The sequence below is a fragment of the Sminthopsis crassicaudata genome, chromosome 1, assembly GCF_048593235.1.
Source record: "Sminthopsis crassicaudata isolate SCR6 chromosome 1, ASM4859323v1, whole genome shotgun sequence".
Classification (NCBI taxonomy): Eukaryota; Metazoa; Chordata; class Mammalia; order Dasyuromorphia; family Dasyuridae; genus Sminthopsis; species Sminthopsis crassicaudata.
This window is the reverse complement of record NC_133617.1, coordinates 698,358,622-698,871,226: the sequence shown is the minus strand read 5'-3', so window position 1 is coordinate 698,871,226 and position 512,605 is coordinate 698,358,622. Positions and strand designations below refer to the sequence as shown.

The following is a 512,605-nucleotide window of genomic DNA, read 5'->3' as shown; positions in this document are numbered from 1 at the left end:
CACATGCAAAGTCCACTGACATTGAGGAACACTGAAAAAAATAGTTGTGTATCAAGAAATCTGAGTTTGATTCTTAGTTTGGCTTAGTTTAAGTCTTATTATCAGGACAGCCCTGAGCAAATTTGTAAAACGAGAGGATTGTGCTTTATGACCTCTATGTTCTCAATAAACATAGAAAAAAAAATAAATAAAGTCAATAAAACCATATACATAGATAATTATGATGAAAAAGAACTGATGATACCAGGAGTATACAGTTTATAGCAAATAAAACTAGACAAATTGTATTTTTTTAACTTTATTTTTAATTTTTTCAATTAAAAAACATTTATTTTCTCCCCATCTCCCTCTGCCTAGAAGGAAGGAAAAACAAGCCAGCAAGAAAGAACAAAAGGAAGAAAAAAAAAAAGAGGAAGGAAGGAAGGAAGTACTCTGAATGTGAAATCTTTGTCCAATTAATACAATATTGGGAGAATGGCACTTTAGACATCAATACCAATATCCTTCCTCACAAATAAAACCAGGAGACAAAAAGAAAAAGTTGTAGCTAAATGAAACGATAACTTATAGACTTTCTCTAGAAATGTCATCAAAGAAGTTGATGGAATGAGTTTCATCCTGTGTCCCAAGGCAACAAGAAACATTGGTCCCCTTGCTTTGCAGAGTCCATAACAAACATAAGCAACGAAGTTACTTTGCAGAAAATTGGAGTTTCTCCACTAACATCTGTTACAGAGGATTAAGAGGCAGAGAAATTCAACAAGGACGGGTATAAGGTTTCCATGCCAACATTCAATTTGACATCTAATGACTTAAATGGAAAGGTGGACACAGAGGAAGGAGGTTTTAAAAAACTGGAAAATGTGAATCAGTTTTGAGAAATGGAAGTGACCAAAGATTTGAAAGCTACGGAGAAGACTCTTGTCTATCATGTATATGTGATAAGAAGACTGGCCAATGAGGGCCTAGTCCTCAGAGCATAATCAGATCTGCCCTTGATAAATTATACAGAGCATGTACAAATATTCATTGCCTGGTGCCAGTCTAGCTTGTGGAACTTTGAAAGCCTCTTTTCAGTCAGATGTGACAGAGAGCTGTGAATTATATGATAAAAAGTTTTCTAATTAGCAGTAGAGCTGAAAGAACTAATAATTCAGAAGATACTGGGCTGGAACTGATGTTTGCATATAAAAAGGACAGTCAATCTTTTTTCTTCTTAGTGTGGGCATGGAAGTACTGCTGGGAAGGGGGTGCTTAGGAAGGGAGAAAGTTGGCTCATCTATCCCTACCTGGGCTACCATGCGCCCATGAGTACATAGCACCTCTATTTCTTTTGAATTTATTTTGTCCTGTTATTGGGTGACTTCCATTTCCAAGAGGGGAGTTCCCAGGCAACTATGAAAGTCTGGGTGATCCATTAAAAGTCTTATCAGACATAAGAGCAAGAGGTGTCTGTAAGAGATTGATCAATTATACAGGAAATACTTGCAGATGCACGTGGAAACAGTTACTTAATAGCTTTGGGGATCATGATATTTTTATGATTGGGAAAAGTTCTGGTTGTGGAATATAGAAAGGCATTGCTCCTCGGAGCTCATTACATACAAGAAGAGCTTCCATAGAACTCTATAATGGGTGAAAAAGATCCCTAGATCTAGGAGTTTTGAGGTACTCCTTTACTCCATTTGTTCTTTATGCAGGTGTCTGATTTCCATTGTAAACTGTTTTATTGCAGTCTCACTAGGAACCATGTCAGTGAAAAGGAGGAGTTCAATATACTCTAGGGGAGGTCTGCCCCTCCCAGATTCATTCATTCATTTATTTATTTATATATTTATTTGGACTAGAAGAGGAGATTTTTTTTTATTTATTATTATTTTTATTGTTTAGATTTAAGAAATATTAATAATGCAAATTAAACTTAAAAGTCTGTCCTATATATTCTTTCTTTCTTTCTTTCTTTCTTTCTTTCTTTCTTTCTTTCTTTCTTTCTTTCTTTCTTTCTTTCTTTCTTTCTTTCTTTCTTTCTTTCTTTCTTTTTGCAGAGCCAGTTGTTAAACATTTGCCAGCACATCTCTGAACAGCTTTAGTAGAGATAGCTATGCTTTTTGTATTGCAATGCTATGAAAAGGAAATAGGACTAGGATCACCAAACTATATATATAAGAATTCCTGTAAGCTGTATGTTTATTTAGTTTTCTTTTTTTATTTTTTATTAATTTTATAATTATAACATTTTTTGACAATACATATGCATAGGTAATTTTTTTTAGAACATTATCCCTTGTACTCCCTTCTGTTCCGAATTTTTCCTTTCTTTCCCTCTACCCACCCCCTTCTCTAGATGGCAGGCATTCCCATACATATTAAATATCTTATAATATATCCTAAGTACAATATATATATATATATATATATATATATATGTGCAGAACCGGATGTTGTTGTTGCAAAGGAAGAATTGTATTCAGAAGGTAAAAATAATCTGGGGAGAAAAACAAAAAGAAAAAAAGATGCTCACAGTTTACACTCATTTTCCAGTGTTCCTTTTCTGGATGTAGCTGTTTCTGTCCATCATTGATCAATTGGAATTGGATTAGCTGGAAGAGGAGATTTTTTTGTCTCAATTGCTACCTATCCTTAATCATTGCAGGCAATGAGATATCTAGGTCAATATCTTTTCTTTGCCTTTTCTTCTATATTTCCCAAATGTATGTTTTAATGACTTGAAAATTTGAACAGGTCAGGTTAGAATTGCTGTATTTGCTCCAAGTATCTTCTATTTACATTTGGTCTTATTTTAAATTTTATCTTTCCCCTAATAAACCAATACTCTATATGTGAACAGTTAATTTTGGTACGACTCTCACATTAATAGTTAATGCTTACATAGTACTTTAAAGTTTATAACAAGCTTTTCATGTGTAATCTTACTTGATCCTCACAACAATCCTGAAAGGCAGAAGAATGGGGAAAATAATGGACGCTGTTAATAGACAAAACAGGTCATGAAGAGAATACTAACCTTTGTGCCTTTTAAAATCTTTATTAAGTCTTCATGAGAATGATCTACATTCCTACAAAGGGGATCATCAACGAAAAAAATAGGAGGAAACAATCAGGCTTTCATAAATGATTCTCTATAGATGACCACATCCTTACAATCACATAATTGACAAAAGGGGGCAGATAATACAAGTCCCTATGAGGTTCATTGTTTGTCAATTAAAAAAAAAAAAAGCATCTGGGTTGACAGACTTCATTTTAATGAAGTCTTAAAGATTCTTCTTCAACAAGGAGTGTCTTGCATATGTTTGAAACTTAAGAGATTCCTTCCTAAATAAGCCACATAGCCAACTCTGTTCAATGACTTGGAGATTATTAAGGTCAAGGGAAGCATGAGACAAGAAGACAGATGTTCACCAAAAGGGTCTGCCATGTTCATCAAGAGAATCTTGGGGAGAATGAAACTGGAGAGGGATTCCACATGTTCCTCCTTGTGGACGCTATTGTGCTAATCGCATCAAGCACCAAGATGATATAAGGTTGTTAATGAAATTTATTCAAAAGAAATCAGCTTAGCAACCCATACAGAAAAATCAAAAGGGATGAATAATGCCCTGTTGACTCTATTTTTACATGTAGTTGTATAATCAGACCATTGTATTAGTAGTGCATCAGTATAAATATTTGGAGCAAGTGCTACTGATAAATTGGGCACAGAATCAGAGATAACTGTACTTGGAGAATTGTACAGTGCTTTTAATTCTCAGTCTCAAAGTATGAACCCGGGCAACACTCCATCTTTGCAAAAGAAATGTTCTCCCAGAAACACAGTATGGTCATGAATGTTAGTATGCCATAATCTCTAAGAATCAAACTGATGGATGATTCAAAGGGCAATGCACAGGTGGGCTGCAGCATACTTCTAATGACAACATAAAATCAAAAAGTTAAATGAGGGATATTAGGAAGAAATATATGCATTTTAAAAGGTTGTGGATCAGTCATATATATGTATGTATGTATATAAAACATATATATGTATATAGATAAACTATATATATAATATTCTTTTATATATATGCATATATGTATACAAAAATATTAGAAAGTCTATAAAAAGGCATCTAGTGTGTTATATGCTAGTAGTATGGAAGCTACATGACAAAGTGCAAAGAAGATTGAACTTGGAATTTGGAAGGCATAAATTCAATTCCTGCATTAGGTATTTACTAGCTGAGTGAATTTGGACAAGTCATTTAACTACTGTCTACCTTTCAATTTTCCAGTTCTGTAAAACTGGAATAATGATGGCAACTACCTCCTGAGGGTTTTGTGGGGCTCCAAATGAGACATATATATATACACATACATACATATATATATACATATATATATATATATATATAGTGCTTTACAAATCTAAAAACATTATATGTGTGTGTCTACATAATTTCATATTTCCATATATATACATATATATGTCTATCTGAAAACATGAATGAGAATTGGGCAGGATAAGAAAAATGGAAAGAGAAAGAGGAAGAAAGAGAAGGCTGGTCAGAGTCTTCCATAATCCTGGTTGAGATCACAAAGAATTTTGGCAGGATTGAGCCAACTGATATGGGAAACCTTCTTTAAGGACTTCTCAGTTTGCAAAGGGTAAAAAATTAAGCCCTTGCTAGCTACTGTGCCATGAGGTGAGTATTCAAAGAAAAAGAAATCACAATTCCTGCCTTCAATGGATGCAAGAAGTAGGTTGTATAGGGTAGAACAAATCAGTGTAGTCTAATGACTGATATGACTAGGAGGCAATGGACCGCACTCAAAGATTGCTTAAAGAAAATAGACATGTAAAGACTGAAAAGAGAAAACTCAGGGGTGAGGGGAGCATGATAGGATGTCCCACCAACTGTGCAAATGAACATTCACGCCACTTGGCAGGTTTGTGGCCATTTCTGTGGCACCTCTGATCACTGACTGCCCATGCAGCTCTAGCTGTTCATACCAAGTTGTGATGGAGGAATTCTAGCTGACAGAATGGCTCTGTCCATCAATCAAGTATAATGACACTTGCCTGCAAATCCATAGCATTAAGGGTACTGTGAAAGCCAGCAGCCAGGAGATCCACTTCTTTCTAGATACCTGCTTCCTGATATCTGGTTTTCTATATTCAGTGTGATGACCTTGAGTCTAGCTTGCACCCACAGTATAAATTGTCTGACAAAACTATGATAGATAGATAGATAGATGATAGATAGATAGATAGATGGATAGATGAGCGGATAGATAAGTGGATGGATATAGATAGATGATAGGCACATAGATGGATGATGATAGATTGATAGATGATAGAGTCATAAGAGAATTTTAGTATTGCTGTCATTTACTTTAGAGTTTAAATAGCTAGTCACATCACGAGGAAGAGCTTGTAGAATTTAGCTGAGACATCAAACTTTAGCTCAGATGATTAAGTGATTAGTGATAAAAGAATTTTTGGCTCAATTTTATTCTCTCTGTTTTCTTAACCCACTCCTTCTTTAGAATTAGATTATTTAGCTTTTAATTAGTTTTTAATCTATACTTCAAAAACCTTTTGTGGAACATAATTTTTATATCTAAGAAAGCACATTTAATATTTCTGCTTTTCTGCATTTGTTTGTGAGATTTTTATGTCCTAATGCATGGTCAATTTTTGTGAAAGTGTCATGCACAGGTGAGAAATGCTCTATTCCCTTAAAATGAGCATATCAATAACAAGGTGTTGCTCTGATGTTAATGGTCAGTTTGTAAATTCCAACTTCATCATTAGTGTTTACTGATTAGTCTATATTTTACCTGATACAGATTTTCCCCTTCTACTCTTTATTCTTTGATGCACAAATACTAGCCTTCCCCTTCTGTTCTCTGTATCCATCCTGCCTGGTAACTAAAACCTAAATAAAGTTGCTGAAAATGTTGCTCAAGGCCCATTGGTTTTTGTGTACCATGGGTCTAGGATCAGCATATATTAAATTGATCATTAAAAAGTTATGCATGTTGGTAGATTTGATTGACAGCAGTAACTATCAATTAATCCTTTAAGAAGTTTTATATTAATAGATAGATAGATGGGAGTTGGAAGGTGGTAGAGAAAGCAAGACATAGGGAAGAGATGGAGATAAGGGAAAGAGAGAGAGAGGGAGAGAAGGGGAAGAGGAGAAAGAAAGGAGTGAAAGAGAGGGAGAGAGTAAAAGAGGGAGAAGGAAAAGGAGGGAGAAGGGAAAGAAAGAGAAAGATATAAGGGACAGAGAGAGGGGAGATAGAAGAGGGAGATTGAAAAGGGAGAAATAGAGATTGAGAGACTTCATTTGAGTGTTTCCCAAGCACCCCTAAGACTAAGGATATAAATAAAAGAAATCAAGAGCATCTTTACCCACAAGAAATTTACATCCTTGGAATAAAGGAAAATAAGATACGATGGGCAGCTGGAAAGATGCAATTGGGATAAGATTGTCATGGCTGCTGTTGAGTTAGTGCAGAAGACCAGAGAGTAAGCTAACTTAGCCGTGAAATTAGGGTGATTGAAGAAGCAGTCCTGCCAAAGGGCTCAGCAATCAGAAGAGCAGACTTTAGGATGGAGGCATATTGAGGGACAAGATCGCCAGCTGTCAGTCCTGAAGGATATTGTCCTACAATGGCAGCATCTAATTCTTTCTGCCTTATCATATGAGTAGCAAGTGTCCTCTCCTTTATCACAACTGGGTCATTGGCTTCCTTTTCTGTGTTCTTCACAGGTGAAATGATATCTCTTGTAAGGTAGGTCTGGTCAAGGGTAGGCTGTCCGTGGGTGGGGAGAAGGGTTTTGTTTTAATGAAAAAAGTGTAGGTCAATGGTCTGTAATGAGGCTTGGTGCATAAACCATTGTCTGAGGCACAATAATCTTATATTATAATTTTTACGACATAGAATGTTGATAGCTGAATTGTACACTATTTCAAAGTCCGATTCTTTTTGTACAGCAAAACAACTGTTTAGACATGTATACATATATTGTATTTAATTTATACTCTAACATATTTAATATGATAGTCAACCTGCCATCTGGGTGGGGGGAAGGAGGGGAAAAATTAGAACAAAAAGTTTGGCAATTGTCAATGCTGTAAAATTACCCATGCATATAATATATCTGGTAAATAAAAACTATTAAAATATTTAAAAAAAAAAAAAGAATGTGGATAGCTGGCTGTGACTTATAAAGATTAGGGACAAAACAATATTAAATTATCATCCAAAGGCAGGAAACAAGAATGTAAGGCCATATTTGATTAAGGGTTAGATGAATGGTCTAAAATAATAAAGCAATTTAGAGAAGGATAAAATTAGCACGGCTTGAAGTGGAAGGAGTAGATTTCTAGGAAGAGAGATTAGAACAGGTCTAAGAGATAAGCATGAGGATTAGCATTCTAATGGCTTTACATTCTTGTATTATGGGCAGAGAGACAGGAATCAGCTGGGTTTAAGGATGTGAGTATGTGTATATCAATTCAATTCAACAAAGTTTACTATAATCCCTATAATGTGATGGCACTGGGGAATACAGGACAAACTCTCTGACCTCAAGGCTTTTTCAATAAGATAAATATGTAGATAATTATAATATAGGTATAATGTTATTAAACCTTCATGGTAGAAGAGATCACTCAAAACTGGAGAGACCAAGGAAACCTTGACAAAGAAGGTGACCCACTTCAATGACCAGGAAGGATAGAGCCATGGAAGGAACCACGGGGAACAACTTGAGCAAAGCAAGAAAGGGCAAAATGGGACCAGAGAACCTAATATGTGTAAGATAGAAGATTGTAGATACCTTTGAGTACTAGACTAAGAGTACATATTTTGTTCTTTAGGTGAGTAAAGTGACCAAAACTACATTTGAAATTGAGAAGGGAATGAATCTGATCGATGGTGCTCAATATACAAATAGATAGGAATAGGTGAATTGGAAAGATATTGCCAGGTGAAGGGAGTGGCCCGACTGGACCAGCTAAGATTATGTAGAGGGAGAGGAGGAAATAAAATTGGGGAGATTGGGAGAAGACCAATTGAGGAAGCCCTTCCTTTGCTTTATTCTGAGGGATTTAGTCTCAAGTCTTTCTGTTTCTCATCCCCTCAAAATTCCTACCTAACCTGAGAAAGAGTTCTGGATCCTATTAATGCACACCATAGTGTAAAATATACTCTGCTGACTATGAGACCAGTGTTTTAAAATTGGTTTTATGGCATTAGGGTAAGCCATTTCCCCTCTCACCTATCAAAAGGATATGGTCATCATATATATATATATATATATATATATATATATATATATATATATATATATATATATATATATATATATGTCTGCCTTTTTATATTCCAAACAGTGAGAAGATTCAAATCAATTTGATAGTCATCAAAAAGTAAAAATTTTGTTCAACTATTAAAGTAGAATTTTGTTCAACACATATTTACTGTGTGCACTGGGCTGAGCACTGGGGATAAAAAGACAAAATTGAAGTAGTCAGTGCTCTCAAAACACTGACATTCTATTATTGTATAAGAAACGACAAGCAGGATGATTTCAGAGAGGCTTGGAGTTATATGAACTGAAGCTAGTGAAATGAGCAGAACCAGGAGCTCATTGTATGCGGTAATAATAAGATTACATGATGATCAATTCTGACGGACATTGTTCTTCTCAGCAATGAGATGATTCCGACCAGTTCCAATGATCTTGTGATGAAGAGAGCCATCTACATCCAGAGAGAGGACTGTGGGGACTGAATATAGACCACAACACATAGCATTTTCACCCTTTTTGTTGTTGTTTGCTTGTGTTTTGCTTTCTTTCTCATTTTTTCCTTTTTAATCTGATTTTTTCTTATGCAGCAAGATAACTGTATAAGTATGTATACATTGGATTTAACATGTTTAACATATATTGGATTACTTGCCATCTAGGGGAGGGGTGAGGAGAAGAGAGGGGAATTTGGAATACAACATTCTGCAAGGGTCAGTATTGAAAAATTATTCAGGCATATGTTTTTCCCCGAGGCAATTGGAGTTAAGTGATTTGCCCAAGGTCACACAAGCTAGGCTGCATTAAGTGTTTGAGGTCAGATTTGAACTTAGGTCCTCCTGACTTTGGGGCTAGTTCTCTATCCACTGTACTACGTAGCTGCTCCATGCTTATATTTTGAAAATAAAAAGCTTTAATTAAAAAAAAAGTTACTGACATACTACTGAAAATGTATAAATGGAAAAGTTATCACAATGATGATAATAATGAAATCAGCCTCTGTGAACAGAGATGGCTTACTAACTGGAATTGGTCAGTTCCATCTCTGGATTCTCCCAAGATATCTTGGGGTCTGCTAGTTAGATTCCTTTCTTAAGGACCATGCCTTAAACCAAAATCACTCTGATTCTCACTGATTGGACACCAATAGGTCCCAGGCCAAGCCCCATTTGGTCATTGTTTAAGTCTTGATTGACTCAGATTGAATGGAAGTAGCAGTCATTTCTGCTCCCCTTCCAGATATATTTATTTATTTAGATTTTTCTGTGATTGGGTGAAAAAAAGAGATTCTTTGCCTCAATTGCTATCTAGCCTTCATCACTGAATGGGCAATGCTTCAGTCAAACTGAGACCTATTGAATACCTTAACTTAAAATTAAAGTCCAAAGTTTCACATTTCAAGCAGGAGCATCTCCAGCCTGGCCACTGGACCCAGCTGTCTCTGGAGGGAAAAGTGAGGCAGGTGACTTTGCACCACCCTCCCTCCCTTAAATCCAGTTCACTTTCACATCATCTCCCTGATGTCACCTGATATTCTTCCAATTGTTTAGATCCAACTTTATTTATGTGAAAACTTTTGTAATAGTGTTCATATAGATCCTGTGTTTGTCTTGGCAGATAGACTCCCAAATATTTTATATTTTCTCCAGCTATTTTAAATAGGATTTCTCTTTCTATCTCTTGTGCTCAGCTATGTGGATAACATATAGAAATGCTTATGGTTTATATGGGTTTATTTTATATCCTGCAACTTTGCTAAAGTTGTTAATTGTTTCTAGTAGTTTTTTTCTAGTAGTAGCCCATCATCATCTTCAGAGTGAGTTTTGTTTCCTCAATATCTACTTTAATTCCTTTAATTTGTTTTTTCTTTCATTGCTAAAGCTAACATTTCTAGTATTATAATGAATGATAGTGGTGAATGGGAAATCTTGTTTCATTCCTTGTTTCACTTTTGTCATTGTAGTTTGCTTGCATTTACTTTTCTGTCTCTTTTTTTTCCTTTTTAATCTTAATTTTCTTGTGCAGCAGGATAATTGTGGAAATTTAACATATATTGGAATACTTTCTATCTAGGGGAGGGGGTGGGGGAAGGGAGGGAGAAAAAATTGAAACACAAAGTTTTGTAAGGGTGAATGTTGAAAACTATCTATGCAAGGATTTTGAATATTAAAAGCTTGATAAAAATGATAATTCTACCTAAATTAATCTACTTATTCCATATCATAGCATAACAATCAAACTGCCAAAAATTATTTTATGGGTTAGAAAAAATAATAACAAAGTTCATCTGGAAGAACAAAAGGTCAAGAATATCAAGTGAATTAACTAAAAAAAAATGCAAAGGCAGGTAGCCTCTTCATATCAGACCTAAAACATATTATAAAGCAGTGATCATCAAAACCATTTGGTACTGGCTAAGAAATAGAATAGTAGATCAGTGGAATAGGTCACAAGACACATTAGTCAATAATTATAGTAATCTAATCTTTGATAAACCCAAAGACACCATCTTCTGGGATAAGAGCTCGCTATTCTACAAAAATGGCTGGAAAAAGTGGAACATAATATGGCAGAAACTAGATACTGATCAACATTTAGACATAAAGGGTGATAGTATAAGCAAATTTAGGGGAGCAAGGGATAGTCTACCTCTCAGATCCTCCTCAGAAGGGAGGAATTTATGGCCAAAGAAAAACTAGAGAATATTATGAAATGCAAAATGGATAATGTTGATTACATTAAATTAGAAAGGAATTACAGAATCAAAACTAATGCAACTAACATTAGTAGGGATGTAGAAAGTTAGGAAACAATTTTTACAGCCAGAGTTTCTGAAAAAGGCTTCATTTCCAAAATATGTAGAAAACTGAGTCAAATTTATAAGAATACAACTAATTTGATAAATGGTCAAAGGACACGAATAGACAATTTTCCATTAAAGAAATTAAAGCCATCTATAATCACATGAAAAAATGCCGTCCATTACAAGTGATTAGAAAAATACAAATTAAAACAACTCTGAGTTACCATCTCATACTAGCAGATTGGCTAGGATGACAGGAAAAGATAATCATAAAATGCTGAAGGGGGTAAGGGAAAACCTGGCCACTAAAGCATTGCTGATAGAGTTGTGAAGTGATCTAATTATTCTGGAGAGCAATTTGGAACTGTGCCCCAAGGGCAGTGCCATTACTAAATATCTATCCCAAAGAGATCATCAAAGAGGGAGGACCCACATATGTTTGTAGCATTCCTTTTTGTGGTGGCAAGAAATGGAAATTAAGTGGATGGCCATCAATTGGAGAATATCCAGATGAATAAGTCATGGTATATGAAAGCAATGGAATATTATTGTTCTATAAGAAATTATGAGCAGGCTGATTTCAGAAAAGCCTGGAAAGACATATATGAACTGATGCTGAGTGAAGTGAGCAGAACCAGAAGAACATTGTACACCAGAAGAACATTGTACACAGCAACAATAAGATTATGTGATGATTATTTGTCATGGACTTAGCTGTTCTCAGCAATGTGATAATTCAAGACAATTCCCAATAGACTTGGGATGGAAAATGCCATTTGCATCCAGACAGAGAACTATGGAGACTGAATGCATATTGAAACACACTATTTTTTTACTATGTTTGTTTGTTTGTTTGCTTTTTCTTTTTCATGGTTGTTTTTTCCCTTCTGTTCTAATTTTTCTTTCACAACATGACTAATAAGGAAAACATATGTAAATGAGTGTATATGTATAATTATAGATAACTTTGCTGTGTTGGGGAGAGGGAAGGCAAGAGAGGAAGGGAAAAAATTGGGAACTAAAAATCCTACAAAAATGAATATTGAAAATTATCTTTACATATAATTTGGAAAATGAAATACCATTAAGAAAAAAGACTTCATCTGCATGAGTTCAAACTCTCAGATACTTAAGCTTTTTGGGCAAGTCACTTAATCCTGTTTGTCTCAGTTTCCTCATCTGTATGATATAGAGAAGGAAATGGCAAACTGCTCCAGTACCTTTGCCAAGAAAATCCCAAATAAGGTTGCAACAAGTTGGGCATGTTAAAAGTGACTGAACAACAACAAAATGTAGTTCCACATTCCTGACTTTAATAGGTATATGTGATTAATTTGTCAGTAGAGCGTAAAATGTACATAAAGTAGTAATAATAGAATTCATTTCTATAGGACCAAAGAATTTTGCACAAGTAACGCTTGTGACAGGGGCTCCCACTTGACATAAAGAGCCAGAGTATGCTTTTAGGGGTCTTCTTATTTCTCAGATTCCCTATAATCAAATGAACTGGAATTGCCAGATAAATGCAAGATAGCTTGGATAGTAGGGTACTAACACTTGGAGGGACTGGGAAAGCAAAAGATGTTGCTTGAGCTGTATCTTAAGGACAGGGAATTCTCTGAGGTAGATATAAGGAGAAAGTATATTATAGGTCCCTGTTGTCTGCACCATGGAGTCATAAAATCATACAGAAAATGAGACACAAATGATCTCTCCACGGTCACATGGTAAGTAACAGAGGCAGAATTCAAACTCAGAACCTTTGACTCTAAATACCCAATCCTCATCCAACATTCACATTTGTCCACAAACCTTTACAACATAAGAGTTCATTATTGATAAATGTTTCTTGGAAATAATAGTAATGGTGATGATCACAATACAGTTCTCTTAGTTCTAAAAGAACTGAACCATATTATGGTCATTTGAGGAAGGATTTATTTGTATCTTCCTCTGTTTCAGATCCTTTCTACTTCTGAATTTTCAGGGAGTTGATTCATCTCTCTGCTTTTCTGGGAGTTTCAGAGAAAGGAGCTAAATTATTTCATATACAACGAACTTTTGGATAATATATTTCTTGCACTAAAGGAAAGAGCAGGCACTTATTAAGTATCTACTATGTGCTAGTCATTGTGCTAAGTGATATAAATATTATCTCATGAAATGCTGACAACAATCCTAGAAGTGGATATTATTATTACCCCCATTTTGCAAATGAGGAAACTAAACCAAACAAAAATTAAGTGAATTGTCCAATGAGGTCATATAAATAACAATCATCTCAGGTCAGAATTTGAACTCAAGTTGTTTTGACTCTAGGTCTAGAAGTTTATCCACTATATCATCATAGATTCAAGTACCCTTTAGGTTTGTACCCACTCAAAAAAACCCCTATAAATTATAAACCCCTATTGATGTGCTTAATTTTACTAATCATCCTGAGTACATAATTCAGTGTAAAGGTATTTAATGAACAAATATAGTGAGAAAAAATAGCAATAGAATATTTTCCCCATAGACCTGGAACACTCTTTCCTATAAACACACAGTATTCATGGGAGGATTTGGGAAAACAAACTGGCTCAGTGGGTCTAGAATAAGGAAGACCTGAGTTCAAATTTAGCCCCAGATACTTATTGCTGTCACCCTGGGGACATCACTTTTCTTCTGTTTGTCTTAATCCACTGGAAAAGGAAATGGCAAAACTACTCCAGTATCTTTGCTAAAACAACAAATAACCTTGCATACGGAATGGTCCATGTGGTCATGAAGAATCAAGGAAGACAATGACCGAACACTAAAACCTCAGAGAAAGAAGCTAGTGAATTGTGGTAGTAGGAGGAGAGTCTGGAAGTGGCAATGGGGAGCAAGGGGTAGTTGGATGTCCCCCTGGGAGCAAGGAGGGGTATGTGGGGAAAATCCATGTTTCAGAGAAAGCCAGAAGATGGAAGAAATATAAGATAAATAATATTATTATGTTATATTACATAATAAATACTAAGAAATAAAATTATAATAAATAAAATGAAGGGAAATGTGTCATTTATAAAATGGAGTTCAAGAGTGCTTACTGACAAGTGCTGAGTTAGACACTATCAGGCAGAGATGAGAGAGATCTAGTTATTAATTCAACTTGCATTAAGGAGAAACAATGTGGTGTCGTTGCCCTCTCCCCCTAGTCCCTGGGCATCAAACATTACAAATGGTTCTATGGAAAGGGTGAAGGGGATTTGAGGCACACAGAGAGCAGAGCTGTTAACACAAGATAATGTGGCCAAAAATCTGGGATGTCCTTGAGAGAGTGTGCTCTTGGAAAGAGTAAATGATGAAGCTGTGGACCTATCCTCCCTGCCCTACTGGTCATGGGTGATTGGCAGTGAACTCAGCTACAGGATAAAGATCTGTGAGAATGAGACAGGCCATCTTTCATGATAGACTTCTGTGAACCCCAGCCAGATGATAGTGTTAAGCATCAAAAAAAAGAGAGAATTATTAGACAGTGGGAAGAAAACGGAATAAGCTACTTATATCAATTGTGGAGGAGAAATTTTTTTTATTTAAACAATAAAAGGAATTATTATGGGTAAGATTTATGTGCTTGACTACATTAAAATTTAAAAGATGTATAGCACAAATAATATAGTAAATGAAGTAGAACAGTTTTGAAAAATATTAATGGCAAATACAGTAAATGAAACTTTGACATCTAAAATATATAAGGAACTGTTAAAAATTCACAAAGATAACTCATAGTCCACAGGGAAGAAATGATCAAAGGTTGTAAAAAGGACAGTTTCAAAAGAGGAAACTCAAATTAATTATCCCTTGAAAAATGCTCACCATTATTATTAATCAAAGGGGTGCAAATTAAAACAACTTTGAGGTACCATTTCACACCCACAAAGCTGGTAAAATATAATTAAAAGAAAAGAAACTCAGCAGTGGGGTAATGGAAAAAAATAGGTACACACATTCAATCCTGGTGCAATTTCAAACTTGCTGTATCTTTTTGGAAAAGCATCTGGGACTATAGAGGACAAATCATAAGATATTCATTCCCCAGGGCAGCTAGGTGATTCAGTGGATAGAGCACCAGCCCTGAAGTCAGGGGGACCTGAGTTCAAATATGTCCTCAAACACTTAATACTCTCTAGCTGTGTGATCCTGGGCAAGTCACTTAACCCCAATTGCCTCAGCAAAATAATAATAATAATAATATTACCTTTTGACACAAAAATTCTATTCATGTGAATATTCATGGGAAGCCTTCTAAAAATAACAAAAGCAGAGAAAATAAAAGATTTTTCACAATGGCATGATTTGGGAAGTATCCCTCTTATTCTATCTGACTTTCTATGTTGTGTAGAGTATTGGGGCTTTAAACTAGAGCAAGGAGGTATAAGAGAAAGGTGCAAAGGGAATAATGACAAATAGGTGGGAGAGGGACAAGCAGTCCTGAGGCTAAAGGTTTCAGTGTTGGAGACATAATGAGGATAGAGGAGGAAAAATGAAGTTTGGAGCAGGGAGAAAATTTTCACTCCATGTCTGACCTTCCTGTTTCCCTAAATTTTTTCTTAGGATGAACTAACAATGAAGAGAAATAGAGAGAATCCCTGCCATTGACAGGATACAGAAGAGAAGAGCCCTTTTTTAAAAGAGTTCTATTCTGAGAACTATCAAGTTCTGAGTCATGAGTTTCTGAGTCTTCAATTAAAACAGTATGGTGAAAGCTATGGACCTAGAATTATGTTTTTAAATGCATGAAATAAAACACACGGGACTTCAAAGGAAGCCAAAAATAGTTATTAAATTAAAAGTTATTTAAAAAAAAACCCTAAGTCCACAGATCTCAGGTTAAAAACCCTTAGTTTACCCTCTTGCTTTCCTTTTGGAAAAATGTATTTCTGTACCTATGCTCATCTATATGTGAATTCCTCTGTCTTTTGAGATGTTCCTTTGGAATGTAGTTAAATTGATATACCTCCTTCATTTGATCCCTTCTTCCTTGTTTATATAGTCTTTATCTTGTGTGCCCTGATTATTTGAGATTTCCCCACCCTTCCTCTTCACTTTCCCCCCAGTGTGTTTTTTTCCATTTTTCTTTTATGATCATTAAGACATGACAAAAACATTCCTAGCCTTTTTATTTTATATCCAGACTCCCTCTTTAACTCTTTTGTGATAGAGATCTGAGAGGACACGTCTCACCTCTCCCTAAAAAGTACAAATAACTTATCCTCATTTAGTCCTCTATGATTGTTTGCTCATGTTTACATTTTTATGTTTCTTTTGTTTGTATTTCAGAATTTCTATATAGCTCTAGCCTTTTCCATCAGAAATGCTTAAAAGGCCTTTATTTCATTAAAAATCCATTTTTCCTTTTGGAATTATCATCAGTTTTTCTGAGTAAGTTATTCATCACTTTAAGCCTTTGCCTACTGTAATATTATATTCTAAGGTCTCTGCTGCTTTATAGTGATAGCCGTTAAATGCTGTGGATCTGATTCTGGCTCTTAGATACTTGAATTCTTTCATTCTGGCTGATAGAAGTATTTTTTTTTTCTTTTGACAGAAGCTCTGGATTTAGGCTAAAATGTTTTCTTTTAAGGGTTTTCTTTCAGGAGGTAACTAGGGATTCTTTCTATTTCTACTTTGCCCTCTGGTTCTAAGAGATCTAGACAAATATTTTTTGTTTCAGCTTCTCTTCTTTTCCCCGGTATATATATTTGCTTTTTAAATGTTTCATATAATAGTATTTTATCTTTCCAATTATATGTAAAGATAGTATACAACATTCATTTTTGTAATATTTTGTAAGTTCCCAATTTTTCTCCCCCTCCTCCCCAAACTGCAAGCAACATGATATAAATTATACATGTACAATCATTTTAAAGATATTTCCATATTCGTCATGTTGTGAAAATAAAATCAGAACAAAAGGGAAAAAAATTAGAAAGAAAAAACAATCCGCATTTAGTCTCTGTAGTTCTCTCTCTGAATGTAGTTGGAATTTTCTTTCCCAAGTCTAATGGAATTGTCTTAGATTACCACATTGCTGAGAAGAGCTGAGTCTATTATAGTTGATCATCATATAATTTTGCTTTTATTTTGCAAATGTTCTCCTGGTTCTATTCACTTCATTCTGCATCAATTCATATGAGTTTTTCCAGGCTTTTCTGATTATCAGTCTGCTCATCACTTCTTATAGAATAATATTTCACTACATTCATATACCACAATTTATTCAGCCATTCCCCAATTGAGGAACATTAGGCAATGTTCTTGTAAGGTTTCTTTAAAATGCCAAGTTTCGGTGGGTTTTTTTGATGATGGTGTTCAGATAGTCCAATGATTCTTAATTTTTTTTTTCCTCCTCAATCTCCTTTTCAGATCAACTTCAACTTCTTCTTCTTCTTCTTCTTCTTCTTTTTCTTCTTCTTTGTCTTCTTCTTCTTTCTTCTTCTGTATGAGATAACTTAAATGTTCTCCTGTATTTCTACTTTTTTATTTTATTTTAATATATCTTGTCTCATGGAGTTATTAGTTTATATTTGGTCCACTTGAATTTTCAAGGAGTTTGTTGTTTGGACATGACTTTGTATTTCTTGTGTCAAGCTGTTGATTCCTATTCAAATTATTTCTTCCATAACTCTCATTTCTTTTTTTAATTAAACCTTTTTATTATTATAGCTTTTTATTTACAAGATCTATGCATGGGTAATTTTTCATCATTGACAATTACAAAACCTTTTGTTACAATTTTTCCCCTCCTTCCACCATCCTCTCCCCCACATGGCAGGTAGACTAATATATGTTAAATATGTTAAAGTATATGTTAAATACAATATATGCATACATATCCATACAGTTATTTTGTTGCATAAGAAGAATCAGACTTTGAAATAATTAAACTTTTTTATTTACAAAACATATGCATGGGTAATTTTTCAACATTGACTCTTGCAAAATCTTTTGTTCCAAAATTTCCCCTTCTTCCCCGAGCCATTCTCCTAGATGGCAAGTAGTCCAATACATGTTAAATATGTTAAAATATATCTTAAATCCAATGTATGTATACATATTTATACAGTTATCTTGCTGCACAAGAAAAATTGGATCAAGAAGAGGTAAAAAACTGGTAAAGAAAACAAAATGTAAGCAAACAACAATAGAGAGAGAGAGAATGTTATGTTGTGTTCCACACTCAGCTCCCACGATTCTCTCTCTGGGTGTAAATGGTTCTCTTCATCACTGAACAATTGGAACTGGTTTGAATCATCTCATTGCTAAAGAGAGCCACGTCCATCAGAATTGCTTTTGCATTAATTTGCTGTTGTTGTGTATAATGATCTCCTGGTCCTCCTCATTTTACTCAGAATCAGTTAATGTAAGTCTCTCCAGGCCTTTCTGAAATCATTCCGCTGATCTTTTCTTACAGAACAATAATATTTCATTAACTTCATATACCATAATCTATTCAACCAATCTCCAATTGATGGGCATCCACTCAGTTTCTAGTTTCTGGCCACCACAAAGAGGGCTGTCACAAACATTCTTGCACATGCAGGTCCCTTTCCCTTCTTTAAGATCTCTTTGGGATAGAAGCCCAGTAGTAACAGTGCAGGGTCAAAGGGTATGCACAGTTTGATAACTTTTTGGGCATACTTCCAGATTGCTCTCCAGAATAGTTGGATCTGTTCACCTTACCATCAACAATATATCAGTGTTCCAGTTTTCCCACATGCCCTCCAACATTTCTCATCTTTTCCTGTCATCTTAGCCAATCTGACAAATGTGTCGTGGTATCTCAGAGTTGTCTTAATTTGCATTTCTTTGATCAATAGTGATTTGAAGCACCTTTTCATATGAGTAGAAATAGTTTCAATTTTATCATCTGAAAATTGTCTGTTCATGTCCTTTGGCTATTTATCGATTGGAGAATGGCATGAATTCTTATAAAATTGAGTGGATTGTCTATATATTTCAGAAACGAGGCCTTCAAATGTAAAAATGTTTTCCCAGTTTATTGCTTCCCTTTTAATCTTATCTGCATTAATTTTGTTTGTACAAAACCTTTTTTACTTAATATAATCAAAATTATCTATTTTGTGATCAATAATGATCTCTAGTTCTTCTTTGATCACAGATTCTTTCCTCCTCCACATATCTGAAAGGTGAACTATCCTTTGTTCTTCTAATTTGTTTATAATATCATTCTTTATGTCTAGATCATGAACCCATTTCAACCTTACATGATGTTATGTGTGGTCAATGCCTAGTTTCTCCCATACTAGTTTCCAATTTTCCCAGCAGTTTTTGTCAAATAATGAATTCTTATCCCCAAAGCTGGAGTCTTTGGGTTTGTCAAACACTAGATTGCTATAGCCATTGACCATTTTGTTCTATGAACCTAACCTATTCCACTGATCAACTGCTCTATTTCTTAGACAATACCAAATGGCTTTATAATATAGTTTTAGATCTGGTATAGCTAGGCCACCTTCATTTGCCTTTTTTCCTTTTCCATTAATTCCCTTGAAATTGTTGACCTTTTGATATAACTCATTTCTTTTTTTCTTCTAAAACTTATTCTATTTATGAAACCATTTTTAACTCTAACAAATGTCTTGCTTCATTCCTTCCAGGAATTCTAGTTGAGTTTGTTCCCAAGATATATTTTTGAAGCTTTTTGATATGAAGCTTTGGTTGTAGAATTCTAGGGTAGAAGAGTACTGGATCCAACTTGTACTAGCTCGAGAGCTAATTGTGACATTTTCAGTATGTGCATTTACATCTAAGAAATTAGCAATTAATATAAATCAGGACTTGCTTGCTTGCTTGCTTGATTTTTTGTTTATTGTTTAGGTTTAACAAAGTGATGGAGAAAATTTTAATAATGTAAATTAATCTTAAAAGTGTATTATTCATATATCTACCCATCCATACCCACCACCTTGGAGGCAGTTTTTAATCATTTATTAGCATACTGATGTTTGGGAGTAATTTTCTCCTGCTAGATTTGTGTGTTGAATGTCCCTTATATCATAATAGCTCTTTAAAATGGGTTTGTTTTTTTATTTTCTTATTCTTCCAGTCTATTTCCTGATTTTGGACATTATATTAGAGTCAGGCAATTCTAAAAGAAATTATCTGAGTCAAGGTTGTGTTTTCTTGTATTCTACTATCGCTTTCTTAGATTATTGGATGTTTTCCTGCCAAGATCTTAGAGGAGCTCTCTGTTGTTGATGAGGCAAAGTCTGACCACTGATCTCTTGGTCTGAACTCTACAAGTTCATTATCTGTTGCGGTTTAAAAAACATATCTGGGGTCCTGGTTGGATCTCCATTTGCCTACAGCTGGACTCAGCCATTATCAGCCAGCTAGAAAACTCTACTGGTTGATAGCTCTGCAAGCTTACTGCAAGCTTATCTTTGGTCTTGGAGTTCTGCCCTGGTTATTTTGCCATAGTTTTCAGAGTCCCATAGCTTCTTCTTGCTTGCTAATTTTCTCTTAACTCAATACAGAGCAGCATAATCTCTGTACCTCCTAAGTCCAGGTTCCCTCTTCAGATGTTCTCTGTATCTATGGCCTGGAACTGTGTAGTGATCCACAGAGCTTTTCTTTGGCTTCTGTTCCTGTATCCAATAGGTCAGGTTCCTCCATTTGAAAATAGGATTTCTTTTTGCTTTGATGTACAGCCCTTTCACTGATGCCCAAATACTTATTTGTGTCTCTGTACCAACCTGGGAAGAAAAATGACTTCTTGTTACTTTTTCTTAATATCTTAATTTTTGGCTCCTTTTCTAGATTTTTGGGGAGGCGTTGTGGGAAAGGACACAACTAAACTTCTTTTATTCTGCCATACTGGCCTCTTGAGCCTATGATTTTCACCAGCTATTCCCCATGTTTAGAATGTTTTTGCTTCTTATCCTTGCATCCTGGCCTCCCCATCTTTTGGAATTGCACATGTTTAACATATATTGGGTTACTTGCCATCTAGGGAAGGGGATGGAGAGAAGGAGGGAAAAAATTTGCAACACCAGGTTTTGTAAAGGTCAATGTTAAGAAATTATCCATGCATGTGTTTTGAAAATAAAAAGCTTTAATAAAAAATAATTTTTAAAATCCCACCTTCTATAAAAAGATTTTTCCAATCTCCTTTAATGCCAGTTCCTTCTTTCTATTGATAAATTCTAATTCATTTTATCTTCTAGTTATTTGTATATGGTTGCTTGCATGTTATCTCTTCTACTAGAATATAAATTCCTTGAGAGCAAGGACTGCTTTTACCCTCTTTTCTCTAATTGGCAGTACTTAACACAATGCGTGAAACATAGCAGGTGCTTAATAAATGCTTCTTAACTGACTCTTGTGTTAGACATTGTATTATGTATAACTTGAGATTTTTATTATTCCTGTGGTTAGAGAGAAATAAAGTATACAGATAAGCATGTTTTATCCATCCCTGTGAGGACCAGCTGCTTCATATGAAGGTCACATGATTAGAATTCAGTGGAGATTTACACACTGATTCTAATTGGGTCAATCTACAATAACTCATGTTCCCTAGAAATAGAGTAGATTTGTTACTTGGAGGGAGATGGAATTGGAGACAAAAGGCTGTCCATTCTGTGACAATCACTGCAAACTTGGTATGTTTCTTAGCACTTCCACTCAACATGGTGTAATATCATCATCTTCAGAAAGAATAACCCAGAATCTGATCCTTTCTGTTGAACTGGAACAAAATAGTAGCTGGCAATGTCACCTGATGGTTAAATGTGTAATTGCAAAAAACCTGGAAGCAACCGAAACCATGAACAATAGAGGAATGATTGAATAAATTGTAGCACATTTCATTAGTGTAATGGAACACTATAAAGCAATTAACACTTGCCATAAATCTGGAAAGCTTTCTCTGAAATAATACAAATCAAAAGGAGCAACACCCACGAAAATGTTCCTCTATCTTTTCATTGAAGAAGCAGGGTAATATGGATATGAAATAGCCCATATGCTGCTAAATACTAGTGATGTGTTAGTTGATTTTCCTAAATTGCCTTTTTCCCCCTTTTCTTTTAAAATCTTTATTATAATGAATTATTTGCTTGGCAAGGAAATGAGGGGGGATATATTAAAAACAAATATGATATAAAAAGAAAAAATAAATTAAAAAAATTTTAAAAAGAAAAAAACAGAATTAGAAGAAAGTACACACCAATTATAACATGATAGAAAATATAAATGAGAATGAATGGACAATTCCATTGGAGGTTTATGTGGAAATCTTGACTAAAAAGTCATAATATTAGATTCATTAAAAATCAAAATATAGTTACAAAATAAATTTAGTTATAATGATGTTGATTATTAAGTTTTTAACAAAGCATTTAATAGAATCTAGATAAAATAATAAAATTAGAAGGGATAAAGTACAATAAAAAAGGGCTAAACTCTAGAAGAATTAAGCCTATCACTGTTGATGGTGCAGTACTGAGGAGTTGTCCTAACTTTGCCATGGAGTACAACATCACAAAGTAAATGTCCTATATGAAACATGTGAAGGCAATTAGTGAGGGCTGCCTGATGCCTGATGATTTTTTTTTTTAATTTTCAGTTCTAAATTCTCTTTTCCTTCTCTTCCCCCCTCCTTCATTTAAAAAAAAAATAGCATTGATAACTTCATTTTGCCCTTTATCTGTCATTTTGGTGAAATTAAGTCTCAACTTCATTTAAGTCACCTGATTTTGGAAAAGTCACAAGATTATTCCACTTCCCAATTATCACGTAAGAAATATCACAAAACTACTCTTCTCCCTCTTACTTTAGTGTCTCTCAATTCCTTCCACCACTAAGAAACTAGGTTTCTTAATCCCTAATTCTGTTTTTTACTCTTTCCAAATTATATATTAACCGTGTGTTACTGGTCCTTGGTTACTGAAAACTTGGACTCGATTTGTTTCTGTAATCACACGCTTTGCTAAATAAATCATTTGTCTGGATGAAAATTGATTTCTTTATTTCACCATAACAGAAGGCAAGAAGTATGATATCAATTATACATGTGAAATCATTCAAAATGAATTTCCACATTAGCCATGTTGGAAAAAAAGCAAGAAAAAGAAAAAGAAAAAAAAACATACTTTAATCTGTACTCAGATTTATCTGTTCTCTCACTGGAAGTTTATAGCATTTTTCATCATTAGTCCTCCAGAATTGTCTTGGATAATTGCACTGATTAAATAGCTAAATATTTCATTGGTGATTATTGAAATGACGGGGTGAACTCTGAAAATGTGTCCCCTTTAATCTATAAAATAATCACTCTGAAACTGTGTCCCCTTTGATGGGTAAAAGAAGGGAGATTCAGGGCCTCAGCCTCCAAAAAGTCTGGAAAGAAGCAGACAAACCTTTTCTAAGTTAAGTGACTTCATCAACTGGAAATCTTGGTCAAATTACCCTCCATTGATTTTTTTGGGGGTAGCCAGGATCCTCTTAAATTCCAGGCTCTGGGAAAAAGCCTTCAAAATGATTTTATTCAGTTGGAGATCTGGGCCAGACATTCCTATTAAGAGGCTTGAAACTCCAAGATAAGTATCTAGGCCTGGGGACATTGGCTCTCTTTTCAACTGGAAGCAAGCCTCAGACTTCTCATAAAATGACCATTTTAAACTCCAGATCTCTGCAAAAGTCTGAGGTAGGATTAAGCTTTGCCAAGGTTTCTCTCTTTGCCAGGACTCCTGCCCGCTGTGAAAAGACCCTCTTTGTTATTTCTCTGACAGGACCTTGCCTGTCTTCCTAGCAAAGCTCGCTTCTCAGTGCCAATAAAATCCCTTTTGCCATTCAGACTTTTCGGGTTTGTGAATTCTTTCACAACGGATCTGCGTCTCCAACCAAAGAGGGGATTCTCACATCAATTCTCTTCCACTAGAACAGCAGCACTTACAAGATTTCTCTATGTACAATGTTTTTCTGGTTCTACTCTCTTCACTTTGCATTAGTTCATGTCTTCTCAGGTTTTTCTGAAACCATCTTGTTCATTATTTCTTATAACACAATAGTATCCTACAAGTTTGTTTTAAGGAAAATACTACCCAAACTCCATGGCAAAAGTAGGTTAATGTGGATATGAAATAAAGGACAGAAAAGGACCCACAAATGCTTGTAGCGGCTCTTTTTTTGTGGTGGCAAAGAACTGGAAAATGAGGAAATGCCCATCAATTGGGGAATGGCTGAACAAGTTGTGATACATGAAGGAAGTGGATTATTGTTCTATTAAAAAAGATGAACAAGCTGATTATAGGGAGGTCTGGAAAGATTTACAAGAACGGATGCTGAGGGAAACAAGCAGAGCCAGGAATACACCGTACGCAGTAACAGTAAGAATGTGTGATAATCAATTATGAGGCTTCAGTAGTTCAGTGATCCAAAGGAATCCCAATAGGCTTTGGACAGAAAAAGCAACCAGAGAAAGAACTAGGGAGACTGACTGTAAATCAACACATGCTAAATCCACTTCTATTTTGTTTTTTTTTCCTTCTCCCATGGTTTTTCCCGTTTGCTCTGATTTTTTCTCTCCCAATCTAATTCATAAACAATGTGCATTAAAAAATAAACTAAAATTAATGTATATTAAATATTATTTTATTTAATTATATTAATATTTAATAATTATATTAATGTATATTAAATATCTCACTGTTAAAACACCAGCGATGTGTCAGCTGATTTTCCTAAACTGCTTTTTTCCCCCTTTCTTTTAAAATCTTTGTTATAACGGATTATTTGCTTGGCAGGGAAATGAGGAGGGATATATTAAAAACAAACGAGATGTTAAAAAAAAAAAAACAAGAAAAATCAAATCAAGAAAAAAAGAAAAAGCAGAATTAGAAGTCCACACCCATCACAACGTGATAGAAAGTATGTTTTACATGGAAATCTTGACTAAAAATTCATAATATTAGATTTAAATTCACATGCTGAGCAGGCCGAGTTGGTGCTTTTCCAGCCTCTTGGCAAAAACCAAAGCAAAGCCCCCCCAAAAAAGCCAAAAAAACCGATCTATTGAAACGAGTCACTGTCCAAGAAATCGATAACCGTTTATTAAGCACCCCCAGGGGCCAGGAGCTAAGGAGGCCCCAAGTGTTGGGGAGACATGTTCAGTTACCTCGGACAATCTCCACGTGAAAGGGGGTGGCGGGGCGCAGGAGACGGCCCGGAAGTCCTGCCAGCTCTAGATCTGTGCCCGCCCCGGGCCACCCGGCCCCGAAGGGATCTTGAACCCTGGGTTTGAGAGACCGGGATCCAGGCCCTTGGGGGTTGGCCCTTCAGGGGGACAAGATTTAGCCGGGGCTTAGAAAAGAGTTTGAGAGGGAGAGCCGGAGGAGGAAGCGCCGCTGTCCACTAGGCCGCAGGACCCTCTTTTTCTCACGCCGCCCCACAGTCTGCGGAGGCTCTCGCCCCCTTTCGGGGCTGGGTTTTGGATTCAGGCGCCTGAATGGGCGGGGCTCTGCGGAGCAGCGCCTCTAGTGGAAGGTGGGGGCAGGGAAGAGACTACAATTCCTAGCATGCCCTGCGAAGGAAGCGTTTGCGATTGGCTGTACGTCCGCCCGCAGCCAATAAGGCGAGGCCTTGTTAGCGGAGCTCCCAGCGGAGACTGAGGGAACAGGGAGTCCCGAAGCGGGTTCTAGGGTTCTGTGGAAGAAACAGTTTGTTCGCGTTAGCTCGCTTTCGCCTCCAGAACCTCCCCGGGGTCTGCCGGGAGGGCGGGGATGGGGAGCACCGAGAGCACTCCCCGCAAGGTGTCTTTCGGGGTGGACGAGGAGGAGCGGGTGCGGGTGCTACAGGGTATCCGGGTGAGTGCGGGGACAGGCCGCGCCGGAGAGGAGGGGGCGGGGAAGGGGGAGGGGGCTGAGAAGGGGGAACGGGAGGGGCGGGGAATCCGCGGGCAGACTCTGGGAGAGTCTGTACCCCGGCCCTCTCCCATCTGACCGGCGAGGAAACTGAGGCTTAGAGGTGGGAAGGGACTTGTCCAAGGTCACACTGCCTGGGGGGTTGGGGGGGAGGGCGCTGGTCCTGATGGGCTCCCAGGCCCTCCAACTGTGCTCTGACTGAGAGAGCCCATTTCTAAAACCGACCTCCGTTCTCTTCCTGCACCCCCTCCCCATCGGTGAAAAAGAAAAAAATAAATTAAACCTGTTTTGTTTTTTAATATTTTATTTTCAGATCACATTCTCTCCCTTTCCTCACCCGCCCTCCCCAAATTGAGGAGGCCAGAAAAAAAAAATAAGAAAAAAAATAAAAAAAACCTGTTAAAGACGGTGTGTAGTCAAGCAAAGCAGCCCCTCCCCATCATGGTCACGCGTATATGTATGAATGTATGGATAACCACACAAGAGGAAAGCCAGGCCCCACGTGTGTGTATGTGTATGTTTATATACACAAACATATGTGGACAAAAAAACAGGACATATGTGTGTGTGGGGGGGTGTATGCACACAGAGATAGGCAAACTGAGGCCATGTATATGTTTAAATAAATCTATCTATATATGTGTACACACAAGTATGAAGAAATGCGCTGTGTGTGTGTGTGTGTGTGTGTATATATATATACATATATATATATATATGGAAATTAAAACCATATATATATTTAAATATATCTACATATTTCTCTACACATATGCATAAATATATGAGGAAACAGACTACATATGGGTGTATATGCACACAGATATGGAAACTGAGGCCATGTATATGTTTAAATATATCTATATAACTATACATGTATACACACAAGTATGAAGAAATGCGCTGTGTGTGTGTATACATATATATACATATATATATATATATATATATTCACAGATATGGAAATTAAGACCATATATATATATATATATATTTAAATATGTAGATATATTTAAATATCTACATATTTCTCTACACATATGCATAAATATATGAGGAAACAGACTACATATGGGTGTATATGCACACAGATATGGAAACTGAGGCCATGTATATGCTTCATGTCTATATATAGATATAGATATATCTATACCCATATACATACACACATAAATGTGAGGAGCCAGATTATATGTGTGCACATGCACACACAGATATGGAAACTGAGGCCATATATGTGCTTCATGTATATCTGTCTCTATACACATACATACATATACACATATCTATGAGGAACCAGAGGATATATGTGTATATATGGAAACTGAGGGTATATATATATTTTATATCTATACGTGTCTATGCACACAGAGATATGGAAACTGAGGCCATATATATGCTTCATATATGTATACACAATACACATACACATGTATATGAGGAACCAAAGTATATATCTGTGTGTGTGTATAGACACAGATATGGAAACATATATGCTTCATGTATATCTAAATATATATCTATACACACACACACACACACACACACACATATATATATAAAGAACAAGCCTATATATAGGTGTATATGCACCCTCAGATATGGAAACTGAGGCCAAACATAACGTTTTATTTATATATACACATATACCCATACATGCATATGTATAAGAAACAGGCTCTATGTATGTATGTACACATACATATGAAAACATATATGTTTTATGTGTCTTTTGTTCTTGAAGAGGACCCTAATATCAGGAAGGTGATGCCATGACATGCAAGTGAATTGGATTTAAGTGCGGGAGGGCTGTGCAAGGTCGCCAGCCTCACTTCTCCCTCCCAGAGTCATCTGGCTTCAGTGAGGAGAAATAGATCAGGAAGACTGGAGATGGCCCTCATCCAGGGATTAAGACTAGGTAGCAATTGAGGCAAAGAATCTTGTCTTTCATCTAATAATAATAATAATAAAAAACTCTCATCTTCCTGAGTTCAATTCAGAATTTGCTGTGTGACTAGGAAAGTCATTTAACTGCCTCAGTTTCTTCATCTATAAAAGGAGCTGGAGAGAGAAATGGCGAACCACTCTAGTATCTTTGCCAAGAAAACCCCAAATGGGGTCATAAAAAGTTGGACATGATTAAAACAACTGAACAACACTACACACACACATACATATATATATATATATATATATATATATATATATATATATATATATATATATATATATATATATATATATATATATATATATATATTATATATAGCCAACATGGGAATCTGTATATATGCATATAGATAGATATAAATATATTTCATCAGGCTATCACTTCATATCAGGAGGTAAGTAGCATAAAACAAGACTTTTTTTTTTTTTAAACAGCTATGTTTAGTCATGTAACACTAATTTTCCTGTTGACCATGTTAAAAAACTATCTGTCTCAACCCATACCTGAATCTTATGACTCTTTTTAAGAGGAGTTGGGAGCATAAAACAAAACCTTTGTAACAAATATACATAGTTAAGCAAAGCACATCTCCCTTGGCTATGTCCAAAAAATTACGTCTCAGTCTGCATTCTGAGTGCATCACCTCTCTGTCAGAAGGTGGGTAGCATGCTTCGTCATAAGTTTTTGGCAACTGCTTTGTCTTTGCATTGAATGGTGTGCTTGGGTCTTTGTAAGTTGTTTGTTTTTATTATGTTGTTGTATCAATTGTTCTGGTTAAGTTTACTTTGCACCAGTTCATAGAACAACAGTAATAATAGTTGTCCCCTGACATTGGCATGGGGGCACAGGACCCCTATGAACATGAAAAACCTTAATAACTCTCAGCTCCATTTGTCATTCAATCAGTTTTCAGGCGTGTCCAACTTTTGGCAAAGGGACCTGAGTAGTTTGCCACTTCCTTTTCCAGCTCTTTTTACAGAGGAAGAAGCACAGGGATGTGTGACTTTCCCAGGTCACAAGCTAGGAAGTATCTGAGGCCTCTTTGGGACTCAGAAAGAGGAGTCTGGCTGACTCTGAGCCTGGCCCTCTTCCTGCGTGTCACCTCGCTGCCCATCTAGGCCCCACACCAAACATTTATTTTTAATAGTTATAATCATGTTTATTTAATACAAAGTAAGTAAAACAACATACTGCCCCACTAAGAAAGTTAATGTTTTCTGCTCAGGAGAAATTAATATCTTCTGCTTTGCAGCTTCTTGAGCAGCTGCAGTGACTGCCTCACAGTTCTTTCCAAGAAAAGCCCTAGACACAGTGATCCCTGGGGAGAAAGGGCACAGGACTTAGCTGGCAGGGAAGCAAAGAGGGGGTCTTCCCAAAGAATGCATGGACCTAATTCTTTAGTGCACTAAAACTTTTAATAGAATTTCAACTATGGAAGTAAATTATAAGGTAGATTGGTCCCATACAATATTTATGCACTTGGGGCTTACTAAAGGGTTTTTTTTTTTTTTTAAGTTTTCTTTACATGCGCAAGTCTTCTGTGATTTTCCCTAATATATCTCAGATCTCCAAAAATTCCCATTTAATTATCAAAGGCCAATTTGTAGATAAACAAAACCATGAATGTGGAGCCCATAGAGATAACTATGTAGTTAGCATTTAATATAGTGCTTTAAAGTTTGAAAAGTGCTTTGCATAAATTACACAAATCTTTTTAGATTTCTCCAAAACCATCCCTCCCATTTTTTTTTTTTTTTTTTTAAGAACACAGTTGTCTCCATCACCTTCATATACTCTGAATTATTCTGCCATTCCTCCACTGAAGGGCACATCCTTCGTTCCAGTTCTTTACCATCAGCAGCAGAGTTAGGCTTTGAACCTAGGCCTCCTGACTCTAAATGAGAGGATCTGGGCATAGAAGGGAGAGGGAGAAGATAGGAGCTACAAGAGGGAAGAGCCTGGGACCAGAAGTTTCTGTCCCCCAACTGGCTCAGTGATTTTGGGGTAAGGCTCTGAGCCCACAGAATTTCCTGAAGCACTGAGAGGAACTGAGTTCTTCTGTATCCTTGTGTCAATCTGCTATCTGCCCTCTCAGGATTCACTGAGGAGTAGTGTGGGGTCGTGGGCAGAGCAGTGATTGGTGTCAGTAAGATCTGGGTTGGGCTTCTACCTGAAATGATATCTGTGACAAGGCATTTATCTTCTCAGCCCCAGTTTTCTAATTTGCAGAATGGAGATAATTGTAATTCCTACTTTGCAAGTTTGTTTGAGGTTTCAAATGAGAGAATGTGTACAAAGTTTTGAAGATTTTAAGGTCCTATAAAATTTTCAGCAGTTCTGTGTAGCTCAATAGGGATTTAGAGAACTTTTTAGGCTAGGAGTTCGTAACCTTTGCAGTCTAGTAAAACCTTTGGACTCCTTACAATCCTTTTTTAAAGTATACAAATATTTAAAGTTGAAAAAGGAAGCCAATTACTGAAGCATAATTATCTGAATATTTTGTAAAAACAAAGAAGTTGACAGATTTAAGATTAAGAACTCTTTTCCTAGGCCAACCCCTTTATTTTCACCAAGGAGAAAATCTGAGATCTAGCGATATTAACCATAAGACTAATGGCCACCTACCCTTCATTTGAAGACATCTTCTTTCAGCACAATGCCCAATATGGAGAGCACAGAGAGAGTTCTTACACCTCAGCGGATCAGAAAAGGCCCGGCCCAGGATTCCAAAAGGAGGGGAAGGCAGTATGTGCAAAATCAGAGGAACAAGAAAGAATGCAAAGTTGGGGGAATGGCAAGAGAGCCAGTCTGGCCAGATCCCAGGGGGTGGAAAGGGAGTCCTGGTGCAGTAAACCTGTATATGTCCATGTAGCCAGATTGTGAGGGGCTTGCTTTACCAAGTAGAGAGGGGAATTTGGGCTTTATCTTAGAAGCAGTAGGGAAATGCTACTGATGCTGTTAGAAGTGGTGCAGATGGCATTGTCAGACTTATTTCAGAAGTACTTTAGTGGTATTTTGGTTATGGTTTGGAGAGGGGAGAGACCGAAAGCTAAGAGCCTAGATAGGACACATTAATTTAGTCAGTAAGTTAAATGTTTCTTAAGACACCATGCTAAGTTCTTGGGATACAGTTCTTGGGAGATAGTTCCTGCTCCCAAGAAACTCAGTCTAATGAAAATAAAATACAAACAATTATGTAACAAGATCTATGTCCATTCTATATATATGATAAATTGGAGACAATCCATAGAAAGAAAACCTTAGAACTTAATGAAATTGGGAAATAATTCTTACAGAAGACAGAATTTTTTAAACTGGTACTTGAGGGAAGCTGTGAAGGTAGGGGCAGAGATAAGGAGGTAAAGTGTTTCAAGCGTGGGGACAGCCAGTGAATGTGTTCCTCAGAAGTTATTAGTACATGAATAAGGGTAGTAGCTAAGTTAGTGTAGAAAAGGGGATCTGTTTGAGGGGTAGAATTCTTAAGAATTGACCATTGAAGTATATATTGAATATTACTGTTCTTTAAAAAATAGTGAGCAGGCTGATTTCAGAAAAGCCAGGAAAGACTTACATAAACTGATGCTGAGTGAATTGTGCTCACTCACAACCAAGAGAATATTGTACACAGCAGCAACAAGATTAATGATCAACTGTGATGAATTAAGGTCTTTTCAAAAATAAAATGATACAAGACAATTCTTATAGACTTGGGATAGAAAGTGTCATCCACAACCAGAGAGAGAATGATGGAGACTGAATGTGGACTGAAGCAGAGTATTTTCACCTTTTATTTGCTTTTCTGATTTTTCTTGTACAATGTGACAAATATGGAAATGTTTAAAATAATACATGCATAAACTATATTAGATTTCTGTCTTGAGGAGTAGGAAGGAAGGGAGAAAAGATTTATAACACAAAATCTTACAAAAATAAATGTTGAAAACTATTTTTACAAGATAGTTTGTAAAAATATTTGGGAAAATAAAATATTGAGAAAAAAGCAACACAAATGAATTGGCCATTGAATAGTTAGTTGGTGAAAGGAAGAAGTTAAAGATAAATTAGAGATTGTGAACCTGTGTGATTGAGTTAGGGTCTGCTGTTATATGGAAGTTTGGAGGAGGTCAGATAATGGTCTATGTTTTGGACATGTTGAATTTGAAACATAAATCCAGGTAGACATGTGGGACTAGACTTTTGAGAGAAAGACTAAGGCTGGATCTATAAATCTGGGAGTCATCTGCATATAGTAATTGGACTCATGGGAGTTATAAAATCTCCAAGGGAAGAGTCCTAGGCAGTCCTTTGGACAGCTCTAGTTATTAGGAAGTTTTTCATTATAGAGCTAGGGAGTCACTTCTCTGCAACTTTTACCCTTCTTTCTGGTTCTGCCCTCTGGGCTGAGCAACACAAGACAGATCTCTGGCATGAGGCAACTATCAGATGTTTCAAGATAGCAATCATTCTGTGTAAGTCTTCTCTCCCCAGGCTAAAAGTCCCTCTTTCCTTCAACCACTGATTGCAAGTCTTCTCATTATTCCAGTTGCTGTCTTTTGAATGAGATCTTGCTTGTTAATGTTCTTATTGAAATAGGGTTCCCAGAACTGAATGTAGTTTTTATGTTGCTTAACTAGAGCAGAGTGCAGAAGAATTTTTACCTCCCTCATTCACTGGCCTGGCCTGGTTGCTTGTCATGCAGCTGTTCTACATTTAGCTTGTAGTCCATAGAACCTCACATTTTTTTTAAAATTATTTTTTTTATTAAAGCTTTTTAATTTTCAAAAGATATGCATGGATAACTCTTGCAAAATCTGGAGTTCCAAGTTCCCCACCCTTCTCCCCTAGAGAGCTGCACAAAAAAATCAAATAAAAAAGGAAAAAAATTGAGAAAGAAAATAAAATGGAAGCAAACAACAATAAAAACAGTGAAAATGCTATGTAGTGATCCACATTCAGTTCCCACAGTCCTCTCTTCATCACAAGATCATTGGAACTGGTCTGAATCATCTCATTGTTGGAAAGAGTCACATCCAGAATTGATCATCATATAATTGTTGTTGTGTACAGTGATTCTGCTCACTTAGCATCAGTTCATGTAAGTTTCTCTAGGCCTTTCTGAAATCATCCTGCTGATCATTCCTTATAGAACAATAATATTCCATAACATTCAGATACCATAACTTATTCAGCCATTCTCCACCTGATGGGCATCCACTCAGTTTCCAGTTACTTGCCACTACAAAAAGGACTGCCACAAACATTTTTACACAACCTCACATCTTTTTCATGCAAATTATTGTCCATTTCTCGATCCCTCTGAGAGACATCCTGGTAAAGTACACAGTGTACTAGGGCTGGAGTTAGGAAAATCTTCCAGTGCTAACCCTCCTGGGCTATTTGGGCAAATCTCTGAATCTTTTGAAACCTCAGTTTCCTCATCTCTAAAAAGATGATGGTAATACTTGTACTTACCTCTGAGCATTATTGTGAGATTCAAATGGCATAGTGCATCCCATTATTGATTTATAAGTTACAAAATTTTTATCTAGATGTTAGCTGTTTTTAAATTATATCTCCAATCTTTAAAAATTCAGTTATTTGGTTGATTTAAAAAAATTCAAGTGTAGGATATTACATTATTCTTAATATCATTAGATTTATCCCATTGTTCTAGGTTTGTGTTAACTATAAATTTGATTAGTGTATCATTTCTGCCTTCATCCATTTTGTTGATAAAGATTTTAAAGAACACAGGACTAAGAACAGATTCCTGGAACACTCTGCTACAAATTTTCAAGTTGACATATTGTTATAAATCTAGAGTTGAAAGGATTTAGAGATCCTCTTCATTTATAGAAGACAAAATTGAGGCCCAGAGAGGTTAGGGGAATGCCCAAAATCTCACATGTGGCAGAACCAGGATTTGAATCCAAAATCATTTTGTTGACTACTGTGCCACATTGGTTGAACTATGGATACTTTTTGGATCCAGTCTTTAAACCGTGTTCCAAATTCCTTCACCATCCTATTGTCCACTTCACATTTCTCCATCTTGTCCACAAAGATAGCTTGAGAGACTTTGTTAAATGCTTTTGAAAACCAAGCATAGTAAGTCTTTGGCATTGCCCAAATCTACCAGGCTATCATTAACCTTATTAAAGGAGAAGATAAGGTTAGTTAGATGAAGCTATGGTGGCTCCAAATGTTCACTACTTCCCTTTCCAAATGTTCATAAGCCAAATTTTTAATAATATGTTCTTGAATTTTATCAATTGAAGTCAAGTTTACCGCTTTATAGTTTGAAGACTGTTTTACATTATTGCATATGAGGATCATGCTTTGTCATTGTCAAGAAAGTTCTCTTTCATTCTTCATTCGTTTCAAAGGTTGTTAACAGTACTTCAGTGGCCAGACCTGCTTAGTTCTTCTAATAGTTCATGCAATTCACATAAAAATTTTGCAGACACATATTGATTTAGAACACCCCATATTAATATTACTTGTGTTTTCTTAGATTGTTACTTATTTTGTGAAATGTTTCCCAATTGTATTTTAATCTGATTCAGATCACCCTGAGGAATGTTATATATGTTTGACACATCTTATGGGGTTAGTACTGGCCTTAGTAATTTGAACTCATTGATGGCAGATAGCTGCTTTCTTATCTCCACTCACTTATCGTGGATTTCATTTTCCTATGTAGTGATGGTAAATTCCATTTTTGTTTGAGTCTTCCCAGTCAAAAGATCATTCTCTTTGGTGGAGTAAACAGAAGCAAACTAAGAATTGAGTTAGCAGGAATCTTTTCACATTTGATCTTCTTGATCTTCTAACTAGCTTGCAAAGCCCTCTCCTCCAGACCCCCATTTTTTATTTCTTAGTGTTTATCTCTAGCTCATTCTAAGAGTTAGCATTCTTAACATTCTTACTGTAGTGCTTGTGACAATTTCCTTTTCCATATAAATGAGGAGTTTGGGCAAGGATTATTTAAAAGGGAAAGGAAAAGTGTGGGGCAGTCATTATAGTTAGAAAAGGCCTGAATTACAGTACATTTACTTAATACCTTACTTTGGACAAGTCATTTAAACTTGGAGGCTTCCGTTTCTTCATAGGTAAGGTGTAATGCCGGAGAAACTGAGGCAAGATAGAGATTAGAGAGTTTTTAATATTTTATTAATTGGAGAGTTTAATTGACTGGACAGGACTCTCGTCTCAAAGTATCCAGTCATGAATGGGGGAATGATAAACTCTTTTATAGCTTTTCAAACAAAGAAAAGAAGAAGAGCAGGAAAAGTTAGAACACATTTGGTTTTTGTCAGGATGGGGAAAGCAATAAATTCTTACTAAAAGTTAGAATTAGGAAGTTCGAATAAATAGAAGTAAAGATGTCAGTGAAGTATCCGAGATAGTCTTATCTTTTGGAATATTTTAGAGGGACAATGTCATAAATTCTTGAGGGCGGAAGGAGCTAGGAGCCAGAAAGTCTGATCTGCTCCTCATCTCCCATTGACAATTTATAACCTTAGAGCTAATGGTCCTCAGTCTTAATGAACCAGCGGGGTTTTATGACTTAAGGGACTGAGGCAGAACAGTTAAGGAAACTTGAGATAGAACAATTCAGGGAAACTCAGTGAAACTAGTGCAGGGAAACTGAGGTAGAACAGCTCAAGGAGACTGTGGCGTAACAAAGGTAAAGGTAGCAACACTTGTAATACTGATTTCATTGTTGTACTATCATTGTGTAACTTGTTGCTTTGAGAATTAAATGATTAAATGAGGCACAGTGATTAGAGCACTGACCTGAAGTCAGGAGGACCTGAATTCAAATCCTGTCCTAAATACCTTATAATAACTGGGTGGTCTTGGGTAGGTTATATAACCTGTATGTCTCAGTTTCCTCCTCTGTAAAAATAGGGATAATAACAGCACCTACTTCCCAGAATCCCAGTGAGGATCCAATGAAATGAAGTTTTCCTAATGTATTAGATTAATTTCATTTTCTCTTCTGATAGTTACTATATTGATAGATAAGTCATAAAGAAACCATAAAACACAATATGCTTAGATTTCCTCAAAGCATCAAAGAGGAGGGGAGGATGATAAAACTTTCAGCCAAGGTGTGCCAGCATCCCAAGTGCAGAATCTGTGCTTACCTGTTTATTCATGTACAGGGACACACAAAACAAATATAAGATAATTTAAAGGGTACTGGTGGTGGTATTGACTGACAAAGGTTAAGAAAGGCCTTGAAAACAAGAGGATTCTAAGAAACAAAGTTAAAGAGGAAGTGAATTCCAAGCATGGATTATGGAAAAGTCAGTCAATCAAAAAACACTTATTAAGTACCTGCTTTGTGCTAGGCACTAAGTCAAGCATTGGGGGGTACAAAAAGAGGCAAAAGACTGCCCTTAAGGAACTTAATTATATTTGGGCAATTTATTTGGAAATAAATATGTACAAAGCAAACTATAGTATAAATAGGAAATAATTAATGGAGGGAAGGCATGGAATTAAGAGGGGTTGGGGAAGGTTTCCCATGTGGAAGATGGGGTTTTAGTTGAGACTTAAAGGAAGCCAGGGGAGCTAGTAGAGAGATAAAAATGAAAAGGAACAGCTTTCCAGACATGGGTGACAGCAGAAACTCCAGAACTAAGAGATGAAACTCTTGTTGGTAGCCATAAGGCTGTTGTCACTGGATTAAAGAGGACTGGTGAAGTAAGATGTAAGAAGGCTGGAAAGGCAGGAGGGACCAGGTTGTGAAGGACTTTGAATAGCAAACAGCATTTTGAATTTGAACCTTCAGACATAAAACAGCTAGAGTTTATTGAATAAAGGAGTAATGATTGGACCTGATCAAAATTTAGTCAAATCACTGTAATGGCTTAATGGAAGATGGTCAGGAATAGGAAAAGACTTGAAGTACCAAATAAGCCTATTTGACTAGGCTGTAATGGAATTCATTAAGAAGAATAACATAGAGTAAGATTGGAAGGGTAGGTTTGTATATTTTCAAAAAATTCTTTTCTGGATATCACTTTTATTTCTAACACTCTTTCCCCCTCCCTCCTTTCTTTTTTCTACTCATTGAGATACATCTGTTAACAAAGTCATTTGTATGTTCTCAATTTTGCCCCTTAGCCTTCTTGACAATGTTGAAAAGCAGGTATTACTAAAAGTGGTAAATCCTTGGAGACTTTACCTTTTTTTGAGAGATTTTGCCTCCTCATAGGACCTTAATTTAAGAGGTCAAATGCAAGCTAGCTGTGTGTGTTTGCTGCTGACAAAACATTATAGATTAAGTATTCGATCTGGAAGTGACTTGAGAGATCGCCTGATCCATCTTGTTTTCAGATGTGGAAACCTAGACCTAGAAAAGTCAAGTAACTGACTCAGGATCACACAGCTAATTAGTAGCAGGGCTGGGTAAGTCTAATCACTTCCTCACTGCTGATCAAGATATACTGCAGGTTGTGCTTTCTCCAGAGTCCCCTTTCTCCTTTAAAAGGAAAGAACTGAATAGCCATTCTCAGGAGTTAGCTATATATGGTTGGTTGGTTGGTTATCAACTTCCTTCAGGTCTTCAGTTTATCCCTGGCCTATGCCTGAGAACAATGCAAAGAAGCAGAGAAAAAACACACTCTTACCCGGACCCCCTTGAAATTTTGTTAAATAACAGTGCAAGATAAATGCTTGAAGGAGACTGGCATAGTTCCAAATCAGCAGGGCCTTTTTTGGTTCTCAGAGGACGGCATGATTAATAAGGCAACAATAGCTGGCGTAGACCGAGGCCAGACTGATGAACCTCAAGTAAAAGAGGCAGAGAATAGCCATTCAAATTCCTGAGCAGGGCAATAATAATAATAGCACAAATTTATCTAGTGCTTTGTAGTTTACAAAACATTTCCCTCTCATATATTATTTGCATTATTCAGATGACTTAGAAACTCTGAAAGTTTTAGTAACTTATCTATAGATACAAGGCCAGCAGGTGCAAGCCTCTGCAGAGCCCATTACTCCTGTGCTTGTGTCTTTGTGCATTTCATGTTTTTGTGGTGGCTTGCCATGCCCTTGGTTTCTTCGTCTTCTTTCCTAATTTGTGACCAGGATAAAAAGAGGTCGTGATGGACTCTAGCAGAGTGAGACTAATAGGCCATAACAACTGTTACAGTGAGAGATGGAATTCTCTTGACCCTTTCCCATGCTGGTCTAGTAAGTTCAGAGATAATGTGGAATGTACCATCACACTGTATCTGCCTTCTCCATTTCGGCTGATTACAAATTTGGGTTTTGCTGCTGTTAACCAAGAGTGTTAAAGAGATATTTCCTTGGAAGACTATGACCCTGGGTCTTGGCCTATCACCTTTCTTCCCCCATTTCCTTTAGCCCTTTCTCAACTATGTGCCTTCGCCTAGTTCTCTTCATCATCACCTGTTAAAATCCTCTTCTTCCAAGATTTATTTCACATACCAATTTCACTGTGAAGCCTTACTCTCTTAGTAACAGTTGAAAACGATCTCCTCCCTCATATTTTTTGATCTGCATCTTTCCTTTGCTTTTCTTATTTTCTCTGTTTGGTATTATGTTCATATATTTGCCTTATTCCTTCATTATTCATTCAGGATTTATTAAGCATCTGCCATGTGCCCCAAACTGGAGATATAAAAAGAGATAGATTATAAAGTTCCTGTTGGTCAGAGATTAAATCATTTTTCATCTTTTTATCTTCAGCCCCTGGCACAGCCCTTATTTATGGTAGGATATGGGATAGGGACCAGACCTGGGATTTCATTGCCATAGAGGACATTCCCTGGCCCAAGGGAAACTGACCTGTTGACCTAGGAGCACTAAGAGGTGTATCATGTGGCCAGGATTCACCAGAGATGGGATGTGAACTTGGGGCATTTTGGTTTTGAGACCAGCTCTCTCTCCAATAAACTAAGCTTTTTTCCTGTTGTGAAGCATAACGGATGTTTGATTAGGGTGTGTAAAATTGACTTGTACCTGTTCTCTTCTTGGGAATATCTTCCTTGTAGTGACTTGTTCAAAGTTACACAGCTACTTGGTGACAGAACTAAGACCATAACCTGGGTCATCTGGATCTTAAGCAGTACTTTTCTCTACAGTATCTTGCTTAAGAAAAAGTGATTGTTCACCTTCTTCTTTTTCACTTCTTTTTTCTGTTTTTTTCTCTCCTATGGTTTTTCTCTTTTGTTCTAATTTTTCTCTCCCAAAATGATTCATAAAGAAGTGTGTATTTAAAAAGTCAATATACATGTATAACCGGAAAAATAAAACAATAAAGAAATTTTTAAAAAAGAAAAAAATTTACTTTCAAACTTTCTTTTTGCTCCTTTCACCCTTGACTCTCCCTGAGACAATAAACTATTTTTTATAGGTTATATATTTTTAATCATGCAAAAAATATATTATCATATTAATCATGTTATTAAAAAAAAAAAAAGACAGACCCAAGAGGAAAAAAAATCCAAAACACCAAAAAAGAAGCACAAAGTAAAGCTAGGTTACAGTCTCCATTTAGGTTTCATCAGTTCTTTCTCTGGAGGTGAATGCATTTTTCATCTTGACTCCTTTGTAACTATTTTGGACCATTATATTGCTGATGATAGCTAAGTCATTCATAATTGATCATCATGACAGTGTTTTTGTTACTATGTACAGTCTTCTGGTTCTGCTCATTTCTCTTTGCATTAATTAGTTCATCTAAATTTTTCCAGTTCTTCTGACATCATCGTGCTCTTCTTTTCTTATAGAACAGTAATATGCCATTATAAGTATATGCCAACATTTTCCCAGTTGATGGGCATCCCTTTAATTTCTAATTTTTTGTTGCTATGAAAAACAAAACTAAGTATTTTTGTACAGATAGGTTCTTTCTCCTTTTTTCCTTTCCTATTCTTTTTTAAAAAATCTCTTTGGGATGCAAACCTAGTAGTGATATTTGCTGGGTCAAATAGTATGTACAGTTTTATAGGCCTTTGGGCAAAGTTCCAGATTGCTTTCAGAATGCTTGGATCACTTCACAACTTCACCAATCCTGCATTATTGTCCCGATTTTCCCACATCATCTTCAACATTTACCATTTTCCTTTTCTGTCATATTATCCAGTCTGATAGTGTGAGGTGGCACCTCAGAGTTGTTTTACTTTGTATTTCTCTAATCAACAGTCATTTTCAGTATTTTTCATATGATTATAAGTAGCTTTAATGTCTTCAACTGAAAACTATGTGTTCATATTTTTCGATCACTTATCAAATTGACCACTTATCAGTCACACATCAATTATTTTTATAAATATAACTCAGTTCTCTATATATTTGAGAAATTAGATCTTTATTAGAGATACCTGCTATAATTAATCTTGGTTGTATGTTTTCTTTGTTCAAACTCTTAATTTGGTATAGTCAAAACTGTCCATCTTAATCTAATAATGGTCTTAAGTAAAATTATCATATTTGTTATATCAGCTTGGCCTACTCAGGAGCAATTAATATTTTTCTAATTATTTGACTCTAATTTTATATTTATAAATATATATATATATAATTATTTTTTGTGATAAATATTAAAAATATTTGTATTATATTTATAAAAGTTTTATAGTCCTGGGTTTGCCTTGTCAGGTAGACCTTCAAGTATTTTATATTGTCCACAGTCATTTTTTTATTTTTTATTTTGTTTTAAGACAGTTAGGGTTAAGCGACTTGCCCAGGGTTACATAGCTGGTAAGTGTCTGATACTGCATTTGAACTCAGGTTCTTTTAGTGCTGTTTTTACTGCATCACCTAGCTGTTCAAACTACAGTTATTTGAAAAGAAATTTCTCTTTCCATCTCTTGCTGCTGGGCTTTGTTGATAATGATTTATATGGGTTTGTTTACATCTTGCAAATTTGCTAAAGTTGTTAGTTATTTAAACTAGTTTTTTAGCTGATTTTCTAGTACTCTCTGTGTATGTTATCATATTCTGCAGAATGATTGTTTTGTTTTCTCATTGCATATTCTAATTCCTTAAATTTCTTTTTCCTCTTTTATTGCTGTAGCTAATATTTGAATAGTCTTTTGCATATCTCTTACATCTGCCATAGTGCTTAGGCCAGAACTTGGTATATAATATGTAATGAATTAGAGGTTGGGTGATTGGGTCTGGCTCATTCCAGTAGTGGTGATCTACCCCAGTATTCTTTGGAATGTCAGTGAAGAGTGGTTGCACTTTTGTCACCTTCTACCAGGAAAACCATTCTTCCAAGGCATACTGGGTTTATTATTTTCTCTTTGTTTTACTTTGTGAGACTCTGGCTTTCCCTGTGTCATAAAGAATTGGAATTCCACTGTCGTCCTTTAACTTGCTCATTTCTAAAGAATGTTTGAATGCTTATTGTGTTTTATGTGCAGTGTGGGACAGTGAAAAGGCACAGGATTTATTCTCTAGAAATTTCTACTTTGCTAGTTTCTTGAGAGCATAAGTAGATTCAACTATAGAATGTACTTAAGGGCAAATACACTTCTGTGGACATCAGCCACTCCCAGGAACAGCCTCAATAAGATTAAAATGTAATTTGGAAGTATTTCTAAAAATGAATAAAAATACAATAGCACATAGGTCACATTGATATGTGGTTTTCTATGTCATTTTCTGGCCACTGATATCACTGCTTGTAGGATTCTATTTTAGACTTTTCTTGTATTTCTTCAGGCTGGATGCTCATATGAACTAAAAACTCAACCTTAGAATTGTATAATATAAGAGTTCCAGATTGGAAGAGATTTTGAAGACCGTTTAGTCTAAGACTTCTTAACTTTTTTGAGTGTCATTGACCTACCTTTTGGTAGTCAATGGATTTTTCAGAATGTTTTTGAATGCATAAAATAAAATGAATTAGGATAACAAAGGAAACCAGTATATTGAGATAGTTATCCAAATACAAAGAAAAAGGAATTCAGAGACTCCTTGAAATCTATCCCTGGTTAAGGTCTCCCTTCAGTTTTACAGAGGTGAAAACTGAAGTCCAGAAAGAATTTTGTTGTCCCAGGTCATACAGAACTACTTAGTAGCAGAATTGGTCATATAGCTACTTAATGGCAGAATTGGAACCAGAACTAACGATTGTGACTTGGTTGTTCTTTCTGTTTTTTTGAGTTGCTTTTTTTCTTCCACACCATTATCCCCCATAGAATTTGAGACCATGGATGGAGTCTAGGATGCCTGGGGCTATTTTAAATTTCAAGGTTTGAATCTAGATTTGCAGACCTCCACTCTGGTTATGTTGGTGTGAATGCCATTTCCCAGATGGTGTTTAGTCTCACACGACTACAGTGTATGTATATATATTTGTTGATTAAAAATATTACTTGCTCTATTTTGTAGCAACATTAAAAAATATTGCAAATTTCTCTTGTTGCCAACAGGGAATCTGCCAATGTTTTACTTAACCCTTTATTTACCAGGCAGCATAGTTCAGTAGATTCATTACAGGCAAAAACTTGTGATTTTAGTGCTGTTACTATCCAGAGTAGAGGGAAGCTCAAAATAAAGCAGATTCGGGATAGGAAAACAGTTTCTGTAAGGCAAAACAACATAACCAAGACTATTGACTGCTCTTTGAGCTTGCTCCTAATGGCTTTACTCCTTATACCTTTTGTGAGCAGGGCTCTTTCTCTGGACCTTTGTGTCTTCCTCCTGTAGCTTCTTGTATGTTGGCATTGAGTGTCCAAACTCAAGACTCAATTGAACAAGAATCATTTAATGCCTGCTATATGAGGAGCATTTATTAGATGCTAGGGGGATAAAGACAAAACAAGGTACTCCTTGTTTTGCCAGAGCTTACATTTCATTTGGGGAATACAATTTGTAAACAGATTAGTGAATCCAAGATCATTTGGGGAGAGAGAAAACATTAAGAACTGCAGGTGATCAGGAAAGATTTAATGCATGATATATTACCTGAGCTGAGTCTAAAGAGAAACTAGAGGTTCCAATGTGCTAAGAGGAGAGAGTTTGTTCCAAAGATGAGAATTCCTTTGTGAATGCATAGGGATCAGAAATGGAGTGTTAAAGCTGGGAAACAGCTTGTAGGCCATTTGGCTGAAATATAAACTACATGAAGGGAATGAATATGAAATAAGCTAGAAATGTAGGTAGGAGTGTGGAGAACCTCAAATGTTGGGGCAATGTTTGTCTTTTATCTTGGAGGTGAGAGGGAACCCTTGAAACATTTTGAGAATGATAGGGATAAGATCAGTCAGTGAAGAGCTTCAAGTGCATGGTGTATAAGTATTGGTTGATGGAACTGGAGAACAGAAGACAGGGAAAGGGGAGTGAGGACATGAAAACTGTCTTCAGAAATTTGAAGGACACTGGATTGGAGAAGGAACTGGATTTGTTTAGTTTTGCACCAATGGAGAGGTTCTGGAGCAATGGGAAAATGCTGCAAAGAGATAGATTTAGGCCCAATGTTAGGAAGAAACTTCCCAACAGTTAAAGCTCCAAAAATAGAAGGGGTTGACTAAGGAAAGAAGAGGGTAAGGGTAATGCAGAGAGATTTTTAGGGTTATAGGAGGGGAGTTGGAGTTCACAGGAGATAATCCATGTTTCATCAGAAAAGTAGGAGAGTAGGTAATACACTTTTATTGTAGATATCTTCATCTTTTTTATGTAACTTTATCCAGCATCATTTAGCTTTTTCAGAGAAGGAAGAGTTTTTAAACTCCTGAGTCCTTTAAATATTTACTTCTTCTTAATACATTCTTTTCAGTACTCTGGTTTCTAGTTTGATTAGTCTACTAGTTCTTCCTCAAACATAGAATTCCATCTCTTGCCTCCTTTCTTTTGCATAGGCTGCCCTCTAGTATCAAAATGCATCTCTTCTCCTCACCTCTGCTTATTAGGATCCTTAACTCTTTCAGCCTTAGCTCAGGTTTTCTACAATAAAACCTTTTTTTTGGTCTTTTTCTTTTTATTCCCTCTAAACTAAGATATAAACTTCTCTCCTTACCATTTAAAGCTTTAAGTTGCTTGACATCTTCCTACCTTTCTAGCCTTCTTCACATTTCTCTTCTTGTACTCTGCAATCTAGTCATATTGGCCTACTTAATCTGTACATAAACTATGTTATCGCCTACTCCTTTCTTACCTCTAACTCTTGGAAACTCATTTCCTTCAAGCACTACCTTTGGCAGAAAACTTTTACAGATTCTCCCATCTGCTAGTATACATCCTTGTATTCACTTGGAAAATATTATTTAAATACATACATGTTCTTAGAATTTTAAGTTGTTTTAGAATATAAGACCCTCGAGGGCAGGTATTCCCTGCACTTACCACAATGCCTGACACATGATAAGCACTAAATAAATACTTGTTGGCTTTTTTATTTTGATCTAAAACACCAAAATAAGAGAGTATTTTCATACATATAGCAGAACATAAAAAGATGATTCTTCAAGAAACTATCTCCATTTTATGTTACGTGCTTTATTTTTTTTCTTTTTTATTAATTTTATAATTATAACATTTTTTGGCAGTACATATGCATAGATAATTTTTTACAATATTATCCCTTGTACTCCCTTCTGTTCCGAATTTTCCCCTCCTTCCCTCCACCCCCTCCCCTAGATGGCAGGAATTCCCATACATATTAAATATATTATAGTATATCCTAGATACAATATATATGTGCAGAACAGAATTTTGTTGTTGTTGCAAAAGAAGAATTGGATTCGGAAGGCAAAAATAATCTGGGGGAAAAAACAAAAACTGCAAATAGTTTACACTCATTTCCCAGTGTTCCTTCTCTGGGTGTAGCTGATTCTGTCCATCATTGATCCATTGGAACTAGATTAGATTTTCTCTATGTTGAAGATATCCACGTCCATCAGAATATATCTTCATACAGTATTTTTGTTGAAGTGTATAATGATCTCCTAGTTCTGCTCATTTCACTCAGCATCAGTTGATGTAAGTCTCTCCAAGCCTCTCTGTGTTCATCCTGCTGGTCATTTCTTAAAGAACAATAATATTCCATAACATTCATATACCATAATTTACCTAACCATTCTCCAATTGATGGGCATCCATTCATTGTCCAGTTTCTAGCCACTACAAAAAGGGCTGCCACAAACATTTTGGCACATACAGGTCCCTTTCCCTTCTTTAGTATTTCCTTGGGATATAAGCCCAGTAGTAGCACTGCTGGGTCAAAGGGTATGCACATTTTGATAACTTTTTGGGCATAATTCCAGATTGCTCTCCAGAATGGTTGGATTCTTTCACAACTCCACCAACAATGCATGAATGTACCAGTTTTCCCACATCCTCTCCAATATCCTGTCATCTTAGCCAATCTGACAGGTGTGTAGTGGTATCTCAGAGTTGTCTTAATTTGCATTTCTCTGATCAACAGTGATTTGGAACACTCTTTTATATGAGTGGAAATAGTTTCAGTTTCATCGAATGAAAATTGTCTGTTCATATCCTTTGACCATTTATCAATTGGAGAATGAATTGATTTCTTATAAATTAGAATCTATTCTCTGTATATTTTGGAGATGAGGCCTTTATCAGAACCTTTAACTATAAAAATGTTTTCCCAATTTGTTACTTCCCTTCTAATCTTGTTTGCATTAGTTTTGTTTGTACAAAAGCTTTTTAATTTGATGTAAACAAAATTTTCTATTTTGTGATCAATAATGATCTCTAGTTCTCCTTTGGTCACAAATTCCTTCCTCCTCCACAAGTCTGAGAGGTAAACTATCCTATGTTCCTCTAATTTATTTATGATCTTGTTCTTTATGCCTAAATCATGGACCCATTTTGATCTTATCTTAGTATATGGTTTTAAATGTAGGTCCATGCCTAGTTTCTGCCATACTAATTTCCAGTTTTCCCAGCAGTTTTTGTCAAATGAATTCTTATCCCAAAAGTTGGGATCTTTGGGTTTGTCAAACACTAGATTGCTATTTTTATTCACTATCTTGTCTTGTGAGCCTAACCTATTCCACTGATCAACTAGTATGTTTCTTAACCCATACCAAATGGTTTTGTTGACTGCTGCTTTATAAGATAGTTTTAGATTAGGTACAGCTAGGCCACCTTCATTTGATTTTTTTTTTCATTAATTCCCTTGAAATTCTCGACCTTTTGTTATTCCATATGAATTTTGTTGTTATTTTTTCTAGGTCATTAAAATAGTTTCTTGGGAGTCTGATTGGTATAGCACTAAATAAATAGATTAGTTTAGGGAGTACTGTCATCTTTATTATATTCGCTTGGCCTATCTAAGAGCACTTAATGTCTTTCCAATTATTTAAATCTGACTTTATTTTTGTGGGAAGTGTTTTGTAATTTTGCTCATATAATTCCTGACTTTCTTTTGGTAGATAGATTCCCAAATATTTTATACTATCAACCGTTATTTTGAATGGAATTTCTCTTTGTATCTCTTGCTGTTGGATTGTGTTGGTAATGTATAAAAATGCTGAAGATTTATGAGGATTTATTTTGTATCCTGTAACTTTGCTAAAGTTCTGAATTATTTCTAATAGGTTTTTAGCAGAGTCTTTGGGGTTCTCTAAGTATACCATCATATCATCTGCAAAGAGTGATAGTTTGTTTTCATCATTACCTACTTTAATTCCTTTAATCTCTTTCTTGGCTCTTATTGCCGAGGCTAGCGTTTCTAGTACAATATTGAATAATAGTGGTGATAGTGGACAACCTTGTTTCACTCCTGATCTTACTGGGAAAGGTTCCAATTTATCACTATTACATATGATGTTTACTGGTGGTTTTAAATATATGCTCCTGATTATTTTAAGGAATAGTCCATTTATTCCTATACTCTCAAGTGTTTTTAGTAGGAATGGATGTTGGATTTTATCAAATGCTTTTTCTGCATCTATTGAGATCATCATATGGTTTTTATTAATTTGATTATTAATATGGTCAATTATGCTAATAGTTTTCCTAATATTGAACCAGCCCTGCATTCCTGGTATAAATCCCACTTGGTCATAGTGTATTATCCTGGGGATTATTTCCTGTAGTCTTTTTGCTAATATTTTATTTAAGATTTTAGCATCAATATTCATTAGGGAGATTGGGCTATAATTTTCTTTCTCTGTTTTCAACCTTCCTGTTTTAGGTATTAGTACCATGTCTGTGTCATAAAAGGAATTTGGTAGGACTTCTTCAATCCCTATTTTTTCAAATAGTTTATGTAGCATTGGAGTTAATTGTTCTTTAAATGTTTGGCAGAATTCACATGTAAATCCATCTGGTCCTGAGGATTTTTTCTTAGGGAGTTGGTTAATAGCTTGTTCTATTTCTTTTTCTGAAATGGGACTATTTAGACTATTTACTTCTTCCTCTGTTAATCTGGGCAAGCTATATTTTTGAATGTATTCTTCCATTTCATTTAAGTTATCGAATTTATTAGCATAAAGTTGGGCAAAGTAACTCCTAATTATTGTTCTAATTTCCTCATTAGTGGCGAGTTCTCCCTTTTCATTTTTAAGACTAACAATTTGCTTTTCTTCTTTCCTTTTTTAAATCAGATTTACTAAGGGTTTGTCTATTTTGTTCGTTTTTTCATAGAACCAACTCTTAGTTTTATTAATTATTTCAATAGTTTTTTACTTTCAATTTTATTAATCTCTCCTTTTATTTTTAGAATTTCAACTTTTGTGTTTGTCTGGGGGTTTTTAATTTGTTCCTTTTCTAGCATTTTTAGTTGTAAGCCCAATTCATTGACCTTCTCTTTCTCTATTTTATACAAGTAGACCTCTAGGGATATAAAATTTCCCCTTATTACTGCTTTGGCTGTATTCCACATATTTTGATATGATGTCTCATTATTGTCATTTTCTTGGGTGAAATTATTATGTCTATTATTTGCTGTTTCACTCAATCATTCTTTAGTATGAGATTATTTAGTTTCCAATTATTTTTTGGTCTATTTTCCCTTGGCTTTTTATTGAATGTAATTTTCATTGCATTGTGGTCTGAAAAGGATGCATTTACTATTTCTGCCTTACTGCATTTGATTTTGAGGTTTTTATGTCCTAATATATGGTCAATTTTTGCATAGGTTCCATGAACTGCTAAGAAGAAAGTGTACTCCTTTCTGTCTCCATTTAGCTTTCTCCAAAGATCTATCATATCAAATTTTTCTAGTATTGTATTTACCTCTTTGACTTCTTATTTATTTTGTGGTTTGATTTATCTAATTCTGAGAGTGCAACGTTGAGATCTCCCACTATTATAGTTTTGCGGTCTATTTCTTCTTGCAGCTTTCTTAATTTCTCTTTTAAGAATTTAGATGCTGCACCACTTGGTGCGTATATGTTTAATATTGATACTGCTTCATTATCTATGCTATCCTTTAGCAAGATATAATGCCCTTCCTTATCTCTTTTAAATTAGATCAATTTTTGCTTTTGTTTGATCTGAGATGAGGATGGCTACCCCTGCTTTTTTGGCTTCACCTGAAGCATAGTAGATTCTGCTCCACCCTTTTACTTTTATTCTGAATGTATCACCCTGTTTCAGGTGTGTTTCCTGTAAACAACATATTGTAGGATTCTGGCTTTTAATCCAGTCTGCTAACTGCTTCCTCTTTATGGAGGAGTTTACCCCATTCACATCTATGGTCAAAATGATTAATTCTGTATTGCTTGCCATCATGTTAACCCCTGCTTATGTTTTTCTCCTTTTCTTCCCCTTTACTCCCCCTCCCCAATATTAAACTTGTGAGCACCACTTGCTTTTCACAGCACTCCCTTTTTAGTGTCCCTCCCCCACCTTAGAGCTCCTCCTCCTATTTTACCCCTTTTCCTCACAATTTCTGTATTCCCTTCCCCTTACCTTACTCCTTCCCTCCCACTTTTCAATGAAGTGGAAGGAGTTTCACCATAAATCGAATATGTCTATTGATACACACTATGTTCATCCCCCTCCTTTCTTTCTTTCAGATATAATAGGTTACCTTTGCCTCTTCATGAGATATAGTACCACCACTTTACCCTTTTTTATGATATAATTTCCTTTCCACCTTTAGTTTCTAGGACAAATTATACATGTGTTCTTTACATATCTTTATGGCAGAAATATAGTTCTCAAGATTTCTTTTTATCTTTTCAGAAATCTTTTGAGTTCTGTATTTGAAGGTCAAATTTTTTGTGTAGATCTGATTTTTTCATCAAGAATAGATGGAATTTATTTATTTCATTAAATGTCCATCTTCTTCCCTGGAAAAAGATGCTCATTTTTGCTGGGTAAGTTATTCTTGCCTGCGTGCCAAGTTCCTTAGCCTTTCAGAATATCATATTCCAGGCCCTTCGTCCTTTAATGTGGACGCTGCTAGATCCTGGGTTATCCTTATTGTGGCTCCTCCATATCTGAATTGTTTTTTCCTAGCAGCTTCCAATATTTTTTCCTTCGTCTGATGGTTCTTGAACTTAGCCACTGTATTTCTTGGCGTTTTGATTTTAGGGTCCCTTTCAGTAGGTGATCAATGAATTTTTTCAATGTCTATTTTACCCTTTGTTTCTAAAACGTCTGGGCAGTTCTCTTTGATAATTTCCTGGAAAATAATGTCCAGGCTCTTTTTTTCCTCATATTTTTCAGGGAGTCCGATTATTCTCAAATTGTCTCTCCTGGATCTGTTTTTCAGGTCTGTTGTCTTCCCAATAAGGTACTTGACATTCTTTTCCATTGTTTCATTTTTCTGGTTTTGCTTGACTACTTGGTTTCTCCTTGAGTCATTCAATTCTACTTGTTTGAGTCTGATTTTCAATGATGTATTTTCTTCATTCACTTTTTTTTATATCTTTTTATAATTGTCCAATTGAATTTTTAAGTGAGTTTTTTTCTTCTATGGAATTTTTTTCCATTTCATCCATTTTATTTTTTAGAGAGCTGTTTTCTTTTTCCAACTCACTAATTTTATTTCTCAATGATTTGTTTTCTTTATCCACTCTGTCTTTAAATGTGTGGAATGACTTCTCCAGGCTCACTTGCCAAGCTTCCCTTTCCTTTTCCCATTTCTCTTCTAGCTCTCTTGTGAGAGCCTTTTTGATTTCCTCTATGAGAGTTTTGTGTATTGAGGAGCAGATCATATCCCCCTTAGGGGATTCTTCTGGCGACAGTATGTTTTTAGTCTCCTCAGGGTTTGAAGTCTGCTCTCTTTCCATATAGAAGCTGTCAATGGTTAGAGACCTTTTAAATTTTTTGTTCATTTTGTCAGAGCGTAGTCAAAGAAAACAAATTGACAAGAGAAACAATTAGTCTGTTTCTGGGGAAGCAGGGGGATGGAGCTGGATTGTGTTACCGGACCTCCTCTACAGACTGTGGGAGACAGCAGCGAGGCACTAACAGGACAGCAGTGGCTGCATTTTGTCTGCGCTCTGAGGCTCTAAGAACACACTGAGTCACTCCGGGTGGGGGTGGGGGTGGCCAGGTCCCCAGAGACGCTAGCTTTATGGGGTTTTATTCTTTACCTCAGGTGTTTACAGTGTCTCTGCTGCTCCTGGCTTGCTGCCAAGATGGCATATCCACACTGGGGTAAAAGTCGTTCCACAGAAACAGCAGAGATCATACCCCTCCCCCTCTGGTCTGAGCAGTGTAAGCTGCCTGTCTTGCTCTCATTACTTATCCTCAACCTGCGCCCAGTCTGTTCGTCCCCTTCCCTGAGCAAACACAGACCTTTTCTGGTGAATTTCAAGGATATTTTCTGTTGATGATTATTTGTGGGGTTTTTTTCCAGTCAAGCATTAATTCCGAGGCTTGTCATGAAGTAAATTCTGAGAGAAAACGCAGTGCTCAAGCAGCTGTCTGCCTCTACACTGCCATCTTGGCCCGAAGGTCCCTTGTTACTTGCTTTAAAAAAAAAAAAAAGCATACAATAAATTCTGTGTACTACTTTCAAAAGTATTCTGCTTGTCTGTGCTTCCTTCTCTGCTGGGAGTTCATATCCTGATACTTGATTGACTATTTGTGTAGTTCTGGAATGGAAAAAGTAATTTACTGTAGTTTCTCATTAGATTTCCTGATCATTATTCAGTTTAGTTCAAAGTTCAAGATTTTGCTGAGTTAGGTATATATGAAATGGGTGGGAGGTAATCTTAGTAAAAAATTTAAATGCTTGTTGATTCATACTTGTCAATGCTTAGATTTTCTTTAATTTGTCTTGAATTTACTTATCTGTTGCATGTATTATATTTCATAGTAGAAGGCAAACTCCTTGAGGATAAACAGGCAAGAATCCAAGGGTAGAAGATAATAGATTGTTGAAATAATCAACTAATCCTTTGCTTTTCATCACCCGCTATTTGCCTTCTTTGTTCCTTTAGCTATCCTTTTGAACTTCAGTGTTCTATGTATAATTTATTATTCCTTGCCAAACCTTCGAGCTCTTTTGCCACTTGTTCTTAGTGTGTTGGATAATAATTCTTGCTTCATATCTGGTGAATGGGTGTAAGAGTCCCGTGGATCTACTTCTCTGACTCTACTCTCTTGTTGATTTCATCAACTTCCAGGGACTTACAACCTCTGCAGACAGACCCCAGAAGTATGTATTCAGTCCTAGCCACTTTTCTGTACATTAATGCCATATCATCAACTGCCTTTTGGGTTCTCCAACTTAATATAGTTATTTTAGATTCAGCCTTTCCAATCACCCATGTTCTCAAGAACAAATTGTCAACTTTCTCCCTACCATCTTCTCACACTCCAAGTGTTATTAATTGTATCTCCACAGTATATCATGTTCACAAAATTTTCCTTTGGCCCACTACCATTATTATTATCCTATTTCAAGCCCATATCACCTTTCTCTTAGAACATTACAATAGCCTCCTAAATGTCCTCCCCACTGCCAGGCTTCCATCCTGTCTTATACACCCTTCACATTGCTGCAAATTTACTTTCCTAAAGCACAGTTATGACCATGTCATTTTCCCTATTTAAGAAGCTCTTTTATCTCCTATTGGAGATTTGAGGATAAAATATAAATCTCTCTGTTGTTTTAAACTGCCCACACCCTGGCTGTGATCACTTCTTAAGTCTTATTACACATTGCTTTTCTTCATAAATTATGTTTCATCCTAGTTGGCTTATTTGCGGTTCTTCATTCATGACATCTTTAATTTCCTTCAAAGTTCAGCTCAAAGGTTACATCTGACTAGAAGAACATTATGATTCTCTAATTGTTAGTGTTGTGTACCCTAGAAAATTTTTCTTTTTTATTTTATGTACATATTATTTCTCCCCCATTTACCAATGGAATGTACTTGAGGACAGAAGCCGGTTTGGGGTCTTCATATTCCTAGCACTTAGCACAATGTTGGCAAACAGAAAATTTGGGGGGAAAAAAGCCACTGGGTTAAACCTGTGAAGAACAGGAAAAAATAGGTTAATACAGGGATGACCTGAGAGGGCTGGGAATGATAAGGCACTAGAGTTCACAGTAAGAAAAAGAAAAGGTTTAATAAGTTAAAAAAAAAGATGGACCTCCTATAGAAGGGTATGATCAGGAAGATTATTTCAGAGTTCAAGGCCATAGAGGTATAGCACAGTTGTAAGTGATGGTGGGACTCACTTCTGTAGTGACTGACATGAAATGAGAATGTGGGTCATGAAACTTGAGTGTGTTGACTTGGGAGGCCAGAATATTCAAGGAGCTATTAGTGAATATATTGAAATATTTTAGCATGAGATCATGGACTGGGGTAGATAGGACAATTTTAAGCCAGGGAAAGAAGGGAAATCAATGGCAATAAAAATCTGGACCAGATGATAGAGTGGGATGAGTGAACTGCAAAAGTGAGTTGCTGAGTGTTGATGGTTAAGTGACAGTCTGGAAGTGTGGCTGAGAATCAAGGAGTGCATTCTTTTTGTCCTAGCCCAGGGTTTGGGTCAGGAAAGAAAGAGCATCTCATACCGGAGATGGGCTCGACAGAGACTGCGACTTTCCAAGGCATCTGTGAATGCTGAAAGATGGAAGAATGTGAATTGAAGAGACCTCACATAAATCAGAGTTTAACCAGAGTAGAGTTTTCAGATGGCATGATAGAATGGATATTTAATAAAGATTCTTCAACTGAATTGAACTTGACTTAGTTGATCTACAGTTTGCTCTAAGAACTGGGGAACTGCTTTCTTGACAATCATATGCTAACTTCTATAAAATACAAAAAAAAAGTGTTGCTTGTCCACTATTTGGGGAAGGTAAGGGCTTTTTAGCAGACTATCATTATTTTATAACTATTTCTTAACCATACCCTTTTTCCTATCCCCCTCTCTTTGCTTCCCTATAGCTCTCTGAAGATGTAGTTAACCGCATGAAGGACCCCTCTGCATCATCAAGGGTGCAGCGACCATCTCCTGCATCATCACCTACTGCTTCAACACCTGCTTCACCATCTGATGCTTCATCACTTAATGCTTCACCACCTCCTCCTTCATTTTCTCATTCTTCATCTTTTGCATTTGGTTCTTCAGAAGGCAAGTCAAAACATCCTAGGACAGGTATGGTAAATTACCGGGAGATCCTAGGGAAACAAGAAAAAAAAAAAGAGATTTTTGAGGAATACTCAGTACTACTTTTGAACATGTATTTGTATAATTTGTATCCTCTGCTATGTTGGGTTCATTTCCCCTTTTTATCATTTTGCAGAATTCTTTTTCTGACCTTAAGCTTCCCTGGAATAAAGAGGCTTGTCTTTTCAATACAAAAATTTCATTGATGTTGCTGTTTGGCAGCACGATATGGAAGAGCACTTCTTCCAGAAAATTAATAATCACATTGAGATCAATGGAGAGATTAATAGTGGGTAGGAGCAAGCTATAGGATATATTCAATGAGAAACTCCAAAAAAGATTAGGACTATACAGTATTATCAATAAATTGCATAAGAAGAAGAGAGTACAAGTTGGTCTGTGGCAAAAGTATGGGATGACAAGCAGATAGCCAGAGTACTGGTACTCTTGAGATCTTTGGAGAAAGAAGACACTCCAGGACATTAATGGGAGTAACAAATAATAAGTTATGATCTGCATCACTGGAGGAAACATATAAACTTATGGGATTATGGTTCTTTTAAAATATCACAGAATGGTATTCTATAACTTTAAATGTATGGTGGGATCCTGCTGCTTGGTGGGCTGTAGAGAAATTTTTGTGTTGATGGTTAGAGCCTCTGTTGATTTTGACCAAACCTCTTTCCTTCATTCCTTCTCAAATTCTGTCCATAACTGAAGGCAAATACTTGTCTATAAATATTTGGGGCACTGAAAGGGGCAGTGTAGTTAGTTGTCTTATTGGTTTTTTTTTTATTTTTATTTTTTTTCTGAGGCTGGGGTTAAGTGACTTGCCCAGGGTCACACAGCTAGGAAGTGTTAAGTGTCTGAGACCAGTAGTTGTCTTATTGTAAGGGTGGGATAAATTTTAATGTTAATTTTAACAAGATTGCGTTTTAGCAAGTAGCATGACAGCTCTGTCTGACAGAATCCCATCGTTACAGTATTTGAAGTCTCAACTGTCATAAAGTCACAGTTCTTTCCCAGGCTTCTGTGGATAAATTATGTTTCTTTTATGTTTTATTGCCACCAGCAGATACTACTTTGAAGATAGCAAAATGTTAGGAGTGAAAGAGACCTTGGAGCCTATTTAGTGTACTCCCTACTAGATCCAGAATGGGGAATGCTGATAGACCTAGGACTGGACTCTTATCTTTTGATTACTCAGTCAATATTTTTTCCACTACATACTGCATTATATTTCAATTTCATTCAGTTCTCCTTGCTCCCTTAGACTTCAGGTAATCTGAATTGGGACTCTATGGCTAAATGATCCTTTAATGCATTTTTTCTAAAACAGAGAGAAAATTGTATGAGCTTCTCTGAAGTCTTGACTATTAATAAGAAGCAAGAGACAAGAACAAAAGAAAGTGACCAGTACAATTTCTTATTTTATAGAGTCTAAGAGGTCAAATCACTTGCCACACAGTTAATAAGTAGCAAAGCCAGAAGAGAGAATTCAATTTATGGAAATTCAGGTTTTACTTCAGTCTAAATGTACCCAAAAGCTGGTTTTTGTTTTTTTTTTTTTTGATTGGCTGGCAGAGCAGCTCTTCTTCAGAAGGAAAGTCTTTTGCCTAGTGAACAGCTACTAGAAGTCAAGTCAATCATTCCCCTCCTTCTCCATTAGCTGTATCGAATAGATGTCTTATGCTACCTTGCATTGTAATTTAGCTTTGCATATGTCTTTTTTTCTTCAGTTTGATATAATGTTCCTTGAGGGCAATTTGTTTTTTGTACATTTTCATATTTCTCCTTATATTTTGGGAGGTTTACTTAGAGACTATATTAAATCATGGAAATCTGGGATTTAGCAATCTAGGGAGAAACCATCAGACATTTAATTAGTGACCCTTGTGCCTATGTACACAGAGGCCTAAGACATAAGCCCTTAGAGCATAATGGTAGCTGACATGTTTATTAAGGTTCACACATATTATTAACACATCACAGCTCTATGTAGTAAATACTAGGCAACCACCATAATAATAACTCACATTTATATAGCCATTTCAGATTTACAAAGTGTTTTCTTTACAATAACCTTATAAAGTAAGAAATACAAGTCTTATTTTTTCCATTTTATAGATGTGAAAATTGGGATTCAAATAAAGTTAGTGAATTGTCAGTCTTCGTATAGCTAGTATCAAAGCTGTGAGTCAAAATTATATTTCTTAATTTGATACTTTCTTTCACTACACCATGGCTGCCTCTTCCAGGGAGAGCTGCATTTATTTACTTAATCTCAGAACTCTAGAATAGTGGTTACCCATCCAAACTTGAAAGAGGCATAAATAAATAAAAGACAATTGTCTGGGACCTATATTTATTAGTTGTACCTTTTGTAGAAATAGGAGGGATTTTGTTCAGTTGGCAAATTTAGCAGCTTGAAGAGAAATTATTTTGTTATTATTTATTCAATTTTACTTTTAACAAAATATTTTGCTTTTTTATTGAATGGATATGGATTTTAGTTATAGCTTCTTAATAAAATTCATGAAGGAAATGGTGTATATAAATTTATATTTTGAAATTGACTAAAGAATTTAATATGTTGATTTCAAAGTTAAAGCAATTTCAATGTTTCCTTAATCAGTTAATCTTTCATTTATGAATAAAAATGAAAAACATTTCTTAAGCGTAGCAATATTGCCATAGAAAACCTAAGGTTTCTTCTCCCAGTTAAAGGAATGACAACTTGGTTTATTGCTTGGGAAAATTGGTTAGAAGATGGTTAATTCTGGAAGGAAATCCCTAGAGGATTGAATATTCAATTTGCCAAATTTGTTATTCCTTAAAGGATAAAAAGCAAAGTCAAATGCTATCTTAACCCTTAAAGTAAATTATAATAGTTATCTTTGTAATAATTCATGTTATTCTAGTTGTTGAGCTTCAAGAAAGTCTTAATGGCACTGGAATGTCCAGTAGAAGGCAGTTAATGTAGTCAAGTATATAGAGGGATTGCCCTATGAAGACAGACTGAAAAAAAAATTAGGACTTCAGTTTGGGAAGCGTTGGGCCCTGAGAGTGAAAAATGATTAAAGTCTGAGATCATGAAGGGTCCATGAGAGGCATAACAAAAGTGAACATAATAATAGTTCATATTACTATTTTCTTCCACAATAATTTGGTGAGTTATATAATACAGTTATTATCCCCATTTTGTAGATGAGGAAATTAAGGCCAATGAATATTTACTAAGCCATGATCACAGAATTTGTAAATGTATCAGAGTTTCTCCTTGATTCTAACTTCAGGGTTTTTCTTAGCTCACAGTGGCTTGCTTTTTCCTGGTTAATCATGGTTTTATTTACTCAATCTCGGAACTCTAGAGTGAGATACTATCTCTTAAAACTGGAAAGAGACAAATTAAAGACCATACTATATTTTACATAGACAGGAGAAAATTTGTGTAACTTGTTCCTTCAAGAGATGGAGCAGACTGAAAATATGAATCGGTCCAAGAGAGATCTAGATAAAAGTCATGATAAGTAATGGGTCATTTTCTTTATTTCTTTTTTTTTTTAAATTTAAAGTAATGGGCTATTTTAAGAAAATAAGAATGTTTACAGTATAGTCTTAATCTTTAAAGTTGTCATGATGGTAGACAGACCTACCCTAACCCATCAGTTGATGTCATGATCAGAAATAGGTAAAATTGGCCAGATGAATCAAGGGACTAATTCACTTCAACATTCTTATATTTCTGGGGTTTTTGAGCTTTGGACGGTAAAAGACTCAGATTTCATAGTAGGTTGGACAAGTAATAATGACTTAAGAATGGATGGGTACAGAGATTATTTATACTTTTTGACAAATCACCTCATGGAAGAAAGAGAAGTCTTTGGGTAGGAGAATAAGGGGGAGGTAGTTTAAAGGAATTTAAATTCCCGGTCAAAATCTTACTGAGAGAGTTAATGTACCTTTGTGTGTCTTATTGTCTTCTTCTTTTTGATATTGATTATTTGTGTTCTATCTCTTATAGATCCTAAACCTCCCAAAGCTGAGAGCCAGAATGGTAGGCAGCCCTCTGAAACAGAAGAGGATCTGTACAGAAGGTAAGGACATTGTAAACCCTTTCTGTCTTCAGTACAGTTTTCTGGAGCTCAGTGACAGTAATTAAGTTTTTTAATCCCTTTTCCTCTTACTCTGTTAGTTCTCATCCCTTGCCAAACCCCAGTTCTGGATTACTTATACCATCTGCCTCCTCTACTCTTACTTATGAGCTACTGAATGGAGATGAAGGAAGACAAGCAAATGTGCTGACTGAGTACACCATAAATTCATTATCTAACTGGGCTTTCACTGTAGTAAGACAATCCTTTTTTCTCATCTCTGATTTTTTTTGTTGTTGTTGTTTTACTTTTTTTAGACTTGGTCTCCCGATTTTTCTCAGGATAGGAGTGCAGGGGGCACTTACGGGTCCCATCCCTATTGCACAAAAGCTTTGACCTGCTTCATTTCTGACCTGAGCTGATTAGCTCTTCCTGTGGCAACTGGTAGCTCCTTGCTCCCAGAGGTTTACCATCTTTTTGTTAAACTTAAATGTAGAAACGTGGCCAGCTTTTGGGATACTGCAATTCAGAAATACTGAACTTAAGTGTCATTTGTATCAGCCTCCCCATAGCAGGAGATTACAGGCATATATCACCACACTTGGCTATTCTTCTCTCATTGATTCCCTGTCTCACTTCTCTTATAAAGTATCCTAAACCTCTTTTCTCCCTATATGTCCAAAATTTACCTTTCTGTGCTCCCATCCTGTCACCTAAGTTTTTTACCTTTTGCTTTACAGAAGAAAAATAATGAGACCATTTAACATAAGCTTGCTCTTCTTGCCTTCTCTTTATCTCAAAATCTCTTAATATCATTACTCCTTTTCTCTTTCTTTCCCCAGTTTCTGGTGAAAGGCTAGTCCTTCTCCAAAACCAGCATCTCAGCTTGTGCTCTTGGTCCCATCTCCTGTTTTTTTTTTTCAGCAGAATGCTTCCTCAGTTATCCCCTCAGTCTCTAAACTTCAACTCTTTCCTAGTTACTAAATTCTTACTGCTTTCTCACATGACCAAGTATCTACCATCCTGAAAAAAAACCTTCACTAGAACCTACTATCTCTTTAAGCTCTCTTCTTCTCAGTTGTCTACAATCTTTGCCTGCACTTTCCCTTTTATCACTTACTCTTCATCCCTTTGCTTTCTGACTTTGGATCTTATCACTCAACTAAAACTGCTATTTTTTCTTATTCTTTATCCCACTTCGCTGCTGTATTTGACACTGTTTACTGCCTTCTCCTCCTGGATACTCTTTCCTCTCTGGGATTTCATGAGACTGTTCTCTTTTGGTTTTCTTCATTTATGCGTGATCTCCTTTTTCTTTTTTTGCTGGATCATTACCTATTTTATACCTCCAATTGTAAGGGTTCCTCAAGGCTTTGTCCTGGGTCTTCTTGCAATATTCTTATCGGTGACCTCATAAACTTTCATGGATTTAATTATCATCTCTACAGAAATAATTCACAGATTCATACATCCATTAAGTTTTTCCTGAGCTTTTCTCCATTTTTTACCAGCTTCCTATTGGCTATTTTTGATTATATTATCTCAGAGACATTTCAGATTCATCATCTCCAAATTAGAATTTATCTTTCATCCAAAACCTACTGCTCTTTCATACTTGATTGTTTCTATTGAAGGTATCATCATTCTTCCATTTTTCTCAGATTTAGAATCTCAGTGTCATTGTCATTTTTAATTCCTTACTTTTTATTCATCCCATATATTTACCAGTTGCCATAACTTTCAATTCCTATTCCACAACCCTTTTCATATCTGACCCTGTCTCTCTACTTGTTAGGATTACTAAGTGAGAACTGAGGTTGTCTGGATAGTGACGAGGTGAGAATTCAGGTTGGACAATTAGAAGGTGAGAACTCAGGTTGACTTGATGGAAGGAGCAGGCTCATTGGCTGAGGTGGTTCTTCCCAGAAGCCCTTGCATTATCCCACGCCCATTCTCTGGGAGAATAAAAGAGAGGACTCCCAGAGATAAAAAGAAGACTCTGAATTGCATCAGGATTGATGGGGCTCTCTGCAGGAAGGGAAGTCACTTCTTTGGACAAGAGTTAACAGCAACTGCCTGGAGACAACGGTTCGTTACAGGAAGAAGAATCTGTTGGAGAGATTTGAGTAGACACAGCAGATCTCTTCCCAGAGAGCGATCCAGCAGCTTCTGGAGACGACAGCTCATTACATCTACTCACATAGCTACCACTTTAATTCAGGCCCTTACCACCTTTTGTCTAGATTATTACAACAGCTTCCTAGTTGATTACCCTGCCTCAAGTGACTACCCAACACAATCCATCTTCCACACAGCTGTCAAAGTGATTTTCTTTAAGTGCAGATCTCACTGTCATTCCCCTCACTGTCACTACTCTATGATATTTCTGTTATCTATAGGATAAAATAAAACTTACTTTTTAAGATTTTAAACCCTTTATAACTTGCCCAACTAATTTTTCAGTCTCACTGTACATTACTCCCACTCCCACACTAGGCAGAGGTCCAGGCAAACTGGCCTTATCTCTTTCTCACACAGGCCACAGCAATTTGTTTTCTGCGTCTTTGCTCTGGTCGTCCATGCTGAGCAACTCAGAATCCTTCTCTTCATTCAGGACCCATCTCAAGCAACACCTGCTAGAGGGATCCTTTCTGATTTCCTCCCCTCCAAAACATCCTGTATTTAGCTATTTTGTTTTATTTGCATTTTATTCTCTTTATATTTATTCTATATGTACTTCTCTATACTTATTATCCTTATTAGAATTTAAATTTCCTGAAAACAGATTTTATTTTAATTTTGTCTTTTTGTTTCCAGTGTCTTACACAGAGTAGGCACTTAATAAATTCTTGTTCATTGATGAACTTCTCTTCCTTGGAGGGTGTTTTCTCTTTCTCTGGAGACCTTGCTTTCTTCCAGACAGAACTATATATCCCACATCTTCATTTCCTCTCGTTCATGAGGGAAATGTTTATATAGGTCTTTGGCTGGGGCTAACAGAATATTCTGGAGCTTATCTTTGTCAGAGAACAGTGTTCATTTGAGGCAGAAAAAAAGAATTTTTTAAAGAAACAGAAAAAATATTTTTAGGGAAAATTAAGACTCAAAACATTTATACACAAGTAATCACCATTTTAATGACGTTTTAAAGTGGCTTGATACTCTCTAGAAGAATGTAGTAGTAATTGAGGAAGAATAAAAGGAGGGAAGTTGGAACTGGACTGTACCCAAATTTAATCACCCTTATACTGTGCCTTGTAGCTGGCTGAATCAAGTCTGGCTTCTGGTGCCTTATTAGCCTGAGGACATTGATGACTCTCTTAATAAGAAATCTCTAGTTGACCCTTGGGTTTGGAGGTTCATTTTCTTCTGCATGGCTTTTAAGAAGACTGGCTAACTTATGAGAACAATTATCCCAAGGTAGGAACCAAGTCCAAGGATTCAATCCCTGTTAGGTGATATACTTCCTTTCTTTATATCAAGCACTGCATCCCTTAATCTGTTCCTTCCTAATTCATTATCAGTAGAAATAGTCTTCATTTATCCTGAATTTGAATACTCAAAACTTCTGAGTGAAGATGGTGGTATCTGAAACATTCAAGTTCCTATATTCTAACAGTGAGTGAGATAGTGCCAAAGGAAAAGTTGGAGTCTTTAGTCTTTGAAGCTTATGTGGCATTAATGCTGCTCTCTGATTGAGGTTTGAAACTAAGATTCTTGCATTCATATGATACATAACAATTGGCTTTTTCTCCTGGATCATGGAGTATCATAAATGCTTGTCTGTGTTTGGGTCTTTTCCCTGAAAGCATTTTTTTATATTTTCAGCTCCAAAGTATAGGGATATCAGGGTGGAAGGGGGCATTCTTCAAGATAACTAATGGAACAAAGTTGCCCCCCAAAGCCAAATGTTGCCTTCATCTTCCCCCTCTCTTGCTTCAGGTGGCAGGCCTCTTTCTCGTTGCAGAGTTGTGTTGCCATGCTCACCTTGCTGGCCCATGGCAGTGGGCACAGTCCCTGGCTGCATCCTGCCAGTCATAGCCTCTGCATGTGCATCTTCATTCTCTCTTGGCACAGATATGAACAGGAACAGGCCATGATCCAAGAAGAGCTGCTTCAGCTGGTGAAGAGAGAAAGGGAGGTGGCCAGGGAGCATCCCAAGTCCTCCCTTCCATGGGAGAAGAATGGCATGAACCAGGAGAAGCAGCGATCAGCCCAGCTGGTGAGTGCTGATTTTCTAGTGTTTTCTCCTGTGGATTTGTTTGTTCAGTTGAGAAGAGCTTCATCTTGGCCTCAAGCCTCATTTTCCCAAAGAGATTCTAAAGTCTTCTATTTCTTCTCTATTGTAATTGGCTTCTTTGTAGGGAAGAAATACTGAATGAGGAAATTGTCTCATTCTAGTCTTGCCACTAACTGCTTATGGAATGTAGTGTCAGGGACTTCATAGAACCATGGAATTTTAGAGCTGGAAGCAGCATTAGAGATTTGGTCCTCATCTAATGGAAGAAAAATATGAGGCCCAGGGAGGTGAGATGCCAGTCCAAAGTCATGCTGCACATTCACAATGGAGAATCAGGACCAGAATCACAGTCTCTTTTCTTCCTCCTCCTCCTCTCTGTACTTGGTCTCCTTATTTGTGAAATGAAGTGATTAGGCTCAAATCTCTGCTCCTTCATGTATCCTTCCAGTTCTGATATCCTGTGCTTCTAAGAGGCAAGAGTGCTGAAGAAAGAACCTGCTCCAGGGTCTAGTCAGGTCCAGACATATTAGCAGCATAGTGGACAAGTCCCTTAATCTCTTTGGCCTGCAGCTCCTCATCTGTATAAATGAGAAGGTTAGACTAGGTGATCTCTACTGCCCCTTTCATTTGTGTCATTCAATGATCTTAGAGGACTGTGGTGTATGGGCAGTTGCCAATTAAAACATTTCCACATTGACTCATCAAAAAGAAATCATCTTATTTTGCATTGTGTCCATCTCTGTTTCATTAGTAGTCCTTTGGAATATTGTCTGGTCATTACTCTGATAATAATTTAGCACCGTAGTATTCTGTAGTATTTAAATACCGTATAACTTGTTCATTCTTTCCTCAGTTTATGGATACAACCTCAGATTCCTCTCCCTTGCTACTTGAAAAAGAGTTAAAAGTATTTTGGAGTTTGTTTTCCTTAGAACTAGCCTCTCCTTTTATATTTCTTCCTTTTAATTCCCTTCTCTTGCCTCTTTACTAAAAAGCATATCTGTACTCAACTGTGTATGTATGGGTATGTGTGTGTGTGTGTGTGTGTGTGTGTGTATGTGTATGTATGTATGTATTTATTCTTCTTTTGCCCAACTCAGATGAGAGTAAGGTTTCAAGTATCAGCTGTTCCCCTTTTTGTTTGTATAGACATCTCTATACCCTGATTGGGTGAGTTAATTTTCTCTAACCTTTCTTTTTCACCCCTGTTGTGGTTTTCTTTCCTTCTTTTCTTTTTTTTTTTAATTTTTTTTATTATATATATATTTTTTTTATAATATTATCCCTTGTATTCATTTTTCCAAATTACCCCCCCTCCCTCTATTCCCTCCCCCCGATGACAGGCAATCCCATACATTTTACATGTGTTACAATATAGTCTAGGTACAATACATGTGTGTGAATATCATTTTCTTGTTGCACAATAAACATTAGAATCCGAAGGTACATGCAACCTGGGCAGACAGATATTAGTGCTAACAATTTACATTCCCCTCCCAGTGTTTCTTCTCTGGGTGCAGCTACCTCTGTCCATCATTGATCAACTGGAAGTGAGTTGGTTTTTCTTTATGTTGAAGATTTCCACTTCCATCAGAATACATCTTCATACAGTATTGTTGTTGAAGTGTACAGTGATCTTCTGGTTCTGCTCATTTCACTCAGCATCAGTTGATTTAAGTCTCTCCAGGCCTCTCTGTATTCCTCCTGCTGGTCATTTCTTACAGAGCAATAATATTCCATAACCTTCATATACCACAATTTACCCAACCATTCTCCAACTGATGGACATCCATTCATCTTCCAGTTTCTAGCTACAACAAAAAGAGCTGCCACAAACATTTTGGCACATATATGTCTCTTTCCGCTCTTTAGTATTTCTTTGGGATATAAGCCCAGTAGTAGCGCTGCTGGGTCAAAGGGTATGCACAGTTTGATAACTTTTTGGGCATAATTCCAGATTGCTCTCCAGAATGGCTGGATTCTTTCGCAACTCCACCATCTTTCCTTCTTTTCTTAAAATAATCAAGAAATATTAGGACCACCCCCAAGCCTTATCTAATTGGATCCCTCTATGAGTCCAAACTCTTGCTTTCCTTCTAATCTTGATTTTGGTCATGGAAAAATTTTCAAACTTCATGTAAATCAAAATTATTCTCTTTTACTTTTCATGATCCTGTCTGGTTTTTGTTTGGTCATAAAACTTTTCCCTTAGCTATAGGTCTGACAGTATGAGATCATCCTTTATGTCTATCCATGGATCCATTTTGACCTTATCTTAATTATCATGTGAAATTTTGGTCTATAACTAGTTTGTGCCAAATCACTTTCTAGTTTTCCAAGCAGTTTTGATCAAATGGTGAGTTCTTGCCCCAAAACTTGGATCTTTGGTTTTATCAAACACTTAGACTATTATGGTCATTTACTATTGCATATTGTATACCTAGTCTATTCCATATGATTCTGCCTGGTGTGTGTGTTCTCTCTCTCTCTCTCTCTCTCTCTCTCTCTCTCTCTCTCTCTCTCTCTCTCTCTCTCTCTCTCTCTCTTCTCTCTCTCTCTCTCTCTCTCTCTCTCTCCCCTCCCTCCCTCCCTCTCTCCCTCAGTTTTTTTTTTTTTTTTTTTTTTCTCTCTCTCATGCAATGTGATTAAGTGATTTATGCAGGGTCACAAAGCTATTAAATATCTTGAGGCTGGATTTGAACTCAGGTCATCCTGATTCCAGGGCCAATGCTCTATCCATTGTGTCATCTATCTGCCCCCAGAGTGGCTTTCTTTTAACATTTCTTAAAAGATAATGTCTAGGCTCCTTTTCTAGACTTGGTGTTCCTCTAGTCCAGTGATGCTTGTTTTTTTTTTTTTTTCCATTCAATCTGTTCTCAAGTTCGATTGTTTTTGGTATAAAATACTTTATATTTTTCTTCTTTTTTTAGCTTTTGATTTTAATATTATTTGTTTCTTTTTAGAATCATTGGCTTCTATTTGTTCTATTCTAATTTTCAGTAAGCTTTTTTTTTTTTTTTTGCTTGAGCAAAAGTTTATATTTCTTTGCTGAGTTGATAGTTTCTTTTCTCTTTCTTCCACAGCTCTAATTTCCTTTACAGTTTTTTTTCTCAACCATTCTTAGATTTTTAACTTTTTTTTTTTAAACTCTTGCTTCATCTCTTCCAGGAATTCTAGTTGGATTTGTTCCCTAGCTATATTTTTCTCTGAGGTAATGCTTATAGATGTTTTGGAGCCATTCTTTTCTGTGCTTGTTTCTTGAGCATCTCTGCCACATCATTATGGTGGTATTCTTTTTCAGTTTCATCATTTTTTTTCCTATTTCTTAACTTCAGATTTGATCTTAGGGCTAGGCCCTGGCATACTTCTGAAGGAAGGGTTTGAGCTAATCATGTTGCTACTTTCTTAGGTATTGAGTGTTGTTTATTATTCCAAGATCTCAGAGACACTGGGGACCAACAAGACTTCATTGCTCTCCAAGTGGTCTAATCGAGGGCAAAATCTGATTGCTTCCCTCATGTTCTTAACTCTTCAGGTTCTTGACCTGGGTTTGGTTCTGAGAAAAAGTAGATGCTGCTGGACCTAATTCTTATCAGCCAACTGCAAAACTCTGTTAGTTTAAAGAGGCAAAAGTCTAGGTTATCCTTTGCCCTGTGAATTCCAGACCCAACTTATTCCTGTGCAGGTTAGCCAGGTGCTTTGCTCTGCACCTAATGGCTAAATCATACTGTTGTTGCCCACTGCTGTCTTCCTAATGTCCTTCCTTATCCATACTGCTCTCTCCTGTGTAGGTCCTCTTCCCAGTCCGCCCTGGATCTGTGAAAGAGAATTTGATAGTCAGTGATATATCTCACAATTGGCACCTGTGCCCATCACAGTGAGGTATGGATTTGGGACTTCCTTTTGTCCTGGCACACAAAACTCTACACATCATGTTCTCCTGTCGACTCTGTCCCCAGTATCCACAGACCTCTCTTTCTGACTCCCTATACTAAATTAAGTTGGACAAATGATTTACTGTGACTTTCTGGATTTCCTCATCAAAGTTTGGCCAGTGCGTTTTTCTAGATGTTTGGAGGAATTTGTGGGGGAAAGTGCCCTGCACTGCTCCCTGCGACTCTGCTATTGTAGCTCCCCCTCTCCCATATGACAAACTTGAAAAAGCCAAATGATAGTTATCTTCTCCCCATATCCTCCTTCCTGTGCCTCTAAGCCTTCTTTTTCTATATATCATTCTCATGTGGCTTTATCTCTAGGCCCTTCACTACCCTCTTTGCCCTTCTCTAGTTTACCTCACTAGTGTCTTTAAACTGTGGAATGCCCTGGTGGGGTCTGATCAGGACTGGGCACAGAGAGACACTGCCTTTCTTATTCCTTAACTGTGCCTCTCTGGATGGAACCCACGATGGTCTCAGCTTTGTAGCTGTCACATTCTGTGTCTAACTCTGACTGAGCTTGCAGTCCGCTAAATTCCCCCATGCTCTTTTTCAGACCAATAACTCTATCGTTCTCATCTCATACTTGTGAATCTAAGTATATGATTTTATGCTTTTCATTGAATTCCTCCTTTATATTCAGTCCAATGACTTATTCATCAAAATGTTTTTGGGTTCTGGCTCTTTATCATCTATGTCAAAAGAGGGAAAAAAAGTCTGGCAAGTTCAGGATGTTAGGAGGCAGAAAGATCATCCAGCACCAAACACTTTCTAACTTTATGGGTTGCTTAAATTCTGTTAAAATGGGGTTAATAATAGCACCTATCGCATAGGGTTGCTGGAAAGCTGAAATGAGATGTCTGGGGAAAAAAAAAAAAAGCTCTCAGCATAGTTGTCTTGCACATAGCAACTACTATGTAAATTCTTATTTTCTTTCTTCTAGTGGAAAAATTAAGCAGGTTTTTAACTTGCAGTTTGATGGGTAGTTTAATGGGCTGGCTTGTGTGTTTTTTGTAATTGGATTTGGCTGGAGAGTTCTCCAGGCTTGATACTCTCACCTATCCTATGCAGGTACTACTATATGCACAAAACTTTTATTTTTATGTGTAAAGATTTTCTCTTTGAATGTTATAAGAATTATTTGACATTTAATCTCCTCCTTTACATTGTTTGCCTCTGGCTTTTATGATGATTATTTTATCATCCTTTTTACAAAGCTGTGATTCAGCTCATTATTGGGGAAAGTTATAAAACTGATGCTAGAGAAAGACAATGATTTTTATATCCTGTTATATGTTGCAAAAGGGTCACTGATTTACTTATTATATAACAGAACTATGGGAAGATAAATTGATATATTTGTATCTGCTGGGGGCATATTTTTAAAGATCCTATACTCAGAAATAGCTCTTAGGTACCTGATTGCCTTAAGTTGAAATTTTCTTCTCACTAATACTCTTTCAAATTATTTCAAATCTATCCTCACTTTTGTCTTTCTTCTTTCATAAGACCTATTATAATATTCCAGCAGATAGGTCATACAGTGGACAGAGTGTGAGGCCTGGAGTCAGGAAGACTCATCTATATGAGGTCAAATCTGGCTTAGACACTTTGAGCTGTGTGACTGTGCAAGTCACTGAACTCTGTGTGCCTCAGTCTCCTTTTCTGTGAAATAGGTTGAAAAGGAAATGGCAAAAACCACTGCCAACCACTGTTTTCTTTGCCAAGAAAACCCCAACTGGGGTCATAAAAGAATTGAACCCAATTGAAATGAGTGAACAACAACAACTCCATGATATTCTACTGATCCTGGAAAGAAGGGTTAATGCCTTACAAAGTGTTCTCTCAGCAGAGCAGGAATGGGGAGCCTATTTTCTGCCAAGAGCCATTTGGATATTTAGAACATTATTTGTGGGCCCTACAAAATTCACAACTTAAAGAAAACTGGAAGGTTATTGTTGCATGCCATTGCCTTGGCAGGGCCAGACCAAGTGATTTTTTTGTGGGCCTTATGTGATCTACAGGCTGGACATTCCCTATCCCTAGAATAGGCCATTAACCAGTGCAGAAACCACTGGCTATATATATTAGGTTGAAGTATGTCCCTTTCTGGCTGAACTTCCAATTGAAGAAGAGGTTTAGAATGTCATTAAGCTCTGTTCTTATGGCAAAGGACCTGGTGCTGCTTCTGTTCTAACAGTTTTTCAAGGCAGGGAAAACATTGCTCATATAAAAGTTGACGGAATGTACCACGTTACATGACAGTAGAAAGTTATCCTCAAGGAAGTCAAGGATGCCTCTATTTTCTGCCTTATAAAGAAAAAGGAAATAAGTTGTCTTGTGACAATCACATTACTCACTTAATCATGCTCAAAAAAAATTCTTGCCAGAGTCCTTAACAGGCTAATCTTTCACCTGGAAGATGATCACCTACCAGAGAGCCCATGTGGCTTTAAGACAGGACTGAGGAATGACTGGTGCGGTGTTTGCTGCCTCACAACTCCAGAAGAAATGCCAGGAGGATACCATATTCATCCAAGGCCTTTGATACTGTTGGTCCTTAGGGTTTGTGGAAGATCCTGGCAAATCTGGTTTCCTAGAGAAGTTCATCAGCATTGTGCATCAATTTCACAAAGGATGCCTGCCCAGGTTCTGGATAGTCAGTGTTTTGGGGCAGAGTGAAGTAGGGCTGGGTACTTGCTCCCCTGGGATGCTTCCAGTGATGTTGGTGGTGCCTTCAGCAAGGATGGAAATGGGCATCAAGGCCAACTACCACAGTGATGGTAAATGATTTATCTTGGAAATGCTACAAGCCAAGACTAAACAGAGAGACAGTTGGTGCATGTTCATAGATGATTGTGCGTTCAATGCAGCTCTGAAGAAGTGCAACAGATCGATTCTCTGCCCCACGTGCTGATTTTGCCGGACAACACCAAGAAAATGGAGGTTCTTGAACCACCAGACAGCACCGCTTTATCCATATAGAGAGCCATTTGTTTTAGCAAATGGATAAATTTTGAATACTTTATATAAGTTCATAAGTTCACTTATCTTGGCAGTATATTTCTAGGGATTTACCCTTAAATGAAAAGGTTGACACACACACACATTGATAGTGTTTGGGAAGCTCTGAAGGAAAGTGTGGGAGAGGAGAGGTATTAGGCTGCCTGCCAAACTTCCTACATAATCATTGGGCTGACCTTATTATTGTATGCCTGTGAAAGCATACACCAAAACTGAATTGCTTCCATTTGAATTGCCTTAGTAAGATTCCTCAGATCACCTTGCAAGATAAGGTACTTAATATTGAAGTCCTTTCTTGAGCTAAACTGCCAACCATTCAAACCCTACTTACTGTAGAGCATGCAACTTTGATGGGCTAGCCACCTTGTTCAAATGCCAAACAGTATGTTTGCCTAAAAGACTATTTTATGGAGAACAAAGTATTATATAATCAAGCAAACAAATTTTATTGAAATAGTTATCGAAATGTGAAAAAAAAAGTTTTTTAACCCAGAGTAAGAATACTTACTTTAGGAATTTTTTTTCCTGCTCTTTACCATAGGGAGTAGAAATCTTATTGGAATCAATTTTTTCCCCAAGGAGTTTACTGCAGAGAGATCCTCAGGCATGGCCTCCTGGTCTCTCAACTTCCTCAGCTGGGGAGAGCAGTGAATGATGGCAACAGTGGAACAGAGAGGAGAGGAGAGGAAAAGAGACAAGAATGACTATTAAGAGAGAAAGAAAACTATAGGAATACAAGAAAGGCTGAAAATACAAAAATAGTTGAGAGGCTAGGTATTAGCTTATTTTCAAAGTATATAAACTTAAAGAAATTAAGAGATTTCAAAAGGAAAAATTAGTAAAATGTCGAGAACTCACCATAGCATATTTAACAAGAAAAATGTACTAAAATCCTCTGATGAAAAATAGAATTCTGCTATTGATAGAACATAGAACAATGACAAGAAACTTTAGAGTTACTCTAAATAAAACCGTTAAAAGAAGATATTAGGATGGAAATTAGAATTCTTAATATAGAATTAAAGAAAGACAACAGGCTTCAGAACTTAGATCACACAATAGAAAATCTCTCCAGTGAAGAAGAAAAAATGATATATTTGCAAAATTTGATAATCTCCCCCCCATCTCCACCCCCCCAAAAAAAATAAATGGAAGAGAACTTGGCCAAAGAGAAGCAAAAGGAAATAACTTTAAAAGAACATATAAAGTCTTTTAAAGTCAGAGATTTACCTTGAAAGGATCCTCAGCTGGTGAACACCACACTCTTGAAATTCCAAGGTTAAATTTTATCAGACAACAAATTTTGTAAGCTGCCTTGACGTAGTAAATAATTCATTGGCTCTGGAGTCAGGAAGGCCTCAGTGCAAATCCTGCGTCAGATATTTAATAGTTGTGTGATCTGAACAGGTTTCTCATATAACCTCTTTGAACTTGTTTCCTCATCTAAAATGATGGACTCATTTAAATTCTCTGAAGTTTCTTCTAGCTGTAAATTGAAATTTATGAGCTGTCCCTGTTCTTTGGTATATTCAGTACCTGTGGTAGGAAATTTAGAATAATTGACTAAAAAGTTACTGAATAAGTCAGTATTTTTCTGTATGAGGTGATCTGGGGAATGTGAAAAAAAAGAAAGAAATTGAGATTAAAGGTGACCTTTCTATGACTTCTTTAGAAAGGAAGAATCAAAATGTGGGAAATAAGATGACCTCGTTTATGGCCAAATACTTCAGTATTATTATAGCGTATAGCAAATAAATAAATCAATTAATTAAAAAAAAAAACCCACAACCAAAAACCAAACAACTAAGTAAATGAAAGTAATATTCTAGGAAGCAGCATTACCCAACTTTGAGAATCAACCAATATGATTTACCAAAAGCCCCATAGTTCTTAGCTCTTTTTAAAAAAATCCCCTTGAATAATGGCTTTGTCAGATTTATTGACCCAAGAAAAGAATATGACTTCTTTTTCTTCTCTCAGAACAGAAGCCAAGCCTGGGGGGGGGGGGATCAAGTTTCTAGCATAAATGAACAGAGATAGAGATATTTGCAGAATTGGGTACAGACTCTTTGGATTAAGGGAACGTGTTCTTTGTTATATCTTTGAAATGTGACTTTCAGGCTTCAGTGATGACCTCACCCTCAGAAACTGTCAGATACTTAACTCTCATCATCTTTCAGAGATACTTTGGAATTTAGTATTTGAGTTTTATTGAAGTTGGGCTCATTCCCTGTGAAACAGGTGGCAATTACATTTTTACATAATTGAATCAAGGAAACAGGCCCAGAGAAAGGACCTGCTCAAAGTCTCATAGAGCTCAACAGAAAATTTGGATTGTTTTGTTAATGTTCTAGTTCTGTGTTCTAATGCCTCTGACATTGGTGGGGCTTAGTTGAATGGGCCCTCTGGCCATCTTGTTAGGATTCTTCCTAAATCATTTGTTTCTCATTCATGTGATTGTAATGTTGGCACAATGTGAAGATATCCTGGTGTATTTGGATGATTGATTCAGTCTTCTTTGCTGGTTTTTATTCAATAGAGTAGTGATACGATTGTTGGAAATAGAGTAGTTCCCTGTGTGTTTATCTGTAAGCAATATGGTTTAGGTGGCTGTAGAGTCACAGTTGGCTAGACTGATAGATGGTTAGTGAAGGCAGAAGGAATATTCCTGGCAATTCTATAGATGTATCATAGATTAACATGGTTGAGAAACCCTGATCTAGATCCATTTCTGAATCCCAGCACTTCATAGTCTTAACAATATAAGATTTTGGGGATCTTTACCTCTCGCAGAGTTGCTAGTTCCCTGGTCTTTTTTAGGTTAAATTTAGAGGATTTCAGCACTACAGATCTGATTGTCTCAGATAGGATGTGCTTCTGGGAAGAATATAAGATCCTACTTTCTTTGTCTAGTAAAAGATGTAAATTCAGTTTATTTCATTTAAGAAGACAATGCTATGATTTTAATGTTGGAGTTTTTTAGGATTTTGTGGAACTATTTTTAAGAATTCTGTATTTTTTTTCTTTCTACTCATTACCAAATCTAAAATCTGCAGATACCTTTATTTTTTCCTTTTCTACCAATAGCATATAGCTCAGGTGACCTCTGCTGTATGCTGACAGAAGCTGGAAATTCTCATTAGCTGCTAACTTTGTTAGGCAAATGGCTGATTGCGGTTCCATTCCTGGTGTCATTGCTTCTAATTAGCCGATCGCATGTCTACAAAAATGTCTTTTAGCACTGGGGATGAGCTAAAGAGGCTGACAGCTGGGGCTGAGATCTGGAAGGGACGCTGGAAAGGCTTCTCCTCCCAACCCCCTTGAGGGACACCACTGCCCTTTAACAGACCACAATTGGGCCTCTTTTAAGCTTGATGAGTCTTGAGGGACTTGAGCTGTAGGCTCCTTCTAAAAAGCTTTGGATAAGGATTATTATTAAACTCAGAAGAGCACAAATCTCTTTCTTATCTAAGGAATAAAAGAAACAGCAGTATTACTTTGGTGTTATGATCATGTAGGATTTTGGATGACAAGTTGCAACTGCTAATGCTAAATTAAAGAAGTTGGTCACTAGTATTTTGTAAAGTTATTTAAGTCTTTATAATATTATCATTACTGATGCCCTTTTGACGAGAAATGAGGTGTGGAAAAGGATGTAGCGTGTGAGTAGTGAGAAAGATGGATATCTGAGAGATTTTCTGGGTGAAAGGAGGCAGTCTATATGTGGTAGTTACAGAGACCATCCTTATTCTGTTTGTTTGACTTATTAGTTGACTGGGTATAATCTCCTGGTTTTGTTTTGTTTTGTTTTGTTCACATTGGCCCTCCTTTAATGCAAGATCCTTGGGGTCTACTCTCTTTTACAGACTTGAACTTAGAATTGTTATCTGGAAACGCAAAAAGCATTCCAAATCCCTAAATTCTTTGCAGATATATAAGCTGTCACTTCCAGGTCAAAGCTATGTGACCTGCTCCTGCCTGTGAAAAACATGGCCTCAGGGATATAGGTTGAGAAGAACTGGGTTCAGCAGCATCCAAAGTGGTAATAGCCTTGGTTAGTAAATTTTGGTTTCAGGAAATATGGGAAGAGTACAGTTGTCTGGAGTTCACCTATGGGGCGTAGCTCTTTTTAGGATTGATCCAGCCTAGGTTTTAAGTAAACTGGAGTAGGATAAAAACTTCTCAGTAATGGAATGGATTGCTTTATTCTTGGATGCTCGTGATATTCTGTCTTTGCAGCAGAGGCCTTTAGTGTAAGTGATTTCCTCATATCAGTTTCACTATGTGCTATTCCTTGAACAAACACTTTTATCTTTTATGTCTGGTCATTTTCTCTGATTTGTCCCTCATTCCTTGAAATTTTTGCCACCTTGTTTTTTCTTCCTGACTTCTGTAGCTTCTTCTTTCAAGTCTCTGTAAGAAACATACTATAAGAAGCCTTTATCTTCAGTGTATTCTGTCTGTATCTTATTTGTACATAGTTGTTTCATTTTGTCTCTCCCATTAGACTGTAAGTTTCTTGAGAGCAAGGATTGTTTTTACCTTTATACCCAGTTCTTAGCACAGTCCTTGGCACATAATAGATGCTAAATGTTTAATTGATTTGACTTGATTTCTCATTCTGTCTGAACAAGATGAGGCCCGTAATAATTCCTTAGTGTTATACTCTGAGCAGGACCCTAGAATTAATATGTTTAGATGTCAGAAATAAACTCTAGATGTTTTATGTATCAAAAAAGTCATACCCATCTACTTTGATTCCCTCACTTAATCATTCTGTTTACCTTTAGAGCTAAAGCTAGGCATTAAACTAGAGGCCATTGCTCTAAAGGCAATCTTTATTAGATTCCCAGAAATTAGAGAAGGCTAGAATACTAAGCCTTTATGTTAAGGGAAGGAAAAAGAATGAAGAGATGATTATCTGCTTTGCTATCTAGTCCTGTTGCTCCTATCACCAGATTATTTTGACTAAGCTTTTCCTATCTTGCTCTCTCCAGTTATTTGTTTTCTCTTGCTCCTTCCATTGGCTCAACATGTGTGAAAGACTGAGAAAGAAAGGGGTGATAGTTTGGGTGATAGTTTTTCTAAAATTTTTTCATATCCTTTAAAAGACATATCCTACTTTGTCCTTTTTTAGAAGAATGCTTTGGATTTATCAATTAAGCAGATTGTATTTCCCTTACCAGATAAATTTAATCATTGTATATTGACATGAGGTAAGTAATTAGAAAGGGACCACTTAAGAAGCAAATAAATAAGGGAGTAAAAGGAAAGAATAATAATCATTTATATTTATGTAGCATTTTAAGGTTTCTTCACAGCAGCCTCAAGTATATAGTGTCAGAATTTCAACCTCATTTTACAGACATTGAAACTGAGTCTCAGAGAGGTGAATTCTTTTTCCTTAAGGTCCCACAATGTCTGAAGTGGAATTTAAACCCAGGTTTTCCTGATTCTATGTGCAGCATACTTTCTATTACATCATGTAATCCTTTATTGGTTCCCATTCCACCAGAAGAATGTCTTCTAATTTGTTGTTTCACAGGCAAAAATACAAAATACCAGCACTTACTGTTGCTGGCTAAGAGTTGGCTTCCTTAAGAGTAGCAACAGAAGCCTTCCCCTGTGTTGTTGATACTCTATATTCCTTTTAGACCTTCTGGTTGTGATGTCCCTGTTCTTTTTCTCACTGACCCCATTCCTTGGGGTATATGTTTTGCCACAGAAGATCCAAAGAATTCCTCTCATGAAATGGAAAATTACAAAGGAGGGAGGAATGATGTTCCATTTCCTATATATTCTTACCTTTCTCTCTGGTACTAGAATCATTTATCATAAATTTTTGCAATAAATCTTTTTCTGTCACAATTGCTTTATTCTAAAAAGTGCACTTTTCATTTCTTGCTGTTTATCTCCCAACTCTTAAGGTAAATGTGTTTTTTAGGCTTGGTGCCAGTTTTGGTGGCTAACTTTGTCCAACTTTGGTTTCTTAGTGATGGCCTGGTCTGGAAGACATTTTTTGGTATATTTTATTTGTGACATAAGAGCCGAGAGGAATAAGTGGTATTGGTATTGGACACAACTATCTCCATACTTCCTGTGTTCCTGCACATAATTTAATTTACATTACCCTCCAATCTAATTGAATCTCCCAGTCAATCAAAATCCAGTATATCTTGTCTTATGGATTATGCTCCTGGAATAAAGAGAGGAGTAAGTAGGGTATTAAGTCAAACTTTATGGATTATTAGATGTGCTTAGACACATTTGTTTGATACAAAGTTTATAGAAAGTTAAAAACCAAGTTGAATTAAAACTAGTGGTAGAAAATATTTGAGATGAGTAAATTTTACTTGTAGCTCTTCACATTTCTTTCCCTGCCATTTACTCTCTTTGGACAATAGGATATAAGAACTAGAAAGGAACCTTGGGGATCATTTTTCTAACCCCCTCATTTGACAGATATATTGAGTATTTTTCTAAAAGCTGGCCAGCCCCAACAGAGCAGCAGTAGTGGAGTTTTTTCAATGGACTTTGTTGGTGATTGATTTCTGTCAGCATCCTACCTCCCTCTTCTCTCAATACCAGTTCCTTGCTTGCTCTTTCCACCCCATGACCCTCCTATATCTGTCTTTCCTTTTTCTCCCTAGAGGTAGAGGGTATCCACCTTAACAAGATTTGTGTGCCTCTCACTCCAGAGCCCCTCCTCCTTTGCATCCGTAGTTGGGAGTGTAATTACGTTCAATACAAGTTTTGCCAAAGAGCCTCTGTTCTTCCGGCTCCTAAGTATCAGACAATGTTAAACGTGGGGCCCATTCTCTAGCCGGCTGGTCGGACATGATGTTGGTACCTTATCTTCACGCTGACACACACTGGACATTAATAGAAATACATTGCCAAGGCACATGTGTGGAATTTCAAGCAGCCACGCTGGCTGGTGCTTTTCGATAGTCTATTGTGTGCTTAACCTCCTCCAAAGAGGTTTTTGATGAGAAACGAGTAAGAATGCGAACTCGCAGGCAGCTGGGTGTGTGGTACCTGTTTTTTTTTTTTCCCCCTCTTATTTTCCCTCTTGATTCAGTGCAGTGTTTCCTTAATCTTCACTCTAGAGGAGTGAGTTTTGCTGCTTCAGGATTTTTGATTTAATCCATTGCTGCACAAGCAGTGCTCAGGCGTTCTGCCTGGGTGCTGAAAGAAGGATTTAACCAGCCTTTGTGTGGGGTGTATATATGTATACTGAAGAGACATGTCTATGGACTACTGAATTGCTTAGCACCTACAATATTTCTGGCTTGTCTTTTGGCTCTTGTTAACCAGTTGAAATGAAACTTGTTCATAAATTATTGTGCTTTGGGAATTACTAGTTTTCTTTGTTCAAAGAAGTTATGAGATTTTTGAAGACATCATCTTATTCCCTTTAAGCCCTCTGAGCAAGCCGTTGTCTCCCCATTTTTTTAAGCCAAAGTCAGGGAACATAGCAGAGCATTGGTATGAGTCTTCCCACTGGTGGAATTAGCACTTCCATGTCATTACTTATCCTAGTATAGCCATGTAAATAAACAGTGACCTGTTGGGCCTGGACCTGAAAACCACCTTTGGATGATAAATATTTTGAAATATAAAATACAGTCAAATTATTGCTATTGTATTATTTTAGATTAATTGTACAGCTTATCATTATTTCATTTCAAGGACATTGTTAATTATAGCTGAAGGTTTAGTAAAGGCTAGTAAAATGATATGTGGCTATGAAGATATTTTAAAACTATTTGAAGTTATTTTGATTTCAAAAAATCATAAGTTTTGGCTTCTAGAGTTGGAAGGCTCTTAGAAGTTGTCTCCAGCACCAACATTTTATAAATGGGAAAACTAAAATTGATTTATATAGAATGCTTTAAACTTTGTAAAACTCCTGAGATAAAGTAATACAAGTATTATTATTCCACTTTACAAATGAGAAAATTAAGGCTTGTAAAGGTTCTATGATTTGACCATAGTCACAGAGCTAGCAATGCCAGAAGCAGGCTTTTTAACCTGTCTACAAGTCCAGTTCTCCATCCATCACATCACTTTTTGTAGAGGGCCAGAACTCTGGAGAAGTATGCTTGAAACAAGGTGTTAACTCAGTGGAACTGATGAGATGATAGTTCTCTAGTTCACATATATACTTAGTATGGTGATGTAATGATTCTCTAGTTCACACATATTCAGTGTGCTGTAATAATGTATTTGTACTAAGGTATATAAGGGCTAAGAAGCACTGGAAATGAGACATTCCATCTTTGTCCAGCCTCGTGGTGGCTCTCTTGCACTCCTCCACTAAGGTCAAGACTGGGCCAGAATAAAGATTCTAGACTCTATTCCTGACCATTCTTGTGTTATCCTGCTGAGACCAAGGCCCATCTGAAGCACCTCCAGAAAGCTAGCTTGAACATTAAAACTTTTCAAAGTTTTACAGGTGAAGTGACTTGCACAAAGTCACATGGGTATAAAATAATCTTTCTTCTAAATTAAATGATCATTATTACAATATTAGAAGTACTCACAATATTATTGAGAACTCCTAGAAGACATTTAGCTAAAGAGGAAGCCGGTAAGGCTACAGCTTAGGATATAAATCAGGTGACAATGTTACAAGACCTCCAGAACCTTTCCTTCCCCATACTTTGGTTCTAAATCTGTTCAGCATTCGCATAACTCTTTAGTTTTCCTGACTTCCAGGATCCCATTACTTATCTGAAGATATATCAAAAACCATTTTTCAAATTAGCCAGTGCCAAGGCTTGAAGTCTAGAGTTGCCATAATTCTTTATTATATTCTCTACTTGGGAACCCTCAATTCTCTCTTTCCTTCCTCCCAGATACTTACCCTCTTTCTAATTTCTCCATCTTTTAGTATTAACACCTTATCCTTACACTCTGTTTGTCCTTGATGAACAAAGAAAAGAAAAGACCAATGTGTATAAACTTAAAAAAAAAAAAGTTTCAAATCATGCAAAAAGCATAGAACTTTAGATGTACAGAAGACCTTGAAAATCATCTGTTCAAACTCTCATTTTACCAAAGGAAAAAAAATTAATCCAGAGAAGGAAAGGAAAGAGCTAGGCCTAGATTTTTCCACTCCATTGTTCCTTCCTTCCCAGGGTATGTTCTTTTTGATCCAGCTTAAGTTCATCATAGATAAACAGTTTGAGTGTCAGAATAAGGACATTTGTCTGAAGAAAAACAACCAGATCATTCACTCAGGAGCTACCCTAAAGGAGTTTATAGGTGACAGGATAAAAGATGAACAAAAGTACCTCTAATATAATCAATTGAGAATATTTATTTATGACTTTCTTTGTGCCAGGTATTGTAGTAGAGCAATAAAGACCAAATTATGTACACAGTCCTTGTCCTCAGTGTGTTTATAATCTGATGCAGTAGAAAATCTGTAATGCTGTATCCAGAAGGATGGAAAGATTATATATTCAGGTTTCTGCACACAGTAAGTGGTTGACAAATGACCTCGTTATGCCTTTATGGATGTATCATAAAGAGAATCATGGAATGAAAAAATTGGTTGAAGCACAAGCATGAGTGAGCAGGTAGCTACAGTAGCCAGGATTTCTGGAATGGCAGAAACATTTAATTTTTACACGTAAGAGGAACTAATGACATTGCCTAACAAATTCTAGAGTGGGAGAACGATCCTTTGCAAGAAGGCTATTTTGATGGATCTGTATAGAACATGAGGTTGATGTACTTGACACATAATAAGCATTTAATAAATGCTTATTGATTTTCAGTTGATGAGTAATTACCCATTCCTCTAAAGGATCTTATCTCTTTCCAAAGAACCATATAGAACTTAGTTTGGGGGTAACTTTTTGGAGGGGCATTTGCAAAACTAGAATTTGACATTTTACTTCCATTAAACTTCAATAGCCCTTGCTTATCCACTTCTATACTTGGAATATGCTCTCTATAAATGAATTCCACACGTGTGGTTGATTTTTTTTGTTACCTATACCTTCCTTGTTGATTATGCTTAGTTAGGGGAAATTGAACTCTGTATCATCTTTACCTGCTCCAGAGCACTCAGCATTCAGCAAGAGGAGTTTGTAGAGGAATACTTAACAGAGAATCAGCAAGTCTGCCATTGGAGATTGTGATTCTCTGCCTAGAAATCTGACCTACATTCTTGTTTTAAGACCTTGGTTTCTGGCCCACATTGCTTTACTTGCTCAAAAATTCAATCCACAGAATACTATGATAATGTCTTGTTCTTCAAATTTAGTAGTAGAAAAAAGCAATCAGATTAATGACCTCAAAAGACAAGACACTGAATATCTCTTCCCTAGGCTCAAGTCAAGAAGCATTAAGTGCTTTGTGCCAGGCATTGTACTAAGTGCTGGGGATACAAAAAGACAAAAACCATTCCTGCACTTGAAGTTCACAGACTAAATGGGGAGACAACATGCTAACAACTAGTTTTTTGGTAAGATATAGGCTGAATACATTGGAGTTATTTATAGTAGAAAGGCACTAGCATTAGAGAGGGGATGAGGTAGGGTTCTTAAGAAAGTGGGATTTGGACTATGATCTGAAGGAGTAAGGAAAGACTGAAAATGAAGATGAAGAAGGAGAGCATGTATTGGAAGATGGAATTGGAAGATGGAAGAAGGGAGCCAGGATCACTATATTGCAGAGTATTTGGAAGGAGGTAAGGTAGAAGAGGCCTGAAAGGTATCAAGGCTCCCAGTTATGATGAGCTTTAAAAGACAGAGGATTTTATATTTGATACTAGAGATAATAGGGATCCACTGGAGTTTATTGAATGGGTGAATGTGTGTGACATGGTCAAACTCATACTTTAGGAAGATCAGTTTGACAATTAAGTGAAGAATGGGCTAATTTGAAGAGAAAAAGATCACTCTGAAGATCAGTATGGGTGGTGATGGTGGGCTTTTTGAGAACAGGAGAGGGTAGATGATCTTTGTTAAAATCTTTTTTACAGCAGCCAGTCAACTTTTCAAGGATTTCAACTGAGCTTTTATAGATATATTTCCCACCTGTATATGGAATAGCCTGATGATGAGTTGAGTATGGTGAGTCATAGTCAAATTTGGTCAGATTATCACTGAGGTTTATAGTGTGAATTCTCTAGAAGAACAAATGATATTAGAGGAGAAGAAGGACTGAAATGCTGCTGATCCCCAGGTGCTCAAATCAGGATGGTTAGGTAGGAGCATGTTCTTACTCCTTACATCGGGGCATGAGTTACGGGTTCATGTTGGAAACCTTTCACCCTGGAATAGCTTCTTTCTGATTCTTGATCCTGAAAAGCTTCAGCTAGATTACAATTGGTATAGCCTTGTTGAACCAGCCTACTCTTCCTTATCTGTTTCCCCTAAAAGATGCAGCCCCATCCTGGCTTTAAAGTTAATTTACTTAATAATGAACCCTCACTTCCCTTTCTCTCACTTAAATCCAACTTATTAGCATTAGCTTCTCTGTCATAAAATGAGAGTTTCTTCCAAAAGGTGAATGTATAACTTCCAGGGCTAAAGAGAAATCTATGAATTTCCCTTTCAGGAAGACAGTGACTCAATTCTAGGCATTTTTTTTTTTTTTTTTTTTTTTTTTGCTGGATGGTTCAATTTATTGAGGACAGTCTGTGCTCTATGTTGATCTTGAGATTCTGACTCTGTCTTTTTGTTTCTCCCTTACCACCTTTTTAATCTTTAGAGTTCCCTGTGGAGCCATAAGGACAGAGAAGAAGTTTGGGGGATTTTTGAATACTATTTCACACTTTTCTTATGTGTGTTCTCCCCCTCCCTCTTCTTCTCTCTTTTCCTTTTCCCCTTTCCTCCTTTCCTCTTCTCTCTTTTTGGACAAGAGAAAGTCACTTCCAAGCCTTGTTAAATTTACATTGAGCTAGTATGAGCTAGTATATATTTACTGTTGCTGGACTTTTTGTTTGGGAATATAAAGTTTAATGAAAAGGGGTTCTTGTCCCTTAAGCTTATGGTATAATAGGGTGATAAGGTGTACAAAATATAATATTCCAATTTTTGAAAGACTAATAGACTTATCTTGAGGCTTTTCATTGACCTCACAAAATGAACATTATGTTTCTGCTTTGTTGAGATACAAAGCTGAGATGAGACCTAGAACTTCTTATAGGGAAAGATGTGTTTTTTTCTTCCTTCCTTCCTTCCTTCCTTCCTTCCTTCCTTCCTTCCTTCCTTCCTTCCTTCCTTCCTTCCTTCCTTCCTTCCTTCCTTCCTTCCTTCCTTCCTTCCTTCCTTCCTTCCTTCCTTCCTTCCTTCCTAAGCAATTGGGGTTAAATGACTTGCCCAGGGTCATCACACAGCCAGGAAATGTTAAGTGTCTGAGACCAGATTTGAATTTAGGTCCTCCTAACTTCAGGGCTGGTGCTCTATACACTGTGCCACCTAGCTGCCCCAAGATCCATTTTCTTATAAGATCTAGGAGCTGGATCTCTCATTGTAGTTGATATTGAATGATTAGTAGGAATTGGAGTCTGGCTGCTTTGGGTCTTTGGACAAATTATGTAACTTCTCTAATCTTGGGATCAATTGGAAACTATAATCAAGGACTTCTGTTTCCTCATCTGTAAAATTAAATGACTGTTTTGATAATTGTATTTCAATATAATTGACTTCTTATATAATCTTATGCATTTTACTTTATTCACTTAAAAAACATTATTCTGAGAAAAGGTTCATATGCTTCATCCCACTGAATAAAGAGGAGCATCATGCCATAAAGGAGGTTAAGAACCCCTGACTAGCTAATATTTAAAGTCTATTCTAGCTCTAGAGTTCTGTGGTCCTAGTGTAGATCATCCCTGATTCAGGGATTGTGATGATAATAGATCCAGGGTTAATTACACCATTATTTTCAGCCCTTAGGGGTCAGCCTGAAGTTGCTTCAGTTCGTTTAAAGAAACCCAGAGACAACCTTCTATTGAAGCATACTGTGATAGTCTTGAGACCATTGTGATCTGAATGCTACTAGTACTACTTTGGGAGTGGGTGAGAACACATCTTAACCCTTCTCTCTGACAAGATCTAGGAGAAGTGCCTTTTCTCACTTGGAGCTCTTTTGTTTGTTAGGTGGAGCTGTTTTTATGTGTGATGAAACCACTGCACAAAGACCTTTGCATTTAGGAAGCTAGGAAATTCTTGAAATCAATTTTAAAATGAGAGAGACTTTAGACAGAAGAGTTTTAGTGATTGCTGGAGCAACAGACTGCCTTCCCTGCTAAATTTCACGACTAAAAATAAGTACAGAACAGGGCCTCATGTTTGGCTAGCTCTTTCTTTAATGGATGCTTCAGAACGTCGTTTTGACGTTATCAGAGAATATCGGGAACTTGTGGGGAGTCTGGGACCAGGGTGTTTGATACCTGCCCAAGACTGCTGCTGCTACTGCTGGAACTTGTGGGTCACTCTTGAGTGCCCACTCTGGACCAGATTTTGTGTTAGGTGTGTGCTGAGTGGGGGAGGGACACCAAGTGGAATCAGAAGGCGTCCTTCCCTTCAGGACCATAAGTTTTGTGGGAATAGGGGGGACCTCTTGGACAAGCAGGACATCCTGCAAAGCAGGGAAGTCTAACCTAAGTGAGAATCTGTGGCCACAAGGAATCTGACAGGTTTGAATTCGGATCCAGATTGGCCACTGATCTGTCTGATGTCCTCGCACAGGTCACGTTGAATTGTTGCTTCAGCCAAAGAAAACTAATAAACTTTTGGTGTTACATAAATATCAGATCTCATAGCATTTAGGTCCTTCCTCATATGGAGCAAATGCATCAGATTTTTAAAAAAATCCTTGTTGGACAACGTTGGGCTTGCCCTAGCCCTTCCCCCATATGTGGTTGGCCCTGCACTCTGCCAGTAGGACTGTGTTCCCACAGGGTGGCAGCAGAGGGCTACTGTTTTGCCCTCCTCCCTTCTCCAGGCTGTACCAAGGAATTAGGAAGACCTCAGGCAAAGTTGGAATGAATAAGTCTGGCCTTGACCAGGGAAGGGGCCCCTTTCCCCTCCTCCCTCCTTCTGTTTGCAGGAGTGTGAAATTGTGGTATTAGAGACTGTGACTGAATTGCATTGACTTTGCTTGGTAGGTAAATCTTATCGTAGGGTTTTTTTGTTTTTGTTTTTTTCATTGTTTCTTGCTTTTGTTTGTCCTCTGAATCTCCCATTGTTGTGGCAGTACCAGGGTTTGGTAGAAATTCTGTCCCACTTCTGAGAGCAGGGGTATAATTGCTGATTCCACTACAGAGGGTTTTTTTGATATTAAGAAGAATCACCTTCTGCCAGGCTTCCTATTTGAGGTTAGCCACTGGGCCGCTGTGGCTTTTTCTATAAGCCTGCACCAGACTGCCTCTGGAGACTAGAGGTCATGAATTAGGAGAAAAGGTGTAGTTATGGGATTGGGGTTTGGTGTACATGCATGACTATTAACAGTATTATACTGAAAGAGCTGGAACATCCAACCCTTGAACCAAGTACAGAGCCAGCAGCTATTTTGGCATGTCCCCTTCTTGGCTTTGCTGTCTACATGCCCAAATTCAGGGCTGAATTGAGAAAGGTGTCCCCATTGGTTTGCAAACTTTTTCTCTAGCTGGCAGATAAGAAGAGTTGTTGGAAAACTTCCTAGTATTTTCTAGGTAGCAGGTAGCACCCTCACTTGCTCCTCTTTAGGTACCTTTTGAAAAACGTGAAGATTCTGATCCTGGTGGGAGATGGGCTTCCTAGTGTAGCTAAATAGATTGATTGGGGCTTAGATGGTAGGGACCTGGTTTGTAGTGACTAAGGTTGTAGTGAAGTGAATTATTTGCTGTCTCACCAGCTTTCGCAGAATTCTGAATAGGGCTTAATCATTAAAAATTTTTTTTTAATTTTTGTTATTCTGAATCTCTTTGAACATTAACAAAACAAACATTTCCACATACAAAGAAGAACTGAAAAAGAGAATTACTATGAAATCCTGAATCTCATTTTGTTCAACTTATTTTTTGGACTTGGAGTTAGGAAGACCTGCTGTCAAATTGCCTTAAGAGTTTTACAAACTGACCCTGCACTTAAGTCTCTTTAAGTCCCTGTCCCATCTATAAAGTGAGAATAATACCAGCACCTACCTTACAGTGTTGTTTTGAGGATCAGATGAGATAACATATGGATTGCACTTTCCAAATGTTAAAGCACCATTTAAATGTTAGCTTGTGAATTCCAAAGCTGCCTCATTTGTCTGTGTTGCCCTCTGCACCTACATTTGATCTCTTCTGAATGTTTTCTTAAAATGCTGCAAAGACATTCGGTTTTTCTTCCTTTTGATTTTGTTTTGGACAATAGCTCTGTTACTGGCTTTCATTTCCCCCACTTCTCACCCTTTATCCTCATCCCCAACCCTATTCTTGTAATAAGGAATCATAGTCAAGCAAAATAAATCCATGGTTTGACCATGTTTGAAAATACATTTTCTATTCTTCATCTTTGGTTTCTTTTCTTTCTAACAAGAGATGCTAAGTATACTTTGTCAGTGGTCATTGGGAACTGTGAGTTGGTTATTGATCAAAAGTTCAAAAATGGTTTTTCTTTAGAATGTTCTAGTCATTGTACAAATTGTACTATTAAACCTCCTTACCTTGCTTCGGTATCAGCTCATACAGCTCTTTTCAGATTTCTCTAAATATGTCCTTTTCACCATTTTGAAGATGTAATGATACTCTCATGCTGATATGCATACATTTTCCAGTCATTTCCCAATTTATAAGTTATCCCTTTATTTTCCAATTCTTTGACAAAACAAAAATTGCTTTTATGGATACTATCATACATTTTGGTCTTTTTTCTCTCTTTTCTTTTTAAGGTATATGCTTAGTTGTGGTATTGCTGGGTTAAAAGGTATGCTTTTGTGACTTTCTGGGCATAGTTCAAAATTGCTTTCTACAATGGTTGGACACAATTCATAACTACACCAGTAGTGCGTTAGTGTGTCTTATATACTCATATCCTCTCTGGCAATTGTCATTTTCCCTTTTTTTTTTTGTCATCTTTGCCAATCTGTTGGGTATGAGATAGCCTCAGTTTTAATTTATATTTCTCTTTTTAGTTATCTAGAGTATTTTTATATGATTTTGATAACTAATTTTTCTTGTTTTAAGAACCACCTATTCATATTCTTTGACTATTTATTTTTGGGTAATAGTTATTGTTCCTAAATCCTTGAATCAATTCCCTATATATATATGTATATATATACACACACACATATATATATACACACACATATATATATACACACACACATATATATATACACACACACACATATATATATATATAATTTCTTTTATTAAAGAAACCTTTTGCAAACATTTTTCTCCATTTTCCTGTTTTCTTTTTAATTTTAACTTCATTAGTTTTGTTTACTCAAAAGTTTTTCAATTTATGTTATCAAAACTGACTGTTTTATTTGCCTTTTTGTATTTCTTTTTATCAAGAATTCTCCCTAGATCCATAGTGGTGAAGGGTATCTCTTTTCTCCCCTCTAATTCATTTACAATATATGCTTTTATGTGAATTTAGAATGGAAGTGTACTTATATATAAGCTCACTATTTACCAAGCACTATGTGAAGTTCTGGAGATTCAAATAGAAAAATCTAGACAGTCATTGCTTGAAATAATTGGAAGACAAAACATAAAGCTTAGCTGTGAGGGTGAATGGAAAGGCTTGGAAGTCCTAAGGGCACCTTAGGGGCAGATGGCAATGCCCAGACTTCCTCAGGTTAAGTGTTGGTATGTGTGCATGGCAAATGGTTTCAGGATGAGGGTCCTCCAAGTACCTGAAAGGAATAAGAGTCTCATCTAAGGCATCTGAACAGTGCTGGCTAGATTCTGGGATAGTATAGAGTGGGGGAAGCAGTGAAGTGGTAAGGCAAGGGAAGAAGTACCTTTTTGGTATATTCTTTTGCAATCAGTTTTGGTATATAGTATAAAATGTAAGTTTAAAATTTAATTTCTGCCAGACTGCTCTTTAGTTTGCCCATCATTTTTTGTGTGAGATTGAAATCCTTATTCCAGTGGCTTAGGTCTTTAAGTTTATTGAAAATGTGCTATTCTTTCTACTATCTTCGTTTTCTTTTGGATCTTATATTCTTAATTTTTCCTCTCTTTCCTTCTCACCTCCCCACCCTGATTATTGCTTCAGAGTATAGTTTCATATCTTCTAGTGCTAGAACCACTTCCTTCCATTATTTTTTCCCTTGAGATTTTGATCTTTTGTTCCTACAAATTCATTGGGGGGATTGTTAAAATTATTATCATTCTTAGTTCTGTAAATCAACTCTTTCAATCAAATAACAAACAATTACTAAATATCTGCTATCTGCCAGGCACTGTGCTGAAATCAATAGTTGTTTCAATTTTTTGTTACTGTTGTTGAATCTCTAGGATTCTTTAAATAAATGATATCTTTTTTTGGGGGGGGGAAACCATAATTTTATGTCCTATTTGTCTTTTTTTCCCCATATTTCTATACTTAGAATTTCTAGCATTATATGCAGTCTTGAGGTGATAATAGACATTCTTCTTTATTCCTCATCTTACAAGAGAGGTCTTTCTGTGCCATTTTGCCTTCACAAGTGATGCTAGTTTTAGACTTTAGATATTTAGTAATCAATAAACATTTATTAACCATCTGCTATATGCCAGGTACTATACTAAGTACTAAATAAGATACAAACATAGGAAAAAAGACAAAGATAGTCCCCGCCCTCAAGGAGCTTACAATCTAGTAGAAGATAATACATAAAAGAAAGCTGAAAAGGGGAGAGGGATGTGGTAGAGAAGTCAAAGAGGTCCCAGATGAATGAGTGCACCTGGGTGGGAAATGAGATGTTCCTAAAGGTGGGCAGAGATTGTTAATGAATTGTGAACATCAAGGCTGGATCTTGCAAGATGATGAGATTTTCCAGTGATGAGTTTACTAGGGGCATAGTGGAGAAGCCAAAGAGTTCTGGAATGAGTACAGCCAGATAGGAAATGAGATGTCTAGATTCTATTTTATTATATTGTGTTTTAAAAATGTTTGTTTTTAACAGAAACACATTGTATTTTGTCAAAATCTTTTTCTGTGCATATTGATATAATCATGCTTTTTATTGTTTTTGCTAATACTGTGGTATAGTTGGGCAGATTGCTTTTGAGAAATTGCAGAATACTTTTATTGACATCAATATTCCTATAACATCAGAGACCCAATTTTTTTTTCAATACAAGCATTATATTAATATTTCTGTATGGTAATGAGATCTGGAAAACTGCTGCCTGGAGGAGGAGAGGATAATGCAAGAATGCATTGAGGATGTGAGGAGGCTACAATACATAACCCATGAAAATTCTGAAGAGGAACATAAGTAAAACATGTCATCAAAGATTTGTGTGGAAAAAGAGAAGAGAGACTGGTCACTTGCCAAAAGTGTGGGATGACAGATGGAAAGTACCTTCCCAATATTGGGGAAAATGAGGAAAGCCTCCAACAGTTTGGGTGGTTCCCTTGTGGCTAACTTTTGAGAAGACATAGAAAAAAGTTATATAGGCTAAGTAGACAAAGTTGGATTATGATCTCTGCCATTAGAAAGAGATCTTAAATGATAATATCACAAATCTTTTCAAGTATTTGAATATTGTATTAGTTTCCCTAATAGTGAATCAATCCTGCATGTTTTATATAAATTTAGACTATTTAGTGAACAATATTTTTAAAATGATCTAGTAGTCACTTTAATAATATTTTATTCAATATTTTTATGTCATTATTCACTGGGGATATTGGTCTATTAAGTTCTTCCCTACTTAGATATACTTTGGTTTAGGTATCAAGGCCAGTTTTGTATCCTTTAAGGAAATTGATAGGATCCTTTCATATTTCTTTTCTCTTTTTTTCCAAAATAGAATACATAATATATGCATAAATTGATCTTTGAATATTTAATAGAATACATTTTAAAATTAATCTGACCCTAGAGTTGTTTTTTTTTTTTTTTTTTTACTTCTTTCTCCCTCACCTTCCCACACTCTTGGCAGTATCAACTTTATGGGCATAGATTTGGACAAAATGATTTCTAATAGTTGCTTTTTTTCCTCTTCATTTAGTATGAATTTTCCTTTCTCAGTTTTTTGATACTGATCATTTAATTCTCTTTTCATCTTAAAAATCAGATTAGCCAATAATTTATTAGTTTTAAAAATATTTTAGTTTTATTTATTGATTAAATTTTTAAACTTTCAATTGTGTTATTTAATATTTAGGATTTTCATTTTTGTACTTAATCTGGATTTTTTTGGTTTGTTGATTTTCTGGCTTTTCAAGTTCCATTCCTAATTCATTGATTTTTTTTTTCTATCTTTGGTTGTTGAATGTGCCTAGAAATAGAAAATTTCCCTTAAGAGAATTTTGTCTGTATCTCCATAGTTTTGGTATGTGATCTCATTGTGCTGTTTGTTTGTTTGTTTGTTTGTTTGTTTGTTTTTAATGAAATTATCTATTATTTTTATGATTTGGTTCTTGACCTATAAGTTCTTTAGGATTAAGTTATTTAATTTTCATTTAAATTTGAATCCTTTTCCTATCAAGAGTCCTTTATTGATTATAATTTCTAATGCATTTGTAGCCACAATATTTGTTTAATATTTCTGGTTTTTTATTTATGAAGCTTTCATGTTATAAAAGTGAGATGCAAAGTTGGGAAATGTGTGTGTGTGTGTGTGTGTGTGTGTGTGTATACATAAAACTTTTCTAAAATTCTAATTGGGTCCTCAGTCTCTTTTTTTTCTTTTTTCTTTTCTTTTTTTATATTTGTTCTAGGTCTGTACAGGATACATTGAAATCATCAATTGTTACACTTTTGTAGACTCTGTAATTTCATTAAGTTTTGCTTTAAATATTTAGATGTCATTTCTTTTTTTTTTTCATTTTATTTTTTTTTATTTTATATATATATATATTTTATAATATTATCCCTTGTATTCATTTTTCCAAATTACCCCCCCTCCCTCTATTCCCTCCCCCCGACGACAGGCAATACCATACATTTTACATGTGTTACAATATAGTCTAGGTACAATACATGTGTGTGAATATCATTTTCTTGTTGCACAATAAACATTAGAATCCGAAGGTACATGCAACCTGGGCAGACAGATATTAGTGCTAACAATTTACATTCCCCTCCCAGTGTTTCTTCTCTGGGTGTAGCTACCTCTGTCCATCATTGATCAACTGGAAGTGAGTTGGATCTTCTTTATGTTGAAGATTTCCACTTCCATCAGAATACATCCTCATACAGTATTGTTGTTGAAGTGTACAGTGATCTTCTGGTTCTGCTCATTTCACTCAGCATCAGTTGATTTAAGTCACTCCAGGCCTCTCTATATTCCTCCTGCTGGTCATTTCTTACCGAGCAATAATATTCCATAACCTTCATATACCACAATTTACCCAACCATTCTCCAACTGATGGACATCCATTCTAGATGTCATTTCTTTTAGGACTTTTATGAATATTATACACATATATGTTTAGTTTGATAGGACTTATTTGTAGTACCTTTAAGCATGGTATAGCCTTCATGCTTATTTCTTTTAACAGTTTTTATTTTTTCTATTGTCTTGATTGCTGCCCTTGCTTTTTTTTTTTTTTTTTTAGCTCACTTAATATATAACTTCTATTACAGCCCCTCATTTTATATCTGTGTGAATCTTTGTTTCAAGTGTGCTTTTTATAAATAATATATTACTGGATTCTGTTTTCAAAATCATTCTGGTTTCTTCTATTTTATGGGTGAGTTCATCTCAGTTGAATTCAATATTATGATTGTTAATTGTTTAGTTCCTTCCAATGTATCCTCTTTTGCATTTTCCATTATTTGTTTTCTGCCATCCTCTTTACCATGAAGAGATTGGTGAAAGAGGAACAACGTTATTAACATTGGGGATTTGTAATCACTGCCTTTCTTTTTGCTAAGACACCAGTCACTGATTCTTACATTTAAAAAAATTTTTATTATACCCTTGTATTTACAAGATATATGAATAGGTAATTTTTCAGCATTGACAATTGCAAAACATTTTGTTCCAACTTTTCCCCTCTGTCCCCCCACCCCTTTCCCCAGATGGCAGGTTAACCAATACATGTTAAATGTGTTAAAGTATAAGTTAAATACAATATATGTATATGTGTCCAAACAGTTATTTTGCTGTACAAAAAGAATCAGACTTTGAAATAGTGTACAATTAGCCTGTGAAGGAAATCAAAAATAAAGGCGGACAAAAATAGAGGGATTGGGAATTCTGTGTAGTGGTTCATAGTCATCTCCCAGAGTTCTTTTGCTGGGTGTAGCTGGTTCAAGTCATTACTGCTCTTGGAACTGATTTGGTTCATCTCATATTTGAAGAGGGCCTCATCCATCAGAATTGATCATCATATAATATTATTGTTGAGTATATAATGATCTTCTAGTCCTACTCATTTCACTCAACAGCAGTTCATGTAAGTCTCTCCAGGCCTTTCTGAAATCATCCTGCTGGTCATTTCTTACAGAACAATAATATTCCATAATATTCATATACCATAATTTATTCAGCCATTCTGCAATTGATGGGCATCCACTCACTTTCTGGCCACTACAAAGAAGGCTGCCACAAACATTCTTGCACATACAGGTCCCTTTCCCTTCTTTAAAATCTCTTTGGGATAGAAGCCCAATAGTAACACTGCTGGGTCAAAGGGTATGCACAGTTTGATAACTTTTTGAGGATAGTTCCAAATTGCTCTCCAGAATGTATTCACAATTCCACCAACAATGTAGCAGTCTCCTAGTTTTCCCATATCCCCTCCAACATTCCACATTATCTTTCCCTGTCATTATAGCCAATCTGACAGATGTGTAGTGGTATCTCAGAGTTGTCTTAATTTGCCTTTCTCTGATTAATAATGACTTGGATCATCTTTTCATATGACTAGAAATAGTTTCAATTTCTTCGTCTGAGAATTATCTGTTCATATACTTTGATCATTTATCAATTGGAGAATGACTTGATTTCTTATTAATTAGAGTTAATTCTCTATATATTTTGGAAATGAAGCCTTTATCAGAACCTTTGACTATAAAAATGTTTTCCCAGTTTATTGCTTTCCTTCTAATCTTGTCTGCATTAGTTTTGTTTGTACAAAAACTTTTCAATTTGATATAATCAAATTTTTCTATTTTGTGATCAATAATGGCTTCTAGTTCTTCTTTGGTCATAAATTCCTTGCTTTTCCACAGGTCTGAGAGGTAAACTATCCTATGCTCTTATAATTTATTTATAATCTCATTCTTTATGCCTAGGTCATAAACCCATTTTGACCTGATCTTGGTGTACGGTGTTAAGTGTGGGTCAGTGCCTAGTTTCTACCATACTAATTTCCAATTTTCCCAGCAATTTTTATCAAACAGTGAGTTCTTATCCCAAAATCTGGGGTCTTTGGGTTTGTCAAACACTAGATTATTAAAGTTATTGGCTGTTTTGTCCTTTGAACTTAACCTATTCCACTGATCAACTAGTCTATTTCTTAGCCAATACAAATGGTTTTGGTAATCGCTGCTTTATAATATAATTTTAGATTTGGTACAGCTAGGCCACCTTCATTTGATTTTTTTTCATTAATTCCCTTGAAATTCTTGACCTTTTGTTTTTCCATATGAACTTTGTTGTTATTTTTCCTAGATCATTAAAATAGTTTTTTGGGAGTTGGATTGGTATTGCACTAAATAAATACATTAGTTTAGGTAGTATTGTCATCTTTATTATATTTGCTCTCCCTATCCAAAAACATTTAATATTTTTCCAATTGGTTAGATCTGACTTTATTTGTGTGGAAAGTGTTTTGTAGTTTTGCTCATATAATTTCTTATTTTTTCCTTCCTAAATATTTTATACTATCAGTAGTTACTTTAAATGGAATTTCTCTTTATAATTCTTAACTGTTGGATTTTGTTAGTAATATATAAAAATGCTGATGACTTATGTGAGTTTATTTTGTATCTTGCAACTTTGTTAAAGTCATGGATTATTTCTAATAACTTTTTAGTAGAATCTCTGGAGTTCTCTAAGTATACCATCATATCATCAGCAAAGAGTGATAATTTGGTTTCCTCATTACCTACTCTAATTCATTTAATCTCTTTCTCAACTCTTATTGCCAAAGCTAGCATTTCTAATACAATATTGAATAGTAATGGTGATAGTGGGCAACCATCTTTCACTCCTGATCTTACTGGGAAATGTTCCAGTTTATCGCCATTACATATGATGTTTACTGATGGTTTTAAATAGATGCTACTAATTATTTTAAGGAAAAGTCCATTTATTCCTATTCTGTTTTTAATAAGAATGGATGTTGGATTTTATCAAATGCTATTGAGATGATCATATGGTTTTTGTTAATTTGGTTATTAATATGGTCAATTATACTAATAGTTTTCCTAATATTGATCCAGCACTGCATTCCTGTTATAAATCCTACTTGATCATGGTGTATTATCCTGGAGATGATTTTCTGTAGTCTTTTTGCTAATATCTCATTTAAGATTTTAGCATCAATATTCATTAGGGAGATTGGTCTATAATTTTCTTTCTCTGTTTTCAACCTGCCTGGTTTAGGTATCAGTACTATGTCTGTGTCATAAAAGGAATTTGATAGGACTCCTTTATTCCCTATCTTTTCAACTAGTTTATATAGCATTGGGACTAATGTTCTTTAAATGTTTGATAGAATTCACATGAAAATCCATCTGGTCCTGGGGAATTTTTCTTAGGAAGTTGATTAATAGCTTGTTCTATTTCTTTTTCTGAAATGGGACTATTTAAGCAATTTACTTCCTCCTTTATTAATCTGGGAAGCATATATTTTTGGAGGTAGTTATCCATTTCACTTAGGTTATCAAATTTATTGGCATAAAGTTTGGCAAAGTAACTCCTTATTATTGGTGGAAAATTCCCCTTTCATTTTTAAGACTAACAATTTGATTTTCCTCTTTCCTTTTTCTAATAAGATTTACCAAAGGTTTATCTATTTTATTGGTTTTTTTCATAAAACCAACTCTTAGATTTACTTATTAATTCAGTAATGTTTTTTTTTACTTTCAATATTATTAATTTCTCCTTTTAATTTTAGAATTTCAAGTTTAGTATTTGATTGAGAATTTTTAATTTGGTCTTTTTCTAGCTTTTTAAGTTGTAAGCCCAATTCATTGATCTTCCCTTTCTCTATTTTATTCAGGTAAGCCTCTAAAGATATAAAATTTCCCCTTATTACTTCTTTGGCTGCATCCCACAAATTTTGGTATGATGTCTCATCGTTGTCATTATCTTGAGTGACATTATTAATTGTGCCTATAATTTGCTGTTTCACCCATTCATTCTTTAAGATGAGATTATTTAGTTTCCAATTACTTTTTGGTCTATTTACCCCTAACTTTTTGTTGAATGTAGTTTTTATTGCATCGTGATCTGAAAAGAAAGTATTTACTATTTCTGCCTTCCTGCATTTATTTTTGAGGTCTTTATGTCCTTATGGTCAATTTTTGTATAGGTTTCATGAACTAAGAAGAAAGTATACTCCTTTCTGTCACCATTCAGTTTTCTTCAAAGATCTATCATACCTAATTTTTCTAATATTCTATTTGCCTCTTTAATTTCTTTATTATTTGTTTTGTGGTTTGATTTATCTAATTCTGAGAGTGCAAAGTTGAGCTCACACACTATTATAGTTTTGCTGTCTATTTCTTCTTATAACTCTCTTAACTTGTCCTTTAGGAAGTTAGATGTTATATCACTTGGTGCATATATGTTTAGTATTGATATTGCTTCATTATTTATGGTACCCTTTAGCAAGATATAGTTTCCTTCCTTATCTCTTTTAATTAGATCAATTTTTGCTTTTGCTTGGTCTGAGATAAGGATGGCTATCCCTGCTTTTTTTTAACTTCACCTGAAGCATAATAAATTCTGCTCCAACCTTTTACCTTTACTCTGTATGTATCTCCCTGCTTTAAATGTGTTTCCTGTAAACAATATATTGTAGGGTTCTGAGTTTTGATCCAGTCTGCTATCTTGCCTCCACTTTATGGGAGAGTTCATCCCATTCACATTTATGGTTAAAATTACTAATTCTGTATTTCCTGTCACCTTATTATCCCCAGATTATGCTTTTCTTTTTCTTCCTCCCCTCTTCCCCCCTTCCCCAGTATTAAACCTATGGGCCTCACTTGTGTCACACAGCTCTCCCTCTTTAGAATCCCTCCCTTCTCCCTTTGAATCCCTTCTTCTTTCTTGTTACCCTTCCTTTTTTACTCTTTTCCTTTTCCATTTTCCTCTCCACTTTTTAATGAGGTGAGAGAAGATTCTCTGTAAAACAAATATGTTAATTATTTTCTTTTTGTGGGCCAACTTTGATGAGAGTAAGATTCACACAATGTTCCTCCGCCTCTCTAAATTCCCTCATATATGATAGGTTTCCTTTTTCTCTTCGTGGGATGTAGTTTCCCTCTTTTTCTCTCTGCTTTTCTCTTTTTTTGACACTATTTCCTTTCCATTTCTACTTCACTTTTTTATGTTATATCAGTAAAATCAAATTACAGAAATACAGTTCTCAAGAGTTCCTTTTACCTTTTTCTGCTTCTCTTGAGTCCTGTGGTTGGATATCAAATTTTTTGTTTAGATCTGGTTTTTTCCTTAGAAACAAATGGATTCATCTGTTTCATTAAATGTCCATCTTCTTCCATGGAAGAAAATGCTCCACTTACCTGGGTAGTTTATTCTTGGCTGCATTCCAAGTTCTTTTGCCTTTCAGAATATCAGATTCCAGACCCTTCAATCCTTTAATGTGGAGGCAGCCAGATCTTGAGTGACCCTTATTGTGGCACCTCGGTATTTGAATTGTTTTCTCTTGGCTGCTTGTAATAATAAATTTTTCCTTAGTCTGATAGTTCTGAAATTTGGCCACAGTATTCCTTGGAGTTTTTATTTTAGGGTCTTTTTCAGAAGGTGTTCAATGAATTCTTTCAACACCTATTTTACCTTTTGGTTCTATTACATCCGGGCAGTTCTCTTTGATGATTTCCTGTAAAATAGTATCTAGGCTCTTTTTTTCATCATAATGTTCAGGAAGTCTAATAATCCTCAGATTATCTCTCCTAGATCTATTTTCCAGGTCTGTTGTTTTTCTAAGTATATATTTAACGTTTTTTCCTAATTTTTCATTTTTTTGGCTTTGCTTGACTAATTCTTGATGTCTCAATGAATCAAGAATTTGTGCAGGTCTGATTTTTAATGAGTTATTTTCTTCATTAGATTTTTTACTTCTTTTTGTATATGTCCAATTGAGTTTTTAAATGAGTTGTTTTGCTCTATGGAATTTTTTTCCATTTCACTATTTTTTTTTAAGTGAGTTATTTTCTTTTTCCAATTCACACATGCTACTTTCTTGGGAGTTCTTTATCTTTCCCAATTCACAAATCCTACTTTCTTGAGAGTTCTTTACCTTTTCCAATTCACAAATTCTGTTTCCCTGCACTTCCTGGGAGTTCTTTACTTTTTCCAATTCACATTTCAGGAAGTTATTACTCTCTTGCATAGCTTCTCTTTTCTTTCCCCATTTTTCTTCTAGCTCTCTTTTAAGATTTTTAATACTCTCTTCTAGGAGAGATTTGTGTGATGGGGGCCAGGTTACAACTGGACACTGCTATTAATCTCCTCAGGGTTGATAACCTGTTCTCTTTCTGTATAGAAGGTATCAATTGTCCTTTTGATTTTTTTTTTACTAATTTTTTTTAAAGCCTATAGGTTCTGTCTTCAGGGCAAGGAGGTTATCAGCTTCTTCTGCAGAGCAGTTATAGATGTATGGATGGTAGCTGTCCTGCCAACAGGCTGCAAAGAGCTGTGAGGTATGGGAGTGCTGTAGGAAAATGTTCCCCACAGGAAGTGGCTAGGCCTGAGTTGAGTGGAAGTGCCCTTGTCCCTGCTGTGCAGATTCGTGACTACCCTGGGGCTAGAGGCTGAGCAGCGAAAGTGTCACTACCCCAAGCCAAATTCCACTGTGGGGCTGTGGGTATTAGCAGTTGCCCAGCGAATAGTCCTGCAGGGCACAGGAAGTAGCCCTGCCCCGGGAAGCACAGTCCCACTGCTGAAGTTCTATTGCCCCAGGCCAAGCCCCCCACTGTGCAGATTAGAGGCTGCCCCAGGCTATGCTCCTCCCCTCCCCCCATGTAGATTTGTGACTACCCTGGCCTGTTATGTGGTCTGTGCTGAGTCACTTCCGGTTTTGGGTGGGTATACCCAGGTCTTGTTAGGTTATAGTGTTTTTAGATTATCCTCTACCTTTGGCTTTAATTTCTCTGCTAATCTACTGCTTTGTGATCAAGGCAGAGCAGTCAGCCTGTGGCAGGGTCATCTCTATAACTTTTCTAGCCACAGAGGTCACCCCCACCCCTGGTCCACTCCAGATGCTAGCCTCTCCTATATCCTTGCTTGTGCTGATCTGCTCCAGGTACTCAGGACAAACCTTTTCTGGTGATCTTCCAGATTATCTTTGGCTGGTAAATTGTTGTACTTCTAATCTTGGTGAATTTTACCAATCAAGCGCTATTTTTGAGGCTGAATTTAATAATTGGTTGTGAGGGTATGAGAGGAGCTTAGAAGTTGCATGTGCCTTCTCTGCCATTTTGGCTCTGCCCCCTACACTTTCTTTCTTTTACCTCCCCTACTCTCCATGATTCACTCTCCAAAGCTGTTGCTGATGACTCTTCCTTGTTGATTCTTCTCTCTTTCTTCTAATCCTTTTATTCTGCGACCCTTGAAGATACTAGCATTTTGAAGAGACATTTATTAAGATTATCATTAAGACATAAAAAGTCATCATTGTTTATCCTTTTCCAGTTGTTTAAATTTTTTATCTAGGTTTGTGTTGACTCTTGTATTCATGGCTCATTGTTTCTATTCATATTTAGTCTTTTTATCAGATAGTCTTTTTATTTTGATGAAAAGTTTTCTTCCCCTGTGGACTGCCATCTTATATTTAATCATACAGTGTTTATTATACTAATAGTAGCTGGGCACATAGTAAACACTTAATAATTGTTTGCTGACTAACTAGCTTTCTGGGTGAAAATCTTTATCTTTTGCTTTTTGAAATACTGTTTTCCAATATTCTCTTTGCTGTAAACAATTACTGACAAGTCTTGTGTGACGATTGTAATTCTTTCTAGGTGCATCAGGTATTTTTTTAAATTTAACATGGAAACTCTGGATTTTGGCTGACATTCTTGGAAATTTTCATTTTGGGTTTTCTTTCAGGAGGTGACTAATAGATTTTCATTCACTTTTAATTCTGCCCTCTGATGCTGGTAAATCTGGCTAGTTTATGTTTATTGTGTATTTATATATAGTGTCCAAGCCTTTTGTTTTACTTAGGGTTTTCAGGTAGTACAACAATTCTTAAATGATCTCTTCTTGACTCTATTTTTGAGGAAAGTCATTTTAATAATAGGTACCTTCCATTTTCTTATCTTTTCTTATTTTTGTGGTATTATATACATTTTCCATCTTTTATTTCATTTGCTCTCTTTCCAAATTTTTTTCCAAAGCTCTTCTTTTGCTCATTTCATTTTTAATATTTTGCTTCATTTCTTCTAGGTGCTTTTGGAATCCTTGTGAACAAAATTATATTGTCCTCTGAGATTCTGATTGTTATTGATATAGAAATTCTTTTCTTTTTCTGGTTTTAGCTCTTGTATATTTCTTGACCAAGGGGATGTTTGAAATTGCCAACAGAACTTAATGGTCCATATTTGCTGTCTTCTTTGTATTCCTCTTTCCCCCTGATTTGAATTTTTGTTTTATGATCAGGTGGGATGATGAGACCCTGTTTGTTTCTGATTCAGGAAAGTATTCCTGAGCTGCTGCTCTCTTATTCTTCTGATGTGTTGGTGCTCCAAGGGCTTCAAGATTCCTTGTGCCTCTCAGAGCTCTGAGATTGGTGCTGCTGCAGACTTCTGTCCTCCTTGAAGGCCTTCCATTGTTTGGACACTGCTAAAGGCTTCTGGCTACTTCACCTAAGCTGCCTTTCATGGTTAGATACTTCTTCCATGCTCTCAGCTTCTGGCTTTGTTTTTATGTAGCTCTGGGCAAATGAAGGAGCTTACTGATGTTTCTCTTGGGATTTTTTGATCATTCAGTTGTTGATCCCTCTTTTTTTAGGTTATTGTTTTGGAGTAAGCATGGGAGCCGGGTGGTACAATGCATAGAGCTGGGTCTGGAATCAAGAAGACCCCTTTCTGAATCCAAATCCAACTTCAAATACTTACTTTCTGTATGACCTTGGGCAAGTTACTTACCTTTTTGCCTCAATTCCTCATCTGTAACATGAGCTAGAAAATGAAATGGCAAGCCACTTCAGTATCATTATCAAGAAACCTCAAGTTGGGTCCCAAAGGGTTGGAGCACTACTGAAAATGATTGAACAATAACAAAAATGTTGGGGAGAACTAGGCTTCTGTCCCTGACTTAACCAAAACTTCCCTGTTCCTTATTCATTTTAACTTGAGACTTAAGGGCTTGAGGGGCCAGAAAGCAGGAGAGCTAATAGCCATAATTTTTTCTTTTTCTTTTTTTTAATTGAAGCTTTTTATTTTCAAAACATATACAATATATTGTATTTAACATATGCTTTAACATTTAACATATATGGGACTATGCCATCTGGGGGAGGGGATTGAGGGAAAGAGGGGGAAAGTTGAAATAGAAGTTTTTGCAAGAGTCAGTGTTGAAAAATTTCCCATGCATATGTTTTGTATATAAAAATATAATAAAAAAAGAAAAAAACATATGTAAGGATAATTTTTCACCATTAACCCTTGCAAAACCTTGTGTTCCAAATTCTCCCTCTTACCCTCATTTTCTCTCGTAGATGGCAAGTAATCCAATATAGGTTAAGCATGGTAAAAATACATGTAGATCCTATATAGGCATATATATTTATACAATTATCTTGCTTCACAAGAAGAATCAGATCAAAAAAGAAAGAAAATAAGAAATAAAATAAAATTCAAGCAAACAACAACAAAAGAAATGAAAATACTATGTTTGATCCACACTCAATTCCCGCAGTCCTCTCTCTGGGTGTAGATGGCTCTCTTCATCACAAGATCACTGGAACTGGTTTGAATCATCTCAATATTGAAGAGAGCCACGTCCATCAAAATTGTATAATTGTATAATCTTGTTGATACTGTGTACAATGATCTCCTGATTCTGCTCATTTCACTCGGCATCAATTCATGCAAGTCTCTCCAGGTCTCTCTGAAATCATGCTACTGATTGGTTCTTATGGAACAATAATATTCCATAACATTCATATACTATACCTTATTTAGCCATTCTCTAAGTGATGGGCATTCACTCAGTTTTAATGGCCATAATTCATGTGGCATTTTTAGTTTTTGTGCTTCAGTTTGCTGTGTGCCATAGCTGTCACTTGTAGAGTAGTATTTAAAGCCAAGGTGGAGTCTTTAGGAACAAACAATTTCAGTTGAATGCTAGCAGGCTTGTCAACTATGTCCTTGAACTTTTAGCATTTTTTTTCATCCAAGTTACTTATCATCAAGACCTCCTTTATTTTACTTTACTTTATTTCCCTTTGCTTCTTCCTATTTTTTTTTTTTCTGCTTACACACATACCAAACGTCTTCATAGTCTGTATTTTGTAACAGTAGGAAGAGATAAGGGTATACCAGGAGGTTTCTTCCTTTCTGCTCTGCAGGCTTAAAACTCTTTAGCATGATTTATTTCGATTGAAGTGAACTCTCAGTGTTTTACAACACATGCCATTAAGTCCCACTGGCAGTTTGTTGTTGCCCAGTCTGTGCTTACAGGCAACACAGGGTCAAGCTGTCCAAGGGTGCCTTTGCCTCCAGTGAGACAAAGCATTGGTGATAGTATTCTGTTCTCATTTTTAGTCAAAGATTTCTAATACAGCATTACTGTATAGATTAACAAGAGGGAGTCTCTCATTATTAGATCATTATGTTAAGGTCCCATTTCTCACCTTAAGATTATACTGATATTCAAAAATCACTAATAAGTTTTTAGTGGGAAAACACTAGTTTTGAATAATGGTCTAGTCTTAAGATAGGAGATGAAAAACATGCTTATCTAATAACTAGTAGGTCTGGGTTTGGTTTTTTTTGGGGGGTGAGGGGGTAATTGTTTTGATCCTGGAACATATTCAGGTTTAGAAAGGATGTTCATCTACATCCTGGGTTAGACTTCTTTGATTACAAGTAGGTATTTAATCAATAAACAATTATTAAGTAGCTACTGTGTACGAAGGTACTGTGTAGTAGGCAGTAAGTGCTGGGAGAAATGACCAACTTATTCAAAAGGCAGTTGCAGGGTATAGAATCTTGATGCCTTTATTCTTTATGTTAGTCAGATTAATCTAATAACACTAGGTCAGGTACAATTTCTGAAGAAGCACTATCTTACATCTATTTATGTCTTACATTTGGGGAAACAGGTTCCTGTTGATTTCTTTTGGTTAAATGACCAAACCTTTAGTGCTTAACCATTAGGATATGCATGTCTTCCAGGTCTTACCTATGAAATAAAATTGAATAGTACGCATTAGTTGAGCTGTTTTTAGGATGTTGGAATGATTTGGTAGAGAAGATGAGAATAAATTATCCTGTCTAGGAACATCTTTCCAACATTTATTTCCTTTCAAAATTAAGCTGCTTATAGCAACTCAGCTGCCAAAATGTACCCTAATTACTAAGAAAGGGGAGGTTAATCATTCACATATAACTTTGATTTTTATCTCCTTCATTAGCCCTTAAGAATCCTGAGCCTATAAACTTTATTTGTATTTGCTTGTAATATTTGTATTTCTCTTACTTTTATGCTGTATATACCCCTATATATGCCTAATCATCATTTGAATATAAACTCTTTGAGTAAAAACTGTTTCATTCTTTTTATTCATATACTTAGTGCCTGGTACTTGGTAGGTGCCTAATAAATGCTTATTGATTGATTAATTGATTAAACACATTTTGTGTTTAGCCCCTAAGTAGCATTTTCAGGATTCAGTGCCCTATGTGAAGGAGCCATCCTTAAAGATAAAGTTAATAGCCTTGTAAAAAAAAATTTGGACTTATTTTGAGTCATGTTCAATTTGAAAAACCCACATATTAAGGAAGCTGACCTAGCAGCTGGCAAAAATTATTGCAGGGACAGTTGTTTCTGAAATCACAGGGAAAATGAAGCCACTTACTTACTGGGGTTAGAGAGTTCATGGAATTGGTAATGAGTTGTCATATTCTCAAGTCTGGGGAAGGGAGGGCTGCAGGGTGAATCAAAGCTCGTCAAGTAGATGAAGAGTTATAACATAGTAGACAGTGGACCAGCTGTTCTGCCATTACTAAGGTCAGAATAAGAAAAAATATGCCTCAATTGTAATGGAAAAAAAAAGATTTAGAAGAAACATTTTTCTAAGGGCTGAGGGAACTAGAATGATCTGATGAAATGCTGGGTTTTCCTTTGGTCTAACTTAGCATCAGGGGTAGGAATTAGAAGTTTTGATTATTATTTAAAAATGAAACGATAGGTTATTGGAGCTGAAAGGAACTTCAAAGATAGCATAGTCTTTTCCTTGACTTTACACATGAGGAAACGAGCTTAAAAAGGTGAAGAGAATTTGTTTCTTCTACATATTATGATTCTGTAATCTTTTTGAATTAAAAAAAGTCTTTGGTATAATTCAAGATCATCAGAAGTGGTGTTTGTTTTAAACTGTTCTTTGAAACCCCAGAGTTCTACATAGCTCTCCAGGAATTTTGAGATATGTATGTATGTAAGTATGTATATATGTATACAAACATACATGTCTACCTACATTTATAAATAAATAATTACATATATAGATAGATACATGAGTCACTGTTTTTTTTTTGACATTCAGATTATTGAGGCCTGATAAGTAAGCATAATTGTCTCATTAAACAAATTATTTTTCTGTGACTTATTTTTTAAAAATTGGAATGTTTCATTTTTAAAAGAGCATACGGGTGCCTTTATATCTTCTTTATAAGTAAACACAATATGTCAAAATTTGACAATTTACAAAATAGAAAAAAAATTATTTTAATGATACCTTCATAATTAGAAACTTTTCAGGCGTCTCCCAGTGCCATTTTGCTTTTAGCAATAGCTGTGGCAACTAATCCCTTATAAGGATAATGATGCTGTGCTAGTTAGAAGTAATAGCTGGAGAAGTCCTCTGTGGTCTTATACAGGTGGCTTTTGGGAGGTGGGGCAAGGAGAAGACGATTATGAGAGCAGCAGAGGGAAATGGAAAGAGCTCTGTGCTTGGAGTGGGGAGCCCTCACACTCTGGCTGTAGCTTAGGTCACTGAATTTCTGTCAGTCTCATTTTCCTTGTCTTTAAAATAGGAATGAAGGTACTTGCACTGTCTATTTAGCATAGATTTAGGATCATCCACCCCTCATTTTATTTTATTTCATTCTGTGAATTTAATGAACACTAAATAAAAAGAGCCTGTGTGTACAGATTGCTGCCATGTATATGAAAACATATACATGTACATGCTATTTTTCCCCTTCCCTCTTTTTCTTTTTATTTCCCTCCCATTTTCTCACTCTTTTAGAGTCTTTTAGAGTCAAACCTAACAGAGAAAACTAAAGCCCAAAGTGGGAGTGGTTCCCTTGTGTCACCAGAGGAATCTGTGACAGAGCCTGAATTTGAACACAGATCCTTGGATTAAGGCTCTGCATATTGAATTCTGATACTATTGAAGATCTACTGAAGCATGGTATAATATAAAACCTATATTTTAACTAGCAAGGAAACAAAGGTTCAGCATGGTTAAAACCATAAGACATGCTGAAGCAGACATTGAAACCCAAGTCTTCCACTGCTTTTTCTAATATGCCATGCTGCTTCTCCAGAACAGCATCTTAAAATTTCTTCAAATTATGCCACGTAATTTAATAATCCACAGTTTCAGTGGAAGGAAATAAAGATTATTATTTTTTTTAATTATGAAATACTACTCTTCAGTAGATCTTTTGAACTATCAGAACCCCTAGGCCTGAAAGGCACTCTTTCCTTACTTTTACCAGTTAGGATCCCTCACTTATTTTAAGGTCCTAAAATGACTATATATTTACTATATGTGAATATGTTATATCACTACAACACTATGATTGAAACACCATTTGGCTTTATATGCTTAGCAACTAATCCAATACCTTGTGTGTTAGAAGGCACTTAAATATTTATTGAAATGAAATTATCACAGTGTGATATAGTGAAGAGAATACTGAATTTGTAGTCTGGGGACCTGGGTTAGAATTCTGACTTACTAGCTGTATGATCTTAGGGAAGCCTTTTAACTAACTATTTGATTCTCAGTTTCCTCATCTGTAAAATGAGAGGATTGAATTAGATGATTTCTCTTGAGGCCTAAAATCTAACATCTTATTAAATGAATTGAGTGTAAATCACTGTTACAATGACAGATTGGGTTTCTTCCTGTATTTGGTTTCCATTTAGATCAACATCTCATTAAAAATAAATTTCACAGTATAAATGTATTACTTGTATATGTGGAAAGGGCTGAATAAATTCATTGTGTAAACCTTTCTTTCTGACATCGAGTATTTAAAGATTAAATAGAAAACATTATTCTTCCCTTATAAAAACCTATATCTAGGTTATACCAGTTTGATGGTGGGATGCTCCTCATAATAGGCAAAAAAGAACTGGAAAGCAGCCAGAAAAAGGCAGCTCAGATGACTCAGGGATCTATGGAGAAGCCAACTTAAAAAAAATAGGCCTTTTAGCTTGGAAAAGTGAAGTCTGAGTTGTGATAGGATTATAATATATTGGATTGTGACCCCTTTGAGGAAAGAAAGTATATGTATCTTATTTATCATTGTGTCATTCTGTAGAATTTTAGAGTTGGGACAGCACTCATAAATTGCCTAATGAAACCCATAGCTTGAGCATGATTCCTTTCCATAATATTTGTAGGCATAATGATCACTTGTTTGCTGCTTAAGATTCTGCTATAATGGAGAATGCTATCTTTTAATGTTAAGCATGGGATGGTTACACATATGATAAAATTAAAATTTGCACATATGATAAAAATATTAGCTGAATGAATGAAGAATAATTGAAGTTTTTATTATTTTCTGTTTTAGCTTTCATTGCTATATTTTTATGTAACCTTAACTTCCAGGTATATCCACCTCTCCTTGAGAGCCTTCCCTAAAACTAAAAGAGAAAAGTTAAAGCTTTTAAAAATCATAAAGAATCTGAAGAAGTTGAATGCAGGTTATTGCCCAAGTCCAGAGTAGATTTTAGAGATATGCTTTGAAATTTAGAAGGGGTGTATTTCAGATGTACACAGAACCATATTATTTTAGTTATATTGTGGAATTTGTAATCTGTAAGAACTAGTAGAAGCTGAATATATAAATTTGTTCAAGAAATATTTGGCTATGACAGATCTATGAGATTTTTAAAGATAACTAGGCTGTGGGGTAGGGAGGATAATTATGCCTTTTGTTTGATTGTACCTAGATGTTCTCTTCAGATCTGTATAAGAGTAAGCTTACAAGGTTTGTTGATGTGCTTATATTCACCTATAAGAGAACCACTAGCCTCTTGCATTTTTCTAGTAAGGTTAGAGATCTCAGGATCATAGATATAGAGTTAGATGGAAATTCAGAAATCATGTAGTGCAATTTCCTCCTTTTACAAATGAGGAAACTGAGACCACAGAAATTAAGAGACTTAAGATAGCATGATATAGGTAATAAGTGAAAAAGCTAGAAATCAAGCTCAGATCTTTGAATCCTATTCAGCTCTATTTCCACCATGCTATTGCATGATATCAAAAAGATAATCAGATAAATCTCTTTAGGATGACTAGTTTTAAGTAATCATCATTGCCCCACAACAAGTGTAGCTTTTGACATCCATTCTAGCTGTTTTTATCTTTTGTAGCTTTATTAATCATATGTACTTCCTCCTGTCACATGAGTCTATGTGTTTAATTATGTAAATAGCATTACAAATCACAATGTTGTTGAATTATATTGCATTTCTCATCATTCCTGTTACAAATCAAAACTAATTATCTTGTGACCAACCATTCATTCTGAAAGTAAGGGTAGCAGTATAGAAAATTATTTGGTGAAATAGACCTTTTTTAAAAGAAAAGTTCCCAAAGGGTGGAGGCAAGAACTATATGTGTGTGTGGAGGGGGGGTTCTTAAGACCAATTGACTTTTTGTTACCTTCCTTGGACTATTGGTCCACTCTCTTTTAATCAGCACTTATGTTTTGTTTTAGTGCTTCCATTAAGTCAGTTCATGCCTGATTCATATAAGTAATTATATTCTACTTGGCTTTCATTATCAAATATCTACCAGGATTTCCACAGAATAAGTAGGTATGCCTTATCTTTGGAATATAGGAATGATAGAAGTAAAAGGAATCTTGAGTTTCGTCTACTTCAGCCTTTTTGAGTAAAAGATCTCCCTGAAGGATTAGTTTATCTTAGTGTATCCAGTCTGACAAGGAATCCTTTGCCCTTCAACCTTTTTCCATTCTTAGTTTACTTATCTTCAATCCTAGATAATTTTCACAAGCACCCCCATTTCTACTTCCAAGTCACTGCAATGTTGTAGGAAATCATGACTCCATGGTCCATTACAGGCTTGTACTCTCCAACCTTAGCTGAGTTCTCACTGCCCCTTCATGACAATGCATTTATTTATTTATTTGTGACTTTCTTTTGAATTTCCAGTGTGGCATTTCCGAATCTTTTTTTTTTTTCTTTAAAGGTTCCTTCTGCCCCCTCCCCCTTATTTTCAGCATGTCTTCACCTCCTATTTAAAAGTGTGAAGAAAATTCATCTCATATAAATTCTCTCAGTTTCTATTTTCCCCTTCATTTTTTTTGCCCTTAACTATCCTCTCTTCCTTGCCTCAAGGATTAGAAGGTGGCTTCTCCACTTCTCTCTCTTTCTCTCTCCCTCTATCTCTCTCTCTCTTTGTCTCTTTCCTCTGTTTCTCTGTCTCTCTCTTCTCCCCTTCCACCCCTCTTGCTTTCCCTCTTGTCTTCCTACCCTCTCCTCTCTTCTTCTCTTCCTCTTTCTCTGTCTTTCCCTCCTTTCCTTCCTCCCTATTTATCCAATCTGATCCACTTACCACTACCTAGTCAGTTGACTGTACTTCACGTGCACAAACAGCTTTGTCCCTACTACCCCCTATGAATCCCTCAGCTTTTCTAGAAGCAAAAATTTTAGAACTGTACCATTACATGTGACTTTCTCATGTACTTTTGAACTGTTCCTCTCTGTTGCTTTGTTTCCCTCAAAATAATAAATTTATATAACACCATAAGCTTTGCAAGACACTTTACAAATATTATTTCATTTGATCCTCAGAAAAACTCAAGAAGATAGTTATTACCCTTATTTTTACAGATGAGGAAACTGAGGTTAAAGTGATTTACTGGATGCAGTTAATAAGTTAAGTATCTGAAGCTGAATTTGTAATCAGGTCTTCTAACCCAAAGTCCAGAATTCTCTGTTGTGCCAAATTTGCTCTGGTCTTATCATTTAAAAATTTTTTATTTTAATTCTAAATATCTTTCTGCATCCCCTCCCTTACCTATTGAAAAGGTAAGAAATGCAATATTTGTGATACACATGAAACCAAGAAAAATACATTTCTGCATTACTAGAATTTAAAAAAGAAAAATTATGCTTTAATGTAAGCACTGGGTCCGTTAGTTCTCTTCCTGGAGGTGGGATAGCACTTTTCATCAAAATTCTTTTGGAATTGTCTTGGATCATTATATTGCTGAGAAAAGCTAAGTCATTCAGAATTAATGGTCTTCTAATATTGCTATGTTAAATAGTCTCCTGATTCTGCTAACTTCACTTTGCATCATTTCATATAATTATTTCCAAATTTCTCTGAGAGCATCCTGCTTGTCATTTCTTATAGAACAGTAGAATTCTATCACAATTATATGCTACAAATTGTTCAGCCATCCCCCAAATGATAAACATCCCCTCAATTTCCAATTCTTTGCTACTACAAAAAGAACTGATATGCGTACACACATATATGTATATGTATATATATAAATATATTTATATACAAGTATATACACACTTATATATTCTTTTCCCTTTTAAAAAAATCTCTCTGGGATATAGATCCAGTAGTGGTATTTCTGGGTCTAAGTGTATACACAGTTTTGGAGCCCTTTGAGTATAGTTCCAAATTGTTCTCTAGTATGGTTGAATCACTTCACAATTTTACCAATGATGTATTAGTATCTTAATTTTCCCATATCCCTTCTAACATTTGTCATTTTCCTTTTCAGTCATATTAGCTCATCTGGTAGGTGTGAGGTATTACCTCATAGTTGTTTTAATTTGCATTTCTTTAATCAATAGTAATTTAAAGCATTTTTTCATATGACTATAGATATTTTTGATTTCTTTTTCTGAAAGCGACCTATTCATATCATTTGACCATTTATCATATAGGGAATGACTTAGATCCTTATAGTTTTAACTAAGTTTTCTATATTTGGGAAATGAGGCCTATAACAGAAAAACTTGCTATGAAATTTCCCCCCAAGTTTTCTGCTTTACTTCTAATCTTGGCTGCATTGGTTTGGTTGAGCAAAAAACCTTTTGATTTAATGTAATCAAAATTATCCATTTTACATCTCATGATGTCTCTTGTTTTGCCATAAGTTCTTCCTTTATCCATAAGTCTGACAGCTAAAATATTCCACAATCCCCTAAATTCTTATGATATCACTCTTAATGTCGAAATCATATTCTCATTTTGATCTGATGTTGGTACATGATGTGTTTTGGTCTGTAAATATAGTTTCTGCCAAAGGCTTTCTAGTTTTCCCAGCAAATAATTATTGTCCCAAAAGCATGGATCTTTGGATTTATCAGACATTATAGTACTGTGATCATTATTACTGTATATTGGGTACCTTATTGATTCCTCTGGTCCACCACTACTGTATTTCTTAGGCAGTGCCAGGTTGTTTTAATCCTTAATGTTTTATTTATAGTACAATATGACGTGCTGTACTGCTATACCACCTTCCTTCACATGTTTTTTTCATTGATTGCCTTGACCTGTGTTTTTTGCTGAAGGAGCTCATTTATGACTTGTTCAATTCATTTTCCTAAAAAAAGGATTACTTAAGTATTCTATTTATTCTTCTAATCTGGGCAATTTAATTTTTTGTACACATTCCTCCAGTTTATTTAGCTTATCAGTTTTGCTGGCATTTAGCTGGGCAAAATAGCTTCTAATAATTACTTGAATTTCATCTTCACTGGTTGCTCATTCACCCTTTTCGTTTTTGATACTGGCAATATGATTTTCTTTTTCCTCCTCGTCTTTTTTCCTCCCCTTTCATAAAACTAGCTGATGATTTCTTTATTTTATTTTTAAAGACCAAAAATAAAGTTTCTTCTTCATGAAACTATCTCCTAGTTTTATTTATTAGTTTCTTTTTTTAACTTTCAGTTTTATTAATCTCTCCTTTGGCTTTCAGGATTTCTATTTTGATATTTAATTTGAGGCTTTTAATTTGTTTTTTTTCTAGTTTTTTTTAGTTGTATGACCAATTCATTCATCTACTTTTTCTCTCTTTTATTGATGTAAGCATTTAGAGATGTAAATTTCCCTTTATGTACTGCTTTGGCTACATTCCACAAATTTTGTTATATTCTTTCAGTATTGTAATTATTATGATGAAATTATTGTTTCTGTGATTTGTTCTTTGATCCATTTATTCTTTAGGATTATTTAAATTTAAATTTAATTTATAATTTTAATTAAATCTAAATTAAATTTAAATTTAAATTAAATAGATTATTTAATTTCATATTAATTTTGAAAAGTCTGAAAAGGATGCATTTATTATTTCTGCTTTTCTCAATTTCTGAGGTTATTATGTCTGAATACATAGTCACATTTTGTCAGGTTCTGTGTTGGCTGTAGGGCACCTAGGTGATACAATGGGTGGTGTAAGTTCTGAGCCTGGAGTCAGGAAGACCTGAGTTCAAATTTGGCCTCACTAGCTATGTCACCCTGGGCAAGTCACTTGACCCCATTTGCGTTGGTTTCCTCATCTGTAAAATGAGCTAAAAAAGAAAATGGCAAAATACTTCAATATCCTTACCAAGAAAACCTTAAATGAGTTCAAGAAGAATCAGACTTGATTGAAATAATGGGTAACACATTAGCTGAAAAGTTCCATTCAGTATTTTCCTGTGATCTTTCATGTCTAACTTTTCTAAGGCTTTCTTTATATTCTTAACTTTTTATAGATTCTTTTTTTGTTGTTTACTCATTTTCCCACCTTATTTCTTTTATGCTTTATGTTAGAATTAGACTTTGCTCACCTCTGGATTTCGGATAGGATGAATATCAGACTTGAGCTTAGGAGATACTGCTGCTTTTCAGCTGGGCTCCTATAAGGTTTTGGTGCTTCCAGAATGATATGATCTGGGGAGAAGTCTGGTCACTTTCCTGGTCTGCCTTCTGTTCCTCACTCATATAGAGCTTCTGCTCACTCATAGCTCTGACCCCAGGGAACTGTGATCCTAAACTGGGTAATGGGTGACAGAGCTGCTAAATGGCGGGCTCAGCCTGTACCTTGTGCTGTTACAAGAGTCTCTTGGGATCTCTATTCTGCCCAAATGTTCAGTGCTCAGACCATCCCCAGTGCTAGGCGTGCCCCATCTGATGCTGCTGGCACTATTGGTGCCACTTCTGCAGTGTTTTCAGCCAACATGGACCCCTGTGTCTGGAGATCACTCTCTCTTCCCAAATTGCTCTGGACTACAATAATGACTCACTGCAACTTTTTGTTGGTTATTCCCACTAGAAATTTGATTTGATGCATTTTTTGAAATTATTATAGAAGAGTTGTTGGGGGGGGGTGTTGATTTCATTTTGATGGATTTGGCTCCATTCTTATATCTTCTCACCTTTAAAAAGATTTTTGTGACCTTTCTATTCCTTCAATGTATCTTATCTCATTTTTTACCTTTCACTTTTTTTATTGCCTCAATGCTCACTCATCCTTAACTTCCCTTATCTAATTTTCCTAGACTGCAGGAATCATTTAATAAATGTTTGTTGAATTAAATTAATTAATTTCTGTCTCTTAACATTTACTCCCAGAAGTCTCTTAAGGGCAAGGACTATTATTTACTTTTTTTTTTTTTTACCTTCCCTAATTCTGTGCTCTGTCCATAGTAGATATTGAAGTGTTGAATTCATTCTTCCTTGTGTCATTAAACATTTTTCTTTTTGGTGGGGTTTTAGTAGAGAGAAAACATTCTTTTCTAAATGAATTTTCACTTGTTGTTAAATCATTTCTTAGCCTTTTTTTGGTTGAATAATACTAAGACCTTTAGTTATTCCTGAAGTAAACACATTTTTCAAATTCACAAAAATTTTCATTTTGTCTTGTGGATGTCTTCCTAAATTGTCAGGTTTCTGCAGTCATAGACTGATGTTTTAGAGACAAGTATATATATGACACAGTGGATAGAGTGCTAGACCTGAAGTCAGGGAGACTTGAGTTCAAATCTTGTTTCAGACATATATAATTGATCCTGAGGAAGTGCTCAAGATCTGTAAGAATAAAATCTAGTAATATTTTTTATTCTTATAAATATCTTTATTAAGTCATTTATGGAAATGAATAACATATACATTGGTAAATTTTTCACATTAATGAAGATGGGGAGGACATTAACAAGTTTACTATTTAACCATGTGATCTTTTGAAATATGAACATTTCCATTTCTGGATCTTTATTTTCTTGTCATTTTTGGAAAAAAAACTTTTATTCTTTTATATTTTTCTTTGTTAAACTTCATACCTAATTTTATTTAATTTTACAATATTTTCCTAATAATGGGAGTTGCAGAATGTTAATGGATTAGTTTTTTTAACATCAAGTAATGCAATCTAATATAAAATTTTGAAAAAAAGCTATTTTATTATTTTCAATTATTTTATTTTGAATTAGTTTTTAAAATCTGTAAGTTTTTTTAAGTTCAGATCCTTTATTGTGTCCTTCAAAGTCCTGAATCTTTTCCTGAGCCCAGTTAGCTTTCTTTTTTTTGTATACTTTATTTTTTTTATTAATTTTATAATTATAACTTTTTTTGACAGTACATATGCATGGGTAATTTTTTACATTATCCTTTGCACTCACTTCTATTCCGAATTTTCCCCTCCTTCCCTCCACCCCCTTCCCTAGATGGCAGGCAGTCCCATACATATTAAATGTGTTATAATATATCCTAGATTCAATATATGTGTGCAGAACTGAATTTCTAGTTGCACAGGAAGAATTGGATTCAGAAGGTAAAAATAACCTAGGAAGAAAAAAAATGCAAACAGTTTACACTCATTTCCCAGTGTTTCTTCTCTGCATGTAGCTGATTCTGTCCATCATTGATCAATTGGAACTGAATTAGGTCTTCTCTTTGCTGAAGATATCCACTTCCCTCAGAATACATCCTCATATAGTATCATTGTTGAAGTGTATAATGATCTCCTGGTTCTGCTCATTTCACTCAGCATCAGTTCATGTAAGTCTCTTTAAGTCTCTCTGTATTCATCCTACTAGTCATTTCTTACAGAACAATAATATTCCATTACATTCATATACCATAATTTACCCAACCATTCTCCAATTGATGGACATCCATTCATCTTCCAGTTTCTAGCTACTACAAAAAGGGCTGCCACAAACATTCTTGCACATACAGGTCCCTTTCCCTTCTTTAGTATTTCTTTGGTATATAAGCTCAGTAGTGGCACTGCTGGATCAAAGGGTATGCACAGTTTGATAACTTTTTGGGCATAATTCCAGATTGCTCTCCAGAATGGTTGGATTCTTTCACAACTCTACCAACAATGCATCAGTGTCCCAGTTTTCCCACATCCCCTCCAACATTTATCATTATTTTTTCCTGTCATCTTAGCCAATCTGACAGGTGTGTAGTGATATCTCAGAATTGTCTTAATTTGCATTTCTCTGATCAATAGTGACTATCTGTAGTTTCAATTTCTTCATCTGAAAATTATTTATTTCCTTTGACCATTTATCAATTGGAGAATGGCTTGAATTCTTATAGAATCAGTTCTCTATATATTTTGGAAATGAGGCCTTTATCAGAATCTTTAACTATAAAAATATTTTCCCAGTTTGTTACTTCCCTTCTAATCTTATTTGCATTAGTTTTGTTTGTACAAAAGCTTTTTAATTTGATGTAATCAAAATTTTCTATTTTGTGATCAGTAATGATCTCTAATTCTCCTTTGGTCACAAATTCCTTCCTCCTCCACAAGTCTGAGAGGTAAACTATCCTATGTTCCTCTAATTTATTTATGATCTTGTTCTTTATGCCTAAATCATGGACCCATTTTGATCTTATCTTAGTATATGGTGTTAAGTGTGGGTCCATATCTAATTTCCACCATACTAATTTCCAGTTTTCCCAGCAGTTTTTGACAAATAATGAATTCTTATCCCCAAAGTTGGGATCTTTGAGTTAAAATACTAGATTGCTATAGTAGTTCAATATTTTGTCCTGTGAACCTAACCTATTCCACTGATCAACTAGTCTATTTCTTAGCCAATACCAAATGGTTTTGGTGACTGCTGCTTTATAAGATAGTTTTAGATCAGGTACAGCTAGGCCACCTTCATTTGATTTTTTTTTCATTAATTCCCTTGAAATTCTCGACCTTTTGTTCTTCCATATGAATTTTGTTGTTATTTTTTCTAGGTCATTAAAATAGTTTCTTGGGAGTCTAATTGGTATAGCACTAAATAAATAGATTAGTCTAGGGAGTATTGTCATCTTTATTATATTTGTTTGGCCTATCCAAGAGCACTTAAAGTCTTTCCAGTTATTTAAATCTGACTTTATTTTTGTGGCAAGTGTTTTGTAATTTTGCTCATATAATTCCTGACTTTCTTTTGGTAGATAGATTCCCAAATATTTTATACTATGGACAGTTATTTTGAATGGGATTTCTCTTTGTATCTCTTGCTGTTGGATTTTGTTGGTGATGTATAAAAATGCTGAAGATTTGTGTGGATTTATTTTGTATCCTGCAACTTTGTTAAAGTTGTGGATTATTTCTAATAGCTTTTTATTAGAATCTCTGGGGTTCTTTAAGTATACCATCATATCATCTGCAAAGAAAAATCTGATAATATTTGTAAAACTCTTTGTAAATCTTAAAATGTTACATATAAGGTCATTATTATGAATATTGTTATTCATATACTTTCTGGCTTTGCTAATACAATAAGTGCAGAGGAGTGGGCAGGGACACTGAAATATGATGCCCATACCCAGGCTCTTTTTTTTTTTTTTTTAATCATGGTTTTCAGGTAATTCATTAATTCTTAAATTAATCTTTCTTCCAGTCTCTTGTCTGGGCCAGACTTGAGGCGGCTCTCTGGAGGAAGAAATCTGTCCTCTAGACCAGAGAGCGATCAGCAGTTTCTGGAGACAACAGCACATTACAAATCTCTCTTCCAGGTCATTTGTTTTTTCCAATGAGATCTTTAATGTTTTCTTCTATTTTTTTTTCATTTTTTGACCTTTTTTGTTTTTTTCTGGATGTTTCATGGAGTCATCTCTACTTGCCTAATTCTGATTTTTTAAGGTATTATTTTGTTAATTGAGCTTTTATACTTTTCCATTTGGCCAATTCTGCTTTTTTAAAGACTTATTTTCTTCAGTCAATTTTTATACATCTTTTTCTATTTGTTGTATTTCCTTTACCAAGTTGTTGACACGTTTTTCATCAATTTATTATATCACTCTCATTTCTTTTCCCAATTTTTCTTTTACCTCTCTTACTTGATTTTTAAAATCCTTTTTGAATTCTTCCAGGAGTTTTTTTAGGGGAAGGAAGAGGATAAGATCATTTTGCATTTTTCTTTGAGGCTTCATGTGTAGCTGTTTTGACATTGTTGTCTTCTTCTGAATTTGTCTTTTGATCTGTTATCACCATGATAGAATTTTTCTCCAGTTTTAAAAACATTATTATTTAAAGTTTTAAGTTCCAAATTCCATCTTTCTCCTCCCCCCCTTCTCCCTCTCTGAGATTGTAGACAGATATATAAATTATACATGTACCATCATGTAAAACATTTTCATATTAGTCATTTTGTATAAGAAAAAAGAAAAGAAAGTGAAAATAGCACACGTTAGCCTATAACTAACCAATATCAGTTCTTTCTAGAGAGGCAGATCATATGGTACCTCTTAAGCCTTTGGAATTATCTTGGATCATTGTATTGCAGAAGATATCTTAAATCATTCACAGATCTTCAGGGAACAGTATCTACTGCTACTGTGTTAATTAGTCTCCTGGTTCTGCTATACTTCAGTTCATGCAAGTTTTCCAGGTTTTTCTGATAACATAGTGCTTATAAGCACAATAATCTCTCATTACAATAATATACCACAGCTTGTTTAGCTATTTCCCAGTTGATTGGTGTCCCTTTAATTTTCAATTCTTGGTTACCACAAAAAATTACTATTTTTGTGGTGTATACACACACACACATACATACACCACACACACCCACACACACCTACACACACCCACACTTTTTCCTTTTGGGGGATGTTTTTGGGATGTAGACCAAGCAGTGGCAATATATAGTTCCTGGATTTTCCTTGGCAGGTGGACACCCAAATGTTTCATTTTGTTTATAGTTATTTTAAATGGAATCTTTCTATCTCTTACTACTGGGCTTTGTCAATAATATATAGAAATACTGATGGCTTATATGGGTTTATTTTATATTCTCCAACTTTGCTAAAGCTATTGTTTCAAGTAGGTTTTTGGATGATTTTCTAGGTTTCTCTAAGTATATCATCATATCCTCTGTGAAGAGTAATAGTTTTATCTTCTTATTGCCTATTCTAATTCCTTTAATTTCTTTTTTTTTTCTTATTGCTAAAGTCAACCTTTCTAATATAATCTTGAATAATAGTAGTGATAATAGACATCCTTGTTTCACCCCTGATCTTACTGGGAATGTTTCTAGCTTTTCTCCACTACAAATAATGCTTGTTATTAGTTTTAAATAGATACTGCTTATTATTTTAAGTAAAACTCCCTTCATCCCTGTGCTCTTTAGTGTTTTTAATAGGAATGGGCACTATATTTTGTCAAAAGCTTTTCTGCTTCTATTTAGATTATCATATGATTTCCGTTGGTTTTGTTATTGATAGGGTTGATTGTGGCAATAGTTTTCCTGATATAGAACCAGCCTTGCATTCCTGGTATAAATCCCACTTGGTCCTAGTGTATTATCCTGCTGATAAGTTGCTGTAATCTCTTTGCTAATATTTTATTTAATTTTTTTTGCATCAATATTCATTAGGGAGATTGGTCTGTAATTTTCTTTCTCTAGGCTCTTCCTAATTTAGGTATCAGTACCACATTTATTTCATATAAGGAATTTGGCAAGATTCCATCTTTATTTTTCCCAAATAGTTTACATGGTATTGGAATTAATTGTTCTTAAATGTTTGGGAGAATTCACTTGTAAATCCATCTAACTGGAGATTTTTTTCTTAGGGAGTTCATTGATGGCTTGTTCAATTTCTTTTTCTAAAATGGGACTATTTAAATAATGTGCTGCCTCTTCTGTTAATCTGGGCAATTTATATGTTTGTAAATATTCATCCATTTTGGTTAGATTGTCAGATTTGCTGCTATACAGTTGAGCAAAATAGCTCCTAATTATTGCTTTTATTTACTTTTATCATCTCACTGCTGGTAAATTCACCTTTTTCAATTTGATGCTATTGATTTGTGTTTTTTTTCCTTTTTCTAATCAAATTAACCAAAAGTTTATTTATTTTGTCGTGTTTTTTTTTCATAAAATCAACTCTTAGTTTTATTACTTAGTTCAATAATTTTCTTAGTTTCAACTGTATTAATCTCTCAAGTTTGAGAATTTCTAATTAGGGGTTTGTAATTTTTTTTTTTTTTTTTGCTTTTTTAGGTACATGCTCAATTCATTGATCTTCTTTTTTTCAGTGTTATCCATGTAATTATTTAGAGATATAAAATTTCCCCCAAGAACTACTTTGACTACATCCCATATATTAAAAACATATGTCATTTCATTGTTGTCATTCTCTTGGGTAAAATTTTTTCTGACTGTTATTTTTTTTATAAAATATTTTTTATTTTATAATTATAACTTTTTTTGACAGTACATATGCATGGGTAATTTTTTACAACATTATCCCTTGCACTCACTTCTGTTCTGATTTTTCCCTTCCTTCCCTCCATCCCTTCCCTTAGATGGCGGGCAGTCTTATACATATTAGATATATTATAGTATATCCTAGATACAATATATGTGTGCAGAACCGAATTTCTTATTGCACAGGAATAATTGGATTCAGAATGTAAAAATAACCTGGGAAGAAAAACAAAAATGCAAACAGTTTACCCTCATTTCCCAATGTTCCTTCTCTGGGTGTAGCTGATTCTGTCCATCATTGATCAATTGGAACTGAATTAGATCTTCTCTTTGTGGAAGATTCTTGGATGAAATTGTATATTGTGGTTTGTTTTTTGACTCATTATTTAAAATTATTTAATTTCCAATAGGTTTTTAGTCTACTTTTCCCTGCTCCTTTATTAAATATAATTTTATTGTATTAGAATCTGAAAAGGAAGCATTTATTATTTTTGCCTTTCTGCATTTGATTGTGCAGCTTTTATACCCTAGCACATCATCAATTTTTGTGTAGGTACCATATACTGCCAAGAAAAAAGTGCATTCTTTTATGCCCTTAATCACTTTTCTCCAGAGGTCTATCATATCAAGGTTTTCTAGGATTCTATTAACCTCCCTAATTTCTTTCTTGTTTATTTTAAGGTGAGATTTGTCTGATTCTGAGAGAGGAAATATAGTCATGTTGTCTATTTCTTCCTGTAACTGGTTTATCTCCTTTAGGAATTTGGATGCTTTACCATGTGGTACATATATATTTAGTATTGTTACTACTTCACTGTTTGATACCCTTTAACAAGATGTAGTTTCCTTCCTTTAATTAGATCTATTTTTACTTTTGCTTTATCTGAGATCAGAATTGCTACCCCTGGTTTTTTTATTTGTTTGTTTGTTTTGGGGTTTTTTTTTTGTTTTTTTTTTGCTTCAATTAAACTGTAATAGATTCTGCTCCAACCTTTTACTTTTACTCCATTTGTATCTCTCTGTTTCAAATGTATTTCTTATAAACAACATATTATAGGATTCTATTTTTTAATCCACTTTGCTATTCGCTTCTGTTTTATTGGAGAGTTCATCCCATTCACATTAACAATTATGATTATTAGCTCTGTATTTCCGTCCATCCAATTTTCTTCCCTGTATATCCTTTTGTTCTTTCTTTCCATCTTGTCCTTTCTTAGTAGTGTTTGGTTTTTTTTTTTTTTTTAGTTCACCTCATCCACTACCTGCCCTGTCTTCTATCACCTCTCCCCCCTTCTCTTACCCCTTTCTCCTAGTGTTCTACTCTCCCTTCTATCCAGCCCCTCCCTTTTCTTTCCTCTTTTCTATCCTAGTTCTTGATAGAGAAAGGTTAAATTTTTATAGCCAAATGAATGATTAAGTTATTTCTTCTTTGAGCCCAAACCGAAGAAATCAAGCTTCAGACAATGCTCATCCCTCTCTCTTCTTTTCCTCTATTGTGATAGATTTTTTTGTTCCATTTCATGTGATCTAATTTGTCTCGTTATACTTCAGCTTTCCCATTCTTCTCATTATAGTCCTTTTTCCACACCTTAAAGTCCTTTTCTTTGATACCATCATATTACAGTCCATTCACAACCACACCTTCTGTCCATGTGATGCCCCCTTCCAACTGCCCCAATAATAGGTATAGTTCTCAAGAATTAGAGATAGCATTTTTCTATTTAAGGATATAAACAGTTTGACCTTTAAATTATATATATGTATATTTTTTTCTTCCCCTTTTACTTTTCTGTGCTTCTCTTGAGTTCTGTGTTCAAAGATCAAACTTTCTGTTTAGTTCTGGTTTTTCCAAAATAAATGATTGAAAGTTTCTTACTTCATTGGAGATCTATTGCCTTAGGAACTGAAAACTGAGTGGATGCCACTCAAGATATGAATGTTATGGAATATTATTGTTTTATAAGAAATGATCAGCAGGATGATTTCAGAGAGGCCTGAAGAGACTTACATGAACTGATGCTAAGTGAAGTGAATAAAACCAAGAGAACATTGTACTTAGCAACAAGAAGATTATATAGGATGATCAGTTCTGATGGATATGACTCTTTTCAACAGTGAGGTGATTCAGGCCAGTTCCAACAGATTTATGATAAGGAGAGCCATCTGCATCTAGAGAAAGGACTGTGGAAACTGCCTTCCTTTTCCAAGTTGTTGACTCTATTCCATACCTCTAATTTCTTTTCTCATTTTTTCTTCTACCCCTCTTATTTGCCTTTACTCTTTATGAACATTTCCAAGAAGCCTTTTTGGGCTTGAGACCAATTCATGTCACTCTTTGAGATTTCCTCTATGGACATTTTTTCCTCATCTGAGTTGTTTTGGTCTTCCCTGTCACCATAGTATCTTTCTATAGTCAATATTCTTTGCTGTTTCTTGCTCATTTTATTTCTTTTTTTTTTTTTTTTTTTTTTGTAGTTTCTGTTTTTTTAAACTATTATGGTTGAGTTGTGCTTCTGAGGAAAAGAGGGTGCTGTTTCAAGCTAACTGAGCATCTGTGAGCTTCAGTTTTGGGCATGGGGGCCCCTTGTGTTTGGCGTTTTGTTCACAGCAATAGGTAACTTTATATGCTCTTTCCAGGAAATAGTCCACTTAGTTGGTGATCTGCTGTGATTAAGAGCCTCTCACTGGCTTTCCCAGACTCCATCTTAGCTGGGCTGAGCACACTTGTTCACCCCAGTGAGACTGACCTTTCTTCCATTCTGTCTGGAGCTGGAGAGTGGTTTCTTCCATCAGATTTTTTCAGAGGCTTGGTTTCATGTGATTTTCAAGAGAAACTGGGAAAGCTTGAGCAGCTTTCTGGCTTTACATTACCATCTTGATTCTACCTCCAGAAGTAATATATTTCTTTCTATTCCCATTCAGTTTTCTTCAGATGGCTATTATATTTCACTTTTCCAAAATTTTATTCACCTACTTAACTTCTTTTTTGTTTATTTTGTGGTTAGATTTATTTAGTTCTAAGAAAGGAACGTTGAGGTTCTGTTGGGTTCTTACTAAGTGCTAATGAGATAATGAGATATTAGGTTCTTACTAAGTGCTAAGTTAGTACTTAACAATTCTCTAGTTTGGGCCTTTAGGGGAGTTTTACTCCTGTGAACTCCTGGGAGCTTGCATGCTTAGGAGGAGCAAGTTCATTGGTTGAAGTAAATTTTCCCAGAAGCCCTTGCCTTATCCCATACCCATTCTCTGGGAGGATAAAAGAGGGTGGCACTCAAGAGATGTAGAGTCTTGTCTGGGCCAGACCTGAGGCTGCTCTCTGGAGGAAGAAAGAGTCTCGACTCTAGGTCAGAGTTAGAGCAGCTCGCTGGAAGGAGGAGAGTCTGGCCCAGAGATTGAGTTAATGACAGCAGATCTCCTCCCAGAGAGCGATCAGCAGTTTCTGGAGACAGCATCGCATTACAAGGTTCTCCAGTAGTTTTTATTTCCTCCTATAACTCAGTCAACTTCTTCAAAAATTTAGATTCTATGCCATTTGATGTATATATGCTCAATATTGATATGACTTAATTGTTTTTGATAACTTTCAACAAGATAGAATTTCCTTCTTCATCTCTTTTAATTAGATGTTTTGCTTTTATTTTGTCTGAGATCATGATTGCTACCCCTGCTTGCTTTCTTTTAGCTGAAGCATAATAGATTCTGGTCAGACCCCTTACCTTTACTGTGGGGATGTTTCTTTGCTTCAAATGCGTTTCTTGTAAACAACATATCATAGGACTCTAATTTTTAATCTATTATGCTATCTCTTCCATTTTATGGATCAATACATTACATTTAAAGTTAAGATAGCTATGTAGTTCCCTCCATGCTAATTTTCGTTTGTTTATTCCTTTTTCTTTCTTATACCTCACCCTTTCCCTTCTCACAAGTGTTTTCTTCTCTTTTATCAGTCTTTCCCTCCTTCTATTATCCCATTCTTTTTTTTTTTTTAAACTTCCTTATAGGGTAAGATAGGTTTCTATATTCAACTGAGCATATATGTTCTTCCTTCTTTAAGCTAACTTTAAGCTAAACTTTGTCCATACCATCAATCTCCACATTTCCCCTCCATTTTCTTTCCTCTGAAAAAGTTAAATTTAGTTTTGGTGGACAGGTGATTCTTGGTTGTAATCTTAAATTCTTTGTCTTTCAGTATATCATATTCCAAGCCCTCTGGTTCTTTAATGTGAAAGCTGTCAGATTCTGCATAATCCTGACTGTTGCTCCATGATATTTGAATTATTTCTTTTTGGCTGGTTGCAATACTTTCTCCTTGATCTGTGAGCTCTGGAATTTGGGTATGATATTTGTGGTACTTTTTCATCTGAGTGTCTCTTTCATGCAGTGACTGATAGTTTCTTTTGATTTCTCTTTTACCCTTTGGCTCTAATATATCATCAGGGTAGTTTTCTTTGACAATTTCTTGAAAGATATTGTCTACACTTCTTTTTTTTTTTTTATCTTGGCTTTATTATATTATTTTCTTGGGCATATTTTCTAGGTCACTTGTTTTCACTTTTTTTTTCCTTTTGTGATTTTGTTTTATTATATCTAGATGTCTCATAAAGTCGTTAATTTCAACTTATTCAATTTATATTATTTATTTTTTTTCAATTTCTAATTTTTTAAGGAATTGTTTTCTTCAGTAAGTTTTTGTACTTCATAAGATGACAGGAACAAATAATGATGAATGTTGGAGGGGATGTGGGAAAACTGGGACACTGATACATTATTGGTGGAGTTGTGAAAGAATCCGGCCATTCTGGAGAGCAATCTGGAATTATGCCCAAAAAGTTATCAAACTATGCATACCCTTTGATCCAGCAGTGCTACTACTGGGCTTATATCCCAAGGAAATACTAAAGAAGGGAAAAGGACCTGTATGTGCCAAAATGTTTGTGGCAGCCCTTTTTGTAGTGGCTAGAAACTGGAAAATGAATGGATGTCCATCAGTTGGAGAATGGTTGGGTAAATTATGGTATATGAATGTTATGGAATATTATTGTTCTGTAAGAAATGACCAACAGGATCAATACAGAGAGGCTTGGAGAGACTTACATCAACTGATGCTGAGTGAAATGAGCAGAATTAGGAGATCATTACACACTTCAACAACAATACTATATGAAGATGTATTCTGATGGACGTGGATATCTTCAACATAGAGAAGAGCCAATCCAATTCCAATTAATCAATGATGGACAGAATCAGCTACACCCAGAGAAGGAACACTGGGAAATGAGTGTAAACTGTTAGCATCTTTTGTTTTTCTTCCCAGGTTATTTATACCTTCCGAATCCAATTCTTCCTTTGCAACAACAACAACAAAATTCGGTTCTGCGCATATATATTGTACCTAGGATATACTATAAGATATTTAATATGTATGGGAATGCCTGCCATCTAGGGGAGGGGGTAGAGGGAAGGAGGAGAAAAATTCGGAAAAGAAAGGAGTACAAGGATTGTAAAAAATTACCTATGTATATGGTACTGTCAAAAAATGTTATAATTATAAAATTAATTTAAAAAAAAAGTTATTGTACTTCCTTTTTCATATGGCCAGTTCTATGTTTAGGAAGTTATTTTCCTCAGTAAATTTTTGTATATCTTTTCCCATGCTGTTGAATTTTTTTTCATGATTCTCTTGCATAAAAATTTATTTTTATCATTTTTTCTTCTACTAATATAATTTGCTTTTAAAAAATCTTTTAAAGCTCTTCTAGTAATTCTTTTTGGGCCTGAGACCAAATTATATTTTTCTTGGAGGCCTCACATGTAACTATTTTAACTTTATTGCCCTCTAATTTTATGCCGTGATCCTTCCTATTTTCATAGTAACTTTCTTAGGCAAGATCTTTTTTTTTTTTTTTTTCTCATTTTTTCTGCCTTTTTTGTGACTTTGTTTTCTTATGTGAAAATTAGATTTTGGTCCTTTGTTATCCCAATCTTTTTATGCTGGGCCTCTGGGCTTTGATCAGACTTCAGAAGGGTTTAGCTGCTTGCTTTCTTTGGGAGGGTAGGCTTCCTTCCATCTTATACTAGAGTTGGGACCTCCCTATACCCTGGGTGTGGAATTTAGTTGCTGATCTGCTCCAGGAGTAGAGCCTTACTGCTAGGTTGCTATGGTAATAGTCTTTCTGGTGAATGGCTGTGGAGGAGGGATGTTGTTGCTGGTCTGTCCTTGGGGGTGCAGCCCTCCTTCTGGGTTGCTATGGAAACAGGGTTCTCTGCTGTTAGGTTCCAGGAGCAGGGTCTCACTATTGACTAGTCCAGACTGGAGCTTTATCACTGGCCAGCAATAGGGTCCAAGTGTTGTGGCTTGGGCTGGGGTGGGGTCTTGCTATGCTTGCTATGCTGCTCAAACTGCTCACTTGCTTAGCTGACTTGGCTTGCCTAGCTGGCTTGCAGGAGAGCATGGCCTCTCATATGGATTGTCCCTAGTTTGCAGACTTAATGCAGGTCACCTGCTATGAGGCCATTTGCTGCTATTTTCTTCTCTTGGACCTTGTTCCCTTCCCACACCAATGAGACATTCTTTTCCTCCTGTGCTGGTAAGCTGCTTTCCTCCTCATAGATCAGTTCTGAGATGGTCTTCTAGTTGTTTGGAGTGAATTTTGTAGGACTTCAGAAGTTTTCCTTCTTTATTCTGCCATCTTTTCACTAGAAATACATAATAACTTATTCTGGTTATATTTTTCTTCTTTTTTTCTCATTTTCATATTTCTGCCTATTTTGTGACTTTTAATTTTATATTAAAGTTGCACAAGTAGTATGGGTGCCTAGCCACCAGCTTGCTTTTCTGAGAACCTGGGGTCTTCCTGAAGCTTGCAATACCAGAGTGTAGGGTCTAAATGCTGGTTTGCTGTGACTTGGTCTGCTGCTGTCCAGAAACTGCATGCACTAAGCTGTTTCCCTTTTAGCCTAGTGAAACAAGACTTTTCCTGCTGACCTTACAAGTTGTCTTGGATTGGAAAATTGTTTTACCCTGTTCTCTTATTTGTTCTGATGCTCCAGAATTTGTTTTGAAGCATAATTTTATAGTTGTTTGAAGAAGAATTTGGGAGTGTTCAGACTAGGTTCTGATTTACTCAACTATCTTGGCTCTGCACTCAGTCAAGAATTATGAAGCAAAAATTGTTGCTTAGATTTTTAAGCACCTTGAGGACAGGAACCGTGTCTTGTCCCTCTTTGTATCTTCCACAGAATTTAGTATAGCATTTATATAAAGTAGTTATTCAATATAATTATTAAATAAATGAGAACAAATAATTTTCTTGTAGCTCAGTGATTCTCAATGATCCTAGGTCTTTCCTGATCCTAGATCTTCTCTTGGAAGGATCAGTGATTTAAAAGAAGAATGTAAGGAAAGCAAAAGCATAGCTTTATTTGCATGTGAGGTTTATCCTAAATTCCACTAGGAGAATGCCTACCTTAGGTTCGTTCCATCTTAAACCTATTATGTAGCAGATATGTATTGGCTCTTGGAATTAAAATGTTTGAGTTTGCAGTAACTTGTGAGTCTATGAAGAAAGCTTTTCCAGTAATTACTTGAATTCCAGATACCTCAAATTCACCAGAGAGAGTATGTCAATAAATTACAAAGAAAAAGATTATTGAAGAATCTGTTTTTACCTAACCTCTGCCTTACAAGGGTCCTCTCCTCCTCAATGATAAAGTTCAAGAATTATCTTCTTCACGAAGCCTTTCCTCATTACCCCCTCATTGCTAATGCCTCTTTCCTGAGCTACCTTGTATTTAGCTACTTTTTATACATTTCCCTTCCTTCTCTCCATACCCATCCAATCAGTTGCTAAATCCTATAATTTTGCCTTCCTAACATTTGCCATATATATTATCTTTTCTGACACTGCCACTCCTTTGGAAGAAGCTGTGATTACCTCATGCCTGCCCTGTTGCAGTAGCTTCTGGTTAGTGTTCCTGCCTTACCTTCTCCTATTTTAGTCCATTGTCCATTCAGCTGGCCAAGTGATCTTCCTAAAGAGGAAATCTGGCCACAACACCCTAGCCTACCCTCCATTAAGTAAACTCTAGTTTATTACTTCCAGGATCTATAGAAGAGCTCGTTATAACATGGCCCCTTCCAGACTTTCCGGATTTCTGTAACTTACTCTCCTCCTTATACTCTGCAATCTAGTGACAAGTCTGTCTCAGATTTGGTGCACTTTCACTGGCTGTGCTCTCACCATTCCTTTCCGTCCCATCCCCCACTCCCCATTTTGACGATTCTCCTTCTTTATTCTGGCTCCAGATTTCCTTCAAATCTCAATTAAAACTCCACCTTCTTTTGAAGCCTTTGCCAACCTCTCTTAATGTTTAGTGTCTCCCCCTCTATGATTATCTACAATTTATCCTGTATATATTTTAATATAGTTGTTTGCATGTTGTGTTTCCCATTGTAAGTTCCTTTAGTGCTTAGCACGGTGCCTGGCACATAGTAGGTGCTCAGTAAATGCATGTTGACTTTATAGTTATGCTGTATATATAGGGTTTTCCTCAATTCCTAGTGTAGTTTTCTGAAAAAGCAACAGTAAATTGCAATAGTCCTTGCCTGTGAACAGTAAAGCTCATACTTCATATAGATGACTAACATTTAGATAATTAACATCAACTCATGATTTGAACATACATGTACAGATCTAGGAATCTGAACTTCTTTCCTTAACGAGATCTCTGATCAAGATATTCCTCTAGAAAGCATCTCCTTGGCCATGGGGAAGGGAGGAGAGTTTGTCCCTGGTATTTTTTTTTTTGGGGGGGAGTATTAAGAAGAAGACATGTCTTCTTTTCTCCTTCCATTTTTCTAATATCCCATGTTCCTCAAACTCAAATTCCTGATGTGTTCGAATCTTAGAAGGTTGGATAGCTAGGGCTAAAAAGTTAGTAGTGAAATAAGAATGTAGTAGATACTTTGAACTGTCATGTCCTTATGGACACTAAATTTGATTGTTTTCATTTCAGAGCTAGGTTGCAGAATTAGTACTCAGAACTAAGATCCCCTACTGATTCTTTCATTTTTTCTTTTTATCTTCCTGTCATGTTCTGCTCATCTTCTCTCTTCTCCTCTCTCCTTTCCTCCCTTTCCCCTTCCCTCTTCCTCTTCTTCTTACTCTCCCTCTCCTTATCTTTTTCCCTTCCCTCTCCCTCTATCCCTCCTTTTTTTCTGCCTTTCTCCCTTCCACCCTTTTCCTCTCCTTTTCTCCCCTTCCCTTTCCTTTTCCTTCCTCTTTTTTTTCCCTTGTCTCTCACCCTCTATTTTCGCCTTTCTGTCTCTTTCCACATAAAGAAATAAGAGGAGGACTTAACCAAAAACTCAAAATCTTTTCACCTATCTCAGTTGGCATCTTTGGAAAATCCTGCTGTTTTTTTTTCTACAGTAGTTCAAGGAAAGGGGGCTCTGTCCAGAAGAAGATAGAGATAGGGGAAGGATGAGAAATTCAGAAAAATAGATGAGATATAGATGTGAGGATCACATGTAACTTAGATTAGCCAGAGAAGTGGTGGGCAGAAGGAAAGAAAGAGAGGCTAGAATTTAGTGGTCATATTTATATGTTTTTTAATCCTTTTGTGGTTAGACTGATATTCATGAAGCAACAGACTCCTAGCAAGGCAGTGAACAACAAGCCTGATGATTAATTGCTCTTTTTAAATTGTAATTATGTCACTCACCAGAACCCATGAACATTAATTCTCGATTACTGAGTGAGTAATTGAATAATGAAGGGCCTGCCTGTTTGTTGTGCTCTATTCTTGCCCATGTGTCTCCACAATGCCAGGCCCTTTTGTGTTCCATATTCTTTGAATGTGGCCTTTTCCTTTATTTTTGATTTTGGTGTCTAATGTGAGTACTCTATTGTGAGTTGTCTCTGGCATTGTTTTCCATTGGCAGGTAAATTGAAGACCAATCTTTCTGATAAATATTACAGTACCTTTTAGTTTCATCCAAACAAAATCTTGTTTTCTTCTTCATTGATGCCTTACCTATTTTTCCTTATTTTTCTTTCACAGATTTGGAAATGAAACTTTTGCCCCTATTATGTAACATTTTGTGGAGTGGAAAGACTTGGCCTCCTCTGGGGAAAGATCTGTGACTTAAAAATTCTTTTCTTTTTCATCCATAAACTGACTTGCAGGAGGACACTTTGATTTAGTAGTTAGTTGGAAATGGTGATGTGGGAAAAGTTGATTTTGTCTTCAACTCTTTTGTCACCTGGACTGTGCTAGTATTTTGCAATGTTTATTTAACATGAATAACATATATTGGATGGCTTGTCATCTAGGAGAGAGGGTGGGGGAAGGAGAAGAAAATCTGAAAACACAAGGTTATGCAAGGGTTAATGTTGAAAATTATCTGTGCATGTTTTGAAAATAAAAAGCTTTAAAAAAATTTTTTTAATGTTTGTTTAAGATAGTTTTGGGAACTCTTCTAGAGTTATCCCAAGTCCCACTCCACTCTAATCATTGGACATTGTATCCTGTTGGTTAGAGACCAATTTCCCCAATTTTGTTCCCTAAGGTTCTTGAGACCTTGCCATCTGCCTTGTTATTTTCCCTGCTGTAATTTCAGTACTACTTTGCCTTTTTAGCTGTTGAGAACTGAAAATGAAGTTTCCTTTATGTGGGATTTTCCCCATTGATATGTGAGCTTCTTGAAAGTTGCTCAATCAATAAACATTTATTAAGTACCTACAGCATGCCAGGCACTGTGCTAAGTGCTGAAGATACAAAAAAGATAGACAGTCCCTAATCTCAGAGAATTTATAATCCCATGCTCGAAGACAGGGCACAAAAAGAAGCTTAAAAGGATGGGGGTTGGAGACATTATGTTTGTGGTGTGTGAACCAAGAGACCACCCAATAGAAAGTGAAGTTACTTGGAAAGTTCTGAGCTCTCTATAAAGAAAAGCTTTGGGAGGACTTTTTGGCTCCACCCTTTAGACTTCCAATCAGACAGAGCAACTGAGAATATTGAGAACATGCTGAATATAACAGCTGGATCAGTCTGCATAATGATGAGATTTCAGCTGAAGAGCATGTCCTGGGAAAGTATGATATTTTGGGAGTTGATCAAGCACAGCTATTGGTGGAAAATGAAGAGGTGGGAAGGTCTCAATTTTCTAGTAAGTATCTCCTTCACTTAGCACAGTGCTTGATACATACAGTAAACAATAAATTTCCATTCTATTCCATTTCATTCAGTAGCAGATTGTCTTTTTAGATAGGATATGTCCCCTATCCAAATGAGACATCTGTTCTTTGAGAAGTCCTGAAAACCTAATTTTTTTGCTCTATATGTTTCTGAGTTCTCAAATATTCCTACTAAGAATAATATCCTCTTTTTTTATAAATAAAGATGACTAACTAGACCCAATATTATTATTAGAGTAAGAATACTTTACATTCAGCTATACATAGTCTGACCAATACTGTTCTCCTTTCATTGTGAAACAGTCAGTAAGATTTAGAAGTGCAATCTGGGGCTAGACCAGCTTTATTTTTAATTCCTCAGTGGAGCAGAACTACCTGGGCCACATAGAAACCTTGGCTTTATCATTAAGTGAACTAACCAATCACAATAAAACATTCTAGTAACAATAGTATCATTGTTCATGATACAGGGAACATTAGATTTGGCCTGCTGAAAACTGGGCCTCAGCCAGTCAGGCTCTATGACTGCTGTGTCTTCTAATGAACCTACTATTCTTTTCACATTCATTTGACACTAAAGCTTGAATAAAGGGATGAATGTAAGTGAAAATGTTTTATGTCTTAAAGTTTAAGGTTTTGTGAGAGCACATTTGATTCTTATCTGTAGAAATAGAAAACAAGGGAAACCAAAGTAGGCCAGTAGAAATATACCTAATGTCATGCATGTGCACAGTTTTCACGTCCTCATTAATTCACTGTCTTGTTTATTGTTTGTGAATTTGAAAGCATTCTACTTATGGTTTATGGATATGGAATAATCTTTATTGAATTTTGCAAACATGAATGCTAATTATGACAGGCATGAGCATTGCAGATGATTCTGCCTGATTTTTATTGAAACAGTTTACTAATTGAGGCTACATAACCTCATTTTGAGCCTGTTTTCAAGTATAGACATGAACCAGATCATTCTGTCTTTCTTGCTTCTTGAAAGAATTTTTTTCAGCAGTAGCTCCTGGGGTCCCTTTTATGGATATGGCTAGAGGGAAAGTTCATAGCTAAAGATAAAGTAGATAATTTCAGTTTCATGAAACTATAAAGTTTTTGCCCCCAAAAAATCAGTGCCCATAGGATAAGAAAATTCTGTATTTGGGGAAAATTGTGTATATAGTATCTTTGATGAAGGCCTGATATCCAAGATTAGCAGAAATATGTGAGATCATGGCCATTCTCCCATGTATAAATGGCAAAGAATATCAACCAACAATTCCACCTACCTTCTCAAAAGGCATTTTGAATGATTTGACTGATTGGTCATATAAAAGATCACTTATTATAAGAAAAAATGCACATCAAAAGAAATCTGAAATTTTAGTTTATACTTAGCAAAATAGCAAAGTTGATAAAGCATGGAAATAATCAATGTTGGCTGTAGCTGTGTACAAGTAGGCACACTTAAACTGGTGAAGCTATAATTGATCCAGCCATATTGGAAAGTAATTTGAAATTAAGCTAAGACTCTGGCTGAAATGTTCAAGCACTTTTGCTCAGCAATCCCATTGTTAGACAGATGAGGTCAAAGACAGAATATTTCTAAATATATAATATTCATGGCAGCATTTCTTCCTAGAAAAGAGCTGGAAACAAAGTTGATGTATGTTGACTGGGGAATGACTAGATAATATTTGATACATGAATATAATGAAATATTACTGCATCATGAGGAATAATACATGTGGAGCATTAGGGAAAAGTTTTGGAAGATTTATTTGAACCAATGCAGAATAAACTAAGTAAAACTAGGAAACTATATAAAATGACTGTAGTTTAAGTGAAAAGAACAAATAATTATAACTGAGCAGTACATAATTATAATTCTCAAGCCACAGAGAAAAGTTGAGAATATAAATCTTCTGTCATAACAGAGATGCTGAGGGATCTATGAAAATGGAATGTTGAATATGCATTCATAATCAGTAGATATGTTGGTTGGTTTGGTTGAATTTGGAAAGGAATATGATATAAAAATAAAATCAAAAACAAAATTTACAAATCTTAATATTATTAGATCCTGTGGCTTGATAAGATATCATCTTATTACTTATAGCTTTGGCCAGCCTGGCCAGGCAGGATTCTCTCTTTCCTAATCAAAGGGAATATCCTCTAGGGTAGAGTAGATGATCAAATTATTCTTCTGTTGGAGCTCTGCATTTCTCCAAAGATGGGACTAATCTGAGCTATGAGAGTGTATGATGAACTTGGTTAAGTTCTCACAGTAAGTTTTCTTTTTTCTTTCTTTCTTTTTTTTTTTATTATAAAGCTTTTTATTTTCAATACACACACATAGTTTTCAACATTGACCCTTGAAAAACCTTGTTTTAAATTTTTTTCTCCTCCTTTCCCCTCACCCCCTTCCTTAGACATAAAGTAATCCGCTATATGTTAAGCATGTGTAATTCTTCTATACATATTTCCACACTTATCATGCTGCACAAGAAAAGTCAGATCAAAAAGGAAAAAAAATGAGAAAGAAAACAAAATGCAAGCAAGCCCCAACAAAAAAGTGAAAGTACTATGTTGTGATCCACTCAGTCTCCACAGTCCTCTCTCTGAAAGCCAATTGTTCTCTTCATCACAAGATTATTGGAACTGACCTGAATTATCTCATTGTTGGAAGAGCCATATCCATCAGAATTGAACATCATATAATCTTATTGTGTGTACAGTGATCTCCTTACCCTTAACTTTCTTTTAAAAAAATTATTACAAATCTGTAACAGAACTTTCTCCTTTTCTTCTCAGGAACCTTTAGTGGGATTTCCTAATTGATTTTTCAATGATAATCTTTTATTCTTATTTACAAAAATTGCAATCCTGTTTCTTGACATGACTGGGACCAGGTTTTTGTGAGAGCAACATTCACAAGGTTATAATTCTGTGTCATTTTTAAAGAGTTATTGTTAACATCTGAAATGCATTTGTCTTGGGAGTTTTCTCATCCTTCACAAAGCTTTTTGAATATAATTAAAGTCTACTACGTCTCTACCCCATATCCAGGTGAAAGTGTAGTGGTGTAAGGGGCCTTTAAATGGGTGCTACAGCAAATCGGGAGATTGAGGCCCGGAAGTAATTTCTGTGGATATTAGGACTGCCCTTGGGCGGGATCCTGGCCATATTGAGATAGCTTCGTAATGGGTGACTCTCTCCCTGATTGGCTGTGTGTGTGACCTCACAGGCCCTATGTAAGCCCACTGCAGGTAGCAATTGCCCTCTTGAACCTGGCGTTCTTCACCTTGGCTTCCTAGCCTGGGTGGCCAAGCCAAAATGGATAGCCAAAAGAGGTAAGGATTTTGGTAGTGAACACATGGGTCTTCTGACCAGGTGTTCACTCGGGAACCAACAAGTCAGGGCATCAGTTAGGGCATTATGTGAGTAGGTATAATAAAGGCTTTTAAGATTACACGTGGTTGTTCTTGAGTGCGCTACCGGTTATTAAGCTATAGATTCAAGAGATTGTGGCCAGAGACCTTTGAAGGCCTCAGAGGAGGCAAGCCGGGTAGAGCTCACACTGCAAAGGACAGTGGTCAAAGGTACTCTGGTGGGTCTAGGACAGACTAGTAATTGTAACTGCCAGGAGAGCACGTTACATAGTGGGACCTATTTAAGAATACCCTTTAAGTACTTTGACTGCTTGAAATGGAATCTATATACCAGCCAACCAGAGAGTGACTTTAAATATGGAAACAATATTTGTAAAAATTCACATATGGGAATGAAGCATCAAGGTTATGATTATCTCATAATACCAGAAAGTATCTACCTGATAGGACTACACTTAAGGGTTTTTTCTGTGTATTCAGGCTTTTTCTGGATATAGAGCCCCTTTAGACATTTATATTTATAGATTTTTTTTTCCTACCTGTACCTTTTCTGTGTTCATCTCTTGAGACAATTTTTATGACCTCTTCTGTAAATTGGAAATGACTGAGGTAGAGGGATCAGTTGTATCTGATTAATATAGTTATCATTTATTGTAACAGTTAGGAATAGGATTAGTGTTCTTTCATTATTTTACTCAGAATATAAATAGTAAGTACATTTATGATATTTGACTACCAATAAAATTGGTGTATTGAAGTTTGAATTTTTATTTGGGCTAGAATATTCAGCAGTTCAGCAAATATTGGTTGAACAAAGACATGTACTGTGATAGATGCAAAGTTGATGAGGTAGTCATTGTCCTGAAGATACTTTATAGTTTAGTAAAGAATATTAAAAGAAAAACCTCAGACAACTAAGTTTGGTTCTTTTTCTTTCTACTCAAAGAAGACCAAAATGACATTACTATTTCAAGTTAGTGTGTCTGGTTGTGGCTGATCAGATCAATAAGAGCTCAGAGTGCTCTGCCACAGGTCAGACTCAAATAGTCTCTGAAAACTTCTTACTTTTTTTTTTTTTGGCTGAGGCAGTTGGGGTTAAGTGATTTGTCCAGGGTCACACAGTTAGGAAGTGTTAAGAATCTGAGGTCATACACTGATACATTGTTGGTGGAGTTGTGAAAGAATCCAGCCATTCTGGAGAGCAATTTGAAACTATGCTCAAAAAGTTATCAAACTGTGCATACCCTTTGACCCAGCATTGCTGCTATTGGGATTATATCCCAAAGAAATACTAAAGAGCAGAAAGGGACCTATATGTGCCAAAATGTTTGTGGCAGCTCTTTTTGTTGTAGCTAGAAACTGGAAGTTGAATGGATGTCCATCAATTGGAGAATGGTTGGGTAAATTATGGTATATGAAGGTTATGGAATATTATTGCTCTGTAAGAAATGACCAGCAGGAGGAATACAGAGAGGCTTGGAGAGACTTACATCAACTGATGCTGAGTGAAATGAGCAGAACCAGAAGATCGCTGTATACTTCAATGCTGTATGAAGAGGTATTCTGATGGAAGTGGATATCTTCAACATAAAGAAGATCCAACTCACTTCCAGTTGATCAATGATGGACAGAAACAACTACACCCAGAGAAGGAACACTGGGAAGTGAATGTAAATTGTTAGCACTACTGTCTATCTACCCAGGTTACTTATACCTTCGGAATCTAATACTTAATGTGCAACAAGAAAATGGTATTTACACACATATATTGTATCTAGGTTAACACATGTAAAATGTATGAGATTACCTGTCATCGGGGGGAGGGAGTGGAGGGGGGGGATAATTTGGAAAAATGAATACAAGGGATAATATTATAAAAAAAAAAAAAAAAAAAGAATCTGAAGTCATATTTGAACTCAGGTCTTCCTGACTTCAAGGCTGTTGTTCTATCCACTGCACCACCTAGCTGCCCCACATTTTTTTTTCTGAGAATAATTCAATTCGGCTTTGCTCATAGAGCACAGCATCTTCTCTGATGAAGGCATGCCATGCTGTGCAGTCCTGTACTAGTATCTCCTATGTTATACAATCAGTTATAAAGTTTTTAAGAGAAACCCTGAGAGTGTTCTTGTATCACTTTTTCTGACCACCTTGTGAGTACCTGCTCTGAATAAGTTCTATACAAAATAGTCTTTTTTGGCAAGCATACATTTGGCATTCAGACAATGCATTGCCCAATGGAGTTGCACTTTCTGCAGTAGAGTTTGAATACTTGCTTGGCTGTTTAGTTCTAGAGAGGTGCTCATCAGCCAGCAAGTGGAAAAAATTTTAATACTAAGGTAAGTTCACTTACATTGGCAATATGCTTTTCAGGGATGTAGACATTGATAATGAGTTGATATACACATTGTCAGAGCTAGTTCATTGTTTAGGAGGTACCTTGGAAAGTGTGGGAGAGGAGAACTAGACAGACTGCTAAACTGAAGGTCTACACAGCCATTGTTCGAGCTAGTTGTATGTCTGTGGAACTTAGACAGTACATCAGCACGATGCCAGGAAACTGAATCACCTTCATTTGAGTTGTCTTAGGAAGATTTTGAAAATAACTTGTCAGGATAAGATACCAAGCAAGATACTTGAATAACTATCATAAAGCAAAATAGTGTAAGTTCAAAATGGATACAAAGTACAGTTAGAACTCAGAGAAGGGAGAAATATCACATCTGCTTAGTGGCGGAAGGTAATCAGGAAAGCTTTCATAAATGGTGTGAAATGGGCCTTGAAAAAATGGGTAAGATTTGACAGGTAGCTATTGTGGTGGGGGAGTGCATTCCAGGTGGAGAAAAGCAATATGAATAAAGAAACAGAGCAGGATATGGTATATTCAGTGAACAGTAGTCCAGTGAACAGTAGTCCAGTCTAAAATACAGGATAATGTATAATTGAGAGGCATGAGATAGGACCTGAAAAAAATACTTAGGCTTATATTGTATAAGCAAAGGGGCTTGGATTTAATTCCATTTGTTTTACTTAAAAAGAAAGTACTAAATTCTTAGTGACTTGATCATTTCTTGTAATCTCACCTGTCATTGGTATTCAATTTACTTTATTTCTGGAGATAGGAATAGAGACCTAATAGGAAGGTTATAGAGAGAAGAATGTGAGATAAAACATAAAATCACAGAATTGGAGATTTGAGGAGTCCCTAAATTAAAATCATTCTCTAGTTTGCCACTACTGTGTACCTATATGGATAGGGGAAAATTGAATACCAAAAGTGAACTATTGGAAGCTTCCTTCACAGAGAGGATCTTAGTTGGCTTTTGCTTCACACAAAAGGTCTAAGCAAGCTCACCTATTTGTCCAGTGGTTTTAGACCTTACACATTCTGTAGAAATCCTATAGCTTTGTGCCCTGGACCTGGAAGCAATCTTTTTCATCAGAATAAGCAATGTGACTGTTGAGGAAAGGAAGAAGGAGATAAGTGACGGGACAGCTTAGTGCCACTGTCTGATTCCAATCATCTTTGTCAAGAGAGAATGTTTGGAAGAGATGAATAATCTTTCCCAACTGCATTTTTTTCTCCTCCTAAAGTCTTGTGCTGTATGCGTCTAATGTGTATTTAATAAGGTTTCTCATTCTTTCTTTCTTCTTCTTCTTCTTCTTCTTTTTTTTTTTGGGGGGGGGGAAATGTCTGTAATTTTTGCTTCATAGTTTGAAGCACAGAATTATAATCGTGGAGAGGAGGGGAGGGGCAGGGGAAAAGAAAGCCAAGTGCTATGTTAGAGGCTCCAGAAGGAGATTGGCTCAGCAGAGTGACAAGGTGCAAAGGGGTTTACATGCCTTCGATATGCTAAGGTACGTGAGGTGGGTATTAAACAGTAAGGTCCAAATTTGATCTCCTTAGATGAGGTTTTAAGGTCTCCAAGCCAGAGAGCTTCCCAGCACTGAATAGCAAATGGAACTTCAGAGTGTTGATTCTTAAGGTGGAATTTGTTCTTTGAATGTATGTTTAGAGTGAGGGGGGGAGAAAATAGGAAGTGAATGACCCTTCCCAGAGGCCTTTGTTTTCTTTTCTTTTCTTTTCTTTTCTTTTCTTTTCTTTTCTTTTCTTTTCTTTTCTTTTCTTTTCTTTTCTTTTCTTTCTTTCTTTCTTTCTTTCTTCCTTTCTTTCTTCCTTTCTTTCTTTCTTTCTTTCTTTCTTTCTTTCTTTCTTTCTTTCTTTCTTTCTTTTTCTTTCTTTCTTTTTCTTTCTTTCTTTCTTTCTTTCTTTCTTTCTTTCTTTCTTTCTTTCTTTCTTTCTTCCTTTCTTTCTTTCTTTCTTTCTTTCTTTCTTTCTTTCTTTCTTTCTTTCTTTCTTTCTTTCTTTCTTGCTTGCTTGCTTGCTTGCTTTTCTCTCTCTCTCTTCCTTCCTTCCTTCCTTCCCTTCCTTCCCTCCCTCCCTTCCTCCCTTCCTCCCTTCCCTCCCTTCCCTCCCTTCCCTTCCTCCCTTCCTCCCTTCCCTCCCTCCCTCCCTCCTTCCTTCCTTCCTTCTTTCACTCCCTCCTTCCTTCCTTCCTTCTTTCACTCCCTCCCTCCCTCCCTCCCTTGCCTTCCTTCTTTCCTTCCTTCCTCCCTCCCTTACCTTCCTTCCTTCCTTCCCTCCCTCCCTCCCTTCCTTTTCTTCCTTCCTTCTTTCTCTCCCTCCCTTCTTCCTCCCTCGCTCCTTTCCTTTCTTTCTTCCTTCCTTCCTTCCTTCCTTCCTTCCTTCCTTCCTTCCTTCCTTCCTTCCTTCCTTCCTTCCTTCCTTCCTTCCTTCCTTCCTTCCTTCCTTCCTTCTCTTTCTTTCTCTCTTTTTCCATTTTTCTTTTTTCTTTCTCTCTCTTTTATCACTGTTTTTTCTTTCTCTCTCTTTTTATTAAAGAAGCTTCTTTAAGAAGCCCAGCTCTTGCTATGTTATTCCAGAATTTTGTTATGAATCTGATTCCCTAGAATCAAGGTCAACTGCAAATTGAATCTAGAAAACCAAATTCTCATCTTTCATTGGAAATGGCTCACTTTTCCATGCTATTCTTTTTCTGTAAATGGAAAAAAAATTATAAGAGCATCATCTGATTACTCTTTTCCCATAATACAACAATACATCATGATTTTGCCTTGTATTATAGACAGATACTGTCCTCCTCACTTTCCATCTATCCACTAGGAATAAGTTTCTGAAGACCACTATTCCTATTAATTTAGCCACAGTGCCTCACACATGATTTAGTAAATGTTTTTTAATTGGTGAAAAAAATTGGAATATCTGTTCTAGTATGCATTGCTATTGCTGATAACTGTATATCCTACATTATGCCTAGTTTCATGCCTCTACCTAGGCTTATTATGTAGACATGAGGGTGATATCTTTAGAGCAGATTTGGAATCTAGAACTGTAGTCTCAGGTAATGAAAGAGAACCTCAGTAAAATATCTTAGGACTTTTGTCATTAGAGCTCACAGGATAATTTCATAGAGACCCCTTGACAAATTTTCTGATCAAATATACCATGTTTATGTCTTTGGGAGGGAGCATCTTTCTTTCAAGATTTTCAAGGCCATCAGAGATATGATTGTATTTGTTTGAAGAAGAATAGGTTTGGGGCATGAGTCAGGAAAGCAAATTTTTGAAGGGATGTCATATAGAAGAGGGATTAGACTTTGCATATTTTTAAAGTGCAGAACTTGAAATGGTAGATGGAAGTTGAAGCAATATAGGTTTAGCCTTGATATAAGGAAACCTCACTAATAAATGGGCTGTCTCAGAAGTACTAAGTTCCTATTCACTGGAGCTCTTAGGTAGCCACTTCTTTGGAATATTCTAGAAGGATTCTTCTTCAGATGTGGTTTGGACTAGATAACCTTTGAGGGCCCTTTCTTTATGGGAGATTCTGTGACACTCTGGTTATGGAAGGTTTGGGGAAATGATTGCCTAAATATTATGCAGTAAACCAGGAATCAAGATGGATATAGAAGTTGAATTTATCATTTGATCACTCAAAAATAATCTAACCCATCTACCATGTTTTATAGATGAAGAAGCTTAGGTCCAGAAAAGGGAAATAATTTGCCTTTTGATTAGATTCTAAAATAGAGTTTATATTAGATTCTTTTGCTTTATTAGTCTCTTATTGATTATTCTGAACATGATTTTGATACATTACATGAGGTGCTCTGGTATTGTGCCTCCTTTTAAAAATTTTTGTTGTTGATGATACTCATCTTGTTTAACAGTAATTGCACAAAGCTCTTCATTTCCCATATTCTGATTATGCTGTTTGATTTTCGTTCCTAAATATGCCTAAACAATCCAAATAAATATTTGACCTGTTGTCAGACTTATTAAGGTCATTTGATTTCTGTATTGCTTTGCTAAACAATGTATGCTCTTCTTTCATCTCTCACCCTTCTCCAATTCCTCCACTCCTAACTTCTGTCTCTATAAACTTCACATCCATAAATTTAATAAGGCTCAGTACTGTTAACTAGATCATAGATGAAAATGTAGAATGTCCTTTTACTCAAGACTGATTTGTATATAACACTGCTCATGATATCTTCATCTTCTTGTGTGACCCACTGATGATAACTGACTATAGTCCATCAACCCATTGTTTCATTCCATTGAAGAATGTGAAAAGTGGGATTGAATTGAAAAACTGACTAAAATGTGGTGTATTACACCTGTCTCTTTCTTTTGAATTCACATTCTTATCACTCCTTTAGAGAAAATTAATTTACCTTTTTAGAACTTGTTTCTCTACAATACTATCTTAATATTCAGTAATTTTTCTTCTAGGTTTTTTGAGGCTGATTTTGTGATTTCCCAATTTGCTCACTAATTCTGAATCTTTCTAGGTGCCTTGGTTAAATTTAAGGTCTCTAAATTCCCTATATGTTTTTTTCATTTTTGAAAAATATAAGCATCTTTTTGGCACTCTTCTAATCTTTAAATACTTGTTTAGTCTTCTTTGAATTCTTAGAAACATTAGAATTATCAAAGTGAATTTGTCTAATTCCTTAAGTTCCCTAAAGTGCATTTTTTCAGGGCTTATAGAGTTGAAAAAACCTGCCTGCTTTTCCTCCTTGGTTTTTCATTGTGTCTTATCTATTGCATTTGATAGCCCACATTTCTCTTGTTGGGGTGAGAAGGAAAGCTTTTGCTTTTTTCATTGAATTGCAATTATCATTTTTCCTTTCTATTTTTTAAGAGAACAAGAAAGCGTTTTTTTCCTCTTTCCTAATATACTTAAAGAAATATTTTTTTAAATTTACTTTGCCTCCTGAGTTGCATCTCATTTCCTGTTCTGGAGTTTTAGTGTCTTGCTCCTACAGGGTTTTAGTATTTCTTTTTAAAATAGACCATTCCTCCTTTTAAACCTGATTTTCACATTCACTTCAGAGTTATCTCCAAATGATGATGATGATGATGATTAGTATCATCTTATATTTATGAAGGGCTTTATAATTCTTTAGTATTTTCCACATATATTATTTTAATTGATCCTTATAGAATTCGGGAGGTAGAGCCAAAATGATGGAATAGCAGGAAACTGTACATTGAGCTTCTTCCCCCACTATCCTCCACTTCACTCCTAGTGCAATAGGGGAAATCCAAGAAAAAGTAGTAGTAATTTTTTTAGCTCAAGTTGGCATAGGGGAGACAGATACAGAGGTCTGTAGATACTGGGGATGAGCTCCACAGGACCACACTATCTCTGAGGGAGAAGCTGTGCACCAGAGCAAGATGAGATCCTAAATCAACATCAGAACGTTGTGATGGATGGAAATATCTGCCATCTGGCAGCTTTGTCACCCATTATTCAATTTTGAGTCTCAGATCTAGGCTGTTCTGTGGAGAGGGCCAGTGCCTGTTAGTGTTATTGCATAATGAAGACTGGTTGCAGACTTTAAGTGGTGTACCAAGAGATCAAGTTCAGAAGCAAACAATATTGGTTTGACTCGGACTTCAGAAGGAGAGCAGAGTCTCAATTACAGCATTAGCTGTGTCTGAAATCTACAGAGAAACAACCAACCATGACAAGAATCCCAGACTAAAGAGAAGCTTTACAGTTCTGTAATTTAGATAGCAGGACTTCCTAGCTAGCTGAAAGTGACTTAGTCCAGTAGCAACTTACTCTTGCTCAGATGCAGACCCAGGTCAGGAACATGGCAGGAGTTTTCAGGTTCCCAACATGAGTTTTTCCTGAGATATAACAATATTCATTATACCAAGAAAACAGCATCAGGGCCAACCCAGACCTGTTTTCTAATATCATGATTATAATATCAAGTCCAAAGTGAGGAAGCATGCTGAATGAACAAACAAACAAAAAAAAAAGAATCTCATAATTAAAAGCCGTTATAGTGACAGGAATGCTTAAGACACAAATCCAGAAGAAGAGAATGACTCAAAATCTACAAACAAAGCCTCAAATTAAAACACAGCTTGGACAAAAATTCTACTAGAATTCCTGGAAGAGATGAAATAAGATTTTTTTTTAAAAGAGTAAAAATGTTTTTATTAATGAAATGAGAATACTAGGAAAAATGCTGCCCAAAAAATGAGAACTATGAAAGAAAAATTTAAAAAAGGAATTAATAGTTTGCCAAGAAGAGGTACAAAACCTTGTCCAAACATCAGTTTTACTGAAATTTACAATGGATCACACAGAAGCCAGAGATTGTATAACAAGAAATATTATATTCAAAAATCTGAAAAATAGAATATATAAAGTATCTCATAAAAACACAACTGTGTGTTGGGAAGTAGGTTGAGAAGAAAAAATGATTTAAAAATTATTGGATTATCTGACCTCCAAGTTAGAAAAATGATTATCTTCTGGCTGCACACTTTCCATGATCTTCCTCTGATCTCACATCTTCTATCTCTTGTTTTGTGTCTGAGGGAAGGCTGCTGGGGCTGCTACAGCCTGACCTCTGTATATGGAGGAAAGTGACCTTCCTTCTGACATTGGGCTTTCCGTTTACCTTGTCTCTGAAGGAAGAGGAAAACAAAAATTGGTGGGGAGTGAGACTTCCACTTCTTCTTACCTTTTGTTTAAGAGGAAAAAGAAGTAAAAGAAAACCTTCCATCTGATTACAATTTCCATGTAGTGCTATGTTTGTTTCCTTTGTGAACTCTAGCCTCTCTAGAAAGGAAAGTAGTGCCTTCTATTAAATGATTAGCATACATACAACTGGTCATGTTTTACACATCTCAAGAGATTCTGAACCTTGTGGATCATCATTAAAACTCTATACATTCTCCCTTAACACATAGTTCCTTATTCCCATCTCAGCCCTCCTACCCTTAAGTCCTAATGAAATGCTCCCTTCATTGGTCCATTTGGAATGCCTGTTTTGTAGACAACAAACTTGCCTTTATCCTAAGTCTTTTCCTCTCCATTGTATCTTCTAGCTGTCTCTAATAAGGCAATCATTCCTTCTAGTACTGGGAATACTTTCACTTATTGTTCTTGGCTCATTGATCACTCTTATACAAGTACTGCCAGACAAAGATTGGGAAAATCAAATAGTAAGTCTAATTGAATCCAGTACAAATCTGTTACAGACCCAACTGGGTCCTCACAGCTGCTTGGCAATCCTTCTACACCTCTTTATCAGGTCACTATACCACTCCATAGCAGCTTTTCAAAATCTTTTCATATCTTTTCAAACTTACCACTGTTCCCTCTCCCCCATTCTCTCAGCTAAGAACTTTGCATATTTTACAGGAAAAAAAAATGAGGGTATTTGTGTGTGTCTTTTGGCTTATATATCTTCTACCACTATCTCCTTTTTCATCCCTCTCACACTGACTCCTTACTAAGGCAAATCTCTACCTTTAAAAATGATCCCATTCTGTCCTGTCTTCTCTAACAGATTGCCCTCTTTCATCTCCCCTCTTTGACTTATCTTCAGTCGATCTCTGTCTACAGATTCCTTATCTACTCTACAAATGTTCCCATGTCTCTTCTATTATGCTAATTATCATCCTGTATTTTTCTGCCTTTAGTGGGTAAACTTGTGAAGGTTATCTTCAATAAGTGCTTCCACTTTATCTCATCTCACTCTCTTATTTCCCCATAATCCCATTTCTGACCTCATCATTCCACTGAAATTGATCTCTCCATAGTTACCAATGATAGCCTAATTGCCAGATCCAGTGATCTGCTCTCATTCTTCATTCTTGACCTTTCTGTGCCCAGATTGACTCAGAGTACATATAAATAGCAACTGTTTCTGTTTTAATAAGAAACCCTTTGGGTTTTCCTTTCCCAGGTTGGGCTTTTGTAATTGTTGCTGTTGTTGTTGATTGAGTTTTTACTTAGGCCATTTGGAAGCCTCTGTTCTTTTTTTTTTAAATTTTTTTATTAATTTTTATAATTATAACATTTTTTGACAGTACATAAGCATAGATTTTTTTTTTTACAACATTATCCCTTGTACTCCCTTCTGTTCCAAATTTTTCCCCTCCTTCCCTCCACCCCCTCCCCTAGATGGCAGACATTCCCATACATATTAAATATCTTATAGTATATCCTAGGTACAATATATATGTGCAGAACCGAATTTTGTTGTTGTTGCAAAGGAGGAATTGTATTTAGAAGGTAAAAATAATCTGGGAAGAAAAACAAAAAAACCAAACAAACCAAAAAAATGCTCACAGTTTACACTCATTTCCCAGTGTTCCTTTTCTGGATGTAGCTGATTCTGTCCATCATTGATCAATTGGAATTGGATTAGCTCTTCTCTGTGTTGAAAATATCCACTTCCATCAGAATACATCCTTTACAGTCTCATTGTTGAAGTGTATAATGATCCCCTGGTTCTGCTCGTTTCACTCTGCATCAGTTGATGTAAGTCTCTCCAAGCCTCTCTGTATTCCTCCTGCTGGTCATTTCTTACAGAACAATAATATTCCATAACCTTCGTATACCATAATTTACCCAACTATTCTCCAATTGATGGACATCCATTCAACTTCCAGTTTCTAGCTACAACAAAAAGAGCTGCCACAAACATTTTGGCACATACAGGTCCCTTTCCGCTCTTTAGTATTTCTTTGGGATATAATCCCAATAACAGCAATGCTGGGTCAAAGGGTATGCACAGTCCGTCAACTTTTTGGGCATAGTTCCAGATTGCTCTCCAGAATGGCTGGATTCTTTCACAACTCCACCAACAATGCATCAGTGTCCCAGTTTTCCCACATCCCCTCCAACATTCATCATTATTTGTTCCTGTCATTTTAGCCAATCTGACATCACCTGCTGAATTCTTAACCAAGTTTTATATTCTCTAAGTATCTCATGGAGTTCTGTCCTAGGCTTTCTTCTCTATATATACTACTTTACTTAATCATCTCATCAACTCTCATGAATGTAATCATCTCTGTGCTGATCATTCTCAAATCTACTTATCTTGCCCTAATTTTTCTGCTAACTTCTGGTCTTGCAGGTCCAATTACTTTTCATATATTTCAAACTGAATGTCCATTAGACAGACATCTTTAACCCAAGATGTCCAAAACTTAACTCTTTTTCTTTCCTCCTAAACTCTCCCCCAAATTCCAAACTTCTGTATAATCATTGAGAGTATCACCATGTCCTCCATCCTCCAGATTCAGAACATAGATTCCATTATTAATTCCTCTCTCTCACCTATGCCCTCTACTCCCTATATCCAGTCTGTTACTAAAGCCTGTCAATTTCATCTTTGCAACATATCTCAAATATGCCGCCTCCTCTCTGACATTGCTACCACTCTGGTACAGGTCTTCCTTACCTCAGGCTTGGACTATTACAATATACTGCTGGTCCGTCTGCCGATTTCCATCAAGTCTCTATTCAATCCTCCATTCAGCCAGTAAAGTGATTTTCCTAAAGCATAGGTCTGACCATGTCAACTTCTCCGTACCCCATACAACTTAGCAAGCTCTAGTAGCTTCCTGTGAAATACAGAATCAAATACAAAAATCTTTTTGACATTTAAAGCCTTTTGTAACCTAACCTCTCCTACCTTTCTTTTACTTTATTTCCTGCCATATACTCTTCAATTGAATGAAACTGGCCTCCTTTCTGTTCAGTTAATAAGATGTTCCATCTCTTAACTCCAAGCATTTTCTTTACTATCCCTATACTCCCTCATTTCCACATTCTTGCTTTCCTGAACACTTTCAAATCCCAGCTAAAATCCAAACATCTACAGGAAAGTTTTCCCAACCCCTCTAATTTTAGCACCTTCTCTCTGTTAATTATTTTTTTTATCCTGTAAAAAGCTTGTTTGCTTGTTGTCTCCCTGATTAGATTGTGAACTTCTTGAGAGCAGGAACTGTCTCTTTTCCCTCTTTTGATAGCCTCAGCACTTTAGCAAAGTGTCTAGTACCTAGTAGTTAACTTAAGAAATGCCTATTGACTGACTGATTTGAATGCCATGACCCCCCCAAAAAAAAAGAACTTACACATATTCCAAGAAATCTCAAGAAAAAAAACTGCTTAGATCCCCTAGAATTAAAGGGCATTATGGAAATAGAATCTACTGGTCACTTCTGGAAAAAAACCCCAAAATGAACATTTGGGGGAACAAAGAAAAAATACTACAAAAAGAAAAATTCAGGTATGTAGGAGCTGGAGTTAGAATCATACACAAATTTAGCAGATACTCCCCATAAAGGAGAAGATTACTCGAAATATGAAATTCCAGAAGGCAAAAGATATAGATTTAGTCAAAAATAATTTACCAAAAAAACCCTGAATATAATTCTATCAGGGAGAAAACTGGATCTTTAATGAAATAGAGGACATTCGAATATTCCTGATGAAAAGACAAGAGCTGTATAGAATACTTACTTACTAAACACAGAAGTTTAGAGAAACATAAAAAGCAAAAATGAACAATCGTTAGGGACTAAAATAAAACTAAGTTATTTAAATTCAAAGACAGAGAGATGATACATATATTCTTTCTGAACTCTATCATCTTTATTAGGGATTATAGAGGAAATCTTAATTAGATGCTGCCTGGGAATAATTATCTCTCGATTATCTTAAGGGGAGAATGGAAAAAGAAGGGAAGAGGGATGAGGGGAGAAAAGAAAGGAAGCTTTGGGGAAATTATTTCATATGCTTAGGGTTCAGAGTAGATATCTATACAAACAGGGAAATTTGTATAGGAAAGGGAAGAGAAAGGGAATAAACATTTATTAAGTGCCTGCTATGTGCCAGGCAATTTTTTAAGTACTTTACAGATATTATCTAGTTTAATCTTCATAACATCTCTCAAGATAAGTGCTTGTTATAATGCCATTTTATAGTTGAGGAAAATGAGGCAGACCAGTTAAGTGACTTGCCCAGGACCAGACAATAATTGTCTGAATGGATTTGAACTTGTCTTCCTGACTTCAGATCCAGCATTATTATCAGTTCTACCAAATAGCTCCTCAGCTGACACTTGAACTCCAAATCTCATTTGAAAGTTTTTTTAGTTAAAAGAGGGAAGGATACACACACACACACACACACACACACACACACACACACACACACACACACACTTGATTGTAGAAATACAGTTTCCTCAGAAGAGAACTAGAAGAGAAAGAAAAGAAGAAAAAATAGGAGAATTAAGAGTGGATTAATAGAGAGAGGAGTCATAAGCAAAATAAATTACAAGGATATATAAATAATGTTACAGCTTTTTTTTAGGGGGCAACAATTGGGAAACTGGGGGGGTACCCATGAATTGGGGAATGACTGAGCAAATTATGTTATATAAATATAACACTATTGTGCTGTAAGAAACAATGAAGGGAAGGAGGTGGTTTCAGAAAAACCTGGGAAGACTTATGTGAACTGATGGGAAGTAAAATAGAACCAGGAAGACAATTTCTAGAATGACAATAATATTGTAAAGACAAGCAACTTTAACATATCTAGGATCTGATCAGCATATGGCCAACCATGACTCTATAGTACTCCTGATGAAAGACCATGGTCATAATCTTTACTGAGGACTAAAAGATCAAGAATGCAGAATGAGACAATAGAAGAAGAGTAGAGATATGACCTATATGAAGATTTGTTTTGCTTGACAATACAGGTTTGTAATAGGAACTTTTATTTTCTCTTGTTTTCATTTGCATGGGAAGGATTGGGATTGTAGAAAAAGGTGAATTTTTGTTGTTTGATAAAAAAAAGTAAAATATAATTAAAATTATATTTTTAAACAGAATTTCTGAAAGGTAGTCAGGGTAAAGAGATATTGAAGTGACCAGAGAGAAATGACCTGCCACTAGTCATCCATGTAATTCATCTGTGCTTGAACCTGAGTAACTAGGTCTTCTGATTTATATTCTATTCATCTTTCCCCTTAGCCTTTTCTAAATCCTGAAAAGTACTGATTAGGTGATCTCCAAAGCATGCTACTTTTTCTGTATGCCCATTGTGTTTCTGCATAGATTCATTTTGTTTTCTATAACAGAAAGAACCCAAACAATTACATCTAAATCATATTTTTGTAAGTTGAATCCTATATCAAAGGAATAAAAGGAGCTGACTCTTCATAGAACCTATGAGATGATTTTCCTTTTGAAAACACTAATATATGGACACTAATGTTTACTAATATACATAAAGAAAATTCATTTCATTGGTCAGAACTTAAATCTTTCAAAAATGTTCTTTAAAAGTTTATTGTGTTATATGAATTGTTCTTCTGACTCAATTTTACTCTCAGTTCATTACAATTCATATGATACAATAATATTCTATTATATTCATGTACCACAGTTAGGTTGAATTATTTTCTTTTTCTTTTTTTAAAAATAATTCCCTCCTTTAATATTAGAAAACTTGTTTTATTGGTGACCATTTCTTCTCTCTTAACCCCTGCCTTCTTATCACTACATTTTTTTCCTGTTGAGTTTGATGTATTTCTAAACCAAACTATTTTATATATATTCAACTTTCCTTTATCCACTTTAAATAATAATGAGAGATAGAGAATATTATGAAATGCAAAATGGATCATTTTTATTATATTAAATTTAAAAAAATTTTTACACAAATAAAACCAATGCAACCAACATTAGAAGGGAAGCAGAAAGCTGGGAAACAAACTTTTTTGAGAAAGGCCTCATTTCTCAAATATCTAGAACTAAGTCAAATTTATAAAATATAAGTCATTCGCCAATTATTAAATGGTCAAAGGCTTTGAAAGGCAGTTTTCAGATAAAGAAATTAAAGCTCCCCATAATCATATAAAAAAATGCTCTAAATCACTATTGATTAGAGAAATGCAAATTAAAATAACTCTGAGGTATCACCTCAGATTGACTAGTATGAGAGAAAAGGAAAATGATAAGTGTTGAAGAGATTGAATTTGTGAACTGATCCAATCACTTTGGAACTATGCACAAAGGGCTATAAAACTCTGCATACTTTTTGATCCCTCAGTGCCACTACTGGGTCTGTGTTCCAAAGAGATCATAAAAAGAGAGAAAAAATTCACATGTGCAAAAATGTTTATAGCAGCCCTTTTTTGTGATAGCAAAGAATTGGACATTTGAGGGAATACCTATCAATTGGGGAATGACTGAACAAATTGTGGTATATGAATGTAATAGAATATTGTTCTATAAGAAATGATGAGCTCAATAATCTTAGAAAATCCTGGAAAGACTTAAATGAAATGATGCTGTTTGAAGAGAATAAAACCAGGAGAACATTGTACATAATAACAGCAAATTGTGTGATTATCAACTTTGATAAACTTATCCCTTCTCCAGCTAAACAGTGATATAAGATGATTCCAAAAGATTTGTGAGGGAAAATAAAGTCCATATCCAGAGAAAGAACTATGATGTCTGAATACAGATGGAAGCATAGTATTTTCACTTTTTTGGGTTTTGTTTTTTCTTTCTAGTGATTTTCCTTTTCTTTGTTTTGTTTGTTCTTTTTATGTTCTTTTTTCACAATCCTGACTTTGTTTCCTTGGTTCTTGAAAGCCTACTTTTTTAAGCATTTGCTGTATTTTTTCTTTGGTTTGAAAGCGATTTTTCCTTTTGGGAGGAGGTAGAGCCATGATGGTAGAGTAAAGGCTGGGACTTGCCTGAGCTCTCCTTCAAACCTCTCTTTTTTCTTCTACTTCTCTCTCTCTATTTTTTTTAAGACTTGAACTTCATACTTTAAGTGGTTACTCACAATTAGAGCTTGGTCTAACTCTGATCTGCCCTGAAGCTTTGGCCTGCCACATTTCCACCTGGGCTCGTTTGCCCTTCCTTTGGCAACCCGATGGCCCCATTTGCTACTGGGAGCTCCATAGAATTGCTGAATTTAATCCAAACAGTGGATTGATTTAGAACTCAGTGCTTCTAGGATTATGAGTTCCTATTATGAACACTTGGCAAACTGTACCAATTGCTGTTGCTCCTGGTGACCTACAAGTTCCTAGCTATCATTAACCATTATTTTGAAATCTCTCACTATCTTGGAGGAACCCTCCCAGAGGGGCCTCTGTTTTTACTGTTATCTGATATCTTTAACTGTTTTCTGGTTCAACTAGAAGCTACTGGATTGCCTGCATTACTATACTGATAAATGCTTTCCTACTGCTGGGCTTCGGACTGACTTTCTTTGCAGTTCTAGAATGGAAGAAATCACTGTAGTTATTACTTACTCAGTTTCTTGATATTTAATCTGGTATAAATTTCAGGTTCTTGATAGAGTAGATATGTGGGAGCTTAAGAAGTCTGCCTCCATCATGAAGCCATTTTGGCTGGAAGGAATGGTTGGTGAGGGAAACCCATTGTGGAAATTCCCTCTATCAGTGAGAATCACTAGCTGTTGTGGAATTTTTAATCTTCAAGAATTTTCTGGATCATTGCAGTTTGCCCCCAAATTCACAAAGCCAATGTGTGTCAGAAGTGGGATTTTTGAAGACAAGCCCTCACAACTCCAAAATAAACTCTCTATTATCACTTATCACACTTAGTGTACTAGCTACTCTTAACTTTGTGAGGTTATTTTTCATCAATAACACTAAAATGTAGATATCCTCCATACATGATTGTGTAAAATTGTTTAGATATATTTTGGGAGCATAAAGAGTAACAAATATGAGAAATAGGTTAATATGAAATCGATCTCTATCCAGAAAATAGATCTTTTTTAGCAAATGCAAAGCATGCATCTTTCCTTCTCTTTAATAATAACAACAGTAATAATAGCTAGCATTTATGTAGTACTTTGAAGTTTGTAAAATGTTCTACCTATGTGAACTCCTTTGATCCTCACAACAATCTTGGAAGGAGGTGGTGTGATGAAGAAACTGAGTCACTTGAAGGTTAAGTAACTTGTCCAGGGTCACCTAGCTAGCCAGCTTCTAAGGCAGGTGTAGAGGGTTGAAACTCCAAAAAGGTATGCTTGAATCAGACAACCTAGCACTTAAGGCTAATTACCTATTCGATATGAGACAATGACTCTATTAGCATATATTGGATAAATGGATGTTTTCACTGTTGGTGCTTGCTGAATGTTTGGTGTTAAGCTAATCAAAGGCAAGGATGGGAGGGTGGAGGAAGAGAAGGCAAAGTGACTTGGAGGCAGGACAAAGAGGAGAGAAGTTGGTGACTCTGGACTCCAGGATACAGGAGACATCTTTGGCAAGCCTCGTGGCAGTTTGCCTGCCTCCTTCACTTCTCCCTCTAAAGACCAAGGACTTAGATTTATCCTGACTCTGGCTGACCCTGAAGCCCTCCAGGGAGCTAGCCCTACAGGCAGAGTCACAGTTATTGTGTTCCATACAATACTCTGGCCAACCAGCTGTCTTTAAGGGAACTTATTTGATATGTGTGAGATGTGTGGGGAAAAGATGACTGGATTGAGAGTCAGGAGACCTGGGTTTTACTCCAAGCTATACTATCATATTATGTGTGAATTTGAACAAGTTCTTTCTGGGTTTTAGTTTCCATTAACCTTAATGAGTTAGTTGAAATAAGTAACTTTTAACTCTCTGTCTAGTTCTCACATTCAATGATCTCTTTGGCCTCATAAGTAATAAAACAAGATGACATTTCATGTTTAGTGCTGATCAATTTCTGAGAAGAATAAATTATTCCCCAAATTCTCCAACTGCTGATTTCTTTACCAAGTATTTATTAAGCACCTAAAATGTAGGTGCGCATTACTCAGCACAATTCGTCTCAAGTCAACAGTTCCTCACTTTTCCCTCTCTACTACCAGTTCATCTGGTCAACTAACCTGCACTTCACAAATCAATGTTTGTTTCTTTCCAGATATGGGGAAGATTAAACTTGAAGTCAAGAATATCTAGGCTCACATCCTACCTAAGGAAATCTATTAGCTATGTGATCTGGGAAAAAATATCACTTAGATTCTCTGTGATGAGGGACTTGTAAATTTACAGTCTTTAAACTTACAGTCTTTAAGGTCCTTCTGTCTCTAAATCTATGATGTTGTGATCTTATGCATTACATAGTTCATATAATCCCTGGAACTTTTCATAGCTGATTTTCTCCTTTGTAACATGTCATTAATGATTCTTAAACTTCCCCAGCTCAAATAACAGGCACCTCTGAGAACTAGGCAGAAAAAGGGAAGTGCATCTCTCACTTCAGAGGCACTGCCTTCAGCAGCTCTCCTAGGACTTGCCAAGTCACTCAAGCAAATGCAGGCAGTAGTTCTCTTCTGAAGAATTACCCAAAAAAGGTGTATCCAGTGGGTATAAAGAACCTTCAAATCAGCTTGTCCTTTAATTCTGTATTGTAAATAAATTTCTTTAGACTAGTACAAGAGCAAATGGGATCCTATTTGGAGCACCTTAAAGATGCTTGTTATTTAAAGAAGCTCTGCTGTGGATCCTTTTGTGAAGGGAAGAAGGCTTTTGTGCTGTGCATAATTGCCCCTTAATTTCTCTGTTTCAATTTTGATGCTTTAAGTCCAGACATTCTCTACCTCTGCAAAGCATTTCTCCTTGTGTGACTATTCTAATGACTGAAAAATGGAAGATAGAACCATCTTGTGAGAAAAGCAGGATGCAGTTTTGTTGGTGTTCTTTTTTCCCCTTTATAACTGAGCATCTTGGAGTATTGCCAGATAGATTATCCTCTTGCCTTGTTTGAAATGAAAAGCTTTCCTGGCAGATGCTGGAAAGCTACTTCTAGGGCATTGATAGTTACCCAGAACAGACATGGGCTTCCTCTCTTCTCCATGCCAGCTGACAGTGCATTTCCCCGCCCAGCATCTGCATACCCACCCAAAAGAGACTCTTTGAAGATCTGTATTTTTCTCTATAAGTATCTTTAGTGCATAATTTTGCGATGATGGGGTAAAGACTTTGACCCTCACTTAAGTATGCACAGAAAAATTGATTTCCACCTACACTGGACCTAAGCCTGTTTCAAATTGCTTGGCATTTGTAATTTGTAAAAGCCTACCTTTTACATCCATTATCTCCTGCTATTCCCCTTCATGTATTTGCCAAATGGACTATTCCCCACGAAATAGATACTCTTACTAAAGTCACCCTCTCAACAGCTGACTGTGTTCCCCTCTACAACAGTTCTATGGTTCTTTTGCTTCTAAAACCAGCAGTTTGATATGTACATTTTAGATTGGACCATTCATCCCTTCCCTATATTTATCTTCTGCTTTTTAGCCATCACTGTTTTGTTGCTGATATTCCTTCCTAGACTGCCATCATCTCCTTGGTGATATCCCATCCATCTTTGGGGTCATGCTCCAGAAGGTGCTTCCTCCAAGAAGTCTTGCCTAATCTCTCATTTTTCTAATGTTTCTCCTTCTTTGGAATTTCAATAACACTAATTTGGCACTTAATACATTAAACTATTTTTCTTACTGGAATCACAGAATCACATAGCCATCATGTTGGAGGAGAGGCTTGAACTCATCTCTTCTTCACTATTAGGTCTACTGATTATCCACTAGGATATATTGCCTCTCTCCTGCCTTGAAATTGTTTATTTATGTGTTTAAATGTTTATTTACGTGCATGGTTGATATAGAGTAAATAATTTTTGTTAAGGACATAAATGACCAGAAGGGCAAATGAACTGGTCATATATGAGACTAGAAATTAAACAGGTGACTAGTCTTACTGATATACTGGCATTTATCTGTGAAAAATTAAGGACCAGAAAGAAGCCTCCAACATGTAGAATAAATCCTCACTAGATGATTTATGGAAATATATAAATAAAACTTTAATATTATGAGATATGAATGGATTTCACTGTCTTGATAAATAGAGGGTAACATCCACACTAATGAGACTAGAACCCCCAGAAAGAATGAGATATTCACAGTTCCAATAGAGCAGTAATGAACTGAAACAGCTATTACTCCCAGCGAAAGAACTCTGGGAGATGACTATGAACCACTACATAGAATTCCCAATCCCTCTATTTTTGTCCACCTGCATAATTGTACACTATTTCAAAGTCCGATTCTTTTTGAACAGCAAAATAACTATTTGGACATGTATACATACATTGTATTTAACTTATACTTTAATATATTAATATATATTGGTCAATCTGCTATCTGGGGGAAGGGGTGGGAGGAAGGAGGGGAAAAGTTGGAACAAAAGTTTTTGCAATTGTCAATGCTGAAAAATTGCCCATGCATATATCTTGTAAATAAAAAGCTATATATAAAAAAAGAATGAGATATTCATTTGCATGTCTTATTTCCCCTATTAAAATTTAAACTCCTTGAGGGTAGGGATTGTTTTCTAGGTAATCCTTCTAAAACCTCCCAGTCCATTCCCTTCTTCCTCTCTAATCCACCCTTTACTAACCAAACTAATTTTTCTAAAGAACTGGTCTATCTGTGCTGTTGCTCTCTTTTGGTCATCAAGTAAAATACAAACTCCCCTTTTGGTTTTTCAAGCACTTCACCATATATTGCTATTCTGTCTTTCCAGGTTTTTTATATAGTATTCCACTCCACACACTGTGTATAACTTGCCTGCTCCTTGTATGTGACATTTCAGCTACCATTTCATGCCTTTACATGGGCTATCTATCCTCCATGACTGGAATTTACTTCCTCTTTGTCACTGTCTGGAAGAATCCCTAACACCTTTCAAAACTTAACTTGAGTGCTGTCTCCTTTAGGAAACTTGTTCTGAGCCCCCTTAGTTGTGAATGCCATCGCCCTAGAAATTATTGTGAATGTTTTTTTTTTTTTTATTTTGATTTTCTTTGTACATGTTCTCTTCCTCCTCGAGATCAAGGATAGTTTTATTCTTGTCATTATATTCTCCCAGCAGCTGATTATGATCCCTTTGCAAGAGCTCAATTGTTCCTTTGCCTCTCATATTTATTACCTATAGTTGTTTGAACTGTCTATTAAAATGTGTGGATTTTTAAAAAGAGAAAATAAATGAAGACATGTGAAGTGATGGTCTGTCTGTGGCTCTGAATGTTTTCTAATACCTATCGCCATGGCAACATGGTGGCCTCTAGATTTTCCTAGTTAGGAAGATGAACTCTTCTGCCCACAGATGTTGAATGGATTGGCTACCATTATCTAGTATGGCATTCAGCAGGTCTCCATCTGAAAAGCCCTGGGCCTCATTACCAGGGGACTTTCAGTCGAGAGCAAGTCATTAAACAATATCCCTGGTCTCTTACCTCCTCCCACTATCTTTTTCCAACATTCTGCCTTCAGAAGTCTGTGAAAACTTGGTGCCTCCTGGGAAATGCCTCCTGGTATTCAAAAATATATCTAAAAGGGGCCTGATTGGAGAAGGTGCACAACACATTGTAAAAGGCAGTTGTATTTTGAAAGTCTTATTTGTATTATGGTAGAATGATAGGATGAAGTGATAAAATCATTCATTAGTCCATGGATAAAAACACCCTGGAGATTTTTAAGGTTAAGTTTAAAACATTAGTTTGATGTTGCTCTCATGCTCCCAGATAGTTTCGATATACTTAACTTTGTGCTTCCATAGTTACAGAAGTATAGAATAATTTATGATAGACCCTTTTCGTACAGTTACTGTTCCCTGGATTTTTTTTTTCTTTTTTTTTTTTTTCTGGGAAATTTTATTTATTTAATTTATAATTTTTTCACAGTATATATGCATGAGTAATTTTTTTTATAATTTTATCCCTTGTATTCATTTTTCAAAATTATCCCCTCCCTCTCTCTATTCTCTCCCCTTGATGACAGGCAATCCCATACATTTTACATATGTTACAATATAACCTAGATACAATATATGTGTGTAAATACCATTTTCTTGTTGCACATTAAGTATTAGATTCCGAAGATATAAGTAACCTGGGTAGATAGACAGTAGTGCTTATTCCCTGGATTTCTATCACATTGTACTCTATTTCTAGCTTTCACCAATTTTTAATCTGTAAAAATATACTTAGATCATATGTAAGTAAAATGTGGTTCATAGATTGATACATTTCCACAGGATCCAGTAGACTTGACCCTTGACACCATGATTTCTAAGAGCAGTCAGTGGTATGCTCAGATCCCAGATCCCAATTTCTGTATTTCCATTAGGTAAATTCAGCAAGAAAGCCCCAGCTTTGCATTCTTCCCTGATTCTGGTTGTCATACCCAAAATTTGAATTGGGAAAAAACTCAATGTGCATAAAGAAATTCCCAATGTTTGGTGGAGAAGTGAAAGGGAGAAAACATAAGGTTTCCTTTGCCTATGTAAATCAAATGGCATAGGGGGGAATGCTGAATGGGTTTTTTTCTTAGAGTGTGACAAAGAGGTAAAACTTGACTTTTAAAGAAGGGTGTAAAAAGTTAATTGGTTAGACTAAGAGTTTTACTAAGTCTGTCTCCCCTCCTTCCCCCAAAAGAAACCCCAGATGTAAGCTTCTAACCCTTGTTTAAGATTCCTTTTCTACTAAAAGTAGAAAAGCACTAAATAATTATATGTGAGGTAGTTTGGCAAGCTTGTAACTGTGCCCCGATATCAAGCTCACTGCCGAGAAGCACTGTTCCTAGAGGTGTGAGAATGAGCTGACAGCATCATGCTACCCTTGATTTGATCTTTTCACTTTTGGTCCCTGTATCTGACCCTTGGACCAGAACACTTGGCTAGTACCAACTTAGATTAACTAGTGTCTTGTCTACCAATATGGCCACAGGTTTAAAACAGGACTAAATGGATGGCTAGGAGAGCATTTGCCTTTGATTTTAGTGTAATGAACCATGCTGTCCAGGGGTTAGCAACTCATGGCCTGATTGTGCAAGATAGCATATGGGCTGCTTTTCACTGGCATTCGTGGTTACTGCTGCCACATCTCTTCTCCATAAGCACCATTTCTTTGGAGCGCTGCTCCAAAGCTGCAACTCTTATTTTCCCCTTGCTCCACAAATATAAGGCTTCACCCTTCTCTCAGCTGTAAAGTGGAGATGGTAATAGTATCTACTTTGCAGCATTGTTATGAGATAGAATATCAGATGAGATAATATTTGTAAAAGCCTTTCTAAAGCTTAGTGTGGAGCAGATAAAATATGTATTCACTCCTTCCCTTCCCTCTCCTCCAGAAAATAGAGATCAGAACCACGATGTCAATAAAAGACAGCTAGCTGAACAGAGAGTGCTGGACTTGGAATTAAGAAGACTTAAGTTCAAATCCACCCTCAGACCAGCTGTGTTGTTACTCTCAACAAGTCATCTACTCTCTCGTCTCATTTTACCTATCTGTAAAGTGAGGAATAATACTAGCATCTGCCTTTGAGAATTGCTGTAAGGATTAAATTAAATAATATTTGTAAAACACTTTGTAAATCCATCAGTGAATATTTATTAAGCACCTACTGTGTCCTATGTACTGTTCTAAAGACTGGTAATACAAAAAGAGGTAAAAGATAGTCCCTGCCTTCATGGAGCTTACAATGCAATGGGAGAGACAATATGTAAAATATATTGAAAGCAAACTATATACAGAATAAGTAAGAAATAATTAACAGAGAAAAGGCCTTGGAATTTAGAGGGATTAGGAAAGGCTTTGTGTAGGTGGTGAGATTTTGATTGGAATATAAATGAAGTCAAAGAAATCAGTAGTTGAAGAGGAGAAGAGATAACATTCCAAGCATGGAAAATGATCAGAGAAAATTCCTGAGAATATTTCTTATTCATGTAACAGTCAGGAGGCCAGTGTCACTGGCAGGGAGTAAGGTGAAAGAATATGGAAAGGTAGTATGGGGCTAGGTTATAAAGACCTTTAAATGCCAAATAGAGTATCTTGTATTTGATCCTGGAAGCAAAAAGCCACTGGAGTTTATTCAGTAGAGAGGACATGAGCTTTAGAAAAATCATCTTAGTGGTTTTTGAATCAATATAAATGATTGGTTGAATGGAAGTTAAATTAGAGTGGGAAGAGACACAAGGCAGGCACACCCATCAACAGGCTATTGAAGTAATCAAGGCATGAGGTAATGGGTGCCTGTGCTAGAATGAGTAAGTTGTGGGAGGAGAGAAAGGGGTAAAATTGAGAGATTTGCAAAGATAAAAATGACAACAGATTGGATATGGTGAATATGAGTAGCACAATGAGACATAGTAAGGATTCTGAGATAATTCTTAGATTGTGAACCTAAAGAGCTGGGAGGGTGTTGTTGGAGTAAAATGGTTAGCTTTGGTGAGGCTAACCATTTTCATCATGTGAAATGGGTGAAGGAAAAGAAAGTGGCAGAAACCATCCAAATGTTGGAGATGAGGAGGAAGGGAGAAGAGGGATCTTTTGCTTCATCCTCTTCCACATTACACTCTCTAATCATATTCCTCAGGGAATCTTTTTTTCTCTTGATCTTAACACTCATGAATTTAGTTGGCATCTCTATGCTGATAATTCTCAAATCTACCCCATACTGTTCCAAATTCTCTGCTGACTTCCAATTCTGCATCTTTGTTTTACAGATATGTAGAGCTGAATTCTAGTAACCATGTTAAACTAAAGTGTGATCAAATAAAAGCAAAGGATTCAGAGAAAGACTAGTCAAGACAGAGGAGAACTAGGAAAAAATGATATCCAGAAAACCTAAAGAGAAGAGAGAATCAAGACGGGTAGTGTGATCAGTAGTGTCAAAGACTGCAGAGAGATCAAGAAGAGTGAAAATATACCATAAGATTTGGCAGTAAGAAATCATGAATGACTTTGAAGAGAACACTTCTGGTGTATGGTCATATCAGAAGACAGGCTGTAAAAGGTTAAAAAGAGTGGGGGCGGGGGAGAGAAAGTGTGAGTGCCTATTATAGATGGCCTTTTTAAGGAATTTAGCTAGATAAAGGTCAGAAGAGCTATAGGGTGATAGTTAGCAGGGATGGAAAAATTAAGTGAGGACTTTTTTAGGATGAAATAGTCAAGGGATTGTGGTTTTTTTTTTTAATTTTTTTTACTATAGCTTTTTATTTACAAGATATATGTATAGGTAATTTTTCAACATTAATAATTGCAAAACCTTTTGTTCCAACTTTTCCCCTTCTTCCCCCCACCCCTTCCCCCAGATGGCAGATTGACCAATTCATGTTTAAAATGTTAAAGTATAAGTTAAATACAATATATGTATACATGTCCATAGTTATTTTGCTGTACAAAAAGAATCTGACTTTGAAATAGTGTACAATTAGCCTGTGAAGGGAATAAAAAATGCAGGCGGACAAAAATAGAGCGATTGGGAATTGTATGTAGTGGTTCATAGTCATCTCCCAGAGTTCTTTTGCTGGGTGTAGCTGGTTCAGTTCATTACTGCTTTATTGGAACTGATTTGGTTCATCCCATTGTTGAAGAGGGCCACGTCCTTCAGAATAGATCATCATATAGTATCGTCGTTGAAGTGTATAATGATCTCCTGGTCCTGCTCATTTCACTTAGCATCAGTTCATGTAAGTCTCTCCAAGTCTCTCTGTATTCATCCTGCTGGTCATTTCTTACAGAGCAATAATATTCCATAACCTTCATATACCATAATTTACCCAACCATTCTCCACTTGATGGGCATCCACTTAGTTTCCAGTTTCTGGCCACTACAAAGAGGGCTGCCACAAACATTCTTGCACATACAGGTTCCTTTCCAAGGGATTGTTTATAGGCAGTTGGAAATAAGCCAATAGAGAAGAGAGAGCTCACTCTGAATGGCCTCAAATTATAAATGCTAGTTGTTATTATTAGTTATTATCTTGGAAAGTTGCTATTCTGGATGCCATAGGAGCTCTTCCCTCCAAAAGAGGAGTATCTGAGCCATCCCAATACAGTTGTCAACACTGAGGCAGAAACAGACATTTCCTTATTAGTCACTTGCTAAGTAGAATTGTCTTATCTACATAACTTGCATTACATGGATAGTAACAATTGTCCCTTACCACCTTATAATGACAGTAAAAAATGGGGATTAATTATGTTAGCAAAGCTCTATGAACTCTAAAGAAGTCCCCATGTGAATTCAGTTCAGCTTACTTAATGTATTGTGCCTAGTACAGTGTCAGCTTCTCAGTGTGCAGCCGGTAATAGTTATCAATTGAAGGAGAGTCTGTTCTAAACAGGCTGCTCTGAAGCTACTCTTTAAATGGAGACTTTAAATTCCACCAGCTTGTGGCCTCCAAATGGTAAACTACATTGTAGCCATAGTATAGAGCACTTTTTTTTCAGTGTTTAATTTCTCATCTTCCTTTCTAAATACTCAGGTACTTACTTGATGAGAATAAACTTGAAAATTAGAAGCCAAGTGTATTGCCAGGAAGAGCCTGTTGTTTAACCCCCCCCTTTTTTTTATTGTGCTTCAGCTTGACATCAGTATTCTTTCTCTTTCATTACTTTTATGCAGTTCAGAAAATGAAGGGTTAGTTTCATTTACTGAGACCTATTTTGATGAAGCTCTTTCTAGTAATAAATGAAAGAAATAGGTGGGTTTTCTTTAATTGATCTAGCAGAGTTCTCAATATTTTGGCCTTTTTCCTATGTTCTGACTTTTTTGTAAATTTTGCTTGCCCCTTTCAAAAGTTCATATTTTTGGTTATACCTTTATCATCCCACTTAAAATGTTTTCCTTCTATTTTCTTTTCTTCATTGTCTCTTTGCAACTTTTACCCCCTGGCTCCTTGTTCTGCCTCTTCCCTCTTTCACATTATAGCCCTTCAAATACTTTCATATAGCTATCATTTCTCCTTCTATCTTCTTGCCCTGAATTTTCTTTTTTAAAGGTTAAAAATGTCCAGTTTCTTTAACCAGTCTGCATACCCTATGAATTCATTGAAATTCTGGTTCCCCTTCTTTGAGCACTCTTTTGTCTATTTCCTTAAACTGAAATAGTCAGAACTGAACATATTAATTCTGATGAGGGCAGAATAGAGTATTGCCCCTTAATTTCTAAAAGTAATGACCCCTTAATAGAACCCAAAATGTCATTTTGTTTTTTTGACTGACATATCTGCTAATTCATATTAAGCTTTTAGTCCACTAAACCCCCAGATCTTTTTCAGAATAGTTTCTTTCTGATCATATTTTCCCTAAATTATACTTGTGAAGTTGATTTTTTTGTACTCAAGTACAAGACTTGACACTTATCCCTGTTTAATTTTATCTTCTTAGAGTCGTTCCAGTGTTGAAGCTTCTTGGATCCTGACTGTCATTATGTTAGCTATCCCTTTCTGCTTTGTGTCATCTGCAATTTAATGAGCATACCACTTATATCTATATTCAAGTCATTAATAAAGATATTAATCAGCACAAGATCAAGCCCAGATCTCTTAGGAGGCCTCCTGCCACAATGACATTTAACTACTAACAACAGACTTTGTATTATCATCCGTACCATACCTCTCTGTTTTTACCAAAGAATGTGAAGTACATTATCAAAAGCTATATTAAAAGTTAGGTAAATTATGTCAAGTATCCTTCTCACATAGTAGTTTAGTTAAAGTGTCCCCTCCCAAAATGAAATTAATCTGGCATGACCTATTTTTGTTGCTACTGTGCCATCTCTTTATAATTACCAATTCCCTTTCTTGGATGTTCAGCAACCATTTCTTTGAGGATTCATTCTAGAATTTCCCCAAGAATCAAAATCATGCTTATTGGATTAGAGATTGGAAACTGTTCTCTTCCCTTTTTTGAAAACCGCAACACTTGACCTCTAGTCCTTTGGTGTCTTTTTTGTTTTCGTAATCTTTCAAGTATCACTGAGTCTATCAGCAATTACATTAGCCAATTCTCTTAAGAACTGAGAATATAGATATTTGGGCCAGGTGACTTAAATTCATCACAGGTAGCTAAGTGCTTTCTTACAGTCTCCTTAGTTATCTTGGGAATTGACAACTCCTTGCTAACATTTTTGTTCTGTCATTTCCAGCGTAAAGGTCATTTTTCTTTACAGAGAAAACATAAAAAATCAGGAGTTGAACAGCTCTTCCTTCTCTCTATTTTCAGTTATCATTGTCCTATCCATCCCAAGGAAAGGTACAGGTATTCTTCCTTATTTCATCCTAATTTTTCTCCCAGCTAAAAACAAATCTGAAAAAATCCAAGCCTTTTAATGTCCTTAACTTTCTTCACCAGCCTTATAGCTCAGCCTGAGCTTTGGCATTATTTACATTATTTTCATAGGAACATGGTCTTATTATGATACTTTGTTATCTCTTCTGTGAAGCCTTCCTCACCAACATTCTGTAGTGTTCTTTCAGTCATCTGCATTGTTCTGATTTTTTTTTATTGCACATTCTTGTCTTATCTCTCCAACTAGATTACAAGTTTCCATAAGGCAGAGAATGTTCTATTTCTCTTGAATTTCCTCATAACACTGGTATAGGCTGGGACACATAATAGAAACTAAATAAACATTGGATAGATTAATGAGTGGACATTTGAATAAATGTCTAGTACAATTCTTACCTGAAATATAGGATTATTCTTCTCTTATTTAAGCACCACACATTTTGAGAGTGCAGATTTTAGATGGAAAATTTCAACATTGAGCTCCTTTCCCATATTAAAAATATTTTTGTGTGTTTCTTGCTTTTTCCAGGTGTAGGAATTTAAGATTCTATCAGATTCTTTTGATTTACAGGGTAACCAGTGGCAAAAATACAAGTTCTTGTTATCATTTTCTTGTGTGCCCTGCTTATAGATTAAGATGATTTTTGTGATAATAACAAAGATGACAAATATAACAAAAACAAAAATGACCAGAACAAGAATAGCTAGTGTTTGTAATGCTTTAAAATTTTGCAAAGCTTATATAAATGATTTCATTTGATCCCTACAATCTTATGAGATAGTTGTTGTTATGTTGCCCATTTTTACAGATGAAGAAACTAAGGTTCAGAAAGATTAAATGAGTTACTCAGAGCAACACAGCTAGTAATATCTCAAGTGAATTTCAAGACCATATCATCCTGACTTCAAGTTCAGGATTGTAGCATTTCTGTCACACATATGCATAAAAACTACCAGCTCTTGAGTAATTGTTTTGATGAAAGGGATCATAGATGTTCAAAAGAACATCAGCTGTCATTTAGTTCAGTCCCCTTGTTTTATAGATGAGAGAGCCAAGAGAAATGTATGACTTGTCCAAAACTCTACAAATATTAAGTGGTAGAACTAAAATTTGATCTTTGTTGAATAAGTTATCACTGATGGATAACACCTTTTCTTTGATTTTAAGATGGTTCTGTTTCCAAATATTGTGATCTCTTGGTAATGAAATTTACTGAGACTCATGGTTATGTCTCCAATCCAGCAATTGTGAATTTGGTGTAACTGAAATTGGGGGAGGAGAATACTTTTCTGAAGTATTTCATAGTGCCTTGCTAGAATGGCTAATCAACAAACATTTATTGAGTATCTGGTATGGTTTTTGTGCTCATTGCTATAGAAGTTCAAAAAAAGGGTGATCAAATACTGCATGTTGTCATTCCTTGTCCATAGATAGCTTAGGGGAGTAGTCCTTAGGGGAGATGGGGAGCCAAACCAGACATTGTCAGCAACTTCCCTCTGGGCTGAAGAGTCTTATACCTTACCCAGAGTTCCCCCTTTCTTTTGTTTTAATTGAAGCAGGTATATATATATATATATATATATATATATATATATATATATATATATGTATATATATATATATATATCAGTGGTTAAATCTATCAGCATGTGAGGAATCACATGAGCAAGTTGTAATATCACACAAGTAAGTAATAACATAACAAACAATATGAATAAACAAAATACTATAAAGATTTCCATGAGTTCCAGAAGGAAGGTATAGAAAATAACTATCAATTCACAATCACACATATACCTCTTTCAGCAGCCAAGAGATAGTACACCAGTCTATTGTCCAATAATTCATGTGTCAGAGAATCCAGTGATTCTTACAGATTGTGAAGTCCTGCATGAGTCTCATTAACAATTATTTTTGATGTTCATGAATCAATTGCCATACACATTGGATTAACTGCCAAGATCTTTCAGTAGCAGATGTAGTCAGAGATGAAACCACCTGATTTTTATTGGGTCTTCTTCATTTTGAGGGTCCTCTCTTTTTCCTTCTCTCTCTAATGGACCAGACAGATACAGCTCGGTGGTACCCATTGGATTCCTTCTCCATCTGTAGAGATACAAGTAAACCCTCTACTCCAAGCAAAGATCCCTTCCAGTCACCACTTTCCGGATCTCCACATCACCTGTAGATTATCTAAAACTATTGAAGCTGCTCGCACTGGTCCCCAATGATGGTGGAAATGTGGAGTCTGTTTATTCCAAATTCTCTCCCCCTTATATACCCTCATACCCTTATATAACCAAAGCAATACTGTGCATGCACTGACTATACTGTGTACACGGAACCACATAAACAACTTGCTATTAGTATGTAGTTTGTCACCTGGTATCACTCTTTGCTACTTGGTATCACTCTGCTTCAATTACAACATGGGTTGTCATGCCCCCTGATTTCTCAGGGAGGCTGAGAGCCCTTAGGGGAGATAGGGAGCCAAACTAGACATTGTTAGCAGGTTCCCTGTAGGCTGAAGGGTCTTATACTTCACCCAGAAGTATATTTATATGCTATCTGTGGCCCTTTACAAAAACATACAGTACTATCCTATGGCTATTATCCACTACCATCAGCAAAAAAGGTTTCTTAACTTTTAAAGTTCCAAGATTAATAATTATAATTGTGTTGAGTTCAGTTTTGGATTTTAGTCCTTCCATTTTTATTGTATTTTGTTTTCTTGGTATTCCTTGCTTCATTCTCAAAATTTTTCACATACATTATTTCTTATGCTACAATAATGTGTTCATGTACCATAATTTGCTTAGCCATCCTTCAGCCAGTTAGCATTTATTTTGTTTGTATTTCTTTGCTATCTCAAAAAAATTGCTGCTATTAATCAGCTAGCGCTTATTAAACACCTACTAAGTGTCAGACATAGCATACTAAGTGTTAGTTATATAAGTACAAAGAGTGAGATAATTCCTACTAGCCTACATTCTAATAAGAAATGCAAGAAATACATATGCAAAATGTACAAAATAAATATAAAGTTAACAATTACAAATATATTACAAAATTGTTATATACAGGCTAATTTACAAGGGAAGACAGCTTTTTTTCTCAGTAGTATTTTACTTTTCCAAATATACATAAAGGTTGTTTTCAACATTCATTTTTTATAAGATTTTGTCTTCCAAATTTTTTCTCTTCCCTTCTTTACTTCTCCCTCCTCAAAACAGCAAGCAGTCCAACATAGGTGATAAATATACAATTCTTCTAAACATATGTCCATATTTGTCATGTTGTACAAGAAAAATCAGACCAATAGAGAAAGAACTATCTCGAGAAAGAAAATACAAGGAAAGAAGGTAAAATACTATGCTTTAAAATAACTGTTTGGACATGTATACATATATTGTATTTAAATACTTTAACATATTTAACATGTATTGGTCAACCTGCCATCTGGGGGAAGGGATGAGGAGAAGGACGGGAAAAGTTGAAGCAAAGGGTTTTGCAATTGTCAATGCTGGAAAATTACCTATGCATAAATTATTTGTAAAGATTAAATTAATTAACTAAAATTAAAAAAAAAAAAGAAAATACTATGCTTTAATCTACATTCAGTCTCCATAGGTCTCTCTTTTATCTGCAGATGGATTTTTTCCATCTCAAGTCTATTGGAATTGCTTGAATCATCTCTCTGTTGAAAAGAGCCACATCTGTTATAACTGATCATCACATAATCTTGTTACTTTGTACAGTGTTCTCTTGGTTCTGTTTACTTCATTTAGCATGAGTTCATGTAAGTCTTTACAGGCTTTTCCTAAGTCAGCCTCTTTACCATTTCTTATAGAACAATAATATTCCATAACATTCTTATACCATAACTTTATTCAGCCATTCTCCAACTGATGGGTATCCATTCACTTTCTAGGTCCTTGTCACTACAAAAAGGGCTGCTACAAACATTTTAGCCTACATGAGTTCTTCAGATGAAGATATTAGTTCTTGGATGATTAAGAAAAGTCTTCATGCTAAAGATGATCTCTGAGCTTATCATTCAGTGATTTTTTTTTCATTTTAAAATCCCTTAACATCATTTTCTACTCTCTCTTATTCTTTCCCCTAGTCTCTCACAGAAAAGGTACACCCTATTCTTACCAAGGCCAATTCTTCCATATGTCTACTTGAACCTATACTTTCCCATCTTTAGTAGACTGCTTATTTATTCCCTGCTTCACTCTCCATTCAATCTTTTTCTTATACATTTACCATTTCTATGTTCCTCTGACTTCTTCCTCAGCCCTTTGTAATTTAACTTCTGCCCTTATCATTCAATTGAAACAACTCTGTTAACTCTTTAACTGCCAAATCGGATGGTCTTTTCTCAGAACTGCTCTTTCTCAAATTATCTGCTTTATTTGTTACTGTTCTAACTCTTTCATGTATGGTTTTTAATGACACTATTCTCCCTGGTTCTCTTGCTTGTCAGACAGTTCCCCAGTCTTCTTCACTAAGTTATCATCTGTATCTTGTTCTTGTGAAGGTAACACTATTCTTACAGTGTGTTAGATTCCTAATCACATTATTTTCAATTCTGTATTTCATGTTACCCCACTTATCCAGGGAATTGACAGATTTTGCCCTTTGTACCTTCACAGCATTCCTCAGATCTGATCCCTTTTCTCCACTGACACAGCCACCTTTATTTTCTTTGTTAAGGCCTTCATTATCTTTCAGAATATTATTGTGACAGCCTCCAAGTTTGTCTTTCTACTTCTCATCTCTCTGCACTTCAGTCCAGCCTACATTCTGCTACTGCCAAAGTAATTTTTCTCAAGTGTAGATCTGATCTGGTGACTCTTACACAACGAACTCCAGTGGCTTCTTATTGCCTCTAGGGTAAAATATTATTAACTCTATTGTTGCATTTATTAAAGCTGTATACAAACTGGCCCAAAATCTATCCTTTCAGCCTCTTTGGACTTTACTACCTGTCCTGAAGCTGTAATCTAGACAAATTGGCCTGTTTCTCACAAACAATACACCCTCTACCACTTCTGTGCCTTTGTCCTCATGTTTCCCCCTCTCCTGGATTGCATTCCCTTTATACTTCCTCGTTATAGAATCTTTCTCTTTCTTCATTATTAATAGCTAACATTTGAAGACCACTTCAAAGTTTACAAAATGCTTTACATATCTTCTCACTTGATTTCTATAACATTGCTGTGTGGTAGATACTATTATCTCATTTTACAGAACAGTAGTTGCCTAGCTAATTTCTGAGGTTGAGTTCAAAATTAGTTCTTTCTTGTTCTATCCAGCACTCTTCCTCCCTCATTACCTTAAGATGCAGCTTAGGTACTACATTCTGTCAAAAGCCTTTCCTGACTTCTCCAACTGCTAGTGCCCCTTCTCCCAAAACTACATTATATTTAACTGCTTCTTATACACACACATACACACACACACAGAGTTGTGTTTATTAACTTTATGCTTCTAGTGCATATATTTCATATATACTTCTTGTTTTCCCTTTAAAATGAAAGCTCATCATTAAAAAAGGGGAAAGGACCCACATGTGCAAAAATGTTCAAAAAAAATGTTCGTAGCAGTCTTTTTTGTAGTGGCAAGAAACTGGAAATTGAGTGGCTGTCCATCAATTGGAGAATGGCTGAATAAGTTATGGTATATGAATGTAATGTAATATTGTTGTTTTATAAGAAAAAATCAACAGGATGATTTCAGAAAGGCCTAGAGAGACTTATGTGAACTGATGCTGAGTGAAGTGAATAAAACCAAGAGGTTATTGTACATGGCAACAAGATTGCACAATGATCAACTGTGATGGATATGACTCTTTTCAACAATATGTTTCAGGCTAATTCTAATAGATTTGGGATGGAGAGAGCCATCTGCACCTAGAGAGAGAATTGAAAGAACTGAGATCACCACCTTTTTTCACCTTTTTTGTTGTTATTTGTTTTCATTTTTTTTCTTTCTCATTTTATTTTTTTTCATCTGATTTTTCTTATGCTGCATGATAATTGTAGAATATGTATAGAAGAATGGCCCATGTTTAACATATATTAGATTACTTGCTGTCTAGAAGAGGAAGTAAGGGGAAGGCAGGGAGAAAAAAATATGGAAAACAAGGTTTTGCAAGGGTGAATGTTGAAAACATGCATATGTCTTGAAAAATAAAATAAAATGCTCATTGAAAGTAGTTTTTGCTTCATTCTTTTTACTAGTTTTCTCCTGTACTTGTAGAAGTTACTCTAAATATTTGCTGGTTGATCAACTTTTCCAACATTGACTGTTCCCATCTTTCATCATCTTTTCCAGTTTGATAGATGTGAAGTGAAACCTTGTTTAGATTCGCATTTTTCTTAAGATTAGTGATTTTGAAGCAATCTTTCATATGGCCATTAATGTTTTTCAATTCTTTGAAAGTGGTTTGTACCTTTCAAACATTTTATCTGTTAAGGAATATTTATTGATCTTATTTTTTTATTGTTGCTAATGTCCTATATATTATGAATAGCCAACCTCCTTTGGGAAATTTCATTCAAAAAAAATTTTTCCCCTAATATTATCTTTTTTATCCTAATTACTGAGACTTTGTACAAATGCTTTTCAATTTCACATGATCAAAATTATCTATTTTGTCTTCTATGATTGCTTCTATCTTTTGATTAAGAATTCTTTCCTAAACAAAGATACAAAAAATACTTGTTTTGTTCTCCTTTAATTATTTTTTCATGGTTTTACTTTTCATGTTCAGGTTAAGTATTTTGATTGTTGTTGTTGTTAAATGGTATAAGATATTAGTGGAAGCTTGATTTCTGCCAAATTTCTTTCTGCTTTTCCCCAACAGTTTTTATCTAGTAGGGAATTCTTTCCCAAATAAATTAGGTTTTTAAATTTATGAAACACTGAGTATTTATTTATCACAAACAATGCTGGCCAGTCTGTTGGTCAGTAAGCTGTAGAAGTCAGTGATGGAAACTACCAAACCTCTACTACTCCTCAGTTGTACCTCTAAACTATAATATAAGTATATAAACCTAATCTTTGTTTTTCTTTCCTATAACATTATCTTCTTGATTCTGACTCTGCTAAAATCTTTAGAACTTTATCCTGCTTCAATTAGTGTTACAATTATCTTCTTGATTCTGACTCTTTGCTAAACTCCTTTTGATGAGGTCTAGAATTGGGGTACCTAAATGAAATTAGGGTTTAATTGAGGTTCTAGTGGCAGGTTCAGGGAACCAGGGAATCAAATAGAGCTCCCCTGCAGCCCCTTTGAATTCGGTACAAGGATACAGAGTTAAATGAGGTCTAGTGGTGGCATAAAGTCCCCTGTAAAGGAATTTACAGACCCGAAAACCTAGATTGATAAAAGAGGTTTATTTTGGAGTTTGGAAGTAAGGTTAAAGTCTAGTTAGTAAAAGGTTTTAAGTAAGGAGAAGAGGGCACCTGAAACAGGATTCCAGTGAGCAGAGATCCTTGGCATGCCAGGGGTAAGGCTGCCATGTTTGGAATCTCTGCAAAGAGAGGACTCCAGCTTGGCTCTTTTATAATGAGAGAGATTTAGCTAAGAGGACCAGTGGGTGGAGTCCCAAGTTGCCAAAGTCCAATGGGGACTGGGAGAGCCCAGATCTTCTATTGGAATTCAAAAGGGTGCTTTTGACCAAGATTTGTGAATCAAAGATCCTAGCTTCTTGAATTGGAGAGGCTGGGAATAAGAAAGGAATAAATCCATCTGAAAGAATTGTTTCTTAAAGGGAGCACAACCCATATCATTTTGCAACTTTTTCTCACTGTCAGACAGTGTAATTTCTTCTTGTTTGTAGCTCTTTGCTAAATTCTCTTTGCTAGATTCCCTTGGAACTTTAGCCTGCTTCATTTGGCTTCACAATTATCTCCTTGATTCTGACTCTTTGCTAAATTCCCCTGCTATTAGCCCACTGTCAAGCAGCATAATAAATCTTTGCCCCTTTAAAACAACAACAAAAACACTGAGTATTGAGTTTTTCCTGATTCTTCCTTGTTTCTTTTGCTGATCTACTTTTTAAATTTTTGAGCAGTACTAAATAAAGTTTTCAATTAATATCAAATAGTTCTTAATCCTTCCTAAATAGCCCACCTCTGAAGGCCTGAAATTTTTTTTTTACTAGATTCTTATAGTCTTTCTAAGCTTCTTATTACTTTGGATGGCTCCTAAGTCATGTGAACACAGAAACAGTAAGATTTGCCATGAACTTTGAATTTCATTTCCAAAGAGGAAAACCCAGTTTGCTTTAAGGTATGCATATTAACAACTTACATTTTTATAGCCCTTTAAAGTTTACAAAGTTCTTTTCACATAATAATCCTATTAGTCAAACAATGCAAGTATTAACACTAACAGGAGGAAACAGACTTCAAAGTAAGTTCACATAGGTTCTAAATCTTGGAATCAAACTTGGGCCAACACAGTCGTGTTAGGTCCCCTTCCACTACAACCTTCTTATATACAGGGAGACTACAAGTAAGAAAAGATGAGGCCGGATTTGAATTTAGGGCCTTTTATTCCAAATTCAAGGAGCTCTTTTAGCTGCTACATATATGAATGACAGCAATAAATGGGGTGCCGAAAGAAGCGAGGGTTAACTCTTAAACAGAGTTGATCTCAAAGAAGACAGCCATATCCTCTTATGATCTTTTAGGGCCTATTGTAAAAATAATACAGAACTAGGTGGGCTGTGAACTTAACCCACTTGGGTAATGCTAATGATAGATTATGCATCTGTTCTTAAAAGGTCAATTTAGCTTTGTTCTGAGAGGCATATCACTCAATTTTTTAGCTAAAGATCAGTACTTGTTTTAGTTAAGCAGATCTCAACTATATATAATGTAAATGTCTTGAGCTCTGCATTGCTGGACAAGTGATAAAACTATGCTCCTTGTGCATGTTGCATGTATGTACAAATAAACAAATATATAAATATATATGTGTGTGTATGTATGTATATAGTATATGTACATATATATATATATATAGTATATTTACATATAATATATACCAATTAATATTGATTCATTGACATAGTAGGATGCTGTTTGGGTATTCAGGATTCTTATCCATACATCTTGCTTTAGGACTCACTCTCCCACTATATTGTGGAATCTTTTTATACTTCAGTGGCAAGTTCAGATAAGCTGGTCAGAATTCCACATGAAGTCAAGACAGAAATCACTCTCCACACATCTGGACATTTGCATCTGAGAGCTCTGACCTTGGCTGTCTCATAGCTTTCTCCACAGCACGCATGTGTTCTTGCTTCATCTTTTTTATATACACACATATGCATATGTATATGTATACGTGTGTATATGTGTGTGTGTTTATTTGCTCTTGATCCTGAGCTAGCATAACAACCTCATTGTACAGGAACTAATGGGGGAGCAGAGCTACACTATCCAGTTGCATGTCCTTTTAAAGAAACATTTTTAAATTAGGTGTTAGATGCTGAACTAGGCAGCAAAGTTAAATTACTGATTTCTTTCTTTCTCCTTCATTTTGTTTTATTTCCAGCATGTGGATTTGGATGTGTGGGTAAGTTCTGCTTTTCTTTTCTATCTTTGTTATTTTAAGTGGTATGGTGGTATTCTATACCTAAAGAAAGTTTCTGCTTCACAGAAATGCAGAATTTTATTTTCTATCATTACTTTTTAAAAAGATGTTCAGCTAGAAAATTATGTCTTTCTTCCATAAAATCTTTTCCATGATGTCTTTGTATAGTTTATAGATGTTGAAAACAAAATATTATGTCTTGTGCATGTGTCTTTAGGCATATTGGGAAATCTGCCCATATCTCAGGCAAGTGTATTTCCAGTGCTGTTTTAATGAAATAAGCATTAGGGACAGCAGTGTTCCGGAGTTAGAGAGTCTGAGGAGAGCCAGAGCCAATCTCTATAGCTATCTAGTTTTACCCATGGTAGATGGAATACCCTGTATTTCCTGAGAAGGGGTCATCCAGCCTCTGCTTGAGTATGTTCAAACCTCAGATGGGAGCCCATTGTCTTTCAAAATTGCCCATTCCAATTTTAGGAAGATTTTCTTTGCTGACATCAAATTGAAATTTGCTTCTCTGTAACTTCTACCCCATTGCTCTTGATTCTACCTCCTATGATAAATAAAATAAATAAAACATACATAATCCTGTTTTCACATTTTGTTGTTCATTCATTTGGCTATGTTTGACTCTTCATGAACCCATTATGGGGTTTTCTTCCCAAAGACACTGAAGTGATTTGCCATTTCCTTTTCCAGCTCATTTAACAAATTAGGAACTGAGCCAGGCAAAGTGGCAGAATCACACAGCTAGTAAGTGTTTGAGGCCAGGTTTGAACTCAGGAAGATGAGTTTTCCTGACTTCAGGCCTGACACTGTATCTACTGTGCAATCTAGCCACATGATGATCCTTCAAATATTTGAAAATAGCTATCATATCCCTCTTGAGTCTTTTTTTTTTTTTTTTTAGAATAAAAATACCTTGTTCTTTCAAACAATACTCATATACCATATTCTCAAAGCCCTTCATCATTGTGTTTGCCACTTTATCAATGACCTTAAATTGTGGCACCTCAAACTCAATTCAGTACTCCATCCTGATTAAGGTAGAGTACAATTGGACTATCCCCTTCCTATTGCTAGAAGTTATACCTCTCTTATTGCAGCCCAAGATCACACTAGTTTTTTTGGTTGTCATATCACACTGATGATTCCTGTTGAGTTTGTAGTCTACTAAAACTCCTAGGTCTTTTTTTTTTCAGAATAATTGTTCTCTAATCATGCCTCCTTTATCTTATATTTATGATTTTTTGGTAGTCAAGTGCAAGAGTTTATATTTATTCATATAGACTTTATTTTTTTTCCTGAGGCTGGGGTTAAGTGACTTGCCCAGGATCACACAGCTAGGACCAGATTTGAACTCGGGTCCTCCTGAATTCAAGGCTGGTGCTCTCCACTGTGCCACCTAGCTGCCCCTATTCCTATAGACTTTCAATTTCTATTTAGCCAAATAACTCTAATCTATTTAGACAGATCTTTTGGAATCCTTACTGTCCATCCATTATGCCAGCTTTCCCTTAGTTTTGTGTCATTATTAAATATGATTAATCAAATAAGTATTTAGTAAACATATGCTACAACATCTATGCTTTTATTCGATCACTAATAAAAAAAAAGGCTAAATAGTGCAGAGCCAATCACAGTTATTTGGACTGTTCCATGATTGGAGAGCTTCTGCCACTTAAGACACTGATCCATTAGAGCCCCCAGCAGTGACTTTGAAAATACTAAATCAGTTACTGAGTGGCTGGGCTGGTCATGTAGAATAATGTCAAGAAGTTATTTCCATTTTTCTGGTTGTTTTCCTCATCATTGGAATGAAGGATAAATATGGCTCTGTAGAGGGATAGGTGACTAACTGAAGGGACCTTTCAGCAGAGTTTGGAAAAGGAAATAAGGTGGGTTTTGGGGTAGACTTAAGGAATTAATCCCTAGCATGGCTATAGCTCCTGTATCATTAGGGCAGAACCTGAAGCCTGTACCACATACCTGTGAATATCTGCCGATCAGATACATATTACAAAAAGGCAATATTCAATAGCATAGTACACAGAGCATTGGGTTTACAATCAGATCTCAGCTCTGTAAATAATTTAGGAAGTTGCCAGATAGTAACAATGGATGGTACACTAGAGTTGGAGGAAGAAAGAAAAGAAGGGAAGGAACAAAGGGAAAGAGGGAGAAAAGGAAGAAAGAAAAAAAGAAGGAAGGGAAAGGGAAGAGACAAAAGAAGGAAAGAAGGAATGAAAAAGGGCTGAAGGAGGATTTATTAAATGACTTAAGTGCTTGGGACAATATAGATAATATCTCAATCCTCACAGCAACATTGTGAGATAGATGCTAGTATTATCTCTACCTTCATCGTTTTACAGTTGAGAAAACTGAGGCAGAGAGAAGATAAGTGACTTGCCTAGACTCACACAACTAGACAGTATTTGAGGCTAGATTTGAACTCAGATTTTACTGACTTTAGGTCCAATGTCTCAGGAAGATCTGATTTTGAATCCTTCAAATATTAGCTGTGATCTTGGGCAGTCATTTAGTTGCCTCATTTGTAAAACAATAGGATTTTTGTGATCAAAGGAGATAACATTATAAAGCAATTTACACATTTTAAAGTGCTGTATAAAAGTTAGCTATTATTATTTTTATTAATTCATTTTTATTTTCAGCTTCCAATTCTTCCTTTCATCTACCCCCCCCAAAGGAAAATAAGAAAAACAAAGCCCATTATAGTCAAATATAGTCAAATTAAACAAATTCCTTATTAGCCATGTCCAAAAGAAAAAATATGCCTCGGTCTGCTCTTTGAGCTCATTTGTGTATTTGTATTGATCAGAGTATCTAAAGTCTTTCAGAATTATTTGTCTTTATAACATTGTTATTCTATGTTACTATCCTGATTCTGTTTACTTTGCATCAATTCATCTAAATCTTCCCAATTCCCAGCTCCACCGAGATAGCACATTAATGTGTATCTATCTAGCCTATCTAGCATTTGTTATTTTTTTTCTTTTGTCAATTATTAGTATGATGGGTGTTAAGTGGTGGCTCAATTTTAAATTTGTCTAATTATTAATGATTTAGAACATTTTCCTATATATCTATTGATACTTTGGATTTCTTTTTCTGAAAACTATTTATTCATATCCTTTGACCATTTATCAATTAAGCAATAGTTCTTATTCTTATACATTTGAATCAATTCACTATTATATATTTTAGAAATGAGACTTTTATCAAAGAAACTTGATGCAAAGATTTTTCCCTCGCTTTCCTTTTTCTTTCTAATTTTAACTATGTTCATTTTGTGCAAAACTTTTTAATTTTATGTAATCAGAATTGTCCATTTATCTATTATGTCCAAATTATACACCCATTTGGAGTGAATTATATGTTTGTTGTTCTATGCCTATTTTCTGCTAGACTGTCTTCCTGTTTTCACAATAGTTTTTGTCAAATAGTTCTTGCCTCAATAGCTGAACTATTTTGGATCTATCAAAAACTGGGCTATTATGTTTATTTTGCTTCTATATATTGTATATTTAATCTCTACCATTAATCAACCTCTCTATTACTTCCTCAGTACAAAATTGTTTAAATAGTATTTTATTTTTCAAAATACATGCAAAGATAGTTTTCAATATTCACCTGTGCAAAATCTTGTGTCCCAGATTTTCCTGATCTCACCCTCACTGGCCTCTCCAAGACAGTGTGCAATCCAAAACAGGTTAAACATTACAATTTTTCTAAACATATTTCCATATTCATCATATTGCACAAAAAAGATCAAAAATGAAAAAAAAAGATAGAGGAAAAAAACAATAACAACAAAAAGGTGAAAATACTATGCTTTGATTTACATTCAAGATGCAAATGATTCTCTCCATCACAAGTCTATTGGAATTGTCCTGAATCACTTCATTGTTGAAAAGAGCCACATCCCTCAGAATTGATCATTACATAATCTTCTTGTTGCTGTGTACAATGTTCTCTTGGTTTACATTTCAATTAACATCAGTTCATGTAAGTCTCTCCAGGCTTCTCTGAAATCACCCTGCTGATTATCTCTTATAGAACAATAATATTCCATAACATTCATATACCATAACTTATTCAGCCATTCTCTACTCAGTTTCCAGTTCCTTATACTACAAAAAAGGCTGTAGGGGTTTTTCCCCTCTCTTGTGATCTTATTGTGATCTGTTTGAGATCCATTACCAAATTGTTTTGACTTTTTTAGTACAGTATGAGATCTGATACTAAGTGCCCTTCTCACTTTTTTTTTCATTAATTCCTTTGATATTTTTTAGCTTTGTTCCTTCAGATGAATTATTTTGCTATTTTTCCTAGCTTTATAAAGTAATTCTTTATGATTTGACATTGAATAAATAAATTTAAGTAATATTGTCATTTTATTACATTGACTTTTATGCATTAATGAACAATTATTATTTCTCCAATTATTTAAATATGGCTTTATTTGTGTAAAGAAAGTTTTGTAATTGGGTTCATATATATATAGTTTTTATTTTATATAAATTTGTATTACACAAATTCTAATTTCTGTAAAGAATTCTGAAAGTAATACATTCTTTTTTTCCCCTGAGGCATTTGGGATTAAGTGAGTTGCCCAGGGTCACACAGCTAGAGTAATACACATTCTTTAAAAAAAAAAAAAAAAAAAAAAAAAAAAAAGCTGCTGTAGGATGAGGGTTTGGCTTAAGTCTCTGACAAAGGAAATATTTACCTCATGTTGCCCATCTATGTCCAGATCATGTCAGTGGTAGGATACATCATGTCTGTCCCTGGCCTCCACATATGGCCTTTCTCCTGTCTGTTTCTGGCCCTCATGTACCTGCCTTGCACTTCCTCTTGCTTCTGGCCAGATACTCACATGGCTGGCCATGCCCCTCCATCTGCTTACCTTTTTCTGTCCCTGTCGCCTTTGTGTACTTAAATCATGTGCTGGCATGTTCCCTCCAGGACGCACGGTCCCTTTTTTACCTCCTGTTCTTTCTCTACTTCCATAGGCACAATCATATTACATAAAAATCATTATGTGTAAAAATTGCTTTACATATAGATCTAATGAATGGTTCACTTAGATAAAAGTGAGACTTTTTTGTAATCTGTGTGCTAACAGGCAGACTCCCAAATACTTTGTTATCTGTAGTTTTTTGTTTTTTTAAATGGAATTTTTTTTATCTCTTCCTCTTGTATTTTATTGGTAATATATGGAAATGCTGATGATAATAATTTATAGGTTTATGTTATATCTGGCAACTTATTTGAAGTTGTTGATTGCTTAATTACTTTTAATTACTTCTCTAATTAAATCATCATCTCATCTAGAAAAAATTGATAATTGTATTTCCTTTTTCCATAATTTCCCCTTGATTCTTTTCATTATCTTTTTCTATAGCTTATTTTTCCCCGCATTATTTTGAATAGTAATAATGATAATGGATATCTGAGCTTTACCCCTGATCTTATTGGAAAGATCTTTTTTTTATTTGTGTTACTGATAATTTCATTACAGATGATGTCTTTTGGTTTTAGATAGATATTAATTTCAATATTAAAGAAGATTCCATTTATTTCTCTGATTTCTAAAGGTTTTTTTTTTAAATAGAAATGGGTATTCTTTAAAAGCTTTTTTAAAATTTATTGATGTAATCATGTTTTTCATTGTTTTTGTTATTAATATAGTCTGTTGTGTTTATACTTTTTCTAATATTGAACCAGCTCTGTATTCCTAGTATAAATCCAGCTTGTTTATAATATATAATCTTTGTTATATATTTCTACACTCTCTTTGATGATATTCTATTTAAATTTTTTGCATCATTTGGAACTATATCCAAAGAGCTATAAAACTGTGCATTAACCTTTGATGCAGCAGTGTCTCTAGTGGGCCTGTATTCCAAAGAGATCATAAAAAGGGGAAAGACTTTTGGAGGCAGAGCCAAGATGGCAGAGAGGACACAAGTTTCTTTCTGACCTTCTTCTGTAACCCTCACACTAATTAGCAAATCCAGCCTCTGAATTAGATGTGCACCAGCAGAATCCACAAGGATTGGGAGTGCAACAAATTACCAGCAGAAGATAATTTTGAATATTGCCAGAAAAGGTCTGTTTCAATTGGAAACAGGAGGGTGGCAGCTAGGCACAAACAAGCATCTGAGCACCGACACCATTGCAGACAATGCAGAGACCTGGGAGTGCAGTGCAGACTCCGTGGAGGAGAATCTATGAGGAGGACGCTATAGAAATCTATAACATTATCGGCCACTTTGCCCTAGTTGCAAGCCAGTAGATCAGCAGAGAAATTATAAAACATCCAACACAAACACAAAAGGTCAGTCGAGAACCTTGAAATGCCAGAATCTCATGTAATCTGGCCATGACCACCAAACACCAGGAGTGAGTCAGCACTGACCCAATGCAGCAGCTTAATAGAGGAAACTTAGAAAACCTCCCCTACCCTAAAAGCAGACGTTAATGTTTTTTTTTTACATGAGTAAAAAAATAAACATAACTCTCACAATACGCAGCTTTAATGGTGAAAGAGAATAACAGATATCAAATCCTGAGGAGACTAAAGGCAGATTGTCTTCAGATAAATCCCCAAAAGGTGATATAACCTGGTCCCCATCACATGAAGCTCTCCTAGAAAAAATTAAAAAGGATCTTAAAAGACAGCTAGAAGAAAAATGGGGAAAGGAAATAAAAACTTTTCAAGAGGGTTTGGAAAAGCTATATAACTCAATAAAAATAGATTTAATAAAATGGGGGGGGGGAAGTAACTCCCAGAAAAAACAGAATTTTTGAAACAGAAAAAGAATATAATTCCTTAAAAATAGAATTTGTGAAATGGAAAAAACAAATAACTCCTTAAAAAACAGAATTTGTGAAATGGAAAAATATCCTACAGAAGAAAACAACTCATTTAAAAATTCAATTGGACAAATATAAAAAGAAGTAAAAAAAAAAAAAAAAGTAAATGAAGAAAATAGTTCACTAAAATTCAGAACTAAACAAATGGAAATGAATGACTCAATGAGACAACAAGAATCAGTCAAGCAAAACCAAAAAAAAAAAAAATAAAAAAAAAAGAAAGAAAGAAAGAAAATACCTAATTGGGAAAACAGCCTACCTGGAAAACAGATCTAGAGAGACAATGTAAGGGTTATTAGACTTCCTGAAATTCATGATGCAAAAAGGAGCTTAGACACTTTTTTTTTTTTCAGAAAACCATCAAATAGAACTGCTCAGATGTCATAGAATCAGAAGATAAAATGACCATTGAAAAAAATTCACTGAACACCTCCTGAAAGAGGTCCCTAAATTAAAACCTCAAGGAATATTGTGGCTAAATTGCAGAGCTATTGGACTAAGGAAAAAATATTATAAGCATCCAGAAAGAAACAAGATAATGAGGAGCCACAATAAGGATTATTCAGGACCTAGCAGCTTCCACTTGAAAGGATAGAAGGGCTTGGAATCTGATATTCTGAAAGGTGAAGGAACTTGGAATATAGCTAAGAATAAATTATCCAGCTAAATAGAGCATTTTCTTTCAGGGAAGAAGATGGACATTCAATAAAACGAGTGAATTCCATTTATTTTTGATGAAAAGGCCAAAGCTAAACAAAAAATTTGACCTCCAAATACATTATTCAAGAGAAACATAAAAAGATAAAAAGGAAAAAAAAAACCTCTTGAGAACTGTATTTCTGTTATGGGTATACATAAAGAGTACATATAATCTGCTTTTTCTGTTTTAAAAAGGAAATGAGGTGGAAAAGGGATTGAAAAAAAAGGAAAAGTTATGGGTATATATAGAGAGTACTTGTATAATCTGATTTTACTGTTATAATATAAAAAAGAAACTAAAGGTGGGAAGGGGAATGGAACAGAAAAAAAGGGGAAAGTAGAGGTAAAATGAGGGAAATTACATCTCAGGAAGAGGCAAAGAAAAAAAAAAGAAAATTATAATTGAGGGAAAGAAGGGAGGGTGATGAATATTGTATGAATCTTACTCTCACTTGGCTCAAAGAAAGAATATTAGACATATTTGGTTTCACCAAAAACTTCTCTCACCATGTAGAAAAGTGGGAAGGGAAAAGGGGAAAGGGAAGGTGTAGGCTAAAGAGAAGGGAAAACAGAAATAGTAGGGGAAAGGCATAAGAAAAAGGGAGGGTCTCTAAAGGGGAAGAACTGAGGCAAGTAGTATTCATAAGTAAAATACTAAGGAGGAGGGAAAGGGGAAAATGAAAGAGAAAAGTGTAATTTGGAGTTAATAAGATGTCAGGAAATACAGAATTAATAGTTTTAATTGTAAATGTGAATGGGGTGAACTCTCCCATAAAGCATAAGTGGATAGCAGACTAGATTAATAGCCAGAATCCTACTATATATTATTTACAAGAAATAGATTTAAAGCAGAATGATACATACCGAGTAAAGGTAAAAGTCTGGAACAAAATCTGTTATGCTTCAGGTGAAGTAAAAAAAAAGCAGAGGTAGCCATTCTGATCTCAGATCAAGCAAAAGCAAAAATTGATCTAATTAAAAGAAATAAAGAAGGAAACTATATCTTGTTAAGGGTATCATAGATAATGAAGCAATATTAATATTAAACATATATTCACCAAATGGTGTAGCATCTAAATTCCTAAAGGAGAAGTTGAGAGCTGCAAGAAGAAGTAGAAAGCAAAACTGTAATAATAGTGGGAGATCTCTACCTTGCTCTCTCAGAACTACATAAATCAAACCACAAAATAAATAAGAAAGAAGTTAAAAGATGCAAATAGATTACTAGAAAAGCTAGATATGATAGGTCTTTGGAGAAAATTGAATGGAGACAGAAAGGAGTACACTTTCTTCTTGGCAGTTCATGGAAGCTATACAAAAACTGACCACATATTAGGACACAAAGACCTCAATATCAAATGCAGAAAGGCAAAAATAGTAAATGCATTTTTTTTAGATCATGATGAAATAAAAATTACATTCCATAAAAGGCCAGGGGAAAATAAACCAAAAAGAAATTGGAAACTAAATAATCTCATCCTAAAGAATGAATGGGTTGAAACAGCAAGTCATAGATACAATCAATAATTTTATCCAAGAGACATCATACCAAATATGACATCATGTGATATCATACCAAAATTTGTGGGGTGCAGCCAAAGCAGTAATAAGGGGAAAATTTGTATCTCTAGATGCTTACTTGCATAAAATAGAAAAAGAGAAGATCAATGAATTGGGCTTGCAACTAAAAAAGCTAGAAAAAGAACAAATAAAACCCCCCCCAATCAAATGCCAAATTTGAAATTTTAAAAATAAAAGGAGAGAAAAATAAAATTGAAAGTAAAAAACTATTGAACTAATAAATAAAACTAAGGGAAGACAACAGACCTGGAAAATAGATCCAGGAGAGACAATCTGAGAATAATTGGACTCCCTGAAAACTATGAGGAAAAAGAGAGCCTAGAAACTATTTTCCAGGAAATTATCAGAGAGAACTGCCCAGAAGTTTTAGAAACAGAGGATAAAATAGACATTGAAAAAATCGATAACCTACTGAACGGGACCCTAAAATCAAAATGCCAAGAAATATAATGGCCAAGTTCAAGAATCATCAGACAAAGGAAAAAATATTGCAAGCTGCTAGAAAAAAATCAATTCAGATATGGAGGAGCCACAATAAGGATTACCCAGGATCTACCAGCATCCACATTAAAAGATTGAAGGGCCTGAAATATGATATTCTGAAAGGCTAAGGAACTTGATATGCAACCAAGAATAACTTACCCAGCAAAAATGAGCATCTTTTTACAGGGAAGAAGATGGAGATTTAATGAAATAAATTAATTCCATTTATTCTTGATGAAAAAAACCGGATTTAAACAAAAAGTTTGATCTCCAAATACAGAACTCAAGAGATTTCTAAAAACTTAAAAAGAAATATTGAGAACTATATTTCTGCCATAAAGATATATAAAGAACACATGTATAATTTGTTCTAGAAACTAGAGGTGGAAAAGAAATTATATCAGAAAAAAGGGTAAAGTGGTGGTACTACATCTCATGAAGAGGCAAAGGTAACCTGTTATATCTGAGAGAAAGAATGGAGGGGGATGAGCATAGTGTGTATCATATTCTCATTAGAATTGGCTTAAAGAGAAAAATATAGACATAATCGACTTATGGTGAAACTCCTTCCACTTCATTGAAAAGTGGGAGGGGAAAAGTGAAAAGGGAACGAGTAAGCTAAGGGGAAGGGAATACAGAAATTGTGAGGAAAAGGGGTAAAATAGGGGGAGGAACTCTCAGGTGGGGGAGGGATAGTAAAATGGGAGGTCTGTGAAAAGCAAGTGGTGCTCACAAGTTTAATACTGGGGAGGGGGAGTAAAGGAGAAGGAAAGGAGAAAAGCATAAGCAGGGGTTAACAGGATGGCAAGCAATATAGAATTAGCCATTTTAACCATAAATGTGAATGGGGTAAACTCCCCCATAAAGAGGAAGCAGTTAGCAGACTGGATTAAAAGCCAGAATCCTACAATATGTTGTTTACAGGAAACACACCTGAAACAGGGTGATACATACAGAATAAAGGTAAAAGATTGGAGCAGAATCCACTATGCTTCGGGTGAAGCCAAAAAAGCAGGGGTAGCCATCCTCATCTCAGATCAAACAAAAGCAAAAATTGATCTAATTTAAAAGAGATAAGGAAGGGCACTATATCTTGCTAAAGGGTAGCATACATAATGAAGCAGTATCAATATTAAACATATACGCACGAAGTGGTGCAGCATCTAAATTCTTAGAAGAGAAATTAAGAGAACTGCAAGAAGAAATAGACCGCAAAACTATAATAGTGGGAGAGCTCAACGTTGCACTCTCAGAATTAGATAAATCAAACCACAAAATAAATAAGAAAGAAGTCAGAGAGGTAAATAGAATACTAAAAAAGTTTTATATGATAGATCTTTGGAGAAAACTAAATGGAGACAGAAAGGTATACACTTTCTTCTTAGCAGTTCATGGAACCTATGCAAAAATTGACCATATATTAGGACATAAAAATATCAAAAGCAAATGGAGTAAGGCAGAAATAGTAAATGCATCCTTTTCAGACCACGATGTAATAAAAATTACTTTGAATAAACAGCCAGGGGAAAATAGACCAAAAAATAATTGGAAACTAAATAATCTCATACTAAAGAATGATTGGGTGAAACAGCAAATCATAGACATAATAATTTCACCCAAGAAAATGACAATAATGAGACATCATACCAAAATGTGTGGGATACAGCCAAAGCAGTAATAAGGGGAAATTTTATACCTCTAGAGACCCACTTGCATAAAATAGAGAAAGAGAATGTCAAATGAATTGGGCTTACAACTAAAAATGCTAGAAAAGGAACAAATTAAAAACCCCCAGACAAATACGAAACTTGAAATTCTAAAAATAAAAGGAGAGATTAATAAAATTGAAAGTTAAAAAAAAAACTATTGAATTAATTAATAAAACTAAGAGTTGGTTCTATGAAAAAGCCAATAAAATAGACAAACCCTTAGTAAATCTCATTAAAAAAAAAAGGAAAGAGCAAAATCAAATTGTTAGTCTTAAAAATGAAAAGGAAGAACTCACCACTAAACGAAGAGGAAATTAGAACAATAATTAGGAGTTACTTTGCCCAACTTTATGCTAATAAATTCGATAACTTAAATGAAATGGAAGAATACTTTCAAAAATATAGCTTGCCCAGATTAACAGAGGAAGAAGTAAATAGTCTAAATAGTCCCATTTCAGAAAAAGAAATAGAACAGGCTATTAACCAACTCCCTAAGAAAAAATCCCCAGGACCAGATGGATTTACATGTGAATTCTACCAAACATTTAAAGAACAATTAACTCTAATGCTATATAAACTATTTGAAAAAATAGGGATTGAAGGAATCCTACCAAATTCCTTTTATGACATAGACATGGTACTGATACCTAAATCAGGTAGATTAAAAACAGAGAAAGAAAATAAATTATAGACCAATCTCACTAATGAATATTGATGCTAAAATCTTAAGTAAAATATTAGCAAAAAGACTACAGAAAATCATCCCCAGGATAATACACGATGACCAACTGGGATTTATATCAGGAATGCAGGGCTAGTTCAATATTAGGAAAACTATTACCATAATCGACCATATCAATAACTAAATTAACAAAAACCATATGATCATCTCAATAGATGCAGAAAAAGCATTTGACAAAATCCAAGATCCATTCCTACTAAAAACATTTAAGAGTATAGGAATAAATGGACTATTCCTTAAAATAATTGGAGCATATTTTTAAAACCATCAGTAAATATCATATGTAATGACGATAAATTGGAACCTTTCCTAGTAAGATCAGGAGTAAAACAAGGTTGCCCACTATCACCATTACTACTCAATATTGTATTAAAAAACACTAGCCTCGGCAATAAGAGTCGAAAAAGAGATTAAAGGAATTAGAGTAGGTAATGAGGAAACCAAACTATCACTCTTTACAGATGATATTATGGTATACTTAGACAACCCCAAAGATTCTGCTAAAAAGCTATTAGAAATAATTCATAACTTTAGCAAAGTTGCAGGATACAAAATAAATCCACATAAATCCTCAGCATTTTTATACATTACCAACAAAATACAACAGCAAGAGATACAAAGAGAAATTCCATTCAAAATAATTGTCGATAGTATAAAATATTTGGGAATCTATCTACCAAAAGAAAGTCAGGAATCATATGAGCAAAATTATAAAATACTTGCCACAAAATAAAGTCAGATTTAAATACCTGGAAAAATATTAAGTGCTCTTGGATAGGCCGAACGAATATAATAAAGATGACAATACTCCCTAAACTAACTTATTTATTTAGTGCTATACCAATCAGACTTCCAAGAAACTATTTTAATGACTTAAAAAAAATAACAACAAAATTCATATGGAAGAACAAAAGGTCTAGAATTTCAAGGAAATTAATGAAAAAAAAAAATCAAATGAAGGTGGCCTAGCTGTACCTGATCTAAAACTATATTATAAAGCAACAGTCACCAAAATCATTTGGTATTGGCTAAGAAATAGACTAGTTGATCAGTGGAATAGGTTAAGTTCACAGGACAACTATAGCAATATAGTGTTTGACAAACCCAAAGATCCCGACTTTTGGGATAAGAATTCATTATCTGACAAAAACTGCTGGGAAAACTGGAAATTAGTATGGGAGAAACTAGGCATGGACCCACACTTAACACCACATAAGATCAAAATGGGTCCATGATTTAGGCATAAAGAATGAGATCATAAATAAATTAGAGGAACATAGGATAGTTTACCTCTCAGACATGTGGAAGAGGAAGGAATTTATGACCAAAGGAGAACTAGAGATCATTATTGATCACAAAATAGAAAATTTTGATTACATCAAATTAAAAAGCTTTTGTACAAACAAAACTAATGAAAACAAGATTAGAGGGGAAGTAACAAATTGGGAAAACATTTTTACAGTTAAAGGTTCCAATAAAAGCCTTATCTCCAAAATATACAGAGATTTGACTCTATAAGAAATTAAGCCATTCTCCAATTGATAAATGGTCAAAGGATATGAACAGACAATTTTCAGATGATGAAATTGAAACTATTTCTACTCATATGAAAGAATGTTCCAAATCACTATTGATCAGAGAAATGCAAATTAAGACAACTCTGAGATACCACTACATACCTGTCAGATTGGCCAAGATGACAGGAAAAAATAATGATGAATGTTGGAGGGGATGTGGGAAAACTGGGATACTGATGCATTGTTGGTGGAGTTGTGAAAGAATCCAACCTTCTGGAGAGCAATCTGGAATTATGCCCAAAAAGTTATCAAACTGTGCATATCCTTTGATCCAGCAGTGCTACTACTGGGCTTATATCACAAAGAAATACTAAAGAAGGGAAAGGGACCTGTATGTGCCAAAATGTTTGCGACAGCCTTTTTTGTAGTGGCTGGAAACTAGAAAATGAATGGATGCCCATCAATTGGAGAATGGTATTATGGTAAATGAATGTTATGAAATATTATTATTCTCTAAGAAATGACCAGCAGGATGAATACAAAAAGGCTTGGAGAGACTTACATCAACTGATGCTGAATGAAATGAGCAGAACTAGGAGATCATTAGACATTTCAACAACAATGCTATATGAGGATGTATTCCGATGGACGTGGATATCTTCAACATAGAGAAGTGCTAATCCAATTCCAATTGATCAATGATGGACAAAATCAGCTACACCCAGAGAAGGAACACTGGGAAATGAGTGTAAACTGTTTGCATTTTTGTTTTTCTTCCCAGGTTACTTTTACCTTCTGAATCCAATTCTTCCTTTGCAACAACAACAACAAAAAATTTGGTTCTGCATACATATATTGTATCTAGGATATACTATAACATATTTAATATCTATGGGAATGCCTGCCATCTAGGGAAGGGGGTGGAGGGAAGGAGGGGAAAATTTGGAACAGAAGGGCGTGCAAGGGATAATGTTGTAAAAAATTACCCATGCATATGTGCTGTCAAAAAAAGTTATAATTATAATTTTTAATAAATAAATAAAATTAAGAGTTGGTTTTATGAAAAAAGCTAACAAAATTGATAAACCCATTAGTTGATTTGATCAGAAAAAGGAAAGAGAAAAATCAAATTGTTACTCTCAAAAATGAAAAGGAAGAACTATCCACCAATGAAAAAGAAATTAGAGCAATAATTAGGAGTTACTTTACCCATCTTTATGCCAATAAATTTGATACCTTAAGTGAAATGGAGGAATACGTACAAAAATATAGGTTGCCCAGATTAAAAGAAGAGGAAAGACATTACTTAAATAGTCCTATTTTAGAAAAAAGTAATAGAACAAGCTATTAATGAACTCCCTAAGAAAAAATCTCCAGGATTTACATGTGAATTCTACCAAACATTTAAAGAGCAATTAAACCTAATACTACTATATAAAGTATTTGAAAAAAATACAAAAACAGAGAAAAAAAATTATATACCAATCTTCCTAATGAATATTGATGCAAAATATTGGCAAAGAGATTACAAAAAATCATCCCCGGGATAATACTACCAAGGAGGATTTATATCAGGAATGCAGGGCCGGTTCAATATTAGAAAAACTATTAGCATAATTGACTATATCAATAACCAAATTAACAAAAACCATATGGTTATCTCAATAGATGCTGAAAAAGCATTTGGTAAAAACCAACACTCATTCCTATTAAAAACACTAGAGAATATAGGAATAAATGACTTTTCCTTAAAACAGTCAGTTGCATCTCTATAAAACCATCAGCAAGCATCATATGTAATGGGGATAAGATAGAGCCATTTTCAATAAGATTGGGGTGAAACAAGGTTGCCCACTATCACCATTACTATTCAATATTGTACTAGAAATGCTAGCTTTGGTAATAAGAGAAGAAAAAGAGATTAAAGTAGAGTAGGTAATGAGGAAGCCAAATTATCATTCTTTGCAGATGATATGATGGTATACTTAGAGAACCCCAGAGAATCAACTAGAAAACTATTAGAAGCAATCAATAACTTTAGCAAAGTTGCAGTTATTAAAAAAATCAACATAAATCATCAGCATTCTGATACATCACTAACAAAATCCAACAGTAAGAGATACAAAGAAAAATTCCATTTAAAATAACTATCAATAGTATAAAATATTTGGGGATCTATCTGCCAAGGGAAAATCAGCAATATAAGCAAAACTACAAAACACTTTCCACACAAATAAAGTCAGATGTAAGCAACTGGAAAAATATCAAGTTCTCTTGGATAGGTCGAGCGAAAATAGTAAAGATGACACTACTGTCTAACCTAATCTCTTTAATACTATACCAATCAAACTCCCAAGAAACTATTTTACTAACCTAGAAAAAATAACAACAAAATTCATCTGGAAGAACAAAAGGTCAAGAATTTCAAAGGAATTAATGAAGAGAAAAGCAAATGAAGGTAGCTTAGCTGTACCAGATCTAAAACTATATTATAAAGCAGCAGTCATTTGGTATTGGCTAAGAAAGTTGATCAGTGGAATAGCTTCTATTCACAGAACAAAATAGTTAATGACTATAGCAATCTAGCTTTTGACAAACCCAAAGACCCCAGCTTTTGGGCTAAGAATTCACTATTTGACAATAACTGCTGGAAAAATTGGAAACTAGTATGGCAGAAAGTAGGCATAGACCTACACTTAATGCCCTATACCAAGATCAGGTTGAAATGGGTTCATGATTTAGACATAAAGAATAATATTATAAACAAATTAGAAGAACATAGAATACTTCTCAGATTTGTGGAGGAGGAAGAAATTTGTGACGAAAGAAGAACTAGAGACCATTATTGATCACAAAATAAATACTTTTGATTATATTAAGTTAAAAAGGTTTTGTACAAACTGATGCAGACAAGAGTAGAAGGAAAGCAATAAACTGGGAAAACATTTTTATATCCAAAGGATCTGATAAAGGCCTCATTTCTAAAATATAGAGAGAATTAAATTTATAATAGTTCTCCAGTTGATAGTCAAAGGATATGAATAGACAATTTTCAAATGAAGAAATGGAAACTATTTGTAGTCACATGAAAAGGTGCTCCAAATCATGCAAATTAAGATAACTCTGGGATAGCACTACACACCTGTCAGATTGGCTAAGACGATAATGGCCAATATTGGAGGGGATGTGGGAAAACTGGGACACTGATACATTGTTGGTGGACCAGTGAATGGATCCAGCCATTCTGGAGAGCAATTTGGAACTATGCTCAAAAAAGTTATCAAACTATGCATACTCTTTGATCTGGCATTGATTCTACTAGAATTATATCTCAAAGAGATCTTAAAGGAGGAAAAGGGACCCACGTGCAGAAATGTTTGTGGCAGCCCTTTTTGTAGTGGCAAGAAACAGGAAACTGAGTGGATGCCATCAGCTGGATAATGGTTGAATAAATTATGGTATATTAATGTTATGGAATATTATTGTTCTGTAAGAAACAATCACCAGGATGATTTCAAAGAGGCCTAGAGAGACTTATATGAACTGATGCTGAGTGAAATGAGTAGAATCAGGAGATCATTATACACAGCAACAGCAAATTAATGTGATCAATTCTGATGGACATTGTTCTCTTCAACAATGAGATGATTCAAACCAATTTTAATTGTTCATTGATAAAGAGAGCCATCTAAACTCAGAGAGAAGATCATGGGAGCTGAGCGTGGACCACAACATAGCATTCTCACTTTCTCTGTTGTTTTTTGCTTGCATTTTGTTTTCTTTCTCAGTTTTCCTTTTTCTTCTTTCTTGATCTGATTTTTCTTGTGCATAAGATAACTATATAAATATGTATACATATATTGGGATTTAACATGTATTTTAACATATTTAACATGTATAGGACTACCTGCCAGCTAGGGGAGGGGGTAGGGGAAGGAGGGGAAAATTTGGAACAAAAGGCTTTGCAAGTGTCAATGTTGGAAAAATTATCCATGCATCTGCTTTGTAAATAAAAATGTTTTAATAATAAAAAAGTAAGTTGCTAAGTAATGGTTATAAAATTAATGGCAATATTCTGACAAACTTTACAAGACTAGTGTGCCAGATGATGAGGTATAGATTTGGGGTACCCAAATCAAATTGAGGTCTAGTGGCAGGTTTGGGGTACAGGGAGTCAACTAGAGCTCCCCTGCAACCCCTTTGGATTCGGCGCAAGGATTGGGAGGTAAAAAATGACATCTAGTAGCAGCGCAAGAGTCTCATATAAAGAAATTTACAGATCTGAAAACCTAGATTGATAAAAGAGGTTTATTATGGGGTTTGGAAGTAAGGTTAAAGTCTTGTTAAGGAAAATAGGTGAAGGTAGAGATAAGAGGGTACCAGAAACAGTGTTTCAATGGCAGAGAGTCCTTGGTGCCAGGCATGGTGCTGGCATGTTTAGACCCTCTGCAAAGAGAGGACTCCAGCTTGGCTCTTTTATAATAAGAGATTTAGCTAAAGGCGCCTGTGGGTGGAGTCTCAAGTTGGCTCCTCCCTGGGTTTCAAGTTGGGCTAGAATTTGCTTGGTGGGGGTTGGTCATTACAATGGAGGCTGGACAGTCCAAGTAGGCTCAGATCAGATGAGGGCTGGTAGAGCCTGGATCTCCTATTGGAATTCAAAGGGGTGCTTTTGACCAGGATTTGTCAATCAAAGATTCTAGCTTCTTGAATTGGTAATGCATCAGCTAGGAGGGGTTGGGAATCAGAAAAGAATAAATCAATCTGAAAGGACTAGTTTCTTAAAGGGGCCACGACCCACATCAAAAAGATGGAGGGGGAGGGGGGAGAGTATTACTGCTAGAACTACCGAGGATGGCCAGGGATGCAGGGTCAGTAGGGGTGAAGCCAGATCTCACAGAAGGATGGTAGATGGAGTGAGTGTGGGGAAGAAAAAAACCTATGATAAAGTTTGTTTTTCTATGTAAGACTTCTAGAGTCAGTTAAGAAAAAGAGCCTTGAAAGTATGAATGAGCAAAAAAATCATTAAAGGTAAATTTTAATTCTGATACAGAAAAAGTGGGGGGAAGGGATCCACATGCACAAAAATGTTTGTAGCAGCCCTTTAGTGACAAGGAACTAGAAATTGAATGGATGCCCAGCAGTTGGGGAATGGCTAAAGAATGGCTGAAAGAATGTAGAAGGCTGATTTCAGAACAGCTTGGACTTATATGAACTGATGCTGAGTGACATGAGTAGAACCAAGAGAACATTGTACAGAGACAAGATAATGTGATGATCAATTATGATTGATGTGGCTCTTTTTAATAATGAGGTGATTGAGGCCAGTTCCAAAAAACTTGTAATGGAGAAAGTCATCCATATTCAGAGAGACGACTGTGGGAACTGAATATGGATCCCAACATAGTATTTTCAACTAAGGCCTACAAAACTTTCTGCTATCCCTCTGCCCTTCCCTAGGTTAGGGACTCCTGGAACCTTTTCTTGTCGAGGGTCTCAATCCTCTTTCATTCCCTGGGCACTGGAATGCTCTACATGGTCCCATATTCCTGGTTAGCCCTGGGTCCCAGTGTGGACAGACTTTTCAGTCTGTCTTCCTAAGCCAATATGGTTTAAAAAAAAAGACTCACTATGATTTTTTTCCATTTCCTGAACGTAATTCAGTCTGGTATATTATCTAGATTTTTGATGAAGGATGCCATAGTATATTGAGTTTGATTCACCATTTTTACCGGTTAAAAACTTGTTTGTTTATTGTAGCCTCTAGGTTGACCTTTTTGTGTCATGAACCCCTTTAACAATAAATAGATCCTTTTTCAAAATAATGTTTTAAAATACACAAAATTATAAAGAAAACCAATTAGATTAAATGCATTTATCAAATTTTCAGATGATGAAATTAAAACTATTTCCACTCATATGAAAGAGTGTTCCAAATCACTATTGATCAGAGAAATGCAAATTAAGACAACTCTGAGGTATCATTACACACCTGTCAGATTGGCTAAGATGACAGGAACAAATAACGATGAATGTTGGAGGGGCTGTGGGAAAACTGGGACACTGATGCATTGTTGGTGGAGTTGTGAAAGAATCCAACCATTCTGGAGAGCAATCTGGAATTATGCCCAAAAAGTTATCAAAATGTGCATACCCTTTGACCCAGCCATACTACTACTGGGCTTATACCCCAAGGAACTACTAGAGAAGGGAAAGGGTCCTGTATGTGCCAAAATGTTTGTGGCAGCCCTTTTCATAGTGGCTAGAAGCTGGAAGATGAATGGATGTCCATCAATTGGAGAATGGTTGGGTAAACTATGGTATATGAATGTTATGGAATATTATTGTTCTATAAGAAATGACCAACAGGAGAAATATAGAGAGGCTTGGAGAGACTTACATCAATTGATGCTGAGTGAAACGAGCAGAACCAGAAGATCATTATACACTTCAACAATGATACTGTACGAGGATGTATGCTGATGGAAGTGGATTTCTTCAACATAGAGAAGAGCTAATCCAATTCCAATTGATTAATGATGGAAAGAACCAGCTACATCCAGAAAAGGAACAATGGGAAATGAATGTAAACTGTTATTTTTACCTTCTGAATCCAATTCTTCCTGTGCAACAAAAAATTCGGTTCTACACACATATATTGTATCTAAATTATACTGTAATATATTTAACATATATAAGACTGCTTGCCATCTGGGGGAGGGGTTTGGGGGAGGAAGGGAAAAAATCTGAATAGAAGTAAGTGCAAGGGATAATGTTGTAAAAAATTACCCATGCATATGTACTGTCAAAAAATGTTATAATTATAAAATAAAATAAAAATAAATTTTAAAAAAAATGCATTTATCAAAATATTTTAGAACAAGTTTAAAAATCCCAGGTTAAGAACTCATGCATTAGGAAAGTTTCTTCTTGGTACCTTGGTTTTCCAATTTGTACAGAAGGGATAGCTACAGTTCTTGGAATTTTTATTAGGAAAAATTTGAAGAGAGATTAGACCCCTAGGATAAGGTGCTAGACAAATACAAAGTGTAATTATTCTATTTGGCTTTCTTACTGTCTACTTTATCTTCTCCTTTTATTACTACGGACACATGTGTGAGAATAGGATCTCAGTTGCCTAAGAGGCCATCTGCTTCTGTGTTCTTCCACATCTGAAGCCTCTCTCCTTTTTGACATCACCACCACATTTACTGACATAGTTTAGGATGGCTTAAAATTGTAGCCAGTGACTTGCAGTGAGAAATAAAGCAGTAGGAACAGACAAAAATCTTCCACATTAGGCCTCTTAATGTAGCTGTCCATGGCAACCAAAAAATGGAGTTTGTAGAGAAAGCTTGTAATAGTTTAGCAGATGGGCTTGAACTTGAAATTTTTTTAAGTTTCTGTGAGATATTAATGACACTTAGAAAATATACACCAAATTCAGTAGTAACAGAGATTCCATCTTATAGACATAAATTCTCTGCCAGTTCACAAACCACTTACTCTCTCTGATGACAAAAGCTGAGGATGAGGCACAAGCTTCTGGCCATCTAAGGGGCTTTTTGTTGTTGTTGTTGTTGTTGTTTATAATCTTCATTGGTCACTTTGGAAACCAGCTCATTGTTCAGAGATTGGAATTTGGCTCACTTTTTTTATTTTCTTCTGGTAGCTTTGGATTCTATCACAGGACTTGATGGGTACTAATACTACAACTTTTTATCACTATTGACCAGCTGCAAACTGAGTGGTGCCTATGCTGGTTCCTTATATCGTGCTGCCAAAACTGAATGCTTATGTGAACTACTCATTGCATATAAGGTGCAAACTTAGTTAATTTTCTACCACTTTTCTTTTTGACCTCTCCTGACTAGTGTATTCAGCATTTGGCATTCATTCTTGATGATTATCTAGCACTTTTCTTCAAAGGAAATCCAACTGCTTAACAGACCCAATTTCATCTGTCTTCATACTATCCAAATGAAGTAGAGGATAGGAAATATAGTTCTTTATTTTGTAAATGGGTAATTAAGATGAAAATCTGAGTTTATTTGTTGAAGAGGAAAGAGAATATCGCCTTTAATTGCGAGAACCACTGGGCAGAAGTTTTTCCAAAAGATCATCTGAAGACCCAGAGGAAGAGGAGATGAATAGTTTCCCTTTGGTTTGGGCTAGATAAGAATCAGAGTTAAGATAATAAGAACACACTAAAAGAAACATTTGTAAAGTAGTTATTACTTGATGGATAAATATCAAATAAAGTCTACACATGGCAAAAAAAAAAGAAAGAAAGAAAAGAAAAAGAAACAGGAGAGAAAGAAAGGAACAGTTATAAAACCTAAGTAGCGCTTTTTACAATGAAAGCTTTTGAAAATTTTCATAATTGGTAGAATCATTTTAGAAACCATTGAACATTACTAACACAGTATGACTGGCATTCTTTTGTTCCTTCTTTAATTTCTTCATATTCATCATCATAATATCTTCTGTCATGCTTTAAAGTTTTATAAAGTGCTTTGTAATCATTATCCTGTTTTAATTCTCACAGTAGTGTGAAGGTATAAGTTTTATTCTCCCTATTTTACAGATGTGAAAACCGAGGCTCAGAAAAGTTGTGACTTACCCAGAGTTAATAATAAGTGACTAATAAGTGACAGAGCCAGTATATGAATCCAAGTATCATTCCATTTAACTCTAGTGACTTTTTCCTTAAAAACACTACATCATGGAGTGAAATAGACAATTCACAGTATTCATAATGATGCTAGTACCTTTTAGTTTTTCAAAGCCCTATCCTCAAGAGTGTGAGCGCACGCGCATTTGTGCGTGTGTGCGTGTGCGCGCGCGTGCGCGCGCGTGTGTGTGTGTGTGTGTGTGTGTGTGTGTGTGTAGAGAGAGGAGAGAAAAAGAGTGAGAGAGAGAGAGAGAGAGCGCACACTAGTGCAAGCAGTGCAAATATGAATAGGTTTTCCATGTATAATTGAAGAATCTGGTTTTTTAATTAAATTTTATATTTTTAGATTTAAGAATCATTTTTCTATTCTACTCCCTTCCGTTGAAAAGAGAAAGAAAGAAAAGCAAAACCCTTATAATAAAATTACATACTAAGCAAAACAAATTCTTATATTGACAGTGTCCAAAAATGTATGTCTGTTAAGTCCATCATCTCTTTGTCATCCTTGATACTCTGGAATTGGTTAAGTTTACATGATTAGAAAATGGGGGAGGGAGGTTAGAACTAAGGTTGTGACCCTCTACTTCCATATTTCTTTCTATTAGACCATATATAATTGAGATTTAGCTTTATTTTCATATTAATTTCCTTATTACTAAGGAAAGATATGAAATATAAGTGAATCTATGGAAGATACAGATTTAGGATCTACTGGTTCATTATATTGTGCATTGACGTGAGACAAACATTCTTTCTTTAGAATGTAGAAGAGGAAATAAACCTTATTTTTTTTTCTGTAGATGTGGAAACACTATCTTTCCCTTGAGAAAGTTGCAGAACTTTCAGTTCAGACAGTATGTTTAGTGGGTCTGATTCCCAATGGGGTTTCCCTTTATAACTGAACCAAAGCAGAGCCACAAAAACACCTGGATAGAACAACTATAAGGATAAGAAGGAAACTATTTCCTTGGCTGTCTATTTTATCACCATTATTTTTCATTTTTGGTAGGGCAGAGACAGAAAATATTATTTTAAATAGGATATTAACATTATATAGAACCCACATCATTGTGGCCATTAGATGTTTAAGTTATCAAGGGACACCAGCATCTGGGACATTAATTGTTCATTTTTCTAGGTATCTGTATTCTTTAGCTTGAAAATTCTACCTCCCCAACCAGTCATGAATAGAGCTTCAGAGCCATTTGACTTTTAAATGTCATTTTCTTTCTTGACTGTTAGTGTTGGGCCAGAAAATGACAAGTTTAGAGCCATAGGGGATATTTTGTTCCTGACTGCTTAACTGTATTAGACCAGGCTCTCCTCTGATGGCACCATGGATCACTAATAGTTAAGTGCTAGAGCACTGAAATGCCTCAGTATAGATTAGCCAAGCTTGCTTTTGGGAAGGAGCCTCAAGTAGTATTATCTTGACAATGCTTAATGGAAATCTTGCCTGGCCTCCAGGATCCTGAGGGTGTTTAGGTCTTAATTTTGCTTTTCTACTACATTACATTCCAGAGATATTCCAGAAACTCTTTCAGTACTTTTAGTACTTTTTTAGGTCTTCCACAACCACCAGAGGCAGCTGGTTAGTAATATTTTCCCATTCTACTAGGAGTCAAAAAGGCAAGTAAGCACCTCGTTCAAATCTGGTACTTACCCCTATGAGCAATGCTTTCATTTCTTTCTGCTTTTCTGTCAGTACTTACAGGTATTATATGTATACTTACAGGTGTTTTACAGTCAGCAATTTCATTGTTAAACTTCACTGCTAATTATCCATAACCTCTTGTAGAAGATGATAGCATTAACACATGCACACCCTTTCCTGTATATATATTTTACACATGTGTTTTTTGACTAGTGTGTCCTATTTGGTATTTTACAAATGGATTTAGACTCATAGACAGATTGCATTAAACACACTTGAGCTTGAAAAAGAAAGTGAGCTTTCTGAAGTTCTCAGAGCACTGAAGATCTTCCCCCAAATTGTAATACTTAATTATCACACAGCTAAAACCCTTTAGGAATGTACATAGTAGGGACGAAAAGGTAAGATATGTAAGGAGAAAGTCTGAATACCATGTACTATAAAGTCCTGAAGACAGGGTCTAAAATTATGAATGAATCAGAAAAGTATGTGTACAGTTACCATCAGTTGTCATCTTATAGATAATCATGCTATTTTTCTCAGAACTAGAGGTGATCAGCTATCAGGGATGTTGGAGGTAGGAAGATGGTGGGGAAGATGAATGTAATAATGGAATTCTTTCAGGTAAAGTATAGGAGGAACTCTGAGGTAACTTTTAACTAGGATTCTGTTTCTAATAGAGTAAACTCAACCTTTAGGTCTTAAGGTTTGAAAGAGACTTATTAAAATTTTAATCAGGAAGTTGGTCAAACCCCCCCCCCCAAAAAAAAAAATTGATCATGGAAGAAGCATTTTCCTCCTATCCTTTTAGGACTATGGCCAGAAATATGACATTTTAAGCTTCATTCCTGAAACTTTAAACAAAAATTGCTGGCCAGGTCTCATTTCCAAACGCTATCTTCCCTTTTTACCATTTCTGGGTACTAATGTGTGTTTTGCTCTTTTTCAACTAGGCCAAAGAACTGGAAGGTGTAGAGGCAGAGCTAAGACGCCGTGACATTTTCTATAAAGAACAATTGGGTCGAATTGAAAGAAAGGTAAAGCCTGTCTTCATTTTAATTTTTGGGGCCTAGTGCTGACAGCTGACTAGTATCCACATAGATTAATGTCTCAAAGAAGCAGAAAGCATTATGCTGACGCTTGGAGTCTTTATGAGACCTTGCCCTGCACTCCCCTGTTTCTCCAAAACCAACCTACTTGTTTCTTTTCCTCCTTGCATCAAACAGCTCTACAAACTGAACCTTTTTAACAAGTTGCATTCAAGAAGGTAATTGGTTTTTAATTGAACCATTTTTATTGAATGCCATGCCACTAAAAATTTTTCTTTCACCACAGGGCGGTGCTGAGAGCCAATTTACCTTTCTCCATTTAGTTAAGAAGCTGAGTTGAAGAAAATAATAATAATAATGTTAAGTCTTGCTATACAAATATATTAAAGTTGTATTATTAATTTCCTCCTGGGAGTTGAGGAGATCAAAGTACACCACTATTATACACTATCTGTTTCTCTTAGAATAAGCCTTTAAAATGAATACCTTTTAGGAGACATCAAGTTTTAAAACAAAACAAAACAAAACAAAAAACCTAGAAAATGATTTATAAAAACCCATTTAGTTATTTATTTACTACTCCCTTTTTGGTTTAGTTGTTGATCATGATGGCTTTTCCAAAAAAATGCTTTAGAAAAAATTGGCAGAGTGTGGAAGGATCTCAATGAAGTGTTTTCACCTCCTGCCAGAGGTAACAAAGCCTGGTTTACTGTAGAATAGTGGCTAAAAATGAACTGTCATGATTTAAACTATAAAACACCATATGACAGTATGTTTAGTGGGTCTGATTCCCAATGGGGTTTCCCTTTATAAGTGAACCAAAGCAGAGCCACAAAAAAATCTGGATAGAACAACTATAAGGATGAGAAGGAAACTATTTCCTTGGCTGTGTATTTTATCACCATTATTTTTCATTTTTGGTAGGGCAGAGACAGAAAATATGATTTTAAATAGGATATTAACATAAAACGCTTGGTTAATATATTAACATTATATAGAACCCATGTCACTGACCCTTTAAAAAAAAAAAAAAAATATATATATATATATGTATATATATATATATATATATATATATATATATATATATATATATATATATATCTTGAGCTACATACCCAAGTTTGAATGTGGCTTATAAATGATAAGGCCTGAAAAAAAAAGGGGGGGGTATCCACCAACCATAGCTCTAATTATCACAGTTGCCCATATGTTCATAAGCACAGATTTTTTTTTTGTTATGTGTGCAATTCTTCAGTTTCCTGCTGTGTCTCTCTTGTGTTTCTCTTTCTAGTTTTGGCTCCTAAAAGCACTGGGATGTATGTCTATCTAGAGTAAGAAGGAGCTAGGCCCCCTTGAATTTTTCTTCTATAAAAAAAAAATTGGTTTCTGGTAAGACTCTGTCTCACTGGCTTTTTCTTTCCTGTTTAATGTTTGCCCTTATGAAAAATGAAAAATGCTTTGTCTTGCTGAAAGGGAAAACATGTATCAGAAGAGCTTGACTTTATCATCTTTTCTTCCCCATAGTAATCATAAAGAGATATCCAAACTCCTTACATACACAGATGCAGACTTTTTTAATGAGGATTTTCCACAAGATTGTGAAAAGAATGCTGCTATGAGGAGGTGCAAAACCACCATCTCTTTTCTGGCTCTTAAACACTAGCATTTTGCTGGTAATAAAATAAAAAAATGCCTCCAAAATATTCTGAAGAGCAGAGATTGGAGAGAAAGATAGAGGAGATTACTGGGAACATAGGAAAGAAGGAAAAAAGAAATGCTGTAATAAGGCTTAATTGTATTAGTTTAAAAAAAAGTTTTCGATCTTCTCTATGGTTAATTTTATTCCTGTAATGGCTGGAAAGATGAAAAACACAACATCCCACAATCCTTTTTTATTAGCTACTGCTTTTATATAATTCAGCTTTCATGTGCTGAATACTTTCAGACCTTGACATTTTCAGTTTCCTGAGATACAACACAGCTTTAGGATCTCCCAATCAAGTTCTTTTTTTACAGCCTTTTTGTTTGTTTGTTTGAAGAGATTGGTTGGGAGATGATTTAAAAAGAACTCCTAAAGAGTAGATCCTGTGTCATCTTCCTGGCCTAGTACTCTCTCCTTAGATAATATTGGAGCTGGTAGATTATCAGGATTGAGGAAGAGGACTTAGAAGTGGTCAGACTTTGCAGGGAAAAGTGAAGCCAGTCAGTCAAAAAGGATTTATTAAGCACCTATTGGTGACTTTGTTAAGTTCTAGGGATATGATTAAAGCAAAAATTTGCCTCAGTTCTCAAGAAGCTAGTTGTAATGGAGGAGACAACCTGAAAACAACTAAGTAGAAACAAGTTTATATATAGTATAAATTGGTGATAATCTTAGAAGGAAGGCACTAAGATAGAGGATGTCTGGGAAAAACTTTTTGTAGAAAATAGGAATTCAGTTTAGAAGGCATAGTTGAGGAAGGGGAAGAGTTCCAAGCATGGAAGACAGCCAGTAAAAATGCATAGATCTAAGAAACTGAAATTAGATGGAGTTGATGTGATCAGAACTTTACTTAAGGAATATCAATTTGATAAATGAGTGCACATGGACTGGAGTAGGGAGAGACTTGAAGCAGAAAGGCCATCCAGTAGGCTCTAACAATAGTCTAGATGTGAGGAGATGAGGGCCTGCAGTAGGGTGATGGCAGTGTCAGAGGAGAGAAACATATATGATATTTAAAGTAAACTTGATAGGGCTTGGCAGCTGATTGGATATGAAAGGAGGTAAGGGAGAAAGATAGCAACTAGATTTTTGAGCCTAGATGATCAAGAGAATGGTGGTTCCATAGTTGTCAATAGAGAGATTCGGAAGGGATTGGGTTATTTCCATTTACAATTTAAAATAAAATAGTTACAAAGGTGTCCTCCTGGAGAAAGGACTAACTGGAATGCTTCTCATTTCCCATTCCCTCTTTTCCATCTCCATAGGAAATAATAAAAACAAAGCTTCTCTGTTATCTAATTCTACTCCTGCCAAATTTTTGCTAGTTAACAATAATATATATGACAGCAGGTGTGGAAATTACTAATAGAATAAGGACCAATTTTTTTCTTTAGACACTTGTTCTACAACAATAATTATTCCATAGATAACTGGGAAACTGAAACCACGTTTGTTTGAGCATCTTGTTCACTCAGCTGATTTATGACAATTAAGGCTTGAACCCAGTTCTTTTGAATGACAGCAAGTTCTGCTTAATTATACTTAAAGTACATTTCCTGCCTAAAGACTGTCAGCATTTTTCCTTTTCTTCTCACTCCTTGTAATTATTTCTTAGTCTCTATCCTCAAAAAGGTGGTCCTATTTTTAGTCCTGTAGCTGGAAGGTTTCAAGGTTGGGTACCACATGGCATAATCCTCATGGCATGGCCAAGAAGCAAAAATCTTAGAAACTGAAGAAAGCAAGGGAAACCTAGACAAACGGCTCATGATGAGCTACATGTACCTCTTCTGTACTTATCACACTGTGCTTCATACTCTTGTTATTTGTAGCTTCCTTTATATATTCAACCCCCTTTAGATTGGAGCTTTGTCTTGTTTATCGTTGTAGTTCCCTTAGTACCTAGATAGCACAGTACCTCGATTCTGAGTTGATACTAAATTGATGCCTTAATTAAAATTGAAATATACTTGAATGTATGAGTCACATTTTTTAAATTGTCCTAGGGTTTCATAAATTTTAGAATTATCTCATCCTGAGAGTCCATGCACTAGAACACTAGTTTTTTTCTTCTATATGGAGAGGTCTGGTTCTTTTCTCTTTAAAAGAAAAAATTACCTTCTCATATATCAAATTTGGGGCATTCTTCCCTCTCCCTTGCCAACAGTCAGCATAATATTGTCATGATTTCTTGTTCTCTAGAAGTAGTGAAACTCTCTGCCTTAGTTGAAATGGTGAACTTCATGAAGATTCCCCACCAACACCTGGTAAAGCTTCTTGTTTGGTATGTCCCTCTACCCATCAGTGGAAAATGACCTTGTGCAGAATGAACTGTCTTGTAAATACTACTCACAATTTGATACTTCTGAAGTGCCTTGATCATATCAGGAAATGAAATTTTCAATTTTCAAGACACTGACAGATTGTACTTAGTGTTTTCAGTATAGTGCCAGCAAGATGTAGCTTTGAGAGCTCCAGATGCTCTTTCTTTATTAATTTAAGGGCTGAAGTTTCTCCTCCTGAGGTGGCAGCATGATGGAGTTTAGGATCCATGACTCTTGCTCTGCTGCTCCTTAATGATTTAGTATAGGAAGGAAAGAAATGGAGCAGTATCTATAAAGTAGATCTGCTCATGTACCATGCAAAATTTGCGTCTAGTTCACTTTTAACTTCAGTTTCTGTTATGTCACCTGTTAAACAAGTTATTTTCTAGGCTCAGAAGTAACTACATTAGATTGTAATGGAAAGAACTTTAATCTTTTTAAAATAATAGCTTTTTATTTTCCAAATACATGCAAAGATATTTTTCAACATTCATCCTTGCAAAACCTTGTGTTCCAAAATTTTCACCCTGTTTTCCCCTACTCTCTCCCTTAGACAATAACTAATTCAATATAGTTTAAACATGTACAGCTCTTCTAAACATATACACATTTATCATGCTACATTAAAAAATTAGATCAAAAAGGAAAAAATTAAGAAAAAAGCAAGCATACAACAATAAAAAAGGTAAAAATCCTATGTTGTGTTCTACACTTAGTTCCTACAGCCCTTTCTCGGGATGTAGATGGCTTTCTTCATCACAAGACCATTGGAACTGACCTGAATCACCTCGTCATTGAATCCATCACAGTTGACTATCACATAATCCTGTTGTGGCTTTGTACAATGTTCTTTTGGTTCTAAAGAGCTTTAATCTTGACATACCATAAAACTTGGGTTTCATTCCTAGTTCTGCTATTGAGAGTTTTGGAGTAGCATAGTGAGAGAACTTTTATGAAAATTAACTAATATATAAGTAATAGTGTTCCAGTTATATTAAAATGGGGAAAGGCTAAGTTAGGGGGTCATTGTGTTAATCTAGATGTGAGGTGATAAAGACCCTTAGACCAAAGTAAAGAAAGAAGTTGGGAGAAGAGACAAAGAGTCCAAGGTATGGAAACAAAATTGATATGTAGTGTCCATTTGAACCACCATCCTCTCAATTAAAGTAAGCCAAAGTCTTTATTGAAAACAAAGACGATAGAGATAGGGTTGTTGGCTGGATGAGTATTGAAAAGATTTGTGTGATAGTCAATAAGGAAGGATTTGAGGGTTTCAGAGACGCAGTTGGTAAAAACTAATATTGCAACGTGATATATAAAGGTACTTTCTCAAGGTGTTCCAAATCACTGTTGATCAGAAAACGAAAATTAAGACAACTCTGAAATACTACACACCTCTCAGATTGACTAAAATGATAGGAAAAGATAATGACAAATGTTGGAGGTGGTGTGGGGAAAACTGGGACACTAATACATTGTGGGTGGAATTGTGAATGGATACAGCCATTCTGGAGAGCAGTTTGGAACTAGGGTCAAAAAGATGTTAAACTGTGCATACCCTTTGACCCAGCAGTGTTTCTACTGGGCTTATATCCCAAAAAGATCTTAAAGGAGGAAAAGGGACCCACATGTGCAAAATTGTTTGTGGCAGCCCTCTTTGTAGTGGACAAAAACTGGAAACTGAGTGGATGCTGATCAGTTGGAGAATGGCTGAGTAAATTATGGTATATGAATGTTATGGAATATTATTATTGTTCTGTAAGAAATGACCAACAGGAGGAATACAGAGAGGCTTGGAGAAACTTACATGAACTGATGCTAAGTGAAATGAGCAGAACCAGGAGATCATTATGCATGGCAACAACAAGACTCTAAAATGATCATTTCTGATGAACGTGACTCTCTTCAACAATGAGATGATTCAAACCAGTTCCAATTGTTCAGTGATAAAGAAAGCCATCTACATCCAGAGAGAGGACTGTGGGAGCTGAATGTGGACCACAACATAGCATTCTCACTCTTTCTGTTGTTGTTTGCTTGTATTTTGTTTTCTTTCCCAGTTTTTTTTCCCTTCTTGATCCAATTTTTCCTTATATAACTATAAATATGTATACAATATACTCTTGTGTCCCTGTATTCCAGTTTTTTTTTCCTTAGCCTCCCAATACCATCCCTAAATATACCCCCTCCTCTTCTCTGTATCTCCCCTTTCTTCTCCTTCCCTCTGAATCTCTTTATTTCATCTATTCCTTTTTCCTTCTTTTTCCCCTCCTCTTCTTCCCTTCCTTCTTCATCTCCTTCCAGTAATGCCATTTCACCTCTGGATCAGAGGTATAATCCTCTATTTAGCATTCAAAGTCCATAATCTAGTCTCCTCCTCCCTTTCCAGTCTTCTTGTGCCTTTCTTCTCCACCATACTGACCTAAGGACACTGATTTCCTGAATACTCCACAAACAAAAGGCTCCATCCTAGCTCTGGGCATTTTCTCTGACTGCCCCTATATCTGAAAACACTCCCTCCTCCTTTCTGTCCACTTCCTTTTCTAGCTTCCTCTAAGGCCCAACTAAAATTTCATCTCTACAGGAAGACTTTCCCAGCCCTTCTTAATTATAGCACCTTCAGTCTCTTAATTATTTACTATTTATCGGTTTATCACTTGTTTGTACATGTGTGTTTGCTTATGATCTTCCCCATTAGATTGTGAGCATCTTACTAGCAGAGGCTATCTTTTGCCTCTTTTTGTATCCCCAACACACAAAACTGTACATACAATCAGATTTAAATAATTGGATAAATGTTAATTGTTCATGGTTAGGCCGAGCCAATATAATAAAAATGACATTTTTTTCTAAATTAATTTATATATTCAATGCCTTATCAAATATCAAAAAATATTATTTTACTGAAATAGAAAAAATAATGAAATTCTTTTGGAAGAACAAAAAGTCAAAAATATCAAAGTCACTAATAAAAAGATTTAGTAGTACATAAAGGAACAAAGTTTTTAGCAGTACCAGATCTTGAAGCAATAATTATCAAAACTATCTCGTGCTGAATAAGAAATATAAAGGCAGATCAGTAGAAGATAGTAAGCACACAATTTACAGCAGCAAATAGATGTAATAACCTTATATTTGACAGGTGTAAAGAATTAAGATTTTAGGTTAAGAATTTATCATTTGGTGGTAAAAAAAAAAAATGTTGTCTAGATAGGAAGACAATGGCAGTAACAGAAGAAACTGAGCATAAACCAAGATCTTAACCATTTAACAAGATAAGGTCAAAATGACCTAGATATAAAAAGAATGATTACATGAAAATTAAAAGAACATAGGCAAACATTTTATGAATAAAGAAGAGACAGCAAAGTTAAATGTAAAATGAATAGTTTTGATTACATTAAATTAATAAGGGTTTACATAAATAACACAAATGTAGCCAACATCAGAAGGAAAGCAGAAAATTGGGGGAATAACTTTATAGACAATCTCTGAGAAAAAGGTCTTATCTCAAATATATAAAGAACTTTGTCAAATATATAATAATATAAGTCCTTCCCCCAATTGATAAATGGTCAAAGGATTTGAACAGGCAGTTTTCCAGTAAAGAAATCAAAACAATTTAGTCATGTGGGAAAAATGCTCTAAATCATTATTGATTAGAGAAATGCAATTAAAATAACTTTGAAATATCATTATACCTACCAAGTTGGCTAAAATAATTGAAAGGGAATATGACAGATGTTGTAGCAAATGTGGAAAAATTATGAAGCTAATTCATTGTTGGTGGGACTGTGAACTTGTAACCACTATTTTGGAAAGCAATCTGGAATTATGCTCAAAGTGTTATTAAACTATCTATACTCTTTAACCCAGAAATACCACTACTCTTTCTAAAAATGCGGAGGGGAAAAGTAAAAGGAACCTATATGTTCTAAAATGTTTATGGCAGCTCCATGGAAGAAAAGAAATGGAAATTACAAGGATCAGTTGAGGAATGACTGAAAACTGCTGCACTATAAGAAATGATGAATTAGTTAACTTTAGAAAAACATGGAAATATTTACATGAAATAATAAAGCAATGAGAACATTGTATATTGTAACAGCAGTATTGTTTTAAGAATGAATTTGAGTGAATAAGTATTCAAATTAACTATAAAGGACATTCAGAGTAGCACACTGTGTCTAGAAAAAAACATAAATAGAATTACATATAGAATAATTTTACATTATATATATATGTGTATATATGTTACACACACACACACACACACACATACCTATTTGAGTCTAATGGAAGCCATTTCTAGGGCAGGGAAGAGGGAATGAGGGAGGGAAAAGATTTTTTAAAAATTTTATGACACTTATATATTTAAAGGAATAGCAAGTTGTATATAACAGATTTGTAGTTTCATGTGCAATCATCTTTTTTATTACACTATGTTATGGAAATGCTTCTAGTTTTTTAGCCCATAGTTTTAGTTTTAGTCCGTAAATTTAAAAAATACATAGAGAAAACAGGATAGAACCCTAAAAATTAAAAAGACTTAACCCTGTTTTTTTGTTTTGTTTTGTTTTTTTGTTTTTTTTCTGGATCCTTGGCTTATCAGCTTATGTTTTTCAGGCACCAACATGCAACTAATACAAGACCTAGAAATTTATATAGTTTTTCTTTTTTTCCAAAGAGCTCAAAGCATATTACATTATTCATTCTCACAACAGCTTTGAAGAATTAAGCCTCTTTTACAAATAGGGCATAGAAAGGAAAAAATTAGCCAATAAATATTTGTATTAATCAATCAATGTATATATAATAGTAGGTATTTGAAAAGTGTTTACAAAAGGCATAGCCTTTGTTCTAGGATTAGTTAAGGTATTTTAGTAGTCAGGACAGTCCTAAAAGATGAAGTTTAGTAGGCACAACTTTGAAGTAATTTTTTGAGTAGAAAAAAGTCAGTCATGAATTGTTTTTTATATACACTTGCAATTGGAAGAACATGGCATTCATGTTGAATTGAACAATTGACTTTATACTACGTAAACTGAAAACAATTCTGGAGTGACAATATATCTCAAAGCAAAAAAATGAGTCATCTTTCTGATTCAAGTTGCTTGATACAAAAAGGTTACACTAACTGTCTTGTTGGGGGAATGAGAAGACTGATTATTAGTTGAGGTTGTAAGGAAACCACCCTACTTTGAAGAGGAGGCAAAAAGGCCTTATGCTACCATTCCCAGAGGTTTTCTAGTTTTACTTCACCTAGATCTCTTCTTCCCTTCTAGTTACTTCATGCTGCTTTTTAGAGAGAAGATCTTTCTCAATTAGGAAGAATGTTAAAATTAACAGTTCACATTGGTACAGTGTCTGAAGTGATGATATTTAAAACTTTCAAACTTGTTAAGGTGCTAGGGGACATCTTTTTCAGTTTTGTAACTAATAGTAATAGGAGTATACCCACGTAGGAAGCACAGCATAGCTCCCCCCTCTATTTGATGCTCAAATTTTAAATACTCATGATTTTGTGACCTCATCAGCTTGAAAGTTCCCTTCTATGATGCAGATTATAACTTATTTATGACTATCTCACCTTTGTAACTTCTGTCTATGTCCTCTCATAAGTTTGTCACAAGGAATCTAACACCCAGCTTGCTGGAAACCTTACCTTTCTCTTAAAAGTAGAAGGGTACCACTGGAACTTTCTAGCTATCCACCAGCCATCCTTTATTACATGACTAGTCATGCTCTCTTCTTGTTATACATTTTCCCCAATAACATCTTTTATTCTTTTCCAAAATTCCACATTTGTTATATGTTAAGCCTGCTCACATCTGTCATGGAACTCTCCATTATCCTCGTCATTTTTAATTATCTGAAGATTATTATATTTCACTTTAGCTAGAATACAGCAACAGTAATATCATGTAGTAGTATAAAATATGTTCATTTGGTTCCATAGGAATGTTAGTTTCATTAAAAACAAAAACACAATTATCCAAAGGCAGTCTAGCCTACTTTATTCCATTTTTTATCTCCATGATCAGTTCCTTGTCCATCTATACTGTCTGTCCCAGATATTCATAGTGATGCATAAGCTATACAACTTTTCTATCCAAATATAAACCATAATTTAAGTAATAAACATTCTTCATCCACTTAGTCTTTCCTGTATAGGACAAATTTTTGATGGTTACAGATTTCTTCCAAGAGGTGTAATAAGGCTCTTTGCTTCATCATAGTACCATCCAAAACAAAATCATTTGAAGGACATCACCATCCACAACAAATCACTCTTAATCTTGAACTTGTATGGGATTTTCTCCATCAGAATGGCAAACACTTTTGGCAAACATAAATTTTACTGGTTTTATACTTCTCCTAATATTCATGATTGGATAATTATTGAACAACTCTATTTCAGTTGTTACATCTTTTGTAGCATAGTGGGTAGACATTGGACTTGAGATCAAGAAGACCTGAGTTCAAATTCTACCTCATACACTTATAACACTTTTGTAGCTTTGTTTCCTCTACCATATAGTGGTAGGGTTGTACTTGATGATTGTAAAGGTTCCCTCCAACTTTATAACTGCAATCCCATTTTATTTTATTTTATATTTTTTCCAATTATGTGTAAAAGTAATTTTAATATTCTTTCTCCCAACCCAGTTTTGAATTCTGAATTCTCACCTTTCCCTCTCCTACCTTTGACATAGGTTAATTTGGCATAGATTATATATGTGTAGCAATGTAAAACACATTTCCATGGAAGTCATTCTGTGAAAGAAGACAAAAAAAATTTAAAAAGAGGAAATAAAAAGTATCTTTGATCTGCATTCAGGTTCTACCAGTTTTTTCTCTGGAGATGGACAGCATCTTATATGAAGTCTTACAGAATTGTCTTGAATCATTGTATTGCTGTGAATAGCTAAAGTTGTTCATGGTAGATCATCACATGGTATTGCTGGTATTGTGTACAATGTTCTCCTGGATCTGCTCATTTCACTTTGCATCTTTCCATGTTTTTCTAAGAGTATCTTGCTCATCATTTCTTAAAGTACACAAATATTCCATCACCATCATATATAATAACAGTGTGCTTAGCCCTTCCCCAATTGATAAATATCTCAATTTCCAATTCTTTGCCACCACTAAAAAGAGCTACTACAAATATTTTATAATCATAGGTTCTTTTCCTTTATGTTTTTTATCTCTAGGATTTCGTATTGCTTGGTCAACGGATATGTATGGTTTTTAAAGCCCTTTGGTCATAGTTCCAAATTGTTCTTCAGAATGGCTAAATTAGTATACACTTCACCAGTAGTAAATTTGTATTTTAATTTTCCCACATCCCCTCCAACATTTATCTTTTTCCTTTTCTGTCATATTAATCAATCTGACAGGTATGAGGCTATAGCTAGGAGTTGTTTTAATCTGCATTTTTCTCAGGATATGAACACTTTTCTGTGGTAAAACAGATTTCTACATCTAAATGATTGTGTATAATATTCCCTCTTTGAGCTAATTTCAATGGCAGTCAAGTCTATGTGCTCCTCTCCCCACTTCCCAATTTTCCTCTCCACTGTAAAATGTCTTTATACCCTTTTTTATGCCAGATAATGTATCCCATTCTACTTCTTCCTTTGCCCTTCTCCCTGTGCATTTTTCTTTCTTATCTCTTAATTTTATTTATTTTTAGATAATCGATTATACCATTATATTCAACTCGCAATTTGCTTTTGCTTTTTTTTTTTTTTTTTTTTTTTTTTTTTTTGGCTGTTTTCTGCCTATGTATACTTCTTCTAACTGCCCTAATATTGGGAAAGTGTTTAGGAGTTATAAATATCATTTCCCAAGAGGAATATAAACAATTTAACTTTATTGTATCCCTTATAATTTCCCTTTCCTTTTTATCTTTTAATACTTCTTTTGCATCTTGTATTTGAAAATAAATTTTTTTATTCAGCTCTGTTTTTTTTTATTGGGAATCCTTAAAAGTCCTTTAATTTATTAAATTTCCATTTTTCCCCTGAAGTATTATATTCAGTTTTTCTCAGTAGATGATTCTTAGTTGTAATCTCAGATTATTTACCTTCCAGAATATCATCTTCTAATCTTTTAACGTAGAATCTGCTAAATCTTATGTTATCGTGACATGGCGCCACAATATTTGAATTGTTCTTTTTGGCTGTGTTGCAATGTTTTCTCCTTGACCTGGAAGCTCTGGAATTTGCCCATAATATTTCCCAGTAGTTTTTGTTTTGGAATCTCTTTCAAGAGATGCTCAGTAGAATCTTTCAATTTCTTTTACCCTCTAGTTCTAGAATATAAGAGCAGTTTTCCTTGATAATTTTTTGAATTTTATGTCTAGGGTCTTTTCTTGATAATTTTTAGGTAGTTCAATAATTCTTAAATTATCTCTCCTGAGTCTATTTTCCAGTTGTGTTTCTAGTGAAATATTTCACATTTTCTTCTATTTTTCATTCTTTTAATTTTGTTTTATTATGTCTTATAAAGTTATAAGCTTCCATTTGACCCATTCTAACTTTTAAGAAATTATTTTCATCAGTGAGCTTTTGTACCTCCTTTTCCATTTGGCCAATTCTACTTTTTAAGTCATTCTTCTCTTCATTAGATTTTTGTGCCCCTTTAATCATTTGGCTTATTCTGTTTGTAAGGTGTTATTTTCTTTATTATTTTTTTGTGTTTCCTTTACCAAACTGTTGACCCTTTTTTCATGATTTTCTTCCACAACTCTCATTTTTCTTCTCAAATTTTCCACCTCTATTATTTAATTTTTAAAATCTTTTTGAACTCTTCCCTGGCCTTAGACTAATTTTTATATTTTTCTTTGAGGCTTTAGACGCAAGAATTTTGACTTTGTCTTCCTCTGAGTGTGTGTTTTGATCTCTGTGGGCAAATATTTTTTTTCTGTTTACTCATTTTCTAGCCTTTTCTTGACTTTTAATTTTATGCCAAAGTGGGGCTCTGTTTCATAAGTGGAGGGGTCACAGCCCCAAGTTTCAGGAGTTTTGTGGTTTTCAAAGGTAATTCTGGGGACTTTTCCAAGGTTATATGAATGAGAATTATATTTGCTACTCTTCTGTATTGTGCACTGGTTTGTGAGTAAGCACTCTTTTCAAGCCTTGTGACCAGGTTCCCTGCTTCCCCAGCAAGCTCAAGGCCTGCTGGGATTCATTCTCACAGTTGGATGAAGGCCCAAGACTGCAAGATGGCCTTGTGTCACAAAGAGATCCTGTAAATTTCCTTATAACCCCTTACCGTGTCCAATCCCCTTACCATCTCTAGGCTAAGAGGACTGGAAACCACCACATCAGCACTGATTCAGTTGCCCTGGTTTGCTGGGGCTCAGGTTGTGCTGACATGACATTCACTGGACTTTACTTCTCTCTTACTTTGGTGCAACAGCCCTTTCCTGCCAACTTTTTCAGTTGTCTTAGGCCAGAAAATTGTTTCATTCCATTTTTTTTGTGAGTTCTGATGCTCTAGAATTTGAATCATCATCTTGTCTTTGCCTCTATGATCTTTCTTAAAGGAATCTTGAATCAACTCCAAGGTTCTTCTTCACATTCATTGGCTTGGCAAAGTTGACTCAAAAAAAAAAAATGACATATGTTGGAGGGGTGTGGAAAACAGACACATTGAGGTGGATCCAGAATGCTAGAGTAGCAAGAAATATAGCAAATCTCCTCCCACCCCGCCCCCCAAAAAACTTCCTCTAAAACCATAAAACTTAATTCTGATCAGAAAATGAAAAAAAAAAAGTCATAGGGAATCACTTTTCTAGCATAGGTCAAGAGTCTGTGGACACCAGAGAATCTCTGGAGGTCTAATCAAGAACATGTCATTCATAAAACATCCAGCACAGAGAAAGACTGTATACTACAAGTATATTAGTACAAGAAGAAGTCCAGATCCAGCAAAGAAGGGCTTAAATTTGTGCACAGTGCAGGAACAGGTTCCAGCTAGCATTTCTGTCACTTATTATTCTGTTCCAAGTTACAGATTCAAGACAGACTGAAAACGGGACCTATGCGTAGAAATGCTGTCCTAAGTTTTTATTGAGAGGGGAACAAGCAGCAACTTTGTATCTCAGATTCCAGGAGCAGAAACTGGTCTCAGTTCTAGCCTCCAACCCAATCTGAAGAATTCCAGAAAATAACCAGGACAGGAATCCAACACCAAAGGGAAGCTTATAGTTCTATCCTTCTGACTTAAAAGAATTTTCTAAGTTGCTGTTACTGGCAGAGTCCAGCAACATTTTACTAAAACTCCAAACAGGACAAACCCGCAAACTATTGTTTGGATCTGAACCTCAGGCTAGGAACCTACAGAACTCTGACCAGTGTATAGGAGGAGGTGCAACCAGACTTCCCTGGATCAAAAAACTTAGAAAACACTGAAAGCTTATAGATCCTAAACCTAAGATGTCCTTCAGAGCCTGGGATAACTCTAAAATCATAACTCAATATACCAAGAAAGTAATAGCAGGACAAATGCAGACATTTTTCTCAGAACAGCAATCATCTTTACCTAATATCAAGTTCAAAGTCAGGAAGTAGAATATAAGAATTAATAAAAAAAAAAAAAAGAATCCCATCTTAAAAAGTTATTTTGATGATAGGGACACTCAGAACAAACCCAAAAGAAGAAAATTGACTCCAAAATTACATAAGCAAAAGCTCAAAGAAAAATACAGTTTGGGCATAAATTAAAATAGAATCCTAGGCAGAGATAAAGCAAAAAAAAAAAGAAGTTTAAAATGTTTTTATCAATGACATTACAGTGCTAGAGGAAAAGAAATAAGAAAGAATAGGAAATGGAATTAACAGCTTGTCACAAGAAGTGCTAAGAATTGTTGCAGATTGAAATGAATAGAACCAGAAAGATAATTTGTACAATGATGACAATATTGTAAAAAGGTAAAACTTTAAAAGACTTAGAATACTATTCAGCAGATAGAATGAGTAAATGATTTTTTTTTACCTTACCAAAGCAGAAATTAATTTTTTTTCACTTTGCATATTGTGACAGGGGAGTTGTTTTTCTTTCTGAATTAGCGGAGGGCGAGAGGAAAAGAAGCTATAATTTTTGTTAATTGGAAAAGTAAAATTTAATATAGACATATGAAATGAGAGCATTAAAGGGAAAAAATGAAAAAGAATGAGATTCACTGAAGAAAGATTTTAAAAAGAATAACAACTCAGCACAAGAAGTATAAAATCTTACCTAACAACAAACTCCCTAAAAATTAGAATGAATCATACAAAAGCCAATGATTTCATCAAGCTATAATAAATGTTAAAAATGAAAATATTGAAAGCATAGAACAAAATATCAGTTATCTCATAGCAAAATTAACTGACCTAGAAAACATTTCAAGGAGAAAAACTTTAGGAATCACGAAGTTATTAGAATTCCATGACCAAAAAAAAAAAAAAAAAAAAAGCCAAGACATCCATCATATGTCAAGAAATCTTAGAAGAAAATTGCTTAGATCTTTTAGAACAAGATAGAAAGAATCTACCATTCATTTCCTCAAAAGAAACTCCCAAATAAAAACTTCCGGGATCATTGTAGCCAAAATCCAGAGTTTTCAGGTCAAAGGTTTTGCACATAATAAGAAGAAATACAATCGGGTTCAAAAATAATTTAGCAGCCATCATTATAAAGGATATAGAAAGCTTAGGACAGGATTTTCCAGAAGGCAAAAGAACTAGGATTATGACTGGGAATAATTTGCTCAGAAAAAATTTGAGTATAATGATACAGAATTGGGGGTAGGGGTAGGAAGGACCAGAGGAATAGATTTTATTAGAATATGACTTTTCAAGCATTCCTGATGAAAACACCATTGTATAGAAACAATGAAGTTGTCACAATCAGGATTCAAGATGCAAAAAAATAGTAAATGTGAAAGGACAGTCATAAGGGATTGAATTATAAGGACAAACTGTTGACATTCCAAAATGAGAAGAAATTACATATGTCCCTTATGAACACTGTCATCATCAAAGGTTTTAGAGGGAGCCTAATTAGGTAAAACCTGGGAGTGATTCTGTTGTCTTGGTGATCATAAGAGAAAAACAGAAAGAAAGAGAAATACACTAAGGGAAGAAAGGAAGCAGAAAATAGAAATTTATATAATCAAGGAAGGAAGGAGTGGGGCTATTCAAAAATACGAATAATACACACACACTTATTTGTGTATAGAAATACATTTCATTCAACAGAGGAAAATTATATGGAAAAGGAAGAAGGAAAAAGTGAGAATTAGAGGAGGGCATGTTAATGGAGAGATTAGTACTAAGCAAAATAAACTCTAAGAATGGACAAAAATATTTATAGATTCAGCTGCAATCCACCACATAGAGATCATCCTTATAATTTGTTATGGGTCCATTTTTCCTGGAATAGTTTAAACTGAAGCAGTTTTCCTGTTTTGGAGATTTTGTAGTTAATTTTAATTTTAGCTATTGTTTGGAAAAGATGGGCTGTTTGTGGAGATAAGAAGTATAGTTTTTTCCTCAATAAAACAATTTATTTTGTATTTTTAAAAAGTACCACCATACTTGTTTTTATATCATTTGTATATATGATGAAATGTAAAATTCAGGAATTAAAATGTGACCATGAATTCCCCCCAAAAAAATTATAACTTCTTTTGTGTTGATTAAAAATTGTAAATTGAGGATATGCCATCAGTGGAAGAATGACCTACCAAGTTAAATTACAATATACAAATGTGATGGAATACTAATGTATTGTAAGAAATGGTAAAAGGAATGATTTCAGAAAAATCTAGGAAGATACAGAGAGAATTGAGCAAAATCAGGATAATTTTTACAATAATAACATAGTAAAAATAACATGAAAGATTAAGAACTTTGATCATCATAATTGCCAACCATACAATTCCAGAGCATTAATGATGAAACATGCTACCACCTCTTCACAGAAAGATGATGGACTCAGTGTAGAATGAGGTTTTTGTTTCTGGGTTTTTTACGTGGTCAGTATGGAAGTTACTTTTGCTTACCTGTGCATTTTTATAACAGGAGTTTTGTTTTTCCTTTGTTTTTGTTCTCAATTGAGGGTGATGCTGAGGTGGGAAGAAGAGAGAAAATGAAGATTTTTGCTGATTGGGAAAAAAATTTAAAAGAAAACATATTGGTGCATTTTTGGTGGAGTTGTGAATACTGGTACAGCCATTCCAGAAGCAATTCCAAAATTGTGCATACCTCTTTATCCAAGCAATATTGCCAATAAACTTATACCTAAAGAGAAGAAAAAGGAAATAGTTCAAGTGCAAAAAGTTTCATAGCATTTCTTTGTGGTGGCAAAGAATTTGTAGTGGAAATTCAAGGGTTGATCATCATTTTGGGAATAAACAAATTATGGCATGTGAATAAATTTGAATACCATTATTTTGTAAGATTGAAGAAAAAGATGTTTTTAAAAGAACCTAGGAAGATGTGTATGATCTAATGCATAGTAAAATGATACCGGAGAACAGTTTATACCATAAAATCAATATTGTAAAAGTGAAAAATTCTGAAAGGCTTAACTCTGATCATTGCTATGCTTAACTATCATTTCAAAAGACCAGTGATGAAGAATGCTACGTATTTCATGACTGAAAGATGATGAACTAATATGCAAAATAAAACACATTTGTGACCAATATAGAAATTTGTTTTGTTTGACTATGGTTATTCTTTGCAAATATTTTATACTTTTTAAAAAATCAGAGGCGTAGGAAGGAGATGAATAATAAACACTTGATTTTTTAAAAAGAGGAATCTTGAATGAGTTTTAAGTATGGATGGGAGATACCTTATTAGAAAAACCTTTAGAGATATTTTTTCTCTCCTGAATTCCGATGCTTTTTTTAAAATCAAGAAACATTAGACATAGTTTGATCTTATTTTTTTTTTTGCTTTCATTCAGCTGTAAAACGGTAATGTGAATCGTGGTGACTATCTCATATGAAAGCCATATGAGGATGCCCTCAGTTCATTTAAAGATGACTCATTAAATGTGACTATAGCTATATAAGTTAATAGTTTCTGTTTTCTAAGTTCACCTATTTTGGCACTCACAAGGGTTCATGCTTTCCCTCTTTTAGCTACTTGTATATCTATCCCTTAGCCTACCTACAACTGTATTCCAGCATGGATCTTCTCAATACACTAGGTACTCAATTCTCAGTGTGATCCATCTAATTTTCTAATCCTAGAATCCTTCAGTGACATTTCTTCTTTTCCTGCAAGAACATTTGGATCTATGATGTTAGAATCCAAATGTATTATTTCTATTCTTCTTGATAGTGAAAACAGTTTGAAAACAATCTTTCCCCTAAGGGTTGTCTTTCATTTTTATCCTTAAATGCCATTGGAGCATTTTGCTTCTTGAACTTTGCTCCTGACAATCTTTCTTTAAACTGGTTTTACTCTTTTCTTTATTTTAAGACACATGTAGCTCATAATCATCCATAATCCTTTATAAGATTTTACAAGTTTATATTCTAAACATTAATACATTTGTCAGCCATCTCTCTGCTTGGCAAGCATGTCGAATGTTTGCTGACTGAGGTACATCTTGAACTCTTTGGATCTTGTGGGGCAAAATTAAACTTTTGTCTATAAATTTGTGATTAGTGTCTGTATTTACTGTAGTAGAAATATACATTTCTACTTATTTGTTTAAATGATATAAGGTCTAGTTGTTAATTGTCTGTCATTAAAAAAATTTTTTCTTCTTGCTTTTTATTATATGTTCCCTGATATGATATTGGTCTGGCTGCATACAGATAAGTTATTCAAGGATAACTCTTAAATAAATAATAATTATTTTCCCACCCATTAAAACATATTGTATTTCTTTTTTATGATGTTATTTGGTGTCCAGTGACTCCCTTTTTTTTCTTGAAGAAATGTTTATGATATCAAAGAATGAGTCTTTTGTGAAGTCTAGAAGTCTGGCCTCTTATTCCTTGTTGGTGAATCATGTTTTCTAATCTTTTCTTGCCATCTTCATATTTCCCCACCCTTGTACAGAAGTAATTGAATGTCAGAGTATGTGTTGATTTAATTTGAAGGATTTTATCAAGTTCTTTTTAAGCCTTTTCCATGTCTTTATTCTCTACTTACTAATACCCTATTAATTAAAAATGTCAGAGTCTAGGAAAAAAATAGATGCTAAATAACATGGGTTAGCACTCGAGTTTTAATACAGAACAAAAAGTCATCTAGAAAGTTAGAGAACATGACTGCTTTTTTGCATGCTATTTTAGATAAGCCATTATCATTTTATTATTCATTGTATTGCCAGGGTCTTTTAGAAATATATTATGGTTATTATATCTCTAACATAATTCTAAATTTAGGGAACTCATACATTTAAAAAGCAAATCACTATAAGGAACAGAATCCCTTGTGCTTCTATTTTCCATCTGCCTTTCTTTTTTCTGTTTCACATACCAGACTCAACAGAGTTTTGATACCTCTGATGAGGACAGTAGTTGTTAAAATCACGATTATTGAAGTGAAAGAATAATCAGTTCTCCTAAAATCTCATTATTTCTTTATTGATGGAAGATGAACTAACGTTCAAGCAAATGCAACAATACACCTAGCTCAGTGTTCTGGTGATCATTGGAATGGGTGTATTAAGCAACAGTGGAGTCTAAGGGTGCGTTATGGAAGGAATAGACTTCCATCTCTAAGTCAGTCTTCATCCAGTTGAAGCTATTGTGATGAACACATAGGAGAGACCAGGTGAAGACACTTGGAAAGAGGCCAATAAATTCTAGTGTTGACAAGTGACCATAAAGATTAAAAAAAAAAATTACCCTGAATGTGGTTAGAAGTTTAAGGTGGTCCAAGGTTAATGAAAAATTAAGTTAAATTACTAAAGCTTAAGTTATTTGTCTTTTTAGAGAACAGAATATATGGCAGGATAAGGTACTTTTAAAAAATCATGGAAGCTGCCAGTCACATTAGTAATATTATTATGGCTAAAGCTTGTAAAATTTGTAAAAATGAAAATCATAAAGGCTTTTCATAAATAAGTACCTCGTTACTTTGTATAATATGTTTAAAATTTGTTTTAAATGAGATGATTCAGGCCAGTTCCAGTGATCTTGTGATGATGAGAGTCATCTATACCCAGAGCAAGGACTGGGCAAAATGAGAGCGGATCATAACATAGTATTTTCACCCTTTTTGATGTACTTGAATTTTATTTCCTTTCTCATTTTTTGTTCCTTTTTTATCTAATTTTTCTTATGCAAGATAATGTATGCCTATATTGGATTTGACATATATTTTTAACATGTTTAACATATATTGGATTACTTGCCATCTGAGGAAGAGAGGGGGGGGAATTTGGAACACAAGTTTTTCAAGAGTCAATGTTGAAAAATCATCCTTGCATATGTTTTGAAAATTAAAAAAAACTTCATTGAAAAGGGAGAAAATAAAAATAAAATAAAATTTGTGTTAAAAGAATTGTGATAAATGCTTGATTTTATTTCAATAAAATATGAACTGTGAAAAAAAAAATAAAAATCATGGAAGCCAAAAGCATTTGCTTTTGAAAAAAGAAAAGGCAGGGAAGAAAGGCCAAAATAGGCCACAGGCCATCCCACTTCAAGCAGCTAGAACTTATCTCCCCAATCTTTCCTCTTCCAAACTTCCTTTGTGCTGAGGATACCATTATTCTGCCTTTAGTAAGTGACTGATTTATCAGTGCATTAAGCTCACCCAGGCCAAATGAGTCCTCAAGTCAGGAGCCTGCATATCTCAGATATCCTATTTCAGTGCCAAGTATGTGCCCTTAGATTCCCAAACACTGTAATAAGACAGTCTATCTATGTTAAAGAATGATACATGGATGATGTGAACACAGGGATGTATCCCAAAAGAAATGAAAGGGGAATGTTAAGGTCCATGCCTAGAGAAGGGGCAGGTCAGTTCTCTGAGAGCCTACACAGATGTTAACATCTGAAGGAGTTGCAAGGCCTCTACTGACATAGGTGTTACTTGTGCTCTGAGAATGAGATAAATTGGAGGCAGAAGGAAGAGGAGAGAGGTCAGACAACGCAACGGCCTCTCAGTCCCTTGTATCATCAATCATCCTCTTACAGGAAGAAATCCATTCTACAGGTCGGAGTTAGACCTCCAGCAGCCACTGGCAGATGGCTCCTGAATCGCAACAGGGGAATAGCTGCTAATCCCATGGCCTTGTTCAGTCAAGGAGAAAGACTCCTCCTGATGAGGCTGGTAATAATAATTCACGTATATTTGTCTCTAAGGCTTATAAAGCACATTCCTCATAACGGTACTGTGAAGGAGGTAGAGTATAAGTATTGTTATACCCAATTTATAGATGAGGAAGCTGAGGCTCAGAAAGGTTCAGTTGTCTCTTCCTTTTGTAGCTAAATCCCTTGAGAAGGGCATCTAAGGTCAATACCTTCACTTCTCTTCTTGTTCTCTTCTAAATTCTCTGAAGTATGGCTTGCCGGGTCCTTATTTACCTGAAACAACTCACTTCAAAATTACCAGTGTCTTCTTATTTGTCAGATCAAATGGCCTTTTCTAAATCCTTTTCCTCTTGACTTCTCTGCAGTCTTTGACACTGTTTTATTACGTTTGTATGATCTGGGGATGGTTAGTTGGTGTAGTGGATAGAGTCCCAGCCCTGAAGTCAGGAGAATCTGAGTTCAAATTTGGCCTCAGACACTTAACGTTTTCCAGCTGTGTGACCCTGGGCAAGTCACTTAACCTCAATTGCCTCAGCCAAAAAAAAAATCTGCATGACCCTTCCCTCTTTCCTATTTTTCCTCTTGTCTCAGTCCTTTTTCCTTGTTCTTCATCCAGGTCATGATTTAAGGGAGATCTCTGGGGCTTAGCCCTGGCTTCTTTTCTCCCTTTATATTATGTCATTTGGTGATTCAGGAGTTCCCATGGATTCATGTTGTTATCTCTTTGCAGATGATTCTTGAATCATCTCTTGGACCTCTCTTCTGGCTGTTTATTGTATATCTCAAACTGGATGTCCCTAAAATGCCTAAATCCAAAATGTCCAAAAGTGAATTATCTTTTCCCCATAACTTTTTTCTTCTAAACTTAACTCTTCTTGTCAAGCACACTACCAGTTTCACTCCCCCATCTAATCTGTTGCCAAGTCCCCTGTATTCTAGCTTTTTTTGCATCTCTCATGTATACCCTTTATCTCTTCTTGTTAAGTGCCATTCTCACACTCAACTAATGCTAATCAATCCTCATTCCTAGACCTGATCAGAGAAACTCTGATAAATATAATAACTGTTTTGGGGTCCTCAGAAGTCCTCCAGCTGCTATCTCATACAGACGCAGTTTGAGCACAACAGAGCACCCTAGAGTTTTATCACACAAGCTTAGACTTTATTCACATGGTTTACACCTCACTCTTTGACCTCCTGCACTATCTTGGTATCATTCCCCAAAGCCAAGCTCCAGATGGAAAAGAGATGGAAAAGAGAGAGTCCTTCCTCTTCTGAGCTTATATAGGGTCTATGAGATCACAGGCACAAGCCAATCAATGATGAAGATTACATCCTGAACTTGAAGAGATTTCAGAATGAGATTTTAGGATTCCTGCCATGGCTGGAGGTCCCACCCACGAAGGAAATCCCTATGTACTCAACTCTAATCACTCCCGGGGACCTCAGAGACCATTGGCCTACTTACATCTCAATTGCACTTGCCTGATCTTTCTAATGGACCCTTACATCTTCTGATGCTGCAACTATGTTGGTTCACATCACAGCTGCAATGTTATAAGCCCCTGCTAGTTGGTCTTCCCTCTCAGCTATCAAAATGATTTTCCTACTAAAATAATCATCTGACTATGTCAACTTCCTATTCGATGGGCTCCAGGAGCTCCCCTTTACCTCTAGGATCAAATATAAAATCTTCTGTTCAGTTATGCTTATTCCTTGTAATTTTGCAATATTCACTTTTAACTTTTTTGTGATGGTAAATCTTTCCATTTTCAAAATTTATATCATTTTCTTGTCTGCTTCATTTTGTATTGGATCATATAACTTCCATCCCCTTTTTGTAGGATTGCCCAATCCCTGAATTGCTATTCCTCTTTGTCACTGGTTCCTGACTTCCCTGGCTTCCCTCAGGTCTTGACCTCAATTCCACCTTCTGTAAGAATCCTTTCTCAGTTCACTTCAGTATTTACAATTATCTTGTATGTATATAGTTGATTGCCAGTAGTCTCCCCCATTATTTGAACTTTTTTTCTGTACCCAGCACTTAGCCAAATGTCTGGCACTTAGTAAATGTTTAATAAATGTTTTTTGCTTTATTGACTTGGATACAAGTTAAACCTTTATAAGCTATTGGATTACAAATACAGTACTGGGTACCAACCTGTTTTCCTCCCTGAGATAACATTCAGAATATACTACAGGATCAGAAACTAGATAGTAAATCATTTGCTTAACTTCATTGAACTGGTTTTTTGTTTTGTTTTGTTTTGTTTTTTGGTCTAAGGTAGTTTGAATAGAGTCTTAACTCATAGGCAGGGGTATTATGTAACTACAGTTACTCCTGTAACTGGGATATGCTATAACTATAATAATGTATTTTGGAAGCACTTTTTTCAGAGAATATAACCTCTTATTGATAAGGTACCCTCTAGTCAGCAAATAGTGAATAGGTATCAGATATTCCCAGGAGTAGTAACAAACCATAAAATAAGGTACCAGGAAGTGATTTTAAAGTTATGTATTAGCTTTTAACTATTATAATAGAATTATGTTGGTGTTCTAAATTCTGAAAATTTAGATTTTATACTCTATACCTATTTATGAAATGTTGTCTGGAATTATGCAGTGATCTATAATTATCAGCATTTACTATAAATGCCTACTAAGTTCAAAGTCCAGTGGCCTAGTGGATAGAAGCTTTGGAATTAAGATAACTTGGCTTTCTAATTTCTTAAACATGTAGAGAACTGAGTTAAATTTGTAAAAATAAAATCAATTCCCTAATTGACAAATGATCAAAAGATATGAATAGTTTTCAGATTAATTCATTACCTAGCTATAGCCATATGAGCTCTAACTCACTATTGATTGGAGAAATGCATATTAAAATAATCCTGAAGTAGTACTTCATTACTATTAGAGTGTAAAAGAACTAGAATTTCAACCAAGAATCACTTAACCAATAAAACTGAGTATAATCCTCTAGGGGGGAATGGATATTCATTGCAATAGAGGTCTTTCAGGCATTCTTGATGGGGGAAAAATAGAAAATTTAACTTTCAAATGCAAGATTCTAGAGATGCATAAAAAAGTAAACAGAAAAGAGGAAATAATAGGGGATTCAATAAAGTTAAATTATTTACATTTCTACATGGGAATATGATACTTGTAACTAATAAGAACTTCCTCATTACTGAGATAATTAGAATGAATGTGTGTGTGTGTGTGTGTGTGTGTGTGTGTGTGTGTGTGTGTGTGTGTGTGTGTGTATAGACACAGGGCACAAGTATGAGTTGAATATGAAGGGGTAATATCTAAAGAAATAAAATTAAGGGATGAGGAATGTACTGGGAAAAGTTAGAGTAGAATAGCATAAATTATCTGCCTAAAAAAAGGCAAGAAAAAGCTTTTACAGTGGAAGGAAAGTGGGGGGAGGGTAAGGTGTAGTGAGTAAACTTAATCTCATCAGAATTGACTCAATGAAGGAATAACATACATACTCAATTGAGTATAGAAAACTCTTATTCTACTGAAAAATAGTAGGGGAAGGGGATACAAGAAGGGGGGAGATGATACTAGGAAGAGCATATGTGAAGTACAGGCTAGTTCCTTGGAGGGCCTCAGAGTCAGCCAGAATCAGGGTAAATTAAAGTCCTTGGTCTTTAGGGGGAGAAGTGAAGGAGAGAGAGACAAACTGCATGAGGCTTGCCAAAGATGTATCCTGGATTCTCCAGTCCAGAGCCACCAACTTCTCTCCTCCTCATCCTGCAGCCAAGTGACTCTGACCTGTCTCTCCCCAACCTCCCATCCTTGCCTATGATTATCTTAACACCAAACATTCAGCAAGCACCAACAGTGAAAAGAGCCATTTATCTAAACATATACTAATAGTCATTGTCTCACATGGAATAGGTAATTAGCCTTAAGTGCTTGGTTGTCTGATTCAAGCATACCTTTTTGGAGTTTCAACTTTCTAGACAAGCATATTGAAGTAATAGGTACTCAGAAACAAAACACTTTTGAGAAGAGACAGGATGAAAAGTGAGAGAATAGAATAAATAGAATAAACGGGAGGCAATACAATTAGCAGTAGTAATCGTGAAATGAATTTTGAAGCAAGTTTCTCTGATAAAGGAGTCACTTCTCAGACAGAGGAAACAGTAAAATATATTTTTTTAAAAAATTAGAGCCATTCCCCAGTTGATAAATGGCAAAAAGATATGAAGTTTTTAGATGAAGTAATCAAAGCTATTTATAGAGATGTGGAAAAAACCTATGATTTACTAGTGACTGGAAAAATGCAGATTAAAGCAATTTGGAGTTACTACTTCACACCTATTAGATTGGCAAATAGGCCAGAAAAAAGAAAATGACAAATGATAGAGAGAATGGGGGGTGGGGGGAGAAAGGGCATTAATGCATTATTAGTGGAATTGTGACCTAACAATATCACAATTAAGTCTATATCCCTAAAGAGATTAAAAAGCAAAAAGGGAAAGAACCTACTTACATGTACAAAAATACTTGTAGCAGAGCAAAGAATAGGAAATTGAGGGGATGCCCATTAGTTGGGGAATGGTGGAAGAAATTGTGGTATGTGAAGATGATAGAATACTATTGTCATAAAAAATGATGAGCAGGAGACTCTCAGAAAGACTTTCCTGAGCTCATGCAAAGTGAAATGTACCAAGTGTAAAGTAAGAGCAATCAAGATCAGCTGTGAATGACTTGACTTCTCACTAGTGCAATGATCCAAGATTAACTCTGATGGACTTATGATGAAAAATGCTATCCATCCTCAGAGAAGGAATCAATTGTGGCTGAATACAGATTGAAGCATATTTTTTACTTTATTTTTCTTGAGATTTTTAATTGGGGGAGTAAGATCTGCTTTCTTTTATAGTATGACTTTTGTGGAAATGTTTTGCATGACTTCACATATGCCATCTCAATGAGCGGGGATGAGGAAAGGAGATGATCCTAAACTTGGTTTTAAAAAGAAATGTTAAAAATTGTTTTACATGTAACTGGGGGAAAATAAAATACTAAGCAATGGGGGAAAATAAATAATAGGAAGTTGCCTGAGACACCTAGAGGCTGTGTGACTTATTTGCGCAGTATCACACAACTCCTTAGTGTCAGAAGCAGAATTTGAACTGGTCTTCCTGATTTCTTTCCACTGTCATGCTGCCTCTACAAAATACTCTGTAACTTTGAACTTAATCACTATGTTATCATTCCCTTGACTGCTTTCTCTAGCTGGAAAGGTAAATAAGTGCTCTTAAATGAGCAGGAAACAAAAGAGTAGATGACGAATATGTTAGTTGAATGATTTGATTATGAGGAAAATGTCACTTCTAATAATTTTCACGAGAAAAGTCATATTTGTATATATCTGTGCAATGAAATGTTGACTTTCATATAATTTGAAAATATTACTAACTCTCCTCATCAGTAGAAGATGTGTTTTGAGCTATTTCCCCAGAAGTAAATATAGGTTTTTGCTGATCCATCACACTCTTGCCCAGGCCTACTTATGATCAACAGTCCTAATTTATGAAACATCTGGCTTGGGTTAGAGAAACAGTCATTGACCATGAAAGATAGAAAGCTAACTGGTCCACATGAGGATTGAACCCATAACCTTGGCCTCATTAATACTCTACTCTAGACATCCAAGTCTTGAGCATAGTGTGGAATTGGAAATTATCTGTCCTGTGAACCCTAACTCCATTCTTTTGAAATGATCTGTATTCTGTGAAACATTTTATATAAGTTCTAGGAGCCTAATGAGGAATTTGAAGGTTTCTGGACTGTTTCTCATTCTCAACACCTTTTTCCTCTTCCTTTCCCTACCCCCATCCCAAAAATAATCCCCAAATCACTATTCCAATATGTTTTCTATCACTGAAATTTTTTTAAAAATTAAAGACAACCTGTAGGTATAAATGACAATAAAATCTGCAAGAGAAAATAATCTCAGTTTTTTTATTGTTCATTTTCATGTAACTTAGTTTATCCTTATGATAACCCAGTCAGATAGTGATCAAACCATTCAACACACATTTTACAGATGAAAAAACTGATATGTAAACAGTTTGTGGCTTAGCCATGACCCATAGCTACTTAATGTGTGATAGGACCAGCATATTCTGATACACATTAGTATATTTATATAGTATTTGGTAGTTGTACCACGTACTTATGGGTGTATATATACATATATTCTTATTTTATTATCACAACAACCTTATAAGATTGCCTCAATGCCAAAAATGAGACTAATAGCTTCCTTTTGGGAAGTTAAGGGAAATTGAGGCAGCAAGTATAGATAGCTTTTTTAGGAGCTTGAGATAACTTTAGGGAACAGTATTGTATAGAGAAGTTTTGTTTTTGTTTTTGTTTTTTAAAGGAAAGGGACACTTATGCATATTTGAAGGTATCAGGAAAAGAGTGATTGAAGACCTGGAGGAGAAAGGAACTGATTGGAGAAAATGAGAGGGAATCAGATGTATATGTACCAGGGTAGTCCTTGGCAAAGTGAAGGCCCACCTTTATCAGAGACTAGAAATAAGTAAGAGTGTGGAGATGAGCTATCAAGAGATTTCGAGATGAAATATTTCTATCTTGAACTGATGTCATAGAAAGATACAGAATTGAATAAAAGCAGAAGGGCAAAATAGATTGTCTTTGATTAATTATGCAATAACTTTAAATTTCCCACTGAAACAAAGGCCCATTTTCTTTAATATACATTATTTTTCTAATCTTATATGGCTGTGAATCATGGAAAGGTATAGTTTCTGCAGAATTAATTTCATGGAATACTTGGAGAGAATTGGAGAAGTCCTTTATGACTCTTAACCCATTGGCACTTATGCCACTGAACAGTGGTATAAAAATATTATCGCCACAGAGATAGACATATAATTAGAGGGAGAAGTGGATTAGTTATAAAGCAAGAGCAAGGGATAACTGAAGTCTAGTCAGTAAAGTTAAGAGATACATAAGAAAGTCTTCATCACATTGTACAGACTCCTTTGAAATATTTACTGGAGGATATGCACAAGGATTGCATGGTTGAGCAAGGTTTTGTACTTTGTGATTTTGGAGTTACCAACATTGATGAGGTCATAAGTCATTTGAAATTCCCTCCACCATTACTATCCATTTTTTTGAAAAGGACCATCAGTTCTTATAGGCAGTCATAAGCCTTTGAATAGGTCCTTCCAAATTAAAAGGGCTTTGAGAACACTTTCACTGATGAACTACAACTTAGATCTGAGGACAATTTAGCCAGATTTGGAGGATTATCCTCAAAAGGTTAAGTATCATACAATGAATACTTTTAGCATTATTATTTCATGAAGGCTGTGTATTACAGAATAATGAAAGAAGTTTTCATCAGTTGTGGAAATTCTCACTAATGGAATCTGGGATTTTCAGAATAATTGAAGTGATAATTATAGTAGTAGTGGTAGTAGTGATATTGGTGATGGTGGTGGTAGTAATACTTAAGTACATAAGTTCAACTTGAACTGGTTGAAAGAAAAATAAAACAGTCTTTGTCACAAATATGCATAAGTCAGGCAAACAAATTTTTACATTGGTAATGCCTGAAAGTATGTCGTATCTTGCATCTTGAATCCATCTCTTCTCAGTCAAGAGATGGATATCATTCTAATAATCTGGAATCATGCTTGGATATTGTATTGATCAGTTTTCAAGTTTTAAAGTTGTACTTTGTGATGTTATGTATAAATTTGATCTCCTGGTTCTGTTCATTTCACTCTACATTGGATCATACAAGTCTTTTCAGGTTTCTTTGAAACTATTTCACCACTTACTGCCCAATAATATTCTATTATATTCATATGCCACAATTTATTTAGCCTTTTCTAACAGATGATCACCTTTTTAGTTCTCACTTCTTTGATGCTACTGAAAGAGGTACTGTTAATATTGTTGTGAAATAAAATGCTCGTTCTCTTTCTTTTATCTTTTTGTAATAGACCTAGCAATAGATACAGTAGGAGACAGTGAGGTGGCACAGTAGTGTGTTAGGAAGACCTAAATTCAAATCCAGCAAGAGATATTTACTAATTCTGCAATCCTGGGCTAGTTACTACTCTCTGCTTCACTTGTAAAATGGGGTTCATTATGGCACTGCCCTCATAGGTTTTCATGATGATCAAATGAGGTGATAATTGTAAAGCACTTACCATAGTGCCTAGAAGACAGTAGGCATTTAATAAGTGTTAATTCCCTTCTCCTTTCTACCTAGTGGTAGGAAGGATAATATAGGAGATGGTGGGCCCAGAAGCATAGATATAAACCAAGTCTTAAGTCGAGAACAAAAAGGAATCTTAAAAATAGAACTATCTGGCTCCTTGGGACTCCGTATGACAAAGAAGGCAGTCTTTTATTTCCTATCTGAAGCACAAGTCCCTCCCTCACTCCCCATTAATTGGACATTACAGAAGTTGCAGAATATGAATTTCCACCCCTCATTACATAGCCAGTCCCTGCCCTCAAAGGAGCTTCCATTCTTCTATTCTTTTGAAGATTGTGGAGGAGGGAAAGGGATAAAGGCTAAAAGACTTCTGTTCGAATCCAAAACCTCTACTCCTGATTACATTCTCTGGTGTCCTTGTGAGTCCTAGGTGTGAGAAACACATTTATTTGGTTTCTGAAGTATGAAAATTAAATTGGAGAAATGAAACTTAAATTAGAAAATTGAAACCCACAAGGATTTCAAAGAATAATCAGGGTAAAGGGGGTAGAGATTTTCTAGACCAAAAGAATACTAGAATTCTAGACAAAAAGAATGTAAGAATGTAAACTTCTTGGGACAGGGACTGGTTTTTGTAATCAGGGGCAGTGATCTGAGATTTGCTCTCAGCTTTCCCCAGCTATCTTCCCCTCTAGAATGGAAGCTCCAGGGGGGCAGGGACTGAATTGAGAGGGAAATACCCTGTCCTGTTAAGCATCTGATAGCCTCAGGCTTTTTTACTTTTTTTTTTTTTTTTTAAAGAAACCCCTAGCTGATGGAGAAAGGAGTGGGGGTTAGGGAGGGACCTCACATTGGGGAATAAAAAAGGGACTGCTCTTTGCTTGTGCGTATGTCTTTCTCTCAAACTATTCTTTGTGAATCAGAGACTGTATACTCTTTCATATGAGAAAAAAATAAACTTTTTCCTACACACATTCTCAGACTTCAGATTGTTTTAGTGCTCACTTCTGTCCTACCCAATAGGCACCAAAAGTTGGGGTTCGGTCATATGAGCAATTCACAATGGCCATTTCTCTTTGGCAGAAGGTAGATTTATTTAGGAGAATAAGTTACACATTTATAGACGTCAGGAATGGTATATATAAAATAGAGTGAGAGAACATATGAAACAAATTCTTCAGTGGGACTCAGTTGCCCAGTGGAAAGGGAGCACCTTATGAAATTGGGGCAGGCCCTTAGCTGGCAAGCTAAATCCTGCTCTAACAGAGTTACTTAGCTGTAAGGAGGAGTGGGGTGGGGAAGCATGGTGTAGTTTGGAAAAGACGCCTAGAGACAGAGTACTATGGCCTACTGACTCAAAGGAGGGCTGCAGCCATGGGATGGCCCATTCATAGATTTTATAGGGAAAATGTAACCTCAGGAACATGACAGTGATTTCTGACAGGGCATGGCAAGGTGAGACTGATGAGGTTTAGAATTGGGGTACCCGAATGAAATTAGGGTTTGAGTTCTAGTGGCAGGTTTGGGGTACAGAGAGTCAAATGGAGCTCCCCTGCAACCCCTTTGGATTCAGCGCAAGGTACAGAGTTAAATCAAGGTACAGAGTTAAATGAGGTCTAGTAGCAGAGCAAGAGTCCTCTGTAAAGGAATTTACAGACCCGAAAACCTAGATTGATAAAAGAGGTTTATTATGGGGTTTGGAAGTAAAGTTAAAGTCTAATTAGTAAAAGTTGAAGATAGAGATAAAAGAGCACCGGAAATAGGATTCCAGTGGGCAGAGGGTCTTTGGTAGGCATGGTGCTGGCATGTTTAGACCCTCTGCAGAGAGAGGACTCCAGTTTGTCTCTTTTATAATAAAAGATTTAGCTAAAGGGGCCTAGGGGTAGAGTCCCAAGTTGGCTCCTGCTGGATTTCAGTGAGGGCAGGAATTTGCTTGATGGGGGTTGGGAAACCTGAGCAGATCATTACAATGGGTGCTGGGACAGCCCCAAGTTGGCTCAGATTCGATCGGGGCTGGGAGAGCCCAAATATATTCTATTGGAATTGAAAGGGGTGCTTTTGATCAGGATTTGCGAATCAAGGTCCTAGCTTCTTGAATTGATCAGCTAAGAGGGGCTGGGAATCAGTCAGAAAGAAATAAATCCATTTGAAAGGACTAGTCTTAAAGGGACCACAACCTGCATCCAGACTGCTCCAGACACCTGAAGAGGGTGACTCTCAGGGGTTTCACAGAACATGGATTTCGGACTGGACGACCTTCTTTACCATGGATCATGGAGCTGAACTGATTATCTCTTTCAGTGCTTGCTTCCAGAATCAATTCTTTACTTTCTCTCTGAACAACACACCATTCAGGACCTCATCACAAATCCAGGATTATCTTCAAGCTTCCTTTCATTAAGCTCAGTGAATCAACATCAACAGAAAAGATCTCTGAAAGGTGGCAGTGGAGCCCAGCGAGGGGAGGAAGCGTGGCGCTCAGCGCAAGGACCCTGACTAGGGAGTATTACGTGAGTAGGTCAGCTTGGCCGGACCATAGAGTCCAGGGACAGAGCTCGGCCAGAGCCAGAAGCAGCATGAGCCCAGCTTCTTTCTTCCTTTCCTGACAGGCTCTGACACTGATAAACTTACTCAGTTTGAACCAGTTATTAGTATAGAAGATTCTCTTTCCTAATGCAGATCAATCGCTGCTTTGTAATGTTTAGAGTCTCCTATAGTATTATGAGATCAGATGATTTGTCTGATCACATTGCCAGCATCTCACTCCAAGGCTGGCTCTCACTGTCCTGCCTCACCTTAATCCATCCTAAAAATCACTGGGTGGTAAAATGAAATGCCCTCTACACTGTCTGCCTCCCTTTAGGCAAGCCAATATTTAAAGCACCCAGGGAAATGAGACTAGTTTTGAATGAGGTGGAGGGAGTATTTGACTAACAGAAACCAACAGTCTCTGGCCATAACTTTATTACACATATTAAGATAACAATACTGATTCCTATCAGAATAGATTTTGAAGTATTTTTCCAGAATTGGTAATGGATTTGCACAGATCTCTCTCCTTTCTCACTTAAGCTAAATACATTTGCAAAATAGCTGAAACAAGCTAAGATTTTGAGTTCATAGCCATAGAGAAAAATTTTTCACTAAGTTATTTTATTTTTTGAGACTAGATCTCTCTATCTCACCCAGACTGGAAATGTAGCAGCCTACCTTTGGCCCACTGATGATTAGCAGAAGTTTTGAACTGTTTTGTTTCAAATCTGGACCACAACCTAAATCTATTTTCTTTCTTTTTCTCCTTACTCTGTAAACATTGATACCACTTTGGGAGATAATAAAGGTTTTATATTCCTTCTCTTTACATAATTTAATCAGGTTTTGGGAAACAAAAAATATACATACACTAAATATTTAAGCCTTAAGAGTTTCTAAACTATAACCTCCATGAAGTCAAAATCCATGATATCATGCCTTCCCGATTTTCTAATATAGGACTTTCACATAAAAAATACAGTAGGTTTTTTTTTATCTTTTAGGTATTTTATACCTAAAAAACCTATAGGTATTTTATCTTTAACCTGGCGCTCTTAACCCTGGCTCCTTAGCCTGAGTGGCCAAGCCAAGATGGGTAGCCAAAAGAGGTAAGGAGTTTGATAGTGAACACGTGGGTCTTCTGATAAGGTGTTCACTCGGGAACCAACAAGTCAGGGCATCAAATCAGGGCATTATGTGAGTAGGTATAATAAAGGCTTTTAAGATTACACGTGGTTGTCCTTGAGCGTGCTACCAGTTATTAAACTATAGATTCAAGAGATCGTGGCCAGAGGAGGCGAGCCGGGTAGAGTTCACACTGCAAAGGTCAGTGGTCAAAGGTACTCTTTTGGGCCTAGGGAAGACTAGTAATTGTAACTGCCAGGAGAGCACATTACAAATGGATGAATGAATACATGCCAAGAAAGCTACAAAATAATCCAGCTGTTCAGAATTATCCAAATTGTATGTATTTTTCCTACAGTGATCTAACCTGTCCATCCCAGTTTCACATTGATCCCCTTCATATATCCATATACAAGTCAAATTAGACTACTAGTTCTTTCAACTTGATATTATATTTCTTCCTCAATGCAGTCACACAAATCACCCCCCATGCCTGGTTGAATGAATTTCTTCCTCTGAATCCTTCTCATTTGAGATTCAGGTCAAGTGCTATGTCCTTGATGAAGATTCTCCCAATTGTTAAGTGTATTCTGCTTTGTTAAACTGCCTTATATTTACTTATGTATATATGTGTCATATCCTCAAATAGCTCATTGAGACTAGGCTATGGCTCATTTTTGTTTTTGTCTCCTTAGTACTTACCATTGTCTTGCACATTTTAATAAATAGTTATTTAATAGAGATTAATCTCATTGATCTTATTTGAGTGAGCTTAGTCAAGGAAAACATTAAGAACTATAGAACCAAGCCAGTATTTGAAGGAAGCAAGGGCCCTAGCTTAAAAGGAAGTGCCGAGAATTGCAGAAAACCTGGGGTATTAAATGACTGTTGTGTAAGGTTGGCTCTATTCACCATCCTTTATGAAAGAGTCCTGCCTATACTCAAAGGTAATTATTAAATTAAGTTGAATAATCCCCTTTCCTTTGACTTCTCATTGATCTTATTTTCTAATTCGATACTTATCTCTGTAGCTTTTTGCTGACTCTTCTGTGCCTGTGATCTTGAAGTATTTTCTTAACATGGGTCAAGTTGCTCCCCCCGTGGTGCAGACAACTGAGTTCTGTGGAGTTGAAGTTATAGGTTTCTCCCCTCAGAGTTTGAAATTCAAAAAGGGTGGCAAGACCAGCCAGCTCAGATTTAGCAGCATCATGAAAACAGTCGATTTAAAAATAAATGATGTTTCTGTTCTTAGGCCAGGGCCATTCTGACAGTTAAAGGAAGGTACATGAACAGGGATAGTGAGGCTCATTGGAAGTGCAGGACAGGAGATGTCCATGGTTAGAGTAGAAGAAATGAGCAATCACCTGACAGTGATAATGAGAGATTTTTCTGAAGTGATTTCCTACCACCTATTGTTCCCTTTTTAAAGGTGAGGAAACTGAGGTTCAGAGAAGTGAAATGACTCTCCCTAAATCCTGTCACCAGTAAGTGATAGAACTAAGTTTAGGACCTGGAAAAATTCACAGTTCACAACATGGAATCTAATCTAGAAAAATCCTATTGTATTGATGTGGGTTGAGGTCCCTTTAAGATTCCTTTCTGATTCCCGACCCCCTTGGCTGAAGAAGCTAGGACCTTTGATTCACAAATCCTGGTCAAAAGCACCCTTTTGAATTCCAATGATATCCGGGGTTTCCCAGCCCCTACTGGATCTGAGCTAACTTGGGCTGTCCCAGCCCTTACTTTAATGATTTTCTCAGGTTTCCACAACCCCATTATAAAAAAGGGAACCCTGGAGCCCACTCTCTGTAGGAGCCCCAAACATGGCACTCTTATGCCAGCCATGTTTGGGTCCCTGCCCGCCTGGTGCCAGCTCTGGCCCTGGCATCTTTCTACCTTTACCCTTATTTCCAAACCCCTACAATAAACCTTTTTTTTAACCAATCTAGGTTTTCCGGCCTGTAAATTCCTTTACAAGGGACTCTGCGCCTACACTAGACTGCATTTAACTATGTATCCTTGTACTGAACCAAAAGAGGTACCCCTTACCTAATTCTCATCAGTATTGTTGTCAGAGAATTAATGTGATTAAAGTTGAGCAGATGTGACCATTGGCTATCACAACCCAGGACCTGGGGCAGGGGGCCAGGAGAGAGCATGTGCTCCTCATTGCAATTAAAGTCTGGCTGCATCGACCTTCCTCATCCACTAAGCGTGTGCCATTCCCACTGGTGATAATCATTCTACTGAAGTAGTTTCTTTGAGTTCTTAGACCACCTTCCAAGGTGGCCCTTTTGATTTTCCCATTAATAGCCACTCTGCTAAAAGCCAATGAAGTTTAGTAGGTTTCTTGAAAAGAACAAAAAAAACTAATGGCAAATCTTGATGAACTCAAAGACATTTATATTAGGGTAAGTAAAATAAATGTAGGATATCTGTCATACTTTCAACCTTCACCCTAACACATACACTGACCACTACTTCGAATTATGGAAGAGTAGGTACAAAGAGCTCCCAAGCTCTTACTGCCTGCTAAGCCAGCAGGCTTATTGAGATGCTTTCCAAGGAATAGCAGGGGTTTTAGGGGAAGAAGGTTTCATAGCCAGAGGGAGGGGCAGAGCCTTGTCTGTCATATTCTTGGCACTTAAGGTCACTTTGAGTTGTCATAACTAGGACTGATTCTGGGCAGTATTGTAAAGTAGGCAAAATTTAAAAGTTGTCTCTCTCTCTTATATCTCTCCCAGTCCCTTCTTCCACCCCTCAGAAGCACCTATCCTATGTCCCTCTTAACCAACTGGATACCAATCTAGAAAGAAGAAAAGATGAGGATGGAACCTCAGGGTGATTTTAGAAATAACAATCTAAAACACAAGGGAAAAAGAGCATATTTTCCCTTATTTTTAAAAATTGCTACCTTTTGTTTATAAATCATTTTTATTTCCCAATCTATCCCTTTCTCACCTAGAAAGCCATCTCTTATTACAAAGAATAAAAAGAAAAATTTCAACAAAACTAACCAGCACATGAACTAAGACCACTATTATATTCAGAGTTCCATTCTCCTAGTCCCAAGGAGGGATCTTTTAAAGCATTTTGAATTAATTCACATATTTTTACCTGCATAAAATTTCACTCAGCATGGCCTGTAGGGATTTATTTTGTACTAAACCAAGTTCCAATTATTTACAATGAAGGCTAAAAGCCTTCAATAGACAATACACAAGGCAGGCATGCAGTATTCTAATTGGGATTGGAGGCAGGGATGGGGAACGAGTAAGTACAGATTTTAAACTTTGTCTAGAGTATGGGAATATCTTACTTTAGTTTTGCTCCAGGAAGTGGAGCCTAGCTCTAGCAGCACTTTTGGCTATATACTTACATACCCTATATTGTATTTACTGTAAGTGGGAAGAAGTGAAAAAGGCAATATAATTTTTACTTGCCTACTACGCTCTATTCCCCTTCCTCCAACCTTGGAAGTTAATAAATAGAAGAAGAGCATACTACTCTAAGAAGCTGACAGCCCTTAAACTAAAGAACAAGTTCTAATTCTGGCTTCTGCTTCTCATTTACTTTCTTAGAAACAAGTAATAGTACTAACCCATTTCTACAAAATTGTCATTTGAAATGGAGATAAAAATAACTGTAAAGTATCTTTTTAAATCAGTACTAAATACACACTATCCCCTTAAGACTTACCAAGCTATCCTTCTCTAGGAGAAGCACAGAACTAGTATTCTTTTCAAATCCTACTATATAAATTATTACTTTTCTAAGGGAAGTTGGTATTTATGAACGGGTTGTGAAGTGTATGTCAGTGCCCACTAATAATGATAGTAAAGAACTGAACTCAAGATAGCTTAATAAACTATTGAAGTCAGAGCTTGGTTATATGAGATGTGAACATGTATGCCATTGTGTTGCATGTCCTTTTCTTTGTTGATTATGGGGATGTAAAATGTCAGTGGAACCTAAAAAACACTAATAATAACATTTTCTGAACTGTGCAGGTCTTTAATCTTATTAGTGAAATAAAGGTTATTAGCTGATTCTGTAAATCTTGAATTATATCTGTGAATGTGAAAATAAAACCTTGTGAAAAATACTTTGTGGGCTTATGCTAAAACTATTATGGCCTTAAATGATACAGTAGAAGAGAGAATTAGTGAACATGTGGGCAAATCCTAGTTCTGCTACTTAGTATTTTTGTGAAGAAGAAGGGAGGAGTTGACCTGGATGGTCTCCAAGATCACTCCTAATATTAAATCCAATGATTTTTTTTCAGCTAGAACAAAAAATGCAGTTGGTATCAGACTATCTTGTTTTGTTCATTTTCTTAGAACTTAACTGTTGTTAGCTTGTTGAAACCTTAATATTTTTAGAAAGAGCAAGAAAATGTTATTTGAATCTAAGCATTACCTTTCTTTGTCATAAATTTTCTGGTGTATTCACTTATAGGATTATTCATATTCTTACCAAAAGAGAAAATTGACCCAGGCATTGAATCAAGTCGATTACTGACTTTTGTATTAGGGAATACTTTTTATATTATAGAGGTGGAGAAAAGTTTGATTTTTTTTTTTTTTGGATACCTTAACTTGTTCATCCTCCATACCTTTGAAGTTGCTTTGACAGTGCATTTCACTTTTATAAGTTGACAGATGGTTAAAGAAAGTTCTTTTGTGTGAAGGAAAAAGGAGAAATATATTTTTTAATAGTAATTCATCCAGAGACTGGGTTACTTTCAATTTCTTCTGGTTATGTAAATTTGTCTTTCTCCAGATCTGTTTGAAAAAATGCATGCTTGGGAAATTAACATTGAACTCTCGTCCTGTTTCATAAATACTTGGTCTGAAGCTTAAAAAAAAGATACATTCTCTACTATACTTCCCAACCAGCCCTCTCCTGTTTAAAAAATAATCCCCCAAAATTAGAATATTTAATGTAAAGGACTGTATTTTAGTGCACCATTAAGGTTGCAAATTTTAGAATAAAAAAGTCAGGATATGCAAAAGTTAATGTTCTCAAGGGAGCATTAAACTTCCTCACATTGCACTGTATATGGTATTTCAATTACTAGTTAGCCTGTTAAAAGCTCTTTACATATATAGTATGTACTATCTGAACATTCCTAGGAGAACTTTTATATCTACATTTCCTGACACCCTCTTTATTTTAAATTTGCAACCATAATGAGTTGTATTATGATCATGATTTTCCCCCAACTTTCCTACTCAATATATCATTGGTTCCTTAAAGATAAAAATTAGTTGATCTGATCATGTCCCTGCTGAGAGATTAAGGTCAATATAATAATAATTTGTAAGGAACATTCTAGTTTTCAAATATTCTAGTTCAATTCTCACAACAATCCTATGAGGTAAACAGGGTAGGGATTATTATTTCTCATAGAATTACAGCATCCTAAAATTGGAAGGAATCTTAGAAGAGATATATAATCTACCATGTACTTGAAGCATGAATCCTCTTATACTGGACTTTGAGTACCAGGAATGGCATTCATTATATATATGACTTCAGGAGAATCACTATTGTTCTATTCTCCTCCTGACCCTTAATTTTACAGATAAAGAACCTGAGGCACATAGGGATCTTCTGTTCAGGGTATATATCTTGTAAGTATCAAATTTGAGACTAAATCCCAGTTTGTTGCAACCAGCAACACCAATTGTTTTCTGATTCCTAGTCTAAGACTTTTCAATATACCATACTGCCCCTCAGTGTAAGTAATTGGAGGAAAAAAAAATAAATGTTTATGGCCACTTGATCCTTCCAATGCTGTTAAGTATAGGATTTGATTGTAATAGGTACTGGGGTTACATAGATGGGAAAAATAACATTTCTTCATCTCAACAATCTTAAAGTCTTATTAGAAAATGTGACATACAATCTGGAATTATGCCCAAAAAGTTATCAAAATGTGCATACCCTTTGACCCAGCCATACTACTACTGGGCTTATACCCCAAGGAACTACTAGAGAAGGGAAAGGGTCCTGTATGTGCCAAAATGTTTGTGGCAGCCCTTTTCATAGTGGCTAGAAGCTGGAAGATGAATGGATGTCCATCAATTGGAGAATGGTTGGGTAAACTATGGTATATGAATGTTATGGAATATTATTGTTCTATAAGAAATGACCAACAGGAGAAATATAGAGAGGCTTGGAGAGACTTACATCAACTGATGCTGAGTGAAACGAGCAGAACCAGAAGATCATTATACACTTCAACAATGATACTGTACGAGGATGTATGCTGATGGAAGTGGATTTCTTCAACATAGAGAAGAGCTAATCCAATTCCAATTGATTAATGATGGAAAGAACCAGCTACATCCAGAAAAGGAACACTGGGAAATGAATGTAAACTGTTATTTTTACCTTCTGAATCCAATTCTTCCTGTGCAACAAAAAAAATTCGGTTCTACACACATATATTGTATCTAAATTATACTGTAATATATTTAACATATATAAGACTGCTTGCCATCTGGGGGAGGGGTTTGGGGGAGGAAGGGAAAAAATCTGAATAGAAGTAAGTGCAAGGGATAATGTTGTAAAAAATTACCCATGCATATGTACTGTCAAAAAATGTTATAATTATAAAATAAAATAAAAAAAAAATAAAAAAAAAAAAAAAGAAAATGTGACATATATATATACATAATAAAAATAATACAAACTAGAATGTGATAAGTTCACAGATAAAATTCAACTGAATATGGAGATATTGGGAAGAGAGCAGGGAATGTTTAATAAAATTGGTACTTCAGAATCTAAAGTCTTTAATGGTTATAGAGTATATTAGAAAGGATGAACAGAAGGCATTGATAGTCTTAAGATAAGAAAGAAAAGTAAGGGAAAGGAGGCCATACTAGGGGAGGGAACCTTACTTTTTCATATAATATATATGTGTGAGATGAAGAGTATACAAATGTAGAGGAAGTAAGTGAGGGGAATAGGCATCACATAAATCTCAATTTTATCAGAACTAGACAAAAGGGAATTGAAAACACATAAACGTGCAAATACACACACGATTTGAGGGGGGAGGATTAAAGAAGAAAGGGGGACTAGATGAAGTCTAGAGAGCAAAACAAACTCATTGAAAAGTAGATCCAAAAGGGAATAAAAGGAGAGAAAATGCTAAGAACATATGATCAGGGTTAGGCAATGGGAAGAAAGATCAGTGAAAAGATTCCTTTCACTTTGTTATAAATCAGTGGGTTTAAGCACATTCCTCTTTTAACAATCTCCTCTTTAATCACTTCCTTTTTAAAGAAAGGGAATGGAGACAAAATGGGGAAAAGACATATGAAAGACTAGGGTAGAGGATTATATACAATGTTGTGTGTGTGTGTGTGTGTGTGTGTGTGTGTGTGTGTGTGTGTGTGCCTCAAATGGCATAGCACCTAAAAAGTTCTTAGAAAATGTAATTTAGTTATACAGAGAGAAAATAAAATTATAATCACAGGCCACCCTATCATACCTCTTTGAGGTCTAGATAAATCTAATAAAAAGAAAAATAGGAAAGAAATTAAAGACCTAAATAGATTTTTTTTAAAGTTAGAGATGATAGAACTCTAATGGCAACTGAATGAGAATTCAACTTAGTAAATATTCAGTAAGCATGTACTGTGTTTCAGACATTGTCCTAAGCTCTGGGGATACAAATAAGAAAAAAACAAGTTATGGAACTTACAATATAATGAGGGAAGACAGTATAGAGAAAGAAGCTGAAAAGGAGAGGGGAGTGGGTATCCATTATGGCAGCATATGATTGATATTTTAAATTTAATTTAATTTAAACTAAATAGAGCCACATTAGAAAATTCAAGATTTATCTGGAAAAGTCTTGCTTCCTTTGTAAAAGAAAGTTTGGGGAAAAATTTATTGCTTTGCTCCTTCATTCATAGAGGGTGAGAAACCAAAAAGAGGATGAGAAGAGTTACTCTGCATAATAATAAGATTTTAGGTGATCCATTTATCCTAGAGGAAGGCATGATGTTCATAGAGTAGAAACCAAATAAAGCCATAATAAAGATTACTTTATCCTACACGAAATATATGTAATTGGTTTAAAATTAGAGTTTTATAATTTTCTATTTAGACTTTTCATAATTATAGGTAGAATAAAATTTTATGTTTTACAATTATATAACAAATTTTAATTTGTAACTTTTGGGAGCAAAAATCATAATTACTATGAATTCTTAATAAATCTAAAATAATATTGAGTGGTATATTAAATTATCCTGGAGTTTCATAACACTTTTTTATTGTTAAAATGTGTTCAGGAACAAAAAACATAAAGAACCACTAGAATACTATATTCCAAACTCTTTTTCTCCTTATTGTAGTGATTTCCAAGTCTTGTGTAAACCTGACTGTGGTTCTTTGGTACTTGAACTTTTTCCTTCTGATTGCTTGCAGTATTTTTTCCTTTCACCTGAAAGCTGTGATTTTTGGCTGTGATATTCCTAAAAGTTTTCATCAAAAGATTTCTTTCAAGAAGTGATTGGTGGGATCTTCCTATTTTACTTTGCTCTCTATTTCTGTTAGATCTGGGTACTTTTTATGATTTCCTAAAGTATAATAATTTTTTTGGTCATGGTTTTATTATTCTAATGATTCTTAAATTATCTCTCCTTGAAGTATTTTTAAGTCACTTGTTTCTAGTAATATATACTTCATATGTTCTTTTATTTTACTTTCTTTTGTTTTTTGTTGTTGTTCCTCTATTTCTTGTCTTCTAGTATCATTGCTTTCTGTATGGCCCATTCCAATTTTTAGTAAGTGCATTTCTTGACTAAGGTGTATCACCTATTCCACACAATTATTTTCCTTGTTGATCCATCTAGTTCTTATTTCATTTAAAATTATATCCTATATCACTTGCTTCATTTCTTTCAACTACTTTTGTAGTTTTTGTGGTCAAGCCATTCTTTTTTTGAGGTTCTGCTTAAGTTTGTTTGTGAAGTTACTGTCTTAGCTGAATAAATTATGGCATATGAATGTTATGGAATATTATTGTTCTGTAAAACATGACAAGGAAGGTGATTTTAGAGAGGCCTGGAGAGACTTACATGAACGAATACTAAATGAAATGAGTAGGATCAGGAGATCATTGTACATAATAGCAGCAATATTTATTATATTATACAATGATCAATTCTGACGTGGCTCTCTTCAACATTGAGATGATTCAAACCAGTTCCAACTATTCAGTGAGAGCCATCCACACTCAAGAGAGAGGACCATGGGAACTGAGTATAATTTACAACATAGCATTTTCACTCTTTTTTTTTTGTTGTTGTTTGCTTGTATTTTATTTTGCTTCTCTCTCTCTCTCTCTCTCTCTCTCTCTCTCTCTCTCTCTCTCTCTCTCTCTTTCTCTCTCTCTCTCTTTACTGGTTTAATTTAATTTTTCTTGTGCAGCATGATAATTTTTTTTTTTAATGGGAATTGGGAATTTTTTTTATGATTTTTTTTATTATATATATATATATATTTTATAATATTATCCCTTGTATTCATTTTTCCAATTTACCCCCCCTCCCTCTATTCCCTCCCCCCGACGACAGGCAATACCATACATTTTACATGTGTTACAATATAGTCTAGGTACAATACATGTGTGCAAATATCATTTTCTTGTTGCACAATAAACATTAGAATCCGAAGGTACATGCAACCTGGGCAGACAGATATTAGTGCTAACAATTTTCATTCCCCTCCCAGTGTTTCTTCTCTGGGTGCAGCTACCTCTGTCCATCATTGATCAACTGGAAGTGAGTTGGATCTTCTTTATGTTGAAGATTTCCACTTCCATCAGAATACATCCTCATACAGTATTGTTGTTGAAGTGTACAGTGATCTTCTGGTTCTGCTCATTTCACTCAGCATCAGTTGATTTAAGTCTCTCCAGGCCTCTCTATATTCCTCCTGCTGGTCATTTCTTACCGAGCAATAATATTCCATAACCTTCATATACCACAATTTACCCAACCATTCTCCAACTGATGGACATCCATTCATCCTCCAGTTTCTAGCTACAACAAAAAGAGCTGCCACAAACATTTTGGCACATATATGTCTCTTTCCGCTCTTTAGTATTTCTTTGGGATATAATCCCAGTAGTAGCGCTGCTGGGTCAAAGGGTATGCACAGTTTGATAACTTTTTGGGCATAATTCCAGATTGCTCTCCAGAATGGCTGGATTCTTTCACAACTCCACCAGCAATGTATTAGTGTCCCAGTTTCCCCACATCCCCTCCAACATTTGTCATTATTTGTTCCTGTCATCTTAGCCAATCTGACAGGTGTGTAGTGGTATCTCAGAGTGGTCTTAATTTGCATTTCTCTGATCAGTAGTGATTTGGAACACTCTTTCATGTGAGTGGATATAGTTTCAATTTCTTCCTCTGAGAATTGTCTGTTCATATCCTTTGACCATTTATCAATTGGAGAATGGTTCGGTTTCTTATAAATTAGGGTCAGTTCTCTATATATTTTGGAAATGAGACCTTTGTCAGAACCTTTGTTTTTAAAAATATTTTCCCAATTTGTTACTTCCCTTCTAATCTTGTTTGCATTAGTATTATTTGTACAGAAACTTTTTAGTTTGATGTAATCAAAATCTTCTATTTTGTGATCAATAATGATCTCTAGTTCTCCTCTGGTCATAAATTCCTTCCTCCTCCACAAGTCTGAGAGGTAGATTATCCTCTGTTCCTCTAATCTATTTATTATCTCCCTCTTTATGCCTAAATCATGGACCCATTTTGATCTTATCTTGGTATATGGTGTTAAGTGTGGATCCATATCTAATTTCTGCCATACTAATTTCCAGTTTTCCCAACAGTTTTTTCCGAATAATGAATTTTTATCCCTAATGTTGGAATCTTTGGGTTTGTCAAAGATTAGATTGCTATAGATGTACCCTTTTTTGTCCTTTGTATCTAATCTGTTCCACTGATCTACCGGTCTATTTCATAGCCAATACCAAATGGTTTTGGTGACTGCTGCTATATAATATAGCTTTAGATCAGGTACACTTAGACCACCTTCCTCTGAGTTTTTTTTCATTAGTTCCCTTGCAATTCTTGACCTTTTATTCTTCCATATGAATTTTGTTGTTATTTTTTCTAGGTCATTAAAATAGTTTCTTGGGAGTCTGATTGGTATAGCACTAAATAAATAGATTAGTTTGGGGAGTATTGTCATCTTTATTATATTCGCTCGGCCTATCCAAGAGCACTGAATGTCTTTCCAATTATTTAAATCTGATTTTATTTTTGTGGCAAGTGTTTTGTAATTTTTCTCATATAATTCCTGACTTTTCTTTGGTAAATGGATTCCCAAATATTTTATACTCTCAACATTTGTTTGGAATGGAATTTCTCTTTGTATCTCTTGCTGTTGCATTTTGTTAGTGATATATAAAAATGCCGAGGATTTATGTGGATTTATTTTGTATCCTGCCACTTTGCTGAAATTTTGAATTATTTCTAGTAGCTTTTTAGCAGAGTCTTTGGGGTTCTCTAAGTATACCATCATGTCATCTGCAAAAAGTGATAGTTTGATTTCCTCATTTCCTACTCTAATTCCTTGAATCTCTTTCTCGGCTCTTATTGCCGAGGCTAGCGTTTCTAGTACTATATTGAATAGTAATGGTGATAGTGGGCAACCTTGTTTCACTCCTGATCTTACTGGGAAAGGTTGCAGTTTATTTCTATTGCATATTATGCTTACTGACGGTCTTAAATATATACTCCTGATTATTCTAAGGAATAATCCATTTATTCCTATACTCTCAAGAGTTTTTAGTAGGAATGGATGTTGGATTTTGTCAAATGCTTTTTCTGCATCTATTGAGATGATCATATGGTTCTTATTAATTTGATTATTAATATGGTCAATTATATTAATAGTTTTCCTAATATTAAACCAGCCCTGCATTCCTGGAATAAATCCTACTTGATCATAGTGTATTATCTTGGAGATGATTTTCTGAACTCTTTTTGCTAATATCTTATTTAAGATTTTAGCATCAATATTCATTAAGGAGATTGGTCTATAATTTTCTTTCTCAGTTTTCGATCTACCAGGTTTAGGTATCAGTACCATGTCTGTGTCATAAAAGGAGTTTGGTAGGACTCCTTCATCCCCTATTTTTTCAAATAATTTATATAACATTGGGGCTAATTGTTCTTTAAATGTTTGGTAGAATTCACATGTGAATCCATCTGGCCCTGGGGATTTTTTCCTGGGGAGTTGATTAATAGCTTGTTCTATTTCTTTTTCTGAAATGGGACTATTTAAGCAATTTATCTCCTCCTCTGTTAATCTAGGGAGCCTATATTTTTGGAGAAAGTCATCCATTTCACTTAAGTTATCAAATTTATTGGCATAAATTTGGGCAAAGTAACTCCTTATTATTTCTCTAATTTCCTCTTCATTGGTGGAAAGATCCCCCTTTTCATTTGTAAGACTATCAATTTGATTTTCCTCTTTCTTTTTTTTGATCAAATTTACCAAAGGTTTATCTATTTTATTGGCTTTTTCATAAAACCAACTCTTGGTTTTATTTATTAATTCAATAGTTTTTTTACTTTCAATTTTATTGATTTCTCCTTTTAATTTTTGTATTTCGAGTTTAATTTTTGGTTGGGGGTTTATAATTTGGTCTTTTTCTAGCCTTTTAAGTTGTAAGCCCAATTCGTTAATCTTCTCTTTCTCAATTTTCTTCAAATAAGCCTCTAAAGATATAAAATTTCCCCTTATTACTGCTTTAGCTGCATCCCAAAGATTTTGATATGATGTCTCATCATTATCATTATCTTGGGTGAAATTGTTAATTGCTTCTATAATTTGCTCTTTCACCCAGTCATTCTTTAAGATGAGATTATTCAGTTTCCAATTACTTTTTGGTCTATTTACCCCTAACTTTTTACTGAATGTAGCTTTTATTGCATTGTGATCTGAGAAGAAGGCATTTATTATTTCTGCCTTCCTACATTTAATTTTGAGATCTTTATGTCCTAATATATGGTCAATTTTTGTATAGGATCCATGAACTGCTGAGAAGAAAGTATATTCCTTCCTATTGCCATTCAGTTTTCTCCAAAGGTCTATCATACCTAGTTTTTCTAATGTTCTATTTACTTTTTTAATTTCTTTCTTGTTTGTTTTGTGGTTTGATTTGTCTAAATCTGAGAGTGCAAGGTTGAGATCTCCCACTATTATAGTTTTACTGTCTATTTCTTCTTGCAGTTCTCTTAACTTTTCCTTTAGAAAGTTAGATGCTATACCACTTGGTGCATATATGTTTAGTATTGATATGGCTTCATTATTTATGCTACCTTTCAGCAGGATATAGTTTCCTTCCTTATCTTTTTTAACGAGATCTACTTCTGCTTTTGCTTGATCTGAGATAAGGATAGCTACCCCTGCTTTTTTGGCTTTACCTGAAGCATAATAAGCTCTGTTCCAACCTTTTACCTTTACTCTGTATGTATCTCCCTGCTTTAAGTGTGTTTCCTGTAGACAACATATTGTAGGGTTCTGCTTTTTGATCCAATCTGCTATCCGTCTCCGTTTGATGGGATCGTTCATCCCATTTACATTTACAGTTAAAATTACTAATTCTGTATTTCCTGCCATCGTATTATCCCCAGATTATACTTTTTTCCCTTGACCCCCCTGATCCCCCTCCCCGATATTTAATTTACAGACCCCCCTTGTGACGCGCAACCCTCCCTCTTTTTTTTTTTTTTTTTTTAGGATCCCTCCCCCCTCCTTCCAAGTCCCTTCACTTATTCTCCTTTTCCTTTCCCCTTTTCCTCTCCCCCCTTTTAATGAGGTGAGAGAAAATTCTCTGAAAAACAAATATGTTAATTATTTACTCTTTGAGCCTCTTCTGATGAGAGTAAGATTCACACAATGATTCTCCCCCTCACTAAGTTCCCTCAGATATGGTGTATTTTCTATGTCTCTTCCTGGGATGTAGTTTCCCTCTTTTTATCACTCCTTCCCCTTTTTCTGAACCGACCTCCTTCCCTTTACCACACCCCCCTTTTTTTCTTTTATATCAGTAAAATCAAATTATCCTTGAGTATTTTTTATATACCCACAACAGAGTTACAGTTCTCAAGGGTTCTGTGTACCTTTTTCTGTTTCTCTTCAGTCTTGTGGATGTAGATCAAATTTTTTGTTTAAGTCTGGTTTTTTTCTTAGAAACATATAGAATTCCTCTGTTTCATTGAATGACCATCTTCTTCCATGGAAAAAGATGCTAAACTTAGCTGGGTAGTTCATTCTTGGTTGCAGTCCTTGATCTTTTGCCTTTCGGAATATCAGGTTCCAGGCCCTTCTATCTTTTAATGTGGAGGCAGCCAGATCTTGGGTGACCCTTATTGTGGCACCTTGGTATTTAAATTGTTTTTTTCTAGCTGCTTGCAGGATTTTCTCCTTTGTGTGGTAATTCTGCAGCTTAGCCACAATATTCCGTGGTGTTCTTTTTTTAGGGTCTATTTCAGAAGGAGTTCGATGAATTCTTTCCACATCTACTTTCCCTTCTGTTTCTATTATCTCTGGACAGTTCTCTTTGATAATTTCCTGTAAAATAGAATCTAGGCTCTTTTTTTGGTCATAGTTTTCTGGAAGTCCAATAATCCGCAGATTATCTCTCCTAGATCTATTTTCCAGGTCTATAGATTTTCCCAGTAAGTATTTGACGTTGTTCTCCAGCTTCTCATTTTTTTTGTTTTGTTTGACTGATTCTTGGGTTCTCTGTGAATCATTCATTTCTATTTGTTCCATCCTGACTTTTAAGGAGTTATTTTCTTCTTTCACAGTTTTTAGTTCTTTTTGTAAATGCCCAATTTCGTTTTTAAATGAATTATTTTGCTCTATTGAGTTTTTTTCCATTTCCCTAATTTTTTTTTTTTGAGAATTATTTTCTTTTTCCAATTCAGAAATTCTATTTTCTTGAGACTTTTTTATCTTTTCCAATTCAGAAATCCTACTTTCCTGTGTTTTTTTAACCTTTTCTAATTCACTAATTTTGTTTCCCTGCATCTCCTGTGAATTCTTTATTTTTTCCAACTCCAATTTCAGGACGTTGTTATTCTCTATCATAACTTCCCTTTCTTTTCCCCATTTTTCTTCGATCTCCCTCAATTTTTTAAGAGCTTCTTCTAGGAGAGAGTTATGTGATGGGGGGCAGGAATCGTTCCCCTTTAGGTTGTTATCTGATTCTCTGCTGTCAACTTCCTCGGGGTTGGACACCCGCTCTTTCTCTGTATAGAAGGAATCTATGGTTTTTCTAGCTTTCTTGCTCATACTTAAAAAAAATCTTTTGGGGTCTGTCTCTGGGGTAGGAAATTATTTACTTCTTTACCAGCTTCCTCCCAGACTGGATGGATGCAGCGGCTCCTGAGCCTGAGCTAAGAGTGAGCTCTGGGAGAGAGTTCCCCACCCCCTCCCTGGGAGTGCCTCAGAGGTGATTAGCACTACTGTGCTTCGAGGGCGTAGAATAGTGAAGACAGCAAGAAGCCCAGCCTATGTGTCCGGGTGGGGAGTGAATGTCTGCAGCAGGTGACATGAGAAGCCCCTGCGCTCAAACTGGAAGTGTCTGCCAGAAACCGCGGTCCCTAGTTCAAAGGTTCCGCTTCTCTGGGACTTCCTGGAGCTGAGTTCCACTCCCTCCAGCTAAGCTAGGCCGTGTGTGTTGCCTTGGGCCGTATCCACCCACTTGTCAGTCTCTTAACTATTCTCAGGAGGTAGCTGAGGCCACACCCCCTGGTGCCGAGATCTGTGCCTGAGTCACCCCCAGGGTCCCGGGAAAATCTAATCTGAGTTTTAAAATATTTTGGCTTTCTCTTCTGAACTGCTAAATAATTAGCAGAGAAGAGCTAACAGCCTGTGCCAGATTCCTTTACCTCAGTGGCTTCTCTGATCCCAGAGCCCCTCTCAGCGCAATGGGCGCAGTGTGCCCCTACCCCACCGTCTGTGCTGGTCTTTCTTATTCCTCCCCTGAGAACTGACCTTTCCTGTTGAAACTCCAGATTCTCTTCAGCTGGTAAGTCGTGCTTCCAGTCCTTGTGGTATCTATCAGTCCTGAGCTAATTTTGAGACTTAATTTATCTAATTGGTTGTGAGGGAGTGAGGACGTTCACTGAGTCGTGTGTTTCTTCTCCGCCATCTTGGCTCCGCCCCCCGCAGCATGATAATTTTATAAATATGTATGCATAAATTGGATTTAACATATATTTCTACCACCTTTAACACATATTGGACTACTTGCCATCTAGGGAAAGGTAGGGGGAAAGGAGAGGGAAATTGGAACACAGAGTTTTGGTTTTGCAAGGGCTAATGTTGAAGAATTGTCCGTGCATATCTTTTTTTTTCTTTTTTTTTTTTTCCCTGAGGCTGGGGTTAAGTGACTTGCCCAGGGTCACACAGCTAGGAAGTGTTAAGTGTCTGAGATCAGATTTGAACTCAGGTCCTCCTGAATTCAAGAATGGTGCTCTATCCACTGCTCCACCTAGCTGCCCCCCATGCATATGTTTTGAAAAATAAAAATCTTTAAGAAAAAAAGAGAAGTTACTATCTTTTCAGTTCACCCCTTGTGTTTCTCTCCATTGATAGTGTGTTTTCATTGCTTCTTTCCGTTTGCTCTCACCTCTTACCTCATTTTCTGAATTGGCACCTTTTGTTTGAATCAGCCATTATTACTCCTTTCCTTACGTTCTGAATGGTCAAACCTTGCTTGGACTTAAATGTGGCAGCTAATCAAGACTATCTACTACCCTCTGCAGGAATCCTTGACTTTGTTTGGCTCCGGTTTTTGGTTGTTGAATTTAGGTTTTAATGTTGGCCCGTTGTTCTATTTTTGCTTTACACTGTCCTGAACACAGAATTGGCTCACAATCCTTCTATGATCCTATTACGTTACAATTGTTACATTTGTAGGAGGCCTCCTGCTGGGATTCCTCTTGTAATTTGGGCATAGGCATACCTCCTAAATTAATTTTGAGCTGTCGAGAATTTATATAGACCTTTCTCTTACTTTTTTTCTGCTGTGGGATATCTAGGCCAGGCCTTGGCCTATTCCTTTCCTTTGGCTCCTTGAGAGAAAAATGTTTTAGTGCTATGTTACCTGTATTGTATTCTGCCCTTGTCTCCACTAATGGCTCTGAAATACTGTGCCTTCTCCTTGCTATTATTTATTTCCTGCAAGCTTATAATAGTCTTGTGGTACAATCCTGGATTGGCTAGAGAAGTTTGTAAGTGTTTCTCTTTGATTTTCTTTATCATTTTTCTTCCTTACTCATTTAAAACCCAAGTAGAATGTTTATGGGGGACATGGACTACTTTAGACCTTATTGGAAATCCACTGAAATGTATGTAAGTTTCATCTTAAATATTTTCCTTTGTCACTTCTTCCATCTTTTGACTTTGGATGAGTTCTGGTTTCTTCCTGGTGACAGCTTCTCTGGTTACCCATCTCAGTACTGGTTGTACTTTGATTCATTTCCCTGACTTAGTCATCAAAGTGGAAGAATTAGAGTATTCTTTGCTTCCCATTTCCAGTTCCAGTTTATCTCTGTCTCCATCATTTAGTAACCTCTTTGCCTTGGCAGGTCCCTTAATCAGTATCAGGCAATTGCTGACTTCCATTACATTCTTCTTCTTTCTTCAGTGAATCCGTTACCTACTTTACTTAACTCCTGTGCTCATACTAGGGAACTTTACATACATATTGATAGTCCTTGAAATACTCTTAACCTCACAATTCCTATTTGATCATTTCATATAACTACCTCTCTGTCCTATCTTAGTTACACATAAAAATGATCATACTTTTCATTTTGCCATCGCTCACAAATGCATCACTTCCATTCCAAGGCCATGAAGTCAAAAACTAGCTTATCAGATCACAGTTTGTTATTCTACTTCCACTTTCTTTCCTTTCCTTATCTTTTAAGCCCCTCTGCAGCTCTTGACACTGTCTTTTACTCTCTTCTATCTAGATTTTCATGACATTTCTCTTCTCCTATTTATCTGACTTTCTTTCTCAATCTCTTATGCTAGATTTTTGTCTAGATTGCCCCTGCTAATAGCAAATGTTTCCCTTGGCTTTGTCCTGGGCCGTCTTCTCTTCTCCCTCTATACTATTTCACTTCCTCTATACTGTTCAAATGTCATGAATTCCCATGATTTGAGCTATCACCACCATACTGATGATTCTCAGATCTATGTATCCTGTCCTAATTTCTCTCCTGACTTTCAGACTTTAATATCCAATTGTCTACTAGACTTCTTGATTTGGATATCTCAAAGACATCTTAAAACATAGAACTTATTATCTTTTTCCCAAAACCCTTCCCACTTCAAAACTTCTGTTATTATTGATCAAACTACCATCCTCCTAGTCACGGAAAGTTCACAAACTAGATGTTATCCTCAATTCCTTACTTTCATTCACCCCAAAAAATTTAATCTGTTGCCAAAACCTATTGATTTTATTTTATACCATTTCTAATGTGTGTCCCCTTTTTTCCTTTGAAACTGCTACTACTCTGTTGCAGGCATCCTCATCTTATGTAGCACAATTATAGTACCTTTTGGTTGGTCTCTCTACTTTGTCTCCCCCACTCCAGTCCACTCTATATTCAGCTATCAAAGCACCCTAAAAAAAGGCAAGTTTGACCATTTCATATCATTTCCCACCCAGTAAACTCCAGTGGCTCACTATTATGCCTCTATAACAAAATAAAGCCTTCTATTTGGCAAAGTCCTTCACAGTCTGGCCCTCTCCAAATTTGTGCTCTATTTAAAATAACCTTAATCTCCCTCATATACTCTTGTTATCTAGTGACACTGACTTCCTTGCTAGTTCCCTGCAAGAGGTACTCCACCTAATAAAATAAACTAACTTGTTTCCTATGCCTCAAATGGGTCTTCCTCCTTATCTTTATTTATTGGCTTCCCTGACTTCCTTAAATACCCAGGTAAAATCCCATTTTCTACAAGAAACCTTTCTGATTTTTTCATATTTTTAGTGCTATCTGTCAATTATTTCCAAATTATTTGTATATAACTTGTTTGTATATAGTTTCTTACATGCTATCTCCCTCATTAGACTGTGAACTTCTCAAAAGCAAGGACTATCTTTTACCTTTCTACTTATCCTTGGTGCTTAGCACAATGCCCAACACATATTAAACACTTAATAAATGTTTATTAACTAATATAGCTAGTGCTATAATTTTGGGGTTCTAAAAAAGACTGAGATGATAGTCTCATGCTGAGTGTATATTACCAAATAGCATTTCAATTAACGCTGGGTATCTCATTATAGTTTAAATTATGATTTAGCATAGTTAAAAATCATTGAAACTATTAGGCATATACTTTAAGACCTTAAAGACAGAATGGTCCTATATACACCAAAATAGTTATAGTGGTACTTTTTTGTACTGGATATAAAATAAATACCCATAGACTGAGGAATGATTTTTCTAAATTAAGGTACATCAAGAAAATGGAAAGTTACTGTCATCTAAGAAATTATAGGAAGGAAGGAAGAATTGATTAAGCAGCTACTATGTTCCAGGCATTATACTAAATACTTTATGAACATTATCTCATTTTCTCTTCACAATGACTCTGGAAGGTAGATACTGCTATTATCCCCATTTTGTAGTTGAGGAAACTGAGGCAGATAAAGGTTAACTGATTTGCCCAGGGTCACAGAGCTAGTACATGTTTGAGGTCAGATTTGAATCCAGATTTCAGAGAAAAATAGAAAGATATACAAACTAGTGCTGACTGAAATAATTGGAACCAAGAAAAACAACATAGACAAGAACCATATTTTAAATAGAAAGAACAAAAAAGCTATCCTGAACAATATGTAATTTTAATAACTAAGTTTATTTTATTTTTTTTTTAATTTTTTATTTTATTTTATAATTATAACATTTTTTGACAGTACATATGCATGGGTAATTTTTTACAACATTATCCCTTGCACTTACTTCTATTCAGATTTTTTCCCTTCCTCCCCCAACCCCCTCCCCCAGATGGCAAGCAGTCTTATATATGTTAAATATATTACAGTATAATTTAGATACAATATATGTGTGTAGAACCGAATTTTTTGTTGCACAGGAAGAATTGGATTCAGAAGGTAAAAATAACAGTTTACATTCATTTCCCAGTGTTCCTTTTCTGGATGTAGCTGGTTCTGTCCATCATTAATCAATTGGAATTGGATTAGCTCTTCTCTATGTTGAAGAAATCCACTTCCATCAGCATACATCCTCATACAGTATCATTGTTGAAGTGTATAATGATCTTCTGGTTCTGCTCGTTTCACTCAGCATCAGTTGATGTAAGTCTCTCCAAGCCTCTCTGTATTTCTCCTGTTGGTCATTTCTTATAGAACAATAATATTCCATAACATTCATATACCATAGTTTACCCAACCATTCTCCAATTGATGGACATCCATTCATCTTCCAGCTTCTAGCCACTATGAAAAGGGCTGCCACAAACATTTTGGCACATACAGGACCCTTTCCCTTCTCTAGTAGTTCCTTGGGGTATAAGCCCAGTAGTAGTATGGCTGGGTCAAAGGGTATGCACATTTTGATAACTTTTTGGGCATAATTCCAGATTGCTCTCCAGAATGGTTGGATTCTTTCACAACTCCACCAACAATGCATCAGTGTCCCAGTTTTCCCACAGCCCCTCCAACATTCATCGTTATTTGTTCCTGTCATCTTAGCCAATCTGACAGGTGTGTAATGATACCTCAGAGTTGTCTTAATTTGCATTTCTCTGATCAATAGTGATTTGGAACACTCTTTCATATGAGTGGAAATAGTTTTAATTTCATCATCTGAAAATTGTCTGTTCATATCCTTTGACCATTTATCAATTGGAGAATGGCTTGATTTCTTATAAATTAAAGTCAATTCTCTGTATATTTTGGAGATGAGGCCTTTATCAGAACCTTTAACTGTAAAAATTTTTTCCCAATTTGTTACTTCCCTTCTAATCTTGTTTGCATTAGTTTTGTTTGTGCAGAAACTTTTTAATTTGGTGTAATCAAAATGTTCTATTTTATGATCAATAATGGTCTCTAGTTCTCCCTTGGACACAAACTCCTTCCTCCTCCACAAGTCTGAGAGGTAAACCATCCCATGTTCCTCCAATTTATTTATGATTTCGTTCTTTATGCCTAAATCTTGGACCCATTTTGATCTAATCTTAGTATGTGGTGTTAAATGTGGGTCCATGCCTAGTTTCTGCCATACTAATTTCCAGTTTTCCCAGCAGTTTTTGTCAAATAATGAATTCTTATCCCAAAATTTGGGATCTTTGGGTTTGTCAAAGATTAGATTGCTATTTTTATTCACTATCTTGCCCTGTGAACCTAACCTATGCCACTGATCAACTAGTCTATTTCTTAGCCAATACCAAATGGTTTTGGTGACTGTTGCTTTATAATATAGCTTTAAATCAGGTACACTTAGACCACCTTCCTCTGACTTTTTTTTCATTAGTTCCCTTGCAATTCTCGACCTTTTATTCTTCCATATGAATTTTGTTGTTATTTTTTCTAGGTCATTAAAATAGTTTCTTGGGAGTCTGATTGGTATAGCACTAAATAAATAGATTAGTTTGGGGAGTATTGTCATCTTTATTATATTCGCTCGGCCTATCCAAGAGCATTGAATGTCTTTCCAATTATTTAAATCTGACTTTATTTTTGTGGCAAGTGTTTTGTAATTTTGCTCATATAATTCCTGACTCTCCTTTGGTAGATATATTCCCAAATATTTGATACTATCGACTGTTATTTTGAATGGAATTTCTCTTTGTATCTCTTGCTGTTGGATTGTGTTGGTAATGTATAAAAATCCTGAGGATTTATGTGGATTTATTTTGTATCCTGCGACTTTGCTAAAAAGCTATATTTTAGCAGAGTCTTTGGGGTTCTCTAAGTATACCATCATGTCATCTGCGAAAAGTGACAACTTGATTTCTTCATTTCCTACTCTAATTCCTTGGATCTCTTTCTCGGCTCTTATTGCCAAGGCTAGAGTTTCTAGTACTATATTGAATAGTAATGGTGATAGTGGGCAACCTTGTTTCACTCCTGATCTTACAGGGAAAGGTTCTAGTTTATCACCATTACATATGATGTTTACTGAAGGTTTTAAATATATGCTCCTTATTATTTTAAGGAATAGTCCATTTATTCCTATACTCTCAAGCGTTTTTAGTAGGAATGGATGTTGGATTTTATCAAATGCCTTTTCTGCATCTATTGAGATGATCATATGGTTTTTATTAATTTGATTATTAATATGGTCAATTATACTAATAGTTTTCCTAATATTAAACCAGCCCTGCATTCCTGGTATAAATCCCACTTGGTCATAGTGTATTATCCTGGGGATGATTTTCTGAAGTCTATTTGCTAATATCTTATTTAAGATTTTAGCATCAATATTCATTAAGGAAATTGGTCTATAGTTTTATTTCTCAGTTTTCGATCTACCTGGTTTAGGTATCAGTACCATGTCTGTGTCATAGAAGGAATTTGGTAGGACTCCTTCAATCCCTATTTTTTCAAATAGTTTACATAGCATTGGAGTTAGTTGTTCTTTAAATGTTTGGTAGAATTCACCTGTAAATCCATCTGGTCCTGGGGACTTTTTCTTAGGAAGTTGGTTAATAGCTTGGTCTATTTCTTTTTCTGAGATGGGACTATTTAGACTACTTACTTCTTCCTCTGTTAATCTGGGCAAGCTATATTTTTGAAGGTATTCTTCCATTTCATTTAAGTTATCGAATTTATCGGCATAAAGTTGAGCAAAGTAGCTCCTAACTATTGTTCTAATTTCCTCTTCATTAGTGGTGAGTTCACCCTTTTCATTTTCAAGACTATCAATTTGCTTTTTCTCTTTCCTTTTTTTAATCAGGTTTACTAAGGGTTTGTCTATTTTGTTGGTTTTTTCATAAAACCAACTCTTAGTTTTATTAATTAATTCAATAGTTTTTTTACTTTCAATTTTATTAATCTCACCTTTTATTTTTTGAATTTCAAGTTTTGTGTTTGTCTGGGGGTTTTTAATTTGTTCCTTTTCTAGCAATTTTAGTTGTAAACCCAATTCGTTGGCCCTCTCTTTCTCTATTTTATGCAAGTAGGCCTGTAGAGATATAAAACTTCCCCTAATTACTGCTTTGGCTGTATCCCACACATTTTGGTATGATGTCTCATTATTGTCATTTTCTTGGGTGAAGTTATTAATTATGTCTATGATTTGCTGTTTTACCCAATCATTCTTTAGTATAAGATTATTTAGTTTCCAATTATTTTTTGGTCTATTTTCCCCTGGCTTTTTATTAAATGTTATTTTGATTGCATTATGGTCTGAAAAGGATGCATTTACTATTTCTGCCTTACTGCATTTGATTTTGAGGTTTTTATGCCCTAGTATATGATCAATTTTTGTATAGGTTCCATGAACTGCTGAGAAGAAAGTATATTCCTTTCTGTCTCCATTTAGCTTTCGCCAAAGATCTATCATATCAAACTTTTCTAGTATTCTATTTACCTCTTTGACTTCTTTCTTATTTATTTTGTGGTTTGATTTATCTAATTCTGATAGTGCAAGGTTGAGATCTCCCGCTATTATAGTTTTGCTATCTATTTCCTCTTGCAGCTCTCTTAATTTCTCTTTTAAGAATTTAGATGCTGCACCACTTGGTGCATACATGTTTAATATTGATACCGCTTCACTATTGATGCTTCCCTTTAGCAGGATATAATGCCCTTCCTTATCTCTTTTAATTAGATCAATTTTTGTTTTTGCTTGATCTGAGATGAGGATGGCTACTCCTGCTTTTTTGGTTTTGCCTGAAGCATAATAGATTCTGCTCCACCCTTTTACTTTTAGTTTGAATGTCTCATCCTGTTTCAGGTGTGTTTCCTGTAAACAACATATAGTAGGAAATAACTAAGTTTAGTCCTGGAGTAGAGTTGAGAAATTAAACCTCTCTCTTCTATGTGTAGTGGAAGACTAAGTGTGGAATCACTGTCTGATATAATCAGTATGTTTGTTGGCTGATTTTCCTGAACTTGCTTTCTTCCCTTTTTTTTAATTCTTTGTTACCAAGGATGGCTTGCTGGGTAGGAGAATGTGGGGATGTTTATAATGATAATAGTAATAATAACTAATATGCGGTTCTTTAAAGTTTTCAGAGTGTTTTACATATATTGTCTCATTTGTTACTCACAACAGTTCTTTGAGTTAAGTTTCCAGATTACTTCTTTTACAGATGAGAAAGTTGATGGTGAGAAAGTTTGTTGCCCATGATCACACAGTATATATCTAAGATGGGATTTCAATTTTGGTCTTTGAAATCAGATCTAGTCCTTCATTCACTAAACCAAACAGTTTCCAAAAATGAAGGAAATATAAAAACAGAATATAGCAATACTTTTTTGGAAAGTTACTTAAATAGAAAAAACTGAATATAAAATTAGTATAAAATGTTTTTACATACATACAAATAAGCGAGAAGTTCCCAAATATATTTACATGTTGATTTTTTTAAAAGATGGTTTTATATATGTGTGTGTGTGTGTGTGTGTGTGTAGAAAATATGGAAAAATTATGTATACATATATATATATATATAATCTTTAGTGTTTATTACAAAACCTGAATCCAAATAGTATTATAAAAGAGTTCTTTTATTTTTCCAGACACTAAAATAAGGATGACTGCTTATCTCCATCCCCTCATTCAGATAGCATAGATCTGATAAAGATACTTTGTACCATGTTGACAACATATCCTAATTTCAGGAACACAGGAGAAAAAGAGCCTCAATTGCTAAATGTGTCCATTTAAATATATAAAACGATGAGTAATATTCCCAATGACCTTCTAACAATGGATTCTGACATGAGATCCATAATTGGTTCCTATTAGCTGGCCCAGAATGAGTCAGTACCATAAAGCCTATGTGCAAAGAAATAGTTTTAGGTAGGTGAGGTAAGTAAGAGGTGAATCTTACAGCCACTCCCCAGACTCATCCTATTAAGGCCTTTCTTTTGAGTCATTCTCTTTTGGGTCTGTATTCAATGTAGTTGCAGGCTGTCCCCAGCAAGAAAGAAGGGAGCCATAGCTTTGAGCCAGTGAGATTGTTTTATTATAATATGTTCTATTTTCCTAGGGTATGATAGAAATATTTTTGCAGGTGAAGAGTTAGTACTGGCTAATGCAAATAATGCAAACTTTGTTATATTCTAAATACTACTGTTAAAAATTTATGGCATGATGGTGAAAGAAAAAAATAACCACAAGATTCATTTTTTAAAGATTGAGATTTGAGCATAAAATTTGTTTTTCTCTAACAGACCTAGTTTAGGGTTTTATTTTTATGAATTTAGTTCCTCTGAAAATCTATCTTTTTAACAACATTGGCGTGGATTTTTGTGGATGTTAAGTGAACATTAAATTCGGCATTGCTTAATATGAACAAGTATGAAATGAGTAGCAGTGATTAGGTCATAAATTACTGAGCAAGTATGTTCTGGCTGTCTCCAGGGAAGTGACAGGAGGCTGTCTGGAGACCTTCAGAGAGGGTATAACTTTAAAATATAAAAACTACACTAAGACTTCTAGGACACATTCTGTATTTTCCACCCAGTCCTTCCTCTAATTTTTTATCTGATTAATTTAACAGCTTTTTGTTTTCAGTTTTTGCTGCTAAACTTAATGTTTTTCCCTTAAAGAATTGGTGTAGGAATTATGCTCAAACTCAATGTTAATCTGTCCTTATGTATGAGGTAACGCTGCATTCTATACCTTTATTGTATATATTCTCTCTCTTTTTTTTTTTGCTTTTCAATAGTATTTTATTTTTCCACTTACATGTATGTAAATATAGTTTCCAACTTTCATTTTGTAAGATTTTGAGTTCCAAATTGCTTCTCTCTTCCCCATGTCTCTCCCTTTCCCAAGGCAATAATCAATCTGATATAGATTATACATGTAAAATCATTTTAAACATATTTCCATATTAGTCATGTTATGAAAGAAAAATCAGAAGGGAATACTCACAAGAAAGAAAAAGCAAAGTGAAAGTACTATGTTTTGATCCACCTTCAGTCTCCATAATTCTTTCTTAGATGTGAATGACATTTTCTATTACAAGTCTCTTTAAATTGCCTTGAAACACCTCATTGTTGAAAAGAGCCACGCCCATCACAGCTGATCATCACATAATCCTACTGTTATTGTGTACAGCATTCTCTTGATTCTGTTTGCTTCACCCAGCATCATTTCATATAAGTCTTTGCAGGTTTTCCTGAAATCAGCCTCCTCCTCATTTCTTACAGAACACTAATATCCCATTACATTCATATGTGTAGTCTTCATCTTGACCTAGTTTCCAGGTTGCTCTTGATGCCATATGGTCCTTTGATTTCCTTGAATCCTTTAATCCCTTCTCTTGTACCTGGTATCTTCTTCACTTTATTAATGCTTTAAAAGAAAGGGCTATCAATAGCTCAAAGAAGCATTTATCAAAAGAACAGGTAAATTATTCTATGGTTCTTTCTAACGTTCTAACTCAAACCCTGTGGAATCTGTTGTGGCTTGTGAGAGAATCATTGTGTGTTATAAGGACACTGAATCAGTGTTTAATAAAAAATAAAAACTACAGGCTGTTTTCTGGGGCAGGAGGAATGATAAGGTGTCCATGTTTATTTGTGGGCCCACATTTAAAAGCCAAGAGTTTTTTAATTTAATATTTAATTTCCCCCCCACTTACATGTAAAAACAAATTTTCACATTCATTTTTTGAAATTTTGAATTCCAAATTCTCTCTCCTTTCTCCCCCCATTGAAAAGACAGACCATTTTGGTATAGGTTATACATGTACAGTCATACAAAACATAATTCTATTTAGCCATATTGTAAAAAAAAAAAAAAAAAAAAAGACCAAGAAAAAGAAAATTTTTTTTTTCATTTTAAAGTATGTTTTGATCTGCATTCAGACTTCATCAGTTCTTTTTCCGAAGATAGATAGCATTTTTCATCATAAATTCTTTGGAATTGTCATTGTAGTGCTAAGAATAGCAAAATAATTCACATTTAATCTTCATGTAATATTGCTGTTACTAAGTACAGTGTTCTTATTCTGCTCATTTCACTTTGCATCATTTCTTGCCTTTCCAGGTTTTTTTGAGAGCATCCTTTTTATCATTTCTTATAGCACAATAGTATTCCATCATAATTAAATACTACAATTTGTTCAGCCATTTCCCAATTGATAGACATCCTTTCAATTTCCATTTCTTTGCTATCACTAAAAGAGTCTCCATAACTATTTTTGTACATAGGTCATTTTCTTTTTTGTTTTTTATTTCTTTGAAGTACAGACATAGTAGTATTAAGAGTCAAAGGATATGCATCATGATTTTACATCTCTTTGGACATAGGTCCAAATTGCTCTCCAGAGTGATTGAATTAGTTCACAACTCCACCAACGATGCTTTAATATCTCATTTTCCCACCTCCCCTTTAACATTTGTCATTTTCCTCTTCTGTCATATTAGCCAATTTGATTGGTATGGAAGAATACCTTAGAGTTGTTTTAATTTGTATTTATCATTCGTGGTTTAGATTATTTTTTTCATGAGTATAGACAGCTTTGATTTCTTTGTCTAAAAACTGCTTATTCATATTATGTGTTCCAGCTGAGTATGTATGTTATTCATTCTTTGAGCCACTTTCCTCATTTTTCCCTTCCTTGTAAAAGTTCTTTCATGGTTCTTTTATGTAAGATAATTTACTCTATTTCACTTCTCCCTTTTCCCTTCTCCCAGTGCATTCTTCTTTTCCACCCCTTAATTTTAGTTTTTTAGATAATCATCCCCTCAACTTCAACTCACATCCATGCCCTCTGTCCAATCTATCTAATGATAGATTCTTAGAAGTTACAAATATCTTCCTATGTAGGAGTACAAACAGTGTAACTTTATTGAATCCCCTATAATCCATTTTTCCTTCTTTACTTTTTATTGGTTCTTTTGAGTCATGTATGTAAGTCAGATTTTCTATTGAAATCTGGTCTTTTCATCTGGTATGTTTGAAAGTCTTCTTATTTGCCATCCATAATATCATATTCAAGCCTTCCAATCCTTTAATGTAGAAGATGATAAATCTTTTGCTATCCTTTTATGGCTCCATGATTTCTTTCTGCCTGCTTATATTTTCCCTTGACCTGGGAGCTTTTGAATTTGGCTATAATATTTCAGAGAGTTTTTATTTTGGAATCTCTCAGGAGGTAATTAATGGCTTCTTTCAGTTTCTGTTTGATACTCTGGCCCTAGGATATAAGGATAGTATTCCTTGATAATTTCTCAAAAGATGTTGTCTCGGCTCTTTTTTTTTCTTGATCATGGCTTTCAGTTAGTCCAGTAATTCTCAAATTATCACTTCTATATATATTTTCAATTCCATTGCCTTTTCAATAAAATATTTCACATTTTTTTCTTCCCCCCCATTCTTTTCATTTTCTTTCATATTGATGTCTCAAAAAATCATTAATTTTCACTTGCCCAATTCTACTTTTTAAGGAGTTGTTCTCTTCAGGGAATTTTTATACATCTTTTTTCTATTTGGCCAATTCTGCTTTTGAAGACATAGTTTTCTTCATTGAATTTTTGTGCCTCTTTTATTATTTGGCCCATTCTACTTTATAAGGCCCATTCTACTCCTTGGTAAAGGAGGCACAAAAAATATTTATTCTAGTCAGTATTTTGACTTCCTCTCCTCCACCCCAAATAATTTTCTAATATCATTCTCCCTTCTTTTCCTACTTTTTCTCTATTTCTCCAATTTGATTTTTAAAATCCATTTTGAGCTCTTTCAAGAATTCTTCTTGGGCCCAAGACCAATTCACAAATTTCTTTAAGGCTTTGTCTTTTTCAGAGTTTGTGTTTTGATGTTCCCTATCACTATAGTAACTTTGTATGGTCATCTTTTTTGTTGTTTGCTCATTTTCCCAGCATATTTCTTTAAAATTTTATGTTAAAGTTCGACTCTGTTCCTGGGGTAGGGGATACTATCACAAGCTTTAAGTTTTTTGTGCAGCTTTTTTAAAAGCTAGAGTTTTATACATTTTCAGTTCTTCCAAATTGGTATGATCTCAAGAGAAATGTGTTTACCACTCTCCTAGCCTGTGCTCTGTCTGTGAGTGACCATAAACATTCTTTTCTGTCCTGGATTTGTGACCACAGCCTCTACTTCCCTGTAATCATAGGCTCTGATGTTCTAGGTCTTCTCTAGGCCCTGGTTCTGTGACCTAGTTCTGAGTATCAGCAATGCAACAAAAGCCAGCACCCAATACCAACAAAGGGATCACTGTAAGCTCCTAACCAATTGTTCATCTCCCTTACTGTCTGTGGAATGACAGCTTTGGAAGCTGGAAACTGCAGTTGCTGATGATGATTTGATCACCCCTTGAGGCCTGCTGCTAGTTCGCTGGGACCTGGCCTTCACTAGTGCAGCCTGCACTGGACTAAATGCACTCTCACTTCAGACCTTTCTTGTCCACTTCCAAGTTTCTTAGGCTGGAAAATTGTTTCACCCTGTTCTTTCTGCTGCTACAGAATTTGTTTTGAGGTATTATTTAAAGTTGTTTGGAGGGGAATTTGTGAGAGCTCAGGTAAGTATTTTGCCTTTCCTCTACCATCTTGATTCTACCTCCCTAAAGATTTTTAAATAGTTGAGGAACTTTTAGAATATGAAGTTAATGGAATATGAAACTGAAGTAGTCCAAAGGAAATCTTCAAATTGTGAACAGATGGCAAAATAAATAAATAAAGAAAAAAAGAGATAGATAGATAGATAGATAGATAGATAGATAGATGGATGAATAAAATCAAAGAATTGCTAGTTCTCTGAACTGAACCCTGGATTGGTAGTAAGATCATTTTTTAAAATTTCAATTCTGTCACTATGTAATTAGAAAAATTACTTATGTTCCACGTCTCAATTTCAGTCCCCAAAAGGAGATGATAATAAAATCTTAAATTTATATGGTGTTTTACTGCCAAAGACTGAAATATACTTTCCCATTTGTGCCATTTATCTTTGCCATATGCTTAAGAAGTATAAGTTTGAGACCTATGCTAAGAGAGAAAAAGTGACTTGCTAATAATGTTAATCACTATTGAAGTTAGACTTAAACCCAAATCTCCTAACACTATGGGAAATTATCATTGTACTTGGTTAGGGGAAGCCAAGACTTATCATATTGGGATTTCAGAGGCAACCAGACATTAATAAAGTTATTGTTAATGTTATGTTAGCAGCAGCCTACTACTCAATCTATCCAAACAAAACAAAACAAAATCAAAACACAAACAAAAAAACCTAGAAGACTAACTCTAGGGAAATCTCTTGAATGTCTGCTGTTTTGTTTCAAGCTCTGGCTCTCATTTTCACTCCTCAGAATATATGATGTGATGGTATTGAATTCAAAATACTGAAATTTGTTGTCATCTTGTTTCTCTCTTATACTTAAAACTCCATGGATTATTTCACAGATGCATAAATAACTGCTTTTTGTGGTTTAATAAAAGTATTAGGATATAAGCTTATCCTCTAAAGACTCACTAAAAGTTTCCTTGGTACTTTAGTGGCATATAGCACAATAAGGACATCATGTACCTCATGCTGATTCTATATGATTTTTAACTCTTCTGCCAGTTATCGGTATTTTGAAAACTTTCCATTACCTGTATCTTAGACATGATGAATATTTGGCATCATGATGTCTGTTAAAAATGTTTTCTCAACGTTTTATGTATTATTAGTATTTTTATGACTATATATGAGTATTTCTTCATGCTCTGGGTTTGGCACTCATGTAGTTGACTGGTTTAATGGTCTCCACACTAATTTATATTGCTCATCCTCTTAAAGATTTAGGGAATTGTTTACAGGCACAATTTGAGCTACTTGAAGAGGAGCTAGTGTCATGGAAAAATTAAAATTGCAGGAGAGGTACCCAAAGGAAAAGTGAAGATTTAAGGGGTGCATAGTTATACTTTTTCAGTATTTGAATTGAAGTGAGGAAAAGGGAACAGCACCAAAGTCATTGGGCAGGAGTTCAAAGCAGGGTTCAGCTCAGTATAAAAAAGGTCTTTTTTACAGTTGACAATTTGTAATAATAGAATGTACTCCTTCTTAAGAAGAATTTACTAAGAAGAATTCAGTATTACTCAGAGGGGTCAAAAATAGTTAAAGAAAAGTTATACTCTGAAGTACTACCTCACACTTCTCAGATTGGCTAAGGAAAAGAAAATGATAAATGTTGAAGGGGATGTGGAAAAACTGATACACTAATACATTGTTGGTGGAGTTGTGATATGATCCAACCATTCTGGAGAGCTATTTGGAACTATGCCCAAAGGAATATAAAATTCTGCATGCTCTTTGATTTTTTTAAAAAAGGTGGGGGGGGGGAGGGAAGAAGGATCTATATATGCAAAAAATGTTTACAATAGCTCTTTTTGTAATGTTAAGAAATTGGAAATTGAGTGGATGCCCATAAGTTGGGGAATGGCTAAATAAGGTATATGAAGGTAATGGAATATTATTGTTGTATAAGAAATAAGGAGCAGACAGATTTTAGAAAAGCCCGGAAAGACTTATATGAACTGATGCTAAGTGAAGTGAGCAGAACCAAGGGAACATTGTACACAGTAACAAAGTTAGGTGATGATCATGTGATGGACATGGTTCTCCTCAACTATACAGTGGTACAAAGCAATTCCAATAGATTTGGAATGGAAAATGCCCCATCACATCCAGAGAGAGAACTATTGTAGATTAAATATAGTCTATATAGTATTTTCACCTTTTTGTTTTCTTTCTTGTGTTTTTTTTTTCCTTCTGGTCTGATTTTTCTTGCACAACATGACAAATATGGAAATGGTTTAAAAGGATCGTACATATTTAACCTATATCAAATTGTTTGCTGTCTTGGGGAAGGAGGAGGGAAGGGAAGGGGGGAAAAATTAACAAATTAAACAAAGTTTAACAAAAATGAATGTTGGGGGGAAAATTGTACAGTGGGTTCTTGGATTTGTAGTAATTTGTAGTAATTGACCTTTAGCAGAGACCAGGTTCTGTGACTTCAAAAAGTTTTTTAATGCCCAAAGCTGGTCATAATTAAGAATTTACTCGTTGCTGCTGCAAAATTTAATTTATTCATCACTTCAATCAAGAAATATTTATTGAGTACCTGTTATATAGAAGATACTGTGCATATGCTGTTTAATAACTAATATGCATGTTTGAATTGTAATTAATGCATAAGAAATATTTCAATGCCTCCCTGCTACATATCTACAGCATGACTAGTTCTTTTCAACTGTGGATAACAGTCATTTTCTAATACTGTCTCTGCCTATTCTAACAACACTTTCCCTCACCACCCTCCCAGATTTTTATTTATTTCATTAAATATCTTTCAATTACAAGTAAAAAAAAAAATTGCTAGCATTCACTTTTTTAAAAAATTTTGAGTTCCAAATTCTCGCCCTCCCTTTTTTCCTTCCTCCCTCCTAGAAGGCAAGCAATTTAATATAGATTCTAACACTTTTCAACATAAGATATTTCTTTAAAGCAGGAAATTCTGCTAATTCATTGTCTTAAAATAGTTGAATTAAAGTGTTTGGGGCAGGAGGTAAGTCCTTCACCCAGTCTCTGATGTCTCTGCCTAAAACTGAAGTTAGTTTGGATTTGAGACTGCTTCAACTTTACAGAATCAGATTATTTTAGGTGAAATATCTGATGGATAAAGTTATTCATTTCTACCTTTATCTTTTTTCAAGAATCAGGAGCCAATAAAAGTAGTCAGTCGTGTCATGAGTACTTAAGTCTACACTGCTGCTCCTAAAAATTCCAGTTCCATCTACTATAAAATGAAGCAATTAGTATAAATCACGAGTCTCCTTCCAACTGTCAATTCTGTGACCCTTTCCAGCATCCCTTCCCTGAAAGTGGCCCCTGAGCTTGCTAGTCCCCTACTTGCTGAAAACTCAGAGCATACTGATACATGAGATCATTTGCTCTGATCTCCTTTGGTCTGAGCACCTGAGAAGCAGCCTAAGTCCTAGGGGATTGGGCCCTAGGCTGGAGGCAGGCAGACCTTGGACTCAAATCTAGCCTGCTGCTGATTGCTGGATGACTTTAGCTACTTCATTCTAACTACAGCCCTCAAGTTGGCTCTCAGCTCAAAATCCATGATCTTGGGATCTTGGGATTATCCAGCCTTTATTGGAAGACCTCTAGAGGAAAAGAATTCACTCCAATGGCAGCCTTGAGCATAACTATGTCTTCAGAAATGGCAATGTTCTTTAGCTCACAGCCATAAAACATCAGGAGAATATTGAAATTAAAAAGATGGCCTATTGTCTTTCTACCCAAGTTACTTATACCTTCGGAATCCAATTCTTATCATGCAACAAGAAATTTGGTTTTACACACATATATTGTATCTAGGATATACTGTAACACATTTAACATGTATGGGATTGCCTGTCATCTAGGGGAGGGAGTAGAGGGAGGGCGGGGAAAATTTGGAAAAGTGAATACAAGGGATAATGCTGTAAAAAAAATTACCCATGTATATGTACTGTCAAAAAAAATTATAATTTTTTTTAAATGAGGAAAAAAAAATAAAAAGATGGCCTATTGTTGAAGGAGAGGGTTGGGCCTGCTCTAAAAACTCTAAAATTTCTCATTGGCAGTTGCCTATTCTTTTCCTCCCAGTCAGCCCTGTTCTCTCCATCACACAGCCACTACCCTAGTTCAGACTTTTACCACCTCTCAACAATATTCTGATTTGGCCTCCCAACTGGTCTTTTTCCTATTCCATGCAACTACCTGAAAGACTTTACTAAAAAACAGGCCTTAACTTTGCATTCCTCTCTCTCTCTACTTACTAAACTCCAAATTTGTTCATTAATTCTTTGAAACCCTATGGACTACATAGTCCATAGACTGTAGAAATACTGTACACAAGTAAATTATTCCCTTAAGTTCAAATCTTTGTAAAGTGAGAACTGATTTCTTGCTTCTGTCACCCACATTTCTACTACTACCATCTGCAACTTAAAAGCAAAGAAAATCTCTTTCAGTTCACAAAATCTTAAACTTGGAAAGTACCTCAGAGGCCGTCTGGTCCATCCTAAAACCTGAACAAGAATACTATCTATAATGTAGCCAACAGGTATCTTCTAAAGAGGGGAAGCCCACTTCTAAGGCAAAACATTTTACTTTTGAATAACTAATACTTAGTAGGTTTTAAATTTTTTGTTAAAAAAAAAAAAAGTTAGTCTAGATCTGCCTTCTTACCCTCTCATTTCAACCACACCCAAACTGAGAACACAAGAAAAACAAAATTCATGACAAACACATGAAGTGAATAAAAAGAAATTTCCACATTACCCATGTACAAAAAAATTTTGTCTCATTTTGTACTTTGCGTCTTTCATTTCTCTGTTAGGAGTTGGGTAACATCATTAGTCTTCTCAAATCTTGATTATTCAATTTTCTGGTAAGAGTTCATTCAAGGACTTCCGGCCAAGATGGCGGCGTGGAGGCAGACAGCTGCTTGAGCTCCTCGTTTTCTCTCAGAACTTACTTCATGACAAGCCTCTGACTTAATGCTTGACCCAGAAAGAAATCCACAAATTATCACCAAGAGAAGACATCCTTGAGAGTCGCCAGAAAAGGTCTGTGTTTGTTCGGGGGAGGGTCAATCAGACTGGGCGCAGACTGAGGGCAGACAGCCAGAGCAAGACAGGCAGCTCACACAGCTCAGACCGGAGGGGGAGGGGTGTGATCTCTGCCGTTTCTGTGAAAGGGCTTTTGCCCCAGCAAGCCAGGAGCAGCAGAGAGAGGGTGTAAACACCAGAGGTGAAGATTAAAACCCCAGAAAGCCAGCGTCTCTCAGAGCCCGGCACCCCCAACCCCCACCTGGACTGACTCGGTGCGTTCTCAGAGCCTCAGAGCACAGACTCAGTACAGTCATTGCTGTTCTGTTAGTGGCTCGCTGCTGCCCTACCCCCAGTCTGTAGAGGAAGCCCATTAATACCATCCAGCCCCATCCCCCGCAAAACAGACCAATTGTTTCTCTTGTCAGTTTGTTTTCTTTGATTCCTACTCTGACAAAATGAACAAAAAATTCAAAAGGGCTCTAACCATTGACAGCTTCTGTGTGGAGAGGGAGCAGACTTCAAATGCTGAGGAGACTAGGAACAGACTGTCCCCAGATGTATCCCCTGGGAGGGATATAAGCTGCTCCTCAATACAAAAGAACCTCATAGAGGAAATCAAAAAGGCTCTCACAAGAGAGCTGGAAGAGAAATGGGAAAAGGAAAGGGAAGCTTGGCAAGAGAGCCTGGAGAAGTCATCCCATGCATTCAAAGACAGAATGGATAAAGAAATCAAATCATTGAGAAACAAGATTAGTGAGCTGGAAAAGGTAAACAACTCCAAGGAAAACAGGATTAGTGAGCTGGACAAAGAAATCAGCTCTCTAAAAAATAAAATGGATAAAATGGAAAAAAATTCCATAGAAGATAAAAACTCAATTGGACAATTACAAAGAGATATAAAAAAAGTGAGTGAAGAAAATACATCATTGAAAATTAGACTGGAACAAGTAGAAATGAATGACTCAAGGAGAAACCAAGAGGGAGTCAAGCAAAACCAGAGAAATGAAACAATTGAAAAGACTGTCAAGTACCTTACCAGAAAGACAACAGACCTGGAAAACAGATCCAGGAGAGACAATTTGAGAATAATCGGACTCCCTGAAAAATGGGAGGAAAAAAAGAGCTTGGACACCATTTTCGAGGAAATTATCAAAGAGAACTGCCCAGACGTTTTGGAAACAGAGGGTAAAATAGACATTGAGAAAATTCATCGATCACCTACTGAAAGGGACCCTAAAATCAAAACGCCAAGAAATATAGTGGCCAAGTTCAAGAACCATCAGACAAAGGAAAAGATATTGGAAGCTGCTAGAAAAAAACAATTCAGATATGGAGGATCTACAATAAGGATAACACAGGATCTAGCAGCGTCCACATTAAAAGAACGCAGGGCCTGGAACATGATATTCCGAAAGGCTAAGGAACTTGGTATGCAGCCAAGAATAACTTACCCAGCAAGAATGAGCATCGTTTTCCAGGGAAGAAGATGGACATTTAACGAAATAAATGAATTCCATCTATTTTTGATGAAAAAACCAGACCTACATAAGAGGTTTGATCTTCAAATACAGAACTCAAGAGACTTCTAAAAAAGGTAAAAAGAAATCTTGAGAACTATACTTCTGTCAAAAAAATATGTAAAGAACATATGTACAATTTGTCTTAGAAACTAGAGGTGGAAAGGAGATTATATCATAAAAAAGTATAAAGTGGTGGTACTACATCTCATGAAGAGGCAAAGGTAACCTATTATATCTGAGAGAAAGAAAGGAGGGAGATGAACATAGCGTGTATCAATAGACATATTCGATTTATGGTGAAACTTCTTCCACTTCATTGAAAAGTGAAAGGGAAGGAGTAAGCTAAGGGGAAGGGAATACAGTAATTTCGAGGAAAAGGGGTAAAATAAGGGGAGGATCTTTAAGGTGAGGGAGGGATCCTAAAAAGGGAGGGCTGTGAAAAGCAAGTGGTGTTTACCAGTTTAATACTGGATAGGAGGGTAAAAGGGAAGGAAAGGGGAAAAGCATAAGCAGGGGTTAATAGGATGGCAAGCAAAATAGAATTAGTCCTTCTAACCATAAATGTGAATGGGGCAAACTGCCTCATAAAGAGGAAGCAGTTAGCAGACTGGATTAAAAGTCAGAATCCTACTATATGTTGTTTACAGGAAACACACCTGAAACAGGATGAGACATTCAAACTAAAAGTAAAAGGGTGGAGCAGAATCTATTATGCTTCAGGCAAAACCAAAAAAGCAGGAGTAGCCATCCTCATCTCAGATCAAGCAAAAACAAAAATTGATCTAATTAAAAGAGATAAGGAAGGGCATTATATCCTGCTAAAGGGAAGCATCAATAGTGAAGCAGTATCAATATTAAACATGTATGCACCAAGTGGTGCAGCATCTAAATTCTTAAAAGAGAAATTAAGAGAGCTGCAAGAGGAAATAGATAGCAAAACTATAATAGCGGGAGATCTCAACCTTGCACTATCAGAATTAGATAAATCAAACCACAAAATAAATAAGAAAGAAGTCAAAGAGGTAAATAGAATACTAGAAAAGTTTGATATGATAGATCTTTGGCGAAAGCTAAATGGAGACAGAAAGGAATATACTTTCTTCTCAGCAGTTCATGGAACCTATACAAAAATTGATCATATACTAGGGCATAAAAATCTCAAAATCAAATGCAGTAAGGCAGAAATAGTAAATGCATCCTTTTCAGACCATAATGCAATCAAAATAACATTTAATAAAAAGCCAGGGGAAAATAGACCAAAAAATAATTGGAAACTAAATAATCTTATACTAAAGAATGACTGGGTAAAACAGCAAATCATAGACATAATTAATAACTTCACCCAAGAAAATGACAATAATGAGACATCATACCAAAATGTGTGGGATACAGCCAAAGCAGTAATTAGGGGAAGTTTTATATCTCTACAGGCCTACCTGCATAAAATAGAGAAAGAGAGGGCCAACGAATTGGGTTTACAACTAAAATTGCTAGAAAAGGAACAAATTAAAAACCCCCAGACAAACACAAAACTTGAAATTCAAAAAATAAAAGGTGAGATTAATAAAATTGAAAGTAAAAAAACTATTGAATTAATTAATAAAACTAAGAGTTGGTTTTATGAAAAAACCAACAAAATAGACAAACCCTTAGTAAACCTGATTAAAAAAAGGAAAGAGAAAAAGCAAATTGATAGTCTTGAAAATGAAAAGGGTGAACTCACCACTAATGAAGAGGAAATTAGAACAATAGTTAGGAGCTACTTTGCTCAACTTTATGCCGATAAATTCGATAACTTAAATGAAATGGAAGAATACCTTCAAAAATATAGCTTGCCCAGATTAACAGAGGAAGAAGTAAGTAGTTTAAATAGTCCCATCTCAGAAAAAGAAATAGACCAAGCTATTAACCAACTTCCTAAGAAAAAATCCCCAGGACCAGATGGATTTACAGGTGAATTCTACCAAACATTTAAAGAACAACTAACTCCAATGCTATGTAAACTATTTGAAAAAATAGGGATTGAAGGAGTCCTACCAAATTCCTTCTATGACACAGACATGGTACTGATACCTAAACCAGGTAGATCGAAAACTGAGAAAGAAAACTATAGACCAATTTCCTTAATGAATATTGATGCTAAAATCTTAAATAAGATATTAGCAAATAGACTTCAGAAAATCATCCCCAGGATAATACACTATGACCAAGTGGGCTTTATACCAGGAATGCAGGGCTGGTTTAATATTAGGAAAACTATTAGTATAATTGACCATATTAATAATCAAATTAATAAAAACCATATGATCATCTCAATAGATGCAGAAAAGGCATTTGATAAAATCCAACATCCATTCCTACTAAAAACGCTTGAGAGTATAGGAATAAATGGACTATTCCTTAAAATAATAAGGAGTATATATTTAAAACCTTCAGTAAACATCATATGTAATGGTGATAAACTAGAACCTTTCCCTGTAAGATCAGGAGTGAAACAAGGTTGCCCACTATCACCATTACTATTCAATATAGTACTAGAAACTCTAGCCTTGGCAATAAGAGCCGAGAAAGAGATCCAAGGAATTAGAGTAGGAAATGAAGAAATCAAATTGTCACTTTTCGCAGATGACATGATGGTATACTTAGAGAACCCCAAAGACTCTGCTAAAAAGCTATTAGAAATAATTCAGAATTTTAGCAAAGTCGCAGGATACAAAATAAATCCACATAAATCCTCAGCATTTTTATACATTAATAACACAATCCAACAGCAAGAGATACAAAGAGAAATTCCATTCAAAATAACAGTCGATAGTATCAAATATTTGGGAATATATCTACCAAAGGAGAGTCAGGAATTATATGAGCAAAATTATAAAACACTTGCCACAAAAATAAAGTCAGATTTAAATAATTGGAAAGACATTCAATGTTCTTGGATAGGCCGAGCGAATATAATAAAGATGACAATACTCCCCAAACTAATCTATTTATTTAGTGCTATACCAATCAGACTCCCAAGAAACTATTTTAATGACCTAGAAAAAATAACAACAAAATTCATATGGAAGAATAAAAGGTCGAGAATTGCAAGGGAACTAATGAAAAAAAAGTCAGAGGAAGGTGGTCTAAGTGTACCTGATTTAAAGCTATATTATAAAGCAACAGTCACCAAAACCATTTGGTATTGGCTAAGAAATAGACTAGTTGATCAGTGGCATAGGTTAGGTTCACAGGACAAGATAGTGAATAAAAATAGCAATCTAATCTTTGACAAACCCAAAGATCCCAAATTTTGGGATAAGAATTCATTATTTGACAAAAACTGCTGGGAAAACTGGAAATTAGTATGGCAGAAACTAGGCATGGACCCACATTTAACACCACATACTAAGATTAGATCAAAATGGGTCCAAGATTTAGGCATAAAGAACGAAATCATAAATAAATTGGAGGAACAGGGGATGGTTTACCTCTCAGACTTGTGGAGGAGGAAGGAGTTTGTGTCCAAGGGAGAACTAGAGACCATTATTGATCACAAAATAGAACATTTTGATTACACCAAATTAAAAAGTTTCTGCACAAACAAAACTAATGCAAACAAGATTAGAAGGGAAGTAACAAATTGGGAAAAAATTTTTACAGTTAAAGGTTCTGATAAAGGCCTCATCTCCAAAATATACAGAGAATTGACTTTAATTTATAAGAAATCAAGCCATTCTCCAATTGATAAATGGTCAAAGGATATGAACAGACAATTTTCAGATGATGAAATTAAAACTATTTCCACTCATATGAAAGAGTGTTCCAAATCACTATTGATCAGAGAAATGCAAATTAAGACAACTCTGAGGTATCATTACACACCTGTCAGATTGGCTAAGATGACAGGAACAAATAACGATGAATGTTGGAGGGGCTGTGGGAAAACTGGGACACTGATGCATTGTTGGTGGAGTTGTGAAAGAATCCAACCATTCTGGAGAGCAATCTGGAATTATGCCCAAAAAGTTATCAAAATGTGCATACCCTTTGACCCAGCCATACTACTACTGGGCTTATACCCCAAGGAACTACTAGAGAAGGGAAAGGGTCCTGTATGTGCCAAAATGTTTGTGGCAGCCCTTTTCATAGTGGCTAGAAGCTGGAAGATGAATGGATGTCCATCAATTGGAGAATGGTTGGGTAAACTATGGTATATGAATGTTATGGAATATTATTGTTCTATAAGAAATGACCAACAGGAGAAATACAGAGAGGCTTGGAGAGACTTACATCAACTGATGCTGAGTGAAACGAGCAGAACCAGAAGATCATTATACACTTCAACAATGATACTGTACGAGGATGTATGCTGATGGAAGTGGATTTCTTCAACATAGAGAAGAGCTAATCCAATTCCAATTGATTAATGATGGACAGAACCAGCTACATCCAGAAAAGGAACACTGGGAAATGAATGTAAACTGTTATTTTTACCTTCTGAATCCAATTCTTCCTGTGCAACAAAAAAAATTCGGTTCTACACACATATATTGTATCTAAATTATACTGTAATATATTTAATATATATAAGACTGCTTGCCATCTGGGGGAGGGGGTTGGGGGAGGAAGGGAAAAAATCTGAATAGAAGTAAGTGTAAGGGATAATGTTGTAAAAAATTACCCATGCATATGTACTATCAAAAAATGTTATAATTATAAAATAAAATAAAAAATTAAAAAAAAAAAAAAAAAGAGTTCATTCAATACAATAGTCTGGGTACTCATTCATATTTCCATCTTTTATCACCACAAAAAGAGCAGTTAATATTTTTTTATATTCTTAGAGTTTGTTTTACTTAGAACTAATCCCTCTCTTTTTTTTTTTAACTTTCCTCTAATTTACCCATCTTCCTTTTTCCCTTTCCCTCCAGTTCTCTGTTGAGTGAAACGTATTTCTTTACATAACTGTGTATGTGTTTTCTCCTTATCCATTATCAGATGATAGTGAGGTTCAAGTGCCAAATGTTTCCTTTTATCCCCTCCTTCTTGTTTGTATAGATTATGTGAGATAATTTTCCCTAACTTTTCTTTCCTTTTTCTATTTTTGTATTCCTGTTTTCTTTCTGTTATTAGATCATCAAAGTATAACAGAACCAGTCTCAGGCCTTTTCTAAACAGACTCCTTCTGTGAATCCTAATGATGTTAAGGTTCAGAAGGGATACATATTTCCCCAAATTGGAATATAAGCAGTTTATACTTGTTTAGTCTTTTATCATTGTTCATTTGTGTTTAATCTTTTATATTTCTCTCCACTCTTGTGTTTGAACTTCAAAGGTCTAATAACTTAAATCTTTTTATGGGGGATGCTTGGAAGTCCTCTTTTTTTCTCCTGTAAGATTAAACTAAGGTAGCTAAGTGGCACAGTGGATAGCTGGGGCTAGAGTTTGGAAGATTTATCTTCCTCAGTTCAAATTCAGCCTTACTATAATAATACTTACACTTCCTAGCTGGGTGACCCTGAATGAGTTATCTAACCCAGTTTGTCCCAGTTTCCTCCTGTGTAAAAGAGCTAGAGAAGGAAATGGCAAATCCTTCCAGTATCTTTGCTAAGAAAACCCTAAATGTGGTCACAGTCAGACATGACTGAAATGATTGAACAAGAGAAGTATACTCTCTTTTAATGGGTAAGTTTTTTTTTTTTCTCTGCTGTTATTCTACATCCTTTGCTTTCTCAAATATCATTTTCCAAATTCTCTGCTGCTTTATAGTGGCTGCTAAGTCATGTGTGATCTTGATTGTAACCCCTCACTACTTTAATTGTTTCTTTCTGGCTGTTTAATTATTTTTTCTTTGACCTGGAAAACTCTTGAGTTTTATGAAGTCAGTGGTCTTTTATTTGGTCCATTCATGTTTTCAGGGAACTTCTTGCTTAGATACAGTTTATATCTCTTGTATAGATTATGTTCTTCTCTTCAATTCTTTCTTCCATAACTCATTTCTTTTCCATTTTTTTCTTCTGGCAATCTCATTACTTTTATAAAAACATTTTAAACTTTTAAAAAAAACTTTTGCTTCACCACTTTTAGGAATTCTAGTTGAATTTGTGTCCAAGAAGTGTTTTTCTCTGAGATTTTCTTATGTTTATAAACTGAACATTCCTGCCACCATAATAATTTATTTATTATAGTGAGATTCTTTTTTGTTTGCCTATTCTTCCAGCATATTTCCTGACTTTGGACCTGCTCTTTAGAGCTGGATGTTATACAGTTTTGAAGAGAATGTTTGGGCTGGTTTTATTGCCATTTTCTTGGGTTATTGAATCTTGTATTATTCCAAGTCAGGCTAGGGACTTTCCTAGGAATCTGATCCAGGGGGAAATGATTGATGTCCCTTTATTCTGAGCTCTGTTAGTTCCTGATCTGTTCTAGAGTCTATAGAGTTTTGCTAAACTCTTCCCGTCAGCCAACTGGAAAGCCCTGTTAATCCACAGTGCAGAAATGTGGGCCCAAAACCTTTGGTTTGGGTTTCTTACCGTGGTTATTTTTCTGCAGACTGGGTGAGATGCTGGAAGTTAGACTTTGCCCTTAGCTTAGCCCACCAACTTCTGACTTTTCTCCTTTCTTGAGACCTAGCCCAGCGAAAGGTCATTGGCTTTCCTAACTGAGAAAGCCAATATTGCCACAGTGCTGAGCCGTAGGAAAGTCCTCCACTCACTCTGCTCTGGATCTATGACTCCGGATTGGGTAGTAGGCAACAAACAAAGCTGTCACATGTCCCTTGTCCCCATTGCAGCACACTAGTGTAGGTCTGAGACTTCCTTTTGTTCTGGTGCACTCCTTGGTCCCTGGAGTGTTCCACAAGCTGCATACTCCTGCCCCAACCTTGTCCTGAGGGTCTGCAATTTCTTTGTCTCTCTTCCAATGTTGACCTAAGCCAAAGAACTCACTATGACTTGGTTTTCTCCTGAGGACAATCTAATAAACATTTGGTGTTCTTCATTCCTTCAGTCAGCCTAGAAAGGACCTTTCTTATAAAAGGGTGCTAGAGCCAACTCCAGCAACATGAGAGCCAACTGTTAAATTTTTAAGTGTCAGTACTTACACCTCAGAAATAAACAGTGGCTACAAGTCAGAGATGAATTTATTATTTGTTGATCATCTAGATTTAAGACAGTGTTGGAGGAAAAGTTCCTAATGCAAATTAAGCTTAAAATTATGTGTACACAGTTTCCCCCCAGAGAGTCTGAATGTTAAACATGCCAGCACTCTCCTGCATTTTTCTGCAAAAGTACAGGAGGAAGCTTTGGGAATGAAAGCATTACCAGCCTGGAGGCATAATATTATTTGGAGACTACTAATAATAATAACTGACATTTACATAAAGCACCAAAGTGCTTTACATGCATTATCTCATTTAAGACTCACTACCCTCCTGCTTCCAAGATAGTGTGTTGCCCATGACTCTCCTTTAGCTATTGGTGTTTCTCTTAATTTTCTGCTATTGTTGATCGGAATCCCCAATTTCAAAGCTGACAGTTCACATGACTGGCTGTCTGAATCCAACAACTCTCTGAGTCAAAGAAGACTTTGAATGCTGACCTTTCCCTACTAGATTATCTGGTATGTTGAAGATGATAATTCAAGTAGCCATTTGGTAGCCTGTAAAATCTTTTCTTTTAAAAATAAAGATAATATTTGGCACTGTACTAAATGTTTTACAGATATCATCTCATTTGATCCTCACAACCTTGGGAGGTAGATGCTGTTTTATAGAAAAGGAAATTGAAGTAAATAGAGGTGAAGTGACTTGACCAGCTAGGAAGCATCTGATTCCAAATTTGAACTCAGGTCTTCCTGTCTCCAGACCCAGTGCTCAACATGTTCACTGTGCCACCTAGCTGCCCCCGAATCCTTGCAGAAGGCTTTTAAATGGACTGCTTTTGTAGCCATGAAGATTTTCACTGTGCCTCAAAGACTTTGTAGTTGAGAAAACCAGCACAAGGTAGTAGTGGGGAGACAGCTAGATTTGAAGTCAGATCTGGATTCAGGTTCTGGCCCTGCTATTTACTATCTGTGTAACCGTGGGCATTAATGGGCTTATTTCCTCCAAATGAGGGATGATGCTCCTTGAGAACCACTTGGACATTGACTCTGTATGTCTGTGACTGTGCTGTGTGTATGTGTATGTGTGAGTGTATGTCTGTGTATATATAATGTGTGTCTATATGTGTAAGATACAGGGAAGTAGGTAGCAGTTTGGGATGAACAGAAAGAAATCTGAAGAAAGAACAAAAACTATCCAGCAGTCAGTGTCCCATCCTGGCTATACTTTTATGGGTCTGTGTTCTTATCAAGATGAGTACTGTCTTCAGCACTTCAGATTGTGGACCTTCTTATCCTTTGACCTTGCTCATGTTCTCTGTGGAGATTCCTTCCATTGTGCTTGTGGGCTGTACTCTTAAATTTCTTGATACTGAATGAATATCAATGCAATATGGACTGTTGGTTATTGGTTGTTATTATTATTAATATTGGTTATTCTTCAGTCTCATTTTTTACTTTTAGCCCAATTCCTTTTCTGGTCATGCAATTCTCTGATAATATCCTTTCAGTTGCTTCTTCTAGGCAATTTATAGTCAGTAATAAGTTATTAAGCATCCATGACCACCATCAATCAATCACTGGGCATTTATTAAGCCACTGCTCTGTGTCAGGCTCTTTTCTGGGAGTACACATACCTCATAATTTTAATTCTTCAGCAATATGACATTCCATGACTGGTAGCCACACAGCCTTAATGATTATAGGGATGCCATGACAAAAATGAAAGCGAACCACATCAAGACACTTAGATTGTACTGGGGGAATATATGATGTGCAAAGATAAGTAAAAAACAAGATAATTGAAGGAGAGTAAGAACACTAAAAAGCAGAGGGGTGGGAGAGGACTCAGGGAAGGCTTCATGTAGGAGGCAGGGACCTTGACAGAAACTAAAGATTCTAATAAGGTAAAGATAATGAGGTAAGAGCATTTCTATCCATGGGAGAACAGCCTGAGGAGATGGGAATGAAATACCAAGTTTGCATTAGAGCAAATTTGGCGTATAGAACAAAGTATCCAAAAATTGATCAACCCAAGGCATTCTTTTTTCTCAGTGTTCTCAAAGCCAGGGTACTATTACAATTGAAATTAAGGTAAACCGATTATTTTAGTATCCTTGCAAATTCATTCAACTCATTCAAATCAAAGGTCTTTTCAGGTTTCATTGCTTTTCAGATACCTAAGCTCTAGCTTCTTTAAGACTGAGATCACCTTACTCACCTTTAATAGGAATGTGTGTGGAGTGGCAAAACTAAGATGGTGAAATAAAAGTAGGAATTCACCCAATCACTCCTCCAAACAGCTCCAGATTCCTTTAAATAATGACTATAAACAAATTTTAGAGTGTCAGAACACCCAAAAAGACAAATAGAATGTTTTCCAGCTGAAGACAACTTACATGGTCAGAAAAAAAATTCTATGACCCTAATGTGGGAGTCCAGCATGTAGTGCTGGTGCAGACCACACCAGCACAGCCCAACGCAGGCCCCATCCACCAAGCAAGAACGGGTATAGGGACCTCTGAATCTATGGCAGTATTGCTGACTTCCAGACCTCTCATCCTAGAGACAGCTAAGAGGATTTGAAATGTCAACAGAAAAAGTCTGTGACAGTAAGGTGGGAGTACAACATAGAATCCTACTGTAGCCCTGGCCAATGCAGTTCCAGCCCCAGCTCTAACAGTGTAGGACTCTGTTGCTTTAGCATACTAGTTCTTACACTACAATGGGGCTGACACATATAACATTTCCAGGGAAGAAAAGAGAACTTGTGGTCTGGTCCCAAGAAAGATCTCTGAAAACAGCTGCCCAAAACTATTAAAACTTGGGACAGTGCACCCTCCACTCTGGAAACAGAGCTCTACAAAGAGTTAAAAACCGAATAATAGGCTGGGGAAATGAGCAGACAACAAAAAAGTTTCTGACCATTGAAAGTTAGCATGATGATAAGGAATATCAAAGCCCACACTCAGAAGAAAACAAGCTCCTAATACAAGTAAAGAATTGGAAAATGAATTGATGACCATCATTTGGGGAATGGCTGAACAAGTTGTGGTATATGTGGTATATGAAATGGAATATTATTATTCTGTAAAAAATGATAAACAAGCTGATTTTAGAAAGGCCTGGAAAGATTTGCTGTAAAGGGCTGAAACTCTGAGTTGATGCACTGAGGTTGGACAACGGAGCATTTAAGGCTAATTACCAATTGGACAATACTCTATTAGAATATGCTTGGAAAATGGCCCTTCCCTCTCTTCTGTGCTGGCCCAATCATTTGGTGTGCACAGATAATTGTAGGAGGGACTTAGGGGGTAGAATAAGACTATCCAGAATCACCTTTTGGGCAAGAGACAAAGAGGAGAGATCATGGAGATCCTGCATGTCCATTCCTTCACTTCTACCCCTAATGACTAAGAATAAAGACCAAGGACTTTTTGCTTATCCTGACTCTGGCTGATTCTAAGGTATCCAGGGTGCTAATGTGATCATCACAATTTATATGAACTGAAGCTGAGTGAAACAAGCAGAACCAGGAATACATTGTACAAAGTAACAGCTAGAATGTGTGATGATCAATTATGACAGATGTATTGCTTCTCAATGGTTCAATGATTAAAGCAATTCTAATAGACTTTGGATAGAAAATGCCATCTGCATCCAGAAAAAGAATTAAGAAGACTGAATATAAATCACCACGTGCTATATTCACTTTTTTTTTAAATCTCTCCCAACATGATTTCTTTCCCAACATGATTCATAAGCAATGTGTGTTTAAATAAATAAATAAATGGCAGGGCGGGGAGTGGGGAAAGGTTAAGGGGGGAAGAGGAGAAAACAAAGCTCCTACAACCAAAGTCTCCAAGAAAAATAACTTTTCTCAGGCTATAGAATAGCTAGCTCAAAAGGGATTTTGAAAATCAAATAAGAGAAATAGAGGAAAAAAATTGAGAGTGGTGCAAAAGGAAGTGCAAAAAGTAAAATAGAAGAATGGGGATAAAATAGAAATTGAAAGAATCCACCAATTACCTCCTAAAAGAGATCCCAAAATGAAAATTCCTAGAAATATTATAGCCAAATTCCAGAACTTCCAGATTAAGGAGAAAATATTATAAGGCATCCAGAAAGAAACAACTCAGGTCTAGGGTAGCCATGGTCAGGATAACACAAGATCTAGCAGTTTCTACATTAAAGGATTGGAGGGCTTGGAATATGATATTCCAGACACCAGTGGAATTAGGATTACAACCAAGAATCATCTGTCCAGCAAAACTGAGTCTAATCCTTCAGGGGAAAAGTAAAAAAAAAATCAATGAAATATAGGATTTTCAAGTTCATGATGAAAACATCAGAACTGAATAGAAATTTCGATTTTCAAATACAGGATTCAGAAGCATAAGGACATAATCAGGAAAGTGATATCATAAGGGATTTACTGAGGTTTATCTGTTTATATTCCTACATGGGAAGATGATACTTATAACTTATTAGAATCTTCTCATTGTTTTGGCAGTTAGGTGTATAGAGGGCATAGGTGTGAGTTGAATATGAAAGGTTAATATCTTTAAAAAAATAAATAAAATAAAATTAATTTAAATAAAATTAAAAATGAGAGGGGATTGTACTGGGAGAAGGGATAAAGGGGGAATGAAATGGTATAAATTATCTGCCATAAAAAGAGACAAGAATAAGCTTTTACAATGGAGGGGAGGAGTAGAAAGGGTGAGCAAATGAACCTTCTTCTCATCAGAATTGGCTCAAAGAAAATAATATACACACTTAATATGGGTATAGAAATCTATCTTCAGGAAAGTAGGAGGGAAATGAGATACTGAAAAGGTAGAAAGTAATAAAAGAAATGGCATATTGGAGGAAGAAGTAGTCAGTAACAAACATTTTTGAGAATGGACAGGATGAAAGGGGAGAAAGAGCATAAAATAAATAGGGGGAAATAGCAATAGTAATTGTAAAAAGAATTTTGAAGCAAGTTTCTCTAATAAGACCCCATTTCTCAGACATAGAGGGAATTGAGGCAAATTCTAAATAAATTAGTGAATAAGAGCCATGCTCTAATTGATAAATGATCAAAAGATATGATCTATGCCCAAAGAGCTATAAATTCATGAATATCCTTTATGAGTTATACAGCTCAAGGATATATCCCATTATCACAGCTGAAGAAACAGAGGCTTAGGGAATATGAGTGACTTGTCCATATTTACACAGTGTCTGGACTAGGATTCACCTACTTCAAGTCTGTTCCTTTTTCTACTGTGTTGTCCTGTGAAACCAATTGCTATGTGTTCAGTGAATGAGCTCTGAACCCAAACAATCGTGTCATCTTGTTAAAGACACTCACTTTTCTTATTTCGGCCTCAATTTTCCCATCTATAAAATGAAAGGTTTGGATTGGATAATCTTTAAGGTTTCTTCCAAATCCAACATTCTATGATTCTTTGAATTCTTCTGTAACTTGATTTATCATTTACTTTGATGGAGTCCTCAGATAATTAAATGTTAGATATAAAAGTGTTCTCAGAGATCATCCAGCCTACTCAGCTCAGCTTGAATTTCACATTCAAGGAAACCAAGAGAAGTTAAGGAACATGGCCATGGTCATATACAGCAGAGCCTAGATTTGACCCAGGGTCCACAGATTCGAAATTCACTGTTCTTGCCACTATACCATAGCTCTTGTTTTGATGCTTCAATTTTGCATGGAGGTAAGATTGGAAGGAAAATTCTCTGTCTTTATCCTATACTTTAAAGGGATCATATGAAAATAACAGGTTATGCTTATAAAACAAGCAATACAACAAGAAGACCAACCTGAACTGGAGATGTTGGCATTGGAGATATAAAAAAAAAGAATAATAGAACCGATATTATGGGGAAAATGTCAAAGGTATTTGATGATTTAAACATTACTCTTAACTTTTAAAGTTTAGATGATTATGAAAAGAATAGTGCCATGGATAGAAATGAAATGTCTTAGGAAAAACTAGTGTAAAGAAAAAAAAAAAAGGTAATTCTGAAATTATGGTAACTGTTCTTGGTGAGTCCAATAATTCAAGGCTGGGACTAAAACAAACAAAAAAAGATTGAAATCTGTCTAGCATTGATAAAAAAAATAACATTATTTGACTCTAGCTTGGAAAGGCTGCTCAGTGAGGAAACAACACTAGTTCAAGGAAATATAGTTTCCTTCAGCCCCATAGAGAAACATATTTAGTCAGAAGAATAGGTCAATTCACACTTCATTGGGATATCTGTACAGTTTGGGGGGCACTGACGCCTTATGGGACCAACTTTTGATGCCCCAGATGACTGAGAAGCCAGATCAACAGCTTGAGCCCTAGTCTCAATCTAAGACTAGATCAATTAAGTCTTAAGGATAGCTTCCCTGCCTTTTAGAGGAAAACCTACCCCAATTTAAATGTCAAGGACCCAAATATATATTCTTCTTATCATGTAGGACATAAGGGCTAAGATGTCTTATTTTTTGCAGTTAGAGATCAAGATCTGTGCTCAAGAGAAAGATCAGATCTGAAGATCACTTGAGGTCCTGAAAGTAAATGAAATTTCTGAAGAAGAAGGAAGAGCAAAGTATGAAGGACTGACATTGGAGCACACTCATGTTTTTGGGGTTGAAACAAATGGCAGGAGACTTAAGGGTCAAAACAGGCTAGGGTAGTATTATGGAAAGAGTAGGAAAAGAGAATTTCATGGAGACTTGGTACCATTTTTAGTATTGCTAATAAATGGAGATTAGTGACTAAGAAAAAAATGTGGCACTCCTCACAAAGTTTCATAGGGATTCTGGCCATACTGCAGAAATCTAAGGTACAGTAAATATGTGGTAAGAAAATTGGAAAAAGTGTTCTGAATTTGGAATCAGATAACCTGGATTCAAACCTGTCTTTATCATGTGATTACTTGTGACATTGAATTATCAATTAATCTTCTTGAGCCTGAGTTTCTTCATTTGTAAAGTGTGTATACCTGTTTCATACCTTCTTCACAGGGTTATGTCACATATCTAAGAAAATATTTTGGCTTTATCAATTGCTCCTCAAATTTAAATTATTATGAAGAATTAGACTTGTTCTGTTTGACCTCAGTTGGTGATAGAAATTAGAGTAGTTAGATGTTATAGGAAGACAGATTTAAGCTCAGTATTAGAAAGAATTTTCTAATAATTAGAAATATCACACATACAAAAAAAGTATCACACACACAAAAAAAAATATCTTAATAGGAAATGAATTCCCAGTCACTAGAGGTCTTCAAGTGTGACTTTTCAGCAGATGACCTCTTTTAGAAGTGACTTAGACCTCTGTTTAGGATTCATGAACTTCTAAAAAATGTTTTGATAATTGTATTTCAATATAATTGGTTTTCTTTGTAATTCTATGTATTTTATTTTATGCATTAAGCAATATTCTGATAATGGGTCCATAAACTTCATTAGGTTATCAAAGGAATCTGTGACATAAAAAAAGGGTAAGAACTCCCTGGCTAAAGAGATAATCTCTTACATCCCTTTCAAACCTAAGATTCTATTAGTATTTGTGTCTTAGTGAAGTGGAGAGAATGATGTGATTATAGGTTCCTTTGGGGTAAAGAGGAAAGAAGATAAGAGTTTTTCTTGGATGGCCTCATGTCTCAGTAAACTAGAAGCTGATGTCATTGATTATAATTAGGAGGGAGCAGGGTAGAACTGTGGGCTTTATAGCAATTACTCTGGAGAATAAGATAGGGAGTCAATAAGAAATGAATAAAAATGTGTAATTTAAATTTAAATTTAAATGTGTAACCTCAATTTGTAGGGGATCCAGGAATTCGGGTAACTCACACAGGAAACATTGTAAGTGTCCCCCAAGGGAATGTATAGAGGAATCTCTTGGAAGCTTTTGGAAATGTTCATACATTATTTTTTAAGATCTTTCTTCCACTACCTTCCATGTTATCCCTTTCTTTTCTATTGTCTCCATATATGTTGTGCAGAAATTACTGCCTAGTGTTTTACAAAGGTAGAATGAGCTATAGAAAATGGTTTTTCTAAAGTCAACACAATAGGTGGACTCCAGAGCTAATATTGTAATTTCATCCAAGCTCAAAAACCATTTTCATAATAGCCAAGGACATCTAGCAGGTCTTGGTGCCTGATTTGAGGTCTTTCCAATGCCACCAATGTAGGGCTTGCAAACCACAGGTTGAATAGTCTTGTATTCCCTGCTGCTTAATCACTGCCAAGCAAAGCTACTTATCTGACAGTGTCAGGCAGAAGGCATTGAGGCACTTCCTCAACTTTTCACCCTATACCCTGTTTCTCCTGGAAGATTAAAGCTTCCTCATCAAACTGGAAATGTAGGTAACTGAATGCATTGGATTCACTAGCAGAATCACTTCCCTCCCCTTTTCTAATAAACTATCATTTTCACTTCCCTAGTACCATCTCTGCTAGTCTGAACTCCAGTGATGATAGCCTGTCTTTAAATCATTCTGCATCTCTTCTTTCCCCTCTTTCCTGGAAGGTCGACGAGACTCCTCCGGTAAAGGGCATATGAACCAGGAGGCCTAGAGACTTGCATGAAAAAAAATCCCTTATTCTTTCAGTGAAGGAGGTGACATTAGATGATGTCCTTGAGTGAAGCATTTATTAAGTGCTTACTGTCTGCAAAGCATTGTGCCTACTGTGTGGCAGGCACTGAACCAAGCACTGAGAATACAAAAGTAAAAATGAAGCCGTCCCTGTTTTCAATGAACTTAAAATTCTCTTAAGGAAGATATACATAAACACATATATTCAAAACAAATAAAAGGTCATTTTGGAGGGAGATGTAACACCTGACAGGGGATCAGGAAATGCTTTATATAGAAAGGAGGTAGTTTTTGGTTCAGTTTTGAAGGAAACAAAAGGTTGTGTCCTTCAGAGGTGAGGAGGTACATTCCAAGTACATTGAAAGATGATTTGTGAGGAATAGAAAGAAAACCTGATGGCTGGAATATATAGTGTAAGGAAGGAAGGAATTGAACAAGGAAGTTGGGGCCAGGTGCTATAGAGCTTCCCCTGCCTACTGGCTGGCAGGTCCTATTAGCAGTAAGGAGCCACTGGAGGTAATTGAGTCCTGCAGAATGACATGGTTAGATCTGTACTGAGGAAAAATCACTGACCAGCTATAGAGTATGTGGAGGAGATATTCAAAGCAGGGGCATCTGTGAACTCTGCAGATTGTCAGATGAAAAGTGGTGAGGGCCTAAATTAGGGGGATGTTCATACAAGGACAGAGGTAAAAGATTCTGTGATAACAGAAATAGGATTTGGTAACTGTTTAGATTTATGACACGAGGAAGAGTGAGTAGCCAAGGATAACATTGAAATTATAAAAAAACTTCTATTCTAGAATATTCTAGTTGAAATGATCTAATTCAAGATGTATCTCCTCATGTGGGAACCTAAAACATTCATGCATTCTAGGCTCTCTTGGAATGTTCCCAGTGGTGGAAAAGCCCACCATTTCCTGAGGCAATCTGCTTAATATCCTCTCTAGACTTTTTTACCTCTAGGATCCATTGCTAATTTTCTTCTGTAATTCAAAATATTTTTCTAATTTTGCTCTGCATTGCTTCCCTTCTCATTCTCTGAAGTTCAGTTTAGACTGGACTGGACTTCACATAAGCATTAGATGGCCACCTCTGTGATCCCTTTGCCATCTCAGCTCTGCATCATAGAATCCCTCGTTTGCCGTTTTTTTTTTTTTAAACTCAATTGTTACAAGAGGCCTTTCTTTATTCCCTTTAAGTTGTGCCTCCTCTCTCTTGTGTATTTATATATACTCTTATGTGCATATGCTATCATATATGTCTTTTTTGTTTTTGTATCCCCAGTGTCTATCATAATGCCCAGCATTTAATAAATGCTCACTGATTAATAGCTGATTGCTTGCTCCTTGTTAAAGAACTAGAACTATTGGAAAGTTCTTCATTATATTGAGCCAAAATCTACTTCCCTATAACTTTCAGCTATTTTTTTTTTTAGTTTTATGCTATAAAGAAATCTCTCTTTTTCTCATGACAGACCTTTGACTATCTGAAGAGTGCTTGTTCCCTCATCCCAAGTCATGATTTCTCCAAGCTAAGTGTTCCCAATCCATCAATGTTCCCTTATAGGAAACAATTGACATACTCTTTCTGACCTTCATATGAATGTGTTCCATTTTTGTCAGTGACCCTCTGGTATTCAAATTGGATACAGTAGTCCAGATCTCATCACACCTGTATAGGATATAAATTCATGACATTTGATTTTTCAGCCAGCCACTCATCCCACTGATTATATTTCAGGTGAAAACACTATAGATGGGAAAAGATATTCCTCTTTCATGAATAGCTGGCAATCCTGGCAATTACTGAAAGCTGATTCAGAGTGGGACACATTGAGTGGTCCCTAAGGAAGAAAGTAGCATGTAATCATGTAGTTCCTAGGTAGCTATGTTCCCCACACATGAAGATTTTGGTTTCACCACTGAGAGATCCTGTAGCCTTGAGTAACTCATTTGTACTTTTTTGTCTTGGTCTGTAAAGTGGAGATACTGCTTTTGTTATGGTAAATTAGATGGGAGATCAAGACAACGGTGAGCATTTTGATTATGTCCTATATTTCCCTTTGGTTTATTATGAAGCTGTAAATATGTTTTTATTACTAAAGGTATATTGATACCAGTACAATATTATCTTAGAAAGATGCAGCATTCTTTAAATGGTCTAAATTTATCCAGTATTTCCTCTCACCAATCTGTATAGTACACCAATACCTTTTTTATAGGCATTTATTTTCTTTATATATAAAATAGATTATAAACTGAAATACAAATATTAATTGGCTCACTTGTGTTAAAACAGTATTCACTTAGCACCCATTCTATATCTTAACAATTTGCTAGATGTAGAAGGATGTAGAAGTAATGTGATCCATAATCTTTTCCCTCAAAGAGTTTGAAATTTTACTAAGACAATACTTATTTACATATATATAAAATGATTAGCACATAGTGCCTACATATATATAAAATCAAGTGCCAAATTTTGTTTTAGACAGTCCTTTATTCAGTATATCTTATAGTTCACTGTTAAGTAATTCATCCTCTGATGACTTCAGCATGAGAGTGAATCTTTCCATCCTTACACTGTTCCTTAGACAACAGATACAGTGTGTCACTGGGACCATATTGAAAGATTCAATAAGAGGAACATAGCAGGCGTAATTGCCTTTAAGAAGTTGTGCATCACTTTGAGTGATTCCAAGCTGGTGGGTACAAAAATGATCCATCTTTTTAATCCCATATTTCTCTCAGTGAAACTGTGCAGCCACAAACCATGGGGGATATAACAGTAGCAGAAAAATCAGAATTTGAAGGGATTAAAAAAGGTTGTGGAAAGTCTCATGAGTAGAGCTAAGTGCATTGCAGTATATTATTAACAATTACTCTTGTAAAATTGTTAAAGATATTATAAAGGACATTTATAATTAATCTTCTAGAAGAGGAAGAATAAGAGCTGTTTGGTATGGATGCAGTAGTAATATTCACAAAACATTAAAAGATCTACAGTGTAGAATACACCCAAAGACTCAGATGAGAATTGCATGGGATGAGATAGTATAAATGAGTTTCAATCTGTACAATAATGTCATCACAAAGCCACTGCTGAAATAAATGTAATTGTCCTAAAAGATCAAGCTGGGTTGGAGAAGCAAGGGAACACTTTCTCAAGGATGGGGCACTGGAACTAAAGTTAAAGGAATAGATGGGATTTGGATTTAGGAAAAAGGCTCTGGGCCTTCAGAAGCCCTAGGGTTATATGCATAATGGATGTGAGGAACTGTAAAGAAACTGTTCTGATTATAACAAAAGATATGTGATGGAAAGAAATGGGCCATTTCAGGATCCAACCCGACTAAAGGATTGGAGATTGATTTTAAAAGGACTGTTGAGGGAAGATAAATTTGACGGCAGTGTTCAAGATGGATTCAGTGAGAGAAAATTTGGCTGGAAGACTTGATAAACAAAACTTGCAATAATGCATGAGAAAAATGATAGAGAGCCAACCTTTCAAGATTGGTGGTAATAGAACTGGACTCAGTGTGTTAGAGCTCAAAAGTAACCTTAGAGATCCAGCACTTTCTCCCCCTCCTTCCCTTCATGTAAGTAAAGAAACTTAGACTTAGAAATCAAAATTGAAACAAGTTTATGTCTTGGCTAGAACTATAGCTCAGGCCTTCTAAATCCTAGTCCACACACACACACACACACACACACACACACACTCTCTCTCTCTCTCTCTCTCTCTCTCTCTCTCTCTCTCTCTCTCTCTCTCTCTCTCTCTCTCTCTTTATTTATTTATTTTTTAAATTTATTTTTTCTTTTTGGTAATACACTAGGTCACCTTTTTATTGCTACTCTCTAACCTTTCTCTTCTGCTTGGAGATTTGTATTCTTTAGCTACACATTCCTATTAAGCAGCACTGCCTTCGTGCCTGATCTCTGTTCTGTCAGAGTCATAGTGACCAGGTGAACACAGAAGCACAAAAATTTTGATTAGTGCTGAATCCCCAAATGGACCTGTTGTGGGGAATAAGGCATGTCTGGAAGTAGGACAAAAGGGGGACTAGAGGAAGGAAGAGGAACAAAAACAATGCCTCGAACAGGTGTGCTAAGCTTTGCTCCAGTGAATCCCACAGCTGTTGCCTGCTACATTTGTCAAGCCTACTGCTGGTCTCTCTGTTTCAGCAGGGCTATCGTCCACATTTATCTAGGCTGGCAGTGTTTCAGGAGCCATTAATCCTCTTTGTATCTCTTAAGTACTATGACCACTGACAAGATTCTGTGCACACAAATGTCACGATATCGGTAGATCATTTTTTGTGTTGTCTTTTTCTCTTCCTTTGGATTATTAAAACATTGACTTGGACAAATTCCACTCTTTCATTCTAGCAGAGCATTTCACCTGCCTTCTGATTAATCTGGCTTTATTTTATAAGTTCTTTCTGTGCTTTCTAAACAAAAAGCCTTTTTAATAGCTTCTCCTCCTATGAAATATAGAAATTTAGAGCTTGTCCCCCATTTAAAAGACAAGTAAAACTGAGCCAGGAGAAAAGAAAGCTGAGGCAATCTGACTAAAGCAAGCAGGACTAAAATTCAACTGTCCCAACTCCCACTTGACTCTTTGTACTATCCCACTGCTTCATTAAGCAGCTACTGAAAACAAATGGATGGAAAATGATGAGTAGTAAACAATAACAGAACAACTAAGCAAATATTAAATAAAACAAATACTAAGCAAATATTAAATTAATACTTAGTTTAGTATTTGTAGCAATACAAATACTACATAAACAATATTTCACAAATACTAAATATTTCAGTCATCATACATTGTACCCAAATATCATAATCTTCCATCTCTGACAGTATCAGAAACACTGCCAACCAGCTGTGTGTTGGGAAGAATATTTGAAAACACAACTGAAGGAAACTTCAGTAGGATATAGTAGAAAGAGCCTAGACCCAGTTTCTGGCACTTGTATTAACTCTCAACTTTGACACTTCCTAATAGTATAGCCTTTGATGAGTCATTTATTTTTCTTATTCTGACTTTCCTTATCTCTAAGATGAGAAGCCATCTTGGGCTCTCTTCATAGGTCTCTTATAATGAGCAAGTGTGAGAATGTATATAAAAGTATTTTGCAAATAATAATTTTGAAAACATAAGACAACTCTAAATTCTTTGTACCTGACCTATTATTTTTATAGGTTTCCTTGTTCTGCTTACTTACTTACTACATAATAAACCATTCATTTAACATTTATTAAGTGTCTATTATTTGCAAGGCACTATGTACTGGAAGAACACAAAGTTTAGATGTGAGATAGTCTTTGCCTTCATAGTTCATTTTTCTTCTGATGACTTATTTTCCTTTACCAGATAGTAGTAGGCTTTTGTTTGAGCACTTAACTTATTCAATCTTTCAATGGCACACATTTTTCAAGTTAACTATTTTGAAATAATCTTCAAATTTCCTGTGTTATTTACTTCTTTGCATTCATTTTTCCTTATTATCTCAAGTTTGTCATAGTTACCTTTCATACATCTATGTAATGAATTATTTTGGCTTTGAATCTCCTGTCATATTAATCATATTGTGACCGGGTTCGGCCACATCTCTTAACCAACAACAACTATTAACAAACCAAATTCATTGATTGGGTGAAACAGCAGATTATAGACACAATTAATAATTTCACTCAAGATAATAATGATGAGATATCATACCAAAATTTGTGGGATGTAGCCAAAGCGGCAATAAGGGGAAATTTTATATCTTTAGAGGCTTACTTGAATAAAATAGAGAAAATAGAGAAAAAGAAGATCAATGAATTGGGCTTGCAACAGGAGAGACAATCTAAGGATTATTATACTATAGGAAAACCATGATGAGAAAAAGAGCCTAGACATCATCTTTCAGGAAATCATCAAGGAAAACTTCCCTGATGTCCTATAACCAGAGAATAAAATAGCTATTGAAAGAATTTACCGATCACCTCCTGAAAAAGACCCTAAAATGAAAACTCCAAGAAACATCATAGCTAAATTTTAGAATTATCAGGTAAATGAGAAAATATTGCAAGCAGACAGAAAGAAACAATTCAGATATTGAGGAGCCACAATCAGGAAATCAAGAAATCGTAGGCCAAACTGATAATTTCATCAAAGAGAATGACAATAATGAGTCTACATATGAAAATTTATGGGATGCAACCAAAGCAGTTCTTAAGGGAAGTTTTACATTTCTAGATGCTTACTTGCATAAAATAAAGAGAAGATCAATAAATTGGGCATGCAATTTTAAAAGCTAGAAAAAAAAGAACAAATTAAAAATGCCCAATTAAATACTGAGTTTGAAATTCTTCAAATAAAAGAGGGACATTAATTAAACTGAAAATAAAAAAAACTAATGAATTCATAAACAGAAGAGTTGATTTTATGAAAAAAATCAACAAAATAGTTAAATCTTTAGTTAATTTGATTAGGAAAAGGAAATAAGAAAATCAAATCATCAGTATCAAAAATGAAAAGGGAGAACTTTTATGTAGGGGGCTGAAACTCCAAAAAGATATTCTTGAATCAGACAACTAAGTACTTAAGGCTAATTACCTATTTGATGTGAGGTAATGACTCTATTAGCATATATTTGGATAATGGCTCTTCTCACCATTGGTGCTTGCTGAATGTTTGGTGTTAAGATAATCCTAGGCAAGAATTAGAGGGGGGGGGGAGAGGGAAAAGGAGAAAGGCCAGGGTAACTTGGTGGCAGGATGAGGAGGAGAGGTTGGTGACTCCAGACTCTAGAATCAAGGACTCTACTTGCTTGCCTCCTTCACTTCTCCCCTAAAGATCAAGGACTTTAATTCATTCTGACTCTGGCTGACCCTGAGGCCTCCAGGGAGCTAGCCCATACTCTACACTTTCCACCAATAAAGAAGAAATTAGAGCACTAATTGGGATTTATATTGCCCAACTGTATGTCAATAAATCTGATAATCTAAGTAAAATGGAGAGATATTTACAAAAATATAGATGGCCCTGATTAACAAAAGAGGAAATAAATTATTTATATATTGCCATTTTAGGGGAAAAAAAAAATAGAACAAGCTATTAAACTCCCTTTGAAAAAAATCTCCATGGCTAAATGCAGTTACATGTGAATTCTACCAAACATTTAAAGAACAATTCTATACTATGCAAACTATTTGAAAAAATAGGGAAAAGAAGGAGTTCTACCAAATTCCTTTTATGACACAGATATGGTCTTATACCAGGTAAAGTCAAAACAGAGAAAGAAAAGTATAGACTAATTTATCTAATGAAGATTGATACAAAGATCTTAAATAAAATATTAGCAAAGAATAAAGATTAAAGCAAGTCATCCCCAGAATAATATACCATGAACAAGTAGGATTTACACCCAGAATGCAGGGCTGGTTCAATATTACAAAACTATTAGTGTAATTGACTATATTATTAACCAAACTAACAAAAACTATATGATTATCTCATTAGATGCCCCAAAAAATTTGGTAAAATCCAATACCTATTCCTATTAAAAACAGGAGAGATTATAGAAATAAATTGAGTTTTCCTTAAAAAGATAAGTAGCATCTATTTAAAACCATCAGGCAAGCCTCATATGTAATGGAGACAAACTAGAACCATTCCTAGTAAGATCAGGGGTGAAACAAGGTTGCCCACTATCACCATTATTATTCAATATTGTACTAGAAATGTTAGCTTTGGGAATAAGAGAAGAAAAAGATTAAAGGAATTAGAGTAACTAATGAAGAAACCAAATTATCATTCTTTGCAGGTGATATGATGGTATATTTAGAGAATCAACTAAAAAACTACTAGAAACCATTCACAACTTTAGCAAAGTTGCAGGATACAAAATAAATCCACAGAAATGATCAGCATTTTTATATATTACCAACAAAGTCCAGCAGCAAGAGATACAAAGATACTATCTAAATTAATCTACTTATTCAGTGTCATACCAAACTCCCAAGAAATTATTTTAGATCTAGAAAAAATAATAACAAATTCATCTAGAAGAACAAAAGGTCAAGAATTTCAAGGGAATTAATGAAAAATGCAAATGGAGGTGCTCTAGCTGTGCCAGATCTAAAACTATATTAAAAGTATCAGTCATCAAAACCATTTCATACTGGCTAAGAAATAAAGTAGTCGATCAGTGGAATACATTAGGTTCATAGGACAAAATAATCAATGACGATAGTCATCTAGTGTTTGACAAACCCAAAGACTCCAGTTTTGGGGATAAAAACTTACTATTTGACAAAAACTGCTGGGAAAATTGGAAACTAGTATGGCAGAAACTAGGCATTGACCCACACCTAACACCCTATACCGAGGAAGGGTCAAAATGGATTCATGATTTAGACATAAAGAGTGTATTATAAGCAAATTAGAAAAACAAAGGATAGCTTACCTCTCAGATCTGTGGAGAAGGAAGGAATCTATGGCCAAAAAAGAACTGGAATATATTATTGAATACAAAATAGATAATTTTGATCCCAAAGAGATATTAAAGAAGGGAAAGGAATCTGTATGTGCAAAAATGTTTGTGGCAGCCCTTTTTGTAATGGCTAGAAACTGGAAATTGAATGGATGCCCATCAATTGGAGAATGGCTGAATAAATTGTGGTATATGAATATTATGGAATATTATTGTTCTGTAAGAAATGACCAGCAGAATGAATACAGAGAGACTTGGAGAGACTTACATGAACTGATGCTATGTGAAATGAGCAGAACCAGGAGATCATTATACCCTTCAACAATGAGGATCAATTCTAATGGAAGTGGCTCTCTTCAACAAGATCCAAATCAGTTCCAATTGATCAGTAATGAACAGGACCAGCTACACCCAGCGAAAGAACACTGAGAAATGAGTTTTGACCACAACATAGCATTTACACTCTTTCTGTTATTGTTTGCATTTTTTTTCTTCAAGGGTTATTTTTACCTTCTTTCTAAATCCGATTTTTCTTGTGTAGCAAGACAATTGTATAAATATGTACACATATATTGTATTTAACATATACTTTAACATACATAACATGTATGGGTCTACCTGACATCTAGGGCAGGGGTGAGGAGAAAGAAGGAAAAAGTTGAAACAGAAGTTTTTGCAAGGGTCAATGTTGAAATATTACCCATGCAATATGTTTTGTCAATAAAAATCTATAATTAAAAAAAAAGAAAAAAACAGATAATTTTGGTTATACTAAGTTAAAAAAAGGTTTCATACAAACAAAACCAATGCAGAGAAGAGTAGAAGGGAAGCAATAAACAGAAAAAAAATTTATATTCAAGGATTCTGATAAAGGCCTCATTTTTAAAATATAGAGAGAACTGACTCAAAATTTATAAGAATTGAAGCCATTCTCCAATTGATAAATGGTCAAAGGATATGAACAGACAATGTTCAGATGAAGAAGTTGAAACCATTTCTAGTCATATGAAAAGGTACTCTAAATCATTATTGACCAGAGAAATGCAAATTAAGACAATCACTACACACCTCTCAGATTGACTGAGATATCAGAAAAAGGGGATGTGGGAAAACTGGGACACATACATTGTTGGTGGAACTGTGAACAATCTGGAGAACATTTTGGAACAATGCCCAAAGAGTATCAAACTGTGCATGCCCTTTGACCCTGCAGTGTTTCTACTGGGCTTATATCCCAAAGAGATCTTAAAGAAGGGAAAGGGACCCACATAAACAAAAATGTTTATAGCAGCCCTTGTAATGGCAAGGAACTGGAAATGGGGTAGATGCCCATCACTTGGAGAATGGCTAAATTAATTATAGTGTGTCAATTTTATGGAACATTATTGTTCTGTAAAAAAATGACCAGCAGGATGATTTCAGAGAGGCCTGGAGAGAAATGAACTGATGCTAAGTGAAATAAGAAGAACTAAGAGATCATTATACATGGCAGCAACAAGACTATATGATGATCAATTCTGATGGATGTGACTCTTTTCAACAACGAAGTGATTCAGGCCAGTTCCAATCAATGGTCTTGTGATGAAGAGAGGCATCTGCACCCAGAGAAAGGACTGTGGGAACTGAGTGGGGATCATCACATAGTATTTTCACTCTTTTTGTTGTTGTTTGTTGCATTTTGTTTTCTTTCTCATTTTTCCTTTTTTGATTTGATTTTCTTGTTCAGAATGATAATTGTGGAAATATGTATAAGAGAAGTGCACATGTTAAACATATATTGGATTATTTGCCTTCTAGAGAAGAGGGTGGGAGAAAGGGAGGGAAAAAATTGGAGCACAAGGTTTTGCAAGGATGAATGTTGAAAATTATTTATGCATATGTTTTGAAAATTAAAATCTTTAATAAAAAAAACTTTTTAAAAATGCAAATTTTCTAAAGGGATACAGTTAACAGTCAATTCTCTAATTTTGTATGTGACAGTCAATTGAAAGTGAGATTATTATTCAGAACTATTAGCTCTCTTTTCACTTCTCCCCTCTCAGGAGTGAGAGAAAAGACCTGACAAGAGGGTTTAGAAGATAGGAAGGAGGTTCAATAAACCAAAAACCTCTAGCTAGGCTTAGAAAAACAATGATGCCTTCCCATCCTTTCTTGTTTAATAAAATGTTCTGGTCCCTTAAATTTACTATATCCACACACTCCCTATGTTTCCTTCTCTTTACAATTTAACCTACATCCTCTACTCTCTTTGTCACACTTTGGTCTAGCAAAGAGAGAATAGACTATTGTGATTCATCAGGTATCTTGCTATCTACTGACTAAACAAGAGTGCTTAGGATAACTCTTAACAGAGTTCTTTCTCTTTTACCCATTTAGAGCACTATATATATATATATATATATATATATATATATATATATATATATATATATATATATATATATATATATATATATATATATATTGTGTGTGTGTGTGTGTGTGTGTGTGTGTGTGTGTGTGTGTGTGTGTGTGTGTAACCAAAAATGTTTCTCCACCTAACTGCTATATTACCTGATTTCATTCCTTTGAATTAGAAAGGGCTCTTTTTTGGAAAGCATATCTCTCACCCTGGTTGAAATATTTGCATATCTGTATTTATCATTCTTACCTTTGGAGTAGATGAATAGAGTTGAAGTGGGGATAATTTTGGAGTTCATGTGCTCAAGTGGTCAGAAGACCTGAGAAAAGAAAGGAAGAAGGGAGTTAAATTGTTAAAGTTAGAAAGGGACCTTAGAGAACTTCTAAGCTAACTCGTTCATTTTATAGAAAAAGAAATTTCAATTGAAGCCTAGAAAATGGAACCAACACTAGTAGTCCCATAGCAATTAGGAGCAGAATTGGGACTAGAACCCTGATTACAGGTAAAAATAAGAGTTCAGAAAGGAGGGTGAGGTGTCAAATACAAACCTCACAGACTTGACAATTTTGCTGAAGATCAGGACTAGGTCCTAGTTTAGATTCCTTCAAAGTGTTTTTATTCAGTCTTTGATAGATTTCTGATCAAATGTTCTTCCAATTTTTTTTTAACCAACCACAGTTATATTAATTTCTTGTCTCTTTTCTTGCTTCTTCCTACAGATGCAGATTATGCTATTTTTCTTCACTCTTTGCATGGTAGTCTTCCTATGACATTCTAAATGCTTTTAAAGTTATTATTAGGGTGAACTTCAGAAGTTTCCAAATAATCCAGTACTTAGCTTAACTCTCTGACCATGTTGGTACTAGAGTCCTGATATGGTCAATCCCATCCATTGCTTTAACATTTGAGAGGTTTGTTTTAGACTTAACCCCTTCAACTGTTTTTTTTTTTCTTATACTGATTTTTCATCAGTGTTTCTGAAAGTCAGACTTTTCAGTGTATAACACTATAAAGCTAAAAAAAAAAAAAAAAGTCAGTGATAACAGCATTTATTTTGGTTTTACCTTCCCACAAGATTTTTAGTAAAATTCTGGATCTGTCACAATTCTTGAAAGCCTTTAAGAGCTCTTCTCTGAACTATAGATATGTGTATTGTCCATGACACTTTATGTGTCACATCTTCCCATTGTCTGTTGGTTTTGCAGTCCCATATCTTTATTTAGAAGGCAGTGATCTTGATTTAGGATTTATGTGCCTCCCACAGTACAGAACACTTAGCTGTCCCTTAAATTGGGGTATTGATTGGAAATTAATAACTTCCAAGACCAAATGACTGAACTCTGGACTCCTAGACTAGATTCTTAAGGAGGTGGTCTATCTTGAACCTGAGGAGCAGTTTGGGAATCAAAAGTCCAGGTTTGGAATCCTGACTGTTCACCTCTTTGACAAGTTGTTTACCTATTATCTGGATCCTCAGTTTTCCCACATATAAAATGAGATCCTCAGATCTCACCAACTACTCTCACTAACTAAAGCTTATAAAAATTTAACATTCATTTTAGCCACATAAAATAAAAACATTTTAAAATTGAGAAGGATTTTTCTGAGAGAAATGTCTTTTGGTACTAAATATGAAATTTCCAGGAGCAAGTACAGACAACTGAAATAATTAATAAACACAATATAGAATTTAGCAAATAATGTTAAAAATAAAATTAATGACAATAAATGTGAAAATAAATTGTTTTTCCTTTAAATGAAGGATTGATCTTTTTTAGCCTTTTAACCTATATTATGTATTGTGTATCATTTTAGAGCTGGCACCTTATAGGTCATCCAAGCCAACTATCTCATTTTACAGACAAAGAAACTGATACCCAGAGAACTAAAGTCATTTGTCTTCAAGGTCAAATTAGGAAAGAGCAGGTCTTCTGACTCCAAATACAAGGTTCTTTCCTTTGACACCATACTTCTTTCTTCCTCAATTGCCATCTTCCTTCTAATCTTGGAGGAGGAGGAAGTTGACTGATAGGACAATTACTTAGTGCATGCTGAATATTAATTTTCTTTCTTCTTCCATGCCCTCTTACTCTGTCTTTTCTCACCCTATTTCTTTCTTTTTGATCTTCCAAATCCAGGTCCTTTGAGAAATCAGACAGTATGAAATATGAAAATTGCTTGGGAAGTAATTGAAGAAACATTGTGACTTTTGAAACCTATGGAGAGCACTCACACCTCCTTATTCACGTTGTTTAATATTTAATGGCAGATTTAATTAATGGAGAGCAGGTCTTCTGGTTTCAAATGTGAATAAGAAGCAGCTGTGATTTGAGAGGAGGAAAGTCTGTTTACAGGGCAAAGAAAAAGGTTTTTGTCAAAATTTGTGAACTGGGGAGACCACTCAGAAAGATTAGTCCTACATAGGAAAATTGCTTTGCAATCAAGTTCATGATCAATGAATTGCTAAGTAACATTTGTGAAAATCCAATATACTTCCAGAGAAACTGATTTGTGATTTTAAAATTTATGTGTAATAGGCTTTCTTTTATAAATCACTCTGCAAGTAACTGAATACCAATTATACATACAGTGCTGTGTTTTGAACTGTGGGTAAGGAGCTTACTATTTGGGGAAACCAGGCTAACACACATGAAAGCTCTGAGTAGTTTGTGATTAAATGACAAAGGCAATAAGGGCTTTTCAGAGAAAAGGATATCAGAATAGATTTGGGAATTTGTGGGGAAAAAAGACACAACTTTGCCTTGTACTTCATTTAAATCAGATTTGTGCTATGTGTGCATGTGATCATCTCTTGTGACATCAACACAATGTGTGAAATCATACATATGTGGAGTTAGAAAAGGCAGAACTGGCAGCCAGTGCCACACTACCTTCCCTCCTTCAGGTCAGAATTGTGGACATTTTAGGGGGAGAGGTCAAAGGATTTCCTCTCTGAGTCTGTATGCTAAGTAATGAAGCCATCCACAATGGGGTAAGTAATACATATGACTGGAGGAAAGTAATGTAAAGCTGAGATCATCATTTCAGTTATCAGTGATCCAAAAAGCAATGCTTGGGCCTTTAGAAAGGTTGAGAAGTTTGGATTCCTCACATATCTAAGATTACTAATATATTGTCTAAGTCAGACCAAAAGCAAGCTGAGGAAGCTAAGTTTCTATGACCCCTTCTAAGTGAGACTTAGAACTGTGGGAACAGTCACTTCTCTCTTCTTGCTCTGCCCTTAGGTTTCTCATTATCTAAACTAAGAGGGATTGGCCTCAAGAATTTCTCATTCTCTTCTCAAAATTAATATAAACTTTAAGCTATAAATTCCAAGAGTGGGACTTTTTCTGTGTATCCCACAGTAACACCTAACAAAATTCTTTGTAGTAAAATGTTTATTGTATTCAATTGAATTGTCTATTTATTAGTTATGTATTCATAGGATCATAGAAGTTTGAAATCTTAAAAATCTGTTTCAGCAGAAAGATCCCTGACTTTGAAGTCAGAACACTTGGGTTAGAATTTTGGATTCACCATTTCTCTGTCTGTGTGACATGGAGTAAGCCAAAACATCTCTAGGCTTCAACTTTCTCATTAGTGAAATGATGACATTGGATTGGATTATTTTTTGGTCCCTTTCAATAAATTTTATAATGTAATCCACCCTCTTCATTTTATACAGATGGAAAAAACTGAAGCTTCAAGATAGTGTCAGATGAGTTTCTGTTTGGTCAACAGCCAAAATTTGGACCCAGGTCCCATTTTGATTCAAAATCCAGTGTTGTTAATTTACTGCTTTTCTATATTGATGTGTGTGTGTGTGTTTATTTTACTAATTTGTCTGCATCAGTATGTTTCAGAGGCAGTGTGACATAATGAAAAGTGTAGGTTAGGAGTCAGTAGAATTGGATTTTAATCTTGATTATATGACCTGAGAGAGGTCACTTTGTATTTTTGAGTTTCGCTGTATATTATTAAACCTGCCTCAGATTTCTCTACTCCAAGCTGTCCTCCACTCAGCTTCCTAAAGTGATTTTCCTAAAATAGTTGTATAAATATTTCATACACACACACACACACACACACACACACACACACACACACACACACACACACATACATTCAGTGGCTCCCCATCACCTCCAAGAAGAAATGCAAAAAGCTTTATTTGATATTCAATGTCTTCTCACATGTTCTATCAACAAGACCCCTCTCAATTCCAAGCATTTTCTCTTGTCACCTATGCCTGAAACCACCTATCTTCTCTGCTCTGCCTGATGACTTCCCTCACTTCCTTTAAGTCATCTTAAATCCCACCTTCTACAGGAAGCCTTCCCCAACCCATCTTAATTTCAATGCTTACTCCTTAATTATTTCCTATTTATACTGTAAAATAACTTGTTTATAAATATTTATTTGATTATTATCCACCCTTATTAGATTGTGATTTCCTTGAGAGCATCTTTTTGCCTCTCTTTATTTCAAGGGCTTAGTACAGTACCTGGTATTTAGTAAGAGCTTAATAAATGTTGGTTGATTGATAAAAGTGAGAGGGTTGAACTAGTTGATCTTTAAGGTCCCTTCTAGCTCTAAAAATCTACCTGTGATTCTAAGTCTATATCTGAAGATAAAGAATCCTTATCCTATCCTTAAGGGCAAGATCTCTTTTATTTTTATGGAATACCTAATATAGGTGCAGAATACTTAGGAAGTGCATTGTGATGATGATGATGATGATGATGATGATGATGATGATGATGATGATGATGATGATGATGATGATGATGCAGCATTACAGAGCCTTGAATCATAGATGCTTAGGAAATGCATTGTAGTGGTGGTAGTGGTGGTGGTGATGAGGATGAGGATGAGGATGATGCAGCAGCATTACAGAGTTCTAAGTTGGATGGAATACAAAACATTAGATATTATAGTTTTGCTGGTTAAGGTTTCATTTAATCTCTCTCTCTGTGGAGATGGATGTATTAATTTTTTCAGTAACCATGGTGGGTTTGATATAGAATAAAAGTGCTTAATTATGCATCTTTACATACGGTCCTCATTAACATCATGAATCCAAAACAGATACTCTTTAAAGAATCACCTTCAGATTTTTCAGAGCAGGAAAGAAATAACTTTTAAACCCCACGAAGCATTCATATCAGTAACCAATTTTAATATTAATAACTGCTCCATCACCATAGAACTTGCTATAACAGGTGACTTAAATTTGCTATATACCTTCAAGAGTTTGATTAAAGGCTTACCTTAGGTGGTTTTGTTCCCAGAAGAAAAAATTGAACCGCTATTTTTTCTGACCCTTTTAGAAAGAAGAGGGACTCATTGCCCCCTTAAAGAGGCCTTTCTGTAAGTCATAATAAATTTTTGTGACTGTCCTCTGCTACGAGTGAAGTGTGTAGCAAACTCAGTTACCAAAATTGTTTCCTCATGATATTACCCAAGATTAAGATGGAAATGTGAAATCAGCTAACCCTAATATATGTGTACTATATATGTGTAATATATGTGTGATATGTATATAACATATAATCTGTACATATATATGTATGTATATATATTATTTTTAACAATTACATGTAAAAACAAGTTTTGACACTTTAAAATTTTGAGTTCTAATTTCTCTCTCCTTCCCTCACCTTACCCCTCATTGAAAAGGCAGGAAATTTGGTATAGGGTATACATTTACAATCATATAAAACATATTTTCTTGTTAATTACATTTTCCCATATCATAACAGCCACCTTCCCTAATTTGCCCTTCTATCAGCAACCCCTCCTTCTTTTATTCCCTTACATTCCTATTTTCTTGTAGGATATGTACATTTCATTTTCTGCTATACAGAACACATTGTGTGTGTTATTCCCTCTTTGAGCCTATTCTGATGCTGTATCCTACCCCCTCCACAACTTCCCCATTCTCCCCTCCACTATAAAATTACTTTAATGCCTCTTTTGGTGGTTATTTACCCTATTCTGTCTTTCCCTTTACCCATCTCCCAGTGCATTCCTTTTTCTCACCTCTTAATTTTATTTTTTAAAACAATTATTCCATTATATTCATTTCTCACTTGTTGCCCTTCTTCTAACTACCCTAATATTGATAAGGTTCTTAGAAGTTACAAGTATCATCTTTCTATCTAGGAATGCAAACAGTTTAACCTGTTTGAATCCCTTATGATTTCTCTGTCCTGTTTGTTTTGTGTTGTTTTTTTTCTGCTTCTCTTGAGTCATGTATTTGAAAGTCAGATTTTCTATTCAGCTCTAAACTTTTCATCAGAAATGTTTGAAATTCCTCTATTTCACTGAATAGTCATTTTCTCCCTGAAGGATTATACTCAGTTTTTCTGGATAGGTGTTTCTTGGTTGTAATCCTAGCTCCTTTGTCCTCCAGAATATCTGTTCCAAGCCCTCCAATCCTTTAATGCAGAAGATGCTAAATCTTGTTATCCTGACTGTTGCTGACTAATATTTGAATGATTTCTTCGAGGCTGCTTATATGTTTTCCTTGACCTGGGAACTCTGGAATTTGGCTATAATATTCTTGGGAGTTTTCATTTTGAGATCTCTTTCAAGAAGTAATCAGTTACTTCTTTCATTTTCTATTTTATCCTCTCATCCTAGAATATTGGTGAAGGATTTTTTTGATAATTTCATGAAAGATAATGTCTGGGATCTTTTTTTAATCATGACTTTAAGATAGTCCAGTAATTCTTCCTTTCTATTTTCCAGACCAGTTGTTTTTTCAATGAGATAGTTCACATTTTCTTCTATTTTTTTCTCCATTCTTTTAATTTTGTTTTATTGTTTCTTGTCTCCTGGAGTCATTAGTTCCACTTGCCCAACTCCGATTTTTAAGGAATTATTTTCTTCAGTAAGCTTTTTTACCTTCTTTTCCATGTGAGCAAATCTGCTTTTTAAGATATTCTTCTCTTTAGTAGATTTCTATGCCTATTTTGCTCTTTGACCTATTCTGTTTTTTTTTTAATGTTCTCTTCAGGGTGTGTGTGTGTGTGTGTGTGTGTGTGTGTGTGTGTGTGTGTGTGTGTGTGCGCGCGCACATGTGTGCTTTTTTTACCAAATTGTTGAAATTTTTCATAATCTTCTTGCATTTTCCTGAGTTATTCCTTGCCTCTCTTTAATTTTTAAATCCTTTTTGAGCTCCTCCAAGAATTCTTTTTGGGCCAAGAACATTTCACATTTTGATTCAAAGCATCGAATGTAATAATTTTTACTGTGTTGTCTTCTGAGTTTGTGTTTTGTTCTTACCTATCATAACAACTTTCTATGGTTGGTATCTCTCTGTTGTTTGTTCATTTTTCCATCCTATTTCTTGACCTTTAACGTTGGGCTCTGTTCCCGGGGTGGAGAGGTCACTGTCACAAATTTCAGGGTTTTTGTTCAACTAATTCTGGAGTTCTATTAGTTTTCATTTCTTCCAAGGTGGTATAATCTAACAACAGGTGTGTTTGTTACTTTCTTGGCCTGAGCTGTGGTCTTTGAGTGACCACAAACATTCTTTTTTGCCCTGGAACTGTGACCAGCATCCTTGCCACCATGTACCCACAAGCTCTTGTGTGCTAGTATTGCTCCAGATCCTGAGACTTTGACCCAAGACTATATAACCTTGATCTGATATAAGCACTTCTCTGACCTCTTTATTCTCCATGGACCTAGAGCTCCAGAAGTCACTACTGCCCATTCATTTGCTCCCAAGCCTTGCTGTGGTCAAGCCCAGGGCATTCCCTGTACTGGACTGCATTCTACTCTTACCCTGGTGGGACAGACCATCCAGTTGGGACAGACCATCCAGTTGTCTTTCTAAATTGTCTTGGGCTGGAAAATTGTTTCATTCAACCTCTTTGTGAGTTTTCTTCCAGCAGTACCAGAATTCATTTTAATATGTTATTTAAAATTGGTTGGGGAATTTGGGAGACTCAGATGAGTTCCCTACCTTTTATCTGCCATCTAGCAGCTTTTCTATTTTAAAGAATTTTCTTCTAGGTTTCTTAAATACTTGAATTCAGGACAGAACTCACTGTAGCTTTAACACTGAGTTCACTTAACTAGGATGGAGATCCTGAGGTGTATGTATGATTCCTTAGCCACAGTTCAGAGAAGAGTTCTTGGTCTAGGTAATATAGGAAGACATTGTCAAAGGTACACAGAGAAAAGAGACCTTAAATCTCATCTAGTCCAACCTCTTTCCAAATGGCACCGTTACCTCTATATCATCCTTAGTAAGTAGTTTTATAGGCATCTGCTTGACTATTTTAAATTCATGTTATCCTGTTCATTTTCCTGATATGTGTTCTATTTTATCACTATTTCTCTTAAAAGTGTCATCCAAAACTCAGTAGAGTCTAGTTTTTAATCTGGGTATAGATTTCAATGTTATATTTCAGGAAAGCAGCATCCTATGGGCAGGTGTGATTCACAAGAGTTAGTATGTGATTATAGAAAGTGCCTAGGACTATAACTCAGGAGACCTACTCACTGACTATGTGATCTTGGCCCAGGCATTTTCTTTTTCTAAGTCTCTGTTTTGTCATCTTTAAAATGAGGAAATTAAATTTTCATGATCCTTCTTTGAGTCTAGCATACTGATTCTTTTGTAATAATGTATTCATGGAAGGTATGGATGATGCTCACGACTATGGAGCAGAATTAGTTAGGTCTTAGAACAGTTTGTTTATTTTGTGCATATTTTTACAATAAATTTTTGTTAGTCTATTTTTTTTACAACACCAAAATTTCCATTGATATATCTCCCCTTAATCCTTACCAGTGAGCTTTCATGTAACATAATATTTTTAAAGAGGAAAAAAAAGAAGAAAAAAGCAACAAAATGAATCAGTACAGCAAAAAAGGGGGAGAGAGAGAGAGAGCCTGAAAATGTGTGCGGTATACCAAATACATGGACTTACAACCTCTGCAAAGATGTGGAAAGGAAAGGAAGATCTTTTCATATACCTTCTTTGGACTAATAATGTTGTAGTCATTGTATATATTGTTTTCTTGGCTCTACTTAATTTATTCTGCATCAGTTAATAGAAATCTTTCCAGCTTCTCTGTATTCATAATAGCTGTTGTTTCTTGACAGCACAGCAGTTTTCTGTTTTATCCATGTGTCCAAGTTTATTTGGCCATTCTTCAATAAATGTACATCTATTCAAAACCTCCCTCCCAGAGTGGTTTGAGAATTAAATGAAATAATGTTTATTTTTTTTAAAAAAACTACATAGTATAGTACCTGAAACCATAATTAAGCCTCACATCAATGCTTGTTCTCTTTACTTTCTCCTACTTTCCTTGGCTGCATTCTTCATGGTAGCTATAAATTATTTTTCTATATTGGAAACTTCAGGGAATAAGCCTGGTATTGAAATCTGTCTCTGGATCAAAGGTCAGTCACTTTATTTGCATAATTTCAACTTGCTCCCCAGAATGTTTTTATTAATTCACAGCTGCACTGACAGCACTTTATTGTGCCTATGTTCCCACAACCCCTCCAACAACATTATCTCTGTCTTTTGTCAGCTTCATCAATTTACAGGGTATGAAGCAAAACTTTCTAAATAAAGTTTCTACATAGAGTTTTTATTTGCATTTTTCTTATTAGTGACTTCCAAGCATTTTTTCACATGATTGTTTGCTGTTATTTCGAGGAAAGTTCTTGGGAAACGGCTCCTGGTTTGCTATTTATATACATATATGGATGTACATATTCTGATTATCTTATATAAGTCCTATATCAAATAAATTTAATACAAAGTTTTTTTCCTATGTGGATTTTTTTTAATTGCAGAATGCTGAAATGTACAAACTGTCATCACAACAATTCCATGAGGCAGCTACTCGGCTGGAGGACACAATAAAGTAAGGATTTACCTTTTGTTCTTTGCAAAACTTAGCATATATTTGTGAATATCTTATCCTGTTACAAGTGAATATAAAGCTGCCTCTACCACTTAATCCCAACTGTCTAGAAGTACATAATAATGCCATCATTCTTCAAACTTAGAAATGGAGAAAGTGGTCATCCTCAATTGACCATATTACCTCTTTCTTTTACCAACTCATTGGCAACTTGAGGTATAGATTGAGTTAGAGAAGTTAGGAGATTACATTATTCCATCCTGTTACTTGATGATCTCTTTGTTATAACTTCTTTCCAAGCTCTCCTCCTATGACTGGATTAGCAATTCTCTGATTCTTTTCTCAGCCTTTGGAGAAACTGAAATTAGAAACTTCTTTTAAAAGCTATTTTTCTTTGTCCTGAAACTTAGCTATCCATTGGCCAACGCTGTTGGTATCCATTATAGTTCTAGCTTCAGTTTATGCAAATGCTAAGAAAAGTCAGAGAATCTCCAATTCCATGATGGGAGGAGAGCTTGGAAAGAAATTATAACAAAGACGACCATCAAATGACAGAATGGAAATAGTGTGATCACTAAGAAAATAGAGACACAAAGAGACACAACAGTTTCCCAACAATGGGAGATTGCAATAGCAGCAGATGCTGTATTTAATACTGTCCCTCATTACCTAGAAGAGATAGACAATCAAGAAATAGCCTGAAAAAGCTGTGGAAAGGGACAAGGCCAAGAAAATGAAATAGACACACTTCCCAAACAAAGACTAAGATGCTCATCATGAAAATCATAGGTATTGTCACTCCCAGCCTCCAACCCAACAACAAATCTTGACTTTTTATACCTTGTGATATCTATCCTATTCTCCTGACATCATTAATTTGATTTCACTAGTAGACTTTCACACATCTTTACACTTCTGAAGGTGCTATGCAGAAGATTTTTTAGATGCAAATTAATAATAAAACTAATTTTTTGTTTTGAGAATTTGGGATATGCCCTCTAGAGATACTTTGGAATACCAGAAAAGCTGGTTTTGGGGGTTACTGGCCTAAAAAGATTCATAGGCAGATTTGTTCTATCCTGAATGTTTGTGATCAAGGGGGAGAAGACAACTGGATGTTAAGTATTTGCCCTTTCTTGTTTCTTAAGTATTCTTTAAAACCTGCCCTGAATCATTTAGCAACTCTAAGACTTTTGGAGCTATCCAAGAATTCAGACTGTTCTCTACCTAAAGGTGAGAATGTAATAAGGAAGATAGGGAGAAGAAAAATAAATCCTCTCAAGTCCCAATGGTACTTTAGAAGGAAAATCCTCCGAAATAATCTCAGAGCCAGTGTTACCCTGAATGTTCCCTGAGCTTTCCATGTTGGCTCACTTCTCCATGTGTTCCAGGGGCCCCAGGCCCAACATTCCTCAGAGCTCCTAGATTTGTTCTAGTTGTACTGGAGCACCAGTAGTACCCTTTGCTACTTAGAAGTTGCTAAGCATTGCACCCATATAAGGTACTATAACAGCTTTCTAGGTGGTCTTCTCTGTTTCTGAGCTCTTCTTCCCATTCTCCCCCATTCCCACGCTTCCAGATTAATCTTTGTAAAAGTTTCCTGTATGTTACAACCTTCTGTCAATTTGACATTTCTACACAGCCTTTCCCCACTTTCCATTCCAGATTTATGGACTACACCTTCTCCACTAAAATCTTTCATTTCCAATTAAATTGGTCTACTTGTCATTGGCCATTTGTAGTCCTATCTATCTAGATATCTTTGCTCATATCTTGACTTTGAGTTAGTAGCCTTGCTACCAAGATGGGCCTCATTTGAATTTTATAGCATTTGTGTATATATATATATATGAACTAAAAGAAAGGTTCCCTTGGAAGATCATCATCCTGTCTCCAAGAAAAAAAATACTTTTTTGTCTTTATATATATATTTATATATATATATATATATATACATATACATATATATATATATATATATATATATATATATATACGTATGTATGTATGTATGTGCCAAAATTAGTTTATAAGTCCCTTGAAGCCAGTGCAGGCTCTGCAAATTTGTACATCTTTGCTATTTTCTACTGTCTTATTCTGCTGTCTCTTCATGTTTTGAGGATAACTATGGATTTGAGCATTGTTTTTTGTATTAACATTTTTTAAATTTTATTTCTGTCTTTTGTTTTTATGCCATAGTTATTCCTGTTATTGCTACATTCTTTGTAGCTCCTTCCTGGTAACAAAGAAAATGTTAATAAGCAGCCCAATCTGATAGTATATAAATTACAGCATATAAGTATTCTTCCACCTTTCTATGAAGAAGCATCAAAGTGTGTTTTTGTCGTATGTTGTCCTAGACCAAGAAACCATAGGTGGTCCTTGGAAGTTATGGCGGCAGATTGCAAACTCTTTAACTCCTTTCAGACTGAAAAACTCCTAAGTATAAGTTTGAAATGAATTTATTGTTAGAGAGCTGCCAGCTGATGAATTTTTTTTTCTCTCTTACCTTTTTTTCCCCCCTGAGACAATTGGGGTTAAGTGACTTGCCCAGGGTCACACAGCCAGGAAGTGTTAAGTGTCTGTGGCCAGATTTGAACTCAGGTACTCCTGAACTTCAGGGCTGGGGCTCTGTCCACTGCACCACCTAGCTGTCCCCTTTCTTTTTTTAAAGGAAAAAGAAAGAGGTTCTAAAAAAATAATAGAACATAGCTTGGATTGGATAATTCTGCAACCCAGTCTTTTCCCAACCTCTCCATGCAAAACAGACCCAGGTCATTGTTTTTCTTTTTTTCTTGTTAACTATTATCCATTTCTTCCCTCTTTTCTTTTTCTTATTTTTTAAATGGTTTTTATTGATATTTTTTGTTTTTATATAACCTTCATTTTCAGACAGATACCTCCTTCCCTTTCCAGAAATATAACAAAAAAGGAAAAATGGAAAAAACTGCAATTAAGCAAAACTAACAAATTAAAAAGTCTTAAGAGTACATATGCAACATTCTTTACACAAAATCCCAAAGTGCTACAAAGAAGGAACAGCAGCATTTCCTCCTCTCTTCTTCAGGGCCAGCCTTGATTTTATTAACTATCCAACATTTAGTTTTATTGTTTTTGTTGCTGTTCTTTCCATTTGCAAACTGTGGTGTTACATATATTATTTTTCCTAGTTCTATATTTATTTCACTTTGTATTAGTTCATATTAATTTCATGATTCTTTGCATTTTCATATTCATCATTTCTTATAAGTCAAATACATTCATGTGCCATACTTTGTTTAACCATTCCCCAGTCAGTGGGTATTTACTTCTTCCCAGTTCTTTAGTACCACAATAGTGCCTCCGGTGGTCCAATGTCGCTGGTCCTGGGGGTCAGGACTCCTCTTCCTGTGTTCAAATCTGGCCTCAGACACTTCCTAGCTGTGTGACTCCAGGCAAATCACATATCTTGGTTTGCCTCAGTTTCCTCCTCTGTCAGATGAGCTAGAGAAGAAAACCACTGCAATACTTTTGCCAAGAAAAGCCCAGATGAGGTCACAAAGAGTCAGACCTGATGGAAGTGACTGACCCACAGCAACAACACAGAATATTTTGGGTGTGAGGAACTTTGCATCCTGTCTAGATGCCCTTTTTCTGGGCCATTCAGCATGGCTGCTTGATGAGCTCAGTTCCCAGCTCTGATCCTTCTGACAGGATGGAGGACACAAGACCTGCAGACCCTGGGCCACTGTTATTTGACCCAATGCTTATCCCCTCAGAACCCCAGGCCTTGATAATAGAGTCCTTAGGATTTCTTTCTCCATGTACTCTGCGGGTCTCCTCCTTTATTTGTTCTCTCCACCAATCAGATGGTAAGCTCCTGTCTGCAGAGCCTGTCTAGCGTTTTCTGTTTGTATCTGTGGGATTGAGCACAGGGCCTGACCCCCATAGTAAGTGTTTAATAAATCTCTCCATTCATGCATACATGCCTTCATGCATTGGGGCCATATATCTCATGGAATTCTTTAAAGGACAAAACTAGAAACAGTAGATAATCAGCTAGGTGGTACAATGAATCGAGCTCTGGGTCTGGAGTCAAAGTCCCGAGTTGAAATATAGTTTCTCATTACTTACTAACCTTGTGGTCCTAGGCAAGTCACTTAACCTCTGCCTCAATTTCCTAATTCGAGGAAGCTGATTATTGGGAAACTGGGAAACAGGACTGCTGTGAGGGTCAAATGAGATAATTATAATGTCCTTGGCACAGCACCTAGCATATAGTAAGTGCTTGTAAACATTGACTTATAATTATGAGCTGGTAAATGGGTTATCAGGTTTTAGTACTTGAAAATTTCACATAAAGAGGCAATGAATAGGATGGATTTTGATGGGAAATGGGAATCATGGGAAGACTAACAAATTAATGCAGATTAAAGTAAACAGAACCACAAAAATAATATACAGAGACTACATTATAAAAGGAAAGAAGAACACAATAAAACAATGTTAAGTGAATGCTATAAAATTGTATGTCCCATCTTAGTCCCAAAGAAAAAGAGAGAAGAGAGGTCATCTTATATAGAATTGCCTATGAAGCCAGACTTTTTTAATAGGTTCTCTAGTTTGACTAAACTATTTTTGTCTTTTTGACTAAATTTTTGTCCTCTTTTAAATTCTTTGTTATAAAGGATAACTATTGAAAAGTGGAAATAACACTAGGAAAAATATATACAATACAAAGAAAAGATGTCATTAAGATGACATATCAAAATATATCACAATTATTTAAATCTTATTTCCCAGTAAGCCTAAAATGAAGCAAGCTAAAGGTGACATCATTAAAAAAATTAGGAAGAGAATTTTTCATAGTTATGGCTAAGGGAGAAGCTGACCCCTTCCCATCAATCTTTGTAATGCTGAATGTGGGTAAGAGTCCAGCCTGGACATAGGTACATTTGATGATTTCCAGCTGCTTATTGGGTATCCTGTAGAAATATGAACACTCATGATACTGAAAACTAAACTTATCTTTTCCTAACAGTTCCTGCTCTCTTCTAGCTTTCCTTTTACTGTTGGGTACACCCTCTTACAACTCAGGAGTCATCCTCAGATCTCCACAGCCTTTTACCACCCCATGTCCAGTTTGTTGCCAAGGGCTACTTTACTGTATCATCTTTCTCACACACTCCCTTCTATCCTCTGGCATTACTACTGCCCTGGCACATGCCTTTATCATATTACTTCATGCTGGATTGTTGCAACAGCCTGCTGGGGAGCTAAAGAAATCATATTTATAAAGTACTTAACGTGATATAACAACATAAATGCTTGTTCCTCTTTCCTTCCTCAAGTCTCTTCTCACTCCCATCCATCCTGTAATCAGTCAAAAATGTGTTAAACTGAGAATACAAAATGTTAAATCCTAGGAATACAAAAAGAGGGTAATAGTCTCTGCCCTCAAGAATGTTAAAATCTAATAGATTTGAACACAGGAAGAGGAGTCTAACAAACAGACATACAAAGTCAATCATATACAGGATAAGTTGGTAGAAGACAGTGGAACTGAGGAAGATTTGAGAAGACTTGCCATAGAAGATGGGATTTTAGTTGAGACTTAAAAGGAAGTCAAGGAGATCAGTAGTCAGAGCAGAAGAGGGGGGAGCATTTAAGTCATGGCATACTCAGTGATTTCTCATCACTCCCAAGAGCCAAACACAAAGTACTTTGTTTGGCATCAAAGCTCTTTGGCCTAGGCCCCTCTTAGCCTGCAAGAAGACTTACACCTGTCTCCCCATCAGGTACTCTTCACTAAGCTGACCATGGTTTTCTTGTCATTCCTCCCACAAAACACTCCATCTCTAGGCTTTGGGCATGGGATGCTCTCCTTCTTCATTTCTGCCTCGAGGCTTCTATGACTTCTTTCAAGTCCTAACTAAAATCCTAAGCTTTCCCAATTTTTCTTATTTCTAGTTCATCATCTCCAATTTATCCTTTATATAGCTTACTTGTACATAGTTGTTTACATGTTATCTTTTCCGATTAGACTGAGCAGGGTCTATTTTTTGCTTTCTTTGTACCCCCCAACATTTAGTACAATGCCCTACCATAAAGAAAGCAGTTAATGATGTTTATATACTGACTTTTATATATATATTTTTAATATATATTATATATTTTTCCCTATCTTTGAGATGGTTTTAGAGGGAGTTGAGTTTTTCTGAAACCTTTTAAAAGGTTTCATTTTCTCAGAAGTTCCCTTCATTCTTTTAAAAATAATTTTTCCATCTATTCTTATAGTTCTTTTGGCCAAATTCTTCTAATTTCTAGATTTCTTGTAAATATTGAAGCATTATTTTCCTCTGGAGTTTTATCCTTATGTTCTTTTTTAGCTCATAGTGGGGTTGCTTTTTTTTTCTCCCATTGCATTATTTTCTTATATTTGCTCATGTTTCCAGCTTTATCTGTTGAAAGTATCTCACTCCCCTGGTGTTTATTCTCTGTAATTATTGGAGTTACTGATTTCTCAGTGTAGAACCTTAGGAGTAAGTGATTGCTAGTAGCCACAAAAGTGGTTAGCCTTCTGCCTGGAACAGTGCATTTGACATTCTTTGATAATCATTATTTCTGGGATCTTCCTTTTAAGTGGAATCTTGTTTGGAACAGGTACAAAGTCTTTACCCACAGTAGAGTTGGTAGGGATCTGAAGACAATAAGAGCAGTACTGTCTTGTTTTTGCCTTTTTCCCTCCCTAAATATCACCAAATGTTTCTCTTTTCATAATTTGATTTTTTTGATCTAGCACTTCATTTCACACACATATTTTCTTTATGAGACAGTTATAAAACAGTAGCTTTTAACCTGAAGTCAATCAAATCTGTGTTTTTATGTTTTATATAATTGTTCATCACATAATTGGTTTTCCTTTGTACTCTTACATGTTTAATATTATGCATTTAAAAGTATGACAGATCCATAGGCTTCACTAGAAGCCTTCACATCCAAGGGGTCATTAGTCACAAGAAGGTTTAAGAACCTCTATTTCAGAGGGAGCTAAATTTGGCTAGAACTTTTCATATTGACATTTTTCCCAAAAAGGTGATGAATTTCTTCCTTGACAGCAGCTCTATGTAGATCTTCTAACTAAAGCACAATTGGTATTTCAGTCTCCTTAGGAAGGAGAACTATCCACCCTACTGAAATCACAGGTGTTTGAAGTATTCAAATGAATATCCCCTCTTCCTCCCAGTCTGGACTAGCTCTAGGCCCTGAGGGTAGTGGTGATCACAGAATGATAAAACACATTTTGAGTAGACCCTAATGAGTCTAGAATGAATGAGCTCATCCCAGGCCAGGCAGGAATTGCCTTTGGTGCCCCAACTTTCAGTTCCACACTCTATCAACAGATTTCTCCTTCATACAAACCAAATAAGGAGCAATTCAGAAATCATTTTGCTTACACGTAGGAAAATTCCTTGACTGGGAGATATATGGGACTAACTAATGATTGTAAATTGCTTTATAAGTACTGTAAAAATGCCAACTAGTGGCAGCAGCAATATTTTTGGATTTTTCTTCCAAGATAGTAGAACATTTCCTCCAAACATTTTTCAGCTAGCCAGTAGATAAGAGAAATGGCAGAAGTTTTTTTTTAGGAGTTATATAGAACCTAAAATACTGTGGGTTTTCAATTAGACTATATGATAAAAGGAAGAAGCACTTTTATTATTGTTGTTATTATAAACCCATATATTTGAACCATACTTTACACATATTTTACAGTATACAAAGAGCTTTTTATTTAATTGCCTCATTTGATCTTCACCATCTAATTAGGAGAAGATAGTTGAACAATTCCTATCCCAATTTTACAAAACTAATAAACTAAGTAGAGCTCAGAGGGTAAATGACTTGCCAGAAGCTACAAATCTAGAAAATGGCACCAGAATTATGTCACTGTGAAAGACCCTCCTGCCCTGCCTTGGGACCATCGAGTTTCTCTGATTCATTTATGCTTGGGTGAAGTCCAGTGTACATAGACTGGTTATCTGAGAATTCACCCAGGAAAATTGGTGCCTTCTTTTCTGAATCATTAGAGAAGTTTTAAATAAATGGAATAGAAAGGGGAAGGTGTTGATTGTGGAAGGCAGACGTTTTTGGCACCAGAAGAATTGTGTGTTTGAAGAAATGGAATCCAATGTAACCGCACACACAAAAACAGCTACAACTACCCAGCAGCAGGAATTGTTTGGATTTTCTGAAGGAAGAGATTAAGACCCCAGGGGACAGACTGTATTTACTGTGTCACATCTATTTTTTATGACAACCTTCAGTCCTCTTCCCCTGGGAAGCATTCAGAGCCTGTCTATGCCTCTCATTGTCAAAACTTGTAGTGTAGGTTACTGGCCACACAAACAGTCATCTCTCAAAGAGGTTAAAACAATTGAGTTGGGGAAGGAGGTTATTAACCATTTCCTTGATCTTAGTAAACAATGCCTCAAGACCTTTGATCCAAGGATGAATCACTAATTTGCTCTCTACTTATAAGATACTTGTGTTTATTTTACCTGAACTGAACATTTACACTTTCTCTCCTTAAGAAAGGGTTACACAAATCTAGGGGTTTGGAGTTGGGGGAGGGGAGAAATCAGGAAGGGGTGCGGTAAAGGGGAGAAACACCAGTACAAGCTAGGAACGTATTCTCTACCCTCAAGATGTTGTTTATATGCTAAGGTTACCTAAAGAGGAGCAGCAGGAAAGGTGAGGGAAAAGATGGAGCACTTGAGGGAGTTACCCAGGAAGGTGATTCCGGGGACACCTGACAAAAGTTGATGGGTCAGAGTCAAGGGCAGGAGACAGGCTCTTGATGGGGAGATGATGGTGTGGGCTTGTGGAGAGATTTGTGGAGAGACACAGCTTGGTGTCCTTTAACCAGGAGACAGGGTCTCCCTACTGGGAGTTTTCTGCACCCTTGAAACCACCAGATTCAATTGGGAGAAAATGCTGATGGTTTATTGCTTATTCACTGAAGCAAAGATTTATAAATTACTGTGTGTTTGAACTAAGCCACACCTCCTCACACCCTAACCAAGTTGAACCTCTGGACATTCACCAAACATAATTCCCATCCTTTTTTCTTTCCTAGGCTCACTCTTATAATACTCTTTCCCCAAACCCCCTGACAATTTAAATCTTTCTTAAAAGTATAGATCAAGTCCTTCCTTTTCCTGGCTGAAACCTTTCCCATTAAAGTAATAAGAATAACTGAAGGAAGTGGATATTTTCAACATAAAGAAGATCCAACTCACTTCCAGTTGATCAATGATGAAATAACTACACCCAGAGAAGGAACACTGGGAAGTGAATGTAAATTGTTAGCACTACTGTCTATCTACCCAGGTTACTTGTACCTTCGGAATCCAGTACTTAATGTGCAACAAGAAAATGGTATTTACACACATATATTATATCTAGGTTATATTGTAACACATGTAAAATGTATGGGATTGCCTGTCATCGGGGGGAGGGAGTGGAAGGGAGGGGAGGATAATTTGGAAAAAATGAATACAAGGGATAATGTTATAAAAAAAATTGCTCATGCATATATACTGTGGGAAAAAATTCTAAATAAAAAAAAAGTAATAAGAATAAGAATCTCAGCTCTCAGTTGTTTTTTCAGTCTTGTTTGATTCTTCATGATCCGTTTTGGGATTTCTTTGTGAAAAGACAGAAGTGATTTGTCATTTCCTTCTACTCATTTTATAGATGAGGAAACTAAGACAAAGTCTGTGTGGGAAAAGGTGAAGAACTTACAGTACATATTTATCAGAGACTGATAGCTAAAATAGATCAAGTTATAGGCTTCAGTTTCATCTTCTCAGGAGTCATGTAATTTTAGATAAGGCCTGGACTACATTCTATTATCTAACATGGCCGAAGAAGCTGTGTATCACCTTGTCTACTACATTCCACTGGCCAACTAGGGGAACAGTAGACTTATGTGACCAATCACAACATATAGAGAGCAGGATTTTGGAGGTTCTTTGTCTGAAATGTATAAAAGCTGTAAGAATTTTCAAGGCTCTGACCCTATCCTGCTGTGAAATTTGGCTCGCAGACCAGGATGGAGTCCGCGTCTCGAGATTCTAATAAATAATTCTGCTTTCTATGAGTGATCTCTGAGTAGTCAATTTGGGTAGGTCTTTTTGTCCCAAACAACCAATTTGGTTCTTGGGGCAGCTAGGTGGTTGCAGAAGAGAGCAATGTTGCCAGGCCTGGAGTCCTGAATCAGACCCAAGTTCAAAATCTAGCCTCAAGCTAAAACAAGACCTAAAACAAGAATAACTCACTAACATTTATATAGTGCTTACTCTATTCCAGACTGCTAATGCTTTACAATTATTTTCTCATTTATTCATCATAACAATCCTGGAATGAAAGTGCTATTATCCTCATTTTACAGATGAAGAAACTAAGGCAGACAAATGAAGTGATCTTGCTCAGAGTCCCACACCCAAGTGTCTCAAGTCTTCCTGACTCTGGGCTCAGCTCTCTCTGTAAGCTCCAGCTGCCCAGCCAGAAGTGACCCCTCCTTCACTTGAACTCTTCTAAGCATATGTTTTGTCTCTCCATTTTTATTCTATTATAGTTATTTGTATGTGTGTCATTCCCTCTACTTGACTTCAGATCAGGAATCCTGCGCGCTTATTTCCATAGTCACACTTAGTTCTGAGCATTGGTTCTTACATAGAAGAAATGCCCAATAAATGATGACTGAAGTGAATTGAAAATAGCATTTTTAAATATGTAATTCAGACAGCTCCCCTAGTTAGTATGAAATAGCAGGGCTTTACTTTACTTCTCTTGTCCTTTCCAGAGGGAAATTTCCTATTTGGGAGTTTGCCAAAACATTATTCAGAGTGATTTACATGGCCCTTTAAGAGGTGGACAAATCAGGATGTCAAGTTTAAAGCTAATTTCACCACAGCTGGAACTGATTTGGAATTCTCTTGGAGGAAGGCAGCAGTAATGAAACTTAGAGGAGGAACTAAGAACATAAAACCTCTGAAAAAAACTGGCTTCCCTCTAAAATGGTTCGTACATATCCTAGGAGATTAGAAGGGGCAGAAGCAGAGCATTTCAGGCAGACTTGTTAGGGGTACCATGTGGATAGAGGAAGGACTACCTTACCTAGCCCAGGCAAGGAACTCCCTGATATCATGGTTGCTGGTTCAAGGATCCTTCAGAGCCACACACTCGTCCCTGTGTGGCAAGACTTCCTTGCACTGCAGCCCTCATTTCTCTCCATTCTGAATTCCTGGAGTAGAATTGCTTTGACTACTGTCGTATTCCCTAGGCTTCCTACTCAAATGCCATTCTCCTTTCCTATGCCAGCTTCTTTAGATGCAATCTAAACTGGGATGTCTGCCTCTTCAAAGGTCAGGCAAATTATTATTATAGTTTTGCACTTTTTATTATTATAGTTTTGCCCTTTAGAAACTGAACCCCATTTTCTCTCATGGAAATGTCTTCAGGACTAGCAAGCAGGTTCTTTGTTGACTGACTGATTGACTTCCTGGGGATTTCCCTGTCTTTCTCTGGTGTTTTTCCCCCTCATTCTTGGTGTGTCACAGCATGCTCTTTGTGACCTGGGCAGATGGCATTCAGTCTCACAACAACAGTGAGGTTAGTGTAACCAGCTGGAATTTGTCTGTTTTTAGAAATGAGAAAACCGAAGTACCTGGAAAGGCAGTCAATAAATAACCATATACCCCAATAAATAACCATATACCCCAAAGAGAATCACATAACAAGGACCTGGAGTAGTCAAAATAGAACAGGAAAAGAGGGCAAATGTAGTTGAAAATAATGGTCTAGAAAGTTACTTGCCACATCCTTGATACTTAACAATTGGTATGATCTTGGACAAGTCACTTCCTCTATTGAAATGATGAGGGAACCCCATACTGTCCTGACTTGCTGGGGGGTTGGGGGGGGAGGAACCATGAGTTAAAAGCTTGAGAACTCCTTGAAAGGAAGAAACTCTTCTTGAACTCTCCAGGGAGAGGCCTGCCTCAGGGAATCAAGATAAAATGGTTTCATTCTGTTATCTTGGTGGGATTAATTGAGCCCAGGACCACTTCTACTTAGCCCAATTGGAGATCTAGATTTCTATAGACTTCTATTTGAGTTGAAGATTAGTCTAGAACTACTCAATTCAATTGAAAAATTTCTATTTAATTTGCAAAGATCTTGGTCTAATTTCAGCTCAAACTATACCCCCCCAACCAAAGTTTCAAATTATTAAAAGGGGAAACTTGGGGTACTTCTTTGCAGAGGACTTAAAAGCAGGAACATGCCATGCCAAGGAACCTCTCTCTCCTTGGTATAGCTGCCTGTAAGGACCCTCTGCCCACTGAGAAGAAATTCTCTTCTCAGTGTCAGCCCCTCTATATCTCTATCACCTGTTTCCCTAACAGGACTACATCCCTCTTTACTTCTCTGTCGGAATTTCTCTGCTAGGAACTTTACTTTGCCACTGAGGAAGTCAGTCTTCCTAACAAAGGCTAACTTCTCAGGTCCAACAATAAACTTCTTTTTGCCAGTCTAACTTTTCAGGCTCTGTGCCGACCAGAAGGGGTTCCCACAAAACACTGCCCTGCGCCTGAACCTCATCAAAATGAGGTTTAAAAGATTATTTCCCTGTGTTTTGCATGATTGCACATATATAACCCACATCAAGTATCATGCTGCTTATCTCAGGGAGGCGGATGGAGAGAGAATAGAGGAAAGGAGGGAAAGAATTTGGAACTCAAAATTTTAAAAACCCAAATGTTTAAAATTGTTTTTACATGTAATTGGGGAAAAAATTTATTACTAAAAGATGGTCTCCCTTGTTTCCTCCTCCTTCCCTTCCCACAACTGCCAGAATGATTTTCCTAAGCATAGGTCTGACCATGTCTCTCTACTCAACAAACTTCAGTGGCTTCTTGTTGTCTCTAGGGAAAAACAGTTATCTGACCCCAACTTGCTTTTCCAGCCTTATTTTATTATTTTCCAGCCTTATGTTATTCACCTTGCCTACATTCTTGTTTCTTGAAGATAATACTGTTTTCTATCAAATAGTAAACATTTATTAAGTATCTATTATGTGCCAGGCAGTGTGTAAGCATTGGGGATACAAAAAGAGGCAAAAGACAGTTTCTGTCCTTAAGGGCCTTACAGTCTAATGAGGAGACAACAGGCAAACAAACATATATATAGCACAAGCTATACACAAGATAAATTGGAAATAACTAACAAAAAGTAGAAATAATTAACAAAAGGAAGGCAATGGAATTAAGAGGGATTGGGGATACTGGGATTTTAGTTGGGAATTAAAGGAAACCAAGGAAATCAGTGCTTGGAGCTGGGGAGGCAGCCAGAAAGAATGCCTGGAGTGAGAAAAAAAAAAAGTATCTTGTTCATGGACCAGCTTAGGAGGTCAGTGTTATATTGAAGAATATGTTCTGGGGAATAAGGTATAAGAGGGACATCTAGGTTATGAAGGTAGCAGAGGGACTGAAGGGCTTTAAATGCCACAACATTTTGTATTTGCACCTGGAGGCAATAGGGAGCCACTGGACTTCATTGAGAGGATAACAAATTTTTAACCTGCATTTTAGAAAAATCACTTTAATGACTGAATGTGCAGGATGGATTAGTATTGGGAGAGACTTTAGGCAGGCAGATCTGCCAGCAGACTATTTTAATAGGTCCAGGCTTGAGGTAATGAGGGTTTGCACCAGAATGGTAGCAGTGTCAGAAGAGTAGTAGTCAGTGTCATTTCTGACTTCAAACTGACTTGACAACAGCTTTTGAATATTTGGGGTAAGATAGTTGAGGAGTCCAGGATGACTCATAGGTTTTGAGCCTGCAGGACTGGAAGCATAACAATAACAGAGGAATAGGGAGAAAGCTAATGGGTTTTGTTGTAAGTTTAGAGTCTAGAATGTGGAGCAAATTCATTTTGTAATGTTAAATGAGGAGCTCCTAAGATAAGTTGAGGTGCAGTGTTTCCTATTATAAGCAGTAGGAACCAACTCAGTATTTTAAAGCAGGAGAATAACAGACTTGTGCCTTTAAAAAAAATGCCAGCTAGCTATACATGGATTAAGGAGGAGAGATCACTAAGGACCTAACAGAGAAGTGATAAAACCAAACTAGGATTATTATAAGTAGAAAGGAGAAAGAAGTGAAATGTTGTGTGGAAATAGAAGTAGATTTAGCTACTAATTAGAGTTTGAAGGACAGAAGAGCCAAAAATTATCATTCCAAGATTTTGAAATGAATGATAGCATGGATATGTATCAGAAATAGGAAAGTTTGAAGGGAAGATTTTAGGAAGGGGAGATGAATTAAGTTTAAGATATGCTATCTTTGAAATGATATTGGTAAGACCACAGATGTGGAGGCAACATGGACTTTAAGCAATCACCTTTAAGAAATCACTTGGGGGCAGCTCAGATTGTTCAGTGGTTAGAGCATCTGCCTTGGAGTCAGGAGGACCTGAGTTCAAATGAGGTCTTAGACACATTTAGCATCTTTACTAGCTGTGTGATCCTGGGCAAATCATTTAACCCCAATTGCCTTGTCCTTTCCCCACCCCCCAAAAAAAAATTAAAAGAAAGAGAGAGCACCTAGTCTTGATTGATTGATTTTACAATTAAAGACCCTCAGACCCAGAGATGTTAAGTATCTTACCAAGGTCAGATAGATAACGAGAAGCCCAACAAGATTAGAAAAAACCCTATGTCCTCTAACTTCAATTCAATTACTCTTTCTACCAAATGAGGTTGCTTCTAATAGAACTGTCCAGCATAGATTACAGGGGAAATATGGGCAATGGAAATCTCTGGAGATCTCAGTGGCTTCAGAATCAGAGGAAAAGTGGGAAATTCTTCATAGTCTTTCTCTGATCCTGTTAAATCTTCAAGTTAGGGCTATTTTTTAAAAAAATAATTTCTCAAAACTGTTGGGAACTGGTAAGGAGATATCATCCTCAGAAAATCTTTTAAGTATCTCTTCTTAGTGATAGAGATGATGAGTGCAGCCAAGCAGGATCATCAGGTCACTGGGCCCCTTACCAAGACCAAAACACTCAACAGACTGACATTAATAGCTATCAACTATCATTCCCCACATGGTGAGTGATAACATGGGAAAAGTGAGTGAGTGAGCCACTTGGTTGGAATCTCTCCCACAGATTTCTCATTTTTCTTCATATGTAAGCAAATAATAGCACCCCCAGATCATCATTTGCTCCTCTAAGACCAAGGCTAGGTTGGACAGAGAAGAAATAGAATTACAGAGTATTTCTACAGAAAAAAGCACAGGCCAAAAGCTATCCACTGTTATATTCACACCTAGTGGAGGAAAACAATCCAGATACAAAAAAAGACAAAAAAACAAATACAAGAGAAATAGACATATAGTTCCCTTTAGGTTTATAGACATATATGCATGGTAAATATAACAAAAGCTAATAATCTGTACAACACTTTTAAGATTTACAGAGCACTTCAAATATATTATTTGATTCCCCTAACATATGAGTTAGGTTCTATGGGTATGTATCACAATTATATATATGAAGAAACAGTCTCAGTTTAAATGACTGGTCTCTTAAGTTACAATAGAAATGAGATTTGAACCCAGCTGTCTCCTTGCTCCCAAATGTAGCACTTTTTCCTCTATATCATATTGCCTCTTACATGGAAGGAGGAATTTTTAGAATGCGCGAAGAAAAGGAAGATAGGATCAGTCTCAGAAAGCTTGATAAGAGAAGTTTTGAATTTCTCTAAGAAGGTAAAGGAAATTTTCTCAAAAATGAGAGAGAGGGATATAAGGACTCAAGTGAGATTGTGTAGAGCTGTACAAACCTGTATTAAAGTGTATATGCCAGGATGAAATAGGAGATGAGAGCAATTGAGGGGATGTGAGGTGCAACTAGTAAAAAGTCTTGAAGCACATGATTTGTAGTTTTGATATAAGAGGCAATTGGGAACCACTGTGGTCTTTTGACATGTTCATTATAACAGTTGGATAAATTCTTATTCCTGCTCTACTATATATGAAAGGTAGACTGAAAGAGAGTAGAAAAATTAGTTAAGGTAGTTACTGAAGGAGTCCAAAATATAAGGAATATATATATATATATATATATATATATATATATATATATATATATTTAAAATAAGTAGATTTTTTGTTATAGAAATAGGGGACAAATTCAAAACCATATCTAGAGTCTGAATTGAATAGGGTCTATGATATAGAAATACAGAAGACCCTCCTCTTGGTTGTTCCTAGCTTATCTCCAGGGCACACAGAAAACCTGTACGACTATGGGAGATCCTTGAGATGATCCTTCATGCTTCAAGGGATACTTTAAGGCAAAGTAATGCCAGAACCCAATTTCCACCCTTACCCTGGGTGCTACTAACCACTGACAGAGCTCATTTCAATCCAGAGCAGAAAGAAGATATTCAGTAAGTGTAACGTGCTCTCCTGGCAGTTACAATTACTAGTCTGTCCTGGACCCACCAGAGTACCTTTGACCACTGTCCTTTGCAGTGTGAGCTCTACCCGGCTCGCCTCCTCTGAGGCCTTCTAAGGTCTCTGGCCACAATCTCTTGAATCTATAGCTTAGTAACCGGTAGCGCACTCAAGAACAACCACGTGTAATCTTAAAAGCCTTTATTATACCTACTCACATAATGCCTTAACTGATGCCCTGACTTGTTGGTTCCCTGGTGAACACCTGGTCAGAAGACCCATGTGTTCACTACCAAAACCCTTACCTCTTTTGGCTACCCATCTTGGCTTGGCCACCCAGCTGGGGAGCCAGGGTGAACAGCAGGAGGTTAAAGAGGGCGGTTGCTGCCTGCAGTGGGCTTACATAGGGCCTATGAGGTCACACACACAGCCAATCAGCGAGAGAGTCACCCATTACGAAACTATCTCAATATGGCCAGGATCCCGCCCAAGGGCAGTCCTAATACTTCTGGGCCTCAATCTCCCGATGCACTGTGTCCGCCCATTTAAAGGGCCCTTACAAGTAAGAATTAGGTACACTATATTTTGACATAAATAAGCAAAACTAGACAATATGGGTTTGCATATAGTCATGGTAAAAAAACAAAAAAACTTATAAGAACAGAATATAGACTAAGGATATAGACTTTTGGTGGAAAAATTTCATACCAACCCTATTTCTTGGGAGATATATGACCTTGGTCAGGCAATTTCCTTTTTTCTAGACCTCAGCTTCACCTACGGAGTTTTGAACTAGAAGATCTTGAGGTCACTTTTATCTTTTCACATTCCGCAATATGGTTTTCTGGGACCCTTCTTCAATGTTTTGCCATTGTTTAGATCTTATTAGAGTGCATTGAGCTCTCAATTACAAAGAAACTATCTGTCCAGTTTTCTCTTATTCTCTGATGCCTGTCCACTGGCCATTTTACTTTGATAGTTGGCAAGATGATGGAAGAAACCCAAAGCAGCCAGTTAGTCGGGTATATTAAAATGATTGAATGAGAAAGAGATTGCAACTTTATTGGACTAAGTAAAGTTTGGGGATCATATGTATTTTTTTATTCATTTTGAAGTTAAACACAAAAAGACCAAAAAAAGAATATGTATGCGACACAGCATAAAAGAGGATTCAAATATAAAATATTTTACATAATTTACTTTTTAAAAAAAACGTAATACTATACATCATTTTCAAAGTTACTCTGCTTTTTTTGTACTTCCTTATAAGTTCTCTTTTGTTCTCTGCATGCAAATATTTTCTCCTCCTTTCCTTTCCACATTAGACACTACACATAACTTCTTTTTACTAATTTTTTCTCTGGAGAATGAATAGCATCTTCCTTCATATGTCCTTTGTAGTAGGTGAGTATTTGCAATACTCTAACTCATTCAGAGTTGTTCTTAGAGCAACATTGCTATTATTATGTACAGTGTTGTCTTGGTTCTATTCATTTCACTCTTCATTATTTCAGGCAAATCTTTACATGTTTTTCTAAAATCAACCAGCTCATCACTTCTTATGGCTTAGTAGTAGTATTCCATCACAATCATATTCCACAACTTGACAAGGCATTCCCTCAGTATCCAGCTCTTTGCTATCACAGAGAGAGTGAGTGGATGTAAATATTTTAGAATAGATAAGTTCTCTAATCACCCAATAATGGTGGGTCATGGGGTATACACAGATTTATAACTCTTTGGGTGTATTTTCAGATGTTAGATTAGTTCACAATGCTACCAGTAGAGAATCAGTATGCCAATTTTTTCATATCCAACATTTGTTGTTCTATCATTTTAGTCAATTGGATATAGGTGTAAAATGATATCTCAGATTTTTAATTTGTACTTCTCTAATCAATAGTAATTTGCAGCACTTTTCATGACTATATGTAGTTTTGATATCTTCATCAGAAAACTGCCAGTTCATATCTTTTGACCATTTATCAATTGGGGATTGATTCATATTCTTAAACATTTGACAAAATTATGTTTGTATTTGAGATATGAAACTTTTTTTCTTTTTTTTTCTTTTTTTTATTTTTTTTTTATAATATCCCTTGTATTCATTTTTCCAATTTATCCCCTCCCTCCCTCCACTCCCTCCCCCCGATGACAGGTAATCCCATACATTTTACATGTGTTACAATATAACCTAGATACAATATATGTGTGTAAATCCCATTTTTTGTTGCACGTTAAGTATTAGATTCCGAAGGTATAAGTAACCTGGGTAGATAGACAGCAGTGCTAACAATTTACATTCACTTCCCAGTGTTCCTTCTCTGGGTGTAGTTGTTTCTGTCCATCATTGATCAACTGGAAGTGAGTTGGATCTTCTTTATGTTGAAGATTTCCACTTCCATCAGAATACATCTTCATACAGCATTGTTGTTGAAGTGTATAGTGATCTTCTGGTTCTGCTCATTTCACTCAGCAACAGGTCATGTAAGTCTCTCCAGGCCTCTCTGTATTCCTCCTGCTGGTCATTTCTTACAGAGTAGTGCTAACAATTTACATTCACTTGAGATATGAAACTTTTAAATGAGAAACTGTCTATAAAAATTTTCCCATTCATTTGCATGTTTTCAGTTATCCAGAGTTGCTATTATCACCATTCAGTCAACAGGTGGCTATTTTCTATTTGGCTTGGAGTTATGTACTAAGAATATGATATGGAAATCTTGGAGGCTAGATGACTTCTCAGAAGTTGATTATAGAGTACTGTAGGATTCAGAAATGGAGAAAAACTAATGAGAAAATTGAAGTCCAGTTTAGGGAAGTGATTTGCCCAAAGCCCCAGAGCTTGTAAGTCAGAGAGCTGGGATTCATGCATAGGTAAGATGGGCTAGAGGATTTTCAAGGTCCCTTCCCAGCTCAGGATTCTCCTCTCTTACCTGACTGACAGCGAACAGACAGGAAGGGAATAGACTTAAAGTGCCTCCAAAAGAATGGAGTGTAGTTATTTAGAACTTCTTTGACTATAAAGATTGTGAGATACAAGAATGTGTTTCTGAGGGAAATTGTGGAGTCTTATTTTATTTTGGATAATTTTTAGGAAAAAGATATATTCAGTATACCTTTATGTCAGTCTCAAAATCACAAACAATAGAAGTACTACTCTTGCCTGACCATTTTTGCTTCTGACTGTCAGCTCTCCTCTACCCCAAAATGACCCATCCAGACCAGAATAAATCTAGGAGCTCCAGTTTTGCCCTTTGACTAGGGGTTTTTGAATTTTTTGAAAGAAGGATCTGTTGGGGGTCAAAGTGGCCAAGGAGGGTCAAAGAAAACTTTGCAGGGTTGAAGTAGTTGAAATGAAAGTAGTCAGTTTGCCAAGAAACACACCCTATCGTGTAAGCATGAAGAAGCCAGGCCAGAAGATGAAACATGGTGCCCTAACCCTTTCTGAATTGTCCTCTTCATGCATCCCCAGAGTTAACAGTTACTAGAGGAAGGCACTTAGACTTTGAGTCTTGAAATCTAATGGCTACATTCCTGTTTTCCCATCTAAAAATCTGATCTGTTAAAACCTGATTTGAGATGGTGGACCTGTTCTGCCCCTCCACACTCCCACTCACCCTGGTGAGTTAACTCTGTACCTCACTGACCAGGTGCATCAAAGGGGTCAGCCTCCCCCCATCTGCAAGCCCGGCTTCAGCCTGTCCATGGTGCTCAGAGATCCATGACCCAAACCGGGTTTTGAGAAGACAACTTGTTAATCCCCTCCACACAACAGAGAATAAAATAGCATTTCATTCGAGCTCTGGTAATGCTCTCGCTCCAGGGATAAAGCGGGAGTCCCAAAAGACAGCGGCCAGGGCCCTTTCCCTTTTGTGCCGTCTTTTGTCTTCTTTTGAGTGTTACATTTAGATTAGCTTCTGGGGATTAAATGTTATTACAGTGGGAGAATCTTTTTTTTTCCCATTAGTAAAGAGGTTACAGCTTAGTGCTGATGTCTTCAGATTTATCTTCTTAAGTGTTGTCATCTTTCATATATTCCTCCTTAAAAAAATAATTTTGTTGTTTGTATCTAAAATGTGATAATAAGAAAACCTAAATTGGCTTGAGTGATTCTTCAAAGTGGGGGGTGGGTGATGAAGAATCTGTATCAATGACTCCTTGATGGTTTCTGGCAAGTGTGCCTAGTTGTGTGTGGGTGATTTCTGGTGTTGGGGTCACACTTGGATGTGCACATGTGGTTCTGTTTTAAAAACAGAAACACCGCAGAAGGGGATTAGGAAGTTGTTAAAAGAGAATTGCTCTGGAGCTGAACCATTTCTCTCAGCTCTCCTTAGGGTCTGCTGAGCACGCTCTCCCTCAAGCTGCAGGCAGGGCACTTTTGGCATGCCCACTCCACTGAGAGGCTGCAAGGCGGCACCTGCTGCTGTGGAGGATGGAGACCCATCCCTGCTAGTCATCGCTCACTCCTCTATCCAGGGCAGCTTTCCAGAAAAGATTCTTCCAGGGAGATTTATTCCATATGGAAAATCCCATTGAAGAGCATTCGGTTTAATGAGCCTAAGATCTTTAAATTTAATGGAGACAAATATCTGAAGTGATTATGTTTAGACAATCTGACAAATGATAAGTATTTCCCCAGACTTGTACTGTAAGGATAATAATATGCTCCCAAAATTGACTCAGCTCATGGGATGCTAGAAAGCTTGGACACCCATTATCACCAGCACTCAAGAAGGGCCTGTAGTAGTAGGCAGGCCCTAGGGTTTACCCCAAAATGACCCATCCAGACCAGAATAAATCTAAGACCCCCAGTTTTGCCCTTTGACTAAGGGTTTTTTGAATTTTTTGAAAGAAAGGTCTGTTGGGGGTCAAAGTGGCCAAGGAGGATCAAAGAAAACTTTGCAGGGTTGAAGTAGTTGAAATGAAGGTAGTCAGTTTAAGAGTTCTGAAACTTCTCTGGTAATAATATTGTGGGTCGAGGCTAAATCAGCTTCTCTACAACCTCTGCCCAGAACCCTGGCATGTCTTAAATTATCCTGGCCCAAGTGCACCTTGTAAAAGGGGGAACCACCACCAGGAGCAACTTGTGGGCAGCTATAGGCTTCCAGAGGGCTTTCTCTGAAATGTCATCCTCTCCCTGGGTCTCTACTTTTCTGAAAAATCCACTCATGACCCACAGGTACTCTGCTTGGAGGCCTCCTTTAGGAAAATTAAAGAATTTCAGCATCCCATGTGAAGTAAAGTAAGAATCTGCCCTCAACATCTTCAGCAATGGGGCAGGATGGGGCAGTGGTTAGAGTAAGGTGAACCTGAGTTCAAGTCCGACTTAAGACTTCCTACCTGTAACCAAGTCACTTAAACTCAATTGCCTCACCAAGAAAACACACACACACACACACACACCCCAAATTGCTTTCTATTCTCCATCCCTCCTCCATGTCTCAACTTTTTCTAGTCCCTTCTCCCATCTTCTTAGGCTCAGAGAGTATAGATACACTCTTCTCAACATCAAGAAAATCAGTATTGTACTTGCAGGCATGGGCCTGCTCTCTTCAAAGGGGATGTTCTTGATGTCTGCCAAGAGCATGAAACTTGTAGGTTTGGGATATTTAATCCCACTTACATCTCACTGACTTGGGTAAATTGATTCACCAAAGACCTGTGCCTAGTGCCCCCATCCCATAGTTTGTTCTTCCCCCTTGCTGTGGGCAGCAGAAGGACTAGTGGCCAGCCTGCTTCATGCTGGCCTTCCAGTGGTGTGAAGGGGACTTCTCTGGCTCACTTTGTGGCCCGTGGCCAGCAGAGTGACAGTACTGTCATGGGGCAATCTTGTTTTGGGCTCTCAGGGAGGCTGTATGGACTAAAAGAAATACCACTTTCTTGGCCTCTGAAGACCCAGATCATCTATTTATTCTCTAACTAGGCATTTTATCTTTCTGTCTCAGTTTTTCAATGAGAAAGCTGAATGAGATATCATTAAGATAACTTTCATCTATAAATTTTAAGATTCTAATTATTATCATACTTAACTTTTATTTTTATAATATAATCCTCTCAACAAAAACTAGGTAGAGTTTACCTTCAGACTTTCTACTAATTAGTATACTCCTACTGCCCTTTCTAGAACCAGAGAGCCCATCTTTTATTTACCCATATGTACCAAAACCCCCATCCAGACAGTTACTCATAGTGCCCCATTGTCCAAATCACCTGTTCCTCTCCATCCCATCAAAACCCATCATCTCAGATTGAACTCTTTAAAGCACTTTTGAAATGTGTGTTGTTATATTCCCACTGTATCCTAATTATTCTGATGAAAATGTGGTTTAAAACCTAGTTTGCACCAAGATGTAAGTTACTGGTAGCCCTCCCAGGGTTTGTTTTTTTTTTTTTAGCATCTTTTTTAAAAGAGGGGCTTGAAGAGCATTCCAAAACACTGAATCTCCGGTGTCAGATTGTCAGTGAGCGTATTAAATTTGATGGTGAAACTGGAGGGTCAAGAGACATCTGCCAGTTTCCATTAAACCACACCACGTTAGGATTATGTAAAACAAAGTAATGTTTTCAAGTTCTTGGATCCTGGGAGTCAAAGAGAGCTAAGCTTCTGTGCCAGCTGTATCTCAGGCTGTCTCTACAGCCTTGGATAAGAGTCTTCTCTGGGTCTCTAATTCCTCCAGTTCCTCCCCCTGTAGAATGAAAAGGCTGCACTAAATGATCTCCCAAGGCCCCTTCTGGCCTTAATATTCTATTTTAAGTACTTCACAAATCTTTCCACGTGTCCTCTTTGTGGATCTGATCCAACCAGTAAACAAGTGACTGTCTGAGAAACAGCAGCTCACCTTGGGGAGAGAGGCACTTAGCCCAGTTGGTCACTGGGGAAGACAATGCAAGAGGCTGTTTCTAGAGCCCTAAATGGCTCCCTAGTGGCAGGAAGAAGTCAGCCCCTCTTCTCCAGGTGAGCAGCTCATTTCCACTCCATCAAGAATAGGGTCAAGTCCATCAATATCTGTGCTGTGCTGCTAAGCCCAGAGTGAACAGCATTGATCAGCAGCTACACAGTAAGTACAGCCTCACCCCTCTTCTCCCTTCCTTCCTTCCTTCCTTCCTTCCTTCCTTCCTGAAGGGAAAGTACTTTGCAGACATGAACTCATTCCTGCACTGCGGCATCCACTGTCCACTTTGGCACTGGAGTTTAGAAGATGCCCTGCACTCAGCTATTACCCTGGGGCTTCTTGCAGTTGATTACCAGTAGAAGAAGGCCAGAATTTGGGTCTGCAGTCATCAGGAAGCTTTTCCCCTCCTACAAAACTGGCACATTTGGAAAGTCAGCAGCAAAAATGCCTGGAAAGCCACTTGCTACTAGTTGAATTTAATGACCCATTTGCTAATTAGCTGCCCAAAGCAAAGCTGAGGTAACACACCTAACAATCTGGTCATTAATTCAGCAACAACTGTTTTCAAGGGCAGCATTTCTGTTTTGAACTGTAATTGTATTCCAGCATTCAGAGTGAGCTCTGTGTTCTCTATGCATGAGCTGCCTTTTATCCTTTTCTGAAAAGAGAACTGTTCAACTTGAAATGGGTCAGGGAGATTATTAGTGAGAGTGGGGAAGATTGGAGAGAGGGAAGAATCCTGGTGGGGTGGAAATTACACTTAGACTGGAAGTTAGGAGAAGTGGGTTTTACCTCAATGCTGCCACTGAGGACCTGTGTGATTTTGAGCTTCTGGCCTTGATTTCCTTATCTGCAGAAGGAGTTTAAACAAGAAAATCTGGGACATCCATGGATGCCGGTACAGCATGCAGAGGGTGAGAGTCCATGGACCTCAGCTCAGCGTTCTCTTTTAGATACTTTGTGCTGATCCTTGACAAGTCAAGCAATCTGTGAACCTGTTTCCTCATAGAGGAAATTATCTCCAAAATCTCTTCCGGCTCTTAAGATTTTGTGCTTATACAAGTAAATTTCATTTCTATACTTTCTGGAATGGGAAAGCCATTAATTCTAGATGAGTGATTTCTACCTGTCCTGATAATGCAAACCTGCTATAACTTGCTGTACCACCTTAGACAAATTCCTTGACTTCCCAATCCTCAAGTCTTTTCATTTCTAAACTGGAATGGGGAGAGGGCTAAAGGGGAGGAGATTACAATATTTTTAATACCTACTTTTTAAAATAAAGCTTTTTATTTTAAAATATATACATATATTTTATAAAGCATATATAGTTTTCAATATTTACCTTTGTAAAAGGTTGTGTTCCAAGTTTGTTCTCCATTCTTTCCCCTAGAAGGCAAATAATCCAATGTAGATTAAACATGTGTAATTCTTCTATACATATTTTCACATTTTTCATGCTGCATATGAAAAATCAGATCAAAAAAATTAGAGAAAACAAAATACAAGCAAACAACAAAAAGAGTGAAAATACTATGTTGTGATCTATACTCAATCCCCACAGTCCTCTCTCTGGGTGCAAAAGGGCTCTCTCCATTAGAATGAGCCTGAATGATCTCATTGATCATTGAAAAGAGCCAAGTCCATCAGAGTTGATTATTGCATAATCTTGTTGTTACTAAATACAATGTTCTCTTGGTTCTATTCACTTCACTTAGCATCAGTTCCTGTAAGTCTCTCCAGATCTTTCTGAAGTCATCTTGTTGATCGTTTCTTATAGAACAATAATATTCCATATTCCCTTACATCCATATACCATAACTTATTCAGTCATTTCCCAACTCATGGGCATCCATTCAGTTTCCAGTTCCTTGCCATTACAGAAAGGGCTGCCACAAATATTTTTGCACACATGGGTTCTTTTCCCTTTTTTATGATCTCTTTGGGATATAGGCCCAGTAGAGATACTGCTGGATCAGTGGGTATGCACATTTTGATAGCTCTTTGGGCATAGTTCCATATTGCTCTCCAAAATGGCTGGATTTGTTCACACCAACGATGTATTAGTGCCTGTTTTCCCACATCCCCTTTAACATTCATTATCTTTTCCTGTTAACTTAGCCAATCTGACAGGTGTATTACTATCTACTTTTTAAAAGGATCAAAGAAGAATATATATTTTTTCCAACTAACAAGTGATACAAATATGACCTACCATTATTATCTTTCCTTATTTATTCCCCTACCTTTTCTTAAGTATACCTATCATGACCCAGATAGTAGCCTCAGATGAATTTTCAGTTTTTCTGGTAGCATCAATGATCATTTTGATGAGGTCTAGAATTGGGGTACCCAAATGAAATTAGGGTTTAATTGAGGTCTAGTAGCAGGTTTGGGGTACAGGGAGTCAAATAGAGCTCCCCTGCCCTTTGGATTCAGCCCAAGGATACGGAGTAAAATGAGGTCTAGTGGCAGCGCAAGAGTCCCCTTAAAGGAATTTATAGACCCAAAAATTTAGATTGATAACAAAGGTTTATTATGGGGTTTAGAAACAAAGTTAAAGTCTTGTTAGTAAAGTTGAAGGTAGAGGATAAGAGGGCACTGAAAACAGAGATCTAGTGGGCAGAGATCCTTGGTGTGCCAGGCGTAAGTTGCCATGTTTGGGACCTGTGCAAAGAGAGGACTTCAGTCTGGCTCCTTTATAATAGGGGGCTTTGGCTACAAGCTGAAAGGGGCTTGTGGATGGAGTCCCAGGTTGGCTCCTGGCTGGGTTTCAGCCAGGGTTAGAATTTGAATTGAATTCAGTGGGTTTCGGGACTGAGCCGTCCCCACCCAGATAACAAAGATGAAACTGTTTGTGCTTGGGATAGAAGTCCCCTCACTGAGGCAGAGTCGAAGGAGGTTTTTTCCTTTAAGGATTTTTTAGAGTTTTAGGGTTTCTCTTCAATTTAATGACACTCAGTTAATAGCAGTGTTATATGGCTTCATTCCTTCAAGTGACATAATATCCACTAGTGGGGGAAGAGGGGGAGGAAGAGACAAGCCCCAGTCTATTTTTTTATGTATTGGAATAGCCATGTAAAATCAGCATAAACAAAAAGTTTGAAAGAAATTGGCTGGGTTTGGGAGGAGGCCAGATGACACAGTGAACAGACTACTGGCCCTGAAATCAGGAGGATTTGACTTCAAATCTGGCCTCAGATGTGTAACACTTCCTAGCCATGGGATCCTGACCAAATCACTTAACCCCAATTGCCTCACAAAATAGCAAAAGAAATTGGCTGAGCTAAAAGAAATCAGACTATAGACAAAAATACATTTTATTATGGGAGTGGCTAGTGTATGTGTATATATAGGCATGCACTGTTGTCCATTTGAGGGAACTTAGTGTCTAAAAAGGATCTCAGTAGGATAGAAATTTTGCCACATTTTTAAAAAATTTTATTAATTGATGCTTTTTGTTTTCACATCAGTTATTTCTGAATATGCCTCCTTTCCCCATGGACACAAGCCCCAACTACATTGAGAGCTCAGCCCAATCTGTCACTAAGAGTGACATAACTACTCTCACTTCTCTTCCAAAAGGTTAGAGACATATTTCATAGAATGATAGGTCAGATTTAATAATATATATAGAAAATCCAGCACTTTGAGTTCAAAAATCAGCTTTTTGGGGGGAAATTGCAAATAAATGAGTATTAATAAGCTGAGAAATCAATGAACAAGTAGTATATACGAATGTAATAAAAAATACAAATATAAAGATTTCAGAGAAACAAGACTTTTACCAAATACAAATCCTGCAATACTCTTTTCACTGGATTCATGTATTACTGAATGGAGCTGAAGGTAGTAGTTGAATGAAGGTGGAAATAAACAGCACTGCTAACTGCACCTATTCTGTGATCACAGCTGAGCCCTCCCTGCATTATCCCATTTCTATATTGGAGGCCTTTTGTCTCAAATCTCATGAGGGGTATTCTACCTCTTCCCTCTTGTTCATCCCTCTGAGGACCTCTCCTCATAGCTCACTGAAAAAGTGGAGGCCACTCAGAGAGAGCTTCCCTTTCTCCTTCCTCATCCCATTTTCTCATGCTTTCCTTCCTTCACTCCACCTTCAGATGAAGAAGCCCTTCCCTTTACCAAGGCCAATTTGTCTCTCTGTCCCCTTGAGACCTTTCCCCCTCCCATATTCTCCAGCAGGTTGTCCCTACCTTCATCACCCTTTCTGCCCTCAGTCTCTTCGTACCTGGCTCCTCTTTTCCGTCTTCAGACACATCCATGTCTCCCCGACCAGAAGTCCACGTGCTACCAAACCATCTCCAGGAGTCCTTTCCCAATCCCCCAGCTCTTGGTGCTCTCATCACTAGGAAATGCTCCTGTTGTTATAGAAGAGCAATCTTCTCCATCCTCTTTGTAGCTAAACTCATTATGCAATGGAAGCCACCCTCTCCTAGTTTAGTAGTCTTCTCTTAATTGCCAAAAGGAATGGTCTTTTCTCATTAATCACCCTTCTTGGAGGCCATTGAGAACATGCTCCTCTTGAGTACTCTTTCCTCCCTGGGTTTTGGTGGCACTGCCTTCATTCTTCTCTGAGGAATTGGACCGCTCCTCAGACTCCTTTTGCTGGTTCATCACCTAAATGTCACCCTTAATCCCTGAGTCTCTTTCCAGGTTTCTTCCCTTCTCAGTCTTTATATTTCATCTGCTCTTTCAATTTTATAATCTTCATAGGAAGATTGGGAAATCTTTAAGTTCAGCCCCAGACATTCTCCTGAGCCAGAATCATCCTCATCAGCCATGGCTTTGTGGATCTCTCAGACTGGCTAATCCTAAAAGCGTCAAATTCAGCTTATCCAAAGTAGGAGTCATTTTCTTCCCTCCAAAACCATCTCCTTTCTGATTTTCCCTGTTACTCTAAGGCAGGGGTTCTCAAACTATGGCCTGCGGGCCAAATACAGCCCGCTGAGGATGTTTATGTGACCCATCGGGTTATGGCAAATGGGCTGAGGGGCAGAGAGGTTTTGTTTTTTAATATAGTCAGGCCCTCCAACAGTCTGAGGGACAGTGAACTGACCCCCTATTTAAAAAGTTTGAGGACCACTGCTCTAAGGGTTCCCCCTTCACTGTCCTGTGTGTCACCTTAATCTGTTGCCTAATCTTCTCATTTCTCTACCATGTTTCTCCTACATAGCTCTTTTCAGAGCCATGGTACTACTCGGCTCATTGAGCTCCAGGGGCTCCTCCTCTCCTCCACTGTGGACTCCCAGTGGTCTTTAACATAGTCCACAACCACTTTCCCCTTCACAGTCTTTCTTCCTTACACTTTCTTCTCCACATCCAGAGCGACCTGGCCACTCTTAGGACACTCTACCATTCATATCTGTCTCCCGCCCGTCCATGCCCACAGTATCCCGCCTCTTCTTTGCCTCTTGCTTTCTATGACTTCCTTTTAGAGGCATCTAAGGAACACCGGCCTCAGTCAGGAGTCCTGTCTTAACCAACTGAGGACAATGTGGAGTCCCTACAGCAGACATTATTGTAGTGTAACTCTTAGTCTGCCTCACTTTCTTGAATTGTCAAGTGAGGGCAGTAATCTACCTCCCAGCGTGGTTGTGAGGATCAAACAAAGCACATAGCATAATGCTTTGCACCTATACATTGAACAAATCTTGTTTCTTTACTTTAAAATTTAACTCAAGGGTCCATCCTTTCTTTCAAGGAGACCTTTTCCACTGCCTTCACCACTAAAGTTATCTTTCATCTACTCTGAATATACTTATATGGACTTGTTATTCCTTATATTAAAATGTGGGAGACTTCTTTTGCCTTTCTTTTTATCCATGGAATTAAATACAATGCTGAGCATTCACTAAGTGCTTGCAGTTAACTGGCTGACTTTTATTCATTGATACAGATTGAAGTAAAGAATCAATAGAAAAATTTTCATAATGATCACAAAAATATAAAACATTAAAAGTTATCAGAATTTGGCTCAGTGCTATGACTAGTCAGAAAGAAGACTGATATTTAAGTTTATCTCCTTCCTCTTCATTAAAGATATTGGTAATAGAATGAGACATACATTGCTAAGCATAAATAGTTGTTTTGGTCTGCTTACTTAGACTTTGTTGTAGAAAGGGTTCTTTTGAGGATTAAAGACCAGGGCTATCATTGGAAATTGTAGCAATATTTTCAATAGCATCAATTAAGGTTTTTTTTCCTCAGCACATAAATCTATTTAAATATATCCTCAGCAAAATGAAATTCTGGAGCTACTAGGTGCAATTGGCAAAAATCTGAGTTTCTGAAGTAGGTCTAATAACTTGTTTATAGAAAAAAATAGGTTATTTTGGTTTGAAAAACTATAGAAAAGGATTTTTTAAGGAAAAAAAAATCTTCTGCCTCTCCTGCTTCTCCCCTCCCCCATGATTTTTTTGTCTTCTGTATGTCTGTTATTTGTCCCTTCTCTTTGCTCATTCTTCATCTATGTCATGACCACTGTACCAGGCCCTCTTCTGTTGTCTGTATATTCCCTCATTTGGTAACCTCATCAGGGTTCATTCCATCAGTGAGTTCAATGAGTAATAATAATAAGAAGATATTACCTTTTATGTAACACTATAAGGTTTATAAACATTCTCTAATGATCCTCATGACTCTCAAATCTACATATCCTTAGCCTTTCTCCTGATCTCCATCTTTTATAAGTTTGTTGCACATTTCAGACTGACTGTTCTGTAGGCATTATATAGCTTGAATTGATATTAAAAAGTCCTTGACAATATGTTGTCTCATTTGATCCTTACAACCCTATGAGGCAGATGTTGATACTTATCTGCATTTTAAAAAGGAGGGAAACTGAGGGTACAGATAGATTGAGTGATTCATTGTTACAGAGATGGTGTCTGAAAATAAAATCCAAGCTCAGGTTTTCCCAATTCCCAACTGCATCACCTGATTGATTGTCTTCAGGTGAACATATTCAAAGCTGAAGTCATTACACTTTCCCCCAAACCTTTCCCTTCTTTTAAATTTCCACATTTTTATTCATATCCAGTTCGAGATCAGTTAGACCATTATTGATGCAGTCCTAATGTTCAGCGAAGACACATGTGTGTGTCCATATATAGATGTATATATACATGCATATTGTATAGAAAGAGTTGCCTTCATAGAGATGATCATTAAAAACCTGTGTTTGAGATTTTCAAGAGAAAGTGTGGAGAGAGAGATGATGACAGAACTTGGGGCTTTATAAGGAATGAGCAAAAGAAACTGAGAAGGAATGTTGCAATAGGTAGAAGAAATAAAAAGAGAAGTAATGTCATAAAAATCTAGAGAAGAGAAAGTATTTAGGAGAAGAGAGTAGATAGCAGTTTCAAGTGAGCCTTGATAGGTTGAGAGGATGAGGATGAAGAAAAGGCCATTAGATTTGACAGTTAAAAGACCATTGGTAATTATGGTGAGAGCAGTTTCAGTTAAATAATGAGGTCAGAAACCAGATTGTGAAGGTTAATGAATGAGAATGAGAGGTAGTGAGTGTAGGCAGCTTTTTCCTGGAGTTTGGTTGAGAAATGGAGGAGATAGAACTATAGTTTGAGGGGATGGTAATGTCTGGTTAAAGTTAGTGTTTTGTTTTGTTTTTATGATAAGAGACCCATGGGAATGTTTGTTGGCAGTAGGGAGGAAAACAATGGATTAAGACAAATGAAAGCTGAGAGAGAAAAGGGATGACTTGAGGGAGAGGGAATCTTCTGCAGAAGATGGAAGGGAAGAGGATCCAAGGGCCACGTCTGTCTGAGATTGGGCCTGAGGAGAGAAGAAAAGTGGGAGATGTCAGGGAGTTCTGAGATAAAGAGCAAAGAGGAGGGAGCTCAGGCCTAATGGGCTTAATTTTCTCAGAGAACTAAGAGACAAGGTCTTTTGCAGGAGGTGGGAAGCATGGAAGTAGGAGACTTAGGGAAGGAAGAAAAAGCTTAGAATAACTTCTGTGCAGAGTGATAATCACTTTAGAGAAGAAGAAAAGGAGGTTAATAACATAAATTTGTAATGTCCCCAGTCTGCAGTTATAAGACTTCCTCCAGCTTCATTCAGCTGCTTTTGAATTGAAGAGGTGTATGGTAGGAATAATTCAGGGCTGAAGTCTGAAAGTAAATGAATGAATCAAGCAAGCAAGCAAACATTTATTAAGCACTTACTGTGTTGAGGTTGCAGACAGAAGATTTAAAATCTTCCCCATCCTAAGGAGAAGAATTGTGATAGGATGAAAAGACAAGGGATTGGTTAGCAGAGGATCGTGCAAGTTTGAAATTACAGAACTATTGGGCTGAGTTTGGAGAAGGAAAATGAAGTCAGAGCCTGGGGTAACATCCTGAGAAAACACTTAGGGGCAGAGGGATTAGAAGTCTCACTGAAAGGAATGATCAATATGGTTTGGAGGGGCGAGATGTAGGGATATATATATTATTTGTATTTTTACCTATATTACCTCATAACTAATTGAATTAATATATAGAAGCTACAGCTCCTGAAAGACAAACTTCCTAACATTTCCCAGTATTTATAAAATAAAATATTTTGAAGGCCTACTTGTAAATTTTTTAAGTTTTCTTGACCACAAAATTAATGAACACCAAGAACAGTAAACGTGTATGCAGTAACAACAGATTATCTTAAGAATAAGTTTGTGTGAATAAGTCATTTTGACTATTGTAAATACCCAAATTAACTGCTAAGGACATATGAAGGAAGATACTATCTGCATATAGAGAAAAAGCTGATAAATAGACTCATGTATAAAATGATTTTACATATATAAACATTTGTGTCTAGACGTAGTCATCTCTAGAGTGGAACAGAGAGGGAAGGGGAAAAATATATTTACATATAATCTAAAAAGAATAGCAAATTATATCTAATAGATTTGCAGTTTTCTGTGCAATCTTTTTTGTCGTGCTATTATGCAATACTTGTTTTTCCATAAACTAAAAATAAAGGGAATAAACATTAAATATGCACACACACACACACACACACACACACACACATATATATATATATATATATATATATATATATATATATATATATATATATATGTATTGCTTTTTAGAAATGTTTCCTTTTACACCATGTACTTATCTTTGTATATATTATGCCCCTTTAAAATACCTTGAAGAGTAGGGACTGTTTTCCTTTTTTAAAAAAATTTTTCCCCAGCACACCTAACACAGTGCTTACTTAACATAGGCCTTGTACTCAGGAAACATTTGATGAACATTAAATTACTGAATTATGAATGGATGGAAATTACAGAAATGCATCAGATTTAGGTGAAAATTCCTAACAATTTGAGCTTCCCTTAAAGTGAGTGGACTTGGGAGGTAGTGGATTCCCTGGTGATTTAGAAGTGTTTAAGCAAAAGTTGTTCCACCTTTTGTTCAAGATCTTATAGAAGGAATTTCTGGACTTGATGATATCCAAAGTCCCTGCCAGCTCTAAACTTCTCTACCTTTTTGATACTGAAATATAAAATGCATTCTGTACTAAAGAATAGCTATGAATAGAACTAAAAGCATAAAAACAAGAAATAACTTTTAATATATTAATTAAGCAGAGCTTAGGTTACTCTTGTGAAGTAAAATTCAAGTTTTCTTCATTTGTTAGTTATTTTTGTCAGAAGTTGGAATTTCATATGTTTCTGACATTTTTTTGAAGCTTTGCAACTTGTCAAGAAAATACAGAAGGTTTGATATAAACTACAAAATGATCATTACCACATTAGATCTACAAATAGGAACATAATTAATGAATTAACTAATTGATTTTCCCTCTGTGGTTTTTAGTTCTAAAACAATGCAAACCCTATTACTGGACTTCATATCTCAAAATGTTCTGTTATTCTCAGGCTGATAATATGAGAAAAACTGTTGGATATTTGGATGGTCTGGTTTTTAAACATGTATTTTATTTTCATTTCTTTCCAGATAGTGAATTGATTCCTACCTTGATGTTTGTAATGGGTTTGGGGGTACCAGAAACAGCAGAGTTTTGAGCTTCTTGAATGGGGCAAAAAGGGAAAAGAGCAGAGAAAGGTATAAATAATACTTTCAAAAAGGCAGATTCCTAAAGCTTAATCTTGATACTTCTGATAAGAAAACGTTTGATCTGATGTTTTTAGATCATTTTAGATTTTTGTATGTTTGCTTTAATGTAGCTTCTGTTTCTCATTTTTGTCTAAATAGATAGTAGGGTAGAGGAACATTAAACATTAGTTCATGTAAAATGCTTTGGTCTCTGTGGAAGCCTTTCCTCACTCTTTTTTCTCCCCACAGATTCTTAGTTTGGAGTCCCTGACAGGTGGTCATCCAGAATTGGATACTAGCGCCATCTGTACGCATCTTGACCAATCAAGCTAATTTGGATGACTCCAAATGTATTGTGTATCTGGGGACCCAAACATGTTCCTAATTTCTACTAACCCTACAAATTAGAATTTCTTCCAGGGAAATACTCTACCTCGGCCCAAGACATTAATTATTCTGGTATCTAAAGGGAGTGCTGACTTCAGATTCTCTTGTTCATTTCTCAGTCTCTTTGATAGAAAAAATTTCTTGCCTTCCATCCAACCTTGCCTCCTTTTATTATATCAGAAGTTGTTGAATATAAGACCTACTCTGAAGGCACCAAATCTTAGGTAGACAGACTCTAGAAAGAGCTCTGATTAAAAGGCCTTGGTTTCTAAGAATTCACCTTTTATGTCATTTTATTAGTGAGGCTTTTTCTCTAACAGTCTGCCATAGTTCTTTTAGTAAGAGGGATGCTATGACTGTGTGTCAGGCCTCTGACCCGTTGTTGTAATGAGTTGTTGAAACAGAAGTAGAGAATATTCAAGCAGAACATGGACATCAGATTTCCAAATAAATTGTTGTCTAGATGTTAGAGACCAATTGCCTAATTCACATTGTGACTTGGATAGCTTGTTGGCATTTCAAACCCAGCATGTCTAACACAGAACTCATTATCTTTGGCCCCAGATCTACTGTTCTTCTCAACTTCTCTTTCTGTTGAGATCACTACCACCCCTCTAGTCAGCCAGGTTTGTAACCCTGATGTGTCATTTTGGACTTGTTACTCACTGGGGATATTCAGCTAGTTGTTAAATCTGGTTATTTTATTTTTCATACTCTCTCACACATATATCCCCATCTCTCCATACCCACGCAACTACTGACCTGGTTCAGGTTTTCATCATGTCTCACCAGGACTATTATATAATATGTCCTCCAAACTGATATCTCACAACTTAAATCTTTCTTCATCCTCATCTTTCCTTCACAAAAGTTCCCAGCAACATATATTTAACTGGGTTTTTCTCCTCCTTAGGAAATTCCAATGGCTCCTAGTTACTTCTAGAAACCTGCATAGCATTTAGAGCCCTTTACAACCTGGCCTTTACCACCATATCCTGGCCCATTGTAGGGTTTGAGTTGGTGGTTGGTGGTCTTGGGGGAAAAAAAGAAACAGTCAGCTCCAGAGTGAGTAGGCAGGGAAAGAACAAGTTTTCAATAAGTCTGGGAAGATGGGAAGAGTAGTCTGTGAGAGGAAGAGATCTGGGAAGACAAGGAATATGGTTCATAATAGAACAGTTTTTGAGGGGCCACAATGTAAGGAAGTGGGAGTAGCAGGGAATGATAGATATTAATATAAACAGTGATAGTTGTTTATAAGAGGTATGTGGGCAAAGGGAAATAAAACAAAGGAAAGGGATTCAGCAGACAATGAATGTGAATCACAGGAAATAGAACAGCAGTGTAAGGATTTGCTAATCTTAGACCTAGACAAGTGCCAGTTTATTGAGAACCCTTTCCACACTCCTCAATTCTGTGATGATGAAGAGACCAATCTTTGGGAGTGAAAATAAAGGCATTGGCATCCAGGTGTTCTTGGAGGGAGAGAAGTAGTGACAAGGTTAGAGTATTTAGGTTAGGAAATACCTGATGATGGGTTGAGCCTCTCATGCATTGTGGTTTTTTTCCCAAAATGATGGAGGTTGAAACATGCCCAGAAATATCCCGCAAATAGAGAATTTACTTCTAGACAAAGACAGGTAGTTTGGGGCAGATGGTATGAACAGTGGAAAGGTAAACACTGCTAAATCTTAGTCAGAGCTAGTAACCCAAGGAGGAGAAGTAAATTTTCAGCTGGCTAGAAAGACCTCCCTGTCTACCCACCCCCCTTACTCTGATCTACCTTTTGTGTCATACTTACTTAGATAATCCACAGAGTATCCTTATCCCAAAAAACAACAGAGAATTTAAGATGAACAACTTTTCCTGAATCTAGGGAGAGAGTAGATGTCTCCCTTCTGCTGATCCCTTCATGAATGTCCTTGTGCACAAGCACTCTCTCTCTTCTTGTCTCTCTCTCTCTCTCTCTGTCTCTGTCTCTCTCCCCTCCTCTACCTCGATATCCATGTAATCCTTTCCCTATCTTTTTCTTGCTTCTTTCATTCTTTTTCCTTCCTGCCCCTTATGTTTTACAATATAATCAGAGCTAAGGTGACCTCAGGGGGAATTGGTAAGTAATGAATATGAGAATTAGCTGCTAGGGCAGCTTTAGTTGCAAATAACTATGAATCTTGACAATTCTATAGGAATCACATCCAGTGCAAACTAATCTGATTTGGATCTTTGGTGGCATTAGCCATATTGTAGAATCATTGACAAGAAGCTGAACAATTGAACATCTCATGTAATAAGGGATAAAATTGAAATAATAACTAAAATGCCCTTATGCTTAATCAGGTAAAAATACCCCTCCTCCTAAATGAACTCCCAAGTCCTTGATTATAGTCAGAATAACCCAGAAAGCTGAAAGAGAAGGGGAAACGTCATTCAGTTTTCTTGCCACAGCCCCACTGCACCTCAGCCACAGCATCTTAGTATTAGAAGGATCTTGAGATTCTTTCAAATCCTCTCCAACCAAGTAGATGTTGAGCCATGGAGTACTTGCAAGTACTCATAGGAGCCTTTCTAGGTTTCACTTAGACCCAACCCCTTTTATCTTTTATGCCCTGAGGGCCTCATAGTGTTTTATACATTCAGAAATCAGAAAACCAGACACTGGAGAGCTTACCACCTCCTCAGTCCTTTCCATTTTAGGAGAGGTGCCTACTTAAGAGTTATTATATTAAGCTGAAATTCTGTTTATCTGTAATTTCTACATGCTGATTCCAATTTGTCCTCTGAAATTATCAGAATAAGTCTAATCTTTTCTCTTCTACATGATGGCCCTTCAAATGATTGAAGATGACTTATCATCCCCTACTCTCAGTCTTCTATTTTCCATTCTACACTTCCCTAGTTCCTTCAAACCCCACCCCCTTCCATGACAGGATTTCTAAACAGGTTATGTTGGGACAATCATTGTTTGGGGCATAGTTAATATCATATATGTCTTCTGGCTTTTTTGTCAACCACAACACACTATTTACTCTTGTGACTGAGCTTTAAGACCACTACTATCCTTAGGTCTTTTCACATGAATAGACATCAAGTCAAATTATTCCCACATCCTCTATCCTCACCCCCATACTTGATTTTTTAAAACTAAGAATGGAATTTTCCATTTATCCTTACAACTTCACGTTTTTGCTGGAAATTGAAGGAATATACCCATTAATTAGGAATGACTAAACAAATTCTGCTTTCTGAATGTATTAAATATTATTATGCCATAAGAGCATAAAAGATAAAAGGGGGATAGTCTAAATGAAATTTTTAGGAAGACTTTTGTATAAACTAATGCAGTTTATCTTTTTCCAATGAGATATGGGTAAAAAACTATTATCTGAAAAAATATCTTTAAGACTAACTTTTTTGATGAAATCTCATCCTTGAAAGGCAGTGTCACATAGTAGCTAGAGCTAATCTCAACCAAAGAAGCCCTGGGTCCCAGTCCTGATTCTTAAACATTTTGGCTGTTTGGTATTAAATAGGTCCCTTAGCATCTCAAGACTTCATGCTGTTTTCTAACACTTAGTTGCAGAGAATATACTAAACTATTTCTTCAGAGAGTGTTCCCTAAAACAATGAAATTTCCAGACCTCTTCCTAGGTTCTATATAAGACTATGTGGTAAAGTGGAAAGAATGTTGGACTTGGAAACAGGAGTGACCCAGATCTTTGACACTTGAGTATGACCAAAAATGAGTCCTTTAACTTCTCTTAGCCTTAGTGTCCTCATCAATAAAATGGGGATAATTTTTTAACTCATAGAATTATTAGGATCAAATAAGATAATGTATAGAAAATTCTTTATAATTTTTAAAGTACTACATAAATTTCATCCATTATTATTTAGCTGGTTTTGGCTTATTCTTCTAGCCTGTTAAGATTTCTTCTCTCTCTCTCTCTCTCTCTCTCTCTCTCTCTCTCTCTCTCTCTCTCTCTCTCTCTCTCTCTCTCTCTTTCTTTCTCTCTCTCCCTCCCTACTTCCCTTCCCCATTCTCCTTGGAGAAGGGATAATTCCCTAGCACAAACTAAGCATTTAAAAATGCTTATTGACTGACACTTTTATACTAATAACTTTATTTTCAAAATACATGCAAAGACCATTTTTAGCATTCACCCTTGCAAAACCTTATGTTACAAATTTTTCTCCATCCCTTTCTTCTAGCCCCCTCCCCTAGACAGTAAGTAATTCAGTATATTAAATATGGACAGTTTTATATATATATATATATATATATATATTTCTACAATTATCCTACTGCACAAGAAAAAATCAGATCAAAAAGGAAAAAAAATGAGAAAGAAAACAAAATTCAAGTAAACCACAATAAAAAAGAGTGAAAATGCTATGTTGTGATCCACATTCAGTTCCCATGGTGTCCTTTCTCTGGGTGCAGTTGGCTCTCTTCATCACAAGATCATTGGAACTGGTCTAAATCATCTCATTGTTGAAGAGAGCCACGTCCATCAGAATTGATCATGGTATAGTATTGTTATTGCCATGTACAATGATCTCTTGGTTCTGCTCATTTCACTCAGCATCAGTTCATGTAAGTCTCTCCTGCTGGTCGTTTCTTACAGAACAATAATATCCTATAACATTAATACACCATAACTTATTCAGCCATTCTCTAACTCATGGCCTCCATTCAGTTTCCATTTTCTTGACACTACAAAGAGGGCTGCCACAAACATTTTTCCCCTTCTTTAAGATCTCTTTGGGATACAGGCCAAGTAGAAACACTACTGGGTTAAAGGTTATGCACAATTTGGTAGCCCATTGGGCATATGTTGACTGATTTCTGAATGTTTTTTTATTTTTGTAAAGACCCTCAAAACATATTTAACACAAGTGTTGGTAGTGTGTCATACTGTTTTGAGTCTTAAATGTGACTAGTCAAACTTCTTACATTGTTCATAAACTGACTCTTCAGTTGTATGTATGTCCACAGAATGGAAATATTGGGTTCTTGGTCACACTTCGGTTGTGCTAGTCATGTGACTTGCATGCTTGCATTCTCTGTTCCATAGGGTTGTATCACTAAACAATGTGTCCTTGAGTCCCTTATTTTATGATCTATAGTCACTATAACTTAGATTAGGGCAAAACAAGATTGATATTCAGGTGAGCCTGAGTGTTTTTAGAACATGAAAATTTGCAATTGTGTGAAAGCCTATTTCTGTCCCAGTAGATATTAATAATCATTATACTTTAGAGAGAGGGCTCTCACACATTATATTATGTCACTGCAGCATCAGCGTGCCTTCATTCAAAAAACCTCACCCCCTTACCTGCCAACATCACCGCTTCTCCCACACAAGGGCTGATTGTGTTTAGCCATTGGCTAAATGTTTCCAGGAAACATCCTGGGATCAGAGATGTCAGATTTGGAGTCAGTGAGCACTAAATTCAGTCCACCCCTGGCACTAGTTACATTTCCAAACTACAGAAGAAAACATGACAAGGGAACAACTAGGACTCAAAACTACAGACAGAAAGGAAAAGGTGCAGAAGCCCCAAAACAGAGGAGCAGGCAGCATGTTGCAGTGCATCGGGTGGAACATGCAAATATCATTAGCTAGGTCGTTGTCTTTAGTTCTTTTCATCCTTATTTCCAAATCTAGTCTGAGTTAAATTCTAGATGAGTATTCTAGATGAGAACTTTGGGATTCTCAGCCTCTTCTAGAACTGTCTCTACTTAGCTCTTAGTGTAGGGTTCTGCTTAATGTTAGGAAATACCTTCGCATATGGGCCCTGAAGATTATTACTCTGGACTTCAGGCTGTCCAGTAGTAACCTGTCAGTCACCTGCTTCAAGAGTCCACTGGCAATGAAGGGTGCCAGACACAGACCCGGGAACTTCAACATAACTACCACCTGATGTGGGATAGCTATAAGCAGAAGAAACCCTAAAAATGCCATTTCTCCTGCTGTTAATGGAAATTATTATCTTCCTCTGAACTTTTCCCATTGTTACAGCATAGAGTTGCTGATTTTGATTTGATGCTGTCCATATTGCTCATCTTAAAAACCTCCCCTGTAGCTCTTCCTATGCTTCCCATGAGGGATTCTTAACCTCGGGCCTGTGAACTCTTTTTCTTAATAATTTGATAACTAACTGTATTTCAGTATAATTGGTTTCCTTTGTAATCCTACATATTTTATACATTCAAAAACATTTTTCCTAAGTAGGAGTCAGCAGGCTTCCCTATACTGCTAATAGGATCCATGACCCAATCAAAGAACTCCCAACAAGGGCAGATTTTGTCATCTCAAACTGAGAGAACTGCAGAAAGCTGCCCAGCCCTATTTTGCTTCCCTCCAGCTGGCTTCAGGGTGAAAAGGCCACCTACAAGGTTCCAGTGGCAAATAGATTACTCTTGTATATATAATGCAGACACTCTTGTGCCCTATGAGCTTTGGGCACAGCATGTAAAGGCTCTCCCTTTTTTCCTACTGTCCTCTTCATCCCACCTTATCCTTTCACCAGCTTTCTCTTGTCAAGGCTCCTCCAAACTCTTAGGTCACCTCATTCAATCAATCAACAAGCATTTATTAAGTATCTACCACATGCCAGACTCTGCATTGTATAATCTCACTGATTTAAAAGTACCTGAAGTCTTGCATTAAGAATAGTAGGGTAGCTGGTGTGTTAGAAATAGGTGGTGTGCATTTTGAATAAAGGAATATTAGCTTAATGAGATGTTCATTATTCTGAACAATTGCCTTTCAGAACTCTTCTTTCATTGGCTCTCTTTTGGCCTCTCTCTGTTTCTCTCCTATATAAGACTACCCTCAGAAACATCAGCCTAAATCGGTCTCTCTGCCTCTGTCGACAGACTTGAAACTAAAGTACTCATAATGGAGATGTGGCATAAGATTGAAATTTATCAGAAATGTTCATTCTCCAGTGAAGTTTACTCTGTTTCTTAAACATCTCAGAAACATTGTTGTCAAATATAATGGGAACCATATTTTTCCAAGGTTGATCCATTTGATATAATTCCTGACTTCAGACCAAATCTAATAGTTTAGAATCATGTTTGACAAGAGTAATGCGCTGCTTGGTTGAACTTCCAGATTCGACTGGACACATGTGGACCAGATACATTCACTACAAGAAAAATATTTCTTCAGCTCCAGCCAAGAGTCTGAATTGTCATTGCTTATGGCAAGAACAGATACAGCTCCTTAAAAAGAACAACTTAAAATCCATGTCCTCTTGATATTTTATATTCTCATCTTTAGGACTATCCAGCAACAGAACAGAGCATTTTCAGACATTAGAAACGTTGAACAGAATTTATCCATGCCATATTAATCTAATTTCCTTATTGTTGTAACGTTACTAGACATTTAAATACAGGAACACTGTAAATATAGTTCATCCAGATTTTCAACCAAGTATTTGAACAATGTCTTACATTTTTGTCAAAAAAAAAGAGACATATGAGCTAGGTGATCATATCAAAAGGCAGAGGCAAAAACAATCCAGTGGCAGGAGTTAGCAAGTCATTAATGTTTCTGTGACAAGTGACTCTAGGACAGTGCCCCAAGTATCTGTTTTTAACTAGTGGCATTGATAAGGCAAAAATAGCAAACTTTTCAGATATCCAGGTGATTCAAAGCTAAGTGATAGCTAGCATGTTAAATGACAAAATCAGGTTCCAAAAAATCTCAATAGAGCAGAAAAATGAGCCAAGTTTTATAAAACAAAAAATAATAAGTATAAATGTAATCTTAACTTTGGATTTAGAAATCTGTTTTTACAAGGAAAAGATGAGCAGGATGAGGCTAGATAGCAGTTGGAGTGAGAGACAGGAGGAGTGGCTTAGTATACCTGAAGCTCAAGATGACTTAGCAGTGAGACATGGCAGCCAAAAGATCTTGTGCTGTCTGTAACTATGTTAAAAGGAACAGAATGAGGGAAATGAGAGCACTTCAGACAGAGTTCACAGATATCTTTCCTCATAATAACTCTGAAATAGGCACTTCCAGTTTTATTGTCTCCATTTTACAGGAGAAGAAACTGAGTTATTAGTGGGTGAAGCAGCTTGCTGAGTTAGTAGCCAGATATACCCTTTAAGCCTTGATCTAGTTCTCTGTCCCCAGAATCTCTCAGACCCTGCATCAGTCTTCTAAGAGCAGGGAGGAGGGAATTTCAGGCAATGATGGAAAGTTCTGGCTCCTTCTTTTCAAGGGGAAGGGATGAAGGGGAAACAAAAGCTGGGGTTTATCTCCTAATCTCATTGCTTTCTTTCTCTTGTTCTATGTCCTCCACTCCTACTCCAAATATCTGTTCCTCTCTATATATATCCATATCTCACATTGTAGTCTCAGAGAAGAATCCTGTCATGAAGCAGCCCCTGCATTGTTGAATAAGCTGTAGCCAGGGGCCAATTTGTGTCTCATTTCCTCATGGGACTAAGAGCTCTTCCCGAGCCCTCAGTAGAAATGCCATCTCCACAGGTTCTTTTCTCTCTGAATAGCTGACTTTTCAGTGGAAAGGGAATTGGGGCAGCTGGAGGCCATTATTGATGAGCTGATAGTGATCCAGCTTGGCATGTTGATCGATGGTAGAATCTTTTGCTTCCACTTACCCGTGCCTGAATGGCACATCATCAATAGGAGCGAGTTTGAGAAGACCAAGACAACACAGTCCTTTAGTAACCAGCTGTTAGTTTCAGCTGCTTTCACCGCCAGCAGTGGGTTAAAGAGAAAACCTCTCCTGAACCACTAGATTGGCCCTGACTAAGATGAATGTCTAATTCACTTGCAGCATTCTTACTGCTGCCAGTAATAAAAAGCTTGCTTCCCATATTCACCCCACTGCTGATGTTTCTCTTAAATTAAATATCAGGAGGACATATAATAGCACAATTCCACACCAAGCCAATATTATCAGATTGATGTCAGCAGTGATAATAGAAGAAGGATAAGTTGATGAGATTTCATTTATTAAATAAAGTAAGGGAAGTATACACAGAGAGGATTTGGTAACTCAGTGTTGAAATGCAATGCTCTCCAACTAGGTAACTTCCTTAGGGGATAGCAACAAGAAAGATGCCTATTTTGTTTAAGAAGACCTTTTCTTTTTAAAAATAGTCATAATTTTAAAAGTTGGAAAGTCTTCCTTCTGATCAAGAGAAATCAAAGATTCTTTACTCATTGCTAAGAGAGCCATTACCAATGAGATGATTTATTCCTTGTTTGGAGACATTTTCTTTTCCCTGGCCCTCCTGCCTTAATCATCATTTTGTTTCTTGTTCTTGGCTCTGCAGGTGCTGTAGTTATCACTTTGTTTCCCCTATGGCCTTCTCCTTCTACACCCATGTGTTACCATGTTCCATCACCTTTGTATTTCTTTCCTCATACCCTTCTTCCCTTACTTTCTCCCTCTTTGTGGAAACACTGTTCTTCCCGTTAGCTTTAGGGTCCTTTCCATTCTATCACTCTTGAAAGACAGAGGAAGAAGTACCATACATTAAGCTCAGTGGTAAGGGGAAAGATATTTCACCCCTAAGTGAAGTTTCCTTATCTGTAAAATGGAGATCATAATACTTTCCACTTAGAATTACAATTGTCTTTAGAAAAGCTTTACTTATAAACATATTTTAACACATTTAATATATATTAGATTACTTACCATTGAAGGGGTTCTCAAACTACGGCCTCCGGGCCAGATGCCACCACTGAGGATGTTTATGTGCCCACTGGGTTATGGCAAATGGGCGGAGGGATGGAGACAGAGCGTGAGCTTTTGTTTTTACTATAGTCCGGCCCTCCAACAATTTGAGGGACAGTGAACTGGCCCTCTCTTTAAAAAGTTTGAGAACCACTGATTTAGGGGAAGGGGGGATTGGGAGGAAAGGGGAAAAATTGGAAAACAAGGTTTTTTCTTTTTTTTTGAAAAATAAAAAGTTTTAATTTTAAAATATATTTTAAAAAATACAAAATATTGCATAATTTATAAACAAAATAAAATACAAATACAAAAAAAAATTCATGTGTCCAATAGAACATGAGAGGATTCTAAATTTTTAACAATAAATTTCCACTTAAAGAAAAAAAGATTCCAAAATCCAATGCTACTATCCTTTTTTTATAATATTTATTTATTTTTATTTTTTATTATTAATTTTTATAATTATAACATTTTTATGGAATATTATTGTTCTGTAAGAAATGACCAACAGGAGGAATACAGAGAGGTTTGGAGAGACTTACATCAACTGATGCTGAGTGAAACGAGCAGAACTAGGAGATCATTATACACTTCAACAATGATACTGTACGAGGATGTATGCTGATGGAAGTGGATTTCTTCAACATAGAGAAGAGCTAATCCAATTCCAATTGATCAATGATGGACAGAATCAGCTACATCCAGAAAAGGAACATTGGGAAATGAGTATAAACTGTGAGCACTGTTTTGTTTGTTTGGTTTTTTTTTTTGTTTTTCTTCCCAGATTATTTTTATCTTCCGAATAAAATTCTTCCTTTGCAACAACAACAAAAAAATTCACTTCTGCACATATATATTGTACCTAAGATATATACTATAAGATATTTAATATATATGGGGATGCCTGCCATCTAGGGGAGGGGGTGGAGGGAAGGAGGGGAAAAATTCTGAACAGAAAGGAGTACAAGGGATAATGTTGTAAAAAAAAAAAAATTACCTATGCATATGTACTGTCAAAAAAAAGTTATAATTATAAAAATTAATAAAAAAAAGAATTTCTTGAATGTTTAGGTAATAGAACAATAGAAATGGAGGATTCCTTCCTGACAATAAGTTAACTTCTATTGAAAAGACATGGGGTAATAATAGCATCTATCTCAAAAGATTATTGAGAAGAATAAATGATATAGTAAATTATTAAAAGGTTATAACATGAAGATCCTAGAGTATCAATTACTAATGGTATTATTGATCATCTACTTTTTTTGTAACAAATGCAAAGATTCACTATAAGTCTGTGTTCAGAAATCATGCCATGAGATTTTCCTAATATAAAATTATCTTGTAATATTATATCATTAACTGAAAAAAAATTATAACATTTTTGACAGTATATAAGCATAGGTAATTTTTTTTCTTTACAACATTATCCCTTGTACTCCCTTCTATTCCAAATTTTTCCCTTCCTTCCTTCCACCCCCTCCCCTAGATGGCAGGCATTCCCATACATATTAAATATCTTATAGTATATCCTAGGTACAATATATATGTGCAGAACCGAATTTTGTTGTTGTTGTTGTTGCAAAGGAAGAATTGTATTCGGAAGGTAAAAATAATCTGGGAAGAAAAACAAAAAAAATGCTCACCGTTTACACTCATTTCCCATTGTTCCTTTTCTGGATGTAGCTGATTCTGTCCATCATTGATCAGTTGGAATTGTATTAGCTCTTCATCAGAATACATCCTCATACAGTATCATTGTTGAAGTGTATAATGATCTCCTAGTTTGCTCGTTTCACTCAGCATCAGTTGATGTAAGTCTCTCCAAGACTCTCTGTATTCCTCCTGTTGGTCATTTCTTACAGAACAATAATATTCCATAGCCTTCATATACCATAATTTACCCAACCATTCATTCTCCAATTGATGGGCATCCATTCATTTTCCAGTTTCTAGCCACTACAAAAAGAGCTGCCACAAACATTTTGGCACATACAGGTTCCTTTCCCTTCTTTAGTTTAGTATTTCCTTGGGATGTAAGCCCAGTAGTAGTACTGCTGGGTCAAAGGGTATGCACATTTTGATAACTTTTTGGGCCTAATTCCAGATTGCTCTCCAGAATGGTTGGATTCTTTCACAACTCCACCAACAATGCATCAGTGTTTTTCAAGGGTCAATGTTGAAAAATTATCCATGCATATGTTTTGAAAATAAAAAGCTTTAAAAGTTTTACATAATATTACAAAAATAAGATTTTTTTTTGATTCCTGGAATTCCCTGTTGCTGATCCTCTGCCTCATTTCTCCTGTTCACAATATGAGATCTCAAACAGTTGTCCTTGCCTCTGTTAAAAACTCACATTTCTTCAGTACTTTTAAGATTTACAAAGTGCATTCCTCACAGATAATATGAAAAGTATCCCTATTTTACAGATGAGAGGATACTGAGGTATACAACTTAATTTACAAAGGATTACACAACTTGTACCAGAACTGAGATTTTTATGTCAGAATAAAACAAAAGCCCCACTAACTCAACTGGGAGAAGCTTTTCTTATTATTACTCCATCCCGTTTTCTAGCCCTGCTTTCGTCCAGAATTTGACAGGGAAAAGTAAAAGGAAGGAGATTTTTTTTAAAGTACATCCTTAGTTGTTTCCCCTTATGTTTTGATTTTGAATTTATGTATCTTTCAGGGAGAGGTTTTCTCAACTCCAAGTGGTCCAAGAAATAGTTTTCAGCTTGAACTGTTAATAACCAACTAGTACTTTCAGGAAGACCATCCAAATTACTGTGCTTCCTTTACCCTTAAACACCACTTCCCCAAATATCTTTTATTAGAAGAAACTTACTGGGAGAATAGACTATAATTCTTGCTTAGAACAAACAAAATTCAGTCCCTGTATTAGCTCTCACCTTACCAACTCAAGTGATGAATCAGTGGCAGATATAGGCAATGTTCTTGCCTGCCTATCTGGCTATTGTCTTGTATTTTATACTGATGTATATTTGAAATCTTGAAAAAGAAGGTAGAGAAAGTAACTGCTGAGTTCGGAACTTCCCTTTTTGCCTTTGAGAGGGGGTTATTGTTTTTGCCCACCTGGGTCTTCTAGGGTAAGTCTGAATGGAATGAAAACAGCCTGGTCTCCTGCCCCAAGAGAAGGTAGCTCTCGCCTATCTCAGGTGAGTTATTCCAGCAAAGCAGCTGCTGTTCCGACTGCTGTTTCAGGAGCTTGCCAGCAAATTGCATAGATGAAAGGACCAGATAGTCACAAACTGATTTGCCCTTTGTCCTGGAAAAGAACAAAGCTCAACCAAATAACCTGGGATGTTTATCTTCATCTGTACCTGCTAAGAGTCACTTCAAGCATCCCTATCATAAGGAACACCAACTACTCCTATTTCAAGAATATCAAATACTCTAATCCAATTTTTTCCCAAAGTGCAGTACAGGATGAATTAAGGCTTGCTGTGATGAGTGTGTAAAGGCGAGATGATGGCTCTATTATATTCTGGCAATATTCAGTCTCAGGCTAGTCTTGTGTATCACAAGGAACCAGACAGGCTGCCATCTCACTTGGTACCTACGGCTCCAAGTCAGCTGTGGAAGTATCCCTATGTCCCTCTAAATCCCAGATTCCTCCTAGGGTTTAGAAAGCTATGTCTGGGGTGTGTTTATAACCCTGGGTCTGAGGAATTCATCTCAATTCCAAACTGCACCAGGCCACATCTCATAGGATTTAGAAGTGGAAGGGAGCAATTGAATGAGAAGAGCCAGACCCTGGTTTTGAATTTATGTGCTGTGTATTGCTTGTGTGACTGGGCAAAGTCATTGCCCCTTCCAGGCCCCAGTTTCCTCTTCTGCAAGGTGAAGTTTTACTAGGTGATCTTTGAGGATCCTTCCATCTCTTAACTCCTCCGAGCCTACCTTTCTAACCAAATGTTCCTTTATAGTAAGAATTGTGTAGTACTTCTCCATCCTACCTTAAAGCTTAGTACTTTCAGTTATAGATGCTACATTAGGAGTGACTAAAAGATCAAATTTAGAGACTGATCAAAACACTTGCTGCACACAGATACTTGCTCCCCTTCAGCCATATGTGTAATGAGTAGATAGATTCCAGCCCATGATGCATTCTGGAGTTTGTCCCTTTAGGAATCCAAGAACCAGAGGACTAACCTTTCTGTGACTAGATAGGAAAAACAGTCCTTTAAAAAAAAACACTATAAATTTTAATAAGTTTTTGAAGAATTATACCTATCTACAAACCCCTGTTGGGGAAAACTATTATAAATCATAATATTTTCACTTTAAGCAGTGCAATACCAGGGACTTTAGGGGGCTAAGTGTGGGTATTGAATTAAGTGCTATTTTCCATACACATAACCCACTGGTTCTTTTTGGTGAAAGTTGCTAGCAACAATATCTTTTTTTTAGAATTTTTTTCCCACAGTATATATGCATGAGTAATTTTTTATAATATCCCTTGTATTCATTTTTCCAAATTATTCCCCCCTCCCTCCACTCCCTCCTCCCGATGGCAGGTAATCCCATACATTTTACATGTGTTACAATATAACCTAGATACAGTATATGTGTGTAAATACCATTTTCTTGTTGCACAATAAGTATTAGATTCCGAAGGTATAAGTAACCTGGGTAGATAGACAATAGTGCTAACAATTTACATTCACTTCCCAGTGTTCCTTCTCTGGGTGTAGTTATTTCTGTCCATCATTGATCAACTGGAAGTGAGTTGGCTCTTCTTTATGTTGAAGATTTCCACTTCCATCAGAATACATCCTCATACAGTATTGTTGTTGAAGTGTATAGTGATCTTCTGGTTCTGCTCATTTCACTCAGCATCAGTTGATGTAAGTCTCTCCAAGCCTCTCTGTATTTCTCCTGTTGGTCATTTCTTACAGAGCAATAATATTCCATAACCTTCATATACCACAATTTACCCAACCATTCACCAACTGATGGGCATCCATTCATCTTCCAGTTTCTAGCTACAACAAAAAGAGCTGCCACAAACATTTTGGTCCCTTTCCGCTCTTTAGTATTTCTTTGGGATATAAGCCCAATAGCAGCAATGCTGGGTGAAAGGGTATGCACAGTTTGATAACTTTTGGGGCATAGTTCCAAATTAGCAACAATATCTTATCAATGGTTCTGCATGAAACCATTCTACTTTCCCTTCTACTGTTATTTCTTACTTTTGTAGGGAAATTAATTTTTGAGCTTTCAAACCAAAAGTCCCAAAATGTAATCACAAGGTATTAACAAACTGCAATACTTTTATCGTGTATGAACATATTTCTTTGATGGAATTAAAAGGAACAATGTCATTAGACGAGCAAAATTTAAACATGCCTTGGCAGGCCTTTAAAAGGCTTCAAGGAAGAACAGGAGTTCAAGGAAGGACAGGACTGGGATCACTTTGTGGAAGGAGAACCCCTGAAGGAGAAGAGGGAATTTTTGCCCCATGTAATATCATTCTTCTACTATCGAATTGTCCAGAGGAAGACACTCCTTCCAGCAATCAAGAATTTGTCAATTCAGGAGAATTTGTAATCCAATTTAGGAAGCAAAGGCACACTTTCCAGAGAGATAGCTAGAAAAGCATTATAGTCACTTGGAAGACGAAGCAGCTTCAGAAATCAAGACTCCTGGTAACACTGAAAGGGAAAGCTGGAAAGGGGAATAGACTCTGAGAACCAAGCTGAAAGCTCCCCCCCCATTCTCAGCAGAAATACTGTACCCAAGGAGAACTATGTAAATAAAGACACTATGAAGAAGGAAAGTAGGCTTAGCATGCCAATAACTATGAGTTACCTTTGCCACAAATATTTACTCTCCCACATGTATTTCTCATTATCATTGCACTCTGAAGTTTAAGTCTACCCTTCTTATGGAGACTGACTAAATTTGTGGGAGAATATATCCTAGGTTTGGAGAAAAGGAAATATATTGTAATTACTGTCTTTTTTTTTCTTTCTTTCTTTTTTTTTTTTTTTTACTGTGACATCGTAATTAAATGCCTTTACTATGAGCTAATTTTGTCTAGTGGCTGATTGTTAATGGACAGCACTACCAGTGGGACTTTAATGTTAGTATAAATCCATAAAAGCATTCTTAGGACACACACACACACACAAAAGAAAATAGTAGCTACTCTCTGGGGGTGACATCCTTAAAAGTATTTGTTGGGAGTAGTCCAGAAGGGCTGCTATATTTAGTTTCATATAATATTGTCTTGCAAAATACAAAGCTAGCCATCAGGGATAGCACAAACGATTTGCCTCTAGAGTGTTTAGATATAAATGTAGGTAATGGGTATACAAATAAGTAAGTTGAGAGATAACAGTGATAAGAATGGGAAAAGGGAACTAGACAGGATGGTAGGGGGGGGGAAAAAAGAGGCTTCCTCAACTTCTCTTAGCTACAATCTTTGGAAAGTCCCATTGGTTACAGAAGGGAGCTACCTCTTGATCGCCTGGGGCCTCCCATTAGCTTCATTCCTAGGCATGGTTCCTGTTCTGAGGGCACTATGGATTAATGCTTCAGGGGTTGACACTGAAGAAGCCAAGTTCCCAGAAATAGTTGGAGGGGGGGACAGAATTTTCGTCTTTGCTACCCACATCCCACCTGTCTGGGTTCATCTGCTTTTCTCTCAAAAAGTGCCCCCCAACACCCATCACAGCCCTCCTCCCTCCAACCCCATCACAAGTCTCCTTGCCACCTCTAAGCCTTTTGCCTGCCTCTCAGTGCTTAACTGCCTGAGAGGAGGCATTTGCCAGTGGACAGAGGACCCTGAGACTGTCACTCACCCCACCCCATCCCTAGTTCCATTGTGGAACTTGTTTTAAGTTGAAGAAACAAACTAGAGGACTGTGTCTCCTTTCCCATTCTCTTCCCCCCTGGTTCAGAATGTGATCAAAAGTACCCATCTTGACACTTCCATTCTCCTGCTCCTTAAAAATTTTTGGAGAGACAAGGAGTAAGGGAGGGTATAAGGGAACCTAGGCTGGAAGGAAGGATAAGGTCCTCAGAGGTCATCTGTTTGAATTTTTAAAATGTTATTACTTGTAAAGATTTATTTTTTTCCCCTGGGGAAAAAATATGGGGCAGAGATAAGCAGAGGAAGGAAGGCTTCATGAAAAAATGTAGTAGTACTTTTTCCATGGTAATTTCTCTGTAAGGTTGGATTCTTATAAAAATTTCATTCTACACCATTATGTTTTTTCTGTTGTGTGTTTTTAAATTAAATGAGTTTGTTGCTAATTCAAAACTATAGCTTCATTTATTTTAAGAACTTTAAAAACCTTATTGAGTTGATTAGAAGACTATTAAGATTTCAGCAATATCTTTTTCAGAATCATAAGTTATTGATGTTCCTTGAAAAATAAATTGAGCCATTAATAGTTCTTGAGTTTAAAACATACAAGTGCATTTGCTCTTTTTATATATAGAGATTGAATCTATACATAGACCATAAAATGAAAAATTGTGATTGTCACTCCAAATAATTGAAATTCTTTTGCTTCAGTTATCTGTAATTTTAGGCAGAAATGTAAACTATGATTTTATGTCTTGTTATTCAATATTATTCTAGCTGCTGCTTTATTTTTCCTCAGTGAATTGGATTACAGAACTTAGGTTTTCAGCTGAGCCTTAAAGAATGGGTGGGAATTAATTTGGCAGAGGGGAAAATAGCATTAAGGGTTCCACTTCTTAAAATCACTTTGATAAATCACAGTCAATCCTTTTCTTCCCTTTCAGAATATCCTGTTTCTCAGGTCTCACTCTCATCCCTGATAACATCTTTTAAGCAGACTGTGGACCCTAGTGCCATCTTGGGTCTCCAGGTGCCATTTGTGCTTCCTAAAGCCACTTAGGTCTCTAGAGAGTTTAATGCATAGCTGGTAGAAAAACTTTTCTTGGAGCTTGCTATTTGAGAAACTTGCCTTAGGAAGGGATCCAGGACTTACTCCAGCATTTGGAGAGATTGCAACAGTGTGGATGGATTTGTTTGTATTCTTGAAAAGAAGCTGTTAGCAGGACTTGAATGTCTCTAAAAGCTTTGATTTGGCCAGTGTGTTTTATAAAGCTGGACTGCAGAGCTGCAGGGCTGGGGGTGGGCTCTGTTTGGACAGAACTCGGCTACTTTAATGAATGGTTTGATTCCTGGTGCTATAAAGCTCTTCATTATGAAATCTGTGCTCTCAGCTTCTCTGCTCCATTCCAAGTCCTTTTTACAGGCAGAGCGGCTACTGGGGGTGGGAAAGAGGAGGAGGATTAGACCAAATGACATTTACTTGGCATTTTGTCTCCTTTCTGCAGGCCTGATAAAGGCCAAGGGGGAAAGCCTACTCTACCTCTGGACCCAGCAGAGATGCCTGGGTCTCAGGGATAGATTCTGGTTTTCCCTGGAGCATCACCCTGTAGGTAAACCAAATTGGGTAATGGCCAACTAGATGATACTACAGTTTAGAAATTTTAGGAAAAACATTAATTCACTGAAGAATATCCTAAGGAAAAATGGATAGTGAAAAATTTTGAAATTGTGAGATATCTGGATTAGATGAAGACAGTAGGGCTTGTTTAGTCTGGACAAGAAAAGGCACAGGAAAATATCTTAGCCATTGTCGGATACTGAAGTACTTTCAAATTAGAACTTTTTCCTTTTTAAAAAAAATTAGTGTTACTGATATATATATATGTATATATATATATATATATATAAAATAGGAAAAATGTATACACACACAAATAGCTAATGCCACCTATATTTTTCAATCCCCACTTCTTCCCTTCCTTTCCAAGAGAGAAATCCCATTTCACAAGAATAGGATCTGGACTCTGGATTTCATTTGGTATGGGTTATAAAAACGACCTCTTACGATGCAGGTTCATCCATTCACCGAAAACTCATCTGAGAAAGTCAGTAGGAGCACTGAGAGATTCATGACTTGTCCAGGGTGACACAGCCAGGCAAGATGTGTCAGAGACAGAACTTCAGCTATCCTGACCCCTACAACACTGCCTGCCTTTTTTCTCATTCATTCCACGATCCCTTAATAAATAAAAAAAGAGAGGGGAAAACTTAAGCAGAATCACCCAACATGGCAGCTTATTTTGACATTGTAGGTAGGATTTTGCATCCATAACCCTCCACATCTGCAGACAAAAGAGGGATCTGTTGCCTTATGTTTTTCTTTCAACACCAAAAGGATCATTATTTCTCTGCACTCAAACTTGATTTTTTTGTTACTTTTTCATTTACACTGTTTTAGTCACCATGTAGGTTGATTTCCTGGTACTGCCTACTTCACTCTGCATCAGCTCATGTAAGTCTTCCCGGGCTTCTCTTGATATGTGATATTTATCCTTTTGACAGCAGTATTTGCCACCTCGCATTCACGCACCACAGCTTGCTTCTGAAAGCCATTGGCCTGGAATGGATTTTTTTCCCTTGAGCCCCCAGGGGGTGTGGTAGGAGCTGCAGAGGCAGATTGAGGTTGGACGTTCATTCTCAGCAGTCAGGGCTTAGCCAAGAAACTCTTGGGCCATCCACAGGAGGCGGGTTTTCTTCTCTGTCTCGTGGGGGAGGCCCGGCAAGTGGGGTGTACCTGATTATTAGGGGGAGGGGACACAGTTGGTCTTAATTGTAGGAACTAAACTGACATCCCTGATTCAGAGAATTCCTAAATGAAGAAATTCCTTGGGTCAGTAGAAGGCAACACCTTCTGTATTATTCTCAGGCCTGCCCTCTGCCCCCAATCCCCATCTAGCCTCCTCTTTACCACTCAGATCAGTGGCTCATAACTCCAGGATCTTGGGCCAAGCAGAACCTTGGAAGCCTTCTCTCTCCCTCACAACAGTTTTTATTACATCCTGCCCCTCCCATATCTCCAGGCTAAGCAACTCCCTTTATTTCAGCCTCGTATGGCATGGTTTTCAGTCCTTGTTACCCAACTCTTCTCATTGCCCAATTTGGAAATGTATTCATTCCACAGGTAATTATTACACACCTACTGTGTGCCAGGCATCATGCCTGGGTCTTTGAAGAGGTTTACATTCTACTGGGGGAAAACAGCATATGTCAACAGTAATTATATATAGTATAGCAGCTACTATGTGCCAGACACTGTACTAAGCACTTTACAAATTATTCTCGCATTTGATCCTCACAACAGTCTTGGAGGAGGTAGATGCTATTACTGACATCCCCATTTTATAGATAAAGAAAACTGAAGCAAACAGATTAAGTGGCTTACCCAAGGCTAGACAAGCTAAGAAGTGTCTGAGGCCATATATAAACTCAGGTCTTCCTGATTTCAGATCTGGCATCTTCTTCTTTGTAGAAAATGCCACGCCCCTGTTGTATACAAAGCATTATCAGTTTAAGAGATAAATTTGGGAAAGCATTAACCCTCATCAACTGCAAGGAACGCCAAGAAATGTACACCCAATACTTCAGATTTTGGTCTAACTAGAGCCCAGGGTACAGTATAGCCATCACCTTCCAGCTCTAAATATTCCCCTTATTATCATCACAGTAGTTTTCAATGCATCTGGAAACCACATCAGCTTTTCGGCAGCCCAGTTACACTGCTGACCTACATTGAATTAGCAGTATACTGAAGCTCCCAGCTTTTTCCCCATAACTCCATTTCTTCTTTTCTGTATTTAATCCAGCTGAACGTTGAACTCAAGTGTTGTACTTTATCCTTCTATTTGCTGCTTCATGTTGGAGGGTTTTTTCAATGTTCTACGATGCAGTTCACATTGGCCTAGTGACATGATCCTTCATTTGTCTATTTTCTAGACATCTCAAACTCAGTATGTCCAAAATAGAACTCATTATATTCCTCCACAACACATGACTTCTCCAAGCTTCCCGATTCCATTGAGAAGGCCACCAGCATTTGTTTTTTTCCCTTTGATTTGTATCTCTTTCACAACATGGCTAATACGGAAATATGTTTTGTGTTATCAGCTATACCTCTGCAACATCTCTAGAATATAAATCCCCTTTCTTTCCAATCACATGCTACTATCCTATTTCAAGTCCTCTCCACCTCCCTCTGGACAATTTCCATATACTTTTAATTGATCTTCCTGTTTTCTGTTTTGTATTCTCTCCAGTCCTCTTCCATAAAGCACAAAGCTTGCCATGTCCCTGCCCTGCAGAAGAATCGCCAATGATTCCCTGTTACTTCTCTGTTAAATACAGATGTCCCACACTTGATCTAAAGCAGTGTGCTACCTGGCTCTAGGCTGCATTTATGCACTGATTTTTATCTTACTTCTCTTCTGATAATCTCTATTCTAGCAAAACTGACTTCCCCATTCTTCTCTCAACTTGAGCTTCCTGTCTAGGAACCTTAACCTTGGCAAAGGCTATCCCTTCCTTACTTATTCCCCACTTCTTGATTCTCCTACTTATTCGTATCCTCTCCCTCCTCAAATAATCATGTTTTTATTTATATTTTTGCATGTTGCATCCCCAATAGAAGGTAAGCTCTTTGAGGCAAGGCTTTTTTCTTTTGTGTACTAGCACCTAGGAGGATGCCTTCAAACATAAGTGCTTAATTACTTCTTGGATTGAAATTAATTGAAGCAAGGCCACAAGGGGCGCCATGAGACACAGGTGTTGGGCTTCAGTGTCAGACAAGTGCCAGTCCAGCCCCCAACACCTAACTGTGGGACCGGAAACAAGTCAGACCTGGGTCCCGTTTGCCTCCGTTTTCTGTAAATTGTGTAAGTACAGCATTTACCTCCCAGGGTTTTATAAGGATCAAGTGAGATAATATTTTAAAGTCTATCGTGCCTACACCTAATAAGCACTATCTAAATGCAGGTATTATGATCATCATTGTCATTATCATTGTCATCTTTAGTTTTGTGACTTATTTTCTCAAACTACTCATCTATTGCCTACTTCTGGCCAAGTGCTGTATAGTATATTAAAGTAACAGATATGACTTTCGTTCCTGCTTCTATTAGGTTTCACCAAAATACTCTTCCCACTATGCTTTTCCCCTCTGTTTTTATCTGTCAGTCAGCAAGCAAAAGGTTATATTGAAGGTACTGCACTAGGCAGCACAAAGACAAAAAAAATAAACATCCCATTCCTTCAAGGAGCTTGCATTCAGTTGTATATGCTGAGAAGCTCTATGGCCCAGTGGAGAGGACCCTTGTTGCCTGGAACCAGGTAAAATGAATTCAAATTCAGTCTCAGATATTTATTAGATTTGTGATTTTAGGCAAGTCACTTAATCCCAATCTACCTCAATTTCCTCATCTGTAAAGTGGGACTAATAATAGCCCCTACCTTCAAGGCTGTTGTGAGAACAAAATGAGAAAATATTGCACTTTGAAACTTAAAGATCTTTAAAATGGTAATTATTATTATTGTGTAATATATACAAAATAAATATAAGGTAATTGGTTTAGAAGACAGGCAATAGTAATTAAGGAGGATCTGGAAAAGCTCTCTATAAAATATGGTACTTAATCTGGTCTTGAAGCAAACAAGGAACTCTGAGTGGCTAAGAGAAGAAAAGGGTGGAATATTCTAAACACCGGGGATGAAATGAGCAAGGTCTAAAAAGGTTACCTGAATCCCCTCAAGGTTGTAGTCTGAATATATAATGTTGTGCTGCCTGGTCTCCTATATATCTGCCATCTTCCTTTTGAGTAAGCTGTATTTTCCTATGAGCCTACAGTCTATGAGAGGGACAAAATGGTACAGAAATAACAGGAATACAAGACAGAATTTAAATTCAGCAAATGTTTACTTTGAGGATATTTTTAATGCATGTCTGCATAAATGCATTTCATAAGGACTTCTTGGAAAAGAAATTCCCTCTAACAGTCAACTGTACAACTCTTTAGAAAACTTGCAGTCTTAGAGAGTTGCTTCAGGGACTGAAAGGTTGTGTGACTTACCCCTGGATCCCAGGGTTGAAACAGGAGTCCAAGGTGGGACTTAAAGCAAAGTTTTCTTGGTTAATTTAATTTTGTTTTTAATTTAGTATTTTATTTTTCCTCAGTTACATTTCATTTTGTTCATTTTTAGTCAACATTCACTTTTGTAAAAGCCTATTTTAACTTTTTAATTTTTAGTTCCAAATTCTCTTCCTTACTCCCTTTCTACCCCACCCCCATTGAGAAGACAAGGAATTTCACACAGTAGTCATGTAAAACATTTCCATAATAGTCATGTTGAGAAAGAAAACATAAACCCCCTCCCCCCCAAAAAAAAAACTCATGAAAAATAACGTTAAAAAATAGTGTAGTTCAATCTGTATTCATATAAGTTTAGTTCTTTGGATGGCTAGCATTTTTCATCATTAATTCCTTCAGTTTTTTTGAATCATTTTATTGCTGAGAATAGCTAAGTCATTCATAACTGATCATCTTACACTATTGCTGTTACTTTGTACACAGTACATTCATCAACCTATGCCAGTCTTTCCAGGTTTTTCTGAGAATCCTGCTCATCATTTCTTATAACACAATAAATAATATTCTGTCACAATCATATACCACAACTTGTTCAGCGTTCCCCAATTGATGGGTATCTCTTCAATTTCCAATTCTTTGCTCCCCTAGAAAAGAGTTGTTATAATTATGTTTGGACATATAGCATCTTTTCCCTTTTGGTTTTTTATCTCTTTTGGAATACATACCTTAGAGTAGTAGTGTTCTGCTTTGATTTGAGTTTGACCACTGGCCTAGAACACTGGATGCTAATTAATTTGGCCAGGGTCATAGAGGCGCAGTATGTGTCTGAAACTAGACTTTTCCTGGCTCCTTGGCCAGCTCTTTATATACTATGCCAAATTGCCCTTCATTTTCTACTGTAGCATTAATAAATCGGTAGATTTTGAAGTCTTGGATTGCCTCTCTAAAACTGACTCTAATGCTCCAAATTTAAAAGCCCTCCTGTTTAAAAAAAAAAAAAGAAAAGAAAAAGATTAAATGTTCAGTCTTTATTTAAACCAGGAAAATGTGCAATTCATTTTAGAAAGGTCTTCACCAAAAATAGTTGTTTGTTGGGTATGTTAGTTTTTTTAAAGTTTTGATATTCAAAACAAAATTTCAGTTATCAAAAAAAAAAAAAATTGTCGAGCTCATTGCCTGATGATACTACCAGCTCATTACCTGATGATACTTAATAAATGAGATGTGACTTTACATCAAAAGAGAACTCTAGCAGCAAAAACTAATCAAGCTCCAGTGTGTGAGAAGACCCCAACTAAGTGTGGCTGAGGCTGAGGCCGATGCCCTGACACAGCAATTCTCTGTCTTGATTCAGAGCCAAACCTAGGCCCAATTGGATATCTCTTCCTTATTCAGGCCCTCCTGAGTCGTTACTGGGGTTCAGTATCAGGACTTTGCAGTAAGATATTACCTCAACATTTGTTCATTTTGTCCTAAGCGGCGGTTTAGTCTAAATCTGGGGTTCATGAACTTGATTGTTTGTTTTTGTCTTTAAATATTTTGATAAACTTGCTTTCCTTTGTAATCCTTTGTTTTATGAATTTAAAATTTTGGTTCCGAGAAAGGCCTATGAGCTTCCCAGACTTCTGCCCTAAAGGTTCAGATACAAAGAAGATTTAACAAACTCCCTGGAGGAGGGTTTTTCCTTCCAAGTAATATTTATATCTTAATAAAGTCCTTTGAATTCGTCCCTCTGCTGGTGAGCTTTTAGAGGTTTTGGAACAAAGGTTTCTCCTTCACTCCCCCAGCAGCATCAGTCTTTCCCTATGGGGCCAGCCTTGGATCTCTGCACCCAGACAGGACACACAGCAATGAGGAAGTAATTGTTGCTGCCCATCCTTTTTGTATTGCTGTGGGAGACTAGCATTGATCACGGCGTTAATGAGATTTAAATGTTCGGGAGCATCTCTCCAGTTCTCCTCCTGCGCCTTACTGGCTTGTATTTTCTCTCCCTTTCTTGCTGTAGTGGTGATAACCACAGACCTGGTTCTGCATACGTGGACTTGGCTTCATTCCAAAGCGAGGAGAGGGGGGGGAAGGGAAAGGAAAAGGAGGGAGAGAGAGAAAGGAATCAAAGAAGTCACAGTCCTTTATCCAGCTATTTGCCCAAACCTTGTCAGCTGATTTGGGGAGGGGGGTGAGCTCCAGAAAGAAGGCCCTGCCCCTCAACACCTTGGTGTCCTGTAGCTTAGGCTGGAGTCCTTGGAGACTATCAGGGTTATGGTTGTTTCCTACTTTCTTCTCTAGACCTCGAAAGGCAGACCCCGTGTGCTCAGGCCTCCAGTCCGAGATACTGCGCTGCTATCGAGACAACCTTCGCGAGGTGCTTAAGTGCTCCGACTTGGTCAAGGCCTACCAGCACTGCGTGAGCACTGCCCAGAAGGTAGGCCTGGGCCCCCGATCCTCCCTTCTTGCCCTCCTCATCACGCTTTCCTGCCACTCACTGCAAAGGTGTCCTCCCTTTTAGTACCGCCCTTCCTTATTTCTTCATCAGGCCCCTTGGGGACCTATCTCTAACATGAGAGTCCCCAGTCTTTCTGTATGAAGAAGCCTCAAAATAAAGAGGGAGTTGGGCAGGCATTGGATTTAGAGGCCAAATCCCATCTCTGCCAGTGGCCTACTTATTTGACCTTGATTAAATCACTTCCCTTTTGGGCCTCATTTTTTTCCTCATAGGTAAAATGAGGAGGTCGAACAAGATGGTTTCTGTGATTCCTTCAGGCTCTAAATCCTATGATTTTAAAATCATGTCTATGACCATGGCTGCATGACAGGAAATTGGGAAAGGAAGCTACTAGTGGTGGAATGCTGATGGGGAAATCATGGTAGCCATTTCCAGCAATTTGAGACGTAACACCTTCTGGGTTGTGCCCTACAGAACATGCCAATCATTCTCCAATCACATTCCCTTGCTCCAGTCTTTGGGTTCTTCCATCTGACCTAAAGTGATCCAAAGCCCCAAAGATAGTAAGATATCTTGGTCATCAGCCTTGAATCTCCCCATCCCATATACCTTCACAGCCAGTGAATCCATGAAAGCTCTTCAAATAACCTTGGGTTCTAGAGACTCCTTGAAAGCTTCTCAATATTCTAGGCCTGGGAAGTAGGACATTCTCTTAAGCAAGAAATAGCCCACCATGTAAGGGTTGAGTGGATTGCAATCAAGAGACCTGAAACAACTTCAAAGACCTCAGAGAATATACCCTTAAGGTAGAGGGGGTGCCAGAGGGAAACAAGAGGCCAGAGAATTGTCAAAGATTCCTGCCCACTCATCTCCTTGAGGGCTTTGTATTTCCTGTGTTAAACTCTGTTCCTCTGCTCCATCTAGGGCAGCAGGACAGAAATTGTGCAAAGCCCATTCTTCTTCTCACATCAGAGACACCAGACAGGAAATTCTATATGGATTTCAGATCTAGTCAAGGCATTATTTTAACTTGTACATATGCCTAACTCAAGCATATTCCTTCTCCAGGTAACTAGAATATCCTAGTAGTCTGAGCAACAAACAAGTTCTGGAGAAATGAAATTTTTCCAGCTAAAATTTCTCTAGCTATATCCCCTCTTTCTACCTGAGGGCCTGCCACCTCTCTTCTGCCCCATCCCTTCCTGACAGAGGGGACACTGGAAATCTTTGGCTTTTACTTGATATCTTAGATTAAAAGCTTTTAGAAATATTTTTTTAAAAAGAGGAGTCTTATTTTTGCATCATTGAATTGATAAAGGGTGAAGGCTCACTTCTCTTCCTCACAGATAAACCCATTTTCCCAAGCCAGAGAGCCAGCTGCTTTGTGTGGTTACATATAGTAACCAAGGTCAGAGCAATTCTCAACTAAAGCAAGCCATTCTGCCTCAAGGTTCATATGTGTAGCCACTCCTTTCCAACAGCCAAAAAGTTTTCCTCAAACTACAATTTCGATGAATGTTGAGAAACAGATCCCTAGAATTGAGTCCCCCTATATTTCAAAGGCCATTGAACCTTATTGAGATGGATTTTAAGTGTTGATGTGTGCCAGGACTTTCACAGAAGCCCAGCTCAACTCCCGCTCCCTGAATCTCTCCTAGCATAGAACACTCCTCCTGGAAATGTGTGCCACCCAGGCCCAGGGAATGCACTTCTCCCTAGCATTGACTTCTTATTTGTTCATCTCCTTGGAAGTAGGGGAAAGCGCTCTCATGGCACTGTCAGAGAACTTCTGAGGTCCCAGAGCAGCACTCTGAGCCTCCAAAGGTAAAGAAGCTAAGGTTGGAGAGAGGCTGTTTTCTCTTCTACTAAGGATGGAATCTGTTTGCTTAATTTTAAGTATAACATGAAACAAGCTGCCAACCATCCCTGAAGAATCTTCAACAGACGGAGATGGGGAAAATTGTCAGGCTGTATTAGACCAAATGGTGTAAGTCCTGGTGGAATTTTTTTTTTATCCTTCCTATTTACCAAGGAGGTCTTTGTATGTCTGCAAATCAGCAAGCTTAAAACTTTTAATTAAAAGCCCTTCTCCTCCCATCTCCCCTCCCCCCATTCCCCCAATTCCCAGACCTACAGGCTTTCAAGTCCCTAACTAATTCTTGGCATATCTGATTTCTTATTTGAGGAAATGCTATGCTAAGGGATCCTGCTGTCCAAGTGCCTCCAGTCCTATCTCCCCCCACATTGGACATTTTCTTCTCTTTCTTCTACAAATCAGGCTTTTCGCTTTGGGGGATTGGGGCAGCATTTGGGGAGGGGCAGAGTGTTGACTTTTTTCCCCTAGCAGAGTATATCTTTAGCCAACACATTTACCAATACATCTTTATTGCACCAAGTACAGGCAAAATGTGATTATGAAGGAAGACAGATTGCATTAAACTTCAGCCTGCTTTTCTGTAGCCAGCCTGCCCAAGAGAGGTGCTGGGAAGCTGCCAGAACTAACTTCCCCCCATCCTTTCCCACCCCCGATGTTATTAAAGAGTAAATTGGAGGCTGAACAACTGGCAACAGCAGAGGCCAGTGAAGGATCCAACTGAGTTTTGAGTGTATAGTGTGTGGGGAAATGCGTGTTAGACCTAATACCTTCACCATCTCAGGATCCAAAGATTATGGCTATACAGAATATATATGTGTATTGCTAAAAAAAAAACATCCTCTCTGCCCCCTCCCAATGGATGTCTCAGAAGACACTGACTAGTGTACTCAAGTGTATGTCATAGGTAGGGATTTGCTGCAGGCAGTAGCCAGGTAACAGGAAATCATCATGGTCATATTAGTTAAGGGCTAGGTGAGTGGGGCTGAGGCCCAGCCGCTGCTCAGAGAGCTGGGAAACAGAGATAATGCTTTCACACTCCAAAGGTTCATGGGCATTTTCTGAGGCCCCACAAACAGGAGCTTCAACACTTGCACAGTACCATCAGAGCCCAGAGGCATGTTGCATGTATATGGATGTGGAGAGCTTCCTGACAGGGGGAGTTTAGGCTCTCCGTAGATTTTTAACAAGGAAGAACCTGATTTTTATGAAAATCACATATGAGTGAACATTCTCCCTGAGTTAGTTTCCACTGGAAAATTCTGTTATTAAAGAAGTGAAGGATAAAGGTAAGAACCCTACGTGACATTGTTAATGGAAGTGAATTTTTTTCTCAGTCTTGTTTGTACACAAGGAACAAAACCCAGTTATAGATATAGGTTTGTTTTTGTTTTGTTTTGGGTTAGGTTTTGGCAAGGAACCTATACCTTGATCAAAAGTTGTTTTAAATACTGAATCTCATTTCATACCACAGTTCATCTTATTGTATAAAAGAGTCTGTTCAGTCCAGCAGCCTAGTGCCTGTGCACCAGGCCCTGGGAATCAAAGCCGAAAGAAAATAGTCCATGCCTTTAAAGATCCAACATCCCACTGGAGAATGCCACATATATTTGAAGGATGGGGGAAGACTCTATAAAGAGATACATGTTTAAGTGTTTTCTGGCTTATTAAGAATAATTGACTATAAATAGCTTCAAGAGCCACTGACTTTTAAACTGACCAATATTTTTTTCCCTTAAAAATAAGATTGAAAAATCACCCAATCTTGTGGAAGAATGTAAACTTCTGTCTTTTATACCCTTGGTTTAGTAGCCAAGAAATCCTCTTCAACCTTGTGGCTTTGTTACTCAAGACAGTAGAAATTGAAAATTGTAGCCTATTTTGTCTACCCCCTCATTTACAGATTAAGAAAATAAGGCACATGAAAGGTTAATGCCCTGCTCAGGGTCATATAGGGAGTATTTAGAAGAGGCAGGATTTTTAACCCAGTTGCTCTGGTTGTTTGCATTGTCCTATGCTGCCTCCTAATGTGTCTTGTCATATCAGCACTGGACTTCACATCTGGAATCATAGATTTTAGAACTGGTTCAAACTTCAGGAAATCCTCTGGTTCAGTTCCTGTCTTCACATTTATTAATCACTCATGCTGTTTAATATGGTATGGGTAGTAGTAAGTACAAGAGATATAAAACTTGAAATAGTCCCCATCCTCAAGGAACTTGCCTTCTACTGAGTAAAAAGTGGTAGGGTCTCCATGGTTTGGTGATTTACTCAAGATCACAACAATAGTAAATGACATTAGAGAACAATACCCATATCTCCATGTTTTTTCAAAGCAAAAAATTGTGGTAGAAAGATTCTTTGAAGTTGAAGTGAATTTTTTGAATTCACTTCAGGGTCTCCACAAAGTCTTCTAAAATAGAATACTACGTTCAATTCTGTACAGACAATCCCAGCTGAGAAAGGTATTGACAAACTAAAATAGCAAAAGGGTCTAGGAACTGTGGCATAGGATCAATCGAAGCAAATAGAAATGTTTAACTAGGAAAATTAGTAGGAGAAAGGGGAGTGATAATGACCACCTTCATCAGATAAAGGATTTTCCTATGGAAGAAGAAGCAGGCTTGTTTGGTGCCATTACACAAAGGGGACAGTGGAGATGCGCTGCCTATCTCTGGTGATATTCTAAAAGGGACTGGATAACCTCTTCATGGGATGATTAGTCTTGGTTGGTATGTCTTAAGCAGCAGTCCATACCAGTATTTAAATAGAAAAGATTTCCTCTGCAGCCTATGTATTATAAAACATCATTCTAAGGGTCATAAACTTCACCAGATTGCCACTTAGGGCCCATGACACAGAAAAGGGGAGGAACCCTGGGACTAAATGTCATCTGTAAGATTCCTTCTCCTTCTGAGGTTTTGTGGTCCTCAATTAGACTGCAGACATTGAGACCATTTAGGACTTGGGAGATCTCATTCATAAGAGAATCATAGTGCAAGCTGGCGGCCTTCAGGAAACTTAGATGACCACTGAGGTTCCTTTGAATTCCACTTTCTATGATCCTGGGAAGCCCCTTTGTCTTCCAACAGTTATGGGAAAAGATTGAGATTTTAAACAGTCACCTCTCCATTGAAAAGCAATACAGTATGGTGACCAAAGAGTAGCCTCTAGCCTTGAAGTCAGAGGGACCTGAGTTCAAGTCTTCCCTCTCACATATTGGTTGTATGACTCTGGTTAAGTCTCCTAAGTTCTCAGGGCTCCAAGCCAGCTCACTAAACTTATAATTTGCAGAATAATTGCATTGGTAGACCAGAAGTAGTATCAGACTTTCACTCAAAACAGTCCAGATTAAAATGTAATTGGAAAAAAATTAGTAAGATAAATAAAAATGCAATAAAATGTAGATAGCATTACAGTTTAAAACTAAGTCAGTACAGAAACCACATTTTTATGTGTAGAGAAGTGGCCCTGTTTCTTTTTGAGTTTTACACCACTCCCTTACACCAATGAAAATGCATGTCTGGCAAAGAAAAAAAATATGCTCAATTATACATCATAATGAAAAGACACATAATTTATTTTAAAAAATAACTCCTAGATGATCTGTTTAGTTTACCATTTTATGATTTTTGGTAGCATCAGAACCAACACCTCACATTTCTTATTATGTCTTGCTTAGTTTAATAAAGTATTAAAATTAGTCTTCATTTCCTGAGTTTCTTACCTGTGCAGGGGAATCAGGAGAGTTGATTTAGATCTCATGTTGTGGAGTTGAGCAGAACAACTGAAGATGAAATAGCTTTTGAGATCCACAAGGTTAATAAGCCATGACTTAAGGGATCCAAGGGCTGCCCAGATACTGCCAGTCCCTCCCTGTTAGCTCCTGCCAAGGTCTATGCCCACTAGAAGTGGTTCCCTGCTCTTCACAGCATGACTGAGCCATATATAACATGACTCTCGTTTGTAGGGCTGAAGAACAACAACATGCCTGGCGTGGAGAGAGCCCAGCAGCGACAGGCACACTCCAGCGAAGTTACCACCTGCAGGACCACAGATCCCTGGTTCATCACCCACATTTCCAGCCATTTATCAGTTTGTGACCAAGAAACATCACTGTGCTTTGGGTTAATCATAGTTAAAAGTAACATGTTAAGAAAAAGTGTATGTTCACAGCTGCCCTGAGGAAATAAAGCAGATGCCTCTGTTTTCAGTCAGTCTCTACAAGTCCAACTAAACTTTTATCTTGAAGAATGCCTGAACTGGGGAACAGACTTAGTTCTTGACTGGCAGCTTAGCGTATCATGGGCTTGTTTCATAACCAATAATGGTTTCAAGAAGGAGGGGATTGGAGTACTCAAGAGTAGGGAGAAGGACATTAGAAATTTGATCCAGAGAGTCTTATTTACAGTCATGACAGTACCATTTTCTGGGAATGTTAATGATTTAAGAAGGGTAGAACTAGTTAACATCCTAAGTTCTCGTCTAACTCTAGAGTACTTGGGTTCTGTGACTTGAGAATTTCATTCAAGTATTTCTTTCTTTACCCTTCAAAAGATACCCGGTCATACATAAAGTTTGGATTTGGGTTGTCAGGAGAGCTAGTGAGAGCCTTCCACCCTCTGAATAGCTCCCCAGAGGCCATTTTTTAAGAAAAGACAATAAATTCCATTGTTAGGTAGTCATATAGTTGAATCATTTGAGGATATAAAAATATTATCTGTACAAGCAAAACCAAATAATGCTTTTTAGACACTTTTCTATCTCCCTCCATGAGGGAGACCATAAAATGAAGGGCCTACCAGAGTAAACTTCCATTTCTGAGTTAAATTAGTCCAATATATTTCTGATTCAACTTATTCATCACATGCATCATATAGAGTTAGAAACAAGCTCAAAGCCCTCTGAAAGGCCCATTGGGTCCTGTTTTTAAAATGGCCACTAAATAGAATCAGAAAGAAAGGAGACAGCCCCCAAGTTAAGAAGTGGCAGGTTTTTAGAAGCCTAAATGAGGTGTAGAAGCTTATTCTTCACTAGCCAGTCCTTGGTGGCTCTAGAAAATAGTTCTGTGAATTTGTCATCTCATTGACTCCAACATAGTGATATCACTTTGGTTCTCTTGGAGCATGAAGAACAGCCATCTCCTCAGTGTGACCTCTTTCTGATCATATATTTCCTCAATGACAAACTTACTCTTACGTCAGCTAGTAAACCAAAAATGAGTATAAATTTGAGTGGTTATTACATAAACCAAAAATGAGTATAAATTTGAGTGGTTATTACATCATTAGAAGGAATCATCTTAAGAAAAGGTAGTGAGGGCATCTTTAATGATGGCACTAGAAGTCAGCCTTGCTCAGAGTATAGGAGCCTTAGCTTACCCTGAAGACTGACTTACAGGAACTCTCTCAGAATTAACTGTCAAACATCACAGTTTTCCAAAGTTATGAATGAAATCTGGGAGTAAAGAAAAAGGAAGGGGCAGACCGAGGCGGAGAGTAGGTGTGCCCTATTTTCTGGGGTGCTGCCATCTCCCAATACTCATCAGTAATGGATGACTGAAGCCAGATGTGCCACATGTCAGTCACCCTGGCCTAACCTTTTTTTCCTCCTTTTGGAGGCCTGTCGTTCTTAGGTTTCCCCCGTGACAGCCAATGGGCTGCCAGAGTAGGTGACAGCGCTCAGAGGAACCTTCCCTGACATTTTTCTCCCATGTGACCTTGTAGGTCTGGGACAGGTTACATACATGTTATTTCTTTTAGGTATTATATTTTGTGAGGGATGAGATATTCCTTGGATTGCATCCAAAGACATTTCCAGAGAGTCTGCTGGGGTTCTGTCATTTGGGTAGACATTTTCTTCAGATCTTTCACATGATTTGTGGGCACCTAGCCATCACTGACAAAGTGAGATGAAGCCAGATTGACTGGCTCCCTTGGAACCAGTTACCTAAATTGTGACCATTCCATTAGGCCCTGCATAACTCCAGACATGTAGACAAGTACTGGTCTTGATCCCCTCGCCCACTCTTGGGGTCTGCTTAACATTAAGCTGTCCCTCCAACCTCGTAATGCTAGACATTGGGTCCTGAGCTTTGTTCCCTCAGACTCTCCCACCTCTGAATGACTCGTCTGAGTGGAGGAGGGAGTGGTCGGCCAGTGGCTGTTGTTGCTCTTCTCACAGCCAAGTTCCCCAGAAAGAGCCCTGGACTCGTTTAGGAAGCTTCTTGATACAGTAAGCTGGGAGCTTGACTTCTTTGTGCCTCACTCTTCTTAGATGTAAAATAGGAACAAAAATGCTTCGTTCCCTCCCTTATGGGATTGCTGAGAAGATTTTGTAAAGCACTTTGTAACTTGCACTGGTTATAAATCCAGTCCTTCCAGTGTGATGAAGAGGAGAGGATAGTATATCAAAGAAAAGCACCTTGTCCAAAATCACACAGCTAGTTTGTGGCAGCCCTAGGAGCAGAAGCTAGGTCACCTGGTTCCTTCTCTAGGACACTTCCCAGTATAGCTTCCCTTAAACTCCCTCTCTCTTAGCCTCAGCATCCTTGTCTGTCAAATAAGAATACTGATGCTCTCTAAGCTGTCTTAGAACTATGAATTTTTTTATGTGTCCGTCCACGGAATTAGTGAAGTAGAAAACTTTTGTGACTATGTGAGTGCACATACACACACACACACACACACACTCACTCACACACACACAACCCAATCATTTGGCCTGAAGGAAGGGGAGCTGTTGCCCGGAGTGAGCCGGCAATTTTTTTTCCCCTATGGGGAATAAATTGCAGACAATCTGTGTAAATACCTATAGCTTAATAGACTTTTACAACATGTTAGGGACCTGCTACATGTAAGAGTCTAGGGATTATCAAATTATTTATAAATTCCATGCCATTAGGGAATTTATCATTGACTCTTGTTTGTGGTGGTTTAGCCTTTTTTTCAATTCTATCTGGCTCTCCACTTGGCAGAGATACTGGGGTGGCTTGCTGTTTCCTAATCCAGCTCATTTTACAGATGAGGAAACTGTCCTGGAGTCACTCACCTTCATGAACTTAAAAATGGCCTCAGACATTTCCTAGTTGTGTGACTCTGGGCAAGTCACTTTACTCTGCCTCAGAGATGTAAAATGAGATGGAGAAGGAAATGGAAACCACTCCAGTTATCTTTGTCAAGAAAACCCCCAATGGTTCACAAATCACTGCAACAACAAGCAAGCTGATATTTCTGCAGCACCTACTTAGCATTGTGCTAAGTGCTTACAAGGATTGCTTCCTTTGATCCAACAACCCTGGGAGTTAGATGCTTTTATAGTTACTGTTTTACCATGGAAGCAACACAAGGTAAGTGACTCGTCCAAGCTTAGCAACTAGTAAGTGTATGTAGCCCCATTTGAACTTGAGTCATCTTGTCTCCAGACTTGAGGAAGAATACTAGTTAGCAGGTGGGCAATCAGAAAAAAGATACTGATTCAGAGAAGCTTCCTGATCTTCATCTTAAAGGGAAAGAGATTCTGTGAGATGGAGAGGAAATATATTCTAGGCATGAGGGTTGGCCAGAGTGGAGATGTGGAAACAGGAAGTGAAGTGTTTGTGAGGACAAGAAGCCAATTTGGCTGGATGACTCAGTGAGGAAGGCAGAATAATGTTCAGTGAGTCTGGACAGATAGGTTGGAGCCAGCTTGTGTAGGGCTGTAAAGGCTGAACAAAGGCGTTTCTATTTGACTTTAGAGGCCATAGAAAGCCATTGGTATTGGCTGAGTAGGAAAGTCACATGGTTAGAGCTTCACTTAAGGAATATTACCTTGGCAGCAGTGTACAGAATGGACTGAGATGGGAAGAAATTTGAAGCTGTTGCAATAAAGTAAATGAGAGGTGATAAAGATGTGAACTAAATTGGGAGATGTGTGAGTGCAGAGAAGAGATCATTTTTGAGAAATGTTCTGAGGGTTAGAAATGAACATTTTGGCAATTGATTGGGTAGGGATGTATGAATGTATGTGTGTGTGTGGGGGGGGGGATGAGAATCCAGGATAATAAGATTGTGAACCTAGAAACTGAAAAGATAACTGCCTTTAATGGAAATAGAGAGGTTTGAAAGAGGAAACAGTTTAGGGGGAAAGAATTATTTCAGTTATAGATAGGATAAATTTAATATATCATCTCTGAGATAGTTTAAAATAGGTTGGGTCCTATAGGTGATGTGAGACTGAGATCAGGAGAGAGACTAAGAATAGATATATAAGGCTAAGAGTCATCTTGGAAATGGTAATTAATCCCATGTAAGCTGATAAGGTTATCAAGAGAAGAATATAGGAAGAAGAGATGAGAGCCAGGAGAGTGCCTTTGGGAAATACTCAGTTCAATAATGTGGTCAAAAGGCAGATAGCAAAAGTTTTGAGGGGTGATGAAAGGACAAGAAAGTAGGGGAAACAAGGGCAGACGGCTTTTTCTAGGAGTTTGACAGAAAAAATGGAGTGATAGAGGACAATAGGTTGAAGCAATGCTAGAGCCTCATGAAAGGTTTTTATGGTGGGGGGTGGGGTTGGAGAAGGGAGAGTCTTGGACATGTTTAAAGGCAGTGATGTTAGCAGCCAGTAATCAGAAAAAGTGTGAAGATTAGAGAGAGAGAGCATGACTGAAGGCATCTGGAAGAGAGAAGGGATGGGATCAAGTGCAGATGTAAAAAGGTTGGCCATGGCAAGAAGGGCCTCCTCTTTTGTCAGAGGCCCCGTGGAAAGGAAGAGTGGGAAATGATGTCAAGGGATTTTGAGATGAAGGGAAGAAAACCTTTTCTCACTAAAGTAAGAGTTGAGGTCCTCAGCTAAGAAAGAAGAGGTGGAAGGGGTGGGGGGATTGAAGATGGGGAAAAAATTGGAATAGTTTCTGTTGAGGAATGAGATAGGGAATCAGAGAGGAGTAAAAGGATTTCGATGACCCCACTGAGGTCCAATAACATGGATTTATAATGTTCCTAGTTGTGAGACAGTCCATTCTGGATGTTCCAAATCTAGGCTTGTGTCTGCCTTCCAAAAACTAGCCAGATGTTGACCACCTAAAATCAAATGTTTTTGGCCAAAGCAACTTAGAAAGACTGACTATGAAAGCATGGAGGAAAGTGCCCACATCCCTAAAAAGTCTTTCATCTATAAAATGCAGTGTTTAGACTGGAGGATTTCTAAGGCCCCTTAAATCCTAATTATTCATGCAAAAGGCAACTTCCCCAAGAAGAACTTTTGCTATGAAGTTTTGCTACCTCAGTGTGGAGGAGTATCACATTCTTTTCTAATAAGCTTTTGGTAGGGGTAAAACAAAGGATAGGCTAACTGTGTAAAAACCAGAGCTAGAGGGTATGAGTCTTCCCAGGTTTGCAGAGGGTTGGAAGTGGTAACTCAGACCCCCAAGCCCTACCTCCATGGTAGCAATGAGGAAGGGATTGCTAGTAAAGAGTTTCCAACTTCTTGGGTTTTTTTAGCTTTGTTGTGTTTTGTTTTTAAATTTAAAACACTTCCAAGTTATACACACACACACACACACACACACACGCGCGCGCACGCGCGCGAAACAAACTAAAATTATTAAGCAAAACAGACTATATTTTGCATGCATTTGAAAGGGCATGCAAATTTACACATCTGTAGCAAACCACCTTCCTATTTCTTAAAATTTGTTTTTTAATTAAGAGAAAATCTATTTTCTTTCCCTTCTATTCCCCATCACATGGGGGAAGGAGAGAAGAAAATAAAATCCTTGTAGCAAATACATACGTATGTGTGTACATTTATACACACACACACACACATATATTATATATATATATATATATATGGAGGGCCTCAGTACCAGTCCAAGTCCTTGGTCTTAGAAGAGGAATGAAGAGGCGGGACTCACATGGATGGTCAAACATGGAGTCCATTTATTCCAAATTCTCTTAGCCTTACCCTAACACCCTTATATAACCATAGCACACTGCGCATGCACCAATTATATACTGTGCAGGGATCACATAAGCAACTTGCTATTGTGTGTAGTTGTCTCTTTGCCACCTGGTATCACTCTGCTTCAATCTCAACACAGGTTGTCAACACCCCCTGACTTCTCTGGAAGTCTGAGAGCCCTTAGGGAGATGGGGAAGCCGAACCAGACATTGTCAGCAGGTTCCCTCTGGGCTGAAGGGTCTTATACCTCACCCAGAGTTCCCCCACTGTCTGCGGCCCTCCCCCCCCCCCGTGTGTGTATGTGTGTGTGTGTGTGTGTGTGTATATACACACACACATATATTAATATGTGTGTATGCATGAATAGATAAAACAAAAGAAAATTCACCTAAATTCACCACCTTTATTTTGGGAAATGGATGATATACTTCATCATTGGCCCTCTGGACTCATGAATGTGGTTACCATATAAATCCTAGTTCTTATAAACTTCAAAAGTATGTCTTTCTAATGTGTTATTATTACAGATTTCTGCTCATTTCATTTTTCATCACTTTACAAAAATACTCAAAGTTTTTTGTTGTTATAATATTGATGTTATAAATTGTTCTACTGATTCTGCTTACTAGTTCATACCAGTCTGTTCATACTAGTTCATACCAGTCTTTCTATTTCTCTTTGAAATAATCTATTTCCAGGGGCAGCCAGATGGCCAGTAGATAGAGCACCAGCCCTGATGTCAAGAGGATCTGAGTTTAAATATGACCTCAGACACTTAATATTTCCAAACTGGGTGACCCTGGGCAAGTCACTTAACCCCAATTGCCTCAGCAATAACAAAAAATAACAATAATCTATTTCCTCATTTCTTATAGGATAATCCTATTCCATTACATTTAAATGCCACAACTTATTCAGTTATTACTCAGTTAATGGATATTTTTCTAGTTTCCAGATTTTTTCTACTATAAAAAAGAAAAAAGCTGCTATAAATATTTTTATACAAAAAATTTCTTATTTCTTTGATCTCTTTTAGCCTAGCAGTAGTAAAGTTGGGTCAAAAGGCAAACTCTGTTTAATAACTTACTGTGTATGATTCCAAGTTGATTTCTAGGATTGATAGTTCCACCAACAAGGCATCAATATGCGTTTTTTCACATCCATTCCAATATTTGTCATTTTCCTTTTTTGTCATCTTTGCCAAACTTATGAAGTTCCAATCTGTTTTCTTTGACCAGGGAAAGGAGGTAGATGTTCGATCCCAGGAATTTGCGTGGTCCTCTGTCACTCTTGAGGGAAGTTAGGTTTTTTAAGGGCAAAGTGAGAGCTTTCTGTGAAGTAAAGGCCCCCTTTGAATTTAGTCTTATTGGTGGACAGTCAATCAACAAACATTAAGCATCTATTATGTGCCAGGCACTCAGCTAAGAAATAGAAATAGAAAGACAAAAGTAAATCTCTATTCTTAAGGAGCATAATAAATAGAGTGGTGAGACCTGGAGTCAGAAAACCCTGTACTGATTAGCTGTGTGAACCTCTGCAAGTCACTTAAACTCTGCCTCAGTTAACTCATCTGTAAAATGAGCTGGAGAAGGAAGTGACAAACCACTTCAAGATCTTTGCCAAGAAAAACCCAAAGCTAATCTCAAAAAGTTGGACATGAATCAACTGAACAACACCTTGAAGACCTTACAATCCAGCTCTACCCCAGAAGGACCCAGTGGAGCTTAAACTTTTCTGACTATAGGCCTTGGGGAAAAAAAGAAAAATATATATATATATATTACAAAATGAGGTATTGGAAAAGGACTTTGGGGAAGGTTACCTTCAAAGTTGACAAATAGTAGAATACTGGATTGGTCCAACCATTCTGGAAAGCAATTTGAAATTATGCCCCAAAAGTCACTAGTATAAACCATTTGAACCCAGTAAAACTTATTTTAACCATATGCCCCCAAAAAGATTAAAATGAGAAAGAAAAGCCCCTATGTACAAAAATGCTTATTGTAGACTAGATTTTTTAATTATTGACAACCTCTCAAAAATAGGAGTTATACATAAGACATAAAGCAACTTCAGCCATGTCTATGGTTTCTGGGATGTCAAGAACCCTAACAAGGTAAAAAAATACAAAATAGCTCAGAGGTTACTCCCTAACCCCTCAAGAACTCACTCAGCACACACACCCTTACAGCCTGCCATGCAAGAGAAGCTGAGAGCTACAGAAAAAGCTTTCTCTGTCTGGGGAAGCAGTTAGCACTCTACTGCAACAGAATTGGGCTGGAGAACTGGGGAGCAGAGCACACACCGAGATAGCAATCAGCATATATGGCTAGTGAGCACGCCACTAAATTTAAGGGACAGACCCCACCTGGTTTGTCCTCCCATAAGTCACTTGGGAACAGAGGCTAAGGTTGTGAAATGTGAATTGCCCTGGATGGGAGGAGATTGTCATAGCTTTTGAGGTCCCAGGGAATGTGATGGAGTCAGAAAGTGAGCAAATAAGGGAATTTGTTAAAGACCAAAATTACAGGCAAAATTAAAATAAGTAGGTAAATCAACAGGAACTATATTAATACCAGAAGGGAATGTAGTCTCCAGATCAACTAAACAAGTCTAGTCATTTTAAATAAATATTGCAAGACAAAGGAAAATGAATCAACAATTGATTAGGCAGAAGACCCTATGAAGTCCCCAAAAAGCATGAAATCACAGCAAGATGTTTGTGAATTGTTTAAAAGAGGAATAAGAATTGTAAAGACAGAATCCATGGCTTGTGCAGCAGAAATAATTGGCAGAATAGTTCAAGGAAACTTGAATCCATGGTGGCAATTTATTCCAAAGAAATGAGAGAATAACTGATTAGGAATGCAAATACACAGAAATAGACAACCTGGAAGGAGGAAAACAAAAAGCAATCATGTTAAAAGAAAATGTGATGTCCAAGCAAGCAAATCATTCATGCATAGAGACAATCAAGGATGATAAGTCTTGAGAAGAACCCAAGAAATAACAAAAATGTTTTTAGCAACTCTTTTTGTAATAAGGAATTGGAAACTAATGGGTGCCCATTACTTGGGGAATGATTAAAGAAATTATGGTATATGAACAGAGTGGAATTCTACTGTGTTATAAGAAATGATAGGGATGGCTTCAGAGAAATCTGGGAAGACTTAAATGAATACAGATGGAAATAAGCAGAACCAGAAGAACAAGTTATACGTAACAATATTGGAAATAAAAACAACCTGGAAAGACTTATACAACATCCAAACCCCATTCTAGGGGACCAATGATGATGCATGCTATCGATCTGATAATGAGGCAATGGACTCAGTGCAGGAGACAAACATTTTCAAGTTGCCAATGTGAAATTTTGTTTTGCTTGACTTTACATATTTGCCAATTTGTTACGTGTTTCATTTGATTTTTTATTTAGCTCTTTGAGATGAATGAGACAGAAAATAAATGATGGTTGATTGAAAAATAAAATCAAATCATTATCAAATACCATCCACATGAACATTATCTTTACAGTGAGGGGTGTTGACCCAAGAGTGTTGCCTTTCGTCCATGGATTCTAGAGAAGTAAATTGTGGATCAGACCCACTATCTGCCTTATGTTTAGCGCTGGGCAAGTAAAATAGAATATTCCATGACAACCTTCAGAGCAAATCCTAAAAAATTGCCAGGGTAGTTATTACCCCCACTCCCACCCCTTCTGAAGGGGTTGCCAGGCCCCTGCCTTCAATCCCTTCCGAATCCCCTACGGAGATTTCCTGGACCTGCTCTAGAATTCATCTACAGAGAAGCTTGTTCTGTCCAATTTGCTAGCACATGTCCTTCATGACCTCTCCCTCCCCCCAAGAGTGGTGGTCTTTCCAGTGTGTGTTTTCATCTCTGCCAAATTGACCCCAAGAATGTGGCAAATTGCTTCTTTTAGAGAGAAATCAAAGCAAGGATAATGGCATTGCCCGGGGAGAAGGTTGCGTGTACCTCGCCTCTGTGATTCTTGGGAGATTATTGACGGCTTGTGATTTTTAGCAAGAACTGCCACTTTCATGTAGTTAGAACAAAAAGTCAATGCTGTTATTTCCTTTTTATGATTATTTTTATTTTTAAGCATTTTTGCACCAAGGGCATTGGGAGGTAATTGAAATCAGTTGCCAGTCTGCTTTCCCCAGGAGGGGGTATACTTTCCGATAGGGAAAGCCCACAAGGTAGTAGAGTGCAGTGGAAGAACACTGAGCTTGTATACAATGGCTGTGAGGCCTTGTATAGAAAGCCTCAGTTTCTTCACTTGTAAAATGAAACCCCTTCTTTTTTTTATTAATTTTTATAATTATAACATTTTCTTTGACAGTACATATTCATAGGTAATTTTTTTTTACAACATTATCCCTTGTACTCCCTGCTGTTCCAAATTTTTCCCCTCCACCCCCTCCCTTAGATGGAAATGAAACCCCTTCTTGCTCTCACTTTCTTTGTCCTAAGAACACATTCTCCCATGTAGAGTTCCTTCCAATTTGGACATTTTATATTCCGGGGTATTTGGAACAGAGTTCAAATTCCAATTCTCTCACTTACTCCCTTTGTAACCAGTCATATCATTCAATGTCTAAGGGCCTCAATTTGGATCTAAGGCCCAAAGAAAAGGGGTGGAGGGAAGGGCCTTAGTGACACATTGAGAGCTCTAGTTGAGGAGTCAGGGGACCTGAGTTTGAATGCTGGCTCTGTGTTCCCAGAGAAGTGGCTGGTCTCTTTGTGCCTCGGTCTCCTCATTTACACCGGAGGCCCATGAGGGCCCTCGGGCCTCCCAGTCCCTATCCCAGAGGCACTTCTAGCTAGGATGTTTTGGTAAGTCCCTTGAAGCATTTCCCTTTGATGTTCTGCCTGCCCTCCAGCTCTGACACTCCTTTCAGCAGCTTCCTCTGGTTGGGATCAGGGGTGGGGCCGCCTTCCAGCTCCATCTCTCCTCGTTGCCCACTCCCCTAATCCTCCTTTCTCAGGTCCCATTACCTGCCATCTAAACTATGGATTTTCTGTTTTATTATGATGCTGTATGTTCCTCTTCCTGAACCCTATCGCTGTCCACATTAGCTACTCAGTGGTTCAGCTGCCCCAGCCTTGCTTCAGTTCTGAAAGTGGATCACAGGCCATTTGAAAAAGGAAACTTCCCAGCCCCTCGAAACAGAGCTTAAGGCTCTGTTCAGGCAGTCAGGAGCCCAGTGCTGGGGTCACCCATGCTGGGTCGTGTGCCTAAGGCCAAATCACTTCCTTCTTCAAGCCTCAGCTTCGGATCACCAGGGTCTCTGGGGCCCTCCCAGCTCAGACATCCTGTGATTAACCTCCTCGTGAGGGACCTCCTCCCAGCGGCCAGCCCACAGCCAACAAGATTTGATTGGGCCTCCACCCTCCCCTACACATTATCACCTCTCTGAAGTTCCTAGGGCTCTCTTCCTTGGGAAGTCTGGTAGGCTCTTCTCACTCACTGTCTTACCCTCTCTGCCGTATTCCATACACCAGCCGACCCTCTCCTCCTGGACATTTTCTTGGAGTTGTGACCACTGCTCTCTCGTGATTCTTCTGCCTGCCCCGCTGCTCCTAGGGCATCTGCATTGCTGGCTTATCACGCCACCTAACCATGGGGGTACCCAGAGCTCTGTGTCAGGCGCTCTTCTCTCTCTAGTTCTCTCTCTTTCCTCTTACTTGGTTGTCTCATCAACTGCCATGGGTTTCATTATCATCTGTCTCCGGGTGATTCCTCTATCAGCATATCCAACTCTCTTAAGCTATAGTTTTTCATAACCAGATGCCTTCTGGATGTCTTAAACCAACTATCCCATAGGGATCTCAAATTAACATGTCCAAAATAGGACTCATCATCTTCATCCCCAAACCCTCCCCTTTTCCCGGTTAGTGTTGAGGGCACCACCATCCTTCTGGTCATTCCTGGCCCCCGGCCTCCTTGGCTCTTCACTTTCACTCACCAATCTGTTGCCAAATCCTGTATTTCTGCCTTCACAATTCTCCTATGTGTTCCCAGTCTCTTCATTTAACAAAATTGCCACTCTAGACCCCCCCTTCACTCTTTCCTAGACTAAGACCGTGGCTTTCTAATTGGTCTCTCTCTCTCATCCAGCCTTTCATCCCCAGAACTACCAGATAATTTTCCTAAAACCCTTTCTCTGCCCATGTCAGAGAGACCAGGAGTCAAGAATCGCCAGTAGCTCCCTGTTCCCTCGAGAACCAAGTGTAAATGCTTGTGTTTGTCAGCCTGGGACGGCAGCTAGAGAGCCATCTTATAAAGTGGGCTTCAGCTCTCAGCCCTGACCTGTGCTGGCTGTGTGGCTCCAGGCAAGTCATTTCACTTCTCAGGCAACTCTCAAGAGTAGAGAGAAAAGTGCCAACTTGCACTGGAGGGATCTCCCTCCTCCAGGAGTTCCTCTAGCAATGAAACTAGGGCCAGTTAGTCTCCCTATTGTTTGGCATTTAAAAGAAAAAAGCTACCTGATAACTTTAGTATAGATTTAAATATAGCACGTAGCACATGATAGATTCGCAGTTTCATGTGCTATCACCTTTTTCTATTCTGTGTTATGGAAATGCTTGTTTTATTAAATTCAGAATAAAATTAATCCACTTTAAAAATAATAAATGAGTCACCAAAGTCACAGGCTGCCTTTCTTGCCTTCTCTTCTTCCCACAGAACGGTCCAGACCTTCTGACTCTTTTCTACATATGACTTTACATCTCTTTTTCTCACATGACTTTCCATCTCCTCCTTCCATGTCTTTGTACTGACAGTCCCTCATGCTAGGTGTGCTTTCCCTCTTCACTCCCCTCCACTCTTAGAACACCCTGTGTCCCTCAAGCCTCAACTCAGACACCCCCTTCCGGATCCCCTCTCCACTCACACCTGCTAATGCCCTCCTTCCCCAAACTGGCTTGTCTTTATTTTGTCTAATTCTGTATGCTCCTATATGGGCATCATTATTTCTCCCGAAAGCTCCTTGAGGGCAGGAGTCATTCCATCTCTGTTTCTCCCCCCACCAGTGGTACTTATCATCACTTAGCGAATGATTGATTCAAATCTACCTCCTCCACCTGGGTTGAGGGAGTGGGGAGCATGCCATTGCCTTCAAATAAAGGTTCAAGCTGGCAGCCCTGGGGAGGGGACAGTGCTCTTTTAAAAAAACTTTATTATAGCTTTTTATTGACAAAACATACATGGGTAATTTTTCAACATTGACCCTTCCAACTTTTCCCCTTCTCCCCCCAGCCCCTCCCGAGATGGCAGGTAGTCCAATACATGTTAAATAGGGACAGTGCTCTTGAGGAAGAGTCAGCAGCTGGAGTCCAGTGCCAGCTCAGGGGCCAAACCACCACCAGATCACAAGGGGCCCTGTGCAGGTAGGTGGGGAGGAAAGTGGGCTGAGACCAGGTCCTTTCTCCCTTGAAAATGCTTGGGTTCTACAAAGAGAACCAAATATAGAGCATTAAGCAGAAGGACTTTGTAAAGAAAAGGCTTGTTGAGCTAGTCCTCCTCCAGGAGAGAAAGTAATAAAGCTAATCCAACATAACTTTAGGAGGAGCTCAGGTTCTCACCTGCACAATTTGTTGATTTGCTGAGCAAACCTAAAGGAATATTCTCTTTCCAAGATGATTGATATTGGAGCAGGAGAAGGAGCACCAGGCTCCATCATGGACTTTCCAGAGGATTCTTCTCCCACCTTTAGCAGTCCAGGAAAAAAAAAAAAAAAAAAAAAAAGGCTTGTAGGAATAGGATCTAGACTTGGAGGGGACTTCACCCATAACCTGCACCACCCCTCCCATTTCACAGGAAGGGAAAATGAGAGCCTTGTATTTGAAGGAATTTACCCAAGAGCATGAAAATAGTAAGAAGAGTCAAAAGCAGTATTTGATATTTGTATGTGATGAAGGGAGGGAGAAAAGAGGGGGAGAGAAGGAGTATAGGAAGAGGGGAAGAGGAAAGAGAGAAGGGAGGGAAGAGGAAAGAGATGAAAGGAAGGAAGGAGAGAAGGAAGAAAAGGAGGGAGGGAGGAAGGGAAAGAGAGGAAGAGAAAGGGAGAGACAGAGACGAAAGACCAAGAGAGAGAGAGAGAGAGAGAACGAACATGACTAAAAGGTGAAGGACTGCCTACTGAAGATGGTAACAGTGACCAGTGAACTGAGTCAGCATTTCTGACCGACATTTAAAATAAAAGGTCAGAGTGATCCTGGAAAGGTTTATCAAAAGGAGACCCTCCTAGAGCCCACCTCCCTACCACCTTCAAGGGCCAATCCCAAGCTGGGAAAGCCCCTTCTTGCCAGCCTCTCCCTCCCATCTCCATCACTCCTTTGGCTCTCTTCTTGCCTTCCAGCATCCAAGAAGGGAAGGAGTCCATGGGTAAGTTTGCCTGTTCCTCCTTTGTAGGTCAGAGCAGAAATCTCACTGATGATCCCTAGTTTGACCCGGCTAGACCACCCCAGTCCTGGTCCTGACAGTCTATATTGGAGGTAATTATAGAGCTTAGAAACCCAAGTCACCAGTATTCTCTTGCCTCCTTTGTAACAATTTGGAGAGCCCTCAGGGAGTTCTGAGGCTCATTTTGTGGAGGAAACTGAGGCCATGAAAGAAAGTATTTGCCAAGATCGTGCAGGTGGTGAGGGCCTGGACCCCGCCCCAGGGCCCTGTGCACAAATATACTGGTGTACCACCCACCCAGGCGCCCCATTCCTGTTGACATCACCCAGCTCTTGTGTGTCTCAAGGCTGAACACAATGGTGCTCGCTAGAGGCAGTTCTTTCTGGTCCTAGCTCTGACTTCTCGCTGTGAAGACCAGCCACAACTCTCCCAAGCTGGCTTCTTTCTGTAGGATGGAATAAAAATGTTTTTACTATGTAATTCATGGGGTTATTGTAAGGATAAAATGAGTTGGTGTATGTAAAGTTGTCTATAAACCCGAAAAGGGCTAGATCAGTAGGTTTTTATAATCAAATCTCCCTTGGATTAACTTGCTTTGGAAATAAGGGTAAAAAAGCACAATTTGTCATTTTGGGACAGCACTTATGTGGATGGAGAAACAAGGCCTGATAAAGGTAGTAGCTTACCAATTAACAACTTAGAACACAAACCTTGAGGTATCAATAGTGTCTCTCCTAGACACTCCTAGAACTCATGGACTAGGCTCTCCAACACCTTTCAACTCATCCCTGCAAGTTTCTGCACATAGTAAGTGCTTAATAAAAGCTTGCTTTTCTTAACAAAAGGGTACCTCCAGGCCAAGTAGTCTTGGAGGAAAGACATCCTGGGGGTTCTCCCCCTCCTGTCCCATCCTGTTCCATTGAGGGAAGATTTCATTGTCTTCCAAACCACAGTCCTAAACCAAAATATGGTCTCTATGGTTCTGGTGTCTTCTGGCCTCCTAGGAACACCTGAGGCCCACACAGGTAAGTCTGTCAGGCAGGGACCAACTCCTTCCCTTGGCTCTTTGCTCATTGGACTGTGCAAGCAAGGTTGAACCTGAGGGTTACAGCACCTACACAGGCAGGCCGAGCACCCCAGGAGTGGGTGCAGTGAGCTCCTTACCAGTGGGCAGCTGGCTTACCTTGAGTTGTGTGGCCAGCAAGCCTCTCTACTAGACAGAGGAGGAAGAGCCCCTGGGGTGGCACCTGGAGAGCTGGGGCAGTGCCAACCCTGGGTGGCACCTGGAGAGCTGGGGCAGTTCCTTGGAGCAGATCATTCTCACCTCTCTAAGGCTCAATTTCTTCATCTATAAAACTAGGGGAGGAGGTGGAGTATAATACTGACCCAAGATTATTATGAAGAAAGTGCTTTGTGAACCTTAAGGATGGTTCAGCGAGGGGAGCTCCTATTGCTGAGCAATAGGCTTAAGGCCTGGCGTCGTTTAACCTGGAGGAAGCTGAGGAATGTCTTTAATAACTGTGTAGTAAGCACAGGGCTGTACACGGCAACTTTTCATGCATTCCCCTGTGAGCCTGGCAGGGGAAAGATGAGGGGGGTTAAAGAGATGTGGGAAGCCCAAGGAGAGGAGACCAAAGGAGGCCCTGACACACGGAGCTGCCGGCTCTTCCTGCCCCGTCCAAGGCTTTTGCAGGAATAACTGACATGAAGGGGCTGGGATAGGCAGAGCAGAAGGCAGAGTGCTCTCCTCTACCTCCATCTGCGCTAGTCTCACCGTCCTAGGAGTGGGCCCAGAGGGATGAGGACGAATGGAGGAGGGGACTCAAGGGACATAAGAACTGCCTATGAGTAGTTGGAGAACTGAGAACCAGTGGGGAAAGTCTCAAAGCAGCCAATTTCAGCTTGGAATGTGGAAAGATTTCCTAATAAGCAGAGTTCACCAAAAGTGGAACAGGGATCCTGGAGAGGTGATGGATTCCCCTTCACTGGAGGTCTTCAGTAGGACTAGATGAAAAATGCAGGTGATATAAAAGCAAATAGTGTTAATTATAATAATGGTGATATCTAGAGAAAGCTCTTAATTATGCGTCTGGCACTGTGCTAAGTGCTTTATTATCTCTTTTATCTTATTTGGCCCCTACAATAATCTTGTGAATCATCCCCATTTGACAGTTGAGGAAACCGAGGCAAATAGAAATGAATGACTTGCCCAGGATCATACAACTAGTTAAGTGCATGAGATTGGATTTGAACTTAGATATTCTCGATTCCAAGATCAGTACTTTGTCCACTGTGCTGGATAATTTATTTTTAAGGGGGAAAATTAAAAGATAGGCTTTTGCACCAAGAATCAAGTTAGATAATTTTTTATTGCATCGATTCCCACTTGCAATACAACCCACCCTGTTCCCCCATTTGATTCTGGGACCATCTTGAAAGTGGTTGTCCCAGATCAGCTAGTACTTATGTACTAACTCAGAAGACTGACTATGCAACTTCATGTCATAGGAAAGATCATAGGCAGTTTTCATCCATTTAGCAATCCACTGTAGATTGTTAGCCCAATTCTTTATGAGTTATCACAGACGTCATTAAGAAGACCCAGTAATATTCTTGGACTTAATGAAATCAGCACAATATTATATACAAAGAGGAAACTCTAGATGTTCTCACCATATATAACAGGAGTTCTTAACATTTTTGTATCACAGACCACTTAGACCATTCAGGGAAGCTGATAGACCCCTTCTCAGGAGAATGTTTTTACACACTTAACAAGTTTCCTGCAAAGGAAACAAAGTATACTAAAAAAAAGTTTTCAAAATAGTTTTTTTAAAAACCAGATTGATGGGTCCTGAGTGAAGAATGCCCGATGTGAGGAGTCCCTTTTCCTTTGGCCCCCTGAGTAGGACATCCTCTGGGATGGAGGAAAATGGTTTATGCTTCCTTGGTTACATTTACCAAGAATCTGGTATGGTCTTAGCACGCATGAAAGCCCCTGTGTTGTACAAGCCTTTTAAACTCTTCCTCTGTGAGCCAAGAGCCTCTCTGTACAACAAGATAGAAATACAGATGAATCTTGTATTCTCCACTAGTTTTCTACAGGAACCCATGCAAAGATGTGCCCATTCTTGCCCCTTCTTTTCACTGAAGATCCGCTCACTCCCGGCAGGGTGGACTTGGCCCGGTGCAGGCTCTCTCCACTTGTAATTTCTTAAATGTCATTTCAGCCTCCTCGTACAGCATGTTGGGGACCGGGCTGGGCCGGCCAAAGTGGAGGCTCTGCTTTCCCTGACGCCAGACCTGGGGACCCCCTGCTTCCCTTCCCCTTCACTCTGCCGGCCCCTTGCCACTCTTGTCTATGAACACTTTGGGATGGGGCGGCTCAGAGCAGCCTCGTGCCAAACTCTCTGTTTGCTTCTGGCTATTTTACGAAGCCTTCCTCTGTAATTAGAGGCCTCCGGATCCAGGTCTTGGAAGCCACCAAAGCCATCGTTACAGATGAGGAAACTGAGGCACAAGCTAGGGGCTTGCTCAGAGTCACACAACTAATAAAAACTGAAGAGGGATCTGACCCCAGGTCCTCCTGACTCCAAGCCCGGGGTCCTCTGCATCTACCAGCGACTTCTCCCTTTTTAATGTGTTTACTCGTACATGTGACTTATCTCCCCAACAAACCACAAGCCCCAGAGGCCGGGGCCCTATCTCCCTCAATACCTGGCACATTCATATGTATTCTGTGCAGGCTTTCAATAAATGCTGTTTAAATGATTTGAACAAATTATCTTGAGATAAATAACGACCCGAAGGACCACAGAGTTTTAGATATGAAAGGGCAGACTCAGCGACATCTTCAGGCCAGCCAAGGAAACTGAGCTGTACTATTCATCGGCTATTAACCCCACTGCCCATAGAGGAGACATCCAGCCCCCCCCCCCTTTTCTCTCCCTTATGGTTGAGCCTTCATACCTCATGTTCCTTTGGACCCTCAGGAATCCCCAGGGAACAACGTCCTGGACTTCTCCCTTCCCCACGGCCCGTCCCCACCACACCTGGCTCCCTCCTCCCAGGCCCTGCCCTGTCACCTCTGCTTCCTCGGCCTCCGTTTTCTCATCAGTAACATGGAGGAAAGGATGGCACCTCCGTGCCCGGGATTCTTGCCAGGATCCATCGAGATACCATCAGCGGCTCAATCCTTTGAGGGCCTCCTAAATCCTGGCTGTTACCATGGTGGTTAATGATAAGGACTAGAGCCAGTATTTGAACCCAGGTCCACTTCTTCTCCCTGGGGTTCGCTTATGTGCTGGCATCTGTTGTTTACCTCCTAAAAATGGAGCAGTAAAAAGAAACAGCCCTTTCCAGCTTAGCAAGAGTTGGGGGCGTCCTGGATCTGTGGCCTGGGGAGCCTCGGAGTCCGCTCTCTGTAAAGCCAAAGGCTTGGGCCGCGGCCTGGCCTCCTGAGCTCCGAGGCCCGGCCTCGGGTCCCTCCGGCTCTGCCAGGCTGGCACTCCGGCTCGTGGCTCCAGGGACGCCCCCCTCACCCACCAAGGGGCCCCGAGCATTCATCTCAAAGCAGAGAAGTTGTAAAGGGCCCGGCATCTGGCAGCCCTCCTATAAAAGCAACCGTGTTCCCAGCGAAGTCAGCCTCCCCTCCCTTTAATCTTGCTGCCCCCCCCAGCCCTCCCTCTGCTGTGTGATAACCGGCTATCGGAGGAGTTTATGATTCAGTAAATAGGCCTCAAGTGGGCCTGGATTGAGAGGCCACAAACTGCAAGCAGCTGCTGTTGATTTAGTCACAAACGTGGCGGAGAGTGGCAGAGGGATGGGGGCTGGGCCCCTGCTCCGAGATGCAGTTTGGGGGGGGCCGAGTGCCAAGGACACGAAGCTGTCCTCAGGGAGCTCGGGCTAATGGGGGAGAGGAGCCATGCCCCGATACTGGCCCTATCACCCGGCCCTTTCCCCACTCCAGTACCTCCCTCCATAAAACTTGTTATTCAGTCATTTCCGTTGTAGCCACCTTTTCATGATCCCATTTGGAGTTTTCTGGGCAGAGATACTGCAGTACTTGGACATCGCTTCTCCAGCTCCTTTACAGATGAGGAAACTGAGGCAAACAAGGTGAAGTGACTTGCCCAGGCCAGGCCAGACCCACCTGACACTCCCATCTCCTCATGTCTTTGTACCAAATGGCTGCCCCACAGTGCTTTCCTAAGAACTCCTAGATAGTTCTGGTCCTAAGTGAGTTTTCTCCTTTTGTAGGGACCTCCTCACTTTATAGATGGGTAAACTGAGGCTCCCAGTGCTGAAGCATCTTGCCCAAGGTCACCCAGATACCCAAGCCAGGATCCTAAGTCTAGCTGAATCCATGGGTCGTAAGAGACAAAGAGTAGGGAGGTAAGTGGGTGGGTAGGTAGATAGACAGATAGATAGATGGACAGATGGATGTCACTAGCTTCCCCACTTCCGTGGCTCATCTGGGTACTTTGTAGCCTCAGACAGAGGAAGAAGGGTCTGGTGCCCACTGGATCTTGTGTCCGGGACCCTTGCCCCCCCCAGTTGTTGTCCTTGAGTCCCAGGAAGGACATCCCTGAAGCCACATTAGTCCAATGAAGGCACATCAGACTCTGCCTTCGGTCTCCTCCCCATCTCTGTCCCAGCCATTGCCCACAGCTGTGCTGTTGCTGTCACTCCCAATTACCTCTCCCCATCTGTTTCCCGGGATGCTGCTCGCCTCCCTGGGTCTCAGGGACAGATGTGTAAGGAGAGACTGGACCCATGGAGACAGTCCCCCCGCCCTTAACCTTCTTGGCAACCTCACAGAGATTACAGCAGTAACAACATTTGTCTGGGGTGGGAGCCTCATATGAGCTTATTTTCCCCTCAAACCTAGCCCTCCTTCCAGTCCCATTGGTCTATCAGTAAGATTGCCATCCCCCAAAGATCCCAGCTTCCCTCTCCTTCACCTCTCCTTCTCCATCAGTTGCCAAATCCTGCAGCTACCCTGACCCAGGTCCCCTCTCCTGGCATTTCTTTGTTCCCACTTCCACCTGCTAAGTGTGGGTAGTCCTAATCCCACCTCAATGGGCTTCTCTCACAACATTTTCTGGTCTCTGTCCATCTGTATGTCCATCTCTCTCATCCAGCCCTCAAAGCTCCATCAGACGAATGTCCGTTCCTCTTTCAGGGACTCAGTCATTTCAAACATCCCTATGCTCAGTGGCTCACCATTATGGGCCTTTCAAAACCTGGTGCCACGAGGCATTTTCAGACTTAAAATACTCCCCTTTAACCCTCCACACTCCAGCCAAACCGAAAAGCTATTTGTCCCCCAGACATACCCATGTCTTTATTCATATCACCCCCTCCCTTCTTTTCCCATTAAACTCCTTCCTTTCGTTTTTAATTATTTTTTTTCAGTTACCTCTCACTCTCCCCCACTGGAAAAGAAAAAAAAATCATTGTAACAAATACATATAGTCAAGCAAAACAAATTCCCCCATTGGCTGTATCCCAGAACGTGTCTCATTTGTACCCTAAAGCCAGCCCCTCTTGGTCAGAAGGTGGACAGCAGGTTTAACCATCAGGCCTTTGGAGTCATTTAAACTCCCTCATCTGATATCACCTCTATGAACTCTCTCATGACATCCCTATGGGTAACAAGCTTCCTCTCCTGGTATCCCATAACACTCTACTCTTCAGATGCGCTTATCAAGGAATATTGTAGATTAGTTATCTGGGTGGTTGTTCTACGGTCCCTCCAGACTGCAAGGTCACAAGGGTAAAGTTCAGGGCTTGTCTTCCCAGCCACCAGTTCCAAAGCTTGCTGCCTCCATCCCAGCCAGAAGATAGCAATCTTCTTCACACTAGAAATTTGGGCTCCATCGTGGCTCTCGTCAACAATGAGATGATTCAGACCAGTTCCCACTGTTCAGTGAGAAGAGAGCCATCCATACCCAGAGAGAGGACCGTGGGAACAGTGTGGACCACAGCTTTCTCACTTTCTCTGTTGTGATTTGTTTGTATTTTGTTTTCTTTCTCATTTTTTTTCCTTCTTGATCCAATTTTTCTTGTGCAGCAAGATAACTGTATAAATATTTATACATGTTAAAAAAAAGAAATTTGGGCTCCATTTTAGGCACCAACACGAACGGGGAGAGGTGAGCTTCTGCTTACTCTTACCCAGACCTAGGTCTCTACCTTGTTTCACAGCCGTCAGTTCCAAAACATTCTATTTCCATTTAGGCCATCACTCCTACCTCCTACAAACAAGCATCTTGAGCTCTGCTCCAGAGACACCCCAAAGGGCAAGTAAGTTTTCACCTTATTTTTCCACGAACCTCACTACTGGACTACCAACTTCCAACCAAAGATATAAAATAATTGGCCCAAGACCATACAGTAAGTTAGGGGTAGAACGGGTACCCGAATCCAGACTTGCCCCCTTCTTGACCCAAGCCTTTTTTCTGCTGGTCTCATCATTTTTATGATTTAGCCTTTTTGGGTTTTTTCCCAGTGAAATATAAAATCAAATTTTAATCTTTTGAGTTCTAAATTCTCCCTATGCTTCCTTCCCTTCTCCTCCATTGAGGAGACAAGCAGTTTCATATAGGTTATACATCTGCATCCTCTATCTCTGATGTTCATGGAAAGTTGAAGTTGAAGTCTTTAGGGCAGAACCTAGAGCAATGCTGTCTCTATTTTTCTTCATAATCTCCCCTTCCCATCAAAGAATTCTCCATGGTGGTCCTCTGCAAAGGTAGCCATAGAACAGAAAAAAAAAAAAAAAAGGAAGGAGGTGGAATTAAGAATTCTACTCTCTTTCTTGTCATATTGGAAAGAGAGAAGAAGAATTTAGAATTCAAAATCTTTCAAAATATGAATGTTGAAAATTATCTTCCTAATTGGAAAAAAATAAAATACTATTACATTAAAAAAAAAAAAAAAAAGAATTCTGCCTTAGTTCTGGCTATATGATGCTCCCTAGCATTTCCCCATATCTCACGAGTTTATCCATCTATAAAAGAGGAGCCTCCTTCCCCATCCCAGAATGCAATAGAACCTTCTGAGTGTTTTGGGGAAAAAATAAATAAAAGAAATAAGGCTGCCCCTCTCCAAGGCAAGCTTTATGAGTGAGCAATGCCGTAGGCAGGGTGAGACCTTTGTTTCCAGTTGCCCCCTCCCCACGCTCCCAAGCTCACTGGGAATGGCCCCCGTGAAAGTATTTCTCTCACATTCCCTAGCCCGAAGGCATCAGCTTGGCAGGTCAAACTACCCGGCCTCCAAGAGTTCACGTCTCTCCTGATTGATAACTGGGGCCTGACATCCCCCCCAGGGCCCACTGTTTTCATTCTTCACCCTCACTTCAGTCCTCAACTCAAGCCCCTACCCAAAGTTCCCTGCTTTCCCAACAAAAATAGAAAGTGCCTTCCTTTTCTAGAGCCAAGATGGGATCTTACACTTACATATCATGGTTTAATTTTAGGGTTATTCTCGTTTATATTGTTGTGAGCTTTTACATACTGTTTTCTGACTTTGCTCACTTTCTGTGCTTGAGTTTATACAAGTCTTCACATGTTTCTCTGAATTTCTCATATTTAAAGTTTTCTTTGGCATGATAATGCACCATTACATTCACATACCACACATTGTTCAGTCAGTCCCCAACTAATGCTCAGAGCTGCTTTGTTTCTAGTTTTTCAGCTAGCCTAAGAAAGTGCTAGTTTTATTGTTTTGATGTCTCCAAGACCTTCCTGTCTGTCATTGGCTTTCTTGGGGCATTTGCCCATCAGTGGGGTCTCGGGGTCAGATATTTTTGTTCCAGATGTTCCCAATTCACAGCTTCCCCAAAGGGATATCACTACGCTCACGGTTCCTTTAGAACTGACAACTACCATCTTGCTGGCTAGTTTGCTGGGTAAAAGAAGCAAGTTTATTATGGTTGATAGTTGTCTCCTTTTTAGTGACTTAGCTGTGGACATTTCCATCGACTTCTTTAGTCATATAGTCATGAGATCAAAAAGAAAGTGAGACTTTTTGTTTCTTAATGCCAAATTTTCAAGACTTATATATGTTTTTCCTTCACCAATTTCTCCTGAGCTCACTTTTACATAGATATCATCTAGTACCAAAGTATACAATGACTTAGTTTGAAAGATCACATGAAATATTAATATAATTTCTTTCCTTTTTTAATCTGTAACAAATGTGGATGCACAGGCTTCAATTAGCTCCATTGTGGTCATAATGAGTTTGGGTAAATGATGAAACCAGTTCCACCAATGATTATACTCATCATTTCAGGAGCAGCTGGGTGGTGCAGTGGTCAAAACACCGGGCCTAGCCTCAGGAAGACTTCAAGTTAATCCAATATCAGACACTTACTAGCTGTGTGACCCTGGGCAATAACGCTTAGCCTCTGTTCCCTCAGTCTCCTCAGCTGTAACGTGGAAATAATAATATTGTTAATACAGCTGTTCATAACAACCAATAAAGCTTGTTATAAGGATCGAATGAGATCATTTTAAAGTGCCTGACACACAGTAAGTGCTATATAAATGTCAGGAGGTAGTAGTTGTAATAGTAGTGTAATAGTGGTTACAATTACTACTATTATTACAGTAATAGTGTTGCTAGTAATAATAATAGTAGTAGTTAGTAATAATAACAGTAGTAGTAACAGTAATAGTGTTAGTAATAATAGTAATTAGTAGAAGTAGTAGTGCTAGTAATAGTAGTAGTTAATTGTAGTATTAATAGTAGTAGTAATATTGATAATAAATAATAATAGTAATTAGTAGTAATATTAATAGTAGTAGTAGTAATAGTGTTAGTCCTTATAGTAGTAGTAGTAATAGTAATAGTAGTAATCATTGTAATAGTAGTAGTTATAGTAATAGTGATAGTAATAGCAGTAATTAGTACTACTACTAATTACTAGTAGTAACAGTAGTAATAGAAGTAATAATAATAGTAATGATAGTAATAATAGTAGTAGTAGTAGTATTAGTAGTAATAGTAATAATAGTAATTAGTAGTAACAGTAATAGTAGTAGTAATAATAGTAGTGATAGTAATAATAGTTGTAGTAATAGTAATAGTGATAATAATAGTAATGGTAGTGTTAGTTGTAATAGATGTAGTAGCAGTAGTACTAGTAACAGTACTAGTAGTGTTAGTAATAATAGTAATTAGTAACAACAGTAGTAGTAGTAATAATGGTAGTGATAGTAATAATAGTTGTAGTAATAGTAATAGTGATAGTGATAATAAAAGTAATAGTAGTGTTAGTTGTAATAGTTGTAGTAGCAGTAGTACTAGTAGTAGTAGTGGTGGTGGTGGTAGTGATGGTAGTAATAGTGTACTTAGACCTAGAAAAAGCCTTGGAGACCATAGAGTTTCAAACTTCTTTTATAAATGAGACAATAGGGCCCAGAGAAGTGATTTCATCTGTATTTATTCTCCTTCTCTTTACCCCAAATATATCCAATGTGACCATGTTTGCTATTTCCTCTCCCAGAACGTGAGCTCACAGTGGCGAGGGATTGGTTCCTCTTTTGTACTTGTGTCCCCATGTCCTGGCACACAGTAGGTCCATAATACGCACATGTTGATTGACTGCTTCCATTCCTGAGATTCTTTGGTTTTCATTTTGAATTCTAGGACAAAGGAGACAGGTTCCCTCTTTCTATAGATCCCTATGTGGGCTGAGGGCCTCGAGGTCAGTTTCTTGCTGCTTAAAAGCCACCAGCTTTGAAAAGGAAGGAGCACATATATCTGGTAAATAAAAACTATTTAAAAAAATTAAAAAAAAAAAGGAAGGAGCAAAAGGGAGAACAATCTTCCTGCTCATTACTCTGAGCCAGAGATCACCAAAATTTACCAAAAAGGCCGTCAGAACTGGAAGGGACTTTAAGGCCCTTCCAATCCCTTTTACAGAGTAGTAAACTGAGACCCAGAGAGTGGAAGGAGCTTACCTAAAGTCACACAACCAACATAGCAGAACTGGACTTAAACCTGTGTTCTTGGACTCTTGGTCCAGTGCACTACTCGGTGAATCAGCAAATCAACTCAGCTGAAGAATTATTGGAGACAGAATTTGTGTCTGGATGGGGAAATGGAGAGCAGTGAGTTGAGGAAAAAGCTCACTCTGCTTTTGGACCTGAGTCCCCTCACCTGTAAAACGAGAGGTTTACTCTGATTCCTAAGGTCCCTCTCAGCTTTGACCCTAAGGATTAGTTAGGCGCCTCTTAGGTCCTTACGTGGGTCCCCTGCCTCCCCCATCTCTGTGCCTGGCACCCAGTGCCTGGCACGGGGCAGACAGCTAGGAAATCTTGGCTGGGTTATTATTGATCTCACCCTGAGTGCGCCCTCCTCCCTCCTGCCCTTAGTAATCAGCTGAGATGGGGGGGGGAAGTCTGGGCCCTGCATCAGCCCACTGAGAGCTGGAAAGTCGAGGAGCTCTCAGTGGCTTTCGTAGCTCCGTGGCCATCTTGGAGATGACTGGGCAGTGACTCCCCTCCCTGCCGGAGAGTTCATTCTCCCCGGGCGTGCCCCCGGAGTGGTGTGCCACAGGGCACTGCAGGATTTCTGGGAATGCCCCCAAAGTTGGCAGAGCGCCTCCTGTTCTGTCTGCCCTCCCCCTCTGGGAGGAGGCAGCGCCCTCATGCCTATTTCACAGACCAGGAGACCGAGCGTCTGGGCCCACTGACATTCCAGATCGGAGGTTTTGACCCTTTTTGTGCTCTGTAGCTTCCCTTATGGCTACCCTATGGATCACTTCCGGCTCAGTGCAAATGCACACATATGGGGCGACTTTGAAGATGCCCCCGAGCACGCAGGAGATGCACAATTATATGTGCACCCACAGGGAGAGGTCCCTAACTAGCCAGGTCCTTCCAGTGGCTCCCGGGTCTGGGGAGGTCTCACGGAGGCTGCTCTTGTAATGGAGAGATCCAGTGCGAGGGGGAAGGCAAAGGAAGAGAGGGGAGAGGGAGGGGGGTCTTGGCGGCTCTGCTGTGTCACCTGTGACTTAATTAGGCCGGGCAGCTGAGTGACTGGCACTGGAAACCTGGCACATTAACCCGATGGCCTGCTAGAGCTCCCAGGAGAACGAGCACATGGAACTGGTACCTGGTAATTGGGTGACCTTCATGGCTGGGCAAACTCTTTCTCTGCCTGGGTTTCCCCATTACCAGGTCCTCCTTGGCCTGGCAAGGGATAGAGAGGACGGATTAACTGTGATTTGATGACTTTGAATTTATTTCCAGTGAAGCAAATCGATGTTTAACCCCTCATGGGGCTGAGCCAAGGGGAGCTGATTCATCTGAGCCCCGGGCCTGCTCCCTTCCCTCATCCCCCATTCAGGGGGGTGCCAGGACAGGAGCAGCCGCCTCACCCATCCCCCCGAGGGACTCCCCCAGAAAGAGGCCCAGGATCTGGGTTCCAATCTTATCTCGGCTACTCTTTATGACTGCTGTTTACTAGGAGGCAGGGTTATTGTTGACCTTAGCCCACTGGCACTATGTCTCTGGATTTCAGGTCCTCGTCTCAAACATAAGGGGGTGGACCAGACGGCTGAGAAGGGGCGGAAGCTCCTCGCCATGGTGGGATCCAGGGACCAGGTCTTGTTTTCTGCCAAACCTCGAGGGCCGGGTCACAGCCGGTCTCCTGACCCTCGGGGACCTCCTGGTAAAGCCCCACAATCAGGGAGTCGGGACAGAAACCATAGGCCCACCAGGGGTGTCCGGCTCCTTAGTAATTTCTCCCATTCCCCTTCTCCCGCCCCACGTGCCCACATGTGTTTAAGAGAAGTCCCAGGCCAATCTATATTCCATCAAATTGAGCGTGAGATGCTTGCCTGCAAAACCTATCAATCTCCGTCCGTCTCCCTCCGTCTCTTTAATTAGGGGAGCCCCGCTGAAATCTCTCCCCGCGGCTCCGGGAGGATGGTGCGTTCCCGGGCCCTCGGCATAAATCTCAAGTTATCAGGTGCCAAAACGCTGTCAGGGCTGACAGATTGGAGAAAAATACACCCACAGGCCAAATGTGATCCATTATCCTGGGCCCAGGAAGCCCAGAGAGCCTCCCAAGCCTAGCAGAGGCCGCCGCTGTCTGTCTGTCTGTCTGTCTCTGGCTCTCACCCCTCCTCCTGACAGTGAGCTTGGATGGGGGCAAGTTTCTGGTGAAGTGCATGAGTTTGCCCAGGGCTGAAATGAGTCGCGAGGGGTATCAGGTCCTTCTGGGCCAGGAAAGGCTTCGGGCCTGGTGCTCTGCCCCAAACCTGGCCCTGGGCTCTCACAGCTGCGCCAGGCCCAGGGCATTCAAGCTGAGGGCCAGAGGAAGACCCCAGGCACCTCTTCTTTCCAGCCATAGCAGCTCCTGAAGCTTGCAGTGGGGGGGGGGGGTGCTAGAGGCTGGTGGAGTGTGGGTCCTTGTCGATGAGAACAGAAAATGCCAGCCAAGCACTTATCACACCTCTTATGTTACAGGCACTGGACAGAATGGGTGAACAGAGAGTGCTCTGGGAAGGAGGTCAAAGAGAGATGACCTAGAGCTCCTTGGGCCAGAGGGACCATCTGCCATCAGAGCCAGGGCAGCTTTGAAGCCTGCAAGAAGAAATGGCCACTCGGAGAAAGTCCAGGTTTTGCCTAAGGTCCCACCACCTGTTAGTCCCAGATTCCCTGCCACCACAGCCAGGGCTCTTGTGCATGAGATCAGGATGGTGGAGAGGGGGCTAGGAGGGGCATTCTGGGGGGCAGAAACCATGTGAGCACAGACCCAAATAGGAATGAGTGAGGGGCAGGTAAAGGCTCCTAATGAGATGGAGCTGCTGGCAGTGCAGGTGTGTATGAAGGAGCTGCTGGGGCTCAAGCCTTTGTGACCCCATTGGGGGGGTTTTCTTGGCTGTGATACTGGAGGGGTTTTCCATTTCCTTCTCCAGCTCATCTTACAGCTGAGGAAACTGAGGACTTTAACAGACTTTCCCAGGATCACAAAATTTGCAAGTATCTGAGAGCAGAGTTGAACTCAGAAAGATGAGTTTTCCTTATTCCAGCGTGGGTGCTCTATCCATTGTGCCACCCAGCTGCCCTGGAAGAGCAAGGAGAGAGAAGGAGAAAGGAAAAGGAGAGTGAAAGGAAGGAAAGAGAAAGAAAGAAGGGAATGGGGAAAGGGAGGGGAGAGAAGAAAAAGAGGAAAAAGGGAAGGGGAGGGGAAAAAAGAGAGGGGAAGGGGAGGGGAGGGAAGAAAAAAGAAGAGGAAAGAAAGGAAAGGAAAAAATGGAAAGGGAAGGGAAGCTAAAGGGAGAAGGGGATGGGAAGGGGAGGGGAGGAAAGAAAAAGGAAGAAGGGGAGGAAAGGAAAAAGAAAATGGAAAGGGAAGGGAAGCTAAAGGGAGAAGGGGATGGGGAAGGGGAGGGGAGGAAAGAAAAAGGAAGAGGAAGGGAAGAAGGGAAGGGGAGGGAAAGAAAAGAGAAGGGGATGGGGAAGGAAGAGGAGGGAAAGAAAAGGAGAAAGGAATTGGAAAGGGAAGGGAAGAGAAAGAGAAGGATCACCGGTGCCAGAATGAAGACTGGATTTGATCCTGTTTGGGCATGGGGACCCATTAAAGGGTTTTGATCAAGAGAATGGCATGAGCTGTGCTTTAGAAAAGATTAATCTGGCAACGGATGCAGAACACAGTGGAGGGAAAGAGAAACTGGGGGCAGGCAGCCCAGCCAGGCAGCCTGTAAAGCAGCAGCAGTGAGATTCCTCGTCCTCTCCTTCTGACCCTTCCTTGATGGAAGGCTTGGCCCAAGGATCCTTGTTCCTATTCTAGCTGAGGCTTGTTCCCTCTTTGCAGAGTGCAGTGGAAAGGTAGGAGAAGTGGGGCATGGGGGGAGGAAGCTGGAATCTCCAGGGATCTCATCCTAGCACAGCTGGGCCCGGGAAGCCCTGCCAGAAGTGGGCTGGCCAGATGGCAAGGTACCAGGGAGAAGACAACCGTCAGCACCTCGCCAAGTACCTTCTGCCTCTGTCGGATCCATTTTCCCGGACTGTGGTCATTTTTTGCTTGCAGGCAGGAGAAAGTGGAGTTTATTGACTTTGGAATGACTCCACTGCCGCGTCACATGGGACAGATTCTCTTGCCTCTGCCCCACTCACCTTTCCGGGGGATGATGAAGCTCTTGGCCTGCACCCCCCCCACCCCACCCCCACCCCATTCTAGGCCTAGCACCACCTTTGATTTGTGCCTTTGGCCCTCCTCTCACACCAAACCATTCATTCATTCATTCACTTACTCAATTACATCTGCAATTATTAAGTGCCTCCGTGGCATAAGTCAAAGGAAGCCCATTTCAGAGGACCTGGGTTCAAGTCCTGCCCTTGACCATGTAACCCTGGGTGAGACATTTAAGCTCCTTAATGATCTAGAGCAAGACTTCTTAAACTGGCCTCTTGGGTCCCCATTTTCACAAAGAAATTTTTACACAACCCTGGGTATATAGGTATGTAAAATAGGCATGCAAATCAGGCATTTACTGGTGATAAATCATAATTTCATGACTCCTGCATTCAGTTATGAGACCCCATATGAGGTCATGATCCACAGTTTAAGAAGCTTTGCTGTAGACAGCTCTCTAAGGCTGTATAAGATACAAAGAAGGTACCAAACCCCCTTCCCTTTCTGGTGTAAATCTGAGCAGCTGGCTGCTGCCATGGATAGAATGTCGGGCCTGGAGCCAGGAACCAGAGTTCAAGTCTAGCCCCAGACGCTGCCTTGCTTTGAGCAAGTTACTTAACTTCCACTTGCCTCGGTTTCCTCATTTGTCAAAAGGAGATAATAACAGCATCTCCCAGTCAGGGTTATTGTGAGGATCAAATGTGATAATAATTGTAAAGTGCTAAGCACAGTGCCCGGCACACAGCAGGTATTATGTAAATGCTAGTTGTTGTCATTGGGTCTCAATTTTTCCCTATATAAAATGAAGTCTTGGGGGCAGCTAGGTGGCACAGTGGATAGAGCACCAGCCCTGAAGTCAGGAGGACCCGAGTTCAAATCTGGTCTCAGACACTTAACACTTCCTAGCTGTGTGAGCTTGGGCAAGTCACTTAACCCCAGCCTCAGGAAAAAAACAAAATAAAATAAAATGAAGACTTGGACTAGATCATCCCCAGAGTTTCTTCTGATTTTATATCCTATGAGTGTGAAGGACAGACATTAAAATTCTCCACACCATCTGGACTGTAAGCTTCATGAGCACAGGGACCTGCCTTTGTCTGATCTTTCCACAGTCCCCAGCACACGGTTGGTCAGTCTCTAATAAATGTTGATTGAATCAAATTGTTTAATAGAAGATTAGAACTGAAAGGCACCTTGGCTAGATCAAAGGGCAGAGAAGACACTTTAGGTTGGAATACTCAGAGCAGGTCTACCAAGGAGGTAGGGATGGGTAGAGCTTGGACAGATGAAGGTTCCAGGGGGGTAGGGGGAGCAACAGTGACAAAGACCTGGAAGATGATGATGTGGCCTGCTTTAGAGACAGCAAAGAGGCCTGGTTTTAGCTCATAGGTATCACTGGATAGGGAGGGAGGGAGGAAGGAAGGAAGGAAGGGAGGGAGGGAGGGAGGGAGAGAGGGAGGGAGAAAAGGGAGGGAGGGAGGGAGAAAAGGGAGGGAGGGAGGGAGAAAAGGGAGGGAGGGAGGGAGAAAAGGGAGGGAGGGAGGAAGAAATAGAGGAGGCAGGGAAGAGGGAGGGAGAAGAGAGGAAGGAAAGAAGGAAAGTAAGAGAGAAAGAAACAAACATTTACCATATGCTGCCTACTGTATTTTCCAAATATTTCATTTTATCTTCACAACAATCTGGGAAGTAGTTGCTTTCATGATCCCCATTTTACATTTGAGGAAACTGAGGCAGAGAGAAGTTGAATGGCTTGCTCAGTAAGTTGCACCAAACCACCAAACGGCAGTGTCCTCTACCCAGGACCTCAGGGCCGACTTTGCAGCACTAAAGCTCTGTACCTGCCAGTCGGGCCGCCTTCGGTGACCTCGGTGACAGCTGAGGGTGCGGGACTTCATCACACCCTCCCTGACACAGAGCTGTAATGGTGTGATGTAGAGCTATATATTAACTGAGGCACTGCCATGGAAATGCCCGCCTCGAGTCCAGCCTCCCTCCCAGCCTGGGCAGCCCTTCTGTGGGCTTCTCCCAAAGGCTGCCCCCTGCTGCTGCTCATCCATCCACACTTGGGGTGTCCCAAGCCAGAGGTTTCCCTTTGGCTCCCTGGGGCTTCCTCCAACTCAGACTGTACTGGGTTCAGCATTTGGGGTCAGGAGTCTGGGAAGTGGGGATCCCTTCCCAAGCGGCCCCTCAAGGCCACCCCCCCACGTGGGTGACCCCTTCTCCTTCCCTTCTCTCAGTCACAAGCACTTGGAAAATAGTAGGAGCTAAATGACTTTTGATTGATGAGAAGCCACGTAAAAAAATGGTAAAACTACAGAAAACAGTGAAGTCAGAAGAAGAAAAGTTAAGAAGGGAGGGGAGGAAAGGAAGAGGAGGGAGGGAAAGAGAAGAGAAAAGGGGGAGGAGGAGAGGGGGGAAGGGAAGAGAGAAGAAAGGGGGAGGAAAGGAAGAGGAGGGAGGGAAAGAGAAGAGAAAAGGGGGAGAGAGAAGAGGGGGGAAGGGAAGAGAGAAGAAAGGGGGAGGAGGAGAGGGGGGAAGGGAAGAGAAGAGAAAAGGGGGAGGAGGAGAGGGGGGAAGGGAAGAGAGAAGAAAGGGGGAGGAGGAGAGGGGGGAAGGGAAGAGAGAAGAAAGGGGGAGGAGGAGAGGGGGGAAGGGAAGAGAGAAGAAAGGGGGAGGAAAGGAAGAGGAGGGAGGGAAAGAGAAGAGAAAAGGGGGAGGAGGAGAGGGGGGAAGGGAAGAGAGAAGAAAGGGGGAGGAAAGGAAGAGGAGGGAGGGAAAGAGAAGAGAAAAGGGGGAGGAGGAGAGGGGGGAAGGGAAGAGAGAAGAAAGGGGGAGGAAAGGAAGAGGAGGGAGGGAAAGAGAAGAGAAAAGGGGGAGAGAGAAGAGGGGGGAAGGGAAGAGAGAAGAAAGGGGGAGGAGGAGAGGGGGGAAGGGAAGAGAGAAGAAAGGGGGAGGAGGAGAGGGGGGAAGGGAAGAGAGAAGAAAGGGGGAGGAGGAGAGGGGGGAAGGGAAGAGAGAAGAAAGGGGGAGGAGGAGAGGGGGAAGGGAAGAGAGAAGAAAGGGGGAGGAGGAGAGGGGGAAGGGAAGAGAGAAGAAAGGGGGAGGAGGAGAGGGGGGAGGGAAGAAAGAAGAAAGGGGGAGGAGGAGAGGGGGGAAGGGAAGAGAAGAAAGGGGGGAGAAAGGAGGGAAAGAAGAAGGGAGGGAGAGGAGAGAATTGAGAGAACATCCCTCGTGATAACCGAGACACGCGGGCCGGAAGCTGGTCAGTTCTGAGACCACGTGGACAAACACCGAGCCTGCGCAGTAGCTGGGGGTGAGCTCTGGGAGGGAAGGGAGCGGCCCCGCCCAGGAGCGGGCCTGGCTGAGGTTTAACCGCCACTTTCCGTGGTTCGTTGGACTACCGCGGTTTAAAAAACGCCGGGGAGGGGGCGGGGGGCGGTTCAGAAGGGGGCCTCGGTGGGCTGGAGGGGAGGCCTGAGGCCTCCGGAAGAGTGGACAGCCGCCTGGGCGCACAGGGGGCGGGGCCGAGGGGGGGCGGGCCTGACGAGACTTGGAGAAGTTGGAGAGGACGAGGAAGGCCTCGGGACCCCGGGCTTCACAGGTGGCGGCACGGAGGCGGCGCAGGGATCGAGCTGTGTGAAGCCGCTGGGGGCGCCATCGTCCACGGAGCGCCCGGCCTGGAGGCGGGAGGACTCTTCTCCCCAAGTTCAAATCCGGCTTTAGATTCTTCCTGGTCTTGTGATTCTGGGCGGGTCACGTCCCCTCTGCAGAGAGAGCCCCACGGGGGTCCCAAGTGTCCGATATGCCCCAGCACTGAGCCCGGGGGGGAATGGCTTCTCCACGCAGCGGAGGATGGGCCTGGGGCAAGGGCCCTGGGAAGCTGGGGCCGCCCTCGGGGAGAGGTCCTGCGGCCTCCCGAGGCCCGTGCTCCGGCACGAAGCCGGCCCCGGCCGTGCCCAGGCCTCCCCGGGTTACGAGCGGCCCCGCTCTGCGGAGCCGGCGGGAGGGAGGCGGGAGAGCGCCCGGCGGGCGGGGCGGCGCTCCCTGGTCGGTCCCGGCGGGCCTCGGAGCCGGGCTCTGGCGGGTACCGACCGCGGGCTTGTCCGTCTCCTTCAGTTCATGTTACGGCTGAGAAAACTGAGACAGACGGGCTGAAGTGACTGGTCCGGGTCACCCCGTGAGTCAGTGTCTGTGGCTGGGCTGGAATTTAGATTAGATAACGGTCGCATCTGATGAGGATCCCCCCCCCCCCAGCTGCCCGGCCGCCCCCAGACCCGAGATTGCGGGGGGCGGCTCCGAGGGCAGGCGCTAGATGGGAGAAGGGGCGCTTCAGCGGAGATTAAGGAGAGCCCAGGAGGAGGGAGGGGAGGCCCCCGGACGGCTGGAGCGGGGTGCTGCAGCCTCGTCCCCTCCGAGGCGCCCAGGCCCGCCTAATCCCCGAGCCCGGACTCCGGGAGGCAAAGGAAGTGAGTCCCAGGCGGCGCTAGCCTCCGGCTGCCGGCCGCCCCTCCCCCATTAGTCTGAGACTTTTTAATGTGCATTGGTTTGCATAAATCTGCATATGATTTCTAGAAACTTTCGTTCTAGATGCTCGGGACAAAAATGAATTCCAGCAATTTTTTGCTCCATTTGGCCGCCCAACACGCCGCGGAGGCTGTGGAGCTTTTGATGCAGTTCTCATTCAAAGGTCCAAACTACCCTCAAGGTAACTTAGGAAGGAAGAAATGAAGTTTTGCCCGGAGGCCCCACGCTCCCCTCCGGGCCCTTCCGCCGCCCTGACCCCGCCTCCGCTCCGAGTCGGGCGCCCCCTCCGTGCGAGGTGGTTACTAGGGCACAGACAGAAAAGGCTCGGAGGCCTTCTGTCGCTACATTTCATCTCCATTAACCTGCAATCCCCCAAATCCCAGCTATTCTGGTCATTTTATTAGGAGAGGAGCCTTTACCTGGTTGATGACTAGCGTCGATTAGTTGATCATCAAACAACATTAAGTGTCCAGTAGAGACTGTGCTAAATTGTGGCGCTACAAATATAAAAAGGAAGCAACTCCCCAGAAGGAGCTTTGGAAATTAAATTGGGAGGCAGAGGGCGGAGTTAAAATGGCGGAGAGGAGCCAGGAAGCTGCCTGAACTCCCCGGGGTTTCCCTCAGACACAATGTTAAATCGAAGCCCTAAATGAATTCTGGGGAGACAGAGCTAAAAAAAAAGACGGGAGTGAGACAAGTTTCTAAGGTGATTAAGGAGGACTTCAGGGGCCGCTGTCTCCCCTGCGTCAAAGGGGCACAGGGGTATCCAGCCAACTAAGCCGAGGCTCCCTGGGGCCTGGCTCAGCAAGCCGGCTGTGAGGCCTCCACCCCAGTGCAGAACCATGGTCACAACGGCCAGGCCAGCCCGGAGCAGCGGGCAAGCAGCGAAGCAAAAAGCCAGGGATGGGGCCCTGGGAGCAGAGCTCAACCTTAAGTCACAAAATGGGCTAAAAACGAGCAAGAAACAGAAAAGAGCCCTCACTATAGGAAGCCACTGTGCTGACGGGGAAGATGAAAACGCAAACTCGGAAGAGGACCATAATGCCAAAATGTCGACATGCAAACTCTGAAAAGGGACAAGGAATTGGTCTCATGCCCAAAAAAAACGCCTTGGAAAAGCTCAACAAGGATTTTAGAAATCAAGAGAAATGAAAGATTGTCAAATACTTGGAAAAGCAAGAACAAAAATTAAAACAATTCCTTAAAAAGTACAATTGACCAAATGGAGAAAAAGAATCCACTGGGAAAAAAATCAACTACTTAAAAAATAGAATTGGCCAAATGGAAAAGAAAGTACAAAAGCTGATTAAAGAAAATAATTCCGTAAAAATCAGAACTGGGTAATTGGAATCTAATGATTCTGTGAAAACATTAGAAATCAGTCAATTGAGGTTGGACTACAACCAAGAATCGACTACCCAACAAAAATGAGCATAATCTTTCAGGGGAAAAAGATGGAGCTTCAATAAAGTGGGGGATTTTCAAGCTTTCCTGATTGAATAGACAAGAGCTGAGCAGAAAACTTGATCTTCAATTACAAGACTTAAGGAAAGCATAAAGTAAACAGGAAAGAAAAAGCCATGCTTTTCCTTTTTAAAAAAAGAAAAAATTCAGCATTGACAATTGCAAAACCTTTTATTCCATTTTTTCTCCTCCTTCCCCCCCCCCCATGGCAAGTAGACCAATGCATGTTAAATATGTTAAAATATAAATTAAATACAATATATGTGTACGTGTCCAGTTATTTTGCTGTACAAAAAGAATCAGACTTTGAAATAGTGTACAATTAGCCTGTGAAGGAAGTCAAAAATGCAAGTGGACAAAAATAGAGGGATTGGGAATTCTATGTAGTGAAAACCATGCTTTTCAAAAAGGTTAAACTCTTTATATCCACACATGGAAAGATACTTGTAACTTTTGAGAACTGCATCCCTAGTAGGGCAGTTAGAAGTATACATAAGACATCGAGTGTGGATATGAATTGACTTTGTTGTGATATTAAAAAAAAGGGGGGAAGGAAAGAAGAGGGTAAATTATATGAAGAAGCACAAAAGACTTGTTACAGTAGAGGGGAGAAAGGGAGGTGGTGAGCATTGTTTGATCCTTATTCTCATTGGATTTGACTCAGGGGAATAACATACACACTCATATGTATTTGTCATATTGTCATCCCCTGTATGGAAGTAAGACAGGAAAGGAGAAAGAAAAGGGAGAACAGGACTAATAGAAGGAGGGCATATTGAAGGAGGCAATGATCAGAAGCAAAACATTGGTGGTGAGGGACAAGGTGCAAAGTCAGTGTAAACAAGGGGAAAAGTTGGATGGGGAAAAACACTGTTATTAATCATAAATGTGAATGTAAATGGGATGAATTCCCCCATAAAACAGAAATGGATTACAGAGTGGATTAAAAACCAGAATCCCACAATATATAGTTTACAAGGAACATTTAAAGCTAAGAGATAGATACAGAGTAAAGGTAAAAGGCTGGAGCAGAGTATAAGGTTTCAACTAAAAAAAGTGGAGGGTAGTAACCCTGATCTCAATCAAAAAAGATAAGGAAAGAAACTGCACCTTGCTAAAAGGTGCCAAAGACAATGAATATCAATGCCAAAAATATATGTACCAAGTGGTATAGCATCCAGTTAAATGTTACAAGAAGAAATAAACAGCAAAACTATACCAGTGGAGGGACCTCAATCTCTCTTCCTCAGATAAATTAAACCACAAAAAAGTTAAGTAATTAGAATGTTGGAAAAGATAGATATATCTCTGGAGAAAATTGAATAGAAATATACCTTTTTTTTTTTTTTCTCTTCTCAGTGGTACAAATTGACCATGTATTAGGGCATAAAAACAAAAGCAAAAAAGGCCAAAAATATATTTTTCAGATCACGATATAATTAAATTACATGTAATAAAGGGTCATGGAAAGATGGATTAAAAATTAATTGAAACCTAAATCTAACAATCTTAACAATAAATCACAAAAAATCATTTCATCAATAAGACAAATTAAAATTTGTACAATGCAGCCAAAACAATTCTTCAGGGAAATGTCAACTCCAAATACTTAAAATAGTGAAGAACTAAAGTTTGGGGGAAAAGAAATTAAAAATCCCCAATTAAATGCCAAATTAGAATTTCTGAAAATCAACAGATTAATAAAACTAAAAGTAAAATTATTGAATAGTAAAACTAAGAGCTGGTATTTATGGGGGAAAAACAGATATACCTTTGGTTAATTTGATTTTTAAAAAACCAAATTACCAGTACCAAAAATGAAGAGGAAATTAAAGCAAAAATTAGGAGTTATTTTGCCCAATTGTATCCCAGTGAATCTGACAATCTAAGTAAAATGGATGACTTTACAAAAATATATAAATTGCCTAGATTGACAAAAGAAATATTTAATCCCATTTTAGAAAAGGAAATTCAATAGGCCATCAATGAACTCTCTAAAAATAAAATCTATAGAGCCAGATGGATTTACAAGTGAAATCTACCATACATTTAAAGAACAATTCATTCCAATACTTTATAGATATTGGAAAAATATGTGGAGTCCTAACAAATTTCTTTCATGACACAAATACAGTGCTGATACCCAAACTAGGGAAAGTTAAAACAGAGAAAGAAAATTATAGACCAATTTCTCTAGTGAATATTAATGCAAATTTTTAAAAATAGCAAAGAGATTACAGCAATTTATCATGAGGTCATTATGACCAGGTGGGATTTATACCAGAAATGCAGAGCTGATTCAATATTAAGAAAACCATCATAATTGACCACATCAATAGTGAAACAAATGGAAATCATATGATTCTCCCAATAAAAGCAGAAAAAGCTTTTGACAAAACACAGCACCCATTCCTATAAAACACACATACACAAGAGTATAGGAATAAATGGAATTTTCCTTAAAATAAGCAGTAACTATTTAAAATCATCAAACATCATATGGAATGGAGATAAGCTAGAAGCTTTTCCATTAAGATCAAGGATCAAACAAGATACTATTATTCAATATTGTACTAGAAGTTTTAGCTACAACAATAAGAGAAGAAAAAGACATAGAATAGGCAATGAGAGAACAAAATTACCACTTTTTTGCCTATAATATATATTTAGAGATTCCTAGAGAATCAACTAAAAAACTACTTGAAATAATTAACTTTAGCACTATAAAATAAACCCACATAAATCATCACTATTTCTATATATCACCAAAATAGCCCAGTAGGAAGCATCAGAAAGAAATTCCATTTAAAATAACTATAGACAATGTAAAATATTTGGGAGTCTACTTGCCAAGACAACCCCAAGATCTAAATAAACACAATTACAAAACATTTTCACACAAAGTCACATCTAAACAATTGGGAAAATATCAATTGCTCATGGGTAGGCCAAACTATAATAAAAATGATAATTTTACCTAAATTAATTTACTTATTCAGTGCTACCAAACTATCAAAAAATTCTCTTATAAGGTTAAAAAAAATAACTCATCTAAAAGAACAAGAAATTAATAAAAATGCAGAGGAAAGTGATCTAGTTGTTCCATATCTAAAAGTATATTATAAAACAGTAATCATCAAAATTATTTGCTATTGGCTAAAAAAAAAAATAGAATGATAGATCAGTGGACTAAGTTGAGTATATAAGACATAGTAATAAATGACTGTAGTAATTACTATTTCATAAATCCAAAGACTCCAGCTTCTGGAATAAGAATTCATTATTTGTCAAAAACTCAAAAATAAATGGCAGAAACGAGGCATAGATCAACACCTCACACCTATACCAAGATAAGGTCAAAATAGGTCCATGATACCATAAGCAAGTTTGGAGAGCAAGAAATAGTTACCTGTCATTTACAGAGAAAGGAAGAATTTATGACTAAGTAAGAGAGAACATGAGATACAAAATGAATAATTTTGATTATATTAAAAAGGATTTGCATAAACAAAACCAATGCAACCAAGATTAGAAGTAAAGCAGAAAGCTGGGAAACAAATTTTTACAGCAAGTATTTTTGAGAAAGGCTTCATTTCTCAAATATATAAAAAACAGAGCACATATATAAGAATATAAGTCATTCTCTATTTGATAAATGGTCAAAGGATATGAATAGCAAGTTTTCAGATGAAGAAATTAAAGCTATCTGTAGACATATGAAAATATTCCAAATCACTAGATTAGAGAAATACTCATTTAAACAATGCCAAGATATCACTAATACCTATCAGACTGGCTAAAATTACAGAAAAGAAAAATGATAAGTGTTGGAGAAGATGTGGCAAAACTGGAACATTAATGCATCGTTGCTGGAGAGCAATTGGAACTGTGCCTAAAGGACAACCAAAGACTGCATTCCCTTCAGTTTAGAAATAAAACTATTAGTACTGTAAACCAAAGAGATCATAAAAAGGAGAAATATTTACATGTACAGAAATTATTTATAGCCACTCTTTTTTGGTAGGAAAGAATTGGAAATCAAGGGGATGCTCTTCAACTGGGAAATGGCTAAACAAGTTATGGCATATGAATGTAATGGATTACTCTTGTGCTATAAGAAATGAGTAGGAGCATTTCAGAAAAATCTGGAAAGACTTACTGATGCAAAGTGAAATGGGTAGACCCAGGAGAACGTTGTACACATTAACAGCAAATTTTATGATGATCAACTATAATAGATTTAGCTCTTCTAAGCAATACAATGATCCAAGATAATTCCAGAGACTAATGATTGAAAATGTGCTCCACATCCAGAGGAAAAGCTATGGGATCTAAATGTAGAGCAAAGTATATAACTTTTGCCTTTTTTGTCTTTCCTTTCTTGTGATTTTTTTCCTTTTGATTTGATTCTTGTTTCTCATGACTAATGTGGAAATATCTTTAACATGATCATACATGTATAATTTATACATCAGATTGCTGTACTGGGAAGAGATGAGGGCAAAGAGGGAGGGAGAAAGATTAGAAACTCAAAATAAATGTGATTGGAAAAAACAAAATATTAAGTGAAAAATGAAATTAAAAAATCAGAAGGCAAACTTAGAATGAGTTTATTCTGGGTTTTGAAGAGCTTGGTGTTTGGTATTCCCACCTGAAAATAAGAGGCCTTTTAATCCAGACAGACCATTCCTAAAGAGAAAACAAAAGTTTTGGTTGCTTATATTTAGGTGAATGATTACTGCTTTTCTAAAGAAACTGTTTTTTTAAAGTATTAAGGCTAAACATAAGGAGCATGGCAGAGCCCACTGTTCTCCTGAGGAACCTGAAGCCAAGGACTTCATCTGAAAACCAGGAAGATACACCAGTGTCCTGAGCCAATTAGGCCTGGAGGACAGTCTCATTACCTTGTAAGGAAAAGCTAGCCTGGCCTCCATGGCAGATATTGCTCCCACCACGGACTGGGGCTGGTGAGCTATGGTTGTTAGGAGATAGTAACCACAGGAAGTCTTTGGTAGATGGAGTAGCATCTGGGGGACCTCTCCTGCGAATGGGGGGGTCGGGTGCCCCCACCTGGGATGCTACAAAAAGTCTAGTTTTGCCTAATTTAAGAGATGTGTCTGATTTCTCTGTTCAGTCCTTCAAGCTCAGCACCTTCTCACGCAGAGGCACTTGCGCCTTTCTCCCCAAGAAGTCAGGTTTCTTGTCCCAGTTCCTGGCTGCTTTTAAGCTCCAGGCAGCCAGAATGCCTGCTACAGCATGAGGTAGATGGCTCCTATCCATTTCTGCAATCTACAGTCTTGATTCAGTTGCCACTCTGCCTTAGGCCAGCTGTGATCTGCCAGCCTCTTCGAGCCCCAGGATTCTGCGGAATCCCCACACCCACTGAGCTTCCCCAATTTCCAGACTTTCCAAGTCTCCACTGATCATTCCAGGGGAAACGGAGTCACTCCCTTACTGGCCCTAGAGTGTGATCTCTAAATGATCTCCAAGAGCCTTTTCCCATCTCTAAACTGGACAGTTTCCCATGGTCACCCAAGTGGCCCAATCTAATCCAGTAGGGAGAGCCATTAGTGTAATCAGGAGCCAGGAGAATCTCCCCTCCCCCAGCTCGGCCTGGGTCCAGGGAGGGAGATCCTGAGAGTCTGAAGATGCCCTCTGGTTATGAATGTAAATGGCTGATTGTCCATGAAGGCAAAAGAAGGGCTGCTCTGACCCCCTCCCTAATCACTCACTGGGACCCTGGGACTCTACACACGAGAACAATAGATCAAAGGGAGCCCAGGCTTCTGAGCTGGAGGCAAGAAGAAGGACACAGGGACAAGGGGGTTTTAGTTCACAAAAAAACTAAGGCCCAGAAATGATGGGGACTTTTCAGGTCCTGGAGAGGGGAGGAAGGGACCCCTTCTGGAGTAGGAAATCTACTGAGAGACCTCGGGTGCAGGGGATGCATGGCTTAGGAGTGAGGAATTCTGGGCTCTCTCCTTCCCTCCCTGGGGTCCTGCACCCTTGCTAGGTTCCAGTTTGTATCTCAGTGAAATTAAACTAAATTGTCTCTCAGGGGGCTCCCAGTCTGAATACTGTCGCTGATGCTATTTTTAAAAATATGTTTTTATTGATATATTTTATTACCTGGTCTATATTTCCTCCTTTGTTCTCCTTGCCCCTTCTTCCTGCAAGAGAATCACCCCTTACAACAAAGAATTTAAAAAAGAAAGAAAGAGAAATAAATTCAATAAAAAACAATCTACATGCTGAAAAAACAAACCAAACAACTGAGGTAATATTCAGTGTTCTATCTCTTTATACCCATCACCCACCCCTGCAAACGAGGGGGAAGTGTCTTCTCATATCATTCATTTTAAGGACATAATTATAGCATATATTTTCTTTTTTTATTAAAGCTCTTTATTGACAAAACACATGCATGGATAATTTTTCCAATATTGACCCTTGCATAACCTTTTGTTCCAAATTATCCCTTCTTTTCCCCCACCCCCTACCCTAGATGGCAGATAGTCCAATACATGTTAAATATCTTGAAATACATGTTAGATCCAATATATGTGTACATTTTTATACAGTTATCTTGCTACACAAGAAAAAATCAGAAAAAGAAGGAAGAAAAAGAAAAACTGAGAAAGAAAACAAAATGAAAGCAAATAACAACCAAGAGAGTGAGAATGCTATGTTGTGGTCCACTCTGTTCCCATGGTTCTCTCTCTGGGTGTAGATGGTTCTCTTCATCCCTGTGCAAGTGGAACTGGTTTGAATCATCCTAATATTGAAGAGAGTCACGTCCATCAGAATTGATCCTCATATAGTCTTGTTGCTGTGTACAATGATCTCCTGATTCTGCTCATCTCAGCAGCCGTTTCATGTAAGTCTCTCCAGGCCTCTCTGAAATCATCCTGCTGGTCGTTTATCACAGAACAATAATATTCCGTAACATTCATATACTACAGTTTATTCAGATGGGCATTCATTCAGTTTCCAGTTTCTGACCACTACAAAGAGGGCTGCCACAAACATTCTTGCACATACAGGTCCTTTTCCCTACTTTAAGATCTCTTTGGGATATAAGCCCAGTAGTAGCACTGCTGGATCAAAAAGTATGCACAGTTTGATAACTTTGTGACCATAATTCCAAATTGCTCTCCAGAATGATTGGATCTGTTCACAGTTCTACCAACAATGTATCAGTGCCCCAGTTTCCCCACATCTCTTCCAACATTTGTCATCATCTTTTCCTGTCATCTTAGCCAATCTGACAGGTGTGTAGTGGTATCTCAGAGTTATCTTAATTTGCATTTCTCTGATCAATAGTGACCTGAAGCGCCTTTTCATATGACTAGAAGTAGTTTCAACTTCTTCATCTGAAAATTGTCTGTTCACATCCCCTAACTACATATCAATTGGAGAATGGCTTGATTCCTTATAAATTTGAGTCAATTTTCTATATATTTTGGAAATGAGGCCTTTATCAGAACCTTTAACTGTAACAATGTTTTCCCATATTATTGCTTCCTTTCTAATCTTGTCTGCATTAGTTTTGTTTGCACAAAACCTTTTAAACTTAATATAATCAAAATTTTCTATTTTGTGATCATAATGATCTTCAGTTCTTCTTTGGTCACAAATTCCTTCCTCCTCCACAGGTCCTATGTTCTTCTAATTTATTTATAATATTATTCTTTATGTCTAGCTCATGAACCCATTTTGACCTTATCTTGATATACCATATTAGGTGTAGGTCAATGCCTAATTTCTTCCATACTAGTTTCCAATTTTCCCAGCAGTTTTTGTTAAATAGTGAATTCTTATCCCAGAAGTTGGGGTCTTTGGGTTTGTGAAACACTAGATTGACTATTTTATCCTGTGAACCTAACCTATTCCACTGATCAACTAGTCTGCTGCTTTATAATATAGTTTTAGATCTGTCATAGCTGGGCCACCTTCATTTGCTTTTCTCTTCATTACTTCCCTTAAAATTCTTGACCTTTTGCTCTTCCAGATGAATTTTGTTATTTTTTCTAGGTCATTAACATAGTTTCTTGGGAGTCTGATTGGTACAGCATTAAATAAATAGATTAGTTTAGGGAATATTGTCATCTTTATTATATTCACTCAACCTATCCAAGAGCACTTGATATTTTTCCAGTTGTATAGCATATATTTTCATGGTGCATGAACAGGCCTCTCTCCAGGTCTCCACACATCTTTTCTGTCTTCATCCATCTTATAATGGCTCACCTCTCTGTGATTCTGCTCCTCCTCTAAGGGACCTCTTCTCTCTTTCAATCTCTTCCCTTAACAACTTCTTGGCTCTATCTCCCCCATCCCCTCAGGAGGCCTTCTCCACTCTGACCATCTTAGATCACCTCAAAGTCAAGCCCAAAAGCCTACTCACTTATATGAATTCTCCCATTTCTGAAGCATAAACTACACAATTATGAAAACACTTTTGAGTCCCTGCCAGCCTATGAATAGGACTGGGTGAAGTCATACCTACATGTCAGCCTTCAAGGAACTAACTTTTTTGGACCCAAGCCTGAAGATGACTGTTTGGTAGTATAAGTGATGAGGGGAGCCCCAAAACTCTAAAACTCCTTGAGGGACAGAGTCTCCTTGAATCCTGGCCTCTGTAAAAGATCCTGAGAGAGGAGCACCACCTACATTGATAGCACTTACTACTGATTAAGCTTCCCATTGAATTAAAGAGATTTATTCAATTCTATTCAATTCCAGCTCAAACTCAACCCACCAGCCCCCATTGGGAGGGGCAGGCCTGATTTGTAGCTAAGGCTTCTATCATAAAAAGAGCCAATTTTAAACTCACTCCTGGCAGAGGACCTAACATGCCATCCTATGCCAAGGAAACCTCTGCCTGCTGAAATAATATTCTCTCTCAGCATTACCCCTCTTTATCTCCCTCACCTATTTCCCTAACTAGACTTTATATCTGTCTGTTGGGACCTTGCCACTAAGGAATTCAGCCTTTCTATTCAGGCATAGCAAAGGCTGACTCCCCAATGCCAATAATAAACTTCTTTTTATCAGTCTAGCTCTTCAGGTTCGTAAATTTCTCTGTGCCACCAGAAGGGGGTTCCCACAACTCCCTATCCTGCATCAAATCCTAAGGGGGTTTAGGGGAGCCAAACCTGCTCATTTGGTTCCCTGAACCTCAAACCTGACACTAACCTCATCATTTAACTCCTTGACCACTAGGAACTCTAATCTTATCATTGTGGTTCCCCGAATCTAACCTCATCATAAATATTAGTAAAATTTAGATAAGATAAGCCTGTCCCACAGGTTCCCAGCTAGTAAATGATCAGCTGGTACTTAAACCCAAGTCTTTGTTACCATGCTTCTTCCTTAAGAGATAGATATATAAACAGATAACGTATCTATATGTAAATGATATATAGGTATACATTCACCACATATACATGTAGATATTATGGATTCTAGAGAAAATTATAGAGTACACAATGGAAAGTGTACTTGGTCAGGAGCTCGATTTAGGTTCTATGTTTCAGCCCCCAACCATCCCTAATATTCTATTCTTTTTTGTCTTAAGGTTCTTCTCTGGTCCATGTTCCATAAGTTTTCTAAGGTCACTTCTGACTCCAATATTCTCTGCTCCAAGATCCTTCCAGCTCTAGCATTCTGTCAGAAGGTTCTTATGCTTTGACTTTACTTTTTAAAAATAAATTTTATTTTTACATCACAATCTTCTCTTAATATTCCACACTTAGAATTGAACCCATTCATGAGACAAAGAAAAGCAACAAATAAAAACAACCAAATAGTGATTGCCTCTGACAATGTATGAAGCACACCACCCACATAATCCCCCACCTTTCTGTTTGGAGAAGAGAGATCTGTTGCATTATCTGTGTTCTAGGATCAGGAGTGGTTATTTCTATTATTTGGACGAGAGTTCCCTTTTAGTCTTTTCATTGATGTTATTCTAATCACTGTATAAATTATTTCACTCTGTATCAATCCATATACATCCCATTTTTTCTGAATTCATCATTTTCTACAGCACATTAATATTGTATTAAATTCATACAATATGATTAGCTTAGTCATTCTTCAGTCTTTAGGCACCTCATGTGTTTCCAGTTATTTGCTGCCATAAAAAGCATTTAGCTCAGCCTTCCTAAATCCTAAGCTCACTTCCAGGAAGCTGTATTCTAAGGTCTCCTTTAGCTATAACTTTCTGTAATGACCTATTTGCATTTCCAGGGCACTTAAGTACCTTTAACTGATGTTAAACAAAGGGCAATCCCCATTTCACAGGGAAGAAACTGAGGCAAGTAGGGTTAGGTGACATGCCCAGGGGTCACACAGCTAGTAAGTGTCTGAGGCCAGATTTGGACTGTCTTCCTGACTCCAAGCCTAATTATTCTTGTTTACTAGGTAAAAGGCAGCCATGGTACTATAGAGACAGAGTCTGAGTCATTGTAGGTTCCACATGCAGTCCCTCTGACCCATCCTGTGACTCTGAGGAAGTCACTCAGTTTTTCAGCGCCCCCAGTTCTGAGCGGAGAGATGACAGAGAGGGAGTCGAGCTCCATGGTGAAGGATATTTCTCTACATCCATGAAATCCTAGATTCTGTCCCCAGATCTCAGACAGACAGAGAGCTAAGGCAAATAATTTGAAAGTACTCTAGGTGTCCCCTCTAAATGTCAGCTCTCAGAAGCAATGAAGTGATTTCACAACCCTTAGTTAGGACTCAGCTAAATCCTTTGGACATCTGAAGTGTCAGCAGACACTGGGGGGGGGGGGGGGCGCGACTTAAGTATTACTTTAATTCTTCTCAAGATGTCAGGGTTTTAGCATCTAATGATACAAACCTAGTCTAGCACATTCCTGAGACCCACTGAGTCTAAAACCATAGACTGGGGAGGAAGGGGAGACCCAGTGGTCTTCTCCCCAGGTAGCTCACTATGTCCCTAGGGAGGTAAACAGAAGCATGAGGTCTTTAGTAGAAGACAATATGTGGCTCAGCGCCAACATGAGCCCTCCAGACCTTGAGGTTTTATGGAAAAATACCAGCCTTCAAGTCAGAAGCTTTGGGTTTGCATGACAATATTATACATTTCTATATTACCATAAGGTTGAAGAATTATTTTCCTGCATTAAGTGGCAGGTCATTCCCATTATATAGGGAAGAAAACTGAGTCTCATACAAGTACAGCCCAGAGTCATAGAGCCAGGTAATAGGAGAAGCAGGTTGAAAACCAAAACCTTTCAACCCCAAACCTTGTTGTCTTTCTCATTTTATAGGTACTTCATATCAGTAGGACTTTAGACACTGCCCCACTCTGACCCTCAATTTCCTCATTTGTAAAATGATGGGAAAGATCCTGGCTACTTCCAAGTATTTTAGGAGTTTAAAGTCAGGAGCTTTGACATGACACTGATGAGATATGGGAAGATATGAATCACATGGCTCCCATTTGGCCTTGAAGGATGGGAGGGATTTGGGATAGGGTATTAGAAAGATGTGTGACATGAGAAAGTCACTTAACCTCCATTTACCTCAGTTTCCTTATTTGTAAAATGGGGATAATGACATTTGCCTCCCAAGATTGCTGAGGAGCAAATGAGATAACAATTGTAAAGTGCTTTGGAAACCTTAAAGAGCTATGTAAATGGTAGAGAGGAGGAATAAGAGGGGAAAGAGGAAGAGGAGAAAAGGAGGAAGAAGGAGGAAAGGAAGAGAAAAAGAGGAAGAGGAAGGGAGAAGAGGAGAAAAAGGAGGAAAAAGTCAGAGAAGAGGAAGAGGAAGGGATGAAAGGAAGAGGAAAAGGGGAGGAAAAGGAAGAGAAATAGAGAGAGGAAAAGGAAAGGAAGAAGAGAAGGAAGAAGGGTGAAAAAGGAGACGGGAAGAGGAAGAGAAATTGAAGACTTAGGCTCCGGGTGGGGAGAGATGGGACACATGAGCCTGAAGCTGAATTGGCCATTTGCTGGTTCAGGAAACAGTGAAGAGCTGCCCAGTCTGGCCTGAGGGGAGAATGTGGGCTCCTCAGGAGGGGAGATAAGACTGGAGAGCAGAAAGAAGAGCTTGTATCTACTGGAGGTTCTGTACCAGGGACAGGGACGGGATGTGACAGATGTAATTAGGATAGGGATCTCTCTGTCCAGAAGTGGCTGGAGAGAAGCCCAGTTAGCCCCATGTCTTTAATGAGTCATTTTCTATAAATGCAAAAAAAAATGTGGAGAAGCCTAAAATCTCTATGGGAGCAGTTTTTGCAACTGAAAGTAGGTAACAGTGTTCCTCATAAATGAATGAAACTGCATATTAGGTCCTATGTGCCGGGCACTGTGCTAAGCACTAGGGATACAAAGCATGTGAAAGCGCGATGGTCCCTGCCCTCAAGGACCTCACATTCTATTTTTCAAATTCAACTTTATTTTCTTTTTTTAATAAAATGTTTTATTTTCACAACATATTCTTGGAAAATTTTTCAACATTGACCCTTGCATAGCCTTGTGTTTCAGATTTTCCCCTCCTTCCCCCCACTCCCTCCCCTAGATGGCAAGCAATCCAATATATGTTAAACATGATTCAACTTTATTTTCAAATTCAAATTCTCTCCCTCCCATCTACCTTAGTCCATTGAGAAAACAAAATAAATAAATAAGCCCAACCATAAATCCTTGATAGAAACACATATGGTCAAACAAAATGAATTTGGATATTGGCCACGTCCAGAAAAAAAAGCCTTAATCTGCCAGGAGTCCATCACTTCTATCTGGACGCAATCAGCCTGTTTCATCAAAAGTCCTCCGAAATTGGGTTTAGTTGTGGTGGGAGTTAAGAGTTCCCAAATCTTTCAAAGTTACTTGTCTTGACAATGTCGTTGTTATTGTATAAATCTGGTTCTGAGAAACTTCTATTCTAACAAAGAAATGACACTAACGGGGAACTGAAAAGAGGTCTGGGGCATGGTGGGAGTTGCCTTGAAGTGGCGGGGAGGGGCGGGGCTGATTCCGAGTCAGAACCCCGATGGCCTCAAGCTCAGAGGCGGAACAAGGAGAAGGTGATGCTCAGAGTATGGGCAACATAATTTGGGAAATGACTGGAGAGCATTCTTGAAACATAACCTTAATCTTTCAAACCTAGAAATGAAGGCTGGAGGCTAAAACTGGATTAAACATAGAGCCTTCAGAAATGTGCTCATTGAGAGCCATCTGCACCCAGAGAGAGGGCTGCCCTGAGTGGAGATCAGAACAGTGTTTTCTGTTGTTTATTTGTTTGCTTTTTGTTTTCTTTCTCATTTTTCCCTTTTTAATCTGATTTTTCTTGTGCAGCAGAAGTGTGGCAATATGTATAGAAGAATTGCACGTGTTTAATATATATTGGATTATTTGCCATCTAGGGATGGGATGGGAGAAAGGGAGGGAGAAAAAAAATGGAACACAGGTTTTGTAAGGGTGAAAATATATTATGCATATATTTTGAAAATAAAAAACATTTTAAAATAAAAGAAAATGTGTTTATTCATTAGGAGAATCTCATAATTGTGAGGGATCTCAGTGGCCATCTGCTCCACTCTGGGTGGGAATGCCCTCTGCAAACTGGTCTGACAAATGGCCATTCAGTCTCTATCTGAAGAACTCTAGTGGAAAACTCACTGTCTCCCAAAGAAATGCGGCCCAATTTTGGACAGATCTAGATTTCAGAAAGTTTCTTCCTGATTTTGATTCCAAACTGAGGTGAGTTCTCCCGTCTGGGCCAAGTAGAACGACTCTGATCCCTTTCTCTAATGAAGGGTCTTTAGATATTTGAAGACAAATAACAGCATGGTCCCAGGTGTGAAGGGCTGAAACTCTTGAGTCAATGCAGTAGGGGTCAGACAATGGAGCACTTGAGGCTAATTACTGGTTGGACAATAGTCTATACGAATATGCTGGGGAAATGGCCCTTCCCACTATCCTGTGCTGGCCCAGTTGAGAGAAGAGAGAGAGAGAGAAAGAGAGAGAGAGAGAGAGAGAGAGAGAGAGAGAGAGAGAGAGAGAGAGAGAGAGAGAGAGAGGTGAAGTTGCAGAGATACTAAGCATCTACTCTCTCACTAAAGACCAAGAATAAGGACTTTTGCTTATCCTGACTCCGGCTGATTCTAAGGTACCCAGGGTGCTCCACCACACCCGGGCCCCTAAAGTCTCCCCGCTATTCTGATTCCCTGACTTGGCATTTGCCTTCGCTTTTCCTGGAAGCTTCTCTTCATTTTCCCAACCACCTCAGGGCTTCTCACAGCGCTTCCTCTCAGCAAACCAATCCGAAAGAAGACCCCAAATCCAAGGAGTCAACAATCAGAATTGCAGAATCTCAAAGACTTTAGTCCAATTCCCACCTAAATGAGGAGACCTTCTACAAGAACCTCAAGCAGCTTTCCAGGCTACTCCAGTGAAGGGGAAACCATCCCCCCCCCAACTCTGCCTGACCACCTGGGGGCTAAGCAGACCAAGGCTAAAGCTTTGTCCCCAGCACAGCCTTTCTGCTACTGGAAGCCAGCCGCCTTCCTTCCAGGTCTTCTCTTGGTACATTTCCAGTGCCTTTCAGTGACTTTCACAGTTTTCAGCCTGGAAACCCTTTTCCATACTTCTCCCTCTCATCCGGATGTTCTCTGCTTATTGAAGCCCTTCCAGAAACCTGGCCCCAGGACTGAACACAATGGTCCAGAAGAGGCTCCTCCAGAGCTGAGGACTGCAGAGTCATTCATTCCCTGGTCCTGGACATCCACCTTCCCTTAACACAATAACTTTTTTTTGGCTGCCTCATCATGCTGTTCTCGGAATCTCAGAGCCGCTAAAAGACCTCAAGGCCCAACTTAAATTTGAACAGGAATCTTCTCCCAACACACTCAGCCTCCAGCCAGGGAGCGCTCGCCCCTCGGGCCGGGGCTCATTCTGCTTGGAGATGCCTTTAATTATGAAGAAGTTCCCCCCCCCCCCCAACACACACATCAAGTCTAAATTGTCTCCATTGTAACCGTCACCCATTTCTCCCAGTTCTGCCCTCTGGGGCCACGCAGAAGATGTCTATTACTCCCTCCTCAACATGACAGCCTTTCAAATACAGGCCTCATGTCCCCCCTGGAGCTGCTTTTCTTCAGGCTAAACATCTCCAGCTTCTTCCACAGACTCCAAGGTTCGGAGCTGGAAAGGTGCTTAAAGTCCATCTAACTCCTTTCACTTTATGGATGAGGAAACTGGGGCTAGGGGGAGGAGGGAGAGGAAGGAAAAGGGGAGGAGGGAGAGGAAGGAAAAGGGGAGGAGGGAGAGGAGGGAAAAGGGGAGGAGGGAGAGGAGGGAAAAGGGAAGGAGGAAGTGAAATGACTTGCCAAGAATCAGCCCGACTTCTGGAGAAACTCAAGATCTCCTCAAAGGAAGTGAGCACATTTCCTGCCCGTGAGCCCAAGCTTCTCTCAGAGGTAGCATTGTTCCTGAGATAAACAAATGGTGATTCCCTTCGGAAACTCTTTCCAAACCTGAGAGAACACAGTGTGGAGCCCCGAGCAGGTTATTGTGGAGGAGGAAGTCAGAAATCTTACCGCCCTGTGGGTTGTCAGAAAGGGGACGGACCCGCTGAGGAAGGAGCATCCCTCACACAGCTGCCAGCGAGGGGCCTTTGCGGGTGTCTGGGGGCTGGGCCAGACCACCTCAGAGGCCCCGCCAGCTCTGATCTGCTCCTCTTCTCCCCCTCCCCCCAGCCCTGGGCGGTTGTGGCTGCCGGGGTGATTTATCCCCATCCTGCAGAGGAGAGAAACCATCCCCAAGGAGCTGCTGGCTTGTCCACAATCACCGGACCTCAAGCGCAGTCCCACCTGGCCTCTGCTTTCATTTAAGCAAGGTGTATAAGTAGCTTGCTCTGAGCTCCAAAGCTAATAAAACATCAGTGGTAGGATTTGAACCCAGCTCTCATTGTTTCTGAATCCAGAACTTCAGCCCCACTGAAAGATGCTGCTGCGTTGTGGCAGAGCTCGGGGAGTGCTTAATGCAGGGAGGTGAAGGAGCTTCGCTGCTCGTGGGCCACAGGCTGTGCAAGCCCCTGTTCGGGGTGACTGGACCCCCCCCCCCTTTGGGGAAGTAACACAGGAGACAACAAAGCAAGAGCAAGGATTCCTTGTCCAGGAGTGGGAGGGACCAAGTGTTCTGGCCTTGGAGGAGGGAGTCTGGGTCACCTCTGCAGGCAGCACGCATCTGGGAGGGCTTCAAGGAGGAGGAGGGGGTGGGCAAGGCCATCAGCTCTGGCATCAGAAGCTCTCAAACCCTCCCGAGCCTCAATCCCCTCAGCTGTGAAATGGGTATGGAAAGGAACTGGAGGGTCTGGGCTTACCTGACCTTGGGCAAAGTGGGCCTCAGCCTCCCCATCTGGAATATGGCAGGATTGGATGGGATGACCAGAACTTGAAGCTTTATACCTATGACCTCGCAGAACCTTTCTAGCTCCACGATTGGTTAGTTGGTTTTTCAATAACTATCTCTTGTAAAATTCTGTCTCTGTCTCTCCCATTTTCTGTCTTCTTCCTTTTCTTTTTTCTTCTCCCTCTTCTTTCTTCTTTTTCTTCCCTCTTTCTTTTTTCTCTACTTCTTCTTTCTTCCTTCTTTTTCCTCTTCTCCTTCTCTTTTTCTTCTGCCTCTCTTTCTCTTCTGTCCTCTCTTCTTCTGATTTTTCTTCTTTCTTTCTCTTCTTCTCCTTCTTCTCTTTTTCTTTTTCCCTCTCTTTCCCCTCTCTCCTCTCTGCTTCTGATTATTATTCTTCCTTTTCTCTTCTTCTTCTCCTCCTGTCTCTGTCTTCTCTTCTCTCTTTCCTCTCCCCTCTTCTCTTCTCTCTCTATTTCTCTGTCTCACTGTCTCTGCCTCTTCTCTTTCTGTCTGTCTCTCTGTACACACACACACACACACACAATCACTCTATCACAGTAGACACAAACAATAACCAGATTTATTTATTAAATTTATCTGGTAGCTAGAAATTCTGTGTGTTTGTTGAATTGAATTGAATGAGTGAGTGCTACTTAATTAGTTGGGGTCTTAAAAAATTTCCTAAGTAGCTCAAACCTGCTTCTTTTACACATGAGAAAACTGAGGCTCTCGGAAGGGGAAGAGGCTCTAATCAAGACTACATCCTGATGAAGTTAATAAGAGGGTCTGGATTATAATTGTATCAGTGTCTCCATGACCATAGCCCCTGCCCTCACTACCTCTCACCTGAGCTAGTGCACCAGCCTCCTAACTGGCCTTCCTGCCTCCAGTTTTTCCCCTCTCCAATGGATCACTCACACATCTGAAAACTGAATCTCCTATAACACGGGTCTGGCCTTGTCATCCCCAGACTCAAATATTTTTTTCTTGCCAATAGAATAAAATATAAATTTCTCTGTGGCTTTTAAAGCCCTTCAAAGTGAGTCTCCATCTGATCCTTCCAGATAGATTTCACATTTCTCCCCCCACTTACTCCATGTTCTAGCCAAACAACTCTACTTTTGGTTATTTCTCTTTTGCAACAGCCCTTGTCCTGTTTCCATAACTTTGTACGGGCTAGCTGTCACATCTGGAACCTGCTCCTTCTGCACATCTACCTCTGAGCATCTTTAGCATCCTTCAAGGTTCAAATTTAGTTGAAGAGTTCCTGATCCAACCCCTCCCCCTTCTCCTATGAGCTCCCCACCAAATATTTTGTATTTTTTTAAATTAAAGTTTCTTATTTTCAAAATATATACACGGATAATTTTTAACATTAGCTCTTACAAAAATTTATATTCCAAATTTCCCCTCCTTTCCCCACCCCCCTCTCCTAGAGGGCAAGTGATCCAATATATGTTAAACATGTGCAATTCTTCTATACGTATTTCCACAAATATCACAAGAAAAATCAGATCAAAAAGGAAAAAAATGAGAAAGAAATCAAAATGCAAGCAAACAACAACAACAAGAGTGAGAATGCTATGTGTTGTGATCCACATTCAGTTCCCACAGTCCTCCCTCTGGGTGCAGATGGCTCTCTTCATCACAAGATCACTGGACCTGGCCTGAATTGTCTCACTGTTGATGTCCTTCAGAATTGATCACTATATAATCTTGTTGTTGCCGTGTACAATGATCTCATTTCACTCAGCAGCAGTTCATGTGAGTCTCTCCAGGCCTCTCTGAAATCATCCTGTTGGTCGTTTCTTACAGAACAATAATACTTCATAGCATTCACATACCATAATTTATTCAGCCATTCCCCAGCTGATGGGCATCCACTCATTTTCCATTCCTTGCCACTACAAAGGGGGCTGCCACAGACATTTCGGTACTTTGTATTTTCTTTAGAAATATTTCATATTGATGTATCTGTGTGCATCACTCCACTCTGCCCTCCGAATAGAAGCTAGGATCTTTAAATCCAGAATTGGTTTTGTCTTTGTCTTTCAGCTCTAGCTCTTAGGCAGCCAGAGTAGGTACTTAAGAAATTCTTATTAAAAGAATGAAACTCCCCCCAAAACCTCAGGAAGGTCTCTCTTCCTCCACTTCTTCCCCTTTTGGAATCCATCTGACACAAAGTTGTCTAGATAATCTCCTAAGGAACAAGTTAGATGATGTCACTATCCTATTCAGATTTCCCTATTGCTGCTCAGATAAAATATAATCCTCCCAGCCTGGCATTGAAGGCCCTTCTTCACTTAGCTCCAGTTTCATTTCACCTTCCTCCGCTCCCTTGGGTCATCGGGCAACCAACCGGCCTCCTGAAATTTCTGGCCATGTGATCTATGGCTGATCTAGATGCACAAATGATGTAAATTGTCCTCCATTTATAAATCCGGGGACCCTGGCCCTTCCCCACCTTCCTCCCCTGACTAAGCATCTGCATCAGCATCACCCCCTGGCCGAAAGGCGTTCCTTGTCGACTTCCAGAGCGTCTTTGGATTGAAAGCTCGTCCCAGAAGTCGCCTGTCATTTCTCTGATCCTCCCCTTGGTAAATTCTCTTTTCCTTCCCAAATGATCTTGTATTTCCTTGCCTTCGTACATGGTGTAAATTGTGCTTCCCTCCCCTCCCCCGTAAGCTTTTCCCTTTGCGAACCCAGTCCTGAGAGCAACAGCAATGCTGGCGGTAAATGATCACAGAGGGCTTTAATACTTGCAGATTGGCCCTTGTTCATTTGGATGGACCCTGTACTGGGTCCCACCATCAAGCTAACACTTTTTGCCTGAGACAAAATCAGGTTAAATGAACACTCTGGAAAGAAAACCTTTTGGAAAGATTCAGCCTAAAGGTGGAGGGGGAGGGGGGGAGGCAGCATCCCTCCTTTGCTTAAGTGATAGGAGAAGGAAATTTAGGGCTCAGGTGGGTGACTCACAGTATTAGCTTTTTAAAGTTCCAGGCTGGGGTGGGGGAATTTCCTCTCTCTCTCCTGATCCCCTTCCCAGATGCCTCTGGGTGTCATTATTCAACCAAAGGCTCCTCTCACCATCCCCCAGAACTGCTGGGAAAGATCCCTAATTCACTCTGGCTAAGGGTCTTCCCCTCTGCGGGCCACACACACACACACAGGTTGAGTGAAGCTTGGCTTCCGACTTAGACGTCAGGGAGTCTGGCTCTTTCTTATTAACAGCAATATTGGTTGGTTCCTGTGTTTGTCTTGCTGAAATGAATTCTCTCTTCTTCCTTCCCCTCCCCCCCCCCCCCACAAAACAAAACAAAACAAACCATCTCAAGGCTTCTTCATTGCTTCAGGGGGAGAGCAGACCTATGCCCTGGAAATTCTGATGGATTCTTTCCTGTCCCAGCTGAGACCAGGTTCCGGCTCCCGGGACCTATCCCATTGTTGAGTTTAGGGAAGCCCAGTCATCCTTCTCAGCCCCTCCCCCAGAGAGGGACAGCCAACCCATTACCCACGGAGTCCAGACTGAGCCCGGATTCTCCCCGGAGCTGTCTGTCTGGGACTACATTCCAAAGTCTTAATCATGGCAGGAGATGGAGCTGGGGACCGGCGGAAGGGGGTTCTCTCTCATCCCTGCCGGGGCTTGAGATTCACAGCCCCTGGGGGGAGGGGGGTTCCTTCACAGCCTCCTTAAAGGGAGCCTCTCCTATAACAGGATTTCACGACCTAGTGCCAGAAGGGCCGTCAGTGATCAGCCTGGTTCCTTAGTTCCCCAGAAGAGGACGCTAGGGGTTCTGAAAAGCTGAAGTGACTTGTTTAAGATGGTGTTAAATTAACTGGGGTTAGAGCAAGAATTTAAGCAGGGGGCCTCCTGAGGGCTGTTTTCATCTCTGATTCGATGTTCCACGAGTTGGAGGGCTCAAGTCCAATAGCAGAGAAGACATCGGTTCACTATGATTTGGGCAAATTGATTTGTCTCCCTGGGCCTCAGTTTCCCAATCCATAACCATAGCCGCCTCCCAAGACTATCAAGGGCCTTCTCTTTTCTCTCATCAGCTCCCCTGGGTTCAATTATCCTTTCTATACAGATGAGTCCCAGATCAATACAGCTAGCCCTGATTCCTCTCCTGAACTCGGGGCCCCAATCCTCCAAGGCCCGGCCGATGTTTCCAAGTGGATGTCTCACAGGAACCTCCAGGGCCATACATCCAACCTGCAGCTCGGCTCTCCCCCCAAGCCGTCGTCTAACTTTGCTATTTCTGTCAGGGGCATCATAGTTCTTCCATTTGCTGAGACTTAGCACTTAACCACATCTTTGGCTTCTCCTCCTTCCTCATTCTCATCCCATCAGCCCCCAGATCTTGTCCTTTCTGTCTCTTCATTCAGAAGCACAAGAAGTGTTGGACCTCGGTATCTGGACAGGTGTAACCAGGAGGTAACAGTTGTTCATGAAGTTGTCTGCTGAGTCAGGTGAGCCTTTTACAAATACCATTTCACGTGAGCCTTACGATAACCCTGGGAGGTAAGTGTTCTGTTAACCCCTTTCACAGATGAGGAAACTGAGATTGTGATTTAGCCAAGATTACACAGTTAGTAAATGCCGGAGGCTACATTAGAACTCAGGTCCCGGACTCCAGAGCCAGTGCTCTAACTGCTGAGCCACCTCACTGCCCTTACTAATGACTAATGTCAATGATCTCCAGTCCGTCCTCCCTCCCCAAGCCACAGGTCTGCCATGTCGCTCCTCTCCTCAGAGGGTTTTGGGTCTCCCGGTGCCTCAAGGATCAAGTGCAGATTCCTGCAGCGGCATTTAAAGCCTTCCACAATCTGGCTGCAAACCCTCTTCCCAGACTGATTTCCATGACTGCCCCTCACACACTTGACATTCCAGACAAACGGGTCTCCCATGGTTCCTTCCAAGACATCCCACCTCCCGGCTCCGGGCCTTCTGCTCCGGCTCAAGCAGCCTCCTCCTGGGGATGACGCTTTGCGACCCCATTTGGGGTTTTCTACACAAGGGCCCTGCGTGGTTTCCCATTCCCTTCTCCAGCTCATTTTACAGATGAGGAAACTGAGGCAAAAAAGGGGCTGAAGCGACATGCCCAGAACCACCCGGTTAGTCTGTATCTGAGTCTGGATTTGAACTCGGGGCTCCCCGACTCCAGGACTACTGAGCACTGACAGCCCCTGGCCGTCTCCTGGTTTTACAGATGAGGAAACTGAGGGCTAGAAAGCAGTTGTTTCCCTTGGTTTTGTTGCTTCCCCAGATGATCCGCAAAGTCCATTCCCTGGCTAACATTTCCAGATTTCCTCCTCCTTAACGACGCGCCGTCCGTGGGGGGATCCGGAGATGGCAGCATCCCATCACCCGGGTTCCCTGCTGCTGCAATGGGCTCCCGCCCTCCCGGTCCCGCCTTAGGGCCCTCGCCCCTTTGCTCCGACCTCAGGCTGCGTCCCGGCGGCTGTCTGCCAGGGCGCAGGCCGCAGCCACTCCCGGAGGCGGGTGGGAGGCCCCAGGGGTGTGCGCCCACTCACAGAGGTCGGTGCAGGGCTCCTGGTGCTCAGGGACCCCAGTCCAGGCGGGCGGCTGCACGCACCCCTGCCTGCTGGCCTGCCTGCCTTCCCGAACGGCCAGAGAAGCCCCTGCCCCCCCTGCGGGTCTCACTCGCACACCCCGACACTGGCTGTCCCACAAGCCAAACCAATTCTAACTCCGACCTTTTTTTTTTTTTTTTTTTTTTTTTAATTGTTCTTGGTAAAAAGAGGTTAATTAAACCCAGAAAATATCTCCCTCTCTCGCTCCCTCTTTTTTTTTTTTTTTAAAGCAAGAGAGTGTTAATTTTCTCTTTATATTTGTATTTAATTAATTCCTGCAAAGCTGGAGTCTAGTTTTTCCCATAATTTTTCTCTTTGTCTCTCCCGCTCATTGTTAATCCTCCGATTCTGGCTCGGCTATTTTTTCCTCCTCCTCCTCCTCTCCCCCAGATTGGAAATTCTATTACCATTTCGGAAGGTTAGCATTTGAAGAGAAAATTGAATACCCGCCCAGCCCTGATAAGGGGAAAGGGGGAGTGGGGTGGGGGGCGGGGACGGAGATTCCAGGAGCTGCTTCTCTCCATCGGTCCCTCATCTCTCCCAGGCGGGGGAATTTCCCCCCAAAACACTCTCACACACCCCGTCCCAGGAAGGGGGAAGGGAAGAGAGAGTCAGAAGGGGGAGAGAAACAGGGGAGGAGAGAAAGGCTCCCTTCTCTCCAGCGCCAGCCCCCCCAGGTGCCATAGCAACCGGTACTGGCGGGACCCGTCAGAGCGGCCCAAAAAGGCGAGGAGGAATCCCTCGGGAGACTCCCTTCCCCAGTGTCTGCGCCCCCCTCCTCTAGTGCACTGGGGAGCCCAGGTGAGGGGAAGAGCCTGGGAGGGGGAAGGCGCAGTTCCGGTATCCGACCTGGTCTCTGGGTTACCCCAGCACCAGGCCCCCAGTCTCTCTCGTTAATCCACCTCCCTACCCACAGACCTAGTTCCCTTTTCCCCGACCAGTTGAAACCCTGTGCCTCCAGAACCAACCCAGATGGAGCCCAAGGTCTCGGCTTCCCCCATGGGACCCTCAGACCTTCCTGCTCTTCCCAAGGGTGAGAAACTCCCTATAATTCTCCTCTTAGAACGGGGGATGGGTTCAGAAACCCCCTCCCCCACGATTGAATGAGACCAGAAGCCCCCTCCCCCCCCCCTTTTTTTTTTGCTGAGGCAATTGGGGTTAAGTGATTTGCCCAGGGTCACACAGCTAGGACGAGTTAAGTGTCTGAGACCGAATTTGAACTCAGGTCCTCCTAACTTGGGGGCTGGGGCTCTATACACTGCCATCCAGCTGCCCCAACCCTCCCATTTCTAACACACGTTTATTCCAAAGCCAGAGAATAGATTGGCGTTCTCCCCGCCTCTCACCAGACCCAGACCAGAACCCAGCTACAGATTTGGGCAGACCTTTCCCCACTCTCTCCCAAATTAAATTTAAAGTCCTTGGGACTTAGTAGAAAGAACATTAGAGCTGGGAGCCGAGAACCTGGGTTCTTGCTTTAAGTATTCTGGAGAAGCAACCCTAGATTCTCATCTCACCTGTAAAATAGAGCTGGTCCCTCCCTGTGTTAAGTAACTCAAAGGGTTTCTTTCCCAGGCCAAAGTGGAAGAGCACTCTCCCCACTCCACGGGAGGAGTCTGGAAGCCTAAGATCCAGTCCCTTCACAGAAGCTGTTCCCCCCAACTCTCAGCTTCCTTTGTCTATAAACTTGCACAAAACCTTTATTTAACACATTTCAGCAGAGGAGCAATGCTGGAGGAAGGGACCTGTTCCTCCTTCCCTCCCCTGATATTCTCTTCACCCTTGAGGGGGCTCAATCTTCCTAAACCTTTGAGAAAGACCCTCTGCTAACATATAGGTAGGCAGCTGGATGGCCTGAAGATCCAATCCTGGGCTTGGATCAGATTCAAATCCTGCCTGCCTTGCCCTCTGAGTGACTCCAGTGACACTTAATCTTTCTGAGTCTCAGTTTCCTGATCTGTAAAACTGAGATAGTTACAGCACCCATCCCTCGGGAACAAATGAGATAAGCAGTGTGAAATACTTTGTAACCCTAAAGAGATACATAAATGCCCACTATCTGTATTATACTTGACTGAGAGCCATTGATCCCATTCTTCAGAGGGGAGAATAGACCCTTCATAAGCCCTACCTCTTCTTACCCTCTATCTTCCTCAGTGTCCTGGCTTTAAAAGCCCATTCCCCTTCATTAAAAATGTGAATTGTTTGCCAAGACGTTCCATTTGGGGTCCGAATGCCTCTTTCTCTGGGGCTCTTTAAGCCCCCATAATTTAAGACAAGAGTTCTGGATCAGGGACAGATTTCAGGGGATCTGTAAACTTTGGTGGGGAAAAAACTCTATTTTCACTAACCACTAACTGAAATTTAGCATTTCCTTGCATTATGAACATGGTCACCACAACATAATTCTAAGGTGTCCCTAGGCTTCTCAGCCGGCCACAGGAGTCCATGGCACCCAAATAAGAAGTCCTTGGTAGAGGGCATCCTACCGTTTTTCTGTTCACTGACTGACTCTCTTCCCTCTCTCCTCCCCCCATCAAGGAGACCGACTGGGCTTTGAAGACCATGGTTACATTTTCCAGCCAAAAGGAAGTGGAGGCGGTGCTGAGGGGTGGTCCCCCTCCAGTTCTTCCTGGTTCTCTCCCTCTGGACTATAAGCTTTGCCTCTTCTTTCCTTGTCCTACAGACATAGCAAGTCACTTCTCCACCCCAAGCAAAGGCACCATGATGGATTATCCATCGAGTCTTGCCCCAAAGCGAGCCCTGTGTGGATCTAGCCACTGCCGGGATCTCAGTAGCCTCCTATACCAAGCCCTGGAGAAGCTTAAATCTCTCAGTCATGGCAATAAGACCAGGCATAAAGGCAGAAAGCCCCATTCCTGTCCATCGGCTTTAATATCATCTAGTTCCCAAGGCCCAGTCCTGCTCAGCCCAGAGAAGAACCTTTGGCTTTCAGTGATCCAATGGGCCCTAGAGCACCTAACCTGCAAAGAAGGTCCATCTTCCCTTGACTATAACTTTCCCCTCAGTAAAACTGGCTCAATTTGCTGTCTCCATGTTTCCTCACAGGGGATTTTGGTCCCTTGACCCCTATTAACTCTGTAATAAGACACATATACAACGTGAACTGAGGAGTCCCTGACACCAAATATCTCCCTCCCATCATCCATCACAATGCAGGAAGTCACCCCTGATTAAGTCTTTTGGTTCAGCAAAAGGGCGAAATTTGCCCCACAGTCCTTCAGAGAATATCATTTTTCAGTCGCACCTTTCTGGGAAGGAGTTGCCAGCTGCCAAGGCCCAGGGGAAAGTGACAAGGGCTAGGGCCCATTTCCACTTCGGGCCCTGAAAGCTCTGATTTCAGGGGCTCTCAAGGGCCCCGGAATTCCCCCGGAAAAAGCAATATTTACCTTTCCACTGGGTCATCAATCGAGCTGTGAACACAGCAGGCAGAGAAATCCATGTTGATTGACTGGCAAATGGACCCTTGGACTAATTGTCTGGCTTACAGGTGGACTGATCACTATTCTATCACTCCCTGCACCTGCCAAGTTAACCTAGTTTCCAAGGCCCTAGGGGAGAGATTCTGAGCCAGCTGAGCTGGTCTCAAACAGGGCCTCGGCCTGGCATCCAGCCTGGTTTTCCCACCTGCAGGGCACCATGCAGACCCAACTTGGGGGACCTGATCCAATATCTGACACCTGCTGGGGTCATCCTAATTTTGAAGGTATTGGGGTTGGGAGTGGGACTTTCCCTCACCTTTAGGATGCAATATCTCTGGATTCTGAAGGTTTTAGCCCTAAGGGGACTTCTGAGGCTACGGTCCCAAGGGATGAACCTTGGGGAAGAAGGAGCCTTTAGTCCTGGCTGCCCACCAGCAGGGATGAGAGAGACAGGTGGTTTCTGAAAGGGCAAGTATACAGGATTTCCAGGAAAAACCTCCTACAGGGACACATAGAGGGGCCTGAAGCCCTTAGGAGTAGCCAGCCTTTATCAAAATCATACTGGCTAAGCTTGAATTTAGTGCCTCCCCCCTTCCCAATGATTTCTCCATTTCCCCTATCTCCCATTGCCTCAGCTGGCTTTAACTAATCCTCACTAAGGTAAAGAAAAGGACTTAGAGATGGAAAATCACTTAGTCCAGTTCCCTCATTTACAGAGGAAGAAACTTCAACTCCAAAATGAAAAATTACTTGTCTAAGATCACACAGGTGGCAACAAGAAGCAGAACTAGGAGCCAGTGCCCCTAAATAAATACAATTCAATGATGTTCTTAATCTGGCATTCAAGGTCCTATTCAGTCCCATCTCTCAAACCCTCCCTGTCCTAACCAAACAGGACATTCCTAGGTACTTTCTCTTTCCTTCTTAAAAGTGAATTTGCACCTTGGCTATCTGGCAGTCCCCCAGTAGCAGTAGCAGGAAAAGGACAAAATCCCCGGAGAAAAACTGCTGACTCCAAGGAACAACAAAACGAAGACCCTCAGCTCTGCTATTCTAGGAACGGTGGAACGGGCACCTGAAAGGCTATCAGGAGCCTGTGGAAGCTGCTAGGGATCCCTTAGCCTCCTTACCTGTAAAATGGACAGTTTAGCTATCACTTCTTACTGAGTAGCTAAGGGGAAGTGCCTTCGATCTCAGTTTGCTCCTTTGTCAAATGATCCTATTCTCCTACCCAGATCCCAGAAAAGGCTTTTTAGACTTCACGGTACCGGAGTCAGTAGTGGGTGAGATCACTGAGAGCTTCACTGAGGCCCAGGAAGTTAGGCTGTGGGGATGAGGAGGAAGGACGTTTTGTGCTGTGAGGAATGAGAAGCAGAGGGTAGAATCCAGAAGCTGTGGAATGGAGGCAGATGAGCAATTTGCCCCTTTGGGCTGGGGCTCATTAGCCTTCTGGGCACAGGGATTTTGTAGGGCTAGAGAAGGAGTCTGGAAAAGAGATTTATACAGGGCACTAGATGCCAAAATGGGGCATTTGGACATTATCTTGTAGGCAATGGGGAGTCATAGGAGGTTTCTGAGCCACTCCAAGGCAGAGCTGTAGGCAAATTATTTGGGAAAGAATTGCAGGATGGGGAGGGGAGGAGAGAATTCTAACTTTTCCTCAAGGCTCAGCTTCCTCCAGGGAACTTTCCCTCATTGCCCCAGTGACCTTAAATTTGCTCATCTGCATATATTTGTACAGTATATAAACTCCCTGAAATCAGGGGACAATTTTTTTTTGTCCTTGTTTTCCCAGAAGACTAGCACAAAGTAGATCGGATTACCAGGAGAGAATGTATGTATTTCCCTCCCCGGTGGGAAGGATTAGGCAGACTGCCAAGGAGCATCCATTAAAGACATACTATGTGCCAGAAATCACACAAGATTCTGGGAGTACAGAAACATGACCAAAGTGGTCCCTGTCCTCAAAAAACTTATATTCTATTAGAGGAAAATGGGCACAAAAATGTGCATATCCAAAATCAACCACAAGCATTTATTGAGTACTTACTGTATGCCAGACACTACACTTAAGATCTGGAGATACAAAGAAAGACCCTCAATGAGCTCACAATCTAATTGGGGGAGGGTGGGGAAAGAACAACATGCAGATAGTTATGTCCTTATAAAACACATATGATGGAAAGAAATCTGAAAAGGGGATACACCTGGGAGTGAGGAAGTTTGAGAAATCTGGAGAAGACAAAATTTGGAGATAGTTGTTGGGGCTAAGAGATAGGTAGGACTCAAAGATGATTGTAAAATTTGGGTCAGGGAAATATGATTGAGTGAATGAATCTTCTTTTATCCTACTTCCTTCCACACATGCAACAATGCAGCTCCATTGGTTTGTCCACTCGGACACGACCCCATCTCCTAGCTCCACCTTTGTGCTGGCTGTCCCTTGCACCTGGAAGCCTCTGCCCATCACCTCGACCTTCCGTCATCCTTCTAGACCCAGCTCGGATCCCGCCCTCTGTAGGAGATCTGAGCTGCTGGTGCCTTCCCTCTCAGATGCCTTGGATTGACCCTCCATTTTTCTTGTACCCTCGCATGTGGCTATTTGCATCTTGTCTCCCCCACTAAAATGTGATTCCTTGAATCCTCTGGGCTGCCTGAAAGTTTGGCGAGTACATAATAAATCCTTTTGGACCCACTCATACGCCTCTAGCCTTTGCCTTCTGAGAGAATAGGATTTTTCCAAGTTCCAGGTAGGTGATTTAATGGAGAGAGCACTGAGCTTGGAGTTGGGGAGACCTGAGTTCAAATTCTACTTTGTGCATTTATTACATCTATGGCCCTAGGTAATTGTTTACCCTCAGCCTCAGTTTCCTCTTCTCTAAGCTGAGGTCATCATAGTAATTCTGCTATAGTTATGAGGATAAAATGAGATAATATTTTTATAATTCTTTGCAAACCTTAAAAGCACTATATGAATGCTAATTAAACACTATTATGGATCCCCATCCCTATGCAGGTTAGGGAAGGTTTTGCTTTTCTTCATTTGACAAATGGAGAAACTGAGAGTAGGTCAAAGGAAATAATATTAACCACAACAATAAGTGCTTTCCATTGTGCTTGAAGGCTTCCAAAGTTTTTTTTGCCACAAGCCTCAGTGAAGAAGGTAATTACCGCTCTCCTTTAGACAGGTATTTAAGATTTATTATGCCATTTCTTCAGGGAGTGTAAGTCTCTGCAGCCCCTTTTACAGTCTAGGATCATGAGGTCCAAACAGTTAAGTGATTGACCTAAGGTCAAACAAATACTGAAGTAGAAGGAAATGCCCTGGAACCGAGAATGAGGGGACTGTCCCAGGATCCTCTTCTAATTGAAAGCCAGGTCTTCCTAGGGAGTGGGAGGAGGGATGGAGCAGATAATGGGGTCCAGCCTTTTAAACAAAGTTGCTCAGGTGACCACCAGCCTCACCCCGGAAAAAAAAAACCCAAAAACCTTCAGGAAACCCACCCTGAAGCTGGAAATTGCCTGGCTCTGTTTATTTGCACAGTGAATGGGGCCTGTTAATCAGGGTGGCTCACAAGGTGGTAATTATTTTATTATTCGTTTAGCAAATGAATATTTATGCTTTGTGCTGTCTGGAAGAGGCAGCTAGGGGAGGAGTGGCGAGGGAGGGAGAGAAGAGAGAGACTTCCTGTGGTCTTCTTGCTCCTTTTCCCCAATCCCTGAATTCTAGGGCTGATCGATCCTGTGTCCTCAACTCAGGCTGCTGGGGGTGGACACACTGGGGGTGGCCTGTCTGGGGAGCCAGTAAGAGAGGGCAGAGGGAGCCGGTGCAGGAGGAAGCTGATGGAACGAAGCCGGAAGCTACAATATGAGTTCTAACTTGGACAAGGCACTATCCCCATCTGGGCCCCAGTTTCCTTCTTCCCAAAATGATGGATGAGAAGGGAAAAGTGAGTGGCACAGTGACTAGAGCCTCAGGCCTGGAGTCAGAGGACCTGAATTCAAATTCAGCGTCAAACACTTATTGGCTGTGTGACTCTGGGCAAGTCACTTCACCCTAGTGGCCAGGGTTCCTCATTTGTAACACAAGCTGTAAAATGACAAACAAGTCCAGTGTCTTTGACAAGAAAACCCCACATGGAGTCCTACAGAGTGGGACACAACTGAGCGACAAGCAGAAGAAAAGCTGCAATCCTAGTCTCTCAATTGCTGATGCTCTTTCTTCAACCCCTCTCCAATGACTGAATCCCTCTCCTTTGCAAGTTTTGTCTATTTATTGATCTGTACAGATGTCCTTGCCCATGATTAGAAGTTCCCAGAAGACAGGGACTGGGTTGTTATTGCTTTGTAAAAAGTCAGGTTGGATGAATGAATGAATGAAACCTTGGGGGAGATTCAGTGACCCAGGAAGAGGCAGAGGAGAGAGCCTAAATCCAAAGGGAAGATTCTGTGGAGGAGCATGAAGCAACAAAAGAGCCCAGAGAGAATTAGGGAATAGATGATGAAAAGGAAACAGAGAGAGAGAACAGTTTCCAGAAGAAAGGGGTGGTCACGGTTATCAGAGGATGGGGAAAGCAGGATGAACATGGGGGAGATAGTCTAGGCTTTAGAGGTCTGAGAACGCCGAGATTATGTGATGCAACCTTTCATTTTGCTGGTGAGGAGCATCTTGGGATCAGAGATGAAAAGCTAACCCAAATGCCCCCCCTTTAGGAGGAAACTGAGGCACAAAAGAAGTAAATGACTTTCCTGAAGTCACATAGGTAACGTCAGAGACAGGAATTGAACACAGTTCTTCTAGCACTAGTGCTCTTGATTTTTTAATTTAAGTCAGAAGGGGGAGAATTCACACTTAAAAATAAAATGGAATTGAATTTTAATTAAAATTATTGAACTTAATTAAATTTTAATACATATATTTTATGGTTATTATGTTATATTACATCATTAGAAGTAATGGGGTAAAGATACCGCAGTAGTTTGCCATTTCCTTCTCCGGTTCATTTACACATGTGGAAACTAAGGCAAAGAGGGTGAAGTGACTTGCCCAGAGTGACACGGCTGGGACGCATCTGGGGCTGGATTTGAACTCTTTCCTTCTGCTTCCTCACCTAGCTGCCCCACTGCTTCTCACGATACAACCACCATATACTTTATTTATGTTTTGTTCTGGGGCAGCTGGTTGGTAAGGCGGATTGAGTCCTGGAGCTAGTCAGGAAGATCTGAGTTCAAATCCAGCCTCAGACACTGCTTAGCTGTGCGACCTTGGACTAGTCACTTCACCCAGTTTGGCTTATGTTTCCTCAGTTTCCCCATCTGTAAAATGAGCCGGAGAAGGAGATGGCAAACCACTTCAGTATCTGCCAAGAAAAGCCCAAATGGGGTCACAGAGGGTCCGACACCACTAACGGACTAACACTGGAGGGGGAACGGAAACCGCCGGAGCTTGTGGGAAGGGGGACGGTAGTGAGCAGATCTGCCTTTTAGGGAAATCCCTTCGGCAGCCGGAGCCAGCTGGACCAAGCAGAGGCCGCGGCCAGAGGCGGCCGGGGGATGCGGAGGTCTCTGACCGGAGGGGCCGCCGCGCGTGAGGGCAGAGCTGGCGTCCATGGCAAGTAGACTGGACCGGTGAGAGGCCTTCGGGACGGCGCACAAGTTGGGAGCCGCCCGGTTGCTTGGCTGGGGGACAGCGGTACCTTTGACCATAATAAGGAAGCAAGGGCGGTTTTTGCGACGTCCGGATCCCGAGAGATTTCTTTTAAAAAATCCACTTTTGAGGACATGCTCATCCGCCCCTCCCGAGAACCTGGAGGCCCGGAGACCCAGCGGTCACAGCCTCCGGGCCCGTGAGTGAGAGGGGAGGCCTGCTGGAGGTCTCCTCGTGGAGATCTCTCACCACAGGAGCCCGGAGACACGGAGGCTTTCCCGCAGGCTCACCCCCCGACCGCAGACCGCCGAGCGGGGCTCCAGCCTCCGGCCCGACTTCAAAGCCGGCCTCTCCCGCCGCGCCATTCCCCTCGCCCCCACCCAGCCGCTCCCGGCCCCGCGGAGGGGAGGGGTGGCCCCCAGCTTCCCCAGGGCCGGGGGCTGAAGATAAGCAGGGCCGGAAATCGATTGAAGAATAAATTGCCCTGATCTCCAGGGGTCCGCGCACAGATGCCGTCGGGCCTGGAGATGCGGACGAGGGAGGCTCCCCCTCGGCGGGGAGGCTCATCAGCCGCCGCTCCGCCTAAACCCCTTCACCCCTCCCGCTTCGGTGAAGATAGCCGGGATGGACCCCCGGAGGCTCCGGAACCCGTGATGGACGGCAGGGCGCGAGCTCCAGGTTCGAGACCTGCCGCCCGCGCTCTCCGGTCTCGGCCAAATCCATTTACCCCGCGGGCGGCGTCCTTATCGAAGTGGGGCCAGCCCCCTCCTCCCTCGGGCTGTTGGACAAAGGGGCTTTTTCCGCTTTAAAGAACCCGGGCACCGACAGCCCCGGCTCAACGTCCGGGAGGCGTCGGCAATCTGCGGAGCGGCCCAGAGAGGGCTGGCTGGAGAGCGCCGGTCTCCAACCCCGGGGAAATCGGCGCGGGGCGTGGGCTCCCTCCCGCGGCCCCCCTCCCCCCTTCAACTTCTACAGAGAGGGGGGTTTCCAGCTTAGGGCGTCGGCTGAGGCCATGCCAGCGGGCTGCCCCCCCCCCCCCGTTACCCTCCAGCCCCCCCCCCCACCTTCTCCAGCTGTCCCCGCCGCAATCCGCCAGCCACGTGCCCGACCCGCGCCCGCACCCCGGCAGCCCCCTCCCCCGGAGCCCGGCGAACAGCAAGGGAAGGATGTCACTTAGAATCCCAGGGAAATGTGCAAAGACATATGTTCCTCCAATCTGCTCATTTCTTTGTGCTCCTCTTGTCGGGCCGGCCCCCTCCCCTCCCCAGCCCGAGCCCTTCCCCCTCCCTTCCCTCCATCTGGAAGTTCTTGCTCCGGCCTGGAAGGACAATCGGGTTGCTTGCCCACTGCAGCCCGGTCCCCCGGAGCACAAGCGGGGGGACCTGGGGCTGGAACTCCGTCACTCACCTGTACCATGATGGCCAAGTCCTCTCCCTCTGTAAGCTCCAGACTGGACTCCATGCCCAGTGAGGCTCCTTCTCTAACAACAAGCCTGCTGTATATATGGCCTGTGCTGGGGGGAGGGGTCAGGGGAGTGAGTGGTACAAAGAGAGAAACAAGCAGGGTCTCCCCTCAATTATTCTCTATCGAGGAGATTTTGCGATTTGTGGAGCCCAGAGCTCTAAATGGGGCAGCTGTGCAGGGCTGAGCCCAGTGTCCCGGCCACCCTAAGTAAGTCACCATTCAGGTCTTGTCTAGGTATCGGGATGGGCTGTAATGTCTGTATAGGTAGAGACAGGTCTTTCTATAGCTATCTACCAACCTGCCTGCTTTATCTCTCCGCTTAGCAGTCTACTGTCCAACTACTCTGTCTACTTACCTACCAACCCACTTGCTTACTTATGAACCTGCTTATCCATCTTTATCTACTTCTATCTATAGGCATTTGTACACATATATGTATACACGTGTATTACATAAACACATACAGTCTTCTTTAAGAGCTAGCTAGGTGACAGAAAGGATAGAACTTGAAATTAGGAAGGCCTGAGTTCAAATCTAACCTCAAATACCTAACAACTATGTGATCCTAAGTAGTTACTTAACTTCTGTTAAGTAACTTCTGTCTGCCTCAGTTTCTGCATCTGTAAAATGGGAATAATAGCAGCATTTAGCTACCCAAGTTGTGAAAATCAAATGAGATACTATTTAGAAAACACTTAGCATAGTGTCTGGGGACATGACTTTTTTTTTTTTTTCCTTTCTCTTAAATGGTTGCTCTTAATTGTAGTCCTTCATATTTGTGCTGCTCTCCACAATTTCCAAAGCCTCTTTTCTCAAGCATTAGCTCATTACAATCCTCCCAATAATCCTGTAGAAACGTAAAGGCAGCATAATCACCTTCATTTTCCATATGAGAAAACTGAAGTCCAGGGTGATTATATGTGATATAATAGAAAAAAACCCTAGAATGGGAGTCAGAGACTTGAGTTCAAGAGCAGTTCTGTCACTAATTGTGACAAGTCTCTCTTCTCTTCAAATGATCACATATTTCCTTCCCTGTTTTCAGGTTGTATTTTATCTGCCCCAGACAGCATAAACTCCCTTCAGGATAGGAAGTGTTTTCCCTTTTTCTTTGGATCCCTAGTATTTAACACGAAAGAAGGGCTTAGTAAATGTTGGTTAGGTTGGACTGTGTTGGGTTATGTTGGACTGTGTTGGATTGTGTTGGGCTGTATTGGACTGTGTCGGATTATGTTGGACCATGTTGGATTGTGTTGGACTGTGTTGGGCTGTGTTAGGCTGTACTGGGTTGTGTGGGGCTGTGTTGGGCTGTGTTGGGTTATGTTGGACTGTGTTGGATTGTGTTGGGTTGTGTTGGGCTGTGTTAGGCTGTACTGGGTTGTGTTGGGCTGGGTTGGGCTGTGTTGGGCTGTGTCGGATTATGTTGGACCATGTTGGATTGTGTTGGATTGTGTTGGGCTGTGTTGGGTTGTGTTGGGCTTTGTTAGGTTGTGTTGGATTGTGTTGGGCTGTGTTGGGCTGTGTTAGGCTGTGTTAGGCTGTACTGGGTTGTGTTGGGCTGGGTTGGGCTGTGTTGGGCTGTGTTGGGCTGTGTTAGGCTGTACTGGGTTGTGTTGGGCTGTGTTGGGCTGTGTTGGGCTGTGTTGGGCTGTGTTGGGCTGTGTTAGGCTGTACTGGGTTGTGTTGGGCTGGTTTGGGCTGTATTGGACTGTGTCGGATTATGTTGGACCATGTTGGATTGTGTTGGATTGTATTGGGCTGTGTTGGGTTGTGTTGGGCTTTGTTAGGTTGTGTTGGATTGTGTCGGATTATGTTGGACCATGTTGGATTGTGTTGGATTGTGTTGGGCTGTGTTGGGTTGTGTTGGGTTATGTTGAGCTGTGTTGGAATAAACTGAGCCAGCTTCTTTTCCACTCTGGGCTTCAGATTCTTTATCTATAAAATAAGAAAGTTGAGCTCAGCTTCATTCTAGTTCTGATTTTTCATGATTCCCCCACTGGCAGTGCTGGACCTTGAGCAAGCTGAGAACCTTCTGGCCTCTCATACCAATCTCTTTTCATTAGACCATTCTGCTTCTTACCTCAACCAAGGGATTTGTTATTCCTCCCAGTTCATTTTTTCCAGAACACATGGACTTGGTACCAAGCACAACCACTACCACACTGATTGGATGATTCTTTTGGACAGGATCTTATACTCTTGATTTTATACTCTTCCTGAGCAGGGAAAACAGAGTCTCTTTCTTCTCTCCTCCTAGGATACTCAGGTGGGTCACTGCCACCCAGGAGAGCACGATTTCTAAATTGTGACTCTGATGGTTTTACATAGGAGGATGGAATATAAAGAGGAAACCTTTTTTTAATTGTTTTTTAAGATCTCAAACATAAAAAGATGTCATCTCCCTATGTACAGCAAAACAAAATAAGAGGTTTCTATATGAAAATATAGAAATATATTCTCTTTACCACTTGCTTTAGGAAAAAAATTTAATATAATAAATTTAATTCATTAGTTTCAAAATTATCCTGCTTGTCTGAGCTTCCTTCTGAGCTCTCTTCTGTGCATTAAAAATGTTCAATAGTCCTCTTTTTAATTTGATATCCCTAGTGATACCCCCCCCCATCCTAATTAAAAAACAGAGAAAAGGAAGGGTGTGGAACCACCCTTGTAACAAATCTGCATAGCTAAGCAAAAGGAATCCACGCTGGGCTCATATCCAAAAATATGTTTCAGTTTTTGCCTTTACTCCGTTTTCTGTCAGGAAGTGGGCAACATGCTTCATCATTGGTCTTCTAGAGTCAAGGCTGGTTATTGTTTTGACTGAACTGAATAAAAAAATTTGTTTTTATTTTGTTTTTGTTTGTTTTTTACAATGTCGTTATCCTTATATAAATTGTTGTCATGGTTCTGCTTCATTCATTCTTTATCAGTTCGTGTTAACCAGGATTCTCCACAATTACCTTTTAAAATTCTTTATTACAGCATGATCATTCTATTTTTTTTTTTATTTCATGATTTGTTCAGCTGTTCCCCAAATGATGAATGTACTACCATCCTCTCCTCCCCCACAACTTACATTAGGAGGTAATCACTTCCTAGGAGGCCGTAGGTATTGGTTGACTTTACTCCCAAGGATGGGGGTGTCGGTGACCTGGATTTTCTGGGTAACTAGGGCTCAGCCCCAAACCCCTTTGTGTTCCAGCCCTGTGTCACCAGGATTTTCTCCAAACAGCATCTGCCAGTGTTCCTCCTTCAGTCAGCAAAGTGCAGTGATTGTGATGGAATAATTCTGTGAGGCTGGAAGCACCTGCTTTGTCTCAGGGGCCTCACTCCAAACATCCATTCAAACAGATTCACCGAATGTTAGAGCTGAAAAGGGCCTTAGAACATCGAATGCTAGGGCTGGGAAGTAATTTAGGACATTGAAAGGACACGGAAGGTCAGAAACATGAGGGATCTTAGAAAAGGGAGTGTTAGAGCAGCGAGGGACCTTGAAACGTAGAATGTTAGTGCTAGTAGAGATGTTTGAACATGAAACATCACAACTGTGAAGGACGTTATAAAATAAAGTTTCAGCATTGGGAAGGACCTACAAACAGAATATAAAGCTAAAAGGGGCCTTAGACATAAGACTATCAAAATTGAAAGGGACCTTGGAATATAGAACGTCTGGGCCTAGGAAGGACTTTAGAACATAGAATTAACAATTCTACTGAATTGAAAGGGACAGAAAATTTCTTAGAAAGGGATGTCAGACTAAAAGAGTCAGAAAAGACCCACTCCGTAGCCCAGCCTTCTCCTTCCACAGCGAGAAACCTGACTTGATATTATGAGGTAATTTTTATAAAACCGGACACCACCTGCCATGTAGTTATGAAAATATAATTGGTGTTTTAGAAATACTTATTCCTTCCCACTTCCCTATCATTTATATCTACCCACCTACTAATTTACCTGCCTATCTACTATCCATCTATCTATTCACATTAAGTTCACAGGTCTCTATTTTGAAGTATTTATTTTATCCTGACCCTCCCTTCTGAAGACAGGAACACATGCCTGTCTCTAACCCCATAACTTCCTTCTCCAGAATTTCCCCCCACTTCCTAAATCGCCAACATTGGCTCAGCGGTCACAGCTACCAGTTTGTTCAACGTCCCAGTATGTAGTTTGTCCAGAACTGATGATTGAATGGTACTGGTACTTTACCTGTCTTGAATTTTAATGATCCATTAATCATTTTTTTGCTCTGTACTTCTAGGCTTGAAGATCATTGTCCTAGGTAGAGAAAAAAGAAACAAAATAGAAGTTGCATTGTGCTATCTTCTCTCTATTGTCCATTGTCCTATCCTACTCATCCTAAGAGGCTCTTTTCCTTTTCTTGAGCTTGTGGATCCTTTTATTGTCTTCCGGATTTAATCACCATCCTCAGTTTATACTGGGCTCCCTCTCTCCTGGTAATATTCTGAAAGAATCTGTTATCTACAATGATCCAAGGTCGTGGGATCATATTTCTTCCTGAATCATTATCATATGATAGGGTTTGATTAAGTCACTCAAATCACCTTACTCCATTTAAAATAAATAACAAACGCTATGTTCTGATACTCTAAAAAAGGGAAACTAGGTCTCAAAGACTTTAGGTATACTGAGAAAAGTCATTTGAGGAACTAGAGTATTAAAAAGTGTTCAGATTGGCTCAGAAAACTTGGTCATATCTTTTGGGCCATCTATAAAGTAGACTGGTATTAAGCATTTGTTAGGGAAGATTCAAGCAAGTGGAGAGGAGAGAGTATTCCAGATAAACCCTTAAGAATAGATTAGGGGAAGAGTCTCCTTCCCTCTCTCCTTGAATAGAGAAGGCTCTTCAGATATCCAAAGGATTTCCCCATCTTCCCATCAGCATCCTAGCAGCATCCCTGGTACCATACCTTAGGAGAACAGGTGGAGAATTTCCACGGAAGGATTTCCATGGACTTTGCCACATATGCTCTAGACTTGAACCTAGTTTCCCCTGATAGTATAAAAACGTCACAGTGTGTCAAGGACCTTTGGAGGCGATCTTTTATATTAACTATTCTTATTCAGCCACCTGAGAAATACCCCTTTCAAAAAGTTATTTAAATGATGTTTCACACACCTTCATATGTATAATGGCTATCATATTTCTTGCCTTCTCAATAAATAGGGGAGAGAGGAGAGGAAGAGATTGGAAGTTAAAATTAAAAAATGAACCGAAAAAAGCTAACTAATAGCAACTGATCCTCATGGCATGAGGTACAGCAGTGGGGACTGAGGAACTGTATAACTGTAGCACACTTGATTAATCGATCTAATTGTCAAAGGCTAATCCTAGAACCCTGAAGGTACTTTGAACAGAGTCTGAGCATCTGTCTGGTCAATGCAAGTATGAGGCAAATTAAGAGAATCATTTCAAAACAGACTAGATGAGGACTGGTTGAAGGACTGTGTTTACCCAGCCAGGATAAGAAACTACTCAGAGAGGGATAAGGTGCCAGTCTTTAAATATCCAAAGGACCATCCTGTGGAGGAAAGACTAGCTTTGTTCTCTATCATTTCGAGGGTAGAACCAGAAGTAATGAATAGAAGGTGCAAAGAGGAGAGTTTAGGCTCAATATCAGCTAACAATTCAAAATCTTCCAACATGGAACTGGTTCAAGCAGAGGCTGCTTGGCCATTTGTCAACTATGTTTTGGGGACTCCTTTTGTGAGTTGGTTGATTTGGGTGCCTTAGGAGGGCCCTTCCAACTCTCTAATTCTGTTTCCTTAGAAGCTTCCCCCTTTCCTCCTAGTCAGAACTGATTTTGACTGAGTGCCCACAATTTCATTCTCAAGAGTCTTCCATGCTTTTTGTGCCAGTTTGCTCTTTTCTCGCGCCTTACCTAGCTAATCACTTGCTGAATCTTGTTTCTATCTTGGTCATATCCTCCTTTTTCAGGGGACACGTGACCACTTTTATTTGTGGCTCTCAGAGTGTCCCCTGGAATACTGCTTTTGCTTTTGGGTCTCCTGATGAAAGCATCTCTTCCCTATATTCCACCTCCCACCCCTACTCTCCATCTGTCAGAATAATCTCATCTGATAATGTCACAGTGCTCAAGAAGCTCCAGGAGCTCCTTACTGCCTCTGGGGTCAAACAGGAATTTATTGTGTGATAAATAAATATCTTTTCAACCTGCCTCCTATCTTCCTACCTTTTCAGTCTCTCACACAGTCCTTTCTTGGCAGACTCTGTTCCAGTTGTGTTTTGCATAGTTGTGTTTCAGATTTTTCTGAACAGTTCTCCTTTCCACATCTCACCTTTACCATCTCAATTTCCATATGTTGCAGGTCAGTGTAAGAAATCAAATGGGAATTTGGGGGGAATTTAGCAGAAGCTGCACATGATACACAAAGACCAGCTGATGACAGAAAAAGTTTAGGAATCAGAAATGCATAAAATGTATGTATAGTCTGGTAAAATTTCAATCCAAATTTTAGAATAAAGTAATGTAAACACCCCATAAAAGATAAAGGACATCGTATCCCATCCTTGTGTCTTTTGCACTGACTGTTCCCCATGTGTAGAATATACCTCCCCCTTCCCCTATGTCTCTTGGAATCTTTTCTTCTTCTGACTTTCCTGACTTTCTGCAAAACTCAGTACAACAGGGGTAGCTAGATGGTGCAGTGGACAGGGCACTGGTCCTGAAGTCAGGAGGACCTGAGTTCAAATCTGGCCTCAGACACTTAACACTTCCTAGCTGTGTAACCCTGGACAAGTCACTTAACTCCAATTGCTTCAGGGGAAAAAAAGACAGTTCAAATAATGCTTTATTCAAAAAGTTTTTCCCAGTCTAGTCAAAATAAATATTTTTTTAAAGTTCCTACAGTGTGCCAGATATTGGCTAAGTGCTAAGTGCTGAGGATAGATATAAAGAAAGGCAAAAAATAGTTCCTGATATCACAGAGTATACAGTCTAAAGAAGGAAGTAGCATGCAAACAACTTTGGACAAACCTATTATACACAGAATAAATTAGAGATTATCAATGGAAGAATGATGGGGAGGGAATCACAAAAGACTTCTTGTAGGAGGTGAGATTTTAGCTCTCCATCAATAAATTTTTGTTAGACACCTACTCCTTGACAGTGATGATGCTAAATTCTGGAGTTTAAAGAAAAAAAGAGGTCAAATTCAATCCCTGCCCTCATAAATTTACAATTTATTGGGGGGGATAATATGAAAACAAATATACACAAAGCATGGAAAGGATACTGTTAATAGAGGAAGACACTAAAATTAAAAACAGATGAGGGAGAGCAACCCAAACATAGGGGACAACCTGTGAAAATGGATGGGAACTAGAAAATGGAATCTTTCCTCGTCCCTTCTCTCCGAGCTTACTTCCAAATCATGGAATAGATATTTTGCATGCACAGGATTGTTTGTGCATTAGCTCCCCCTTTAGAGGGAAATATCTCTAAGGGAAAGGAACTATTTTTGCTTTTCATTGTATCCCCAGCTTTTTAGCACAGTACCTTGCCTCCAGTAAATGCTTATTGACTAAGCTCAAGTGCTCTCTTCTACATTAATTCTTTATTGATTTGCCCCAGCTATTAATACACCTCCTTTCAAACTACCTTACATTCTTTTTGAATGTATTTAAATATCTTAATGTTGATTCTTCTATTATAACATAAGTTTCCTGAGGCCAGGTTCTGTTGCAGTTTTGTTTCTGCATTTCTATCGATTAGCACAGTATCTATCCAGCACATAACAAATACTTAATAAATGATCATTAAATGATTGAGTTTCAGGCTATGGGCTCATAACTATCCTCTGCAGATTCTTTGAAATGTATTCTCCTACTATGTTCAAAGGACTATAAAACTGTGTATATCTTTTGATCCAACAGTATCACTACTGAGTCTATTTCCCAAAGAGAACCTAAAAGAGGCAAAAGGACCCACAAGTGCAAAAATGTTTGTGGCAGCTCTTTTTGTCGTGGCAAGAAACTGGAAACTGAGTGGATGCCCATCAATTGGAGAATGGCTGAATAAATTGTGGTATATGAATGTCATTGAATAATCTGTAAGAAATGAAAAGGAGACTGATTTTAGAAAAGCCTGGAAAGACTTACATGAATTGATGCTAAATGAAGTGAGCAGAACTAAGAGTACATGGTAACAGCAAGATTGTGTGATAATCAACTATGATAAACATAGATTTTTTCATAACACAATGATCCAAAACAATTCCAATAGACTTGGGATGGAAAACTGTGCTGATTAAATGAAAATCTAAACATACTATTTTCACCTTTTGTTTTCTTATGGTTTTTCCTTTTGTTCCTGATTTTTCTTTCCCAACATGATTTATATGGAAATATGTTAAAAATTGATCATACATCTATACATGCACACACATATGCTTTCCTAAAGTCTAGGACTTTGCCCATTGTCCTTCCTCAACTGCCACACACTCAAAGACCCAGCTTCTCAAACTATAGGTCATGAAGCCCTATGGGGACTTGTAACTGAATGTGGGGGTCACAGAATTATGATTTATTATCAGTAAATGATTGATTTGCATGCTTGTTTTATTTACATATCTACCCAGGGTAATGTAAAAATTTCTTGGGTGAAAAGGGGTTCCATGTAGAAAGAGTCTGAGAAGCTCTGCTCTAAGATAACAGACAATCCCTTCCAAGGTTCCTATCATCGTTATTCTTCTAACCATTCTTATTAGTTCGAAGCAAATCCAGAAAATTTCTATCTCTCTCACCTTTAACCCTAAAAGAAGAAATATTGCCAAGCCAAATCAAGGATTCTTTGCTTTTACACTGAGAAAACAAATCTAGGAGCCCAGAAGCTAAAAGTCTACCATTGCCACCATATCTTGCCTTCATGTCAACTTAATGACCATCATCTATTTTGCCTATTTCCTCCGTCTTACCCAGGGGTCTATTATATACTCACACTCTCTTTCCCCTCCTTTGATCCTCACCCAAATGCTCTCCGTTCTGTTTCCTCTTCCAGTTGGTAGATTCCCACAAAGGTAAATACTGTTGCAATTACAATAATACCTCAACTCCCCAATTACTTAACCCGTTTCTCTTAAATAAGATGTTTCTTTGTGTTGCTATATCCCAGCCAGGAAGCAGATATCACCAAATTCCCAGTGCAGCTTATGAGCTCATATTTACCAGCCATATCACAATCTCATGGCTAGCTATGCCCTCGCTCACTTCATTATATCACTGGCGATGTGCCTCATTGATTCACTTATAAAGCAGATTGTATAAAACTTTAATCAGAATATTGGGAATGAATAAATAGACAAAGATAATGCACCCAGCTCGGTCACTCCCCACATCCTTCCCAGAGGAGGCAACAAAGAGCCTCCATTCTAACAGACAAAGAAAAGACAAAAAGTCAGGGTTCCTCTGTTCCTTTGCTCACCACTGCTCCCTCAGGGAGCTAGCAAGAAATCCACTCATTCCCTGGCTCATGGGAAAGCCTCTTGGGAAGATAAAACCCAACCTATGGTGGTGACTTAGAACCCAGTTGCTCTGGGAGAGGCAGCCCCAGTGGGCTCACACTGCTTCATCTCACTGGATAATAAGGATCTCCCACTCTGTGGCTGGATTAAGGCCGGGGACCATCATGGTACTGGCTGTTGCTTCCTCATCTGAAGTCCAGCTGAGCTTCTGTCCGTCCATTCACCCCCCGGGAGGAAGTAAAAAGGCTTCAGAATGGGCCCACAAACACTTCCTTGCAGCCTGTCCACATCGTGTCCCTTCCCAGCTTCTTTCACCTTCAAAAACTCCGCCATTGCTCTCTCTCCACTCTTGGGGAAAAGCTGTATGGAGAGCCCCCGCATCTGCAGCCCCCTACCACACTGGACTCCTGCTCCCCATTTCTTTGCTCCGTGAAGACATGGGTACACAAAGACAAGATTAATCCTGCATATTCTCGGGCATTTCCCCAGGGGGCGGCTCCACCACTGACTTTGGTCCTTTGATGGATTCAACTCCCTGCCTCTGCTCATCTCCCCCTTCCCCAAACTGCCATGGGCCCAGACTGAATATTCCCATCCCTTCTGCCTCTTGTTCCCACGGCTCTGTCCCCGGCTCCCAGATCCCCTTTTCTTGCATCCAGAGCTCGCTGTGATATCACACCTCTGGCAAACACTAGTGATGGACACAGGGACAAGTGAGTCTTGTAGAAGCCCAGGGCATGATTAAGGGCTGCATCCTCAGCCTCAGGCCCACGGTCCCCTTCCTGGTCATTCTCAGGCTTGTATTCTTGGTTAGGTCTGGAACACCAGGAATCTTCAGAATGGAGTGTAAGGGGCAGAAAACGGCCTTTCTGGGAGAAAAGACAATGAGAACCTAGGTGGACTGGAGGAGATGAGCCATTTGCAGAAGTAACCTTCCTGGAGGAATGATTCTAAGTATGTTGCTGATAAGCCCCCGGGGCTTCCCGAGTCTGTACAGGAAGCCTACAGGGCTTCCCTGAACAAGAAGACATGGATTTAAAATGTAACTAATAGCAGATAAATTCTAATCTGAAAAACTGGAACATGTCTGTCTGGAGGAAAGCGTTGGCGACACGAGTTTTCAGTGGCTGATAAGGGATATTAGAAAAGGAGAGGAGGCTGGAAGGTATTTGTCAGTGTGTCTCCAGCAGGGTCCAGAGAAGAGGCTCTTTTCATAATTCTAATGACCGGTGGCCGGCCTCTCCCCAGAAATCTCCCGAGAGTTGCTAACAGACCCTGCTGGAAATATCAATCCAAGGACAAATCTCTCCAGAGTATCTCACCCTTATCACTTGAATACTATGTTTATCAATAAGAAGAAGAAATCCCATTTCTCTGTCACTTTGAGGTTTTCAAAGGACTTTTGAGGATCAGCCTTGTTTTAGGGACCAGAAGACCTGGGTTTCAGTGCTTTGCCTAAGATCATAAGCTGCCAGTAAGACCCAAACCCAGATTTCAGATTCCAGGTCCTAGATCTAGGTTTCTTGATCTGTGAGTTAATCTCTACCTAATCCACCCAACTGGATGGGGTGAATCTGCTCAGTGGGAGGACAGGCCATGTGTAGATAACCGCTCTCTCTGTTTAGATCTCCCTCTGCCAACGAATGGATCTTGAGGTACATGCACAATGCTCTCCTGGGGATTCTTTAGCGTGCCTTGATTCTCCGAGCCTTGTTATCTGAGTAATCCCTCTTTAAACTGGTAGAATCCAATCCCTGAACCTCCAAAGCAAAGTGTCAGACCCCAAATCTGTAGGGACCCTGTTAAGACCATGATGTCCTGAGGGGCCCAGCTGGAACAGCTTATCTGGCTCTCTCTTTAACATTCATCTTTTAACTGCAAAAGTTAGGGCCAGCAAAACTTTCAAGTCACAGATTTGGAATCAGCACAATGCTAGGAGGGATTGCTAATGCTCCCGGGACAGAAGGAGGATTCTAAGTTGTGAAGGGCTGAAACTCTTGAGTCAATGCACCTAGTCAGACAATAGAGCACTTAAGGTTAATTACCCATTGGATAATACTCTATAAGAATATGGCTCTTCCCGCTATCCTGTGCTGGCCCAATAGTTGGTGCATACAGAGAATTGTGGGAGGGACTAGGAGGTGCAGGGAGACTGGCCAGGGTCACTCTGTGGCAGAGATGATGAGGTGAGGTCCCAGAGATCCTGCATCTCCACTCTCTTCACTTCTACTGATGAAGACCTAGAATAAAGACTTTTGCTTATCCTGACTCCAGCTGATTCTAAGGTACCCAGGGTGCTAGCGCGGTCACCACAAAAGTGATCTCAACAGTCAGTATGATGAAACTAACTGAGAAAGATTTAAAAGGGACATAATGTAAATATCTGCACTTAGGTTCAAAAAATCAACTGCACAAGTCTGGCATGGGAAAATTGGATCTGTAGTGGACATCACTAAGGAGAAAAGTACTCAGGACTTCATTTTTCAAGGGGCTTGGGGGCATAGGACATACATAGGAGAAATGGAAGGCTATATGTCTGACCACAAACTGATGCACTCACTAAGTAGGGACTCTGATTGGTGAGAAGTATACTGAAGAGTATCTTTAAAAAAAAAAAAAAATTCCCCTTTGGCTGGGGTTAAATGACTTGCCCAGGGTCACACAGCTAGGAAGTGTTAAGTGTCTGAGACCAGAACTCGGGTCCTCCTGAATTCAAGGCCAGTGCTCTATCCACTGCGCCACCTAGCTGCCCCCTGTTTTAAAAATTAAGCTTGTCAGAGAGAGCCCCAGGAGCGAACAGAGACAAAGAAGCAAGCTTTGGGCTGCGTGGTAGGAAGGATATTAGAGAAGCTTCCTAAAGTGAACATAACAACATTCCTGAATTTAGGGGTCCTGGAAGCAGACCAAGAGCCTAGAAGTTTTACGGAATTCCAGCCTGCTGTCAGGCTTGAGTGGGAGCTCTCCAGACTCCTCTAAAACATTCCTAAAAAACTCTATGATGTGAGTAGCCCTGGACCCGAAGCTCTTGCAATTGGAATCACGAATTTGAAAGGAATTATGATCCTTCCCACTCCCACTATATTGAAGTCCTACTGTGGATTAGAGAAGAATTATAGTATAATATCCTTTACAACCTAGAACCTAAGTGCCTCTTTGGATATGAGAGGAAGAAAATGTCTTCATTATTTCTGTCTTATTACTTATATTGCCTTTGAATCCCTGATTTTCGTATGATCTGTTAAGGTGTCGTTTTGGTGATAGCTTAAGGTATAATTTCAAAAATTGATTATGAAAAAAGCCACATTGAATCTGGGAAAGATAACATGGGAATCCAGAGTCGGAGTTCTCAGGGTCTATGGGAGTTCATTGTTATACAGATAGAAACAATCCTGTCATTTTAGTGAATTTTTGCACTATCTCTGCAGGACACAGGTCTAGAAAGGAATCTGGAGCTCATCTAACAAACTCCCTCATTTGATAGATAAGGAAAATGAGAACCAGAGAGAGAAAGTGTATGTTCCATCTCACATAGCTGGTACATGGCAAGTCTAAGATATGAGTCCGCTTTCTCTCACTCCAGAATAAAGATTATTCCTTAGACCAAAGAGATAACAAATCTTTTTTTTTTTTGAGGTAACAATTCTTAACAGGAGACTAGGGCCCAGAAAAGGGCTACTGATAGCATCCCTGTGCTCTGCCCTGGCCAGCACCGGAGTGACGTGGTCAGTTCTGGCCATCTCATTTTGGGAGAGACATTGACAATTTGGTTCATATCCAGAAGCTGACTAGGATGGGGAAAAGACTTGAGACCATGCCATGGGAGAGTCAAATGAAGGAATCAGGCATGTTTAGGCTGAGAAGAAAGAAATTAAGGGAAGAGACATGATAGCTGTCTTCTAATATCCATGTGAAAGAAGAAAACGTGTTTTGCTTGGCTCCAGAGGGCAGAATTCTGCTTCTGTATGTGTTGCCCCAGTTTTCAAGGTTGGAGTGTTTTTACTTGCCACTGAGTATTCAGAAGGAAGACTTAATTGGCAGAGATAGTTGATTAATTGTTGTGTTCCTGTGGGGGGGGGGCAGAGTTTGTGGGAGAGCTTTGGAGATGAGATCCATTCTTCAAGAGAGACAAGTGTAAAGTCAGATGTTCTTTGAGACCAATTCTAGTAGAGAAGAGAGAAAGAAGTTGTAAACATAGATAGATAGATATGAAACTGTCTCCTTAACGTGTTCCTGATTTCCAGACTTTAAAGGGAAAACGTCTCTTTGAGTGAAATCAGTCTCTCTGTCTCTGTCTTTGTCTCTGTCTCTGTCTCTCAGTTGAGATCTTATCTTCCTCCCATCAGAATCAGTTTATTCACTCATATATTTTTTTGCTATAACTTGGTCTTGATTAATGAAGTGGTCACTTGTATTTATATTCACACTATTCAAAGCTGTAATTATATAAAATATGACTAATGGTTCCAGCCCAATAGAAATAGACAGTACAAATTTGAATAATACTATCTCTTCCACAGATCCATTATCCACACTAATTGGGAGCCATTTATTCCAATATTTATAGCTTCTCCAATTTCTGCTTGATATTTTGTTTGTATAAATGGGTTTACTCACCAGTCACTATTTGTGATGATCCTTTGTGTCATCACTATTTGTCAGAAGAGGTTAAAAAGGTCCTAAAGTATGAACCAAAAAGGATCTGAGTTGTGGCCATTGCAACCTATCTATGGATGGTGGTTGGAAGTAGGGGACTTCTGTGAGAGTTGCTTTCACATAAACTCTAAATCCAAGTTGAGATCCTTGGGTTATGATTGATGGGGTCTGGAGAATTGGCTCTTGGGATTGTGGCTGGATGGAATAGCGTCTGGGAGGGATTGGTTCATAGCTCATGAATCCTATGACAGAACAGATGCTCCTTGAGGGTCAGATGTTGTTTCATTTTTGTCTTTTTATTTCTAGTCCCTAGCATAGTTGTCTTGGACATAGTAGGCACTTAGTAAATACTTGGATTATATTGGATGAGACTCCTATGGCTGAGAACGGCTTAGTGCATAACCTCTTCCACATTTCTACCAAGGAAATTTGCACAACTCAAATGCTAATACAAACTACTATTTCCACTAGTATTTTCCCTTTGGCTTTCACCTGCATTATCTCATTGCATCCCCCTAAAACTCCAATAAGAAGGATGAAGAGTTTTCATGGAGAAATTTCAGCCACTGTGACATGTCTGTAAGGGAAATATTCTGGGCATTGTGACCTTTCTTGAGTATTTTCCAAGTCATGTTGTGTGATTGCTTCTCCCCTCCCAATATTTAAAGCTGAAGAGAATGTTGGTCTCACGTCCCCATTTTATAGATGGAGAATCAGAGGCCCACAAGGTGACTTGCGTAAGGCCATGTAAGTATTATGTGACAAGGTAGGGGCTTGAAACCCAAGGTTCTGTTCACTGCACCAACTTCTCAGACCCTGTGACATGGAAATGAGGCTAAACTAGAAGCATTTTCTGTATGTACATAGTGAAAGGATTGCTGCCTGAAAGGGTGAAAGGGCTACTGAGGGAGAGACTCCCTGGTAAGGTGCAGTGGAAGAAAACTTGGGAAAAAACCCACACGGAAAAAAGATTCTAAAGACCGGGCTCCTGGCTCGGGCTCATCATGGAGCTGCGTCTCAGGGGCGAGGGTCTCCCCTCGGGGATCGGACTCTCTCTTGACCCAAAGCAGGTAAAAACACTTACCTTGCAGGGCTGTTCTCAGGACCAAGTGAGATAATGAATAGATAAAGAAGCTGGAGTTATAATTGTTGTTGATAAATATTAACAGGGAAGGTTATATGGAGGAGGGAGCTTTGAGCTGGGAATTAGAAGACAGAAGGGATGTGGTTTATTGGCTAGGGAAGAAGCTGTTCTAGGCATGAAAATCCTAAATCTATGCCAAGGATGGAATGGGTGGGGGTGGGGAGAGAGAGGAGGGAGGAGTGTGGAGAGGAGGGAGAGAAGGACCATTGGCAGTGGAATGCTGGGGGGATGGGGATGGGAGGATAAAGTGAGGCATCATGGGATTTTTTAAGAGCCAGACCTTTGAGGTCCCCTGATTCAACCTCCTTGTCTCACACAACTGAATGAACTGAGACCCAGAGAGATTTTTGTCCAAGGTCTCACAGGTAGAACCTGTTCTTCTAATTCTAAAACTTTGGGCTTTATTATTTGTCTGCCTAAGTCATGAATGGGCAGATCTGAGCCGGGGAGTTAGACAGGAATGGGAGAACAATTTAAAATGTTGCTTAGGGAGGGAGGAAAAATAAAAAATAAAAATACTCACAGTTGCTCAGTATAATTCTGCATTTTTCAGAGAGCTCATGGATGGATTGGCTACTCATTCCCTCCTTTTGTCTCAGGATAGCTCAGTGAAGAAGGCAGGAAAGAGATGAGTATCCTAATTTTCCAACTAGCCCACCAATACCTGAAAAGGGGTCCCAGTTACCTGTCCTCAGGTGTTTGGGGACTGTCATAGAGAAAGGACTGGATTTGTTATTCTTTGTCAAACCAAGAGAAACAGGTGGAAGTGTGTGTTTGCCACAGTGCTTGTTATGCAGAAAGTGCTTAATAAATGTTTCTTGATTGACTGAAATTACAGTGAGGCAGATTTGGGTTTGATGTAATAAATGGCTTCCTAATGGTCAGAGCAATCTGAAAGTAGAATGCCCTAGGAGATGGTGGGCTCCCTTCACTGGGGTCTTCAAGCAGGACCTGGAGGATTGTAAAGGTCCTGTCATCTCTAAGTTATAATCCTTCTCTGGGAGGAGATCTCTTTTCTGTAAAGTCTTTTTCTCTGTGAGCAGGTTTCTTGGGAGGCTTCTGGAGCCTCCAGCCAGAGCAAAGGTAGAATCTGGAATCCTCTTCTTCCTGAATCCTGGCTCTGAATCTCCTCCAGCTCTTGCCCTTCCCCAATCCAGACGGCCCTCCTTCCAGACAGCCCTCTAAACTCAATCTCCCAGTCTAGAGACTCTCCTTGCCTGACTGCCCTCCTCTTTTATCCTAGCAGAGATTGGGCCCATGAGAACTCAGGGGCCTGCAAGGAAATACTTCAACCAATGAACTTGCTCCTCTTAAAGGTGCAAACTCTTTTAAACATGTAAACTCCCCCCCCAGAAGTCCAAAGTTGCAAACTCCTTTCAAAGGCCTGAACCAAAGGTGTGAATTCTGAGCTAGAGAATTGTTTAGATAACCTGAGTTATCACCTTGTAATCTTAATAGAGGATGACCTTTTTTAAAATTAATTTTATAATTATAACATTTTTTGACAGTACATATGCATAGGTAATTTTTTACATTATCCCTTGTACTCCTTTCTGTTCCGAATTTTTCCCCTCCTTCACTCCACCCCCTCCCCTAGATGGCAGGCATTCCCATACATATTAAATATCTTATAGTATATCCTAGATACAATATATATGTGCAGAACCAAATTTTGTTGTTGTTGCAAAGGAAGAATTGTATTTGGAAGGTAAAAATAATCTGGGAAGAAAAACAAACAAACAAACAAAAATGCTAACAGTTTACACTCATTTCCCAGTGTTCCTTTTCTGGGTGTGGCTGATTCTGTCCATCATTGATCCATTGGAACTGGATTAGATTTTCTCTATGTTGAAGATATCCACTTCCATCAGAATACATCCTCATTCAGTATCATTGTTGAAGTGTATAATGATCTCCTGGTTCTATTCATTTCACTCAGCATCAGTTGATGTAAGTTTCTCCAAGCCTCTCTGTATTCCTCCTGTTGGTCATTTCTTACAGAACAATAATGTTCCATAACCTTCATATACCATAATTTACCCAATCATTCTCCAATTGATGGACATCCATTCATCTTCCAGTTTCTAGCCAGTACAAAAAGAGTTGCCACAAACATTTTTGCACATGTGGGTCCCTTTCCGCTCTTTAGCATTTCCTTGGGATATAAGCCCAGTAGTAGCACTGCCAGGTCAAAGGGTATGCACAGTTTGATAACTTTTTGGGCATAGTTCCAGATTGCTCTCCAGAATGGTTGGATTCTTTCACAACTCCACCAACAATGGGATGACCTTTTTTAAAGGTTATACATGTACATTCATTTTTACATATTTCCATATGAGTTATGTTGGAAGAGAAAAATAAGAGTCAAGGAAAAAAAACTACAAGGAAGAAAAAAACAGAAGAAAAAAGTGAAAATACTGTGTGTTCATCCATGTTCAGTCTCTATAGTCGTCTCTCTGAATGTGGATGGTATTTTCTATCCAAAATTCATTGGGACTGCCTTGAATCACTGAACTTCTGAGAAGAACATAGTTGGTCACCATACAGACTCGTTGCTGTGTACAATGTTTTCCTGGTTCTGCTTGTTTCACTCAGCATCAGTTCATGTAAATCTTTCCAGGAGTTTCTAAAACCAGCCTCTTCTGGATGATGACTTTTAATGGAATGGGGATTCTTGCTCAGGTCCATGACTTCTGTCATCCTTTTCAACTCAGATCCTCAGGCTCTGAATTTGAATCTTCTTCCAACATAATTGACAAATGGTCAGCCAACCTTCACTTGATGTCTGCTATTATTGAACACTGTAGAAATAAACTTTGTGCCTGGAAAAGTGGAATGGGCTATTCTGAGGGTAGTGATCTCCCCAGCAGCAGAGGTCTTTAAACAACAGCTGGATGCTCACCGAGGGAGTAGTAGAAGAATCTTAGTTTCTGGAAAGGACCCTTGGAGCTACCTGGTCCAATCCCCTCATTTTCAAGATGAGCAAACAGAGACCCAGTGAGTTGAGTGACATCCCCAATATCACAAATTATTAATTGTCTATTGAATGGGGAAAAATGAAAAAAATTAAATGAATGTCTTGTCTAGCAACCTTGCTTCCCACCCCCTAGTCTTTACCTATCTCTTCCTTTTCCATCTCAGCATCTCCCAACAAGGCTATTTCCTAGACTGTCAACATTTCACCCAGGCTTCTTCCCCTTGTCATTCACAAACTAGCTGCATACTCCTTTCCTAACTCAGTTTCCCTGAGTCAGTAAGGGATGGAGGCAAGCTCTTGGCCCGTGTTCCCTGACTCTGCTCCTTCTATTATACCAGGTGAGCTTGGGTAAGAGAATCTCTAAGATACATTTCACTTCTGAGATTTTAGGTTGCCTGATAATACGTCAATTAAAAATTAATAAGAATTACGAGGACCTGTGTTTGATTCTGGGCACCCAAAGATAAAAAATGATGCACTTCCTGCCCTCCTGAAGCAATGAACACTCTCTCTAACACCCCACAGCCCCACTCACCACAGGAGTGCTCTTTCCCTGAGTAGTCAACCTACAAGGAGCAGCAGGGTTGGGGAGAAGCCCTCAGGGAGTCGGTTCAGGAGCCAAGATTCATGGAACACTCAAGTAACACTGTGAGTCAATCTATGAGCCAGAGTACAATGGAAAAAAAAAACCTTGACCTTAAAAGCTGTGTAACCTTGGATAAATGGATGACCCTCTCTGAGCCTCTGTTCAATTGCTGAATGGCAATAGGAATAGTTATACGTTCTGCCTCCAAGGCAGGTGTGGCAGGTGTCTCATAGACAATGGAGCGTTAGAGAAATGGTGGCTGGTATTATTGGGTCAAAAGGAAGCACTCCCTGTGGGCTGGGACCTCCAGGAAAGCTCTCTGGAAAAGGGGGAACGTAAGCTGGCCCTTGCAGGATGGGTGAGCTCCAAGTCTGGAGAGAGCTTTCCAGGCAAGATAAACAGGTTTAGTGCAAGTGTGGGGGCACAATGAGCCTGTTGTGTTTGGATGGAAATGAGCTAGCGAGGCTGATTTGGGGTGAGGGTGGAGAGCCTAAGGGGGGTCGGAGGACTGCCGACTGAAAGAACCTTTGAGATCAAACCTTTATTTTATGGAGGAGGAAAATAAAAGGGAGACTTGGGCAAGAGACACAAATAGCAAGTGGAAAAGCAGCGACGGGCAGTCAGGGTTTGGAATGCAGATCCTCAGGCCCCCAGCTGGTACGGTGGGAGGGGTATTGGGGGGCAAATATCTGCATGAAAGTTCCTTAAGCTCTCTCAGCCTCAGTTTCCCCCTCTGTAGAATGGAGGGGGTGAGCTGGTGGTTCCCGGCATTCTTTGCAGCTCCAGCATGGGGTCTCCAAATCCAGAGGGAGGAGGCAGATTTGGGGGTGCAGGGGAGGCTCTGGGGGCAGGAAGGGGGTGCACAGCCCTCCTCCCCTCTGCAGCCCCTGGGCACTGCCCTGCCTGATGGCCCAGCGCCCCGGCCTGGGGCAGCAAGGAGGGTATTTTTAGCAGTCTGGCTCTGCATCCGGTAATTGGTTTCTGAGGGTTTTGTGTGTCAGTGCTCGCCGGCGTGTGTGTGTGTGTGTGTGTGTGTGTGTGTGTGTGTGTGTGCCATGTCTGACTTCCCCGGGGCTGGCTCCTGCTCGGTTGCGGCAGGCTGTAGTGGGCCAGTGAGCCCAGATTCCGAGCCCAGAACCCAGCTTCAGGTCCCGCATTCTCTGGGGCCCCAGCTTCGGACCCAAAGGGAGGGGTCGGGCAGACCCCCTTGTGGCTCGGGCTTATAATCCTTTGGAAATTTCTAGGAAAGTCCCTTCTAAGGCCAGCCCACCAGGCACCGTGCCCAGCACCGGTGTTGGCCTTCATGACCTCCTGCCACAACTCCCAGCATCCCCGGCTCCTGCATCCTCCCTGCCATCCTCCCATCTCCGGTACTCCTCCCCCCCTCTCCCCGGACAAAATGAGCTCTGATGGAAACATCACGGGACTCGGGTCGGAACCCGGGTCAGAACCCGGGTCAGAACCTGGGTCAGAACCCGGGTCAGAACCCGGGTCAGAACCCGGGTCAGAACCCGGGTCAGGACGCCTCTTCAGATGCTTAAAGGGCAGAAGTGTGCTCTGGCTGTGGAGTCAGCCGGGATCTGGACTCGGATCCCAGACTCGGGGACAAGAGACTCAGTTTCCTCCTTTGTATAACGAAGGGTTTGGACCGGGGTTCTCTAAAGTAAAGCACCTTCGAGGTCCTCCGACCCTCCCGTACACTCTAGAGTATGATTGTTACTATGGAGGACGCGCACCTGCTCTGCAGCTGAGTCTTGCCTCCCACTCTCACCCGGGCCCCTTCCTGCCCCCCAGCAGCCCCGAGCTCCCCGTGGGCACGTTCACAGAGCCCTCCGTTGTAAGGAGACAGGCTCACTTCATCGAGCCCACGGCCCACCGCCCGGATCTCCTGCAGGAAGTCCTGGTCCCAGGCCACCCCCTTCGCCGGGATCCTTCCCGGGATGAGCAGCTCACTACTCCGCTTTGCCCACGTGGCCGCCGAGGGCCCGAGGAGTTAACGATGTGCCCCGAGGGCCACAGGCGGGAATCAAATTCCGTCCCCCTCTCAGCTCAGAATCTTGCCTTTGTAGCTTTTGTTTTAAGTAGGCACTTAATAGATGGAGAAACGGAGAAGGGAACTCTCTTGCCCCAGTTTGGGCCGCAGGTGAGACCCCAGGGTCCCCGACTCCTGGACTCGGGCCCTTTGCCTTTCTCGAGCCTGGAGCCCTCGGGCATCCTGGGGGGGGTGGCTTGGCTCGGTGTGTTCTGGGGGCCCAGGTTTGGGGGGAGGGGCGCCGTTTGTCTCTGTCAGTCCCCGCAGCTGTGCGCTGTTGCCATGGTTACTCTGCACCCAGAAAAAAATGCACTTGTCCTGACTCCCTGCTTGGGTGGGTGGCAGCTGAGGAGACAAGAGCCACAAACAGTGCGTCCGTGTGCACACGCGTGCGTTTATGCAGACCTTCATGTACACGTTTGCAGATGTCACGGCTTTTGTGAACGGTGTGGAAGCTCACGAACCTGGGAACGTAACTGGGGGGGGGGGGAGCAGGGTGGGTTAGAGCCCGGGCCCGTCAAAGTCCGAAGGGAACACACTCCAAAAAGGTCCGAGAGTCCGGGGACGGTGTTCCATGGGTGGTCCCCTGCATGTCTGACAGGGCGCACTTTTACAAGGAATCGCAGCATTTGAGAGCTGGGAGGGACCTCCTTGTCCCTCTAGTCCATTTGTGAAGGAGGAGGCCCTTCCGGGCCTGCGGGAACGGTCAGGCTAAGACCCCGTGATGGGCAGGAGGGTCGTGTGAAAGCTGCCAGAAGAAGCCCCGGAGGCTCAGGGATGCCCGGGGATGTCGGGAAGGGAGGGACGGTGGGCCTTTGTGAGCTAAATGGCGAGGTTCATTTTTGATCCCACAGAAGAAATCAGGGGAGCCGGTGGTCAGAGGCGTCAGACCTGTGCTGAAGGAAGGTAACTGACAGCCTGCGCAGGTGGACAGGAATGGCAAGAGGCTGAGGCAGGCCCCCCAGTCAGGAGGCTGCCCGATGGGAGGGGCCGGGGCCGGTGAGAGCCGGAGGAGACGGTCCCGTGCATCATGGAGGTTCAGCACTCACTTGGATCTGTGGGCAAGACTAAAGGAGGAGCCGGAACGATGCCGAGATTGAGCTTCTGACAGAGACAGGGACATTCTGGGCAGGAGGGCATTTTAGGGAAAAGATAATGAGTCCGGTTTTAGACATGTTGAATTTAACGTGACTTCAGCACACCCTGTGAGTGAATGTCCTCTAGGCAACTGGTCATGGGGGAAAGGGTGGGACTGGACCGTCGGTACAGAGATGGTGTTAAACCTATGCGAGAGGATGGGGACCCCAAGTGGGACAAAGTAAAGGGAGAGGAGAAGAGAGCTAGGAGAGAACTTAGGGAACTGTTGGAAGGGATGAGGAAGAGCGCTTAGTAGGTCAGCTGCTCCACGTGCCCAACCAAGTGAGAAGCATCAAGAAACCTCGGAGAGAAGGTGGTCAGCAGGGGTGAGCAATGGTCTCTCTCTTTGCTGTCCCATGCCCCCATTCTGCCGTAACCCGAGCATTGAGCCCAGATTTGGCTCAGAGAACCTGAATTCAAATTCAGATCTGAGATTTACTGCCATTTGACTTTGAGGAGATCCCCTAAACTATCCAGCCTGCAGCTTTCTCAGCCGTAAGATGGAGGGATTGTCCTATGTTCTCAAAGCCTCCAGAAGTTTTGGATCCAATGGTCTCAGACAGTGCGGGCTCTCCCCTGTAAGATTTTACTTTGCACCTGCATCTGTGCCTTTGTAATGTGTGATACAGTTAAAAGAGTCACAGCTTAGAATTAGGAGTCCCCAGCTCGGATCCTGGCTCATGGTATGACCTTTAGTGACTTCCCTTCTCTGGGTCTCAGTTTTCTCCTTTGTAAAATAAGCAGGTTGGAGTAAACGATCTCTGAAGTCTCTTCCAGTTCTGAGACTCAAGTCCCAACTCTACTCCTTTCTTCATTGGCTTGATTTCATTTTCAGGAAAACTTTTTTTTTAATATTATTAAAGCTTTTTATTTTCAAAGCCTATGCAGGGATAATTTTTCACCATTGATCCTTGCATAGCCTTGTGTTCTGAATTTTCCCTTCCTTCCCCATCCCCTCCCCTAGATGTCAAGCAATCCAATATATGTTATATGTGTTAAAATATATGTCAAATCCAATAAGTGTAAACATATCTTGCTGCAAAAGAAAGATCAGATCAAAAAGGAAAGAAAATGTATAAGAAAACAAAATGTAAACAAACAACAACAAAAAGAGTGAGAATGTTACATTGGGGTCCATACTCAGTCCCCACGATTCCGTCTCTGAGTGTAATGGCTCTCTCCATCACTGAATAACTGGAATTGGTTTGAATCATCTCATTGTTGAAGAGGGCCACATCCTGATCTCCTGGTTCTGCTCGTTTCACTCGGCATCAGTTCATGTAAATCTCTCCAGGCCTTTCTGAAATCATCCTATTGGTCATTTCTTATAGAACAATAATATTCCATAACATTCACATACCACAATTTATTCAGTCATTCCCCATCAGATGGGCATCCACTCATTTTCCAGTTTTTTGCCACTACGAAAAGAGCCACCACAAACATTTTTGCACATGTGAATCCCTTTCCCTTTAGGAAAACATCTCAACCGCAAGACATTTTATCTAACCCCCCTGAAGCATTTAGTACCAGTTCATGTTCAATTGTTCATTTGTTCAATTGTTTCATGGACATGTTCAGTTGTTTCAGTAATGTCAATCCTTTGTAACTACACTTGGGTTTTTCTTGGCAAAAATGCTGGAATGATTTGTCATTTCCTTCTCCGGCTTATTTTACAGATGAGGAAACTGATGAAAACAGGATAAAGTGATTTGTCCAGTGAGGAAGTGTCTGAGACTGCATTTGAACTCAGGTCCTCCTAACGCAAAGCACAATGCTTTATGCACCACTAATCGCTAATTGCCTTTACTGTGGACCCAACCTTGTTTTGTTTTAAGTTATCATCTGTTTCCTCTGCTTTGGTCTGGTCTCCCCTCCCAGACAATGACTATCTGCTTTTCTCCCACGCCCCAAGTACAGGATGGGCTGGGCACACACAATAACTATTTGATAAGCACTTGTTGCTCGGTATTGAATTCCAAACTGACTCATCTTTCCTCCCAAGCCAATGCTAGGACTTTCTTCTTGGAAACCCTGCAGATTCCAGCATGGAGAATTGGGAATTGGGTTGGGTAGCCCAACGAAGGCCCAAATCGGAGGTCAGTCAATCAACCTACATTGATTAAGCACCAGGAGGCTGGGAACTGTCCCAGGTGCTACAAACTGTGGTGTCTACAATGTGCACATCACTGGGCTGGGAATTGGGAGGTTTGGGCTTAAGTCCCAGTTCTGGCATCTATCAGCTACATGTCTGAATGATTCACTCTCGGGGCCTCATTTTCCCCAATGAAAAATGGAGATTACAATTCTCACTCTCCCTGCCTCCCAGGGGTGTTGTAGGAATTGAATAAGTTCATAGTAAAGAACTGGGAAAGTTCTTAAGAGGCCATCTAATACAGTCTTCTCTTTTTATGTTGAAGAAACTAAAGTCCAGCATAGGACAAGTGACCCTGGGGTCACAGACAAGTAGCAAATAACAAAAGTATGATTCCAATTCAGGTCCTGCGATTCTAGATTCAAAACTTTCCCCTCCAACATACTATCTCCCTTGTCTGAAAAGTGCTTTGTGAGGGTCATCCAGTCTTCTGTGAGCATGGGTTCTGTCTCCCCATTTAGCCTGGGGGTCTTTCGTGGTCACCAAAAATCCTCCAATCTATGAATCTGAGAATCACAAAATCTCAAGTCTTGGAAACTTAGAAGCCTAGAATCTTAGAATCATTGTATTTTAGTCTCAGAAACTTAATTTTGGATCTTAATTCTAGACTCAGACCCCAAGGTCGGGACTATTCTTTAAAAAGCATTTAGTTTCATTTTATTGATTAAGTAAATGAATCCCAGGAAGAATCAGCGCTTTGTCCAAAGGTCACAGGGAATTAAGCAGCAGCTGACCTGTGACCAGAAGGCAGAACTCAGACCAGCAGAGTGCACTGTGTCTCCAAAGCACCATAAGCCCTGTTCTCCAAGAGATTCCGGGGTAGTTGGTGAGACCCAGGTAACACCCATGAAATAACTAGAGAAGGGCCCAAGACAGGATGTAATTAAATGTTAGACTGTCGCCCCTGGAGAGCAGCGAGTGCCATGAGCTCTCCGCCTCCCAGTTGGATGTGCAGCCACCTCTGGTGTGTATCTCCCTGGTTAATGGAGGGACTGTATAACTGTTAATTTGTGCCAGGCCCCAGGTTGTCTGGGAGGAAACTAAACAATGGGTGACAGACAGCTTTGGACTCTCATCTCCCCAGGGAGTGGAGGCGTGGGAAAGAGAAGAGAAAAGCAGGAATGAGTCAGAGTGAAAGAAAGAACGAGGGATTAAGTAGTTAGGAGGAGGAGTCCCCCACGTGGGGAAGGTGAGTTAGGCCGGCCCATGAGGAGTAATATCGAAGGACATCAGGGGGTGGGAGCTGGGGGCTTCGGCCCAGGGCAACAAGAAGTGACTGGAGAACCATTTGTGTTCCCAGAACCCAATGGAACCCAACCAGAAAAGAATACAGATTCAAAGAGAAGCCAGTGTTCTGGAGATCAGCTGGGCCCCGTCCCTAACCTGGGCACCTCCAGTCTGCTCACCTGTGCAGCTTGTGCTCTCAGATCCTCCCAATGGAGGGGAGGAGGTTCTCACGAGTGAACAACCAGCCGATTGTATGGTGGCTGACGACTCGTGACTGAGGAAGGGAAACGGAGTGAATGAAGGTCAAGAGGTCTTGGTCTCCAAGAGCCAACGTTTCTAAAGGGGACCATTTGGACCCTGGGGACAAGACTGCTGGGGGTCTTTTGGTGGGAAGGCCCTTCCCCCACCTCCCTGTGATTTCCTCAGGAAGATGACTTTTGGGTGGCTGAGCACAACTTTATAAAATACATATTGATGTTAAATTAAAAAAAAATACACACACCACCATGTACCTGATAATCCAACTCATTAAATTTAATGGGCTGGTTATTCCCGTTAAATAAACATCAACTAATTATGAAAAACATATTTGCTGAAGTCTGACTATGGAATAGATGAACCAATTACATGGTTATTAAACCTGGAAATACACTTAGTAATAAAGTAGAATTTAAATAACCCACAGCCAGGGTCTTATTAAATGTTGATTCTGTTCATATTTGGGAATGCTCTCGAGTCAGGGAGGATTCTTCCCTCCTCCCTCCAGTTCTCTTCCTCCTAGTCTTTTCAGAGCACAGATGAGGCTCCTGGCTCTGATGCGGCTTCATGCACAAAGGGAACGAAGGACAAATTCTCCACATTCAGAACGGAGAAATAATGGGGCAGGCCATGTTTGAGCCACAGGAGGTTTCTTTTGCTAGACTCTGGGAAGCTTTGACCAATAATTAACCAGCCTGATCAATCAGCAGCACCAGTTAGTTGGAGGGTTTGAGGCCAGACAGTTACTCCACTGAATGTGACTCATGAGCCCCTCCCAAAGTGAGTCACTAAGAGGCTGATCTGCTCGGGGAATTCCTTGACTCCCAACTTTTTGTGCCTCTTCAGACGTGGGTGCTAAGGAATTGGAGAATGGGGGCCGACCCCCAGCCATAGATCGTTTTTTTTATGATTTTTTTCAATGAATGAATTTCTTCCCTCCTTTCCCCTTTACCACTGAAAAAGAAAACTAGTAACAAATAGGTGTGGTTAAATAAAATAAGTTCTAGCACTGACCGTGGCCAAAACAAGCTTATCTCATTCTGCACTCCGAGGCCCTCACGCCTCAGTCAGGAGGGAGGTCAGACACTTCTGGAATGATGGCGTTTTTCACCCCAAGTCTATCGGAATTGCTTTGAATAACAGCATTGTTGAAAAGAGCCAAGCCCATCACTGCTGATCATCACATCAACTTGCTGTTCCTGTGCAGTGTTCACTTGGTTCTGCTCTCTTCATTCAGCATCAGTTTAAATAAGTCTTTTAGGCTTTTCTGAAATCAGCTGCTCTTCATTTTTTATAGAACAATAATATTCCATTATCTTCATATAACACAATTTATTCAGCCATTCCCTAATTGATGGGCATCTACTCATTTTCCAATTCTTTGCTATCAAAAAAAAAAAAAAAAAGAGCCGCTACATCTCTGCTCAGAGGGTCCCTTTCCCTTCTTTATTATTTCTTTGGGATACAGACCCAGTAGTGACAATGCTGGATCAAAGGGAATACGCAGCTTGATAGCTATTTGAGCAGAGTGCCAAATTGCTCTAGGGGATGGCTGGATCAGTGCACAACTCCACCAACAATACATCAGTGTCCCAGTTTTCCCACATCCCTTCCAACATTCATCATTATCTTTTCCTTTTAGCCAATCTGAGCTGTGTGAAATCATACACCCTAATTTGTCCTCAATTGAGGGACCCCCTCCCCGCTCAGTTTCTGGTACTTTGCCACTACAAAAAGAGCTGCTATGAATGTTTTTGTAATATCACTTTCTTTTTCTCTTTTATTTGATTTCTTTGGAGTACAGGTCTAGTAGCCATATGCCTAGGTTTGAGGGTATGCACACGTGAGTAGAGTTTCAAAGCTGTCAGTGATCCAAGAGATTACCTGATTCAGCCCTTCATTTTACAGATGGGGATTCTGAAGCTCCAAAGTGGAGAATAATTGCCGGGATCACAAAGCCATCTAGCAGCAGAGCTACTCATAAGCACTGGGTCTTGGATGGGACTGAAAACTAATAGGAATAACAGGTCTTTGCAGCCAGATGAAAAAAGATCCTTCCCTAGTCCTGTTAGTCTGCTGTTTTGTTAGTAAGGAAGAGCTAGGGTTGGTGCCTTGGGAGCCTTAAGTTCCAACCTTAAAGGACCACAGGCTAAATGGAGACCCCCAGCTTTTCTTGAGACCCATGATCACCTTAGCAATAGAGTGATGGAGTTAAAGACCCAAGTTCAAATTCTGGAGGTGGCAAGCCCTAACTTCATGACTATGTGCAAGTCACTCCTCATTAAGTCTTACTTTCCTCATCTGCAAAACAGAGTTATTTAAACTTGAAAAGTTCACCAATTTCAGTAGGTTAGGATGAGGAAAGTGCTTGTAAATTTTAAAGCATTATCTCCATAGGACTTGTTATAGTGACAGTTGATGGGAGAACTGAGGATCAGAATATCGGCTGTCTTTACCTTCTGAGCCTCAGGAATTGTACCCATTCTTAAGACTTCGATTTTTGTACATCTATTAGGGCGAAAGAACTGAAAATTGGCATCTTCTATCTTACAGTTTGGTGATATAGTGGTTAAAGTGTCAGGCTTGGAGTCAGAAAGATTCATTTTCCTGAATTCCAATCTAGCCTTAGACATTAGCTATGTGACTCTAGGCAAATCCCTGTTTGCCTCAGTTTCCATATCTACAAACGAATTAATCGGAGAAGGGCCTGGCAAACTACTCCAGTATCTTTGCCAAGGTAATCCAAAATGGGGTCACCAAGAGTTAGACACAACTAAAAAACAACAAAAATTTTCTGAACAATGCTCTCTTTAACTGAGTACTAGACATTTATAGTTCATTTGAAAAAAACAAAAATCTGGAGGTCTTAGTGAAATACACGTTCAAAATAAGTCACCAGAAGCAATCCCAAAGCGGACACAATTTTGTATCTTAGGAGGACTGTGCAGAGAGCAAGGGCAGTGATTGCATTTGAGTTTGACCACCTTTCTCATTCTGGACACGGTAATGACCTGAGGGAGGTGACACAGCAGGACCTAAGTCTCCTGACCCCAGATCTTTATAGGTCCTCCATCCTCCAAACCCAGTGGGAGGAGGAGACAGGAGGCTGTTCCTCCTTGAGGTGACACGGGCTCTGTGACCCTCTTTGACCATCCCAGCTGTTCACTATCTTCTCCTTGAAATGTCATTGTTCAGGGTTTCCCCTTTGCCTGAACAAAAGAAAAAATCGAAGAGATCAGCATCCTGTTAAGATATGCTTGCCTGTCTCATCCTCACTCCCCATCATCCCTGAATAGAAAATGAATTCTTTGAAAACAGAAACTTTTGCCTGTTTCCCCCTTATTTATAAACCTTTTCAATCCCTCCTACAAAGTAAGTAAGAAATAAATATTTGTTGGATCCAATTGACTGGCATTGACTGAGGCTTCCAGGAGTCACCAGTGGGAGGCCCCGGTTCCCCGAGGTTGGACGATTGATCCGGCCAATGACCGAGTTTATTCCTTTCACTTCCCCAGGCCGTCTCTTTCCTTTTTAAAACAAAGCAAAAACTGAGTAGAGAGACATTGATTGCACCTTCAGCAGCTTGGACCCAGGAGGCCCGTGTGGAAATCCTGGCTGCTTCTTTCCCTCTGTGGTCCCTCTCTGGGTAGATCCGTGTGGAAAGCAGGCTAAGAGGCGGGAGGAGCCCCGTAAATAAGAGGTGGGTTTCAGAAGCCCAGCCTCCAGACACCGGGACAGCTGTGAGAGAAGCCCTTCTTCCACACCTCCAAGCACGCAGCTCCTGTCCTTATCCCTGGCCGGCCAATGATCAATAGGGAGTCTGAAAACTGGGTGGGGACGGGTGGCCTGAGCCACGGGAGTACCTGCTGCTGTTGTTGAGTCCCTTTCCTCAGCTGTGAAGGGCTGGGGAGGAGACCAGGTGACCTCTAAGGTCCAACCTTAGTCACAGTCCTAGTCACAATGACGGACAGGTTTGAATTGTAAGCCAGTGGTGGAGCTGGGCTGAGAAAACACAGGCTCTGGGTCCTCAGGCCCCACACTGGTTATTCTGTAGTGTGCCCATTGCACCATCTTCATGTGGAGTCCATGGGCAACTCATTTAAGTCTCCCAGCCTCAGTGTCCCCATCTATAAATTGAGAGTAGCACATTAAAAACCTGGAATTCACTTCCTGCTAGCTTGGACTCTGCTGTCTCTGTGTCTCTGTCTCTGTCTCTGTCTCTCTGTCTCTCTCTGTCTCTCTCTGTCTCTGTCTCTGTCTCTGTCTCTCTCTCTCTCTCTCTCTCTCTCTCTCTCTCTGTCTCTGTCTCTCTGTCTCTGTCTCTCTGTCTCTCTCTCTGTCTCTCTCCTCTCTCTCTCTGTCTCTCTCTCTGTCTCTCTCTCTCTCTCTCACTCTCTCTCTCTGTCTCTCTCTCTGTCTCTCTCTCTGTCTCTCTGTCTCTCTGTCTCTCTCTCTCTCTCTCTCTCTCCTCTCTCTCTCCTCTCTCATCTCTCTCTCTCTCTCTCTCTCTCTCTCTCTCTCTCTCTCTCTCTCTCTCTCTCTCTCTCTCTCTCTCTGTCTCTCTCTCCGTCTCTCTCTCTCTCTCTCTCTCTCTCTCTCTCTCTCTCTCTCTCTCTCTCTGTCTCTCTCTCTCTCTCTCTCTCTCTCTCTCTCTCTCTCTCTCTCTCTCTCTCCTCTCTCTCTCATCTCTCTCTCTCTCTCTCTCTCTCTCTCTCTCTCTCTGTGTCTCTCTCTCTCTCTCTGTCTCTGTCTCTGTCTCTGTCTCTGTCTCTGTCTCTGTCTCTCTCTCTCTCTCTCTCTCTCTTTCTCTCTCTCTCTCTCTCTCTCTCTCTCTCTCTCTCTCTCTCTCTCTCTCTCTCTCTCTCTCTCTCTCTCTCTCTCTGCCACTGACTTCCTTTTCTTCCGTGGTCCTTTGCCCACCGTGCTCTCTTCCTACACACTGGACTAACAGGATTCCTAAACTCCCACCCTCGCCCCCTTTACAGCAATCTGAGCCTTATGTTTGTTATCATTCAGTCATGGGCTGCCCTTCCTGACCCCGTTTGGGGTTTTCTTGGCAAAGACAATGGAGGGTTTGCCACTTCCTTCTCCAGCTCATTTTACCGATGAGGAATCTGAAGGAAACCAGATTAAGGACTTACTCAGGGTCACACAGCTGGTAAGTGTGTGAGGCCAGATTTGAACTCAGAGCTTGCCCACTCCCGACCCGGGGCTCTATCCACGGTGCCTCTAGCCGCCCCCACAGCAGATGTTTACAGGGAGTTTCCTGGTTTACCAAGCACTTTAGACACAGCATCATTTGATCTTCACAACCTGCTTGGGAAGTGCCACAGATATTATTGGCAGATGAGGGAAACTGAGGCTGAGAGTTTTAGCAGGTCTGCTAAGGGAGACTCCAAAGCCTGACTGTGTGGCCAGCGTTCCCGGCCCGTCTGAGTCCGGCTGGGGCTCCGGAGCTCTCTCTGCCCCGGCCCCCCCAGCGCCCTGGAACTGGGACATCTCGGCCCGAGCTTCCTTATCCATAAAAAGTGACAGGGTGGGGGATGGGGGTTAGAGACCCGCCTGGTCCAGTCCCTCCTTTGAACAGAGTTGGGAACCGAACCCTGGGGAGTCCCAGGGAGGGGCCAGGCTTACCAGGGCCCACAGCTGGGATCAGGCCACCAGCCCGGAACTCGGCCAATACAAATCCCAGATTGTGAGGAGGAGAAAGTCCTCTGCTGAGAGCCTCCCTTCCCCCTCTCCAGGCTTGGAAGCCAGAAGGAGTCACTGCCACAGGAGCTGGGGTATTATTGTGTTTGAATAACAATAGCTCCTTTAGCATAAAGAAATTGCCTTCTTCCAGCGTCGGGAAAGCGTTTCATGCCAGGGAAGGGGGGGAGGAGAACAACACACCCCAATTAAGCTGGGCTGCTGCACCCCCCTCCCCCCCCCCCGGGAGCCCGGGCTCTGCAGAATGAGGCCGGCGCGCCTTTGCCAGCTGGGGCCCTGGCAGCTGAGCCGCCCGGCCGAGGCTCCCCGAGCCAGCCTGTCACTGAGTTCTGGAAAATTTGCGTCCCGGCGCGGGTTAGAAGCTGCTTCCTAAGCACTTTCCCTTCATTATGTCACAGGGTCCTCCCAGCAGGCCCCTGCCTCTGTCCATCCCCTTTAAACTGAGCCTTTCCTATGAGATGACTTCCCATTTATCCTGCGTATCTTGCGTTTGCTTATGGTCCCTTCCAACTCTGGCTTCTTAAGAGCTGAGACTGTCTTTTGCATCTCTTTGTACCCTCCGCCATTTACTGGTACACAGTGGGCACTTAATAAATGCTTGGAGCGGCCAGGTGAGGCAGTGGGTAGAGCAGCAGCCCTGAAGTCAAATCTGGTCTCCCACACTTAACACTTCCTGTCTGTGTGACCCTGGGCAAGTCACTCAACCCCATTGCCCTCAGGAAGAGAATAAATGAATGAATAAATGAATGAATAAATGCTCATTACTTTGCTGAAGTTCACACAGGAAGTCAGTGGAAACATTCCAGGCTTGGAAATCGGGAGTCCTGTGTTCCAGTCCCAACTCCATCACTAATAGGAGATGTGACTTTAGATCATTTTTTTTCTTCTCTCAGCCTCAGTTTCCTAGTTTGAAAAGTTATATTTTAAGGTTCTTTCTAGATCTTATGTTTTATGGTTCTAGCTGTAGATAAATCAAGAAAGTGGGTCTCTTGTTTTCTGTTCCAAAGACTGTCACCAGTCCCTAACTCTCTAGATCCAGAAGCCTCCAGGGCCCCAGGAGTGACCTTACAAGAGTGGCTGACCCTCAAAAGTCCCGGCAGAACGTCCAGCTTGAAACAGTGGACCTGTTTCTGAAAAGTTCTTCAGCGAATGAAGTTGTATAAATGAAACCCTATTTTAAGTGCCCCCAGGGAGCAGCTATTTCAAGGAGTCCTTTGGGGAAGTCTTTTACGGGCAGAAAAATCCCTGACCTCCCAATTTATCTTTTGTGTAACTGTGATTTGCATGAAATAGGTTTGCTTAAAGAAGGGTCTGCCTTTTGGAGAATTCGAGGAAGGCCTAGAGGTAAATCCTCTATTCTGAGAGAGTGAATTGAAGCCTGGAGGGGAAGGAAGGGCTGAAGGATGCTCTGGAGGGGGAGAAGGGTCACCAGAAGATTTGGATTTATCCTGGTGGTTCCAGATGCTGGAGCAGGGATCACGGAGGGTGAGGGGGCAGATTTAGGCTGCAGCCAGGAGGATTCCTAAAAAGGGAAGCTGCTGACTCATTAGTAATCAATCAACAAGGATTTAATGATCACCTACTAAGTGCAGACCTTAAAGATACAGAGACCAAAGTGAAACAAGTAATTTCTTCAAGGTGCTTATGTTTCATCCGGTGAGACAAATAGATAGTGCTTAATAAATGCTGATCTAGGGTGATTTGGATGGTAGTGAGCTCCCCATCGTGGAATGTGTTCATGTGGAAGCTGCATGGACACCAGGCAGGGATACTGAAGAGGAGATTCCGACATTAAGTGGGGGTTTGGACCAGAGCCCTCTCCGGGCTCTTTGCAGCTTTAAACCTGTGATTCTCCAGTCTCAAATTTGGAGTTTTCAGAATCTGTGATAAGGCGATGAAAAGACCAGCGTGTGAACCTCTTCCCGATGGCTGGCAGAGTCTCCGGGGCTGTTATGTTTTTGCTCTAGCTGATATGTTAATGGGTAAACAAGGGCAGCTTGTCGGTCTCCCCCAGGAGAGATTAAATGGCTCTGAGATGAGAGAACAGAAAGATCAAAGTGGAACTAGGTTTCCTTCTGGGCCTGGGGAGAGATAGGTAGAGAGAAGGAACAGGACTGAGATCAGGGAGCGGTCAGGGGAGGATGCTCTGCTCAGGTGATGGGGGATGCAGGGGGAGGAGAGAGACTCCTCTGGAGGCGCCGCAGAGTCAAAGTTAGAGGACCTCGGTTCAAGCATCCTTTCTGTTTCCTACTGTGTGTTCTTGGGCCAACTGCTTCCCTCTTTCCGGGCCTAAGTTGGAAAATAAGAGGGTGGGACCATGCTGTGTTAAGAGGTCTGTTCTAGTGCTGACTCCCAGAAGGCTCTGGACTAGGGACTGCCCAGATGCCATGGGGGTAGCCAGAGGATTCCGGCCAAGGGAAGCAGGAATGGCACATTTCTACAGGGACTTTGGGCTTTCCCTGTCTGTGGCTGCTGATCTTAGTAGCATGACCCTTCTCTTGTTCACACACCCTCCATAATCAATCACTTGCTTTCTCTTATGGGTTCCCCCACCCTCACTGTCTCTCCCTATTTGCACCATAATCACTCTGTGGAAGCCCTTCTCTCTCACCCGGACTATTGCAATACCCTCAGTCACTTTCTCCCACTTCCCCCACCTGCCTCAGTTCCTCAAATGTAAAAATGCAGATAATGATAATTCCTATTTTTCAGGATTACTATGAGATTAAATGAGATAAATATTTGCAAACTTTAAATGATATATAACACTAGCTATTATAACAACGAATATTTACATAGCACCTGGTATGTGCCAGTCACTGGGGATGAAGACAAGCTAAAAGACAGTCTTTACCTTCAGAGATTCTACATTGTAATGGAACTAAAAAGGAAGGGGAGGTAGGTACCCAAAGGAAGTGAGGAAAATCAGAGGCAGAGCTAAGAAGGAAATGAAGGTGGGCTGGTCTGGCCATAAAAGGAACCCCCTGGGAGGAATTCACAAATGGAAGCCCAGAGCCTGCACAGCGCAGGAGTACTGCTGGGTGAGGAAGCTGCTGGGAAGGATGGATGTCCAGGCACTGGGGGGAGTGGAAGTCCACAAAGTCAAGAGACTGGTGAACCTGGGCTTCTCCCCAAAGTATCGTGCTTAACACATAGAAGGTGATTAATAATAACTAGCAAATGATGCAGTGGAAACAGCCCTGAATTTGGAGTTAGAAAACCTGAGTTCAAATCTGAAGCCTTTTACTTATTATCTGTGATCTGGGCAAATCTCTTCATTTTCCAGGGACTCAGTTTCCCTGTCTGTAAAACCAGAGATTTGGATTAGAAGATCCACAATGACCTTTAAAACCTCTGAATCTATAACTCTGTGGTCTTGGGCAAATTTCTTCCCTTCCTTTGTCATCCACACAAAGGTATTGGTTTACAGGATCTCTCCCATTTCATTTCTCCTTTGTTAGCCTATGAATCTACGGTGGGAAGGGGCTTCGGAGACCATGGAGTCCAGGGCTTATTAACCACTTTTTGTGGCTTGAGTCCTCTTAACTAAGGAAAAAAAACTTGCAGTTTTTTTCTTGCCCATTCACGGTCACAAAATTCCTTGAAATCTACCTGCACATTCTGGAGCTGTCCAATAATAAACATCAGAGGGAAGATTTGAACTCAGATTCTCAAAGTCTAAATCCAGAACTCTTTCCACTGCAAGACATTGCCTTCTCTTCAAGACAAAAGCCTTGAAAAAAAGGGAAAAGGGGAAGGGTCAACTAATGAACATTTATTAAGCACCTACTATATGCCTGACAGTGTTCTAAGTTCTGGGAGAAAAACAAAAAACAATAACCAATCTCTTAAGGAGCTCACAATGAATGTGACGGAATCCAGGGGGTGGGAGAGGGTGCAGGGAATGAACTGCTAGATCTGGAGTCTGCAAGACCAGAGTTCAAATCTTACCTCAGACACTTACTACTAGATGACCCTGGGAAAGGTAACTTAACTTGATTCAGTTTCCTCAACTGTAAAAATAAGGATAGCATGTACTTTCAAGGTTGTTGAAAGCACCAAATGGGATAATATGTGTGATGTGCTTTGTACCTTAAAGTGCTGCAAAAATGCCAGCTACCCTTATTACTATTGTTGGGGCCATTAACAATCACCATTTTATTTGCACTTTTTTTGGTTGGTTGTGGATAAACATACCTGGATGGAGCCATCCAGGTGCACTCCTCCATCCTTCAGGTGCTCGAAGAAGAGCCATCACCAGGTGCGCAGGGATGCCCTATAGCGGGCAGCAAGTGGCTCACTGACGGTGACCGGCTGAGTAATGACAAGCGCTTCCTGCAACAGGAAGATATTCAGCTTCTAGGGAGCATAAACGAAATAGAATCTCTTGCTTATACCATTTAAAAGAAATTCTATGTTTTATTAGAAACAACACTCAACAATCAATTTAAACCCCATTAGATAGGAGCTGAAGGGTAGAGATGACAGGATGTGGAAGAAACTCCATTCCCAAGGCTATAATCGCAGGAATCCCCAGTCCCTGGGGAACACCCATGGCACGCGAGCTGTGCTTCCCGACCAATGGGAGGCAGGGGATCGGTGGTGACTGGGCAGGACGCTGGCGGGCATCAGAGGTCAGTTATCTTCCCAGACTAGGAAGTCACCGGTAACCCCCAGCAGCAGAGATATGATACCACAGACTTCTGACACATAATCTGCCTTAGTTGGGGCTCCTTATAAACTTCCCACCAGGGCACCACAGCTCCAGGACTGGGTAGTCTGAGCCCACTGGGGAGAAGGGATTGCAGTGGGCTGTGTGAGCAGGAAGAGAAGAGCCCATCTTTGGGGGGCTCCAGAGAAGACTCAGACTTCAGGTCTGCGAGAGAGGAGCCAATCTCTGGGATTCTCCTGAGGGTCGGCCAGATGTGCCACAAAGGAAACGGGAGAAGAATTAGACATGGACGGTCTAGGATCATATCCAGGCTCTGTCACTTGTTGGCTGTGTGATCCTAGGCAAGTCGTTTAGCCACTTTTTATTTCAGTTTCTTCATCTTTAAAATGGGATTACTCCCATTTATCATTAAGTCAGACCATGTCAGACTTAACAGGGTTACAAAATAGATAAATTGAGAGAACGTTATGGACAGAGTCTAGCTAGATTTTAGCAAAACATGTGATAAATGATTTCTTCCTCTTCCCTGGGAAAAAGTGAAGTGAGAGGGACTAGATGGATTTGGGCCTGGTTGAAGATGGGCCTTAAAGAGAAGTCATTAATGGTTCAATGTGGACTTGGCAGGAAGTCTCCAATAAAATGCTCCAGGGATCCTTGAATATATATCCCTGTGCTATTTAAAGTCTTCAGTAAAGTGCACCAGGGATCCTTGAACATCCCTGTGCTATTTAAAATTTTGATCAATGACTTGAATAAAGGCCTAGATGGCTTGCTTATCAGATTTACAAATGGGGAAAGCTAAGTGGTACAGTGAATAAAGTACTAGGCTTAGGGCCAAAAAGATCTGAGTTCAAATCTGGCTACAGACACTCACTGGAGGTATGACTCTGGGCAAGTCACATCTGTTTGCCTCAACTTCTTCATCTGTAAAATGGAAAGAATGATAACATCTACGTCTCAAGATTGCCGAGAGGATCCAATGAGATAATATTTGTTAAAATATTTGGTGGTGATGATGAGAAATCTTAAATTCCTATCTCAGGATCCCAAAATATCTTGGCAAGCTAGAGTACTAAGTTAAATCTAATCGGATGAAATTCAGTCAGGAGAAATATAAAGTCTCACCCATGGTTTCGGGGAGGAGGGGACAATTTCTAAAATATAGGATGATGGGGGGCATTGTTAGACATCAATCAGTTTGCCTGGAAAAGATCTAAGGGTCTTAGTGGACTGAAAGTTCAATATGAGTCCAAAGTGTGATGTAACAGTCAAAAAGTCTCCCCTCTCTTCCGGTGCCTCTAGGGAGGTCTGGAGTTCAGGCCTGAGGAGGGGACAGCTCCCCCTGTCCCTGCCCTGATCAGGTCACCTCTGCAGTATGGTGTTCAGCTCTGGCTGCCACATCTTAAGGAGGATCTGGAGATTTTAAGTTTTTTTAAGAAGCTGCAGAGCATTGAGAGGAAAGATGCATAAAATGAGGAAGAGCCCAGACCTTGTGTCACATGGGATTGGATGTAGGTACCAGGAATGATTGACCTGGAGAAGAGAAGACTCATGGAGGAAGAAGACTTTCACAGATCCTGAGACTTAGTCTGCTACTGGCAGAGAATTTATTGTGTTCCGTGTAAAGTAAAAGACCATCAACAAACAGATCAAGCCCTCCTGTCCGGAGAGGTGGGAGCTCTGGCCGTCTTACTCGCCCTCCTGGCGAGTCTATAGCAGGTGGACATCTGGCCACATTTACTATGTGCAGCCTTCGGGAAAGAGTAATGGAAGGGCATGACTGTGGATCATAGACAAAAGCCAAAGAAGCTGAAGGTTGGGGAGATGAGTCTCTGCATCTTGCCCTCCCAACAGGACTCACCGGAGCTGCCAGTCTTGGACACTTGGATTCCTTTCTCCTCCTAGTTTCTTTCTCCATTCATCAAATTCCAGCTTGGGGGTGGGACTCACAGGGCTGCCTCTAGTAGTCTGGCACACTGACCACTCATGCCCCTGCCTACAAAAGCAGCAGCAACAGCTACCATAGCTTCAGCCCTGGCCATTCCTGCCTGCCTCGCGAAAACCTGAAAGTACCAGCACGTGATCAGCCAAAGGAAGGCAGAAAACCAACCCTGGCCCTTAAGAGAAACCCATTTTGCTCCTCTCTATGCTGTCTTGATACATCTGTATTACAAAAATATTCACTAATACTCTATGATCAGGAAGAGACTATTGCCTTTTAATGTTGCTAGGGTAATTAATCTTTCCCTTTCAAACCTCCTCCTCCTCCTCCTCCTCCTCCTCCTCCTCCTCCTCCTCCTCCTCCTCCTCCTCCTCCTCCTCCTCCTCCTCCTCCTCCTCCTCCTCCTCCTCCTCCTCCTCCTCCTCCTCCTTCTTCTTCTTCTTCTTCTTCTTCTTCTTCTTCTTCTTCTTCTTCTTCTTCTTCTTCTTCTTCTTCTTCTTCTTCTTCTTCTTCTTCTTCTTCTTCTTCTTCTTCTTCTCTCTCTCTATCTCTCTCTCTCTCTCTCTCTCTCTCTCTCTCTCTCTCTCTCTCTCTCCCTTCCTTCTCTTTTCCTCCTTTCTCCCTTTCTCTTCCTCTTTCTCCCTCCTTCCTTTTCCCACCCTTTCTCTTCCTCCCTATTCCTCCTTTTCTCTTCCTTATCCATTTCCATTTCTCTTCCTTCCTCTTTCCCTTTCTCTTCCTCTTTTCCCTCCCTTCCTCTCTCTCTCCCCTTTTCTTCCCTTCTTCCTTCTTGTTCTCTCACCTTTTCTCTTCTTCCTTTCCCCTCTTTCTCCCTTTCTCTTTTCCCCTTTCTTTATTTCTCTTCCATTCCCTCTTTCTTTCTTTTCTTTTCTCTTCCCCTCTCTTCTTTCCTCCCTTTTCCCATCTTTTCTCTTCCTTCTTATCTTTATCTTTTGCTCCCTCTCTCTCTCTTCCTCTTTCTTCCCCTCTCTTCTCTCCCCTTTCTGTCTCTAGCTTTGAATTATTATCACATTCAACTCAGAGGGAAAAAAATTATTAGAAAAGATCGGAGCACAAAGCAGGGACATATAGAACATTATAATGGGGATTGCTTTCAAGTATGGGTTGGATTAGAAGGCCGCTGAGGCTCCTTTCAATTCTGAGACTCAGTGATTCCCTGATAATACCCTTCTCCTAGAACTATTGTGTGGCTATTATTTCTATCCATGAGACTGGGATAAGGACAGGCCTCCTGATTTCATTGGTCAGCAAAAAACTTCCTTTCCTAGAGCCGGACTTCTAGTCCTTGAGACCTGCCTGGAGAATCCAGGAGTTCGATGACCGGCCCGGGATGGCACAGCCAGCAGACGTCAGAGGGGAGCTAGAATCGGTGTCCTGGCTCCAAGGTCAGCTCTGCCCTCACTCCATCAGTTCGCCTTCTACGTGAGATCATGCGTGTAAAACATTTTGTAACCCCCACATGCTCTTTAGATGTCAGTTATTATTATAATTTTATGGATGAAAGCACATGCTATTATGTTTTCTAGGAGGCTTAAATGACTCACCCGAAGGCAGACCTTGAATCTGGATCCTTTTTCACAGAAGGTGTCTTAGGCCGGCCAGGTGAGGTCAAGAGGAAAAGTTCCCTGAGCTGGAAATGATTCTCCTGTTTCCTGTCTGAGGCTCAAGGGAGCTTCAGGGCTGGGGATGTGGCCAGCCCCTCGGGGAGGATGACGGGAGAGGAGGAAGGAAGCGTACACTGAGAGACCAGCGGCTATTTTTACTGTTCAGTAACAATCAGCATTCTGGACTCCAGCCATGGCATTATTTCCCCAGCTCCCTGGGAGTCCTGAGCTGACCCCATAACAACAACCACCACCACAACAACAATAACCATACCAAAGACAACAAGATGCTCCATTTCCATAGCACTCTGCAGCTTATGAAGGATCATCATCGCAATAACTCCCTGAGGTGGCTGATGAAAATCTCAGCGTCCCAGTTTTAGAGACTTGATTAATAAAAGCCAGGACTGAAACTCGAACCCATATCTCTGGATTTGCAGCAGGGCTCTTTCCAGGTTTCTCTATTAAGAGGAAAATGATTTCTTGCCCCCATGTGTCTCCAGACATAGGTCCAGAAGGAGAAAGTCCATGTTCAAAGATCCCAGCAACAGCTTTTCTCCCACTTTAAAGCTAGCTGTGAACAGCAGGGAAAAAAAGAAAGGAAAAAAAAAGATGAGGAGAGCCAGAAATCTTAGGATGGAGATTTGAGACAAACCAGCTAAATGGTGACCGCTGTTCAGAGCTTGTTGCGAGGCAGGAAACCTAGAGTGAAGGAGGTCATTCAGAGCCACTGAGGCAGCCTCCAAGGAGACCTCCCCTCGTGTTTCTGGCTGACTGTCTCTGAGACAGTCAAAGAAATTCTTGTACCAGGCCCGGCTGCAGGTTGCCCTGGGGTCTTGGATCAGAAAGCAAGGAAGAGTTTCAGTGGTGGTGACTCAATTAAGATTAGCAACAGCAATATCCCTGGCAAAACTTTATTTGGTTTCCTAATTAACAAGCATTTATTTTTTCTACCTCCCACCCATCCTTAGTTTAAGACAAAAGAAAGAGAAAACCTTTGTAACAAGTGGGTATAGTCAAGCAAAACAGACTCCCACATTGGCCAGGCCTTAAAATGTGTCTCATTCTGAAGTTGGAGCCCATCACCTCTCTGTCAGGAGGTGGGAAGCATGTTTAATAATAATAGCTGGCATTTCTCTAGTGCTTTAAAGGTCGTGAATGGCTTTACAAATGTGATCTCACTTGCTCTTCATAATATACTTGGGAGGTGGGTGCCATTATTGTCCCCATTTTACTCTCTGAGGCACAGAGAGATTATGACTCCTAGAATCACAGAATCACATAGTGTCTCAGGCTGGATTTGAACTCACTTCTTCCTTACTCCAGCACCTATGTAGTTGCCTCTCCAATGCAGGAATCATGGTTGTCTTTATACTGATCAGAGATCTTGAGTCTTTCAAAAGTTCTGCGTCCTTTCAGCATCGGTTTTATTGTATAAATTGTTCTCTTGGGTTTGTTCACTTAATCCTGTTGGCAAAACAGTCCTTCCTTGTTCCTTTTGGGCACACCTATTTCAAAGGTCAAAGGGTTCTGCCAGCCGGAGTCCATGAGACACTGAGTAAACTCTTATACCAGTAATAGGAGCATTTCTTTACATTAAGTGGGGAATCAGCATAGGGGAGATGGAGGCTTTTAGACTCAGAAAACTAAAAGGGGCGAGAAACAGCACCTTCTCCAGTCCCCTTTGTTGTTCTTCCTTGTGAAGAAGGAAAGAGACAGAAAGAGACAGAGAGACAGAGACAAAGAGAAAGACAGAAAAAGACATACAGAGACAAAAAGACCGAGAAAGAGAAAGACAGAGAGGAGAGGAGAGAGGAAGGGAGTGAAAAAGATAGAGACAGAGACAGAAACAGGGATAGAGAGAGACAGAGACAGAGAGACAGAGAGTCAGAGACAGAGAAAGAGAGAGACAGAGTCAGGGATAGAGACAGACAGAGAGAAGAGAGAGGGGAGAAGAGGAGAGAGGGAGGGAGGAAGGGAGGGAAAGAAAGAGAAAGAGAAAGAGATGGAAAGAGGTAGAGAGAGAGGGAGGAGACAGAGAGAGACAGAGACAAAGAGAGTCAAAGACAGAGAATCAGAGACAGAGAGAGAGAGACAAAGACATACGTATAGAGAGAGAGAAGGAGAGGGAAAGGGAAAAAGAAAAACAGAGACAGAGACAGATAGACAAAGACAAAGATAGAGAGAGATTGAAACCCAGAGAAACTGACAGTGATGAACAGAGACAGCCAGCCAGAGACAAAGAACAGGGGAAGGGAGGAAAGGAGAAGAAGCCTGAGTAGCCATTTAGGGAGCTGGTGGCAGAGCTGGGACAGGAAGCCAGCTCACATCACTCTCAGTAAGTAGAAGCAGGCTGTCCCTCTTGGAAAAGCTTGGCCATCAGAAGAAGCTGCGCTCAAACACACACGGAGATCTTGAAGAACTGGGAGATCAAATCTAGGATAGAGGAGCTTTGGCTCAGGAACCGGGGCCTGGGGACTTTCCTAGGTAGAAGCACCTCGTCATTATGGGGTACTCTCAGGCTTGATAGGTCCCCCTACAGATGCTCTCGGGGGCAGCAGCCACATTGTAAGAACTCGCTGGAGGTGAGTGGGCCGGGAGGGAGCATGGTACTGGATCACAACACATGGAAGAAGGAGTAGCTATTGCCGGTGCCTGCAATCCAACAGCCAGAGCTTTGGGGAGCCAAGCTGGGTAAACAAATGGTCGATGGGCAGCATCCCCTATTTGTGCCTTCTGAGCTCACCCTGACCCTACCCGGGCCTGATCCTTTAGCCGCACCAGTAATCATCCAAAGGAAGCCCCAACAGACTCCAGGCTCCCAGATCCTAACCCAGGCTGATTTACCCCCTGATCACCCACCCATTTCTGACTAAGGTCACAGGGTCCAGAGCTGCAGGAAGCATAAGCGATATCTAGGCCAAATGTTTTATTATTATTATTATTATTATTCTATTCATTTGTTCGTTTATTTATTTTGCAAATGAGAAGACTGAGTCTCAAAGAGAAGATGCACCTCCCAGAAGTGATCAGGAAAGTACTGGGATTTAAGCTCAGATCTTTGATTTTAAACATTGTGTTCTTAAATACTAGTTACTCTGGTTAGAGAGCTGGATTTGGAGTCAGAAAGCCCTGAGTTCGAATTCCACCTCAGCACTATTGGGCAATGGCTGGTAATCCACTTAACCTCTATAAGATCGAAGTATCCTCAGCAACAAAATAAGAGGGTTGGACTTCTTGACCTCTTAGTTAAGTTCCTTGTACCAAATAAGAATCATAGCTAATATTTATACATACTTACTGTGGACTACACCATACTAAACGCTTTATAATCTCATTGAATCCTCACAACAATCCTAGGAGGCAGGTGATATTATTATCTCCATTTTGCAGTTGACAAAACTGAGGCAAATGCTTATTGGTTTTCTCCCCACTATTTTGTGTGGTAGCGGGGCAGGGAGCCAGGACACCTGGGTCTTAACCCTAGGGCAAGTGACATCCTATCTCTGGCTCTGTTTCCGTCTCCCACAGCACCTAAACATGGGCTTTTTGAGCATCATCTGTATCTCAAGGCCAGGACCAGTTAGAAAGATGAGTACCCATAGAGCCAGCCTTCTTTCCTTCCCTTCTCCCTCTCTCTTCCTGAGAGGGACACAGGGCAGGGGGTGCCCGGCGCGGGGGTCTTAGTCTGAGCATCCAGCAGCTGCATCAGATGCAGGAAAGAGTCTTCCCATTCAATGGCTGGCAGGCTCATTTCCCAAGGCATTAAGCATGCTAATAGCACAGTGATTAGCTCTGCTGTAATGGCAGATATATTTTTAGAAAGACAGCAAACCTGTGCTGCTGCCCTGGGCTGGGAGAGAAAGGCCTGGAAGCTTCTCCCCTTGGCCGGCTCCTGGGATGCCCCGACCCCAGGAGGAGCAGCTCCATGAAGACAGGTACTCCCAGGAAACTTGAGGATGTCACAAAGAGGGTTTGGAGACAGGTGAGCTCAAGTGCGTTCTTTGAGAATACAATATTGGACTCAGTTTCCTCATCTGTAAAATGAAGGATTCAATTACATTATTTTTAAGCTTTCCTCTCAACTCTGACATTCTGTGTTCTAAGATTCTTTCCAATTCTGACATTCCCTGTTCTAAGGTCCATCAACCGCTCTGTGTTCTAAGGTTCTGACATCTGTGTTCTAAGGACCCTTCTAGCTCTGACATTTCCTGTTCTAAAGTCCATCCCAGCTCTAACATGTCCTTTTCTAGGAAAGCTCCCAATCCTGACATTCCCTGTTAATTTTTTTTGGTATACCATTTTTATTATAACATTTTAATTTAATTTTATGTATTAACACTTTATTTGTTTGTTCCAAATTCTATTCTTCCCCTTCCCTGAACATTCCCGGACCCTTCCACTGAGACATTCTGTGTTCTAAGATTTCTTTTGTCATTCTGTGATTCTAAAGGATTGCTTTTGTAGACAGGCATGGAATAGTAAAATAGTAAAAAGAGGGAAGTCTTGAGGTCTTAAGACTAAATAAAGGTTTGTTAGAACGAGCAGAAAAGCTCTCAACTCTTGATCCTCCAAATCTTGACCCTCAGCTTTTTTGGTCTCCGAATCCTTGGAGGTTAGTTACAGGGATGAGTAAACGTGTTAAAAACAAAACCTCTCATCTTCATAACCCATTTGATAGTTTATGAAGCCATGATCTCATTTGATCTTCACAGCAGTGAAGATCCCCTAGAGGCATGGAAGAGTAGGGATTGTTTGTATTTTATAGATAGAGCCAAGACATGTTAAATAGTTGAAGGTGACATAAGCAGTTATTTACCCCAATGCCAGACATTTCTCCTCATCTCCTCTCATTTATACTGTGACCCTTCAAGGGGCATAGTTGGGGCACTCAGACACTTTTTAAGCACCTACTATCTGCTAGGCACTGTGCTAACGCTGGGGATTCAGAGAAAGACAAATGTATTCCCTACTCTCAAGCAATTTACAAAGGGGGAGACACCGCTGTATAAGTGAGCTGGATACAAGAGAAATCTGAAATAAGTAATAGAGAAAAGGCATTAGAATAAGATGGTTTGGAAATTTCCTGTAGAAAGTGGGACTTAATTGTTATTGTTCAGGGTGATGTCTTGACTTGGGACTGGATTGACCCTCTCCCCTCCAGTGACAAGATGAAAGTCAAGATGATGAGAGATGACCTCTAGGAGGGACCTTAGGGGAGATTTTAGCTGGGAGCTTGAAGGAAGGCAGAAACCCAAGTGGAGAGAGAATAATCCAGACATGGGATGACCAGGAAAATCCCTGGGATTGGGAGGTCAGACAGGGGAAGACCTTAGGGATCTAGTCCACTTTCAGTGGAGGAGATTGATGCTCCAGTAGTTGAAATGACTTGTCCAAACTCCCACATGGTTGTGTAGTAAGTGGCTTATAATGTTGCAGGATTCAGAGGCAAGAGGAGCTGAGAAGTCATCTGTCCAAATCCTTCACTATCCATTAGAAAATGGATCTGAAAAGGTAAATGACAAACTCAGGGCCGCAGTAAAAACATCAGAGAGGGGATTTGAACTCTGGTCTTCCTGACTTCAAATCTAGTGCTGTCTGTGATTAGTAGTAAGAGGTTTCTTATCATATTCCACTGGCCTTGGACCTTGCTTCTGGGAACCCTAGATGGAGAAGGGAGTCAGAAGGTTAACTGTCCTCCAGGGTGGCCGGTCCATAGGGGAGAACTGGGGTTCCCTATCAGGGACGTAAAGTGAGGAATCTACAGAGAGTAGAGATCACCTAATCAAGTCAACATCTCATGTCACAATAAGGAAAAAAGCTTCCCCCCCCCCCCACAAGTGACTTACCCAAGATCACACAATTCATTAACAGACTCAGGGTTAAGATTCAGGTTTCTTGACTCCTACTCTCATGCATTTTTCACTGTACCACACTCAATCAAAAGCCATTATTGTGGCTACTATGTACCAGCCACTGTTCTAGAACTGCAGTTGCAAGATGTCTGGAGCTGGGAAATGGAGACCCTTGTCTAGAAGAACCATAAGAAGTATGTCTCCCATTAGATTGTGGAAGTCTCTGAGATCAGGGATTACCCTTTACCTTTCTTTGTATCCTTGAGACTGTTTATTGAGTGACTGGTTTCTTAGAATAGTTTTAAATGTATAAATTAAGGTATGTAGCATTAGAAGGAAAACTAATTCTATTGAAATAGTCATCAAAATATTTTTGAAAACTACATTCGTGGACTCTAGATTAAAATCTCCTGCTAGACACAAAAAAGAATCACTCAGCTGAATAGTGGAGGTGGCGTTCTTAGCCGCTGGGAGAACACAGAGTGCAGGCCTGCAGACTTCTTCAGGGGAGTCAAAGCCATGGGTAAAGAAGGCTTTTAGGAGGGGAGGGGCCCTTCAAGTGCCCAGACTAAATTGGTTTCCAAGGGGATGTGATTCAGGAGGACCCTCTGCAGATATGTATTCTCTGCTACCAACTTTCTACGTCTGAAGATGCTACTGTACAATCCTTTCAAATTCCCAGTCTTTGAACAGATGACTCCTCTTTGTTTAGAAAATGGCACCTTTCATTCTCTTTCTTAGCAGCCCCAGGTCAAACCCCTAAAAGCAATAAAATTACTGGATCACAATCTTGTCCCACAGCACCACCTGAAAGCCAACCGTGACTCCTCGAGGCCATGGCCTACCTCTCCACTGAGGGGGTCCCAGAACAGGGGAGCGGCAGAGCCAGAAGGGAGCTTATAATTCAGAAGGTTACAGCGGGGAGGGACCTCGCCATAAAAACAATTAGAATATTATAATAAACACTCTCAATGTGTTAGCAGCCTCCGTTCTCATAACAGCCCCATCTAGGTAAGGGCTGATGGTATCCCTGTGTTATAGATGAGAAAACGCAGGGACAGAGAGCTTAGATTCCTGACCCAGGAGGGCTGCACAGCGAATGTCCTGGGGCCACATTTGAATTTAGATCTTCCAGATGTCGAGCCCTGTGCTCTACCCTGGTGCACCTGGCTGCTAAAAATATCATTCAATATATCTGTATTGATCCTTCACACAGTGAAGTTATAGACAGGTGGGGGGGAGGGGCTTCTGAATCCCCCCTCTGCTACTCCAAGAGGAAAGGAACTTTGGGCACGGAGATATGTCCAGATAGGGTGAGAACAAGGTGGTCTCTAGAGCGCCCTCCATATGTTTAGCCCAGTCAACAATGAGTTAGTGCCTACTGTATGCATTTGCAGCTTCATCCCTAAGGAGGAATAGGAGAGCAGCTTGCTGAAGTCTAGGCTCTCCCTCTCCCCAGCTCCCGACCGCACCCCCCTTTTCTGGGGAAGAATGACAGGCAGAAGGAGCTTGTTTGAGACATAAATACAATATTATGTTTTTATCAATTCCAGTTGAAGAGAGGAGCGTGTGATGATTTCATGTGTCAACCCACCTCTGACAGAGGAGTCGGAATCAAAGCAGCCAGCCCCCGCCCTGGAAAGAAGTGGGCGTGATTGGCAGATCCCCTTCTCCCCGCCCCCTTCTACCCCCCAGATCACGGCGGAATCTAGGGAGCCCAAGCTGGGGGGTGGGGCAGAATCCACGCTGCTGCAGTGGAGTGGAGTGGGCTGGGGGGGGGGCTGGAGAGGAGGGGGTTCTGCTGGTTCTCCCAAGGCGGGGGTAGGGGGGGGCTCTACCTTCAGCCCTGACCACTGCAGGGATGCTCAGCCCTAGTGGAGAACTCCAGGAAGGGGGAGCTGGAACTGCAGAGGTCCCTCGTTCTAAGTAAATTTCACTGATCAAAATGTGCTTCGAATGAGTAAGGTGGCAGCCTCCAATTTGTTTTAAATTCTCCAAAGCTGTTTGTGGATTACTGATTTCAAATAGAGACCGGCCGAGCTGGAAGGACGTTCATACTGAGGGGTCTTTCAGCTGGAAGGGACCCGAGAGCATAGAATGTCAGAGCAGAAAGAACTCTTAGAAGAATTGCAGAAATATGTTTATCCATATTGGATTTAACATACATTTTAATATGTTTAGCATATATTGGATTGCTTGCCATCTAGGGGAGGAGATGGGGGAAGGAGGGGAAAATCTGAAAAACAAGCCTATGCAAGGATCAATGTTGTTAAATTATTGGTGCACACGTTTTAGAAATAAAAAGCTTTATTTAAAAAAAGAAAGAAAAATAAAAGAACTCTTAGACCAAAGAATGTTAGAGGTGGGATGGGTCTTAGAACATTGAATATTATTAGACTTGGAACCGGTTTCTTCTTATTTTTTCATTTTTTTGATGAGGGAAGTAAGACCCCCCTAAAGGGAAATGCTTTGCTTACAACCATAGAAGTGTGTTAGTGACAAAAACCAGAGCAGAGCCTGGCCACTTTCAGGCCTTGCCACAGATCGCCACAACCCCCCCCCCACCTCTGCCTCAAATTGAGGGAACTGGCATCTGATTACCTTCACCTGGTTTCTTACCTTACCAACAAAACATGCCCAAATGGGACAGGTGAGAGAGGGTGGAGGACTTCCCTCTCATTCTTCACTACTGGACACACAGCTCTGTAGTATCCGTCCTTTTTTCCCTCCCCAGCACAAAACAGGTAGTGCCAGAAGCACCCTTAGAATGCAGGATATCAGAGCTAGAAAGGTCCTTAGAAACTTGAATGTTCAAGAAGGAAAGGCCCTTAGAACATAAAATATGAGAGCTGAGAAAGGGACTTAGGCTTCAAAATCTCACAGCTGAAAGGACCCATAGAACTCAGAATTTAAAAGTCAGATTGGGATCTTAGAATGTGGGATGTCAAAGCTGGAAGGGGCTTTAGAACACAGAACTGGGAGAGATCTGAAAACATTGAATGTAAGAGTTGGCAGGGATCTTAGAACAAAAAATGTCAGATGGGAGGGGCTTTAGGACAGAACATGTCAGAACTGGGAGGAGTCTTAGCACACAATTTAAAAGTCAGATTGGGATCTTAGAATGTGGGATGTCAAAGCTGGAAGGGGCTCTAGGAAATAGAATATTAGAACTAGAAAGGATCTTTGAGGTCTCTAGTTCAAACTCCTTATTTTATAGATGAGGAAATGATTTGCCCAGTCTCAGTTAGTGCTTGAGCCAAGATATGACCTCATCTGACTAGAGTCTAATAAAAAAAATTAGTGATAACTGACATTTATGTAGTACTTTACATTCATTATCTCATTTGAATTTTACAACACCCAACAAGATTGATATTATTGTTTTTCTCCCCATTTTATACATGGGGAAACTGAGGTATAGACATGTGCCATGACTTGCTCACAAAACTTCTGTGTCACAGCTGGGCTTACCTTTCCCTCTCAAACCAAGCTTCCTCAATAAACCTTTATTGATCCCCATTCCTTCACAGACCTGGAAATAGTCTGAGTGGAAAGGCATAAAGATCTGAGAATGGCCTTTTGGCCAGCTCTGGGCTCTCAGCCCTCTTTGGATTTCTGAGATGGGCCTGAAATTTGAGGCTACCATTTTTCCAAGTCAAAGTGAGATCTGTTTTAGAACTTAGCTTAAAAAGGCTAAGGTCTCTCACTGCATCCAGGACCCATCTTCTTAATCTCTCTTTGGTGACTGGATTCAGACCACTCTGGAGGAGGCAGGTGACTTTGCACGGTCCTCTCTCCATTAAATCCAACTCCTTTTTATGTCACGGTATCACCTCTGGGATGTCACGATCCCCTTTGAGAACTAACTGACAAATGACTACCACAACAGCAACGGCAGCAACAACGGCTCCTAAATCTGGAGGAGATTTCAGTCTCTCTGGTCCTTTCCCTTCATTCTGTAAATGAGGATATTGAGACCCAGAGAAGCCCGAGTACCTTGACTGGGGTCCTGTTAGTCGTGGCTTCTAAATCACAGTCTGGATCTTTTCTGAGACTTTTCTTGAGCAGCAGGTCATGATAGTCCCCATAAGGAGTAAAAACCAATCACATTAGATGGTCTTTTAAATTTTATAAGCCCAGTCCTCCCAACAGGTAGGCAGATAATAAGGATTTTCAAATCCCTATTTTTTGTGGTTGTTCAGTCATTTTTCAGTTATGTCTCACTCTTTGTGACAATGGCAAACTAGTGGAATGGTTTTTACCATTTCTTTCTCCAGCTCATTTTACAGATGAAGAAACCGAGGCACACAGCTAGGAAGTATCTGAGTCTGGGTTTGAACTCAAGTCTTTCTGAAGAGACTGGTCTCTACTGGACCATCTCCCTGCCCAATTTACAGGTTCCCATTTTACAGATGCAGAAATTAAGGTTCAGAAAAGAGAAATGTCTTTTATGTCCCACATAGGCAATTAGTGGTAATCTGACTTTGAATCCTGTGCTTTTTCAACATAGGATGGAGCCATGGAAGTCAAGATTCCCTTCCCCCTTCATACTATGTCTAGCCCAGGTTCCCTCTGCTCTGGGGTGTCCCACTTCCTGCTTCCCCTGACACCTCCAGGAGCCATATGCCAGATCACTTTGCCCTAGTCTTGTACACTCCCCTCCCTGCTTCCACGGGGAACCAGGGGAGGAGGATTTCTCAGGCCTTCCCAAGCCATGAATTAGTGATGATTCCCTGCCTTCCATCAGGCGGAGGAGCTAGGTTAGGCTTCTATGCTGCTGACAAACATTAATTAGTTAATCCTGACAGGCCCCAGGGGAGGAGGGGGAAGGAGCTGGAAATCTCTGACTGCTTCCTAGCTGGTGCTTGGTAGAGCTGAGGTGTTGTTTGGATTCGTTATTTAAACCACAGATACTCCCCCAGGGAAGGAAAGCTGGCCAGTGGCCTCTTCCTCTTTGCTGCCTCAGTTTCCTTAAGCAGTAAATCAGGGCATCGGCTAAAGTTCTGTCCAGCTCTGGTAGCCTGAGATTCTGAGAGCAGAGTCTCACGTGGAAAGACTGCTCCTTCCTAGAGCCCATGGCAGAGGTGGGATTCAGTAATTCAATTCAATTCAGCGAGCATATATTAAATGCCTGCTTTGAAGTACTAGAAGCTGTGCTGAACTAAGACCGTTCAGCCTACCCCCCCAAAAAAAATTAAGCTTGGGTCCTGTCATTCGTGTATTCTTCCATCCATTCATGCAACATTTTAAAAGCACCAACTGTGTGCCCAATATTCTCCCAGGCGAGGGGAGGGATCTAATTAGAAAACACATGGTCAAAAACCAACAGACATCTAACAGATTCCTATGATGTGTTCCTGCACTCCCAGAGATTACATCCTTTCACGGGAGTCAGCCTGTTTAAATAGATTCATACTTACATGTGCACACATACACATATGTACTGAGTGTCCCAAAAGTCTTAGTGTGGTTTTAGTGCTAGGAAAGCTTAAATTGTACTAGGACTTTTGGGACACTCTGAATTTACAAGGTGATTTGATATGAGGGGAGTCAGCTTGTTTAAGTAGATCCATACATACATGCACACCATATACATGTGTGCAGGGTGTCCCACAAATCTTAGTGCAGTTTTAAGCTATCAGAGCTAGTCAAGCTCAAATCGTCCTAAGGCTTTTGGGACACCCTGAATGAGCTGTCCTGTGCAGCCCTCATGGAATCAAGGAGAAAGAGCAGATAGACACAAATTTAGAAAATGATAATGTGTTAGTTAGAGAGGTGTTGGGGAGAAAAGACCATAGGAGACCCAAAGCCAGGAATTGTACTCAGAGGTAGGTGGGGTGGGCTGGAGAGAGAATCTGGGAGAGCTTCCTTGAAGAGGTGACTTTTTATTAGGGTTTTAAAGGTGGATAGCAATTCATGGGGCAAGGTATTTCAGGAACAGGGAGGAGCCTGACCACAAGCCGAGGAAACGGAAAACCCTGACCCTGCTCCCTGGATACAGAATTATTCAGTTTAGATGGAGCATAAAACACTGGGAAGAATATAATAAGGAGTTCATAACCTATGAAAATAAAGGTCTCATATTAATAAAATTATCAGTATAGCATCTGTGATAGGAAAACTGGAAATAAGGGGAGGACCCATTAATTAGAGAATAGTCTTGAATGCCAGAAAGAGGAGTTTGATTAGTTTGATTTTTATCTTGGTACACAGTAGTGAGCCACTGAATATTTTTGAGTAGAGGATAATACTAATAGTGGTTAGCATTTATATAATGTCCATTATGTGCTACATACTTTGTCATGACTATTTTATTTAATTCTCAGAAAAGTCCTTTGAGATAGGTATGGTTATTATCCCCATTTTACAGATGAGGAAACTAAGGCAAACCGAGGTTAAGTGATTTGTGCAATGTCACACAAATAAGAAGTATCTCAGGCCAAATTTGAACTCGTCTTCCTGAGTTTATTTGAAGTGCTTTTAATTTTTTTTCCATCGGCAGTATACAGAGTACCCTGCACCAAAGTAAGTACTTCATACAAGTTTGTAATATTGTAACTGTACGGGAAGCATTTATTAAGTGCCAGGCACTGTGCTACATGCTGGGATACAAGGACAAAGAATGAAACAACCTCTTTTCCTGAGAAGCTTACATGCTAACCAGTTACATTCTTACTGTAAGGTTTACAAAGTGATTTCCTCAGATCAACCCTGTGAGAAACGCTATGCAAGCTGGGAATGCCCCCATTTTACAGATGAGACAAGCGCTCTTTAGATTCACTCCAGGGTCAATTAGCTTGGAAGGGTGGGAGCTGGGATTCAAAGCCAGACTCCCCCAACTCCAAGTTCAGGCGTCTCTCCATTGCCTCATGCTCATTCCCTTTTTAAAAGGAGTACATAATAATTATCTCACTGGGTGGAAATCTTTAGTATGGTAGTTGCCTTCTTAAGTCCCTAATACAGAGCCTTGAACTTTATAAAATGTTTATTAAACTTTTGTTGTTTAATTATTTGAGTCACGTCTAGTTTTTCATGACTCCATTTGGAGTTTTCTTGGTAAACATACTGTAATGGTTTGCCATTTTCTTCTCTAGCTCATTTTAAAGATGTGGAAACTGAGGCAAACAGGGTTAAAGTGATTTGCCCAAGGTCAGAAAGCTTGTATCTGAGACTAACTATCTCAGTAGATCAATCATCTATCCACTGTTTCACTAGCTGCCTCTGAAACAGCAAGAGATGACAACTGGCAACAAGATACAAGACAGACAATATAAAAAGAAAACACAATTGTGTTAAAAAACAAAAAACAAAAAGACCCAAAACCCTAGGTCTCTGGGGCGTTCAGTACAGGGACAGCCAGGCCCACAAAGACTCTACTAAGAGCACGCCTACATTACAGCCTGTATGACACATGATGTTCATCATCAGGACCTGAAATCAGGGGAAGTTGATATTGTTTTCCTAGTCATAACCTGAAGGGGCCCTGCACGGTCTGTAAAATGAGGGGGGTCACATTCAATGACCTTTTGGGTCCCTTCTAGCTCTAGGCTCGTGTTTAAGACTTTAATGAAGTTCAGTTAAGGGGCAGACAGAATGATGTATACTGTGGTTGCTGAGACTGTTGGGAGTTGGGTAACCAACCAAGATCTCTTCCATATGAATCTGCTTCTGGTTTAGAGAGGGCTAAGACCATTAAGGGGCAGCTAGGGTGTGCCATAGTGCAAAGAGCCCTGCACTTGGAGGTGGAAAGCCTCGAATTCAAATGTAGTCTTAGATACTTGTTAGTTGTGTGACCACTTAACCCTGCCTCAGTTTCCTCAAATGAAAAAATGAGAATAATAGCACCTATTCCTCATGGTAATTGTGGGGATCAAATGAAGTAATATTTGTCATGCAATCAACTGAGTGCCTGGAACATAGTAGGTGCTTAATAAATGCCAATTTCCTTATTTCTTGTCACCGTGTCTGTCTCTAGCTGTCCTTTCCCTTGTTTTTGCTTTTTCTCCTAATTTTAACTTTTTTTTCTTCTAATTAGCAACAGGCAGCAAAGCTGGACAACCAAGTTGTGTTAAGGATACAGTGTTTTATGCTCCTCTTAGACTTTCTACCACTGAGGTAGCCTGAGCTGAGTATTTTTCATTTCACAGAGGAAGAATACCCAGGCAGGAAGACTGCCTTGCTCATATGACTTGTAAGCATCAGAACCAGGATTCTAACCTCCTCCCCCATAGTAAAAAAAGAAATTAAAAAATAATATATGCAAACAAATTTTATGGGTGAATTTGTGTATGTGCATATGTATATGTGTATATGCAGGCATGTATTGTAGGTGCATCTATGTGAATGTGCATACATATGTGTATACATTCCCATAAATATATAGAAAAGTTTTGTATGTATGTATGTATATATATATATATATATACACACATATATATATATACACACATATATATATACATATATATGTATATATATATGTGTGTGTGTATATGGAGGTGTACATTGTAGCTGTGCATATGAATGTGGATATGTGCATATATGCTGGTGGATATATAGAAAAGTATTATATGTATATATATTATGTGTATATACCATCCATATACATGCATATATATCCATGTGTATATATAGATGTGCATTGTAGCCACATATGTGTAAGTGGATATGTGCATATGCATTTATATATGTCTGTGGGCATATAGAAAAGGTATTACTTATGTATATATGTAATGTGGATATGTTCATATATGAGTATGTATGTACTTGCATGTGTATATATTGCATTTCAGATATATATATATATATATATATATATATATATATATATATATATATATATATATAGAGAGAGAGAGAGAGAGAGAGAGAGAGAGAGAGAGAGGATATGGGCATATATGTGAACGTATAAACATGGAGGTGTATGTATATATATGGCATTGTAGCCATGTATATGGCTATATATGTGTGTATATTATGTATATATATGTATGTACACCTGTATATATTGCATTGTAGCTGTATATATGCAATGTGGATATGTGCATATACACACATACATGTGTGTACACATGAGTACATGATAGCGGTATATATGTGGAGATGTGTGTATACATGCATGTGCACATGTAGGGTATGTGTGTTTGTAAATGTATATGTACATATTGTGTAACTATGGATGTGTTTATGTCTGTATGCATGCATGTGTAAGTGGATGTATATGTATATAAATACATGCATACTGCTGAGAGACTTTTTGTGGTTCTTTCTTTGTTCTTGGGTGCGTTTCAGATAACTGAGGTGAGGCTTCAAGATTATTTTCCAGCTAAGTGAGGGTTTAATTTGCCTAGTATAATATAGTCTATGTAGCGTACATCCATTACTTTTTGGTTTTCTTGAGCCTCCTAATACTTCTTTGAGGGAGGCAGGCAGGCAGGGCAGGAGAGGGCAGGGATTATCATCCTTATTGCTCCAAGGAGGAAATAGAGGGTCAAAGAGATGAAGTAATTAGCTTAGACCCGCCCACCCAGATTTCAGCCCAGGTTTCCTGGCTCTTAGTCCAGAGCTTATTCTGCCACATCCTCTTTTTTTTTAATTGATTGAGTCCATGCAGGCTTTATGCCAGGCACTGAAATCAATAAAATACCATTCCACAGGTTTTAGTGTAGGCAATGCTTTGTACCAGGTTCTGGGGATTCAAAAATGGGGGGGAAATCCCACAATTCCTGCTCTCAGAGAATTTACACTCTAGTAGGGCAAAAATAAATACAATAAAAATTCATAGAATCATAGATGTTAAGGTGGAAGGGACTACAGTGGATAGCTAGTCTACTCCCATTTTACAGATGAAGAAACTGAGGCCCAAGGAAGTTTAAATGACTTGGCCCAACAAACTAAAGGAGTATCAAAGGTGAGATTTGAATTCAGGCTCTCTGGCCCTAACCCCAGTGCCCTTTACTGTGCCATTTTTGTGGTTGTTTAGTCATTTTTTAATCATGTCTAACTCCTCATGACCCCATTTAGGAATTCTTGGCAAAGACACTTGATTTTCTTCTCTGGCTTCTTTTGTAGAAGCAGAACAAAGGTAAACAGGGATAAATGACTTGCCCAGGATCATTGAGCTAGGGAGTATCTGAAGTCACATTTGAACTCAGGTTCTCCTGACTATAAGCCCAGGGCTCTATCCACTATACCACCATCACTGTACCATGCTTTCTCTAAAATCTGTTAAAATATGGCAAACACCAAGAAGTCTAAGCAGAGTGATAAGAGCAATTTAAATAGGGGAGGGATCAGGGAGACTTTACACTCAAGCTATGGTCCAGCTACCCCGAGCTCCTTATTCTTCTCACCTGATACTCCATCTCCAACAGTTGTCCTGGTGTTCCCCACACCTGAAAAGCAAGCCCACCACTCCTGCTTCCTGTCCTGCCTGGCTTCCTTCTGGATTAGACCTTTCCAGGTCTGTCTCCCTCTTCACCTCCAGCCACTAGGTCCCCCAACCTGATCCTGGCTCAAAAAATGCTCAATCCAGACTAAATGTCTTGATGCCCGCTTGACAAATTAAGGAAAGAGAGGGTGAACCTGGAGCCAGCTAATCTGATTAGAAGGGATGTGGAAGGAGGGAGCCAGAGAAAAGCCGGGAAAGGCTGGTGTTCCCATCAAAACAAAGGTCTAGATGGTCAAGCTTAAGGATTTATATTTTACTTTGTACATGGTCAGGGGGGAACCAACGCTGCTTTTGGAGTGGGGAAGATAGTGTTATTAGAGAAATATATTAGCTAGAATGCATCAAATATCAATAATCCCTGAAGACTTGAACTCAAATAGCACCTTAGATACTAACTGGGAAAGTCACTTCACCTCTGTTTTCCTCAGTTTGCTGATCTATAAAATAGGGATAATAACTGCATTTACCTCTCAGAGTTGTTGTGAGGATCCAATGAGATGATAGTTGTAAATTGCTTTATAAATCTGAAAGTGCCATCTGGCACTTTAGGCACATAAAGCTAACTAACATGATCATCATTATAATAGTTGTCCAACATTACCGTTTTCAAAGTGCTCTCCTATTTGATTATCTCAATATCTCTGTGATACAGGAAGGGAAATGATGCTAATCTCCATTTTGCAGATGCAGTAAGTGAGGCCTCATGGTCACATGTCCAGTAGGCAGAGAATATCAAGGCTGTAGATTTAGGGCTTCAAGGGATTTGGTTGTTGTTCAGTCATTTTTCAGTTGCAGCCAAACTCTCCATGACTCCATTGTGGGTTTTCTTGGCAGAGACACTGGAGTGGTTTGCCATTTCCTTCTCCAGTTCATTTTACAGATGAGGAAACTGAGGCAACAAGGTGAAGTGACTTGCCCAGGGTCACATAGCTAAGAAGTGTCTGAGGCTGAATTTTAATTCAAAAGATGAATCTTCATGACTCCAGACTGTCACTCTATCCATAGTGCCAAAGTAGCCTCTTATTTTTCAGATAAGGAAACTGAGGCAGACAGCCGTCAAAGGACTTGCCCAGGAACACACAGCTCCTAAGTGTCAAAGGCCAGATTTGGACCAGAGACCATGTCATTATGTGATACTAGCACCTAGCCTTCATATAACATTAGAGTTTGAAAAACCCTTTACACATATATTATCTAATATCTACAACTCTGAGAGGAAAGTGTTATAATTATCCCCATTTTGCAAATGGGAAGACTGAAACTGAGAGAGTGTGACTTGCTCAGAGTCCCATAGCTAATAAGTGGAAGAACCTCTGAACTTTAAGTTACACACTCTATTTACTGGTCCACCTAGCTCAAAAATCCTCAGGGTTCCCTTTTTTCTTCCACATGGCATTAGAGAGTGTCTCCTCAGATGGGTCCTACTCTTCCTTCCTTCCCTGCCCTATTTCATATTCTTGGGCTTCCAGGCTTTCTGCTTTTATTTACATTTTCTTTTATGCTTAGAATATTCTCCCTCCTCAGTTATTGAATCCCTACCTATTTCTTTTATTTTCTTTTTCTTTTTCTTTTCTTTTCTTTTTTTTTTTGTGTGTGTGAGGCAATTGGAGTTGTGACACAACTAGTAAGTGTTAAATGTCTGAGGTCAAATTTGAACTCAGATCCTCCAGGGCTATCCACTGTGCCATCTAGCCCATTCTTTAAAGTCCAACCCAGAGACCTCTGCTGCCTAGAAGCCTCCTCTGAGCCTTCCCCCTGCAGAACACAAAAAGTGCCTTATTTTTCATTTCCCTGATATCCCAGGCACACAACATGGTATATGATGACTGTCTTTTATATCCCCCTACTGGATGGATTCTAAGCTACATGAGAGTAGGATCTATGTCTTATATAAACTATATTACATCCTGTAACTATCTCAGCACATATTATGTACATTTATTGTTGCAGGAGAGACAGTATTTTTAAATTTTATTCATGTTGGGCCATAATTTGGCAGGAACTGCTGATTTCAACTCAGGAAAAAATGTATTAAGTACCTACTACAGTAATGTGAGTGATCCTGGCAGTGGAGGGCAGGAAGTCTGTCAATTGCTCCAAACCCAGAGGGTTTGGGGCCTGAAGGAGCAATCAGCCTTGGGGAGGATGATCAGAGTTCTGGGGTTCTCTGGAAGAAGGCAGGCTTTTCTGTGAGAGTGTGAGTGTGTGAGGAAGAAGTCCGGGCAGAAGGGGAAGTAGTTAAAAGTCATCCAAGGTTTTGGAGGGCTAAAGAGAAGGGCAAAGTGGAAGAGTTGTTCCTCTGAAATTAATTTTAGGGTTCCTTGAGGAGAAGAGAGAACTGATTTAGGGAGGAAGAAGGGAAGGAGGCTGTTCTAGAAGGCATCTCCTTTCTTCCTTAGATCCCTACTTTAGATTGACAAAATATTTACTCTGTACCTAGTGCTGGGTTAGGTAACAGGACAATAAAGACAAATAGGCAAGACAATCCCTACGCTCAAGCATCTTATATTCTAAGGGGGGAAATTTCCAGGGGTGCTGGAAAGAGGGCAGAGTGGAGGCAGGGTGCCTACTTAGTGGCAGTTTTGCAAGTGAGAAGGACATAGCATTAGGAAAATTAAAGTCAGGGCAAGGTAAAGGATGGTTGGATACTTCCCCAAATGGTGATTTCCTTAGAAAAGAAGCACTAATAAAGAGGAGGGCTCATACTCAGGGGGCATGTCACTGTCCTGGGTGGAATGAGGTCCCAAGGGCTTCTGTTAGTTTACTATTTTCTCCCTTGGCCTCAGTTTTCCCCATACAGAAAACGGGGAGAATAATTATTTCTTGCTTTACAAGAAGTCATCAGAGTCACCGAAGCTATGGCTAAAACCCAGGAGCATAAGGGAGAAAAGGCTCATCCACTACCATGGGCAATGTTCCCAGAGAACATACATATCCAGATTGTTTCTCTGCATTGTTCTCCACTATTGGAGTTTCCTATCCTGTCTCCTTGCTTCCTCCAATAGGACAATGTTGTCCTCGGAGACAAGAATACAGACCAGTCACAGGCTCTCTTTGTTCCAAGCTGATTCTCTGTGTAGGTGGCTGGCTGTGAATGGGAAGTGGGAGGGCAGTACCCTGCCTAGCCCTCCCCCCACCGTCCCATCAGCACCCTCTGCTTGAACCTGGCCTGAAATTTCTTTTGCTGGATCTGAGTTAGATTACAGAGGAGCCAGTGGGCTTGAACTCTGCTCAAGTCTCCTGGCTCAGAAGTCTGTCCTGGATCCTTCACCTTGGAGTGATCCCTCACTTCTGGGTCTGTGTACATACTCATTTACTCAATTATCCACTGTCTGCCATGGGTCAGTAGGGTTTTACTGGGGAGAAGTCCCCCACCCTCAGTGAGATGAGAACTTCTAGAACATCAGATTTTCTGTCTAACTTTTGGAGCAGACTGACTGGACATGGTCAGAAAAGACAGGGTGATTGACTGTTAGGTCCCCTGCAGGCCTTTCCCACTAATTAGATGAGTTGCTCAGACGCTCCAATGTCGGACTTGGAGGCAGAAGACCTAGGTCTGAAGCCCAGCTCTGCTTCTGTCACCTTGGATCAGTCAGTCATTTCCATCTTCTATGTGAAAGGAGGGCTAAGGAAGACTACTTATACAAAAACAACCATATTGTAAAGACATCTTGAAAGATGTGGGAACTCTGATCAACATGATGACTAACCACCATCCCGGAGGATTCACGATCAAATATGCGAGCTACCTTCCCATGGAGAAGCGATGGACTCAGGGGGCAGACGGAAGCATGTGTGTGCATATGCATGACACATATAGACAGATGTACAACCATGTATTTATACATACGTGTAGGGACACATGTAAATGCAACACACACTCATATCACCATAACGTGCACATACATGCACACCTGCAGGGACTCAACATGCATGTGTACACATGACCAGGCACACACAGTGTACTATACACACTTACACAAATGTGTATGTGCATGTGCACATACATATACACCCATGACATGGCCAACGCAGGAGTTTGTTTTGCTTGACCATATATGCTTATAAAAGTGCTGTGTTTTCTTGCTTTCTCAATAGAGAAGAGGGGAGAAGGAAGGTAGAAAGAAGAAAATGCAGACCTAAAAATACATTTGAATTTTAAAAAATAAAATGCAAGTTGCTAAAAATAACAAATGATAAATGAAGAGTTATAATTCAGTGACATCTAAGTTCTCATCCAGCTTTAAAATTGGGTGAGGTAACTGTCACCTTGCAAGACAGAGAGGGAGCCCAGGAAGGGACTGAGAAGAGATAGGACAATTTCAACATGGATGAGAAATCCAGAGGAATCTGGAAACTGAGGTCTGAGACCTGACTTTGCAATTTGCTTGCTGCGGGTCTTGTGAATCTCATTTCACTATTTCAAACCTCAGTTTCTCCATCTGTAAAAGATACCCATTTACCTCACAGGGTTGCTGTGAAAAAAAGGAATTCTCAAGCACTCCTCAAACATGACTTCTTTAATTTATTATCTGGTAAAGTTGTTTGGAGGTTCAAATGACATGCTCTTTGTAAAGCATTTTGTCTGCCTTAAAATGGTTATTATTGTTGGGTGACATTTCAGGGTGGGAGACAATACTGTCAGATTTTAAGCTGAAGAACTGCTGGTGCTGATCTCCACTAGAAGAAGGGGGAGAGAGGCTCATTTGGAGACTATCGGGGCTAGCTCAGCACTGATGGGTTAAGAGGGAGTCAGAGTTAGACCACACTAGACCATTTTCAGGTCTTCATTTTCCCCTCCCTCCTCAGATCCGATCACTTGTAAATCTTGGCATGCCACTTCCCGGATTTCTCCCAGATCTATTCCCTTCTCTGTACTTCCCCAACGACCCTAATTCAACCCCTCATCACTTCTGTTCTGGACTTTACAGTAAGTGGCTTCAATAAGTGACTCTTTACATTTAGTCTCTTCCTGCTACATCCAACTTCTACAACGCTCCAAACTTATGTTAAAGGGCAGTTCTGCCCATGACCTCTACTGCCTAAGAGCCTTCTTGCTGTTGTTCTTGTTACTATTAGGGTTTCCCTAGTGACTTTAGAATCAATTACATAATCATCTAGGGACAGCTGGTGGCACAGCAGATAAGAGTGACAGGGTCTGGAGTCAGAAAAACCCGAGTTCAAATCCACTCTCAGGCATTTAAGTACTTGTGTGACTCTGGGCAAGTCACTTATCCCTATTTGCCTCAGTTTCCTGCTCTGTAAAATGGGCTAGAGAAGGAAATGGCAAATCTTTGTAGTTTCTGTGTCAAGAAACTCCCTATAGAGTCACAAAGACTGGCTACCATTGAACCCCAAACTCCACTGACTTAAAACTCTGTCAGCTGGGTCCGGCCTATCTTTCTAGGCTAATTAGCCATTGCTCCCAACAACATCTCTCCCAGCTAAGTTGGGCCACTCGCTGCTTCCATGCAGGACGGACTTTCCTGCCTTCCTGTCTCTGAGTGGGATCGTCTCCAAGCCCCTGCCCACCGGCAGCCCTGTTTCCCTCCGCTCTAGCCACCTTTCTGGTTCCTTCTCCATCCTCCCGGTTGTTACTCCTCCTTTCCCAATTATGTATGTTTCTACCGTGTATTTACTTCTGTGTGGACGCGTTGTATTCTCCTAGATCAGGATGCTTAATTTCACTGAGTCACGAATGCCTTTGGTGCGTGGAGAAGCTATGGATCCTTTCTCAAAATCATGTTTTCAAGTGTAACAACAGTAAAATAATAATAGGTGACATTTATGTAATTTTTATTATGTGTGCTAAGCACCTTACAAACAAGCCTGGGAGGTCCTTGCTATTATTGTGCCCATTTTACAGATGAGGCCGACAGATGCTAAATGACTAGCCTAGGGTTATACAGGTCCCGTGTCTGAGGGCGGAAGGGGGGGGGGGACTACGGGCCTGGTGCTAGTCTGTGCGCTTTGTCACCTACACAGGAATAAAATTGCATTTTCTTCCTCCTCTAATTCTCGGACCCGGCCTGTGGCCGGGTTAAGAGCACGCTGAGCAGGACACAGGCTCCCTTGGGAGGGGGCCTCCCTTTCAGCAGCGCCGGCCGCGCGCAGGCCCCTCAGACTCCGGCCGCCCTCAGCAGCCGCTGCTCCCGGCTTTCTAACGCCGGCCGGGCTGCCTCTGGCCAGCGGCTCTCAGAAGCCGGGTCTCCTCGGCGCGAGGGGACCGAGGTAAGAAGCCGCCCGCTCCCCGGGGGCGCTGTGGGTGTCGCACGTGATAATGGACCGAGCCGCTGCACAGATGTGAAGGGTGTTATTGTGAACCCGGCGTTCTTCCCAGTAACACAACTAACAACAGCCAAAATATTAGGTCACTGTGGAGAGCAAGCGGCCCGGCAGCTGCTCGGCCCCTCGGACACCGAGAACAGACATCGCGGTGCAGAAACCAGAGCCTGCGGCCGGGAGAGCGGACACAGCGCTGCCCCCGCCGCCGGGGAGGCCGCCCCGCGCACTAGCCGCTCCGGGACTCAGTGTCCCTGCTCTGGAAACTCTGACCTCGGAGATCCCGCCCACAATCCGTCATTCTGTGAGGGGGGTGGGGCGGATGCTCTGCTCCGATACCCTAATGCGATTTAACGCGCCCCTCTCTCCGCCGCCAGTAGGTGGGGGTGGGGGATGTGAGGTCAGCCTCAAGCACTCACATTCCCACAGGCCCGAGCCCATCGGGGATAGTGTCTCATCTGTTTCTCACCACAGGGGCCGCTGTTGTTCCATTTTACGGATGAGGAAACTGAGGCAAGCGGGTCTAAGTTCAGGGTCACACGGCTAGAAGTAACCCGAGGCGGGACTGGAAGTCGGACCTGGATTCTGGATTCAGAGCCTCCCTGCCAGCCGAGCAGCTCCTTCAGCCCTGGCCTGCCTCAGTTTCCTCATCTCTAAAGTGGACACACAATATTAAAACTCCCTGAGCCCCACAGAGCGCGGTGAGAGGCGAGGAGACGGTAACTGGGAAAGGGCCTAACCGGCGCCGGGCGCGGAATGAGCGCCCCATGTGCCCCCTTTCCCCTCCGCCCGCCCGCCTCAGCTTGCCGCTCTGTAAAATGGGGGCGAGCCGTCAGGCCCCGCGGCCCCTCCTGCCCGGGCCGCTGCCCGCACCCCCTCCGCCCTCGGCTGCGCGGACCCGGGGTTCCTCCCAGGGCGGCCGGCCGGCCTGCCTTCCTCCGCCTGGGCCGGGACAGCCGGGCCTCTTCGCGCTGAGCCCCGGGCCGGCGGCTGGCGTCGCCCCCTTTAAGGAGGCGCTTGGCGTCTCTCTGCGTCTCTCTCTCTGCGTCTCTCTCTCTCTCCATCGCCCTTTTAAGGCGGCGCTGCTCGGCTGGCTCGGTTCGGCGGCGGCGGCGCCGCGCAGAGGTCGGGGCGCCCCCTAGAGGTTCGCGGCGGCGTGGCTGCGCGGAGGCTCCTCCCCCTAGGCGGAGGGGGGGTGTGTGAGTGTGTGTGAGTGTGTGTGCGTGCGTGCGGCGGGCGGGGAGCGCGCGCCCCGGGAAGTCAGAGCGAGGCTCTGGTTCCCTCGGAGCCCCGCGCTGCATTCCTTCCCCTCCATTCATGCTGGGCAGCGGCGGCGAGCGGCACGGAGCCCGAGCGCCGGCACGGGGAGGGGGCGGCCCGCGGCGGCGGCGGCGCGGAATGTGAGCATGGCCGGCCCCTTCGCGGCGCGCCCGGACCGCGGCTGTAAGTGCTGCCGGAGGCGAACTTTTCCTCGGGGCTGGGCTCGGGGGGCGGCGGCGGCGGCTGGGCTCGGTGCTCCGCGCTCCGCCCGCGCCCCGCGTGGCTCCCCGCAAGTTGGGCTCGGGCCGGATGTGCCCCCGCTCCCCGCGTGCCCCGCTCCGCGGCCGAGGTAGGGGGCCGGGGCGGGGGCCCTCCTCGGGAGCCGCCGGGGCGGGGGCCGGGCTCCGGACGTGCCGGGCTCCGGCTCCGGGCTCCGCGCTCCGGTGCGGGGACGAGCCCCGGGCTGCCTCGGACGGCCCCGGGCCGCGCGTGTGCGTGTGCGTGCGGAGCCCGGCGAGGGCCGGCACGGGGGCTCCCGGACGCGGGCAGGGAGCCGGCGGCGCCCCCGCCGAGCCCCGCGGCCGGCCGCCGGGCGGGCTCCGCTCCCCGCCTCCCTCTCCGCGTGGGGTGTGGAGGGAGCGGGCCGCGCGGGGGGACTGCGGCGGCGGCCCAGGGCGGAGGAGCGGCCCCCGGCCCGCAGCCGGGGCGCGGGGCGCGCTTCCCTCGGGTCCGGGCTCCGGCGCGGTCTCGCGTGTGCCGGGGCGGGGGGGGAGGCGGCCATCCGGCCGGCCGGCCAGCTGCTTTGTCACCGGCTCGGGTCCCGGGGGCTTTGCGGGCGGAGGCGGGAGCCGGGCCGGTGGAGGCTCGAGCCCCCGGCCCCGGGCTGGAGGGAGCCTCCGGGGGTGCCGCGCGCGGGGGGCTGCCGTGGTGACCTAACTCCGGAGCCAGCGCAGTGGGAGGAGCGGGCGCGGAGGAGGGGGTGGGCCGCCGCGCTGCCCGGGGCTCCTTCCCCGCAGCGCGGAACCGGAGCCCCGCGACCCCCACGCCCGCCTACCTCCTCCGCACCCTCGCTCGGCGGCCCCGGCCCTTTGCCGGGGGTCGGGGGAAGGAAAAGTTTGCCTGTCGCGGCTCGGCCTGGGCCCGGCGGCGGGTCGGGGGGCCGGGACCGGGGGCTGCGGGGGGGACCCTCCCCGGGGCCCCCCAGAGGTGGCTTGGAGGCCGGAGCCGAGGGCCGGGCGGCTCGCGCCCCCTCCCCGGCCGCCGCTCCCGAGCCGCCTCCGGGGAAGCTCCGCCCGCAGCCTGCGCTGCCCGGGAGCCTTCCCGAGGAGGTGGGGCCGGCCACTGGCGCTTTCTCTGGCTCTCCCGGAGCCGGGAGACCGCGGACGAGGACGAGGAGGGAGGAGCCCGGCTGCCTTCGGGCCTGACTGCGGGCATCCCCCGGCGGCCAGCTGCCCTCGGCCCCCGCTGTACGTACCCGAACCGAAGGACACGCAGACCCACCCGCAGCGGGCTCTGCGCCCTCACACAAAGCCGCCGGGCCGGGACCCCCGCGGCCGGCCAGCACCTCCGCCGGGGCTGCTCCCCTCCACGCGGGAGCGCTTAGCCCCCGGGGCGCGTTTCTGCGGTTGGGGGCAGCGTGGGCTTGGGGGCCGAGCCCCGCGGCTGGGGAGCTGGCCGGGGCGGGAGGGGGGAGGTGGGGGTAGGGGGGGTCCCAGGCCAGCCTGGGACGGGGGCTGGGGGCTGGGCAGGGCCGGGACTAGGGCTGCTGACTGCCGGGGGCTGGAGAAGGTAGGAACGGCCGGGAGAGCAGGATGGGGGCGGCGGCCCGATCGTGCCATGCCTGGAATATCAGCTCTGCTCCGAGGGTTGCACAGCTCGCCGCGGCCCCATTACGGGGGGCTGCACTGCCGCCTTGCCGGGGACTCGGGGTTTTGATGACGGTGGTAGGCGAAGTTATTTCTGCTTAGAAGTGGGGCGTGGGGGAAGCCCTGCCGGGCATACCCTTTCCTGCCAGGTCTCCATCCCAGGCTCGCTGTGGCGGCGGCAGCGGGGACGGAAGGCAGGCAGCCCTTCAGACCTCACTCCGCACCCTGGAATCCCAGAATTCTGGCCCCAGAAAAGGGACCAAAGAGCCCTCACTCTACACTTGGGGAAACTGAGCCCTAGAGAAAGGAAGTGCTTTGTCCAAGGTCACGCGGGGCTTGTTGATCTGTGAGCCGCCCTCCTGTGTCTCGGACCGTCCGCCTGCTTCTTAGAGCTGGGCGCTTGTTGTTGTTGTTGTTGTTTAAATCTTGCCAAAGTTATGATTTTCCCCTTTGGGAACTGGATGGAAAGGCTGTTTGGGAATCATCCCGGCCAGCCGGACTTTAATGTGAAGGTCGGTGGGCCAGCCTAGCAAAGTTAAAGGGAGCTCTTCTGCAAAGTGGATGACTTTCTCTTCCTCACTGAGCCTTTCCCTACATCTCAGGAAAAAAAATGGACCTCGGGCTACCTAGGGCTGATGGATAGTGGCTAGAAGCGGCGGGGGAAGCCCTGCCCTCGGGATCTGTCTGTACAAATTCATCCTGGGCCTTGGAGCTGCCCCGAGCACATTTCCCCAGAAGCTTCTTCCCCTCCTGGTCAGCCTAGAGGAGGAATAAGAGGCCGCTATTGACTATCTAGGGTTATCCATTTGAAAACACCATTTCCCTCTGAACGGCATCTAATTGCTTCCTGAACAATCTCAAGGTCTTTTGTATAGACTCAGTGGGTAGAAGGGCTGGGTATCTATCTCCCAAGCTGCAGCCGGGGAATGGAAGGAAGGACCTGACCCGACCAGTGCCAGCGAGGGGGCTGGGAAGAAACTCGGGGAGAAAACAAGGTGAGGAGAAGGGCTTAAGTTTTTGTTCTTTCTTTCTTTCTTTTTTTTTCCCCAAGAGAGAGAATTTCTCCCTTTAAAAGAAAATCAGATCCGCTCCCCAAGTAAACTTGCTTTCTTAAAATCCAGTTCTGTGCTAAGGTGAAGAGGACAGTTAGGAAGGGGTGACAGTTAGTGATGGGGGGGTGAAGGGAGCGGTTAATCAGGAAAGGGTGACAGTTGTGGTGGGGGATGATTAGTTGGATCTGGATGGTGCTGAGATGTGGGATGGGAGGGGAAGGGGGAGGGGTGCTTATTGAGGAAGAAAGGGCAGGAGGCCCACAGGAAATCTGACCTCTTCCCTAGCCTTTGTTCTTAGGGGTCAGAAATGCTGCCTTGGAGAAGCTCTGCTGGTTTGGGCTCAAACCTTCAGTTAGGATTCTCTGCACAGAGAAATTCTTCCCTGATGGCCCCCCTGCCTGTTTTTTTTTTTTTTTCCCCCTATAATGGTACTTTTTTTTTTTTTTTTTTTTCTTACCATGTTTGGCAATACCTCTTCCATGGTTTCTCTCCCCTCCCCTGCCCCATTTTTCCTAAGGCATTAAAAAAAAATTCTTTTAATAGTCCTAGATCCCAGACTGGAGTAAGAGAGGGATGCTTTCCCTCTTCCCCTGGCATCTAGTCCTCACAGCCCTGCTCTGTAATGTTATCCGAATGTGTAGGGCTTCTGAAGCGTCCCTGGGCAGAGCAAACTACTTGCATCTGGGACCTTAGGCTTGTGTGATGACCTTATATACTTTAGATTTTTGTTTGTTTTTAAGGGATGATACCCTTATATACAGATGTAGATATGTGTGTGTGTGTGTGTGTGGTACATGGATTTGATATAGATCCCTTGGTTTGGTTTTAGGCAGAACAAAAAATCCATTTAGCCTGTTTTAGTGACTCTTCTTCTCCACTTTGTCCAGGTAACAAAGATTAAAAAAATAAAACAAAATCTTGAACTTGAACCTAATTATCTGCCTGAATGATTTCGAAAGATTTCATGACTTTCCATCACCCCTTGTTTGGAGAAATCAGAACGGGCCAGGTACTGGTCTGGGCACCAATTAGCTGCTGTGACCTTGGGACAAATTACTTTATGACTTTCTGAATTTTCTCCTCTGGAAAACGAGGGGTTTAAGAGCAGATGACTTTTAAGGTCTCTTCCAGATATGCAATACTATGTTCTAAGGTTCTCTCCAGCTGTGTATTCTGTGTTCTGTGTGTAGTCCTGTGTTCTTAAGTCTCTTCCAATTGATATCCCATGTCCTAAAGCCCTTTCTGGCTGTGACGGGCTCTGTTGTAAGATCCCTACCAGCTGTGACAGTCTTTGTTCTGAGGACCCTAACGGGCTCTGAAATCTTAGGCATCTATGAAGTCCACTACGCTGTGGCCCTTTGGGTAGTAGAGTGGGTGTTTGTTACCCAGGCACCCAGCCTTTCAGATCACTCTGCCCATTTGTGAAAGCTGCTGAAGGCTTTCTGGAGGAATAGAACACACACACACACTCACACACTCCCCTCAAGCAAAAGAAGGAAGGATCTTCAAAGTCTTTCGAAACCTGCTCTAGGAATCAGTGTGGATGTCAGTGAGATCTCCCCGGAGGCTCTGGGAGATATTCTGAGCCTGTCGGTTTTTTAGCAGCAATTTTGAAATGAGCCGGAAATCAAAGCAAATCAAAATCAGATCCCTGTCTGAATGGGCTGAAATTACGCCGCCTCTGTCAGATAGGCGCCGGAAATATACTGGTATTCTTGGTGTGGTGTAGACAGTGGAGCTGTTGTCCAGGTTCAGGTAAACACAGGCATCTCTTCCATCTAGATGTGTTAGTTTTGTTTGTTGAATTAAAAAAAATAAATAAATATATATATATATATATAAATATATATATATAAAAAGCCTTTTTTGGGGGGGGATGGGGTAGGGAAGGGATCTGGGGAGTGGTGGCCTTGCCAGCCAACCATTGATAACTGATAAATGAAGAGCTGAAAATAATTGTTATTGGGCCTTTTTTGGTGATTTAGTATGATAGAGACAGTCTGGTGTGGTGGAGGAGCCTAGGATTAGGTGTCAGAATATCTGTGTTCTAATCCTGATACTGTAACTAAATCTTTGTGTGACCTTGGTCTAGTCACTTCCTCTAGGGCTCAGGAATTTCCTAATTTTCTAATAAAGGGATTTGACAGTCCTGAAGTTTATACATCCAGACCCAATCCTGTAAGAAAGACCTGGATCTGGAGGGATCTGGAGTTCAAAGGGAACTCATGGGTGATTGTAATTACCCCCCAAAAAACCAAACCAAACCAAAAAAACATCATCTTGATGATACTAACCCTAAGAATTATCCCTTTGGGATCATTTTATCCAACTCCTTCATTTTGCAGAAAGGGAAATTGAGGCTCAGGGGAGATTGGGGGCCTTGCCCAGAGTTGTGCATCCAGCTAGCTAGTAGAAATGGAGCCCAGTTTCCCCACTCTGGTGCAGAGCTCTCTGGGTCCAGTCACATCTCAGACTTGTTCATCTCATATGACCTGAGCACTCAGGCTAGGTTGCTGTGGGGGACGAGGAGGAGAACAGGGTTTGTCCCATTTTCCTTCTCTGGGAGCTTCTTACCTTTCCTTTCAGTTTGGACCACATCTTGACATCTTTCAAGGCCAACTGGCTTCTTTCCCGGCCACAGTGATTCAGCTGTTTCTCAATTGCCAGTTACATGGGGGGACCCCTGGGCAGGGCAGCACTGGAGATACTGGCAAAAAACCAAGCAGCCCCCTCCATCCTCCATCCCTGTGGGGGGCTTCCAGGGGCTGCATTCTTTCAGAATTTATTGTCTGTGGTGCTTCAAAGACCTGTGATCTCCTTGGTGTGGGTGACCCCTCTAACAATAATAATAATAATAAATAATTAACATTTATATGGTTAATAATAATAATAAATAAATAATATTTATATGGTTATTTGAGGTTCCCAAAGCATTTGGCAAATATTATCTCACCTTATCTTCATACCAGTCCTGGGAAGTAAGGGTTATCATCCCCACTTTACAGGTGAGAAAACTGAGGTGAAGTGACTTGCTATCACTTAGCAAGGGTCTGAGGCTAGATTTGAGTTCAGGTCTTGTGATTTGAGGCCCAGAGATCTCCACTGTATCTGTAGCTGAAGAGCATCTCTTGACCCAGATCCTAATCCTGCCCCAGTTCTTCACCTGGTGGTCCTATTTTGACAGGTGGGCTTCTCTTCAGGTTGTTCCTGTGATGCTCCTATGGTAATGGCCCAGCATGTGCTATGGTGGAGGACTGTGAGACTGGGAGAAAAAGGAGGGGTTCTGGGTGTCAGGAGACCTGGATTTGAATCCTGGCTGTGGAGCCTCAAAAGCCCTTCTAGTTCTCAATCTGTTGTGACCTGTGATCTTTGAAGCAGTTCAATGGATAGAGTGTTGAGTCGGGAGTCAGGGAGAGCTGAGTTCCAATGTGGCCTTGTGTACTTCCTGGCTGTACCATCCTGGGCAAGTCACTTAACCCTCTTTGCCATAATCCACTGGAGAAGGGAATGGCAAACCACTGTAGTATCTTGGGCTCTCCCCATTAGATGGACTGGTCCAGAGTGGAAGCACTTTGTTCTCGTCCTGTGGAGACTTGGAGGGACTAGCTTGTGTTTCCTTTGGGGCTCCCTCCTCCGACTGGAAATTGGATTTCTGAGGCTGGCAGTGCTTCCTTTATAAAAAGGAAACAGCCCAGGTGGCTTGGTTTCTAAACAGCCGTGGGTGTGTGTGTGTGCTGGAGCATGTGTGTGTGATCAACACCCAGCAAACTGTAGGTTTTTACCTTCTTCCACAAGTTTAGTCCCCCAGCAAACATTTACTGAGCAGCTGCTTTTGTAGGTGATGTGGCCAGGTCGCCTCTTAGCTGCGATCAGAGGCAGGGTAGGTTGTGGTCATGCTGCTACAAGGGGCTTGTCCAGGGGACAATTCCCCTTCCAGAAAGAAGTTTATTCTTTGGGACAGGATCCGTTTGTAGCGTCTGGGATTTAGAGTGTGAAGCAACCTTAGATCATTTAGCCCAGCCTCTCCCATTTATAGATGAGTTGATAATTTGGAAAGAGCAAATGGTTTAGCCAGGGTGTCACAGGTAGTAAGTAGGAATAATATAGGCCCTTTGACTTTAAGGAATGGGTGCAGGTCATCCTGAACACTGTGATGGATTCATAACTGGCTATTCTGCTAGAAAGAGCGCTGGGGGAGAGATGGGGCAGAAGGGAAGTAGCAGCTCTCCCAGAGGGGCTGGCCTTTGGGCTGGCAGGATTTCATTAGGAAGAGATGGAGGGGTGGGAGGCCCAGGTTGAGCAAAGCCTGTGTCAGGACGATGGATAATCCAAAGATGAATTCATTCTGAGTTGGTTCCTGTCACTGGACTTCAGTTTCTCCATCTGTAGGGTATGGAGGTTGGCTTAGGTTATTGCTGTGACTTGTGATGCTACCAGTTTCAGAATCCTTTCTCTTATCTTGTAGGTTGGCTGTTGGGTGGATGGGTACCTTGAGAGTGATCGAGGGGCATTGGGAAGCAGGGGGCAGCCCATAGTGGGAGGTATGTAAAGAGTCCACTGTGTACAGACTGGGAAGGAAGGTTGGAGCTAGGTAGAAGATTTTGAATACAGGGCTAAAGTGTTTCATTCATTACAGGGGAGAGCGTGCCATTAGTTGCATCAAGAGAACATTGGATTTGAAGTCAGGACCCAAGTTTGAACCTTGGCTTTTCTGCTTTTTAGCCATGAGATCTTAGACAAATCACTGAATGAATCTCTCTGTATCTCAGTTTTCTCCTTTGTGATATAAAGTGTTTGGGCTAGATGACCACTGTAGACTTCCTAGCTCTGGAGTTAGAATTCTAAGGGGAGCCACTGAAAACTGTTGAACATTCTTGGGAATGAAGTGTGAGGGCTGGGACATCTTCAGTCATCAGTAATATAATGCCAGAACTATAATCTCTCTCTCTCTCTCTCTCTCTCTCTCTCTCTCTCTCTCTCTCTCTCTCTCTCTCTCTCTCTCTCTCTCTCTCTCTCTCTCTCTCTTCCATCCATCTATAAATAGAGAGTATTGGTCAGTAAAGCTTGGGGTTCAAGTCTCGGTGACCTTAGCCAAGTCTGCCTTAAAATTATAAAGTTTCAGGGTGATGGCTCATGTCTCCTGGAAAAGTTTCCTTACTGTGAGTACCTGCCCTCACTGGGAGTAAATCAAAGGTTTTGTCTCCAAAATGTCTTTACTAGAAAAAAAATCTTAAAACATAGAATGTTAGCTATGGAAAGGCCCTGAGAATTTCTCCATCCAGTACTTCTTTGGCCAAGGCTGATGGGGAATACCCTCATCTGTGCAGTGGGTGACTGTGCCCAGGCCCAGAAGCTAGCTGCCCTTAGCCAGGCTCAGCCCTCCCATCTGGGCATTCATGGGAAGAAGAGGAACAATGTAGGTTGGGCCTTCAAAGGTCACTGTTTCAACTGCCTAATAACTCACACCAGTAATAATAATATTAATGGCTGACATTTATAGAGTACTTCATAATTTACAAAGTCCTTTGTGCAGGTTATCTCATTTGATCTTTCCAATGATGCTGTGAGGAAGATGATTGGTATATTATTATCCCTGGCTGACAGATGAGGAAACTGAGTTTGGGGTAACGTGTCTTGTTGGTGGGGATCCAGCAGTGGGACTGGGACTAATGAGATCCCATTAGCACAGGCCCTGCTCACTTCCTATTTGCCCCTCCTTGGGTGGTCATACGCAGTCCAGAATTTGGGTCAGGGGCTATGGATCCCCTTAGAGTGGATGGCTTGCCTCACATCTTGCATTTGTTTGGGGCTTCTTCAAAGTCACAACTGATGCAGCAGGATGAGGAAGGAAATCCCCAAGCTTGCTTTTGCTCCAGTATCACATTCTCCTCCTCAGTCCTTTCCAGTGCTTCCTCTTCCTGACAACAGCTGGAGGGGGTCAGGACCTCTGGCTCTGCCGATGACCTTGCCCCGAAGCCCACCCTCCTAATTCCTTCTTGGAATTCTTCTTGGGGTTGGGGGGAGGTTAGACCTCACATGCTTTGCCTTCCCCTGCTTTAATTACATCACCATGCTTTCTCCCAGTATTCCTCCTTTTAAAGACAAAAAAAGAAAATGTTATTTATGTATTTAATGTTATTTGTAAAACCCCCCACACATAGCACTTTATAGTCTACCAAATGCTTCCTAAGTACAATCCTAAGAGAAGCAGGTGATGTTATTCCGGTTTTAGAGAGGGCTAAGACACTCATTTGGGCAGCTCCTAAGATTTGGAGCTGGGACTTGGCCCCAGGCTTCTCCCACCCCAGGGACAGTGACCTTCCAGAAAGACCGTGCTGACTCCTCATCACCAAGGCTCTTTGGCCATTTCCTGTCTCCCTCTTCCTTCTTCTCATGCCCTACCTTCCCTACTTGAAAAGGCGCCCTGTTGTTTAGGGGAAAGAGCACTAAAGATCTGAATTTGACTCCCAGTTCTGCCCCTCACTATGGTAACAATCTTTGGGGAACTTATTTTGCCTTTTGGAGAATGGGTTTGTTCATCAGTAAATGGAAGGGACTGCGCTAGATTTCCATTAAATGGAGCTTCTGTACGGCTGGAAAACTGTCTTTGCCTTCCCTTTAGGTAGGCACATAGTAGGCCCTTAAGAAATGCTTTTTGCCTGACTGAAGTTGATACTCTGAGCCAAACCCTCAACAAAGCAGGACTAGACTCTTAGTTATTTCTGGAATCCCTAGCCAAGGGAGGAGGGGACTTGAGTGGTGGGGGGAGGGAAGGAGAGGAACTTTAAGAAGCCTCTTCCTCACTCCATTTGCCTACTATTTAATATACAAAATACAGGGATGGTAATTGCATTAAGATGTATATAATTATACTGTAGGAGGAAAAAAAAAACACCCCTTGTTAATTGTAGGCCTGTTTTGAACTGATAAACGTTGAGTGATTCATGTTTTCTTTGGAGTTCACCAGCGTTAAGCCCCCGTCCACAATACCAGCCCCAAAGAAGCTTGTTTTCACAGTTTGAGCTTTCTATGCCAGAGCCAGAAGAAGGCCAAAGAATCTTGCCAGGAAAGACATGGTGGGATCTCTCCCTTGCCACCCCCTCCTTGGGGTCTGGAGACTTCCAGGGACTGGGGTGATGACTAATGCTGTCTGTCACCCATCAGTCCTCAGCCAGAGCAAGGGTTTCACAGAATGTTAGCATTGGGCAGGCTCTCCAAGCTTCATCCCTTTTATGGGCTAGGAGGTAGCCTTTTTGTAGCATCTCTGCTGGGGGGCCTTAAGTCTTTCTTCACACACTTCCCATACCAGGGAATCCACCATCTAAAATTAGACAGTGCCTTCCACCTTAGGAAGGTACAGAGGTTCAGCTTTAGAGTTTAGCTGAAATGTGCTCCCCTGTAACTTCTGATTCTTCTTGCCCTGTTTACATCCTATCTGCTGTCCTGTAACTTCTATCCATTGTCTTTTTTTTTTTTTCCTGGGGTCATTCAGTATAAATCTAGCCCCTCATCATCATGCTTCAGATCCTGGAAGACGTCTGTCATGTTGCATTTATGTCTTCTGTTCACTGGGCTAAATGTGCCCAGTTCCTTTAGCTGATCATCACGTGAGAAGGTCTTTGGTTCTTTTAGATGTTATCCTCTGGCCAGGCTCCAGTTGTCAGTGTCCTTCCGATAACCTGGTTCTGATAACCTGGTACCAAGAACCGGACTCAGTGCCCTAGCTGAGGCTCAGCCCCAGGGGAGGTGAGAGGTGTGGGCTGTATGCCTTGTGTCTTGGAGAGAGACTGTTAGAGGCCTCCAGACCCAGAAGGGACCTCCGGGCTGGCCCAGCCTACCCCCTCGTTTCACAGATGAGGACTGGCCCTTCCCTTGGGCTTCCCTGTTGGAATGAGGAGGCAGGATTCACACACCCTTGTATGGTGACCATCAGAGGTGGTAATTGTGTGCTAAGTGGTAAGGGGTGGAGGCTGAGGAATAAAAATACTTTTAGTCCCCATTTATGTAAGGCAACTATTGTGCTGCTGATTTACTTGGAATCTTAGTTTCTTAAACCAGGGAATCTCAGTGCCTCAGGGCCAGAGGCCCCTCATGTTTTCTCTGGGCTAGCCTGTACCCCCAGGGATCATGAAATTTTCACTGTGAGCATTTATATCTTGGAAATGGGCAAACATTATAGATCAGCTTGATTTATTGTCTCATTGATTGTTGGACTTTAGAAAGTGATGGAGGAAATGTTAATTATGTAGGTTAAACTGGAGAGTCTGCCTGTTTTGTTTTTCTTTTTTTTTCTAAAGAGCCTTTGGTTAAATGTTTAACATCTTACTCCTTTATACCCACATTCATACCTCCCTACATCCCTAAACCTAACAGCCTTCTGAATAACCTTTTCCAGCTAGAGGTCAACAGCCTCTGCTGATGATGGAGTCAGGAACCTCTTCTGTTGTGTGAGGGAATACATCCCACAGTCCTGATTCTTTTCATTAAATGATAAGTGATCTTGGGCAAAGTGCTTATGGGACACAGTTTCTTCATCTGTAAATTGGGTCGAGTTGTAGCAAAATCATGATCTACTATAGGTTTAAGTTTTTTGGGGCTGGTCAGTTTTACGTTGTTCTGTGGCTCTAAGCTGACTACTGATCACTGATCCTGCCCTGTCTGACCCCTGATCCGACCTTAGTGAGAGGTGCCTTCTACAAGAGGGCTTCTTAAACTTTTCCTACTCAATTGGTATGTATTTGGAGAAATAAAAAGCTATAAAAATAGCAAAAAAACAAAAAACAAAAAAAAAAAAAACCAACCAAAACCCCTTTTTCCATTTGAGTCCCTTTTTTTTACCCACGAAAGTTTTACACGATCCTGGGTATATAAAATAGGTATTCAAATCAAACGATTACTTAAAATAAATCATGATTTTGTAGCCTCACAATCAGTTATATGAACCCCCCCCCCATGGAGTTATGATCCATAATTTAAGAAGCTTTGTTCCATGCAAATCTGTGCTTGGGTGTTAGAGGTATGAATATTCTATTCCCCAGTGTGGAGTTATGCTTGTTAGCCTATTGACAGATGTCATTTTGTGGCTATTTGACACATGCCTTGTTATCCTTTCAGCATTACACCCTAACTTAGGGTTCATGATGGGGATTGATGGGGAGCCATCAATGGTAACAAAATTAGCATGTAACCATTTTCCCTGCCTGGAACTTGATAGTGTCATAGTGGATAGAGTTCTGTACCTAAAGGCAGGAAGACCTGAATTCAAATCCATCCTCCAGTACTTATTAACTATATGGGGTTGGGGAAGTCACTTAACCTTTTTTGCCTCAGTTTCCTCATCTGTAAAGTGAGGATGATAACAGTATCCACTATGGAGGGGGCAGGATTCACACACTCAGCTGTGGTGGGCCCACAAATGAGATAATATTCATAGAGTGCTCTACACAGCATCTGACACATAGTAAACACTTAATAAGGTTAAGGTAAGCTCACTTGGGTAACTGGACCCCATTTTCCTCCTTTGCAGATAGAGCTGCCAGGACTATGTCAAGTCAGGGATTTTTCTTACTCTTTATAGATGATAACTTTTTGTAGTGTTGTCTTTTATGTTCCTACATACTTTAGTTAGCATCAGAGAGACTCATCTGTACTTGGTACCTTTAAAATTTTTAATCCAATCAAGTTAGTCTTTGTGGCAGGTTGTGTACCAGGGCCTTGGGGTAGTGACCCTGAATTCTTGAAAGTTGCAGAAAGCTGCAAAATGAGTGAGGCTGGTGACCAACATCAGACTATTGAAAGCTGATTGGGAGTCCAAAGTCATTGAGTCCAAGGATTTGTAGCCTGGACCCCATTGGGCGCTCTGGTGAGTCCTGTGGACTCTGCTCTGAAACGTTATTAATGCATAAAATAAAATAGAATCTAAAGGATGGCAAAAGAAGTCAATGATATTCCTGTACAATTATGAGATTTAAAAAACAAAACCAAACCAGTTTGGCAGATCCCAGGTTAAGAACTCAACACCTGCATTTTACAAATGAGGAAACTGAGACGGCCTTTTCATCTTACCGGGGACTAAAAATGAGGTCCAGAGAAGGGCAAACAGTAGAATGGGGTTAGCCCACAAAGTTTTGACTCCAGTTCCCAAGTGGGGCCCCTTGGAGGCTTGTAGCTGGATCTGGGTGGGGGGCAGAGAAAAAGAGGGGCATGAGAGCTTTAGGCCTGAGCTTTGTTTGTGCCAAGGTATTTCCCTGTTAATGAGGTGAGTCAACAAACAGGTACAAACTCATTTGTTTATTTTGGCTTAAAAGAAATCTCTGGTTGAGCAGGCGAGGAGTCCCTGGACTGTGTGGTCTCTAAGGCTTCCATCCCGCTCTTAATATTTCATCACTGAGCATCCGATGATCTAAGACACCTCCCTACTCTGGCATTCTTTGTTCCAAGAGCCCTCCCGCCCTGTCTCCGTTCTGAGAGCTCTCTGGGCGCTAACGTTCTATTCTCAGATCCCGTTCAGCTGAGATATTTTGCTAATCCTTGAGCCTCTTTTAATTAGAAGCAGCCTTGGTCTGCTTGGTTGACTCTGTCCAAGCATGGCGTGATGAATCAGAGTGGTATGCTGGAAAAAGAATCAGACTTAGAGTACGCAGTCTGGTTTGAACCCTGGCTGTAATACCGTTTAACTGTGTGACCTTGGACAAATCAATTAACTTTTTCCAAGCCTCAGTTTCCATATATGTAGCTTGCTTTTTGGTCACCAGAGATACTGAAAAATATAATGGACCATCATCCCTCACTGGTTGTTTCCTGGTAATGATCAGAGATTTCTAGTCATTGTGTTCCTGCTAATGAGGATTCTTCTGGGGAGTTCTATGAAAATGGGGGTCCTCCACAGCACCTGCTTTCCAATGGGAAGGAAAAATGCTTTGTCCATGTAAACCTCTATTGAATTATGAGTTTCTCTTCTATCCTGCGTTCGTGACTATTCTCAGTTCCCTTCCCACTGACAAGGTCTATTCTGAGGTTCTTCTGGTCTGCTCTTGGTTCCAGGATTTCCAGCTCTGAAATCCTTTCCAGTGTTGATCTGCACTCTGAGGGGCCCTGCAGATCCGACCTATAATTTCAGATCTCTTTGCTCTGGTGTTCAGTTGACCAATGAGTGCCTACTGTGGGCCCACACCATGCTAAGTGCTCAGCTCTAGAGTTCTGTGTTCTAAGGTCCTTACCAACTCTTAAGTGTGAAGGGTTGGCTTGTTAGCCTGCCCTTTCTTCCAGCCCCCAGTCTGCCAGGATGTAGCTAGCCCCTGAGAAAGGGAAGTGGTCTTTGGATTCCTGAGATGGCTTTTTCACTTCTCTTATCACAGCCGATCTGGTCATGTCCTTTCTTTGGGGACTTACCCACCTTGACACCTTTTCTTCCTCTCTCTGTGACCCTTCCCCCAGCTGTGAGTGGTGATTGGATAGAAAGGCTGTTGAACTTGTGTTTTAAACAGACTCACTCTATGGCCACACTCATATATTGGGGGCTTCCCCACAGCTCCCATTTGTGTGTTGGTTGTTTCCAATCACCAGATGTGAGAAGGCAAACAGCCACACTTTTGTATTTTTATTCACGTCCTGGAGCTTGTAGGTCTGGATGCTTGAGATGCCTGTGACATTAGAGCAGACACATATTTTCCCCAGGGACTTTCCCTTGGGGAGGCTTGAATCTGAGGATGGGGCTTGGTATTGGGGCTTTGGGGCTCTACCCACCTCTGCTTCCCTCTTAGGTAGGGCTGGAACAGGGGTCTACTTCCCCAAGTTGCTCCCCTTTCCACCATGTCTGCTGATGATATCCATTAGTGAGTGCTTCTCACTGAGCGCAGGGAAGTGTGGAGCTGCTCCCAGGGCCTCCTGGAGAACAGGGAGCTGTGGCTCAGGGAATCATCTCCCAGGAGGGGGTCCTTGAGGTCAGCTCATCAAATCCCCTCCCTTGACAGAGATGGAAAGTAAAAGCCCAGAGAGGGAACCTGGCCTGTCCCAGCATCATCAGTGAATCCCTGACCAGGGGACCAGAAACCATTTCTTCTAACTCTTCAGCAGCTGCTTTCTGGGATACAGTGGAATGCCCACCGTATTCCATGCGCTTTGGATGCCAAGCAGAATTGTGATAATGACAGCTGTTCTTTCTCTTCCTCCCCTCCCCCTTCCTCTTTGTCTTCATGTGGATTATCCCCTTCCCCACCTTATTACAGGCAGAGCCCTTCCCCTGTGTCACTAGTGCAGTTGAAGGAATACTGTCTCAGGTTAGAGAATCTGGATTCAAATCTTGCTTCTGTGACTCTGAGACCTCTTCCCGTTCTAAACCCATGATCCCATTGCAAATTGGACAAAGCTGGGGAGCATGGCCCCTCAGTGTAGCACTGTAGACAGATCCAAGAGTGATGGCCCCTTTCTATGCCTTTGGGTTAATGCCACCCTGAACAGTGATCCTGGATTTTTGTGGGGGCAGAACTCCTCTTGGGGAGGCCCTCCTGTCTGTCCATCCTGGACTTCCCCGGGATGCTTAGCAGAAGTGACTTTGGGGAAGTCCCGTGAGTCACATGAGACCACAGGAGCCAGCAGATGGGGTCAGGGTTGGAAGGGTTCCATCTTCCTGGGGATCTTCAGGGTGTTTTGGTCCTTCCCCATCTCAGAGGCTGATCCAAGTTCCCGTTTAGGTGGAGGGAAACGTCTAAGTTCGGTTTCAGATGTGTAGTGAGGAAGAATCACAGACTATGTGCTGAACTTCCTTTCTTAATCAAGGAAAACCTCAGTTTCTCAGAAGCTTCATCTGAACGTGGCTCAGTGCAGGTTAGCCAGCTTGTGTGAAATAGAACTGCACACCAGACATGGCACTTGGGGACAGACACACACAAACCAGACTGGCCCTGCCCTCTGGAAGCTTACACTCATTCTGGGAAGTAGTATGTGCACGTATAAATGGAGGTAAAATGTGGACAAAGGAAATACCAGTAATGGGGAAGTGGGATTGGTAGGGACACTGTGTGCGGCCTTGTGTTGGAGGGAGGGAGGAGACTCGAGCCAATCTCTGAACCAAATTCTCATCCTCTGGAGATGCTCTGGGCCTTCAGGAATGACATCAGCAAGCTGTAATGTTGGGCTCTGGGA

At 38.9% G+C, this 512,605-nt stretch overlaps 1 protein-coding gene and 1 long non-coding RNA gene across 9 annotated transcripts; one reads left to right on the top strand and one right to left on the bottom strand.

Annotated features, from left to right (window-relative positions):
- The first annotated feature begins 25,742 nt into the window (after nucleotides 1-25,742).
- On the top strand, nucleotides 25,743-365,236 carry CHCHD6 (coiled-coil-helix-coiled-coil-helix domain containing 6). 8 transcript variants are annotated; one of them, XR_012484952.1, is made up of 10 exons: nucleotides 25,743-25,981; nucleotides 53,321-53,531; nucleotides 57,568-57,640; nucleotides 61,715-61,859; nucleotides 169,015-169,035; nucleotides 193,963-194,046; nucleotides 300,051-300,121; nucleotides 358,994-359,129; nucleotides 361,048-361,137; nucleotides 364,994-365,236. XR_012484952.1 is itself a non-coding variant. In XM_074283783.1 (9 exons), exons 1-9 carry the CDS (start codon nucleotides 25,898-25,900, stop codon nucleotides 364,997-364,999), a joined length of 831 nt encoding a protein of 276 aa, XP_074139884.1. In that variant the 5' UTR covers nucleotides 25,743-25,897; the 3' UTR covers nucleotides 365,000-365,236. The 8 variants fall into 8 exon arrangements, 4 of the variants coding, with proteins under 4 accessions (XP_074139884.1, XP_074139887.1, XP_074139885.1 ...); XR_012484955.1 differs by having other exon boundaries at nucleotides 25,778-25,981; nucleotides 53,321-53,507; XR_012484954.1 differs by lacking the exon at nucleotides 169,015-169,035.
- A 100,840-nt stretch (nucleotides 365,237-466,076) lies between these two features.
- On the bottom strand, nucleotides 466,077-472,735 carry LOC141555756 (uncharacterized). The gene is made up of 3 exons (XR_012486327.1): nucleotides 472,639-472,735; nucleotides 468,657-468,794; nucleotides 466,077-466,540 (listed from the first exon to the last, which is right to left on the bottom strand). It is a non-coding gene; the product is annotated as an uncharacterized LOC141555756 (long non-coding RNA).
- Nucleotides 472,736-512,605: the final 39,870 nt, after the last annotated feature.

Excerpts from the sequence above, each read along its gene's own strand:
- CHCHD6 (XM_074283783.1), top strand. The coding sequence starts at position 25,898 with ATGGGGAGCACCGAGAGCACTCCCCGCAAGGTGTCTTTCGGGGTGGAC. Across the intron at positions 25,982-53,320 it reads GGGTGCTACAGGGTATCCGG|CTCTCTGAAGATGTAGTTAA; the intron begins GTGAGTGCGGGG and ends GCTTCCCTATAG. Across the intron at positions 53,532-57,567 it reads GTCAAAACATCCTAGGACAG|ATCCTAAACCTCCCAAAGCT; the intron begins GTATGGTAAATT and ends TATCTCTTATAG.